Source organism: Dryobates pubescens, chromosome 13 (genome assembly GCF_014839835.1).
Source record: "Dryobates pubescens isolate bDryPub1 chromosome 13, bDryPub1.pri, whole genome shotgun sequence".
NCBI lineage: Eukaryota > Metazoa > Chordata > Aves > Piciformes > Picidae > Dryobates > Dryobates pubescens.
Window position 1 is genome coordinate 16,116,158 of NC_071624.1, and position 561,301 is coordinate 16,677,458.

Here is a 561,301-nt window from a genome sequence, read left to right on the forward strand (position 1 = left end):
CTTTCAGAGGTTGTAAACATCCATCTCACAGTGGAGTTTTCAGTTCCTATTTCTGAAACAGCAACTATTTTTCTGCAAAATACAGGTCAAGTCGTCTCGTTGAACCTACCACAGATTCACAAACAGCTGCTCTCCAGCAGCTGCAATCTCTCCACCTTTTCTCTTTGAACAAAAACCTATACAAGATTAATCACCTTAGTCCACAGATGCTTTAATGGCTTGCCCACAAATGGCTGTTTATGAATTCTAGGTATAGGTTTGTGAATGGCTGGACTGCCCAAAGCCAGGCTAAGCTACACTAGGAAGTTCATGAGATCTGGGTATCACCAAAAGGAGAGGAGTTCAGCTCCAACCCGTGACCCAAACTTCCAGCTGAGAGCTTCTTCGCTATCTCAGTGGAGATTTTCTAGTCTTCCCAAGCAACCAAGCACACTGTGGCATCCTTCTCACCTTGCCTCAGTGCAAGCTTTTGCCTATGTACTGCCTCCAAACTAGCACCCAATAGCTGTAGTGGTTCCTTAAACACTGCTTGTAGTAGAAACTTCCACACACTGTTCTGTATTTCAACTGGAAACAAAGATAGGTTGGGAACACAGTAGATAATTTAGCTCTAAATATTGAAGAGCATATGTAAACAAACTCCATAGCAGTGAACACACAACACACCTACTCAAAGGGGAAGGGAGGTTGTAGACAGGCGGAGGTTGGTCTCTTCTCCCAGGCAACCAGCAACAGAACAAGAGGACAGAGTCTCAAGCTGGACCAGGGGAGGTTCAGACTGGGTATTAGGAAGAAATTCTTGTCAGAGGGAGTGATTACCCATTGGAATGTGCTGCCTGGGGAGGTGGTGGAGTCACCATCATTGGAGGTGTTCAGGAGGAGACTTGATAGGGTGCTTGGTTGCATGGTTTAGTTGATTAAGTGGGTTGGATAATAGGTTGGACACGATCTTGAAGATCTCTTCCAACCTGCTTTATTCTATTCTAAAGGGCTCTTCTTGGAGCATCAAGATACTCACACTAACAAGAGAGGTGAGCAAACATGCTGCTAGAAAATGACAGTCTCCTGCAAGGTTTGGATCAGAACAGCAAGACAGTCCCATCTAACTCCCACTCAGCAGAAGACCATGATAGCTCTTCTTCAGTTTTAAGAGGGACCAGTTTAGGACAATGGTTAAGAGTAAGGATTCTTGTAGCAATCAGCTCATTGAACTGTTGGGTTTTGTACAGCCTCCAACAAGAGAATATTGGTTTTTAAACAGGGATCATCATTTACCTCCTCTTCAGAGAGTTCCAGTTGTGAATGAAAACAATTCTGTACACTGAATATGGGCTGGCTAACACTTCAGCACAGTGCTGAGTTAAGAGCTGGGTTAGAAAGCTTACAAAGTCCTTTTACTTCCAAAGTTTCTTTCTTACAGAGTTACAGAACAGATCCTATAGTATTACTAATATAGAAATCTCAGCATAGAGAGATCAGACTGACTTCAAGTGAATTCAACTAAACTCTGAAGTGTAAAAAAATTATTCAAGAGATCCAAATTGTATGTATCATGACTGAATCAGACAATTGTTTTGGGGTAGAAAAGACCTTTAAGAGCATCAAGTCCAACTGTTGACCTAACACTGCCATGGCCACTAAGCCATCTCCTGAAATCTCACATCTGCTTACTCTTTTGAACACCTCCAGGGACAGTGACTCCACTTCCCTGGTGACTGAAGCTCATCTGATTATTGTGCAAAACCAGATGACTACATGGTGGCTAGATGGCAAAAGTATTGTTCTTTAAAATTCTGGCTCTGAGAACCAGTCTCATCCCCCAAAACTATGTACTTGTTCTAATGCTACAATGTGTGCACGGGGAATTGGAAATAAGGCGGGGGCAAACCCCTTATTTGTAAAAACTGCTGATTTTCACTTGTTTCTGTCACTCTGGAACACCTCTCTGACTTTAAAAGCTCACTTCCTCCTCTAACCCTCTTCTCTTGCATCCACACTGGTCTGTGACAGCTGTAAAGCTAATCAAAACTCTCCCACTCCATTATCCACTCTGTCAGTAGGAACGCTGAACAGCCCCTTGGGGCCCCCACTCACCCTGAGTACAAGTGGATACTGATAAGATTTGCTGCCCAAAGGGCACAGAGCAACCACTTTTGTATTTGCTCACAAGGTTCCCCTCTACTACCAAACTTGCAATCCTGCTGTGCAAGGCAACACCTCACTAAAACTGGGTCAGAGCATTCCTACTGTTTTCTCCAATATCCAAAACACTTCTTACACTGCTCTAGGTAATTAGATTGCAAACAAGTTGTCTAATTAGCAAATCAGTGCTAATTATCACCCATCAGTTTGTGATTTTAACCCAAAATCTCACTGTTTTCACTCCTCTCTATCACACTGAAAAAAACTTCTGGTCCTCTGACAGCCAACAGCCAAAGAGCAGTTAAGGGTTCCAGTGCAACTCTGAGACACACACCAGTTTGGGACCAAGCCTGCCTTCAATTAACTGCTGCTAAAGTACATCACCTCAGAATGATGTCAGAAAACAGTAGACAGATATTGAATTTTGTCCACTTTAAGTCATCTCATTTAATTACAAAGAGACTGAGCTGCCATTTTCCTCCTACTCCTAAGATTAGATTTGCTGTTTTTAACAGTACATCTCTTTAATACACATAGGGGCAGCTCACGCTGAAACTTGACAGGTCAAGATATTAATGCACTGAGAACACAGGAGGGAGTAAAGTTACACTGGAGGCAGGCAGAGTTCTCATTCTTCCTGGAGAGCTTGCAAGACTGAGCAGAACTTGTCCCTGTATTAGAAGGCAATGAGCACCAAATGAAGAGCAGTAGGACTGAGCACTCTGAACGACCCTTTTCCATTCCTTTAGCAACAAGAGGCCATGACAAGATTAGGCAAGAGACAGCGAGCTCTGGAAGGGCCATTGTCTTTGAGCACCAGTCAACTTGAGAGAGAAGCTAAATACAAATAATTTGGAAATTAAAGGAGGCTGGAAAAATGATGATAGGCTGATAGCACCAGTTCCATGGAGTTACCAGGCTGAAGATGCCCTTCTTCCAAAAACAACAAGAAAGCAACTGGTGCTGATTATTTTTTTTAGCATAGTATTTATTTAATAGTTTTATTATGGAAATGTCAGTGCAGACTTAGCTCAGATGCTTATTTTTTCAAATGATAAGGACAAAAATGTCCCATGGACAGATACATACCAGCTGGGGAAAGAGGGAGAATGGGGAATAGACTAATGGGGGGTGGAAAGTGTGATTCTGCAGCTTCAGGCCTACCATGATGTGTATTCTACCAGGAAGAGCTGTAGAGCTAATCAGAGCACAGTTGAGACTGGAGCCCAACTCAAAACTTTGTGAAAAGACAAACCAGACTCTCAGAAAAGCCCACTTAGCAAAGCCATGAGCAATTTTAAACAGTTTATTTACACCAGATTGGCAAAGAGAGATCTAAAAAACAGTTAATGACACATTCAGAACATCACTAGTTAAATATGAACATGAGACACTGATAGTTAAAAAGAAAGCAGAAGTTGAGAACTCCTGCCGATGCAGACAGTGAAGCCATTAATGAAATGCAGAAATATACATATTTAGATAGCTCCTGAGACAGCACTGCATCATGCTAACTGTTCAGAGATGAAAGAAGTGAACAAACAGTGTTGAAGGAAGACAAACACAGGAGAAAGCCAGGTAAAAGCCTGAGGAGTCCTAGGCCTGAAACTTGACACACCAAAACTGGGCCCTCAAGTTACCTCGTCACACCAATAATGCCATACATTAAATACTTCTTTTTTAACCAAGCATGGGGCAGGTTTGGGGGAGGGGGGCTTGTTTAACAGCCCTGCTAGATGGGAGTACAATTCTTTTTCTCAAAGTTCCACTCCAAAGAAATTCAAAAGAATTCAATTGCTTGCTTTTGGTGGTCAAAGCCAGTCACAGCCTTTCAAACTTGCTGTTCAGATAAACACAGGCAACAGTCCACTGAGTTACAGCGAGGCTGCAGACTACCATAATCACAGAAGCTCAATTCTATTTTCTTTATAAACAACTACATTTATAAAATATCTGGAATAAGCAGCTGTACAACAGGTTAACTGTCATACTTGGAAGGTCAGGTACTTCATAATGCATCTCCACTTAAATCAGCAATTCAGACATGGGAGTGCTTTGCCAGCTGATGAGGTTAGGCAAGCACCGGAGTCATGCAAACTAGCGGTAAGTTATGTGCACATCATTTCAAAACTCTGACAGACTGGTTTCTTGCCTAGAGGGGACAATTCCCACAGAAGAAAATGCTTCCATTATGTTGATGAGAAAATAAGTTTGGGCAAGGCAACACTGTGTCTTAAATGGAGACCGAGTTACTTATTCCACTGATTAGCTGATCTGCGTCAATACAACTAAAACCCCTTGTGATTATCTTAGTGTTTTCTAACGTTGTGCTAATCATTGCTAAGTGCTAATGACTAAGGTACCATTAATGTCAGGAGCAGGTCACTTGAGCAGCCAGCTGCTGTCAGTCACTACAAGCACAGCACTGTATTTCAATTCTGCTTCATATCAAGTGGGTTGTTGAGCGACTTAGCGTATGACTCCTCTTTTCAAAGATGGAGGGAAGACTGACCAAGGAAGGAGAAGAAATACCCTGTTGGGGAAGAAAAGAAACCAAACAAGTCATTTGATCATTCATTAGGCAGTGTCAACAATGCAGTGTCTTTTCACCCCCTTGATAAACTGTATGAAGAATGTAATAGCACACAAGAGATTTCAGATTTGCAGCTTTTGAAATTGATTCTCCATTTCCAGATTCTGAGCAGAGAAGTTAAAACAGCACCAAAGGGGAAGAATGGCCATATTAAATAAAAGCTCTTTCTTTCTTATCAGCCTTGAGAGATTCAGAATGCAACCTGGTTTTGAAGAGCAGCTGTTAACCAAGTGTTCACCTACACCTTGCATCACTTTTTGCCCTAACCATCTCCCTCTAAACTGGAGGCCTGATACATTATAGTACTCTCAGACAGAGCTCCCTGCAGAACCTACGACTTTCTGTATTCTTATCAGCTCTGAGTCCCAAGTTAGAGGCTGAACACGTGCCTTTGGCAACAGGTATCACAAAGATTTGTCAAAGATTGCTTCATCTGTGCCTGAATGGGCATAAACTAGTCAAAAAGCTGCCTCTTCTGGTGCTGGGAGCATAAGCTGCTTCTGGGGCATAAAATTACAGTGGAAGCAGCACCAATACGCAGCACTAGAAGTTAACCTCTTTGGGTCCGCTGAAATTTTATGTTCTTTTTACACTAGACCACATGATACTTTCACAAGCAATCTTCAGTTTGAGCACAGCCAAGCTTTTCAGCATACAAACAGGTCATGGTAGTCTGACAGCTTGCTGCACCTGCATGCTTCAAGAGCCTTTTAAATAGGGCTGTTTTGAGTAGGTAAGTTTATACCACTTCACTATGAAGTCTAATGCCTGTTTATGGCACCTCTTCTCTGTGCAGTCATGGGTACTATTTGAAAACTAAATCCTAAACTCCTCTTCATGTAGCAGCTCTTATTAGACTCCAAAGCATTTTATACAGGATATTTTCTTCTATTTACAGATAGGGCAATAGAAACTGGAGATCATGGGTAAAAGGAGCTGCTCAAGACTTCCCAGCAGCCAAGTTACTCATGGCTCTGGCCAATGAGCTACACTACCACTTTGGACACACACTTGGACAACCAAACAGAGAATTCAATTGTACAGAAATGAGTTAAGGAAAAAAAAAATGCAGGAAGTTAAAAGGGTTTGTTAAAGAATTAACTTAGCACCCAGAACCAGATCACTTGTGATTGTGGACTCCAACCCCATGCGCTGGAACAAATCAAGCAAAAACCCAGCACCACTTAAAACACCTTGTGGATTCTAGTGTTATATAGGTGTAATGCTACCTTAGAGGAATCAAGATTACTTTTTTTTTTTTGCTCACTTCATGCAAGATGGGCATTAACAGCCAGGATTTGATGTACAGAACTTTTCAGCACCAGACTGGTTATCTCCAGCATCATCACAAGTAGTAATAATAACAATAGAGGTAGGACATGACCTGTCCAAGCCATGACCATTTAAGCTTTCCAAGCTGAAAGAGTTTTTTTCTTCTACAGTATTTGAAAGACAAATATTTGTAGAGGCAGGACACAGCACAGGCCGAGGCCTGGAGTTCTGGGAGTTCCAATCAACAGAGTGGGAACGATGAACATTTACAGGACACTGGACAGATCCATTTAGGCTGCAGGTAGAAGATGAACGAGCAATCTACAATTAGGAAGGGGTTCAAGAGTTAGTCCAAACAAGAGAAAAAAATCCATGCATTCAAGCCTTTTAGTATTTTTACTCTGTAGCTTTTCTACACCAAAAAAATCCCCACATAAGCACAGGCCAGGATTTTATTTTATTAAAACACGTCTGAGAAACAGCTTTGATTCTCTCAATGGACTCAAGTAGGAAGCTAAAGCTGCAGGAAACCTCTCTAAGAACTGCATTGGTATCTCAACTTGAGGGGCTGGAAGCCAAACCTCTTTTCACCTCAACTTTATGATGCAACCAAAAAGGCTTTGTACAAGTTCACTGGTGTGTGAGATTGGTAAAAAAATAGCCTACACAGCATCTCACACAACATGTGATCTGCTGCCAAGCTAGAGTTTACTATCTCAGAGGTCCGAGAACTCTGGGAAAGATTTGAAACAGGAAAGTAGTTTTTACCACTCTAAGTTCCTATCATTTTATGGAAAAAGTATTTTTCTGTGAGGTAGACACAAAAGTGCATGACTTGTGTTTTCATGATAAATGAGATACAGTGCTGTATCACAATGAAGACAGAATATTAGAATTTGAAAACAATTGTTGGAGTAATCATGTTTGAAGGAAGAAAATCTCTACAGAGAACTGGGGCATAGCCAGAATCCTAGATTTTATTTCTTCTAAAGCAAGGGAGTCCACTGCAATGCTTCATCCCTTATTAATTCATATTTTCTCCTGCCTATCTCATGTGGGACAGCAGGGCAATATCTGTATATTGTAAAATTTAATGGCCACTCAAAATACTGAATTATCTCTGTATTAAGGTACTGACATTTCAGGCAGTACTACAAAGATACACAGGAAATCCGGTTCTTGGCCTTCTGTCCTATAAACTACAGATTTTGAAGTAGATGTTTACTCAGCATACTGATTTACTCCAACACTAGAATAAAAGCAAAGATGATGAATAGAAGTCCTCCAAATCTAGTCTGCTTTACTAGGAAATTGAGTTTGACCTAACGTAGCAGAAGAAAGCTGCAACAGGCATCCAGGCACAACAGAGGAGTTGCAGTATGTAGAACAACAAATGGTTTTACTAAGTTTTCTTAAACATGTATGAGGAAACAATTCCCCTGCTTTTTACTAACCTCTCAAGCTGCAGCATCTGCATTTATCTGCCTTTCCTTTCCAGTTTCTTTCACAAGGTGTCTGTGCTCTCACTACTTTCACTGGTACTATTCAGGGTTGCACATCACATTTATATTGTCCAAAATCAAAAGCATCAACCAACATAAGACAGCATGGAAGCTTTGCACTCTCTCAGAAGAAAAAAAATATGTTGTTTTTTACCTCTCCAACTCAATTGCAGAAGGCAACTCCCAGCTTTGAGTGCACACAAGCAGATTTCTCTGCATTTCTAGCAAGGAAACCTCCTCATTAAACTCTGGCTCAGAAAATAACATGTCTATCAATGTAGTTAAAAATAACTTTTTCTACTGTGGACCTTGGAAAAGTTAAAATAATCAGCACCAGACATTACAATAACTCTGCTGTTAAGAAGTTCTCTTGCCCGGCCTGCACAGGCAAATCACTCACCGCTAATGATGACGTACTGGTCAGTCGGCTGCCTATGTAACTCTCATTAGCTGAGCTGGGACTTCTTCCTTCTGTTGCACTATGAGACATTAAAGCCCTCCGCAGAGCTCTCTTTGGTGTTTTGGAGAAAGAAAATGCTTTTGTAACCTGTGGAGTTTGACAAGCAGTTAGTCACACACTGACAGAAAAAAATCAGACCGCAATAGTTACAACGGAGGCTGCCATCCAGGCTGTGAACAGCTGTAGGACTCGTATCAAATGTTAATATGCCTTCATCAAGACTGGCCAAACACAGCCCAACATGGTGATCTGACTTTTAAGGTTCTCCATCACCCCTGCTCTTCTCACTCTGTCCAATATGAAGACAAGAGTGTAGGAGGAGGGAAGAGAGCAAAGAATCAGGGAATGGTCAAAATAAGGTCTAGTCAGCCAAGCTTCCTCACATTCCTTGGGTCTGCAAAGTCAGGACCTCGAGCTGCTCTCAACCACACCTTCAGCACCTTCTGCAGCACAGCAGCCTCTACACTTTCCTCTAAGATACATTATTACCCTGAACATGCTAAGCCTGCTGTGAGGTTACTGAAAATGGGGAACAGATTCCTCCTGGCTGCATGACTCTGTCACCCTTTCTCACACACCACACATTTTAGCAGAACCAAAGCCAGTGAGAGCCAACCTGCCAGAGCAGGCAAGCAGCCCTCCTCCTGCCTCCCTGCCAGGTCCTCTTAGCAGAACAGGGCACAGCTAAAGCACACATAAGGAAAACATCCACAGGCAGACACCAGCATTCAGCTTACAGTTCCTTGCCATTTCCAAGTCTATTTTATTACTAGGCACATGTACTGTAAATCCCTCCTACTTTTGAAGTGTTTGAATTAAATAATCACATGCAGCTTTCAAATTCCATTCAATATGCCAGCATCACTTACAGACAATGGTTGGGGGGTTTCTGTAACATTTAAAAGATTTAGAAAATTAAACAGAGTAAGTTCCATAACAGACTCCCAAGTGCCCACATAGTACTTATGACCATAGTGCATAAGACTACAGATACTCCAAAACTACCCAGTCAAAACCTCACACACTCCCTACCTTCTTTCAAGAAGCTCATACTTAAAGAGTTTTAGTTCAGATTAAGTTTTTTCCTGTCACTACTCTAAGTGCTGCAAAACACCTGAAACAGGAACATGAGCACAATTCTCTGACTAAAAGAGGTTCCAATATAAATCACTATCCCTGTAGTATCTTACCTTTTTTGAGGTTTTCTTTATTGCCCTGGATGCTCTGCTTAAAGTACTGTCCATATCTTTAGTATTTACTTCAACGGAATCAGGATCAGCAGTATAAATCAGATTTTCCTATGGACAAAAACAGTCTTAATAACAGTCAAACAAACATCATTCTGCAGTTCATTAGGTCAGATTTAGAGGTTCTAACAGTCATATTCCTCTGCATTTAACTCTTAACATACAGTTAAGGAGCTATTTCCTTTCACACCACATGATTAGATTAACTGCTGGTGCAATCAGTTTATGAAACTACTTTACCAGTGGTTTTACATTTGTTGGGTTTGAGTCAGTTTCAAGCTCAGGGCTGACCAAAGTGAGGGCAATGGTTCTGATGTGTACCTGAGGAGCTTCATAAAGACACACACCTCGATTCACTAACATCTGGAACTCTTCTGAAGTGAAATTTTCATAACTCCAGCTTTCAAGCATTATGATTATGAAAGACTTCAGTCTTTCAGCTTAAGCAGAACAAATTTAGATGTTTAGATTTAGAAATTTACATTTAGATGTTTGGGGGTCTGTTTTCATTTGTGGGTTTGTTTGGGTGTTGGTTTTGTGGGGGTATTCTGTCAGGGTGGGTTTTGTGGGCCTGGTTTTGGTGGGGTTGATTTTTGTTATTTGTTTGATTTTGTTATTGTGGAGGTTTTGCGTTGGTTGGGGGTTTTCTCTGTCGTTTTGTTTATTTGTTTTGGTTAGTTGGGGTTTTTTTGTTGTTGGTTGCTTGCTTGCTTTTTTAAACCAATGCCTCATGCAAAGTAATCTTTGGCCAGCTACTTACAAAACTTGGAGGCAAAGGGGAGCATGGATGGAAGTGGGAAGTTGCTGGGCGTTTTGGGGGGGGTTACTGTGAGGAAAAAAGAATTTAAGAAATCGAGGGGAAAAAACAAAAGGACACCAAATAAGAAGCTCTGTGGCTATTCCCCAGCCCAACAAAGAAGTTAAAGCTTTCACTGCCACCGTGTGGCAAAGCCCGTGCTATCGCAGTCTCATGACCCTACAGAGCTCTTGAAAACCAGGCAAGCATGCTTAAAATGAAGCTCAAATTAACGTTTAAATCAGCAAGAAGAAAAAGTATTATACAGTTGCTACAAAGCAGTAGCTACAGACATTATAACTAATGGGATTCAGCACAATAGGTTACAATTTTTCAGCATAATTGTGAATGTCCTGGGGCAAGAGGGAATGATAAGTGTATTACAGGAAGATTTCATTTCTATTTAAAAAACCCAACATTCCTCCTTCCTTGTGTTACATGTAATGCAAGAGACTGAATATAGGTGATGAACAGATTAAATAAATTAAAACACTTCTGAATCAGACTATTTCCTACCCAGTACCAAAAAAGGAAGGAAAAGCACAGACAAGTTTCTTCTAAGCTCCTAGATGACAAGCCAAATAAAACTAAGATGCTGTTTTGATTACTTTACCTCCCCTGAAACATGCATGTCTTTAAAAATTACAGAGCATCGAATATTGTACAGCAAGAGTACAATTCAGAAGAGAGAACACTCCTAGCTTAAACCCCACTTGTTGCACCTCTATGTACTGCACATTCTCTGCTAATTTGGAGGACCCATATGTAGACATTCCTACATAATTAACACATTAGCTGAACAGCTCTTGCCCTAATCAGAGAGGAGCTGCTCTTCAAATTGGTAGCTTTCTGGCTGTGGGAAACCCACATATTGAATTTCTAACAGTGTGAGGAAGCCATTTGCCTCCTTTATTTGATTGTTTTCCTCATTTCATTACTTTAGGGTTTCTGTCTACAGGAGGAATATGCTTCATGTCTCTCACATTATGGTGGCCATGCAGAAATGGCGTGTAACAAAATTCAACTTCACACAGAGTTAAACTGAAGTGTATAATTCATAATGCTGGGATTGTAAATTGAAGCATAGCTGTGAGAGATGCAAGATGAAGACAACTCTGGTTAGGTCTGTAATACAGAGTTTAAATTATTTATAATTAACTTGTGATGGGGGAAGAGCACAAGTCTTCATTTTAAAGTACTTACTAGTTTCTGCAAAAGCTAACTTCCAGGCTGCTTCCTTTTCTGCCTTTAACCACTCACTTGCAGATGTGCTAGCACAAACGTTTTCTGCTCTACTTCACCTCAAGCATGTCCCCTATTAGCAAGTTCTTTAGTTTCATGCACTTCAAGCCAAAAGGAGAAAAGCACTTCTAGTCAGCAGTGTGGTTCCAGAGTACTTACTGCATCTGCTTTACAAATGGTGTTAGCCACGTGCCGACACAACATCTTCAACCAGTCTTCTTTAGGAGGTTCTTCAGTTATCATCTGGAAACTCAGCAGCTTGTTGTTGAGTTCTGTAGGAGGCCGCACAACTAAGGCAAAGGCTTTATGGCAATCTACAGTTAATAAAAAGAAGAGGTGAGGACTTAAGACAAAGAATAATCATTTTGCACATAGTTCAGGGGGGAAACTTTCAGTTAACCCTATGTCTGCCAGGATTTGGTGCAAAAGTTTTGTCTTTATTTACAAGAGCATTTGAGTTCTGTCCACATCCTCCACCAAGACACTGCAATCAGCTACTCAAGCAACAGTTTATTCACCAAGTAATCTGTGTCATGTAGTTTGTAGACTAGTCAGTCTTTACTAGTAGAGCAGTAAATATCAATTTTGTTCTCTGACTCATGAAAAGTTGGACACATCATTTCTTTATCAAAGGAGGACAAGGAAAACAGTATTTACGCTCCTATGTAAAGCAGGAAAGCAAAGACATCAGTACCATGTATGACATTAATATAGTCAAGTTACAACAGTTTCACTGTTTAAACTTGACAAAAAGAGTGCTGACTTGATAGTAGAAAATTAATCCATTGCTGATACTCCTTTATAGCAGACACAGCTGAAGCATGCTAAACACAGCTGAGAGAAGGAAAAAACCCTAAACAAACAAAGCCATGAAGCGCAGAAACACCAAACACAAATAAACAAAACACCACACAACAACAAAGAACCAAAGCAACCCACTGCCAATTCTGAAAAGCAGCACTGGAAAGGCTGTGCTAGAAAAGGGTGGACACAGAGTAGCTGACCTCATCCAAGATTTGCATACTACAGTTTTAGCAAGTAATAAATGGAATGCTTACAAACGGCTCTCATCACCTAAGTTCCAAAGTAAACTTAAACACTGCACAGTAATTTAAAGAGAATTCTTAAAAGGGAAATACTGAAGTACCAGCTAAAACTGCAGGCAAGCATCACCTTTACCACCTACCCTCACTGCCATGTCCATTTTATGTAGGGTTTCTATGCTCAGGACAACACAAAGCAGAATGAGTATGACATGCATACAAACACCTACAGTGAAATATAAAAACCTGTCTTTCTAGAAACCAGTCTGACTTGACTGCTTTAGAAGTCTCCATCAAGGCTGGAACAGTATTGCAGCCTGAGTTGTGCTGCAGGAATACATAACTCCATTGAAACCCCTACATACTCAGCACAGCAAAGCAACCACAAAAATTAAGCCATTTAAATCTTGCTTTTAAGATGCTAAGCACAGCTTCTCCTGAGCATCACTAATTAAATGAAGATTTGGTTTCACAGCAACACTTGTCTCTGGTCAGTCTAATGCTCTGGACTGAAGTATGTTATTTTTGGTTTTGTTTTGCAAATCCAGAGCTGCCAGTCGTACCACTTTGTGTAACTCACACTGCCACTGGGCTGGCTTATGCTAATGCCGTCCAGCAGCTCTGCCATATTCAGCATCCTGCAGTGATTCTTGAAAAGGCAAAGGTATCAATGCAAGGAATGCTCAAGCTCATACAGAGATTTAGACAGAAACTTATACTAAAATCACACACAACAAATATACCTCAGAATTCTATCCCATAACAGCAGACCCTTAACACCATGAACCAGTTTTCATTTGCTATCACAGAACCTCAAAACACACAGACCTTCTGTTTCTCTGATGTCTAAGACTTTCTTGATCTGGGAGAGAGGCATCAGAACAACATGCTTAAGAGATGCAGGTGGCCTCGTGTGGCCATGTGGACTCTTGAAAGCACTGATAACTTTATGCCGTTTCCTTGCAATCTGCAGTTAAATAAAAGACAAAAGTTAAAGTTGTATTGCCATTGTTGTTTCTTATCTATTCTTTTACCCTCCGGTATACTGGAAGACAGAGGAAGCCTTGATATAGAAGAATACTCTTAAGGATTATTTTGATCTACTTACCACATAAAACTTTTAGCAACTCACTTATCTCACTATTCACTCTCTACAGTTCAAGTGTCCCAGCTGTTACCCATCAATACACTCACTACAAAAAAACTTATATACCAAGAAAAGTAATTTTGTATTCCAGACCTCAATTATATCCTACAGAAAAAGCAAGGTCCTTTTGAAACCTGCACAAGGGAGTCTAGATTTGAACAGAAAAGACATTGTGTAAGTTTATGAACCAGGTGCATTACATGTTTACATAAGGTGTCTTCAGTTGCTTGTATCTTATACAAGAGGTAAGCCAAGGAGATTAAAACAGTTTATTTTCTTTTCCTTCTTTTACAAGGAGAGAGGAAGCCATGTCAACTAGACCTTGAGGAAAAGTTCACTAGTCACAGCAGCCTTTTGTCTGAGTGCTGCTTAAGACAGCACTAATTTTGGATCACTTCAGAGTGAGTCTTCTATGAAGACAATGTTATTTACTGCTGAAGACATTAACAGGTACTTTCATAAAGTGTCCTTCACAACCTCAGTTTCTCCACATAAGTTCCAGTAAGATTACTTTTCTCCTTTAGCTCTTCCTAACATCCTGTCAAAGGCATTAAACCTGTATTATTTTTGTAGCCTAAGCACAGACCCTAGAGGCCCACTGTTTAGTCCCATTAAACATGGCCAAACTTTAAGACAACAAGCATCCTGCTGACCAGGGCTCCAGCACTACTTCATCCATTGGTAGTATTCAAAGTGCTATTCAACTAAGCATTTCTTAACATATTAAGCTGCTTCTAAATTTTTGATCTGTCTGCAAGACAATAAAGACTACATTAACAGCTCTCAGCCAACTAGAAGCAACTGGCTACTTGTGTCAGCTTATACAATAGCTAATGGAAAGGCAGCATCAGCATGTGTTGAGCTTTCCATGACTTAGAATCCTGCTTCCAAGTTTTCAAATTGTACTTGTTTATATTCATATGTAGTGTCAAGCCTGTTATAATTCAGTTCATGAGCTGTACTTATATGGTCATCTTACCTCTAAGCAATCATTGAACAGAAAGAGCGTGACCTGTTCTCCCCTGTCACAAAGGTCATCACTGAGTGCTACGGTTTCCAAACGCTGAACTAAGCTTCGATGAGAGGACAAGAGATTGGCCTAAGTGATAGAAACAAAAAGCCCATTAAGCATTTAACTCAAGGACTGGATTACTGCTTGCTTACAACTTAACACTGGCAATCTGTTTAAACCAGCACCACTGCAATTGAACCTCAGAGACATTTGCAAATGGAACAAAGTAGTGCAGAGATCTGCAGCTTCAGAGAAATTACTTACTGGACATCCATCGACTTCATAGACAACATCAAAGAACTGCCTTTGTGCCTCTGTTTTTCTTTTGTCTTCATTGATGTGCCTGAGGGAAGCACATTATATTTATTCTTTAATACCAAGCAACAGTAAAAGAATGTACTGCATTTAAAATGTACACAAATAATAAAGCTAACCAGAGAGATACAGTGTGCACAGCAGCACTGGAAAATAGAAAATCAAAGTATCCAAACACCACATGCTAAGAATCTTGGAAACTTCAGGCCTAGAGCCACATTCTTGTCATGTCAGCAGCTGACATAATTCAGTAAACATCTAATGCCGCTCCTCTGCCCCACAAGATCAGAACTAGGGGCCAACACAATGCAATTCTTCGCAGCCTGGATTTTATCCTTCCAAGTCAAAACTGCAGCTCACCAAGAAGCAGATGCAAGAATAAATTACAATTTAAAAGTTGCTGCTGTTAAAATCAGACAAACATTTACCCAATTAATATAGGAGGTCTCATTGCTGGAGACATAAGCTACACTTCAAAAGAGGTGAGACTCACAACCTAAACAGCTTCAGCTTTAAGCTAATTAACTTGTGGAATGGTGCCAAGAATAGCTAATGCAGGAGCAGGAGAGAAACTAATCTTCCGCCAGTAGCATGTCCTTACAGTGGCCTATCTCCTCAGAAGCAAAATTTAGAAGACAAAACAGTGTTTCATTGTGGAAGGAATAGATAGAAATAGAGTTGAAACAGAACAGAGGACTTGAAGTTCAGCTTCTTGCTGAAGCAGGGAGTAAGCAGAGGTTTAAGTAAAAATGCTGGGTAACAATGCCACACACCACTTTGAGAGCTCTGGCACAGAATGTCAAAGTGACAACGGTGACCAAACTAGGCTGAAGAACAATAATGTCTAATTACCTGGAGACTAGAGTTATGGCAACAACACAATAGGAGCAGTTTTGGAGGAACAGAGAGATCTAGAGGTGTAACAGTATGTTTCATACAACGAGCATCACTTACGTCATCACTTCCTTCAAGGATTCGATAGCTCTCTCCAGCGTTATTTTATCTGGGTTCTCTTCTGCTGTATGCTTCTTAATATCTACAATTGAAAAATAAGAAAACCCCACATATATTACAAGTGCCTAAAAACAAATAAGAAAAATTCAGCTTTAGATTTTTGAGTCAGAGGAGATGATTTTAACAACAAACAGAAAACCCAAACCAACATAAACCACAGCTATCCTGGAATCCAGATAGCCTTGATTAAGTGGGGAAGAAGGCTGAGCAGCAAGTGTCCATGCATCTCATTAAGGAAAAAAAAAAAACCACAAACACACCTACAAGACAAAACCAAGCCCTCAAACTAGTCAAAATTTGCAACAAAAGCACATGCTGGTTTTGTTGTAGCACTGAGAGAAGCTTAGAAATCTTTTCCTAAGCAAAGAATGGCAGTGTAAGGGTTTTATTATTAGAATCATTATTACAGCAAGTAGCTGATACCAGGTGGAACACCTGAAGCTGTAAGCCTTGTCAATACAAATTACTCTCTAGTTTATGCTAGCTGCATGTGAAGCTCAATTATATTTGCATTTGAAGAGATGAAACTGTTGTCAGAGCAAATTATTTCTCTACTTGAGTCCTATGTAGCAATACATGAACAAGTGAAATTTAGCCAGAAGTATGTTTCTTCTGTAACTGCCATTGAGCATGATTAACTCCCAGGATCAGGTTTGCTTTGTGTGAGAAAAATTGTTGCTAATTATGGCAAAAAGCAAGCATTATCTTGGTTTTAACCCCTTCACAGGCAAACTATTAAAAACCATCACTGGATTACCATTTAGCAGTAGAGCAACACTAGGCAGCCTTTGAACAGGACGGATAAGGAGTTCAGCTAAGCTTTGGCGACCACATTCAGGTTTAGCTTGGTTTATCTGGGGAAAAAGAGGAGAAAGGAATTTCTTTTGGGTTTGTTTTTTTTTTTAACTACACAAAATACTATCAATCACAGGAGAAAAAAAAGCCTTCCTTGAAACTAGCATTGCAGTACAAGCTTGAGAACCATTCACCATAGTCAGTCATTAACAGATCATGTTAAAAACCACATTCTGTACAGTATTTATCACATGATTTATATTGTCAGAATGTCTTGTTTTAAACTGTCCATATTATCAACTCCTCAGTCCTTGTTTCAGATGCTAATGGGGCATAGGACAGGGGATGGCCTGTTCTCTTACTCATTTCCTCATCTTTTAGATATCAATACTTGGATATAATTACTGGTACCTCAGAAAAAAAATTAGCTGAAATCTGTCAGACTGATAGCTCCACTATTTGAGAGACACTTTTTGGTTATAGAAGAGTTAGAGCTATGATCTAAAGAGCTCAAGTGTCTTAACACTCATCTTCAAATAACGCTTTCTTTGAAGATCATCCTCCTGTTAGATCTCCACTGTTATGTTGCTATTCGTTAGTCACAAGAATGTTGAGAGATTCGACCTCCCTGGGACTTCACAGCTGCTGAAAGCCAGTTAAAAGCCATTTCAGAAATACAAGTCTTTGAAACACAGGGAGAGGGACCAATAAAGAGCAGCAGCTCTAGCTATCTTTATAGAAAAAAGAAGATATGTATTTGGGAGAAAGTAATGAGAAAGCACTTTTTCCAGCAAAACCTACATGGAATCAAGCTATCTTGAAAGCTGTATAATAGAGGAGGAACTTAGACCTCTTATGAGAGAGTCTTACGAGGAGCTGGAAGGATTGAAGTTCAAATCCTTCCTATTTCTGTCTCACCATGAGATGTTCACATTCCTCCAAGCTTCCAAAATTCCACACGCTTCTGTCTACTGCATTAAGTAGTTTACTTGGTAATGGCCTCCATGTTTGATTTAGTTCTGCAGACACTTACCTTTAGGAAGGCATGAAACCTTGGCTTCTGTTTTTCACATCTAGTAATAGTCTCCTTGCTCATTTCGAAGAAATTCACAAATGGAGGGTATGTTTTCAACAAGTCCTTTGACTGAAAGAAACAACTGTTACAGCTCTGCTTTACATATTATATAGCATTGTACATATGTTCCTATGCCCTGAGCCATACAAAGCTGCTCAAAGGCACATTTCAGTGAAGAATAACAAAAAAATGTGTTGTAAAGCCAGGCGTGTTCACAGAACAAATTAAGACATTTTTGCATGCCAGATGCCCAAGATTCAGTGCTGCTGATTAAATGCAGACTGCTCTCGGAAACCTCGAGTACATGTGACAATCTTAGAAGCTGCTGAGCAGCTAGAGTACAAGGCAGATTGTCACCTAGCAGGAGGCTTTTGGTGAGAATTTTGGAAGTTTCAGGCAGGCTACTGCAACCACCTTTAAAAGACATTAAATCATAAGCAGCAACATCTTACTTCGACTGAAAACTTTTCAATGCCAAACACTATTTGCTTGGAAATGCTCACGTCAGCAAAAGATACACTGCAGATTGCTTATGTTAAAATGCATTGCAGCCCCAGACCCAGTTCTCCTGTTCTGCACATTCTGTACTTGGGAAAACAAGCAGTTCTTGTTCACTCACACTTTTCAACTCTTGCAGGGAAAACACAAGAAGTTCCCATGAATGGCTACTTTCTTAATTATTAATCAAAAGTAGCAGATAGCTAAGGTTACTGGAAGAACCCCTTTCACTGTCAGAGTAAAAGGCACCTCTGTGGTGTTGCAAATTAGTTCTCAAACTGTATCTCTTCAGATTTTTACCCCCTCACACAAGAGGACAGACACAAACTTGACACTGATTACCTACCCAAAATGCACCTAACATGTCCAAGCAGAAAGTCCAATCATACAAGTTTTCATTCTTTCTCACTCAGTAGCGCTTTGCTTGTGTTTGCTAGCTCTGACAAACTGATTGTTTATAAGGTAAGACAAGAGCTCATAATAGCTATTTTTAAATGCATTTTTAAAAAAAAGGAAACAGTAACTTACATATTTAAGAATGATATCACCAATACTTTTGCTTTCAGTCCAATTAATCATAAGATCTTCCAAGTCTTCCTAGAATACATGCAGAACAGGGAGGAAGAAAATAAGATGAATGAACTTCAAAATGCTGTAAGATGGGATCAAGAGTCTGCTGAGCAGACATAATTAGCTTTGTGCTTCCATGCTGACAAAACAGGCAATCCTAAAAGCTGTACATTTTCACATTAAACCCCTTCATCCTGCTGGGAGTTGAAAGCAAGAGACCTCCAACTTACTGAATATGTAGTTTTGAATCAATGCAAGCAGAGCTCAGCAGTGTAACAGCAATAGCACTCTGCAACAAGGTGATACTGCTGTGTCTACCACACCACAGAACACAACCCAAATGGCTATTAAAAAAAGTATACACAAAAGAGGGGTGAACCAATTCCAATTAGGAGCGTAAAACTAACACAAGACTCTAAGATCCATAAGAGAGGATTGAAATAGAACTAGCATAGCTTTTCCTCATTTGCTGCTCTAGGGCATCCAGGAAAGTGAGACCAAGCTGTTAAGCCTGTGTCAGCTTCATAAGGATCAAGCTTATTCACTGTCAGCTAGTAACAGGGACAGGAGGGCACAAGATTCACCTTAGGCAAAAAAGATTCACCGTTAATATTGGTTTGTTGCTGCCACTTGTCTTATTACACCAAAGATGAAGAAAAACACAAGCATTGCATCTAAGAAGCTTCATCTACACTGCATGCTGCAGATGAATCCTACTTGACACATGGCTGCACATACTCTACTTTCATCTCAGTGGGCACATATCAATACCTATTGTGATTAACTAGACTAGATCCCAACAGCTGGGAAAAAAAATAAAACCAACAATAAAACAAACCCACTGAATTACAGGCAGTCTGCAAATCCCTCTATTTTATAAGCCTACTGCGAAACAGATGGGAACAGACACATTATTTGAAGGAGATTTTATGACCTTCACATTTGAGGAAGACTTGCATTGCAGTCTATTGTGAGACCCAGAGGCAGCTTCAGAGAGCCCCTGCAATCCACATCAAAACAGAAAATAAGGTGAGCCTCAAGAAAACAATTTCATACAGAATTCAATCAGCTCTTCTTAGGCCTCAGTACCAGGTCAACTGCTTCAGAGGTTGAAGTGCAAGCCAGTTTTATGAGCTGGTTGTTTCTGACAATTGGTTCAAAGCCATTTGAGGAAGGATTAGTTTTTCATACTGAATGATAGAAGTCTCACCAAAAGCCCAGGAAAACAACAAATTTTTGTTTGGTTGGTGGGTGTTTGGGGGGTTCTTTGCGGGGGACGGGGGTTGTTGTTTGTTTGGTTTTGGTTTTCTAATTCCCTAAGTTTATCCTATGCTTCCAAGAGTCCTCACTTACTGCTTTAATAGAAACATGTAAGTACAAAGCACTTGTCAGAACTAGACTACATTTGATTCCCTTTTGACTAGTTTTGTAGCTCAGTTACAGAAAACCCCCTACAGTAAGAGGTATTCAAATGGGAAAGGAGAAGCCAGCTCACAAAGAGCAGTATTAGTTGTGTGCACAATGCTCACACTTCAGATATTTGTAAGCGTACTTCTGTTGCACATACCGTTCAACCTATTGGGTGATGTGCAAATCCGCACCAGAATGAACCTACACCTAGCCAGCAGATAAAACTTGAAGCATTCAGAAAGCAGTCAAAGTCTGTATCAAAGCTTCCCCTGCAAGGGAGAACTAGCATCTTACCTTGATTTTGGTATGGACATCAAGAATATCTGGAATGCTGCCAAATATGGTCTTAATCTCTTCCTGTGCAAGGATTGGTCCTCCAAGTTGTCCTTCCTTCTCCAGTGGAACTTGAAATAACTGATGAATTAAGCAAAAAAGTTAATGCTCTCCAATGCACAACAGGGTGTTAAGAAAGTTATGAAAGCAACAGTGTTTCTCTTCCAGATGAGACTTTGCTGCAGACAATCTTGAGATGCTCCCATTTCCAAAGCGTGGGTTAGGGAGGAGTGGTTTTAAAGATACAAAGACAGAGTTTGATACATCACTACAGCATTACTCCCTTTCATCTTCTTTTCTACTCACACACATCTTAGCTCATTCTTTAAGCAGATAATCAGCTGCAACGGAAAGAAACTCTTCAGAAATTAAGCCCTTCCTGTAAGCTGTTTGCTGTTCTATTCTCAGAATAACAAAGCAGCCCACATCAAACCATCTCTTCCCCTGCCATCTCTATTCACCAATATCTTACAAATCACAATCACAAAGATCCTATTTTTCCCAAAGCTTGGAATTTCTATAGAAACTACAATTCCACTGCAGATTTCAGACTATAAGTTGTATTTTCCAGCCTTTATTATTAACAGATACTAAGCATTTTTATGTCAATAAAATTACAGGAGACTGTTTACACTCTTTTTATGAGCTTTTGATGCACTCAAGCCCTCAAAAGCCTGCAGATCACAGTCTGAAAATAATCATTGATGCAAACATGAGATATTGAAGATGAGGCTCAACAGGGCTCTGGGCAACCTGATCTACTGCAGGGGAAGTCGGACTAGATGACCTTTGAAGGTCCCTTCCAATCCACACCATTCTGTGATTCTATAGCTTATTACAGCTGACCTGCACTTGCTTACCTGAATGATCGTTGTTAGAATATCAACGTAGTTACTCTCTGTCTGATACAATTCCTTTGCAACTTGCCATCTTGCAGACTGCTTTACTGGAAGAGGAGTTGAGTTTTTGGAAGGTCTTGCACAAGATTTTGGTGTTTCTGACAGAGATATTCCCAAAAGAAAACAGAGCTTTATTACAACAGAGCCCCTAATAAGCTCAGCATCAAAGACAGAAATAAACCTTCAGAATTTTCAAGAGTTTAGGGTGTTATTTTTTTCTTAAAAGGCCATTCTGCAGGTTATTGGATAGCTATCAGAGTTCTTTCTACAAAAAGGCTTTATTACACCCTAATTATAGAACAAATTAGACTGAAACCAGTAAGCCATTTAGGGGCAGGTCAATGACTCAGCCCTGTTGTGTTTACTAGGAAGTAAGGATTAGGTGCTGAGCATTATTCATACCTAATGTACCAAAATACATTCACTTTGCCACATAAACAATTATCTTTCAGCTGCTTGCCATCCTTGCAGTGGGTATGAAGCTCATTAGAAATCAGTCCTTGAACACTTAAACTCCTCTGGGCAGCAGGGGAAAGTCACAAGTCCTTTCTCTTAAAACTAAAGCCAAATTGGACCTGGAGCAGCCCATTACTTTTACATACATGCTCATGTATTAGATCTCAGAAACCTGTAGGTGCTCATTCTGATGTCAAAGCTCATTACTATCACAGTTGCTATGAAATAAGTACCTCATCTGCTGTGTTCAAAATAGCACTTGATCTGAAACTGTCTGCTGATGGTGGAAGAAAATTCTGTACCAGGGGTTGCAACAGCTCTGCCATGATCCAAGAAAGCTGATCTATTCCTCCCAAACTGTCACTTTCAGATTGTGCTTTGAGATGTTATTTGACTTCTCTAGAGGGGCCTTTTTAAAGCAGTAGTAACTCCAGATTCCTCCTCTGTGGAACAGAACTGGGGCCTTTTCCTAATTCATTTTACAAAAACCTGGATAAGCTTTTGCCTCACCCAAAATTCTGCAGTTTCCTCTTTTCCACAAGAGCCATGTACAGAGATGCTAAAAGCTCTTTGCCAATTAACTCATCAAAACCAGCTGGTGATTTATATTCTTGTGAAGTTTTAGACATGACAGTTTGCTGGCACAAATCGTGTTACCTCAACAGAGCATTTCAAAGAGCCAGGAGTGGGCTTTGCAGGAATTTTCCCTTTAATTTCCTTAGAAAAGAATCTTTGTTCTCCTTTCTCCAAGAATCCTACTGAAGAGGTTTTTAGATTATTTACTGTTAACCTCATTGCTTATTTGCTGCAGATTTTCAGCAAAGTACTTGAAGCATTTTGGAGCAACATTTTACTGTACTTCATATTAACTCTGTATCTTTTCCTTGGGATATGGTCAAGAGAGCAGAGCAGTCTTACACTCATTTGACAAAACTGTGGTGGTTTAGCCTGGGGAAACAGCAGCTGAGGGGAGATCTCACTCTCTGCAATGCCCTGAAAGGAGGCTGTAGCAAGGTGGGGTCAATCCTTTTTCCCAAGCAACAGATGTTGGGATGAGAAAGTGACCTGAAGTTGTGCCAAGGAAGGACTGAATATTAGGAAAAATTTCCTCACTGACAAGGGCTGGAAGAGGCAGCCCAGGGATGTAGTGGAGAGATTTAAAAAGATATGCAGATGGTGCTGAAGGCCAAGGTTTTAGTGGTGAACTGGCAGTGCTGGGTTAACTGCTGGCGTTCATGACCTTGAACTAAAACAATTCTGATTCTCTAATATGAATATGCTTACTGCAGTGACAGGAGGCAGCCTGGCCTCTGTCTGAACTCTTCACTCCAATTCTTTCTGCACACTTAGGAAGTCTCCAGCAAAACTTGCAAGACTTCCACACCACAACTGTTACCACTCCTATTGCAGAGAGCTCTTAAACATTGCGAGCGCGTCTGAAGGGTTTCAGCTCTACCTCCACTGGCAGTGCTCGACTCTGGAGTGTTAGAGATATCCAGCAAGGAGCCGATAGAAAGCGAATGTTCCGCTGAAGGGCGTTTGCGAGGAGGAAACGGCGACATGTCTGTTTCTCTGGTCAGCTGCGCAAGAGTCTCTTTCAAACGGCGTCTTTTGCGATTGCTGTTTGGAGTGCTCAGAGAAAGCAGTGACACAGACTTCTTGAGGCCAGGACTGTCTGACTGCAGTAAAACAAAGTTTAGTTTAGTGTTTTCACCCACTGTGTCCAGCTCAAGTGAGCGCAAAGGCAAGTTAATTGTGGAGATCAGCACACAATACAGTTCCTCTTAGGGAAGCCAAGAGGAAGTGAGCAAAGCCTCTTATTTTTTAAACTGGAAGCCCTGCTAATATTTTGTTGCACTAAAAGTAAGTACAACCTTTTGGAAGCAGAGCCTCTTATTTATTTTTTAAACTGAAAGCCACATTAGTGTTCTGTTGGACTGAAAGTAAGGAGCCAGGAGGGCCAATGGCATCCTGGCCTGCATCAGGAATAGTATGGCCAGCAGGAGCAGGGAGGTCATTCTGCCCCTGTACACTGCACTGGTTAGGCCACACCTCAAGTACTGTGTCCAGTTCTGGGGCCCCCAGTTTAGGAAGGATGTTGACGTGCTGGAGCGTGTCCAGAGAAGGGCAACAAAGTTGGTGAGGGGCTTGGAACACAAGCCCTATGAGGAGAGACTGAGGGAGCTGGGGTTGCTTAGCCTGGAGGAGACTAAGGGGTGACCTTATTGCTCTCTACAACTGCCTTCAGGGAGGTTGTAGACAGGCAGAGGTTTGATTCTTCTCCCAGGCAACCAGTACCAGAACAAGAGGACACAGTCTCAGGCTGCACCAGGGGAGGTTTAGGCTGGAGGTTAGGACGAAGTTTTACACAGAGAGAGTGATTGCCCATTGGAATGGGCTGCCCGAGGAGGTGGTGGAGTCACCACCATTGGAGGTGTTTAGGAGGAGACTTGATAGGGTGCTTGGTTGCATGGCTTAGTTGATTAGGTGGTGTTGGGTGATAGGTTGGACATGATGATCTTGAAGGTCTGTTCCAACCTGGTTTATTCTATTCTATTTTAAGTTCAACCTTTTAGAAGCAGAAATGTAGTGGTTGTCTTTTTTCCAAATCGGTATTCTATGTATAAAATTTATAATGGATGATCTGGAATTTAAGTGCTGCTTTAAAATATTTGATCTCTAGCCCCAAACACACTGCTGTGCATGCTGATTTTAACCCCCAAACATATGCTGTGTCAGGAGAGTTCAACATACCTTCTCAAATAAATACATGGACTCTCCGGCTCTGGCATCCATTTGAATGCTTCCCCAGAACCACTACAGGAAAAAAGAAAATGCACATGAAGAACATGTTGCAGAGCTTTACCCACAATTAAAATTATTCAAAGAGTACATGTAACAGTAAGGTAGTTTGCATCCTAAATGCAAACATTTGGCTTATCCCAAAATACATCTCACATACCACGTATTATATATCAAGATTATTTCAAGAATTGGTTAGCACTCACCTCTTGCTTTACAACATAGAGTTTTTTTAAAGGTTCAAATGGAAGATCTTTCACTGTATTTTCTTCAACCACTAAGTGTGTACATCTTTCATCACCAACTGGTAAATAATGTCCTCCTAGATTAAAAATAGGGCAAATTAGCAAGACTGAAGAATAACGATAGATAACAGTAGCTCATTTGACAGTTCTGCAGCATCTATCTCTAAGAGTAGAGCCAAACATGAGATTAACTCCATCTGTGAGCTGACCAGATGCTGGGCTAACAATTCCAAGTCTTTTACCTATGATGGTTTATATCAAAGTTGCAAACATTGTAAAATGTTAATTATGTAAAGATAAAACACAGAAAGCTGATTATGAAAACTGAAGGAGAACATATATACTATGGAGCAACTTTGTCAGGATGTCTTCAAGCATCTTATTTTTTTAATTGCCTGGTTTCAAACAGCCTAGGAAGTGTGAAGTCTTCAAGAGCTACCAGAAGTTGTGCTTACACTGGTATCTAAAAAATCAATTTATAGCTGTAAGTTGAAGAGTCTTCATTAATACTTCAGGATTTATGATCCAGCATTTCAACTTCATCTATAAATTTATCAGCCATAAACCCCCTTCTTTCTTTAAGTCAGGTTTCATAAACAATAACCTTGCATTTCTGTCATTTCTTCCATGTTAGCTTTCTCATCATCAGAGAATCCAAGGAAACTTAGCATGCAGTCCTGGAATGGAGGAATCTTGAACTGATTCCTGAAGTCAACATTAGCTGCACAGAAATCACTGCAAGAAAACAAAAGAAAAATTTCACAACAATGTCACTATCAGGACTATTTAAACAGCTTACCACACAAGTGAACAGGGTGCAAGGTTAAGGCTGAAAGAAAAGAAATACCTACATTTCATTCCTTTTCTCCCAAGCCTTATAAATCCATTCAGGTTTCACAATAGGCTTACCAAGACTTACAGCAACCTATGGAAAGACAAAAAGCACAAAGTTCTACCAAGAAAGTATTTCCATTTGGCTTTCCCACACCAAGAAAAATGTCTATCTTTGCTTTTACTTTTAGACACTACAAAAAGTTAACGTAGTAATTCTTCACTGACTAGTAGAACTGATCAATAGCTATTTTAACACCTACTCAAAAGTACACCATCTTCTTAGTCTCATCACTCAAAAAAAACACATAGAAGCAAAGCTCTGTTTCAGTGGAATACAGAATCCTCCTCCTGCTTTTGCAACTTACGAAGACAAACATTCCAGCCTGATTTTACCAAAGAGAAATCAACTATTCCGAAGATAACTTCTACGATAAAGTTTTCCTACTTTTTCCCCTTTGGGTAGGCAGAAAAGTGTTTGAACAGAGTTAGAAAGTAGGTCTTCTCTTCCAAATGGAAGATTAGAAAGACAGACTAGGAAAAAAGCAACAGCCTGCTAACAATTCAAACGGGGGAGTCAAGGCACATAGGCATTGCTACGTCAAGTTCCACTGTACAAAAGCCTGTAGAACTCCTACTTGTGTCAACTGGACATACATGTCCTGAAAGACTCCTTTTTGGTGTTGTCAAAAAAAATCCCACCCCTAACAAATATTTACACATAAAGGAAGATTTGAAAGTTCACACAAAACAAGTTAAAAATCATTTTTAAAAAAGAAGATGCAGGCAAATTGAGTACTAAAGCTTCTTCAAGTTACCTTGAAGTTTGTTTGGACAGACTATTCCAACCAGGTGTGTTGATACACAAACACTTGTTCATGGCTGAACAAATGTTTATCAATAGCTTAAGTACTTCCAACATTTTGGTTCTTGCTATTTACTATACTTGTCCATTTACTGTACTATTTACTACACTTGTCTCTGCATTCAGGCAATTTGTGTTATTTAGATCTTTTAACAGAGACAAAAACATGTCAAACCTCAACACCTCACCATTACGAGTCATTTTTGTTAGTGCAGGAATAAACCCCTGCAATTTACAAGCTGAAGTATAATTTACACACTTAGTCTACAAAAAACCAAATTCTGTAAGTTTCCATGAAGCACCAGCTCCAGCTTACATACTCTGAATTTGTCTCCATGTGTTGAGTTAGCCACCAGATATGTAACTTTTGAGCAAAAGTCCTTTCGAATAGTTCCACCCATATGATGAGCCAGGGTCACCAGCTTCACCTGCACAATAAAGGTGAAATCAGTTTTTAGAATCTTTTGAAGCTTACAGTGCAGAGCAAGAGCAGCACAAAAATAGTTTACAAAGCAAAGCTACAAAAGGTTACATTCAGTGCCTAGGAATAGAAATGCTCTGATTTGTTCTTAAAACAACTTGTTCACATATCTACAGGAGAAGAAATAGTTCATACAGGGGAAGAACTATGAACTTTTCTATTTTTGTTTGTTTTTAAACATTTAATACAGCCTGACTATGTAGCTTGAGGAAGACTACCCAAGCCACCAGTACTCTTGTGAACACCATACATATGCCTCCACTTTTTCCACACACCAGATTTGAAGCACATTTCTCCTCATGGATTTAGTCAATTTTATCTGAAAGGTTAATTGCCAGAATTTACCTAAGATTGTATTTGTCCAAGCCAAAACTGGCAGATCAAACTTAACTATCCCTAACACTAGGCAAAGGCTTCAGTTTTGAGATTTTTTTTTTCCCCAGATGAAGATGTGGATTGTGTCCAAGAGTGAAACTGCATGTCAGCTGCATCACTGACATGGAAAAGAGAATTGCTAGAGGATCAAACCACATCAGACCTACAGATGTGAAGACTGAAGTCCCAATAGCACAATAGCAGGATAGCATGGCAGAAAGATAATATCTGCAAATGCTCTGAAGAGGACTACAATGCTTTACATGATTTCACTACTACCTGTGCAAGAAAGACGACACTATTGGGTAAACATCATCTTATCTGAAGCCTCAATCTACAAATCTTTATGTCCTACTGAATTAAAGATGTTTAATGTCACTTAACAGAAGAAAAAGAGACCAAAAATGGCATGCACAAAATGGCTTGAACAGGGAAACAGTTTTACTCCCATCCTCAAATATTGCTGCCTCCAAACTGCAACAAAACAGAACAATACTTCATTCTCCTCACGCAAGTTCTAATCATGGTTAAACTCTATGGGTGACAGAAGAATATATTGAAATCCAAAGGGCAAAGGTCTTACCAATTCCTCTTTCTTTCTGAATCCTGTAAAGCACAGTACCAAGTTCAACATACTTGTACAGTACAGTGGACGACAAGAGAAAGGCAAAGGCTGAAAGTAAGAAGTAAGGTGATTAGTGAAAAATACTGCTTCCACTAAATTTTTAACCTTAACTTTAATGGAACTATTGTTATTAGTTTAAAAACACACCAGACACTAGTGCAAGTCTATGTACTCAGTTATACCTCAGTTCCTGACCAGCCAGTGTTCTGCTAAAGCAACTGAATCATCCCATTCACAGGTAGTATTCCGTCTTTTTTTCCCTCCCCAATCCCTCTCATCTAGACATCAACCCAGGAAATATTAAGTGTCTGTTGGGACATCATTTATATGCTGCCTTTCCTAATGGCACCATCCCAACTAGCAGGTCAACAACTGTCAACTACTGCAGTAGCTGCATCCATATTACTGTTTGCCTGTGCTTTCTTACTACATGCAATATTCTAAAATGCTATTAGAAGTTTGCTTCTCTTGAAATTCTCTTGCTGAGAGTATTTATGATTGATCAAAGAAACATGGATTCTATTTTGAATGCTTAATATTTACAACTCAATGCACCAGAGAACTACTCTGGTGATTTCAGAGGGCACATACCTCTCCTTTTTGTGCAGAGTGCAGCACTACTGGAGGTCCAATGACTCGGCAATCTGCTTTGCAGAGGTTGTTAAAGAGAGAATCTTGGAATTCTGACACAACAAAGACAGTCTCAAACTCTGGGGAATCAAAATCTCCAAGCTCTTCTACTGTGTCTGTCTTTATGTAGGGCACTTTAATTTCCTTGATGGAGATGAATGAGAAAGCATTATTCAGACAACATACTTATCCAGATTTTTATTCTGGACCTTTGATAAAAATGTATGATTCAGATTCCAGAGACAGACAGACTCTTAGGATTTGTGAAAGCTGAATGAGAGGCACTGCTCTCTAGCATAAGAATAGCTATGAACTGCACCTACCAAAAAAGTCTGTTTCTGATGAATAAGAATTCTAGAGACTTCAGCAGTTTACATATGAGTTCACAGCGATAATATAGTATTAGAAACATCTAGGTAGGAGAAAACCCCAAACTAAGCACAAAAAAAGAAATGAGATTTCAGGCTGTCAGAATGGCTTAAGGTACTTCTGGATGCTACTAGAAGGTAGTATCCGGCTTGCAGCAGTGTTGCATAAGCTGTAAAGAACAGGAGTGGCTTCTGTCCATTGCTTGATATTTGTAAGGGCTCTAAAATGTTGGTCTGTTCCAATTTCAATGATTGAGTCCAAATTTAACTTGTTATGTTCATCCCATGAAGAAACAGAAAACCACTTCTTACATTTCATTTTAAATGCAGCTTTCAATTGAAAGGGAAGTCAATTAACCAATCAGGGTCAGTTCATAGCAAAAAACGTGCGTGCTGACTGAACACAAGCATGCAGCTGAATGTCTGCATTGCTATTCCCCACCCCTCTGTTAGAAAACACCACTAATTAGGAGCTGCAGATATTACTTCCATAGAGGAGAAAGTGTTTGAAAAGAAAAAGTAAGTGCCAGTTTTCACAAGCTTTAAGTGACACCATAAGAAACATTAGCATATATTGTGACTGTTCTGCCCGATTAATATACATTAAAGCGTGTGCACATCTCAGTCCCAGTGCTGCATGCAACCACGTGTGCTTAATTGCATGACATACCATATGAATAATACTTTTAATTAGCTTTTCTTCTGATTTATCAGGACTAGTTGCCTTTATCTTTATAACTGGTACTTCCATTATCTTAATGGTCTGTGGAAAAGGAGAGCTTTAGTACAGAACCAAACTGGTTATTGGAAATTTAAAAGCACACCATCTCATTCCTTTTATCTGAGACTCACATACCTCCAAGGCTTTCAAAAGCTCCTCACGTCTCCCTGCTTCCTGAACCAAGACCACTCTGGTTTCTATTTGAGGCATTTCCTCTGTTTATAGAGAAGGAGAATATTCATATTTTAAGAGAAAAATCCATGCTGGGTCTAAATCAAGCAATAGTGCATAGAACATTACAAGCAGACTGTAGCCTTTCAAGACAACTTATTTATCAGCAGCAAACATGAAAATAAATGTTACTTCCAGAGGCCTGTCCTTTAGTTAAAACATATGCAAGTTAGTTAAGACCACAGAGCCTGAACTTTCTAGTATATGGTAAAACAAGATCCTGCAGCTCATGACCTTAGGAGTCAAAGCAAAAAAGATTCAAGAAGACCTAGAGAGGGCAAGAACAAAACAAACACCACCCTACCAACTGACAAACAGAACTGACTTAATGCTTCTAGCAGAACTAGATACTGAGATTGGCTGGAAAATAGACACCTGGTATCTTTTCTACTTTCTGTGTTCCTGGCTGACAAGGTTCATTACTCACTAGTAACTGCTCAGTTTCACCCAGGAATACCAGTAGTTAAATATCTTGTTCTTTTTCTCCATGTATTAATATGCTTTCTAAATATTAGGGAGAAGGGACAAGTGTTGCTTCCATGTCACTTGCACCAAAAGATCAACATTTATTTATCTTTTTAATGCCATGATCTATTCTTGAATTAGTTTCAGGCTCAACACTAGTCATCTCTCTAAGGTCTACCTGTACAGAACAGAGCAGCTGTGCCTTCCAAACTGGTGTCAGACTATCACCTAGGATGATTTATTGTACATCAGAAACAAATTGAGCTAACATCTTTCTATCCATCAGCTAAGAGACTAATTTAATTTCAAGGCTGTAACACCAAATTTTTATAACAAGATGAGTTAAAAATTAAGATGGTCCCTTTGCTGGTGAAAGGACACCAAACCAGCACTCTTTTGGCTACCCTACAGGCAATTCTGTAGTTCAGCACAGCACTTTTTGTTCCAAACCACCAAACACCTACAAAGCCATCAGTCATCATAAAAATACAATAGTCTTATAATGAGCTTCTCTCATTACCTTCAATGTGTGGAACAGATCCAGGAAATACATTCTCTTTAGAGGTTTCTGTAATTTTTGACTCAAGGACAGAAGAATCAGCCAAGAGGCTCCTCCCAGCTTCAGACACCAGGGTACTGTTGTCAGCCATGATTATATCTTGGTTCTGGGTTTGTTTTTTTCTTCAGTACCTAGAAGACAGATGTGCTGAATTAAACTCATTAATAAGGGTTTTATGACTAAGAAGTAACTTCAAACTTCTGAAAACAAAATATTTAGATTCTTATTAAAATCTCACACTGACTGCAGTTCTGAATAGAAGGAATCACACAACGATGGAAGGGACTGACAACCAATCTATCACAGAAATGGTTCTGAGCAGGCTGCTTACCACAGAAGTAAGAAAGCTGCAGAGTGTACTCCAACTCTGAGCATCAGGGCAGCACTAACCCTAGGATTTGTGGCTTTGTTTTCAAGAGATTCATCACAAAACACTAAAACTGAAAGCACTTGCTTACTTCAGCTATAAAGTATTACAGGCTAGATTTGAGACCAAAATTAGCATTGTCAAAACGAAACATTAGCAGAAGAATTAAGGGTACACAAAGTATCTTGCCAAAATTTGATTTTTCAGGTGAACTGGCTAGAGTTACTATGTCATATCAAAATGACCACCCAGGGAGTAGTATTTACTCAAAAAAAAAAAAAAAAAAAAAAAAAAGAGGCTTCTCAAAACCTTTTTGAGTCTCTACAAAGTTAACAAGAATATGTAGGTCCATCTGTATGATCTAGTCTGTTGTCCTACATTAATTACACACCAGAAATAAACATTTATCATGTTAATGTAGTAGGAAATTTCTAAACCACCACATAAGATAAAGAAGCCTTCTGTCTTCACAGAACCACAGAATGTTAGGGACTGGAAAGGACCTCAAAAGATCATCCAATCCAACCTCCCTGCCACAGCAGGGATATACTGGATAACCTATACTGGATAACACAGGAACACACTCAGATGGGTCTTGCGTATCTCCAGAGAGGGAAACTCCACAATCTCCCTGGGCAGCCTGTTCCAGTGTTCCAACACCCTCACAGTGGAAGATAGATTTCCTCATGTTTCCATGGAACTTCCTATGCCTCAACTTTCACCCATTGCCCCTTGTTCTGTCATTAGGCAGAATATCATTATTATAGTCTTACAGATAAGACTGTATCTGTGCTCTCCCTGCCCAAACAAACTCATCAGATACTGGAAAGGCAGAATTCTTGTTCCTCTCATATTCTGCAGAAGCAGCTACCCGAATGTTGCAGCAGGACATTAGTTCTAAGCCACCTGTGGAACAAGTAGCACATTTTCTTTAAAGCACTGACGCAAGCAGCATGCATTTCCTGTGATTCATCCTTCACACAAACTTAAATATTTGCAGAGTGGTATCAGAAGTTATCTAGAGTGACTGTATCTGAACTGCTGTAGTACAACCCTCAGTAGCACTTTATCTAAAGTCCTTCTCCCCATGACTGTAAATGCCTTTCGAACTGTAGCCATGTAAATAACACATTGAAGCATTATCTGAAAGAGGACTCATGAGGTAGTAAAATTCTTTCAGAACAGTACATAACTCTCTTTCAAGTTGTGCAATACCAGCCTGATTACATAGCAAAGGAAAAATCAGAAGACAAAACCCAACAGGTGTTTTGACATAATGGCAACATAGAAAAGAGTTTATCTTCTACAGTTTAGGAGATCATGTTTGAGGTTCCTGGACAGGATTCCTGTCTTCATAATACATCAGGTAAGCTCCTAATATAGTGATGAACAATAAATCAACACTACAAATCTACCATAATCCTAGACATATGCAGTTATGAAATCTGACATTTTAGTTGCAGTACCAGTGCCACACACAGCCATGCAGGCTCCACAGAATCAAATTTCCTAGCAGTAACTTCCAGTCACCAGTCGGTTTACCTCAGATTAGCTTGAGATCTAGGAAGATGAGAAAGTAATTTTAAACAGAAAGGGACTTTAGGGAGCACCTGTCCAGCAGGTAATAAGGATGCCACCAGGAACCATCATACAATTACCTCTTCTTTGGCAGTGAGGATGGAGTGAAGCATAATCTTGGAAGATCCAGACATTGTAAATAACAATGATTACCATACAGGGAATGATATGTAAAATTAGACCCCAAAAATCCTCTCAAGTTAAGGGCACCATTAAGGTTAAAACCTACTGCTTTTTTTCAAGAAGTCTGAGACACTGATACAATTCCTTTTCTGCTGCAGTTGTTACACCAAATAACATGTATATGAACATACATATACAGAGCACAGATTTTCTTCGAGGTTTTTCGAGTTTATGTAAGAGGTTCCATTCTGGGTGTATTTGAAAAAAACTATTCCCCATTTAAATGGTCATATAATAACTAATGACATAATACTTGTTCCCAGATTTATGCATTGAGAGTGTCAAGATACAGAAGAGAACCAACAGCACGCAGAAGCTAAGGCCATAGCAGTTTCCCGTGCATAATAAAGAACAGAACACCGTCACTCCAAGACTCAGGCGGAGCAGAATACCCTTGCAGCATTACATACCCAAATGACCTCCCAGTAATTTGTAGAAAGCCTGAAGGTCACAAAATATGTCACACGCTAAAATGTGTTTTTTAAAGCAAGGACTGGAATATTAAAAAACTTCTGCTGTTGCCCCTTTTCCTCCCGAGGAACCGCTCAGAAGCGTAGCCGAGCTGTCCTGCTAGGAGGTGGCCGGAGACGAGATTAGATCCCGCCAGCTGCTCTCACCTGAGGAGCTAGCAGTGCCCGCAGGCCTGGGCCTCTGCTCTGCCAAAACCGGACTGCTACAGGCCCAGGAAGGGCCCGGGGCAGTGCTGGGCAGCAGGGCTACCCCACGAGGGTTCCAGCTGCTTCAGGTGCGCCTCGGACACAACCCTCGGCCCACCTCAGCCGGCCCCTCCCCAGACCACCCCTAGCCGTCGCTGTGCTCCTCAGGCTCGAGCACGAGCACCCGCTCCCCCAGCCCGGGCACGCACGCCCGCTCTCGGCGCCCAGGGCCGACTCACGGCTCACCCCTCACCGCCGCTGCCACCGCCAACCGCAAAGACTGCCACCGCCATGAGCAGCCGCCGCCAATTCAAAAAGCGAGCCGCCGCCCTAAGCGCACCTCACATTGGCTGCCAACCCCACAGACTCTATGCAAGCTGCCACCTCATTCGACAGCTTTGCACGGTGTCCCGCCTGCTTCCCCTCCCTTTTTGGACTGCGCTTGCCCTCTTGCCCTGTCTGATTGAATGCTGCATCTGCCGCTCACGGCTGGGCGGTCTCCCATTGGCGGTGGGGAGTTGCCTGGGCAAACAAGCAAAACTTGTTGCGGTACCCGAGAGCAGGTTGCTGAATGGGTGAGGAGCGCTTTGCACCGATTGGTTGCTGAGGGGTTTCAAATGCTTCCAACGGCTATGGCGGAGAAACCCGGATGGAAAAGCATCCGCGGGTGAGGCGCTGTGCGGGAGCCGGCAAGTGGGAAGTCGCATACCGGGGAGCTCCGCAGCCGTTTTAACAGATGGTCCCTGACCCTGCCGACTCGTCCTTCGGAGGACACGCAGGAACACTTTCCACTAGACCTTCCCCCATCTTTGGGAACTATGCAAAAGTGACGTAAATAATTACTGTGGCTACCATAAACATATTAATACTATTAATAATTTAGTAAGCTCCACCTTGCCATCGGTGTGCATGCATTAAGCTGAGCTTCAGAATGATCGATTTAAAGGAACCAAGAGAGCTGACAGGAGGCAATGTGACTGATCAAGGTGAAAGTGAACCAGCTGACTCAATGGCACCAACCTCAAAACAAATTAATTATACCAGATGCTTTGCGGTCCTTTTTTCATTTTCTCTACTACTAAAACTTACTGATCTGGAAAGGAATTCTTTCACAGGGGATCAGCATCTCATAAAAAGCATGAGATATATTTTCTATTTTTAGAATTGTGCTAAACTCTTATATGCCAAATTGAGTTCCTCAATTTTACTCCTTTTTTTCCTTTTTGTTTTTTTTTTATCCTGCAGATTTTTACTAGTTCAGGCCTTTTCATGACTGCTGCAGCAGCTGTTGTTGCCACTAAGAGTCCACTGACTTTTCATGATTTGGAAGGAAAACAGAATAGGAAGAAGCAGAAGATCCCAGCAGGTGGTGTTTATGTGAATAAAGACGTGCTGGTGAGGTACACATAAATTAGGACTACTTTCTTGAGGAAAACATTTCAGAATAACAGTCTGGAAACCAAGGAGATCATTTCACTTTTGACACTTGAGCCAGCCAGTTACTGCATAGTCCTACAATTACTTTATCTCATAAAGAGTAATTATATCAATTACTTACCAAGTAACTTGAGGTCTTTTCGGCACCTTGAAGTACCAGTGTGATCCATCATCTTGCAGTTCCAGGCCAGGCCAACCTTCCCTGGTTTCTCCCATTCCCTCCTTCATTTGTACTCTTAGGAAGTTCTTTTCAGTCAGGTCATCAGCTTCTCTTTCATCCTGAAGCAGAGAACAAGTCCTGCAGTTTTTGAGGTAATGTTGTTTCTGCAGTAGAGCATCTGAAAAATACATCAGTGATTATACAGTAATTTCCACTTAACCTCTAGATCCTGCAAAAAGCTATATAAAATGTTGTGCCTGCAGAGACAAGAGAAGCATATTTTAACACGTGAAGCATGCATCACTTCTCAGTTAAAGATTTAACAGGAAATTAAGTGATACCTCAATTTCAGTACATAAATATAGGCTCGCTGTACTTATGGAGAGTGACTTGGGCAGTATCCATTTTTTTCATATACTGGAAAATCCAGAATTACAATCTCCTAAAGCAATTAGGACACTCTAATGACCATCTTAAGCCATCCTTCCTGGGACTGACAAAACTTGGACAAGTTTTAGGTAGTAATCACCTTTCATAAGTGGCCAACAATATTATTTTTTTCAATCAAGTGCATTTATTCTCACTAAAATTCAGACCAGAACTGATCACAAAAATAATACTCTTCATTATATATCTGACATTTTAAAGCTAAGTGCTTTTCTTAGAAAAGACTCTGAAGTAGCAACACCAATTTAACATGCAGTTGCATCTAGCTAACTGTTCCTTCCACTCTGCAGACATCAGTAGCCAGGGCGTGTAACATTTATTAAACAGTGAAATAGTTTATTCTCACAGTAACACCCACAGGGAGAAAGTTCCAGGAGATTAAATTATTAAGTGAATGCAGTCAAATAAGATTCATGGGAGGAGGGATCTCGTACCTTGTGGAAGAATAAATTGGGCCACATTAGAATCATAGAATCATAGAATCAGTCAGGGTTGGAAGCGACCACAAGGATCATCTAGCTCCAAACCCCCCTGCCATGGGCAGGGACACCCCACACTAGATCAGGCTGGCCAGAGCCTCATCCAGCCTGGTCTTAAACACCTCCAGGGATGGGGCCTCAACCACCTCCCTGGACAACCCATTCCAGGGCCTCACCGCTCTCATGGTGAAGAACTTCCTCCTCACGTCCAGCCTGAATCTCCCCACCTCCAGTTTCATTCCATTCCCCCTAGTCCTATCACTACCTGAGATCCTGAGAAGTCCCTCTCCAGCCTTCTTGTAGACCCCCTTCAGATACTGGAAGGCCACAATAAGGTCACCTCAGAGCCTTCTTTTCTCCAGACTGAACAGCCCCAACTCTTTCAGTCTGTCCTCAGAGGAGAGGTGCTCCAGCCCTCTGATCATCCTTGTGGCCCTTCTCTGGACACGCTCCAGCATAGAAGAGCTGATGGACCCCCAAAAGGCCTGAAGGAGACCTTATTGCTTTGCATTGTCTTTGGAGGCTGGCTGTCTAGCAACTCTTGGTTCAGGGTGAGAACTTCTGTAGGTAGACTGTGTCCCCCCTAGATACCTTGCAAGCATTTGGGGTTTACTTTCAGCTTTTTTTTTTTTTTTAAAGAAAAAATTGTTTTCAGACTGCAGTGTTGTTGTTTTTTTCTACCAACAGATTCCTCAAAGTGCTATTGATTCAGTTTAGCCAGAGCAGTAGCTTTCAAAATGTGAAGGAGGGGAAAAATCAAGCCCAGGATGTATGTGGGGGCATCAGGGGGAGCATGAGAAAGCTCAGGCAAATTCCATCAAGCATTTTCATCACTCTTTTGAAGAGATACCTAGATGAGAGAGGAGTGGGTCTAGACCCAGTTTTGCTGGAGGTTTGGGAACAAGGATTTTTGTTGAAGAGACAGGTACAAAATTATTGCACTCATCAAGGATGCTTGGGAAAGAAAGGGAATGGAAGTGTGCAAAGCAAAGGTAGCAGGGGAGCAGTCCACAAGGTAAAAAAAGACTATGTGAGCACAGAATAATACAGAAAGAGATGCTTGAGACCTCAGGCATATCACCTTGTGCTGCTTTCTTGACAAAGCTGGTTTTCCAACAGCATTTTCAGATTTGTAATCTGTTCAGAATGAACTGTTGAAACTCCATCTGCTGTTGTTACAAGGAAAGGTTCTTTCAGCACGAGATCCATAATGCATGTAAATCTGGCTATTGAAATACAGGTATTAATTTGCTGAAGATTGCACTATGACTAAGTATGAAGTAGTTATTTGTGTCAAGGCTGAACTAACTTTGTAATGTTTTTCTTTCCTGCACATTGGGATGAAAAAGACCATTTAGAAACTTTGTTTGAAGTACAAGAAATGCATTAAACTTAAATTTATTACTGAGCCACTGAGACCAATACACCTGTCCTGAGAGTTGCTCCTGCGCTGCTGCAGTCTAAAGTCACCTGCATTTCTCAATCCCCTCTGCCAGCCATAGCTAAACAGGGCATTGCAGAAGTGATTAATGACATGGAGAAGAGACAGATAATCTGCACCCACTCTCCTTACAATCCCCCAGTCTGACCAGTCTGTAAACCTGATAGGCAGTGGCTTTTAATGACTGTTAAAAATGGAATAGTAATGCCCAATTGCTAATGGCTGCTATCCCAAGTACAACCTCAGCAGTAGCAGCAGTACAGGCAACCACCCTCTCATGGATGACTGATTTGATGTTATGATTCCCCTAAGCAACAACAAATGCCAGTTTGCCTTCACCTTCACGTTAGACCTTTAGTCAGATTCCACAAGGGCACAAGCAGTCCCCCACTATCACCCATGAAGCCCTGATGTGCTCCTCAACACTGTGAAAGTGCCATCAGGCACTTGCATGAACCAATATGTGGATGACATTCTGGTGGTCAGGGCCAACAGGATACTGGTTGGGTGAGTAGTGGGGACTGTCTGGGATTTGCTAATGAAGAATTGGTTGCTCTGTTGTGCCAGCATATCAAACAAGACAATGTTCCTTGGAGCAGCTGGCAAATTGATTATATTAATTCTTTACTGTCATCCAGTGGAAAGAGATACATTTTGGTAGGAGCAGAGGTGGTGTCAGGACTGACTATGGCTACAGCTGCTAGCACTGCCACCAAAAAGCAGGGCTGAGAAAGCGATTTAGTATTTTACCCACTCCTGAGTACACTCAAAGTGATAGTGGGTCACATTCTACAGCCACAGTGGTAAAAGACTGGGCTTGAGAGGAAGGCATCATATGGGTATTCCATACTCCATATGATCCTCAGGCCAACAGTGTAGTTGAACAGACCAATGATCTAATTAAAAGACATGCCAATCTCTCACACCGCAGCTGGGACACAGGGTTACCACAGGCAGTCTTTATTGGTAACAACTGCTGGGGAAGCTACAGAAGCCCTCAAATTGGAGCATTTTTGTTCTGCAGGACCATTAACTGGCATTGACTCTATGCCAGACAATAGAAGGGACCAGTTCCTAGTGCAGACACATATGGACCAAACTGTAACAGTGAAACTATCTTCCACTGACCTTGTGCCCATGGCACTGGCAAAACCCAGAGGTTTACCTGCCTTGGAAACTCTGGACAGGAGGCAAAGAACCTACCATGTTAGTGGTCAGTGGATAATCCCTGACTTCTAACCCCAAAGCTCAAAGCTGAGACCAGCTCTGTGGTTTCTTACAGGACAATGGAGAAGCTGACCACCCTGGTACTCCTACTGGCAAAGGTGGAAACCAGACTTAGATGACAGTGTGGTTGCAAAACTGATGGCAGGATTCACCTGAACAATGAACTTAACATTTTTCTGTCCACTGATGACATCACAGGGGGTAAAGAGGGCAAGGGGATGGTGCTATACTGTGCTTTACATTCTATAGGGAACTTCTAAATGGGGTGCTCAGTGAAACAATAATGCTGCATCCACATCCAGAACCTATCAATGCCAATTCAGGATCAAACCAACAAAATGAAGAAAGGGGCAAAACACAATTGCTGCTGTACTTGGAACTAATTAGTTGGATAAAGTTTTGATATGTTTGGATTTTCTTTAATGGTGGTTGTGGTTATGGTGATGTAATTTGTACTGTAATAGCTGTATTAAGTTTGCAGTGGTGAAATGTGTATTAATGGTAAAGTATCTCCTTTCAGACCTGGAGGCATATTGGAATAATTAAGGGAGCATGATCCACAATGAGTACTAAAGGTCACCAAGACGCTGCTCTTTTAACTTTGGAGGCAAAAGGTGACTGTATCACCCCTCCAAGGAAAGTGGTTGAGTCATGACAGGTCATGGGGTGGATTGCAGCAGATGCCTTAACAAGAGCAGGTCGTATCAGGAGGGTGTTTCTTGGCTTCAGGGTATGATTTTACATAGGTAGACTGCCTGCCCCCTCGGTATCTTGCAAGCATTTGGGAGTTAAAAAGACTCTTTATCAGAGCAGTGCTGTATTTTTTTTCAGGCAACCGACTTCTGGAAAAAAAAACCCAAAGTCCTCAAGGCATTATTGATTCAGTTTAGCCAGAGCAGCAGCTTTCAAAATGAAAGATAAAGCCCAAGGTGTATAGGGAGGATGGGTCAGTGGCAGCATGAGAAAGCTCAGAAAAATTCCATCAAGCATTTTGATCACACTTTTGAAGAGATACATAGAGAGAGGAGTGGGTCTAGACCCAGTTTTGCTGGAGGTTTGGGAACAAGGATTTTTGTTGAAGAGACAGGTACAAAATTATTGCACTCATCAAAGATCCTGAGTGTGGACTTCAGGGGCAGAGGCTTGGGAAAGCAAGGGAATGGAAATGTGCAAAGCAAAGGTAGCAGGGAAGCAGGACACGAGGTAAAAGAGAGCATTTGAGCACAGAATAATACAGAAAGGGATGCTTGAGACCTTGGGCATCTCACCTTGTGCTGCTTTCTTGACAAATCTGATTTCCTAACAGCCCTTTCACATCTGTAATCTGCTCAAAATGAACTGTTGAAACTCCATCTGTTTCTGTTACAAGAAAAGGTTCTTTCAGCACAATACATGTGAATCTGGCTATTGAAATACAGCTATTAATGTGCTGAAGATTGGACTGTGATTGAGTATGAAGTAGTCATTTGAGTCAAGGCTGAACTCTGTAATGTTTGTATTTCCTGCATTTTGAGAGTAAAAAGATCTATTTAGAACATGTCCTTGTCTTAGGTAGAGGAAAAGTTCCTGCATTAAACCAAAAATTTATTACTGATCCAGTGTGGCAGGTGCACCTTCCCTGTCAACACCCTGAATTCCTCCTGGAAACACACTGGATCACAAACCCTCCCAGATGGACTCAAAGTAATCCACATTACAGCTCTTACCTCACCTTCACAGCCTCTGGGCTCATTGAAGAAGGATGAACCTTGCCTGGACACTGGCCTTGCTGTTCTCTGTTGGCAAAGAGTTGCCACACTATACTTCTGGTGTCCTAAAACAGGACACCCGTGGGGTCTGTGTGTCTGGGGCGTTCGTTGCTGCCAGCTCTGCCCTCACAGAACCGCAAAGGAGCTTTTGCTAGCCCAAAGTGGGCAAAGGGGTGCGGACCTGCGTGTGGGTGAGGGGTCAGAAGGAGGCACTGCAGATTTGAGCGGCCTTGGTGGCCTAGGGCGCGATGGTGGAGCTCTGTCAGGCCACCTGCCATGGGCGAGGCAGCCTCCTGTGGACTGGCAAGGAGAGGCCGGCGGGTGGAGGCCACGCACTACCCCTTCCTCTGAAGCACCCCCGCCACCGTGCCTCCCACAGGCCGCCGATCCCCGGCCGGCGCTTTCTTCAGGGGTGGTCCCCGCAGAGAGGCGCGGCGAGCTCTGCCGAGCGGCCTCCCCAGCGGGCGGGCGCCGGGCGGGGCGGCGCTTCGCGGAGCCCAGGCGCAGCTAAGGCCGCCGCCAGCCGGGACTGGGGCAGTAGCCGGAGCTGGCACACGGCCGCTGCTAGCACTCAGCCAGCGGGGCTGGGCACGGAAGCGCCGCGACTTCCTCTGAGGGAGGCCGGCCCCGGGGCGGTGCGCTCCCCCGCGGGGAGCGGCGAGGCGAGGCGGCCCCGCGCAGCGCGGGGAGCATAGCGGTGGCGATGCGGACCGCTTGCATACTGCTGACGGCGCTGGCCGCCCTGGCCGCCTACTACGTGTACCTGCCCTTGCCCAGCACCTTGTCGGACCCCTGGAAGCTGATGCTCCTGGATGCCACCTTCCGAGCAACGCAGCAGACGGTAAGCCGGCGCTCGGGCCCCGCCTGCAGCTCCGGAGAGGCGGGCAGACACCTCCCTTCACCGGGGTCGTTTCGCGCCCCACCACCGGAGCCGGCTGGAAGCAGCGGGTTGTGGTGTCCGCCCCTGAGGAACGCGCCTCGGGCACCCGTCCCCCGCAGCGTCCCCGCTGCTCGGTCCCGGGGACCCTGAGGCCCGAGGGGCACCCAGCCCATCCCGAAAGCCGAGCCGAGGGGCAGTCACCGGCATCACCGACAGTGGCCTTGCAGTGGGTTGGGGCTGCGGTCGGTCCTCACTGCATCGGGCCGGTGTCGCGTCCAGCTGGGGAGTATGGGATCAGGATCAGAGTGACCTGTCTGCTGGGGGGATGGCAGCGGGCAGGGCCGCCCTGGGCTCCTCGTGGTGTCCTCCCGAGGAGCGGCAGATCGAACGTCCGCGGTTTGGTGAGGCTGGCAGCCACTCTCCTGGTGTGGCTTTCCTGGTGCAGATCTTGCTAAATGTAGCTTGGTCTGGTTTCCAACTTAAAGGCTTTTGGTCAAAAAGAAAAAAGAAAAGAAGTGGGTGTTACTCATTCATTAAATATGCCTTAGGGAATGAAGACACAGGGAAGCTCTTTCAGATATTAAACTGCCTTGGTTTGGAATCATATTACTAAAAACTTCCTGAACTCTTGATTTTGTCACAAGAGACAACAGTTACACTACTTACTGATGTCTCCTTCTTTTTCTGCCAATGTTTTTATGCTGATAGGAAGTTGATTAGGTGTCACAAAGTGATAATGGCTTCACCTGTGAACTTTGCTTCCTTGTAGGATCGTCTAATCTTTTACAAGGACTGATCAAGTGTGGTCAGCCCCGATGTAAGGTGCTATGCATGAGAAAGTCTTTTTTTCCTAGCAGCATTTCAGTTTACAAAGTTGGTTCTGGAATTGTCAAAAAAACTTGTACTTTTGAGTGGATGAGAGCAGCAATGTATTCAAAAGGGGATTAAATGAGTTAGTGGACAGAAGATCCCTAAATTGGTACTAAAAGGACTAGATGAGAATACACCTTCTACGTGCCTACTACAATAATTGTGGTTGCTGGGATGCATGAAGAGAGTGAATGACACAGTGCCCAGACTTGTATGTTCTGCCTGAAGAGCTTCTCTGGATGGCATTCTTGGAAATAGGTGGGGAGTAGATAGACCACTCACTCACCTGAGTCACTGGGACATCTTCTCTCATGGTCCAAATGTATCACCGAATCAAAGCCTGTCTTCACTGTGAAAGGAAGGCTTGCATGCCCTCCCATAAGTCTGCTATGAAAATTATGCAGATGTAGCCTACAATACCTTCATTCTTCAGTAAAACCTAGGGTTTGATGTCCACTTGCTCCATGTTAATTCAAATAGCTGAACAGCAAGTGCTCAGCTCAACCAAATTCATTGGTAAATGTGGACAGAAGGGCCATGATATTCCCCCAGCACGCTGTCTGCAAACACACTGTGACACTTCAGCTTTGAACACCTGAATCAAGGCCATAACCTCTAGCTGAAGGAGACCTATCTTTAGAAAATCATATGACTGTACTAGATATATGTATGCTACTGCCTTATGTACACTTGCAGTTTGTTTATGTGGTAGATTGGGCATATGCTGATGAATTCTGGTGCCTCTAGCTCTTGGGATATTCTAGAGGTCCTAATCCCAAGAGGAGCTGGCAGGACAGAGCCTGCCCTGATGGTTGCTGGAGCAAACTGTGAAGCAGGTTTGAAGTACCCACATTGTCCCTGATCTCTGTCTGGGGTGGGAAAGTCTCTTTTAGGGGAAAATGAAGGGAAAAGAAAAAGTGAGTGTGCACAGAAGTATGAAAGAGGTGCTCTTAGTCACACAACAGGTAAACTTTGGGACATAAGTCCTTAGAGAGAAAGAGAAGGTGCTTTGCAAGTGTTGAGTCTTTCTAACACTAAAAAGTCAGGAATAAATGGCCACCATTAGGAAGGGACTGTGTGACCTAAGGCCAGGATTGCAAAAGTTAAGCTTGAGTATTTACTCTGTTAGACAGCCTTTGTCTGTGTATATAAAATAAAGTGTATGTCCTGTAGAGCTCAGCTTCTCCTTTCTTCCTCTACCAGCTGCTGCAAGAGCAAATGGTTTAACATTTCTCTCAATGTGACCACTGAACTTTCACCCACTTCTGCACGTACTTCCAGCTTGCTACTTACTGCTTTCCTTTGTAGGTTTGACAGAAGAACATTTGTGATTTTAAAATCAGACAGAAGTACAGTTCTAATTTTCAAATCTCGGCCATGTGCTGTAATCCCTTTTTCCCAGAGCGTGGAACAAACTTCACATGCCTCAAATGCAGCTGAGAGCCTTTTGCTTATTTTGAAATAGATTTGTGAAGGCCTGATAATGAAGCATGACAATTTCTTGTTAGGGACAATGTGTGTGTTCTCTCAGTGCCTTAGTAATCACTACCAGTACAATACAGTAAGGCCGTGACTGGCTTTCAGCATACTCAGGATAAGGTTTTGCATTTCCAAGTAGATGCTTGTCCCAGTAAGCTACAATTTTTTTTACGAGCTTGAGACTGACTCACTGTCCTGGCTTAGCAGGAGATGCTTCAACAAATGCTCAGGTATAACCACCTCATTAAAATAATGCATAATGCTTATTGGGGCAGCTTCTGTAAATAGGTTTCTACAGAAGGGGACCAATGCTGTTATCCTAATCTTGTATTTGTGGGGTACAGAGATGGGAGGAGATGGATTGCCTTAACCTGAGGTCATAAAAATTCTACTAACTAAGCTTGCCTTTTTCCTTGCACCCTCTTAATGTCCTGTGTTGCCCCAGAATGAAAACAGATAGACTTTAGCTGTTGTGAAAGTGCTTAACTGAGAATGAAAGTCATTTGCCCTCTCACCTGTCTCAGAATGGGATATGGTAACATTTTATGCAAAGCTGTAATATAAGACAATTTTAGATCAAAACTGGAAAAACTGCATGCATATGTATGCATGCATGCAGGTACATCTGAACTCAGCTCCACTGAAGTTTGGACAACCACACAAAATCAATTATGGGATTAAGCCATAGATTAAATCATAGCTATTGTTTTACTTGGTGTCTGTCAAGAGGTGTCTAAAGCCATGTTTCGTAATTCTGCTGTAACAGCAGGGTTGACACAGGCTTCTTTCACTGCTTCCCCTAACTACTGTCCTTATTGGAGTAAAGAGAGCAGCATATGTTTATTTAATAAGCCCTTTGAAATAAGTTATTTCTGAATGCTGTTGTCAAAATACATGCTGTTCTGGTGCACAACAAGGTAGGAAGGTGTCTTTGGAACCGGAACAGCTGTTAGCAGAGGTTTGGAAGGACAGATGGGTTGGCATAGAGGCTGTCAGCTGTATCCGGAGGAAGGTGGGCAGCTGGACAGGGGAGGAAATTATCCTTATATTTGTCCTCATTAGCCAAGCAATTCCTTCACATTTCTCTGCCACTCACTTGCTTTTGGAATAAAATGTAGGGCATGTGACATCAATATTCAGGGTTAGAGAAAACAGTAATTACTTCTATTTAGCATTTCTAACATATCTCTTTACGCAGCTGTTTTAGAATATGTGACTTCTGAACAGGATTAAGTCATGGTTGTAGCCAGCCCAGTAAGTTGTTAAGGTTTTTGCATGCAAGAACACAGTCTTGAAATTGTAAAACAAGTTGTTAGATGTGGTGGGTAGGTCTTGCAGCCACGGTACCTGATTCAAAACTGAACTGCCCTGGAAGTCCTATTTGCAGTGAGAGAGAACTTTTGTCTCTAGTATAAAAGCAGATCATCATGGATGGAATAGGTACATGCACAAAATCTTACTTTAAAGTGTAAGCTCATTTCTGCTTCTAGTTAATAAACTGTAGAACAGTCTTGATTTCAGTTCTAAAGGAAATCTGTAAGACTAAGAGCACCTTGAGGACTTCATTTACATAATAGCATTCAAAGTATACATTTACTGGGCAACACTGTACCTGCATTAAGAAAGGGTTCTGTCAAAGAAAGGAAAAAGAGTCACATTTAAACAGGATAAACTGCCTGAAATGCACTCAAAACAATGTGTTCTGCACATGTCTAAATGGGGAAGTGATCTTTGTTTGCTTTTCACTAATCTCTATTATTGACTACAGATACTGTAGTTGGTGTTTTGGACTCCAGTGTTACAGAAGTGTGCCAGAATTGAAGACAGTAGCTGCATCTTTTAAGGTAGAAAGCTTAGTCTTGGGCAGTTCAGTCGCTCAATTCCATCATCATTACTCATTTGAGTCATGAGTGAGATTTGGCTCAGTCCTGGGTAGTGTTCTATGAAAAAAAAGCCTTAGCTGTTTGCTTAATTCCTGATCCCACTGCGGCCTGAAAGGTCAGTGCAGGACCTTGGGTCTGCCCAGCTGCAAAGGCAGCAGAGGAAGCAGCTGATGTGTTCAGATTGGCTTCAGGGGCACGCTGCCTTTGTGTGCCATCTGAGCAAGACCTGTTGCAGTAATTCCATGGCTAAAGGTCAGGGAAGTGAAGCCAACAGTGTCAGCTATGCAAGTCACATGAGGACAAAGAATCCAAATGTGCTGAGAAGACTGTTAGAGGCTGACAGATATTAGCAACAGAAAAACTTCTTTTGTTCAGTTTTTCTTGCAGTACACAAGACATGACTAATCTGGAATACAGGTCCACGAGGGAGCCAAGCATAATAACAGTGAGCATTTGGGATTCTTTGTGAAGCCAGATAAGGAGCCAGGAGAGGAATCCTGATAGTTTAGGAACAGATAGTGGTGATTAATACATACATAGAATACATAGAATAAACCAGGTTGGAAGAGACCTTCAAGATCATCGCATCCAACCCATCAACCAATCCAACACCGCCCAAGCAACTAACCCACAGCACCAAGTACCCCGTCAAGTCTTCTCCTAAAAACCTCCAGTGATGGCGACTCCACCACCTCCCCAGGCAGCCCATTCCAATGGGCAATCACTCTTTCTGTATAGAACTTTTTTCTAACATCCAGCCTGAATCTCCCCTGGTGCAGCCTGAGACTGTGTCCTCTTGTTCTGGTACTGCTTGCCTGGGAGAAGAGACCAACATCCATCTGTCTACAACCTCCCTTCAGGTAGTTGTAGAGAGTAATAAGGTCACCCCTGAGTCTCCTCTTCTCCAGGCTAATACACCTCCCTCCAGCAGTACTTTGTTAATTTTGACTGCTTTTTATCAGAACCCTGACTCCTTTCTTCATTTATTGACATTTTCCTTCTCTGTCAATTAAATCAATATCTGGTACCCCTCACCAAAACCCAGAATTTACCAGGAGAAAGGTGGCAGTCCTAAAGAGTTTGGTCTCTAGGGGGTCCTTGTGTTGTCCCTGATATGGGAATATCCTGGTAAAAGAGAAGGAGACTGTGGCTGTAATGGTTGCTTTGCCTGACTTGTTGGAGAGCTGAGGAGCATTACATCATGAGTGTAAATCACACAGCTGTTGAGGCAGCCGTGGGTCATGGGGAGCCAACGACCCCAAAGTGAAAAGCTGCAATCAGAAATGAGCAATAGATTGTCAGCAGGGCTGTTGTAATATGTCCACAGTAGCTATTTGCTGAATTGGCTCAAATGCCAGCAAAATACTCACATTTGCCTTGCTAGGCTGTCCAGCCCCTCATCTCCTGGGGTACACCTGCTCATCCAGCTCTGCCACACTTCCCTGCAGCTGAGCTTTTGGTGTTTCTCAATGCTTTACTTGGTCCACTCCATGCTGCCATGAGGTTAACCAGTTCCCCAGATTAACCTGTTCAGAAAACAAGTGTTCATTCAGACAGATGCATAAACCCAGTCATTGCATGGAAAACCAGGGGCGTGACCAGCTACTGAGTGCTGTTGACAGATTTCCCAGAGAAACAGATTGCCTGGAGAAGTTGTGGATGCCTCCTCCCTGGAAGTGCTCAAGGCCAGGCTGGGTGGGGCTTTGAGCCACCTAATGTAGTAAAATGTGTCCCTGCCTACAGCAGGAGGGTTGAAACAAGATGATCTTTCAGGTCTCTTCCAAGCCAAACCTCCTCATGATTCTGCATGCCATGGCCATGGTTGGGATAATTGCCTATGGGGCTTTGATCTTTATACTGTCTTTTCTGTGAGTTTGTCTTTACTTTTTTCTGTAGTCCCTTAATTTTTCCATTTCTCCCCTCTGCTTTCTCTTCTTTGTCTATTTCTCCACCAGAGAATATCATTGTTTTTCCCTCTTCTTCCACATGCATACATACACAGGGAAGTGCTGTATTTGACAGCCAAGTCCTGCATGCTGTCACAAGAAGGGTGATAAAAATAACAAATTCCAGCAAAGGTCAAACCACTTAATTGCTCACATGAGATAACCAGATACAGCTTAATAATGCGGGACAGCTAGAGCCCTTGCCAGTGAACACTGAGGCAAAGTAGTCACCAAGCACCCCAGCCTTCTCCATATCTGTTGAGACCAGGTCTCCATTCTCCTTTTGGAGAGGCCCCATGTCTTCCCTAGCTGCCTTTTTGTCTCTGATGTACCTGAAGAAATTCTTCTTGTTTCCCCAGCCAAGTTTAATTCTATCTGCACTTTTCCTGTCCTAACCTGATCCCTGGCTTCTTGGACAACTTCTTTGTAGTCCTCCCCCATGGCCTATTCATATTTCCATTGCTCTGAGGCTGTGCATTCATTGGTGCCAACACACAAAATACGCCAGGGAACCACAGGTATGGCAAGTGTGCCCTTTGACTGGCAGCGTAGTCCTAGGAGAGAGTGAGCCAACTGTTAATCACAGAATCATAGAATGGTCCAGGCTGGAAAGGATCTCCAAAGGTCATTTAGTTGATTAGATAGTGTTGGGTGACAGGTTGGACTCAATGATCTCAAAGGTCTTTTCCAACCTGGTTAATTCTGTTCTAATTCTAATTCTATCTAGTCCAAACTCCCTGCAGGCAGCATCCTCAACTAGACCAGGCTGCCCAGGGCCTCATTGAGCCTTACCTTGAATATCTCTGGTGAAGGGCCTTCAACCACCTTCCTGGGCAACCTGTTGCAGTGCTCCACCGTGTCTTCTGCCAAAGGTTTCATTTTTGAGTGGGACACCACTCATTACTGGTCTCCCTCTGGACTTCAAGCCATTGACCACTACCCTCTGGACTTCAAGCCACTGACCACTACCCTCTGGATGCAGCCATCCAGCCAATTCCTTATCCACTGAACAGTCCACCCATCAAATCCATCTCTCTCCAACTCGGCAAGTAGGATGTTGGGGGGGACGATGTCAAAGGCCTTGCAGAAGTCCAGAGAGGTGACATCCATAGGTCATCACTTGTCCACAGTTGCAGTCACTCCATCATAGAAGGCCAGTAGGTTCATCAGGCAGGATTTTTGCCCTTAGTGAAACCACGCTGGCTGTCTTTTGTCACCTCCTCGATGCCTTATAAATAATAAGCAAACAGGCTGATCAGATAAGATATAAACCTGTCTGGTAAATGCTTGGCAAAAAATCTGCTTATGCCTAACAAAAAAAAAAATCAGCACTGTTGGTTTTGTGCCTTGATGTATGAAGTTCTCTCTGTGGGGTTTTTGGGTTTGGGGCTCTTGGAAAGGATGGCCTGTTAAGGCATGAAAGCATGTGATAACCTGCAGATGGCTGTGGTGCTCCGTGCTGTAAAGAACAGAGCAAAACCCTTCTTGGTAAACAACACTCTAACCAGCCTTGAAAATAAAACATTCCTGGTTCCAGGAAACATGTGGCAATCTCATCTACAAAGAATGTGAACGCAAGTAGGGGGAAACTGAAATGGGTTGTCTATTGCAGCACAGTCAGGCTAAATAAATCTATAAAAACGTTTTCCCTGGCAGTATTTCTGAAATTGCTGCCCAGTGGGTATCTTCCCCAAGACCCTCTGTGGGGGCACAGAGAGGGTCAGATCTTCAGCTGGTTGCTTCAGTGGCAGGCCAACCAATTCTGTGCCAAATTATTAATAGATGTATTGCTCTTCAGATTTCAGACTAAAACTGGATTTTCCTGTGGGAATTTTTAAGTAACAGTGGGAGAAAAGACTGCTCTGAAATTCAGAGCTAGAAACAGCCTCGTGAAATCAGCAGTTCTTCCTGCTGGGTGGATACTTTGTGTTTCTTCTCCCAGAGAAAAGCCTGGCAGAATAAAGACATGATACTCTGGCCAAAAAGCAGCAAATACTGTAAAATTTGGATTCCCACCAAACTTATTTCAGCAGGGTGGTGTTACCATGAGCTAAAGCAAGAGAAGGAAGTAGTTTTTGCACATTCTTGGTTTAGAAGTGGATTTTTCTCCCTGCTTGCATAGCAGTGCAGTATATTTGGCATATGGTTTGGGGGGGGGGGGGGGGGGGGGGGGGGGGGGGGTAAATATCAAAGTTTATCTTTCTCTTCCAGCAATCTTTGGGGCTGCCCACTGTTGTACATGGGGAGCAGGTCATGATTAGGCTGGAGGAGTGCCTTGGATCCCATTACTGTTTGCTGAAATATGTTTTTAAACCTATTTAGGGCAAGGTTTTAAAAATGAACATGACAATAAAAACCCTGGATAGCTAAAGGGTGCAAAATCTCTCCACCATAAGGGAATAATGGAAGGGTCAGATCATTCTTCATTTTTGTAAGGTTTTCCACACCTCCACCAAAAAAGTAATGCACTTTAGTGTCTGGGGTTGGGAAAAACACAAACCACTAACCTGCCATGGTTCTTTGATAGTTTTAGGTCCTTCCCAGTCCAGTAGAGGACAAACCAACAACCAACCTCTGTATTCCTTTGAGACCATTCCAGTTTTCAGATATTTTTTTTGCACTCCATGACAACTTTCTTAATTCACACGTGGGAATAGTTAGGCTTTGGAGTAGAACAAAAGAAATGCTTTGCATTTTTGATACTATTACCACCACAAAAGCTTTGCCTGTGTGGTATCGCCCTCTGCTGGCACTGGTCTGAGGAGCTTCACAAGTCCCGTAGTGGAGCATGCTGGTAAGGTTCATCCCCTTTCAGAGGTGTCTTTCAAAGGCAAAGATCTGAGTGCACATTCACAGTCGTCTTGATTCATGTAGTGCTCATGGTTTGATTTAGTCTGACAACAGAGAGTCTTTTATGGGGAGAGTTTTGTTTTAATACAGCTTTAAAAGCATTAGATGTCTTTGATAATCTTTCCTTTCCCAGTGAGTAATTCTGAGAAACCATATTCATTTTCACATAGGACCTGCCCTTTGAAGATGGCTGCATTAAATATCTGTGCAAGTATGATGATGTGCTCTGAAGTAACAGAAACCTTCTTTTTCCTCTTTCCTCCCTCCCCACCAGTGTCACCTGATTGACTACCTGAAACTCAGCCATCACTTGATAGCTCTGAATTTTCTTATTAGCACGTTTGACAAGGTGGATTTTTCCTCCCACAAAGACATCAAAATCACAGATACTGTTTTTGACGGCGTGGAAGTCAGAGTGTACCAACCCCTGGCGAAGCAAGACGGAGGGCTCAAGCGCAGCATTGTTTACATCCATGGAGGAGGCTGGGCCTTGGCACGTGCAAGTATGTGTCTGCCAGTAATGAAATAGCATTCTATTCTGGTTTTCTCCAAGCAAGAGAGCCCAAAAGCTGCCACAGGGATGGCAGTTTTGCTAAGGTGTACTTAAATTCAGTAGTAGCTGTCAGCTCTAAGGAGGGAGGGGTTAAAATACTGTGAGCACGCAGCCGAAATGCCTGTCTTATCTGCACATAAGCTGCAAAAGGACCAAAAGGTTAGTTTTGTTACATCCTGAGAGGACAAAATACTTCATTGTTTACATTCCTGGGATGCCTGGATGGACTGTTTGAGCCAGTGCTCTCCTTTCTATGGTCATGATCCTTGGGGATCAGGATCTAGTGACTACATGTAGGGGGTTTGCCCCATTTTCAGACAATCAGCAGAAGAGTGAGCTGGACAACACTGCTTGTACTTAAATAACACATACACAGAATCACATAATCAACAAGGTTGGAAAAGACCTCAGAGATCATCAAGTCCAGCTTATTACCTAACACCTGATACCTCATGACAACAAAACCATGGCTCCAAGTGCCACATCCAGTCCTTTTTTCAACACCTTTTTTGAACATACCTGGGATTACATGCTGCTGATCCCAGATAATGGGCCACTGATGAAGAGAGCAGGTAGAGGTAGCTTCTCATTCCATGGTCTGGGAGCCACTGCCACCACTAGCAGAAATAACCTTGAAAATTCATGCTGTTTACTCCAGTTAACCTGGAAGCCACAAACATGGTCAAAGAAAGTAAGGAACAATTGTAGTCAATAAGCTAACCACTGTTCCTTCCACATTGTACAGGAAGAGAAAAGCTTTGGGAGAAGAAAGGGTGTGTGGTTCTTAGGGCTACAGCAAGATTAGGTTCCAATAGGAGTCTTCCCCCTTCCCCATTGCTCCTGTGACATCATGAAGTCCATACAACCCTGATGTATTCTATGGCTTCATCTATACAAAAAGAACATTAATAGGGTTTTTCAAAATGTTTCAAAACAAGGCCTATCTTGATTGCACTTGGACTGTGCATGTATGACCATGATGTATGTGAAATTTAGGTTCCTAAGGAAGTTTAAAATCAGTCCTTTATGTGCCTTCAAAATCCTAGTCTCTTTGTCCTGCAGCCCTGTAACAGTTGAAATGTTTCCTCCTCTTTCTACAGAGGAACTGTGCTTCGAGAGGGGTTTTGTTAAGCCTGCCTGAGGGATGTTTGTAGCATCCTGCCCACTTTATTTGTTCTGTAACACTTTTCATATGAGCTGACATGTGCAAAAAGTTTCCATGAAATCATGGCTCTGTGTTTGAATGACTCTAACTCAGCTATGTCAGATGCTATCTTCAAGTCCAAGATGCAGAAGTTAATGGCACAAATGTTGCAGCAGTCAGAATAAACTGCTAGTGTCTTAGTATATTTTATAGTGCCAGGAACTAACAATTAAGTGACTGGAAAGGAATACAATTAAAGAAGATCAGTCCACTGATAAATAGGATACCTGTGATTAATCCTCCTTTAAATGAGTAGTTGAGCTGACGTTAATAGGGCAGCTCATTTGAATGAAAGCACTGCATGCTATAATAAAAACAGTGACTCATATTGTGATAACTGTCTGGATGCTAATGCCCCCAAGCCACTGGGTATCTTAAATTTTGCCCAGTTGAGAGAATTGTTGATAGGTGGATGAAATGACATGCCCCAGGTCACCATGAAACAGACGAGAACAAAAGCATTTGACTGCAGAACTTCTCAAGGTGTGAACTGTGTTCCTTCTGCTACTGCATGTATTAAGCACTTTAGCTACTGCAAGCTGATCTCATTTCCTTGATTTTATTTCATAGATTCATGGAATGGTTTAGGTTGGAAGGGACCTTGAAGATCATCTAGTTCCAACCCACCTGCTATGGGCAGGGACACCTTCCGCTAGACCAGGTTGCTCAAGGCTTCATTCAGCCTGGCCTTGAACACCTCCAAGGAGGGGGCATCCACAGCCCTGCTGGGCAACCTGTTCCAGTGTCTCACCACTCTCACTGTATAGAATTTCATCCTGATATCCAGTCTAAATCTACCTGCTTCCAGCTTAAACCCATTCCTGCTTGTCCTATCACTACAAGCCCTTGCAAAGTCCCTTCCTGGCTTTCTTGTAGGCCCCTTCAGGTACTGGAAGGCTGCTCTAAGGTCTCCTTGGAGCCACTTTCTTTCCAGGCTGAATAGCCCCAACTCTCTCAGCCTGTCCCCATAAGGGAAGTGCTCCAGCCCTCTGATCATCTTCATGGCCCTCCTCTGGACCCACTCTAGCAGTTCTATGTCCCTCTTGTGCTGGGGGCACCAGAACTGGACAGAGTACTCTAGGTGGGACCTCACAAGAGCAAAGGGGAAGAATCATCTCCCTCATCCTGCTGGTCACACATGATACATTTGTTTCATATCTTTATGTTTTCTGAGAAGGCTTATGTATGGCTTTGTGAATAGTGTCATAAATGGACTTGTGTGTCCCTAACAGCATGTCCTTTTGTTCCAGAAATGGGTGCTTACAACCATCTCTGCAGAATCATGGCTGAATCTCTCAATGCTGTTGTTGTCTCAGTTGAGTGAGTAATCTATAAAGTAATTTTAAGATAGTAGAAAGATGTAATATAGTTAATTTAGCTTTTTCTTTGTTATTGGCTGGTCTATAAGGCTTTACCTTGGACAGTCTGATGTTTTTATCCTTTTAAAACTACAACAGATTGTAATGGTAGCAAAAGCTTTTGGGGGTTTCTAATTATTTTAGAAGGCACAAATGTGGGAAAAGAAAGTAGCACTGAATTCAGTTGCTCAGATACTAAAATGCAAACATTAGTGTATCTTGAAATTGTAGCTGCATGTAAGGAGAGCAGCCAGACCCTGAGATCACTGAGGTGCCAAGTTAGGATTCTGTAGGTATTTGTGAACTTTAAAAACAATCAAACAAAAAATACTCAATCACATTTAGACATGATACATAGCTGAGGGAGGGCTGAACCACATCTCTGTGCCTCACATAGCAAGAAAGACTTGTACCATCCTCAGTGGCCACTCCTACTGCTGCAAGGTATGTGCTTGGAATAGAATAGAATAGAATTAACCAGGTTGAAGAGACCTTTGAGATCATTGAGTCCAACTTATCATCCAACACTAATCGAGTAAACCATGGCACCAAGCTCCCCATCCAGTCTCTTCCTAAATGCCTCCAGTGATAGTGACTCCACCACCTCCTTGAGCAGCCCATTCCAATGGCCAATCTCTCTTTCTATGATGAACTTCTTCCTAACATCCAGCCTAAACCTCCCCTGGTGCAGCTTGAGACTGTGTCCTCTTGTTCTGGTGCTGCTTGCCTGGGAGAAGAGACCAACCCCCACCTGGCTACAACTTCCCTTCAGGGAGTTGTAGAGAGCAAGAAGGTCTCCCCTGAGCCTCCTCTTCTCCAGGCTAAGCAACCCCAGCTCCCTCAGCCTCTCCTCACAGGGCTGTGCTCCAAACCCCTCCCCAGCTTTGTTGCCCTTCTCTGGACACATTCCAGCAAGTCAACAACTTTCCTAAACTGAGGGGCCCAGAACTGGACACAGTACTCAAAGTGTGGCCTAACCAGTGCTGAGTACAGGGCACAATGACTTCCCTGCTCCTGCTGGCCACACTATTCTTGATGGAGGCCAGGATGCCATTGGCCTTCACCTGGGCACACTGCTGGCTCATGTTCAGCCTACTATCAACCAGTACCCCCCAGGTCCCTTTCTGCTTAGCCGCTCTCCAGCCACTCTGAGCCCATCCTGTAGCACTGCATGGGGTTGCTGTGGCCAGAGCCCTATGCAGTGCTACAGTGTATATATATAGTGTATATAACTAAGACAATGCGTGTACATGCGCTAGAAAAAAAGCTATATTAAAATCCCTCTCAAGTCTTGTCTATAAACCACAGTTTCCAAGTAATCTGAAGCAGGGGTCTGCAACATAAAAATGATCAATTAACGTCACCCCCTCTCATTATCCAGAACACACAGTAGTGGCTGGTAGGTTCCTGCTGCTCTCCCAATCTCCCCCTGTTGCAGTCATCTCATTTAAGCCTTGTACTCCATTCAATAGCAGAAGATTGCCAGGGTGCCAGACAACAGAGAAACAGGGCTGCTTTTTTAACTCACTGAACAATTTCAAGGTAAACAAACCTCTCAACTAGTTAACTATGTTACCTAGATGACTCCAGCTTGACTGGTGCTTTTCCCATCCTTATTGTCAACATCAATATTCTCTTTCACTTGATAATAAATGCTCAAGTATCCCACCTGCAGTATATTACATCCCAAGCTCTGTGTCTAATTGCAAGTTAATTATATGGAGTCGATGTTACTCATTCAATACTTAGAGCTTACTTTAAAGGCTCCTTTTTTTCCCCCCACTTCTTTTTGTCATTATGAGAGACAGTGAAACAATGAAAGGTAAAAAAGCAGCTGTTGGCTTTTCCAGACAAGCAGCAATCACAGTACTAAAAAGTTCCTCGTTATTCCTTTTCTCACTTATGGTGATACAAATCTGCCTGTTTCGCTGAGTTATTGTTTACCTCTTCTCCTTAGCCATCCTATCTTTCAATCAAGGCGTTTGTACTTAACTACTGAAGACTAATTACGTTTTTCATTGATTTAATTGCCTGTCTCACTTTCATGATACACGCACAGTCTGTTACCCAGTTTTGCAAGGAGCTCCCACAGGACTCGCTCATGTTCCTTTGTACTTGATGCAGCATATAGATTGCTTTCTGAAAGCAGGTCACTTTTGGAGTTTGAAACACTTTTTTGTATAACCTAAGTTGTGAATTTCTTCTTCATATGAAACTTTCTTTAGCTTAGATTCTGAAGACAATGTCTTAAATCAGGAGACTGGGTTTTGTTTTGCTTGGCTCTGCTGGGAGTATGTAAAAGATGTTGATTGAAAAGGTGCAGACAGAAGATGTGCTTTGTACCGTAAAGCCTAGTAACAGCTCTTAGATTGCAAGTTCTTCAGTAAATATGAACAGACTTCTGCTGCACTTGTGTTTAGAAGCTGAGAAAATCTCATGAATGAGACTCAGCTGCTGCCTGTTCCTGGGCACACTGTTTGCTGTCTGTGCCTCAGTCTCTCCACCCAGACCACACCTGCTCCACTCCTCGATGAAGGAGAGGAATTACTGATTATGTTGCATTGGAACAGATTCATATTCACTTCTTGGCTATTTTTCATTTCATGTCACAGAGGTATAGCAAGGTTCATTCTCTCCTGAGCATAGGTAAAAATCTGGAAACAGAATTATTTGGGCATTTGCATATTTGATTTACTCTCCCTTGTAGTCATTAAGGTGTGGGGATTTAGGTCAAAACCAGCCTGATTGTTACGACTGCCTTACCAAGGGTGTATTAAATACTCATTAATTTTTATAACACATGATGAAGTCCTCTATTGGGAAATCCTAAGAAAGTGCTTCACTATTTTATACTATCTTGGTATTATTCATATCTAGTAGGTTTGTATTAATCATTCAGAACTAGAGCATTAATTATAAGATTAAGTCTTACATAAGTATTACACACCTCATATTTTTCCTGTAATATTTATCATAATGAAACAGTTACTTACCATAAAGGAATACCTGATATCACCTATTAATCCTGAAACAGAGCTATATTGACAGTAGTAATTGTCTCTCATCTCTTCTCCTTGTAGATACCGGCTGGTACCAGAGGTGTGCTTCCCCGAGCAGTGGTATGATGCTCTCCGTGCTACCAAGCATTTTTTGCAGCCTGATGTCTTAGCTGAGTATTCTGTTGACCCAAGTCGAATTGCAATTTCTGGGGACAGTGCAGGAGGGAATTTGGCAGCTGCTGTGTGTCAGCAGGTAACATCCAGTATCTGTTATGTGTTACAGTACGACAATCCTTAAGTCAGTGGCGCATACAGGGTGACAGATTCTTTGTGCTGCATCATCACAAGGTGATGTGCCAGACCCACAGACAAAACAGTAAAAAGCCAGCATCTAGTCACTTTAGAGAAGAAGAATGGGTCCATTGCAGTATCAGTCACACAGCTTGAAATGTCTCACTACAGTTACAAGTTGCTGTGGGCCATTTTTTTAAGAGCAAATAGCTACATGACTTTTTTTTTACCCCTTTTGCTGGCAAATACTTTATTTTTCAAAGTAGGTAGGTAGGTATCTGCATAATCTACCAGTTTAGCTTCCTACTTTTAGATACTTGTCTCTAAAAAAAACACTTTACTTCTTTCAAATACAAATGAAGGACAAAAAAAAAACCCCAGTACACAAAGCTTAATTCTGCTGTTAACAGGTGTTTTTTCTGTTCTTCTGTTAACAGGGTTTTTTTTACAGGAACAATTGTGTTCCTGTAGCATTGTGCCATTTGAAGGACATTTCTGTTGTATATCTGCAGTTTAAACATAATCTGAATTTAATCTGGTAAAGATTTTAAAGGCAGCCTGGGGCAAGTAATAATATTTCTCATGGTTGAGTGAAATATTGTGATTAGCCTTTTTTTGCGTTGCCTTAACCATTGCTGATAAGAAAGCAGATCCCATGTCCAGGCAACCAATTATAATGACAACCTTACAATATTCAATTAGGGTGAAAAAATTAATAAGAGGTAATTATGCTAAATGTTTCAATTTTGAGGGCTGATAGGCCTGGCAGTACCATGTTTTGGAAAAAGCATTCCTAATTGCTTTTCCTGATGCATAATTCTTTTTAAACAAGACGAGATATGATAGGGAACTGTGTATCTTACGTAGAAGAGGAAGCAAAACAGCTGTTTGCTGACTCTTCCAATCAAAGGATTAGTGGGCAGCAGACATATAACTGCCATACTCAAATCAAATGTGGGTGAAGGGTCAGGTAAAATATCACAGAATCACAGAATAACAGAATTAACCAGGTTGGAAAAGACCTTTGAGATCATCAAGTCCAACCTGTCACCCAACACTATCTAATTAACTAAACCACAGCACTAAGTGCTTCATCCAGTCCCTTTTTAAACACTTCCAGGGATGGTAACTCTACCACCTCCCCAGGCAGCCCATTCCAATAGCCAGTCACTCTTTTCTGTGAAGAATTTCTTCCTAACATTCAGCCTGATACTACCCTGGCACAGCTTGGGACTGTGTCCTCTTCTTGTGTCACTGGCTGCCTGGGAAAAGAGACTGACCTGCATCTGGCTACAACTTCCTTTCAGGTGGCTGTAGACAGCAATAAGGTCTACCCCAAGCTTCCTCTTCTCCAGGCTAAGCAACCCCAGCTCCCTCAGCTGCTCCTCACAGGGCTTGCACTCCAGACCCCTCCCCAGCTTTGTTGCCCTTCTTTGGACACGTTCAAGCATCTCAACATCTTTCTTAAATTGAGAAGCCCAGAACTGGACACAGTACTCAAGGTGTGGCCTAACCAGTACTGAGTACAGGGGCAGAATGACTTCCCTGGTTCTGATGGAGAGGTGCTTCTGCATATGGTGAGCCTTTGCTAGAGAAACCTTGGATGCCAACAATTTGGCTATGCTGAAAAAACAATTAGATAAGCTGATGGAAGAAAAATCCATGAAAAGCTGGTAAAAGCAAGACTAGCTCCTTTGAGTCACAAACTCCTTCAGCTGCCCGTTGTTAAAGTGGGCACTGTATTAGAGAAATGCCACTTAACACTTCTTTCTTACACCCTTCAATAAACTTCTTTCAGGGATTTCTGTTGGAGACAGAATGCTGAGCCTGCCTGAGTGACCATCCTTAAGAAGAGAAGAATAAGATCAGGCTGCTAATAGAGACAATAGAGCAACATTGCATAAGAGTAGAATTCCACCTAAAAAGTGTCAAATGGATGGTTGCTTGTATGACATTCTAGGTTGATACTGTAATGATTATTTTCTTTATAATCCCAATTCTATCCTTCCTGTATTTTTCCTGCAGCTTAGCAAAGATGAGCACTTGACCATCAGACCAAAACTGCAGGCCTTGATTTATCCAGTCCTTCAGGCATTTGACTTCAGTACTCCTTCCTATCAGCAGAACATGAACATACCTATTCTTCGTCGTACCGTCATGATTGATTATTGGACCTATTATTTAAATGCTAATTCTGACTTGGCTGCCTCCCTGCTGATTAACAACCACACTGCTCTTGACGTTGGCCAAGCTGCCTCTTTCAGAGAGCGCCTGAACTGGACAGCTCTACTGCCTTCGTCGTTCAAAAAGAGCTACAAGCCTCTGATACAGACCACAGGCAAGGCTGAAATCGTGCAGGAGGTGCCAGCGCTGCTCGACGTCCGAGCAGCCCCACTCCTGGCAGAAGATGAGGCTCTGCAGCTGCAGCCAAAGACTTACATCCTGGTCTGTGAGAACGACGTCCTGCGAGACGATGGGACGATGTACGCCAAGCGCCTGGAGAGGGCCGGTGTGGAAGTCACCCTCGATTACTTTGAAGACTGCTTTCATGGCTGTATGATATTCACCAGCTGGCCTGCGGACTTCTCCGCGGGCGTGCAGACCAGGGACAGCTACATAAAATGGCTGGATGAAAACCTCTGAGGAGAGAGTCTCTCTGGAAGACACAGGGTGGGCAGCTCTGGTGTCTGTGTTTGCTAAAGAGCCAACGATAACAAAAGTGCACTTTTCCAAATTCAGACTTCATCCCTTCAGCTGCAGCTGGAGGGAGGGGGCGGGGTGGTGGGAGTGTGGTGTAGAGCACTGAGGACAGCATTCGTGAGCTCAATTGGCCTTGTCCAGCAAAGTGGTGTTGAGAAATACTTTTTCAAACTTTGATTTTTTTTTCCTTCTTCTTTTGGATGACTATTGCCAAATAGAAACAAATGTTGAGCGGGGAGATCAGCGTTCCTGTAGCATTTGTAACCTGCTGCAACTTACAGACTTGGACTCTGGATTAGGTACAGCAGCCACAGTTTTCAAAGGATGCAGAGTGAGGCCAACAACCTACATCTACATCTGAATGCATAAAGATGAGAGCTAGGTATCAGCAGTGATGAGCACTTATGTCAAAGCAAGTGTGAGCACACTCGTCTTTGGCAGCAGAGCCATGCATTTGGAAGTCAAGCGTGGATTTAGGTGTTGGCTTTTAGGCACACAGACAAATGGCTTGTTTAAAGAAAATTTTAAAAAAGAGCTAGACAAACCTCAGCCAAATATGTAATTCAGCTTTGGAATCTGATCTTTGTTGCCTTTTAATTACTTCCATTTTGTAAAAGCACAGGACTAAATATCTTTTCAATAGAAAGTATGACACCGTACATACAACTGTAGGATTAACTATTCTGTGTGGCAGCAGAATCCTGGTTGCTTGTGTGAGTTAACTTCAAAGCTGACTACCTATTTGGCTCAAGAATGTGACTTCATCTGTGTGTAAAGCCTCAGCTGAGTGACCTCCTTACAGAAAAACCTGAGCTTACTGAAAATAATCTGCTGTATGTTTTGCACTAATGTTTGTAATTAATAGTTGTTCATTGACTTTTGTTTTATGCTTGTAGTGTTTACTGTATTTTCTGCTTCCTGGTAGGAGGAAAGCAAGCGAATAGAAGTGGGTTCTAATCTATACAGAAGATTTAAATCTGAGTTTTGCAGCTAGACTTCGTCTGTCTGGTAGGCTGGCCTAAAATGCTAGCTGAGATGATCTTACTGTTGTGCAACAAACCTCTACAGTTTGATCCAGTCTGTAAAATTCAGACAAAGCAGGACAGAGAAGTGAAATGATTTGTGACAGTGTATTTTGTCCAGGATGTTTACAGCTTGCAGAAATGAAGGTTGTGTCAAAAGCCCAATGTTTCCAGGCTGACCCATGACTAAACTAAAGGATTAAATTCATCCTCATCTTTACCACAGGCTTCCTGTGGGACCCCAGGAGAACAACTTAATCTCTTTATGCCTCACTTTCTTTTTCTGCAAGAGCGGGAGAAGTAATTTCCTACCTGACAAAGGAGCTGTGAAGCCAAATTCACAGGCATTGATGAAGCACATGGATGTGACTGGCAGGCTCCTGCAGCTTTTGACTTTCAATCCTCTAAAAGCTGGCTCCAAGGGGTGTGCCCTGTGATGGGGCAATGCTGCTAGGCTACAGGTCCTCCTCCAGTGAGCCTCATCTCTGTCTAGTCTCCTGTGAAAATACCACAAGGTGAAGCTTCTTGGCTGTTGGGAGATCATGACAAAGGCAGTTCCACTACAGCATTTCTTAAGGCAGGATTCAGAAAAGTTCTTTTTTAAAAACCACCAACAAAACCCCTCAAAGGTACTGGTACCAAACTGCCTTCTGTCATTTAAAATACATACAGACCAGTCTACTTTCACTGGTATTTGAGTAAGAGACTGGCTTTGCTGAGTCATTGCTTCCTAGAAACATCAGGCTCTTAATGTGGTTGCGTGTATTAAGAAAATCTATTAATGAGAGAAGGCCTCAGTGTAGGCTCAGCCATGCAGGATGAAATACATTTTGGGGCATAGGTTCACAGAGAGGTTACAAGTCGAAGCTTTTTCAACAGCAGCTCAGATTCCTTTCCCATTTAGGTCGTTATAAAGACTCAGTAGAACAGCCCAGTGACAATCTGAATCAGAATAAATTTTGATCAAGATGTCCAGTTCATACTACAGAAAAAAATGTAAATGTTTTCTGGATTCAAACCTCTCTCCTCCTTTCCCCCATAAACACAACATCAGTAGACACCATTTACACTTAGCAACCAAAGTTATGTCCATTCTAAAGACTAGTTACTCACTTTGAAGAAGGGTCTGCTCCAGCATCCTTTCCACTGTATGGAGGCAGCTCCATTTACTTGACTGCAGACTATGAATTACAGAGTCAAAAGACACCATTACACCAAGTTCTTAACAGCAGCCTTCTTTCCATATTTCTCATTTAAAGACTAAAGCCATGTCCAAAAAGATGTAATTTACATCCACCTGTAATCATTAAAAGATAACTGTAGTACTGGGGAAAAAAATGATTAATATTCCTATGAATAATTAAGTTTGACTGAGAGCTGTTTGCAAAGCTTCAGATGAGCATTTGTTTATAGCTAAGTCAGAGATATCTGCTGTGAAGCTGTAATTGCTGCTGGAAATGAAACGGAGAGCTGGCACATACATTCCTGGAGTCAGCTGTGAATTCCCTTCATGCACTGAAGCACATTAAAGTCTTGGCACAAGAAATGGTAGTAACCATATAACTGGATGAAATGTGTTTACTAAGGCATCACCACCTTGATGCAACATCCAGGATCGCAGCACAACTTGGATGTGACGTTACAGTATTAACAAGCTCTGTTCAAATATCTTGACTACCTTTGTCTTGCATCTGTGTGATTTAAATACATGATAGCTGCAAAGAGATGTCATGGATCCTGTAATATATAAAAAGAGGTCTGAGCTCTAGCTGTAAGAAGACCTTTTAGTATATAGCAGCACAAGACACTTGATTAAAATTCAGCGTAAAACTTGAAGCAAGTGTTGGTCCAGACTCGGCTTTCTTCTTGCTTTGTTCTCGTTTGCACTCAGTCCCCATGCCTGAAGCAGAGTGTTAGGGTTGTTTCCACCTGAGCTGCTGTGAGCTAGAAACTGAGCACTAACTCAGCCAAGAAAGACCTCAAGCAGGGCTGGCAGGCATGCTTGCAGAAAGCTGCTGCCTGCTAGCAAGAGATTAAGATTAATGCATGTTACAACATCTTGATTTGTTCATGTGTTCAGTCCTACCTCTTCTGAAGTGGTCCCTTGGGCATCCCTAACACCTTCATTCCTTGCTTATTTCACAAGGCAGTTTATGGCACTTTGCATATTGTAGGATCAGATCAGCTATTTGTGACTGTATTTCACCTGTGTGTAGTACACAGGTAATCTTCTCAAAGAAGAGAGTCAGCAAATTTGCCTACTTACCTTTTCACTAAATTAACGAGTCTGGCTAACTGCTTTTTGAAGATAGCTTGTTTCTTTTTTTGCCCCTCCTGCTCCCACAATTAGATTGCCTATTCATTGCAAGAATGTCTTGTTCCTGATGGCCATCAGAGCATTCAGGTATAAGCTTTGAAAAAGTAAAGCTCACGTAACAGAACCTATCGTCATTTGTATTCTGCTTTCAAAGATCTGGGGAACTATGCTAGCAAGTTCCCAGTATTTTGGCCAATATTTGTAGGAATAAATGGAGGGTTTGTGTCCCTAGCTTTGGACCTCTTAGATGATGGCTCTTCAGCATTCCTGAAAACCCAGACAGGTTTAAAGACGTTTCATGGAGCATAAAAATCACAAATAAGCTGAATTCCTAACCTCCATCTAATGAATTCCAAACCAGAATCCCTAATCAAAGCAGAACGGCCCCACTGGGTTTCAAGTCCTGTGAACTAAAAAGAAATGCTTTTATTTCTCAAATGTTATTTTGTAGTGTTTGGGCATCTCTATTTTTTTAATCTCTTACCAAACCTTATTAGAAACTCTTCAAATAGAAGTATTAGAAGTAAGCTAACCTGTGTTAAGCCTTTGAAGCTGCTATGATCTGTAGCAATGATGTTAAACAAACCTAGCTGATTTGGTGTTCTCTTATTCATGACGTTCAAATCCCCAGAGCACAACATACTTGATATGAATGCATTCAATATCTTAATGCATGACATGTTTTTTTGCTTCCCAGTGCTGGAAAGAAAGATCTTGTAAGACCTAATCAGTAACTGTGATTGAGCTGTGCTGTCAAAATGAAGAACAAATAAATAAAGTGAAATACATCTCTGAAATGTTATTTTCTTTTCCTTTCTGACATACAACAGCTACAGTTTGAGTTTTCACTTAGCAGAGATCAGTGAAACAGGATAGGAGACCTCAGAATTCCTGAAGAAATGCTAAAGCAAAGCTAAGGTGGTTGATTTTAAGGCAGGGAACCTTGCCTGTGTGTCCATGGGCTGCGAGGGTGACCTCCTCCTACTTAATTTCTGCCAGATGATTGATGATGACCACATCTGCTGGTGGTGAATAGTGGATGATACCTGTGCAAGTGCTGTTGTTTCAAGACAGCAGAGCCTGGATTCTCCATTCTGCTCTGTAAACACCTGTTTGTGTGTTTGAAATCTGCCTTAGCCTGTGAAAGCCCTACTTCCATTTTTATTCCTGTTTGCCTTCCTTTCACATTGTTCCTTTGAACAGTTACCCATTTTCTTCCCCTGCTCTCTCATTTATTAATGGTGATAGCAGCATTGCTTCCGAAGTACCTTAATGTGGGGGTTTGTCATTTTGTCCAGCAGGGTTCTGTGACTTTCACAGACTATAAAGCTTTCCTCCTGGTGGAGAAAAAAAAAAAAAAAAAAAAAAAGAAAGAAAAAATGCTGGGGGAAAAAAACTTCAAAGGACTTATAAGCCTATTTTTAAGCAGCAGGAGTCATATTCCTGCCTGCATTAAATTGAATGCATTAAAACCAGGCTGGGCCTCATAGAACATTCTTTTCTCCAGTCATGTTTTCTTGAATTTAGTAAAAAGCCTGACTGCAGGGCAAGGCCAGGGCAGTGCCTCCCACAGCCGGGTGCAGCCGTGCACACCATGCCATGCTGGGTGCTGCTGCAGGAGGATGCGCAGCTAGCGCCCACTGGGGGACTTGCTGCCGTTTGAGCTGTGCTGCCACAGGCACTGTGCCACAAAGCGTCTGTCACTGTACCCTCAACAGCACCTTGCAATGGTCTTAGCTGTGTGTGAGGCATCTTGAAGTGTGAAGCTGCCATAGATACTGCACACACATTTTGCAGAGCTAAGGTGCTGTTGAGTAGGAGACATCCAGGTGGGGCTGGCTGACACCTTAAACCTCATGGGAGAGCCAAGCTTGGAGGCTGAACCTGGTGCCAAGTGCATTTCTGATTGCACTGGATGCCTCCATGCTGCTAGAACTGTATTTCCCTGTTCCCATCACTGTGCCCTATTTCCCACATTGCACCCCCAAATTGCAGGAGTGCAGCAGCAGGGCTGTGATCCTGGTGCCCCTGTGCCCCTAGCCAGGCAGCCCACACAGCCTCCGGCCTCTACAGCCACAGTAATCCCACTCTTAGCCTGTGCATCTCTGCTGGCTGGCTGCTGCTCCTTGCCTCACACTTACAAAAACTGGAGCTAGGCCATGTTTTATTCTGTTCATTCTCAGTGAAGCCACACATTTTCTCCTTGCTCTTTATTCCTTTTTTCTGTGGGGGAGGCATGAATCCAGTGGCATTTCTTCTCTTATAAATGTTGTTTAAATAGTTGGCAGCACATCATTAATAGAAGACCAAGTTTTGCTCCTCACATAAATGTAATAACTTTTCACAATGGTTTTCTGCAGCATTTTAAAGTGTTTATCAGCTGTTCAGCAGGAAGACAGACAAAACAAAAGAGAAAGGCTGCAATGGCTATGTTGAGGCTGGTTTTGCAGAAACTACACTTTAAATTACTCTTTTTGTCGTTAAACACACAAGAGAACACTAAATATTTCCACCACAGCCCTTGTTCCTTTCTGCAGCAGAATCTCTATGAACCACAGCACTGCCACTGTGGAATGGAATGGAATGGAATGGAATGGAATGGAATGGAATGGAATGGAATGGAATGGAATGGAATGGAATGGAATGGAATGGAATGGAATGGAATAGACCAGGTTGGAAGACACCTTCAAGATCATTGCATCCAATCTATTATCCAACCCACCTAATCAATTAAAGGCAGCCTAGGGATATAGAAGAGTCAGAGTTTGATAAAGAAGAGTTTATCTTACACTGAGAGATTATAAAAAGAGCACAAATAATTGATGCCAGAGAAAACTACCCCTCCCACAAACACTGGGCCAATATCAGGACAGGTGCACTCAGTGCCATCAAGATGTGGGATTCAGAGTACAGTGGAGGAGTAAAGAAGGAATTTTTACTGTTAATTTAGTAATTTCATTACAGGTGAGTTTTAACCTGAGAGGTTGAATTCAAATACAACTATTCACAGTATAACCAGCAGAGGGAGCACGGAAAACAAAGACTTGTTTGAAACTAGACCGGCACTGTAAAACCAGAAGGGTTACTGCGGGAACCGCACCAAAACATTTGTGGCAGCCCAGCCCCTGACTTGTGAATTCACGCACGGACAAGGCATAAAACTCACTGATGGGAAAGTACTCAGCAAAAACAACCAAGTACCCTGGAATCATTCCTCGGCATGAATCATTCTCAGCCTTTGGCAAGCCATAAGGATCGAGGTGCTGTTGGTTCGGGTTAGGCAAACTGATTGGGGTGTGTGCAGTCACTCAGGTCTCCTGCAGGCACCGGTGCTGGTTTCTGTTCTGCAGAAGTGAAAGGGTGAGGGAGGGCACTGAGGGGAATTCTGCCTCACACTAAGGGCACAGCTATGTGGAAGGTTCTTTCCAGGACTGCCCCCATTGCCTTCATATACATCTGGGCTTGTCAGTGAGGGAAACATGAAGGTATAGCAGCAGATCTATGCAGAGCTGTGAGAGACCCTGGAGATGGAGGCATTTCAGCACCCTGATGGTAATACTTGCAGAAGTGGGGCTATTTCTGCCCTTGTGCCATGGCATTTCTTCTCCTTTAATGGTGCATACGTGTAAGATAGAGACAATTTTTACAGGCCTTGTGTACCCTGTTCCTGATGCTGGGAGGAGGAGAGGACCTTTCCAAGAGCCCCAAGGGCAAAGCAGCCCTGACACTGCTGGAGGAAGCCAGTGTTACTTTGCATGGTCAGCAGTTGAGCATTAGGTTAGATCAGATGAGTTACCTTTCATGTTTTTCTGGCCTCATGCACATACTCCATGTTGTATTAACTGCCATCACATCATCTGCTCCAATGCTTCCATCCCTGCCATGCAAACATGCTGTGGGTTATGGAAACACTGCAAAATAAGAAAGATGCAGCAAGGCAGCAGCACACATTCAGAATGACTGTATCTGCTCATGACAGGATCCCTTCTACCCACAAAATTCCATTCTGAAAAGCATGGAAGAGTCAGAAAAGCAGTCTCACCTCCTTGCTGCAGCTGGAGAGGTTGCCTGTGAGGGGTCAGCAGTGGTGCCCAGTGTTAGGGCTAAAAGAAGGTATTTGCTTCCTTTTGCATTCCTGGTTTCATCATCATTTCCCCTGCAAAAGTGGACCTGAGGCTTCCAAAATACCATTACATTTCAAATCCTGCTTTTGATCATCTGCATGAACAGCCAAGGGAGAGAAAATGCCTTTTGTTATTTTACAGTCACTGCAGGCACAGCCTAAACCTGGTTTTGAGCACAAAGAGCCAGCTGCTTAGTTCAGGTCCTGTATGACCTGCTCAGAATCCAAATGTTTGGTCAGGGAGCACCTCATGGATTTGTATTTGTTAAATCCCAGACTGGTCAGCATACAGAGAGGGTACCTTGCATATAAGGAGTCTCTTTGGACACAGACACAGACTTCACTGGGTGCTGTCCAACTCCACAGCAGAATAATGAAAATCAAAGACAGGACTATAGATGTGAAAGTGGCCTGGGATTGCAGGGCTCCTCATGAGTGATATGGTGAGGCTGGTGACACAGGAGCTTGTAGCCTGAGTCAATGTGTACTTTTAAGCACACTCTAAGGAACTACTTACTATAAATTATATTTGTATATATGTTGATATACACACACATATATATGAGGCAATAGTACAAAACTAGAACCATTAAGGGTGACCCTAGATTTATTATGTCCCTTTTAGTCTGACTAAAATGATGCTATTGGCATGAAGCTGGGCTCAGGCCTTCTATTTTGATGAGTGTCATTATCTTGATTTCTTGGGCTAGTGACAATCTCACCTGACTGAGTTTCTAAGGGAGTGCCTGAGTTTAAGCAAGCTCTGAAAGGGTTTACTGACCTGTCACTTTGAGGCAGATGCACATACTTACTTACAGCACCCACCTATCCCATCTCTTTGGGCCTTTACTTTAAAATGTAAATTCCCATTTTAGCTTAACTTTTCAGTGTCACTTTGAAATGAAACTTTCTGCTGAGTAGAGTTCTTTTTTTCACAGAAGCACCTCTCCTGTGCCTGTCCAAAACTGTATCTCCTGAGCTGTGAAAAATCGTTTAACATTTGCATATTAACCCAGCAGAGCCAAAACAGATGGGTGTTCTTCCTCCTAGAACTTCCTCCACAGACTTGTTTACTAACATGTAATCAGTTAATGGCAGCAGAGTTAAACCAGCACCTTTGGCAGCAGCAGTCACCAAACATTACTTGCAAGCGTCCAAGCAACTCACTTTGACCCAATCTCAGTTTCCAGAGCTGGAGCAAAACCAACTCTCTTTCAACTTCCAAATCAGTCAGGGCACACAAATCATTACAAGTTAGTATGTGCCAAGGTCCATAATGAAATTTCACAGTCACTTATTTTCCAGGTGAAAAACAAGTTGAAGCAGAAGGTGCTTTTCCTGTTAATACCTCATCTTTTTTTCTAAGTACCATCTCAGGAGCCAGGGGATCTTTACTGTGTGGGAAGTGGGATGTTTGAGGGGAGAGCTCAAAGAACAGCAAAGCCAGCAAGGGTTGGAGTTCCACTGGGATGCATTCATACCTCCAGCAGCCCCAGCAGCAGCAGCTCTCCCGTGGGCAGAGCCAGACCTTGGTAGTGCAGAGGTGGCGGTTGTTGAGCCACACAGGTAAAGCTGTGGGGAATTCCACTCCTTGTGTCATTTCTCTGTTGCCTCTTAATCAGCATCTGGGGGTGTGCCAGCTCTTCATAAACAGTGAGGCAAAACAATGAGGGCGTTTACTCATTTAGGCTAGCAGGAAGAGATTGTGAATTTAATCAAAACAGCTAGACTGCAGCCTTAGGAACCCTTCTTCTGCTCCCCAGTGGACCTGGAGCAGCAAACCCAGTGCTTAGCTCCATGTATTTCACCTGAACTCTATGATTTCTATAGCCTGCTCGGGCAATGTACTGCCCAATCCACCAGCTCACCACAGTGTCAGCAGTGTTCAGGTAAGGATTTTAGTGCATAAACAGCATAGGATATCACTTGCACTAACTGAGCAGGTTTGCTGTTTTCTCCGTTGACAATGTTCCTACAGCATCCAAGTTGCTGTAGGGTTGGGAGCATGGAGAGTCCTCTGAAAATTTAAACTGGTTTAGAAAGGACCTTAAAGATCATCTAGTTCCAACCCCCCTGCTATGAGCAGGGACACCTCACACTAGACCAGGCCCCACACAGCCTGGCTTTGAATACTTCCAGGGATAGAGCATCCACAGCTTCTCTGGGAACACTGTTCCATTGTTTCATCACTCTCACAGTGAAGAAATTTCTTTCTTACATCTAATCTAAATCTACCCTCTTTCTGTTTAAAAGCATTACCCCTTGTCCTATCCCTACACTCCCTGATAAAGAATCCTTTCCCATAGGTGCCTTTCATATACTGCAATAAAGTCTCTCTGGAGTTTTCTCTTTTCCAGATGAAAATTCCCAATGTTCTCAGCCCTGTCCTCCCAGGACAGGTGCTCCAGGCCCTTGATCACCTTCATGGCCCTCCACAAATTTAGTAAGCAAGTATTAGATGACTGACATACTGGCATTTTAGGACCCTAACTACAGTGTGCTGTCACCAACAGAGAGACCAATTCTGTCCTAAAGAGTTCTGGGCCTGTGACTGATGGAGAGGGAGCCCCAAGAATCCAGCAGCAGGTTACTGCTGTCCCAGCCATAAGGATCTGTAAACACCCAGTACCCCTCGAGCTCTGCCACGGTGGTTAAGAGCAAAAATTTCAAACTTGGTTTTCTACCAGATCAATAAAATGAATCAGCCGAGGAGAGAAAAACACAGGGACTGCTGGCCCTTATCTGCTCCGCCCCACACTCGGCTCGCTTCCCGTTCCCTGAAATGTTTGAAAACAAACGAGCCAGTGTGGTTTCAGTAAAGAGTGCTTCAAACATTAAACGAGTCCCATAACTAATAAGGAAGGAGATTGGCCACAACGCCCTGCCTATGTTCCCAGCTGCCCTGCCCTTCTGGAGCCGCTGTGAAGCAGCACTCTTTCAAGTCAGCAGCACTCTTACAAAGCCATCAAAAAGACATCTTGGGCAATGTTAGGAACTAGTGCAAATCGGGGCAGGTTTGCTCTTTAGCAAAACCTTGCTAGACAGATCCAGATTTCACAGCCAAAACCAAATCCCTTACAATAAAGGAAAAGATTGTTTTCTTTTATGTGCTTTGTAGGATCTTAGGTATCTGAAGTCTCCTTTGTCCTGAGCACAGGAAGATTAATTTATGTTTTCTCTCTGATACATCCTGAGCAATAATCATTAGGTAAAATGAGTCCAGCTGGGCAAAGTTGCCTGGTTTTATACCCCCTTTTACAGCCCTTATCAGGACTAACGAGAAGGAGCAAAATGTTGCAATCAAGCCACAGGTAGAGATATCACCACTCCTAACACTGCCATTCTTGTAAACACTGCTCCTCCACTTTCTGCCTGTAATTTCAGCTTTTGCTTACTGTTGGGATTGAATGTGTCAGGTATTTAACAGGTTTGCATGCAGCACAGCATGCCGGGCTGGAGATGCAGACATCTCCAGGTAGTGAAAAAAAGCACCTTTCCCCATCCTGATCTGTTTTAACTCTGCAAAGGTGCCAGCCTGTCTGTCAGCATTTAATTGGAGATGCAGCAATGTCACCACAGAGCTGCACTTCCCGGGAGCCTTCTTTCTTTCTTATCCTTTTATTTCTCCTGCATGTACCTCTTTGTGCTTTAGACATTTGTTTTCTCTGGAAATTCTTGATGGCAGCCACAGGTAAAGAGAAGGGTTGTGCTGAGGATGACAGGGATTTTTGTGAGGTCTTTGCACTAAAGAGGCAGAGAGCCTCCTTTGCAATGGTGTGTTTCTCCCAGAGGTTAAGAGATCTAATTTTGAAGTGTTTTGTGAGCAATTCACATGACTCTAATATATATTCTCACTATCAAGAAGGGATAAAGCTCAGCAGTTTTAGAGGTACTAGCATTAGGCATTCTTGGACTCTCAGGCTAACTGATAAGGCAAGTAACCTGAGTTTGAACTGCAAAAAACATTTCAGGATTAGGGGGGGGTTCTTCTTTTTCCCTCCCCAAAATATTTTCCACAAGGAAACAGCCACAGGAATTTGAGTGCTGTGTCCAACGGCGGTGCATTTCCTGGCTTTCCAACTTACTGTAACTACATTCTGTGGAAGGATTTTGCTTTTCTTTGCAGATTTATTTTAATTTGGGAATGAAGAGTGAGGGACATTTCCACTCCCCTTCCCTAAGTTTGCTTCTCAGAGGATGCCAGCAGCATGGCTCACAAGCTTGTGCTCCCTGCTGAGGCGTGTAGGTAGGAAGGATCTGCCCAAGTCACCATCACCCAAGCTTCCTCTTTGTACTTTTCATCACAATTGAAGACAACTTTGTTTATACACAGTAATTTCCATGGTGCACCAAGCTAAACACTTGTTTGTCTAAAAACATTGTCTAATGACATTGGCCAGGCATCTGCAAATATTTTGAAGCCTGAATGTTTGCCGAAGCTCAAGTTCAGAGCATGCTCCCCCAGAAAAGCCAGGTGAGGTTTTGGTGACATCTTCCTTCTCTTTCCTTATGCAATTAGGCATGCAACTTGCTCCCTCCAATTAATGTAGCCTTTTGAGAAAAATAAAATCCATATATGAAATCTAATAGCACAGGTAGATCTGCAGGGATTAACGATATGAAGGAGAACATTGTCAAGCATATAATGATATTTTGTGGTATGTTTGCTACAGCCAATGCTTTTAATTGCATTTTCCACTTTAATTCTAGTAGCCAAAGGCTCAATGCACAAGGCAAATAAAAGACAGGATAATTGGCATACCCAAGTGCCTCTCTTCAACATAAACCAGGCAGACAGCAAATATGAGTTGAGCAGGGAGGTCACTGTGTTGCAGTTTAATTCACTCAAGATTTTGCCAAAATTAATTTTACACAGCAAGATGGAAAAACAGGCCTGGGAAATGCATTGAAAATGTCAGGGGGGACTGGATTCACAGCATTCCCCTTCCACATTAACATTTCACACAACGAAATCTTGTAAGGAGGCTGATAAGAGAGGAGTAAGATCAGATAGAGTGCACTGATGGGAGCATTTCTCCATTCCCTACCTTTTTCTGAAGATGCATTACTAAAAGATTCTTTTGTGATTACAGGTGCAATTAGTAAAAGCCTTTAGCAACAGCAAGACCTTCCCACAAGCCTGACAGCAGCAACAAATTGAATTATCCACTGTTCAGGTGTCTTTTTAAGACATCAGCCCTGCAAGTCCACACAGAGGTGGACTATCGCACTATTTCAATTGGCACTACACGGCAGTTTGTGTGTACACAGGGAGCTGCCGTGTAACATTTGGACTATAAGCCCTCTAGGGTTAAGATTATCTTTAAGGGCTTACACAAATACAACAAAAACATTACAGGAGCTTTGTTTTTAACTCACTCAGAGCTGCAAGCGGGGAGAAAAAAGCTAAGTGTTGTTTTCTCCGAGTTTCAAGCCAAGATGGGTTTTCCCCTATTCAACCTTAACTTCCAGCCACAGTAAGTACATCCAACACTGCTAACATCCATTAAGCACAGTAATTTGCTTGCCCTTCTGAGGTCTATGCACTTTTTGTATGAAGATAGAATAAACAGGTATTCCCACTTGCTGATGCTGCAGCGCTCAGTTTCTTTGGAGAAAGCCTGATTCTCCAGGGCTTTGGATGGTAGCAGCTGAAACACAGCTGGGCAGTTTCTCTGCTAGCATTATCTGAAATATTTCTAACAACTCTGAGAGAGTTTCACCACTTTATGCCAGTAGACAGTTGAGTCTACTGCCATACATTACATTCTGACTTCCAAAAATCTGACAGCTCTTCATCAGGTGCTTTTAAGCACTTGTACTAAGTATAAACAGAAACATTTCTGTATTTGGCTTCTGCACAGATTGTTTGGCCGCCTAACCCAACAAAACACTGCAGTGATGCTGATGATCACTCCAGTTTTGGAAGGCCACGTTGCACTGAGTACAGTATTTCCAGGCTGTAAGCCATAAAACAAGTCTGTTCCTGCGTGGCTTTTGCTATGAACTGGAATGAGGGCAGGACCTAATCCAATGCACGGTCCCAAAGATACTCACACATATTCCGAACTCAAAAATCATCAGCTGCAAAAACAAAACATTTGGGGAAGCTCCAATCAGGGAACAAACTGCCAAAAAATTATTTTCTGTACACTTGGAGTTGCTTTTAATTCTTGTTTTGCTCTGTGAGCTGGCCCAAAGCAAGGGCAGGTGAGTGATAGTTCAAGGGAAACCGTGGGAGAAAGCAGACTAGTGACAGGGAAGGTCCCTTTCAGAATCACCAAGGAAGCAGTTTGGCTTTGCTTCAGTATAAGGCTGCGCCATAAATACTGCAGTGCTTATTCCAATAGATCCCTCATTGCATTGCTGAAGACCAGCTCCTGAAGGGTGTGACATTTCTCTCTGGCTTGAGGATAATCCCATTAGATGTGTGAGTCTGGGAGCACACAAATCGTGTCCTACCTCAGTTCTGCCATTTCTGTAGGGACTGCCTGTGTGGCTGGCTCTCAGTGCTATGAACTGCTGATGTTTCAAGTGCAAAGGGCCGTGAGCATCTTCACACACTTGTGCATTTAGTTTGTACATTCAGAGCAGTGTTACTGTGAATATTTCTTTACAGTTAAAAAGGTGGTGCTACAAGGGACGAGAGCCAGATGTTCCATGTTTATCCAATATCAGTGATTTCATAACACTTAGCTTGCAAGTCATGACTAGAGTATTTCAGCTGCCAGCAGCACAGCCAAAGCATCAAGCTGTGTTGCCTCCACTCAGTGCACTCACAACTCTGAACTGAATTGCAGGAATGTGAAATTGCCATGACTAGGAATACATATTTTGCCTTTTGAAAATCAAATTGCACAAATAGAAAGCCCATACTAAGCTTAAAAATACTCCTTGGGGCACAAAACTTTTGTCTCTGGAAACGTTCAGCTTTGTCCTGATGAATGAGTGAAGCACGATGCTGACCAGCAGCTGACCTTTGTGCTGTGTCAGGGTAAAGCATGGATCCTGCTGCAGCTATCCAGCTCTGGCAGAATGGATACTGTTAGACTAATTAATAGTGTCTTAAGATGAACACAACCTAAGGCCCTTATATCTATTTGAGTAAATGTTTCCTGCACCTGACATTTCTGCTCAGAAGATACATACCTTGTCCCTGGATCACCCAACACACCCTGCTCGCTCTGTCTTACCTTTACAAGGCTTTTGCAATCTGCTAGTGAGACTCCAGCAGAGAGCAGAAATTAAATGAGAAACTATGGAAACCATACTGGACACTATGCCTTCTACCCACATGAATCTGAGGAAAAAGAAAGAGGTGAGTACAACAGATTCTGCAAGAATTGCAACATCTACAGGTCAGTGTAAACACATGAAACATACACCAACGTCAAGACTCTGCTCCAGGTTGTCAGAAACAGCAAAGTAACCTGATGGGGATTTTGGAAAGCTGCACACATATCAAACAGTGAACTGTATATGCTTGAAAAATAAATTCTCTGTGTTAAGAAGCTATAATACCAGGTGTCCTATATGCAACACAAATCACTTGTTTAGCTACAGTAGTACTCCATCTGGGGGTGAATGTCATCCAGAGTACTTACAGCACAATAAACAAAATTCTCCTAATAAAAATTCTACCTAGCCAGGATTACTGTAGGCTGGCAGGAATTACACAGACTGTGTGTGCAGGCATTCAAATAGATGCATTTTCAGATAGCAGATTCATTCACATGCTTCTATATCTATGCAGACGTGGAGATTTTCAATCTGGAGCAGCACCACGTGCAAGGATTATCTGATTAGCAGAGTTTTTAAGTAATCTGTTTCTCATGACATTCCTTCCATGTGCAAAAAAAAAAAAGCAGAGGTTTGTCAAAGCATCAATAATCCATTTTTTAAAGTCAACTCTCACAAAGTGCTCTCCAGGCACAAATTCTTCATAGTCCGCCTGGAGAGGGAAAACAGGTGCTGAGACTTCTTCCACCTGATAGTCCCTCTGAAGACAGGGACACATTGTGGTAGAAAATCTGAATAATTTGGCTAAAGTCAGAGATGAGATCCACATAAAGAGTCCAGTGTAGCTCTCAGGAGCTCTGGGCTGGCAGGTCTACCTGGACCACATATCTCCATCAGACAGTCACACCACCTCACAGAAACAGGTGAATAATCGAGAATTGGTTAATAAATCCATGCCCATTAAAGAAAACAAAAGTTATGTTTCCAGCCCCCAAAACTGTTCACAGCTCAGAAAAACCCAAAATCAAGAGAAGGAAACACCAGATGTTTTCTCTTCAGACCTTCGGGGACCTGGCAGCCTGTCGCTCCAGGGAGGATGAAGCCATTCAGCCTTCAGCCAGATCTATCCATAAAATCAGAAGGTCACAGGGAGGTTTTTTTCCTCTCTCTGTGCACTTCATCATGAGCAGTGACAAGAGCTGTTGGACTCTGGATGATCACCTCATATAACACATTACGCCTGGCCTGGCTCTAAGGAGGGGAATGGACAGAACCTATAACTCACAGACTCCTGGCAGGATGCAGGCAAGCACTGGCAGCTGAAATGTCAGACTGAAGACAACTTCCACTCATTGTACACTTGCAAATCGTCCCTTCACGTAGAGCATCATCTCTCTGTTCTGTTCATGCACACGTGTCTGGAGCTAAAACCCTTATGTGGCTGTGAGGATCAGGCACAACCTAAGTCAGAGAGACAGCAAGCCAGGAAAATGAATGAGGGATGCAATTTTCCTTCAGGCCCTTGTTTTGATTTACAAAGTGCAAATGAGGCAGAAGTTATTGCTTTTTCCTACAAATCTTGCCTTGGGAGCATTTATAAAATTCTGGAAACTTCCTGTATTGCATTTGAAAAACCATAATCTGGATCCCCTGGCAGTCAGCTGGCTGGAAACATTACCTCTCTGAGACTCTCAAAAGAAGGAAAAGCGTTGTTAAACCTATTCTGATACGCAACAGGTTCTTCTCTGTGAACTCACTCCCTCTGAACTTCAGCAAAGATTTGCTATTGAAGAAAACTAACTCACTTGTGACACAAAGAAACTTAAAACCCTGTGGAATGGCTGCACCAGCTTTTCCCAGTTCTTTTTTGCTTGTGGCATACTCAGGGTTAAAATTCCCAAAGGCAACAGAAGCAACCTGATTCCTGAGTCTGGTGTTGTTGGAAGAACCCTTGTTCTTCTTGCAATGCTATATGTGATGATAGAATAGAATAGAATAGAATAGAATAGAATAGAATAGAATAGAATAGAATAGAATAGAATAGAATAGAATTAACCAGATTGGAAAAGACCTTTGAGATCATTGAGTCCAAACTATCACCCAACACCATCTAATCAACTAAACCATGGCACCAAGTGCCTCATTCAGTCTCCTCTTAAACACCTCCAGTGATGGTGGCTCCACCACCTCCCTGGGCAGCACATTCCACTGGCAAATCACTCTTTCTGTGAGGAACTAATGGGAACTGATGGGAATCAGACTGACATCAGGGACAAAGAATCATAGAATCAAAGAATCATAGAACCTTTTACTTGGAAGAGACCTTTAAGATCATCACATCCAACCATTAACCCAGCACTGCCAGGTCACCACTCAATCTTATTCCTCAGTAACACATCTCCATGTCCTTTAAATAACTCTGGAGATGGGGACTCCACCACTTCCCTGGGTAGCCTCTTCCAGGGCTTTACAACCATTTCAGTGAAGACATTTTTCTTAACATCCAGCCTAAATCTCCACTGGTGCAGCTTGAGACTGTGTCCTCTCATCCTATCATTTACTACCTGGGAGAAGAGACCAACCCCCACCTCGCTACAATTTTCTTTCAGGGAATTGTGGAGAGTGAGGTTTCCCCTCAGCCTCCTTTTCTCCAGGCTGAACACTCCAGGTGCCTCAGCTGGTTCTCACAAGACTTGTACTCAAGACCCCTCACCAGCTTCAGTGCTCTTTTTCGGACACACTACAGCGCTTCTATGTCTGTCTTGTAGTGAGTACCCAAAACTGAACAATGGGATTTGAATCTGGGCTTGCATCTACATTGTTTGAATAGCAGTCTGCTCCTATTTAGCACTGAGTGGAAGCAGGAAAGCAGGCAGTTGTTAGGTGAAGAGGTGGGGATTCTTCTGTGCTCTTTATCAGATGAAGCATCAAAACTCACCTCAGGAGCAGCGGCCCTGTAAATACCGGGACTTTTACTTCATTCTTTCAAAACAACAGGGTGCCTCATCTGCAGGCAGGAAACACTGCTCGACAGGGGAGATTGTACAAACAATGTGCTCACATCGCCTTCCTTCTTACCAAAACTTTCCTGCCTGCCAGCTTCCATCTCCTGCTGCTGTAGACCTCTTCCAGGATCAGACCACAGCGCTTGCTCTGCTCTCCCTGAATATTTACCTACCTCGGTTAATGCAGGGATGTTGAATTCTTTGTAGGAAACTTCAAAGGGCTTCACTGCATTGTCCTGCTAATGACTTCTAAGCACATTATCTGCAATCTCTCCTGTCTCCATCCAGCCATTGTGTTCCCTGGGGAATAAATGCCTAAGTAGCACAGGAAAACAAAACTTACTTCTAGAGCCACCATTTTTTTCTGTTTAAAACAGTCAGGCTACAAACACAAGCATTTATGCAATATACACCTGGGGCACATAATCGGCCAGGCACCTGTCTGGGCTGTCATCCATTTTCAGGAAGGTGTGTAATTCTGTCTCAAAGAATTCAGTTCACTTGGGATGTGGGCACAGGTGGTGGATCTGAGATTCCTGCAGGCACAGCAGGCTGGGGAGGGCTGCTATGCATCTTCAGCTGCATCTTCAAGTCACCTTGGAAAAAGATTCTGAGCAAAGAAAGAGGATATGATGACCACCCTGTGAATGTCTTGGAAAGAGGAGGAAATTGCTGTTTAATAATAGATTCCATAGACAGGCTGCCAAAAAAAAAAAAGGCTCTCTAAGCAAGCATCCATTGCTTGTGCACAGTTCGGTAGTTTTAACTAATATGGAACTGGAAACAGCACCACTTTCCTGTGACAGAGAGGTAATGGTGCTAAATGTGTCTTAAGTAGATACACTGAAGAAAATACAGTTATGTAGAAAGCTGAACATTCTTTGGGTGCCCACTTCCACCATCTCCAGCATACTCTACTCTTGGGCAATCCTGACAGAGGCAACCCTGATAGCCCTTCTGTTTATATTTGTGACAGCAACTCATTGTCTGCTGCCATCCTGTATATCAATCAGCAATCAGCAGAACGGTAGCACAAGAAAACATGATGAGCTCTATAGTAGCCTCACTGCGCAAATTAAGGTTGCAATTTCACGCCTCATTCTCCTCTTGCAGTCAATAACAGTGACTTCAAAGGTCTGTATTCTCAAAAGACCTCTATTTAAAATGCACTTCTACCTCACAATATTCACAACTAAGCTGCCCTGCACCACTTTGCCCCTTAAATATGTCAGCAAGACTCTGTGTGACCACACCATAAAACAGACTTGGGAACTGAAGAAGACTCCCTTCAAACCTGACTGCAAAGGAGTGGGAGCTGTAAACCCATATTGCTACTGGGATGATCAAACTACTATCTCAGAGAAGTTGTTGGTGATGTCTCTCAGGTTGTGCCTGACTGACCCCTTGCTTGGCCTTAGATGAGACCTCCCAGAAGGTTCTATGGCATGGGCACACTGTCTTAGAGCCTGGGAGTTACCTCAAAATGTAACTGGTTGCAGAAACAGAAAGTAGGTTCAATTGAGGTTTCGTTTCCTGGTTCCTTCAAGGAGAAGCAGTGCTAAACATAAACCCTGCTGGAAACAAAGAAAATGAAAGCAAAGCAACCCAAAAGCTCTGAAGGAAATAAGCATTGTGTTCCTCATAAATAGCAGTTATTTTCCAAAGCGAGTATTTCACAAGAGGTGAGCAGCAGGCAGACTTTTCTGATGGGTGAGTTCCAGCAGCCTGGAAAGACTCTAGAAAAATGTGTAACAAGCCATTCACTGACTCTTCTGTTTTTCCTCAAAAGCATCAATTTACATGAAACCAGAGCCTGGAAATGATCCAGATTCACTGACAAAAAGCCCCTGGAGTAGCTAGGGTTGGTGCTTGATGGGCAGCTGACCCTTTCTCACAGCCAGAGATACTCACCCCAGCACTGCCTCCCACGTAGAATAAACCAGGTTGGAAGAGACCTTCAAGATCATCGCGTCCAACCCATCAACCAATCCAACACCACCTAAACAACTAACCCACGGCACCAAGCACCCCATCAAGTCTTCTCCTAAACACCTCCAATGATGGCGACTCCACCACCTCCCCAGGCAGCCCATTCCAATGGGCAATCACTCTCTCTGTATAGAACTTTTTCCTAACATCCAGCCTGAACCTCCCCTGGTGCAGCCTGAGACTGTGTCCTCTTGTTCTGGTACTGGCTGCCTGGGAGAAGAGACCAACATCCGTCTGTCTACAACCTCCCTTCAGGTAGTTGTAGAGAGTAATAAGGTCACCCCTGAGTCTCCTCTTCTCCAGGCTACGCAACCCCAGCTCCCTCAGCCTCTCCTCGTAGGGCTTGTGTTCCAAACCCCTCACCAACTTTGTTGCTCTTCTCTGGACTCGTTCCAGCAAGTCAACCTCCTTCCTAAACTGAGGGGCCCAGAACTGGACACAGTACCCGAGGTGCGGCCTAACCAGTGCAGTGTACAGGGGCAGAATGACCTCCCTGCTCCTGCTGGCCACACTGTTCCTAATGCAGGCCAGGATGCCATTGGCCCTCTTGGCTGGCTGGGCACACTGCTGGCTCATGTTCAGTCTACCGTCAACCAGCACCCCCAGGTCCCTCTCTGCCTGGCTGTTCTCCAGCCACTCTGACCACCTCTCCTTGCACTGGCCCAGGCTTGCTGGGCTCATCACTGAGCTAGTCCTTGATAGCCTAGGACATAACTATCTGTCTTTTTGCTGCATTAATGAGCTGCACTGGCTCAGATGAGAACCAGAGTTAATCCAAAGTAAGCAGCAAGATCATGGATCCAGAAGCAAGAAGGTAATGATCAAGAAGCAGAGCTTTTTGAATCCAAGGAGGGGTGGACACATCTAACACCACACTGAATGTCTCATAAGCAGCATTCATCATTTGTGCTTTGTATATCTGGGTATCATATCCAATCCCATTATCACATCTTGCCCCTACCACTGACACCAGCTGCAGCTAGTTGAGAGGCAGCAGTTATTTCTGTGGTGCTACACCATCGTTTCCTGGTGGGTTTCTTCCACAAAACCTGCCTTTGCAGCATCAAAGTCCACATTTTAGAATTAAGCCCTTGAGTCACTCCCTTTTGCATGCAATTACTCCATTTCAGTGCTCCTGCCTGCCTCCAGAACACTCTCTGTGCTGGGAATGGCTCTCTGCTGAGAGGTGTGCCATTATGGAGGGATATTTCTTCTCCAGGTGATTAAAGACCTAATTGTCCCAAATACATTACTGGCCTCATAGAATCCAAGGAAATCAAGTTCAGCTGCCTCCAAAAGTCACAGAATTTTAAGCCAAGGCAAGCCCCTAGGTAGTTGTTTTAATTAAGTCAGTCATGGAGGTAGTTTTACAATCTAACTGTGCTGAAGAACTACTTTACAGGCTTACCAGCTACTTTACTTGGCTGCTCCCCATGCAGAGGCACCTTTCTTACACTAAGAGTGAGCCAGTGGCAAAAGGGAATTTAGAATAAGAGGACAAGGCTCATGAGCTCAAGGTTATCTTACAGACAAGCCTGCTTCCCTTGACTGGTAGCTCGTCTTCTCTCAGGAGTTGTCTTGCCTGGTTTTATAGTTGTTGTCAGGTACTGGGAAGTGCACACTGCCTTAAACAGGGAACCTACTATGGATCCTTCTGTATTAGAAATCTGGTGAGACCACACCTGGGCTCCACAATTCAAGGGAGACAGGGGTCCAATGGAGAGCTGCAAGGATATTTGTGGGAATTCAGCATCTCTCCTATAACGAAAGATAGATTGAGCTGGGATGGTTTAGTCTTGAGAAGAGAAGGCTGAGGGGGGATCTTACAAACTTCTATAAATATCTGAGGGGTGGGTGTCAAGATGAAGGTGCCAGGCTGACCACTGATAGGACAAGGAACCACAGGTACAAGCTGGAACACAGGAAGTTCTCAACATAAGGAGAATCCTCTTTATGGTAAGGGTGACAAAGCACTGGAACAGGCTGCCCTGAGAGGTTGTGGAGTCTCCTTCTCTGGAGACTTTCATGACCTGCCTGGATGCATTCCTGTGCAGCCTGCTCTGAGTCCTGCTTTGGCAGGATATCTGAAGGTCCCTTCCAACCCCTAACATTCTGTGATTCTGTGATCTATCTGCTACATGATGAGCTGATGTTGGGACCCAGCCCCACAACCTGAGCTCTTAATCTTCTACCAGAGATGATTTTGAAGAAGGCAACTGTGAACCTGGCTGGCATCAGTCACAAAAGCTGCTTTTGTCCCTTACTACATGTAGAACTTCCTCCATATCCCAAACATTACATGCTGAGGAAATCTAGCAGGAGGCATTGAAGGGACAATTCTATCCCAGACTAGGCACTGGTTCTGTGCCCTTGTGGGAAGGATGCATATACCTTCTGATGGGGGCGAGAGCTGTGGATTGTTTTGAGATAACTGGATGATCTGAACAAAATTGCAGATAGCACATGTATAAAGTGTGGGTTTTACAACTCTTCTGTTTTCAACCAGTGTAGCTGGGTTTCCACAGGATGGCCCCTGGGCCAGGTCTGGCAGCAGACATGGGAGGATAATCCCTTTGATATTTTCCCAAGGCATCAGCACTGCTGTTGCAACGTGATGGCTCTGTGGCTCTGTGACATCAGGGTGACCACACACCAGGGTCCCCAACCACACATTCATGTTAAGATCAGGCATTCTGTACACTGCCACACACACCAAAAAGAACTCCAGTTACAGGAGTAATTCTGGTGCAACATTTCCAATTCTTTTCTGATCCCCAACCCCACAAATCCTCAACAAGCCTAACCAGTCCAGGAGAATAAGGAAATGAAGCATTTTACCCAGTCATGTAGCACTGACATGCAACACAGACTTCAAATGCTGTGCTGCTCCCTATTTGTGTATGTCCATGTATCTTTAATAATGACACAAACATCCTCCACAGCCTTCTCCGTGGCAACTCATGCACTGATTCAGCCAAAACAAGTTTTCAACACTCATCAGGAAAAAGTTTTGAAATGGATTTACTATTGTGAAAGACTTCACAGGCAAGTCTGGAGTCTTTTAATATCTGGGTTTGTGTCTGAGCCTCCAGGACATGCCTTTGCTATAACTCCTTCACAGTAAAATCTGAAAGACTGGGGTTTTTTTCTCTTCCTTATGACATCTAAGAACCTTTATAAGGTCTAGAAGCTGGGCCTTAAAAGAAGTCAACTTTCTGAAGATGATGTCATCATATGAACATTTTCTTGGGCAGAAAAACTGTTACAAGTGTTTCTTCCCTATCGTTGCTGTCCTTAAGCAGTTTGAGGTGGTTTTCAGCTGTCTCTCTGCAATGGCTTTGTGTCCCTGCTGTGAAACAGCTCCCAGAACACCCAGAATCAGCATGAACCTTCTAAAACGCAGTTTCTACCTTCTTCTGTGATCTGTCTTTGCACGGTGGCCCCACTGACAGTCCTAGTCAGCTCCAGCCCAGCACAGGAAGGACTGGCCAGTCACTGCTGCTGCCCCGGCTACAAAGGAAACCTTGGTAAACCAAGCAAGTGTGCAGGAGTCTGGGGGGCTTACAAGGCTTGATGGCTCCTCTGCAGATGTGGGGGTAACATGCAAAGTCTCCAGGCCCTACCCACTGCAGGACCCTTGCATGCACCCTACATGTTACCTCTCATAGCCTCTCCCTCCTATTGTACAACCTAGTCACACCTCATTTCCCTGACTCACACACCATGCCTAGGTGAGGGTAGCATCTGGGGAGCTTTTGTTTCTAGCTCTAGGAAGACTCAACAACCCTAAAAATCCACTTGGAAGCACCACCTGAAATTATAGGGACTCCCAAATCCTGTACACATTGGTCTGAGGAGACAGCTAGGAATAAGAAGGATGAGACTTTGATAAGGCTCAAAGCACCTCTGTGAAAGCGTTGACATCTTCCACTTTGTTTTCAGATTGACTTTATTTGCCTGAATAAACCTTCTAGTTAATAAATGACTTAACAACTCTCTGTGACCAGAGTAGTAGTTAATCTGCTGATACTGTTGGAGCACTCAGACAAATCAGAGTAACGTCCAAGCCAAGATGAATACACAAGTTTGGAATGTTTTGCTCGCTCGGATACAAAAAAAGTCTCCAAGGGCTCGCTGAGTGGACCTCTCCTGTATTAACTCACATCTCAGTGCTAGCTAAAAAGTAATGAGAAAAAGACAAGTGCTGTGGGATGCCCAGAACCAGGTCCTGGGCTGAGTACAGCAATTACTGCCATTGCCAAGCTCTAAAGCACTGATTTTTGTTCTTTTTCAAGAATGCTGCATTATCCGCTCTAAGATTTTTTAAATCGCCTCTTTCTTGTCGGGAATCTTTTGCAGCTTCCTTCCAAAGTAAATAAGGAAATCCTGCTTTGAAGAGCCTGGCAAAGCATTTGTTACATGGGTTTTATTCCCAGACACTTCACTTCTTGTTTTGCAAACTGATGTCAGCTTGAGTTAAACTTGAAAAATCCGAGTGAGGAAAAGCGAAAAACTTAAGCCCTGAGAGTCAACAGACTGCAGCTCCATCAAGTACCCTGCAGTTTGCTCTCAGTTAAATACTGTTATGAATGTTTTTCCAGTCAAATATTACACAACTCTGGAGTAGGAATGATGAAACTAAAAGGCATATTGACTCAGGAGACAGCTTCACTTTCTATTCTTCCTCAAGCCCTTTCTGCTTATTGAGTTTCAGTCCTGTGCCAGCCTGAGAAAACACCTTGCACCTGACAAAACTGGCCATTTGTAAATACACCAGGCCAAGCCAGGCTCCATCCCTGTGGCAATCTGAGCACACAGCTGGTTTATTATTCTGTGTGACAGTAGCTACAGGGAACTTTTGCTCCCCACTAGATAATGAGCCATTTTTCAGGGCAGAAGGAAAATGGCTTTGCTGCTTGTGTTACTAAAAATACAAACTGACCACTGAAGATCCAGGTACACAACAAGGTAATTCTCCAGCTACATTATGATACTTGCAGGACATTTATGCAATACCTTCTATAACACAGAAGTGTATTTTTTAGCACCACTGTAATAACATTGGCGTAGTCACTGAGGCCAATATTTCCTTTCAGCTTCACTTCAGCTAATTGATAACACACCAATCTGCACAGGTAATTCAAGTTCTGCCAGTTTCACACTGACTTCACTGCCGTATTTCCTGCTCACCAGCATCTGAAGTTTCCCTCTTAAGGTCTGAGCAACCATGTCCACCCGTGACTAACCTGGGTAGTCCCTGAGCTCTCTCAGACCCCCTGAACTCACAGCTGTGAATCTGAAAAGAACCACACTTAAGATGGTTGCAGGTAGCATCACACTGAAGGATTTCAAAGCATTTCCCCAGTGAGAGTGACTACATCCCACTCCCAGAAAGTTCTCTATGTCCATCACTCAGGGCCATATTTGTGGCCACATTCTCCCCTTGTTATTACTTATTTTTATACCAATCACACAGCAGGAAAGACTGAGCAGGTAAGTCTTTCTAGCAAGTAGCATGAAGCCTTCCAAAAGGCAGAAAAGAAATGCAGGAACAACTTTTGTGCCTTACAATTGGTATCTAGACTAAAGTATGCAGCACTTCAGCAAGTATCCTGGAGCCAGATCCTCATGCCACAGATCAGAGCAGTCCACAATAGTTCCCAGTGCCTGTGTCCAGGCTCTGCAGTGTCCTCTTTGCCTGTACCAAAATCACTCTCCAGAGCAAAGCAGCCAGCAAGCAGTCCCCAGGCCTCCACAGCAGTAAGACACAGAGTGAACACACCCAGAAAGTGCACACACAGCAGTGGGTGTCACCTTATATGACACAGTGCTCCTGCTGTAGATGCTTAGATGAAGAGATGCAAATACAAACTTCCCACTTTCATTAGTGTATCCTCGTGATAGCTGTGCTGGTGTAAGTACAAAAACAAACCCACACATACTCAATATGGACTCAGTATGCTGTAGACCAAGCCAAGACTGCAGGAAAACAGATTCTGCTGGACAGAGCTCAGAATTTAACTTCATGTTTTTTCAATTACAGGGGAGAAAACAGTCCATCCAATTAATATCACACAATATATGGTCCAAACCATTAGCCATTGTTCACTAGTTACAGGAACAGGGATGGGGATTCATGCAAGTAAAACTCATCCCCAGCTGCTTCTTCCCATCTTCTCTGCACCCACAGCATTTTGTTGTGAGCTGGTAGAACACATCTGAGTGGGAGCCCTGGCCACAATGCCAGCAGCATGAAGGAGAGCAAGTGGCAGGTCCTCTCAGTGAGGAAGAAATCTCATTCAGCTCTCTACCTACAGCCTTGTTATTGATTTTGATCTGTCCCAGAGGGAAACCAGCCCAGCCAAAGACCTAGAGGTATGTGATTGATGCTGTACCATGAAAAACCCTCAAAAATGTCACTTCTTTGCATACACAGCTAGCACCCTAGTAAGGAAAAAATTGTCTTCCATTTTCAGTGGAGGTTAAGAGCACTCACCTATGGCAAAGATAATAAAATTTCATGCTTCAGGGCTTAAGCTGATTGCTTAGCAAGGTTTTGCTATGTGCCAGGGACAGTTCTTCCTCTTTTTGAAATGCTGCAGAGGCACCTATGTGTGTCATGGATTTCCTCCCAGCTTTCCCCCTGGAGCTTGGGCTGCAATGAACCTATTTCAACATTATCACTTTGTTGATATAACATAGGGAAAGAGTTTAAAGCAGCTGAAAACATCCCATTCTCTCTCTTAGTAAGGGAGCTTTAGCATCATCCAGTGCTTCACACAAGTCTGGTCAAGTAATAAGGTAAGAAATGCCTGGCAAGATCCAGCCCTAGGACCTGAAGCTGAGGCAAGTTGCTTCTACCTTAGTGATCTCGAGGGGCATACAATAAAGTGCAGCCATATAGCCCTCACATTGGATGTATGTCTTATTTTAATGATAAAGTAATTTCAACTATAAAAAAACCCCAAACCCAAACAAAACAAAAAAGAAGCTTTTGAAATTTTTCTCTAACCAAAATCTTTCATTCTAAGACAAACAGAAATTTTGAGGTGCAAGACTTTCCCCACCAAATTCTGAGCTGCAGCACTAGAAATAAGGATGGAAACACTGACATAGAAACTATTAACATTTTAAAACCTAACAAGGAATAGTGGACCAAGGCACTCCAGTGAAACTATTTGCACTGATTCGGTGAGTAACCTCTTCCTGCTTTGCCTGGACATGCCTGGTGACAACCCCTGGCAGTTAGCTTGGATGCTGAACATCATAAGAGCAGTAGTGCAGCTCACAGCTGGAGTTCTTCCAGACCTCACAGGCAAGTTCAGCATCAGTAAGGTGCTCTTTACTTGTTAAGCCACAGCAACCTCACCAACCAGGATGGTTGCCCAGGACAGTGTAAAGCACAAGAGTTGAGTTTCTATGGACACTGTGAGCAAACCTTAAACCCATGGCTGATGACCCTCTGCAGGGCTACAGCTCTGGAGAATACTGCTGCCACTGCTCCTGTTCCACTCCAGACCTGGCTTTCTAAGCACAAACTTTTTGTAGAAAGCTAAAGAAGTACTAATTCTCTTAAAGATGAGGAGTGCTCATGAAGGAGACTATACTGTTGGAAGCACCCCTATAGAATTGACATAATGTAGAAGCTTAAAATCTATAAGAGTACATTAACTGGCAAGAGGTTAAGTATTTCATCAGCTAAAATGGAGAGATCCAAAGTTAGATCTAGAGTGCTAGAGCATTATTGGAAATGAGTGTGGCATGCGTATGCACATCTATCCCCTGCTCTACTTATCAAATTCACTGCTTGAGGCATTGAAAGAGAGATGTCAGGTCTGAATAAACTAATTCACAGCTGAATTTTGGGCCAGCCAGACTGTTGTGGTTGTTTGTGTAACACCATAGGCAAAAAGAGCACTGCCCTGATAAACAGCTCCTCATTCTGATGCAATGACTGTATAAATCATGATTAACTCATGAATTTGCAGTGGTTTACAGCAGAACATGAGGTCTGAATCTGGCACATCATTCACAAACTGTTGCACAAAGGAACGGACAGACCTCAAGAGCCAAGATGTGATCTGTCTGGCACATGGGCAAAAAGGAGACCACTGTGCAAGGTTCACTCTGTGCTGGCTGCCACAACTCATGATTTTTGTGCCTTCTTAATTGAGAGGCTGCAGAGGAATGAGGCTGGCCATGCCCATTGCCCCTGAAGTTAAACATGGCAGTGGCCCAGAAAGTACAGGGGTAGGCATGGACTATCCCTTCCTTTTTGGGAGGAAAGCAGACACAGAATTGTGTCTTACAGCCAGATAGCCCATGGCTTCATTCTAGGAATGAATGGGTGGAATAGCAAAGTCCAAACCAACAAAAGCATTCCCTGTGGAAACTGGGTACCCAAGTGAGGCTTTAGCTTCTGAAGGAAGGCCTAAGTGGTCACAGCATCTTTGGTGACTAAAAGCTCAATATAGCCATGCTCCCAGGAGGTAGAAAGCACAGCTGTGTGGCTGCTTTCCTCTCCAGAATGGTTAAATCCTACAGCACTACAATTACATGGTTTGATACCTGTGATGAAAAACACTACCTCCTTCGCTGCTCAGCAGTGAAATCGATGTCGAGAACTGCTACATACCAGGAAGTCAACTCTGTTTTATCTGACTTGGGAAATGAGCACAGTCCTGCTGTGCTGAGGCTGGCACAGAGTGACAGGAGTGGTGATAACAACCACCTGCATGGCTGGGAGAAGTAAGTGTACATACAAACACGTGTGAAAACATCTTCATCACAAACACACACCCCAACAATCAGTGACAAATGAGAAGGAAGGACTTCTTCAAGACACTCCCCCATTCCCTCTTTTTTTTTTCCATGCATCTTCAGATCCATTACACATTCCTGCTAGTCACACTGCTGGGGGAGAAGTACAGCAGGTCCACTGCCAGGTGTTTCCTGGACATCCTAAGTAACACAGGTCCTGAGTCCACAGGACAGATTAAAGTTTATCTCCAATTAAACAGTTCACTGAGTAAGCTCTAATAGGATGAAGGAGCCAGGAAGCATCAGGTTTTGCTGGGGAGCTGCTTTGGTCTAGCACTACACAAACACACAGAACTCAGCTTTGTTTAAGTGGGTGCTAATAACATTCCCTCCCACTGGTGTCATGACCCCACAGTTTTACTGTGATAAAATTTCATCAAAACAGTAATTTTACACCCTCAGGACCTTTGAAACAGATCCTTTTCAGTATAACTTTACACTGGCTGGAGAGAGAAGTTGACTGCAGAAAAGTAGGCATTGAAAGCAGCAAAGATTTGGAGGTGTATTCAGTGGTGAAAACAGACAGTTTCACTCTAAGTATTCTGTTTTGGTATGGAAACTCATGAACATTTTATCATTGCACAATGAAATTTTAAGCTCTTAAAACCTCAGAAAGAAATGTGGTGTGATCATTTTTGGATGACATGGATTTGAATGTTGGGGGTTTTTTCTCTCCTTGTTTTCCTTGTTGCTCTTTTCAAAACGAACATCATGAATTTTGCCTTACAACACTGGCACTAACTAAACAAGTACTGAATCAGAGACTTAAGTCAGGTCCATGTAGGATTTCAAATAATGAGTTAGAGGGACATGGATCATGCCTTGTAGGCATCTACAGCCTGAGTACCCAGCTCTTGAAAAACATCTTTCATGGATTGATATGTTGGCCCACAAAAAAATATTACTTCTGTTATTAGTCACAAGTTGGGGAGAAATCTGTGAAGAGGTTGGAAAAACACAGGATAAAGATTGACTCCTACACATGAACAACAACAAGAGTGCTCTGTGGTGCCCTGGGCTTCCTTTCACTTTTGTTTCTATTCTCTTTGAAAGGAAACACTGAAAGGACCTCCCTCAACATTTGGAATGAAAATTCTCCTAAACTCTCTCCAGCAGGCCAGAATCTGCTTCCAAACCAAGTTACCACCTTTCAGTTGATTCTTCACAAAGCTCCCTTGGATGAAATTTCTGTCACAGGAATTCATGAACCATGATAAACCAAGTAAGCAGCAGATTATTTTTTGGATAAAATCCTGTTGTGCATGTGTTAAAAGTCTATAGCAAACTCCAGTTCTGAGGCCGATGCAGAGAGCTACTTTGCATTAAACGAACGAGAGTCCCACTAGCCCTGCTCAGAAAGAGGCTGGGATACTGCAAAGCAGGAGATCAAAAATGTCACATTTACTTTGCTCAGAAATCATAGGAGGAGTACAATGAGCTCACAGTCAAGGAAATATTAATCCTCCCCATCTGACATATGTGTTGGGATTACACATACCCGAGCTGTTCTGGCACTCACACCGATTGCTACAAAGAGCCAGATAAATAAACTGCCTCCTGCCACATGAAACAGGGATTTGGGGATTATTTTGTTGTATTATAATGGAAGGGAAAAAAATATTTTCCTGCAAATGGTTGAATACAATTACAGAACCACCAAAGTTGGAAGAGACCTCAAAGATCAAGTCCAACCTGTCACCACAGACCTCATGCAGTTACATCTTCAATTCTATGATTCTAAAGACATTCTCAATAGTAGGGAAAGATGAAGAGATCTTCATTTCAATTTTCCCCTGTAACTGTACTGAGAACTCCAACCTGCATCCTGGTACTCAGGTTTATGGATATTCAGCAGGAGACAAAATTTCATACTGCCCTGCAGCAAGTGTCAAAGTGAAGTAACTCAGGTCTCTACACTTGGATCTGAAATCCCAATTTTCCATGGCTACCCTGCCAGCAGACCATAGCAGTGCTACCTCTGCTGATTTTAAAGCATCTGCAAATAATGCTGAACTACTTGTAATTTACAGTCTTTCTAAAATCGAGGTGTCAAAAGCCCAATGAAAGTCAAGGGACACCTCTTAAGTCATACAGATGCCTTTGGAAGACTTCTTTCTAGGCTCAACAATTTGGAGAAGAGCTTGCAAGGTTTGAGAACCAACCAAAGAAACCTAAACAAACCCCAAAGCAATTTCAGGTGAAGAAAGTTCAACATCTACCTGGCATTCAGGCACCATGACATTAAGCCTGTTGAGCCAGAACTGTGTGCTTGCAGTCCAGAAAGCCAATTGCATCCTGGGCTGCATCAAGAGAAGTGTAGCCAGCAAGTTGAGGGAGGGGATTCTCCCCCTCTACTCCACACATGAGATTGTCATGTGTCCAGCTTTGGGGCCCGCAGCACAAGAAAGACATGGACCCGCTTGAGCAGGTCCACAGGAGGGCCATGAAGATGATGAGAAGGCTGGAGCACCAACCCTGTGAAGGGCAGATTGAGAATGCTGAGGTTGTTCAATCCAGAGAAAGCTCCCAGGAAACCTCATAGTGACCCTCCAGTTCTTACAGGGGAACTACAGGGAGTATGAGGAAGGACTCTGTCAGGATGTGTAATGATAGGATGAGGGTCAGTGGTTTTATACTGAATGAGGGTAGGTATCATTAGATGAGATATTAGGATGAAAATCTTCAGTGTGAGGGTGATGTGACAGTGAAACAGGTTGCCCAAAGAGGTTGTGGATGCTCCATTTTTGAAGTGTTCAAGGCCAGCTTGCATGGGACTTTGAGCAACTTGGTCTAGTGGAAGTTGTCCCTGCCCATGGCAGACAGGCTGGCACAAGATGATCTTTAAGGTCCTTTTTAACCCAAATCGGTCTGATTCTATGGCTAAGGGAAGAAGGAGTCCTGGCTGAGGGATTGCAGTGGCAACCTTGGGCTGCAGCTCACACCACAGGTCCATGTCATCAGCCCACAGGCACTTTTCTGTGATGAACCATCTCTCCAAGAGAAGCTGTGGAAAAGCAGAGAGCTTGGAAACAGTAAACTCTAGGTCTCTCCTTACTCTTAACCAGCACCTTACTATCTTAAAAAAAAAAACTCAAATACAACCCTATTTCCACCATTCCTCAGTGGAGATGACTCAGAAATACCATGCAATGGGACGGCTGAGACACAACCCCGCCTCGTCGGGGCAGGAGGAGCTGTATGTCGGGATAGTGGCTAGATATCCCGATAGGACTCGCAGCTCCCAGCCCGGCTCAGCGGGACTAGACGGGGCGGGCCGGGGGGGAGGCCGAGTTCCGCCCGCTCCGCTCCCTCAGTTGGCTGCGGGGCTGGAACTGCCGGGGGGCGGGCAGCCGGGGCGGGGAGTGCGCCGGACGGGGTGCCTGTGAGCGTACTAAGCAGCGGGACAGCAGCGGGTGAGACCCCATCCCGCCCCCCCCGCCGGAGGGACTAGCCTCCCGAGCGAGCAGCGCAGGCCTGCCCGGCTATGATGCTGCCCGCGGCCGGTCCCAGCCCCGGGGTGACCTGCGGGCTTGTGCTCGTCGCTGCCGTGCTCCTGCAGTCCGTCTGCGTGGCCGTCACCTTCCTCTACTTCACCAACGAACTGAGACAGGTTGGTGGGGGGCAGGCAGCTGTGGCGGGACCTCGCTCTCTCCCTTTGTTGCTTTTTACGGCCAAGAAAAGGAAGGGCGGACGGAAAGCGGAGTGCTTTGCCCCGTGCAGAAGCGGCTGCAGGTTTGCGAGGCGAGCGGAGCTGGGGGCAGCTCCTGAGGGTGTTTGGGAGGAGAGCTGCGGCTCCCGGCGCTCTGCAGACAAAGGACTTGGCGCTGTGTGCCCGCTCCTTTGTTCTGGACGGCCTTGGGCCGAGGGGGTCCACGCCGGGGACGGGGTTCAAGGCAAGAGCATTCACCAAGTTTTTGCCTTTTTTAAAATTAAGCATTTTTGCAGAGAAGTGGCAAAACGTGCTGTTCATTAGAGGGCCAAACTTGCCGCCTCAGCATATTGTAGTGCCCCAGCAGCACTGCAGAAACACCACCAGCAGCAGAGCTCTGCCAGCTCGATGGTGATGTAGACAAGGGGAAAAAAAGACCGGGAAAAGCAGAGGTGCCTTTTAAATGCCCTCTCAGGAAAATACATACTTTTAAGACAATGACTAATCCCAAAGGAGCTTCACCCAGACACAAACACTACTGGATTCCTCAGAACTACTTGTAAAATACCCATTGTATAGTCTGGATGCTTTGGTTTCCTTCAAGCCTGCTAGAAGCTGCTTAACCCTTTCCTTTTTCTGCAAAATACTATTTGCATTGCAAGAAAATGACATTTACCTGATATTTCCATGAACCTTAATGTGTGTGGTCCTGCTTTTCACTGACCCTTAGTACTCGGGGTTTGCCTGTGTGTCTTGACCAAACCTATCCCGCTGTAGTTGTTTACCAGTAATTTGCTTTCCCTGGCAGAAACGTAAAGCTAAGTGTAGGTGAGTGTGCTCCAATTACACAGCTTCAGAAATCATTGCATAAATGTGAAATGTTACTTACCTGTAAAATACTGTGTTGCCTGCGCATTTAGACCACACAAAATTTAATAGGTCGTGGCTTCTGAGCTGTCCAAGTCCTCTGTAAAGCCCAATGTTAAAGGGTATGCAGTATTCTACAGTGTGAGCCAATGCTCATACTTTGGAAATGCATAAACCAGCTTTTTCTGCAAAGTTTGTAGCTGTGGCTGCCCTATATTTGATGAAATGGAGGAGTCACAGAGGTGTGATGATTTTATGAAATCAGGTAACAATTCTGACAATGAAGAAGAAAAATAGATAAATGCATTCTGATCCCTTCATGCCTACCGTTCAGAGTCCTTGGCTAACGAGTTGCCAATCTAAGTAATTTGTAACCACACTTATCTTCCTCCTTCTTTTATTCAAATATATACACCTGGGACACAACCACATCTAATAATATTTGCCCTATTTCTGAAGAATAACCAGCCTGCATTTGGTGTGAAAAGCTAAATCTGCCCCCACTGGAGTTGTGCTGGGCTACAAAATAAGGCTGCTGGCTCTGGAGGGTGTACCTAAGGACATACACTTGCATGTGCCATCTGTTGCACAACAAACAAGGAAGAAGCTTATCTAGAAACACAGTCTCCTGCCCCGTGTGTGCATGGTGCACGTGGAATAAGTCTCAAAAGGTAAACTGCAGTTTCTTAATCTGCCCATTTTTCTTCCCTTTGTTGTTCACAGTATCAACATTTCTACAGCTTCACCTGTGGCTGCACAGACCACAGATATTTTTGTCCTTACAGAAAGAAGAATGTTCAGCTAACAGTTTCTTTCTTTCTGCATCTGACCAGCAGTATGAATATGACCATTTGTTTAATGGTTTTGCTATGGGAGGAAGTGCTGAGACACAAGCACAATAAAGTTCATTATGCTTCAGGATACAGGGCTGAAAGGAAAATATTCTCAGACTTCCTTCTGTTTTGGAAACTTAGTCCACACACCACAGGGGAGAAGCTTTACAAAATCTTTGAAGACTTGGGTCCTCAAAGATGCCAGCACTACAGATAAACCTCATTTGACTAAGGCTAACAACCCATCAGTGACCACCTTTCTATACCCCTAAAACAGAAATACCAAGCCTTCAGTACCCTCTGGTGCTGCCACAAGGTTACACTCCCTGAGGAGTTCAGAATGCATGCGAATACTGTTCCCAGGATGGTAAAATGCTTTGAGGCAAAAGTATGCAGCTGCCCAGGGAGGTTGTGGAGTCTCCTCTGGAGACTTTTAAAACTCACCTGGATACATTCCTGTGTGGTTTGCCCTAGGTGATCCTGCTTTGGCAAGGGGGTTGGACTTGATGATCTCTGGAGGTCCCTTCCAACCTCTTACATTCTGTGATTCTGTGATAAGGAAAAGCAGAAGTGCAGAACTGTTTGCTTCCAGGCTAGAGGGAGAAAGCTCAGAGGTGGGCTGTAGCAGATCTAGTAAACGAGTACATGGAGACATCTCAGCTGTTCATTTTTTTCCTCATTCTTTCTTTAGACTCATCAAACTCTTCTTTGTTACAGAAGGCAGTATAGTTAAATCTGTCAGAGCCCTTAGTTTTAAGTGTAGGTTTACCTTAATAAACTCTCAATTATTTTAAGTGAGTTCTTGAAACAAGAACTCTGATTTAAGAGGATCACTGTACTCCTCAGCAAAGCCTCAGAACGATTCACAAGCACTTGTAGTGGTGGCCCTATTTCACCAAATTAACTTCAGGTAGTAGATGAAGCTCAGTAGTCTGCTGCTAAAAGCTGAAGGTGCTGTTCAGCCTGGTAAGACTGGCAGGAGAGGGGGAAAAAATTCTATTCCTGAGTGGGAAATCTTCCTAAACACCTTTGCTTTCTAACAAGCAACTTCCATTTGTTGTTTTCAATACCCCAGTCCCAAGGAAGCTGAAATGGCACTTGAAGATAAACATATCTGTTTGGCAAACAAAACCACGCCTCTTTAACATGAGAAGAGTTAAGTTTAAATGTTAACCAGAAGTCCATCTGAGAGCTTTGCTGCTGACTGTTGTATCTTACAAGTTCTTGTAGTAATTTGTCGGCACAAGCCTTACTGATATAAAGCTGATGCAGCAGCCACTGAGTCCAGAGCAGGCAGGAGCTGATCTCTGCTGGCATTTGCTGCTGGAGGCAGCAGGTTGTGAGCTGTACGTGAAACCACAGCGCCAGCTGGAGTTGGAAGTGTCACTTGGGAAGAGCTTTCCGCTCTGATATTAGCTCTCCCAGTCAGATCCCCTTGGAATCAGTGGGAGCTTTGCCATTCATTCAAACTGATTAATCAGAAAGAAAACGTGCTTTCTCTGTGAGTAGAGAGAGGCCCATGTCACGAGCATTCAACATTAGGACCCAAAATCTGTAATTCCTGTTGTCAGGACTTTGTTGTGGACTGTTAGGTCAAACACAGTTACAGAGATGCCAAACTGGATATGGGAAGGATGTAGTAGAAATGTATACCAGCAAAAGCCTGGTTTCAGTTGAAAAGACAGAATGAAAACTACTTTTAAGGTTTGGTATTTGATTTCATCCTCAATGATTTGTGAAGAAAAATCACTTGTGCCAAAGGAATGTTTTTCATGCACAACTGGAGCCACTGAAGAATTCACAACACAAGTGATGTGGGTGTTAAATTTTAGCTTATTTAGTTGAGTGCCAGATACCAAATCTATGGCCATGGAGACAATGTAAGTATGTTTTCCTATCACAGTTAAATAATTATGTAAAATCAGGATGCATTATTTGCATTCATAGAATCATAGGATCAACCGGGTTGGAAAAGACCTCAGAGATCATCAAGTCCAACCTAATACCTAACCTCATGACTAACTAAACCATGGCTTCAAGTCCAATCCTTTTCTGAACACCTCCATTCTCTATGCAGTCATAACTTGCACCATGCTAACAAATGCTTTACAAGAGAAGAAAGCGTGCTCCTAAGTGTAGTGGATTTAGTGACATACCTACCACAGCTGAACATCTGCAAGCACATTACAGGTGAACAATCCTGGCTTTCCCTTCTGCTGCAGCTCCGGGACACGTACTCCAAGAGCGGCATTGCTTGTCTCACTGGGGAGGAAATGGGAAATTTCATCCAAAACTTGGATCTAATTGAAAGCGAAGACAGAGCGGCTGATCCCTGCTGGCAAGTGAAGTGGCACCTGGGAAAGTTAATTAAAAAGGTATTTGGGAACTGAGATGCTTGACACGGTGTGCTCGGTGATACTACAATTCAGAGAGTCCTAATAGCAAAATCAAGGGGTGGTGGGGTGGGCTGTGGTATTGGTTTATTGCAAAGCTATAGGCAAGCCCCATGTGATGGTTTAACCCACCCACATCAAACAAAAGCTTGGCTGAATGCTGTCTGGGAAGTGAAATGGAAAGCTGTATTTTACAAGCAATAATGGGATGCAAAGAATATGCACAAAACCATACAGTATTTACAATATTATACAAGGGATTTACAAGTATCTTTCTTGTTTTCCTTTTTACACCCAACTATTCAGCTAGAGAATTTGCAGCTATCTTTCTTAAAGGCACAGCCTGAAACTCACACCACAATTTCAGCTGCACAGTGCTTGCACTGAAGCAAAAAAGCCCCTAACTGGTTTCACTATGTTCAGGAAATAAAGCAAACACAACCAGTTTTTACCTAGTAAATTTCAGGGATAGATTGTCTTGTCTGAAATACCACAGGGTAGAAGTGTTTGACTTGAGTTTGTTTTCTACCTGACCATACAGACCAGCTTGAGAAAATGAGGTGAAATAGAGCATGGGGAGGGGTAGAAAGGTGCCTAAGGAATGGTTTATTCATGAGCTGTGGAGGGGAGGAAAGAGTGAGTGAGCACATCGTATTGGGCATAGCACCTTCCCACCTCAGCATTCAGAGAACATTGTCTTCTGTATGACTTACACACAATACATATAATTTTGGCTACAGAGAAGACAATAAGCCTGGCTGAAAAATCAAAAAGGCTGAAATCCTCTGGAATGGTTATCAAAATCCCATCTCCAGCATGTAAAAAAAAGCTCACCCATAAAAATTCACTTCTGGCTGAAACTTACCTGGCAAACCTTGCAGCACAAAATAGTCCCTGTGTTTATATTCATAGATCTCAACTCCTTTGGTGTAGAAGTCCCTGGATTTCTGCATAGAGAAAACACTGTTTTATTTAGTAGATATCATGACTGCATAAAACCCCCAAAAAGATAGACTGGGTGATGATTATCAGAATAATGGTGGTGATAGTAATAACAATATTAATGGTAATAATAACAATAATGATTATTATTATGGTAATAGGTAAATAGGTAGGTATATAGATTGGTAGGTGGTTAGATAGATTGATGGATGGATGGATGGATGGATGGATGGATGGAATGAAAAGTGGCAGGGCAGAATCCATCACTAAGTGGCAATACAGGGCCTGTGTTAGTCATCCAGGTAAACCATCTAGAAATGCATCATCTACGTGCTGTAGCTGTGCCTCCACCAGTAACCAAAGTGGTTCCTTTCAGCAATCAGTAAATAGTTATTAAGAAAGGGAATGCACAAAGTAAGATATGTTGGTTTAAAAGCTTAGGTTGATAGGTAGGTAGAGATATAAATGAAATTGCATTTCTCAGAGCTGAGATCCCACGGAAGTGCACCCTGCCAAGTATTCTGTGAGTGGAGGCTGATGCTTGTACAGTATGTCTCTTCTTACTTGAGAAAAGGATGAGAGTAAAATTTTAAAACCACCTTAAAGCCCAAGTGGTTGAGCTCTCAGTGTTTCCCCTTGCATTTCATTGCACTAAGGATGTATATGCAGGAATACATTATTACATCAGTTTTTGCTGACATACTAATTCATTTTCTCTGTATTTTTTTTTGTTGGCAGATGATGTCAAGAAGCTACAAGGAAAACATATCTGCAGTCAATGGTATAATAATAATTTTATTAACTGGAAAAAAAGGAGCTGCTAATGGCACCTGATGTGTAGTGACTGAAGGAATGTGTTTTAAAGTGCAGAAGTCACTGACTAAGATCTTGTACTGGCAGCAAGTCATCAAAAAATGATTGCTTATTACTGGAAGGCAAACTTTCAGCAGCGAGAAATATGATGGAGTGGTTTTAGAGCAAGGTAACCAAGGTGGATGCTGAGGATTCAGCTTCTGAACCCCAGTTCCATTTAAACAGTCTGCTCTGCTGGGAGCAAGCAGCACTGGACCGCCGTGCACATCAGTCAGTTAAAGAATAGCTCTGCTGAAGCTCATGCAGCTCTAAACACATTGAGCATTATGACCTCCAAGTGGAAACTCAGAGTAAAGATGCTGAATACTGAAAGGATGCTTACTGATCATGAATGTGAGAGTATGGTACTGTGGGTTATTTTAAGTTGTCTGGTGGCAGTTTTGGGATGGGAGAAGGAGAACAAATAGGTGTATAAAAGCATTCTAAGGAAAGCAAGATTGAAAGAGACATTTGAGCCTTATTAGCTAACATACACAGCATTCAGTCTATGATTTAGTTCAAAGTGGCATACCTGCTCCTTATAATCAGGCCAGGTAGGACAGATGTGCTTTAGTATGTCCTTGCTTCTAATGGGCGGTTCCTTTTCTGGTCTTTCCTCAGCTGAAAGAGCTCTGACTCTGTCACAGAGTGAGGGGCAGCAGCCACTTACTCCCATCAACAGGATCGCAGCGCATCTGACGGGCAACAGCAATAGGAAGAATTCCCCAGCCCCACGCAGTAAGGAAAAACCTTGAAAAACAGTTAAAGATCACAGAAATTACTCTCTTGTTGCTAGCCTCGTGCTTACATACACTCTTTAGTACTTGCATTTTCCTAAGAGTAAGAAACAAATCATAAAAAAAGCATCCCAGACATTGTTTTTTGCAGCCAGTTCTCACAGAACAGGGAGAAAGACCATTCCCTCTGGATACCTCTCTAACTTTTCTTCTGGAACCTTCATTTGGGGAAAAGAATAAATATCCTTCTTCCTAATGTTAAGTTTCCCTCTTTTCTTTCCTTTAATTTCCTTCTTTTAAGTTGTGTGAGTCCCAGCTGCTATGGTGACAGACTTATTAGAAATACGAGACAGACAGAGGAGAGAGTTGACATTCAGGCCACATTAATGAAAGCCTTGGCAGGGTTGCTCCAGCTTTGAAGGGTTATCAGACACAAAAGACCACTTAAATTTAGTTACAAAGGAAGGGTATGGTGATTTTTCTCTTCATTTGGGAGCACAAAACTTAAAAACAAAGGTAGTTCACATGAATTCCCATGTAGAGCTAAACAGCTCACTCCCAGACCTTCAGGTTGCTTTGAGAATGGACCTGAAGAGCCTCTGGGCAGAGCAGGTTTCCTCACTTTATTATTAAAACCCAGAATCCCCAGCTGCTAGAAAGGACTGTACTCAGCACTGGTTAGGCCACACCTTGAGTACTGTGTCCAGTTCTGGGCCCCTCAATTTAAGAAGGACATTGAGACTCTTGAATGTGTCCAGAGAAGGGCAACGAGGCTGGGGAGAGGCCTTGAGCCCTATGAGGAGAGGCTGAGGGAGCTGGGATTGTTTAGCCTGGAGGAGGATCAGGGGAGACCTTATTGCTGTCTACAACTGCCTGAAGGGAGGTTGTAGACAGGTGGGGTTGGTCTCTTCTCCCAGGCAACCAGCAGCAGAATAAGAGGACACAACCTCAACTGTGCCAGGGGAGGTTTAGGCTCGAGGTGAGGAGAAAGTTCTTTGCAGAGAGAGTTGTTAGCCATTGGAATGTGCTGCCCAGGGAGGTGGTGAAGTCACCATCCCTCCAGGTGTTCAAAAAGGGATTGGAGGTGGCACTTGAAGCCATGGTTTAGTAGTCATGAGGTGTTGGGTGACAGGTTGGACTTGATCATCTTTGAGGCCTTTTCCAACATTACTGATTCTATGATTCTATGACTTCTCCAACTAGCAGACTCCTGGCTTCACTACTATGTAATTTAACATATTCTCTCTCTTTTTCCCCCCAAGTAGATTCCTTGCCCAGAAGAGGCAATGGACACAAAATAAGCAACTGGGAGTCGAGGAAGGGCCACTCTTTCCTTTACAACGTGGAGCTGAGGAATGGCGAGTTGGTGATACCCCAGACAGGCTTTTATTACATCTACTCACAAACCTATTTTCGTTTCCGTGAAAACGAGGACGAGGATTCAGATTTGTTGGGACAAATCAGGAACCCCAAACAGCTTGTCCAGTACGTTTACAAACTGACTAATTACCCAGAGCCCATTTTGCTCATGAAAAGTGCAAGAACAAGCTGCTGGTCCAAAAAGGCGGAATATGGACTTTACTCCATTTACCAAGGCGGTGTCTTTCAGCTGAAAAGAGAGGACAGGGTTTTTGTCTCTGTCAGCAACAGTGACATAGTTGACATGGACAAAGAAGCAAGTTTTTTTGGAGCCTTTATGATTGGTTAAAAGATTGTAACCATAAGAAGACAGTTTTCCTAGTCAGAACCATCTTAAAACTCTTTCAAATCGGGGCTGATAAGGAGAAGCTGTAGCAATACCAGCAATAGCAGACTCCCCTTTCTCGGCTCATTCAGCACGAGGCCTGCCTCTGCAAACTGCTCTTCCACCAGCAGAAGCTGGCTGCAGCTCAGATGGTGATGCTTTATCCAGGCATGGGCACCATGGCTTGCTGCCCAGCCAGGCTGGGGATGTGTGAGGATTTGACATACCACAGATGATACTTTTGGCCAGAACTCCAGCCAAGTAACAAGAGCTCACCACCACCTCCAGAGAGATGCTCCACACCAGCTCAGTCACAGCAAGCGGGTTGGAAGATCCTCCAGGTCTGGTTACTCAAGGCTGAGACTGAACATCAGATTCCTTTCATGGTCTCTACTGGGACCCCATCTTGAATATCTTGGCTCCTGTAAGCAGCCTTTGCAAGGACTGCTTCCTGGATGCCCGTGGAATTGCTCTGGAAAATTTTTGTTTGAGTTTGTCAGAAGTTGAAAGGCTCAGCAACTCGAAGGGCACGTCTTCATCTCATCTAACAAAGCACTTAAGCACCTAATTAATTTGGAGCACCCCAACAGCCTGACTCAATCAGGCTATTTACATGCTTGAAATTAAATATGTGCTTAAGCATTTTTCAGGATGGGGGCTTGAGTAAACACATTTGTCTTAATCCGGATATCGTACAGAAAAGCAGCTGCTGAAATGGCACCAAAGAGGTTTCGAGATCAATCAGTGTTTTGATCAGCACATGATGATGGTGCCTATTTACTTAAGTGCTGTGCTGCAGAGATTTCACTGGGCTTCCCATAGGTTCAGTAATGTGCTTGCTGTTACACTTGTTGACAGCAAGTACTTGAGTCAGGAAAAAAAAAACCCAGAACAAAAGTGTTTTTCTGTAAACACTGAATTCTATTAGACATTTGCCACAAGTTAAGCCTGACATGGCTCTTCCATGTTTATTTGTACTGGCCTGCATTGGCTAGGGTGTAATGCTGAATAACACACCCCTATGACTTCATATGTTAAGGAAAATGGACACAACAATCTGTACTTAGACAGGAGCTGCACACTGAAGTAATGCTGGTTTGATTTTCAGTTTTGGGAAGGGATGGACAATTTTCATCTGTTTTTTTTTTTTAATGCCATAATTTTGTTTTTTAAACTGGCTGCTAGATTTCTTAACACTGAGTAAAACTGGTTTGTAGTTAAAAAGAAAAAAAACAACAACAAGCAGCAAAATATCCAAAGCAACACAGGAAAAAAATAGTTACAAGTGTAAGCCCTGTGGGCTAGATCCCCAGCAAAAGTCAGGCAGCATAAATCAGCACATCTCTAACACCGAGAGTGGGGTGATGCCAGTTTGCACCATGAATGGATTTTGCCCAGGTTCCGAGATAACTGGGGGAAAGAAGGTGAAAATGGAAGAAAATTGGAGGGAAAGGAAGACAGTTGTTGTGCAAATTCTACTTCATGCCAGCAGAATGATGCCAGGAGCAGGTCTAGTTGTCTGTATTTGCATACACTAAGGTTGCCGTGGGAACCCTCCCATTCACCTCCACATTTGGTGATGAAGTCACAGTCCAGCCCTTGCACAGGGGCCTCCCGAGTGCACATGCATCATCCATCCTCCTGCCTTGTCAACAAGAGGAGATGAATAGACACAGGCACCTGGCTTGGTTTTGTCATTCAGAAAAGCAGGTTCCTTTCCATACCTGTGTTAGGGCAGCAAGAGAAGAGTTTCAGGAGTGCCTTTCCCATTTGACAGTTTGGACAAAGAAGAGCAGTGCTGTTAGCTTTCTGCTTGCTGCTCTGACACAGCCTCACATGTCCTGTGTTCAGTGGTAATCAAATATGGGAACTTCTTCATCCTTACTGGGACACTGGTTTGCCTCTTTCTCAGATCATCTGTTTTCAGCAGAACAGAAAACAGTGCTACCTATTTCTTCCTGATTTCTAGATTTCATTCCAAAATTTTCTGCCTGCCAGGTAGGGCTAGGGAGAACATCCAGATGTCTGCTAGACTGGGGACATGACTTCTGTAAGTTCTCCTTGCACATAGACCTGGCTTTTTCATCCCAGCATAGGTCTGAAAGGATTTTTTTTGTTTTAACAGTTTATTATATTTAAAAGTTGTTTGTTTGTTTTTAGGAAATGTTATTTTTAGGAGGTTAAAATGTGTTTTGAACTGTGAAAAAAGATTTGGGATTTACTGGTGTCAGAAACCCTGTGGCTAAGAACCACTCTGGGTAACAGGCAGGGGTTGTGGCTGCTAGGAGGGACTGGAAGGAAACCTTAAGGATGCCACAAACATGCAGTTGATGCTGAGACAAACTACTACACACAGATTGTTCTGCTCTATGTTCTCTCCTCAACTCTCAATATATTCCATGCACACAGTCACCTAGGAAATGCTCCCTGGCATTACTTCCCTTTTTTTTGGTTAACCTAAATGTACATATTCTTGGTCTGTGGATGCAGACCATATTGCAACAGGATCACACCAAATAATCACATTGTATTTCTAAATAGTCCAGTAGCAGGCTTGCCAGATACTGTCTTGGGGGGGGGGGGGGGGGGGGAGGGGGAAATTGTCAAGCAGTATCAGAACACCTTTGAAGGCCAATGGACAGAAAGATACAGCAACTTCTATTTGTACGTTTGCACCTTGAATCCTACTTCTCATCTCACTTTATGTTGAATGACAAATGTAGCAGATTTTTATTTGTGGATGTAGGCTGTGGGGACATGTAAATATTGTGATTTTTCTACAGGCATTTTGTATAAAAACATTTCTAGTAAATAGTTACCTAGTCTGGCAGTGATTATTGGTGTCGTCTGATGGCTTCCGTAACAACAGCCCTGTTGGAAACAGTATCTCTAACATTGGTACCAGTTTAGAATAGAATAGAATAGAATAGAATAGAATAGAATAGAATAGAATAGAATAGAATAGAATAGACCAGACCAGACCAGGTTGGAAAAGACCTTCAAGATCAAGTCCAACCTATCACCCAACACGATCTAATCAACTAAACCATGGCACCAAGTGCCTCATCCAGTTTCTTTTTTAAACACTTCCAGGGATGGTGACTCCACCACCTCCGTGGGCAGCCCATTCCAATGGCCAATCTCTCTTTCCTATCATTAAATGTCACTGACAGTTGACAACAAGGGGACAAGGACCATTTACCAAGATGTAAAGCAGAAGTAAGCTGGAGATCCCCTAATGCTGTAAAATGTTTTGGTTGGAAAAAACCTTTAAGATCATCAGGCCCAACCATTAGCCCAGCACTACTAAGTCCACCACTAAACCACGTCACTAAGCACTGCATCTGGGGTCAGAGTGGCTGGAGAGCTGCCAAACAGAGAGAGACCTGGGAGTGATGATTGACACCCACCTAAACATGAGCCAGCAGTGTGCCCAGGTGGCCAAGAGGGCCAATGGCATCCTGGCCTGTATTAGGAATAGTGTGGCCAGCAGGAGCAGGGAGGTCATTGTGCCCCTGTACTCTGCATTGGTTAGGCCGCACCTTGAGTACTGTGTCCAGTTCTGGGCCCCTCAGTTTAAGAAGGACATCGAGACACTTGAACGTGTCCAGAGAAGGGCAACAAGGCTGGTGAGAGGCCTTGAGCACAAGCCCTATGAGGAGAGGCTGAAGGAGCTGGGATTGTTTAGCCTGGAGAAGAGAAGGATCAGGGGTGACCTCATTGCCCTCTACAACTACCTGAAAGGTGGTTGTAGACAGGAAGGGGTTGGTCTCTTCTCCCAGGCAACCAGCACCAGAACAAGGGGACACAGTCTCAAGCTGTGCCAGGGGAGGTTTAGACTCGAGGTGAGGAAAAAGTTCTTCACTGAGCGAATCATTCGTCATTGGAATGGGCTGCCCAGGGAGGTGGTGGAGTCACCGTCCCTGGAGGTGTTCAAGGGGAGATTGGACGTGGCACTTGGTGCCATGGTCTAGTTGTGAGGTCTGTTGGGACAGGTTGGACTTGATGATCCTTGGGGTCTCTTCCAACCTTGGTGATACTGTGATACTGTGATACATGCCATTTAAATACCTCTTGGGATGGGGACTCCACCATTTTCCTGGGTAGCCTGTTCCTGGGCCTGACAATTCTTTAAGAAATATTTCCATCCAATGTAAACCTCCTTTGGCACAACTTGAGGTTGTTTCCTCTTGTCCTACTAGTTGTGAGAAGAGGCAGACTCCCACCTTGCTACAACCTCCTTTCAGGTACTTGAGAGCGCAGTGAGGTCTCCTCTCACCCTCCTTTTTTCCAAGCTAAGCAACCCCAGTTCTCTCAGCTGCTCCTCATAAGACTTCTTCAGACCCTTCACCAGCTTTGTTGTTCTTCTCTGGACACACTCCAGCACCTCAATGTCTCTCTTTCCTGGGTCCAGAACTGAACCCAGTGTGCAAGCTGAGGGTAGAGGGGGACAATCACTTCTGTTGTTCTGCTGGACACGATTGCTGGTACAAGACAGGATGCCATTGGCCACCTGGGCACACATTCAGCTGGCTGTTGATCAACACCCCTGGGTTCTTTTCCACCTGACAGCTTTCCCGCCACTCTTCCCCATGTCTGTAGCATTGCATTGGGTTGGTGTGACCCAAGAACAGGACCCAGCACCTGGTCTTCTTGAACCTCAGCCCACTGATCCAGCAATTCAGATCCCTCTCTAGAGCCTCCCTACCCTCAAGCAGATCAATACCCCTGCCCAGCTTGGTGTAGTCTGCAGACCCTGAGGGTGCATTCAGTCCCCTTGTCCATAAAGATATTAAAGAGGACTGAGCCTCAGAGAACACTGCTACCGCCCAGCCACCGACTGGCTTTAGCTCCGTTCACCACCACTCTGTGCTTGTCTATCCAGCCATTTTTTTATCCAGCAAAGCAGGTGCCCATCAAGGGCATGAGCAGTCAGTTTTTCCAGGATAATGATGTGGGAAACCATTTCAAAGGATTTACTGAAGTCCAGGTAGATGACATCCACAGCCTTTCCCTCAACCACTAAGCAAGTCACCTTGTCATACAAAGGGATCAGGTTAGTCAAGCAGGATCTGCCTGTCATAAACCCATGCTGGGCCTAGATTACCTGGTTATCTTGGGCATGCCACATCATGCCACTCAGGATGACCTGCTTCATAACCTTCTCCCTGCCCCAAAAGCAAACACAGAATATTATTTTTGTCTAAAATTTGGCACAAACCCCAAGTGAACCCTGGCAACTCAACAAGATATGAAGGCATCATCTAACCTGAAGCCCAGCCCCGAGCTGGGAAAGGGGGCAGTTTTGTCCCATGCATGTAGAGAGAGGCTACAACTGGAGCAGCAGCAATGAGCCACAGCAGGTTAACTGGTTGCTCCTGAGGGACAAGGCCCCAGGAACATTACCCCCACCATACCCACCCCCAAAGGCTATTTCACTGCTCTCTGTGTCCTTCTGGTATTGCTGTCCCCTGCCTGTTCCCAGTATTCTTGCTGTCCTGGGCTCAGTCAGAGCCCTGCATTACTGTTTTATGCACTGCACATCTATGTGATTAACAGAAGGATGCTTGACTCCCTAATGGACTCGTAATCTGAATACATTTAGCCCAGTGTTTGTGTTCAGCTTTATTGGGAAGAGGTGGGCATGCCTCAAGCCTCAGTAATGAGATGTGTAGGTCTGTCTGTGGCTCTCCCCATCCACACTGAGCCCCACTGGATTCAGTATGGCTTCACCAGGGAGGATCAGCCTCACGACCACAGCCTCAAAGCACAAAGATGCCCACAGGTTGTAAAAAGAAATCATTCCTTTCACAGAGGCTGCTTTTATTTCATTTCAGCAGAGGGTTCTCTCTTTTCTGGTGTTTCCATGGGAAAGAGAACATGCCAGCTATCTGGCCTTTATTGTACCTTTCATTACTTCATGGAAACAGACTATTAACTTAGTAAATGTAATTATTATTGTTTGGATTGCAGCAGGACTCACTGCCCAGGCAGGAGCAGGGATGCATTTGCTGTACTCCATGCAAACAGTTAAAAAGCCTCATTCAGACACTGAGGTTTTGAGATTCATCATTTTAGTGTTCATATTACATCTAAATACTAGGATCTAATAAAAGACTGAATGTAATGATCAGCTTAATGTCAATAAGCACACTGAGGCAAGATCTCATTCATCCCTCCAAGGGACCTTGTGCCATTCAGTAGCAGAAATGGAAGATAGATTAGGATGCTGTTGGGTCTGATCTAGTTTTACAGGTTGGGGTGGGGTTTTTTTCATGTAGAGTTACATGGAAGTTTCTAGCATTGCAATTTTCATCCAAAATGTGATTCATAGAATCATCCAGGTTGGAAGAGATCTCAGAGATCATCAAGTCCAACCTATTACCTAATACCTAACACCTCATGACAACTAAATCATGGCTCCAAGTGCCACGTCCAATCCTTTTTTGAACACATCCAGGGGCAGTGATTCTACCACTTCCCTGAGCAGCACATTCCAGTGGCCAATTACTCTTTCTGTGAAGAACTTTCTCCTCACCTTGAGCCTAAACTTCCCCTGGCAGAGCTTGAGACTCTGTCCTCTCATTCTGGTGCTGGATGCCTGCCTTTTCCTGAGACGTTCATAATCTGAGCCTGCCCCCTAAGCCATCACACTGCCATCACACCAATTCCCTTTGTACATAGAATCATAGAATCAATAAGGTTGGAAAAGACCTCAAAGATCATCAAGTCCAACCTGTCACCCAACACCTCATGACTACTAAGCCATAGCACCAAGCGCCACATCCAATCCCTTTTTGAACACCTCCAGGGACGGTGACTCCACCACCTCCCCGAGCAGCACATTCCAATGGCTAACAACTCTCTCAGTGAAGAACTTTCTCCTCACCTCCAGCCTAAACTTTCCCTGGTGCAGCTTGAGACTGTGTCCTCTTACTGTGGTGCTGGTTGCCTGCCTTTTCCTGAGACATTCATAATCTGAGCCTATATGGACATTTCTGTTAATTTCTTCTGGAAATTTTTGCGGTGACATTGAGTTGGGACACTGGGCTGTGATGGAAATGCTGTCAAAAAGCTCAAGGTCGGTGAGACAGGGCTGCAGCTTATGGCAGAAGCTGTAAGTTTAAGCAGCTTCCCAGTTTCCTGTTCTACCAGAGTTAATATAAATCAGACTCCTCCTCTCTGAGGCACGTACTACGTCTGCACTGAGCACATCACATACATAACACTCACAGCATTAGCAAACATTTAGGGAGCCCAAAGTGGTTCAGGCTGCCTTTCAGAAACCAGCAATTTGAACACAATAGAATCTGAGGCACAATTTCCTCCTCCAAGATACTTTCAATTTTGTCTGATTGTGGATTCTTCAGCTGGCATTACTGTCACTTTGTATGGGGCTGGAGGTGTTTAGCCCACATAACCACTATGTGAAGACAAAGTGGATTTGCTGCAGATTTGCTGGTGAATTGAGCCAAGTTATCGCTCCCCACTTAACAGGAGACAGAAGTATCAACAAGAAAGTATGACTGGAAGTAATTAGCTGTGCAATACCATCCTGCATGCCCTGGCATTAACAGAACTTAATTCATAATGAGTATTAATAAACCTAGATTGTAGTTTTGCTTGTAAATATAGCTTCATTTGCTTCTACCTGAGCTGGTCCTGGCAACTTTATTTTGGGGGTAATTCTTCAAATTATTCAGGGGGTGATTTCAACCCACCACAGTAAGTCAGGTGAACACTTCCATCCCAAGCCAAGACAACTTTGAGGCAAAACCTGGGGATCTTCTTTAGAATGTCATAGAATTGTCAGGGTTGGAAGTGACCTCAAGGATCATCTAGTTCCAGCCCTGTGATCATCCTTGTGGCCCTTGTCTGGACACGCTCCAGCACATCCAGATCCTTCCTGCAATAGAGGCTCCGGAACTGGCCACAGTACTCCAGGTGGGGTCTCACCAGAGCAGAGCAGAGGGAAAGAATGTCCAACAATATAACCCACCCCCAAAAAAACCTAAAAGGCAAAAGCAGGATACATCTACTGCTCTCACGCTAGAAATTATTGAATAAACACTAAGTAGTTTTAACTCAGAGCAAATAGAGCTGTGACCAAGGCGCCATGTTCTCTCTCCACACAGTGAACAAGTCTAACAATGAGGGACATTAATGCCCCGGGGTGCGACCTACAGCACAATGAGCTGAAGTGTGGCAAAAAGCTAAGTCTAAAATAGATGCCTTTGAATTAGGGGTGTTAGAGCACACTTTTCCTGATTAATAAACTAGCAGAGTACTGAAGCCTGCTTGCAGATGTTTACTGCCACATAAACAACTGTAAAGTCATTTGAGCACATTCTGGGCTTTACATTATTAAGCTGGATTACTGCTATTTCATCAGCACTACTCACTGATGGTAGCTGCTAAACCACAACCTTTGAAAGCACACACCAGATGCTACCTTCTGTTCTTAAAATACATTTACAATGGAAGTCAAAACATCTTCTGCCCTTGGATCTAATTAAGAAAAGAGTGCATTTGCTTTTCTGCAAGTTGTTGAGGTGCATCATTTTTAAATGGGAGATCTCTTCCTTGAAGTCTGTTTCCCAACTTCTTCATCTCTCCACAATAAAGCCAGAATCATTCTACATGCTCCAAACCTTCAGATATTTCCATGACAACAAACAACAACATAAACAAGAATTCAAACTTTACTGGATGAGAAGAAAATGGAAAGAATGGAACACAGGAGAGAGATTTCAAAACTCCATAAATAGAAACTCTTGTAGCCTATCTCCAGTGCTTCACACAGCTTTAAAGCTCCTGCAGAAAAGCACTGACATTTTAAGAGTTCCATGAAAGGTGAATGTCCATTATCATGGGCTTTTAAAAATCTCTGGTGGCAGCACCTGTTTTGTTCATACATCCAGTTAATGGAGAAAACTGTGAATAAAAGTGCTTAAACTTTTGCCTCTTTCCCTCCACTTCTGTCATCCAAAAACCACTGGTAACTTCACTTTCTTCTGTGGTTGGTAAGGTAACACAGAAGTACTGTTCTTGCACCTCAGGGCTAGTAGATAACCTTCTGGGGCCTAAAGCCTTCCACCCTTCACAGCTCTTACATCTTCTCTCACCACTGTCTTCACCACTGCCCTTCAGCATATGCAAAGCAGGGGCAGCAATTCATTATTGTGCAAAGTTTGTGAGGTGTCAGTTTGTCATAGCCCAGCAAAATTACCAAAGAAATCACTTAAAAGACAAGAAACTGGGGATGCTTTTCTTCTCCCTCAGCTCTCTCAGCAGAGAGGAGAGGAGAGGTTCAGAGAGGAGAGGTTCAGAGAGGAGAGGAGAGGTTCGGAGAGGAGAGGTTCGGAGAGGAGAGGTTCGGAGAGGTTCGGAGAGGGGAGGTTCGGAGAGGAGAGGTTCGGTTCGGAGAGGTTCAGAGAGGAGAGGAGAGGAGAGGAGAGGAGAGGAGAGGTTCGGAGAGGAGAGGAGAGGTTCAGAGAGGAGAGGTTCGGACAGGAGAGGTGAGGTTTGGAGAGGTTCGGAGAGGAGAAGAGAGGAGAGGTTCGGAGAGGAGAGGAGAGGAGAAGAGAGGAGAGGTTCAGAGAGGTTCGGAGAGGAGAGGTTCAGAGAGGTTCGGAGAGGAGAGGTTCGGAGAGGAGAGGTTCGGAGAGGTTCGGAGAGGAGAGGTTCAGAGAGGTTCGGAGAGGAGAGGTTCAGAGAGGTTCGGAGAGGAGAGGTTCGGAGAGGAGAGGAGAGGTTCGGAGAGGTTCGGAGAGGAGAGGAGAGGTTCGGAGAGGAGAGGAGAGGTTCGGAGAGGTTCGGAGAGGTTCGGAGAGGAGAGGTTCGGAGAGGTTCGGAGAGGAGAGGTTCGGAGAGGTTCGGAGAGGAGAGGTTCGGAGAGGTTCGGAGAGGAGAGGTTCGGAGAGGAGAGGAGAGGTTCGGAGAGGAGAGGTTCGGAGAGGAGAGGTTCGGAGAGGAGAGGTTCGGAGAGGAGAGGTTCGGAGAGGAGAGGTTCGGAGAGGAGAGGAGAGGAGAGGAGAGGAGAGGAGAGGAGAGGAGAGGAGAGGAGAGGAGAGGAGAGGAAATATTTTTCTCTCTCTGGGGAAAGGGAAATCGTTGGTTTTGACAAGATACAGCTCAGCAAAAACTGGAATAATTTCCTGAGAATGAAGGATCCTGCCTACACAGAAGTCAGGTTTATAGCTTCAGGACATTTTATCTGCCAAATATCAACATCCTGCAGCTAATGCCACTGGTCTGAGAATTTATCAGGAGGAAAAAAAGTAAAAGAGTGAAATAATTCTTTGTAATAATACAAAGTATTTGGCAGCCTAAATACAGAGGCAGTTACCAGCTCCTCCATAACACACTGCAATGTCACTGAAATGAGATTGGACACAAAATTCTAAGCTGAAAATAACTGTACACTGGTGGCATATGGCCCATGACTTTTCTACAGAAACATATAAAGCAATTATATAGGCAGCTGGATAAACAAAATGAGAAGCACGTTAGGCCCTTTCTTATCTTCAGCTGTAATTAATGTGTAGCCATCCCCCCATAAAACTCAGCAATTGTTGAGTAACTTGCTACAAAACTGCCACATGGCTCAAGAGCAGGGATGATGAATGCTGATTCCAATAAAACTGGAAAAATAATTCCCCAGGATTAGGATGCAGAGAAGGCACCAAGGCTAAAGCCTGCACTATTAGAGATGGTAAATTACAGAACAGAGGCACAGCTAGAGGCACGTGCAGCGTCACACAGCCTTGACTCACATCACCTTGTGCTCCAGCCCGAAGGAAAGCTCTGCAGCTATGAAATGGCAATGTGAATAGGGTGGACACATATGTGTGTGTGTGAGGGTCCCTTGGAAAGACAGCATCAAACTGTTCCTCAGGTGACTTAAGCTAGCTGCCGAGCACTGGTTGCCACCTAAGAGATGGGGTACAAGGAAAGGGTGCAGCCCTTCTAGATGGAGAACAGGAGTGGAAAAAGATTGTGTTGTAGCACACTCTGACATGTTGTGGGAGGCAAGTTGGAAAGGTGTGCTTGGTGTCACTGTCCTGGTTTAGAGCCACAAGCTACTCTGGACCAGAGGACAGTCACTGTACTGTCCTAACCCCATCTTGTGCTGCTTCCATCTTATCTCTTCTCAGGTCCAACATTATCCTTTACTATCATAGAATGCTTCAGGCTGGAGAAAACCTTTAGAAGTCATCTAGTCCAACCTCCCTGAAATGAGCAGGGACATCTTCAGCTAGATCAGGTTGCTCAGAACCCTGTCCATCCTGAGCTGCAATATCTCCTGGGATGGGGCATCTACCAAATATCTGGGCAACCTGTGCCAGTGTTTCACCACCTTCAGTTTAAATCTCCCCTCTTTTAGTTCAAAACCATCACTCCTTGTCCTGTCACAACAGGCCTTGATAAAAATCCTGTCTCCTCCTGTGTGATGTGGTATAGGTGATCCTGCTCTGGCAGGGGGGTTGGACTGGATGATCTTTTGAAGTCCCCCACAACCCGTAACATTCTGTGATCTTTCTTATAGGCCCCTTTAAGTACTTCAGTAATAGATAGAAGTCCGCAGCTAAGGAACACGAGTTGTATCATGTAGGGCAGCAGAAACATGCTGAATCAAAATTTAATTGCAGGTAAATCACATAGAAGAGGCTGATTACTGCAGCTTCACTGAACTGGAGCCTTACTAGGTTCCTGCCAAGATCCAAGGACAGAACAAAGATATGAAACAAGGAGACAGTGGTTGCAGCTGTCCCTGAATTTCTGTGCCCATCACTCCATCCCCACGTGCCCCGCAGGACCGCGCACCCCCGAGCACCAGTGACTCGACGTGCACAGAGCAGGAGCACAGCCGTAACGGAGAGTTACTGCTGCGCACAGAGCGCTACCGCCCTTCGCGACAAGCCACAAGTGATCCCGCACCTGCCCCGCCACCGCGAAGGCAGGAGGGGAGAGGGCAGGAGCCGGGGAGGAGAGGAGGGGGCAGAAACGGTGCGGGCAGGAGACGGGCAGCAGAGTAGCAGGCAGGAGCTGGGCGGGAGCGCTGCGGGCAGGAGGGGAGCGGGCAGCAGCCGGGCAGACAGCCACAGCCGGCCCGATGACAGGCAGGGAGCTCTTGCGGCGCGCTGCCCACAGGTGAGGGACGCCGGAGCTGAGACCTTCCTGCGTCGGGGGACTCGGGAACAAACTTTAAACGACGATGCTGATACCGCTCTTGGAACCGCGCGGGGCTTGAGCTGCTGGGCTCGGCTAAGGTGTTCGCCCTGAAGCTCCGGATACGAGGCAGAGCCCCGGGGCAGCGCGGGAGGGCGCGGAGCCGCTCCGCACCCGCGGAGCCAGCGCGCCCACGTCTCCTCTGACGCGCCGGCGAGTGCCAGCCCTCCCCGGGGCCGGGGGGAGCAGCAGCGCCCGGGGAGAGGCGGAGCGGGGCCGCTCTTCCCTCCCCGCCTTCCGCACCTGGCCGAGCAGCGCGGCGGAGGGCGCGGAGGCTGCGGGGAGGGGGGGCCGCTCCGCGGGCGCGCCGGGCGGGGATGCGCAGCCCGCGGCGGCAGGATGCGGGAGGGGAGCGCGGGCGGCCGCGGCGCGGAGAACCGGACGGGTGCCGAGCCCCCGTTGCACCTTTTCCCCGTTCCCGTACTCACCGGCATCACCGTCGCCTGCGTTCTCCTCTTCGTCATCGGGATCATCGGCAACCTCATGACCATGCTGGTGGTGTCGCGGTTCCGGGACATGAGGACCACCACCAACTTCTACCTGTCCAGCATGGCCTTCTCCGACCTGCTCATCTTTCTCTGCATGCCTCTGGACCTCTTTCGCCTCTGGCAGTACCGGCCCTGGAACTTTGGGGATATCCTCTGCAAGCTCTTCCAGTTCATCAGCGAGAGCTGCACCTACTCCACCATCCTCAACATCACTGCCCTCAGCGTGGAGCGATACGTTGCCATCTGCTTCCCCCTCCGAGCTAAAGTGATCATCACTAAGGGGAAGGTCAAGCTGGTCATCCTCTTCCTCTGGGCCATCTCCTTCATTAGTGCCGGACCCATCTTTGTCTTGGTGGGAGTCGAGCACGAGAACGGCACGAACCCCCTGAGCACCAACGAGTGCCGAGCAACTGAGTATGCCATCCGCTCGGGGCTCCTCACCATCATGGTCTGGACCTCCAGCATCTTCTTTTTCCTGCCTGTGTTTTGCCTGACCGTGCTGTACAGCCTCATCGGGAGGAAGCTCTGGAGGAGAAAGAGAAAGAATATTGGTCCAAACACTGTCATCAGGGATAAGAACAACAAGCAAACTGTGAAAATGTTAGGTACGGCTCTTACTCTGTTTTTCCAAAGGATGTGTGTGCTTGTGTGTGAGAAGAGAGAGACAGAGAGCGAGCTCTGGTAGCTCACTGTTGTTGCTCCCGAAGGAAAGCATTTATTGAAAATGTTTCATACCAAGGGCTACACCTCAAGGTATTCATAGGATAGAACTCTCCTCCTTCCTTAGATTTATTTCTAACTGGTTTGAGCTGGGAGCTCTCAGTTAAACAAACCTTAATAACACTCACTGACAAATACTACAGTTACAACTAGCTGGTGCCCTGGAGAGTTTTGAACATCTTTGCTCTTTGGTTGTGGATGTTATTTACAGAAAGAGAGCTTATTTGAGTTTTAAACAATCCCAAACCCTTCTCAAACCACAAAGTTGAGCTGCAAAGTAAGCAGGATACACTGTGTAATTAGTGTCATACGGGAAGAGTATAGAGGTTATTGCAAATTAGGATTATTAACTGGCATAGCAGTGTGAGCTTAGAAATACTAATCTGCATTTTGCTATCAGCAGAACACCAGGTTGTGCTGAGCAGGGAGCACTGTGTCTCCTTTCAGCTGTATGAGCCTGTAAATTCTCCCTGACATGAAGAGCACCGGATCAAGATGACAGACACGGTCTCTCCTAACTTTGTGTATTTACACTGCTCAGTGGTTTAAACAACAGCTGTTGCCGGCACATGGAACCACAAATTTTAACGTGCTAAGTCAGTGCATGTGGTGGGCGTTCAAGGCATGAACCTCAAAAGTTGTGCTGCAGTTTAGTGCCTGTAAACTGCAGAATCCAGATGCTGCTGCATGCTATTATCCAAGGAAAAAAGTCCTCTGCAGTGCAAGTCATCCCATGGATTTGCATGGGGATGAGATGCTTTGCATGGAGGTTTCATGGCTATGGGCTCTGCTCTGCTCTGCTCATTTCAGCTCGGCTGAAGCAATGGGCTAACGAGCTAGATGAAGAGGTGGCAAGTGTGTCCTAAGTACCTTAATTATGAAATGTGAGTCTAGCTGATTTTTTGTTCATGTCCTACTTTATTACTATGCAACAGCAGGAAGGATAATAAAACCCTGGCATTCTTTGTGCCCTTTCAGCTAGATTTTATGATCAATAGAATCACTTCAGTCTGGTAAAGTGTGACCTTGGAAGTAATTAATCATTTACACTTCTAGAGTTTCAGGGTTATGAATTTCCACTTGCAATAAGTACATTGCTAGCATGTATGACTACCATGTTTATGTTTCTCTATTGCTTAACCATAAAGAATTTCGAAGTAATAACTGTTTATTTCTGCCCTGAAATACTGCTGCAAGAGTTACAGTATTTCAGACACTTGGGTTTGGGTGGGTTTTGTGTGTTTTCTTTCACAAGGTCTGACAACAACAAGGCTGGCACTCTGTCAGAGCGCCAATATGCTCTAAAGGGTATCAATCTGATGGAAAGGAAAGAAGTTAACAAGGGCTCAGTACCAGCAGATGCTCGATGCAGTCTGCTCTCCTTGGTTGCAATGATCTGCGCATCATTTAGAAGGCACTTTCTAAGACTTTAGAAAGTCATGGAACATCAAGTAAATGGGATTAGCATCAACTCTTCCTTTAAACTGCAGAGAAAGGTTATGCTTCTAGCTCAGTAATTAAACACCTAATGTATAGCCTGGATTGCAAAGGAGCTCTCATACTCTGTTCCTGCTGAAATCAATGCAATTCCGCATACATAAAGCTCACAGTCAGAAGTCTGACCAGGGCTGTGCATGCCTACATGTGGAAATACTGACTATGCTGAAAATTCTTCTTGTAATGGCCATTAGAAATATGAATTTTGTTACAAATATTAATTTGTAACATGAATGAGACCCCCCTTGCGAGCTAGGTGAAATTTTTAGGTGGCAATACTGAGGAAAACCTGGAAGTGGTTGGCTCAAGAAGGTGCAGGGCTGGAAAATATACTCTGACTCTCAGGTCTGTTGTTCAGAGTCCACCATAAATCCTGCCTAAGGACCCATTTAAAGTTGAGAATGCTTGTTTGGAAGTTGGGGTTTTTTGGGGGGAAAGAGGTCTGTAATCATCCCTTCTAGCCCTTTGAATGTTCTTCTCTGCTGTGAGTTGCCATGAGAAAGCAGGATTGCTAGCACAAGGGAACAAGCTCACTGGTAAAAATTGCTTAAGAAGGTCATATAACCTTGCTTGAGTTTTCTGGTTTTTCTCTCTCTGGTATATTAATAGATACACTCAAAGCAATATGAAGAATCATAAAGGTCAACAGCACACAGGAAATGAAGAGGAAGAAAAGTTTCCCTTTCTCTAGGATGCAAATCCAAACGGGCCGGTGTTCAAAGATAGACACAGTCCTGTTATGCTACACACATTATATATACACACAAACACCACCATAGTGGTGATGTAGTATTACAGATAATGATGCAGTTACAGAGTATATACTTGGGGTTACTTTTTGTGGAGTAACCATGTTCCCCAAAAAAATGGACAGACTAGAGGGGTGCACCACCTTCCTGTTCTTACCTTGGCACGTGTGCTCTACAAGTCCACATCCCGGTGGTTTGTTTTACTCTGGGGCTTTGCTTTAAATAAGCTCTCTTTAAATAATTTTGCTTCCCAGTGATTACATTCTCCATTATAAACCACAGTGTGGAGTCTGGCACACTGTATGTAATTTGTTTCTGTTAAACATTGCAGATGATAGATTGTTATACTTTTCTTTTTCATCATTTAAATTCTTTAATTTTCTGTTTATGAAAATGAAGGTTTTGTAGGTCAGAGGCAGGCTACCTCAGATGAGTTGTACAATATACCAGCAGCCTGTTTAGATGTGATTGATGTATACTCAGTATTGCTAACTTACACTCAGAGAGTGTTTTGAGACACACAAACCTGAACACTTACAGGGTGCATTTTCACACTTTGTGATTCATGTGTTAAAAAGTAAGACTCTTAAAACTATAATTCTAATCCCCCCATGTTCTAATACTCCTGAAGGGTAGTTGTAGCCAGGCAGGGGTTGGTCACTTCTCCCAGGCAACCAGCACCAGAACAAGAGGACACAGTCTCAAGCTGCACAGGGGGATGGTTAGGCTTGTTCTTAGAAAGAAGTTCTTCACAGAAAGAGAGTTGCCCATTGGAATGGGCTGCCCAGGGAGGTGGTGGGGTCAACATCCCTAGAGATGTTTAAGAAGAGACTGGATGAGGCATATAGTGCCATGGTCTAGTTGATTAGATAGGGTTAGGTGATTGGTTGGACTTGATGATCTTGGAGGTTTCTTCCAACCTGGTTGATTCTGTGATTCTGTGTGATTCCTACTTAACACCAACTTCTTCTCTGCTTTTGTTTTAGCTGTGGTGGTATTTGCCTTCATACTCTGCTGGTTGCCTTTTCACGTGGGACGATATTTATTTTCCAAATCCTTTGAAGCTGGATCCTTGGAGATAGCAGTGATCAGCCAGTACTGCAACTTGGTGTCCTTTGTCCTCTTCTACCTGAGTGCAGCCATCAACCCCATCCTCTACAACATCATGTCAAAGAAGTACCGGGTCGCCGCTTGCCGGCTCTTTGGACTCAAACCCCTTCCCAAGAAAAGACTCTCCAGCAGGAAGCAGGAAGGTTCTCGCATCTGGACAGAGCCAAATGTTACCACATGACACGTGGTTTCCAAGCAGCAGAGCATCACTTACCCCTTATTTCCCAGAAAGCCATAACGAAGGAGAAAGAGGGCAAGAAACACAAACCGAATCATTAAAGCTCTTCTTCTGTCATCGTCTGGATTGCCAGCAAGATGTAATGTAGGCAGTTAAAGATTTGAAACCAACCAAACAACAACAACAACAAAACCCCCAACAACTGAATTTTGAGACTATAAAAGGAGAAAGATGCTCACAGAAATTGGGCAGCACTCAAGTACTCTTTCCCTGCTGCCTTTGCCCACATGATCTTTTAGGACTGACTGTAGGAGGAGAGCTGGGCTTCAGCAGCCTTCATAGGCAAAATGGAGCCCAGGGCACTTGAGAGTTTGTGTGAATTCAGCAGCAGCTAATTCCAGCTGAATTTTTCCAGAGTTAACTTAAGTTTTCCTAAGAATTTTGCTTACGTATAACCAGACCCTAGAGAGAGAGAGAGAACACTGAATTGCCTTTTTGGAGTGGTAAGCATGGAATTTGATACACTTTTCACAATCTTGACTTTTTAAATCAAGTGTGGTGTGGGGGTTTTGGGTTTGGGGTTTTTTTTTCCTCCCCCTCTTTTGTTTTTTTTTCTTTCTCTGAATGAGGAAAATAATTTCTTGAAAAAAGAAAAGGAGAAATAAAATGGATCATTTTTAAGCATGCTTAAAGTAAATGACCTTATGTCATATCTAAGTAGAAAGGAAAGGAAACAACAAAATCCCTTCACAGAAGTGGCTTAGAACATGACTGTACTGTAATATATTTTTTTTAAAAGGTATATCAGTGGGACAAGGACAGTGCTGACTTCAGGGCTGCAGTGATGCTATAAAACCATGGAATGCAATCTCCCACCAAAGTCACAGTTTCTTTTTTTTTACTAGCTAAATCATTTGTACTTGTTCTGTTCCGCTTGACTGTGAACGGCTCAATGTGGTTGAACTTGGAAGCCTTTAGCTGTTTGATATTTGTACTGAGTCTGTGGCTACCTGTCCTTAAGCTGTGCACCACTGTACCGCCCCTGAAGTTTGCTGAGGACAGGTCTCCTGCCTGTGAACCACCTCTGGTTTCTGTTTCAAGCACATCAGCTGGTTACCAGTGCCCCTTACCCCCATGAAGCCCAGTGTGCACTTGTCCTAGTTTGCTGCAGTAGTGTTGAGAACTTTTTTTAACCAATGTGACCTGACAAAGTAATAGATGAAAAAATCTGCATTATAAATCCCAGGCAGAGACATTCTCATACTTGATCCATAAAAAATTTGAATTCAACTGATTTTTACAACTCATTGTGCCACTAAAAAGCAAACCAGAAGCCTTTGCATCCTTTGTGCTAATGACTGTGTCTTGTATTGCATCTACTGTCACACCAACACGTAGGTCTTGTGGTCCAGCTGATAGAGCTTTGGAGCATGCATGTGCAATAGCAGCTTTCTATTTATTTTGTTCTAGTATTTATTACCAGCTGGTCCACAACTGATTCTCCATAATGAATTGCCTGTTTGCAGAAGTCCTGCAGCCTTTCAAACTGCTGGTAACACTGGTGGGCCATTTTCTGCCTGTTACACCTTTAGCTGACGGTGCTGCTCAGGTATAACTCAAAAGAGAATTTGGCCTCTTCTGTACATACTGTGTTTGTTTCATCACCCACTGCTTTGCTAGGGCCAGGGGGATAGTTGCTGCTCCTTAGCATGGTCCCTGAGCCTAGCTTGGTCCCCACGCAAGCCCTTGCAGCAAGCACAGGTTTGATGTGTGCTGACCTATTAAAGGGACAAAAAAGCAGCAGCAGCAGCACTTGTTTTGCCTCTAACCACATCTTCCTTGTTCTCCATTTTGTTCTCTTGCTTGTTGTTGACTGACAAACAGATCTGATGGCAGATGTCATGCAACTCAGGGAAACAAGAAATCTGGGAATCTTTGAAAAGACTGTGTAGATGTGAGCTCATTAATAACAGGACTGTGTAAATGAACTGATCACACCCCCAGCATCACATACATGTTTCAAATCTTAGCTGTGTCTGTGGTATTAAATGTGAACAGAAAAACAAATAAAGTGATGAGTTCCTTTATAACCTTACCAGGTCAGTGGTGGTGGAGGATCTGGTGTCATCACATGCAGGCTGGAGAGCTGAACCTCCTGCAGGTTCCTTCACTGCTGCCATGCTCCTCTTCTCTGGAGCTGGGTGCTGCAGAACTGGCAGTGGGCAAGGCAGGCAACTGTGGTCTCAGAATGGGCACAAAATGGGCATCAAGGTCACCTATGGTGTGCAAGACTTCATGGAGCTTGCCTCATCCCCTGCAAACAAAACTTGTGTCAGTCAAAGGAAGCAATTCTGCCTGGCCAGAATGGTCCCACAGGCATGGGACAGGCATGATTTGCTTTAATTCCCTCCCCCCCCCTATCTGTATAACTAACTTGATGAGGCTGTGGGGTCTTTTTATCATTTGGGTGGGTCTTTTTTGTTTGGTTTGATCTTTCTTGTTTGATTAGGTCTCTTTTGTTTGTTTGGGTCTTGTTGAAATAAGTGTAACATTAAAGCCCTGTGTAGACACATTTAGTTTCCACATATAAACTACAATAGTTTCATCTAACTTAACACTTCATCCAGAGGGATGGTGAATTTTAACTATACCAACACTGAGAAATTGCCACAACTTTGTGTGTGGAATGGAATTTAGAACATCTAATCTGTGGTCAGCAAAGTCAGAAGAAGGGGACTGTCTGATGATTTGGAGTGGAGATCATCTCCCTTCCTTCTCACTTAGCAAATGGACTTGTTTCTGCAAGTCACTGAAATTTGACCAAAAATGTTTTCAGCAAAAGGCTTGTCCAGGCCTGGAACAGGCTGCCAAAGGAGGCGTTGGAGTCACCATCCCTGGAGGGATTTAAAAGCTGAGTGACATAGTGTAGTGGTGACCTGGGAGCGTTGGGGAATGGTTAGATGTGATGACCTTAAAGGGCTCTTCCAACCAAAATGCTGCTCTAATTCCATGATTCTAAATCTAGTAAAATACAAACACTTTCATTAAATAAGATTTGCCACCCTCCTATGACTCTTGCACATGCAACAAAATATTTCCTATCCCTCAGGAGACATTCAGGCTTTTAATGCACCCTGCACTTGGCACTACACCAGCCATTAGTTTTGCTCCACTCAGTACTAAAGATTTTCTGTACACAAATAATAAAGTCAGTGGAGTGACATTTAGTGGGATGTGTTGGCTCCAGAGGGAGAATCAAGTCCACTTCTTTAAACAGGTACAAGTGTGTAATGAACTGCTTTCATACGGAGAAAAGGAAAAACAAACCAATCACCTAGATAAACTTCACTTTTAAAACCAACTATGGGAGACCTTCTTGCTGTCTACAACTACCTGAAGGGAGGTTGTAGCCAGGTGGGGGTTGGTCTCTTCTCCCAGACAATCAGCACCAGAACACGAGGACACAGTCTCAAACTGTGGCAGGGGAAGTTTAGGCTTGAAGTGTGGAGAAAGTTCTTCACAGAGAGAGTTGTTAGCCATTGGAATGTGCTGCCCAGGGAGGTGGTGGAGTCACTGCCCCTGAAGGTGTTCAAAAAGGGATTGGAAGTGGCGCTTGAAGCCATGGTTCATGGTTCAGTCATGAGGTGTTGGGTGACAGGTTGGACTTGATGATCTTTGAGGTCTTTTCCAACCTTATTGTTCCTATGATTCTATGTCTCCAGAAGATACTCACCTCCCCATCAGCACTGGTGGATGAATCCATCATTGTGTGCCTCAAGGATCAGAGAATCACAGAATGTTAGGGGTTGGAAGGGACCTTGAAAGGTCATCCAGTTCAACCCCTCTGCCATGTCCAGGTGGGTTTTGAATGTCTCCAGAGAAGAAGACTTCACAACCTCTCTGGGCAGCCTGCTCTAGGGCTCTGTCACGCTCACAGTGAAAGGTGTTTTTCCTTATGTTCACATGGAACCTCCTCTGCTCCAGCTTGTACCCATTGTGCCTTGCCTTATCATTGGACATCACTGAGAAGAGCCTGGCTCCACCTTCCTGACACTCTCACTTCACATCTTTATAAACATTAGTGAGGTCACCTCTCAGTCTCCCCCTCTCCAGGCTAAAGAGACCCAGATGCCTCAACCTCTCCTCATAAGGATTATTGCCCAAGAAACAACTTCACTGGAAAAATAGGTGCAATCCAGATTTCCACAGCATTTTTTACCTAAGCTGACTGAAGCCAGTCCAAGATGGGCATCAAGAATTTATTTTAGTGAGTGACATAGAGCAAGGTTCCTCCTGCCTTGTCTCTAGTAGGTTTTACATGTGCAGAGCAGATGCTTTGGTGGCAAAGAGCCTGTGCTGGCAGCAGTGGCGCTGGCACTGGTTTAGTTATTTGTTTCACAGGTGGCAGCTGCTCAGCATCCACAGGGGATGACCATCCTGGCAAATACTTCCAAAGAGAGACAAAACCTTTCTCCCCTGCTTCCCAGGGCATTGATGCAGCACCTCATGCACCTGACATCTTCCTCCTACAGCCTTCTCTCTCTAAAAGAGCATGGGTGTCTCCCCTATCCATGTTTTGGACCTGGACATGACTTTTGAGGTCTGTTTTACATGCAGGGAAGACAAGAATCCCTTCAGCAGTGGGCTATTATGAATGGCAGACAAGATTTCTTTCAGGCTGTTTAGTACAGACTGCATTTCTGGAAACTTTCCCTTGCAGGGGAAAAAAAAACTTTGCCAGTTCTGACTGACACCACTCCCCCCCCCCAGTGAATAGGAACTTCATGAGTCAAGACTCTGCTGTGTTCTCACTGCCCTGTACGTGAGCAGCCCATGTAGGAAATAGCTGTGGGCTCATTCATTAAACAGCCCACGTCTCAAAAGCTTTTCTTCCTCTACATTTTGTACCATGGCTTCACAAACAAACAGGTACAATTTGGCTGCATTTTATGTCTTGGCAACATGTTACATTGGTGATGAAATAGGTCAAAAGCACTTTGCCAGAAAGCTTCATTCATTTGAGAAAAATACCTTTGATGCACAGGCAGAAAAATCATGTCCTATTGTATTTCTTGCCAAAAATAAAATATAGAGGAAGAATAGCACTTACCTGTCAAATTCTGAGTTGACACATATTCAGCAGTTATGCAAGCTTGTGTCAGGTGGCATTTGCATAAGCCCTATTTAAAGCATCAGACATTAGATACCTAAATATCCAGGAGAACCTCCTCTCCGTCACAGATGTGCTGTTAGCTGGGGTCCTCCCTCCTCATCTGCTGATGGGAAAGGACAAGGTGTGGGGAAGCAGAAGGAAGGGTGACTGCAGTGGCTGCTGATGCTGGTGGTCCCTTTGCTGGTTTGAAGGCAGCTGGCCCCACTCTGTGCTTGCTTGCACTGACTGGTGCTTTTCCTTAGGAAGCTGTTAAGAGCTTCTCTGAGCTCTTCAGTCAATGTTTCCTGAGGGGTTTCCATACCATTTGTGCCATATCCACCATTTCTAGAATAGAATAGAATAGAATAGAATAAACCAGGTTGGAAGAGACCTTCAAGATCATTGTGTGCAACCCATCATCCAACACCATCTAATCAACTAATCCATGGCACCAAGCACCCTATCAAGTCTCCTCCTAAACACCTCCAATGACAGTGACTCCACCACCTCCCTGGGCAGCCCATTCCAATGGCCAATCACTCACTCTGTGAAGAACTTCTTCCTAACATCCAGTCTAAACCTCCCCTGGTGCAGCTTGAGACTGTGTCCTCTTGTTCTGGGGGAGAAGAGTCCAGCCCCTGCCTGTCTACAACCTCCCTTCAGGTAGTTGTAGAGAGCAATAAGGTCTCCCCTGAGCAAAGGGGTTCTAAAACCCCTTTGGCCTTGAGGAGATAAATTCTGTCTTGAGAGGTAAATTCAAAATGTGGTAAAAACCAAACCAAAACAAACCCAACCCTCCCTCACCAACAAAACCCACAAACAAAAAATCCCAAACCAAAACAAAAACACCAAACAACCCACCTAAACTTCTTAACTCCTCCTGTGCCAGTGATGCCTGTGTTACAGAATCACAGAAACATTCAGCTTGAAAAAGACCCTCAAGACCACCAAATCCAACCAATAACCCTACTCCACAAGGTTCACCTCTAAACCATATCCCCAAGCACCACATCCAAACCAAATGACCTTTCCACACATCCAGGGTGGGTGACTCAACCACCTCCCTGGGTAGCACATTCCACTGTCTGACAACTTTCCATGTTGTTGCTGCCACACACCCTGAACCACCTTCCTCACCCCCCAGATGAAAACCTGTGAGTAGATTTTACCCCCACAACCTGAATGAACAATATTAGCCCAGCTTTACAATAAGGGAGTTAAATCACAAAGCACTAAGCTGCAGATCTGTTCTCCTCCCTCTGGGCATTACTCCTTGGGCTGACACCCAAGGAGCTGGTGCAGGCAGCTCCCAGCATCATTTCTATTCCCAAGCTTTGCCATTGGAGTGCTCAGCCCAGTAGTTTGTGATAAGTGTTATATGAGAAATAAGTCACCTCTGGCTGACACTGCAGCATCCAGAGAGCTCAGCCAACACAGAAAACACAGGCTACACTTCCAAAGCACTGCTTCTGCATCCCTACCACGTGATAGTGGTCAAGGGAACACCTGTACCCACAGTGGGATTTGTATTTGCATGTGAGCTCTTACACTCATCCCTGGGCCTGTGCAGGAGCTTCCCAGGAAATCCTCTGGATTATCCAGATGGGTGTACATCCAGCAGATGCAGTTGCAGGAGCTGGCATGTCTTGGGAACCCCTGGGGGTGACACAATTTTACACAACCTGCTGGAGTTACAGACTGCCCATCTGTAATGCAAGCAGTACCTGGAGGAGCTGGAAGCTCCTAGGGCTTTATGTGAAGTCTCTCTGCTCATTTAGCAGGGCCACCATCCACACAGGGCAGCAGTACACACACTCCAACCATCTCCTCCCACTCGTGCATCCCCACCTGATGTAGTGCAGCAGACTCCTCCCCAGCTTCACACAAAGACCAGGAGCTTCACAGGAGCAAACCAGTTTCCTCACTCAGCTGTGCTTGCCAATGGCTTTTCACTCAGAACCGTGATGTCTGGTGAGAGACAGGTAAAGCCCTAGGGATCTGGCCTCATGTCCTATATTCTTGGCCAAACTTGCTCAAAGCAGTTAGATGTTAGGGTCCAGCTTTGCCAGACCATGAAATCACAGTTTCAGCTTCCAGAAGCCCTGGCTGCTGCTGTTTAGGGAGAGGGAAAAAAACAAACATTAAAAAAGGGGAAGCCAATGTCAGATGACAAACTGCCTTTTACCTCTAAATTGTAATTATGCAAGTACAGCAAGAGGATGAAGAGAGATAAAGTGAGTCCATCTGGCTGTTGATGAATGTTCAGGGGTTCCTGCAGTTGCTTCTGCTTGCTGTTGAGCCTTAGCAGCATTGTCATTCCAGCACACAGTAAGTACATCTGCAACATCAAATGTCAGTAACACACTTGGTAGGCATTTAATAGGCTTTCTTGGCACTCTTCCCAGGAGAAAGGTCTCCATTCCCCTCCAAGCCCAGAGCCCACATACTATTGCCCTTCCTGATCTTTCCTGCATGCCATGACTTTTCAAGAGGAAAGTTCAGAGCCTCTCATTACCTCTTCTTTCATGGAGCTGTAGAGAGCAATGAGGTCTCCCCTCAGCCTCCTCTTCTTTAGACTTAACAACCACAGCTCCCTCAGCCACTCCTCATAGGAGTAGGGCTGGCTCCAAAGAGATGTCTGTGGGCAATCACCGCCTAGACCCCAGGACTGTTGCTCACTGGGAGATACCACTCCTAAATCACATCTAAAGTGAGCACTGCCTGGTTGCCAACCTGCTGCTCTCTTGGTTGTGAGCAAATACATCCACTTGAAAGCTTACAGGCTGCTCCTCTAGCTGTACTTGGAGATACAACACTGCAATGAGGGCATTTTGTTGCTCTTTCCACACTTGCTTCATTTCCCTCACTGGGAGCAAAATGAAGGTTTGGTGATGTGTGTGGGTCCATAAAATAAAGTTGCTCTCAGAAACAAAGAACCCCATCCTCAAGTCCAGGGACTGCTCTCAGGGCACAGGAGATGCTCCACCAGCATTTGCCCCCACTTTGAATGCTGCTGGATCCCTTTTTCTCATGTTCCAATTGATTTTCACATCATTGCAGTGCTGTCCACAAGAAAGAAAAGGCATGGTGATTTCCAAGCCTTTATCCACATCATTCATCCCTGCACAGCCTGCTTCCCCAGACGACGTGGTGCCACAAATCATCCTTCATTAGGGCCGGCAGGGAGGGAATCTAACACCGCAAGCCTGCTCTGCGGCAAGCCCCCAGCATGATGAACTCTGAGGTGCAGGGATTGAAATAGCTTGAACACACCAGCTTTACAGAAGACAGCAAGAACCCTTGCTCCAAATTCTCACCAGAAATTCAGCCAATATGCATGGCCACATGTGGCCCAGGCAGCCACACCTTGGTGTTCTTGTCAAGCAGGGCTGATGTGCTTGATTGTTGTAACACTCACTGCTGTGCCAGGGGCACCAGCATGGGGCTGCAAAAGGTGCCATCTTCTGAGCTCATTTGGATCAAATGTACAATTTTGAACCCATGAAGTATTGTTATTTTGTGAAGAGGGAAGCAGATGGCCAACACAAGCATTTCCTGGGGCCTTGGTTGTTGCCCTAGCTCCAGTGCAGATGTGCTGATGTCCCTTGAACATGTGGCTGCCTTGGGCACTGCCTGAGCATCTCTGAGCCGATGCCAAGAGGTAGGGGAAACAAACCCCTGCTAACTGTGCTCAGATCACACCAGTGGGTTCCTTCTCACAAAAAGATAACCTGCAAGGCTAACCAAAGTCACTCACAGAGCTGCTGCAGCTGGCTGCCCCAGCCTTGGGCAAAATCACCTCCAACCAGCTACTTCTGTGGTGGTGTCAAAAACCATTAAGAGGATTGCACTTACCTGCTTACTCCTCAGTCTTTGCTGTACTTTGTGCCTGATTTCCTACATCTCAATGATTTGGAGCCTGCTGTGTAGCTCGAGGAGTGCTGCTGCCACAGGCTGTGGTGAGACCTGTATCAACTGTCCCATCCTGCAAGATGGGCTGATGCAAGCTGGAGGAAGGGAGTTGTGCCAGGCAGGGCTTACTTAAATAATAAGAAGAGGTTTGCACAGCTGTGATGCTTTTGATTTCAAAACACTGAAGCCTATCACATGTCACTTTAAACCAGACAGGCATGAGACAGGGCTGTGACATGCAGAAGAAACACCTGACCCCCACATTGGAGAGAAGGCAAAGACAGGAGTAGTAGCAGCTTAAGCACTGTGATCAATAACAATTCCAGAGCTACACCTAACACCATGCACAGGCCATAGAGCTGCATCCCAGGGAACATTTGGCCCTGATGAGTGCAGAGATCCACTTTTTCTCAGCGTGCCAAATCTCACCACACTGCGCTGCGAGGTGGGCAGGCACTGAGCAGCATCCTGCCCAGGGAAGCTCCCTGTGCAGTGCTGCAGAGCCCTCCCAACCAAGAACACCCTGACCAGCACACAAGCATTTCATGGCAAGAGAAGGCATTTGAGCTGTAAATTAACAGAATATTTGCACTGGATTAGGCTGCATTTCTCAGCTCTATTCACATGTGAATCCTCACAAGACTTCTGCATCCCTACTGTTTGCTCCGTATTATTTGTCGAGACTACTCTCCTTCATGGGACAGAAAGTGAGAGAGAGAATAAAATCACCAAGAGATTACATCCACTGAGCACACTGACCCAAGCAGTTACTTACTAACCATGCCAGGAGACCTAAAAATAGTTTTGATTGCATGCAATACCATCTACGCCAGCAATTAACAGAGCAACTACTTAAACTAATAAGAGCATGTTCACCTAAATAACAGCAGATAGCAGGTTAACCTACTGCCTTTGAGAGCACCTTGTGAAGCCTCTTACTTCATTTCACCCAGCCAAGGGTCTGCCCATTGTGAGAGAGAGCAACTGTCAAGAGCAGAAACAGATGCAACCGTTTAGAACTTATTAAATGCACTGCTGATGAGAGAGCAGTTTCAAGGGATACCAGCTGGCTTTTCCTGCTCAGCCATAAAAACATGGAAGCAAGAGGTTCTCCTCCCCCTCTACTCTGCCCTGGTGAGGGCACACCTGGAATATTGTGTCCAGTTTTGGGCTCCCCAGTTCAAGAGGGACAGGGATCTACTCGAGAGAGTCCAACAGAGGGCTACAAGGATGATTAGCACTGCCTGGTGAGGAGAGGCTGAGAGCCCTGGGGCTGTTTAGTCTGGAGAAAAGACGACTGATAGGGGATTTAATAAATATCTATAAATACCTGAGGGCTGGATGTCAAGAGGCAGGGGGCAGGCTCTGCTCAGTTGCACCCTGGGATAGGACAAGGTGCAATGGATATAAACTACAGCACAGGAGGTACCAGCTCAGCATGAGGAGGAACTTCTTCAATGTGAGGGTCCCAGAGCACTGGAACAGGCTGCCCTGAGAGGTTGTGGGGTCTTCTTCTCTGGAGACTTTCAAGACCCAGCTGGATGTGTTCCTGTGTGACCTGTGCTAGATTCTATGGTCCTGCTCTGGCAGGGGGGTTGGACTCAATGATCTCTAGAGGTCCCTTCCAGCCCCTAACATCCTCTGATAACCTCCTTCCTGTTCACTTGTGGTTCTCATCTCTGACAAGAATAAGACATGGCTTTTATATCTTCACTCCATGGCAGGTGACCATTAAGGGCAGAGAATATAATTCTGCTGCACTTCCATAAATCACAGTGCACCAGGAATTCTGCAATGATCCTATGATTCTAGAAAAAAGATTTGCACAGGATAGATCACATTTCCACATCAGTTCCTTCATAGCTTTTCTCTGCTACATTTGAGTCTAACAAGACCATCTGGCTCATGTGGGTGTCATTATACATACATACATAGAATAAACCAGGTTGGAAGAGGCCTTCAAGATCATCGTGTCCAACTCATCAACCAATCCAACACCACCAACTAACCCATGGCACCAAGCACCCCATCAAGTCTCCTCCTGAAAACCTCCAATGATGGCAACTCCACCACCTCCCCAGGCAGCCCATTCCAATGGGCAATCACTCTCTCAATCAATCTCTCATTGATGCTGGGGGGAGCAGAAATCACCCCATCTCCCTGCTCAAACCTCAAGGAGAAATTGAAAGATCCATTTAGGCTTGGCATGAAGGAGTAAAGGTAAGGCTGCAGCTGGAGACTTCTTTAAAAACACAAATTTGGGCCTCTTGGTACAACTTGTTCAGTCCCAAACAAGCACTCAGGCAAGTGGGACAGATGGAGATTTTGGGCTGGGTCTGGCAGGAGCTGAGCAGTTCAGCTCCATCAGCTTCCTAGTGGTTGACATGGAGGTTTGGGTGGGCTGGGGCCATTGAAGAGCAGTGGTTTACATTACCTGTTAGAGACAGGCACAGGCTGCAGCCGCTTGTGTGGTACACAGGGCAGAAGCAGATCAGGCAATGGAAAAACTTCTCGAGTAAGGAAAAACTTCTTTGCTGTGAGGTTGCTGGAGCACTGGAACAGGCTACTCAGAGAGATACTCAAAACCTGGTTGGACATGATCCTGTGCAACCTGCTCTGGGTGAACCTGCCCTAACAGGAGGGTTGGAACAGATGCTCTCCAGAGGTCCTTTCCAATTCTCACCACCCTGTGTTGTTATTTCATACGGCATGCTCTGGAGCCCACTTAGCTGGAGCTCTCAAAGTATTTAATTTTCAAGGGTATTTTCAAATACCTCTGCTGTTCTTCAAGACATAAGGGACAGGCAGGAGAGACTCAGTACCCTGACACAAAGACTGGATTTGAGTACTTCTTTCAAGGAAGTATATTTATAGCAGGACTAATTTGAGCATCACCTAAAATTCAAAGACATCAGTCTGGCAGGAAAAGTTCTGCAGAAGGTGAAGGTGAATTGATGCTACCTGCAGATCCTATTTGCTTTCTTCCTTGTCCCAGGGAGCAGGTGCCTCAGACTGTGCCACATCTTGCTTTGATATTCTGGTTTCTTATAGAATCATAGAATTATTTTGGTTGGTAAAGACCTTTAAGATCATTGAGTCCAACCATTCTCTAACAAGTCTGGTACTAAAAAATGTCCCTCAGCACCACATCTCTGTGTCTTTTAAACTCCTCCAGGGATGTGGATTCAACCACCTCCCTGGGCAGCCTGGTCTAGTGTCTGAGAACCTTTTCAGTGAAGAAGTTTCTTCTAATATCCAACCTCAACTTCCTACAGAGACCCCCCCACTAAAAGGGGCTCAACCTTCGCCCACCAAACCAAACATGCTCCAGACTTGTCAGTGACTGAAATGAAAAGCAAAACAAATTCTACCTGTTCCACTTTGGAGCAGGGTCCTTAATTACAGAGGAGAGAGTGGATTGCTGCTGCTATAGAAACAGCAGCCACCAGCCTGCTGACCACACTTCGCTGCTGGCAGACCTGGAGATTGCTCAAATTGCAGGATGTGCTGCGAGCTACATCCAGCTACTGGATCAGCCTAGAGGTTCTTTGTGAGGCCACAAAAATACCTAAAAAATTGAGACCCTGCTCTTTTGCAAACTTTTTCACAGCAGATACTTTCCTCTTAGCAGGTACAAGCCAGCATGAGGAGCTGGTACAGCACTGCCCGAACTCAGGCACAACTTGCAAGGCAAAATCCAGGGGAGTTTGTGCTACTCACTCCACCTCCGCGAAGTCTGGGCGTGGGAAAGGGACCCAGCATCTCTGTGCCAAACCTGTGGGTTCTAACATTGCAAGAGAACATTCAGAGCTCCAACAGTAAATACTGAAATCCTCTTTCACTGCCCTGGGCTTCACCTGTTCTCCAGCCTCTCTGTGGGCACCCATGGCAATACTGTACCCCAGGGACTACTTACTGGAAAGAAAATATCTCTTCAGAAACCAAATAGGCATAGTTAGAATATTAAAAGTATTAATAGTATAAAATGTACTAATAAAATAGTAATAGTATTATTAAATAAAATTACTAATAATAGTAAAATATTATTAATAGTAAAATATTAATATTATTGCTATTAAAGTATTAATAATAATATAAAAAGATTATTAAGAGACTGATTTGGCAAGCTGTTGCTTAAATGAAAACAAAAATAGCTGAGTAGCCATGTGAAGAAAATGCCTCCATTTCCTTAGGTAGAACACACTCAGGTTGTACCTTGTGGTAATTAAACAAATCCAATGTTGCATTTCCTCAGCAAGTTGAAGAGGTTGTTTAAAAAGCAAACATTAATATGTTTGCCAAGAAGTGTGCACATATCAGACTAGTTCTTTATGATGAGCAATTCAACTTACTGCACACAATTAAGGAAGAAGTGGTTAAGTTCTGATCTTTCAAGGTTTAATTACTTGGTTACAGATCTAGGTGCGCTTTTACTATCCTTAGGTTTTTCATGCAAGCTATTTAAAAGAAGTGATTAAAAGATCACAGAAACTTGACTTTAAGGTTAATCCTATGAAGTTTTTCCTCAGTGTACATTAGCCCTGCTGAGGGAACCAAAATGCAGGGCAGCTGCCAGAGCTGACCACTACAAGCTGATACTGTCTGAAGCTGGGCAGCTCCAGGGGGATGACGATGATTCATAGAAAAATAGAATCAATAAGGTTGGAAAAGACCTCAAAGATCATCAAGTCCAACCTGTCACCCAACACCTCATGACTACTAAACCATGGCACCAAGTGCCACATCCAATCCCTTGCTGAACACCTGCAGGGATGGTGACTCCACCACCTCCCTGGGCAGCACATTCCAATGGCTAACAACTCTCTCTGTGAAGAACTTTCTCCTCACTTCAAGCCTAAACTTCCCCTGGCACAGCTTGAGACTGTGTCCTCTTGTTCTGGTGCTGATTGCCTGGGAGACCAACCCTCACCTGTCTACAACCTCCTTTCAGGTAGTTGTAGAGAGCAATGAGGCCTCCCCTGATCCTCCTCCAGGCTAAACAACCCCAGCTCCCTCAGCCTCGCCCTGCAGGGCCTGTGCTCGAGGCCTACTCCCCGGCCTTGTTGCCTGCTCTGGACACATTCAAGAGTCTCAATGTCCTTCTTAAATTGAGGGGCCCAGAACTGGACACAGTACTCGAGGGGTGGCCTGACCAGTGCTGAGTACAGGGCAGAATAACTTCCCTGCTCCTGTTGGCCACACCATTTCTGATACAGGCCAGGATGCCATTGGCCTTCTTGGGAGGTTGGAGTGAGGAGGAGGTGGGGGGGCTCTCCTCCTTGGTGGCAAGTGACAGGACCAGAGGAAATGGTTTCAAGCTGTACCAGGGGAGGTTCAGGCTGGATGTTAGGGAATATTTCTTCACTGAAAGGGTTCTCAAACATTGGAATGGTTTGCCCAGGGCAGTGGTGGAGTCACTGTCCCTGGAGTTCAAGCAACGTCTGGACCTGGTGCTTGGGGCCATGGTTTAGTGTTGACCTTTCAGTGCTGGGTCAAGGTTGGACTGGATGATCTTCCAGGTCTCTTCCAACCAGATGTATTCTGTGATTCTGTCTAAGAAAAGATTATTGCATAAACTGCACCAGCAAAGGCTTCATGAGTAACACAAAATCATTCCAACTACAAGTCAGAAACATCCTGAGTTAACTCAGGCCTCTCACTCCTGCTTCAGGCTGCAGCAGCAGCGACCTGCTGGACAGGGGCCACATGAAGGCTGTCTCTTCCAATGAAGAAAACTTCTGGTGATATCAGAAAGAATTAAAACATTTATTGGGCATAAATATATTACATATACACTACAGATACAGTTAAGTCTTACATACATAGTGTAGTATTTGCAAAAATCTATACATTAAAATTGATATGGCAGTTTTTAATACAATGCATATGAAATAGTCTAAAATTTACAATACAAGAAAACTTATGATTATATTTTATTTTATCTTTAAGTTGAAAAGCTTGGAATGTATGTTCCCATAGTGAGGTAAAAACATATTTATTTATTTATTTATTTATTTATTCAATTTAAAGAACTGTGCAAGGATAAGGTTCATACACATTCAGTTAGGGCACTTCTCAATGGTGACACTGAATACTGAGCTACTGTAGCCAACAAACAGGATTAGAAAACATTTCAAGTTCAGAAAGAAGAAGGCAGGACAATACAAAAACATCTCTCTCCTTCCTCAAGGGTTTTAGTGTTTCATTTTACCTTTGTGGTTGTTGATGATCTCTTGGAGAGCAGAGAGCCCTCGGGCTGGATTCAACGCCTGCTATGGCTGGGTCAACGGGCACAGGGATGTCTGGGGAGAGTCAAGGCATCAGCCAGAGGTGGGTCAGTGGCAAGGGCAACCAGGAGAGGAATGGTTTAACACCTGGGATGTTGCCTTTTGGTGCTAATAATACATGAATGACAGTCAAATCACTATGGCAGAATACACAAACTAAAAGAACACCAAATTCACTTACTGAGGGCTCCTGCAGGATGCTCTTATCACCGTGAGGTGGGACTGGGCAATTTTGTTCCTGTAATCATGGGGGACACCAAACCAAATCAGCAGTGGAAACAAATCATCAAGTGGAACCAATTGCTTTTCTCTACACTTCTCGCTGCTGCACAGCATCTTTTGTATCTCAAACATCCAAAATGGCTCAAATCACCTAAAGCAAAGTGGATTACTTTTTTTCCTTTATTTTTTGTTTACTTTTCCCCCCTTTAAATCAGTTTATTTTGGTTTTCTTAAAAAAAAAAAAGAAAAGAATTGGATTTCGTAGCAGCACTGCTGAACAATATTCCAAAAAAACCCAAACCCCAAAACAGGGAATCTATTCCAATTCCTGGGATTCCAAACTAGCAGTATCTTCTCAACTGCTTTAAAAAAAAAATACACTCTTCTCCCCTTCAGGGAAAAACAGCTGTGTATGCTCTGCTCACAAAACACAGAGGCAAGACCACAAAGTTTTTTTTGCATCACAAATAAATTTAAATAAGATGTAAATAAATTTGACAAGCCATGACTTTGGGGGCAAAAAAACCCAAAACCAAACAACCAAAACCCAACCCCCAAACCAAAAAACCACCCCAAAACCCCCAAATCCAAACAACCCCCAAAACAGATATATTTTTAGCTCCATGCCATTAGTTTGCAAGGCTAAATTAACCTAATGATAGTCAATAACAAAATACAGAACATTGTCTAATATTTGCTACATCTAGAGAGGCACACAGAATAGTTCATTGATCTTAGCACTTTCTTTCCAGAGATGATTATGGTGTGGGTTGTTTTTTTTTGGATACATGTAAACATTGGAATCACTGCTAATGTTGGGGGGGTGGGGTGGTGGGGGTGTGTTTGTTGTTGTTGTTTGTTTATTTATCTTTTTTTTTTTGGCATTCAAGATACTGGATGCTTCCATCTTCAAATAAAACACAAGAAAATGTCAGAGGATTAATACAGCTAGGAATGCTGCCTGGTAAAAAACCAAAACAAAACAAACCCAAACAAAACAATGGATCTAAAGCACAACAGTATAAAACCAGACGAAATATACCATGCTGCAGGGGGGGAAGGCAGGGAGGGGGATTAGTAGATAAGTACACTTTTTGTTTTTGTAGTTTTAGTTTTATTTTTAATTTTTTTTTTTTTTTACAATAAATAAAAGATTGCACTGTAATTGGTATTTAAAGTACTGTATGCAGTATATAGTATAAATAAAACTAAGACAAAAATAATGTGGTGGGTTGGTGGGGTGTTTTTGTTGTTGTTGTTGTTTTGTTGGTTTTTTTTCTTCCTTCCCCGTTACTTTGGTTAAGGGACTATGATGCTAGTACAGGACACTGAACCTTAAGACAAAGCACAAAACAGCTAGGACAAAAGCAAAACCGAGTAGCAAAAATATACATAAAGAAGAGGCAGGGGAGTAGGCCGTGTCTGTTGCACCCTTTTGGAATCTATTTGCACCTCCAGCTCACTTCTGTCCCTGAGGTACTTGCACAATGTTGACTGACTATAAATAACCCAATGACTCCAGAGTTAAAAAAATCTAGTATCTTGATGGATTAAAATGTGTGTCTGGGAAGGGGCAGGCAGGAGGGGGGGGAGGGGGCAGGGGGACAGTCCCATCACAGCAGAGACTATTCCTCTGCAGGACTCTCATCTGAATTTTGCCATGTACCAAGTGAGTTCAATTAGCTCTGTGGTAAGAAGAGCGTAGACGCCCAGCTAAGGTATTTGAAATAAACAGATCTAATCTCTGATACCTCCAAGAAAGCTCCATAAAATGGACACCCCTCTAAAAAAAAAAAAAGCAACAACAATAATAATAATAATCAAAAAAGATCAACTGACAGTAAAGTTTGCTTACATTGAGTGTAAATATCACCTATTTCAGTAGAGGCAGTAAGCTGTCACCAGCTCTAATCATATAAATCAGGCTGAACATAATAGAATAATATCTAGTATTAGATTAGGAATAGTTATATACAGTGACAAACAGACAAGTTAAAGCAGCTTTTAAATAGCTGAACATGGGAATAACTAACTATTGCACAATGCCCTCTTAAAAATCACCGCTAGGAATCAAAAAAAAGGTAAAAAAAACCCCCAAAAACAAATCTCCATAATGCTTCATAATTTATATGCAGTTTGGTTATTGGATACAGGCAGTTTATAGTGTTGTAACTGTAAAAAAGAACAGATAATTAAAAAGGCCTTTTTTTTTTTGGGCTGCAGGAAACTGTTCTGATTTCAATGCACTAAAGAGTTAAAAGAACAACTTAGGTTTCATCCCCCAAACCTGGGGCAAATGTAGTGAATAATTCATAGGCAACACTGCTAATACTGTTCAAGGAAAACCTGGTACTGTTGACTAACACTGTACTCTAGTCTTACCACTCTACACACTTGTGACTAATGTTTAGAAGGAAAAAGAAGAGACAAAAGAGTGACTCATGATTAAAATTTCCTACATAGTAAGGTAAAAATAAAGAGACTGGATGAACTTCAGTGAAAAAAAACAACCAAACCCAAAACACAAAAAAACCAACAAACCAACATTGAAAAGGCAAATCGGTGACGGTCCTAAAACTGTGAAGGAAAAAAACCCCAACATAATAAAAGTAATAATAATAAAAAAGAAGAGTTCTTGCTTTTGGTATCTGGTTTGCTTGTTTCTCCAGTTTGACCACTTCCTAGTTTTGAATTTCAAAAAGGTGCATCAAAACACTTGATTTCTCTTTTCTTCAAGCTAAAACTGTAAAAACAAGAGAAGTATATAAAATGCATGGTAGGACAAAAGGATTTCCAAACAAACAAAAAAACCCCCAAACAAACAAACAAAAAGAGAGGAATATCTGAATAAATGTGTGGATTATAATGCGTAGCATTAGTTAAATTTTTGTTGTCTCTCAAACTTCCACTGAATCTCTACTTCATAAAGAAGTACTGTAATATACAGGCAAATACAATTGACAGAGTTGCAAAGCCGAGAACGATGAGGGCTGCAAACTGTTCATCAGTAGCAATCATGCTCTTGATCTTCGGATCATCTATGCTGCCCACTTCTCCTGTGAGCACGATCTCGTTTCGCTGAGGCATAAAGGCAACGGAGGGGCTGAAAGGTCCACAAAGTTCCTGTGAGGTATCCAAGCACCGGCGGCAAACGCAGACGCGAAACCGATAATCTGTGTTGACTTGAAGGCCTGAGATGTGGAATGTGGTCTCTTCTCCCTTGTACACCTTCAAAACACAACAGCGAGCACAGTCACATAGAATCATAGAATCAATAAGGTTGGAAAAGACCTCAAGATCATCAAGACCAACCTGTCACCCAACACCTCATGACTACTAAACCATGGCACCAAGTGCCACATCCAATCCCTTTTTGAACACCTTCAGGGACAGTGACTCCACCGCCTCCGCACATTTCAATGGCCAGCAACTCTCTCTGTGAAGAACTTTCTCCTCACCTCCAGCCTAAACTTCCCCTGGCACATTTTGAGACTGTGTCCTCTTGTTCTGGTGCTGGTTGCCTGGGAGAAGAGACCAACCCCCACCTGGCTACAACCTCCCTTCACCTCGTTGTAGAGAGCAATAAGGTCTCCCCTGAGCCTCCTCTTCGCCAAGCTAAGCAACCCCAGCTCCCTCAGCCTCTCCTCACAGAGCTTGTGCTCAAGGCCTCTCCCCAGCCTTGCTGCCCTTCTCTGGACACAAAGAGCAAGATGATCTGATCCTCCTTCCATAGCATTAATGGTTTAAAACCAGCAGTAACAACAGATTTTTGCCAGGCTTTGAACCAGAAATTTAGGTCAGGTGTGAGTCTCTTCAGGAAAGACTTCTGCACCTCTGAAAGGAAGAACTCACCAGGTCAATACAAGTGTTGGAAAAACAGAGCCATGTAGTAGAGTTGTCCAGCTATGAGAGGTCTCAATAGTGTTCAAAGTCAATGCACACAAGGACAGACCAAACTTGAGACAATATATGAACCCTGAGACATACTCATCTTTTGTGGATAGGATAAATACTACAAACATATTTGTCTGCTCTTAAAATGTGACTATATGCCTAAAACATGAAGGCACAGGCACTCCAGAAGGAAGAAAACATGCAAACTAAGGTTGTTGGAAGACTTTTACTATATAACCATAAAACTGTTTATAACTATTATTTTAATGTACTTTCTCTCACATTTCTCTCAAGAGTCAGCAAACTTGCAAGAAATTACACTTTCAGAACTGTGGAATCAATAAAACATTATTAAGGCATAAAAAACCCAAAAGGCTCCTCTTGGTTGAATTGCATTTGGTGGTGCAGCAATCCAGACCCATCAGGCATTTCTGTTAATCAAATGTAGGTACCGCGTGACTCGGAGAGCCCGAGTCATGGCACGAGAAAGAAGAGTCATAAAACTGTTAGGGTTGGAAGGGACCTCAAGGATCATCTAGTTCCAAGCCCCCTGCCATGGGCAGACGCAGCTCACACTAGATCAGGTTGCTCAGAGCCACATCCAGCCTGGCCCTAAAAACCTCCAGGGATGAGGCTTCCACCACCTCCCTGGGCAACCTGTTCCAGTGTCTCACCACCCTCATGGGGAAAAACTTCTTCCTAACATCCAGTCTGAATCTATCCATTTCTATTTTTTTTCTATTCCCCCATGTCCTGTCCCTGCCTGACACCATAAAAAGTCTCTCCCCAGCTTTCTTGTAGGCCCCCTTCAGATACTGGAAGGCCACAATTAGGTCGCCTCAGAGCCTTCTCTTCTACAGACTGAATAGCCCCAACTCCCTCAGTCTGTCCTCACAGGAGAGATGCTCCAGCCCTCTAATCAGCCTTGTGGCCTTTCTCTGGACACGTTCCAGCACCTCCCAATCCTTCCTGTTATAGGGGCTCCAGAACTGGCCACAGTACTCCAGGTGGGGTTTCACCAGAGCAGAGTAAAGGGGAAGAATCACCTCTCTTGACCTGCTGGCTATGCTTCTCTTGATGCAGCCCAACTCACAAGACAGAGAACTGACTTGTCTGAGCCACAGCTTTGTGACCTACATGGGAAAAAAGGCCACTGGAAACATGTTAATGAGCTCTGAAAACAAAGAACCAGTCAACAACTTACATAATGAAGGGTTGCTGAAATTGGTATTTTATGAAGTGAAAAAAAAACCCACATCATGAAGCTCAGGTGCTTCTTCCCCTGCTCACTTAGCTGGTTTCCTTCTCCACACTGTGGGATGGGAAGGCTGAGAGCATCTTTGCCCTCCTGGAGGTAAGGACTCAACTGAGAAAAGGGAAACAGGAGGGGAATTAAGCCTGAGCTGATGGAGGACTTCCTGTGTGTTACTCTGGAGTAAGACATGCAGGAGGAAAAAGAAGAGACATGCTCAGCAAAACACCACTTAGAGAGTGCAGCTTTCCTGCCCAGGCTTGCCCCCGAGACTCATCCTGCAGTTAAAAAGCCAGTTGCTGATTTCTTGAGAAGGTCTGGAACAAAGAATTAAGATTTTTCTTTTGTTTGTTTTCTCCTTATAAACTTCCACAGCTCTTCCAAATACAGTTTGAATGATGGCAGCTCTTGAGTTTCCAGACTCAAGCAGAAGTCCTCTAAACCAGCTCATGTTCCTTGCTCCCAAGGCATAAATCAAGAAGCAATGTTTAAACAAAATTATGTTACCTTGCTCTTCATGCTCAGCACTCACAGGAAGTTCACTCTAGCTCAGGGGACAGGAATACAATGAATTCACATCATAAATCTCTGCCATTAACCACAGCTTTGTGCTGCTAGCATCCTTCCTAGTCCTCTTTGCTTGTCTTCCCAATGCCAATGAGAAGTGAGTCATTAAGTTACAGGAATACATTGGCTGCAAGGAAAACAAAACTGCAAGTGCTGTAGCAGTGCACAGAAACCATGTGAAGGTTGAAACCTCTGTTTGCAAAGCACACCCCATCCCAAGATCACCTCTGCCACTTTGTTTTCCAACAGCCCACCTGAGGTGGGCATCCGTCCTCCAACTACTCCATCATCACTGCTGTATCTGGTAGGTGGTTAATACTTCAGTTTACTCACACATATGCAAAGTCATGCAAAGAAAAGCTGCCTGCCTTTGGCATGTAAATGTAGGTTGGGTGAGTGCTCTTCCCCAGAAGAGACTAGACTAGAATTAACCAGGTTGGAAAAGACCTTTGAGATCATCGAGTCCAACAACATTGTCTAATCAACTAAACCATGGCACCAAGTGCCTCATCCAGTCTCTTCCTAAACACCTCCAGTGATGGTGACTCCACCACCTCCCTGGGCAGCCCATTCCAATGGGCAATCACTCTTTCTGTGAAGAATTTCTTCTTAACATCCAGCCTAAACTTCCCCTGGCACAGCTTGAGACTGTGTCCTCTTGTTCCAGTGCTGGTTACCTGGGAGAAGAGACCAATCCCCTCCTGGCTGCAACCTCCCTTCAGGTAGTTGTACACAGCAATAAGGTCTCCCCCCTGAGCCTCCTCTTCTCCAGACTAAGCAACCCCAGCTCCCTCAGCCTCTCCCCATAGGGCTTGTGCTCCAAACCCCTCACCAGCTTTGTTGCCCAGGATTCTTCTACAGGGAGAACTCACCTAAGCCTCATTTCTTTAGACTCTGAGGTGTGGCAACCCAAAGCATGTATCCCCACAAAACACCTGTAAGCAAAGTATGTTTTCTGGTGCTGTAGTAGTAATTAATTTCATTGCAAAACATGTATCAGAGGAGCTCTACAGGCATTTGCCAGAAATGAACCTTTGCAACTGCTTCTCAACCAGAACAAAAATCCAGCAAAACCTAAACAATGACATTTAATAAAACTTTAAGAATCTAAGTTCCATAAATGACATTTAACAGACACCAGAGATGGGACATGCACAGCTTGTGTTTGCATTGTAAAAACTTGCCCAGAGTTAATGGGTTTTTCATAGAATCATAAAATCAATAAGGTTGGAAAAGACCTCAAAGATCATCAAGTCCAACCTGTCACCCAACACCTCATGACTACTAAACCATGGCACCAAGTGCCACATCCAATCCCTTGCTGAACACCTGCAGGGATGGTGACTCCACCACCTCCCTGGGCAGCACATTCCAATGGCTAACAATTCTCTCTGTGAAGAACTTTCACCTCACCTCCAGCCTAAACTTCCCTTGGTGCAGCTTGAGACTGTGTCCTCTTGTTCTGGTGCTGGTTGCCTGGGAGAAGAGACCAATCCCCACCTGTCTACAACCTCCCTTCAGGTAGTTGTAGAGAGCAATAAGGTCTCCACTGAGTATCGTCTTCTTCAGGCTAAACAATCCCAGCTCCCTCAGCCTCTCCTTATAGGGCTTGTACTTGAGACCTCTTACCAGCTTCCTTGCCCTTCAGTTGCTTTGTTCTGTCAGGGTGGTGAATGCCAGTTTAACTGGAGGTGAAGTTTGGCCAAATCAAAGACCTGTATCTTCATTACAGTCTAATAAATACGGATGACCAAGTTCACTCAAGTCAGCTCCTCAGCAGCACTTCTCCAAAAAATGGTCTTTAAAGAAAGCTTGGAAAACAGCTGAATATAGAAAGACAAAACATTTTCTGCACTAGACAGGTGGAGGAAATTGCCCTGCTTTCAGTGAGTATTTAGTACCAGTGGAGTTATGGCTGTTCTCACTAACAGCTGAAATTGTGCTTAATTGTCATTCACTTCTGACAGTAGCCTCTGCAGCAAGCACCTCAGAGATGCTCCTGGCTCCAGTTCAATTTTGTCTGCAGTAGCATCTGCAGGACCAGGCTAAGCCAATGCAGGATGCCCTAAGCACAGAGATATCACAGAGCTGTTGTGGTTGGAAGAGACCTGTGAGATCGTCAAGTACAATCACTAACCTAACACCACCAAAGCCATCGCTAAACCGCATTCCTCAGCACCGTATCTACACATCTCTTAAATACCTCCACAGATGGTGACACCACCACTTCCTAGGCAGCCTGTCCCAGGGCTTAACAACCCTTTTGGTAAAGAAGGTTTCCAAATATCCAACTTAAGCCTCCCCTGGAACAACTTGAGGCAATTTCCTCTTGTCCTATCACTCGTTATGTGGGAGATCAGATCAACCCCCACCTCACTACAGCCTCCTTTCAGGGAGTTGTTGGGAGCCATGGTGGTGAACACACTTAAGACTTTGAGTGGACTTTACATACATAACAGAGAAACAAACAAACAAACAGACAATTATATAGAAGGTCTCTAAATTGTCTAAACAAACATAAACTCAAGTCTGACTGTACCAAGCAGCACACTTTTCTGTATGTACCACATGTCATGCTCTGGTGGCTGACAAGTCAAAGCAGATATCCTTTTTATCACCTTCAGTTCCTAAAACCAGTTCTTCTGTTTAGACACCTGAGAATATAATAGAAACATGATGAGCTTTTTTTGCCTGACTCCCTCAGTAAAATTATCATCACAAGCAACAAACTGCTGCTGAAGCCACTTATGCCATTGGATCCTACTGATCAAGCTAGACAGCTCAGATTAATTCCTGCAGGCAAATATTTTCTCAATTTGATGATTCCAATCTCCCTCCACCTCTTTCAAATAACAAAAATGACAGCCACAACTGTCCTGGAAGTAACACACTGGAAAGTATAAGATGACCTCAGCTGGTTGTGGCACTCCCTTGCAACCACCATTGTACTTAATCATTACTAAAAGCCTATTTTGTGTGGTGATAAGAAAATGAAGAATCAGAGGCAGGTTTCAACTTATTTAGAAAGCATGCCCCTTTGAAAAGTTTCATTTCTTCTGAGTCACCTGAAAGATTTCCTTTTCAGAAACTGCTTCATTATTTTATCCAAACTCAGCTTCACTCACTGCACTGTTCAGATGCTCAGAGAAACCTCAAGAGTTGTGTGGGCAGCCTTGCCTCCTAAACAAAGCAAACCAGAGTCCCCCCCCCAGATCAACTCCTGCAAGGTGGGCTGCACTTGAAAAACCCTAATGAAAGGTAATTATTTGCTCTGTGTTGTGACACAAAACTGGCACTGGGAGGAAGAGAAAATGCCCAGTGCAAGCAGTTCTAGTAATAAACACCAATGTGTACCATACAATTAGCTGTCTTTTGGCATGCAACCAGTACAAGTGCCTTTGACTTGCTATTAAAGAAGGAAAAGCAATTTTTTGCTCATTAGAGCTTTAAACAAATTAACAGTGCACCGAATGCCTTTCAGGAGAGACACAAACTCTGAGTCTGAAACAAAAAAAAAAGAAGAAGAAAATAAGAGCTTGGAAAGCTCAACAGAGTTCCCCTGGGCACCCACCCCTCGGTGCAGTCGTGAAGAGGCTTCCCACTGGCTTGCTGGGGGATTTTTACATGCCCAGCATATCCCACCTGTATCTTTTATCTTCTTTAGGAAAGTATCTGGGGCCTCTCCCAGTTTTCTGCCAGGAAAGAGGTGGCAGAAGTTGATGAAGCATCATTTCCTCCAAGTTCTCAGAAAATTCAAAGGCAGAACATTTTGCCTCACTGGCAAACAATTTAAAGCTAAAGCAGCTTTAAAGCTCAGCTCTCATTTCCTATGGTCAGCGATTATGAAGAGCTGGCTCCTTGTCGATTCGACCCCCAGAGCTGCTCAACTGGGAAATTAAACTCTGGCTGCCAAGTGCCACAACCTTTAGCCCAAGCTTCAGCTCAACCCAGCCCACTCCCCTAACTGCAGATTAAAACTATGCAAAGCTGGGGATGATTTTAAGACACCTTAAAGCTAAGTTCAGACTGAGTAAGCTTTGCTAGGCGAAAGTGTGAGAAACAGAAAAACCAAACTGGGCCACCAACTCCTGGAATCTGCTGTGGTTTATATCCTGATCTGTAAACAGAGGAAGACTGATTTCCTGAACTGTCATCTGCCATTGAAGTGTTCCAATGGATGAAGCACACCTAAAGGAACCCACTGGTTGTGCAACAGGAACGGGAGTCTTGCACATTTTTTAAAACACACTTTCTAGGGAGCTAAATTGTTATCTGCTTAGCTCCTGCAAATCCAGGTCTTCATACAGCTCTCAGCAGAGAATGAGTTACCATGTGTTCTCCTAGAGGAGGGCAGGGATGGCTATAGCATGGGTTTGGAGTGCTTTGATACCACCTCGGCTAGGTTAAATGGTGGAAAAGCAGTGGGCTTTGGGACATGGAGGGCTGCAGACATCAGGCTACAGAGGAGACAGCTTCAGTGTGATGACCTAGAGAGAAACTACAGGTTAAGTGTTAACTTGGCAGTTAACAGCTGAACTCAGCAGTCATAGAAACCTTTTCCAATCTCCACAATTCTGTGATTCTATAGCTTTACCCAAGAGCATGTCAGTGGCTAGTTGTGCAGCATGGGAAAGAAATGCTGAAGGGATTTAGCTTATTTTACAAGTTAATGAGGATGATTAACTTCTGTCCCTTGAAGTTGTTCCTACAACTCAAGCAAAGTGCAAGAACAGATCCAGGATGGCACTTGGCAATAGATTAAGAAGGAACTCAAACTTTGAGAGTTAACAGATGGCACTAAGACATTGTTTTCTCCTATTAATGTTTTGTTTCATAAGGAATTCTCTAGATTCATTCACTTTAGAAACAAACAACCCTAGACAGGTGTTATGATGCCCCAGTTTATACTGGTCCACAGGTAGTTCCAGAAGAAACAGTGCTGTGTACTAAAGAGCTGCACTGGGTGAGTGAGGGAAGTGAGATGTGGCCACTTACTTCAGCACACACAGAGCTCTGTGCCTGAATAAACTGAAGCAGATTACTTCATGCTCAGTCAGCACAAAGTGCCCAGGTGAGGTTTTTCTTCTGTTAATGAAATCAATATGGGAGAACATCATATTCTGCACCTTTGAAAGGGCTGCCAAGGAATGAGTTCAAGATCCTTGATCTCTGACATAACATTTTTCCCAGAAACAGAAAGCAAGCATCACATTTGTGCTGCTTGAGTCCAGGGATACTCTGTGCTTGACCTCAAACCACTCACTGTCCCAGTTTTGAACCATGAGCTGCTCAGGGCAAAAGGGCAGAAAAAATATTTCACCCCTTTTCCAAGGAGTAAAAGAGAAATGCTCCACACTGGATTGGAAGTTCAAATAGGAACTCTATTTATACATCTATACAAAAGGCATTCAGGTAAAAGCAATATATTTGGGCATACCAGGCCAAAACCCTCCAGAAGCCCCAACATAAGACCCTGAAGGTACTTTTTATTTCCCTTATTGCTGATTAGATTTTTTCATACCATGTTTTCTTGGCTACAAAGATTCCATCACCTACCTTAAAGGAAGACGAAGCCTTGTCCAGTTCTCCCCAACGTCATCTACAGCATTTTAAGCACTGAAGTTGTGCTTAAGAAAGCTGTATGTGGAGGTTATAAATGAAGGCTATTTTGTAAATCAGGTAACAGCAAAATGGGTCCACTTATCCATTCACCACTGACATTAGGAGGCCAGCACACTACACAGGGGCTTTATTGCCAGCACCACAAATATTGCCCAACAAACAGACCAGTTAGGTTTTCTGAATCTTTAGCACCCACATGAATTGTCCTGCATTTATTTATGTTACTTTTGGTAATTCATTAATTCACAGCAACACTCAAAACCAGACTGACAAGGAACAAAGACACAGCTGCAAAGCAAGGACTGTAACCTTTTCATATTTTCAGGAGTCAAATTTAGGGTTTAATATATCTAATTCCTCAGTTTTGATGTGCTTGGAAAGAAAGGAAGGACAGGGAGAAGATGGCACAGATGAAGTGTATTGTAAGTCACACAGAGTTGTAGCAGATGAAAGAAAAGATCAAGCTGTGAATGAGTTGTTCTGTTTCAAGTGCTCCAGGGAAATGCCCACTTGTGATCTCCAATCAAGACAGGCGAGGAAAGAAGGATCAGCTGCACTTCATTCACTTTGTCTGCACTTCATTCACTTTGTTTGCACAGTGTCAGAAAGGACACTGCTTCCTGCAGTTCCATATCCATGCATCAAAACCCGAGACAGGAATGGGAATGGCTGAACAAACCAATTAAAAGTTGTGTACTTGACTGAAGTCCTTGAGGGAGGGTCTTGGAATAGGCATAGTGAATGAGGAAGTTAATCTTGGTCTTCTCATCTTCAGACAACCTCTAGCACCAGTCAGTTCAGAAGCAAGCACGGGTGGGCCAAACTGTACCTTTTCAAAGGTCAGTGGAGTTAGGGACAGTGATGAACTACAGACAGAGCGCAAATCACGCCAGTAAGATTATTATGCTCTCTGTTCTCCTTTGGGGAAGAACACAGCCTATCACAGCCCTTAATTTTGACTCAGCCTTCATCAAACTTCACCTGAAATCTCATCATTGGATGTAACTCAATGCAGCTGTAAGCAGCAGCACAGCAAATGTTCGAAGCCATTTCTACTATGACACCAATTCGGCAACATTAAAACGAGGCCATTTTCCTACCTGCTTGTATTCAGATTCTCTTCCAACCAGTACCTGCAGAACATAACCAACAGGATCTCCCTTCATGGGTGGGACCATTTCCCAGGTAATTTCACAGGCGTTTCCTCTCAGCTGTGTCACTCGAGGGGCTACAATGAAATGAAATGTGTTGACATTTAACGCAAAGACAGCACTGAAATCTTACTCAGTTTCTGTGCACTGCAATAAACACGATACCATTTCAAAAGGAGGACTTTTGGACATCACAGGGGTTAGTAGCACATCATCTATACTGCATTTATGCAGCCAAAAACTCAAATTGCCATCAGCACTGGCTGAAAGAAGTAAAACTTTTAAGTCATCGCAAACTCTCCTTTATTTCAGGACAATCTCAGAATCATAGAATCAACCAGGTTGGAAAAGACCTCAGAGATCATCAAGTCCAACCTATTACCTAATACCTAACACCTCATCACAACTAAACCATGGCTTCAAGTGCCACATCCAATCCTTTTTTGAAGGCCTCCAGGGACAGTGACTCCACCACCTCCCTGGGCAGCACATTCCCATGGCAAATTACTCTTTCTGTGAAGAACTTTCTCCTTGACTCCAGCCTAAACTTCCCCTGGCACAGTTTGAGACTGTGTCCTCTTGTTCTGCTGCTGGTTGCCTGGGAGAAGAGACCAGTCCCCACCTGGCTACAACATCCTTGCAGGTAATTGTAGAGAGCAATAAGGTTTCCCCTGAGCCTCTCCTTCTCCAGGCTAAAAACCCCAGCTCCCTCAGCCTCTCCTCACAGGGCTGTGCTCCGGACCTCTCACCAGCCTTGTTGCCCTTCTCTGGACACATTCAAGTTCAATCTTGCCTGGTTAAGTGGTTCAGAATCTCTGTGGTTTTAAACGATTACAAACACTATTCACAAAACACTGGGTACCATTTAGAGCTGATGAACAAGTTTACTGTAGGACCCAGAATCACTTCTGCAGGAGGACAGAAAGCTGTTAGAGCCTCTCTCTCCTGTCACCAGTGTGAGCTGCCAGAAAGGGGGAGTGGATGTGAGAGAAAACTTTGAACTCTAAAAATTCAATTGCAATGCTGTGCACTGATCTTTTCAAAGCAGAAGCCAATGCAAAGCTACACTGGCACTAATAAAAGCAGCAATTCTGTGGAAGCTCTGAGCAGACATCCTGGTTAGCAAAGATGCCTTCATATTCCTCCCATGTTACAATGCCATTGAAAGACAGCGATAATAGCAACCGTTCCATTCAGGAAAAACAGGAGAAGGAATGTGAGAAGGGAAGGTAAATAATAATCTGTGTTAGAGATGAATACCAGCCCAGGATGCAAAGCACAAGCATCATTTTAAAGACTTGGTCTTGTACCTAATTCTGAACCTGACATTCAGATGATCAGACCTGCTACTTCTAGCCAGGCTTGCACCAGTGCTTTCACAGAACTCCAGAGAAACTCAAGTTGACAGCTGTTTCTGCTGTCCCTCTCACCAGCTGAAACTCAAAAGTTGGTGTATGATGCCCAGCAGCAAGCTGTAGGTGAGCAGAGCACCAACAGCAGCAGCATGTTTATATATACAACCAAGCACCTGTCATGGGAAGGCACTGAAATAACCAGATTCCACCAACCTCTTGGATCAGGCAGAGCAAGCAAGCACACAAGGAAAGAAATGACACTGGGAGAAGCCAAAGGAGTGGAAGTGAACACTTTAGCAAGTGGTTAACATGTGCACGTGCAAGGACATGAGCTTGTTAACAGCAATCGAGGTGCCCAGGCCTATGAAACAGACAACAGGAGAGTCTATCACAGAAACAAGTGCTGCTGCTGCATACATCACATGAATTTTAGCCTAATTTGTCACCACCCAAGAGAACACATGAATCATACGTGCAGCAAACGTAATCAATATCCATTTGCTTCTCTCTGCACATCTGCCAGTGTTGAGAGACTGATAATAGAGACTTTCATCTCAGCTGACAATAACCAGTCTCAATTATTTTCCTTCCTCCTTCCATCCCCCACCCTGATAGATGTAGGTTTTGGTCTGACACAGGGCACTGCCACCAACAATACTGCTGCTTTAGGGCTGGCATCACTAAAGGAGTGATCAGGATACTTTGTAAGAGAACAAGCATGTGCCTCTGATACATAAAAACCTGCCCTAGGTTTATCATCCATGTTCCTTAGTCTTGCTCCAAACGCAGAAGAGAATCACCACCATCATTCTGCCTCAACAGATCTTTTTTCCCCTATAACATTACATTTCTACAGCTGGTTCTGTTGTGCCCTTCTCTCTATTACAGCCAGTGTTTTGTCATGTACCTGTGGTCCCAGCCCACACACAACCTGGTATTTGCACCCTATCTGAACTGTTTGCTATTCAGATGAGGTGTGAGTCACGTTTAACAGGAACTAAATGGGCAGGCAAAGAGTTCAAAACAGAAACCCAGGTGGTATCTGAACTTACTAAAATGAATTTCCATCCAACAAAATGAACACATGACTACAATGCATTCCAGCATCCCTGTGCTGGTTTTATCCACTTAGTGCAGCTAAAGAGAGAACAGCAACACAGACTCAGCATGAGTCTGACAAACTTGTAGTTGCTGATTCTCACAGTAAATGGTACTGCTTGACAAAGGAGTTTTACACACTGTGGCCGTTTGACGCTGTGCCTTTAAGAAAGGGGCACACTGGCTAAATGTTTGTAAAATATTTTGGTATTCTAAACGAATTTCATTGGCCAAGGATTGTGGGAGGTCAGATTGGACCCGGGGGAGCTGGGAACTTTCTCTCAGTCTTCCTTCCTTCGCTGTCCCTTTCAGCTGGATCTGCTTCTGGGCTTCTTGCCAAGAGATAAGAACTAACTCCCTCCCTGTAACAGGCCTGTCCGCTTCTTCCCCTGTCCTGCTAACCATCCTCGTCTCTTCTTCTACCTCTTTGGGGGAGAAGGGAGGTAGGGGGTGAAGGGGGGCACAGGGGGAAGCCCCCTCTGTGGGGGGTCTGCTTTCTGGTTGAGTTCATTTGCTGTATATTCCTGTATATATTGTAAAATACCTGTATTTGTTGTGTTACATAGAGACTGTTTGAGTGGACGCCCAGATGAAGATATGGACTCCGCCAGACATGTCATCAGAAGTTTTCTGATCTGATGATGTGTTTGGATGCAGGGATTATGGTATGAAATAAGGGGTGGCTCCTGTCGCAGTTTGGGCTGGGTGCCCTCTGCTACAGGGGTGTTTCCTGTGTCCAGAAGTCCATCCCAGTGGGTGGACTCAGGAAATTAGGTATTTCTACCATAATGCCTTGCACCACTATAAATTTTGCGGTGGGGTCTGGCACTTCCTCTTTCCTTCCCTCTCCGAGACTTGGTAACTGGGGGAGAGATCTCCCGGCAATGGGCCTGATTGGGCCCAAGGCCTCAGGGGGATGGCCAGTCTCAGGCCTGGCCAGCTGAGACTAGCCCAGCAGAGGGAGGGGGAAGAAGGAGCCCTGGGGGTTTTGGATGCACCCTCAGGTGGGGTTTGGAGTCTTTCTGGGTTTATTTTGGTTCCTTTCTTGTCACTAGGTTTCCTTTTGTGCACACTCACTGTTCTCTATGTAAACTCTCCACTGCTTTTGCAATCCGTTTGTCTGAGTCGTTATTTCTGCACGTGGTGGGGAGGGGGTCTGCCCCAACCCATTACACACACACCTAGGGGTAAAAAAGGTGCACCTGATTTCAGCTCAGTTTATCTGAGAGCCAATACAGCAAACCCACTACCTTTGTAATAGTTCTGCTTGGATGGAAGGAACAACATTACTTCGGTCAAAATGTACACAGAGTAAGACATTTCATTCTAAAACTTCATTTAATTAGGCCTTTTGTTCTTCTGGTGGAACACTGAGTTCTAAATCTGCTGCTTTGTGTATGTGACACATCATGATTGATTTATAGACTGCAGGAAAAATAAACTGAACATCAGATTATGCTGAACATCACCTACACAACTAAAAACAACATTACTCATGCTGCAGTTGGTATGTACACATATTTACTACAGCTGTTCCATCCCTTATGGAAGTGCTGTGGTAATCCAGAGTAATCCCCTGGTAAACAGCATTGTTAGCAGCACCATCTTAACTGTTTATGTGTAACAACAATTGTTGGTATAACACTGTTATTGTTTCTATGCAGTTTTGGGTGAAAATTCAGCTTCCCACTCTAATGTAACTTCATAAGACTCATAGAATGGCTTAGGGTGGAAGGGACCTTAGAGTTCGTCTACTCCAACCATGGGCAGGGCAGAGATGCCTCTCAACTAGACTCAGCTGCTCAAGGCCTCATCCAGTCTTGCATTGAACACACCCAGGGATGAGGCATCCACAACCTCCCTGGATAGCCTGTTCCAGAGTCCCACCACCCTCATACTGAAGAACTTCTTGCTAAGATCCACTCTGGACCTTCTCTCCCTCAGCTTAAAACCATTCTTCTTGTCCTGTTGCTACACACTCTTCTGAAGAGTCCCTCTCCGGCCTTCCTGTAGGATCCCTTCAGGTATTGGAATGAAGCTCTAAGGTCCCTCTGGAGCCCTCTCTTCTCTAGGCTGAACCACCCCAGCTCCCTCAGCCTATCCTTGCAGCAGGAGTGTTCCAGCTGTAAAGGGGCAGAATCCTCTCTTTTACCTGCTGGCCACACTCCTGTTGATGAAGCCTAGGATATGATTTGCCTTCTGGGCTTCATGAGTGCACTACCAGCTCCTGTTGAGCATCTCATCAATCAGTACACTTAGGTCTCTTTCTTCAGAGCTACTCTCAACCCATTCTGCACCCAGCCTGGATTTGTGCCTGGGATTGGCCTGGCCCAGGTACAGGACCTTGCGCTTTGATTTTTTTTCAACCTCATGCAGTTGTTGTCACTGGCCCTCTTCTCAAGCCTGTCAAGATCCTCCTGGATGCCATCCTTTTCCTCAAGTGAGTCCAGGTGTCATAGTTTGGTGTCATTGGCAAACCTGTTGAGGGTGCACTCGATGCCACCGTCCACATCACTGATAAAAATATTAAACAGCACTGCACCCAGGACAGATCCCTGAGGAACTCCACTTGTCCCTGGCAGCACAAACTGATCACTCACACATGTTACCATGCACTTACATTAACCCTTACTAACACACTGCATACTTACCAGTTAATTAGCTACATGTTACTTACATATATAGAATCATAGCATCAATCAGGTTGGAAAAGACCTCATATGTACCAAAAAAAAATCCATTGCATACCTTTGATGGCAGGTGGCACTGACTTAGTTGTGCAGAAGGTACAGATTTCTGAGAAAGGTCCCTCCCCAGCATCATTGACTGCCTGTATTCTGAAGGAGTAACAAGTGGATTCTGTCAGCCTCTGTATCTTGTATGTATGACTCGGTCCCCTATAAATTGGGATAAACCTGGGAACGACACAGAGGAGAAGATGTGGTTACACTGGAGCAGCACTGCCACTGCTGGCTCTGACACACCAGCACGAGGTACCCATGTCCTGAAAACTGGCACAGTGTGCTCTGCAGAGCTGTGAAAGGGAAGGATAACAACATCACGTTAGTAACACGCCACCAATGATTAGCAGGTTAGGGGAAGCAAAGGTTCACTGCCCCTTCTGCAATTCCACTTACCTTGCAAAATGCTTATGGGAATGGTCATGAAAACAAACCCATCTGTCAGTGCACTGCCTACTCCTTAGTAATCAAAATGGATTCAGTTTGTGCTCTGCTACAATACACCATGCCTGCTACTGGCTTAATGTTTAAAACTAGATTAGAACTTTGAATCTTGCACATCAAGACCACATCTTACACTCAGCTGTGCCACCTTAAGACAGAGTAACTCTGTTCAAGCCAGAGCATATGGATTGGGCAACAGATATATAATACATTACACACTTCTCAGTTTTGAAAAGTTCACAGATTGAAGAGAGCCAAACAGCACAGGCAGAAACAGATCTGGAGGGAACACATGTTGGTCTATGGGTGGAAAGGCACATGGGAAGCATCTCAGAAACACAGAATCACAGGTTAGAAGGGACCTCTGAAGATCATGGAGTACAACCTTCCTGCTAGAGCAGGATCACCTGAAGCAGACAGGAACACATCCAGGTGGGCCTCGAAAGTCTCAAGAGATGAAGATTCCACCACCTCTCTGGGCAGCCTGTTCTAGTGCTCTGTCACCCTCAAGGTAAAAAAGGTCCTTCACAAGATTAGATGGAGCCCATTAGCCCTTGTCCTGTCACTGGGGACCACTGAGAAGAGTTCTTTCCCCATTTTCTTGACACTCACCCCTTAGATATTTTTAAGTATCAATAAGATGCCCCTCTCAGCCTCCTCTTCTCCAAGCTGAACAGACACTTGTGCTGACAGCTCTGCTTGAGAGCAGGCTGAGAAGAAAAAAGACACAACCCTAAGGAAGTGACTCCCAAAACATGTCCACTGACAAGACCAAACATCAGCATTTGCTGGACAAACTTATCCAACAATGTAATGCAGAACAAAATCAATGTCACTCATTCATTACAAAGGAAAAAAAAAAGTACAGTTGCTAGAGAGAATGTGACTTCTATTTCCACTTGCTCTGCTCAGATAAATGCCTTTCAGCAGCAGTTGTACGGTGGCCAGCAATTTCCAACTGAGATCCTGACCCCTAGGGTGCCGAGCAGAATGGGAATGAGGGTAAATAAAGAGGAAACAACCAGCATCCTGAATCAGCCTGCTGGGGAACAAGGTCTCACTTGCAATCATCCTGAACCTGGAGAACATGAAGTTCACTGTATAGGACCACAGGGTTTTTTTTGATGATTTAGCACACTCATTCAAATATCTGCACCATTTCAGTGGATTTTAAATCACCAGGGAGCCAACAAAGAAATTTGGGGTTGACCTCCCTGTCTAGGTGCAAGCTTTATCCTTTGGCTCTGCATGAGATACAAGCAGCATAAGCAATTTGAGCATTTCAAAGAAACTGGGCCTGTCATTAGCTCTCAGGGACAGAAATCAATTTATATTACATTATGATTGAAATCCATGGAAGTACAAACAGAGAGATCAAGAGTCAGCTGTAATAAAAAGAAATGTTCAGGTAATTTAAATAGCTGGAAATGTACTCTGAGGACTAATGGGACTTACTACCCACCCCCAAGTTTTAGTGAGCCCCTCACCTTGGTTGGAAATCAAAGACCTATACCCAACAAGTTTTTAAGAGGAGATTTTAGAGCCAGTTCCTAAAGAATAATTTACTTTTTAATTTTCAACCTGATGCTTACAGAATTTTAAGGGCTGCCTGCTACCCCACATTTTTGAGGCTCATGTGAGCAGCTGTGGCACATGTCAAATGCCTGCCACAGACCTGTTCTCATGCAATAATGTTTCTTGGGATTGACTGTGTGATGGACAAAGCACATTTATTTAGGGCAGCATTAAGGCTGAAGAGACAAGACTCTCTCACTCTCCACTTCTTACAGCTCAATCAGGCAGCTGGCTCAGAACCCACTGCAGTACTCACAGAAGTGCAGAGACTCTTCTCTGATCCCGATCCAAGGGCAGCAGAGAGCAGAAAAAAGAGATGCAATGCAGTGTTTTAGACCACTGCCCTCTTTGTAATCATCTGTGGAGCTAGGGAAGAAGGGAGGATAAATACACCTCAACAGCTAGCAGGAAGCACAGGCATGCCCTGTTTTGGGCTCATGGTACACTTACTAGACATGCTTGTGTGGTGAATGCCAATGACTTAGTCCTCAAATTACACTTCTAGCTTTGGAATAGGGCTAAGGTTCTATGACACTGAAAAAGTGATATGGCAAATCACTTGATCTCCTCCAGTCATTTTGGAACTGGACAAATACTGCCATTTGGTTTCCACTTCCATCCCTTTTTACTTCTCTATCTAAAAAAAAACCCCATTTGTAATGAAAACAAAAACTGTTATGGAAAAGCTTGCATCTATGTTCAACACACAAGACAAATTTAAGTGGAAGCACACTTAAACTGCTGAGATTCAACCATCTTTGAAGAAAAAGAGCTTCCAGTTTTGGAGAAGAAAGGCTGATGAAGTCAATCAAGTTCAATTGCTCTTAGGTTTTTACTATGACAATAATGCTTTGCAACTGTGTTTGAAGATGCAGATCACAATGCTGGCAGCATAATGAAGATGAAACATTTGAACTTCAAAATGGCAGTGATTTTTGGATAAGAATGTACAACTTTCCTCATGCCTAAAGCAGCTATTTGATATTCCTCCAGAATTATTTCTGCTGTTTTTCAAAAGAGTGCAGTTATTTGCTGTAGATAGCTATAGACTTGGAGTAATACAGCCTACAACCTTAGAGTAGAATAGAATTAACCAGGTTGGAAGAGACCCCCATGATCACCAAGTCCAACCTATAATCCAACACCATCTAATTAACTAAACCATGGCACCAAGCACCCCGGCCAGTCTCTTCCTAAACACCTCCAGTGATGGTGACTCCACCACCTCCCTGGGCAGCACATTCCAATGGCCAATCTCTCTTTCTATGAAGAACTTCTTCCTAACATCCAGCCTAAACCTCCCCTGGTGCAGCTTGAGACTGTCCTCTTATTCTGGTGCTGGTTGCCTGGGAGAAGAGACCAGCCCCCACCTGGCTACAACCTCCCTTCAGGTAGTTGTAGACAGTAATAAGGTCTCCCCTGAGCCTCCTCTTCTCCAGGCTAAGCAACCCCAGCTCCCTCAGCCTCTCCTCACAGGGCTTGTGCTCCAAACCCCTCAGCAGCTTTGTTGCCCTTCTCAGGGCAACCTTCTTCAGTCCTCCTGGGCTTTCTGCTAAAGGATCACAATGAACTTAAAATTGAATCAGTCAGTGGCATTGCCATACTGCTACTGTGAGGTCTGCATATGTTAAAAATACCCTAAAGTATGATAATTTGTTCATATTATTGCAAGTTCTTTTTTTAAACTTAAAGATTTAGATTTAAATCTAATTTAAAAAGCACATTAAAATGTGAGCTCTGTATACCTTTGCCTTCTTGGCAAGTGAGACATTGCTCACTGTGCTTTATCAAGACCCTGCTCTACACATTTTCTTAAGAACACGCCAGCTTTGAGCTTGTTTGTAAGGACTTCATCTCTTATCCATTTAAAAGCTGATTTAATCTGCACCTGGAAAAACTCCCACGTTCTCCTTCTCACCTTCTTCCAGCCTCTACTCTGTTCTGAACATGGACAATGAGTTTTACTTCACAGGTGCTGTGGGATGCCATAAGCACGGCCACAAACAGCACATCCAGCACATTCTAGCCTCTCAGAGTGATAGCTGAACTATATGTGGGGGATGGAGAGTATTTTTTTTTCCTACATCCTACTTCACTTATTTAGCAGAGCCTTAAATCATTCATTAATTGCATATGAGAAGACACAAGTCCCAGTTTCCACAGGGCAGCAACAACTTACACATCACTGCAGCTGGGAGCTGAGAAACTTACAGAGGCAAGTGCATGGTTCTACAGAGCCTCCCCTCCATCCCTCTCCCCTGCATAGCTAGATCGGAGGTGAGGAATGGGCACACTGTTGATTGGACATGACTGAAATACTGCATCCTGGCAAGCTGCCACTTCTTCCTTCAATCAAAACGGATATGCTTTTAGATGCAGTGCTAAAAGAGTTAGTTTAAACTTCAGTGACAATGCACACAAATGCTGAGATGCTGATGTTTACAGCAAAGATTCTTTGGAGGTGTGGCTGCTAAGGCTGCTAAGACTGCTCCACACTCCCCAGACTGGCTTCTCCCATTCCCATGATGCTCCTTCAGTACAGAAATTCACAGAACTAGAAAATGAACTGTATTTGAGAACTGATAGAGGTTAAAGATCTCACTAAGCAGGACAGACTTACACTGATTAGTTCCAATGTTACATTATACCAGTTGTATTGGTAAAACTGTGAGACAGAATGGGGACACAAGTGGTTTAGACAAATCAAAAGTGCTCCTGGTTTGTATATAGGAACACACTCACAGAGGGTGGAAGTGTTTACACTTCCATTTCATATATCCTCAACACTCTTCCCTTCCAAGACAGACAAAACCAAAACACAAGGGCTGCTCAAGTGCATCTCAACCAAGATGTCTTCATGCTCTAACCTCTACTTGCTTTCACATCAATCCCCAAAGTGTGTAAATCAGCACCAAGAATGCTCAGAGGTTTGCCCAGCTCAATTTAAAAGACAGCAGGCTACATACCTTTAAGTGGCACCCTGCCTTTGGAAAAAGACCAATCTGTAGGCTAATGGCTTTCTCAACACACCTCCATCAGGGTTGGGGTTTTTTGCAAGTTGGCACAATTAAATCTTACTCAAATTGAATGTGCTGCAGGGTTGCCTCTCCACTAAATTAACAGCAGAAACTGAAAAGAGAGCAACTTTCTCCAGGGATGGAGACATCCTCCCAGAGGCTACTTCTTCCTCATCTCACTTGAGCAATTCCAATTCCCCAGTTCCCAGACATTCTCGTGTCAGTCACGGATTGTTCATTTACCTACGCAGAGTGGAGCAGAGAGAACACAATGTCCTAGAACGATCGTTTGGGAGACACCACTGCTGTCAGGTTTTCATCAATACCTTTGTTATTCTTGGTGAAGATCTTCTTGGAAATGTTTCACATGTGGCAGCTATCTTGTTTCCTCCCATTTACTCACTTCCAGGCAAGCAGAGGAAGTCATTAGTTCTCAGCATATTTTAATAAGCAAGGTCCCTTTCAAACTCCTGGGTTCTACACTTTAGTAACTTTCAACTATTTAACTGTGTCCTTAGAACCATGTAATCGAAAGAAAATACCCCATACTGCACTGAGCCAAGGTACAAAGGACAGAAAAGCCCCTGGGATGGTTCTGTTACTGTTTGCCAGAAGACACAGTCATCTGCCACAGCTTTGGCTGGAGGGAAAGCACCGCTACAGCACTGGTCTGACCTGGCAACCTGAGGCTTCATGCACAGACAACTGCACAACTGGAAATTCCAAGTACGTGAAACTTCACTAAACAACACCTCTTCTAATATTATCATCACAATGTCCCTGTTATCTGCACAACTACTTTCTTAGCCTACTCCTCCATTTTGTTTAAAGAACATTATCAAACACTCCCTGATGTACATAACTTTCTTTCCCCACCAGCAGCTCTCTTTACTACGAGGGGGCACCAAGGAAAGCAAAGCTTCCAAACAAAAGCATTTAATTCATTTCTGCTGTACTTTAAAATGTCCAGCTCAAAGAGAAAGGCTGGACAACTGCAGCACACTCATACCCATCAGTGCTCCTAGAGCCAGTAATGGGTTGGCCCAATCCTTTCAGCTTTGGGACGCCTTTTCCAAGCCACTCTTCGGCATCTCCTTTTGCAGATGGTGCTGAGGTCCCGAGGGAAGACAAGTATCTGGGCAGGGGTCCCCAGAAGTTTTGTGCTCCTTCAACCCTGACTTGGTCCCTCTGATCTGAAAATCTGTTTTCTAGAAGATCCCTTTTGGGAAGTTTATTTTCTATGCCTGTTCATACTGCATTTAGAAACCAACTTCCACAATGCTCTGTCAATACAATTTTGGTTATAGGTGCTGCTACTACTACTAGGACCCACTGAAGGAGGCAACTTTTCCTTCCTGACACTTCAGAAAACAAAATTAAGTGGAGAGAAGGGGAAGAAAAAACAGGAAGAGAAGTGATAGCAGTCAGATGGGAAGAGCCTTGTTTTCTTTGCTTCATTACCTAGCACATCTGCAGGCTAGACAAAGACTATTTTGCAGCCAAGAATCAATTTTTAGCTTGCTTCACTACATCATCTTTCATCTGCTGCTGAATTTGAGCACATCATCTGTACTTACCACAGACAAGTCACTTGTCAGAGGTTTGAAATGATTGGAAGTGGAGGTGCCTTAACCTACAGAAGCTCTCCCACAGCAAGAAAATTTGCCTTTTTATGTTTTGTTGAAGGAGTTTCTGGGCACATTCATGAGGAATGGAAGACAGGTCAGCAAAAAAGTGCCTGAAAGAGGATTCCAGTGCACAGCCACGTCAAAGGCCAAGGAACAGTTAGAAAGGACAATACTAAGCACAATTTAATGTGAGTTAACAGTGTTTGAAAGAAAGGTCTGGGAGAAATTAGAGTATCCAATGCTCTGTTGAAAATATACAGTCAGGAAGAACTGGATTGCTAGGCAGCTCCCAACAGCATGGCTTGCAATGGCAATATGTTAATAATTAACAGTAGATGCAAAGAAGAGTGGGCTTAAAGCTAAAACCAAAGAACAAAACACAATTCAGCAGTAGCAAATTGATGCTCTCACAGCCACAAGCATTTCTACCTTCTTGTTGCAGCACTACAAACCATTTTCCTGACAATCTGTATGAACCTTAAAATGAAAGTCATTCAGCATGCTGTGTTCACAAGGACTTACTGATGTGCCAGCCTCATCAATCTCTTTTGGCAAAGACCACTAAGGAAGCCAAGTACAGCCTCTAAATTTACCAACCAAAATGAAGATGGAACCTAGAGGTGTGCTCCTGGAAAACTGGCCAACATGATCCTGTTGCTCTAAGCTGAACCCCTTTAGATATCAAAGAGTCATTACTCTAATTAAGGCATTATGTTTCTTATGAGGCTGTTACAGATGTGCACAAAATTGCTTTCATTATGGTAATCATCTTTGATCTTGGTGCTGCTCTTATTTATGATGTGCTGCATGGAATATTCAGTTACACCCATGAACACTGAAGTACCTGCAGAGGTACACAGACCACAATGCAAGAGAACAATTGTTCTGCTGGGTTTCTGTGTAGTTAACTACTAATTTTCCCAACAAACCAGGGATTCTTTGAAAACACTTCCAGAATAGCATCTAATTCTGTGTCTCACTAGATTTCCAACAGCTGAATCATCTCATCTCAAACATTTCACATAGTTTTCTCACAGCTCACTTTGTCTCAGAAGATGAGGCACACACACAGTTAACTCAGATCTCCTGTTGGTTTACTCCTGCTTTCTGGGAACAAAGCTGAAGAATTAACAAGTTAAGCTCTATACACTTGGAGCAGTTCTTCCATTTGCACAGCACTCACTGCAAAGCCCCAAGCACCTGATCAAAATGCTCCTAATATAAACATCATTACTGGTAATAGCAATATTCATCTACACAACACAACAGCATGAAGCAAGAGACTATGTGAATGATTTCTCTGAGTGTTACCTTTTCTGTTTAGCCAGGTTTGCAGAGTAAACTGGAGCATGCCATATGTCCTGGCACTGATTGTTAATTTCCTCTTCATCATTGTTTTACTCAATATGAAAATGATTTTTCCTGCAGGTTTCTGCAAGGCTATGTTAATCTATCTAATTTTACATTTAAATAGAATTTCACAAGCTGGTAAGCCTGATATATAACAGTAATTGCTGCTAAAATGGGTGTAAATTGTCCTGATCAAATCATGAGTGTAAACAATTTTTGAATTAGACTGCTTGAATCTTGCAGTAACCAGATCATTGTTAGGCTAGACAGCAGGAAAGGGCAGCACCTTTAGCATTTATCTCTCTCTGTTCCCACTCCATTTTCCTTCAAGCCAATGCAGAGCAAACACTGTAGAGGTTGAGGCTCAAACTTATGACCACTTCACCAAAAGCACTGGTTTGGAAGGCACCCTTAAGGTCATCTTGTCCAACCTCCCTACACTAGGCAGGGTCACCTCCAACTAGGTCAGGCTGCTCTGGGCCCCATCAAGTTTGACCTTGAATGTCTTCAGGGATAGAATCTCAACCACATCTCTGGGCAACCTGTTAATACACAAGGACTCTGGGCAACCTGCCTAACACACAGAAACTGTACTTGACACTAATCATTATGGTGATTAGACCAAACCATCAGAGATAATACTCCACTTATACAGCCAGGAAGCTGCCCTGGACACTGTGTCAGGCAATCTCCATTTTGTTTGTGTGCTCTCTTGCTTTTTGTTATACTTATTCAAGGAATATCTAGGTCATGGAAACTATTCTGGAAGGAAGGGAAAAGTTCCTTCTGCTGCTCACAAGTTTGCCATGCTCAAGGAGAAATGGTTTCCAGCATCATCAGGTAAAGATGATAGAAAGGTGAGAGAATCTCTGGAGAAGCTAGGAGCTTCATAAAACTGACTCTGCAGAAAAAAAATGAGTCCATCTGCATCTCCACACTGGCTTTACTGTTACTGTTCAAAGAATCTTCTAATTTTCCTTGAAAACCACTTCTGACAAGTGCCTTTTGGCTCCTCTCACCTTGGAAAGTACTGGCATAGGTTTTTATAACACATTTTTCTCTCTTTCTTCCAGACTTTCTATAAACAGTGCAAGAACTTACCACACAACTGACAGCACTACTAGGAGCAACACTGACATCTGGGTTAGCAGGCACTGAAATGGATGGGACTATACATTTTCCTTGGGTACTGGGAAAGACTTTCATGTCTCCCCTGTTCATACTCAGGCTTGAAAGGCTCTGTTCTCAATCTACCTAACAAGGACAAGGAAAGACACCCTGAGCCACTGAAAGGCAATGGAGAGTCTACGAAGCTTACAGCTCAGAGGTCCTCTGCTGCCTGGACCATGATAGCAGTCACTCCTGGTGTGGGGAATATGAGGGGTGATGCCTCCTGAAATAAATTTTCAAGTTCAGGTAAAATTCTCCAAGTAGAAGAAATCAATTCAAAGGATTATGCCATTTGCTTACAAATGTCATTCCTTCCTTGGAGTCACTAGAATTCTCCAGGGCTACATCAACATATGGTTGTGGCCCTTGAGATACCCAGGCTTGACAAGGCTCTGAGCAACCTAACCTAGTGGAGGATGTCCCTGCTCACTGCAGGGACATTGGACTAGATGACCTTTGGAGTTCCCCTCCAACCCAAACCACACTATGAGTCATACCCTAGCCAGAGTAACAGTGTGTGCACAACGACTGTGCCTAATTAATAGTTGCAGTCATTAAGCAAGTGCTATTTTGTGATTGATTTTTCATTTGTGTTGAAGAATATCATCCCCTTAAATGGCAAGCACGTCTCACTTAGGAAAGGCTTTTAAAACCAGTTTAATAACTAATCTCTTGCCTGCTATGAAAGGGAAATACTACTGCTGCTTACCCAGTGACATGTGGTCGTAATTCATTTATTCAGTAAACAACCATAACAAAAGCAATTACAGTTTAGAATGCCAGTAAACACCAGCTCTTACAATTCACTTAGGAAAGCAAGCTTGTCAAGAATTGTCAATGATCTCTCATTGAAATTTAAGAAGAGTGTGTTTAGGCTGGTTCTCAGCAAACCTTACCAATGATTTCCCCTTAAAATATAATTGTATGTATTTTTTATTTGGGTTCTGTAAACACACACACACACAAATCACAGATTTCATCTCAACTCCAACCTACATCCATCTAAAAGCAGCACAGGCAGCAGATAAATGACCCACTAATAATATACTTGCTAATTCTCTCTTTCAGACTGGGCATTGTAAGCATTTAGACACTAAGAGGTATAATTAGTTGTAAGAACAACTAAAGACTAATTACCAGTGTTGGGGGGGGAATAAATAATCAAAAGCATGACTATAATTAGGTTCATTTGTTTCACTTGGAGAGGAAAAATCCACAGTGTTCTGGAAAACAGTGCCATTTGATTGCCATGATTTTCCTGCCATTAATAGAGTTCGGAAATTAAGTAATAACTAACAGTTTATTTTATGAAAGACATTTTATAGTCCTCTTTACATTAAACTACTCTCAACTAACGTTCCCATGTTCTGTGCTTTCTAGAAACAGATTATTCTTCATTTCCACTCAATGCTACACGTAATTGAAAGGACAAGAGATGCTAATTTGATCTCCCTAAATGTCACACACTGCAAAGCAAATGAGAGACAAAGCAGGTCCATTTCTGCTGGGCACACCTTTTCAAGCCCTCACATTAATCAGTGTCAGATTTCCAAGTATTTGGTTTCAGAGGTCTTGCAATCAATGAAACATTTAGTCTCCAGCAACTGGCCTGTTATACCTCATTACAGCATGGGGATGTTAAAAACAATTCGTAATGAGCAGGACACATTCAAGAGCACTGCCTGACTCTCACTGCATAAAACTGTAGATGAATCTTTACAGGAAGGTCATCAACAGGACCAGGGCCACAATTGGACTTACTGGAGATTTTTAAAATCTCTTTTTTTTTGTATTTCTGTTGGTGAAAGCCTTTCAATGGCTTTTTAAAGCTAACTCCTGTTTTAAACCTCACTAGTAAGCAACGTTACAATAAGGCTCAGATTCATCAGAGGAGGGAAAATTGTAACACTGAGTTGAAAGATTTAAACACAAAGCTGTTAAAAGTAATTTCAGCTGTCTCAGGGAATACACCAACAAAACCTTCTGAAAGATTGAGGCTATGACAGAGGTTAATTTTGAATGATCCACGTTTCCACCACAGCCTCTTTCCCCTGAGTGTCTTCGACACCATGAAATCTTTCTACAACCCTTTCAAAACCATAAAAATAACCTCAAAACCATTTGGTGTAATTCTTTTCGCCAGAGGCAGGCTTCCCAGAGAGGTGGCTGATGTCCCAAACCTGTCAGTGTTTAAAGGGCATTTGGACAAAGCCTCTAACATGCTTTAGCTTTTGATCAGCCCTTAATTGGTCAGGCATTTGGACTCCATGATTGTCACAGGTTCCTTCCAACTAATATTCCATTGGAAGTCCACAGCTTACCTGCATTATACACACTGTGGAACTAAAGAAGCCAGAGATGCTCAAAGAACTGTATTGCACTATCTTTCACAAGCATATCTGAGTAAGCCCTCAGGCATGAGCAGGTTTGTTTTACTGGAATGATCTAAGAGAGGACTCCTACCTCTGTAACTATCTGCTGTTTGTACCCATTCATGTGTGGGCTGTCATTCTCTGCTCATTAGGAGTGACAGCTCTCCGAAATGTACAAAACTTCCCTGCTGTATCCTTTCAGGAACATCTCTGGCTGTGATCGATGTGCACAATGGGGAGCAAAAAGGGACTGTCAGGTAGGGAACAAATAAATAGATCTTATTGCCAAGCCCTGCCAGCTCCAACTGTTCTCAAACACAGCCCGGCACAGACAGCACTGTACTCATCTTGTGCTGTGCCCACGCCAGTGTGCACCTCACCAGCTGCAGGGCTCAGGGCTACAGCTCATTTCAGGTATTATCTGAATTAATTGCTGCAAACCCAATCACCAAGGAAGCCATTTCATGCAAGGACTCTCTGCAAGTAGGAGGAGACAACGCGATGTAGATGAGTAGTTTGTCTGTGTCTTTGAGAGCTCATGTGGACTATAAGCCAAATTAAATGCGAAGAAGATCTAGCAGAGTATCAAGTTCAAATTCCTCCTAATTAACAGCTCTTCAGAGACCATTTGTAGCAGGAAAAGTCTGTGCAAAAACAAAAGGATGATGCGAAAGCCTTGTGCAAAACCAAAGGATGATGCTAAAGCCTTGTGTGAAAGGAAAGGGGAGAAAGCTCTCCTCCTTTGCTGCCAGGTAACATAACCTATTTTATTCTTACAAGGAAATGTGTTATTTTCTCCAACATAAAGACAGGTTTAAAACAATTTACAGTTCTTCACCACCCTACCTGCTGAGCTACACGAAAGCAAACCAAAGAAGCCTGCTGGATGTTTCTTTAGAGCTGGCTTGATCACACGCTGCTGCAGGTGATGGGCTCCTGCCAAGCATCACTGCACTCTGAAGAAACTGTTTTTATCAGTCAGACTTTCAAATGGGCATTTATATTCATTGGACACCTCTCAGTTCTGATACAGGGGAGCATATACCCTCTCTGCATCAATACAGTTGAGATACTGGCAGGTATTTAGGCATTATTCATGGTGCTTTTATTACTCACAATTAGAGCTTCTGGGCCAGACCTTCAGCTGGCATAAACTCAGCACAGCTCTATTTAAATGGAAGGAATCATGGTAATTTACACCAAATTATGATCTGTACTGAAGGTCTCTAAGGATTATCTACTTGATTTTACCTAATTAAACTAGCTGAGCATGTTTCTCAGTAAATTATGAGCCATCTATGATATTTATTCATTGAAGAGCTCAGACTGTTAGGCAATACTCACAGAACTGCCTTTCTTTCCTTCCCTTTTTCACTGAGGATCTGATCACAACTTGGGAGTTGCATTATCAAATCTTCCCATCTGAAGCTTGCACAGGAAAATGCAGTTTGCTGAGCACTGACTGTCCAATGTTAATTTTTGTCTTTCTGGCACACTGAAAGCTCTCATGGCTCTGCAGAAAGCTTTAGGGAAGTGAAACACGGTGGGATGAGCTCTTCTGCATCCTGATCTCATCACCATTCTGCAGCTACCAAGCTGAAGCCAAGCTCATATTTTCTAATGCTTCAAAATATTACAGCTGTAAAACCCTGGCCATCATGTGGCCCCAAAGACTTCATTCTGCTCAGTTTTGTCTCTCCTAGACCTCTGATTTTGTAAACCATTTTATTAATGCACAGAGCATGTTGGCTGTAATATATTTGTTCAATGTATTCCAAAGGATAAAGCACTATAACCATAAAAATTGGTATTAACTTTTACTGGCAGAGAGGCCAGGGTTTTGCTACAATTTCAGCAATTTCACTTGTTCCACCACAATTTAAGACAGCTTTGTTACATAACTTGCTCAGACTACAGCCTTTTAAAACAGTATTTTGTGCCTGTTTGTAGGTATGAAGCAATCAGGAAAACAATATTTTTCTTACTGGGGATTCAGAGCTGCATTGTGACAAACCAGAATCCCTTTTCATTAACACAAGGAAAAAGTTTTGTTTGATTTACCTTTTGTTTCTGTCTTCTATCTGCAAGATATAGACCATGTCATCGGTAGCATGAAGCTTGGAACTGCTGTCTCCCCATTTCAGCTTCAGGCTCTGAGGACCTGCTGCAGCACACTCTAACCGAGGAGGTAATGGTGGCAGTGGCCTGGTTTTTGCTTTAATAAAGTGGCTAAATGGTCCAGCTCCAATTTCATTGACAGCCTGGATCCTGATCCTAAAAGGAACAACAAAAAGCCAGTAGATGTTAAGTGAAGTGCTTTCATGAGGTTCGTGGTACAAGAAAGTCTCAAGAAACAAAGCAGCCTTCAGGACCTGATTGCTCCATCACCACCACAGTGCCAGCTCCCAGTGCTGTGCTCTGGCAAAACGAAAGGCTCTGTAAACATACAATGTAATCAGGATGGTAATACTTGGTAAAAACTGCAGTGCAGGTATCAAGAAATGCAGTAAGGCAGAGGGGGGAAGATTTGGGTAAGCAGCCTCAGAAGCAGATGGCAGTCTCCTTAGCCAGATGAACCAAGGACAGCAGCACAGGTGCAAGTGCAACCTGGAAAACGTGTAGTGTTTAACTATGAATAAATAAAAGGCAGAAGTGTGCTGTGGTTGTCTGACAAAGGTCAGGGACTAATTTAGGTGAAATCATGAAGTGAAAGCACTGGTGTCACTGCCATGAAACCCATCTCCATGCTGGTAAATAACTCTGAAGAGTAAAGAACAGGACTGTTCCAGTGTGTGCAGCATCTCAAGAAGAACACCATTTAAGTGCTTGAAACAACTGGGAAGAGCTAAGAGGGTTAAATTAACAAACCTTCCACACCTCTCACACAGCCTGTGGAAATGTTAACCATCAGTGAACTACCTATGAGCTCAAATAAAGCTGGATTCAAGTCACTTTCACAAGATGCACAAAAGTTCATGAACGATTTAAATGGCATTAAGGACATTTAGAAGACAAAAGCAGACCACCTACCTATTCACCTAAGTTTTAACTTGGAAACATTAAGACTGAGCCAGCCTTCTCAATTCTATTTCTTTCTTAAGATAATGACTCCTGGCTTCTGCCCTGCCAGTTTCTCTTATATGCCTGTGCTTTAGTTTAATAATTTGCAGAGTGACAATCTGCTTGCAGAAAGGAGTGAAGAGTAGTAGTCTTTTACTATGGCAACATCAACAACATCATCACAACAACAAAGTGAAACACACATTCCTAAAGAGCTTTGAGGACTGAATAAGTAGGAATCTTGGTAGAGATGAGCCTGAAAGGTTTCAGAAGTTTGTTAAAGAGAAGATATGAGAAAACAGGATGGGCATGCTAAGTGGGGTTTTGGATAGTTCAGCCTACTTCAGAGAGCTGGACAGATGCCATTTACTTTGGAACTCCTGTGCACAACAGCCTAGCATTTTCTCTTCACAAGAAGTGTTGCTGCTTCTCAAAACAATGAGCCCCCATGAAGGCAGAAGTACCTGGGGGAGGTGGTAGAGGGAGAAAGGCAGACCCTGATACACCCCTATGACTGCCTGCTTCAGAGAAAGCCAAAGCCAAGTACATAAAGTGATCTAATTTAATATATACAACGCATGAAAAAATATTTTGCTTGGAACAGCAGGTTATCAGTGCTACCACTAGAAAAAGAGTAGAGTTAAAGGGATAGGGAAACCAAATATTCCCCATTAAAATAACCCAACACCCTCAAACCACATCTTCTGCTAATTTCAAGGACAAAATGATTCATAAGCACACTGCAAAAACCCAAAGCTCTATCCACTGATTAGGCAGCCAAAGTAATTGCATGCTGTAAGAATACACTGTGTTTACAAAGTCATGTGTAAGGCTAAACCTTTGCTTACTGACCTGCCTACTAACAAGAGTAAACTAAGTATTGCTTGATGTGGAGCTGCTTTTCCTTTTAGCTTTCCTTCTGGTTTCAGGATATGCACCCTAATCACTTTATAACACCACAGAAGAGTAATTTCACCCTCTCCCTCCCAAAGACTGGATGGCATGAAGCAAGATGAGGAGATGGAGGAAGCTCAGGGGAGACCTTATTGCTCTCTACAACTACCTGAAAAGAGATTGTAGACAGGTGGGGGTTGGTCTCTTTTCCCAGGTGACCAGCACCAAGAGGACACAGTCTCAAGCTGCACCAGGGGAAGTTTAGGCTCAAGATGAAGAGAAAGTTGTTCACAGAAAGAGTAATTTGCCACTGGAATGTGCTGCCCAAGGAGGTGGTGGAATCACCATCCCTGGAGGTGTTCAAAAAAGGATTGGATGTGGCATTTGAAGCCATGGTTTAATGATTGGAAAGAGCAACTTTCCTCCAGCTCTGGTGCTTTGTCAAGTTGCTGCCACAGCCTGTGACACTCTGAGCTCCTTCAGCTAAGTGCCACAGCCATAGCAAGAGAACTCACACAATTAAGTGGAAACCAATTGCTCTTTACAGAACTGATACTGGGAAAAACAAACTCTTAATTTTTGTAGTAAAGTGGTAGACATGTAGCAGTATTTGCAATAAACTCACTCCCTGAATTCCTTTCAAGTTTTTCACTAATGGATTCTAAGTTGAAATGCCCCAATCACCTAGCAAGGTGGTTTTACAGGCTGACAATCGCTATTTGAAAGCAAGCTTTTTGATAATGTGAAGATTCTATTTAGGGACAGTGCCTAATTCTGCAGATCTTACACCAGCAGTGCTTGTATTCCTTCTCACATTATCTCTCACTGCATCTTTTAAACATTTGGGGAAAAAAAACAAAAAGAGAAAATCACATCAGGCAAATTTAGAAACCATTACAAGATCTTTAACAGACCATTCTGTCTTACCACACTCTTGACCCAGGAAAAGAAAACACACTCGAAACAGGATGCTATTTTCAGATTGGTCACAAAATGCTTTGCACAGTACTCCAGCAAACTGAAAAATCACATTTGAATTAATCTTAGGAGTTCTGACATGAGAAGAGTTTGATCCACTAGTTCCCATAAGTGGAATGCCACCAGTTGCAATACAAGTGCCTGTGGAAACCTGGGGGAGTTAAAATGCCACGGACTTCAAAAGAAGAGGAGAAGCAGAATGCTCCAGCAACCATCAGCCTCAACATAATGGACAACAATCACACATAGCCCCCAGGGCAAGCCAGCCCCAGAGATCTCCACTCAGACTGCACTCCCCAAGGGCTGGAACAAGGTTTTACACTCTGAAGCATAAATTTATAAGCCACTTAAGCACTGCTAACTTGAGCATCCGTGTGCATTCTTCCCTCTCCATCTCGGAAGATCGTTTCCTTGATATAGTTTAGAAACTCAAAGTACCTGGAATTGTAATTCCTAAAGCAAATTAAAACTGTCCCTATTAAAATTTAATAAGGCTAAAATGTTTTTCTGTAAACTAACTAAGTGCAGAAGGAAATAGGCATTCTGGAAAATCAGAAGCTGTTCTGCAGTGAAGTATCTCGCCAGCACAGCACAATTAGCTACAGAAAGCACTGAGCAGAGCTCGGGAACAGAGTGTAACAGAAAATTGGTATTTCTATTACAGTTGAACCCTCACTTCTTGTGGAATATTTATTAACTCACTTCTAGTTACATCAGTTCACAGAAAAGCAGTCCAGGTATCATTACTGTATAATCAGAGCTTCCAGAGCTCCGTGGTTATGTCAATAAAGCAGAGAGACTGCAGAGCTCTCAGACATATTTCCGCAGCTGCTCACCTAACGCCGGTTACAGGGTGCCTCTGCAAGGCACCTGCTTTTTGCCACAGGAGTGCTGGTCTGTCTGACACTGGAGAAGTCCTCTTCAAATCAACCCTACACTGGCCATCAGCTGCTCAGCAGAGGCATGTCCCCATTCCTCCTGCCTTGAATGCATTTTAAGATGCAGATCCTTCTTGTGACATGCTGGCTGGATCTGCTACGGAGGCCAGAAACTACCAAACTCATCAGCTTCAAGTCCACCTCCAGATAGAGCCCAGAGCTCACTGTCTACTTGAGCTGCTCATGTGTGGCTGTTCCCAGACAGCAGAGCAGAAGCAGCAGAGCAATGCCAGACCTAAGCTAACAATCCCAACAGGGTGGACACACATAGACAAGGCTGTTAGAATCACGCTGCTATGTAAAACATTCCTTTCCAGTTTTGGACTTGGTGGATCCTCAATAACCCAGATTTGCTTTCAATTTTGGGTTCCCACAAACAAAAAACATTGACAGTGAAATTCCAGTGCAGTGAAAACATGTAAGCCCTTTTTGCTGGTTTACTTGAATATCTGCTGAAGCTTTGGCAAGAGAGTTCAGAGTCTCCAACCCAGTAGTGTTTGGCTTGTTTAGTCTAGGAAAAACAAGGCCTGGATGAAAACATATTCCCTGCTTTTAAACACAGCAGGGAATAAACACTTGAGAGAGAGAAGAGCTAGCTGAGTTAAACAAAGCTGACATGAAAAGAAAAACCACTGGTGAACAAGTTCAGAGAATGAGGTCTGTGATGTTCTGAAAGGGTCTTCTGATAGAAACAGGGAGGTCAAACATCTGCCACTTCTTAGCGTACAGCTTGATAAATGTGTTTCTTAGATACATTCATCAGGGCACAGATGTTCCCTGAAGAATGACAAGTGTCAAGAGAAGCTTGAAGAAGAAATATCAAGGAAAGGGTTAACAACAGGCAACACTTTGACATGTCTTTCTATTAGCAGAAAAATACTTTAAACTATAGATGAGGTGCTTCTGCAACTCAGCTGCAGTCACCTGTCTTCTCTGACAGGCATGAGAGGCAAGATGTGGGGGGTTCCTTCTCTTGTTTTATTAAAGAAAAGAGCTTGCATATATTATTGCATCTGATTAGTCATCCACTGGTTTGTGCTCTTCACAATACTTTTTGGGTTTTTTTGGTAGGAACTTAGTCTTGCAACAGTATCTAGAGCAGTTGCAGTCAAGGCTTGTGTTTTAGCCTTTCAATTTGGATCAGAGGCAGGCAGATTCCTTGACTAAAAATGCGATTTAGTATGGTGCTTTTTACAACATAACAAAAGAAGGATGCCAAAACCCCCTAAAAATCCAGTATGAGCTCACTCTAACTCCTTCTGCCATGAATAAAAAATTTTAAGAGCTTCATGGACAAAAATGTAGGATGATTATAATGAGGAGCCTCAGTTCAAGAAGGACAGGGAACTGCTTGAAAGATTCCAGCGCAGAGCCACAAGAATGATTAAGGGAGTGGAACATCTCCCTTACGAGGAGAGACTGAGGGAGCTGGGCCTCTTTAGTTTGGAGAGCAGGAGACTGAGGGGTGACCTCATTCATGTTTATAAATATGTAAAGGGTGAGTGCCAAGAGGATGGAGCCAGGCTCCTCTCAGTGATGCTCAATGACGGAACAAGGAGCAATGGGTGGAAGCTGAGGCATAGGAAACATGAGGAAATTTTTTTCCCCAAAGGAAGCTATAGACAATCAAGAACCAGCTTAAAAAAGAGAAGAAAAAGAAAAGAAGAAAGACTTCAGTGAAGAATTTAGATAGTCCAGGCTGGCTGTCTTAACTGTATTGCTCTCTGAAGTTCTCACTTCAGCTATTTTGTCTCTTGGCTGGACAAGAGCGGAGAAAGCAGGGAGTATGAGACTGCCTGAAGATGATGCAGTTCCACATCTGGTTATTCAGTCAACAGACAAACACTTCAACTTCTTGTTACTTTGATTAGGTTTTTGATTATACTTCAGTCAGATTGGTTCCTTGGCCTGGCTTAGAGCAAGATCACATAAGCAGCAGTGCTTGTGCAAGGCAGAAAGTGAGAAAAGTGGGAGAACATGGGGATGGAAGGAGATCATGACAACAGCAACCTGAATTGGCTCAAAGCTTTGTGCAGCTTACTCACATGCAGTATGTTCACAAATACCTTAAACTAGCTTTCTCTCTACTCAGTTACAAGGTAAAATGTACTTTTAGTTCTCAACAAGACCAACTTTCCCAGTCTGGAATGGTATGACAGCACTTTGCTGCTACAAAAGAGGGGACAATACAAGGAGGGAAGGAGAGGCTTCCTCTGACAGCAGTGCTAGCTTAAATTGACCACAAAATCAGAATCTTAAATAAACACAGCAGAACTCATTGCTGCCTTCGCCAAAAAGGATGACAGCATTACAAGCTAACTAAAGAACTGGGGACAGCAACCACACAGTCCTATTTCCTGCACTGATGTAAGTGGCATGGGACAGAAGGGTTCTGAATCACCAAATTCCTATTTCACCTTCTTTTTTTCCCCAGATTGCCAGAGGAGTATCTGTATTTAATACATCTACATCTTTATGGTTTTGAAATCAAGATATTCTAGGCAAGGATCTGGAGCCATTGTACAAAGGCACTGCAAGCAATAGATGTTCCTTGCTTTAAGTAACTTCTAGTACAGATATTTGTTCACCTGCTGCAAGTTGTTCTTCTTCTTGGGTAAATGATAAAATCTACAAAATCAGCTTTCCATTTAGACTCTACAAGACCTGTTGGATTGTGACCTTGAGCACAAAGAGAAACAGAAAAATACTAGAGAAGGTTCTGTGCCATGTCTAATTTTATGGCTGTGTGGTCAGGTTTCAGTTTTTATTAGAACAGTACTTAAAATAGAATTTCTTTTGTCACATCTTCTGCTGCACTGCTGTTCATTGCCTGCATGGAGCCTTTTTCTTTTCTAATTAGCTATTAGGGAAAAAAACAACCAACAAAACCAACATATAAGCCTGAACACTAAAATAATAACAAAATTGTGGCAATGTCACTTAGAAATGGATACTGAGGCAATATAAGGGAATTGCTTTTACATTCAGATTATCTTTTAATTCATCTCTGTAAGCTAGAAACAAAAAAACAGCTGCAGGTATACAAATAAAAGTTCATTGTGTGCAAATTGCTATCTCCTCACAGGGATCAATGCAGTTAATAGCATCAACCCCTGGAACAGCACTGCTAAGCATCTGAAAAGACATGGTGTTGCCTTCTAATTTTAGTTATTTCACATTTTTACTGTTTATTTACCTACTGTAACCTTACCTCAGCAGAGCAACTTCAAAAGGAGAAGTCAGAGATAAGGCAAGGAGAGGAGAAAGAGGAAACAAGTGGGGAGAGGAGAAAGCAATATTTGAACGTGAACTACTGTACTTCATTCCATAAAGGAATTAGTGCAGATCTGTGCACTCCCTAGGTTGGTTCCATGGGTTGGTGGTGGTTTGTTTTCACTTCCTTGACATGCCATAAACATTCCCTATGTAAAACTGAAGCTGTGTGACCTCACCCTGAGTGCTCTTTACCATATCCAAGAGCCTGTACTCACCGGTATGAGGTCTCTGGAAGCAAATCCTTGATGACGTAACTAGTAACGTTTCCTACTGGAATGCTGACGTCCCCCAGGTCGATGTTGTACGATGTGATCTCAGCACCGTTATTGCATGGCTCTTCCCAGCTCAGGACAAGGCACACAGAGGCTGAGAGCTGGCAGGCATCCACGTGCTCATCCTCCAGCACTGAGAGGGTGGAGACCGCATCAGGCACCGCGGCGGGGATCCTGCAGGTCACCAGGTCGCTGTAGGGTCCGGCTCCTGCCTGGTTAATCGCCTGTGTGTTGGGAAAAAAATGCTTTGGATGTTCTTTCCTATGCCTGTTGAGTTCACAATAATCAACTGTGCAGCCTGGGAAGAGTTGCATGAATTCTTCAGAGGATATGCACCGCTGGCTTATTCTCCAAAGCATGACTCATACACTCCACCTATACTAGAGCAATTTATATCTTCCTTTGTTACTCAGGAGCATCTTTCAGAGAAATTGTGGTATATTTCTCTTGTCCCTAATAGCTATTTAATTAAAATTAACCTTTTCAGCAGCAGCAAACTTTGTTTAGCAAAGGAAAATGTCACAGGCATGCTGTCAGTGACAGGTGAGATCATGTTGTCCAGCAAATTGGCTACCTGAAATTGCCGAACCTCCCTCTATAAAATCCTCACTATACTGCATGCAGAGTGCAACATCAGATGCTTTGTGCAAGCAGAGTATCCCAGATGTAAGGGACATTGGGCTTGCTGGGAACAACAGGCTCCTAACTCAAAGAACAGATAGATGCTGTCATGCTGAAGAGTTTCTGATATAATAATACAGGAACTCAGCATGGTGTTAAGTCTATGACTCAGATTTCCTCAGAAGTCACAAATCACCAGCAAACCACTGCACCAAAGCCCATAGCTCTGTATTTTCCACAAGAGAGGAGAGCAATCAACTATCAAGCTTCCCATCTTGACTCACAGATCCAGGATCCCTGTGGGAAACGAGTTTCAAAATCTGGCCCATGTCTACTCATCAATTGCAGAGGCTGTTGTCATTGCAAGCTCAACATGGCAGAGCTGTACAACCTGATGTTTTATCATTTGATGCTCAGCCAGTAACAACCACAGTTTATGTGGCACTGGAATGGCCCAGGAAATGACTGGCTTTACCTACTCAGGATTATTGTAAGCTCCTGTGCACAAAATCACAGATCCATGCAGGCTGGAAGGGCCCCTAGGACACATCTAGTCAAACCTGCTACTCCAAGTAGAGTCAAAGCTGAATACAGAACAGGTTGCTCAGGCTTTTGTCCAGTTAAGTCTTGAAAAATCCCAAGGATGGAGATTGCACAGCTCCTCTGGACCACTGTCACATTCCTCAATTGCCCATACAGTGGTAACTTTTCTTCTTTACATCTGGACTGAACAACTGTTTCAAACTCTGCCTGGAGCAAAACTGGACACAGTATTCCAGGTTCTCATAAATGGCATGAAATGGGCAGTACCACCTTCCCTTGATGCTTGGGACCCTCCTGATACAGCCCAGTATGCTGCTTCTGCTAGCTCACAAGGTACACAAAGAGCTTGTGATAGCATATTATGATTCAGGCTGAGCTAGAGGCTGTCCAGGAGGCACAGACCTTCAAAAGCACCTTTGATCTTGCCCAGCATCATCCACCATCCACATTTCCTTGGCATTTGGAGTCCAGAGTCTCCCACTAGATTACAACTCCTTAGAAAACCTGGGCTTACAAGCATTGCCAGCAGAACTATGATGTCAAGAAAAGGACACGTCAAACAATTGTTTGATTTCCTATCTATGCTACACTGCAGCGAATAACTTATTTCTGCTATGCATAACACAAACACAAAGCCATGTTCTGTTTTGCCAGGAGGCATTTGGTTCAATTAAAGAAAGAGATAATAAAGTTAGATTTGTCAGCCTTTAAAAAGCCTTTCCAAACAAATCCTGCTCCAGGGACCTCTTCTATTTAGTGAAGCGCTCCTAGAGCTGTTAAAAGTGAGCTTTGTTTCGTGGCCTGCCAACGACGTTATTTGTGTTGCCTCTAAACCAGTGTTTGGCAATCTGTGTCTTGCTCCAAGCAATTTATTTTCAGTGGTGCCTTTAACTGCTTTATTGGACAATCTCATCATTGTAACTGATGGGAATTTCATTCTTTGCTTCCTAGATAATTCCCCCCACAAATGACACGATATTTCCTTTTGCAGAAGCCACAATTGTTTTCAGGAATATTCATTACAAGGGGGGGAAAAAAAAAAGAAGAAACAAAGAGTTGAGCAACAGTAAAGACAAATTATCTGCCCTGCAGTTATACATGCCTGATTCCACAGTTCTCTCTTTTTATTGAGTTACTGTAGGCTGAGATAGCAATCTGTGTCTTTATTAGAAGGCAGTGTAAATGCAGTTTGGGGAATCTTTATTTTTAAGAAGTAAAGCTGCTAACAGACAAAACCCCGGAATAATAATTCTCTCCTGTTTATTGGAAGGAAAATAGGACTTAAAATTTCTGAAACTACTTAACTTGCCCTCTTTGTCTGCTATACATACATTTCCCCCCCCCCCCCCTTGGTTTTTACTTTGGTTCATTTTGGGTTGGGTTTTGTTTGCTTGGGGTTTTGGATATTTTTTTCCCCCCTGCTAATTATTTAAATGTTCCAGTGTACTTTATAAAATATTCTTCTCCATGTAAGGCACACAATAAATCTAGAGGATTAAGCCCTCCAGAAAGTAATGCATGGATCACTGGTGAACTTCAGGGCCACAATGATGATCAGAGGGATGGAGCACCTCTCCTATGAGAACAGACTGAAAGAGTTGGGGCTGTTCAGTCTGGAGAAAAGAAGGTTCTGAGGTGACCTAATTGTGGCCTTCCGGGATCTGAAGGGGGCCTACAAGAAGGCTGGGGAGGGACTTCTTAGGATATCAGGTAGTGATAGGACTAGGGGGAATGGAATGAAGCTGGAGGTGGGGAGATTCAGGCTGGATGTGAGTTCTTCACCGTGAGAGTGGTGAAGCCCTGGAATGGGTTGTCCAGGGAGGTGGTTGAGGCCCCACCCCTGGAGTTGTTTAAGACTAGGCTGGATGAGGCTCTGGCCAGCCTGATCTAGTGTGAGGTGTCCCTGCCCATGGCAGAGGGGTTGTAACTAGATGATCCTTGTGGTCCCTTCCAACCCTGACTGATTCTATGAAAACGTCTTAGTGCTGCTGTGCATTTCACTTCTGCCCATGAAGTAAATCATGTAGTCTGTGTTGAAAAGTGACTAGATTTGTGTGGCATTTTGGTGGCAGGCAATTTGAAATGAACATCCACTCCAAATCAAAGATGCTGTACAGCTGGCTGTCTCCATTTTTAACACAAGAATCTGCTGGAGCTCCCTGCTGCTCCCCGCAGGAGTGGTCTCAAGTCTCCTCCCTGCCCAGCAGACGCTGAATGCTTTCCCTCTTGCACATACAAGCAGCACTTCCTGGCTCACACTTCCAAACCACTTACACATGCTCTTTCAAATTCAGTTTCTCCAACAACACTCATGCAAGGTACATGGCCAGCTATGACCAAGTCAGAACATACAGTGGAGTGTATTTGGAGGTGGAGGGCCCTGGCTGCTGGCCAGCTGCTCCAAAGCTACTTCATATCAAAATAAAAAAATAATAAATAAAAATGTCCTGCTAAAAAAAACCCCAACAAACCCACCCCAAAACAACCTAAGAAGGGAACAGTCAACAGAAGCATCTTGCTCTTGATCAAAGAAACGACCCTGGGTGGTCCACACATTGCCAGCTGGGTGGGTATGTGAATTTCTAGTTGGATTACTGGTGGTATTCTGCCTTCACACAGAAATAAATCTTGTGGAAGGGTATCTTGGACAAAAATGTTTTTATTTCTCTCCCACTTATTTGACTTTCCCTTTCTTTTTCAGTAGACATGCAGGAGAAATAAATGCTGCAATTTTATTTTTGTATCCATGTGAAATGTATTTTAGCTGTCTCTTTTTAGTCAAAATGACATAAAAGGATAAGATCAAAGAAAAAGGATTCATACAGAGACTCTATAGGAGATCCAGTCTTAAATAACTTGGAGACAAACCAGTCAAGATGAGGACTCACTTTTGGGCAGCTACCATCTCCTGTATACCTAAGAATCCACCCAGCTGGTTTGCTTTACTTGATAAATAAAGCAGATGTTGGAGTTTGTTATTTAAGGTAGGAGAACCTTCAACATCTAGTTGGGAGGTTGATGTTATTGAAATATTTCATTAGCAAGAAAAACCCAAACCCCACAATTTTCTTTTGAAGTGGTCTGAAACACTGTTGTTTTGTTTTAAGAGCAGGGGGCAAGGTGGCTGCTAAAAGCATTATTCACTGAGAATAAACCACATGGTACAAGACAGCAGTTTTTGAGAGCTAAAAGTTATACCAACTCCTTTGTTTATCACTTTGAGCCCTGCAGAACCTAAACGGCTCAGTTATATAGCAACAGTCTGCATTATTCAAAACAAAAGTACATTCCTTCTGCCTAACAGGGCACATAACTTCACAGTGGCTAATGATAAAAATACAAACACAGTGGAAGGAAACTCTGTTTACAGCTAAAGACTGCAAAGCACACAAAACCTCCATACCTGTAGCCTACAGCAGTAATGTGCTGCTGCTGCCAGTTCACTGATTTCATAACAGGTATCTGCGCCACTATATGCAAGCTGGAGAGATTCCTCATCTTCTCCCCACTCTAATCTGTATTCGGAGATGTCAGCACCAGAACATTCAGGACTCTGCAACACAAATATTTATGTGGTTCACTTCAGAAATAAGCACTTAAGATCTCTGTGTTTTCACTGGGTAAGGAATAAAGTAGATGGGGGGAAAAAAAAACACCAAACCAAACCAAAACCAAACTCAAACCTTTATTTTTAAATTAACAGGCCATTACTGCTGCAAATGAAAATGCACTGCATTGGTGTTCCCTAATAGGTTACTGAAACAGGCCAATTCTGCACAAAAATTACCTGATAGAAATTCAGAGAAATGAGAAAGTGTACGCAGCTACTTTGCTTTTCATCAAGGCACTCAGGAATAAATCATCTCTCCGCTGGTTTGGCAGAAGCACAACCAGGGAGAACACAAAACCCATCAATCTAGTGTAGTGTAGTTCAGTGAGCAACACAGCTGTGGAAGAGCTGGCCTTCAAGCCTAAAGCAGTTACTCCTGATACTGAGAAAAGAACAACCTCAACAATCAAATTGCTAGAGCAGGTCCAGGTGAGGTCATGAAGATGAACAATCAGGGCACCTGACTTACCTCCCAGCTCACCAGTACATGTGCGTCAGACAGAAAGGAGAGGGAAGGTGCTCTGCACTGGCCAGGTGGTCCTGCTGCCGTGGTGACTTCTGTAACGTCTGAAAATGGCCCATACTAGAGGGGAACAAGTTGTCTGTGCATTAATATATAAGTACACATCCATCTCACACTGCTTAAAGCTTTCCATGAACAGCACACTGTCTTTTTCAATGCAATAGACTTTCTCAAAGATACACTGGACTTCCAACACTCAACATCAAACACCAGACATCAACATAAAGTTGAAGTGTGAGATAAGCTCAGGTAGCAGCAGACAGCACTTACATCCTTCCTGTGCAGCAGTGAGTGCCTGTGAAAGCACAACCCACCTCCAACTGACCCAAGAGTGAGAATGTGCACCCAGCAATGGAGTAACCAAGGAGCAGGTTGTGTCCTTCTACCTTACCTCAAAGCATTGTGTTCACATCCTATGCTGTAGCCTGGCATAACTGAATTCTTGTAGATACAAAGAGAACAGCAGCAGCAAAGCCCAGACTGGAGTCCAAATCCATGCCACACTTCAATTATAAAAGGACAGGAGGTGATGGAGCCCAGCCTGGGTCCAACATGCAAGGGCAGGCTACCCACACGCTGTGTACAGCTTAGCTCCGCAGGCAGCTACGCCAACTGCTCAGACAACTTCTGAGCCTTTGGGAGGACAGTAATTTAAATGCATATTAGCAAAAGAAAAGGCAATTTTCAAGAGTCTGAAAAACTGGCTTCAGCCAGCAGAGCGAGGACAGGAGGGCTAACAGTGGAAACAGCCTTTCTGAGGGCTCGGAGTGGGATAATGAAGTTCACTCAGTACATCCCCAAGCTAACTAGAAATTATTCTCCAGAACAAAGGAACTTTGCTGGAAGCAATTAGAGGAAAACCACTGATACTTACTTACTGGAATGCAATACTAGCAAGGAGGGAAAAGAAAAAAAAAAAGCCACTACAGAAGCTGAACACCACTGAAATGATGAACTCCATAGTTCCTGACACAGCCATGTGTTGTTGAGAAAGGCTAACGCTGATCACTGTGTTTGAATGACAAAGAAGGCACACTTCAAAAGACAATCAGCTTATTTATTGACTTCTGCTCTTTTCTTTAGCAAATGGGAGGAAGAAAGGTGTTTGCACCTGGTAAAGAACATCTTCCCCTTGTTTGCATCAGGTGAAAAAAACCCTAACCAAACCCAAACCAGCCCCCCTCATTTAACGAAGGCTGGGACTAGAAATGCTTTGCAGCTTTAAACACTGGTTTGGAAAAAAAAAGAAAGAACAAAAATAAAACCAGAAAAGGGCAAGGTATCATATATCCATAGCTACTAGGTTGGCAATGGCTTTCATTTCAGCAAGTAAATCCAATCTCTTGTGTATTTAATTCGTTTTTCACACAAAAAAACTCCCAAACACACACCAACAAGTGACTAATTTAAAGACAAAACAGTTTCAAGTTTTGCATGTTTTTCTAAGCTAAGTTTAAACAGAACTTCTTCCTATAAGTGAATAGCTTTAAGCCTTTGTGTTGTCATCAAGATTTCCTGGGAACTGACACACTGACATACATTTACTGCTGCTGGGAATGCCTTTAGAAAAAACCCTTGCAAAGGCTCTCTCATAAAGGCAAACAGAACCAACCCAAACCCCACTGAATCAATGAGATCTCACAACAGATCTCTGTGGACATCAGATACAATTTCTGATGTATTTGGGAAGGCAAATCTTCCAAGGAAATCATGTAACACAAAAAAAAGAAAGCATGTTCCACTTAAAGCAACAAGAACAACAAAATCAGTTCAGAATACAAGCTTTCCTCAAAATATATCAATACTTGAGGGAAATCTCAGTAATCATTTTCACCCAGTTGAGATTTAAGACATGAACAAGAAATGCAGTGGAAGGGGAATAAAGCAAATTCCACCTTCTGACTTTGAGCAGGGATTTTGCACACTTTGGTGCAGCTGACTTTGGCCAGTCAAGTCATTAGTAGCTGAAACCTCCTTTGAAAATGGTACCAGATTCAAAACTGAAGCTCTTCCTCAGAAGTTCCTCTAAGCATTTCCCACTTGATCTCTTTTTGCTCATTTCCCCTCCACCTTTCTGATCACAGCACTAACACAATCACTTCCCAAAATCGCCCATCTGAGGCACAGTGAGTAAAAGCCAAAGCCTGCTCTGGCATGCCACACGTACCCCGCCATCGTTCAGAGCTCTCACTCTGAACCGATACGTTGCTCCAGGAAGAAGGTTGCTGACAGTGCACTCCAGGTCAGGCCCATGATACACTTCAGAGACAACTTCTTCAGGTTCTGTCATTTCCACACTGTACTCTGAGACAGGACAGCCACTTTCTGATGGGGGAACATCTACAGAGGAATCACAGAATTCATTAGCAATGTAAAGATGAATGCCAGGAAGATGAATCTTTTACTTCACATACTATGAAAATACACACTTGTATACACCCCCCCCCCTCCCCCCCAACAATGGTACTTCTGACTTGCACACACTTGACTGGATCTAGAGAAGGGTAGATTTAAATCAGACAAGGCCTTTACTATGAGGGTGGTGGAACACTGCAACAGGTTGCCCAGGGAAGTGGTGGACACCCCATCCCTGAAGACATTCAAGGTCAGGCTTGATGAGGCTCTGAGCAACCTGATCTAGTTGAGAATGTCCCTGCTTACTGCAGGGTGTGGGACTAGAGGACCTCTAGAGGCCCTTTCCAAGCCAGTGCATTCTATGCTTCTATGACTGGATCTTGCTTCGTGCTTCCTAGAGAAGAGAATGCACTTTCTACAAGGTCTAGTGACAGAAAGAAAAGCTGAGGCAAGTTTGGCAACTAGTCATCAAGTCTAAAGCTATTCAGCAGTGAGATGCTCCCATGGCTTACCCCACTGTAGCTGGACTTCTTTGTGCTTTGGCTTCCCCAGAACTCGTGGTGGCCGGCAGGGCCCTGGTGCAACACTTAGCGTACGGACAGGTAAACTTTCAGAACACTGGAAGAGAACAGGAGCTGGAGTTAGCTCTCCAGTGTGATTAATGCCTGCAAAGTGAGAGTGGCACAAGAAACTGTTTTCTACAACCACCACTTAAAAGACATTTATATAAACAATAAAGGGCAGGAGATGCTCTGAAGAATGTTGTGTACAAATGCAACTAATAGAGTTCTTTCATTAGCATACTCAAAACTGTAGCACAGGAAACTTGGATGGCCAGTGTGGTGGGGTTCTTCAATTTCATTTTTCTTGTTAGTGAAATAACACCAAAGCCTAAAGTACTCAATCATAAGAAAAGCAGGAGGAATAAAAGGGTAGGTACTGCAATGAAGTCAAAGAAGAAAACGACAGGAACCAGTGGCTGAAAAATGGAAGCCAAACGTTTAAAGAATTCAGTCACCTGAAAGGCAATTAACTGTTACAACAAAATACCCCTAGTCCATCTCCAGTCTCCAGCTTTGGTCAGTACAGGCTGAGTGTCACCTCTCTCAAGGAGGTAGCTAGATCAGAGAATCACAATGGTCTTTTCCAATGCAAATATAAACACCAAAATAGAACCTCACTAAACTGCAATTTGCCTGCAAAAAACCCAAACCCATCAGGAACACTCAGGAGTCTTCCACAATTCAGCAACTTGCAACATAAGACTAAGTGCCATCAGTGTAGCTTTACTGTGCTGCAGGACAAAACACTCACCTTTGAAAAGCAGGAGTCTTTTAGCAAAACTAGCAGAGAGATTCCTGAAAAACATAAACCCGCCAATCCTTGTTGCTCAACAATACATTACCTGACTGTGTCCACCAGTGCTGATACAGCAAGCCCGGAGTTTATACAAAGTGCCTGGTTTCAAGTGAGTACAGGTATATTCTGTAGCTGATCCACTATATGCCACTTCCCACTGATTTGCTAAAAAAAATGAGAGAGATCCAGGTTTAGAGAAGTATAATGCAAGAAGTTTAACTAGTGCCTAAGGAGGAAAGAAAATCCTGAATGTGGTGTTCCACAAATCATGTCAGGGAAGTCTTTAGTGTTATTATTACTACCAATATTATTCCCACTTCAAGAAATACCTATTAAAATTATATATATATTCTTACAAATGATTCTAAAATATATTAAAGGCAGTATATTAAGCAGTAGGGTCAGCCCTAAACCCTAAAATTTCACCAGTCTCAGAGAAAAATAGCATACTTCAAAAAAACCCACAACAAACAAACCAAAAAAACCCAAGAGACAAACTCCACCAAATCCAAACCAAACTCTCCCAGGAACTCTGCAAGCAACTAATTTTCAATCATATCTGCAGCATTAGGGCCTTAATGATAGCAACAATAGCCCATGGGGTCAGTACTTTCTAGTAGCCAAAATAGACTGAAAAGGGACTTTTGAGGGTGTCAGGTAAGGATAGGACTAGGGGGAATGGAAAAAAAAAAAATAGAAGTGGGTAGATTCAGATTGGATGTTAGGAAGAAGTTCTTCCCCAGGAGGGTGGTGAGACACTGGAACAGGTTGCCCAGGGAGGTGGCAGAAGCCTCATCCCTGGAGGTTTTTAAGGCCAGGCTGGATGTGGCTCTGGGCAACCTGCTCTAGTGTGAGGGGTCCCTGCCCATAGCAGGGGGGTTGGAACGAGATGATCCTTGAGGTCCCTCCCAACCCTAACAATTCTATGATTCTATGAAAATGTGTTTCAAGTTTACCTTCTGGACTTCCTTGAGAAATCTCTAACAGATACTTCAGGATTTCTGAACCACCATTATCCTGTGGTGGTTCTGAAAAAAAAACCAAGGCAAGTTGTCAGCAAATCAAGATTAGGAGTAAAATGTAACAAACAGATTACAGAACCTCCTCTGATTGTGCTCCTCCTCCTCCACAAACTGCCCCCAAGCTCACTACACCAAGGAAATCTGTAGCAGAAGTGGGTAGCAGATGTTAGTTTTCAGCATGAGTCACAGTAAGGCTGATGGATAAGGATGCTACAAACATGTATGGGAAAAAATACTGAAAGAGATGCAGCACTGGAGGCTTGCAGCTGGACTGATGCTACCAAGGGACACAAAATGGAAGGTGAAATGCTCGAACATACACTTGAGTGCAAGTTAGTCAATAAAATAAGCAGCATTTTGGATTCAACCCCCCGAAAATCTCCACTGCAACAAACTGGACTGGCTTACCCCACTTCACACTGAAGCCATGAGATGTTATTGGCCCCTTAATAACAGGTCTGGTTGGAGGTCCTGGCCTGTCTGGGCTTGTTGTACAGACCAGCACTTCACTGGGAGAACTCTTTCCTTCCACATTAGAAGCAAACAGCTGAAACAAAACCACAACAAGTTTACCATCGTTTACTGTAACTGCTTTTCTGACAGTTCTGCATGAGACTCCTTGCAGTGATTGCACAAACATCATTAAACTGGGAAGTGTGTCAGAACCCAACAAAGTGTGTGAGTCTCTAATAACAGATACTAGATTGTCATGTTGTTTCTTTAGAAGCCACAGCGATTTCCCCCCCCCCCTTCAGCAGCAAGAGATTATGACGTGTGTTAAGATAAGAGCACTGCTGGCTTTCCCTTTATAAAAAAAAAAAGTCATGTGGCAAATTGCAGTTAGTTGCTTATAAAGGATGAAAATGATGACAGTAACTATGCTATGTTTGTCTCAGAGATATTTTATACTGCTCTTTCAAATACTAACTCGGAGTAGCAGTAATCACGCAATTAAAAGCTCGAGCGGCAACAACACACAAACAAGCAGCACATAATCTACAGCCCCCCAAAACCAGCAGGAGGCACACAAAAGGAAACTTTCTCAGCCAAAGCCTTCATCTCCACTCAAGAACCCCTTCTGCTGACTTCAGGGAGAAGTTTGCAGTGCTGAGAGAAGACATGAGGGCCTGGTCAGGGGATGAATCAGATCAGGATCATACGAGAAACCCCAAGTGGCTCTATGCTTGGTGGCTGCAGTCGCACCAGCTCATGCTAGTCTCTAGGACAGAGATCTGCTGCCAAGGAAGCGAGTAATAAAACATGTATTATAAAATGCTAATTGTAAATATAAGCTAGCAGAAACTTTTCCACTTGGGAAGCTCTGCTGTTCTCGGGAGCAGTCATTTCTATCTTCTCTCCTAACGCACACAGCCGAGGAAAACAATTTGCAGTTTTCAATGTTTAATTTGAAAGCAGGGCTGCAGAGAAGCACTAAGCAGTCTTTCCCCCCAGGCAGCCACAGCAGCTTTGACAACACTAAGCTACAAGGCACCACCTCTGAGTGACACCATTACAACTTTCCCCTTCAACCTGATCTAGAGTGAGGGGTCCCTGCCCGTGGCAGGCGGGTTGGAACTAGATGATCCTTGAGGCCCCTTCCAACCCTCACACTTCTATGATTCTCTGGGTAGCTCTTCATACAAGCTCACAAGCTCTGCTGTCCCGCAAAGGAACATCTGCCAAGTTGTTTTCTGTGAGTCTTTGAGGGAAGATTTTATCTACAGAGGCCAAACGCTTTGAATCGACGCAAACTAAGGACAACCTTCTCCCCGCTGTGCTGTTTACAAATGACACAAAAACGCTTCCCGAGGCGGTTTCTGCGTGGCAGTGTTGGCTTTGCAGACAGACAGATCTCGCCACCTCCAGAGGGACTCAGCGCTCCGGCTGGCGTGGCCCAACGCCATCTTGTGGAGCTGCGCTCGCCTCCGGCTTTGCTGAGCTGCTACAGCAGGATGGAAGGACAGATGGACAGCCAGCCTGGCCCTGGGGACAGCCAGCCGGCCACACTGCAGCTGTTTTCCACCAGATGGTAAAATCCACACCAACTTCTCCTCGATAGCAGCACCCACCACTTGTGCTGTGCTGATGGCTTCAGCAGCAGTGAGGCAGACCACTCATTTTTGTATCTGCAAAAAGACTTTAGGGTATCTTTTCTAGGGGGAGAGGGGAACTGTATTTAGGAGCAGCCACAGTGCAGGAGATACAAATACTTGCTAAAAAACCCCCACCAAAATAACAGCTCCAAACCCAGCCACATATATGTATGGTATAGAAAAGCTTCCATTTCTGTATGTCATGGGAGGACAAGCCCCTGAGCTGGGGAAGGAAGCTGTTTGCTTCTTGCAGTGTTTGCTCCATTGTGGTGCACAGTAATAGGCTGAGAAACAAGAGGTTCAAGCTTGAACACCAAAGATTTCACCTCAACATGAGATAAAACTTCTTTACAGCGAGGGTGGTGTAGCACTGGAACAGGCTGCCCAGGGAGGTTGTGGAGTCTCCTTCTCTGGAGACTTTCAAGACCCACCTGGACACATTCCTGTGTGGACTACCCTAAGTAATCCTGCTTTGGCAGGGGGGTTAGACCCAATGATCTCTTGAGGTCCCTTCCAACCTCTAATATACCGTGATACAGTAAGTACGTTTGGTTTTGTGACCATGGATTGGGTTTTCAGAATGCAATAGAATAGAATTAACCAGGTTGGAAAAGACCTTCGAGATCATCATCAAGTCTAACCTATCACCCAACACCATCTAATCAACTAAACCATGGCACTAAGTGATCCATCCAGTCTCTTCCTAAACACTTCCAGTGATGGTGACTCGACCACCTCCCTGGGGAGCAAAGCAGCTGACTACAACCTCCTCATGCCCTGAGCCACACTTTTATAACATCATACCTGACAGTTCATGCTACTGAGACCTCTGCTTGTTTCAAAAAGGCTGAGCAATGAGCATCTCCTGCAATTCAAGTGAAAATATAGCTAACAGTTCAATTTATTAGGTCACTGTATAAAGTAAATTTATGTTTGATGACTCATTTTTGGAGCTGGTACTAATGAGTCCCTACAGTGCCTGGAAAAGAAACCACACATAAAATACTGAGCAGTGACAAGGGGAAAAATATTTTACCCTGAATTTATACTGTGTGCTTCTTCTGAGATTCTTCACAGTGCAGGCTTGCTCCTCTCCAGTGTACTTTGGGTGAAACACACTATCCTAGAAAAAACAAACCCAAACAAATTCCTGTTACTGAGGAAAAGCTCTCTGCATTATAGTCTGTAGGTAGACCACATTATAGCAAAGGGCCTTTGTAGTCCTGTGCTTTGTTAAGTATTATTTATTTCAAGCTGCAAGGCCACGATAATTTTCCTTCTAGAAGGATGTTGCAACTGACCTGAATAATATAATCATGCTGCAAAAATGAGCACAAACCCAATGGTGACAGTTTAACACGTTACAGAAATAGAAGTGACAGATGACAGAACACAAGCAGACCACACAGCAGTGAAGAGGACACAGCAGACTCAACTGGTTAGGACAAGCTGCCTTATGCCTTACAGACTCCTGGAAGCTTTGTACAGTAATCATGGGTGACAGTAGAGATTTTTAGCTAAGGATTCAGAATTCTACTGTGGAGCAGAACAAATCACACAGCTCTGCCCTGCCAAGTACTTAGTACTCCTAAAAGAGCCTCCAAAGCAGCAACCCACAATCTCCTCTGAGAGCTTGAATTGATAAATAAGAACTCAGTCTAAGTCATAAGTGTACTTCATAATAACATGGTACTTACATTATCCTCTTCCTGAATTTCCAGGGTGTAGGAAATCACTTCCTCTGGAGTGCATCCTTCTACTTTATTCCACTGCAATGCAATCCACGTAACGCCAGCTCGAACAAGCCTTGGTGCAGAAGGGGTCTGAGGAATATTACCTGCAGTGTAGCATACCACCTCCTGGCTGTACCCACTGCACAGAGACAGGGAAGGAGAGAGAGAGGAATGTTAAAGAAATAAAACTGAAAGAAAACAAACCCCAGTGTATTGAGAGAAATATTGCACATCTTCAGAAAATCCAGACACTATTCAAATGGCCCAGGTGGAAAAGATGAGCACCCATAACTAAGAAGAGAAAAAAAAACAAACAGGGTTATATGTGTCCTCAAAGCCATTTCTACAGATCTCATCACCAAAATATTGGAAAAAATTGTATCTGCCTAAAAATCTTAGCTTACTGTGAAGGAGAGGAAAATCTCATTTAACAAAGGGGGAGTTAAATCACAAGAAATAAAGCCCCAGGTGTTCAACTTTCGGATGTTTAATTTGAGATGCAGTTTCCAGCTTTTATAGACTCAGAATACAATTTCTATTCAGGCTACACCTCTGAAAGCTGGGTGCTTCAGTGAAGGCAACCCCACTTTTTCAGGTATCCTCCTCCAAAGAAAGCAGGGAAAAATTTAGCCAGTCATGACCACACCCGTTCAGCATCACGCAGGAGCTGTCTGGTGCAGGCACAGGTACCTTCCAGCCCTCCAGGCTGGCTCTGCTCCTTTCCAACTCCACCCACCCAAACTTCTTTACATTTTAGTCTGAGTATAAAGTTGCTCTTTCACCCAGTTCAGATTGCAGCCAGAGAGAGATGCATGCTCTCATCTCATCTCATCTAAATCCCAGCCCGTGACGCCTCAAAGTGTATCAAGCAAGTGTAGGAAGAATTCTCTTAAGACTCCATGCAGAATATAAGAAGCACAATGGAAACTTGAGAACAAAGTTTAAAATGTACAGATTCTGGTGAATTTTCAGGAGGACAGCACCACCAGAATTTGCAGCTTAGCAATTTTCAAATCTCTGTTTATGAAGTAGAAATCCATTTTGCTCACATGAATTTAACAGACACCAAAAGCCACATCTCCTTTGCCTGAGCCTCCTTCCTCAAAAATATTGTTGAAATATTATATATTTTTAAAAAACCCCCACCTCCTAGAACTAAGATCTGAACAAGAAAAAAGGCATGTTAACTACTAAGCCCACAAGCATTACACAGAATCAAAGAATCACCAAGGTTGGAAGAGACCTCAGAGATCATCAAGTTACAACCAACCCAAACCATCTTACAGCACAAGTGTTGCATGACATTACCGTGTCATAGTTTTGAGTGCTGCCTATAAAAATAAGCCATGTGCTGTGGGTGCTTATCTCCCAGATTAACACAGAGCAGCTGACCAAGAATGTAGTTCTCAGTTCACTCACTTCTCAATAGGCTGAGGGGAAATAAAAAAAAGAAGAAAAAAAAAGAAAGAGGGAAAAGAAGAAGAAAAAAGGGAGGGAGGGTTGAAGCATCCTCTAAGATATTGCAAAAATCCAGCAAGAAAAGAGATGCCAAAACTGGGAACTTTGCACAAAACTGGCAGCTCCTTTCTGATCACACTCAAGCCTCTCTCTCTCTCCAGATCAAGTATCACTTCAACACGGAAGGAAGTAGTTGGCAAAAGGAACTCTGTGCACATGAACTGTCCCCCCTGCATCTTAAAGGGAAAACAAAGAAACCTGAAAAACACTTTATAAGGTTATACATTACTGAGAGGTTTATGTTTTGAAGAGAAGACAATACAGGAATCTCCCTCAGCACAGCACATTGTTATACACCACTAGTGCTGCCTTTTCTGTCCTTCTTGTAATAACGATTAGATCCTGTTTAGCTAAGGAGGACAATAAAGCAGTATACAAGAGCACTGGATGTTTAGCTTCTTCACAGCTCAACTTTTCCTGGCCTACTCTCCTTCCATGAGCACACAGTTCCTACAGCACAATGTCTCTTTGGGCACACTCTGTTTTGCAGCTGTGTCACATTTTAGCCCAGTAGTCCCTAGCAGTTCCTGGAGGATTTCTTATCATCTTAATCTGAGTGCATTTGCTCGTATGCAAAGAAAAGGAGAACCTGAAACCCATCTGGCAGTGCCTCTGGGTATGCCTGTCCTCTCTTGGTCCTGCTGGTGCTCTCTCACCCTTCTCTCCCACCCCACCAGCCAGCCCTGCCAGTCCTGCAGAAGAAGGAAGGGACTGTACTGCTGAAAAAGAGACAGAAGGGCTTTGCTTTAAACCAGAAAAATAAATATATCAAGGTTCCTTTCAAATTCTGTAACTCAGCTTCCTCTTGCTTGTTTTTCTTGGTTCAGGGAGGTCTCTAGTGGGATTTTTACATAACAGATGTATTCTTTTTGTATCAGGAATAGACCAGAAAACACCATTTAACACCTCAAGAGGAGCCTCTCTTCTTAGGCTAACCTCATCCCAGTGAAGCTAGGCAGTGATCCCTGGGAGGTGAATGATACCAGCAGGGAAGGTGTGACTTACTCTAAAGCATTAAGAATAGAGCAAATGTCAGGTATTTAACTTAAAACCAGCAAGTGAAAACAAATGAACAAACAAAAATCCCTCCCCCAAATTCCTCTTCAACACTGTCACTGATGGGCCAAGTCTTTTTGTGAAGAAGTCATGTCCCTTGGGTAACTTACCTAGTACCAATGTCATTCTGAGCCGCTAACCGGAAGGTGTAGCCCAAAGCTGGACAAAGCTTAGTCAGCTTGCAATGCTTCTGGCTTCCAAAGTAACATTCTCTGAAACCACTGTTCCTCTTTCCCTGGAAAGAGAGCAATCTGTAATCAGACAGTTATGAAATGAAAAGCACGTGGTTCTTATTTTGGAAAGAGCTGTTAAAAGATATTAGAACTTGAGACTTCCATACAGGCACTGTGCAAAGAAAGCTGTGTAAGGCACTGCCAGCCCTGCCACACCACCTCAAATAGCACAGATCAGCAGGCAGTCTGCTGTCAGATGCCTCCTCTTTTCAGGTTCTTATCTTCACAAGATGCATCTACAGCTTCTCTCATCCTACTTGAAGTGCAATTTATCCTACTTGTTAACCACAAAACACACAAGTGAAGGGTGAAGTTAATCTCTTAACTGACCTGGCCACAGGGGCACAGGAAAGCGGCAATCAACATCTCTTCTAAGTGTTACCCCTTCACACCTCCAATCTCACATAAGCCATCCCTGGTCCTTCACAAACACTCTATCCCACAAGAGGGCTCTCGCTCCCCACCGTCCAGGCCCTTGCCAACCTGCAGGCAGAGACACAAGACTGGGAGCAATCCTCTGCTCAGCTCCCTGCCCTCCAGGGTAGCACAGATTCACTCATCACCGAGTAGTAACGTGCCAGGTTCTGTACCAGTCCCACTGTACAGAGCACATAGCATGTAATGAGCAAAGAGGATTTGCTGAAAAGGATGGAACTTTGTTAAGAACTTGCATGCCAGAGGTGTGTTTCATGGGAGCTTCACATCAACATGACTGGAGCAATGATGAGCTCTGAAAAAGCCAATATGGGACGGCGGTGAGAGAGGGTCTGGAGATACCTCTCTAGCTCCCAAGTCCATTCTCAAGCACACTGGGTACAAACCAGCAGAGCTGAGGACAAGGACATTCAGAAGTTCTCTCCCACCCTGCCACACTTAAAATAAAATTCTTTTCATTCCAACCCAGCTTTGTGTGCTGTGGGGTGAAAACAAAGCTGAGCTTTTGCAGGTCAGAGACCCCAAGACAACAAAGAATATCTGGCCTCATCCTGTGACACATGTGGAAATGGTCAGTTTGAAATCTTTCAGGAAACAGGGCATGGATTGCTCAGCTCTACTTAAATAATATCTACCTGAGCTAAAGCAGTCTAAAGGAATTTTAATTTCAATACCTGGATACAGAATTAATGGACAATCCCATTAAAAAATACCAGAGCAGAAAATTAGCAGAGCACACCCACGGCTCAAACTGGTGCAGGAGATACAGTTATGTCCATCACTGCAACTTCTGACTTAAGAGCTCTGCTTTGCCTTTACTATTTTTGGCACCTGTCTCCACAGTATTTAAGTCTTATCTCAGTAAAATTACCATCTGCCCACAGACAAGGCTATTTACTTCTCCAGATACATGAGCCTGACAGAAGACTCAACGTTTCTATGCCTAAGCAGAGTAACAGGAAAATTATTTATACAGGTGACCTTCACTGTGGTCCAACAGCCTCACCTACTGCTGCTCTGCCTGTCCTCCCAGACACTGCTCTTCCTCTGTATATCACTTCATCATTAATCATCTCAGAAATGCTTGAGTGGGACATTTACTTTTCACTGGTCCATTCTCCATCCCCTATCAATTCCTACTTCTTCTCGCTTGAATCGGAAGACACAGGAAAAAGTCCATAAAATGTTTGCAGTAAATCTCCAAAATGTGGTTATTAAGCTGCAAAGGATCATGCAGACCTCCAGCATGGCACACCAATTTGGAGGCACTGAAGAGACCTTTAGCATGCTGGCAAACTGCCATAACTTACTTTTATTTATATAATGTGATCCTACAATCGTTCTACAACTTGCTTTCACACAGAATCTTCTTCAGCTTCACACAGGTTGCCCGGGGAGGTGGTGGAAACCTCATCCCTGGAGGTTCTGAAGGCCAGGCTGGATGTGGCTGTGAGCAACCTGATCTAGTGTGAGGTGTCCCTGCCCACAGCAGGGAGTTTGGAACTAGATGACCCTTGAGGTCCCTTCCAACCCTAACAATTCTATGATTCTACGATTCACCCACCTGCTCCAGCTGTGGCATTGCTGTATGGCTCAAGTAAATGAAGGGGGAAACTGGAAGAGAATCATGACCCCTAAAGTAAAAGTCTTCTGTAAATGAGAAAACTTTCTCAAATCTAAAATCCCTTAGTACAAAGTTCTAGGATAAAACTCCTTTTGGACAAAAAGTAATAGGTCACCACACTGCCTAGCTCAGCAAGAATGGATTTAAAATCCACCCTATACAAAACCTAATCAGCAATCCTGTGTTTTAGTCAAATAGCCACTCATCAGTGCAGATGAAGGGATTTTCATCTTTTTCTCCTACACAAGCTCTCTTTTATAGGTACAGATGCATTAAATAATTTGTCACTAACTCATTAAAGAGTTCACTGTTTGTGAAGCACCTGAAGACTTTCAGTCCCTTTTTGATTTCTGCTTAGGAATGTAGGTTTTTTTCCCCCTTGTTTTCTTCTGCTTTTTCTGCAAGAGAACAGAGTGACCAAATGCTAAGCGTGGGGTTGATAAACAGTGATGGCTGGGTAAAAACATGGAAAATCTCACCTGCAGCACAAGGCCTGAGCTGAGAGCAATGGGCCAAAGAAACTCCTATTTGTCAAGCTGATTGGTTAAAACTTGCCCAAGTTTGCCAAAGACTTAGGTTATCTTTGACTTTAACAGTACAGATTCTGATACTGTATGTATTTTCTTTTCAGAACTGGCATTGTACATTCCCCAGGCTCACTCAGAGACTGACTGGTATTCAAATTACTCAGACTGGCTGGTATTTTGGATTCTGTTGGCACTAATTGGAGAGGCTGGCCGATATTTCTAATTATCCTGGCATTAATAGCCTGGAAATAGCCTCTCCGCTCCTTCTCTCCCAAGATTTATGAAAGCACTAATGCTGGCATAATTATAGACAGGAACAACTGGCAGGCTGGTACTGGCTGCCACCCAAGACTCTTAAAACTTTCCCAGAATCCTTCTCCTATTCTTTGCACACTCGGCATCCAAGTTTTAATCCTCTAAATAATGTTTTGTAAGTTGCTTAAAATACACTGTATCATTTCCTCAAATATTTCTAATCCACAAGTTTCAGAGAGAGAGCAGACACTGTCTGACTTCTTCACCAGCCTAGACAACCTAGACTGTGATGGCCATCAAGGCCTGCCCGAGGAAATGAGAACAATTCATCTCCACAAATCCATCAAGGTTTGCACAATAGCGTAACACAGCATTTTAACACAGCCTTGAAGAGCTCTGCTGCTATCTCAGCTGTATTTCAAGCTACACACTCAAAAGAGGAATACTTCAATTTTTCTTGGAGAGAAGAAACTCCAGCTCCAAACTCAAAGCTTCCCTTGAAGATAGCTTTTACTGAAACAAGGGTCTTCAGACATTAAATGGGTTTTGTTGTGTCCAGTTCTGGGCCCCTCAGTTTAGGAAAGATGTTGACTTGCTGGAACGTTTCCAGAGAAGGGCAACAAAGCTGGGGAGGGGTTTGGAGCACAAGCCCTATGAGGAGAGCCTGAGCAAGCTGGGGTTGCTTAGCCTGGAGGAGAGGAGGCTCAGGGGAGACCTTCTTGCTCTCTACAACTACCTAAAGGGAGGTTGCAGACAGGTGGAGGTTGGTCTCTTCTCCCAGGAAACCAGCACCAGAACAAGAGGACACAGTCTCAAGCTGCACCAGGGGAGCTTTAGGCTGGATGTTAGGAAGAAGTTCTTCATAGAAAGAGAGATTTGCCATTGGAATGTGCTGCCCAGGGAGGTGGTGGAGTCACCATCACTGGAGGTGTTTAGGAAGAGACTGGATGGGGTACTTGGTGCCATGGTTTAGTTGATTAGATGGTGTTGGGTGATAGGTTGGACTCAATGATCTCAACCTGGTTAATTCTAGTATATTCTATTCATTCCCTGCAGCACACGTAGTAAATAAGCAGGAGGGGAGGAATGGGCAGGTCCAGTGGACAGAGAAATAAAGCACAGTCCTTCACAAGATTTCACTGTAAAAAACCTGAGTAAAAGGTGCCAGCATCAGATTTGCAATCAGGAGGCAAGCTGGCAGCCTGCTGCTGGCCATGCCAGCAGTAACTTCTGTCTTTGGTTCATACTGGCAATGAAATGCAACAGACTGATATTCAATCTGACACAAAGCTGTGGAGCAAACTGTCAACAATTACTAAAACACACCCTAATGTCTCTGTAAATCATTTATTGTGCAAGCTCTTATACAAGGGACTGCATTTTCTGTATCTACAAACATTTAGAAGACCGAACAAGACCTATGAAATATCACAAAATACACACAAACCTCAACTTCACCCAAGACTTTCCCCACTCCCTGGGCAGCACATTCCAATGGCCAATTACTCTTTCTGGGAAGAACTTTCTCCTCACCTCAAGCCTAAACTCCCCCTGGTGCAGCTTGAGACTGTGTCCTCTGGTGCTGGTTGCCTGGGAGAAGAGACCAACCCCCACCTGTCTACAACCTCCATTCAGGTAGTTGTAGAGAGCAGTAAGGTATCCCCTGAGCCTCCTCTTCTCCAGGCTAAACCACCTATCACCAAATCATTGTTTAGCCTGCAGAAGAGAAGGATCAGGGGTGACCTCATTGCCCTCTACAACTACCTGAAAGGTAGTAGACAGGAGGGGGTTGGTCTCTTCTCCCATGCAATCAGCACCAGAACAAGGGGACACAGTCTCAAGCTGCACCAGGGGAGGTTTAGACTCGAGGTGCAGTGAAAGTTCTTCACTGAGCGAGTCATTCATCATTGGAATGTGCTGCCCAGGGAGGTGGTGGAGTCGCCGTCCCTGGAGGTGTTCAAGGGGAGATTGGACGTGGCACTTGGTGCCATGGTCTAGTCGTGAGGTCTGTCGAGACAGGTTGGACTTGATGATCCTTGGGGTCTCTTCCAACCTTAGTTATACTGTGATACTGTGATTAACTAGTCTGGTATTTTATCTGTCTCTCTCTTCAGCACATTCAAATGAGACACTGGATGAGAATTAAAGCTGCTTTTGAGTTACAAAATACCAACACACTCTGAGTGAGAGGCATGTCCTTGTCTCTGGCTCAGGAACAGTCCTCCACTTTCCCACAAAGAATAAATAGGACACTCTTGCTATCCATATGTACAAGAGAAACATTTATTTACTACCATTTAAAACACAGAACGATCATTTTACATCTAATTAGTAACAAAGGCCTGATTCTTCCAGCAGGGCCAGCAGCACTGTTCAATGCAGTTGCAGTTTACTGATTTTGAGGAACGCTGGGCACCAGGAGAAAGCATCACATCCTTTACAGTGATGGTTTGTGTTTGGTGGATTTTTAATGCTGGGTTGTTTTTTTTTCTGATTAGCCTTTTGCTTACCCTGAATAATCAATCCTGGCATAAACTGATCAACTAACTGGTTCAGGTTTGTAAAGTTCACGGAGAAAGAGCCTGAAGGTGGAGTTTGCTTTAAACACTAAAGGATTTTTATTGCTAGACTGCTATCGCCAATCCCAGCACTTAGAGGTGGAGGTATGCTCAGATGCTACTGAATTTCAACACACTTGAGAAGAGGGGCTGAACTGATCTTTCACCCTGCTGTTAAATAATAAAGACTGTCCTCCACAGTGCTTCAGGCACTTAAAGCTGAACCAGTTTATTAGCAAGGCATTACAACTGGAATGCAAAGACCTACATCAGTACTGAGAAAGAATTTGCATTGTCAAACTAACATGTACCAGCAGTCACATTACAAACTACTTTATCCCATTTGGCGGGAAAAGGGTGGAACAGCAGGCATGGCTTTACCTATCAACTGCTCTGTCTTCCAGAGTCTGCAGATCAGGAAAAAACCCAAAACTAAACCGAGGAAGATGGGTCTTGAGCAGTACAATCACAGAATCACAGAATGTTAATGAGAGGGACCTCGAAAGATCATTCAGTCCAACCCCCTGCCTGAGCCAGATCAGCTCACACAGGATCACACAGGAACACATCCAGGTGGGTTTTGAGTATCTCCAGAGAAGGACACTCCACAACCCCCCTGGGCAGCCTCACAGTGAAAAATTTTTTCCTCATGTTTCCATGGAACAACCTTCCCTTCGTCAAATTAAGTCAGAACACAACACACCTAACTCCAGTGAGGTAACAAAAGCCACTCATTTGTGCTTCATCTAAATCTCATCTGATGAGACAAGAGAAGGTTTCTGATGTATGTAAGAGAACAGAGAATGGGAACAGCTCTGTGCCTATTCTCAGCTAGATGCAGTCAAAGAAAAAAACCCTGAAGCACTTCTCGCCAGGCCCTTGAAAGAACATCCAGAGAAGCAGGGATCCCGTGGTAGGTATGTGGGGTGACATGAGGCTTGCTTAGGAGTGCTGTATCCAGAGTCACTGTCAGACCACCTCAGCCCTTGGGACTTCCCTACTGCAGCCATGAAGACATGAGAATCTGTCCTCTCTCCACAATTTACAACCTCACCTGGCCCGGGTTTGTCAAACGTGCTGCTTCTGCTCTTATCTTACAGCAGCTGTTCACTTTTTGCATATACCAGTGACACCACCTATGCTCCTGCCTGCATTTAAAGATGCTATAAACTATGCCTCTACCCTGTAAAAATGACAGGAGGAGCTAGTTGAGATGCTATTGAGCATCTGACATACTCCACAATCCGAACTGCCTCAGAAAGAGACAACCTGTTACTCATCATGCTGGAGCCTTTCTGTTGGCAGCAGTGGTTAGCACAGCTCCAGCTGTCCCTGGGATACAGCTGGGCAGCCTCTACAGCCTGAGGCTGCAGCCCTTAAAGGACGGTTTTCTGGGACGTGCACGTTGCTTCTGTGTTGCAAGGGCTTTCCATAGCTCACCCACAGGCTATCCTTCCTAGTAAGGGACTTGACTTCTCAAGGCAGATTGCCATTTTAGCTTTACCATGGGGTAGATTTCTCATTCCCCACTCAGGCAAAGTCCCGTCTGCTTTGCAGCCACAGCTTAATTTCCTTCTGATTGCCGATTTTCCCGTGTTTATGTTTTATTCTGTGCCCTGTAGCTAATGAATGTTGCTCTAGCTGAGATCTGGCAGAGCACTTGCTGTTGCCTGGCAAGAGTTCTCCTCTTCCCTGTTGCATTTATTTCTTGATTTCACCAGGACACAGTGTGGCATTGTAAGCAACTCAGTGCTTTTGCTTACGTGGAGTTCACACAACCAAGTGAATGGGTACAGGGCACTACAGTATAATTCTCTTTTGTACTCAGGTGCATAACTCCAGTAGCTAACTGCACCCTACACTGGAGACACAACTTGCAGTGGTGTGTGAAAAAGCCAGTGGAACACCTTGCTGAGCTCACTGTGGCAGGCAGATGAGGCTCCTGCAGATGCAGGAGCACCCAGCCAGTATCTTCAGACTTTCTTCAGTAAGCCTTAATAGGAAGTTTTAATTCAGCAACTCAAAATTGCATTTCTGTCTCATATCATAGGGAAAATAAATTCAGAGATGCTACACCTGTGACATTAACTATCTCAGAACCAGACAACTGCGTTTCAGTCAGGAGTCATATTAAACTCTTGGACTTGTATCAAGTTAATTTGTGCAAGGCCACTTCCTTCCATCTTTGCTGGCTACCTATCCACTGAGGTCTCACATTTCAGGATTGTTACTGAGAAAACAAGGAAATGAAAATAGATAGCCTAAGGGAAATCAGGATGCTTTCGTTTTCCCCCGTTGGTACATGAGCTAGCCAAAACCAAATTACTTTTGCCCTGTCAAAAGCAGACATCATAACAATTCCTTTAGGAGACAAAACTCTAGGCACACACTCTGGCTTAAAGGGTTTACAGGACAAGAGCATTTCATAATTGCCTTATATGCATCAAAAATTGTGACTTGGCTCCATGTGGACAAAATGAATGTCAAAAATATTTGCACTGTAGTGACAGTCTGTTGGTGTTCTTTCTTCTGACATGTCCTCCTGTGGCTTCCCTTCCTTTTGCAGGTTGGGAATCATTCACATTCCCACTGCTGGTTGCTGTTACCTTCCCATGGCTCCAAGTTACTGGAAGCCTTGCAAAAGATCACAACCGGACAGTCAAGGTGTCACAGGAGATGTAATTGGATCACCTTGGTCGATACTTTTGGAGAAAAATCTTTTCAATCTCCTTTTCACTGACCTCACACTCTAGTTTTTTTTGTTTTCTCTTCACTGACAACCTTTCCTCTTCTGAGAGGCAGCAAGCCATTCTGAAAGGGTTTCATTTTAATCCAGTTCAGTGGGTTTCTCATCAGGCAGGCCCCGCTTGCTGTGACACTGCACACAATAAATGTTTGCACAGCGAGCAGCTCCAAACAGCCAACACATAGCAAAACGATCTGGGAACATGTTAGCAGTGAAATGAAGGTAAAAATTCACAGCAGAACATTCCCTTTGCCATTTTAGATTACTAAAACCTTCCAGAGATGCTTTTCAGGCTACAACTAACCACCCCTTCACAATCTTCATTTCCCAACTAATCATGGGTTTTTTCTTTACACGTTGCTCCAGCCTCTTCTGTCATCAGATATATATTTTTTCCCCTTCAAAAATGGTATTCACTGACTCATGCTTTCTGCAGAAACACAGCTTGCACAATGGAGAGGTGGCAGAAAGGGATGGAGGGAAGACTCACAGCCAGGACCCACCACCCAGAAAACGTAGCTTCTGGCACTCTCCCCAAGAGCACGCTGCTCCCTAGCAATGGAAGATCTCTGGGACAGGGAAACTTATTCCCTTTTGTGTCTAATTGCCACAGGGGACTAATTGCCACTGTGTGTGTAAAGGACACCCTGAATACATCCTCTGTAGGAAGGGCTGCAAAGTGATGCCCGAGGCAGGAGCAATGTTTTATTCTGCAGGCAGCATCCGGAAGGAAAAGATCTTTAACATACATTGCAAGTAATTAAATAATAAGTAATGCTAATTAACAAGGAAAGGACACCAAACGAGCAATAAAAAGTTACATTTCAAGAGTACAGAAACAGAACACTGTGTCTGCTTGAAATACGTTGACTGAAAAGTTTGTCCTTCCCTGCCCTTTTCACCTTCCCACCTCTTTACCTAATGCCATGAGGATTTAATTTGCTTACTCCTACTTTTTTCCTGTATTTAATTATTTTTCTTTACTCAGCAAATCCTTGTAAAGTCTGAGTGCCATTTATTTGTGTATTTATTTCAACTCCTTACTACTTACCTCATCCCACTCCAGAAGGTAGCTGGTGATTTTTGAACCATTATCAATGGGTGCCTACGACAAAAATAAGCAAAAGGTGATTTGGGGAACAAGAGGGAAAAAAAACTACTTCCCCTCCAGGCAAATGACTCCAGTTTAGAGTGAAATCAAAGCTTGGGGTTTGCACACAGCTTGGCAACCTCCTAAGGAATACTGAGAAGAAGCTGGACGTAATGAAACACATACATTGTAAAAGTCGAGGCAGCGCACAGGGAGGGATTTGTCAGAGTACAGCAAGTTCAAGTCCCTTACTGAAAATGACTGTCTCAGCTTTCAATTATTTTCAACAGCTATGTACACCGCCAGTAAACTCTATTTTTCACTGTCTACTTGCCCAGCCCAAGCATTACCTACCTTCCATTGTAAAGTTAAGGAGCTTTTGGTCCTGTGCGAGGGTTTGGGTGGGAAGGGACACTCTGGTGCTGAGCTGTGAGTGGTGAAGCTGACTGGCTCTGAGCAGGATCCCTTTACTGAGTTGTACATTGCATATACCCTGGAAACAATATTGAAATGGGTTATGAATCTGCTGACAGTTACAAGATGAGACAGCACTGCCTTGGCCATGATGTCTGCCTGCAAAAGCAGCCACACCACCACCCATAGTAGATTGATCACGGACCTGTGGCTATCAACATTCTACTTCACTTGGTACATGTATCCAAAAATTTCATAGCAGAAGAGAACACTACAATATATTGTGCAAGTATTTCACAGACCAGTAAGTTACCATCATTATCTTTTCTCCCCACCACTACTTTCTGTCCTATTGCCAGACCTTCACACACTGAGCTAAAATGCCCTTTTCAATACAAGAGAAAGCATGATCTCATGAGACAAAAGTATAAGATTTAATGTCTGGTTTACACTTGAGTCACATGTGCCATGTTCAGTGGTGGTCTCCTTCAGTGGGTACAATTTTCTCCTACCTAGCTCAGGTGTCAACACTGAGTTGAACAACTCCATGAATTAGAGCTAACACAGCTCAGAAAAATTACTCCAACGAACTAAAACTCTTCAAAGCAAACCCTCTATCCATCAGCACACAGGGGGGATATACAATACCAAATAATGTGGGAAAGTGAATACAATCTAGTTGAGCACTTCCCCACGAGGTCCTTTGCTCTGAAAAATTAATGATGTTATTTTTTCCCTTCACATTTTCCACACAGCAAAAGGAAAGCACAAATTGGAAGTCCTCTACTCAAAAAAATAAAAATAAGTTCAAACCATGACCAGACGATGACCCTGAAGCTGGCTGCAGCTATTGTGTACTTGAATGCAGAGTTAGAGTTAAGAAAGGGCAACTTCTAAATTTGTTCTCAGTAGATAAGAGTAACTTATGTACTGTGGCCACCTACATAGAATCAAACCTTCTGGGAACAGTTTGCCAGAACGCTGTTGGAGTGCTGCTTTACCCATCACCTGTTGGCAGTCAGGAGTGAAAAATGCTCCTTCCCTGCCCACCCAGGCCCCCCTGGCCAAAGAAGGGAGAGGAGAGAGAGCAGAGAAAGCTGCTGTTAGACCTAACCAAAAGAACGCAGCCAAGGTCAAGCAGAAGCAAGTTAGTATCTCTCCAGAGCCACGAAGCAAGAAGAGAATAGACCCTAAGCCCCAGAATTGTTTTGGCACAACCAGTCTCATGGTAGATTTCTCTCCATCTTTATTTTCCTTTTCACACCCAACAGTGTGCAACTTTTCTGCTCAAGATCTGTGAAAGATTTTGAAGGTATAACCTAAGACTACCACATCAACCATGGAACACATACCATGGGCCAATGCAACCATGTCAAATGGAGCATAAGGAGCATCTTCTGCAAATCACTGAAAGACTGAGCATAGCCATCTCTGAAGGTACCCAAACAATATTACTTGAAGAAATGCAGGTGGTAGGTTCAGACAGAACCAGGTTGCCCTGGGTGCCCAGGTGCAGCAGGGCAGAAGCAAGGACAACAGCTTCTGTGTGTGGACACGAAACCCTGAGAGATTCTGCCAAGGTTAAGGAGACCCAAGGCGACCTGCTGAGTAATTGTTGACCCTATAAGTTTCTTTACTTAAGAGATTTATTTCTCCATAGTCATTAGTGTATAAAGTGGTTGCAGTGAATACAAAAAACCTGCTGTGGAGAGCAAGCAGCCAGCCTTATCTGTGGCAGTTCCCTCCGCTCCTCACACTGCCGCTTTCTAAGACTGACTTCTATATTTAGCAGTTCCTTCCTTTTAAACAAAAGTCATTGCTAACTGCTCACAAATGATTTATAACTTGATAAACTGCAGGAAGGTGGAGAGAGCTGTAGTTAGGGAGAAGTCAGCCAAGACATGGGGCAAATACCCATGACGCTCCTAAACATCACAGCAGACCTCAGCACCACACTGCGCACAAGGACCACACTGCTGTTTGAAGCTGGCTTTAAAAGTGATGCTTGGGTGCTTACAGCAGGAAGCTCAGCAGTGTTTTACAACCTTCTCCTCCTTGCTACCATCCATTTGCTGCTAGGACTGGGATTCCTGCCCAGCCCCGAGCCTGCTTCTTTTACTTATTTACAAGAAGTTACTCCTTGTCTGGTGCTCCTACTTGAAAAGCCCATTTTTAGGGCTCCACTAGAAAGTATTCTGAAAAAAAAAAATAGAAGCCATAGTATCAGATCATGAGAGACACATTTTAGGGTTGAGTTTTTTTTAGATCTCAGAAGCAAAGCATTTGCTCTTTGAATTTTTACATACAGGAGCAGCCTTGATGTGAAAAAGCAAAGCAAACCTAGCCCCTGTCTGGGAAAACAGAAGGAAACAATAGACAGGAGTGAAAGGATTATTATTTTCTTAAAGGATATAGAGCATAAGCGAGCAGGATGTGAATTTGAAGCCTCAGTTCATAAGCAAAGTCTTAAAAAAAAAAAGCAAAATGAATAGGTAACAACACAGATGGTGTTAAAAACATCAAGGAAGGAAACCGAGAATGTGTTAACTGTTAATAATGTGTAAACCACAGTTTTAGAATCAAAGAGAAGCAGGCTCTGAAAATATCAAGGTGAGCCAGCGTGAATCCCTTTTAAATAAATGCTGAATGACTATGTTCAGATGGATCTGCAGTCAGCAGACTTACTTCACAAAGCAAGGAGCATTTATGAAGAAACTGCCCTGGTGTACCTTCGGTGCTAGCACGTCTATGTTACAGTAACTGAGGAAACAAACACCTGCTGCTTGAGAGAAATATCTAAGAAGCTTGAGGTATCCCACTTCCATAAACAAGCACTTCCAGGCCTGTTATAGATACAGACAGAAATATAAACACATGGATGTGTTTCTTTCTCTTACTGTAGAAAATAAACCCAACATGACAGAAAATGTATTGTTCAAAAAGCTTTCAACTTATCGTCCACACTCTCCTAAACTAAAGTCTGAGATAAATGGAGAAGGGAAGGCTCTGAGGTAACCTAATTGTGGCCTTCCAGTATGCGAAGGGAGCCTACAAGAAGGCTGGGGAGGGACTTCTCAGGATATCAGGTAGTGATAGGACTAGGGGGAATGGAATGAAGCTGGAGGTGGGGAGATTCAGGCTGGACTTGAGGGGGAAGTTCTTCACCATGAGAGTGGTGAGGCCCTGGAATGGGTTGTCCAGGGAGGTGGTTGAGGCCCTTAAACACTGGAGGTGCTTAAGACCAGGCTGGATGAGGCTCTGGCCAGCCTGATCTAGCGTGAGGTGTCCCTGCCCATGGCAGGAGGGCTGGAACTAGATGATCCTTGCGGTCCCTTCCAACCCTGACTGATACTATGACACTACTATGATAAATCCATCAGAAAATATTTAGAAGCCACTGAAGCAAAGCCATCTACAGAGGTGACCATGAAATTCTTGACTTACTCTGGACAGTTAGATAAAAAACTTTCACATTCATTCACATATGATTCAAGAGTGTGTATTTAAGTGACATCCAGAGTCACACTAACTCACCTGACGTGATAATCTGTTGCTGGCCTAAGGTCTTTCAGGCTGTATTCTAATTCTTCTCCACTGCAGGAAAAAAGCCCAAACCCAACAAATCAATTCATTATGAAAAGCAGTATCACACACAGCACAGCTAGTGATTTTCCAGTGACTAGTCAACTCCCTCATACTATGATATGAAAGAAGACAAACAAATCCCACCACAGAAACCCAGTAGTAAGCAACAGACCAACAATGTGTCAACAACATTTCATGTTTCTTGAAAACTTTATATGGCTGTATGTACACAGAAGAAAAGTTATTATCACCCCAGTTTACAGAGTGAACTATCCTCTGTGGGTTTATTTCAGTGCAATCCTTACATTTTTGTTGATATTTGCATAAAGCTCGTGGTGCTTTTCAACCCTCCTGGCGCTGAGAAGAGCAGAATTTCAAAATACCATATACAAAAGTGAGTCATTGAGCTTCAGAGGAAAAAAGAACAGTTTGTTGCACAACCATTTCACTGATTCGCTTTTTCTTCCAGAACCATATTCTCTGTGAGGACCAGGGCAAGGAGATGTTTTATTAATGACCTAACAGCTGGACCCAGATCTCTTTCAATAGCAAGAAAAGTACAGTTTCAGACATATTAGGGAAAAAACCCCAGCATATAATTTATTCATTTCAAATGCAGCCAACACAGGCAGGGCTTTTCTTTTTACTCGTGCCTTGTTTGCTGGTAAATGAACCCTACGCTCAGTCATGTGTCGCCAGTTCTGTAAAGACTGAGGTATGGGTCAGTGCTTCATAAGTAACAGCCATCTCATGGAAGTCCTTGGCTGATTCAGGATTTTATTAAAATATGGCAAACAACACAAATCTAAATTTAGCATATAGAAGTATTTCATAGCTCACTGGAAAAATACAAGGAGATGTCTCAAAATCAAGAGAACAAAAATCAACCAGAAAGCAGACGCCTGCTGCGTTGCCAGAAACCCACCAAAAAAAACCAATCCCAACTTCATTTTGTTCATATAACCCAGTGCTCTGCAATACCATTTTTTTTTCCTTCTGAAAGAAGTGCATCTTCTTGCACAGACAATGTATTCAGCATATTGCAGACTTTCTTCTGCCCACGGTAATAATGACAACTGCTGCTCGTGATGGAACGCACCACCTTAAGCTAATGGCTGTCCTCTGGCCAGCAGCAGGAGACAGATTACTATGAGCAGCTTTAAAACAGATGCACAGCATTTCATAACCAGGAGAAAATGTGCAGTCATCACAACAGCAAGCACAAGAAGTACTAGACAGTGTCCTTCCCATTTTGAGAGCTCAGCAGTACACATTAACCTATAGAGATGGTTCACACTGGCTCACAAACAGCTAGTGTAAATACCAGAAAAATATCAGGCAGCCTTCCCCAGTTAATATGCTCTTTTTATATTACCCAAGGCAGCTGATGCAGATCCACCTTTAGCACGCCCAGAGGAATACTCTATAATTCACAGGATGTCTTAAGAAAGGAGATGGTTTGGCCCCACGAGGTAATTCCATAAATGCTGTATCACCTGGACTTTATTTAATGAGATTTGGGAAGGATTAGCTATTTCACAATAGCCAAGGTCACATCTCAAAATTTTCTTTCCTAGACGTCATTGGTGGGGGGAAAGAAAAGCATAAAACCATATGTACTTGATCACAGAGTGAGCTCAGAGGATCACTGGATGGAGAGACAGTGAAATCCCCCAGAACTTCTACTGAAGGCTGGTGAGAGCCAAGTATTTGGGTTTTCCTGGGGAGCCTACTCAGCCTGCTTGGCTGCCTCCTCCACTCATCTAAGGCACTACAAAGCAGTAAAGCCCCCAACCTTTTGCTCAACCTAGCTCAAAAAGCAAGCTTTACTGCTCTTAATTCTGCAAGGCCACACAAATGTAGTCCATTAGGAGGGCAGATGTCCTGCCTGCACGGTGTACACAAAAGGTTTTGACATTTAGCATGAAAGGCAGCACTGCATGCAGGATCTGCCATGTCCCAGGGAGGTGGGATGGGAAGGCAATTAGGGACCCTGTGACATGCACTCAACCAGCTCCCTGCAAGCTCCTTCAGCAAGTGGGGCTGGTGGGACAGCGAGCAAGCAATTACTGGATGTTCACACGTACCCTTTTTTCTGCCACTGATGGGCTTGCAGGAATACAGCCTGGAAAGCTCAGAGAATTTATTCCCACTGAAAACACAAGTGTAAAAATGATGCTGTTACCTGTAAATTATCTTGTATTTTCCATCCCTCCCTTTATCTGATAAGGCAACCTCATAGGTACAGGTGTAAGGCAAACCGTTGTTGTGTCTATCTGCGTTTAGAAGGCCAGTGGGAGGTGACCAGGAAAGTAAAACTGTTCTTGCTTGAATATTTGTAACCTATAAAAGAAACACCAGTTACTCTGAATTCCATGAAAAAACACTATCCTCTAAGTAGTTCCTTTTTGCTTGCATCTTCAGAATCAATTTGTTGAAGGAAATGGCAGAGTTAGAGATGAAAAGTAAAGGGTTATCAGTGGTCATCATCATCAAAAATACAGATTCATGGCATAAACTAATCTCCAACAGATGAAGACTACAGAGAGATGTCCCCCTGCAGGGAACTGCCTCATCATTGTTTGAGCATCCAGCAAAGGATGCTGTGCATTGTTCTGCAGCTACCTGCTGCTGTGGCCGTGACCAGAAGGGTAGTGGAACTAAGCGGAACAAAGACTTCATCCTGCCGTGTTCTGTCTGCAATTATTTTTATAAAGCTTTTGTTAGAGTGATTCTCTTATAAAACTCTGATGGCTTTCTCAGTCCTCCTGTTCCTTCTCGTTAGCTGAAACTGTGATCACTCAACTACAAAGAAGTAAAAAACCCCGTCCCAACCGACCAATTCAACCTGCAAGGTTACACTGACTCAAAAGCACAAGGGAAAAATCCATACAAGTCCAACCAGTCAATTAAAAATTAGAGTACAAATTAATCACTTTGTGCCCTAAGAGAAAGGTTGCCTTGTACGATCTGTAGCTGTCCTTTGGTGCAACACCTCGGTGGCAGAGGGATGAGGATCCTCTTTTATTAGAAAACTGTAAAAATCCCTCCAACACCTGCATCAAAACAACTTCATCATTCCACCAGTGCAGCTGTATTCTTCTGGAAACACAGGCCCCAGGTAACTCTAGACTCAGCTCACAGAGCTAGCACTGCCTTTCTCACCAGGAGAGCCTGTGGGCACCGTGCCAGAGGCATCGCTCATCAGCTGCACATACCAAACAGCAGCTTCCCAGAGAAGAGCCTTCTGTTATCAAGCCAAGAAAGAGAGAGGAAAAAAAAAAATCCCCTTCACCACTGTCTCCAAAGAAAAAGAAATAAATAACAATAGTTGTGCTGGCTATCTTGGAAAGACAGCACAACATTTTTATGCATGCCTTTAGAAAAAAGCCCAGGGAAGCTCAAAGGCTCCACAGCCTTAAGCTCTCTGCCACAAACTCTCCTTTCCTAATGAAAACAACCAAGCTTTTCTTTCTTAATTGTAGTGAAAATGTATCACAGTACATTAGAGGTTGGAAGGGACCTCCAGAGATCATCAAGTCTAACCCCCCCTGCCAAACCAAGATCACTTAGGGAAGTCTGCACAGGAATGCATTCAGGTGGGTAGAGAACATTTTATTTAATCCAGCCTCCAGGAGGAAGAATCAAAGCATGAGGTTTTATATTTTCTTTATCCTGTGTCTCGTATGCATCAAATTCCACTGGCTCTACCATTTTAACAGATTTTTTTCCAACACACAGAGTAAAATGTTGTTACTTCAGAGGGTGCAAGATGAATGCTGCAGGTGCTTGGCTACGCATTTCCTACACTTTTTCTTGAGACAACTGAAACACCTTAACACATAAATCATTTGGTAACAAAATAGTAGCAATCAGAATTCAGGGACTGCTTGCTTACAAATCCAGCTTCTGGATCTTTTGCTATAATGGAGAATATTTAACTTCTCAGATGGAAACACATTGCTTCCAGCTGAAGAGCTCTGCAACTCTCATGTGCAATACCCATATATCAAGCAGATTCTTTCTGAGCAAATCATAAGCCTGTTTCTTACAGGCTGACAAGTAGGTGACACCACAAGATGTCTCATCTTAACTTAAAACACCATGCTCTCAAAAGCTGAAGATTTTAATTTATAGCAGCACACTGAAGTCTTGCCAAGAAGAAAACCTCTGTTCAACCTAATGTGAAAAACAAGTTGTAAGGCGAGATGTTTTCGGTAGCACCAAGCTTTTTCTTGGTAAAAAATATGAACGTGCAAATTGTTGTAGGAATTTTCAGGGGGTTTCTTGCTCTAGTCCCGTTTTTCTGATGCTATGAAATAAATTTCTGCTTCAAAAACTTGGACCAGAGAACGCTCATACTGATCAGAGGGCTAGAGCACCTCTCCTGTGAGGACAGACTGAAAGAGTTGGCACTGTTCAGTCTGGAGAAAAGAAGGCTCCAAGGTGACCTAATTGTGGCCTTCCAGTATCTGAAGGGGGCCTACAAGAAGGCTGGGGAGGGACTTCTCAGGATATCAGGTAGTGATAGGACTAGGGGGAATGGAATGAAGCTGGAGGTGAGGAGATTCAGACTGGACGCGAGGAAGAAGTTGTTCACCATGAGAGTGGTAAAGCCCTGGAATGGGTTGTCCAGGGAGGTGGTTGAGGCCCTTAAACACTGGAGGTGCTTAAGACCAGGCTGGACGAGGCTCTGGCCAGCCTGATCTAGCGTGAGGTGTCCCTGCCCATGGCAGGGGGGTTGGAACTAGCTGATCCTTGTAGTCCCTTCCAACCCTGACTGATACTATGATACTGGCTGAGGTAGCTTAAAAGAATCTCGAGTGATTGAAGTATGACAGATGAGTTAACTTTTTGAGTTTAACTTTGACTCACACACATCTGTGAATGGAATTGTGGCACAGGTAATTAGAGCTAAAAGTCTGTATTTTAAATAATATTTTGATCAGAAAAGTGGATAGTAAGATCCAAACAGATATTTTATTATTTTTTTTTAACATATATTACTACTATGCCAGCTCACCCCATCAACACAGAGTTTCTTTTATTATGGAAATATGCTTGCATAATTGTTTTTCATAAATTCAGACGGACTTGGAGCTGGAGGCACGATATCCTGCCAATGTTCTAGTGAAATGTTTTCCTCTCTGACTACTCCCAAGGACACACGTATATATCCTGCGTATGGCAGAACCTCTGGCCCTTCCCAAGCTTCAGCAATCTGCAAAAAGTTAGGGCTCTGGTAGTTTCTTGAAATAAGAGAAAGTATCTGATGGACTAACAGCTAGAAACTGTCAAATTGTTATTCTGAAGTCAGACGTTTCCGTGCAGGGGATAAAAGTCCAAAGCCGGTTGCTCCAGCTACACCATTAACTTCCCACTGACCCAGCATCCAGAGGGGCTGCTGGCCTGCTTTGGTGCTGTTATGTAAACAGTAACTGCTGGTGGAGGTTTAAAAATAAACACCAGGAATCATTAAATACAGTTCTTAGCTGTGCTGAGTACACAGGGCAAGTGTAGTAAAGCAAGTGAGGGGTCACTGTCTGCATGGTAAAGTCAGAGAAGGCAAATCTATGCCTTCCCTGGGCACAGAAAGCGGCACAGAGCTATGCACGTCAGCACGAGCGCTGGGAATGGGTTTATTTGTGTGGCTTGAGATAAAACTATCTGCTGCTCCTAGGCTAACAGGCTTGGTATTGTATCATGTTTACCAGCGCAAGGCATATCTCCTCAATATCTGATTTAATGTCCAAAGCCACTACTTAACTTTAGCAATGAACTCCTATCCGAAGCAGGAAGCATCAGCTCTGCTGTGAAAGGGCAAGTTAAATAAATGGGGTTATCATATGCTGAGAATAACAAGCATGCACTCACTAACCAGCTCAGAAGCTTTAACTCCAACTTCTCTTACTTCTCACTCACTTACAAAAGGGAAACAAGCACCTTTCAAAAGATACTGAGCAGATGAACAGATCTAGACCAGCCCGTGCCATACTGTAAGCAACAGCAGATCTAGCATCCCAATGGTGGATTCAACGTCACTTACTCAATGCGCAGACAAAAATGCTTTGCTGGAAGTTTATAGTTCAGTAATGGTGCCCTAATTCCAACCAACTAAAACACAAGCAGCCCAGAGCACCTCTTCTTAGGATGGGCAGGTAAACCTTTGTGCTGCTTTCTTGTTACCCCATCCTGTCTCATCTATCCCCAAAACTGCTGTGCTCACTTTGAACAGGACTGGCTCGGCCTTTTAGCTGAGACCTAACAAAAGATTCTCCCACAAGGAGTTTTGTGTGTCTGGTGAAAAGCGCAGTTAATTAGTTTCTGAAAACTTCTCAGTTTACACAGTAAATGCCTGCCTTCTACTCTATCAAAACTTGGTGGTGTAAATAATTATTTTATAAAAGCCCCTGGGAAAGAATCCCAACTCCTGCACTCCTTTAATAAGGTTACAAGGCTGATGAATATCGGCCCCTTCCCGTCTTTCAGGTAACGAACAATGTTTCTGTACAACTTTCATTATCTTCCAAAGTCCGGGTTAGCATTCACAGGCATCGTGTGGTTTGGGGGTTTTATTGTATGTGTGAGAACTACACTGCAAGCAACATTCATTTACTCCCCTGAGGGCAATGTTTGAAAGACATGAGGGTCAAATGAATTCACGGTTATTACCAAGTCGAGGTTCTGCTTTTAAACTATGGCTCCAATCCTGCGATTTTAGGCAAAAATCCTGATGATTACATATGAGTTTTTGCTGCAGAGCGAGTCAGCGGGAGCAGGCTGCCTTTGGGGAAGTCAGACCAATGTTTGAGCTCTGACTCTGTGGACCTGTGGCATTACCCTGCAGGAGGTGATGTCCCCTGAGCTGTGCGGTGGCTATGTCGCCCCCCACCACTAAGGAAACCCAGAATCAAGTTTCCCTTCCCTCACTGAGGCGTTTCTTTTAGAGAATGCTTGCTTTGTCTGTGATAATGTGAATTAAAGATGTATTTCATTTTCACTAAAAACACGTGGGGGGAAGAAAAGCAAAAGGCTTTAAAATTATTGCCACTGATGGGATAAAGCTACAACAAGACTTACAGTTTGGCTACTGGACTCACAAACAGGCAAGAGGATTTATGAAAAGCCTGGGTTTGGTAGTAACTCAGTAACTTTTCAAGTGTGCAAAAGTCTGTGTATTCTGTACTTGGAAAGATGAAAGAGACTTGCCACACAAAGTACCGGGACAAGGTAGATTAAAGACGGCTCCAAGCAACACCACAGCTGAAAAGCCTCCTGCAGGATTTGCTCAGAGGGCTGAGTCCTTCAGATGACTTCAGATGGTGGAGAGCTGCTTGCTTGGACCAACCAAAGCTATGCGCTACAGACACAGCATCACTCCACTTGCCACTGACTTACTGCTCTGTGCCCTTTCATTTTGACAGTATAATTTCTTTCTATACAATTGCTTTTCTAGAGATGGTTCTGTTGTTTACTCATATATGCATAAGGCTCACCAAGGAAGAAAGTCCACTTGACTGTTTCTGCACAGTATGATACTGTGTCCAGTTCTGGGCCCCTCAGTTTAGGAAAGATGTTGAGTTGTTGGAACATGTCCAGAGAAGGGCAACAAAGCTGGGGAGGGGTTTGGAGCACAGCCCTGTGAGGAGAGGCTGAGGGAGCTGGGGTGGCTTAGCCTGGAGAAGCGGAGGCTCAGGGGAGACCTTATTGCTCTCTACAACTACCTGAAGAGAGGTTGTAGCCAGGTGAGGGTTGGTCTTTTTTCCCAGGCAACCAGCACCAGAACAAGAGGACACAGTCTCAAGCTGTGCCAGAGGAGGTTTAGGCTAGATGTTAGGAAGAAGTTCTTCGCAGAAAGAGAGTTGTTAGTCCTTGAAATGTGCTGCCCAGGGAGGTGGTGGAGTCACCATCCCTGAAGGTGTTTAGGAAGAGACTGGATGGGGTGCTTGGTGCCACGGTTTAGTTGATTAGATGGTGTTGGATGATAAGTTGGACTCAATGATCTCAAAGGTCTCTTCCAACCTGGTTAAGTCTATTCTATTTCTATCAAATACTGACTATGCACACACTTAATCAATCAGAGCAATTAATGGTTTGTGCCTCTCTTATGAGTTTAATTACTCACAAATGTCACAGCTACAGAGAAAAATAACTGATAATCCCCAGCATCTTCTCACTAAATGTCATTTTATTGAACAAGCATTTGTCATGTTTGAAATTTCATTTTTGTCCAAAAAAAAGATTAATATTATTTTGGTCTATTTTTAGTTATTTATTGTTTAGTTATTCCCCTCTGCTTTTGATATTCTGGTTACCATAAATCTAATTGTACAGAGCTCAGAATCCTGTGAACTGCTCAGAGTTTCTCTCCTTACCTCTGTAGATAATAAGTATAACATAACGCTTTTCATGACAGGTTTCCTGGTGTTTGTAGGAGGCATGTAGCCAGGGCGTTTTACCAGAAGAGCAACACTCAGGTAAGTCATCAGTACAAAAATACTGCCTCACTCTCTACAACAGAGTATTTTTGAGTCAAGTGTACTTTCTTCCCTTCTTATCTCCCAGAAACTCATCTTCAGCTTAATATTGTCACTTGTTTCTACACAAAATAAAGCGACTTTTCCTCTTGCAAACAGAAGCCCAGGCTGTAGCCCCCCTGGTATTTACCATCTCTGCAGGTCTGGTTTAGATTGTGGCTGCTTTGAACCTGCTTTTGACACAAGGATCCAACACCTACTGACTGAGCAATTTATGATCGAACAGCTTTTGTATCTATTCAGAACAAAAGCATCCAAGAGAACAGACTAAAAATAAAACACAGCCTGTGCTCATGCTTGCCTCTCCCTGAGATCTGCCACTTCTGCATCCAAGGAATAGCCCCCCCCGCCTTCATGCTCCTGCTGGAGATTTTTCTTTGTATCAACCTTTACCAGCTCCTGTTGAATCCAGTCTTTAGATGAGGTTTCCAACAGCTATCTTTTTATTTGCATATTTGTTCTCTAGTTTTTTCAGCTGGACAGAGAAAGGCCTGGGCCCTGACAGAGCAAAACTCCCAAAGCAAGGCCATCTCCCTCTGCCTCATGAATGCTCCTTCCAGTGCTTGTTTGGACTGCTCATTTAGATCTACAACACCTTTCTGGTTTTCACTTGACACACCAAACTAGGAAGCCATCACATTCAAAGGGCTTACAACCAGATGTATTAATAGCCTTACCTGGCTGTGGGCACACCCAGCATTAATAGGCTCAATTAAGGTGGTGATTCAATTCCATTACAGGTCACATGCTTTTATGGCTCAGACAAACATAGAATATAGTAATTGCTATTGAATAACAGAATTAGCTTAATTTAATCATGATTACAGACATCAATTTATTATGACAAATAAAATTAAGCCCAGGGGAGATGGGGTAGGAGCTATGTAAATCACCCTGGTGCACCGGGCTCCCCATCACAGTATGAATACTGGGAGGTGTCCTGTGGAAACAGGCAGCTGACAGGATTCCTGCAGCCCACAAATATCCACAAGCACAAAAAAGGCTTCAAACTTATATCCCACCAAAATAAGTCAGATATATACAGCATCAGCAGCAACCTACTAAGGGCAAAGTTCAGAGGTGCTCCCCCATGAAATCAGCAGCATGCTGTGACAGAATCTGCTTCGCATATTTGCTATCCTTCATTGTGTGTGGTAATTTGGGATCACATACCTGTGGTTTCTCCATTCCAGAAAGAATGTCTTGAACTCTTTTTGTTTCTGAATCAAATTCTGTAAAATAGAGAATGTGGAAAGAGGAAGAAAAATCAGTGACCAGAATGAAACAAGAAATGTCAGCTGTGTCAGTAATTCTTCTTCAGGAATTTGTAAATGGGAGAGTGAGACATCACCTGCACATGAGCACCACCTCTCTTGCTCTTGTGAATTTAAGGTATGCAGTTGTATGGGTTAATATTTTTAGAAGTATAAGAGAGGAAAAGAAGGCAATGAGACTTCCAGTAATTGCAGCTATTCAGCAAGGTGGGATTATTCAGAGAGGTGTTCACCACAAACAGCGTCGTTAAGGAGGATCTGCTTTTGCAGAGCAAACCCCTCCTGTTTTCAAAGATCAGCTGTGGAAGAAGCCAGGGGTTTCTACAGCCCAGTTACTGCTGAACCTAATCCTGGTTTGTTAACCAAGCACATCCTTAGTCCATGGGCTGTAGAGCTGCACTAATTCCCTGCTCACCAGAGCACCAGGCTACCAGAGAGGATGAGCATCCTTGCCCTGTGAGCCAAGCTGTGCAGGGCGCCTGCCCTGAGCTCCAACACCCACCCCACACCTACCTGTCCTGCACTGCTGTTTGCACCTAAAGCTCAAGGCTCTTAACAGCCACTGTTCAAGCCTGGGGGTAATAAGTCACGATAGGCTAATTCAGATGTCTGGCTAGCAGTAGTCTTTCTTCCTGCCTCGTGCCTGGTACAGCCTCCCGCAGGGGCTACACAGTGTTATCATTGGGCAGGGTGTGAAATACTTCCCCTAAATTAGATGGATTAATTGAGCACAGAAGTGCTGCAGAGGTGATCTGAGCAGTGAAATTAGCCTTTTCCTCATCCTAGCCCCCCCTCATAAGAAAAAAAAAAAGAGGTCTTGAGGTAAAACATCAGCTTAGAGTAATGAGGTGACACAAAGCAGCTTTATTCCTTTTGGACTGCAGCACAGAGAGGCTTCACTTTCCACTACAATATTCTCTAATGGAAAATGAGGAACAGACTTTTTTGGCTTTCATTTCCCCCCCCCCCCTCTTATTTTTTAAAATGTCAGTGTACAAAGTTTGCTCACCAAAGCACAAGGAGAGATCACACCTAAAGCAAAACGAGCAGGACCTCATTATGAAGAGCACACAGATTTGGCAGAGGAAGCACAAAATGTTAACATAGAAAAACTACTAAGATCAGGATCAACAGCTTGCATAAATGATTCTCCCAAAGCCTGACCTACTTCTTGTAGCCCAAGAATGTGTCTTTATTTTTGTCTGTGACCTGCTGTAAAAAAAGTACATCTTCTTTTTAAAAATTCCATGTGCTTGGCTGCCAGAAAATAGAGCTGGCTGAATGCTGGTGGCAGAACTCCAGTGTAAATGCCCATCTCTCCCTGCAAGAATGCATCTCGGTGTGGAGTGGGAATGACAGATCTGCTCCATGCATTCCTGGATTCCTTTTGGTCTCAGCCACTTGGAAAAGAAAGGAGCAGTAATAACTCAGGAGAAGGATAGCATGATTGTTTTTTTTCCACAGCAGATAACCCTTAGAGTATAAGGTGCATAAAGTAGCAGGATTTAGCTAGAGTAAAATCTTGAGAACTACACAGACGGACTAAAATGGCTAAGGAAAAGGTTGAGATACTGACCCAGTGAAAACACCACAGTTTGGGGTGTTTCAGAATTCAGGGTTCCCTTTAGCATCAGTACTGAAGCAGGACTGCACCACAACAGCCTGGATCTGGATCTGGAAACTGTGGAGCTCCTGCAGGCTTATCTCAAAGGGATGCTAATACGAAGCAGCTTCTGCAGCTTCAGAGTGTAACACAAATGCTGCTACCATTTTATTGAAAGTTTATGGTTATTATGTCACCCTTAATTACAAACCCCAGAAGCTAAGCGTGAATCATTCTCAATCTCAAATCCCAAACATGTGGACTGAATTTTCTTTCCTCTCTCTGCTTTCTAGCAAGGATGCTATCTGTGTCACACTAAGCAGGAGAGGAAAATAAGCCCTGAAACCCAACGAAATCTCACTTCCCTCTCCTGTGAAAAATGATCACTTCGTACAGTAACTAAGTCCTCTGACCTTTGCAGCTCAGGGCTGAAGGTTCAAACTGCTCCAAATACAGGAACTTTAAGACCTAAGGCAGTTGGGTATACCCAGCAGACAAAAAAACAGGAAAAGTAAGTACATCTGACTTCTCAGTGAAGAGTCCTACTCTTCCCAAATATACATTCAGAACAGAAAAGGCTCTGTGGCTCAGACACACTGTAGCTCTGTGTTATGAAGCACAGGATGTGGATTTTTATGTGGGTAACGTGGACACAACTGTCACCAAGAGTTTGTACACTGATAAGCTGGAGGTGGACTAAGAGAACTCTTCAGAGATTTTGGAGTAAGGGAACATGACACACCCGGACCTGAGGTGACAATGTGACTGCAAAGAGAATTGGATTGAAAGCTGATGAATACTAGAGACATGGTTGAGAGCTGAATCACATTTTTCTAAAGAACATGATGCCTCAGATGATGCACATGTGCTGACCAACCATACCTGACATCTCCCACGCTCAACCTCCCAAGTGTGGGTGCAAGTGATCACTTGGACACATCACACACACACACCCCAAGCACTTCACGTGTAAAGTCCTGCTGTACCCCACAGCCCTGACTTGTTGACACCATAAATCATTTTACAAGCACAACAGCAAAGAAAAGTCTACAGTAAGAAGTGCCCTTTCATCACAAGCTTTGAAATCACTGTACCGTATGCAAAGGACAGTGTGTGCCTTAGAGCCCTGCACTGAATTCAAACCAAAACCCACCATAAACAATAGGTAATGACCTGTGAAAATCAAGCAAATGTAAAAGCAAAGACAGAAAACAATAAATATGCATGAGTGATGTCTATGAGAACATCAGAGAACAGCTCAGGTTGGAAGGGAACCTCAGCAGAGGTCAGCAAGCCCAACCTTTGTCTGAAAGCTAGGGAAAAAAACCCACAAAAATCCCAGCACACAACTGCTCCATGGAAAAAGCTGCTAATAAAACCAAAGCCACCTTTCTTGGGAGAGGAAAAAAAAAGTAGCTCACAGAATTGTCACCCTCTCACAGTATTCCAAATACTTTGCTTCCCGTTTCAAGAGCCATCGAAAACTCTCAAGTTTCCATGGATGGCTGATCTCCTTTCAGTAACAAACTTTATTATTCACAGTCTCCTGAGCTAGACTAAGCTAAGAAGAACAAGAGCTGTCCTGAATCCCTCCCTCAGTAGGAAGTTGGCCTTACCTGCCAAACTCTATCATAACACATTAAGTATCAAGCTCAACATCTTTCTCCCAAGCCAATAAAGAGCAGAAATCTTTCTGAAACAGAAAACGATGAGAAGAAAATATCTTACATGCTCTATGCTGATAACAGAGAATTGGTGAAAAGCCTTTTTTTCCCTAGCTCACTATTACTGTTACTCATCAGAGGGTAGGAAAGCTCTGCAGAGGGACCTTGACAGGCTGGACAGATGGGCAAAGTCCAATGGCATGAGATTTTACACATCTAAGTGATGGGTTCTATGCATTGGCCACAACAACCCCATGCAGTGCTACAGGCTGAGGTCAGAGTGGCTGGAGAGTGGCCAGGCAGGCAGGGACCTGGGGGTACTGGTCTATAGTAGGCTGAACATGAGCCTGCAGTGTGCCCAGGCGACCAACAGGGCCAATGGCATCCTGGCCTGTATCAGGAATGGTGTGGCCAGCAGGAGCAGGGAAGTCATTCTGCCCCTGTACTCAGCACTGGTTAGGCCACACCTTGAGTCCTGTGTCCAGTTCTGGGCCACTCAGTTTAGGAAAGATGTTGACTTGCTGGAACGAGTCCAGAGAAGGGCAACAAAGCTGGGGAGGGGTTTGGAGCACAGCCCTGTGAGGAGAGGCTGAGGGAGCTGGGGTTGCTTAGCCTGGAGAAGAGGAGGCTCAGGGGAGTCCATGCTGTTGTCTACAACTACCTGAAGGGAGGTTGTAGACAGGTGGGGGGTGGTCTCTTCTCCCAGGCAACCAGAGGACACAGAACAAGAGGACACAGTCTCAAGCTGCACCAGAGGAGGTTTAGGCTGGATGTTAGGAAGAAGTTCTTCACAGAAAGAGTGATTTGCCATTGGAATGTGCTGCGCAGAGAGGTGGTGGAGTCACCGTCACTGGAAGTGTTTAAGAGGAGACTGGATGAGGCACTTAGTGCCATAGTTTAGTTGATTAGATGGTGTTGGATGATAGGTTGGATTTGATGATCTCAAAGGTCTTTTCCAACCTGGTTAATTCTATTCTATTCTGTTCCTCAGCACATAAAAGCTCTGTATGCCAACTTGCTGACACTGAGGCTTGCAGAGACAGGCAGCAGACACGTGCAGCTTCCCTCCTTTGCCACTGAGAACAGAAGTTCGGTCACGTCAAAGAAGAGCCCAACTAAAACTTCAGGTCATTGTCCCGCTATAACTTTTCCTCTCAACATCTGTTCCCCACATCTGCCGTAGCGAAACTCTTCTTCCTAGGAGGAAGCTGGGGGTGGGGATGAACTCCTTGTGAATGCTCAATGAGGTCCTCTGAGGGACAGTACAAAAATCTGAGTTATCCTGTAGATCTCAGCGTCTAAGAGCTATTACAGATATCCCCAAGCTACAGCATTAGGTTCTCATTCCCAGGCTGTGGGCTATTTGGCTCCCCTGTTTCAGATTAACCTTTCAGAGCAGAGAAGTCAGCTGTTAAGATCTGGGCCACATCTAAGTTTGTATTTTGGTCATCCTCCTTCTTGTCACAGTTTTTCTTTGGTCATAACCAAAACTCCACAGATATAGCCAAGAGTAAATGTGCCTAAAAAATTAACTACTTTCCCAGCAGCTGCTTGGTGCTAACAGGGTTTCAGTGTCAAGTCTTGCTGAACTAAAGCCTTTCATTATATGCTTCTGTTAGCCTGTGCCTATGTTCCTTTCTGCACGTACAGTACAAATGCAATTTTCAGAACTTTCCAACCATACTTTTGAACACCAAGCACAGCCTTTAAAAACAGGAGAATAAAAACCCCCAAACTTGTCATTTCAAGGTAAGGTTGAAGTTTCCATGCATAGTTTTCATGTTTGCATGAACAGCAGCTGTGTATGTAAATGGTTTGAACTAGCTAAAAAGCTCTAAACTAATTAAGATTTTCCCATTGCAAATACACATTTTAGGTTTGTTCTGCATTCTTTCCTGCTCAGAGAGGGAAAGATCCAGCTCAAGACCTAGCTTCTGACCACAGAAAGTATTTACTGTTTCAACAGCCCTTCCATTCCAAGGGAATGACATCAGCACTAGCACTTTGCAAACTTTTGAGTCTCACTCTGAAGCAGAGCTTCATGCTCACAGATATGCCAGCCATAACATGGCATGCTTTCTCAGAATTCATTCCAGATTTACTGGGGCTGTGACCAGGTTTAGTGCGAGGAGAGAGCTTTTATCAGTCACGTACCTCACAGCCTACAACCTGCGAGAGAACGAACTCTTCAAAAGGCAGCCCGGCTCCTTTGTGATCTGCCTGATGGTGTCAAGGCTGAAGACACAAAGAACACTGCAATACAGACCTGCTTATTCCAAAGAACTGTAGAAATGCACATTAAATAACTCCCTCCACAAGAACAAGCCTGAAACTGCAGATGCCACACTGCAGCTGAGTAAAAGAAAGCAGCACTGGAGGGGATGTGACACGGTCATCGAGTCCATCCTCCTACACTGAAACATGATCATCTATGCTCAAACCACTCCTCAGAGGTGTCTGCCTAGCCCACTTTAAAAAGAAATATTATGAATGATCTCCCATCCCATGATCAAGGCAATTTAGCACAGTATTTAGTGATCCTTCTTGTTGGGAAGATTATCTCCTCAACTTTCCCTGTTACATCTTTCCTGCACACCCACCACAGATGATTTCATCATCACTTTCACATACTTGAAGGCATTTTTCCTCTTTAAGACAAGCAAGCTCATTTTTTCCACATCTATATTTACCAGAGTACAGCTTCCACTTACTGCTGTCCTCTGCAGTGTTTTTTAAATTGGTCTCCATCCTTCTGAAGATGACAGTAGAAGCTCTGGCCACTCCAGTTGGAACCCTAGCAGCACTCAACTAAGGAGTGACAGAGACATTTTACCTCACTTTGAGGTTTCTTCTTCTGTCTGTAGACTAACTTGACCCTTGGGTTTTGTAGTCATAGAACCACTTTGGTTGGAAAGAAACTTTTAATTAGGAGCATCAAGTCCAACTGTTAACTCAGTACTGCCATTTCACCACTAAACCATGTCCCTCAGCACCACATCTGCATGTCTTTAAAATACCTCCAGGGATGGTGATTCCACCACTTCCCTGAGCAGCCTGTCCCAGGACCTGACAACCCTTTCAGTGAATAAATTTTCCCTAATATCCAATCAAAGTCTCCCCTGGTGCAAGTTCGGGCCATTTTCTCTTGTCCTATTGCTTGTTGCTTGTGACAACAGACCAACCTTCACCTCCCCACCTTGCCACAGCCTCCTTTAAAGTAGTCGAAGAGAGTGAGAAGGGTTCCCCTCAAATAGTCTACTATACCTCCCAGAACTACTATGCAGAACTACCACACAGTGTTAAAATAAAAAAGAGCCAGTTTGGGAAGGACTGGCTGACATAGTACTTTGCTCTTGCATGATCAAACTTTTTCTTTCAAGGCCATTTGAGCTCTCCTCCTGTCTTGTCCTCCTTCCCTCCTCCTTAACTCACCAAGCACTCTCAACCGTATCAGAGCCTGATATGGACTGTAACTCAATAAGCATCAATCCTTATTCCATCCTTCAAGTCCTTAATGAAAATATTGAATAAAATCAGACCCAGGACAGATTCCTGCCTAATCCAATGTGATGCATCTTTCTAGTCCATCAGGGAGACAGTCCAGTGCAGGGCAGGGCCACAGCTAAACTGCAGGGGTATGTGCTGGCACACAGATGTAACACTGAGAAGAGCAAACCCGTTGTCACCCTGAGCACATGGCACTTTGTGCAACAATCCTCCCCAACACCACTTCCATCATGGGCAAAACGGGGAGTACCTTAGAATCAAAAAATTGTGAAAGGACTATTTATATTCTAAGTAGTCAGTCACAAGACATGCAGGTCCTGGGCTGTAGCGAAAGAAGTGTGGCCAGCAGGATATGGGAGCTGACTCTCCCTCTCTGCTCTGCTCTTGTGAGACCCTGCCTGGAGTACTGCGTCCAGTTCTTGTGCCCCCAGCACCAGAGGAACATGGAGCTGCCAGAGGGAGTCCAGAGGAGGGCTAGGAAGATGATCAGAGGGCTGCAGAACCTCCCCTATGGGGACAGGCTAAGAGAGCTGGGGCTGTTCAGCCTGGAGAAAATAAGGCTCCAGGGAGACCTTAGAGCAGCCTTCCAGTACCTGAAGGAGCCTAGAAAAAAGCTGGCAAAGGACTTTTTACAAGGGCTTGTAGTGATAGGACAAGAGGAAACGGAGTGAAGCTTGATGACAGTAGATTTAGACTGAAGAAATTCTTTACAGTGAAGGTGGTGGACACTGAAGAAGGTTGCCCAGGGAGGTCAAGGATGCCCCCTCCCTCAAGGTGTTCAAGGCCAGGTTGAATGAGGCTTTGAGCAACACGGTCTAGTGGAAAGTGTCCCTGCCCACAGCAGGGAGGTTGGGACTAGGTGATTCCTTTCAAACTAAACCATTCTAAGAATCTATGAATATGCTACAATACAATACACCAAGGAAGGTCACTAATTGCACCTCTGAATACCTAGAGGAAATTTCTAAGTATTAACTATTTCAGACTTCTGCAAAGGACATGAAAGCCAATAAAAGCACTAGCGATAAAACACATCTGCAGCTCTCCAGTCAAAGCAGAGAGAGTGATGTGTTATGCAACTTGAAACAAAGATCCAATCACTGAAGTGTTCTAGTTCTTTAAAACAACATGAAAAAAAGCATAATAAAATCACTGTGTGTGGGCATTTCACATAAGTTTCCCATTTCTAAAAGCCTTCCCACTGCTGCTATCTTAATTCTCCTGCTACAACGCCTTACTTGATGCCTGAGAGCTTATCTTTCAGTATTTGACCTTAAAGACCAAATCCGATGTAGGCAGCAAAAATTCAAGCCACTCCTTAAATAACTGAAGGCAAACACCACAAAACCCTGCACAAACCCCAGAAATATTTTCAGATCTCCAATAATAAAGAAAATGAATCTCTAGTTATCCTGACTCACTGGCACTTGAAGCAAAGGATAACTGATGTGTTGTCCTTAACATCATTTTATTTTAGGCAGGAACTTGATCATGTTTCCAAGGTGTCCAGGTGGCCATATGTCCATATCTATTAACCTGCTTGTTCTACCTTGACTGCTCCCAGCAGGAGCAGGGAGGACATTCTCCCCCTGTACTCAGCACTGGTTAGGCCACACATTGGGTACTGTGTCCAGTTCTGGGTCCCTCAGTTTAGGAAAGATGTTGACTTGCTGGAACCTGTCCAGAGAAGGGCAACAAAGCTGGGGAGGGGTTTGGAACACAGGCCCTATGAGGAGAGGCTGAGGGAGCTGGGGTTGCTTAGCCTGCAGAAGAGGCGGCTCAGGGGAGATCATATTGCTCTCTACAACTACCTGAAGGGAGGTTGTAGACAGGCAGGGGCTGGTCTCTTCTCCCAGGCACCCAGCACCAGAACAAGAGGACACAGTCTCAAGCTGTGCCAGGGGAGGTTTAGGCTGGATGTTAGGAAGAAATTCTTCATAGAGAGTGATTTGCCATTGGAATGTGCTGCCCAGGGAGGTGGTGGAGTCGCCATCACTGGAGGTGTTTAAGAAGAGACTGGATGGGTTTCTTGGTGCCATGGTTTAGTTGATTAGATGGTGTTGGATGATAGGTTGGACATGATGATCTCAAAGTTCTCTTTCAGCCTGGTCTGGTCTGGTCTGGTCTATTCTATTCTATTCTCCTGCTGTACCTGGTGTGCAAATTCCTATCATATGGTTTGTCTCTGCTTCATGCCATCCTTCAACAAAAGCCATTTGCTATAGCATGGGTAAGCATCAGGCCTTTTCACATCAACCAGATGTGGAAGCTCTCAAATGTACACAATGAAGTCACTTCTGCTACAAAGGGTTTAAAAAAAATAAAGGTAAGTGCAACCAGTCTTCCCTGTCCCCCAATACTGATTTGATGTGTACTCTTCATTGGGAAATAAGGAAAGTAAGATCATTAGCAACCTATGACTTGAAATGAGATGCTGGATGCAAGGGACAAATGGAGTCTAAGTGACATGTCGGGTTTGTTTTTTCTCTGCTGCTTTGCTGCTACTGCTGGAAGACAGCAATAACAACTCCTACTTTATTGGCTAAAGATCTGAGTGGATTCCTACTGTGCACACGCAGTTGGTCCATTAGAAGGCAGAAAAGGGCTTTCTTAGTAAAATAGAGCAACCCTCCATCTCTGCCACATACATTTCACATCCTAAGAAAGTGCTTTGTACAATTCTCAAAGAAGATAACAGGGGCCACGGGCTGCACACGGCTGCAGCTGGTTGGTTTTGAAGGAACACCAAATTAAACAATGACATAACCCACAGAAAGCCCAAGCTGAATCTGCTGGAACAACAAACCACTTACACACGAGGCCTCCTCTTGGAGAGCTCTCCTTTGGACTTTTGACGTGCTTTAGCTTCTTTGCTGTGTCAAAACAATATTTTTTCATTTTCTGCAGCTTCCCTTTTTGCTGTTATGTAACAGGAGCCAGCACACTGCTCGGCTTTGAGCAGCCAGCCAAAGCTCTGCAGATAAACAGGGGCTGACTAGCAGGCTGCCACAGGCAGTGGCCATCCTTCCATCTTCCTGTCAAGCACACTTTTAGGAACAGCACAGCTGATTCACACAAAAGCAGCTAACCAAGAATGACTATTTCAAACTCTGTTGATTTTGTGTTAGCATTTTTCCCCCCCAGTTTCAAAGAACTCATCTTGGCACAAGCAAAACTCCTGTTAGAGAAGGCAGGCAAGCATCCATGTGTGAGAGACAGGTGGAGATAAGCTCCATGGTAATGTCTTCTCATTCTGGCAACCCCCCCCCCAAAACATGTGACAGCTATTCATATAGTTGAATCTTTGTGGCTATAAACCTTGAGCCTCTCCAGCTTGATCTAAAGCATTACTCTTCTTATCCCAGAGGTACCACACATTTGGGTTCAAGAAGGACATACTGCACTGCTCCATGGGTTGCATGTTGAATTTGCATCAGCTCCATGGCACTACTCAGATCATACAGACAGACTTTGAAAACAGGATTTTTATCCCCTAGTCTTGCCCCTCTGAGCAGTAGCTCATACCCTCTCCTTGTCCCTCTGGAGCAGTAGCTGTTCCTACCCTGTAGCCCACTACCAAGTACAATACTGTGAGACTGAAACAGCTAAAAAGAAAAAAGATAAACCATCAATCCTTTCCAGTTAAAGGAATTATTTCAAACAATCATTGTCTTTTTCTGCACTGCGCTTAAGGTATCTGAGGACTGCTTGGAGAACTGGAAGAACCATAAAATGGTTTGGGTTGGAAGGCACCTCAAGGACCAGCTAGTTCCAAGCCCCCTGCCATAGGCAGGGACGCCTTGTGCTAGACCAGGTTGCTGAAAGCCCCTTCCAGCTTGGCCTTGAACCCTTCTAGGGATGGGGCATCCACAGCCTCTCAACCACCTGTTCCAGTGTCTCACTTTCCAGGTAAAAACTGGCTGTTCCATCCCCACTACAAACTTTGCCAACAAACACTAATCTTTTCCTAGATACGACAAGAGTTCATCAAACCTCCCACAATAGTTGGAACTGCTCTTAAATACTTTCATTTATTTGTGTCTTGTTCCACACTCTCCCCCTCTCAGTTTTCCTCATTTCCTCTCACTTCAGCCCTTGCCTGCCTGTCTGCCCAGCCTTTGTCAGTATTCCACAGCCAGGGTAGAACCTGGAAGGCAGCCCCTGGCAGCCCTCCAAGTCTGACAAATGGAGTGGCCATTCAAAAAGCAGTAACTTCTGCAAAGAACACCACCATACTGTAACTGTGACCCTGGGCTGCCACAAGTTACACAGCCAGGAAAGCCCTGCAGGATTCTCTAGCTCAGGGCAGGAGAAGGAGGAGGAGAGATGGCCATCAACACAGCCTAGATACCCACGTTTCTTAACATGTGAAAGACCTCAATAGAGCCTCAAAAGGATGCCTGATGCCAGCTGTGCAATGATGTCATTTGGCATTTACGGAGGCAAGACTTCCTCTCAGAAAGAAAAGGCTCCCTTCACTCACAGCAACTGACTCTCAGCTGCTGAGCAAAGAGAGAGCCTGAGCACCACCAAGTCAAAGGAGTCTCACAACTACTTCTCCTTACATTGATGAAAAGCACAAGCGTTGACAGCACCAAAAATTGCTATCTCTATTCTCAGCCACGTGACTGATTGTCTGTGGCATTCCACCACCAGCTTGAGAAGCAGCAGACAGCATGAGCTTGTCTCTGTCACCCTCTGGCCTCCCTGATGAGACAGCTAGCCAGCAGGTCCACCCAAGGGAGAGGTGATCCCTGCACGCTCTAAGAAGTGAGATGGAAAGAGCAAACTACCAAACGCAGACTTTGTCAAGTCTCCAGTGTCACCCATCCAGGGTTTTAAATCTTATGACTGCTGCCCCATGCCAGTCAGGAAATATTTGTCTCTGAACTACAACCCCCAACGCAGGGAGACAATGGCATTACTATTTGAACCCAAAATATAACTCTTTTTTTTTTTGACCCTCAAAAACACGACCATACCAAAAAAAAAGTCCACTAAAAGCCTTTGATAATCTGCCCATTGCACACAATAATAGCATTTTCCTGATCAAACACAACACGAGCAAAATACCCTGCAAAAACTGCATATTTGCACAGGAAAACAATCAGACAGCTCAGCCAAAACAGACTCCATAGGAGCTCCAAACTTGGTTGGGATTAAACGGAGCACCTCGGCCAAAATTAACAACGTCCTTGGCAATGAACCTTGTAAAGCCACTGGGTTTGCTACAACAATATGAAGGCAGCTGAGCACCTCCTCAATGCAAAGTCATAATGCTGCCTCTTGTGGTCTAAGACACTTTTAAGACAAGGACCACAAGGTAAATTTCACCCTCAGTCCCCTCCTCAGCCACAACTTCCTATAAGGCCTTGTTTGAATCAGGGCCTGGAGAACAAGTCATACAAAGAGCAGGTGAGGGAACTGGGGTTGCTTAGTCTGGAGAAAAGAAGGCTCAGGGGGGACACCTCATTGCTCTCTACAACTACCTAAAAGGAGTTTGGGAGTGAGTTTGGGGTTGGTCTCTTCTCCCTAGCATCAGGTGACAGAATGAGAGGAAATGGCCTCACGTTGTGCCAGCGGAGGTTTAGGTTGAGTATTAGGAGAAACTTCTTTACTGCAAGAGTGGTCAGGCATTGGAACAGGCTGCCCAGGGAGGTGGTGGAGTCTGAACCCTATGGTCTTAGAAGCCTTTTCCAACACGAGCAGTTCCATGATTCTATGAATCAAACTACAAATGAATGGAGAAATGTCACCTTTAGGTTTCACAGGGGGCAAGAAGAACTGCTCTGGGATGGTTAGCTTTAGCAATAAGCTCTATGCCCCTCTCAAGAACAGAATGTAAGCAGGATAAACTTTCTCTACAACAGGGTAAGAGTAGAAAATGTGTTGTCTCTTCACTGTTCTTGATTTTGTCTTCACATTTACATTTAAACAGGAATCTTATGTCTGTGCACTACTTACACTATAGGCATGCTTTTCAAGGAGGTGAGATTCCACAGGAAAAGTGTGTAAGAAACCAAACAAATAATTCCAAATTATAATGCTTGAAATGCAAAAAGGTGTTGTTTTTTTTCATGGAGGCTGCACTGGGGTCTTTTACTGTCAACGTAGTGAATGGCTGCAGAGACACCATGTTTATTGGATGAAGCCCAGCCTACCTTTTCTCCTTTTCTGACCTCTTTTTCCAGGGGAAAACTGGGGGGTAATCAGAGTGCAATGAGTGGGGGAGGACACTGCCATAAGCCAGGAAATCAAAGAACACTTTTTTCTGCCCACTACAGCTCAAAGACATGGAAACTAAAAGCTCCCCTCTCTAAATCAACCCAAACATCTACAGATTGACAGCAGAACAGGAATTAGTTTATCTTCCTCGTGACAGATGACAATCAACATACTTGACTAATTCCAGCCTAAACTCTGTCTGAATGATAAACTATGATTACATGAGCTAAGAAGAAAGAATATTTCATAAAGATCAGGTGCTACAGGCACAGAATCATACAACATTTTGGGTTGGGAGGGACCTTTAAAGGTCATCTAGTCTAACCCCCCTGTAGCAAACAAGGACATCTTTAAGTCCTACAGTGCAAAAGTGAAAAAGGCTGACATGATGTTATGAGTGCCTTCCCCTGCCTGTGATGTGATGAGTGCACCCAAGAAGATTTAAAAAGCCTAATCTGTAATGTTTCTGTCCCCCTGTCAACTACTACTACTGAGCTGGAAGAACTGCCTGTGCAATTAGCAGTCCTGTATGGGATGAGGGCAATACGCAACCATAGAACTGTCAGGGTTGGAAGGGAGCTCAAGGATCATTCAGCTCCAATCCCCCTGCCATGAGCAGGACACCTCACACTGCATCAAGTTGCTCCCAGCCACATCCAGCCTGGCCTTAAAAACCTCCAGGGATAAGGCTTCTCCCACCTCCCTGGGCAACCTCTGCCAGTGCCTCACCAGCCTCGTGGTGAAAAACTTCTTATCATCCAATCTGAATCTATCCACAACCTGTGTACCACAGAGAATCTTTCCTAATATTTGAAGTGTTTCACAGAAATATCCACCTGATTACAGCTCACTAGGAAGGCCTCAAAGCAGCTGCAGGAATTTCAACTTGATCTGCATTTCATTGCCAAGATGAAATTCAGGCAAAAGTCAGATGAATCATGGTAAATCAAAGCAGCTGCTTCTAAAGCACAGCTCCTCACAGAACATAAAAATAAACAAAAGGACCCCAAACTCAAGCTTCAGGACAAAAATCTTTTTAAACAAACCTTGTAGAATATTAAAATGGCTGCTTCATTTCAGAAGAGTGTCTGTCTGCTCTGTGAACTGCAATGCTCAAAGCATCACCCTGCATTTCTAAAAAGAGAGTTTCTCCCTCCAGTGAAAGAAAATATACCAAAGGTCACAAAAGCTTGTGAAATCCAACTGTACCTTTCTTCAGACAAGGAAGACTAGCGGAGGGGTTTTGAAGCACAGCTTAAGAGAGGTAGGTAAACAAAGCCCAGTAGAACAGAACAGAATAAACCAGGTTGGAAGAGACCTTCAACATCATCACATCCAACCCATCATCCAACACCACCTAATCAACTAAACCATGCAACCAAGCACCCTAGCAAGTCCCCTCCTGAACACCTCCAATGATGGTGACTCCACCACCTCCCCAGGCAGCACATTCCAATGGGTAATCACTCTCTCTGTGAAGAATTTCTTCCTAACCTCCAAACTAAACCTTCCCTGGCACAGCTTGAGACTGTGTCCTCTTGTTCTGGTGCTGGGTGCCTGGGAGAAAAGACCAGCCCCCACCTGTCTACAGCCTCCCTTCAGGTAGTGGTAGAGAGCAATAAGGTCTCCCCTGAGCCTCCTCAATAGCACCATGACATTCCATGTCACAGCCTTTGCAAATCCAGAATATCCCGATGGACACTGCTCACACCATCTGGGTATACAAATAAGGGTTGTTTGTTAAATGATTAGCCTTAAAAGTATTTTATGTTTTAAACTCTGGAGAGAGGAAGTGTTTTACCTCTTCCCTAGAAATACTCTCCCCCTTCTGGCTGAATGTCCCTCATATTGCCAAATAAGGGAAACACGGTTCCCCTCCTTTGTCGGTGGTCCATGATATCTCCTCCTAACTGGTGGGAATCCACTGTTTATCTTGCTCTGAAGCTCTGAGACCTTTGTGTAACTCTTCTCCCCAACTCGGGGATTTAACCACTGAGCATTTAAGCAGGATGAAAATGTACTGGGTGAGCTTTTTTCTGTTGGTTGGCTATCTATAAATTACATAAATTCCTAGGAAGAAGACTCAGATTTCAGCCTTCTGGATTTGACTGTCAGTCACAGAAGAAACTGCAAATTCTTGAGATAATATGGAGATCCTCTGGGGGAAGAGGCTGTGCCTTACGTCATTCAGCACTGACTTCCTGATAAATCATGGAGTAGATAGCTTATCCAGCTCCTCCTGCCAAGGAGATCCTGCTGGCACAATGAGACAAGGGAGGGATGAAAGCTGATGAGAAGAATATGAGAGTCTAGAGGGGTTGATCAGGATTGGGAAAACAGCCTTTAGCAAAAACTCCAGCCCCTGTCAAAAAGGGGTTTTAAGTCAGCAGGAAAGACAAATGAGAGCCCTGGACCCAGATTTCCCCACTCCTCACCAGTCATGCTTTACTCTTTCCTAAGTGGACTTGGAACCGTGTTTCTAGCAGGCTAGCACACTTACTAAGATTAGGGAGCTTCAATCAAGGTTTATTTTGTTTGAGCTTCACTAATGAGACTAAAAAATGTAACCAGAATCAAGGTCACTCACTCTGTCCCATTTGTGCCTCAGAGCCATGGATGCCCCCAAAAGATCAGCTCTCAGAGCAGCCTATAACCACGCTGGATCACAGGTATCCACAGCTATCCTGATGCTTTGTTTGCATTTCCAGTTACAAAAAAATCTGGATGAAACCAAGTTTGTCACATTTCCCTTCATCTTTAAAAAACCAGCTAACACTGCACGTGGGAGATGGTTGTGCAATTAAATTAAGAGGCAATGCTAGCATTTAGTTAATGAAGAGAATCTCTTATCAACAACTTCTGGTGCCAAAGTTATGAAGCTGGTTCCTCAGTCTTTCAAGATAAGTGCATAAAAATAGAGAGGGAGTATCTCCTCCCTCCCTGCCCCAGCCCTCCCAGCTTGCAGGACTCTGCTCACACAGCACAAACCAGCCTTCTGCCAGAGTGGAGCACTGGGATGGGAAAGATGTAAGTCTGCCATGGCATTCAGGCTTCCCATAAACTTGGGGTTTGTTCCAGCAATATGGATAGAGCAGGAAAATATCTCCACCCTCCCAACATTTCACATGCAGACAAACTTTCATAGGCTTGCAAACTCCTGGAAATTATTTTGCACACAGACTTCTGGGAAAGTTGGTCAAGATGACCTAGAAGGAGCTACCCGCAGGCAGCTCCAAGCCAAACACTGCTGGGTTTGGGGCTGGGCAAAGCAATGGCTGAAGGAGGGTGCACACTCCTCCTGGGTGTGCACATTTCAGTACCACTGGTCTCCTTGTGGTATTTGGCTTTTACCTTTCTCCATCAAAGCCCAGTGATGCAGGCCAAGTTTCAAGACAGCAGAGGAAACAGGTCTCTCTCTCTCACACACAGCCTTTGTCTCAGTGATGCTGGAGAAACATTTTAGCAATTCTTTTTGCTGAAGAAAAGTTATAAATCAAGTCTGATGTGGATACATTCTTGCATGCATGAAGGTTGACCTGAAGGTGGGAATGTACTTTGCCTGACCCCTGCATCATGTCAATGTGTTTCTAATATATTCACCAGCCCATACAGTGCTCACTTAAGTGGTTACTTTATGTGACTATGAAGTGAGATACTCTGATAAATAATCAGTTTGACCTCGCTAATGGAGTTGACTCTGGTACACAAAGGTCTACTCCCAGCATGTCAACATCAGAAGCAGCTGAAACTCCTTAACCATTTTGTTTTCTGCCTGGACAAATTATTTCACAGCCTTTTATTTTAGAGAAAATACAGGAGATAAGGAAGTAGGCCTGTTTCCAAACAGCAACAAAACCACAAGCTTGGTCATGATGTGAGAGATAAGGTCAAGGCACGAGAATATCACACTGGAAATTCCCTGGTGTCACAAGTTAACTGCTTTCTCAAGCTCAGACTAGTGCCCTAATTAATGCATCCTATTTCCTCTCACTTATTAAAACTTACAGCAAAGAAGCATGCACACACCACACTGTGTATTTCTCCTTAGACAGGAGTCTAGACAATCCAGCCAAGTGGTATTATTTGGTGAAACTATTTTAAACATGCAGCAGGAACAGTAATACCACTTAGATTTCAGCTGTGATGTGGATCTATACTCACAAGATTTAACACGTCTGTGTTTCCACTAATACTCTCTTTCACATTTCATTACTTGGTATAATACTAAAATTCACATAGGCTGACAGATGTATTTTAGGCTTCAGAGTGGGTTTTTTTTTCCCCTCCTGCTGCTAATAAAATCACGGTGTCAGTTTTGACAGGTTGTCTCCAGCAGACTATCTTGTTAAATCAACTTATGTTACAGAACCAAATACATTTAGGGAAGGCAGGGAAGCTGCACTTAACACAAGGGGATTTTGTTTGTCAGCAGAAACACCCCCCCCCACCCCCCCCCATTTATGACAAATTTTGGATGCAGAATGTTTCTACCTTGGTATAACAGAAGTCTTTATCGGTACATACAAAATCATCAGTTCCTGGCTAAAAAATAAAGTTACATATATTGCCATAGTGTTTCTCAGCCTCTCTGGTTACAGAATATGGAATTAACCAGGTTGGAAAAGACCTTCGAGATCATAGAGTCCAACCCATCACCCAACACCATCTAATCAACTACACTATGGCACCAAGTGCCTCATCCAGGCTCTTTTTAAACACTTCCAGGGACGGTGACACCACCACCTCACTGGGCAGCACATTCCAATAGGCAATCACTCTTTCAGTGAAAAACTTCTTCCTCACCTCCAGCCTAAACCTCCCCTGGCACAGCTTGAGACTGTGTCCTCTTGTTCTGGTGCTGGTTGCCTAGGAGAAGAGACCAATCCCCACCTGTCTACAACCTTCCTTCAGGTAGTTGTAGAGAGCAATAAGGTCTCCAGGCTAAGCAACCTCAGCTCCCTCAGCCTCTCCTTATAGGGCTGTGCTCCAAACTCCTCCCCAGCTTTGTTGCCCTTCTCTGGACAGGTTCCAGCAAGTCAACATCTTTCCTAAACTGAGGGGCCCAGATCTGGACACAGGACTCAAGGTGTGGCCTAACCAGTGCTGAGTACAGGGACAGAATAACTTTCCTGCTTCTGCGGGCCACACCATTCCCAATACAGGCATTCTTGGCCATCTGGGCACACTGCTGGCTCATGTTCAGAGCTTACAGGGGCTGAAAGTGGTAGCACTACTCTTCTAAGCTTTTAAATCTCTAGGATATAGACTACAGATACATACATGGCCCAACAAGCTTGCAAAACAGGTTCAGGACCAAAATAGAACAGAATTGACAGGATCAAGAATGAGTAAGTAGACGAACTTTGCCTGGTTCCTGTCTGCATTGAATCACAGCTCCCTTGATTTCCTTATAATTCACAGGCAAATTCACATCCAAAACCAAACAGCAAAACCCCAACAAACCCAACCCCACAAAAAAAAAACAAAACCCAAACCCACCACACCACCCAAAAAAAAAAATCCAAACCACCAAAAAAATTGATACCATTGAAAAATACCACCACCAAAACCCCAAATCACCAAAAACAGAGGAAACCCTCCAACCTTTAAAAAACTGTATGTAAATGTTCTAAAGAAGAGAGGGAGAACAAGCTAGGGTTGTACGAAGAAAGCATCAGCTGTGCTTTTGTCTGTCATCATCCACTCCACTTCATGCACTAACAACTAGCAGTGCGTGTCCCACACAGCTGAAGGATACTTGCTGGCACAAGTTCTTGCTAGCATCAGCCCAGGCTAGCCATACCAGGCAACTTTACCTCTTCAGCTCAGGATTTCTGGTTTGCTGAGTTCAGTGCTTTTAAACTGTCTTCAAATTAAAACCACTAACAGAAAGTTCTCGTGCTAAGCTCATTTTCCCTGTGTTCCTGACACACTCACCTCAAAGAAGCAAGCGTGCAGAACCAGCAATATCTCCTGAGAAACGTCCTTCAGCAAGGCAAGCAGGGATATGAAGCAATGTTTTTCACATCTGGGAGAACCTCAAGGCTGGTTGAGTCCCCAAAACCAGACCTACTAAACCTCAACAGCAGGAAAGCAGTATCTTTGAGGCTCTAAACTGGCTGTACAAATGAGGCACTGGAACTACAAATGTTTGCCAGCTATGTACAGTCTGCAACAACTCTTTGAACAATTGAACAATTCCAATCTTCTTTCCTCGCTTCTCCATACATGAAGAATGCCAACTCCATGTGCAGCAAACCACCCGCTCAGAGAAGTGGACACCAAGTCAGCTGAAAAGCAATCTACTTTCCTGAATCTCAGGAAGAATCATAGAACTGTTAGGGTTGGAAGGGACCTCAAGGATCATTCAGTTCCAATCCCCTTGCTGTGGGCAGGGACACCTCACACTAGAGCAGGTTGCTCACAGCCACATCCAGCCTGGCCTTAAAAACCTCCAGGGATGGGGCTTCTACCACCTCCCTGTTCCAGTCTCTCACCACCCTCGTGGGAAAGAATTTCTTCCTAACAGGTTGGATGGAGCTTTGAGGCAAATGGTATCAGCCAGTTCCAAAAAGAGTGACAAGTGACCAGACAACAGGTCAATAACTGAGTAGGTACTGAAGGGACTAAACCCTTTACCATGCCCAGAAGGTCTGGATGCAGGGGCTGGTACACAGTATGACACTGGGCTCACAGGTTCTCCTCTGAGCATCTTCACCACAACTATTGAAGATGGACTACCAGGCTAGGTGGGCCTCTGCTCTAACCCAGTAGGCCTGAATCTACTCAAACCCCCACACAAAGTATTCTTCACAAAAGGCTTACACAAAGGTGCCTGTGACTCCCCCCCGCCAGAGCTGCCTCCCTGGTCAGACTAAGCTCTGTTTATTCTGGCACCCAGTTCCCAGCACCCACCCAGCTCCCAGACAGGATGCACTTAACAATCCATCCCCTGCTTTCCACTTTTTACTCATTTAAAGTGCTTTCATTTTGGCTCTCTTAGGTTCTTCAAATTTCAACGATGATTGGAAAAAATAAATAAGTAAGATTTCATCTGATATGAAGTGGAGGGGGGAAGCTGGTTTATTAGCATTGTAAGAATGCTCAAAACTGCTTATGTTCCCACAGGACTTGCAGTCACACACACAACTTCATAAACTACCAGATCACTACATGCCCAAGAAGCAAACCACTGAGTACATGTGAAGGAAGTGACTCAGACTGAAATTCATAAAGGACAGCATGAATGGGACAGGATTTCCGCTTACAGCTCTTTTTACATGGCAAGGCTCCTTAAGAGAAAGAAAAAAACCCCAGCAACAAAAAAAACCCCACAGCCTTGCTCCCTCCTCTCCCCATTCAGGGTTTAAAGCAGCTTTGCAGCAAAGCTACAGCATGGATTTTAGATCTGAATCCTTACGTCATACCTCCAAACCTGCACAAGGCATCATCCATCCTGTCACAGCAAACACTCAGAAGAGTTGCTGACTTTTCAATTATAAGCTAATAGTTTCCCCTTTTGCCTTAAGTTGTTATATTCCCAGCATCCAGCACCACTAGAAATCTTTGCTTACAGGCACATCTCCTAACCTGAAGACACCAAGTTTTGAAAAAGCCAGAGGAATGGCTGAGGGAGCTGGGATTGTTTAGCCTGGAGAAGAGGAGGCTCAGGGGAGACCTCATTGCTCTCTACAACTACCTGAAGGGTGGTTGTAGCCAGAAGGGAGTTGGTCTCTTCTCTCTAGCAACCAGCACCAGAACAAGAGGACACAGTCTCAAGCTGTGCCAGGAGAAGTTTAGGCTCGAGGTGAGGAGAAAGTTCTTCACTGAGAGAGTTGTTCACCATTGGAATGGGCTCCCCAGGGAGGTGGTGGAGTCACTGTCCTGGAGGTGTTCAGGAGGGGATTGGACATGGCACTTGGTGCCATGGTCTAGTCATGAGGTCTGTGGTGACAGGTTGGACTCTATGATCTTTGAGGTCTCTTCCAACCTTGGTGGTACTGTGATACTGTAATGGCACACTTCTATCACCAATCTGAAGCTGTTATTTCCCTACTAAAAAGAGGTCCTGATGCTATGTTATAGAGCCAGTCTGGGGCAAGGGGGTGAGAGAGGAACCAACATATGGTTAATTGACCATCACACCACAGAGAGTAGCACAGGGAAGCACACACTGGATGCACAATTGAAAAGCTGACTGAACCAGAAGTACTCCAGGGTCATCTACTCACTTTATTTCAGTACTATTGATGATGCTATCATCCCAATTTCTTCGACCAGTGCTCAATCACTTTTCTGGAAACCCCCTGGCTCTTTTGATATTGGAAAGCAGCAGCAAGTTATTGACACACGGCAGAGTTTTCCTTGACTTTCCTTACTCAAGTGTACAGTCAAAATAAATGCAAAGAGTGTGGACTGATGGAAAAGTACATTCTTAGCTTAAATATTTCACATCTTCTGATTTCTGTTTTGTCTTTTCAAGGAAAAAGAGTCTTCCTTGTGTTCTACACTGAACCTCTTCTCCAATATTACTCTTGCAGTCCTCTAACAACTTCAGTGCAGTCATAGCTCAAAGGTGCAACACAGCTCTCAAAGAAATTACTATCAAAACCCATGGAGCAGGACAAGCCTTGACTTCAGCACAGGGGTATTAGATCTGTGAACAGAACTGCCTGTTATCCACTTCCCCATCACCACAGTGCAGATCATATTCCTGCACCAATTAAACCGGGCACTGAAACTGCCTTTCAAAGCATCAGCTTCAGAGTGGCTGGGACCAGCACTGGTGAGATGCCAGCTCCTGCCCATGCTCCCAGCATTGAGGCAGCATCCAGTGCTCTGCTTCTGACAAGCCCAGTCCTCCAGGAAGCAATGGCTCTGTCCTGCTCTAGCACAGTGTGCTCAGTTATAGTGCTTTCTGCAGCAGTGAGGACAGAGGCTGGGTGAGTGTCTGCTCCAGCTGTGTACAGGGCTCCCACAGCCCCGCTCCCAGGGGCAGGCAGCACGGCTGTGTCAGTGACAGCAGCTTGCCAGGAGCTGGCTCACTGGATCATTCCAACATCCAGACACCAAAAATAAATGTGCCAGCTACCACTGCACAAACACACAACATGCTTCAACCAGATATGAAACACTAGGCTACAAAACACATCACACTCTCTGTTAAGAAATTCAAGCAAACAAAACCATCAACTTCAGTTTTCCTTCACCTTACTCTAAGTTTTACTCTGAACTCATACATTCCTACTTGCCTTTTAAGAGGTTTTTGGCTAAATTGTGTTCTAAATAAAGACTCTTATTCTCTATTTTATATATCTATATATAGATATATAAAAATATCTCATAGGTTTTCCAGGCTATTCTGCAGTTTTGGAAGCAGCCACATCACATTTTGAACTATTAACAGGCTTGAACTGATGCACAGCCACAGAAAGTGATGTTTAAATGGCTTTGGTGAGTGTTGCTTCTTACATAGTTTGTGTTCCTGGCTATTCTGTCATCTTAGCAGCCTGAATCAAAATTATCAGCTGTTCCCAGGTTGCTTCTAACTCTCATTCCAATGGCCATGTTAGTCACTCCCAAATAATTCAAGAAGAAACTGAGAAGGTGAAAATAAGGCTGTGAGTATGGTTAGAAGCTTCTAAATATCAAGAAATAATTTATTTTAGGGCATGGAAGCCATTCTGGAACTCTGTGACAACCTCTCTGCAGAAATTTGGATGCAGGTATACATGCAGCATTATAGCAATAGACTTTGATGTGAAAAAGCTCACATTTGAGTCCACACTATTTAGTTTTTCCCTTTTAATATGATATTTGTTTTCTCCTAGTCCTGCTTTGGCCATGGGCTTTCCTGTAGAGCAGTCCGACACTGAATCCTGGGCTGCCATCTCCAGGTGCAGATGCAGAAAGTAATTTTAAAACACCAGTGAACTGAATTTATGAGGAGGGTGGGACAACTGATGCTTATCTGCAAGGTCTCCTGTTATGGACCTTTTCACAGTTTTAGGTAGAACTCCATCCTTTGCTGTCCTCAGATTTAAGGCACTCTCTGGCTGACACAGTGGATGTGTCACAGCCCTGACTTCACTGCTTTTCCTGATATTTCAAGGGTGATGATGCTCTTCAGCTGGAGCACAGCAGGTTATTCCAAGAGACAAAATTAGATGAACACAAAGACTGCAGGAAACCCTTAAACTAGGTATTTTTAAATTAAACCAAGATTATTTCACAAGTGATCCTCCAGGCTGATTTAGTACCCAACTAAAGCTATATTGTGCAGTTCAGCTGTTAAGACTATACATTATTCCAGGTCTTTCACATGGGTGCTTCCAAACACCTCATGTATCCCAACATAGACTAGCTTAACATAAACAAGAATATTACAGGTCATATAAGCTGAGTGGCAAGAAATAACTAGGAAGTCTAGTACAGCAATTCATTTTCTTGGATTAAAGCATTCCCAAATACAGCTCCTTGCTAATGCTATAGATCTCAAAGTGTGGCTGCAAATCCTCAATCCTTACCATGCCAGCAGTACTTTCCTCCCCACTTCAGCTATTGATTAAGTTACTTTCAATGAGTATTTATTCCACTTACATCTCCCAAGTAAAAATACATGGCTAAATAAACATACACAATACATAAAGGAAAACCTATGCTGAATGCATAAATTCACACAGAGATTTCAAGGTGTGCTGCATTATAAATATCCTAAAGGTGCCAGGTATAAACCTGCTTAATAAACAAAAGTTTCTTCAGCCAGCTGGAGCTGTAGAATCAGCAAGGAGACAGACAGAGAAGAGAAAGGCTGAAAGATATAATGGATTACAAAAAGTTACTGAGCTAAATTTAGCTAGAAGTGGCTATGTGGAGAATGGCTCATGATAAATGAGGTTTGATTAGCTGAATCACCTCATGATTTATCATAAAGCCTCTGAAAATGTTGATTATTTCAAAACTAGTCAGATCTATTTGACCACCAATTCCAATAGCCAAGCTTAAGTAATTTCTTCTGTTTCAACTAACCATACCAGCATTGAAATTTCATATAAACAAACCTGCTTTTTTTTCCAGCAATCACCTCTAAACTTTCTAAGCTGACTACATTTACCTAGGAGATGTAAAGTAGTGGTACCCTAAAAATCAGGGTTTGAAAATGTTGATTATTTCAAAGCTAGTCAGATCTATTTGACCACCAATTCCAACAGCCAAGCTTAAGTAATTTCTTCTGTTTCAACTAATCATACCTGCATTGAAATGTCATGTAAACAAACCTCCCTTTTTTTTTTTTCAGCAATCACCTCTAAACCTTCTAAGCTGACTGCATTTACCTAGGAGATGTAAAACAGTGGTACCTGATACTCAGGTTTTGGTTATAGGTCAATATCCCATAAGGATTTTTGTGAATTGCCAAGATGCTTGTGTGAAAAGCAAAATAAAACCAAGAACTTGCCCATAAAATGCATTTCTACTTCCAACAGCTAAGGAGAGGCTGATGCTGCATCTACCAGGGAGCAGTCATGAAAGATGGGGAGGCAACTGATTCATCTTACAAAACAAATACGCAGCGTAGCGAGCTCAAGGTTTCTGTTTAAGTTCACACTGTATTAACACTGCCTTTTATGTGTGGGTGGTAGTGGTTTTTTGGCACAGTGGCTAGATCCATATGCAGCCAGAAAGGTGCAATAAAAAGGAATTAAAAATAAATAAAACTGTCTTTACCATGTGGGTCTTGTTCACTTGACTTTGGGCTGCTTCTTGCTCTGCGCTCCGGTTTCTTCACCGCTGGAGCCCCCCCGCCGCCGCCTCCGCTGCTTGCTCCATTGTGGCTCTTTGCATAACCATTATATACAGTTGTGCAGCTGCCTATATGGCTTTTGTAGATGGATGAAGGAGGACTATTCAGGCGGTTTTGGCGATCAATCTGCCTGTCTTTGAGTTTTTTGTGCTGTGGTTTGCTGTACTGATCTTCCCTGGTAATATAGCTGGACATCCCATATAGTGGTATGATTTCTGCAACGAAAGAATTCACCCCTGTTAACTCAGAACACCAAAATCACTACATTTCCTCTCATGGAGCCAAATTCTTGACCATCTCCAAATGAAATGATTCTAGGTTCTCCTGGAGATAGCTTTTACAACCATTTTTTTTACTTAAGAAAGCTCTTCTGCAGGACTGCTTGTTTATTTTTTCTGGTTGGTAAACATGCTCCTTGGCTGACAGGATTTCCTTACTTTTTGTGTGTGAAATCCAGCAATTAGGGTGGCAGCTTGCCTCCCCACCCCCCCTTTTCAGTCTGTGTGTTTCAGGGACACAGATTTCAAGGAAAAACCCAGGGAGACTGATATTTAGGAAAGTGTCTTCATAAACTCCCAGCAAGTCAGCTGTTTCTTCCCCAGGGCCTGACCGGCCAGAACATGGTGAGATGCCCTGGTTTCAGGCTGCCAACATTGATTACATGCAATTTAATTTCCCAGTATAAATAGACTTTACAATTGTGTCAACTGTGCCTGCCTAAGGAGAGAAGTGCTTCATGAAGTGGAAGCTTTGGTAAGTCAAATTGGCTAAAAAACCCCTTGAGAAATACCATCATTATCATATGTACACTGCAGATACACTTCATAGAATCATTTTGGCTGGAGCAGACCTTTAAGATCATCAGGTCCAATTGTTAACCCAGGTCACCACTGAACCATGTCCCTCAGTACCACTGCTACCTGGTTTTTTTAATCCCTTCAGGGATGGTGACTTCCCTGGGCAGCCTGTTCCATGGCTTGACAAGCCCTTCAGTGAAGAAATAGTTTACACTATCCAACCTAAGCCTCCTAAACCTCCCCTGGCACAACTACATATAATCCCCCTTCTCCCCTCCAAGAATGACTCTCTCTAACCTAAGGCAGGTCTAGCTTGCCGGAATCAGAATATTTCCTGCTTTTCTCTATACTTCAGTCCTCCTTTTTTGTGCTCCACTTTGAGTTGGAAGCTTGAACAAATTCCTGCCCCAAACAAGTTTTGCCTTTGTTAGCACAGCAACAATTGACTCCCAATACGTTCTGTGTATTCTTTTCTACTTCCACTCAGAGGTTACTGTACAAACTTCTCAAGGAAGCAAACATCCTAGCCGGCTGCTGGAAGCCCCATTTGCAAATTGATATTGCCATATATGCTGCAGCATAACTTTCCAAGCTGTGTCAACCAGCCAGATTTTCTTTCTTTGCTATTTTGGTGTGGCTTGGCCTTCAGCTACACAACTCTGCTTGTTTTCTCACGGCAACTAGCTGCCTAAAGCCAGCATGCTACAAATAAATGCAATTTTTGTTTAAAGTAGAAACCATCGCACAGCAAACAGGAAGCTGTGGGTTAATACTCATCAGGACAACATTCACCCATTATTTCAATGTGTCACAGGTCATTTCAGTAATGCAAAGAAGGATTTTAAAAATTTAAGTTGAATCAGCTTTTTGGTATCTCCAGGCTACAGAGATGTTCAATGTCTCCTTAACTAGAGGCTCTATGCTCACTTTGCACACCAGACTTTGTTAAGCAATCGGACAAACTGTCCTGTTCCCTTTTTTCAAGGGAATCTCTCTCCTACATATCTGTCTGGTGACACCATCCTACTGGTTTACTGAGCTTCCTCCTTCCTCCCCACCAGTATAACAGGCCAATCAGGGAGGTGGTGGGGTTACCATCATTGGAGGTGTTTAGGAAGAGACAGGATGGGGCACTTGGTGCCATGGTTTAGTTGATTAGATAGTGTTGGATGATAGGTTGGAGGCAATGATTTCAAAGGTCTCTTCCAACCTGGTTAATTCTATTCTATTGCATTCTATTCTATAATGAAGTGTTTGTTGCAAGTGTCTGTTCCTTACTAGAGAATGAGACCTTTTGGTTAACAAAAGCTTCAAGAGCTAGGATCAGGAGGTATCCTCTTCTCTCTTTCCCTGACTCTTCTGTCCCACTTCAGCAGAACCCCACTTCTGGTGATAAGGCTTAAACACACTCTTCAGAAAGGGTCTTAAGTCCAGGTAGCAATAATGTAAACCCATGATTTCTGAATGGATTTCCATGTTAAACATCTCAAGTAGCTTTGCTTTTCTGGTTAACACCCTCTTTCAGACTACACAAAGACTTATCTCCAGGGTGGCAAAGACACAACAGCACAGAGTTCAGCCAGAAATATGCCCCTTTCACTCCATTCTTGCAGTTATTTACCCATGGCCTGATTAGGGTTGCCATGCTACCCTTTGGTATCAGACAATGCTTTCCAGTGACTTACTGCACAGTCCCAAGTACAATAACAAACAGAACACGCTGCTACTTCTTGGAAACCCAGGGCTGGGAGCAGAAAGCACACTGTGGCCAACAGGAAGCGGCATCCGGCTTTTCCCACTGGAAATGACTGCGGCAAACCGTGATCAGATCCTGCCCTCGTGTCTACCCTCATTCCCAAGCAAGGGCTGAAACATTTTGTCTCTTGGTTTTCTGAACAATGCTGCATCATGACACAGCAAGAGCAACCAGCATGACTAACGTCCCTAGCTCAGAGCAGGAGATGAGACATTTTTTCCCCACTGTATTTACCAATCAAGCTAAAACTGGCTTTGTTTCTGCAAGCTAGTGCTGTAATGTAGCACTGCCCTGTGCTCCTGCACTCTGGATGTCTACACACCCTGCTCTGCAGGTTAGAGAAAGCCATTCCATCTGTGTAGACAAAGCCACTCCACAAGTTCTCCATTTTGACTCTTGGTAGAAACTTGCTGAACACAGGTGTGAAATACCTTCCTTCCAGCTCACCTTGTTCTCCATATATTGTTGGGGGAAGATGATGCTGTGGGAAAAACTGTGGTGGTATGTCCCCAGGTCCAGTGACAGGAGGATAAAAAGCTGTATGAGAGTTGTGGATGAAATGGGGATGGTGTGTCAGGTATGGAGGTAAGTGATGGGTTGGAGAGATGGCCGAAGGATAGCTAGGAGGGTAACACTCTGGAGACTGGGGGGTAACCACCACCCTCCGTACGCCGGTATTGTCTTCTATCACCTGAAAGGGAAAGCAGGGAAATGAGCACATTAGGCAGCATCTGAACCAAACCTTTTAAAACCAGCACTGTTTACAGCTTGTTCTGCCATCCCAAAAAGGCTGGCCCTGAGGTTGATTCACAAACACACTTCTAAAATTAATATCAGCAGAAATAATCATAGTGGTGACATGGCTTCTCTTGGAGACTCATATAGATAACTATGTGGCTAAGACACAACATAAACAACCTGTGATTAGGGAGTAAAACAATGGAAAAAGGAACAACAAAGCACTAAAATAAGAGCAGTCATTGGGACCAACCTTAGATTCTGCCCATAAAATTTCTAGCACTAATTCTGACAGCACTCTGAGTACAGAATGAGTAACTCTTGGAAAGTAGCTGGCACGGCCACGGTGGAGAAGCTGCGTATGTGCACAGAGACATGTACACGGCAGGAACCTGTTGTGTTGACACATGTTTTCCAAATAATTGCTCTGTTCACAATAGGTAACTGTTCAAGACAAATTATAGGGCAGGAGGGTGTTGTTTTTTGACTTCTGCAGAGCTGCTCTATACGTCCCTGCAAAGCGGCTCTGCAATACGCATAACTTGGCCCCCGATGCCACAGCCAAAGGATGTAAAAACAGATGTAGGAAGGTGGAAATGTGCTTAGGCTGAAAAAAAAAATAATGTTCAGCTCAGAATTTTTCCAGAGGTGTATTTCTGGAGAGCAGTCAACCAGCCAAATTTCAGCCCAGACTTAAGAGTCAAGCTTTTCTTGCAGCTTATGCAAAAAACTTCGCCCATTTCTGTAACTGAAAAACACAACCACTTCACCACATCCCTTCAACTCTGTATGGTGATGTGTATAAGGCAGGAAAGCCTAAAGGAGGCAAGGAAGTTTTAGTTTCATACAACCACTAAGCTGCTAAAATCTATTTTTTATTAAACAGACTGATGACACTGATGGAATAATACAAGTGATGTGCTGTATGAGATAAGCAAATATGCATCAAGGCCACCTGCCATAAGATGCTGCCACTCTCTGCTGGTTATCACCAATGTTAACTGGAGTTACCTACCCCCACCCCCCCATAGCAACATCAGCAGAAGAGACCCTCCTGTGGATCCCCACGCTCCAACGACCCAACACATCAGTGTCATGGTCTAAACCTCTAGGAAAAATTTGTTTATGCTGATAAACCCTGAAGCGAAGCCATGGCATGGGCACACACTTGTTTCTGCTGACCCTGCTGCAAAGGGAGTAGCCCTATGAGATGATGTCCACAGCCATGAGCAGCACTGCTCCAGCAAACATGAGTCTGTGCTTCAGGCATCAGCTGAGCAAGTTATGAGAGGGCAAAATGTAACTAGAATTAGCTGACCCAGTTCCTTCCTTAGGCCATGTGTGTCTCAAGGTTATACGAATTTGTGCCTGCTAGCCACGGGCTGCGAGCAGAGACACAGACAAGTTCTGTGGATTGACTGGCCTCCTACAGAAAGAAAAAGCTTCCATAGAAGGTGAATTCATTCACTTGTAATTGATATTTTACATCATGCATTGCTTGCTATGCTGAGTAACCACAACAGGAATTGTTTACCATAACATACTTGATCCTAACCTCTAAATTTACACCTTCGGCTAGCAACTTGTCATCTGCTAGCTATAAATTTTGAAGACTTTGGAGAGTCCTCAAAAGATAACTGGGCCTCAGAGATTTAAACTAGCACTACACTGTAACTGCTGCATTTTTAGGTCTCCCATCTCTGCTACTGGTTCTATTCAACCTCCTTGCCACCTCGTATCCTGGTTCCAGGTCTCAAATCTGCACTCCGAAACCTAGAGGAAAACCCTTTTCTATTTAGCACATTAGAAAAACAGAACTACATATTTAGGACTGGGTACAGAAACGCTGCACTGAACTCTCTTAGACTTGACTCATGCTCTAATTTAACTGAGATAGCAAGTTCCTGGATCCTGATGTGAAAAGTTTTCATCATGGCTTTAATGAGTCCAAGCCTCAAAGGCAACTTCATCTTCCAGGTGGGTACAAGCTCTTCTGGGTGCATCTGGACCAGACTGCCTGTGTACTCTGTGCTCCAGTGAAAGATGACAGATAGTTTGTATCCTGCAGCAGGACATAATGTAAGCCATATTTCAAATTACTAGGGTTCCTCTTCCTGAGCTAGAGAGCAGGCAGGAATGCTCAGAGTCCTATCAAAGGCCTTGCTGATGAAATTATCCTGATAAATGAAACTAGAAGATTTCAGGAGTAATAAAAGCCACAGATGAAAAGATGGAATGGAATAGAATTATTTGAGTTGGTAGAAACCTACAATGATCATCTGTCCAACTCAAGGATGAGCCAGCCTCACAAATGTTTTTCATCATAAAGCTAAGAGACATAACAACTTACACTTAATTTTTGTCCCAGGCCTCAAATGCCAACAGCAATCTGGGTACCTGATGTGCCCATGTTCCAAATAAAAGCAGACACACAGGGGGACTTATAAAAAAACCCAAACAACTTTTTTCCCCCTACACTACAGGGGTGTGTTCTCCCTAAACTGGGACTTGAAGGTATATAAATTTCTGATGTTGCACATACAAACTTCAACTATGCTATTCTGTCCTTAACAGGTCATGAAGCTGGTAATCCAATGTTTTATATACAGCAGACAGCAATAAAACCAGCATGGGCTAAGGCTGCCATTTTGGGAGATTAGCATAGAATAGAATAGAATAGAATAGAATAGAATAGAATAGAATAGAATAGAATAGAATAGAATAGAATAGACCAAGTTGGAAGAGACCTTTGAGATCATCACGTCCAACCTATCATCCAACACCATCTAATCAACTAAACCAGGCAACCCAACACCCCATCAAGTCTCTTCCTAAACACCTCCAATGATGGTGACTCCACCACCTCCCTGGGCAGCACATTTCAATGGCCAATCACTCTTTCTGTGAAGAATTTCTTCCTAACATCCAGCCTAAACCTCCCCTGGTGCAGCTTGAGACTGTGTCCTCTTGTTCTGGTGCTGGTTGCCTGGGAGAAGAGACCAACCCCCACCTGTCTGCAACCTCTCTTCAGGTTGTTGTAGAGAGCACTAAGGTCTCCTCTGAGTCTCCTCTTCTCCAGGCTAAACAACCCCAGCTCCCTCAGCCTCTCCTCACAGGGCTGTGCTCCAAACCCCTCACCAACTTTGTTGCCCTTCTTTGGACATGTTCCAGCAAGCCAACATCTTTCCTAAACTGAGGGGCCCAGAACTGGGCACAGTACTCAAGGTGCAGCCTAACCAGTGCAGTGTACAGGGGCAGAATGACCTCCTTGCTCCTGCTGGCCACACTGTTCCTGAAACAGGCCAGATGATGCTCTAAGACAGAATAAATTCATGTAGTACTGTAAATAACGTAACTCAGCAGGGAGGTTAAACTTTGCTATTTAAAGAAGAAATCTGCAACTCCTTGTATCTGCTAAAAAAAAAATAAATTAAAAAAATCCAACCTGTCATAAAGATCATAAATCCATCAGGAAACACACAGTTTGCTACACTGTCTCCAGTGCCAAGAAGCAATGAAACCCTAATCCCTGTTGAGGTCTCCAGATGCAACTGGAATATTGGAAGTAATCATTATTACTAATTTTAGCTGTTTAAAGCAAACAAATAGCTTTGGTCATTCAGCACCCAGAGCTAAACTTCCATTATTTTGTCTTGTGCAAGCAGTTCCTAGGTGGATTGTCTTTTGGTGGTGGTTTTTTGGTTTTGAGCTTGCTGGTGTAATGGGCACACTGCCTCGACGACAGTATTACGACAGCACAATTCTATGTGGGCTTCCCCCCCCATATTATAGGGAGCTTAATTGCTGAGTGAGGTAGACAGCTTTCAGGAGAATCTGGATGAACATTACTCATACCAAATAAAACAGGCTCAGTTGTCAGGTTTTGAGAATACCATTTTCAATGTTATTTGCTTTACATTAAAGGCATGAGTGTAGCAATGAAAACTCAGTCTAACTAGAGGTAGAATAGAATAGAACAGAATAGAATAGAATTAACCAGGTTGGAAAAGACCTTCGAGATCATCAAGTCCAACCTATCACCTAACACCATCTAATCAACTACACCATGGCACCAAGTGCCTCATCCAGTGTCCTCTTAAACACCTCCAGTGATGGTGACTCCACCACCTCCCTCAGCAGCACATTCCAATGTCCAATCACTCTTTCTGTGAAGAATTTCTTCCTAACATCCAGCTTAAACCTCCCCTGGTGCAGCTTGAGACTGTGTCCTCTTGTTCTGGTGCTGCTTGCCTGGGAGAAGAGACCAACCCCCAGCTGGCTACAACCTCCCTTCAGGTAGTGGTAGAGAGCAATAAGGTTTTTCCCTTAGCCTCCTCTTCTCCAGGCTAAGCAACCCCAGCTCCCTCAGCCTCTCCTCCCAGGGCTGTGCTCCAAACCCCTATCCAGGTTTCCCAAACTGAGGGGCCCAGAACTGGACACAGTACTCAAGGGGTGACCAGGTAATTCACATATTCAATCTACATCACTCACTGTTCACTCTTTGGTTTGTTTTTTTTTTTTTGCCCCTGACATTTAATACTACACTTCCAGGAACAAACAGGCTTGTTAATTTTGCATAGGTAAACTGTCCCTGTATTTTATGAGTCCCAGTTAAAGGAACATGATCCCTCTCATCCTGCAGCACACACACTGAGTGAATGGGTATCGTATGGAAATACACAATCGATTTCCACTTGCTTTCCAAAATAAAAGCAAGCATCCCAGAATGTTAGAGGTTGGAAGGCACCTTCAAAGATCATCCAGTCCAACCCTCCTGCCAGAGCAGAATCACCCAGAGTAGGTCACACAGGACTGCACCCAGGCAGGTTTTTAAAGTCTCCAGAGAAGGAGATGCCACAACCTCTCTCTGGGCAGCCTGCTCCAGTGCTCTGTCACCCTCACCATAAAATGAAGTTATTTTGTTTAAGTCTAGCACTTAGTGTGCAAGCACATCTGGAGCATGGCCCCTGGGTGGAACACAACCAATACTTTGGGAATTTCATAAACTAATTCAAAACTTTATTCATAAATCAATCTGTACCACAAAAAAAAAAAAAAAAAGGACAGAATGAGCTCATCCAGGAGGAACTTGGATGTCAACATCTTATTTATTCATAATTCCTGCCAGCCCTGACACGTTTGCATCACTGCTTTGCCATCCAGCTTTAAAATTGCACCTTGAACCTGGTACATGGGATCCTTCCTCTACACATTTTGATGATCTTGAAATTAACCATTTATAATGGTGGCAAAGGATGCTGGAATCTCTTGAATCTACAGCAGTACAGATCTTCCAAGCACTGGCTCATGAACTTAAAAGGATCATCACTTTATGGCTTGTTCCATTTGAGTTTGAGATCATCATGACCTTCCCTGTGTTCAGAGCATTAGGGAGGATCATCCTGTTAAAGGACAACTTGATCAGCTGCAGTCTACAAAACACACAGAGAAGCATGTATAAGCCACACAAAAACAAAGAGCTTGTGGCTAAAACTTATGCAAGCCAAAGACAGTCGGAGAAAATATCTCTCTTTTAGGGTAGAGAATGTACCCAAGAGCAAAATCCTGATTCCCCAGGACATGATGGATTTTCTACCCCTTTAAATGTCCTTTAAAGACTTTCCTCTGTCTAGAGGTTATGCTTTAGTTCTGTTAAACACTATGTGCTTCATGCAGGAATATTGAGCTGCAGGACCATGGCTTGAATTGCATAGTTCAGACTCTCTGACCCCAACATCATCTCCTGACAAAAGCAGCCTTTACCAGCACCATGCATATTTCATCCCCCAACCAGTAAACCAGTCTTCTACTCTTAAAATACCTGTGGCAGAGACCACATATTAACAAAAAGCCACATTTCGTGCCAAATTTTCATGTCCAACTATACATGAGTAATTCCTGAAACTCCAGTGGAATTGCTCCAGATTCACTTCAGAGAGACCAATCCTCAGCCAGTAGCCCTAGGCAAACAAGTTCGTGATCATGGGGTTTGATATTTCCATTTTTGTAATTCTCCTCAATAGAACACTCCAAATCCTCCTTCATTCCTCTGTCAAAAGTAGAAATAACCACCCACAAGGGTGTCCCCAAATTTAGTATCTTAGCATCCAAATAATCATCTTTGTCTTCAGATGGTGCTAACACCAAGGAGCCAGACTGCTCTGGAGCCAGAAGAAACCATCAGGCCACAGACCCTGGTGGCAAGCATAGAAATAGAATAGAATAGGAATAGCATAGAATAGATCAGACCAGGTTGGAAAAGACCTTTGAGATCATCGAGTCAAAGCTATCCTCTTACACCATCTAATCAAGTAAACCATGGCACCAAGACCCCATCAAGTCTCATCCTAAACACCTCCGGTGATGGTGACTCCACCACCACCTTGGGCAGCATATTCCCATGGCCAATCTCTCCTTCTGTGAAGTTCTTCCTAACATCCAGCCTAAAGCTCCCCTAGCACAGCTTGAGACTGTGTCCTCTTGTTCTGGTGCTGGTTGCCTGGGAGAAGAGACCAACCCCAACGTGGCTACAAGCTCCCTTCCGGTAGTTGTAGAGAGCAAAAAGGTCTCCGCTGAGCCTCCTCCTCTCCAGGCTAAGCTAAAAAGTCTCCAGTGGACACCCTTGGAGCGGATGCTGTCTCCCAGCCTGTGTCTCAGAATTCATGCAGCAAGGAAGCAGCTCTGTCTGCAGCTGGGAACTGGAACAGACATTAACAGTTTGTGCCCAGCTCCTGAGAAGGGATAGGAGCTGCTCCTTCAACATTCAACAGCTGAAGCCAAAAGGGCTGACGTGGCACACATTTAACTGAGACTTGACTACCATGCCACCTTCCACAACTAACTTTTACAGCAGCAATACTGTCCACCAAGAGTGCACCAAGGGACTTTTTCTGTCTTGTTTCTATAACTAACCCTTAGCCAATAAAGAATTGCAGGGACATGAACTCTGATCTGATAGTTCCTATCTGCCAGAGGTGCACAGAGGTTTGTCTGCTGAACAGGAAATGCAAAATAACTGGCTGTATTGACTTGGTCTTTAAAAGCAAAACCATAGCATGAAAGATCTGTACTGGGGTTGTGTATTTGTCTCTTATAATCTTCCTGGATTTTTTCCCACCCTGGCTAAGACTCATCATTGGGAACATCTCTTCAACATCAACAAACCTGGCTTCTACTCCCAACTACTAATATGGCTCTTGAAGCCTAGAAATAGAGTCTAATTATTTTTCTGCTGCTTGCAGTGGGCTGACCTTGCAGGGCACACGACCTCCTGCCAAATTTTTGCTGATCATTTCAGAAGAGGTAATGAAGCATCATTTTAATCCAGAGTTGCAATCACTAGATAACTAATGCAGTATTTAATAATGCTCACAGCTTCAGCAGGCTTGGCACAACAAAATGGGGGGGGAAAAAAATGTTTCCTGCCCTTTTTTTTTAATACTTCTCTGCAGGGGTATCAGCTTTCTGCCTGTCTCTTAGATGTACACTTTGGGGACAAATCAAACCAAAACTCAAATATAATTGGATTCGCCTCTCAAAGTGCATTCATTTGCTTCACCATCTTTCCCTGACCATTCTAAATTTAAGTTGCTTATCACAAAATAGAGATTTTAAACTATCAGGCAGTGGACAAAAAGCAAATAAGGCAGAGATGTATACTGCAGTAAGAACTGATTTGATTACTACACATTTTCAACTAGTGCTTAACATGAAGTCATCTGAAAGGCAAGAGTCTCACTCACCACACCGCAGAAGACACATTCTGTTGCCTAAAACTTTACAACATATTTCCAGCTCCTTGGAAAAATTTCTTCAGAAGAGGTGTTTTGGTTTGTTGGGGTTTTGTTGGTTTGGGTTTGGTTTTTTTTTGGTTAAGAAACTACTTTAAGGCTTCTTTAGTGAATTATTCTGCTGCTCCACAACAAGCATTGAAGAGGAACAGACAGCTACAGCTGGAGAATTTTCATCATTCAGGTTTGGAAAACATTTCAATTATACCCAGCTATCTCAGTGTAGGGGTTGAGAGGTATAAATGTTTTAAACAATGAAAAGGTTTTATTTCAAAAGGAAGAGTGCAACTCCTCTGCAAGGGTCAGTTCATTAAATTATTGAGGGCATGAGGAGTATTAAACAGCACTGCAAAGGGTGCCTCAAAGCGTACCCCTACCACCCACCCTGGGATGCTTGAGAAGCAGGAGGAAGTTGGACCACCCTGCTGGCATGTGTGCCCTCTCCCCAGGGCTGCCTGACAACGCTCCCTGTGCTTGAAGCATGTTCTCACCCTGCTCAGAAGTTACAATACCACAGAGTGATTGCAGTGTTTTGTGGGATTTAAGTATGACGCCATCCGCAATTTTTCAGCCTTACACAAGCTCACATGTTTCCTGGGGAGGGGAAGAGATTCCAGGACATCATCTATTTTCTGCTTAGCAAGAAGCCAAAATATATGGTATCAAAAGTTCTTATGCTGTTCATCAAGGATAGCTGAAATACCTTGTATGCATTTAACAAAGCTTTCAGTCCAGTCCAAGTCTCAATGGAAGTAGTGAAATTAGAGGAGTGATTGTATTGCTCACAGCTACTCTGCCTTACATCAACCTTTCTTCTTTATTTTCACTTCCCCCCCTCCCCCCTTCCTTACTTCAGAAAGAGTCCAAAAGCTTTGCAGAAGATGGAAGGAACACAATCTGGTAATCTGAAGTGGTTATTTATCCAGAAGAGCAGTAGTAGAGTTCCAAAACCTAACAGATTTGTGGAAAAGCTTCTTCCATTTTTTTCCCCTCCATAAATAGACAATTAAATCACATCTCTTCTTGAAAACAACCCAAACCCTCCATTTCTTGATACACCACAGAATTTCTGCTGGGAAGATCCTGAGGATCAACAGCAGATTTTATAGCTGTGGTGGCTCCTCCTCTCACTTCCACTGGTCTCTTATCCTTTCTGACTGTCACTGTAGAACTTAAGGCATCACCCAACAGCAGAGACCTTTCCCTCTCTGGGGGAGAGGACTGGCACACATAAACTCAGTCTGTATGTGTAACTTTGCTAGTGTTAAACCCCCAGCTGGTAAACATACCAGTGTGTGAAGGTGCACGTGCCTGCTCACCTGTGCAAATGTGTGTGTACTCTCAGGACATAGGAGCAGTATGAAAACATTAATGAACATGGTAATACACACTAGTAAATAAATCTTCAAACAAACAAACTTCCTCTACATGGCTCAAGGCTATTGCTTTTCTACACATTTGAATTCTTCAAGAAGCATACCTGTGAGATATAACCAGGAGGCACATGAATAGGGGGAATGGATCCATTGGGTGACATCATGGGAACCTCTGCTGGTCCTACGAGAAAGCCAGCAATAAGATGTTAGGTTTTTATCAGTGAAACATTAAAAAAAAAAAAGAGAAAGAAAAGAAACCAATCACACAGTTGCTTAGAAAAGGCTAAATATAGCTTTCCTTTTGAAGCCTGCAATAACAAAAAGAGCAGCTCTACTAATTTTTGGTCTATGGAAAATGCTTTGTGCCATCATTCTGAGAATAAGATCATTGTCCAATGACTTTACCATATACTCTACTGAAATAATATTTTCATCATAAACCAGCTCAAACATAGACTTTATATTACCCCCTGATCAACTTCTACAACATTAAGCAGTAACACAATATGTCCTTTAGCAGCCCACAATTCCTATATTGAAATCTGCTGAAGTTATTCTTGTCGAAGGCATGGGAGCACGGAACAAAGCAGAAACTGTGCAGCCTGGAACTAGGCAGCTCCCAAGGAAAGCATCCAATTGTAGCACAAAATAATAAAATATCACATATGTGAAAAACTATCTATTTAAGAATGCACAAAGACCAAATTCATTATCTCAGCTATTCAGACTAACCTTGGAATGTGGTTATACAAGCAAGAAGCTTATGGTTTCCACTGCGAAATCCAGCCCTGAACATGCAAGTTCCATTTTCAGGCCCCGAGTACAAGTACAACAAAGCAAGTGCCATAACCATTCCACTTTGGCAAACAGAACCTCACAGCTAAAGGAACGTGTCTAGATCAAATGGAAATGGTTTGCTCAATTGCTTGTTGACTCAGCCACTGAAATCAGAAATGCCACACAGAGCAGTCAATAAATGAGCCCCTCAAACATCAGACAGACATTTGCAACGAGAGCTTACTACTTTGAAAAGTAAAATTAAATTCATGACTACCTTTTAACATACTAGAATGTTTACACTAAGCTGTTAGCCCGTCTGCCACGGGCCTAAGAACGAGGGGAAACCCTCAATATCAATACAGGCTGGAGGATGATGAAACTGAGAGCAGCCCTGCGGAAAAGGACTTGGGGGTAGCGGTGGGTGAGAAGCTGGACAAGAGCAAACAATGCTTGCTTGCAGATCAGAAGACCAATGGCATCCTGGGATGCATCAAAAGAATTGTGGTCAGAGGTCAAGAGAGGCAATTCTGCCTCTCTGCTCTGGTCAGACCTCACCCAGAGCAATGTGTCTAGCCATGGGGTGGACACAGTATGGAGCAGGTCCAGAGCAGAGCCACCAAGATGATCACAGGACTGGAGCACCTCTCCTATGAAGACAGGCTGAAAGAAGTGGGGCTGTTCGGCCTAGAGAGAAGACTCTCAGGAGACCTTAGAGCTACATTTCAATATCTGAAGGGGACCTACAGGAAGGCTGGGGAAGGACTGTTTAGAAGGGTTTGGAGTGACAGGATGAGGGGCAATGGTTTGAAGCTGGAGCAGGGGAGAATTAGGTTGGACACAAGGAAGAAATTCTTTACCATGAAAATGGTAAAATACTGAAACAGGTTGCTTAGGGATGTGGTTGAGGCTCTGTCCCTGGAGACGTTCAAGACATGGGCAGGGGCACCTCTCAACTAGACTTTGATGCTCAAGGTCTCATCCAACCTGGCCTTGAACATCCCCTGGGAGAAGGCATCCACAACCTCCCTGGGCAACCTATTGCAGAGTCTTACCACCCTTCTACTGAAGAGCTTCTTCCTTAGATCCAGTCTAACCCTACTCTCCCTCAGCTTCAAACCATTTCTTCTTGCCCTACCACTACATACCCTCACAAAAGGTCCCTCTTCAGCTTTCCTGTAGGATCCCTTCAGGTACTGCAAGGACAGCTGGTTCAGAAGGAGCTTTACAGCAAGGCAAAAATGCTGTTATAAAATTTTAAATCCTGACTTCACCATTTAAGTAGAGAAGAAGTTAAATATTAAGACTGCTTAATAGAACAAAGCTTCCACATTCAGTCTGTTTCAGTCTCTCACTGAAATGCTGCCTTGGCCCCAGCCAGTCTCTCTCAAAAACAGGTACTCTGACTTGGAAATAAATGTTAAAATGGGACAGTTTGGGAGTTTCTCCACCCAGACCAGACAGTCCCTATACAACAAATGAGAAGCACTTTGCTCAGCATGCCTCATATCTGTCCTTCTAAGCCTTGTGCCAACTGCTCATATGGAGTAGCAATCTACTTGCAGGAAGAAGTCAAACTCCCACACCGATGCTGTTGACTGTAACACTTCCCTTCCAATAAACCCCCCTAGACCCTGGGTTTTATCATCAAAAGGTGCACCATGCAAGCTGATTCTTCACCTTGAGCATGGCCCACAAACTGTTAAAGTAATTTGGATAACAAGTTTCAAAAGAATGACAGCCTAGTGATTTGCAGGTAGATTTTGTTTCCAGCACGTTGATTTCAAGGCTAGCCAAATGACTTTAGCATACATTATTTCATCTCTCTCTCATCAGTGCTACCAAAATAATTTCAAGTGGTAGTGAGTAAAATACAGACCCCCATCTCCACAGCACAACAATCCCCATTTTAAAACATTATTGTCCCCATTATTAAAGACCATTTCTGCAGTGAAATCATTCTTCAATTAACACTAAACCCAAACCTATACCTTCTGAATTTGTTTTTTGTGGTTTTGTTTGGGTTGTTTTGGCATTATTTTAATTGGGTAAAATATTTTTCAGCTGTGAAAACGTGAAGGATGCTCCTCAGATGTTTGTATCCACAGGACGTATGCAAGTAAGGGGTTCTCTAGGAAATTAGAACTTGTAAAGTTTTAATTGAAGCTCCTGGTTCTATAGAAGACTTAATTTAAAGGAGAAAAAGTCAGTCCCTTCTAACACAGATGCTATACACTGAAATCAGCTCACTTTAACACTTTAAACCTGTTAACAAACAGAGTCTGTTTCCTGAGCTCAGAACGAAAAGGAGCCAGAAAACCTCTGGCCACCTCTGCTGACAAAACAAGAGGCCAAATTCCACCCAAAGCTCCAACACCATAAATGCAAACCACCTCCATCAGCTTCTGGAGGGCTGCCTCAAAACACTGGGGCTGGCTCCATCCAAAATGCAGGTGCAAGGAAACTATTCCCCCTTCTCTGAACTGAGAAAGGAGGGTGGAGGAGCCATGGGGCTGAAGGCACAGAAATCCATCAGCCAGGCAGGTGTCAGATCATACTTGTCCATAGCTTCAAGAGCACAAAGTTGTCATATTTCTAGCACATGCTAATAATTAAGGGACAGCAAAAGAAACAACTCAGTCTTATATTGTGGCAGAGTTAATTAACAGCTTGACACCCGAGTCAGAGTCTGTCCTCTTCTTCAAAGCTACATGCTCCCCTCTTTTGTGCTGTCCTGTCACTCCCCTGACAGAAGGAAGTTAATTACTGTAACCATTCTGGATGACCAAAAAAGGTTTACAAATCTGCTGCCTTTTCAAAAACACCCATGCCCCTAGTCTAACAAAAATGACAACAATTACTCCAGCCCTCTGTGTGTCATGGTTTATATTGTGTGACGCTGCAGATCAAAGCGAGTCTACCTCCCATCTCTGTGTCCCTCTTCCCCTGCCAAGAGGATGCTTCTGTCACGAAGGGACTGTCAGTTCTTCTGGCTGCTTTCATTCCCTCAGGAATCATGTCACAATGTACTTGAGAAACTTTGGTCCCAAGGTTTTCAAAGCTAATTACAGCCTTGGTTGCAATCCCTGACACTTTCAAAGTTCTTGTATAAAACCAGTTTTGGAATAAGTATGCTTTTTTCCTTGGTCTCTAGTGACCTTTTTATACATCCATTAAAGACCACTTTAGTTTAATTAGGATTTTTTTTCCTTAAATTATAGAAGCCACAATCTGACATTTCATTTCTTCCAGCTATAGCAATGCATCTTTCCCATTTCTTTCTTTCCACACAGCATTATATGGCAAAGAAGTAATTTTGCTACGCTATTTTTCCTTTCTTCAGTGCTTACAGAGCACTGCTTTTCTCTCTCTATTACTAAATTATGTCCACTGTAGAATATTTTTCACATCCAGCTCCAGCACACAGGCATATGTTTTATTCAGTGTTTCTACTGACCATTTTGCAGAGTTTATTACCAAGAGCAAATCCTACCAGGCTTCATTATAAAGTTCTCATTCAGAGAGCAGTTATTCAAAACTCTTCTGAAGTTCAGGAATTTCTCAGCCTTGTTTCTAGCAAATGTCCTAACTTACCATTTTCATGCTGCAATACCTGTCCTAGCAGAGAAACTACCTGAAATTCAATGATCTGACACTTTTACTTTGAAATTTAAGAACCCTGCACATTTTAATAATAAGAACCCACTGCACTGGCTAAATAGAAAATGAAATCCAGCCAGGTAAATGCATTTTATTTTACAAGGCTTAACACTTGTAAGTAATTAATGAAAAAGATGTCTCCCTTTGATACAAAACTGGCATCAAATCTTCCCCTATGAAGGGCTCTTCTCAGCAAGTAGATCTATGGAGCAAGAGGTGTGACCAAATGAAAAGGAAAGATAATTAAAGGGCAAATTGACCTGCTTTGCTAAAACAAATGACCCAGGGCTTGCTGACCTTGGCTGGGACCCAAGGGTTTGCATTTTCACATGGATGAGCAGCTGTTCCGGAACAATTTCCTCAATGAAATAAGCATAAACAGGCTCCCTGTTGCTGTTAAGCACACGTGTCTTCTCCTTCCCCTTGGTTATTCTCAAAGCAGCTTACAAACCAAACAAGGTGATGACAAGGAAAACAAAACAAAGAAAATCCTGGATCCTCTTCCATTCATCATCATCTTGCTTCTGCAGCAGAGGTGTGGGGAGCGTTCTCCCCAGCTTTTTGGCCGCAGCCTAAAGCTGCTCGTTAGCACCAGCCAACCCAAGTGTGTCAGACCACTTCACAAACACCTTGAAAGTAGGATGCAAAGAGCTGGCACATAGAAACATCATCACAATTCTGAGTTGCACCCTCTCTTGGATGAGAGCTGATTCAGATGCTACCTGAACTCTGCTCACATATGGTAAAAAGCAGAAGTGTCAACACTCAGGTGTCTACTGAGGTTACTAGGACACAGGGTCTTAAATTTGATGCTGATCAAGATCTAAATACTTTGTCCTTAGACGAGTATAAATATGTAGATTAGAGAAACTCCACACTGGGGAGAAAATGAGCAGGTTTCCCAATATCAAGTGCTTGAGGGAGTAAAAGGACTGCTTTTTGGAGAGGTCTCAAATGCTAGAAAAAAATCCCACCTATGCTGCATTCAACCTGCCATAGGTGAGGTCATGCACGGTGCAGAAATAAAGTTCTCAACAGAGCTTATCAAGGCATAGGGGCCACAAAGCATTCAGCACTTGGCCATCTCCATGGCACCGGCTCATGCCTGAAGACGACAGCATGGAGAGCTTATCCATATCTGTTTGTCATCTCATCTACACATGAATAAAATAATCATGTGAATAAAGATGCCTACCACACGTCCATTCATGTTGTCTGGCACTCAACTGTTTATTTTCTATTCAGATCACAGTTCACTAGCATGAAGTAATTCCTTCATCTCCTAAGAGTAGCACAAAAACATTACTAAACCCTTCAAGTTTAATAGACATGGCTCCATGGATTTCCAATGATGTTGGATCCTGCATCAAATGGCTATTTAAATGCAAATGAAACATCCAAAAAAACCCTATCAGCCTGGAGCCTCCTACATCTGCATAGCTTAACCACCAAACACAGTTACCTCAATCTGTACAAGCTAAGAGTGGAGACTGAAGCACATTTGATGTAGGTAAAATGTGCTTCTCAAAGGCCTTTGTAGCTTTGGTCACACCTCTTCTCCATGGATTTAGTCCCTGAGGTGGTGGGGGATGTGATGACTGCTGTCTGTTTTCTCAATCCTTTGACTACGTTAGGAGAGGTTGCAAACTCTAACACCTCTCTACCCACTCCCCCTGATCACCAAGTTAACTTGCTGTAAATAAAATATAAAGCAAAATGTGAAAAGAATTGGAAGTTGTAAAGCATAATACAGGTCTTTTGGAGCTTCAGTGCATCATCACTATCAATCTTAAACTGCAGGTCAGGTACACTCGATGCACATGTTCAGTCCTTGGACCTTACAGCCACAGGCCCTACAATAACATCCAGCCTGGAGTCTGGGTTTGACTGATGTTTTCAACATGCGCAGACAAACTCAGGCAAACAAGCATCTAATCAAAATACTCAGAAACCTGTGCCAAATGCATCAAGCAGACAGCTCCTGGAGCGTTTTCTGGCTTATTTACACCACAGCACCTTTGCTGATTACACTGAAGACTCTTGCAAACAGTTTATTTTACCTGTGCTTGCTACTTGACCTGCTACACGCAGCAGGAGGCTCGAGTGCATTTGGTTTGCAGTTAAACAGCACGCCGCGATTTAATGGAAGAACCAAGAGATTCCTACTCAGCAGCATGCTACTCTGAAATGTGTCTCCCAGATGTTTTACTCTGGTTTGGGGCATATTCTAGAAATACAGTAACCCATAAAAACAGGAAATTAATTAAAATAGATCCGCTGCACCAAACATGCCCTGTCCAAAGCTATCACAGTACTACAAGCTGTTACACAGCAGCTCAACCTGCAGAGGAAGCAAGCCAGGCTAAATGCTCCTTTTTAACATACACACCACCACCACCCTAGAATTATGAATTAATACATTTGCAAACATCAAATGTTCAACATTTCAAACATTAAGTGTGTTGCATTCTAAGATATTTACCCTGAGACCATAAAGAATTGTCCCACTTGTCAACTGCAAGACCTCCCATGCCATTCTGCACCTTGATGTTGGGGTTCATCACTTGTCAACTGCAAGACCTCCCATGCCATTCTGCACCTTGATTTTGGGGTTCATCACTTGTCAACTGCAAGACCTCCCATGCCATTCTGCACCTTGATGTTGGGGTTCATCACTCGTCACCTGCAAGACCTCCCATGCCAGTCTGTACCTCGGTTTTGGGGTACATCACACTTCACTAATTTATTAAGTGTAGAAACGTCCAGATGAGATCAATAGGCTACTTGAACAGCCTGGTAAATCATTCACTTGTGTATAAACAGCTGCTTCTCCTGCCCAAGATGACATCCTGACATCTGAAGCAGAAGCATAAAAAACATTTCTATGACTCAGCACCATGCTGTGGGGATGGAAGAGCAGCAGGATGTGCCTGGGAACAAGGACAAGCGCAGGGTCATCCTGCACCAGAGACAGAGCACCAGTAACTGCCATGTGTAGCACCAATGGTGGAGCTGACACATTTATGAGACACTTGGACAACATAAAACTCACTGCAGTCTTTAGAAAAGGTTAGACAAGTCTACTTGTTCAGCCACAGAGGACAGAGATGGATGAGTTGGATTCTTCAGGTCTCTTGCTGTTCCTCTACACACCCAGGTGGGTTTTGTTTCTTTTTTTAAAGCAGCCCCATAGATTATTCCAGAGTTTCAATTTCCAGGCAACATTTTAGAGTGGAACATTCCTTTTGTTGTTATTTTGAATAGAAAAGGAGTATTTTCCTCCCCTAATCTGAACAAACAAGAGAGATTCCTTTGCTAAAATAAACCTTTTCTGATGGTTGGCTAGTCAGCCACTACTGCAAAAACACTTGCAAAGAGTATGTTGCAATACTTCAAGCATTGAAAATAAGCCTATTCCCATGGCAATTCACCAGATGGGCTACAGATTGTAAATCAGAGATGTCTAGACTAAAACACAAGAGACAAACATCTGTCTAAAATCAGTTGACTTGAATGGCAAATACTGTTAAATAAATTAGGACTACTTTGGAAACAAAGAGAACAACCAACTACGTTGAAAACATCTGAAATGAATCAATTAGCACACAAGCCACAGCACAATAACCTGAAACTGGACAGACATTCATTTCGTGATGGCGATTAGCCCAAGATGACATTCTGACATCTGAAGCAGGAGCTTAAAAGCATTTCTATGACCCAGCACCACGTTACCCTACAAGGACTCATGACTCCATCCCCAGCACATCTGGCTGGAGTGAGGTTGTTGTTCTCCTCACTTCATGAGTGAAACTGCGAGACAAAGAAATGAAATGCCTGATGCAGGGTCACACAGGAAGCTTGTGGGAACGTAACTGGACACGAAACCAGAATAGAGTTTAGGTCATAAGACAATATTTAAGCCTGAATAACTCTTTGAGCTGCTGCAGAACAGTAGGGTATTGCATAGAAAAGTACTCTGCTTTGAAAATAGAGGTATTGCTGTCATTTATTACCTGTTTTTTCCTTTGCACAACCCTTTGATTTATGATACAAAATACACCAGAAACTCTGTGGATGAACAGAGAAGAGCACAGCCAAGAAAGGTGAGACAGAAGAGACATTGAACAGAAAACTGCAGGCTGACCTTTGCAGGAGGCTCCACAAGAGAAAAGGAGACCACAAAGCTAAATTCAGAAATGGGAGAAACTCATCAAAACACTGCTGCTGGCCCATGCAAACTATGGGAGGGCTCTGGCAGCATCAGGCTTCATTTTAGAATCAAAACATTTAACATATGAACTTTTTACACTGCTAAAGCTTTGTACAGCACCAGAAGGATTAGCATCCTCCAGCTGAGCTTCTCACCAGGCCTATATAATCATTGCAGTGACTTTTAACCAGAACTCAGTTTTAGGGGAAACAGATGTCATGAAAAGAGGACTAGTTTATTTTTGCACCAGTTAACAGCATTACCATTTACATACAACACAACACAGTTGCCTGATATCAGCAGAGGTTATTTACTTTGTAGAAAGACAAACAACAAGCCACGAGAACATCATGAGCATGGAAGTTCAGCTCTGGACATGATTTTGCCTTTGTAATTTTGAGATAGCTCTTGGACACATTCTAGTGATGTAACTGCTCTTTGGGGAGTGTGTGTACATGCCTTAGCTTTCTGGCACCTTCATCAAATGGCACTTGCTTGTAAAAAGGTTTTGTTCTCTGCAACAGGTTTGTACAAATGCTAAACAATCAGCTTTGAGCACAACTTCCCTCAAAGGCAGCGATAATTATACAACACCACAGTAAAAGAAAATGCTTCAGCTATTCATAATGGAATTATTGCATTCCCATGGTAACACCAAAAGGACTGTGCAATCAGCAACAGACCCAAAACCCAGCCAACAAGGCAGCTACACAGCATAGTCTCTTCTGCCTGCCCCAAATGAGGCAGCCACTAGGTGATGGTTCACAGTATCACCAAGGTTGGAAGAGACCTCAAAGATCATCGAGTCCAACCTGTCACCACAGACCTTATGACTAGACCATGGCACCAAGTGCCACATCCAATCCCCTCTTGAACACCTCCAGGGATGGTGACTCCACCACCTCCCTGGGCAGCCCATTCCAATGGTGAACAACTCTCTCAGTGAAGAGCTTTCTCCTCACCTCGAGCCTAAACTTCCCCTGGTGCAGCTTGAGACTGTGTCCCCTTGTTCTGGAGCTGAATGCTAGAGAGAAGAGACCAACCCCTTCCTGGCTACAACCTCCCTTCAGGTAGTTGTAGACAGCTATAAGGTCTCCCCTGAGCCTCCTCTTCTCCAGGCTAAACAATCCCAGCTCCCTCAGCCTCTCCTCATAGGGCTTGTGCTCAAGGCCTCTCCCCAGCCTTGTTGCCCTTCTCTGGACACGTTCAAGTGTCTCGATGTCCTTCTTAAACTGAAGGGCCCAGAACTGGACACAGGACTCAAGGTGTGGCCTAACCAATGCTGAGTACAGGGCAGAATTACTTCCCTGCTCCTGCTGGCCACACTATTCCTAATGCAGGCCAGGATGCCATTGGCCTTCTTGGCCACCTGGGCACACTGCTGGCCCATGTTCAGGCAGCTGTCAATCAGCACCCCCAGGTTATTCTTTACCTGTCCACCCACAGTGAGAAGCAGCACCCAGCCACTGAAATCCAAGCAAACCTTCACTCCTACCACCCGCCTGGCACTGACACAGTGCCACCAACCATCAGCACAGGGGCTGATGAGTTCTGTTCATAACATGTTTGGATCCTGGACTTCAGTGAATCATCTAAAATTCTCCATGTGCTCATCAAAACCACAGCAGTTAATATCTAAATGACACCAGAAAGCATTTCATCATGTGGAGGTGGGGAGGGAAGGAGGATCATCAACACGGCTGGTACTCAGGCATGTGCTGGGGTATTTTGTGATACCACCTTCCTGGTGTAGAAGCAATTGTAAAAACACAGATATAAAACAAATATATTGTAAAAAAAAAATATATATAAATGAATTATATATTTATATTATACATATTCAAAACAAATCTCAAGATATTTAATATCTTCTGCCCCTCTTAAGAGTTTCATTATGGTACTGCACTTACACCACAACACCAGGGGGAAAGTGCAAGCTAAAATTTTATGTGTGACAATCCATGCTCAAAGATGCCCTCAGCGAGCCCAGGGGTTTCCCAGCTGAGCTCTGCTCACCCCACAGGGACAGCTACCTCCTCCTTCCTTCACAGTGGCTCTATAATCCTGAAGCAACTGGTTAAGCATTAAAAAAATACCAAGCTGTATTTTAAGAGACGCCTCAACCAGAATACTATACTTCTGGTCACTGAGTGCACAGATAGATAACAGATTTCCCTGAAACAGGGAGCTGCAGGAGCACAGCTCTCCCCACCCCACAGAAAGCCAGCTCTGCGTGAGCTTCTACTGCCTGATGTTGCTTCTTCAGCATCTCCAGTGACCAAAGGTCCACAATGTCCCCAGCCAGTGTCTCCCATCACCTACCTTTGCACTGGAAATGTGCCCAACTAGAATCTCTTTCCTTTAGAAATTTTATTTGTTGTTTCTCCACTCATGACAATGGACAGAGGAACCTTCTATTTTCTTTCCACCAATCTGCCTCCCTTCTTTTCACCCTACCTCCCTTGAACCCCCACTTTCATAGACCAAACAAACCCCATGTCCCCAGCTTTTCTCATAACTCACGTTTCCAGCCCCCTGATTCTCTTTGCTGCTCCTCTCTGAGCCTCTTGTTGTTATGCCAAACCAAAAGTAAGATACTCAAAACCCACCACAAAGCCCAGCAGAGTCACCTGAATCAAAATGAGGAACAAAAGGCTGGTTTAATTAACTTTGGTTCTTCCTCACCTTTTCTACTCCAGCAGATTCTTTCTGTAGCTCCCAAGTACATGGTGGCTGTCCTGGAGAAAGCACTACCTTACTTTTTCACAGCCTGATTTCATTTACAAACACTGACAGTGAGGTGGAAGGCTGTGACTCACCAGGTTATGTTTAAAGAGCCCCATCATCTTCACTTCATTTCTCATACACCTAAGCTAAGCCACAGCAAGGAGCACTATAGCTTGAGTTGTGTTCTACAATATACCTCTCAGCTAATGACAGCACTACATCCTTCAAAAAATAAGCCATAAATTATGATTTTCCTGAGTCCCCAGATAATGTCCCTACCCAGGCTAGAGGGATTGGACTAGATGACCTTTAAAGGTCCCTTTCAACCCAAAGCATTCTATGATAAATTATCCTAGAAGAGGATTGAGGAGAACAAGGCCTTCTCTTTCTATGTAAGTTAACTGCTGCAGAGAAATAAATACTGCCTAATTAACTGAATCCTTCTAATTATTAAAACAACACTCCATTTAAAAACAGCCTATCTAGGACAGCTTCCCCATAGCACATTTGAAATATTCTGACTTTTCAAATGCAATAAAGGGAGTTTCTTGGTGGCTATAGCAGCTATGAAATTAACTTACTACCCAAAACTCTTATTGTGCAATGAGATCGAGAATTAAAACCTCCTTTTCCTCCAGGGAGTAAGCACTTCAGATGGCCACTGCTCTTCAGGAATTTATCAGTGAGGAGTTTAAAGGGGAACAACATACAGCTTGGCACAGCACAGTGATTATTAATCAGTTTTCAAATATAAGAGCAAAAAAAATTATCTTTCCACTGGTTCCCAGGCCTTCAGTCTGTCCATCCCAGCAAAGAAAAGCTTTGCCTCGCAGGAGAGCAGGCTGGCACGGCTGCCTCCACTCAGGAGGCTTCAGGGGTGCAGTTGCATTGCAATAATCCCATTGCTGAGGCCCTTCCCAGGCTAACGAGGTTCCCAGAGGGATTACCCAGGCACAACAGAGCCCACCATGACAACTCCACCCGCGGGGTCTGGAATTTGCAGAAAGCAAGTGGGGTGCGGGGAGGAGGGATTTAGCTACTTTGCAACTATTCAAGGAATGCTCTTGATTTCCTCTTAACAACCTTAGGTTGCAAAACTATCTTCTGAATTATTTGAGTGTCTTGGTACTTCAACTCTATTGTTGAGATCTAACATCTCAGTTAATAAAGTACATGAAGAGTCCCAGTTCAGGATTACAGCATTTCTCCTTACAAAGCAGAGGAAGGGAGGGGATGTAGCAGATATATAGTGTATTATTTAAAAAATATTAAAGCATTTCCAAAAGGTAAAATTCTGAGTCATAACTTTGGTCCCTGTGGCTGGGGGAATGTATGTGCTAACAGGAGGGAGGACTGGGTGCGTCCAGGGAGCAGAGAAGCCTTGACTAAATCTGACCAATTAAAACACAAATCTCACCCACCTTAAAATCATACAATGGTTTGGGCAAGGAGGAGACATTTCAAGGCCATGAACGTGTCCAGAGAAGGGCAGCAAGGCTGGGGAGAGGCCTCAAGTACAAGCCCTCTGAGGAGAGGCTGAGGGAGCTGGGGTTGTTTAGCCTGGAGAAGAGGAGGCTCAGGGGAGACCTTGTTGCTCTCTACAGCTACCTGAAGGGAGGTTGTAGCCACGTGGGGGTTGGTTTCTTCTCCCAGGCAAGCAGCACCAGAACAAGAGGACACAGTCTCAAACTGCACCAGGGAAAGTTTAGGCTGGATGTTAGGAGAAAGTTCTTCACAGAAAGAGTTGTTGGCCTTTGGAATGTGCTGCCCAGGGAGGTGGTGGAGTCCCCGTCCCTGGAGGTGTTCAAGAGGGGATTGGATGTGGCACTTGATGCCACGGTTTAGTAGTCATGAGGTGTGGGGTGACAGGTTGGACTTGATGATCTCTGAGGTCTTTTCCAACCTTATTGATTCTATGATTCTATTCTATGACTCTATCTAGTCCAAAACCCCTGCAGTGAGCAGGGACATTTCTAACCAGATCAGGTTGCTCATAGCCCCATCCAAGATGGCCTTGAATGTTTCCAGGGATAGGGCTTCCCTTCACCTTGGTTCATTTATTCTGGATCCTTAAGAAAAAACACATAAAACCACTCTTCCTAGTATTTCTGTACCTAAACAACTACCAAGCATTTGTGTTCTAAGGTAGAAACCATCACTTGAGTTCAAAACCTCTCTTAAGTTTGAAAGTCATTTCTATGCCAAAAGCTGCCTGCAGACAAAACTCTGAAACTTGCATGTAGCACCCACAACCAAAGTGCTTCTCTGTCAAAAGAAGGAAGAAGTCCACAGGCATATTCTTCCTTCTCTTTCCCCTCACTTCCACTCAAGCCATCACTGGAAAGCTCCTCCAGTGTAGTAAAAGGGTAAAAGGATGAAAAGCTCAAACAAAGTGCATCTGACTGCCAGGTCTATACAATCCATACTGTCCTAAACACCCTGCTTTGGGGAGGCTGCAATGATCCAGCCTCCAGGACAGCCCCTGGGACACTCACACCACGGTGAAGCTAATGGCACCTTTGGCAGAGCCTGCAGCACGAGGTGGTCCTCCACCCTAACTCCCTCCCTATCCCTTCAGATGCTCCAAATCAAACTGCTTATGAGGTAAAGCAGTGAACAGCAACTTTTGTATTTCTAAACCATTTCAGTGGTCCCAGCAATCAGGCAGAGCTGCAGACAATGATGAAGGGCCAGGAACATCTGGAGTCAGGATTGCTGCAGATCCAGCAGTATTTGTCTAACAGTGAGCAAAACAACTCACTGGGTCACAAGAGTTTCTGCATTAGCCCTCCCAGCACACAATTAAAGAAAAAAAAAAATAATAATGAAAACAATTTGTCCTGGTGACTCAGAATCTCCACTGCTTGATGAAAGCCCTGCTTCTGTAACACTGCATCACTCTGGCTTCAGATCTGTTCTCATGGGTCTCAGGCTCGTGACTCAACCATTTTCCCCTGTATTTGCTCCTGCAGTTATCCATCAAGACACTGAAATCTGCATGCATCACAGGGCTCAAAAGCAAATAATCCAGAGAGATGGGTATCACTGGAGAACAGAAAAAAAATACTAACATTGGCATTTTCCTTGGAAGTCATCAGAAATTACAACTCATCAACCTCTCTGATTAAAGGCTGTACTGCTTACAGCAAGCCCTTCTGATGTCAAGTCTGCAGCAATGCTCAGCAACTGGTTTGGGATTATCAGAAAAAAACATCATCCTGAAGAAACACACCTCATGCCCTGACTACTTTATTTAACAAATTAACTTTGCTCGCTTAAATTCGGGGCAATTCAACATCTCTCTCACCTCTGAGACTGCTGCTTTTCTTTCAGACCTAGAAATGGGGCCTTTTAGTCCCAGAAACATGATGCATTCAGAAAAACAAAACCAAACAAAAAAAAACCACAGTGCATGTCACAAATGTGTCTGTCTTGGATAAACTTCTTGTCTTCGTTTGCAGCATCCCCCAAAGTGATTCTTTCAAAAGCAGAGAATTCAAGTGTTGCCCAGAAGCTCTTCACTTCTTTTCTGCTGAAAAGTGAAGTCTCTATATCATACTCCTGGACTCCAAATGTTATGACCAGGTTACCTCAGCCTTGGAAGGCAAGTTAGCCTTTGATTTGTAGGCAACACCACAGTCTACCTTTGTTACTAGCCAGAGAAGCTGAACATGAGACATCAGTATTTTATGCTGGACCCCAGGCATGAGTTAGCAGAACAGCCTGGAACACCAGAAACACACTCACCTCATTTATTTGCCAGCAGAAAGCTTAGCATCAAAAATTACATCTTGCACATAACAGCATTAAAGAAACTCTAAACCCTGTTGTACATTATCCTGTAAGCTATAATACCTCCTTTCATAAGAGAGCACAACAAAGAAGAGGAACTATCAGATACTGCCACATCACCAGCAAGAGATCAGGGAAAGAAATAAATCATAGTGATGCTCAGCTCTCCAACCACTAAATCACTCTCCTTCAATACCAGGAATTCAATAAGCCACAGAACAATCCAGAGCCACAGTGAAAGAAAACAACACAAAGAATTCTCTGAGAAATGTGGTTTGTCACTCCACATTTTGCCCTGCATCTGAGTTACATTAAAACAATACAGTTTTCATTAGGGAAATTACCTTTCCTAAATACCTTTTGCTGTGTCAGCATAATAGAGGTATTTTCCCAGACCATGTGTTACAGGTTTGCCTCCTTTCTCTCATTTCTCTGTGTGCACAGATATATGTGTACTTGTGTACAGATAGGTTAGCATACATGAAAAACGAAGATCAGTGGCATTTTAACCCATACTTTTGTGATGATAGACTAGAATAGAATTAACCAGGTTGGAAAAGTCCTTTGAGATCATCCAGTCCAATCTATCACCCAACACCATCTAGTTAACTAAACCATGGCAACAAGAGCGTCATCCAGTCTCCTCTTAAGATTTTGGTGTGTTCCATGTCATAGCACACCAGCCACACCCAAGTGAAGTTCTGAGGGATGCCCTACAGTGACAGATACAGGAAAGCAATGCTTCCAGTGACTGGAGGCACAGTGAAATGTTCACATTTCCACAACTCATCCAAAACAAAGGACATCACCGTGCCAAATCAGCAAGCAGAGACTTTAAAGTGAGCTGAAAGCTTTCCAGCAAGGACTTTCCTATAGAACACACACAAGTTTGCCAGAATCAAAATATTTCACTGTCTGATGACATTGGTGAGAACTAGGCCGGTGTTCAAGTGACACTCGCTGCCCACCATGCCAGATGTCCCCTCTGGCTACCAGGGATTTAAAAGACCTGCCCAAGCTAAAGCCACTTTCCAGGATACTCTCGCACCTACCACAGCAAATGCATGGCCGGCTGACAGGAACCAGTTGCCATCTGGAGGTTACTCTGGGCTGTACTGCCCCTGGCTACCAGTCCTCTGAAATATCTTTTGAAAGCCAGAGAAACCCACAACTTTGCACAATGTGGCATTACTGCCTTTACAGCTGGCACTGCTGCCGGGCAAGGCAGAAGCCACAGCTGGAGTCTGCAGGCCCGAGTCTGTATGTGCCAGTGGCACAAGACACATGGGGAGAATTCCCAAACTTGCACACACTCAGGTTTCAAGCTGAACCCATTTGTCCTACAAAAAGCCAGGTCCAGAACTAAATGCTTCCTCATGGGTTACTCTGCTTTAAAACTGGGATTCTGATGATCAGGGCATGTATGGTAAAAGATAATGGACCATCTAGTAAAAACTGCTTGGGGGATTTCATTTTTCCTGCTTTAAGATAAATAGAAGTTTCTTAGCATCATGCATTTATGGGTGGTTTTTAGAATAGAATAGAATAGAATTAACCAGGTTGGAAGAGACCTTCGAGATCATCGTGTCCAACCTATCATCCGACACCACCTAATCAACTAAATCATACAACCAAGCATCCTGTCAAGCCTCGCCCTGAACACCCCCAGCGTCGGCGACCCCACCACCTCCTCAGGCAGCCCATTCCAATGGGCAATCACTCTTTCTGTGTAAAACTTCCTCCTAACCTCCAGCCTAAACCTCCCCTGACGCAGCCTGAGACTGTGTCCTCTTGTTCTGGTACTGGTTGCCTGGGAGAAGAGACCAACCTCTGCCTGTCTACAACCCCCCCTCAGGTAGTTGTAGAGAGCAATAAGGTCACCCCTGAGTCTCCTCTTCTCCAGACTAAGCAACCCCAGCTCCCTCAATCTCTCCTCATAGGGCTTATGTTCCAAGCCCCTCACCAACCTTGTTGCCCTTTTCTGGACACGCTCCAGCAAGTCAACATCCTTCCTAAACTGAGGGGCCCAGAACTGGACACAGTACTCGAGGTGCGGCCTAACCAGTGCAGTGTACAGGGGCAGAATGACCTCCCTGCTCCTGCTGGCCACACTGTTCCTGATGCAGGCCAGGATGCCACTGGCTCTCCTGGCTGCCTGGGCGCACTGCAGGCTCATGTTCAGTCTACCATCAACCAGCACCCCCAGGTCTCTCTCAGCCTGACTGCTCTCCAGCCACTCTGACCCCAGCTTGTAACTCTGCATGGGGTTGTTGTGGCCAATGTGCAGAACCCGGCACTTGGATGTGTTCAATCTCATGCCGTTGGACTCTGCCCATCTGTCCAGCCTGTCCAGGTCCCTCTGCAGAGCCTCTCAACCCTCCAGCAGATCAACTCCTGCCCCCAGCTTGGTGTCATCAGCAAATTTACTGATGATGGACTCGATGCCCTCATCCAGATCATCAATAAAGATGTTAAAGAGCATGGGGCCCAGCACTGATCCTTGAGGCACACCACTGGTGACTGGCTGCCAGCTGGATGTGGCACCATTCACCACCACTCTCTGGGCTCAGCCCTCCAGCCAGTTCCTAACCCATCGCAGTGTGCTCCCATCCAAGCCATGGGCTGACAGCTTAGCCACAATATATATATATATATATATAATATATATATATATATATATAATATAATATAATATATATATAATCACAATATACTGTACTGAGTCCATTGACAGGTATTTTATAGAACTGGGCACCACATGAGGGAATTTTATCAGCATCTTACAGTACAGTAAGCTATGCAAACATCAGAGAATGAATTAACTTCCACATACAATTTATAATACACTGTGAAAAGCTTATAAACACTCAGACATGGTTAATTTTTCCTTTTAAGTTTTCTGGCTATAAATGATTGACTATAATTTATGTCAATACTGTCTCAAGAATGAGCTGTCACCATAGAAACAGTGACAGCAGTGAAGTCCTTCCTCCCTCTCCTGCACACAAAAGTCCAGGAACAAACATGTTCTTGTTATTTCTTCTTAGATAGTGTATGCACACTGCAAAGTCCTGAGCAGCAGAATTCAACAAGTTCAAGATTTTTCACTTAGTTTTAAAATGTTTGGGGTTTTTTTTAACCCCCTCCCCCAGCAACTCATGCTCTTCACACCATCTTTTCCTTCCATGCAAAAAGCTCTCTAACTTTGGAAGCACAAAATCGCTTGTGAAGCATTCTGAAAACAAAAATAGATGAGCAGTGCACTTCAAGGAATTATAATCCATGTTTATTTAAGTTAGATATAAATACAGCTAGGGAATGGGAGAATGTTTCTTGGGGGAGGGAAAGGAACAAGGCTGAAATTTTACTTGTGCTGCAGAGAGTCTCATGTCACTGTAATGTGCATTACAGTCCTCAGACTGATTCACCACAATCACATCAAGCTATCTACACTCTGTAAATGAGTATCAGATGCATAGAGTTAAGCTTGTATTAAACCCTCCAACATCAGACAAGGCTGCCCAGGTAAGGCTGCAGCCAGTCAAAAGCTGCTGCACAATCAGGCATTACTGTGGTCATTTGCCAATACAAAAGTATGTTTACAAACTACAACAGAAGGCTTAGAAAATGAAAACAACTATTTTATAAGCACTAATTTAGTCTCTTAGAAAGAGTCACAAAAAAACCTGCCAGTGACTTGTTTTTTTCCAAACAAACTGCAGAGTGTGTTAAAAATGTACTTTTAGGAGGGTTTGCTTTAGGGCATTTTTCAAGAAGGAGAAGATGAAGCAACATTTTGTTGTGGGGAAAAAAAAAGTTAAGCCCTAAAAACCAAGGTGAAACCCTAAAAAACCAACAAGGTGAAACCCTAAAACCCAAAGTTTAACCCTACCAAAAAAACCCCACAACAGTTTAACCCCAAAAATATAGCAACAAATGGTAACAATCTCATCCCTTCTTTTTAACTTCCTTCCCTTTCTGAACCCCTGCATTAAGGCAAGGCTCTCATACAGTCACTAAAGGTTTTTTGACATTGCAGAAGGCTGAAAGGAATATTTCTCTCTCTCTCTCTCTCGCATTCAGAAAGCCTGAGCACAAGAGGAGCTATTCAAGCCGTGATGGAGTGCCTCACAGAGACTGCAATATGTTCCCAGTTGGCAAGCAGAGATCTGTTTGGACAGTGAGCCCAGCCATCCCCTCCGCAAACAGCAGCATTCCTGCGACTCCGCGGCAAGGAGCACTGCGGGCCCTTGTCGAGGGCTCCCGCAGCCCATCAGGTTGGGCTCCAGAACAAACACTGCTTTGTGCCCTGCTTACAATTCAATAGGCTTTATGAAAAGGAAAGGGGAGGGGGGAAAAAAAAAAAAAAGTAAAAAAGCTGTCTCCCTCCACTCAGCATTAGGTTTGGATCCAAAAAAATATTCAAGAGCTGAAAAACAGGGAGGAAATACCATGGAATTATATTTAAGTGTATCTTTAGTAGCTTAAACTTTTGGACAGTATTACAAATCTGTCTTTGGATACTTATCTGGTTCCTAAAGCTGTGGCTTTTTGAGTGTTTCTACAGCAACAAATGAAAATCCACCAAGTGACAAAGAGACTGGAAAGTCCTAGTGGTGCTGCAAGTTAGCAGCAGATATTAATAGCTAAAATATCACCCTTGGCCAAAGTAACAGCAAGCTGCAAAGTCTATACAGCAGCATCAGCCTGTGGTGGACCTAGACCTGCAGATGTACAAAAAGCTTCTGCCTCTCCTCATCCCATCTGCTCTGCAATCACAGTATCACTAAGGTTGGAAGAGACCTCAAAGATCGAGTCCAGCCAGTCACCACAGACCTCATGACTAGACCATGGCACCAAGTGCCACATCCAATCCCCTCTTGAACACCTCCAGGGATGGTGACTCCACCACCTCCCTGGGCAGCCCATTCCAATGATGAATGACTCAGTGAAGAACTTTCTCCTCACCTCGAGCCTAAACTTCCCCTGGTGCAGCTTGAGACTGTGTTCCCTTGTTCTGGTGCTGGCTGCTAGAGAGAAGAGACCAACCCCTTCCTGGCTACAACCACCCTTCATGTAGTTGTAGAGAGCAAATCCAGCATGAAGGTTATTTACACACACTGGCCAGCCTCTTGTTCTGGCAGGAGCCAAGAGCAGCCATTCTGGTAGGGGTGAAGGCCCCAAGACCAAATCTGCATGCCTGGACTCCCTTCCCTTCGCCTCACCTCGCTGCATCCCTGCAGGAACGGACCTGGGCTTCACCCTGATCTGTGGTGATAACCTCAGCTCCTGCCGCAGGGAGCTGCAAAGTCTCTCCAATACAAAGAGACTGACACACAGCTCCAGGCCTCCAAGCAATCAATGGAAGTAATTAGCTTTCTCTGCCTGACGTGCTCCATCTTAACTATTGCTGGTTTGCACTTGTGGAATTCATTATCACAGCCCTAAGAGAGAAACCTGCAACTTCTACATACTGAATCCAACCCCCAGCTTCAAACAGGCACATATAGTGGCAGATACTGTAAAAGAAAGAAAACCCAAACTATACATTCCAACAAGAAAGGCACTATTTGAACACACTACAAAGAATATCCCACCAGGCTTGACACAACTGTGTTTGGTCCCATGGCCAACACCATGTGGTATTAGATCAATCAATAACAATCACCTATCAAAATCTCTGAGTTTATCATGCTCTAGGTTTCCTCCATTCTAGCTGGGGAGCATTAAATCAGGCCTCTACTTCTGCTTTCAGGTCACAGTCCACTGCTGGCTGCTATGAACAGCAAACTCCACTTGCTCTTGCAGTCTTCAGCTGGAGAGCATTCTGTACAGGCAGCCTTTGGAGAATTGAGCTGTCAGAAGTACAAATCTCTTGAAATCAGAAATAGGCAATGTTTCCCCCACTATCACCTTCCCTGGTGGAGTGTGGAGTGGGATACAGTGGGAGATGGGATTGAGAGGACCTGTGGAAGGGACAGAGGCAGCCCTGCACAAGGAAAGAGGAGAAGAGGTTGGGGAAGAGAAACAAAGACCCAGCCAAAGCAGAAGAGACTTGAAGGTGCATACACATACATCTTGAAGCATCTTCTAACAAAATCCCTGACACAGTCATTCAGTGAAAAAAGGTGAATTCTTTCTCTGAAGCTTCAAAAAGCATCATGTGGAGTAAGGAAGAACAGGAGGAAAAGGTTAAGTAGAAACCCTGAAACTTGCAGGATTTTTTCATTTGCCTCCCAATATCCAAGGTTGCTCACTGGCAGCACCGAGACTCTCAGGTAGAGCCCTCCACCCCTCAGCAGAGCTTCACACATGTTTAGGAGAGCTTGTATGTATGGAAAAGGTCTGTATTTACACTGCAGTCATACACCACTCGCCCTAAGCCTGAAAATGAAGCCCAACCAAAAGGCTTTCTCTAAATGAAGGGGGACAGGGTCTCTTTAAACATAAAATGCAACAAAATTATACCACAGAAACTCTGGGACATTATTCAAACCATCCACATGAATAAAACATCCCACTTTTGCCAAGTTTTGTTCAAGCTGACTTCAGCTTTCTGCTTAAACAAACCTCAGGCAATACTGACATCATTTGTAGCAGAGGCAGTATTTTATTTAAGCTTGAAATCTGAGGGTGTTGGGTAGATTACCAAATAAAGAGTTGATTTTTCATCTAAAGAATCTCAAATGACCTGACTTCAAAGGCTGGCTTTAAACTTATTAAGCCAACGGAAAACAAACATCTTTAATCTCCATACTGACATTAAACTCAAACAGAAAATAACTCAGGGAAAAGCCCTTTATCATCAGACTATTACACAGAAATAGGGGAAAGGTGTGTGGGGGGGAATATTCAAATTATTCTGCATGAATAGCCTGCCTCCCAGGCAAGGTTGCCTAGTTCCTCTTTTCCTGCTATCTTTTTTCCATGCCATTTTACTCACCTCTTCTTCAAATGCTAAGTTATGCTAGGCATTGAGCCTAGATTAACACACCTGAACACTAAGAATTTACTCTAGGGCAAATGCAGACACTTAGATACCTATGCAAACACCTCCATGATGTGTCTTCTGCACCTAGGTGCTACTGCACTTTATAACTCAGAAAGAAGCTTTGTACATGAAAGAAGAGAAGTCTGGCAACACCAGATCATTTTTTTTGGCCCAGGCGATGGCAAGTTAGTAGACTTGAAGCCTTATTTCTAGTACAGGATTCAACACTGCTTGTTCCTCATCTCTGAAAATACACCATGAGACTACAAACCACGTGCCTGGCTAAAAAGGACAGGCTGAGATCAATTAGCCTCTTCCCCAGCTCCAAAACAACAGCTTTCAACAATTACCCAGAAACTCAAAACACAGAATACTCCCCCAAAAGAGGCAGAGAGTAGAGGAGGAAACCATGACCTTTACCACAGGAATACTGCCACCAAATGATGTGATGTCCAGGCACATATAGGTGACCAACTGCCACTGAGATGAAATAGGCTCTGGGTTTAAAGGCAGGAACAGTTTAACAATGAACAACAGGAAAACAACATTCAAAGCAGGGGGGGTGGGAAAACACCATAAATTGTTTGAAATTACAGGATGAAATTATTTGGGGGAATTCCAACAGAGAACCTGAGACAGTGTAGGCATCCTTTATGCAGGCACTAGAAGGTATAAGTGATCTGAAGAGAGCAGTTGCAAGCTCCCCAACTCAAGACTTCCAAACCCATACCCACAAGTAATAACACGCCAGCGCATTTCTTTTTTAAACAAAATCACTGCCCTCCTTTTGAAAAAGGAGTATCAGGTTTCCTGCTGCATAAATGGAGGCAGCCTCATTATTTTTAGCATGCTAAGTGAACCTGTCAGTCTGCCTCCATAAATACATACAATTAGTCTGATCCAGCAAGATGCCTAACACATGTAATTCCGGGAGTTTAGAAACCCGAGCGACTCATGAGAGTGGCACAGAGTGTGTCCCAAGTATGGAGCTGCACACTGTGTGTGTAAGCTTAAGAACATAAAGGGACAGAAATAGAGCATTACATGGGGAAGTCCAAGCGCTGCCTTCATGCACGGGCACTGAAGCACTCATCCCACTCTGGTTCTACCACTGCAGTGCTGTCAAGCTGCATACATGAATAGAATAAACCAGGTTGGAAATGACCTTCAAGATCATCGTGTCCAACCTATCATCCAACACCACCTAATCAACTAAATCATGGCACCAAGTACCCTATCAAGTCTCCTCTTGAATACCTCCAATGATGCTGACTCTACCACCTCCCTGGGCAGCACATTCCAATGGCCAATCACTCTCTCTTTGTAGAACTTCTAACATTCAGCCTAAACCTCCCCTGGTACAGCCTGAAACTGTGTCCTCTTGTTCTGGTGCTGGTTGCCTGGGAGAAGACACCAACCTCCACATGCCTACAACCTCCCTTAAGGTAGTTGTAGAGAGCAATAAGGTCACTCCTGAGTCTCTTCTTCTCCAGGCTAAGCAACCCCAGCTCCCTCAGCCTCTCCTCACAGGGCTTGCGTTCCAAACCCCTCACCAACTTTGTTGCCCTTCTCTGGACACGTTCCAGCAAGTCAACATCCTTCCTAAACTGAGGGGCCCAGAACTGGACACAGTACTCAAGGTGTGGCCTAACCAGTGCAGTGTACAGTGGGAGAATGACCTCCCTGCTCCTGCCGGCCACACCATTCCTGATACAGGCCAGGATGCCATTGGCCCTCTTGGCTGCCTGGGCACACTGCAGGCTCATGTTCAGCCTACCATCGACCAGTACCCCCAGGTCTCTCTCTGCCTGGCCACTCTCCAGCCACTCAGACCCCAGCCTGTAGCACTGCATGGGGTTGCTGGGTTGCTGTGGCCAATGTGCAGAACCTGGCACTTGGATGTGTTAAATCTCAGAGAAGTCATACACTCTTTACAAAGGTTGATGTGCAAAACTACATCACCTCTAAAGAGGTGGCCATGCTCTTTACATGCAGTTTTGTACCATTAACCTAGACCTCAAAGCAAAGCTATGTCCACAAGGCAGGTTTTAGACACATTTGTTCCTCTGCAGAAGGCATGAACAAGCCCTGGACAGCCAAGTGGCACACAGGGCTGAACTCCACCCATAGGTCTACATCTTTGAGATGCAAACCATAAATCATCTCAGTCTGATATTCTCTTGAAAAGCAGGTGATGTTTGGGGAAGCTTTGGAAACATTCAACTCACCTTTCAATTGCAATTGCAAAAAGTGCCTGTCTCTGCAGGGCAAGAGAACACAGGGAAACCATTACTTAACAAACACAACTTGCTTGTCAAAGGGACTGCAGTGAGCTGGGAAGATGCCCCAGCATCACCCAGCAAGAGTTTCTGCCAGAACATCACACCTTGATTCAACATCACCCAGCAAGAGTTTCTGCTAGAACATCACACCTTGATTCAGCATCACCCAGCAAGAGTTTCTGCTAGAGCATCACACCTTGATTTAAGGTGCAGGCCTGAGGATGAGCCTGAACAGGTATCTGAATCTGTTAAGTGGATAATCAATACTCTCAAGTGGAAATTACTTTTAAAAAGCGCTATTGAATGGATTTTTTGGATATCTATGGACAGAAGTAGATCAGCTGTAACCAGAAAGGAAAACCACCCACACTCCAATCCCTTCCTCCTAAAGATCGAGCTGGGGATCTGTGATGTAGATATTCAGAAAGGTCTTTAAAAACAACAAAAAACCCAAAACCCCCACAACAACAAAAAACCCCAACACAACACCACCACAGCCCAGGGTTTAATTACAAACTGTGCTTTTATCCAGATGTATAAAATAGCTTTTGTAACCGCAAGAAAATCCATTAGCACAGAGAATACTGAGGGTATGGAGCGGGTGGAGCCAGACTCTTTTCAGAAGTGCACAAATAGGATGTGAGGCAAGCAACTGGAGACAAGATACCGACTGAAACATGAGAAATGACAACCAGATACAAGGATATATCCTCCCCATCATCCCCCCCTCCCCCCCTTTTTTTTTTTCTTTTCTGTTTCATTAAAATACACCACGAGGGTGATCAAATGTTAGAACAAGCTGCCCAAAGCCCTTGTGGCATTTCCATCCTTGGAGATGCTTATGACTCAGCTTGAGAAGGCCCTGAGCAACCTGCTCTACTTGAGTGGCTTTATTCAGCTGATTGGACTCGATCCATCTAACCTAAACTACTAAGTTTGAGGGGGAAAAGAGTTTTGTTTTAATGCTGGACATAATAAGCCTTGTAAAATGCTGTCTATAAAGACTTCTCAACCATCCAAAAATTAAAAGCAAAGACATCCAAACAGGGTGAAATGTATCATAATAACCACGGAAGTTTACATAATACAAGGTTTCTCCTCATGTCTGTTAAGTGAGTTATGGTCTGTTAATTACTCCACTTCACAGCAGCCTGCTTCTCATGAATCCACCAAGCATGAAAAGAATGCAAGGAATATCGGGTAGAAAACACCTGGAAATTTCTTCTGCCACTTTTTGTTTCAACACTTACCAATATTGTGTGAAGTTATTTACAAAATAAAATGATAATTTAAAAGTATATAGAGAGAAATGCCTGAAACTACCAAGCAAAGTCTTGCGAGACTTTATGGGCCAGCAGGAGCAGGGAGGTCATTCTGCCCCTGTACTCTGCTGCACCTTGAGTCCTGTGTCCAGTTCTGGGCCCCTCAGTTTAGGAAGGACATCGAGACACTTGAACATGTCCAGAGAAGGGCAACAAGGCTGGTGAGAGGCCTTGAGCACAGCCCTGTGAGGAGAGGCTGAGGGAGCTGGGGTTGTTTAGCCTGGAGAAGAGGAAGCTCAGGGGTGACCTTATTGCTCTCTACAACTACCTGAAAGGTGGTTGTAGCCAGGAAGGGGTTGGTCTCTTCTCCCAGGCAACCAGCACCGTAACAAGAGGACACAGTCTCAAGCTGTGCCAGGGGAAGTTTAGGCTCGAGGCGAGGAGAAAGTTCTTCACCAAGAGAGTGATTCGTTATTGGAATGTGCTGCCCAGGGAGGTGGTGGAGTCACCATCCCTGGAGGTGTTCAAGAGAGGATTGGACGTGGCACTTGGTGCCATGGTTTAGTCATGAGGTCTGTGGTGACAGGTTGGACTCGATGATCTTTGAGGTCTCTTTCAACCTTGGTGATACTGTGATTTAATTTTTGGAACCTTAATCCTGCTGCCTCTTAGTTTTCCTCCAATGTAGGCAACACTGAGGGTAAAGCAGCTTTTCTCTTCAAAGTGTTGCTTTTAAATACTCCATGTCATTAACAAGAGCTCCTAAACTTGTTGATATGATCAAACAGCACACAATTATTTAATGGAGTCCATTGGATAAAAGGTACCCAGCCTGCATGCAGCTTTGAACAGTGAAATTGTTTTTGCTTTATTACATTTTAAGACTGCTGTCAAGAAAGCTTATTAAGAAAGATCTTTTTAAGCTCTCAACAGTATAGCTGGATACTTTGTACCACTGCTACTCATGATCAGCATTAAAATCCTGATAATCAGATCATTTCAGGGCTTTAGGGAACCATGCTCTACCATCTGGGGACTGACCATGCTAGAGTAAATCAGGCACAACTGTATTGATGTTGAAGGAATTAGCATTATAAAATTAGCAAAACTAATCTTCCTGGCCATATTTTGCTGTGTACTGATTGGAAAGTAAACCTGATGTCTTTATTTTCAACAACAAATAGGGGCCAAAATGTGGAAAAGCTCTTAAACAATAGCTGATAGTCAGAAAGTCTGCAGGCAGCCGTAGCACCACAGATGTGGGATATGCTGCCAGTAAAGACTGAGGAGCCCTGCCCCTGGTTTGGGCAGGTATTTTGGCTGTGTCCATCCTTTTCTGACAGAGCAACACTAGGAGCACTCACAATCCAGGCAGCTGGTAGAGAAACTGGGGAGAAGTGGGTCTTTGCCAAAATTTCCTACTGACCCTTTGTTTAAGGGGTTTATCAACTGATTTCTGCAACCCTTAAAGGAAGGGGATTTTCTCTGTCAGCTTCATGCAAGCACTTCTTGTTCCTCAGAAACACTTTGCTGGTTTTGGAGGCCCACAACAACTGAATCAACAACAAATAAACCACCTAACAATCTGTACCACAAGACAGTTTCATGTGATGGAGTATAGATCATACTAAAAATAGGATAGGATAGGATAGGGAAGGATAGGATAGACCAGATTGGAAAAGACCTTCCAGATCATCGAGTCCAACCTATCACCCAACACTGTCTAATCAACTAAACCATGGCACCAAGTGCCTCATCCAGTCTCTTCTTGAACACCTCCAGTGATGCTGACTCCACCACATCCCTGGGCAGCACATTCCAATGGCCACTCACTCTTTCTGTGAAGAGCTTCTTCCTAACATCCAGCCTAAACCTCCCCCGGCACAAAGATGCTGAAGGTTTAAGAGTTCGGTGTTACCAAGTGTCTGTGAAAACAGCCACCCTGAGATGGGTCCAAGTGAACATTTGTTCAATTACTCCTGTATGTAAAGCTGTAATTTTCTATCCCCATGTTTTCCAACGCTTGGGACTCTTTCCAACACAAGCAATGCCAAGTTCAACCCAGTGGAATAATGCATTAATTACCCTCAACTGTATTTTCTCAACATTTACTTCAATGATAACACTTTGAGGACTAAAACTCTAGAAGAAGAGGTTCTCTAGGTGAGTCCAAGCTTAAAAGGAAAAAAAACCATAAAAGTCAAATTCCAAACATTGTGCTGACTGGATTGAGGTATGTTCTACTCCAAAGAAAATGTTCCAGTCCCAGCAGTGTGAAGTCCTGCATGCACACACAGGTTAAGCCAGAAGAAGAGGCATGCATATGCTTCATTGGAGCATTCTGCATGTTAAATAGGTCAGTGGTTACTAAATAAACGAGGCATTCAGACTTCCAGCCACACCGACAAACCAGCCCCATTCTCGAGTGTCAGGATACAAGTACAGCTCAGAAACAAATTTGGAAATTGGTCTTGGATCAGCAGCTTCCCTCCCAGCTGAAGATTTGCCTGTTTTGTGGCTGGGGCTAGCTCTAAATGATTAAATTTTTTGGTGTTTATACAGAACAGAATACAAAATAAACCAGGTTGGAAAAGACCTTCAAGATCATAGAGTCCAACCCATCACCCAACACCATCTAATCAACTAAAGCATGGCACCAAGTGCCTCATCCAGTCTCCTCTTAAATACTTCCAGTGATGGTGACTCCACCACCTCCCTGGGCAGCACATTCCAATGACCAATCACTCTTCCCATGATGAACTTCTTCCTAATATCCAGCTTAAACCTGGCCTGGTGTAGGTTGAGACTCTGTCCTCTTGTTCCGTCACAGGTTGCCTGAGAGAAGAGACCAACCCCCACCTGGCTACAACCCCCCTTCAGGTAGTTGTAGAGAGCAAGAAGGTCTCCCCTGAGCCTCCTCTTCTGCAGGCTAAGCAACCCCAGCTCCCTCAGCCTCTCCTCACAGGGCTGTGCTCCAAACCCCTCACCAGCTTTGCTGCCCTTCTCTGTACACATTCCAGCAACTCAACATCTTTCCTAAACTGAGGGGCCCAGAACTGGACACAGTACTCAAGGTGGCCACACTGCTGGCCACACTATTCCTAATACAGGCCAGGATGCCATTGGCCTTCTTGGGCACCTGGGCACATGTTCATCTGTCAGTCTTGTTTGAAAAGGCAGCAATATTTCTTTGAGTGATGCACCATAAAAATGAAGCTACCAGCAACTGTCCACACTGGGTTAGCACTATTCAATATATTTGGGACAGCAACATGCCCTTGTGGCCAAGAAGGCCGATGGTATCCTGGGATGTGTTAGGAAAAGTGTGTCCAGCAGGTCTAGGGAGGTTCTCTTCTCCCTCTACTCTGCCCTGGTGAGACCACACCTGGAATATTGCATTCAGTTTTGGGCTCCCCAGTTCAAGAAAGACACAGATCTACTGGAGAGGGTCCAACAAAGAGCTATAAGGATGTTTAGGGGACTTGAGCATTGCTCCTATGAAAAAAGACTGAGATAACTGAGACTGTTTAGAGTGGGGATCTTATTAACATCTATAAATATCTGAGGGGTGGGTGGCAAGAGGAAGGGAACAGGCTTCTTTTCAGTGGTACACAGTAATAGGGCAAGGAACAACAGGTACAAGCTGGGAGACCGGAGGTTCCACCTCAACAAGAGGAGAAACTTATTTTCTGTGAGGTGACAAAGCACTGGAACAGGCTGCCCAGAGAGATTGTGGAGTCTCCTTCTCTGGACACCTTAAACCTACCTGGACATGTTCCTGTGTGACCTGCCCTAGATGGTCCTGCTTTGGCAGGGGGGTCAGACCAAATGATCCCTGGAGGTCCTTTTCCAACATTGTATGATTTTGTGATCCTATCTACCTGCATCCCTCTTCTAGCCAGGAGAGCCACATTACCAGTTAATTCCCAGCTAGAGAGCCAGTTGAATCAGCTTCTTTGCTCGGCAGTAATGTTTAATGCAAGTGAAAAACTTCTTGTTCATATGAAACACTTCCGTTAGTTTCCTGGTTTTCCCTAAGACATGGGAGAGGATGATTTGCAATCATCTTGCAGATGCAGCAGCAGGCACGTTTCCAAAGCAAACTGGCAAAGCATGAGACAAGACAACAGGCAAATCAGAGGAGCTGTGGAAGCTGTCAGACATCAGAGCCATCTCTGTGATGGAGCTGCCTGCAACGGGCAAAACAGAAGGGCTGAAAATCCAGCAGGTGCAGTTTTACAGTGGGGTTTGTAGGTTGCCTTCATACTGCCACCAGCCCCTGGGCAGAGCTTTTTGAGCAGGAAATAAACAATTAAGAAAAATCACTCAGGGAGCACCCCACAGAAATTAGTGAGCACTGATTATGCTTGAATCAGGCATAAAAACCCACCCAAACAACAAAACCAGCTGAATGTTCAGTCCTCTCCTCCTAAGCAGTACTCCTCCTACAAGGGATATCAAAGAACATATAAGCTGTATTTTCATATAGGAAAATCATTTAATGCTAAATTATTTCCCCTAAATTCTGTTTAAAACAAACCAATGGTACTTTGTAAGAATGGGAATAAGCATGTAATCACCTCTGCACAGCACAACCGCTTTTGCTTGCAAAAACCCTGGAAAGAAAATTATCTACCCCATTCTATAAACAACTGAAGGCTTCTTCTCTGGTATTTAAAAATTAATCTTGTTTATTAATTGTTGCCTTTTGAAGGAGCAAAGCTTTTAGTTGTGTCAAAGCTATTAGCAGTGACAGGCATTAAACAAATTAAATATGCAGCAGTCTCATTCCAGTGCCCTCCTGTAACTCTGCAGCAGCTTTACTAACCACCTTGTCTCTTTTGCAAATAAAACAGTGTTTCTGCATTCATTTTAAATCTATCTGATTTCAGATTTCAGTAGAGGTCTTATGAAAATGCTTCAGACAGTTACATAAATACCCAGGGAATTCTTAGCTGTTACAGAAAATCACGGCGAGAGTACACAGTTCCTAGGAACCATCCCCGCTCCGTGTTTAGAATTCCTCAGATGCTTGAACACCATCATTTCAGCATCAAGGCAACAGCAACTGAAGTCCCAATTAGGGCTGTCCCACAAGAATAATGGTATGTGGCTTTTTTCGCAGATAAAAAGTGGTGAAAGAAGGATGGTCTGAAAGGTTTTGAACCCAACAGATTCCATTTCACAGCAAAACAATGGAGAGCACTGTGCACCTCTATTAATAAAAGCTTGAATGTGCATTAATTCTCACACTTGCTAGTAACTGTGGGGAAAGACTGCATGTATCTTGGTTTACACTACAACCAGTAGCCCTTCTGGAAACAGAAACAGGCAGCAGTTTCTTTGCCACTCACTTTTGTGCAACAGCAGAGTATTATCTCTGACCATCCAGAGACCATCTGACCAGCTGGACATATTTCACCTTTTTTTCTTGAATCAAGGTGGCTCAGCAACTACAGAACTTCCTCCCAAGCAGGAGGAAGATGCTATCTCCACCTTTTTCTACAAGTTACTCAATTGTTCCCTTGAGAAGTGAAACAATTGAGGGCAGCTCCATGTCAGGAAGGACAAGGGGCACCCAACAGCTCAGAGCCACATTACATCAAGCTCTCTCCAGTTAAGTGCCCAAATATCACACTCCAGCGTGATGTGTGAAACACATCCACTCTCTAAATTGCATTTAGAAGGCCTGTAAGAGACAGAAAAAAAATGAATAGAGATATCAAGGGAGGGAGGCTGCTCTGGGCAAAAGTGAAGCTCTTATACAGCTACACTTTCAATAGCTTCGTGTAGAAGCAGAAACTGCTGATATTTATCCATTCTCTCTCTTCAGTTCAGGGTGGAGAGTTTGATTCTGTCTTTTTCCACCATGGTTCAGCCCCCCTCCAAGATGGCTTCATATAGATGGAAATGACCAGCACAGTCTACTATGCAGTGCATCCCCAGCTGAAGCAGTCAGTTGGTTGTGATATCAAACTGGAGAGCAATGGGAACAGCCAAGCTGGTGCCAGTTTGCATTTGGTATGCAAAGTGAGATTTACCCATCTGCTAAGGGGGAAAAAATATGTAATCCATAAACACACAAGAGTTGTTCTAAGGCATAATGCATCATATTTTACAAATTACTACTTCCAGGCAGTGGTGTTTAATGAAAGAGAAAAAGATCTAAAGCCTTAGAGTAGGTGTCCAAGCCCCCTTTTGAATCCATTAGCATTTTCACGGTGTTCTAATTACATGGTGTGCATATATACGTCCCCAATATGTATCTCAACTGCATACATACTTCAGATTATGTGCAGAGTGAGAAAACTGCAAGCACTGTCCCAAAAATCAAACCCACAATGTGATGAAGAAAAGCTACAGAAGTGATGCTACATGCAGAATTAGAGAGACACCACGGGAAAGCATCAGGAGCTTGTGCTTGCAGATAGAGTTTCTGGGTTGCATGCAGCAGCTGAAATTATACTTTAACCTGACCTGTCCTGCAGTATCTAATAATCAGCTTGAATTTCAGGTAATGTGAACCAGCCTGCTGAGATACCTTCACAACATGTCATTTGAGATAACACACCCAGTGAAACAGGTGCAGTTAAGACATCTTTTTGTTTGACATCACAGGCTCACCCAAAGGTGAGCTGCAAGACCAATTTCAAGCATTCCACAACATGTCCTACACCAGCATTGCAGAGACATGCAGATCAGGATGTTAGCGTGCACATGGGATGTGCACACTTTTTTGGAGTCATCCTAAGCAGACATAAATAAGTTTCTAAGATTTTAATAAGCGACATCCCCAGAGATGACACAGATGAGGATCAGATATTCTTAACTCTCCCTAGTCACCCAAAGAGACTGGAGAGCCAGAACCCAACTCTATACAGAGTTGTCACAAAACCCAAAGAACAGCCTGAGGTTGACATCACAATTGAAGATTAAAAATTAACAGGATTAATACAGAAAGGAAGTGGAGAGGACTTCATTAAACCTTTCAGTACTATTTCTAATTTTTCTTTTAATTATAGAAGCCTGAATATCACTACTGATTACTCCTCGGAGAGCTTGCACATGAGGCTAGCAACTTCTATTCAATAAAATCAAGGAGGACATCTTACTGCTGGAGTGGGTCCTGAGGAGGGTCATGAACATGATCAGAGGGCTGGAGCACCTCCCTTATGGGTGCAGGCTGAGAGAGTTGGGGCTGTTTAGCCTGAAGAAGAGAAGGATCCACGGAGACCTTAGAGTGGCCTGAAGGGGGCCTGCAAGAAAGCTGAGGGGGAACTTGTTTCACAGGGGTTTGTAGTGATAGGATGAGAGTGAATGGACTGAAACTTAAGGAGGGTAAATTTAGACTGGAGATTAAGAAGAAATTCTTTGCAATGAGGGTGGTGAAACACTGGAACAGGTTGCCTGGGGAGGTCATGGATGCTCCCTCCCCGGAGGTATTCAAGGCCAGGTTGGATGAGGCCTTGAGCAATCCGGTCTAGTGGAAGGTATCCCTGCCCATGGCAGAGGGGTTGGAATTGGATGATCTTTGAGGTCCCTTCTAGCCTAAACCACTCTATGAATCTAAGAAATGCATTACTGAGGAAGACAGAAGAGTTTGATACACAAACAATGTTTGTAAGTCATCAAAACCACTTGGCACAGGTCTGAGCATGGTTTTTAGATACAGTGACTAGGGTCTATGAGATTTACATCTTCATTAGCATGACATATGAGGCACTAATATACGCACAGCTATGCATACTGTATACAGGAATGGTGTATAATAGATACCTTTCTCTTGCCTAAGATACCACAAAGCACCTTAACACAGCCACTGATTTCCTGCTATCAACTCTTACAGGTAAAACACACCTCTCCCCTCCAGCTCTCCTGCAAGTGTTAAACTGACTGGTTTAGTACAGTAAAGAGGGATTTTATGCTCTCTCTTGAGCATATGTAACTGTCCTTGTGGCGCGCTCAGCCACCCCCACAGCCTGCACACAAAACATCACAAACATTGCAATGTTTTCTTCTCAGCTTTCCATCACAAAAGGCAAGAAATCTTGAAACAAGAAGAGGATAAGCTGAGGAGCTCTGCCAACAAGTTCATCTTCTGCTCTATTGGTCTAACGGTTTAGGTTAGTCTCTCTCAAAGTATCTATTGCCAGAGAGGTATGAAATCTTTCTCCTTTTTAAGGTTATAATGAGCTGCTGAAGGAAAAGGCAAAGGTGTAAATAAATCCACAAATAAGTGAATGTGTGGCATTCTGAAGCTGGATTTAGCAAAATGCATTTTGCCTTCAATGCAAATCATGATCTTCGCTTTTAATATTGGTGTGAATCCATCAGCACACATTTGAAGGTCCCACTTTGCACTCTGAACTGATTGCACATCAGATACAGGTCAGAATCCACTCTTGGGTTAACATGAAGGAGTTGTAAAAACCAACCTGACTGAACTTTCTGAAAGAAGAAAGTAGTTTCAGGAGTGTACTTCAGGAATCCCACATAAGGATTCCTTAACATGAGGAAACACCAGATGAGTAGTACAAGGAGTTCAATGCTGAGTCTAACTTCTTTATTTTTTAATATTATTGTCATTAAGCAACCTCATTACCAGCTTATGCTCCAAGTCAGGCAACTGTTATTGTTTACATTCTTATATTATACTTTAAAAAGAAATTCACATAAGATTTGGCAGAATAGTTAAGTAAAATCCATTTTTTTTCCTGGTTCCCACCAGTATGTAGTTAAACCAACTCTATTTTTATTTAAAAACATTATTCTAGAAGTTAAAAGATCAAAGCTAAGTAATCTTATTAGTAAAGATGAAACAAAACCATGCACAGCACACAAAAGCTTCATACATTTTGAAAAGGCATGTGCAAGAACTTGGGAGTCTTCAAGATCCTGAGGACTCCCATGGATAGTAAGTTAACAACAAGACAACCATAGCTACTTGTTCATTAGAATCAGCTAGATGTCACAATCACAGAATGTTAGTGGTTGGAAGGGACCTTGAACAATCATCCAGTCTAACTCCCCTGCCACAGCAAGATCACCTAGAGTAGGTCCCACCTAGAGTAGGTCCCACAGGAACACATCCAGGTGGTTTTTTAATGTCTCCACAGAAGGAGACTCCACAACCTCTCTGGGCAACCTGTACCAGTGCTCTGTCACCCTCTCTGGGGACTTGAAAAACTACCACACCCTCACAATGAAAAAGTTTCTCCTTATGTTCACATGGAACCTCCTAAGCTCTAGCTTGCACCCACTGCCATGATTGGACATCACTGAGAAGATCCTGGCTCTATCCTCCTCATATCTTTATAAACATGAATGAGGTCACTCCTCAGTCTCCTCTTCTCCAAGCTAAAGCTACCCAGCTCCCTCAGCCCATCCTCATAAGGGAGACGTTCCACTCCCTTCAACATCTTTGTGGCTCTGCACTGGACTCTTACAAGTAGTTCCTTGAGGTCCTTCTTGAACGGAGTTGCCCAGAACTGGACACAATATTCCAGATGCAGCCTTATCAGGGCAGAATAGAATGGAAGGAGAGAACTTCTCTTGACCTAGAGCACGAGAACATCACACGCATGCTGCTCTCCAGTTGCTTCCCATCCCATTGCAACTTTCTATGCTTTCAAGATGCTTACAACACCGCCAAGTTAATCTGAGCACCTCAGCGGCTGCAGGATGTCTCCTGCAGTATGTGTTTACCAGGACAGCTGCTCCAGCTTCCTCATATTCCATTTGGAAAGTACAGGTCTCTAAGCCACAATCTAAAAGACCACTTGCAGACATTCCCCATTTTCTTCTGCTAACTTTAAACCGAATGGCTTGTTTGATACCTTCCCGCTCTGAAACAACAAACTTTTGTCTCCCCACTTGTGTTTGTGAAGCCTAGGTTCAGTGAGCAGGGCTGAAAGACACATTTTTACTTAATTACTGAAGGAATGCAGCAAGTGATCCTGACAATCTGAACAGCAGAAAAATAATGTAAATTGTCAGACCTGCCTGAGGGAGCAACCCGAAAAATATGTTCATATAATTTTGCTACCAAGTATCAAATCAGGGTTTGGATTGGTTTGCTGGTGGTTTTGTTTGGGTTTTTTTTGGGGGGGGTGTGTTGTTTTGTTAACAAATATTTGTGTTATTGAAACTTTATTAACATTTGCTGAAAAAGTTGAAGGGGAGGGAAAAATGACCCCACTGACAGACAGTTTCTTTCACCCTCCCCTCCTGACAAGGCGCTCAGCATTCCTGTGCCAACTGCATGTCTGGCTAACGATAGCTATCTTGGCTGATGTGCTGAAAGCAGCATCACATTTGATCTGCTGAGAGCTTTGCCTGAGTATTGTCCTGCTGATCCCATCAGAGTCAGGGAGGCAGGTACCCGTGGCCTTGTCCAGCATTCCCCCAGCACTTTCCCATGCATCGTTTGTAGGTTGCAACATGACTCCAACAGTGTTCACCTGAAACTTGTCACCTTTGTAACCAGAATATTTGTGTTTCAGCAAGAGCTGGGCTACCAAACAGTCCATGTTAGACAGCTCTTTGGTTTTCCTGGTTTGCATTCTGAGTATTCTATAAGCTAGTAAGAGGAGATTTGATTTTAGATCGTGTCACTGAAGACCCCAAAAATTATCAGGCTGTGAAACAAGACATTTTTTACATCTTAACTGAATTTCATTTAATTCATGGAGTATCATGGCTATACCGTTATTACTACTATACCCTTGCTTACTACTAAACAAAAGTGCCTAATTCCAAATCACTTCATCAGAAAGCAGCAGCAGCACCTCCTTCCTGAATTGTTCACTGAGGCAGTGTTGCCCAGCTCTCCAGAGATGGCCATGGAGAAAGCATCTCAACCAGCTTTACACAAAGCTGGTCTATTATTAAGGCCTCAATGAAGATTCATCCCATCACATTCTGGTTGCTGAAGTGCCCACAAACACTCTCATCCATACCTCCAGTTGTCTCACACACCTTTTGGGATGCCCTGATCATTATGGCGGGAACCAAGGTGGCTGGATGTCCACCTGGGCCACCTTCAGTAATTGCCTCCAGTTACACTCAATACTGGGAAGCCTTTGGACACTCAGCAGGCTAACAAGTGAACCAGAAGTAAAACTGTCTCACATTTTTTTCCCTGGTGCCCACAGGATTTTTCAGATTCCTTACCTCCTATACTTCTCATTTTCCCACAAGCACACCTCCAGTGACAACAACTGGGAGCCTGATACAAAACCAGGGTTTTCAAGTTCCCTGCCTCTATGCCATGGAGATGAAATACCTAAGAAGTCTCTCCAAAACCCAAAAATCTGAGAAACTGAGCAAGTCTCAGCGCATCAGCTGCGAGAAATGTTACTGCAGGGACCTTGGCCATGAAATTGTCTCTGTGCTTTGATGTGCTGAAGAAAGTATCTGCCTTCTAAAAAAGTAGCTATGACCACATTCTGCTCTTCAATACCTTCCATTTCAGCAAGGAGGACTGTTTGTTATTTTTAACAAATAACAGAAATAAATCACAGCTCTATTTCTGAAGTGTCTGAAGACATGTGCCTCCCCCACCTCCCCACACAGCCCCTGCTGCTCTCCCTCCTCCTCTCCTCTTACTTCAAAGGCCAGTGACCTCCCCAAAGAGATATTCTGTCTGGTTCTGTTTAATATATTTAGGTGGCCTCTGTTACACACTAGTTTAATTGTAAACAAGTTACTGTAATCACAGGTGCTTCTACTGAGAACTGAAACATGGAATAACAAATGGACTTATGCAGGTGATGAAAGAAGGGAAACGGATTCTCACTGCCCAGAATCTCACACTCCTCTGCTGTAATGTATATATTTTCCCATATGGAAGTTACACTGCTCTCAGACAGAGCCTGGGAGGGATATAGTGAACTATGAATCCTTTAAAGCCTGTTTCCCAGCTGACAGTAAGGGGTGGGGGGAAGAGAAGTGCTTGGCATGTGTTGGGAAGCTAAGATACATTTGCATCCACAAAACCTTATTATTAAGTAATAAGAAATAACAAGGCAGAAACATTTTCTTCCCAATTGTTAAATTTTTCCAGCCAAAGGACCCCAGTTAGTCACAACATAACTATTTCATCATCCAGTTAAAATAAATGCATCCCTTCTGGCAGGCTGTATGGCAACGCCGCACCTTGGAGCATGACGTGACGCACAGATGCTGGCAATCTGGGGGGGGGAGGGGGGAGAAGAATGGCAGCATGCTGCACACATCTGGTATGGTGGGAAAAATCCATGTTGGTGTCTTGACAAATTGCTCTATTAGTAAGGAATACAGCTGTTTCACGTCGGATAATCTGTGTTGCAACACTTGGCTAAGTGACTCCTCACAGAACTCTGCCCTGCTGGTCATGCTCAGCTGTAGTTCTGATTATCAGGGGAGATGCCACTGCACTTTTTTTTTGTACTAAACACACACACACAAAAGTGTTAAAACGCAGCTGCTTCTGCTTCAAGGCATGTCAAAAGAACTCATTTTGCCCTGCCATGTATGTATTTTCCACTGTAAATCAAAATGTGTCCTGGCATCAAGGCAACTGCCCACTGGCAAAACACAAAGATGAGCCAAGCATTTATTCAGCCTAAGCTGAGAGCAAGGTTAATGCTGAGCGAGGTTTTAGCACAGAGATGCGTGAGGCTAAAAACTTATCACCACTGCAGGCTTCAACTTAAGCCCTAGGTACAAGAAAATATGATCATCCTCCTCCTCCCTCCCCTTGATAAATCACTGCAAGGAAATAAATGACTATCAGTGCTCACAGACTAACTGAAAGTCAGCAGAACATCTCAGAGCTTGAGGTTACAGTTTTTGCTCGCTGTCCCCTTGTCACATCTGAAATTGATGTTACACCAAATACACTCCCTCTGAGGAAGTCATTTCAAACACAAAATTCTAAGCCCTTTTCCAAGATGGTAACTACATGATAAGGCTTTAAAGCAGGCTGCAGGTGCACCACTGCTCTCCTTTGAAACACCTGACTCACAATCTGAACGTGGAATTTGTGTCTGTTTTCCCCACAGAGCTCAGCTTTCAGACTTTGTAAAGCTACAGAAAAAGCTGAGGACAGAGACCCTTTGTATGCAAGCCCAGGTGGAGAGCTGGGTCCTGCTGCTGGCAGACACCTTGAAGGAGCCTCTCTTTGTCTACAGGTAACAAAACCCCAGCTTCCAGCAGATTCAGTACAACAGTTACCATCACAGGAAAGCATGTGCACCAGTGAAATGGAGCTGATGGTGATATTTTATACTGAAAAAACCCCATCAGTTTCAAGAAGACACTTGTAGGCCAAGAAGAAGTTTCAAGCTGAAGCAGAAACATTAAAAAGGGAAAGGGAAAACAGCCAACTGGAAAGGAAAACTAGTTGACAGATATGCAAAACTTATTTGGAGCTGCAGTTTTGAGGCTCACTCAAAGGAAAACTGAAACATATGATGGAGAAATTGTCACCTTTACAAATGCAAATGAATCTCTTCATACCTGCACAGATTGTGTGTGTTGTTTATCCTTAACCACCAGAAGTTCTTCACAGAAAGAGTGATTGGCCATTGGAAAGTGCTGCTCAGGGAGGTGGTGGAGTCACCGTCACTGGAGGTGTTTAAGAGGAGACTAGATGAGGCACTTGGTGCCATGGTTTAGTTGATAAGATGGTGTTGGGTGATAGGTGGGACTTGATGATCTTGAAGGTCTTTTCCAACCTGGTTTATTCTATTCAGTTGTTTCTCTGCCTCACAGACAGAGGAAGAAAACAGCAGATTTACAACATCAGTTCCATATAGCAGCCTCAGTCTGTGAAGCTGGGCATCACCCAGCACAAGCATGAGGGCAGTGGAGGTATGGATGCAGGATGTCCATCAAAGCTTCCACCATAAGCCTTTGCCAAGAGGTGTAGCTGCAAGCACCATGTCAGCACAGAACCCCAGTGCCACAAACAAGCTGCCATGTCTGCTGCTCCTCAGGAAGCAACCGGCACCTCCAGCCAGGAGAACTTGCCCACAACAGCCAGGAGAATGTGCTCAACACACACTGGTAGGTGAATAAATAAGGAGATCATCACAGATTATCCTGATAGAAGACAGAGCAAGAATATATCTGCAAACCTCGGTGTTCTTTTAATATAAATGCCAGACAGGGTGCTTCAAGGTAAGAAAGGTTATATGAACAGGCTGGCAGAGCTAACACTAGCATCAGTCTGAGCCATTAGCAATCTAATAGACTAATGAGTACCAATTAGAGATAATTCAAGTCAGCCTGCATACAATAAGTAAATGTCTGTCCTAAGACAAAACCAGGAGCAGAGTCTTACACAGCTTTTAAATCCATGGCAACACAGATAGTACTTGGTAAAGTGCACTGAAAAGTACATGCAAGAAGAACTCTTATTTTAGCAGTCTAAATAAGGTCAGGCTGGACAGGGCTTCCATCAACTTGATCTAGTTGTAGATGTTCCTGCTCATTGCAGGAGGGTTGGACTAGATGACCTTTAAAGGTCCTTCCCAACCCAACCCATTCTATGATCCTATAAGCATATTATGCCCGAATGTACAGTGACTTATGACATATTTATTTCCTAGTGATTTTATACAGATTATTTATTTCCACTCCAGAAAGAAAAGTGAAGTTAAAAGCACACACACCCCCCACTTCAGATTCTTCACCCATTTAAGACACTGGGCTTTATCAAGCTCCTTCCCTGTAGCAGCAAAGACCACAGCCTGTATACTCACTGATGCTATACCGTACACAACAGTTCACGTTCTGCAAATGGTTTGGTTACAGACATTTTCCTTCTGAAACAGGGTCACAGCTTTTTGGATGCTTACAGGTTATTTGAACAAGAGCTAAAAGACAACTCAGCCAAGTCAAACACCATAGAGAATCACAGATTGTTAGGGTTGGAAGGGACCTCAAGGATTATCCAGTTCCAACCCCCATGCCACGGGCAGGGACACCTCACACTACATCAGGTTGTCCAGTGCCACATCCAGCCTGGCCTTAAAAACCTCCAGGGATGAGGCTTCCACCACCTCCCTGGGTAACCTGTGCCAGTGTCTCACCACCCTCATGGGGAAAAACTTCCTAATGTCCAATCTGAATCTACCCATTTCTATTTTTTTTTTCCATTCCCCTTAGTCCTATCATTACCTGACACCCTAAAATGTCCCTCAACAGCTATCTTATAGATTCCCTTAAGATACTGGAAGGCCACAATAAGGTATCCTCAGATCCTTCTCTTCTCCAGAGTGAGCAGCCCCAACTCCCTCAGTCTGTCCTCATAGGAGAGGTGCTCCAGCCCTCTGATCAGCCTTGTGGCCCTTCTCTGGACATGTTCCAACACCTCAGGGGCTCCAGAACTACTTCTCTAAAGGAGAGGTTCTCAAGATTAAATTACGGTCGTTAAAGCGGCATGCTGATAACCAAGAAGCAGATTTCAATTATCTCCATTCTTAAACTTTAGAGAATCCAAAATGTCAAAAGCATTTGGCAGAATGAGATCAAATTTGTTCAAAACTCAAGCAGACTAACTAGCAATGCAACTTGACATGAAAGCTCTCTAAATGATCTGTTGTCATCCCATTCTTCCGCAGCAATTGGTAGGTAACCTTGTGTCTCAATAATGCATCAGTTCAGGAAGATGACACCAAGCATCCTTTCACTTGGGTGAAAATTGGCTATTTCAACCAGCTCAGGAGGCTGTCCGGAAACAACCAAGTCTCTAAGAACAGCAGTAGGTGGTCAGTTGTTTGTCTGCAACTCCACATATCACACGGGGGTAGATGACCACATTAGGAAAAACAGAACCAAGGAAATCTCAAAACAACAACAAAAACAACCAACACCACATCACTCAGCATGATAGCATCTCAGGAATCCTAAAAATTCTAATTATTTGAGTTGATCAGAAGGATTTCTGCACATTGAACTTCAGCCACAGCAGGCTGAAGAGCTCAGAAATTAAAAGCACGCCATCCAAAATGTTGAGGTTCTCCTAAACTGATCACTTACTGCTGCCAAAGCAGCAAAGATGATTTTTAAGGATGAAAAAATGCTGCAGGTAGTAAAGTCACAAGTATTTCCCATGGAGTGGGTGCACCGAAGCAACAAAAACACGAAACATGCGGATCAAGTTGCAAGCAAGTCAGGAAGACCTAGAGCAGGGCAAACTGCTGTTCCACTTCTAAACATGAAATAGGATGTGCCAAACTTTCCTAAGTCCACAAGGAACTGTTATTCTCTGGGCATTTGGGCAGAAGAATGAGACTAACAATAGACAGACCACTGCTTGCGAACTGAAGAATATGTCTCAGAAATCAGGGAGGAATTTTCTCTTGATGCAGCACCCTTTAGTGAAAAAGCTCCTGAGCTGGGGCTGCAGAAGAACAAGGACTCCATGAACACCCTCTTCATGTGTTCCTTACAATTTGCTGGTCCATGACAAGTTTGTTCCATCTTCCTTGAAAACAAATGAAATGGTTCCCAGATAAAAGAAAAGGCCCAGTCCTGCCAGTAGTTCTCCACAGGACTGACACAACGGCTGACTGCCTGGTACCTCTTTTGCTCGAGTGCCCCTTGGGCATCTGAAGTTTCTGCTTCCTTCTGGGCAGTTCAGCAGACAGTCAGTGTGGTTTACAGAAGAAAAAAGCCTGAGGTGACCTCAAGGAGAATGGATGGTTTCTTTATGGGCAGGGTTTCAAAGGCCGCACAGTAAGAATGTATGCAAAAGAAACAATAAAAAGAATCTGAAAGACAGGAGGGTCCTAGACTCAGGATGCTCACATGCTGTTCTCCTATTGCTGGCCAAAGCCTGCAGCACACCCTCCCCACCCCCAACAAGCAGTGCAAGCTGGTGCTTAAAAGCACACACAAACTGAGCAAAATAATTCAACAAGTGGCTGTCTTGAATCCAAACCTTGTAACATGCAGCTCATACTCCTAACTCACATTATTTACCTACCAGGGTGCATAATTAGTGACTGGGTAAATAGGTCTGTAAGCTAGTGCCACCAAAGTGCCAATCTCCCTCTCCATTCTCCCCCACCCTACCTCCTCCTCTTCTTTTCTATTCCTGAACTGTGGGAGCTGAGACTAAATGGCAGAAATGCTATTTAATTTTTTTCTAAATAGGATCAGTTTTCCCTTCCTGGCGAGGCTAATAGGTCAGGCAAATGGCACCAGGCAAAGGAAACAGTGGGATATTACGTGAGAGGGTGGAGAGAACACCATAAGGTCATGTCTTTCAGCAGCAGCTATCCATCAGGTCAGGTCAGGTCGTTTGTGTCAAACCACAACTTTTCCAAAGTCCCAAACAACTGCAATTATTATCAGTAAAGCTCTCTTCCACTTGTACAGAAAGGACGAGGAAAAGAACTGCTTTGGAGTAGCAGAAAACAGCGACTATTTAAACTGGGCTGAAAGCTGTGTGAGTAGTACCACATCCACATCACAGCAAGACACAAGAATCACCATTCAGGTTTCGAGAGACAATTAAGAGGAAATGTTTGAATGTAGGTTAAAGATCCTGGAAGACCAAAGATTCGAAAGAGAAAGAATCAGGGGGCAAAATATCTCAGAGCTTCTTTGTACAATGAAATAACATAGGTGGATGCCAGCAGATGAGATAAAATGAACATAGGAAAGAAAATATTCTCACTCTTATCTCTCTCTAGAAATGTAACACAGGAAAACACAATTGAAATTTTCAAGCATGATCCTCTACAGCCTCTTATCTATGGAGCAAGTTACTTCAGCCAGGAAACAGCTGAGGCTCTGCAAGATTTGTGGCACCTAGTTTCTCCCATTTACCCAAAACATCCAAGTAGTTCCAAAATGCTCTTTTTTTAACAATAAAAAATAATCAATGATTCAGAGCAAAAACTTCACTTAAATGCTCTGAAACCCCTTCTGAAGAGGGCCAGTTTGTACCACCAGCAGTTCAGAGATTTGAGGGACCTCTGGCCTCTCTGAAAGTGGGCAAAGGCTCTCACTCTGCCGAGCCTACAACCCTTCTTACCACGTTTCACAGACCCCTCTCACGAGGGAGAGACTTTAGCCGTCTCCAGAGGGAGTCCAAAATGTCAGCTCCAGACACAGCAACAACCACCATGTGCAAAGAAGTTGGTTTTTACTTGAAAGGTGGAAAACATGTGGAGAGAGCAACCTCTGCTACAATCTGCTGAAAACACCAACAGCTCTGATGACAGCACTGTGGAAGTGTGCATGGCTTAAAGAGAGACCCGTGCTCCTTATCAGCAACGTTCCATGCTGTCAGCTTTTAAAGGCTATCTGGTCTGAAAGGCATTTTTTCCGGTCTCTAGAGGCATTTGTACCTAGAACAGAATTTCTGCTGCTTTAAGGACACTCATTGCACTTCTTCAGTTATAAAAATTCCATTTCAACTTGCCCAGACATTTGCACAAACTGCATTTAGCGACTCGCTAAACCCCGGCAGAGAAGACTAACCGCTGCATCTGGCCGGCACATCCATCTTAGAGTAAAAATTGAGCAAGGGAAAGAATGCTCTGAACTGGATAATCAAAAGGGTCCCTGCGGTACACCTCCTAAAATGATGAAACAAGGCTTAGAAAAAGCTGCAAGCTGAGGAGAGACAGTAGTATTGATGGAATATTGCAACTCCACAGCTTGGGGTTATAAAATAGCTATAATTCTATTTCTAGCAGAGCAGCTGGCTCAAATAACTGCCTAATTCACTTAACCCATTTTCTGCATATGCTTTTTTGGCTATATATAGAATGGAAATAACTGTGCAAATGAGCAGCAGTTGGTAAATGCCAGACATCAGCTTGGAAACCTCTATTTCTCTCCTTTTGTGTATGTGATGTAACGCAAAACAGAGCACCCAAATTTGATGCTCAGGTAGCTGGGATGGCCTTGAAACTGAAACTCAGCCTAGTGCATTTAATTTGCTGTGCTTGTTAACAAAGCAGCCTCACCCTCAGGAAAATGTAAGCTTTGTGCTACTTGAACTTATAGAAGGCCACAGTTCAAATAAAGACAAGGCATCAATAAATAAACTGCAAAGGCTTTGAACACACCCTGCCTTTCTGAAGAGTTAAGCTTCATTTGCAGAGGCCCTGTTGAAGTGGAGGGAAGAGAAAACTTCAGCTTCTGACAGCAGGACCAAGACTTGAGGGTTGTTTTGTTGGGTTTTTGGGTGGGTTTTGCCTTTCTTCTTTTTTTTTTTGCCTTTTCTTGTTTTAAACACATGGCTTGCACTGAAACAGTCAGGACACTTCCACATGTTCTGCAGGCTAAATATTTGATTGGAACTACTGCAACACTGTTAGCATTTACAGCCATAATTATGTCTACTGCTTCCACCCACCCCGCCACAAGTTCTTTCAATTTAATCTCACCATGTTCTGAGACATAACTAAGTTTCCAAAGATCATTTCAAACTTAACGAGTCTGAAAGTTCTGCCATTGCTCATATGCTCATCAAAAGCAGCCCACTGCAGTTTAGAGTGTGAAGTTTCTCAGTGTACCCTTCCAAGACATAAACAAAAGAACCCCTCATTTGCACCACAGCACCACCCCCACACAAACATTCATAGCACTCACTTAGATGAGTCTCCCAAGTGTTTATCATCACAACTGGCTTCAAAATAGCATCAGGTTAGGTGTTTAGCCTGGTGTTTACAGGCAGTATCACGAACTGGGGGCTACATTTGGAAGGCACATTGAGCACTGCCCCAGCACTTAAGTAACAAGATAGTCGTGACAGTCAAGATGTTTAAATGAGATCTTAATTAGCATACTGACGAAATCATCAGTTAAAGCCGTTTGAAGGAAATGTGTCACATACCCTATATGCAGGAAGAGGAAAATCCCTTTCTGTAGTAACTGCACCCTCCCTAGAAACATTTGGCAAGCCAAGGCTGCTTGGCTGGGAAACTATCAGGAAAACATTCAATTCCTGTGCTCAGTAATGTCAGTGCTAAACAAGGGGCAGGGGCTGGCTGAGGAGCCGGCCAGCCAGGCCGCACGCTGCGCAGACCTTTTGTCAGCAGCAAACTCCAACAAACCTCCAAAGTGAACTCTCACACCCTGGCAGAGCAGACAGGTTCTAGAAATACAAGCAATGGGGAAAAAAAAAAATAAAAAAAGAAGGCCCTGAATATCCCTTACAAGTATTCTAGGATGGGTGAGCTTGTACAAAGACATGAAGGCTTTTAAACAGTAGAAGTAATAGCCATATAATATTGTCTGCAGGCTCCAGGCAAAACCAAAGGGCATGTTGGTATATGTGATTTACACAGAAATAAAGAAGTATCTTTTTAAAAAAGCAATGTACAGAATGAAAATTAACAGGAAAAGAGAGATCAAAAGAATCAACAGTACAGTTTCCTACTGCCTTCCAAGTACACTGAGATGTAAACCACAAATCATAGAATTATCAGGGTTGGAAGGGACCCCAAGGATCATCTAGTTCAACACCCCTGCCACGGGCAGGGGCACCCCCTCCACTACATCAAGTTGCTCAGAGCCCCATCCAGCCTGGCCTTAAAAACCTCCAGGGATGGAGGCTTCTACCATCTCCCTGGGCAACCTGTGTCAGTGCCTCACCACCCTTACAGTGAAGAACTTCTTCCTGCCATCTAATCTATAGAAGCTGTGGATGTGCTCCAAGACAGCCTCCTAGCACATATGGGGCACAGAAGGATCTCTGCAGACTCCCAGATGGACAAAGTCCACTGGTGCTGCCCTGCAGTCCTTTGGCCCTGGCACATGGGGCTTGCCAGCCTAGCCAGGCAGCAGTCTGCAGGAAGAGGATGCCCTGGGTGCGGTGTTATCAAGGAGCAGTCCTTAGCCATCTCTCTGGAGAGAGGTCAAACCTCTCAGCTGGAGCTACTGCAGAAACATGAAGCTGTTAAAGCACTTCACACTGTACAGAAAGATGTTTACCAGCACTTCTGCTCACCAAGGACAGACACCTGGATGACCCTGGAACAATAACCTGGAACATCAACGTGCACATTCATTTTCCAGAGGACAGATTTGTTCTCTCTCTTACCTAGGCTCTTCTGACAGAGGTAGTTATTCATGCATCTCAGAAGAACACAGAATATCCCAAAAGAGAACTTCAGGAGAAGCTTAATTAAATAACTGATTATCCTTCACGTTTAAAAAATAAATACATGCACATACACTTCCATGGGATGAGCTCCCAAGGGAAGACTTTGTAAAATAAGCATAAAGTGTTTATTTAACTCACAGAAGCAATTAAATCATTAGGAAGAGCTCAAAGTAGGCATTATGCTGATTATCCCTTAATTGAATGCATTCACAGCAGTGACGTGCAAGCTGCAACAGCTATGTTACACATCAGTATTTTGGTTGTGAGCTGGGCACACTGCACAAGTCTCCCACAGTCTCTCCTGCACTGCCCTCTCCTACACTGGGGTGTTTCACAGAATCACAGAATTTCAGGGGCTGGAAGGGACCTTGAAAGATCATCTAGTCCAACCCCCTGCCAGAGCAGGATCACTTGCACCAGATAACACAGGAACACATCCAGGTGAGTTCTGAGTATCTCCAGAGAGGGAGACTCCACAACCTCCCTGGGCAGCCTCTTCCAGTGCTCTGTCACCCTCACAGTGAAAAATTTTCCCCTCATATTTACGTGAAACTTCCTGTGCCTCAACTTCCACCCACTGCCCCTTGTGCTGTCATTGGGCACCACAGAGCAGAGCCTGGCTCCATCCTCTCGGCGCTCACCCTTTACATCTTTATAAACATTGGTGAGGTCACCTCTCAGTCCAGTCTCCTCTTCTCCCTCAGTCTCAACCTCTGAGGCAGGATGGATTGTGGAGTTTAGGTGTGCTGCTGAGGCAGGACCAGAAGCCATCAGCAGGCAAACTGCAAACTGAGGAGCAACTCCAGTGGAAATCCAGTTAGCAATTCGAACCTTCAAGAAACACTCCTGAGGAGCCCCAAACCTTGGGATTTCCTCAGCTTGCAGACAGGGCTCCCAGCTGCACCATACCACATACAAACACAGCCTGCAAAATTACCCTGTGTCCTCAACCAAGGAGCTGAAATGCAAGAGCTAGAACACTGTTTGCACTCAACAGCAGTTGCATCTCCCGTGTCCCATAGCAGGGGTAAACAAAGCAATTTGACAGCTCCCTTGGCATGGGCGGCAGAAGGCACTGCCGACAGGAACGTGCTCCGCTCCAACCGTGCTGGAGGAGGAAAGCAGCTGCCAAAGCTTCCAGTCGCCAAGAAAATTACAGTATGATAGTCTTAATTATACTAATTGCGTTTCCTGGTATTGAGGCAGGATTAATATAGTATTTCTTATGCTAGATTTCATAAACACAATCGGTTTCAGCTTAACTCTTCCTAATTATATTTCACAGGTCTTGCAAACAATTAGCCACCAATTACGTTCATTCCGTGCTGCAGATGACTGATAAACACTCCAAATATCAGAATTCTCCCTCAAGGGAGGCAAATTACTTCTAACCTGTTAAGTAATCTTAATGAACCCTCAATGAAAATCCTACAGGCAAAGCACCCAAGGGCACCTATTTGCCATTTCCATGCTGTTACAGACTAGGAAAATTTTCCACCAAGAGAAGAGCCACGCTTAGACCAGCTTGGGGGAGCCGAGTAACAGTCTTAAACTGATGAAATGACCATTTGTAAATACAGTGGGGCCAGCAGGAGCAGGGAAGTCACTCTGTATTCAGCAATGGTTAAGCCACACCTTGAGTACTGTGTCCAGGTCTGGGTCCCTCGGTTTAAGAAGGACATTGAGACACCTGAACGTGTCCAGAGAAGGCAATGAGGCTGGTGAGAGGTCTCAAGCACAAGCCTTATGAGGAGAGGCTGAGTGAGCTGGGCTTGCTTAGCCTGGAGAAGAGGAGGCTCAGGGGAGACCTTGTTGCTCGCTACAGCTTCCTGAAGGGAGGCTGTAGACAGGTGGGGGTTGGTTTCTTCTCCCAGGCAATCAGCACCAAAACAAGAGGACACAGTCTCAAGCTGTGATAGGGGAGGTTTAGGCTCAAGGTGAGGAGAAAGTTCTTCCCAGAGAGAGTAATTGGCCTCTGGAATGTGCTGCCCAGCGAAGTGGTGGAGTCCCTGTCCCTGGACGTGATCAAAAAAGGATTGGATGTGGCACTTGGAGCCATGGTTTAGTTGTCAAGAGGTGTTAGGTAATAGGTTGGACTTGATGATCTCTGAGGTCTCTTCCAAGTTGATTCTATGATAAACACAAATATATGTGTTTATATTTGCATGTATTTTATATATTTGAATATATGCACCTATGTAAGGTGTGTGTGTGTATATATATGTGTGTGTGTAGGTTTTTCTCTGTGTGTGTAGACCTATTTCCACAATATCTGCAAAGGCTATAGCAACATTTCTCTGCAAAATATTCCCCTGCCATTTCCAGGACACACAGGAGGACTTTGGAAGCCAAGGTTTTGCTACTGAAGTAGTGATCATAGCATCACAGAATAGTAAGGGTTGGAAGGGACCTTTGAAGATGGATCCCCTCTGCTGGAGCAGGATCACCTAGAGTAAATCACACAGAAACACACATACATACACACACTCCTGCACAATTACTTGGTTTAGAAATTAAACATGTTTGAGTTAATTGAAGTCTCAAGGCAACAGGTGCTGGGGACTGGACTGAGGGGGACCTTGCCCTCTTCTCACTCCCACCCTGCTCGACATAGCCTCATCAAAGGCTCTGGCTCACACAATTGAGAATGATGGCTATTGTGTTTTGGTCCCCTCTCCAGGCACAGTTCCAACATTCAAAACAATTCAGCTTGAAATATCCAAAAATGTTATGATGAGATAACATCGTCTGCTGTGATATAAATAGCATTTCATAGCTATGCCGAGGTCAGCTGCAGCAAGGCAGCCAAGATGGTATTGGAAGAGACTGACCCTCAGCAGCAGCAGGCTCAGTAATCAAAACCATCCATGTTTCTAGGAATCCTAGGACAGATTTTTATAGATACCACAGTATACACTTGCTTAACATGAACACCACTTAAAAAGTGAAGTGTGGATAAAGAGGACATGAGCAGTTGTAGGCCACATGGTTCATTATGCAACTTTGCTTGAAAACAAAATCAGAAGCGTTTTGAGTTAAATTAAAAGGAAGACTCCAGCTTGGCCTGTAGTGCCAATAGTGGAGCCTTCCCAAAATATAACAATACAGTTTGCTGACAAAGCCCTGTGCCAAGATTTCTGCACAGATTATCCTGCTTCCTTCACAGAATCAAAGAATGGTTGGGGTTGGAAGGGACCTTGAAGACCATTTCATTCCAGCTTTCCTGCCATGAGCAGGGAATGTTTTCTGCTAGACCAGGTTGCTCAAAGCCCCATCCAGACTGACCTTCCAACTTCTTCCAGACCTGCAGGACACAAGTCCCCCACTTGACAGAAGACAAAATAAACCTTGCTGATGAATAACGTGCAGTTCCTCACACACAGAGTTAGCTGTGGAGGTTCCAGCCCTGGAAGTATGTAAGACCAGGCTGGATGAGGCTTTGAGCAACTTGGTCTGGTAGGAGACGTCCCTGCCCACGGCAGGGGGGCTGGAACTAAATGATCATTAAGGTGCCTTCCAACCCAAACAGTTCTGTGATTCTATGAACATGTTTCTGTGCTACTAAATGATTTTTCAAACCCCCTTATAGAGGATACTGTCAGAGAAACAACAGCAATCCAGAGAAGGTGGCACTGCTTTTGAAGGCTCAGCTGTTCCCTCATTCCACCTTCAACAAATGAGAGGGGTAAGCTTCCAAAACAAGGCAGCAAGAAAGAACAACCACCACCACACCACCAAAACTATTTAATAATATAATCAAGAGGCTGCAAGCAGTAATCAAACAGAGCTTATAGAAAAAGCACTGGCAGACCCCTGCAGCTTTGTGTTACAGCACACAGGAGGTATATTAAGTTAAAAACAAAAAATTAATTGCACAAATTACAACAAATAATTTGGGTTTGTGCTGAACACTTGGGGGGGGAGAAATATCAACACCCCCCCCAGCAGTGTCTGGATTTTTAAGTGGTATTTGATGCTTTCTAACTCCTAAAGAAAGAAACAAAATAAAGTGGTGTGGTGCAGGTTCCCTTATTTTGATTACATTTGCCTTAACTATTGTAGAATACAAATTCAGATTCTAGATTTGCATTTTTAGATAGCTGTTACTGACATTCCTGGTTAGCAGTCTGCAGTTTGTGGGGCTGCCCAGAGTTATGCAATTTCAAACCAGATGTGGTTGAGTGGGCTTCTCCCTTTCCTTTGTTTTGAAGCCAGCGATGTTTCCATTACAAAGCTGACTCAGCAATTTGCTTCTGTTAATAATGTGTGCTCTTCAGACCTGTGCTCATGAAAATAATCATGATAAATACAGTGATTGTTGATGTCACAGAGACAGAACCCACCATACTGCAGTGACTACAAGGCCACACTGGTGCAGAAGGAACAAACCAGACTCATAAGGATATGATCACACGTACCATATCTAAATATAGAAGGGGTTAGACTTCCAGAGAGTGAAAGTTGCCCAGCCCAAGTAATCTGACAAGAGCAAAATCAGCAGCTGATGCACACACAGCTAGCATCAGCCACTGAAGATTTTTTTTCTTTTTATTAATGGTGGAAATGAATACAATTTAGCCAGCAAAACCAACAATCCATAGAACCATAGAATGGTAGGAGCTGGAAGGAACCTCCAGAGATCAAGTCCAACCACCCTCCATAGCAGAATCACCTCGAATGTCCAGACAGGTCTTGAAAGTCCCCAGAGAAAGAGGCTCCACAGCCTCTCTGGGCAGCCTCTTTCAGTGTTTAGCACCCTTACAGTGCTAAATTCCACATTGAGGTGGAATTTCCTGTGCTCCAGTTTGTATCTATTGCCTCTCATCCTATCACAGGACACCACTGAAAAGAGGCTGGTCCTTTATTCTTGCCATTCTCCCTTCAGGTATTTGTCCTCTCAGTCTTCTCGTCTCCAGACTAAAAGATCATCAAGACCAAGTCTGGGGATAAACCATGTCCCTCAGCACCACATCTCTGTGTCACCACTCACCTACAGTCCAAGACAAGCAGAAAGAAATACTCAGCATAGCTGATTTCTGCATATCCATCTTCCCACTCCAGAAACCAGTTTCACCTCACCAGTAAGGCTGCCTGTCCTCAGTGGGTGTTCTTTACCATCAAGACATTTCAAGTGAATTCATTATTACCTATCCAAGCCCATCTTTGCTGTAAAATTAGAAACAAGAAACATAACAATGATAAATGCCTTGTAATGATAAGTGACAACGTGCTTCACCCATATCCTGAAGCCACATCTCCTACCTTAGTTTCACAATTAATTGACTGGCAATCTGCCTTGCTGTCACAGATGTGAACAGATCCTCAGCCACCCTCAGGGAGGGAATTTCATCTGCAGTTCCCTAAGTAAAGTTCCAGGTACAGGTATTTGGAAATTGCTCCCAAGCTTCTTTCCATCTACCCCTTCACCCCTCAAAGGGGCAATTCAACTTTAGAGTCTGCTGCTTCATGTCTGTTTTCCTGGCTTAACAGCCTGGCTACATAGAAGGAAATGCATGCCTTTGCCTTTTTATAAATATCATCAAAATATTCACCATGCCAATTTCAGTCAGTCCCAGTGGAGCATACAAAATTAAGAGGAGTTATTAAAATAGTCGAACTGGTTTGGTGGAGAATATTTCTTTCCTGCAAGGAAATCGTTCTTGATATGCTAATATACGGCAGGAGCACAGCAGTTTAGTGCAGCATGATGGCTTCCCGGACTCAGACATTTGTGTTTGAGGAATTTATCTGTGAAATACTCACCTTCAGTTCTTACAAGGCAGGAAGAGTATGAAAAAAAACCACAAAACCATGAGAAAAACCACAACTGAACAGAGATAACGTTTGGGTTGGTTTTTTTCCCCCGCTGGAAAACAGAGAGAGATAATGTCTCCTTTCTGCTGGAAACTGAAGAAGAGGTTAAACCAACAAATTTATACTGCTCCAGCTTGAGTTCCTTCCTCCAAGTGATCTGAAGGTATTAAGTCTGCCCATGTGGACTGCCAGCAACACCATGCACAAGCTTTGCAGAAGGAGCCTGTGGCAGAACTGACAGGGAGGGGATAATTGCTCCTTGTTTGGGTAATAAATCACTTTAAATCACTGCTAATACCAATTGCCATGCCAGATACTTCTGGTTTTAGAGAGAGAAACAAGCAGGAGTTCAATTACCAGAATTCACTTTGCATCCTCTTAAGAGGAATGTCCCACTGCATGTCACAGCAAATGCAAAGACTTGTCAGAGCTGGTATCAGAGATAAATCCTGCATGATAATAAAGCCAGGACACCTGTATATTTGTCATCCTTCCTGGTGTCCTACTCCCTACTTCCTTGTACTTTTTTTCCTCTCCAGGAGACTCAGAAACTGGATAAGACATTCCCAATGAAATCAAACAAAGCTATTTCTGTTTGTAAAGCTCATGGTAGCTTTATTTTGTAAATGCTGACCTTTCTTTAACACTGCAAATCACATTGCACCATGGAGAGTTTTACTGCATGGACAAAAAGGACATGAAGGAACAAAACCAAAAACAATTAAAAGAAACAAACACACACCCCAAAAAAAAGAGTAATAAAAAGTATAGGAAACCAAACACTGAATTGTGAAGAAGAGAAGTGGATTTTAGTCAGGCTGATTTCTTGACTCTTCTGGCCAACAAATAAAGTGCTTCAGCTAAAGAAAGCTGACTAACTTCAATAACTTGGAACTATAGCTGCACTAACACACTTTAGAAAGACTAAAAACACTGAATAACGTGTTTGCAATGTCTGTCATTGACACCTGGATAAAGGATGTGGGTCCTGGATTTGGAATGTACTGGGTCCCCACTTGGAGGGTTATTTGCACTTGTGCAGGACCCACACTGACAGCCCAAGTGCTCCGGCAGACACTGCTACACTCACATTGGTCCTCTGGGGTTTGAGGAGAAATCCATAGATAGTGGGAGCATGCTGGTATGAGACACTGCCTTTCCAAGTAAGAGCCCTTCACACTAGTTTGAATGTGCCACACTTACGGATCCATTCAGATATAGATATATATACACACACATATACATACACAGACAAGTAAAATAAGGACAGACATAAACCCCAAACACATCCTGTCTGTTTACAAAACCAAAAAGAGTTTGAAATTATAGCCCAGACCATATGTTCCCACATTTGTCTTTAAAGTCTGCTGTCCTAATTCTAGAGATAAATGCACTTCCCAGCGGCAGATTCTTAGGTATTCAGAAAAAAACAGCCCCCAAAAATCGATGTTTTAACAGAAGACAAACTACATGAACTGCTGCCTCCCTGCACATTTAGGTGTTATTCTTCTGTGAAGCAGGACACTTTTTATATACTTGCAAACTGGAATAGCTGAAGTCTCAATTTATTTTTCCTCCTGCTGATGATTCAGCCCCTGCCCCTTGCTTCTCTGCCGGGAGGCCACGTCAGCAGGACACGGCGCTGGCTGCCAGGTCACATCCAAGGCTGCCTGGAGCAGAAGCGTGCTGCAGTGCTGGCAACACAGCCCTGCTATCCCTGAGAAGGGGCTACAGGGGTGGGAAAGATTGCAGCCAGCCCTCTGAGCCTATGTGCATGAAGATTCTTAGCAAGGCTTTGATGGAATTCTTAGTGTCCACATTTCACAGAAGAACAAAATGTTAGGGGTTGGAAGGAACCTCAAAAAATCATCTAAGCCCAACCCCCCTGCCAGAGAAGGATCACCTAGAGTAGATCACACAGGAACACATCCAGGCAGGTTTTTTAATAGCTCTAGAGAAGGAGAATCCACACACCCCCCGGGCAGCCTGTTCCAGTGTTTCAGAAGTATTTCCAGTTTCAGAAGTCTTTCACTCCCCACAGTGTGCTCTGTAAAACTTTCAATGTTTAGGATTTGAAACAACTTGGAACAGGCTGCCCAGGGAGGTGGTGGAGTCACCATCCCTGGAGGTGCTCAATAAGGGAACGGATGTGGCACTTGAAGACATGGTTTAGTTAGTCATGAGGTGTTAGATGACTGGTTGGACTCGATCTCTGAGGTCTTTTCCAACCTTATTGATTCTATAATCTTTTGAGGTCACTTCCAGTGTGTGACCTTGAGGTCACATTCTGTGATTAACCCAAATTACAACTCGGTGGTGCGTCAAGTCTCTTCTTTTGCCTTATATCAGGGAAGTTACATTAAATGATAGCTACCAATTCCCTGCATTTTAATCAAAATGGTCTGAAAGGACTGGATATTCTACACAGCCAATCTACTAGGGCAGGTGCATCTTATTCAAGATTTAATCTCCACACATGCCAGAGGGAAAAAACCAAGTGTCCATGACTATTCTTAGCGTTATCGGATGCCAAACGGAGACACTCCGATTATTCACACAGTAAACAAAGCACCCTCGTGTTTACTTTTGGCTTCTTACATGGCTTCCTATACTTCATTGTAGCGTGCTAAAAACAAAACCTATGAGATGAAAGACAATGGTGCCATGACCTGTCTCACAACAACAAGGGGAAAATCTACTCAGAGCCAGAATACCTTTTTCTCCCTCTTCTGGAAGATTGCAAAACAAGTTTCCCAAAGGTATGGAAACATTCATTTCTTTCACATGCATGGAATGACATGATGAACAACCAGAACTTTAGTTTTCTAAGACTACCCTTCTACTTTTCTTAGAATCATAAAAATCAGGAAGGTTGGAAAAGACCTCAGAGATCATCAACTCCAACCTATCACCCAGCACCTCATGACTACTAAACCATGGCTTCAAGTGCCACCTCCAACCCCCTCTTGAACACCTCCAGGGGCAGTGACTCCACCACCTCCCTGGGTAGCCCATTCCAATGGCCAACAACTCTTTCTGTGAAGAACTTTCTACTCTCCTCAAGCCTAATCGTCCGCTGGTGCAGCTTGAGACTGTGTCCTCTTGTTCTGGTGGTGATTGCCTGGGAGAAGAGACCAACCCCCTGCTGGCTACAACCTCCCTTTCTAACTACTTTGCTAACTTTTCTACTACTTTTCTAACAGAAAAGACCAAAGGCCTGCTACACAGGTAGCCACTAAAAATAACACAGAGGATGAAGGGCTCTACTGAAAATGCTGGTATTTTCTGATTAATAATGGGGCAGCAATGAGAAAATGAGCAGAAAGTGTAGGTATTGAGAATGGGTGGTTTGTAACAATACCTCTGAAAAACCATAGAGTCCACCATGGATAATACCCCACAGGGAGGGACATAGGTGAACCCAGGTCTGGGGACATGCCAGTGCTACTGAGCAGAGTTTGCCTAGATGATGACAATATCTCCAGAGGATGACAGTGACTCTGCTGATGGCAGAAAGAAGCATTCTGGCCAATAAAGCAAAGGCTGATCAGGTCAATTAAAAACAAGTCTGTGATTCTTCCAGATTATAGCCCTGCGCAGAAGTTTCGTTCTGGGGGATGCCAGTGCAGCTGCTCCCTCGTTTGTCCATTAGCAGAATGGAACTTCAATAGATCAAAAGGTCACAGAGATGTGTTGCTATACAAAGGGGGTCAATGGATATTGAAAGCCTGGCTGTTCCATCAAATATTAAATCTAAACACCCAAGCTGAAATGGAGTCAAGTATGACAATGTAAACAAGCAGTAAGCATTTTGCTTGGAAACATACCAGGGTGCCAAGGGCCCTTCCTGTAAAAGAGAAAAATTGAGCCAAAATTTAATGAAAAAAGGTAAACAAAAGCTATTTAATACCAAAAGAGATGTATTTCAAAGCACCACCACACACAGACTGTTTTGCTCCAAACCCTGATGACCAAAACAATCTGAACTGAAAATATATTTCCTACAAAGCTTTCCATACTTCACATTTTCATACTGTGTGACCAGGCTGCACACCAGCACTTAGGTGCATAGAGCTGGAACACGTTGAAGAAACAAGCAGTAACAAGCTCAAAGCTCATTCTGCATTTCACCTCTCCCTTCCCTGACATAGCCAAGGCATGTCCACCCCAACCCACTCCCAGGCATCCTGACAGATGTGCCCTCAGGAGCCCTTTTGTGTCCCAGGAGAGTGTTTGACCTCACGCAGATACCCAGTGAGCACCAGACAAAAGGAGGACTTGCCAAAGTGAGCATTGGTTCTTCCCACTTTGCAGACTTGCTGCTCTGATCAATGCACTGCTTTGCAGCATATTTAGAAAACAGTCCTAAAGTAATTTCTTCAAACTTAACTGAAGGCCTTATTCTGAGAATTCAGCAGCTAATTACAGAAAGAAAAGCAGATGCCAGGCCTTTCTGTGTGCTGCTGCACCAGCCTGGTCCCCCAGCCACCCCTGGCTCTCATTGGTGCCCTGAAGTGCCCAAGGCACCTCTCAGGGTAGACCCTGAGATTTCTTAGAAACACTGAATGCTTTGGGTTGGAAAAGACCTGTAAAGGTTATCTACCCCAACTTTCCTGCAGTGAGCAAGGACAACTTTCACTACATCAGGTTGCTCAGAGCCCCAAACAACAAGACCTGAAACGTTTTCAGGGATAGGACTTCTACCACACCTCTCTGGGCAAGGTGTTCCGCAAGTTGCCTTTGATTAAAGAGTATTTCTTCTGGAAACCTCCCCAAAATAACACGATTTTGGGTGCTGCCACTATTTCATCTCAGGCTGAAAACAACCCAGGTGCATGGATGAGAAATGTCTCATCTACCTCTGCACCTACAGAAGGAAGGACAGAGATGCTTCTCAGCAGCTGATGCAACAGGTACACCTGCAGCATTACCACAACAGCCAGCTACCAGAACCTGCATTCTTTTGTTCTATTTCCTTAGGCTCCTTTCATCCCCAGTCTTTGATCCTGCACTCACCACCCCGTTCCCTCAGGTGTGCCCTTCCTTGCTCCACTCTCAGCACCTCCATCCCCACCCAGCCACACGTGACAGTTATCACTTCTTTGCTTACACCAAATCCTATCTATTTTAAAACTCATTCCTTCCCTAGAAGAAATTGACTCACTTCCTCATTTCCAACCTTGTACTAAGGGAGAATAAAGACTTTTTTTGCTTTGCTGAGACCAGACTGAACAGCCTTATTTCATTAGCTCTTCCTACATAAACCTACAGCTATTCAGCCTTTAATATTATCCATTCCTTTGCATTACCACACCAAACCACACCCACCCACCAAATTAATGGAATAATAATTCCAGGAAATCTTTCATTTCATAAACCACTGCTAGATTTTTAGCATACTTCTGGCCTTTCTCTTGAGTTACTCGCTTTTAGAGCCACAGAAAAAGCAGCACTGAAATTTAGTTCTCACATTCTTTGTTTTACAAGATAAGCACAAGCAAAGGCCCTGCAGTGCTTTGAGCTCAGAATCAACCACAAAACACTTCAAAATATCCCTTGAAACAAACAGCACTATTAGTAAATCCTGTATGTTTATTACCCTGTTTTCATCTCAAAATTCAACCACCCAAAGGAAATTTAGCTCTTTTTCTACTAAACACATGGTCACACCCCACACCTCCCATGCAATTGCAAATCTGTATTTTAGACTCACAGAATGCTAGGGGTTTGAAGGGACCTCTGGAGATCACATCCAGCCCCGCTGCCAAAGCAGGATCACCTAGGGCAGGGCACACAGGAACACATCCAGACGGGTCTTGAAAGTCTATAGAGAAGGAGACTCCACAGCCTCTCTGGGCATTATAAACACTAATAAGATCTCCTCTCAGTCTTCTCTTTTCCAGACTAAACAGCCCCAGGTCTTTCAGCCTTTCCTCATAAGACAGATGTTCTAGTCCCTCATTCATCCTCACAGCCCTCCATTGGAGTCTGTTTAACTCTGTCCCTCCTGAACTGGGAAGCCCAGAACTGGACACAATACTCCAGACGTGATCTCACCAAGGCCGAGTATATAGGCAGGAGAACCTGCTTAACCTGCTGGCCACACTCTTCTTAACACATCCCAGGATATCACTGGCCTCCTTGTCCTTGCAAACAACACAACACAGAAGACCATCTAATGCAGAGCTTTGCTCACTGATGCAGTGCTAGAATTCAAGCTTTGGGGTGTTTTTTGCTAGCGTATTGGTTTTCATTGCACATAAACTTTATGCTTCACTCCTGCAAACTTAGTGCTGTGTTACTGAACAAAGACAAGAGAGGAGTTTCAAGAGGGTATTTTCAGAGACAAGAGATAGACAGAATACACCAGGAATTTCCATTTTTATCACACCAGGTGCTCTCCTGCTACCTGCTCTTTCTTCCGTCTTTGAGCAGGCTTTTCACATGCTACACATAATGTACAGAAAATTACAGAACAGAAAACTCAGCCTGGCTTGCTTGTGGCAGCTTGAGCTGCCATTTAGATGGATGGCAACAAAAAGTACATTTAGCAGTAATTGAGCAATTCTCTGTGATCAATGCATAGAAGGGTTACACAGCCTGCATCAAGGTCTTGTGCATATCTATTTTCAACGTGTGGGTGACAAGTGAGTTCAAATGGCACCAGAATAATCATTTTGTCCATATTGTTCATAACACAGCATGCATGGCAGCTTGGCATTATTGCCTCCCGGGATGGAAGAGCACTGATTGCATTCTTAGGTACAGCTTCACTGCCCCAAACGATACACAAACTGCTGTACTTTGAAGTAATTCAATATATGACATGATTCATGTGCAGCAATAGAATTTCCTACCAAAGCCTGTAAGATATTGACTCTAAACAACAGCCTTCAGTCAGTCACTCGGGAAAGGGGAATTTCCTAAACACATCAAATACATACAGAATCTCTTTATGGTGAAATTCAGAAAGCAAGGTAATTTTCTTTTCAAATATAGGAGGCTGTTCTGATTCCATCTTGCAGATGATCAGATCCACATTCTCCCTCTCTTCTGTCTTTCATTTCGTGTGGTTACCCTAAAGCACTAGCTAGAAGTAATCTTTCCTGTAAAGGGAACACAAGGTCTACAGTTACAGCTGAGCAAAGAAATGGGTGAGGATACGCCTTGCCCTTGTCCTTTCCTTGCAGAGCCAGCAACAGTCTAGTCCTGCATTTGTGAAAAATTAAGTGGAAAAATGCAAAAAGGAAATGAAGTATTTCAAGTATTGACATATTTATGAAGTATTTATTATCTGCCAAAACTACATAAAAAGAGCAGCTTTTAAAATAATGATGATACAGCACATACAGCCATTTCATCTCTCCAAAACACTGAATTAAGACTCTAAATCAGTCTCTCTTTAACCACCCACAGAGGTACAGTTTTGCAGTTAAGAGCCCAAAACCCAGCCCTGGTGATTGGCTACACAGCACAAGCAGGGTTTTCCTCCCCTGCTCCCCAGGGATGCCCTGATTTCAGAGGAAGTGTATGAACACTTTGTCATTAATACATACATGGCTTCAAGGAACAAAGATTGGTCATGCAGCGGCACACAAATAAGGGATGTGCTTTATGCTTCCACTTCATAATGCAGACCAGGTGGCCAGCCTCAAAGTTCAGCAAGCACTCTCTGAACTCAGGAGAATCACACAATTTATAATCAAGTTGTCCTTTGTATTGTGAGCAGGAAAGGATCCTATTAACAAGCACATCTGATGTTGTAACACTGAATGTGTGGCAGTAAGGGAAATGTGAGCATCCTCCGTTCCACAGGGAGCTACGAGCTCGCAGGCACTGCCCAAAAGAAGATGCTGCCTTAGCACAGCGCTAAAATTATACCATGTCCTGCTAATCATAGTGCAGATGTGGGAGCAAAGGAAAATGCATCATTATTGTCCAAGTGCTGTCCCACATATAGGGAATACATTAACCTTTAAACATACAAAATACTCTATCATAGCAATGGGGGGGGAGACATCAGAGGTTTTGTGGAGCAAGAGGGTGTATAATTCCCCAAACCACTGCACACAAAATGAGCCTGTTTTTAACAATAACCTCAGAGTACAGGACAAACAGAACTGTCAGGAATCCTAATCTTAGTATGTTTGCTGGCTGATTACAGTTTCTTCCACAATAGCTCGCTATTAACATTATTTCAGTTCCACAGTTGCACTGTGAATTCAGCTGTAGCAAAAGAACAAGAAGAAAAAACAAACACCCAAAAAAACCCCAAGGAACAACAATAGGGTCAGGTGCTCCTTAGTCTTTCAAGCATGTCCTTATTTCAGCTATATAAATATCCACAATAAAGTAGGAGTTGAGCCTTTAGCATGAGAAGAGTATCAGATTTTTCAGACTAAACCTGAAGAGCGTATACAAATAAACGTGTGAGCTGTGGCGGTCAACACCGCAGCTCTCCCAAAAGAAAGGAAACATTCTCATGCTACCAATACTAAAACAACTTTATGAAAGATTGCTGAGGAGTATCAAACAAACCCCACTGGTATAAACACATTAAATTTCTGGGGATACAGAACCCAGAAGCTTCAAGTTGCGCTCATTTAAACCCGCTGTCCGAACAACGCTTTGAGCGTGGGGAAAAATAACCATACAAAAAGAAATGGTGTCATAATTATATTTGCATGGAAAGTTTTTTTGGTGTATTAACCAATACAAAGCACTCATTTCAAACAAAAGGAGAAGCCAGCTTTAGCCCTCTGTTAACTGCCATGCAGACCAATTTCCTATCACGAAGCATGCTGGCTATAAATCTTATCAAGCAGTTTGAAATTGCTGCTATTACTGCTCATCAAGAGCGACTAATCCTGGATGGTGTTCAGGGAAGCTTCTGTAATGTCTGTCTCAAACAACTATTAATTCCTCATTTCCATGGGGATGAAATTTCAAGCACCAACCACCACCAACTCCTCCAGAGTTTAGATGGCAGCCCACAGAAAAGAAGCAGAGACTGCAAAATAGGAAGTTGCAAATATTTCAAAGGACAGACTCTTCCCTCTGGGAGTGATGCAGAACCAGAGCAGGCTGTCCAGACAGCACTCTCCATTCTCACAGTGCTTCACAGCTCTAGAGGTGGTAGACAACCTGATTCACTTCTGACACTTAACCCTGCTGTCAGCAGCAGGTTGGATGAGGTGACCTGCAGGGGTCCTTTCTAAACCCAAATTTTAACCAGAAGCATAGCTCCCCTCAAGCAGTATCATTTGAGTATTTGATGCAGGTTAAGAAACAGTCTTTCCTGAATAGAGTTGAAACCTAGTCAAAATCCAGTGGCAGTTCACTAGTTATACCATTATCAAACTGAGCTCCCCAACCCCCCACCCCTTCCTCCCCATTACTATTACTTCTTTAGGAAAGGCTTTTAAATAGCCCACTGAGATTGCTGCTTAGGGGTATAAGACAGGGAAAGGATGAGGGAGGCAACACCACCTACACCACCCCCCCCCTCAGAAAGATAAGGTAATAGCATGAACTCAAATAATGCCACTGAGAAGAGCATTGGCAGTACAGCTATGCAAAGTCACTTCCCCTTAAATTTGGATTTAACCTGCCTTGTATTGACTGTAGACAGCCTTCTACCTAGGGAATATCTGCTTCACTTCAAAGCTGTATTTGCCACTAGCGAGAAACCCTCATCTCAGTATTTAATACACAATTTGAAAGGTCTTTTGTTGCTTCTCCCTTCAGACCTGTTAAAAGATTTCTGTGTGGGCTCTCTCTCATAAAAAACACCAGCACTGTTTATCGTATTTGCACAGTTTTATCAAGAGGTAAAGCAGCAATCAAAAGCCTTCTTGCATGCTTTTATTCAATACTACATAATTAACTAGCTCTGCTTCTAAAGAACCAATTTAAAATGCTCCTCAAACCCAATCTGACTTCTCCAAGCACTCTGCAGTGTCTAATTCTCTATTCATTTTCCAGCCCTCATGATGCCCAAGAAAAAAAAAAAATTGGTTTTCCATAGATATCCACTTAATTTGTTACTGGTTTTCCATCTAGCTTAGGATCTCTCATTTACTTTTACTATTTGGTTATAAGAAAGTATGCATATACATAAAATTAAAAATCCAGATAAATGACTGAACAGAGAGAGAAATCTCCTGGGCTTGCAAGAAATTCATGACTTATTCTAAGATATTAAAATTATATAACACAGAAAGCAGCCACATCTGCAGCTTCTCATTCTTAAGTGCCTCACTATTTCCAGAACTAGAGATGAGAGAACAAGTTTTCCATCATGCAAGCAACACTCCCCCACAGGTTAGTGAATCCTCTTACCTTGGATGCACTGCAGGGTTCCATCCTCAGCCCTTATTGTGAAGGTTTCACCTGGATTAACTTGAACCAAAAAGACCTGCCAAAAGAAAACCACATTTGTCTCACTGTAAACTTACAAAAATTGAATTTCCCCAACCAATCTACTCTGTTACTGTATTCCTCAAGCTAACAAAGGAATGTGAGGCAGGGAGGGAACAGACTGGTGTCCTATATCTTTGAGTACCAGCAGGGTTCACAAAGCAGTAGAGATTTAAAGCCTACCTGGTCATCCAAACTTTAAGAGCTGAAATAAAGATGTAACTCAGTTGTGTGCAGGTAAAAATTATAGCTTTGGGTTCCACCACCAAACTCTTTACAGTGTGTTTAACTTGGCTAGATGCTGATAGCAAAGGACATAAATCTTTAGACCACTAGCACACGAGAACAGAGAGCAGATAAATTCCAGACTCCAGCACCAAGCCATACCAGATTTCAGCTTGAGGTGTAAAGGGACTTGAACCATCTTAGTAACAAATCATTTACCCACATGTAACAGCTCTCAGTAAACAAAATCCACAGGCACACACAGTAGCTGCACACACAGAACCAGTAATAAACTACTGATTTAGTAACAAATTGAATTAATCTTTTTCTTAATAATCAAAGCATCACCTCCATCTCCCCCACGGTGGGAATGCCACAAAGGCCAGGAAGCACCAAAACACCTCCCAGTTCAGTGTGCATCGTGCTCCTCTTCATTAATTTCACATGTGTAAAAGGATACTTTTAAAACTTCTGATTGAGATTTCTTTCTTTAATGGAGTCTCCCTGGGAACTAGAGATCACCTGTCCCATGCTCTCACTGCTTGGGAAACTTCTACTTGCACACTTCAAGCACACTCTGTTAACTTGGCTTTGTCATAAATTCAATCAAGATCTAGATTAATCTTGGTATAAAACTGAAAAAGGGACCTGAGCCATCTTAAAAATAAATAATTTCATAGAATCATAGAATCAATAAGGTTGGAAAAGGCCTCAGAGATCATCAAGCCCAACCTATCACCCAACACCTCATGACTAACTAAACCATGGCTTCCAGTGCCACATCCAGTCCAGTCTTGAACACCTCCAGGGATAGTGACTCCACCACCTCCCTGGGCAGCACATTCCAATGGCCAAATAACTCTTTCTGTGATGAACTTTCTCCTCACCTCGAGCCTAAACCTCCCTGGCTGCAGCTTGAGACTGTGTCCTCTTGTTCTGGTGCTGCTTGCCTGGGAGAAGAGACCAATCCCCACCTGTCTACAACCTCCTCTCAGGTAGTTACCCACATGTAACAGATCTCAGTAAACAAAATCCACAGGCACACACAATTCAGTAGCTGCACACACAGAAATTAGGGTTTTTTTAGATCTTCTTGTGAAAAACCTCTCTCCAAACTTAGCTCTGGCTCTTTGTATTCTGGGGCACATGCATGCAGAATTTAATGATTCACTCTGGAAAGACAGAATCTGAATTAATGTTCTGTTTCTGAACTCCTTAAGCTAAATGCATACGATAATTATTACCTAGATGACCTTTTGAATTACAGTAATCCTAGAGAAACGTTTTTAAGGCACAAGCTGGAGATGGGGGGGGGAGGACATATGAAAGCCATTATTTTGTCTATAACAATAATTTCTCAGGGAACACAAATCAGGGTGGATCTGATCCAGCATATAGAGCACAATAAATGGTTCAGAAAAGATAGGAGGCACAAAGCCATTCCATCCCTAATCTCAGAACAATCAACATTTAAGTGACAGTATTTAAGTGCTCTCTTGCTGTGAATAGGCATGGATTATCCACAATGGGATAGAAGCATCAGCTCAAAAGAAGCACAGAGCAAAGAGCAGTGCTGTTCAGATTAAAAACAACCAGAAACACCAAGAGGCAAAAGAATGACAAAAATATTTCACTCACTCATTTGCATAATACATCTACACCAACACTGCTAAAGTTGGTTAGTTATTAACATGTCTGATTAACACAAAGCAGATGCCCTAACACATCACACTTCTGGGAGAACTTGGTCCAGTTCCTCAAAATGGGCTTGGAAATCAAGTGGAAAATTAGACTGGGGGCTTTTGGAAGATGTAATCTCAAATATATTTTTTTTCCTCTATTAAATGTACCAAACTAGAAACCAATCAGATTCTTTTTAGTGGCTCTAAAACACTGGTGAATGTTTAATGTGGGACAGAGAGATGGCAAGTTAAACTCTTCTCTAAGCAAGTTTAACTCTTGCCTAAGCAGGAAGTCAATGCTGGAACAGGTTGCCCAGGGAGATCATGGATGTCTCTTCCCTGGAGATGTTCACAACCAGGTTTGATGAGGCCTTGAGCAAGCTGGCCTAGTGGAAGGTGTCCCTGCCCATGGTGGGAGAGTTGAAACTAGGTGACCTTTAAGGTCCTTTTCAAACCAATCTACGAATCTATGAATGAAATGCATCCCCCGGACTGATGTCTCCTGTTTGGAAAGGTTGATATTCTGCCTAAAGCAGGGAGTTGAGTTTAATGGCAGGCGTATGACTGACCTTGAGAGAGGGATTCCTCTTCCTACACAAGGCACGTGTCTACTCCAGTTATCAGAAGGGGATGATTTACAAATTCCTTTGCAAAGAGTCACAGCTAAAGGTCCATCAGCAGCCCAAGTGTCTGCATTAGCATGCCCGCAGCTGTGCTTTGAAAATAGCTCCTTGGGTTTCCACATTAAAAACAGATTATATCCCCAATAACAGCTGCTGCTTACCATGGTCAAAACGAAGCAGCATTATCCTTACCTAATTATGCAGGTTGTTAACACAAACAAATTGTTCCATCAAATTTGTTTCCTGAAGGGCAGCAGCCATTACAGCTTCGTCCCCTCATCATGAGCCCATGGGGAGAGGCTGGGACTTACACAGAGCAGCTTCAATTAAAGTGTTACATATATGACAATATTTCTTTATTGGCAGTCCCCAGAGCAAAGATCTCATGCTTATTAAAACAAAAACCAAATTCTCAGCACTAGTTACTGTCAGAAAACATGGGACTAGATTGGTTAGAAAGCCAAGTTCTCCATTGTGTGAGACACCACCTGGAATACCGCATTGAGTTTTGGGCTTCCCAGTTCAAGAGAGACAGGGATCTGATGGACAGAGTCCAACAGAGAGCCGCAAGGATGACTGGGAGACTTGAACATCTCTCCTGAGAAGAAAGCCTGAGAGACTTAGGGCTGTGTAGTCCTGAGAAGAGAATCAAGTACTGTAGCTGTCACTTCTTAGAATGTAAGGGGGAAAAAATAAAGTTCTGAAGATATTAAAAGACTTTTTTTTCCCCACTGATGCTCCAATTAATCAACTTTGGAGCAGAAGGAAAGACTTATGGCTGTTGCTAGAGAAAAGCAGCTATATCAAGAGCTGAGGTGTGACTGATGTGGGTCAACAGAGGAGCAAAGGCATCCACAGGGAGGATGGTGGGCACATGAGCACTTGTACCTCAAGTGGCCTCAGAAGCAGCAATCAGGATGCTCCTCAAGCACAGACCTTCGCTTGCCTACCACTGCAGGCTGATCCCTACCAGCAGTGCAGCCCCAGCCTCTCCCCTTTGGCCCAAGCTGGGGTGCTGGGGTTTGCTCCTATAACACACCCCACTACCCAAACCCCTCTGCATTCACTCCATACACCATGTAGCCCCCAAGAGCTTGCAGCTGCAAAGCTCTAACAAACCACAGAGTCAAGGGCAAACCATTAAACGCAGAGCACAATGACTGTTAGATACTGAGCATCTTCCAGCCAATGCCCCCCCCCCTCTGCCCCAGTTGCCTGGGACATATAATAATGAGGCACACTGTGACTTCTTTTGTTTATACACACTAAGTATGTCAAACTACTTCAAAGATTTGGTTTTCTCCACATCTGACAAAACAACACAGCCATACTCTACAGTCTGGAACTGCAGCTTTGCTGTTTCCTTGCCACACAATGGATGCTCATCAGAATGCCTTGTTGCTGGAGCTTTTAATTAAAAATCTGAGGAAAGCAATAAAAACCCTCTAAAGATAACGTCTTTGTTTTCATGAAAACAAACAGAGACAATCTGTAATTGCCCTGTGTCTCTCTCAATATTCATCATCCCAAGCACACACACACGAGAGATAGCAACAACAACAGGCACGGAAAGCCACTGTGAGCCCACACTGCTGCGCAGCAGCAGCACCAGGGTGTGGTCCAATGTCCAAGGACACTTCAGCCCAGCTTCAGTTCCTTGGCCTCCTCACATTCAAGTGTCACAAGCTCCGGCTTTTTGGGAGTAGGGTGTCAGCAGCACAATTCCAAAGGCTTTTTCTTTTCCCTCTAAAGCACTCAGATGTTTCCTTTAGCAATTTACTCCACTCAGTGTTAAAGGCCAGCCGTACCTGCTGCATCCACAGAGAAAGCTTTTGCTTTTTGTATTTAACAATGTTGTTATGTTTTAAAGTCGTGTTTGCTAAGACTGATTAATGTTACTGTTGCATAGTTACTATAAATATTTATAATCACACACACACCCAATTTGGCAGTAATTGCTCTCAAGTTTTCATGATGAGCCAAACACGTGTCACTCGTGTCCCCTTCATTCCTACCATCACGACTACTGGGAGTAGGGAAAGAGTCTAACAGACCTGACAGCAAAGGTTAGCACAGGCTTAAAGCTTGCTTCAGGAATATAAAATATATATGTTGGGAGCTAACAGTCTCATACAAAGACAGAAAACGTGCCTTGATAAGGACCAAGGCCACGTGCTATTATCTGGTTTGGACAGTATCCATTTACTTATGAAAGTGTTTAAACACAAGAAGAAAATCCACATCCAAAATCGGTCATTGTCTTCTAACTGCTTTGCTGCAGATCCCCTGGGAGCACAGGAGCAGCAGCAAGTAGGAAGATACTCACCTGCATCCTGGGACAAGGCTGCCCAGGAGGGTTGTGGAGTCTCCCTCTCCGGAGATATTCAAAACTCACCCAGATGTGTTCCTGTGTGATCTGCTCTAGGTGCTCCTGCTCTGGCAGGGGGGTTGGATTGGATGATCTTTTGAGGTCCCTTCCAGCCCCTAACATTCTGTGATGCAATACAACCCAATCCTTGCTTCAAAGTATCTCCACTTTATGAGGACCTTTTCCTTCCTAAAGTCAAATAGCCTCTTGCACTGCTTTGGCTTATTAAAATCCTGCCTTGAGTGTTTTCCAGCGTGGCAAATTTTGTCTTCCCTGTTTATACATGCTTCACCCAGTCACAGGTTTCTCACAAATGCTTTACATTATTGAAATCTGCTGTATTTATAACCTCTACAGTGAACAACTTTTGCAATATATTGCACCTGTTGAAAAAAGATACCTACAAACCAAACCAAAAATATCAACAAAATCCCAAAGCACAGAATAATCATTTGAGTTCAGCCTCTATTCTATTTTAAAGGACTCTGCCCCAGAGCCTGATGAATTTCCAGCCTCTACTCAATTTCCAGCTCTCTCCTGCATAAAGGGCCAAAGAGTTCACACCATTCTTTGGGCAATATTCCTTCCAGAAATGCATCCCTCATCAGCCACACAGAAGCAGCAAGTGTTTATCTACCATCAGCCTCTCTTCAGTAAGAGAAATCAAGGAACATGCTACACAATTCACAAACAGTGAATTTTAACAATTAATACTTTGATAATAGCATTCTGGGTTTAAATAACCTCTTTTCATAGGACAGAAAAATAAAGGCACGAAGCAATTCTGTCAGTTTACGATGAGCACTATGGCTAGCGAAGCCCACAAGTGAGAGATCCTGAACCCCCTCATTCATCACACAAACTCCAGACAAGCAGTTAAAAAAGAAGTCACTATAGCTCTGTAACAAATTGCTCTGACAAGCAAGAGATTTCATGATTCATGAAGTTTTGGCAGATTCTGTGTTTCACTGGATTCACAAAGAAACATCTTTGAGAGAACAGCCTCAGGAGTTTGGCCACCAACATCCTTTGCCTAAAATGCCTTCAGAGAAGTTCATTCCAGAGACTTCCTAGAGAGCAAACACCACCCATGGGTGAACTTTGCTCATGCTACTCATCTGCCATCTGTTCTAGTCTAAATGTCTAAGAGTACTGCATCTGCCTTAAAATTGAATAATAGAATTGTTAGGGTTGGAAAGGACCTCAAGGATCATCTAGTTCCAACTCCTCTGCCATTGCCAGGGACACCTCACACTACAGCAGGTTGCCCAGAGCCACATCCAGCCTGGCCTTAAACACCTCCAGGGATGAGTCTTCTACCACCTCCCTGGGCAACCTGTTCCAGTGTCTCACCACCCTCATGGTGCAAAACTTCTTCTTAACATCCAGTCTGAATCTACCCATTCCTAGTTTTTTTTCTATTCCCCCTAGTCCTATTCCTACCTGACACCCTAAAAAGTCCCTCCCCAGCTTTCTTGTAGGCCCCCTTCAGATACCGGAAGGTCACAATTAGGTCTCCTCAGAGCCTTCTCTTCTCCAAACTGAATACATTTAAAAAGAGAGAAACTTCATCATCCTTTATCCAGTAGTCATTATCATGGACTGATGCTTCTTCAGGTAGCTTTGATATGTACCAGCTGTAAATCTTGTTCTACTAGAAATAAGCCTCCCATGTCCATTTCTGGAAGTATATACCAGAAACACCAAAACCAAACAGCAAACCTCAAGGAAATATGAAGAACTAACTCTACATTTTGGCACAAAGTTTATTCCCTCAGCTCAGCTGCTCAGGTACAGCACAAAACTCAGCTAAATGCTTCCAAGCTCTTCCAAGGTATACAGACTTCTTGTGCTACAGGAAAGTAACAAAAGCTTGCTCCTCATTCAGATGTACTCTTCTCTCCCCTATTCAAAGTGTGTGACCTGAAAAGACAAAAAAAGCCACACACAGCACTACCTGCAGTGCCTGGGCTCAAGCCAAATAGAGGAAAAACCCACCAGGGTTCAGTAAACACACCTTTTCAAAGAGCAGGCAAGCAGAAAACTTGCTACATCACTGCAGGTGCAGAGACTGAACCAAGCCAAAATAAAACCCTCCCAAACTAAAATCACTTAGCATTCTAAACAGCCATGCTGTGGCACAGCTGGCTGCCCCTCCACTTTCTACTGCAAGCTTTTGAGAGCTTGCAGTGGAGTACCTACAGGAAACCATTGAAATTCTTGGACCAAAAGGTTAATTATTGCTCCTTGAATCCCCACAGGAGTTACAAGTGGATTAGAAGCAGAAACAGGGTAAGCAGCAGCTCTGGAAAGGGCACCAAAGCATTAAATACAGTCAGCAGTAGTGGAAATTAAGTGTGGGAAACTTTAAAGAAAAAAACACAACCCAAAAGCCAGCGCTAGAAATGTCATTTGGGGTAGTCTAGAGAAGAGATTATCATCAAGCAGGCAGAGACATTCCTAGCTCTGCCCTGTACAGCTCTACAGCGCTTATCCCCAGGAAGATGAAACAACTGAATGTTCCTCTGCAATTGCCTTACAGTACAATTGCCTGTTTGCAATTTTCTGTCTGTTTGCTGGCAGAATTGCCTTTTGCATGGCTCTCCATCTGGCTGCTGGTAAAGCTAAGGTTTTTTACTGCTCTCTCCTACGCAGATAAGAAGGGGTCTCTTGAGAAAAGCCTCTTCTCTGAAGCTCAGCCTTTCCAAGTACAGGTTATGGCACAGCTCTACCATGCTGGCATGGATGAGGTGTCACACATGAGGGTGAGCAACAGCAAGTGTACCCAGAGCATCTCATCAGGAAAGCACTGATCAGTGTGCTGGCCTTGCTGCAGTCTAGAAAATTCCATGCAACCTGTGTCCCACCAGCTCAGCTGCGATGCTTTCCTCCTTCCAGCTTCCCACCAAGGCTGGAATTACACCCTGGAAAAGCACATGTCCTTATAAAACTAGCACCTATTTATGGACTGATATAAACCATCTTTCTTAAGGCAGTCATTCTTACCTGAGTGGAATCTGAAAGCTGTTCCTGCCTTACAAGTAACTAAGATCAATCTCTTTCAACAACACATAATATTTGTTCCTACATTAGATAACAAATCACATTAAGAACAATTTGTGTGGTCCATTTGCTGCTTCTGTATGCAGAGATCAAATAAAGCATCTATTCCAATGTCATTCCATTTTAGAATTGTACTTTTAAAAAGCAAAGGCATCAACTAAAGCTTCAGGAATAGGATGAAAATGATCAATCATAGAATGGTATAGGTTGGAAGGGACCTTAGAGATCATCTACTCCAACCTTCCCACCATGGGCAGGGATGCCTCTCAACTAGACTCAGCTGCTCAAGGCCTCATCCAACCTGGCATCCACAACCTCCCTGGGCAGCCTATTCCAGAGTCTCACCACCCTCACACTGAAGAACTTCTTCCTAAGATTCAGTCTAAACCTACTCTCCCTCAGCTTGAAACCATTCTCCCTTGTCCTGTTGCTAGACATCCTTATGATAAGTCCCTCTGCAGCCTTCCTGTAGGACCCCTTCAGATACTGGAAGGTAGACATAAGATTCCCCAGAGTCTTGTCTTCTCTAGGCTGAACAACCCCAGCTCCCTCAGTCTACCCAGCAGAAGTTTTCCAACCCTTGGATCATCTTTGTGGCCCTCCTCTGGACTCGCTCTAGCAGCTCTACATCCCTCCTATGGATGCCAGAACTGGGTGCAGATACAAAGCATAAAGGCAGCTAACCTTTGCAACATGTAAGGGCACATCCAGACCAGAGGTCAAAAACAAGTACTTCAAGAGATAAGGTGGTGAGGTCCACAAGCATCACCTAACAAAGGAACCTGGCCCAGAACTGTTCAGCTAAGTCATATTTGCATAGCAGAGTGCAAGCAAGAAGTAACGCACTTCCAGTACATCAGGCATCCTTTCTACTCCAGAACATCAGATGAGGAAGAAGCTCATTTAAAGGCAGTGGAAGCATGAATCATCACTGATGGGGAAATTCAAAAACTGACTTAAAACCTCATCTCAAAGGAAGGCTCAGAATACTTCATCTATTCTTTCTGTAACACTGAAGGGCCCGTTGGGCAGTCTAACCTGAGAAATGGTTTCCAGCAAAGGGGAAACCATGCTTCAGGAACAATTACCCTATCCAGTATCAATAAGACTGTGCCTTCACTTAAGCATATGAATATTGGATTTGGTAAATAGGGCCATTAAAAGCTTTCTTGTCTTTTCTATTATTTTTTTTTCCAAGCTGAAGTACACTGTGCAGAAATTACTTTGAAACACATATGACCACAGTAATGAAAATCTGTATTGTATTAAGAACCCAGGTAAGCACAAAGACTTAGAAACTATTCGTCCTCTCAAGGTTGGTGTAACTCAAAACACAGCTTGGAGGGAGGAACATATGATCAAGAGATCAAGAACTAACAGAATGGCATTTTGTATTGATTCATGAAGCTTATTTCTTCTACCTTGGTTAAAATACTTTGCTGAAACGGCTCAAATTAGGAGAGAATCAAACTGAGTAGCACAGAACAATTTCTATGACAGATGTCCTACAAAGACAAACATAAATCTAAGATGACAGGTTTGGGAACCTACCCACCATCAGCTTGACCCTCCAGGCTGTATCCTGACACGAAGGCATCACTAGAATCTCATCATTCCCCCTATTCTATTAGGAAATATGTCCTAGAAAAATATGAAGGCAACTGTAAATTTGGCCCACACAAAAGTCACTTCTGCTTCTTAGAATGTAGGACAGGGTAACACATAGGGAGCAGTGCACTCAGGTAAGCAAAGGGTATCAGACAGGGCTCTTCAAAACTCTCCATTCCTTTACAGCCTCAGCTTTGTTTTTAAGCTCTTAAAAATCTCATCACAAATACTAGCAAGATGTCTGGGTAACAGGTAGCACAGGTAAATCATGACACCACCCTTCTGCAAAGCCCTCACACATGCAGCATTTACAGCTGTCAGCTCAATCCCACTGCTTTAACTTCAACAACCACACATGTAAATCGCCACAATAAATTTAACAGTACCCTTAAAGCATTGCTTTTAACATCCTTCCAATGCAAGGGAAGATTTCTGCCTTCCAGGAAATACTCTCTCCTCCCTAACACTAGGGAAAGCCTGCTTCAAAATCCCTTGGTGGCCCTGAAACATTTTGATTCAAAGCAGCCACCCAGGGCAAAGCTGACTGACCTGCTGCGATCCATCGCCATTGACGATGTGCGGCATCATGGCTACCTCCCCGTTCAGCAACGGCGGCAGCTCCAGCGGGATTTGGTCGGTCATCATCATTGTGACGTACATTCATGGAGAATTTTCCTCAACGGGCTTCCTGCAAAAGAAGCATCAGTTAAAGACCCTGGAAAACACAGCTGTGCCTTCGAAGGTCACTACCGTCCACGGGGATTTTGCCATTAAGGTAGCAACCTAAGCAGGAGACCCGTTTCTGTAATGTAAAGCATAGCGGAGCTTGAGGCACCCAGCCGAGGTTTTAACTGTTAGATCAAGAGATGAGATCCCTCTTCAGTGGTGCCCAGTGACAGGACATGGAACAACAAGTATGAGTCAGAACACAAGAGGTTCCACCTCAACACGAGAAGATGCATCTTTATGTTGAGGGTGACAGAGCACTCACACAGGCTGCCCAGAGAAGTCACGGAATCTCCTTCTTTGGAGACATCCAAAACCCACCTGGATGCATTCTTGTGTCACCTACTCTAGGTGATCCTGTTTGGGCATGGGGGTTGGACTCTACGATCTCGAGAGGCTCCTTCCAACCCCTAACATTCTGTGATTCTATGTAGCACGAGGAAAATCAAGTTTCCATACAAAATCAGCAAGTCAGATTCCCACTCTTTCCCAGGATTACAATCCCCCAGCGCTCATCACACCATTGCAACAGGCAAGCTCCAAGATACTCAGAAGGAGATTTGCTCTGTTCCTAAAAATCAGCATCCTGTTTGCTGCCACAGGGAACTGTTGGAACCACATCATTTGTGTTATCAAGAGGATATCTCAGTTTCACTCAATAGCCACAGTTCAAAGCCAAACACCTTTCTTTACTTTCTAGGACCCTGTAAACTGTGTGAACTGCCACCTAGAACACTAAGAGCAGGCACCTGACTTCCACTTAATCATGATCCAAACAATCACACTTTCGGCTGGAGCAGGAGGAACAACACCTCCCCATGCTCTGAACATCTGCTGTACTGAGGACAATAGAAGATGACCCGACTTAAGGATTTGTAAAGAATCACATAGCACTTTAGCACACACCCTCCTTTTGAGGAGCTAATTGGTGTGATATGTAAGCATCACTAAAACAAAGCAGGAGACTGCTTTGTAAAAACAGGCCTTAATTCAACATTAAAGGTTCCATCATACTGTTTTATTGGGGAATAAATAATCCAGTCCTTTGGTGAATAAGATGGAAGACCTTATCACACAGCTTGTCTAGACTTCTACAAAAGAAGCAAAGCAACCTTACAGGTCTGGTGCTGATCAGGTAACTTCCTTAGCATCTCTCATGTCACAGAAACCCAAAGTCCTCCTGAATAATTTCATATACATCACAAACTCAAGTCAGGAAAAAAAACTGTGCTGCAGCACAGGTGGCTGGTAATGGCCAGGCAATCAGCTGGCAAAAGACCAGAGCACAGAGAGGATTTTTCAGCAAAGAGCAACAAGAACTCACAAAGAAAGTGGTGGAGAACCTGGTATTGGCATGGAGCACTTGACTACAGAGCTATAAACTGGGAGTAGAATTCATCTACCTCAGAGGACACAAAGGGCTGAGCCAACCTCACCAGGACTGGAGCACGCAGTTCCACAAATGCTGCACGCTGCAAACCCACCACCCTCGTATGTCGTACCTGCTCTGCCCCCAGGTTCTGCTAGGCTTCACAATTACAATTGTTTTTATCAGTTAAATAACTAAAGCAATAGTTTAGTTGAAATGCACTCTCTTCACTTTCAAGAACTTCTTACAGAGCCTGCTGCAATGCCATCCCCTGCAGAGCAACCCAGTAATCAGAAACATCAGTGTGAGCAGGAGGTGGTACTCCAGCTCCTGAAGAGGACCACTTGTGTGATTTAAGAGTGATGGCAGTGCCCACACAGACTCAATCAGATCAATCCTCTCATTCCTAGCACACAGGCCCCCTTCACATCTAAGCAGCACCGGTAGACTAAAAGTGCATTTGTTTTTCAGATGATGTGCAAACTGAGCCTTGTCACCTCCAGCCATACACCTCAAGACCAGCATTTTAATTAAACTCGATACCAAATTTAGCACAACTCTCACAGCTCTTTCCAATCATCTTACCCGTGTGAAAACACCACTTTTCTAATCATCACTTCACTCAGACATAAACAGAGGCAATCTATTTTCATCCACCTTTAAATGAAATCCTTCCTTGTATTTGCAACTCAGTTATGGGACTGAAGGCGTCAAAAGCTTGAGACAGTTGTCAAGGGGACGGTATGACCACAGCCAGGTTTCAAGTCCATCTCTGGCCTGCATCAACCGATTTGTCCCAGAGTCTGGCAGTGTTTTAGTCCTGCTGTCACCACTACTCTGAATAATCTGTCTTGCAGTGCAAAGGAGTAAAGACACTGCCAAACACTTCTGCAGCCCATAGGATCAAGCTCTCTGATCTGGCACGGGTCTATCAGTGACCAAAGCCTCCCCAGCTCAGGCACTCAAACCTCTGACCCAGCCGTTACACAGGCTACACAAATCTATCCGACAGCCCGGAAGCTTTGCTCAACACATTTCCCCCCTGAAGTTTTGCAATAGTTGGAATTTCTTCCAAAACCTTTTGCTTCTCATTGCTTCAGAGTCTCAGGCTTTAATTCTGAGAAAGATCTACGACCACTGCCAATACTCACAGGTGCTGGATATTGGGGATGGAGAGGAAGGAAGGGGGCAATGAGATTAGAGGGTTTGTTTTAAATTATGAGGAAGAGGAGAACGTGTGAGGTTTTAAACCATTCCTCAAATACTTGGGATTAAGAAAAGGACTTAAAAAGCCTAATACTGAACACCAGTGAGAACACTGGGGTCAGCAGCTGTCAATGGAAACAGGCTGACTTAGCCAACGGTCAGTTTTATCCCAAACTACAGTGGTTATACATGTAGTTATGTATCTATAGTTTGTGTGTGTGCAGTTTTATATAGATACATAAAGACTAGAGACAAAGTTCATAGGAACTATTTAACCCCCATGTAAAACAGCATCCCTCCTCCTCCAAACAAATGACACATTCAACTACTCCAGAAGTCATCAAAGAGTTGTGGTCAATGGGACAGAGTCTAATTGGAGACCTGTATCTAGTGGAGTCCCTCGGGGGTTGGTACTGGAACCAGCACTATTCAATATATTCATCAACAACCTGGATGAGGGCACAAAGGGCACTGTCAGAAAGTTTGCTGATGATAAAACTGAGACAAGTGGCTGACACACCTAAAGGCTGAGCTGCCATTCAGCCAGACCTGGACAGGCTGGAGAGCTGGGTAGGGAGAAATTGAATGAAATACATGTGTAGAGTCTTGCCTCTGGGAATGAACAGCCCCACAGACCAGTACAGGTTGGAGAGCAGCTCTAGGGAAAAGGATCTGCTGGTCCCGTTGGACAGAAGGATGACCATGAGCCAGTATGTGCCCTTGTAGCCAAGGCGGCCAGTGGTATCCTGGGGTGTATTAGAAGGGTTGTGGTCAAAGGAGGTTCTCCTCCCCCTCTGCTCTGCCCTGGTGAGGCTGCATCTGAAATATTGTGTGCAGTTCTGGGCCCCTCAGTTCAAAAAGGACCTCTGGGAATTGCTTGAATGACTCCAGCATAGAGACACGAAGATGATGAAAGAAGTGGAACATCTCCCTTATGAGGAAAGGCTGAGGGAGCTGGGTCTCTTCAGCCCGGAGGAGAGGAGACTGAGGAGTGACCTCACTCATGTTTAGAAATATGCAAAGGGCAAGTGTGAGGAGGACAGAGCCAGTCTCTGCTCAGTGATGTCCAATGACAGAGCAAGAAGCAACGAGTGCAAGCTGGAGCACAGAAGGTTCCATGTGAACATAAGGGAAAAACTTTTTCACTGTGAGAGTGACAGAACACTGGAACAGGCTGCCCTGAGAGGTTGTGGAGCCTCCTTCTCAGGAAAAAATCAAAACTCACCTGGATTCGTTCCAGTGTGACCTACTTCAGGTGACCCTGCTCTGACAGGGGGGTTAGACTGGATGATCTTTTGAGGTCCCTTGCAACCTCTAACATTCTGAGATTCTGTGAATCTGAAAGGCCCAGCTTTAATGGAGCTTGAGCATCACACTATTTTCTTAAGGAAAAAGAAATGCCAGACTGTAGCTTGAAGCTACATATTTTCCTAGTAATACTTCCATTCCAGGCACAACCACCAATGTGTCAACATTTATTTGCTACATGTCATTATTTAAAGCTTTACAGCTGCATTCCTTTTGCTTTATTAATGGTTTGTCACTACAGCCATGTCTACACTTGCCTCACTTTAAAAGAAGGAAAAAAAAAAAGAAAATAAGAGGAAAAAGTGAAATGGGTTTCCCTCATTTGTCAGGTCTGGTACAACCCTCCAGAGGTAACATCAGCAACAATCCTGGCTGCACAATGCTGCCAGCCACAGGTAGTACTTCACATAGATGTACACATAGTACTTAACATAGATGGTGAGGGGTTTGGAGCACAAGCCCTATGAGGAGAGCCTGAGCAAGCTGGGGTTGCTTAGCCTGGAGAAGAGGAGGCTCAGGGGAGACCTTCTTGCTCTCTACAACTCCCTGAAGGGAGGTTGTAGCCAGGTGAGGGTTGGTCTCTTCTCCCAGGCAACCAGCACCAGAACAAGAGGACACAGTCTCAAGCTGTGCCAGGGGAGGTTTAGGCTGGATGTTAGGAAGAAATTCTTCAAAGAGAGAGTGATTGCCCATTGGAATGTGCTGCCCAGGGAGGTGGTGGAGTCGCCATCACTGGAGGTGTTTAGGAGGAGACTTGATGGGGTGCTTGGTGCCATGGTTTAATTGATTAGATGGTGTTGGGTGATAGGTTGGACACAATGATCTCAAAGGTCTTTTCCAGCCTGGTTTATTCTATTCTATTCTACTTCATGCAGAATTAGACAAGATGGGGTTAAAACATCTACATGACACTGGCAGACCACACCAAAGGCAAAACCTTAAGAAAAGGCTTCATGCACTCTTTTAGCTTATTTGCTCATCCATCCTACATAAAACAGATTCATTCACCATGCACTCACACCCTTCCTAAAACCTGGCTCTCCCCCTACCTCCCTTGATTAATACAAAAAAGGTGAGGTCTGCACACAACCCTCTTTTTCTTTCTGTGAATTCAGGAGTATCCCTGGAAGAAAGTACCAGACAAGGATGCAAAAGAGGCACATTTCAGGATATGAGAACTCTTCCTTAGCTAAAATGTGAGCTGCCAAATACTAACCCACAGCTTTTTCTTTTTTTTTTTTTTTTTTGTTTTTCAGGTACTAACTCAAATTTGGGGTTTTGTCTAGAAAGCTGACTATACCTAAATTTAAAAAAGCTATTTCCTGTGTGTCTGCATTCCCTAGCTTTGGCTGGGATGAGCCACAGCAACGCCAACACGGAGCAAGAGGCTGCATCTCCCTGCCTAACTCCAGGCAAATATGGGAAATTACAGCTTCCCAACCTGCTGTAGAGCGAACAAGAACAACCAACCATCCAAGCTTAACATTTCTCTCCCCAAACCAATCTGTTGATGTTGTTAAGTTACTATTACAAATCTGATGTTCAGTTTGGTACTGTAGACTTCTACTGATCACCGAGATGATTCTCTTTCCTTAAATGAATTCAGCATGTGAATTAGTAATATATGACTTAGTAATATATAAATTAGTTGCACATGGCCCTAGAGGGAAAATTAAAAGACACAGAAGAACAAACTGTAACTATCTAGAAAACAATGGCCATGTATGGTCAACTAACATGACCCAACAGGTTACATCAGACTTCTCCTGAAATTCCAAAAGCAGTGTGAGCCACACCAAGATACCCAAGTCCTACTTTTCCTAGAAGGTTTTATCCATGTTATTGATGGAGCTGTAAGCCAAGAACATTTTCTTGTTGTGTTCTTTTCCACCTTCAGCAATTTACAAAGCTGAAAAATCTCTTCCAGCTATGGCAGACAAATTCAAGGAACCTGGCAGAAGCAAGAAGAGTTCTGCATATTCAGTCCTGTGACCACTCTCTGCAAAGGCTTAATTTTTATTTCCCTTCAGCAGACCATTAAAAGCTACGGAACAAAGTGTTCTGCTTTTTTATCAGGATCATCTGGAATTACAAAATTTGTACTCCACAGATGACAGACAGCTTTCTGATAGAGCCACGTATCCTGCTTTATTTAACACACCACAAAACTCCACATTTGCACTCCTGCAGTGCTCACTCGGGGTTATTCCGTCTGATTAGAAAGGAACACACTGCAGAAAGAGTCAGAAGCTCCACCACCTTCAGTCCTATTGTTACCACAGATTAGAAACAGACACACAGTATAAAACTTTAGAAGGAAGAATTATCTATATCCAGCCCAAAAATGCTCCTTACATTTTCAAGATGATGAAGTTCACACAGAGGTGGTGCATGCACACACACATATTAATAAACAAGATTAATAAATTCATTAACAATTAATTAAGAAACAAGAAAACAAAGACTCCTTAGATTTTCCACAAGATTTCTCCTCAAGCTTGAAGGGCAGTTTGTCCATGGCTCAGTCATTACCTGAACCAGCTGTGACAACAGCCCCATCATTGAGGAATAGATTGTCTCATTCAAATGGCATTCTGAGAGCTCTAATGCTCCTCAGCAATGGCAGCCCCCAGAAAGCCAGAACTGCACTGGTGCTCAAGGTTCCCATCCTAAATGTCAGATAAATATCTGATTGTCATGATCAGTAACCATAAGCTAGCCTGCCTTTATAACAACCCCCTGAAATTACATTATGTTGGCATGTATGCCAATAAAGCACTCCTTGTGAAGACAACTCAGGGGCTGAGTGTGGCCTCAAAGATGGCAGGATCCATTATCCAACATACTCTTGAATTTTTCAATGATTTAGGGTTTTTTCCTTCACTAATTCTTCAAAATCATAAAACACATCCCCAATGAGATTGGAAAAAAAAAAAAGAGAGACTTGTGGCAGAAGAATATATTATACTTTCTTCTAACAAAGGTTATATAGTCTCATGGGAGCTCCTTTCTACCATTATGTTTATACATCTATTTGTGTATTATATGAGCTCCTCTCATACCATTCTGCATGTAATAGCTGATCTCCTCTTGCACATCAGTTCACAGAGTCACAGACTGCACTGGGTTGGAAGGGACCCTCACAGATCATCTTGTCCAGCTCCTGTGCAGCCAGCAGGGATACTTCCAACTAGATCTGACCACCCAGGCCCATATCGAGTCTGATCTTGAATGTCCAACCACAATCTCCCCTGCTCCAGTTTCTAACCATTACCCCTCATCCTATCACTACAAGCCCTTCTAAACACTCCTTCCCCAGCCTTCCTGCAGGTCCCCTTCAGACAGATGCACTAGCCAGAGAAATCCAACCCATCAGAATCTTCCTTATTTTACAAGGATAGGAAAAGCCAGTTTAGGTGTGACATCAAAAGTCAAAGCCTTTGGATGATGTAACTGATCTAATGACCAGAATTCACTTCAAAGGTGACTGTTTCTTCCCCCTCCACCAGCCATTTTCACTGGCTTGTCCTGACATTCAGAAACTGGTAGGTCTCTCACCACAGAAGGAAAGCATTTGTGATATCTGATCTGCAGTCTCCAAACCACATCCTAAGAACACAACCTGTCCAAGCCCTCCACCATCACCGTCACTGTTAGTCTGAACACAGACAGGCTCCCCCATCCACTGCGATATACTGACCCTCAAATGCTTGTGTTGTTGTAACTGGGTCAAGAGGAACTAGGAGTTGCTTTAAATGGTTTTGTCATGGTTAAAAAAAAAATAAATACATGGAATCACAGGCTCATGTCAGGAGTCCCATTTCATACCACTGAGAAGTCAAACCTGGCTTTAGAAACACAGGCCCCCAAACCAGGGAAGACTCAAATGTTTCCAGAAGAAATCTCACTTTGGAAAGAAAAACAGTGAAATGCAATTGCAGCAGCCATTACCTGCAGCACATGTTATCCTCTTCCCATAAAAAAAAAAAAAAAAAAGAAAGAAATATTCTTGGGACCATTTCCTATTTTCCAAGAATTTGTATGTGAAATTAAAGAACAATATTAAAAAGTCTGGCACGGCAAATTATCACAGTATCACTAAGGTTGGAAGAGACCTCGAGGATCATCGAGTCCAACCTGCCGCCACAGACCTCATGACTAGACTATGGCACCAAGTGCCACGTCCAATCTCCTCTTGAACACCTCCAGGGATGGTGACTCCACCACCTCCCTGGGCAGCACATTCCAATGACGAACAACTCGCTCAGTGAAGAACTTTCTCCTCACCTCAAGTCTAAACCTCCCTAGGCGCAGCTTGAGACTGTGTTCCCTTGTTCTGGTGCTGAAAGCCTGGGGAGAAGAGACCAACCCCTTCCTGGCTACAACCACCTTTCAGGTAGTTGTAGAGGGCAATGACGTCACCCCTGAGCCTCCTCTTCTCCAGGCTAAACAATCCCAGCTCCCTCAGCCTCTCCTCATAGGGCTTGTGCTCAAGGCCTCTCCCCAGCCTTGTTGCCCTTCTCTGGACACGTTCAAGTGTCTCAATGTCCTTCTTAAACTGCTGCTCATTACACAGCTGAAGAAATGGGTGCTCTCTCAAGAAGCATTTTGAACAAACTCAAAAATAATTAGAAATAAAAATAACTAGGAAAAAATGTGGTCATATATACAAAGAGAATATGTACACACTACCTCCCACCCCCCACCCCAGACCTCTTTCTACACACACACGGACACAAAGAATTTCGAACAAGTATATGACCACTAGGAAGGCTCCAAACAAGAAGTGCTTCTTCTGCAAGCTACTTTTGATGCTGGTGTTTGCATGCAAGAGATGAAAGAGCTCAGACACAGCCCTGTTTTCCTGGTGCATTTTATACAGCACACGTTGAAATTTAAGATTAATTAAAACATATACAGCCCAATTATATTTTCACTGTAAAGCTGAGCAGTAAATATAGCTGCTTTCAAGAGACTCTTGCCATGGCTTGCCACTTGAATTCAAAAAGGAGTGGTAATAATTGTTCATGGAGAAAAGCCTCTTGAGACATGAGCAGTACCTGGAGGTATGCACACAGATGGTTGGTCAAGGCACAAACAGTCTGGAATTTGTCTTGTCTGATGTGTGTTCATTAGTTTAGTTAAATCACATCCGTCTGAAGAGCGACTGAAACCTGAAAGCATTCCTCCCCTGCTTAATTGCAAACACAGCAGATTAATCGGAAAGCATCCACACAGACAGGCTTCTCCCCAACACTTTTGCAGGAATACAGACAATTTCAATAACCCATTAGGAAAAAAAGAGAACAGATTAGAGGGAATGCATGCACACCTACAAAGCTCACCGGCGTTTTATGAAGAGGTAGCAAAATGCCTGCTGCTTGCTCTCTGTGCCATTTCACAGGCAACAAGGCCACCAGTAGCTGGATCCTATCTCCAGCAAGCTGAAAAGCATATACATCCTCTCCAAACTCAATCACTGGAATTAATCAGGGGGTTTATTCCCCTCCAAGTTGATTTTTATTCTAAATAACACATTTCAATGTTCATATTACATTAGTATGTCCGTTCTATAGGGGATCAGAAAAGTTAATGGTGTTTTTCCCCCCTCAACTGGTGTGAGATTATTAAGGCAGCTTTTCCAATGGGTAACAATATGATGATTTGCAGCAGCTTTTATTTATCTATACCTATAAATTTGACCTCAAGTTTTCAAGGCTGGAAGCTCTATTATTTTAAGGAGCAATTCTGCACTACAACCATCTGCATACCTCTCATAGGAAATGTTTGTAATTTAGGAACAGACCAATTATGGAAAAGGGGAAAAAAAAAAATAATCCCTAGCTCAGCCTTGGGATAAAATGGAATAGCTGGATAACTAAATAACTTCAAACACGTACCAGATCCAAGCATCAGGAACAGGGAGATCGGGTCAAATGGCATCACGCAGGAGTGTCTTATTTCACAAGGCAAGTACAACTAATCAGCATATAATAGCTCTGATGAAACACCAGAAGACAGCAAGCTGGTGCACAAAGGAGTCTTTTACCAAAGAAAATGCCACTAAGTTGTTTGGGGTTTCCCCCTCCCCCCCTGATTTTCCAGAGCGGAATCTTGTGAAAACTTGCCCAGGAGAAGCCAGACCGCCCTCCTCCCACCACCGCACGCGCGCCCCGAAGGCAGTCGTGTTCGGGTGAAAACGTAATGGCACAAGATTTAAGGGAATAAAATACACCAGAAGTGAAACTGATCTCCAAAAATTTTTATTAGGCTCCTATTAGCTATGGCTGAGCAGAAAGCCACAGGCAGACGAGCTAATCCAAGGACTCCACAGAGTTCTCACTTTTGCAAACAGCATTACAGCAGCAAACTCCTCTGCGGCTCGCGATCAATTCTAAACCAGGCAAACAGTGCAGTTACAGCCTTGATGCTGAGTAAGAGCAAGCTGCACAGAGAAAACTTGCATACAACTCACCCTCAACAATTGGGCTTTTCTGTGCCTGATCTTCACACGTGTAGATGAAGTTAGTTGGTTTTGCTATTTATATTCCTTCCCTTCTTCCACATCTTCACACCTTCCCTTCCCCACCTCCCTCCATATCACTCACCTCAGATAAAGGGGACTCACAAAGGATACAATTGCAAAAGTAGAGGAGTTTTTCAGGCACCTAATTCCCACATTATTTCACAGCACTTCTTCCAAGCAGCAATAGGCTGAGGTTAACTCTTGCCACACAACAGTGCCCAATATTTTACCCCCCCATTATTTTTTGTATTGTTGCTTCCTTACGTTTTAAATTTGGTTCTCTCTTTTTTTTTTGCATTTAAGAAGTCGTCTGACTATAATATTTTTCTTTGGCACAACTTGTTTTAAATAGCAACTACTTTAAAAATTAAGGGGGTTTAAGGGAAATTAACTTCTGCAATTCCAAAAACACAAGCAGTAATCAACATTTGGAACTAATTTGCTCCTGCTTGTCCACCCTACAAGAAACAGTTGAGAAGGAGAGTTCTGGGTGCTAATCAATCAGCAGCTGTACAGTACACTCTAGACTGCACTCAGCATCACTGCGCTTACCTAGGAGACCACAAGCCACTCCAAACAGGACAAGACTCTGCTTTCCTGGACATCCTCCTTTTCACTGGTCAGCAGAAGACAGAGCTCTTCCAGCTGCATTCCCCCATGTGTCAAGGTGAAGAGCGTAGGATGACAGTGCCCCAGCAGCTCTCCATTCCCCCAGCACAAACTGGCCCCTAACAGCAGAGACATTTTGTACAACAGAGACAACATTGCATGTTTCCTAATTAAATGATAATCCTTTTCAGCTTATCTACACTCTATTTTGCTTCTGACAACAGCAAATTGTAAATGAAATTAATATCACAAAAAGACCTTCAGTAAACTTAAACAGTGTTTCAAGGAAACATTGTTATTCCAACTATCTTCTTGAGGAGGCACAAATTCCTCCAATCCATACCTACACCTGTCTACAAGTTGGGCCTAAATCCTGCAGATATTTAAAGGAACAGATTCTTTTTTGTTTTCACACTGGGGTTAGTCAAACTCTAGCATAGGTTACCCAGAAAGGTGGTAGATGCCCCATTCCTGGAAACACTCCAGGGCAGGTTGGACATGGCTCTGAGCAACCTGATCCAGACGAAGATGTTCCTGCTTACTGCAGGGGGGTTGGATTAGATGGCCTTTAAAGTCCTTTCCAACCCAAATCATTCCATGATTCTATGATTTATGCACTCTTAATAGTTTTATTAGCAGTCTGTTTAAGTACTGGACTCCTCCAGCTCACAGCTGTGACCCCGTACACATGCTCTGGGACACAAGCAAAACCTCTATGAGAAGAGAAGTTCTTGCATAAAGGTGCAAGTGAGATAAGATGTATGCTTCATCTGTTTGCTTTCTTCCTCCACTTAGTAGCCAAAGTATTAATCACAGTTGGAGGCTGATAAGCTTAGCATGTGGCGATAAATCCCCTCCCCTTCAGCTCTGCTCTCTCAAATAACCATCTCCCTGCAATAATATCACAAAGACCTTGGTTATCTCCTCCAGAGTTCCTGTGCCGTGGAGAATCTACTGAAATCAACGGGGTGGGGTTTTTTAACCACTAAATAAACTATAGACAGGAAAGAAAAGGGGGGGGGGAAGAAGAAAAAAACCAAAAAGGTATCTATCATATCAATCTGCAGCAGCTGAAAAGCACGCATACTAAATTCCATTTACGAGGAGGTTTCAGCACACCTTTGTGCAAGGCAAACTTTTCTGTTGTCGCCATTCATCGCTAACCTGACTCCGGGCTGCCGCTGCGCTGACAAAGCGGCTCATTGTGTTATTGTGGGAAACCGCTTCAGAGCGATCTCCCATTCAGCCCCGGGATGCAGCAACAGGCATTCACACGCAGCGCCCACTGCAAGCAAGCACCTCTGCCTCTGCATGGCTGCTGGAGACGTTTCTCATGGAGAAGGAAAGCTGAACTTAGAGGGCTGGAGCACCTCTCCTATGAGGACAGACTGAGGGAGTTGGGGCTGTTCAGTCTGGAGAAGAGGAGGCTCCGAAAAGACCTAATTGTGGCCTTCCAGTATCTGAAGGAGGCTACAAGAAAGCTGGGGAAGGATTTTTTAGGATGTCAGGTAATGATAAGACTAGGGGAATGGAAAAAAAAAAACAACCAAACTTAGAAATGGGTAGATTCAGATTGGATGTTAGGAAGAAGTTCTTCCCCAGGAGGGTGGTGAGACACTGGAACAGGCTGCCCAAGGAGGTGGTAGAAGCTCTGTCCCTGGAGATTTTTAAGGCCAGGCTGGATGTGTCTCTGAGCAACCTGCTCTAGTGTGAGGTGTCCCTGCCCATGGCAGAGGGGTTGGAACTAGATGACCCTTGAGGTCCCTTCCAACCCTAACAATTCTATGATTCTATGAATCCATTATCATCATCATGGTTACAGGAGCTACGTGCTAAACTGCACAATTAACAGAAACCAACCCAAAAGGCACCACCCAAACCTCATTCCTCTAGCAACTTCAGTATCAGGAGAAAAAGTTATTTGTTTCACCATCCCTCACTTTCATAGAGGATAGAGTAACACTTGCAATTTTTTTGTCTTACTTCTCTAAATTGCTTCATGTAAATGAAGATACTATGCTACCCAAGATGTTTTCTCTTGAAGTAGACAAGACTTGGTATTAGAAGAGCCCCAAACCCAGCAACAAAAAAGAAACCACACATAAAATGATCAAATCATTATTCCCATTTTCAGGTGAATAATTTTGGAATCCAGCACCTTACAAGAAAGGAACCTTTCCCACCCCAGGTTTTTATCTCCAACGGTAATGAAGCATCAAGGAATCAAAACCATCGAATGTTTAAATGCAGAGAACTAGAAGGGTTCACTTTCTTTAAGGTGACAAGACACAGGATCTCCAGTTAGCCATGCAGAAAATGCACAATCTTTCTCTTGCTGAATATGCCAACTGATGCAGCTATAAAGATCAAGTTATCTATTAAACTCCTTAAAAAAGAAAACCTTTGGGGGTTGTCATCTGTCTGAAATGAGGCACAGTTTGCAACACAGACTAGAGGAGTAATGAACTTCTGTTGATACAGCACTCAGGTTGTCTGTATCAAATTGAATTCGGAATCCTCACCTTTCTGAGTTAATTCCCACTCTGTCAGTTCATGCAGTCAGCAGAAGGCTGAAAGACATTCTTAAGTTCATATTGTTCTTTGATAATGAGAAATATAATGAAGTACTGGACAACTTGCATTATGAATTGGGAAAAAGCAACATCACTAAAATCCCCAAAATTACACCAAACTCAGCAGTGCTGGTGGAAAGAGCTATAGAGCTGGGGTGACAGATGCCCTCTACCTGCCCTGGTGATCTGCAGTCAAAAGGCAACAGCCCAAATCTTCCAACTCCTAGTTATGGAGTTACTCATTACTGAATTATAAGCCTTTGTTAATTAAAGTTTCCTAATATTTCACCTATTGACTATGATGCTACAGCCTTCAGTGTTAGCAGAATATGAAGAGCTAATAGCTATACCAAAAGGTTATTAACACATCTTACACTAGTTACTTTTCACCTCATGAAAAACTTCTTAAGATTAATAAGAATTCTCTCAAGTCCTAGAACAAGGAGCACACATCTTCCAATTGACAGCATATTGATAGCCAGGTTATTCCTTCAGGAATAAGCCCCAAAAAGGTGAATCTAAAGGTGACCTCTTGTTTCTGGTTCTTTGGGCCTTTTTAATTTCAAAATACCAGCCAAGATACCTTACCCTACTGCTTTGAGGTCCAAAACATTACAGCAGTTTGCCATTACTTGGAGCTTAGGCTAAAAGGTAGGAAAATAAGACAGAAAATGAAGGAAAAGAGAGAAGAAAACAAAAAGGGGGAAAAAACCACCACACAAAACCCCAAACCCAACCCTGTTTTAAATTAAAGAAGAGTAGATTTAGGTTGGATGTTAAGAAGAAACCCTTTACCATGAGGGTGGTGGAACACTGAAACGGGTTGCCCAGGGAGGTGGTTGAGGTCCCATCCTTGGAGATATTCAAGGTCAGGCTCAAAAGGGCTCTGGGCAACCTGATCTAGTACATGAAGGATGATGTCCCTGCTCATTGCAGAGGAGCTGGACTAGATGACTTCTGGAGGTCACTTCCAACCCAAAGCATTCTGTGTTTCTGCAAGTGTTCTTACAGTAGGTCTGCAGATGGATATCCAGAGTTTCCTGTTTCCTAAAAACTTGGAAGATTTAGGTACACCCAGGCCTACACAGACTACATTCATGCTAAACCAGTAAGCATTGATCTGCAGGCTCCCGTTACAAATGAACCTTGACAAGAAGTCAGCTCAGGTGTTTTGAGACTGAGCTGAGGTCTGCAGAGCAACGGGGCAGCACTGCTGCAGGTTGGAGACAAGCCTTCAGGCACCAAGAAGCTCACACAACTCTGGAGAAGATAAATTTTAAAGACAAAAATAATGAAGGGGCCTCAAAGAAAGCACAGACAGTTCTTTTGGGAGTGCCAAGAGGTAAATATAAGACAATAAGTAAGAACCAGAAGTTGGGCTAGGTAAAGGAGGGCAAATTTTCCTTCCTAACTGCAATAACCTTTTAATGCAAACCTATTATTCAATGAAAAAAGGGGACGGTCACCTTTGTGTCTCCCTGTTTATACAACCACACACAGCTCCAATGAAGTCAATTAAAGCCTTGAAGCTCGAGTTAGCTTTCCACATCCTTTAAATGACACACTTGTAGTCATGCAAAAAACTGAAATGGACAAGAAGCAGGACACAAACCAACTTCCAAGCTCACACAGCACACAACTCCAATTTCATATTCCCTCACTACACTTGAGGAAGTCCATCTCCATAGCCACATACTAAGCTTCAGAGGTGCAAGATTCTAGAGTCAATATTCAAATACATTTAAGAAGTACACAGCAAGAAGTTGTACTCCATAGAGGGGAACCACGAGAAGGTTGGTCTTACTGAACATTAGTGGGGGTTTGATCAAGAGAACAAAAGCTCCCAATGTAAGGAGATAAACGCATTTTTCTCTCTGCTCGGTAAGCGAAACACCTAAGTACATCCTTTCCTCTCCCTGACTCTGTAGCAGCATCCCCAGCTCCATGGATGCAACACACTATTCCAGCAAAAACAGCAGGGAACCAAAAACTTCCTGGCCCAGCTGTTGCTCAAAGCATGCTGCTGTCAAACCCCACACTGGGAGCCCTTCCAGCCCCAAACACTACCAAAAGTTATTCACTGTTTGTTCCGGGAGTGTTTCACACCTCTACCAACTCAGTGCCATGACAAATAGGGACAGAACTTGTGAGGGCTGAGCAAAGGCGGGTGGAAGCCACTGGAGCCACGCAGTGGGATGATCTCTCTTCCCCATCCAGCCCCAGAGCTGTGCCACGAGAAGGCTGTACAAAGATCCTATCCAAACCACCTCTTTTCTTTCTCTGCTCCACTGCCAGAAGGTGAACAACTTCTGTTTCTCAGGTTGGGATATACAATGAGTTTGCCACTTAGGAACATGAGTTAGATCCACTGCACAAGCCTAGGTGTAGTCTACCAACAAGAGTGTAAGAGTAATGAAGCAGAGTTTATCTTTGGGTCCTTTTAAACAAGATCATTTTGACAGTGATAAATCTCCAAGCAACAACCATTCACAGGATTTCAGCTGGAAGAAAAGTATTAAGAAAAACCCCACCATATTCTCCCCAAAATGTTTCATTTATAATTTAAAAAACTAAAGCATTTTGGAAAGACAGAGGGGAAACAAAAAAAAAAACCAACCCACAACATAAAACTTGACTTTGCCTCCTGAAATATGCAATCCTGAGTTTCAAGACATGAACTTTGACTTGGTTAGCATCTGGGGGCTGAGGAAAATGGCCTTGTAAAAACAGGTTTGGAGGACTGGGGAGAAAGTACAAATAATAAACAGTTCATTAACAAAAAAAAAACCAATTCAAATAAACAGATGAGAACAAGTCCCTCAAATGTAAGTTGAAGGAATTCAAGCAAGAAAAATGAACCTACAAGGAATCCTCATTCTTCCTGAATGTTTTCTACAGTCTTGCATAAATCCTGCGCAACCTGCTCTAGGTGAACCTGCTCTGACAGGGGGTTTAGACCAAATGATTTCCAAAGGTCCCTTCCCAGTCCTATCAATTCTGTGATTGTGTAAATATAAAGCACTTCTTCACCACCGTGTGTCCTGACAGCCTTCAGCTTTTCCTGGACATTCACCTCATTTGCTTATCACAAGAGAAATTCACAGAAATCCTGATGGAGCAAAGAATGTTATACTAAATTTATGTCCTTTTAGGGAGCTGGGGTTGCTTAGCCTGGAGAAGAGGAGGCTTAGATGAGACCTTATTGCTCTCTACAACTACCTGAAGGGAAGTTATAGCCAGGTGGGGGCTGGTCTCTTCTCCCAGGCAACCAGCACCAGAACAAGAGGACACAGTCTCAAGCTGTGCCAGGGGAGGTTTAGGCTGGATGTTAGGAAGAAATTCTTCACAGAAACAGAGATTGGCCATGGGGATGTGCTGCCCAGTGAAGTGGTGGAGTCACCATCACTGGAGATGTTTAAGAAGAGACTGGATGAGGCACTTGGTGCCATGGTTTAGTTGATGAGATGGTGTTGGGTGATAGGTTGGACTCGATGATCTCGAAGGTCATTTCCAACCTGGTTAATTCTATTCTACTAAGTTCTACATCAAATACAGAAATATAGTATGTAGGATATACAAATAGATTTTTACAATTAAAATGGGGGCTGACAGCAGCTTATCTTTGGCAGTGGAGGCAGAAACTTCAGGGCATCAGCACAACCAGGAGTTGGCTTGCAGGGTTCTACAGACAGCAGTAGCAAGGAACCAGCCTTCCCAGTGAAAGGTAGCTGCACTCAATTTTACCTGAATGATATAACTGACACATGACCCAACAACATTCTATTTATTTGACTGCTTTAACAGCCATGGGAGCCCTATCAGGGCACACTTAGTTTGTGTGAATAAGCTGGAACGCCCAGGTGCTATCACCGAAAGTACAGCACAATCTCAATTCTTTAATATTTACATTCTGACCCAGTTCAGTCACATTTTGGCAGAGCCAAGCCCATACAGATACCCATCTTAACAATACCTACACAGTTAATCAGTGACAAAAACCCTACCCATTAACCCCAGTTGTTCTTCCAGCAAAAAGCTTCACAGGGCTATGAGATTCAAGCGACTTGGATTTGCCCCCTAATTTCTAAGAGGAGGGTACATATTTTCCCATTATTTCACATGCTAACGCCTGGTTTTAAAAGGTAAAACTAACTGATACTATTCTCTACCTACACCACAGAATGTTCCTCTTGGAGTAGGGGAGGAAAAATGACACATCCATGCAAAAATTTTAATAAAGGCTCCCAATAGTAATGGACCCAAGTAGACCAAAAGCACTCCTGTGCACTCTTGTGAACATAGTCCTCCTCCCACTTCTCTCTCCACTCCCTAATCATAACTCCAGCATGGTACAGAAAGACAGTCTGGGTGTTCAGAGCTGTTTTAACCTGCTGATAAAGCATGCTGCAGGGAACCACCCCAGTACCAAACAGCAGGTCAGCATCAATCTTCCTCCCAATGCTCACTAAGGAAATTCTTTCATCCTTGATGAATTCAGATTAGTTTTTTCCATGGCCCCAAATGAAACCTCAAACACAAGCTGCTTCTCCTCCAATCTTGTTCTGTGTTCTTAGGCATTGCTGCTTCAAGCCCTGCTATGAATAATCTGAATCACAGATTCCTAAGCATACCTCCTCTCCCTCTCCTGGGTACCAGAGATAGCTTGCGCTTCATAAAGTGACTGCAAGTGCCACAGCTCTGCACCAAGGAGGAAACACTGCCCACTTAAATACTAAGAAATTAGTACTGTGAAACTCAGCACCATTACAACTCACTGCCTTCCCTCTTCAAGGAAGAGCAGAGCAAGATTTATGATAATTTCCATCAGAAGCTTAAACTGCCACAGTTTTTGTCTTTCCATTTGTAGCTGGCAGGATGGCGGATGCTCTGACTTTCCTCCTTCTCAGCCTTACACATTAGCGCTGCAGCAAGCTCAGACGAACACTTGGTCAGAAGCAATGAATGAAATATTCATTGTCACCTAAACTAAGCAGAACACCATATGTTCATTATTAAGACTGCACTGAGACACCTTAGTCTTGGAGGCTTTTTTTGAACAATTCTTGACTCGATTAAATGAAGGCAAGCCACTTTGTTAGTAGCAATTTCATTCTCGTGGCAAATGTAAGTGGGTTGAATCTTAGAATCTTGTAGAATCAACCAGGTTGGAAGAGACCTCAGAGATCATCAAGCCAACCTATTACCTAATACCTAACACCTCATGACAACTAACCATGGCTCCAAGTGCCACCTCCAATCCCCTCTTGAACACCTCAAGGGACAGGGACTCCACCACCTCCCTGGGCAGCACATTCCAGTGGCCAACAACTCTTCCTGTGAAGAGCTTTCTCCTCACCTCCAGTCTCAACTTCCCCTGGCACAGCTTGAGACTGTGTCCTCCTGTTCTGGAGCTGGTTGCCTGGGAGAAAAGACAAACCTCCACATGGCTATAACCTCCGTTCAGGTAGTTGTAGAGAGCAATAAGGTCTCCCCTGAGCCTCCTCTTCTCCAGGCTAAACAACCCCAGCTCCCTCAGCCTCTCCTCATAGGGCTTGTGCTCAAGACTTCATTTATCTTAAGATCCCTAGACTGCTTAAACCATTCAGAAGCGAGTTCAAATAATTACTAAAGACTATAAAGCAAAGTGAAGAAGAGAAGTATTTTGATTTCTCCTTCTCATTCTCCTGGATCTACCTTGCCTCAGAAGCCTGCAGGCCGACAGTGTCCCCTTCAGCACTGCAGCTCAGTGTGGCTGTATCCCAAAGCCTTACACACACTGGCTTCGAGAGCGCGGCGTACCGGGGAGCACAGCTCCTGCCACTGCCACATACCAAAGATTCCAGATCATTTTTGCACCACGACTAAAATGTTCTCATCCACTTGGATTTCTGTTAGAACATGTTGCTCCAGCCTCACAAAGCGCAGTCTCAGCATGGTAAGTTCAGTGTTGTTTTAAGGAAGCCTCTTCTTGGGTGCTGGGGATGCAGAGAAAATGAGCTAAGAAAAGGTCTGGTACATGACTGTAACCTTTGTGTGTCCAAAAACCAAGTCCAGCTACAAACCCTAAGAACACCACATACCTATCAAATTTTTTCCTCTTTCTATTAGCACAGGGAAGATAGGAACAGGGGTACTTGAGTAATGCCTCACCTCCTCATTACACCGTCTTCTTTCTGTAAATTGGACTAAATTACTGAGTATGTCATGATGAAGACAATCTTTTTAGCAGTAGCACAAGGGGTGACACTTTTTAACCTGAAAAGTAATTTTAGACAGGACATAAGGAAGACATTTTTTTACACTGAGGGTGGTGAAACACTGGCACAGGTTGCCCAGAGAGGTGGTAGATGCCTCATCCCTGCAAACACTCAAGGTCAGGTTGGATGGGGCTCTGAGCAACATCAAGTTGATGATCACAGAATCACCAAGGTTGGAAGAGACCTCAAAGATCACCAAGTCCAACCCGTCACCACAGACCTCATGACTAAACCTTGGCACCAAGTGCCACGTCCAATCCCCTCTTGAACACCTCCAGGGATGGTGACTCCACCACCTCCCTGGGCAGCCCATTCCAGTGCCTAACAACTCTCTCAGTGAAGAACTTCCTCCTCACCTCGAGCCTAAACTTCCCCTGGCACAGCTTGAGACTGTCCTTGCAGCTTGAGATGACATTGCTCGCTGCAGAAGGGTTGGACTAGATGACCTTGCAAAGCTCCTTCCAACCCAAACCATTCTATCGTTCCATGTTGCTATCTTCGAGATACATCTGCAGGCAAAAGAGTCCTTCATGAAAACACTTGTTGCCAGAGAAACACACAAAGAAAATAAAACACAAAAGGAAAAATTACACTGAACAATAAATTCTCCTTGTATTTAATAACTGTAGGTCTTTGTTAGCAGCGGCTATCCCAGAACACGCAGCCACATTCATGAGACTGAGTGAATTCTATCTGAAGTTTACAGAAGGAAGCATATACAAACAGTCTTACAAAGATATTTTCATAGCAGGAAGCTACAAGCACTCCTCTGCTGCTCGAGTGGCTGCTGACCCAACTGCAGCGCAGGAGAACCAGACGGCAGTGGGGAGCAGGCAGCAGCAGCGCTCAGCACACTCCGCATTCGCTGCAGGATTAACCAGATCACAAATCACTAATTAAATCCTGCTTTATGATTTAGGCTTTAATTCATTATGAATGCAAAGGCAAAACATGCAGCAGAGCCTGGTGAAAGTCACTCCGGAGTGCTTTGCTCTGGCTATCCCTGTCCCGCGGCTCAGCCCTTCCTGCCACTAAATGTCTTTTTAATCCCGATGTTCAAAAGTCTCTATTTAAAAGAATCTAATGGATAATTGCTGGGCATTGTTGATAGTGATACACACAAATCACTGAACAGTCAGAGTGCAACTAGTGCTCGTGGTTCACCACTATGCAAGAAGGGAAGGGGCATGTATTTTTCTCTTCTCCAAATCCTTCCTACTTCTTCACTTAAGATGAGAAAACTAGAAACTTCTCTTCTGCAATGCTCAAGTTTCCCTCCCCCTTCCATTTTGTGCATCTTCTGCCAATAATATTGTTGAAAAATAAATTCTTGTGGACAGGAAATACCCTGCACAAAGGATATCCAGCTTTATGATACTTAAATTATTGTGCATTCCTCCTTACCCTTCCCTGTGCAGGGCAGTTGCCAGCATGTGGGCGGGTGTGTGACGCTTTGGGGCGGCCAGGAAGGGCCCTGCACACACACACACACACACCCCCCAACACTGTGGTGACTGCAGCTCACACCTTCAGATAACCCAGCTCCTTCAGATTTCATTATGATTTCCCCTTCCTCCATACCCCAAGCCCAGCTGTTGAATTGTAGTCAAAAGAGACGAGACGCCATGCAGCTTTCCAAGCAATGCTGGCTATCAACAGCACGTCCTCCCCAGCCTCTCCTGATAAGGTGCTTTAAATTGCACCCACAACCCTCATCTTAATGGCCTAATCTGATGTAGGTGGCTTGGCCTTTCAAGCGATCCCTTCGTTTAATTTCCTCAACAACTGCACTCCACAAAAGCAAACATCCTGTCCCATTTCCACAGCCAGATCCCGGTTGCAGCAGGCAGCTGCCAGCAGTATGGGCAGGAGGGGAGCGGGGACAAGGAGCACAGCTCCCAGCCCACGCACCAGGGATCTCCACCACCCAGCCTTGTTATGGATCCAGTTCCTTCAACTGGAACGGACCAAAAGTTATGGTAACAGACATGTAGTTGTAAAGAAAAGGCTGACAGTTCTTCAAGCAGCTGGCAGAGTGGCAGTGCTGCAGCCTCTAGTGCCCATCCCATCCCTACACTGGGTTCCCTATGCAACCAACCAGGAGCCAGACAAACACGCTTAATGTGGCTTTTGAGGGCAACAGTGACTGTACAGAAACTGTAATCGTGGAATGGTTCGGGTTGGAAGTGACCTTAAAGATCAGTTCAGTCCATTTCTTCTGCCATAGCAGGGACACTTTGCAGTCGACAAGGTTGCTCAAAGTCCCAGCCAGTCTGGCCTTGAACACTTCCAGGGCCAGGCCATCCACAATCTCTCCAGGCAAACTGTTCCAGTGCTTCACCACCCTCTCATTGAAGAGCTTCTTCCTTCTATCTAATCTAAACTTACCCATTCAGTTTCAGAAATCTTAAGATTTTGATGAACTCACCTAATTTACCCCATACAGATACTGGAAGATAGTCACATCACGACCTACTACACAACTCTTCCTTGCCTGACCATCTTCAAGCTTCAAACAACATTTGAGTTGACAATTCATATCCAACATTTTCTCAGCAGCCAGTAGATTACATTTCTTAACCAAAAGCAGAGAAATCCTGGGGGAAAAAACATAAATAAAAATCACTCCTATCAAAATTAGGATTCCATCCCTTTAAGGCATTGTGACACTTCAGGAGCTTGCTGTCTCTTCCTATGGGAAGGACAGTCAAGACCCAAAGCTAAATGGAGAGAATCAACCGAGGTAAAAGCAAGGCTGCCATCTCTGGAATGAGGGCAGCTGTTCAATGAAAGGAAGAAAGCTTTTCAAGAAAGAAAAATAGAAATTCTGACAGCACAAAACTGCTGCCATGAAGCTTGGACCTTTTTAAAAGGCACTTCTCTAAAGGTTTTTAAGTGTCATTAACTATTCTTCTGATAAACAGACATCTAAATCTAGCCTCAGTAATAAACAGTACTTCACATCCTTGCTAGTCTCCATTTAAATACGTCTTTTCTTTATGAGAACACCAAGTCACTGTGGTTTTACTGGAGACAACAGAGAGCTAGCATTTCACGTGTTGAATAGAAAATTACACCAGGCACCATTTTTAGTATCCCATACATGATCATGCTTTTCAGAGTGTTTTAATACAGCCCTAACCAAAGGATATCCACATTCCAATCAATTTTATTTACAAAAATCTGACAAGCTTATGGCTACAAAACAATCACAAGGTAAGGTCCCCATGCACTGAGCCTTGTGTCTCAACAGCACAGGTGTATTAATGCACCCTTCCAGCTGATTCAATGCAATGAACCACTGCGACCCCCAGGCCTGTTGCCTGCTAGGTATCACACCACCACCCTTAACACAGACTCACAGGTAAGTATATTAAGGGGGGGTTTATTACTACAGCTCAAATACAAGCAGCTACATAGGATCAAAGAGAGAAATCAGCACTTTCACAAGAGAAATCTCCTGCATCTCCTCTTGTGGTACAGCATCCCTGAAGGTATTTACTTGACTATGGCCACAGACCCAGTGTTTGTAAGTATGCCCTTTGAGAAACAGCTCTACAGAAACATGCATCCTGTCCAAACACCAGATGCTTGGACATGCTGAGGCTTCAGCCAGCACTGCAAAAGTAAAATTGTAGTGCTTTTTCCTCATTTCTGTTGGCTTCACCTTGTTAGCTGGCACAGGTTAGACCCTACTTGGTGCCTCACATCAGAAACTGATGTTCAAATCAAAATCCAAACAATGCTCACAAATCACAGCAGGCACTCAATGCCTGAGGGAAACTTGCTTTTTGAAATACTACACTCCAATATTTTATAGCCACAGCAATATTTCTCTGATGTTCAAAGTACTCCAAATCAAAATTGACTTAAATCAGCAAGAGAGAGCACCACAACTCCTACACACCTCATGACAGCTCCCAGATGAAGCCTACTGGTTTCCAGGTGTCACACCACTGGATCCATGATACCTTTGGGTCTCCACTCCTTCGAGATCACCCTGCTGTCCCTCCACCAATCCTCCAAACTCACTGAAGCGGTGGGTCTGAACATTTCAAATCAGAGGTCAAGTTATTTGTGAGGGTGAGTACCTACATTAGACACTGCCAACAAGCTTTGACTAGACTGCAGGAGCGAGGAAGAGAATTTGGAGAGCACAGAGTCTGTTCTGACACATCTGCCCAGGAGGCACGGAGGGAAGAGAGCCAGCAATGTAAGCAGAGAAGTCTTTGTCCTTAGGTGACACCAAGGCAATCTACATGTGCCAAAAGTGTTGTGCAATTAGTATGTTCTTAATTTTGTACCCTTAGAGAAGTCTAATCAACCAAAAAAAAAAAATACAAGTAGTGCAAAATCAAGCAACCCAAGTAGCTAATTAGTTAAAAGAGCTCAAATAGAAGTAAAATGAAGTGTCTAATTATATACCATCAGTTCAAGCATGCAACACAATGCAGTCCTATAAAAAAAATTGTGCCACTTCCTAATTTAATCTAAATAATCCAACTAAATACCACTGTTGGGTAATACTGAAGAGAAAAAAAAAACCTACAAGCAAAGAAACTAACACAATGGTTAAAATCATTCTGGCGAGGTTCAGGGAGATCTTTTCAATCCACTGAAGTTAACTGTCAAACTTCCACATGATTCAAGGCTTCCTCCAAGGCACTTTTTTTTGCAATAAAATTAAAGACAGGGCATAAAATAAATTAATGAATGAGGGGTTTGAGCATTCCTGCAATATTCAGATATAAATTGTATCCTTTCCTGCATCCTCAGCTTGAGAAGCATCTCAGTCTCCAAAATCGTTATGCCAACAGGGAACCTGCTGTAGCCAGGTATTCACTCACCAGGGGAAAACCTCTTCACAAGCCCAGGACTGCATTTCATTGCCCTCAGAAGATTCTCCAATGCTATCAACTGACATTAGCAATCATGAATCTGAACGTGAGCCACTGAAGCTTGTCAGATTCCTGACTGGTATTTTAACAGCTTAAAAACAGTTTTAGGGACAAAGATCTTGAAAACAATGAAGCTATGCTGATGTGCATCAAAGAAAAGGCTACCTATGTGCTTGTCAAATCATAGAATCACAGATCATTAGAGGTTGGAAGGGACCTCCAAGATCATCAAGTCTAACTCCTCCTGCCAAAGCAGGATCACTAAGAGTAGCCCACACAGGAAAGCATCCAGGCAGGTTTTGAAAAGCAATAGAGAAGTAGACTCCACAACCTCCCTGTTGTGAGCCAGTTCCAGTGCTCCATCACCGTCACTGTGAAGTTTCTCCTCATGTGGAGGTGAAATCTTCTGTGTTCAAGTTTGTACCTGTTGTTCCTGGTCTTACTACTGCACACCACTGAAAAGAGATTGGCCCCCCTCCACCTGACACCCACCCCTCAGATATTTATAGACATGGATCAGATCCCCTCTCAGTCTTCTCAAGACTAAACAGCCCCAGGTCTCTCAGTCCCTCTACAAAGGGAAGATACTCAAGTCCCCTAATCATCCTTGTGGCTCTCCCACTTTCACCCTCACCTGATTAATCCACCACAGAAAATGAGCATCTGTAGGAAGATGAAGGAAAGGGAAAAGGTAATAGAGCAGTTCAGAGGATACAAAGCCCTTTCATTTATCCAAATTCAGTTTCATAGAACCTAAGTGCCAAACATAATGGACGCTGCCCATGTCCATTTCTGACAAGCTGGGTTTCTTTGCTTCCTAATTATAAGCTACCATGCATGTGCTTTAGGAGGTGGGTTGGACTAGATCTCCAGAGGTCTCTTCCAACCCCTACCATTCTACGATCAGTACTTCAGTAACAAAACCCTGGCATCCAAAGTCCTTCTGTGTGTCCTGGAAATAGCAGAGGAACATTTTGCAGAGAAATGTTGTTACAGCCTTTGCAAATATTGTGGAAATAGGTTTTTCCTTGTAAAATCAAACATTGGTCAAGAAAAACAAGGTATTTTCAGTACAAGAGACCAAACATACTGAAGTGTGAGTAAAGTCCTTGAGTAGGAAAGCATACATTTAACTGAATCAGATGGGATCATGGCTCTTTTTCACTGGGAGCAAAACAGATTCAACACTGCAGTATTTGCCAAGATATTATCCACAGTAAAGGAGGGGAGGGGAAGAAAAGGGGAAAAAAAGGACTTTTTTGAAGTGCTTTGACTTAAGCACAGTTATCAACAATTCAGCAAGCTTTTTCTGGGAGACTTCAAATAAACCATTTTTAAAACTAATCAAGGAACTTTATGCTGCACTTAACATGCAAGCTCCCAGCAAGCCACATTAGCAGTCCTCTAAAAAGCAGAATTAACCAAAAAGATGCTTGGAATTCTTTCTGCATTACACAGACCTTCCCGTGCCACGTCCGGCATCCCAGCTCTCTCTCATGCCTACATTAATATCATTCACCCACTCTTCAGCAAGACAAAGCCTACTGCTGAAACTGAGTCTCTGATGATGCAAGTGAGGAACAGCAGTGAGTGTAAATTTAGCCATAGTGTAGATGAATCCATATAAACTCAGCCAAAGTCAATCAAATTAAGCCTATTGCTTTAAGGGCAGCTTCTCCCCATGTGTATACATATACATACAGACACATGCGTAGTGAAACATGACCCAACAGCTACATTCTTGAGTGCAAAAACCAAACAGACTTCATTAAGCATTGCTCCATATCTCAGCATGCTTCTTTCTGGAGGCATCCTCCCAGCTGAGATTTCAAACCAGGACACGACTAAAAGGAGATGTTGGTGATCTAATAGCTCTTTACACTGCCTGGAATCCAACACACAGAGCTACCTCTGATAGAGATACTTCACCTCTCTGCTATTTGTTCACACTTTGGTATTTTAGCATTAGAGTGGTGCTGGTGCTTCAAAGCTCGCTATCCCTTCCCCCATAAGGGCAGAAGTCAAAGACCCGTGGACAAGCACTTCAAGTCAAACACACCCTAGGCTATTTCAGGCTTTAACATAAGCAGATTACAACTCAGCTGCATTCTGTCTCAACTTTGTTTATCTCTTAGCAATGCTGCCCTAATTATCCCTGACAAAAGACAGACTTTAATTAACAAGCAAATGACCAACCTTTATCTATAAACTCTTTCTTCCCATACCAGTTCTGCCTTTAAGTAGCTATTAAATACCAAATTTTAGCAGGGAGTAATTAGGGGATGTTCTTACCAGGCAGAGTTAATGTGGGATTCAAACAACACAGGAGAGATGCAGGTCGGGGGTGCTGCCAGGGACGCCCTGCCCAAGGGAGAAGCCGCGATGCACCTCTGCTTGTGGGAAAGCCTTTCTGCAGATCCGGGCTATTTGTGCTCTTGCAGCACACACTGTTCCAGGCAGGCTGGGTGGCTGCTATTCAGTGCAACACGCTTTGCAATGAGTAAATATAAAGACAGACACAATCTCCGCCTCGAGCCGTTCAGAAGGAAAAAGGAAGATCCTTCCTGACACCCCTTCCTACAGAGCACGTGAAAGCTCATCTCCTCGAGTAGGAGGAATGAAGAGCAGAGACAGGTTTCAAAGAGGGAGGAAACTAAGGTGTTGGGACAGGTAGTCAAAATGAACACTGAAGGAAAACAAGTAATTCAAATCAAAAGCAGGCAGTTGAGCGGTTCTATTAACTGACACATCACTTGCTAAGGTGTTCTGCAGGAACTCTGAAAGGGCTGCCCCACCTGTGCACAGCAGTGTTGAGGAGACCAGGAGAACACTTTTGCACTTACCTTCACTAAACCCTTCAAGTGGGGAGGTGGTGTTTAAGGAATGAGACTGATGGGCATGGAGAATGCTCACCAATGCTCCAATTTCAAACAGCATGAGAAAGGAAAGACTAAAGTCAAATAAAACACACCACTTGTCCATTTAGCCATGTACCTCACCAGAAAGGTCCTCATCCACTGGGGGAAGGTGTTGCCATGGCTGGGGAGGTGGCATGGGACCAGGAAGCCACTGGGCAAACGAGCTGCCCCACAGCACACCATGCCCTGCTCAGATACACAGCCAGCAGGGAAGGAGGGAATCACACCCCATCATCAGCTCAGCCTGAAAGCCACAGCTTGGTTGTTTGAGAACAGATTCAGGAAAGGCTGAAGAAAGCACTACACCAGGCCAGCACCCATAGAACCACACTGGACCTCCTACCACTGCCTCTCTGCCTCTGCCAGGATAGCATTTGCCCAGCAGCACAGCAAGTCAGATCTAAGGCTGCCTTCCAGATCAACCCAAGGTCTAACTCACCAAGCCAAAACAAGAGAAGCAATAGCAATAAAGGGAGCTGGAGGCAGGACTGACCTTTCAGTAGCAGCACTCACTTAGAGCTGTGTAATCAGGGCACGAACTTGCCGTTTGATGTACATCTGTAGTATTTTATTGATCAATACACACACGGAGCTGGGTTGCAGCACCTCCTTTTTTAATATCGTGATGTTTAACTACTTGACCGAGGTGATCCGCCAAGTTCTGTAGGACAAACACTTGTGAAACCATTTCCTTCCCCCTCTGCCTACAACGTATTTAGAGAATTATTTGATTTATACCACAAAGGGAATTCAAACACATCTCAAGAGCAAACAAAACTTCCCTACACCACATACACACAACCTATATAAGATATGTGGGAAAAAAAAAACCCTCAGTGTTTTCCTATCCTCTTGGCTCCTGCAGGCTCAACAGCCAACAGCTGGAAGTTTCATCTTCTCAGAACCAGTCAGGATCATCCCATGAGAGCTTTTGAATCACCACAACAATCAAAGATCATTAGAGGGAGCTTAATTTGAGTTAGTACATGTAGTTTAAGTTTCAAACAATGAATGGTAAGTTCCCAAAACTGATGAGAATTGAGAAGAAAAACCAACTTGAAAGAAAGTTAACGTGTACTACAAAGGCAAGCTCATTCGAGTTTTTGATTGTTTTGTTGGGGTCTTCTGTTGGTTGTTTTGGGGTGTTTTTTTTCAAGTCAGACAACTATGGAAGAGAAATTATGATTCCCTCATTTGAAAGAGGGGAAACTTTGGCTAAAAACCTATCCTGATTTCATGGTAAAATGGAAACACTCTAAAGATAACACCATATAAAAAGGGGTAAAGGAGAGAAAGAAGAACTGAGAGTGATGAAAGTGAACTAGAACCACAGAAAACTGGTAAGTGAAACCAAGACTTAAGTTAAAATAAGTTGAGTAAAATAATCATGACTTGCAGGAAAGCAGAAAACGAGATGCTTTTGAAAGTAAATTTGGAAGGACTGAAATCTAACCGTGGTGTGACCCCACTGCAAACCAGAAGTGAAAATAAGGCAAGAAAAAAAAGCATCTAGTAAATTCTCACACTCTATTTGCAGAGGCAAAACATGCATCATACAGACTGATGAATTACCCCCATGGCAAATTCAGCCCCAAAATCTTGTAGTTAAGTTTTGAATCAAGCCTTTAAGGAAACACCTGACCTACTGCCAGAAACGGGAGTCACCGGCATGGAAGGATGGAGGGGAGACCACGCTGATTCAGCACCAGTAGCTGAGAGGGAAGCAAGATGACCTGTGCAACTAGATCCCATTAGTAAGGCACAGCTCATAGATAAAACAAAAGTCAATGTAGGATTCCAGTGATAAGGAATTAAAAGATATGGAGGGACTGAAAAAAACGCAGCATTTTTGTTTTATATGAAACAGGTTCTGTCAAACAAATCCAAGTGCACTCTCCGACGAGTTTACACCTTTGGTTGGAGAGATAGCTGTGTTAGCATGTGTATATTCTTTAGCCAGTGTTTGACTTAGTACCATGCAACACTGATAAAAAGAGTTAGCACTGCACAATCAGAATGAAATCTCTTGAACCTATTAAGAGCTGGCCAGCTAACTGACCGCAGTTTAATCTGGGAGCTGATAACGCTGTTTGTGAACCAGCCCTGTTAAGGCTGCAGACGTACCCAACTGCTTGATGCATGGCACACCAGCAGGACTTACCAGCATTCTGCAAGATTTATTTCTATGGTCCCAGGGCCAACAAGGATCAGACATGGAAGAACAATAAGAAGCAGTGAGCAGAAGCAGGAGCCAGGCAAAGTAGAGTTGGGCACAACATTAAAAAGCAAAAATCCAAAGATTAGCTACTGGAGTAGACGGGATCAGCCAGAGAAAGTGAACAGTATTTCCTCCTCTTATGGAAATATGACTTTCTGTGCTCACCAGAAATCAAAGTTAGAAGCAGGCCAGGATAACTTCATCTATTCTAAAAAGGAACTCTAACCCTACTAAGTTAAGTGAATGCTGTACTGCTTACCGACAATTTTATTAGCTTGCAGAACCGAGCTGGCATCTGTAAGAAAACCAATTTTGTTCCCCTCTCCCACAACAAGTCAGCTTTTTGCAAGCATTTCCTACAGATACAATATAATATACTAAAGAGAAGGCAAACAGTTATTGCCCTCTTGCCACATTAAGCTGCCAGCATTCCTCCTCTGGGAGAGACTTTCAGAGGTACTCAAACCACACACAGGCACTGCCAGGAGGCTTGTCAAGTCTCACACTGTGGGGGGGAAACCCCCAGACACACACAGACCACTAGCAGGATTTCTGGTCCAGCCTGAACTGGAGCAAGCCCCAACAAACAAGTATCTCCAGTTATTTCACCTCTGTGTCTTGTTTTCTCAGCTGTAAAATGGGGATAATGAAATGCCTCACCTCTGTCAGGTGCTCTGGTATCTCTAAGAGCAAAGAATCATCACATTGGTTATTCACCAACGATTATTTAATTATTTCCTACTAAAACTGAGAGCCTCTAATGGTAATGAAAATTATCAGTTCACAGGATCTGTCCACATTAACAACTACTACTCCACACTGCACATTTTTTCATATGGACCTCCCTAAATTAGGAAATGCTTAACAGTTTGTGGGGCTGAAGCTGAACCACACTACCCAGCTACTCACATACAGTCTCCGTTCAATAAAACACCACAGCTCACTGCTGCTGCCTGCACTCCTGGCCCTGCCAACCTGCCCACAGGTTCCCTGCCCAGCCCAGGGATAGTCCTTCTGCACCACCTTCCCCAGTCCCAGCCAGGTCCTGCTCTCCTACCAGCACTTTCACCCCTTGAAGTGGAGTTACTTCCTATTGCCCACATTAACTCTTCCCTTGCCATGCTGGGCTGAAATCCCATCAGAACAATAAAATCAGCTCTGAGGTAGTTTGCACCAACTCGACCACAACTGAGCAAGTGACCACAATGCTGGATGTCATTCCCAGGCATTTCATTAACTCCTCAGCCAGAGACTTTTTTAAATTAAAATCCCCCAACTTCTAACTGCACTGGTTTATTGTGAGTTTTAATTAGTGACAGGACTTCAGATAGTGCACACCCACTGCCCTGAAAGGGGGGTGAGGGGAATACGTGTGTGTGCTTGTGAAGCCATTGTTCCTCCCTGTCAATACAGCCCAGCCTCCCACCCATCCCAGCTCTCAGCTGCCCAGTCACATAACTTTAAAAGTCAACAGCTGCGTGTTTTATAACCCTGGAGAACTCACAAGGCAGTCTTTACGTTGCTGGCAAGGAGCCTTGGCCAAAGCCTGAGGACACCCCTGGGACCATTTCTGTCCCACCACTCTGCTTCACCTTTCTCCTTCAACCAGCTGCTAAAGGAAGGCAAAGTCCATGCCTCCAAGGCGGGCAGACAGCTGTTTTGTAAGCTGTTAAATGGCAGAGGCAGGCATACTGAATTGGGCAGTGGCTGGGATCCAGGATCTGCAACCATCTGGGAGTTTGCTTGGCTTTTGTTTCAGGTCTCCAGCACTGATGGATGGAAACAAGCTCCCACTTCTTCTGCATTAACATAAAAGACAATTAAAACATGTTTTTCCCCCTCTAGTAACTCAGAAATGAAAGGACATCACACAAGCTTAAATATATTATCAACAGTGTCTCAGTTAAGTAAAACCTGACTCTGGAACAAAACAAAACCTCAATCACAGAAAACAGCTTTGTCAACAAGTTACTGTGACTCCTTGTAAGAAGAAAACACTCAGATGAAAGACTCTAGAAGGACTCACTGCATCCTCCTCTCTCCAAGAAACATTAACTACTGCCTGACAAAACCCTCTCTGCTGAGAAAAAGAACACCAGAGGCCACTATTAAAGCAACTTCAGTGTAGCTATCAAGCAATTAGCTAGATAATACCTTCCATACATGCTGATTTTTCCTTTTCCAGAGCACTGGTGCAAGCACAGCTAGCAATTTGCTGTTTGTACAGCCACTTCTCAAGTTGCAGGTGACCCAGTTTAGATCTTCCTTTCCATATCACTGAAAATACTTCCACTTGGACATTGCACATCTGTTCACTAATTTATTCCACTTTTTTTTTTTTTTGGTAAGCTTTTGCATTGCATTTCAGGAACAACTTCCATCTTGCATCAGCATGTATAAATTCAGACATTTTGAATTCAAATATTTAAACTCCCATTTCTGAAACCAGGATCTTGTTACTTTTTTTCCCTCCCCTGCCTCCTAAGCCAAAGCATAAACAAAGTTTATCTTGTATCCTGACTTTGCTTTGAAGCTTGTGATTATCCTGAAGTTCACACACTCCTTCCTAGAGATCATCATTAGCAAATTTTGGATACAAACCTCTGGGCTTCACTCTGATAAGTGCTCCATCGCTTTCATAAAGTGGTTTTGGAAAGCACCTTTACTGTTCGACCTGATGTTCAAAGCTCTCTGAAAGCTGCCTATCTCCTTTCCTGAAGCTATGCCATATTTTATTCTGCAAATAAAAGTAAGCATCATTACCAGGAAACAGGAGTGAAATTCCACTGTGATCGCAGCCTTATCAGGTTCAGCACCATACAGCTCTGCACAAACAGAGCTTTAAGTGCAAGCAGAATTGAAAGGAAAAAAAGGAGGAGGCAGGGGGGGAAAGAAGTATTTTCACAAAGGATCAGGTTTGTAAATTTTGCTGTTGCAACAAATACCTCAGGTATTTTCATCACACAACATTCCAAGGCAGAAGGTGCTTTTCTGTTCTGCCACTTCCTTGTGCTCAGTATGCCACTGGAATACATGAAATCACTACAGCCACATATTCTTTCACAGGCTTGCATAACACTCTGTATGTTAAAATTACTTAGTTCTTTCTGCTTGCCATAAGATGTCTCCTGTTTGGATAGCTGGACTGGTTTGGGACTAAGCTGTTTGATCACATTCTGACCAAGTTCTTATTTATTGACAGCTCGCATCCATGCGTTCATCTGCTGGCGCTGCCTTTTGGCTTCACCAGTCCTGAACGCTTCCACAGTGTTTACATCTCTGATGGATTTAGAGATAGTAAAGTTCATTGCAGCTTTTTCTTTTTCCTGTTAAAATATTTCTCTGTCTCATCTGACAAGAAAGGCTTTCTACACTCCCAGTCCTGCTTGTAACCTTCTCCCACAACCCTACCACTTCACATTTAGCCGTCTTCCAGTAACGCCGGTGATCAGAATGCATACATTTCCCAGAAGTCCTGGAAGGGTGTCTCAGGTGTTCTAGAGAGTCAGAACACTGATACCTCATTAAGCTACTTTTTGTATCATTCATTCATTAATTGAAAATAACTACCCTGAGGAGGAAAGTTGACAGATCCCATTGGCCATCTCCACGTACTTTCTAATGTGACTACAACCTCTCCTCTCACCATTTGAGCCTGGGCCAGGCACTGGGCCAAAGCTTTGCATTTCCTCCCCCGAAGTGAAAGGACAGATCTCCTACTGCCACGTCGCCAGTTCACAGCCATAAAGGAACACCTCAGCCCTACCCAGCCCACAGCTTTGCAGCTGCAGTAAACCCACGTCACTGCTTCTAACAAGGATGTATCAAATTTGCCCCTAGGTGGGATTATCACTGTTCAAGCAAACTCAATCACGTAAAACAGCATATTATTGTATTTGCTTATATTTCACTTGGAGAACAGTGCAGAACATGAAGAGATGGTAGGGTCACAAATCACATGCTTGTTCTACTTGCAAACTATTCCCTTCATTATTTTCTTCATTGTCCTCACATTATCTAGATTTTCTGCCTCCCAATTCTCCCATTTCAGAAGATACTACAACCATTTATCCACTCACCTTTGCCCCTTCACACTAACTCAACAATGGAGGATGCATTGAAATTAATTGGACTCAATGATCTCAAAGGACTTTCCCAAACTAAACATTTCTGATTCCATAAAAGTCTAGAAAAATCTAAAAACAGAACAAAAAGGAGCAGATAAATAAAGTTTTATTATGACAGACAAGGAAGGACCACAGAGACAATACTGCAATAGCCTGGAAGGTGTGAGAAACTGAAAAACTTTTCACAGCAGCTTTTCAGAGCATAATATCATCCTGTTTAACTGCAAGATCAAGAAATGCCAAAAGGAAGGGAAAGCATTTTATATCCACAAATATTGCCTTTACAGTAACATAGCAGCTCTCACACAGCCACTGAAGCGACCTATTCAGATGCATAAAAATCCAAGTGTAGCCATCTCCTACGTTAAACAGATTGTGGTTACACAAGTATCTGAATGACTTGACTCTTATGTTTCATCCAGAAGCCAGAAGTGGCTGCTGTGGAAGAGATCAGAGACCCTTTTCGTTGCACTCAGTAGGATTGCCTAATTTCCACCCCATCACCATTTCCTGCCCACTGAATGAGGCAGCTGGAACATCTGGACAAGCACGTCCAGCCCTGTTAACCATCAGGGGAAAGGGTAACAGATAAAACACCACACACATGACAGTTTGTGGGGAGAAGACATTTAAATTAGGTAACAAGACTATTCCCCTCCGTTTCAGATATCCTAGCAGTTGTGGGTGTACAGCAGTGCGTGCTGTCCTGAAAAAGGGGCTTCAAATGAGCTACAAGAAGTTTGCCCTGTGTCCCTAATCGCAACCACAGAGGATGTTTATCTTTTGTGCAGTCACTAAAAGCACCAGTGAACTTAATAAGCAATAATAAAGGTCTGTTAGAGCAGCATATGGAGTTGCAAAAATAAATATGTGCAGAGCAGAAGCAAACAAGCAAATTTTTGCCACCAGCTGACACACAAGACAAAGATGAAGGCTGACTGTACTGGACGTAAGTGTGAGCAATATTAACAACTCAGATCTCTTGGTCCAACTTTGCCCCAAGATCTGTGGAACTTTCACTTGGTTGAAAACCTCAGAATGTGACTTCTTTTCCTCTTTAGCCACAAGATTTCTTGCATATCAGTTAGCTATCAATAATGTAGCCCACGTGTTCCAAACCCAGCCCTGTAAGTGTGTGGTTCTAGACCTTCTTGAAGCAAAGCTGGATAACAGAATAGCAAAAACCTCAATGAGCCCTAAGCTGCTAACTTGTAATGGCACTTCACCTTTCCAGCATGGCAGGAACAGCTGACTGCTGCACAGTACTCTGCCAAAGTCATGCAACGAGACATTGCCTATGTCTCTTGTGAAATCCACAGAGTATTATTGCTGAGTTCTGAACATAAGGCACTATTACCTCAACAACATGTGAAGTTAACCAGGATGTGTACTATAAAGTCACTTTGGTTTGGTCCCTTAAGCTTTCTGATTGTTTGTTGGGTTTCTGTTGTTTTGAGGTTCTGCTGAATTATAATGCAGTTTAGTTTTACAACAAATCAACCCAGAGGACAACATACAAATAGAAAGTTATGGAATGAGGAGCTACAAGTGTGAGCTGTACACCTGCTTGAGTGCAAGTGAAACACAGAAGCAGCAGAAAATTACACTTCACTTTTGCTTATCCTGAAAGTTTGCCTGAGAACAGGAGAGGATCTACAACAACCTTAATCACCAACTTCTGATTAGTGAGAAATGGTTGTGTCAAACAAGCTAGACTTATGAAAGTATCACCATATTCATTGAATTGCTATGAAATTAATCCTTTATCCTCAAACATCTGGTACAAAATAGGCTTGAACTTTTCAGAGCAGAGGTGAACACCTGCAGGGTCATGGTGCACAGAGCAAGCAGCAGATCACACTTTCAGCTATCAAGTAATTTTGCACTGATCCAGAGTCCTTCAATGTTGTCAGACTCCAGTTTATACAGGGGATTACTTGTGACATTAATGCCATTTGCTCTCCTCCTCCAAACCACATTTAAGAGGAGACAATGTACATGCATGCTCAGATAGCAACACAAACATAATGAAAGCACCATCCTCTAACAGACTGACAGCTTTGTCTGAAAGCTTTGATTCATTTGGAATTTAAAGATTTTTTCCTTTTTTGCTAACCCTTTCTCTTGCCCATAAACACTACCAATATTCCTGCAGCTCAGCCTGTTTCAGGGCTAGTCTCCAAGCCTAAGCTCTCCATAGATCATTCCCAGGGCTGCAAGCCCCTTGCAGCCTAACTCCTTCCAACATTGCCATCTCTGTCCTTCTTATACATGATGGCCAAACATGAGGGCACCTCACTACATTTCTGATTTCTCATTCCTTCCCCATCTCTCTTCATCCATGAACACCCTTACCAAACAAGTTAGAAAACTTTTGAACTATTCCTCAAAACCAGCTTTTGAAGATACCCATGGATTTTTAATCCATGAAAGGCTGAGAGGTACCATCAACAATGACTCAACCAGTGCCCTGTGGTCCTACCAGATCAGACCACTTGGATTCTTCTTAAGTATTCAGGGACTATGTACCACAGCCTTCCTGTGTCATTTGTACCCACGTTAGAGGAAGGACAATCACTTTGGCTGAAATGCTGGGCACACCCCCACTACACATGTGGATAGACACGTTCCTCCCATATACCAGCCTGATGTCCACATGCCTGCATTTTTAGTCATGCAAAGGCCACACAGCACACCCATTGCATGAACAAGAAGCAAAAGGAAAGAGGAGAGAAGGGAATGCAGTGCGCCACAAACACAGATTTGCAGCCCCTCCCTTGTCCACATCTGAAGCATTCAAGAAAAGCCAGCAGAGCAAACGTTGTGCCAAATAAAGTACTGTGTATCTAGTTGCTCAGCTCCCCAGACACACAGATTGTCAGATGGTGTTGGCTCCTCAGTAGGGATACTCCTTCTTCAACACCAAATGCTGCATCCCCAGGCTCCGGTCTGGGATGCAGAGAGTAGAAGTTACCTTGCTGCACGGCTGAGGATGGCCTTCAACAACCACACAACCAACAGAAGAACATAAATCATACAGAGATTTTAAAATAGAGAAAATCCTTAGTATCAGAAACAATGGGCAGCTAATGAATAAGCATGCTAGAGAAAGGATGGGCAAGTGGGACACTGAGGAAAGCATAAGTCATAGGAATAGGAAAACTCCTAAAAGCAGAAGCCAATTCTGCAGGAATCCAGCACAAGACACAGTTGTTTTCTATCGCTTGCTTTCCTTTGAGATGCCACATCTTCTCATGCTTTCCAGCACTATAAAATAAAGGCTTGTAGCTCTTGCCTCCCCCCAAGGCAGGATTTGAAAACAAATTTCCTAGTCAACCTGCCAAAGCAGAAGATTTGACAGCAGCTGAGCATCCCTCCACCCTGCTCAGATGATAGAGTGGAAAATAGCCCTCAAAAAAAGTGCCGTCATCCTTCAGTCAGGGCGACTAAATAGGAACAAACTTCTCACCCTAAAAGATACACCTTCCAAGGTAGCCACAGTTAAAGGCAGCATTGTATACTAGAAGAACAGCACCAACACATTTGAGCTAAAAACAGTTTATTGTCTACCTCTTTTTTATTATTAAGTGCATTTAAAATGAAAAATATTTAGTGGAATTAGACTATAAAATCATTTCCTCGGAGCTATAGAGTATCTCACAGAAGAGCAAGGTATCAATGCCTGTTAAGTATAGTGAGTTTAGAACTGGAATAAACAAGGTCAACATTTTAACTGTTCAAACCAACCAAACACATAACTGAAAGCGAAACACCAACCATGTAACCACCCTTCTGCTACAAGAACAGAAGACCACACACGAAGGCATTCCAGCTAGGTCTCAAACTTGCATCCAGTCGAAACCAAACTAGAAGAATCAGGTACATGTTATACTCCAAGCTGCCTTATCTTGTCACAAAAGCAGGAATTTTCCCTACTTTCCACTGCAATCTAAGCCATTATTCCTGGTACTAAAACATCAAATGAAAGGCAAAATACTAAGTCACACTGCACAGCAACACACTTCATGAAGTCAAGCCCAAGCTGTGTTTTTGCTTCTCAGCCTCACCATCTCTATCAGTACCTACAGGCAAAAGCCACTATTCAGGCACTACACACCCCTAATAATCCCCAACCTCTGCAATTCCAACTGTGTCACATGTGCTCTGTTAATTTATTGTAGTAAAGTGATGCTGCTGTTTGCCACACGTTTGCCAGCACCAAGACACCAAAAGCAATTCCTTCTCTTCTGTGAGCTGACATTCCGTGAGTCGGCAAGAAATACAGGCTGGCCAGAAGGAAACCTACTCAATGCTCTCATTATCCACAAATGCCATCATCCTGCTTTTCTCCTGCTGCATTATTCCACATCAATAAATAAACAGCGAGCCAAGAGCACTGCATAACACTTAACAACGCACCTACATCAGCTCACGTGTCAGCAAGCATAGGGTCACTTATGTTATATGAATTGCCACTAAACAGGCATACACTGACACAATAAAGATGACTTATACAGTGGAATAAATTCCAGCAGCAAACTGATATTACCCTGAAGAAAAACACTGAGGTGATCCTGAAACAGTATCAGGACAACTCTCTGCACCCATGCTGTATCTATCTGCTACTGAGGTCCAAAATAATCACACCATCTTACTGCACCACAGCGTTAGGCTTGACTAAAAGATCCTGCAGAAACACTTGGGGCAAAAGATAACTTGGGGATTTAGACTGTAAATGTTAGCATTTTATTAGTGGGTGGGTGAGGAACGGGGAGCAACCATGTAAAATTGACACAGCTGTGTAGAGGGCCAGAGAACCAACTACAAACTAAGCAGAACACATTCGATATTTTGCCAGTTTACATTTCAAGCACTGGGAAATCTGTCCACAGCATCCCAGGGATCTGCGAGGGTGACAAGGGTCATCTGAAATTGTTGCTTATTGAAGTTTTTATTAACAGCCTCTTGAGAGTTGTTCCTTTTTTCTCTTTCCAAACCATTCCATATGAAACATTCCTGAAAGCATGAAGTGTATATTTCAATCCATACGCACAGACACACACACAATCTATTATTAGAGCCCTCTGTAAGGATCTAATAATAGAAATGACCATAATTATGTATGAAGCAATAAGAGACTTGCATATAAAGCATGCTTTAAAGTATGTGCATTGCTGCCACAGAATAGCTATACACTAACTCAGAAAGAAATCAGACAAGCCCATCACTCTCATCTCCAGAGATTCAAGTGTTTGACTTCAGTTACCCTAAATCTAACCCAAAAAACCCCAACCCAAAACACAACAGCAGAAACTCTACTCCTCAATCCATCTTGCTGCTTCACTGAGGAGCTTCTAGAAGATCTAGAAGCTAGTGCCAGAAGATGCAAATGCCACAAACATTAGCTGCAATCTTTGTCCTCTTCAAAGAACAATACAAAATACATGCTTGATTAATTAGGAATTGCTTGTAGCTTCTTATTACAGAAATAAACATTACATACAGCCACAGAGTATCAAAATGGTAGCTTTCAGTATATACAACCATTATAAGCTGTCACCACTAGAAATACAAATAAACAATGTTTCTTATACAGTTGGTGCTGCAGTTGGCTTTTTGTCTGCTATCTGTTAACAAACAACACAATTTACTCGTAAACAAAGAATTCCTTAGATCAAACACTGACAGCGTGTCACTGGAGAAGCTGTATGCTTTAACCTCCAAGCTGCAGGCAACCCAACTAAAAGCACTGTGGAGATCTGCTCCAAGCCACACTACCTGGGACCTCCAGGGAACACTCCCGCTCAGGAACAGCCTTTAATACAGACTTAGCTTTTCTTGTGTACTTGCTTAACAGCACTGTCATCTCTCATCCAGAGCAGAGAACAGATTTAACATCCACCGCAGCATTTCTGAAAGGCAACTAATCTCTCTGATGCTGTTATGAATTCCACAATAAATCACATTTAATGAGTTTGTGCCTTTTGATTTCTTTTCCTTCTCCTGGTTGTCTGTAATCCAACAGAGAGAAGGGGCTTCCCACTTTAATCTTGCACAGAGGTGCTCAGAATAAATTGGTAAAAATACAACCAATCACATTCCAACTGGAAACTCTTTGCAGCTATCTGCTTGCTGACACACCGACATTCCTGCCTGTAGATGGCCTGTTACCGTTGTGTATCCAGCGGCTCCTATTTCCACTGCCTTGTTTGAAGAACTTCCCTCTTCCCACATACCTTCCATCTCCAGGGACAGATCACACAGGGACACTAAACCTTCGCCGTAAACAACATGACTTTTGATATGCCTGTTTCCAAAGGATCCTCCACCACTCAATTCCTATAATTCAGCAGAGCAGAGAGGATCACCTTGGCAAAAGTCCTCTGTGCAACATGTTCGAGAAAAGCTTTGCCTGGCTGGTGTCTTGCACAGCGGAGATTTAGACAGAGGTCTGCTGCCTTCCTTTGCTATTTAATTTGCTGTGCACTAAAGGCTACTGCAAACAAATCGGGACACCCCATTTCCAGGCTTAACACCAACTGCAGAGACATGCTCGGTGGAGAGAGAGGGATCTCCTTCCCACGGCATCCCAAACTGCCAGTCACTCCACCTTCCCTCAGATCTCTCCCTTTGAGAGGAGTGGCAAACTGCACTGAGAAGAAAAGCACTGTGGAGAGTAATTTGTTTTATTCAGCTGTACACAGGCTCTGGGACTTTTATGTAATTAAAGGTATTTTGTAGGAATTAAGATCCTCACACTACAAACATTTATTCATGCTGTCAACTCTGCTTCTGCACTGGCGCTCACCAGACTGACAACCTGTGTTTTTGAGGAAAAAGCCAATTACACTAATTAGAAAGTTCATGAATACAACCACACACACGCAGAAGGTTGCTGCATGACCTGTATAGATTGTTTTGCACAGATTTATGAATTGCAGAAGTTTAACTGCCCTTAACTGCTCCTCTCATCAGAAGACTTAAAGGGATCTATAAAGTGAAAAGAAAAAAACAGATATTCTCTAAGAAAGAGGTCTGAGGCAGAAATCTTTCAGTTCACAAAATATGTTGGGGGGTGGCAGGGGGAAGTTCCAGAATCAACATATTTCAGATGGGAAGTGGCAAGCTTTTCTGAGAGTAAAGATTAAATGGTTGTAGTATGGAGTTACAGCTCCAATCTTCCTGGCTGTAGTAGAGTATCAGCTTATTTTGGATGCTGATTTTCCTCATTTCTTACCTTTGGGCCAACTATAGGCTACCAGTATGAAAAACCCCTCCCACAGCTATCCCAGCAGCAACCTCAAACCCAAACCAGATGAGTCCCAAAGGTTCAAAAATACATATTAGAAAATAAATAAAATAGTAAAACATATCAACTTCCACACATACTCATCTCAGGGCTACCCTAGGAGTATAAACTGGCTACAAGATACTGAACTGGGAAGAACAACACACAATACTCGTGGGGCAGCAGACGTGTCTGTCACAGCAGGGTCTCGACACAACCACAAAGCACAACTGCTTTAAAACTAACGAGAGAGAACCACAAAGTGCTGAAGATTAGGAGAAAGGCATTAACAGACTGCTTCTGTAGGAGACCCGGGATGACCCCGGGAACGCTGCCAATAATTATTTTCTTACTGGTAGCACCGGCAGCATGTTCTCTTACTGCTGAGAAAGATACATGTGTGGAAGGTAGGTGAGACTACTGGTGGACTGGGTGAGAGAAGCAAGATGCCTCTATTCAGGAGGCAGTCCATCACCAGCTCCTGAGGCTTATAGCATCAATGCCTTTATCTGGATTTCCAGCAAGCACACATTGTGTCATCCACGCACAGACCAGCAGCTCCCCATCAGAGCAGAGCGGAGCCCCAGACCAGTAAGGGCACAGAGGCACTGCCAGGTCTGGCAGGCTCCTCTTTTATAACCAAGTTCAGCTGCAAAAAAGGTTGAGAAATAGCATTCTAGACTTCAAAAAATGCATGCAAGTTTGAAATCCCATTGCCTAGCACATTGCTAAGCTCGAGTTAGACTGGTTTGGCACCTTTCAGGAACGCACTAGCTGAGCACTGGGTTCTGCAGGGTAAGCGGTTAGGGGATACAGCAAATGTGGTCAGGGCAGAGGGAACTGGGATACACGGGTTCTGTTCTCACAAATCTAGCACTGAGTTCCCATAAAATAAAGTATAACGAATAATAACAATTAAAGAAAAAAAATCTAAAAACAGCAAACAAGAGCCTTCTGGGGTTTTCCTATGTCAGTTTCCCCCTTTTGTGATGGGGTCACTACCACTTTAAGAAGCCAGGCTAGGACTTTCAGGTACTCACATAAAGAAATGCAAATGAAACACAAAAATCACTAATATGGAGAGAGGCGGGCTTGCTGCCTGCCTTTTATCCTACAAATATAGATGGGATAAATGGTTCATTACATTTAACTCCAAGCCGCACTACCTTAGCCAAAACGTTATTTAAATAGAGCATTTCTAAGAAGCGGGCAAGGGGGAAAGCAGAGGGGAGGGATGCAGATGTGGTCGTAACCTAAGAGAGGTTCAGCTTTTAAAAGACTTTTTCTTTTTTTCAGTCCGTCTCCTGGTAGCATGCCATTTAAAAAAAGGTGTCTGGCAAGCACAATCAAAAGTTTCCAGGGTTTTCCTTCCCAAAGCCGCCTCAGCCAAGAGCCGGGCGGGGAGCACGGAGCCAGGAGAAGTCGCTCGCGCTTTTCTCCAGCTTTTTCTCCAACATGCCCCCTGGATCCAGACATTTTGGGCGGGAGCTGCGGACGAGGAGGAGCCCCAGGTTTTTCACCTGCCTGGCAGCCCCCGGCCAGGCAGTGGAGCCGCTCTCCCCGCCGGGTCCTGGGCACAGCCGAAGGGCGCGGACCTGCCGCCTCCTCCTGCCCCACGGGCACGGCTCCTCTCGGGGTAGGGGGGGGGAGCCAAGGGCAGGGCGGGGGCAGCAGCCGGCCCCTCACACGGACACGGGCGCAGATTTTTTTCCCCCTAGAGCGACACCGGCCGTACCCGCGGCGCGACGCGGGGCAGGGCGGAGGCGATGACAGCAGCCGGGGCGGCAGCCCCTGGGGATTGCCGGGCGGTGCTGGAGGGCCCGTCCCGCCGCCAGCCCCTCGCAGGGCCGCTCTCGCCTGCCTGCACGGCGCCTCCCGCCGCGGAGCTCCCCGCCGAAGGGGTAGAGCTGGTGGGGCCCCGGGGCGCCGCGACAAGGACCAGGCGGGGAGCGGCTGCAGAGGAGGGGCAGCAAGAGAAACTTTCCACCAAGTGCGGCGGCGTCCCGCCGCAGCCCCGTCCCGCCGCCGAACAAAAGAGCCGGGACCGGGAGCGTCGCCTCGGGGCGGCGGACGCGGCTTCCCGGGGTTGCCCGCTGAGCCGAGCTGCGAGGCGAGCCGCCCAGAACCCCCTTCCCCCGCCCCGCCCTTACCTGGCGGAGAGCTGGTGCGGAGCGGCGGGCCGGGCCGGGCCAGGCGCGGCGGTGAGTCCCGGCTAGCTGGAGCGACTGCCAGGAGGGCTCGGCGGGGATTCCGCCATGTCAGTGATGTCGGCACCACATGGGGCCCGCGGACGGCCCACGCTACCGCGCACTCTGGAGTAGAGGCTCCCGCCGAAAACCCGGCTGAAGCGGGCGGTGGCGGCGGCGGGACGCGCCGGTCCTCCTGCCCCCGCCCCGTCGAGCACCAGCTCGCTTCGCTCCGCCCCGGCCCGGCCCCGCTCCGCCGCCTCCGCCCCGTCCCCGGGCGCCGGGCGGGGGGAACCAGGAGGGGCGGGCACGGGGAGCGGAGGAGACTGAGGCGGTGCCCGCTGGTGGCACAGGCAGGGTCCCCCGGTTGGCAGGGGCCCGGCCCGGCCGGCCTTCCCCTCTCCGACCTCCCGTTTATCGTCCTCCCCCAGTTCTTTCCAATTCCTTCATCGTTATTTATTCCCTGAAATCACCCTGGAACGTAAATCGTTCCGAGTTCTGCTGCCCAGTTAGCGGCCCCCTACATCGTGACAGAGGTCGGTGCCAGGTGTCCCCCAAAAGTGCCATTTCTGACTCGGGAAGTCCCTCGCCCACACAGTTTAAGGCCGGAATCTCCGTACGTCTCCATATGGCTCCTAAGCTTTCCTGCGTCTCCTTAAGTATGCACTGCAGATTCCTGCAAAGACGAGACACCAACTTAAAAGAACCCTTGGTCCCATCAGTGTGGTCATTCCTATGTCTTCATCGGCTAGGAGCAAGGAGTTTTAGGTAAGCGTGGCAGAGATTAAGACATGCTCGGACTTAGTTAAATTTCTGCAGCCCAGATGTATCCGTGGCTCTGGAAGAGAGCCCTGAGCTGCCCTGAGAGCCCTGAGGAGCCATGGTGATCATTCACCTCTCAGCACTGCATCCAAGCAATGTGGGAATCATGACTAGAACTTTAATCTGGTTACAGGAAAAGCTTAAAATAGGACTCAGCCTCACCCACACCACAGATCACAGCCACACTATGAAGAGTCTTTTGATTTGGCCTTAGTCCTTTGGGTAGCTAACCTTCCTCTGCAAAAGCTCATCGCCCACAGCCCTTGCGCTCTGCCTTTCCTCTGCCACTATATTCTTGAATGTTATATTTCCTTACAGCTTTCCTCAGCAGTTGATATATTTTATCTACCAGGGCAAGGTCTCCTTTCAAAAACCAGAACACCCTGTGGAGTCTTAGGCAGCCCAGGTGTATTCTCATCAGCTTCCATTAAGATCTCAGCAGAAACATTTTTTTCCCACAGGACTCCCTGATGTTCCACTTCTTGTTAAACATCACAGTGCAGGGAAAAAAAAAAAAAAAAGGTTTGGCATGCAACTTTGGTAAACCAAAAACATCGTGTCCAAGTAGGCTGAGGTTTATTTATGACCAAAACAAAGAAAAAATGACAATAAAGCTATCTGAAATAGATAATTCCTACCAAAATAACAAATCAGCATTTTCCCATGGGAAGTCTTTTTCAATGTAAGATGGTCGGCCAGCACTAAGTATTGTTCATCATTAATTGCAAGAACTTTTGTAATGAGTAAAATCTGAAAGTGGGAAAATGTTTTATTAGTGACCCAAAACACTTTGATGATCCTGGGTTGAGTAGCAGAGTCAGATGAGATTAATTATTCACTAGGGTGGTAATGCCTTTACTTGGTCTCATAGACTGTTTTGTGAAAGAAAAGATAGAGAAGAGGGACAGAGGGAGAGACTGAAGGCTTTGTTTTTAAAACAAGAGGAGAAAAAAAAATAAATCCCTGACCTGAGTTGGAAAATGACCAAAACTATAAAATTTAAACTAAAATTGAAATTTAAATTTAAAGAGTGAATAAAATCAAAGTTGAAGAGAGAACAATAAAGAAGAGGAAGGAAGTTAAACCACAGGAGTGTTTGTAGCTTTTCTGTCTGCTGGACTAGAGGAAGGCTAAATCCTCATTTTGAGAGTCAAAGAAGAAACCTTGGGCATGGAGGCATTTCCATTCTCACCTGGAACCACAGACATGGCCAGACTCACAAAAAATAGAGCCTGGGCCTAGAGCAAATACAGATCTTCTCCTTGGAGCACCTTCTATTCAGCCACACTGCCCTTATCAACTGGAGGAGCAGATAATGGTTAACAGCCACTGCAAATTGGTTCTGTTGCATTGGGCATGGTTTGTAAACTGAGGAAGATAGCAGAAGAGAGGGAAGCGAGGACTGCTTTTCCTCAGAAAGTTCCTACATAAATAACAGATAAAGTGATTTCTTTAATGGTTTACTCCTCAAGCCAGGTCATCTAAGAAGAGCATTAATCAGACCAGGAGGAAACATCTTTTGCCCCTGAAAAAGGAAAAGGATTAGGCTAAGTGGTGACACAGTGGGGACAGACAAATTATGCTGAAGAAAATTACTGACCTAAACTGTCATCCAAATAAATACAGACCAAAGCCATGAACTTAACTTTTCTGTTTTGATGAGTCTGGGGTTTTATTCAACAACATGCATATTTTTCTTTTATCACAGTGAGATCTTTCTGTTTACTCAGGAAGCAAGTGGCGTCAGAAACGCAATAGTGTGTCTTCCATCTCCCTTCCCACGTGTGCCTGTTGCAGGGGACTGGGATAAAGGGATGATGCTGTGTCCCTTGGACTTTCTCTTGGATCTATGTCCCCAGGACAGCCATTCCTAAGATGCAAATGCACTGGGACTAGACAGAAGCCCCTAACTCTTTTCAAGCAGGAATTGTTTAGCCATCAGACGGCAACAATTTGAGCACTGTTAACTGGGGCTGGATCCAAAACAAATCAAAATCCTGCATTCTGCCATCATCCCCATCAACCATCCCCTCCTATTTGTTGACAAATCCCAGAGAAGTGCCTTGTGGAAACTCTCTCTCTGTACAATTGGGACGTGGCCTCAGAGATCAGACAGTGTTGTGAAGGCTGTGGGGATGGTCTTTATTTTCATGGGATGTTTTCCCTCATATTTCTTATGGGAGTTGAGTTAAACTTCAACAGTTCTCACAAGCTGCATGTTCTGTATTCTGGAGAGCAGGGAGGCTGAGATCTTGGCATCAGTGCTGTTTGACACTATATGGAGAATGCTTTGATTGATTTGCTGAATATTGTGGGTTTTTTACCTGGGGCGTACTGCTCTGTCATTTTTAATACCACATAGCACCAACTATATAAGATGGTTCAAACACTGGACTGTAGCCACAGGAATTTTCTTCCCATTATCACATCTCTGAGCAGCTGTAAGGTGTGCTGGCTCCGTGTTCAGTGTCTAATGGGTTACATTTACCCTTAGCAAGAGTCCAGGTTCAGACTCCTACTCTCAGTGCCAGCAGCAACTTGGATGGAGAAAGAGATAAGTACTCAGCCAGAAACACCTTAGGTGACCCCTCAGCAGGCTGAAAGCAGGTGCTGCAGCATCCCTCAGTTGGACCTCGCTCTGCCAGGGAAAGGGCTCTGCAAGGGCAGAAGGGCAGGATGCTCAAAGCAAACAACTGGATGATGTCCTTACCAAAACCATCCAGAGCAAAATACTGCAGCACCTCTCCTCCTTCCTCCCTCACATAGCTTACTCCTTCCACAGATTAAAGATGGGACCATATAATCTTGTAATTTTTGGTTAATAAACCCTTTTGGGGGCTCTTGTCTTAACGTATCACAAACCATTAAAGTTCATGCAATTTAAACAATTGGGTACTCATACTGTATTATCTGGTCACAGTAGTCTTCTCTCTTGTCTGAAAACATGAAAGCTAAAGGCAAATTAGATAGTGCAGATTAAAGCATGTTGAATTCCTTCAGTCTTTACAATGTTTCAAGTGAGTACCCATGGAGAGTGGCACAAGCCAGAAGATCTGGGTAAGTGTATGCGGTACGTAGTTCATAATAGTCACTTTTACTGCAGGGAATCCAAAACTCTGCAGGACACTCTTTTTAAATAAGTAGGGCATGTAAACATTAGCATGAACCAGGATTTCTATCTGTACCTCTCTATTTAGAGGAAATGAATGCCAGTTATTCACTGAGTGTATATTCAGGGGGTTGCATTCATGAGCTGACCGAGTTTGGTGGGGAGCTCATATTCCTGGGATTAATTAGCAGATTTTTTTCCCTTTTTAGGACACTGGTCAGTATTCCTCATGCTCAACAGCACATGCAGAAATTAAACTCCTAAACCCTTATTCCTGTTATAAGATCAAAGGACTAATCAGTCTAAGATTATGAAAGAAAAGTTATCTGCCTCTCTTATTAGTGGGGTTCACGGTAACTCGGTGTTACACATCAATCTGTGATAAACCCCATTACCTACTGGACATCCTTTTATAACATTTAATGAGTCACTCCTTAATTTGGTCTTTGAATCCCTTAGACTACTATTAAGCAATAAATATGCCCAGTTAGAATGTATTAGAAGTCTTGAAAGACTCAGGGACTTCACCAGCAGCTAGGAGAGGCCTCTAAACACCAGTGCCATTATTCTAAAGATGTGATTTCTGGCACACCAGGAGTTGTTGTTTGTCAAGGATATTATTCTTTTATTTATTTCTTAAGCTTTGCAAAGGCATCACGAGAAGAAAATGTTCCTGTTGCACTCTTTTCCATGAGAAGCACCATTGTCTTCATAAGTGATTTGCTTGCAAGCCGAGGACTTACACAGGACATTTTTGACATTTTTTCATCTATGCTGGTTTTAGAAGTTTAAATAAGTTCCTGTCTGCCAAGAGCTTCCAAAGAGCCTTGGCACTTAACCAATTCAAGAAGCTTGCCACGAAGATTACACACCAGTTGTGCTTATTCAAAACAATAACTTCTGACTGCTGCACCCGAAGAAAACACTCTCATTTATCGTCTCATAATCTCTGCAGCGTTAGCTCCACTTTTGCCAGCGAGAAGGATCTTCCTTTTGATATTTTATCACAATTTCACTTCAGTCTCCTTAACACTGTGCAATTGGTTGCCTTGTTTGGTTTGCTTAGGTTTTGTTCTGTTGAAAGCTCTTGTTTCAGTGCAGGCTCTGCAAGAAAACAAAGCAGTATTGCTTGCATTGTTAAAGCCAAAAGGAAGGCCATGGAGGAAAAAAGTTCTTCTTGGAAGATGTTGTAGATTGGTATTCATGAAACAGCTGGAGATGAAAGGTACAGCACTAATCCTGTCCAGTTGCTCCTGGTCATGTTGCACATTCAGGAAATTCATAATTAGGTGGTTATATCCCCAGTGTTTCCCCTGCAGCACTCTTTACAACCAGCAATTTATCTTCTTTCTTGTTGTAAAAAAAACCAACCAACCAACCAACAAAAACCCAACAACAACCAACTACAAAGGAAGGGAGAACATACAAGCAGGAATGACTTAAAATATGCTTAATAGTTTCTTCTTACTGTGGAAAAAAAAATAAGTAAATCAGATGTTGGCATTTTTGCACATGCCAGCAAACTTCTGCTGATCCGCTGCCCTTTTCTATCGCAGTACTTTTCCTCTGTGCTGTATCTCCTTCCTCTTCGCAGTATTTATTTTGCTGGTTAATTTTTTCTCTTTCCTTGCCAGCCATGCACCCGCTTTCCTGTAAAGGGCAGCCACACCTGACCATTTAGAAAGAAATGCTTTAGTAAGTAAACATTTCTTTTTCTTGCCAAATGGAAGCACTGTATATGGCTGAGGGGGTGTGGGGGGGGGTGGGTGGAGGGGTATTCCTCGCTCCCTCCAAGGTTTCTAGTGGATTCCTAAGTACTTTCTGCTCTTTATTTCGACTTCTCCTAGTGGTATCATGAAAGCCTTTCCCTGCATACTGGGAATCTTCATCCTACACACTACAAATGGTGTTTTGTCAAAAAAATCCTCATTCATTTTAAATCAGTCAGGTTACAACTTGAAAGGCTGTTTCTTTTTTCACCCTCCTTCTTTTCATAGCCTTTAAATAGAACAGCCTTATCCACTGTTAATTACACACACATGCAATGTGGAGATTTTTGTATACAGGGCAAGCAATAGGAAATGTTGCCAGCTTTGGAATTAAACTGTTACCAGTGACTCAGCAGGTTTGCTCTGTGATAGCAAAGCATTAAATAGAAGCTTTGCTATATTTATGTATCATAAGCATATGCTTTTAAAATTAAGAATCATTATTACTGTTTCCCCCCCCTCCCCCAAAGTAACTTAAAACAAGCAAAGCACCAAACAAAAACACCTGGGCAAACCAAGAAGAAGACTATGCAGATAACACTGCTAGTTAAAGTTCAGGAGTTTCCATGCTTGTGATCAGGAAGCCACACCAGTGGCTCAGAAATCTGGCTTTTCAGAGATAAAAACAACCCCACAGCCATTCCATAATGCATACAGCGAATGCACAAATAACTTTGAAACAACAACAAAGTCATAAATGCCTCTGGTGCTGGAATGGTAGTTCCAGCCCCTAGATCACAAGATCACCATAAATCCCAGTGAAAGGTTAGGGAAGAGTCAGCCCTCATCCCAGCTTTCCTTCCAGTGCCTCTCATCCAGGGGAGCCTCAGCTTCATTGATGTGCGCTTGTGGTTTCCTTCTTCATTCAGAATTTTGCCAAGGGTATTTTTAGCTACAAATTCAGCAGAAACACATCTAGACTATGTCTTTTGGGTTTTTAATAGCCATCAGTGAACACCTCTGATTCCCTGGCTGACAGCATGGAAGCAGAAGGCTCACTGCTTTTGAATGGAGATGCCCAGTTGTGCCTATGTACAAGTCCTCTTTGAAAGCATCATGGAAAAATACAATGATTTTCAAAGAAATGTCACAGATCTCCTCAAAATCTCTATATATCTGCAGTAAAACAAGATCCTTTGTGCCAGGTGGGAGGTGATTTTTTAATTTTTTTTTCATACAAGCCAAGTTTCCATATCACAGAATCACAGAATTTCAGGGGCTGGAAGGGACCTCGAGAGATCATCTAGTCCAACCCCCTGCCAGAGCGGGATCAACTACACCAGGTTACACAGGAACACATCCATGTGAGTTTTGAATATCTCCAGAGAGGGAGACTCCACAAACCCCCTGGGCAGCCTGGTCCAGTGCTCTGTCACCCTCACAATGAAAAAATTTTCTCTCATATTTACGTGAAACTTCCTATGCCTCAACTTCCACCCACTGCCCCTTGTGCTGTCATTGGGCACCACGGAGCAGAGCCTGGCTCCATCTGCTCAGGACTCACCCTTTACATGTTTATAAACATTGATGAGGGCACCTCTCAGTCTCCTCTTTTCTAAGCTAAAGAGCCCCAGCTCCCTCAGTCTCTCCTCATATGGAAGATGTTCCGTTCCCTTAATCATCCTGGTGGCTCTATGCTGGACTCCCTCAAGCAGCTCACTGTCTTTCTTGAACTGAGGGGCCCAGAACTGGACACAATATTCCACATGCGGCCTCACCAGTACAGAGTAGAAGGGGAGGAGAACCTCTCTCAACCTACTGGTCACACTCCTTCTAATCCACCCCAGAATGGCATTGGCCTTCCTGGCCACAAGAGCACATTGCTGGTTCATGGTCATCCTTCCATCCACCAGGACCCCCGGGGTCCCTTTCACCTCCACTGTTCTCCAGCAGGTCAGTGCCCAACCTATACAGATGCATGGAGTTGTTCCTTCCCAGATGCAAGACTCTACACTTGCCCTTGCTGAACTTCGTCACAGTATCACAGTATCACCAAGGTTGGAAGAGACCTCAAAGATCATCAAGTCCAACCTGTCACCACAGACTTCATGACTAGACCATGGCACCGAGTGCCACGTCCAATCCCCTCTTGAACACCTCCAGGAACGGTGACTCCCCCACTTCCCTGGGCCCTGCCCCGCTCTCCAGCTCTCAAAACCAAGCACTGAACAATTTAAGAAAATTTCACATCAGGTTTTTCTCCATCAGTGACTTTGAGCTTCCCCCACACTGCAGGGAAATGCACAAAGCATTACTTTGAAAAGCAGACACGTTTCAAAATTGCTTACCAAGTTGCTAACTTCTCCAGACTTTAAAGGTGATGCCTGAGATAAGGTACCTATTTCATGTTGATAAATAATTGAGTCTGGAATATAAATGTTTCGGTATGGCCTTGGAAAAAAATGTCTCCAGCTAACTGTGCCTCAGGCTGGAGCGACTGGAAAAATAATGCTTACTTTACAATTCTATTGCTGCTTTTATCTAGAATAAATAGGCTTAACCTCTCTGTCATGCTCCATCACATACACCATCATGCCCTAATTCTACCCACCTTTAACATTTTTATAGGAAAGATCTAGCAGCCTGCCCTAAAGATCAACAAAGCCTGGAATTATTTGTGACTCGGGGAGGAGCACCTGCTGCAAGCAAAGCAACGCAGGCACCGGGTGGTGGTGGGCAGCGGGTGGTGGTGTGCACCCTGGCAGACCACAGCTGTGATATGCAGTGGTGTGAAACGGTGTCTGCGTAGGTCTCAAGTCCTTCAGTGGCTGATAGGTCAAAGATGAACTTGTATCTCACTTGAAGGCTGACCACAGAGCTGATAAGGAGCTGGAGGAACAACTGTAGCATGTGAAAATAAGAAGGCAGATGGACTCTTCACAGGTTTCTGCTGTTTTTCTTTGAAGCCTTGAAGATTCATGTGATTTAAACAAATCTTGATGGGACAAGAGAACAAACAGAATAGCTTTGGTTACCCACACAGTGATTATGTGAGGCTTAATTGATGGATATTTATAAACATGCTTTTTGAGCTCCAAAAGTTGTAACAGAAGAAAGGTGCCATTAAAAAAAATGCCAGTTATCCCCATTATAATATAAATCTTATGGCATATAAAGTAAAGATTAAATAAACATGATGGACATTTTTAGATGGTTTGACAAAGCTCCCATCTATGTATTTCAGATGTTTTCTATTCCCCTCTGCCCACATTACTTCAGCTCTAGAAATGGAGTTGTGAAATAAATCTACTTGGGGTTGCACTCTTCACCGATTCCTTACCACAGAGAGTTTGTTTCTGTTTCCCCGAATTAAGTTATCTGCCAGATCTGCAGAGCTGATTCCCAGTGCCCACTACATTTGAAGCAGTCCCCCTTCCCATCCCTCAGCCGAGGTACAGCTCCAAGCTGGAGGCAGGACAGTGTTGGAAGCTCAGCAGAGCAGGAGGCTCAACCCCAGCTCCCTTAGCCACTCCTCTTATTCCATGCCCTCCAAACCCCTCACCAGCCTCCTTGCTCTTCTCTCCATGCTCCAGGACCTCAATATCTTTCCTACGCTGTGGTGTCCAGAACGGAACACAGTACTCGAGCTGTGGCTTCACCAGGGCCAAGTAGGGAGGCACAGAGGGATTCATATAAACCCTCATGAAAGCATGAACCTCTTTGGGAAGCAACACTGAACTGGTATTGATCATTTCTTCTGACTCGCACTCAGATCCTCAGAGATTAACCTGAAAATGCATCAATCCTTCAGAGTGCTGACAGCATGGATTTATATCTAATTTTACCCTGAGATTAACATATTCAAAATAGACTTGGCAGTTCATTGCAGGAGAGAGTTATAAGAGTAGTCTGAAGCATTCAGAATAATCAAGTAAGCACATGCAGGATCAGGGTCCAAGATGGAGTTAGGTGGAAAAAGCATAGCTCTGTCTGGCACAGAGAAAATCCAGGGATGAGCAGAATGCTAATTCCAACAACTACTCAAGATAGGACTGCATCTTAATTTGCATTTCTTGTGTAATGGTACACATGGAAAGAAGGCAAAAGAGCTACAGTCATTCTTGTTGGGGAAAGATCTGAGCCTCAGAGAATTTATTTAATGTATTTTTTTCAGGTTTTACTACCTCAGGTCTTTTTATAAGCTTGAGCTTGATCCTGAAAACTGCTCAGTTTCATTCATCAATTGACTCTCTGACTCCATTTCAATAATAAAGGTACCCAAGTCTATTAAACATAATTCACTGCATTTAGAAAACTCTTGCAATCTAGGTTATGCACCCAAAATTTACAAACACTTAGGTGTGTTAATCAGAGGATGGAGGAAATACATTTCATTGAGAAGAGGAGGCTCAGGGGAGACCTTATTGCTGTCTACAACTACCTGAAGGGTGGTTGTAGCCAGGTGGGGGTTGGTCTCTTCTCCCAGGCACCCAGCACCAGAACAAGAGGACACAGTCTCAAGCTGTGCCAGGGGAAGTTTAGGCTTGAGGTGAGGAGAAAGCTCTTCACAGAGAGAGTTGTTAGCCCTTGGAATGTGCTGCCCAGGGAGGTGGTGGAGTCACCATCCCTGGACGTGTTCAAGAGGGGATTGGACATGGCACTTGGTGCCATGGTTTAGTAGTCATGAGGTGTTGGGTGACAGGCTGGATTTCATGGTCTTTGAGGTCTCTTCCAACCTTATTGATTCTATGATTCTATGATTCTAATGTAAATGTTACATTTTAAAGAGCCAAAAGATATTGCTGGAGAAGGGAACAACAATTACATTTTTATTTCTAGGTGATAAATCAATTAAATGATCATCTGTTTGTTTTTCACTTAGGGCACAGGTTCAAAGAAGAAAAGCTAAGAAAGTGAGAGCAGAAGAAATTTTAGGCAGGTAAACTTTAAGATAAGCTTGTTAACACCTGATTGCTTTCAAAGACTAACAGACATTATGAGGTTTTCCTCCCTCTCTGCTCTGCCCTGGTGAGGCTGCGTCTGGACTATCGTATCCAGTTCTGGGCCTCTCGGCTCAAGCAGAGCCTCAGGGAACTGCTTGAAAGAGTCCAGCACAGAGCCACAGATGATGAAGGGAGTAGAACATCTCCGTTATAAGGAAAGGCTGAGGGAGCTGGGGCTCTTCAGCCTGGAGGAGACTGTGGAGTGAGCTCATTTGTGTTTATAAATATGTGAAAAGTAAGTGTTGGGAGGACAGAGCCAGGATCTGCTCGGTGATGTCCAGGAATAGGACAAGGGGCAAGGAGTGCAAGCTGGAGCAGAGGTGATCCCATGTGAACATAATGAAAACCTTTTCCACTGTGAGATTGACAGAGCACTGGAACAGGCTGCCCAGAGAGGTTGTGGAGTCTACTTCTCTGGAGACTTTCAAAATGCCCTGGGATGTGCTCCTGTAGGACCTACTCTAGCTGATCCTGCTCTGGCAGGGGGGTTGGACTTGATGATCTTTCAAGGCCCCTTCCAATCCCTAACATTCTCTAAGATTCTGTGATGAGTGATATTTCTTTAAAGCAGCTGTGCTGCTATCACCTATAGCTAAAAATAAGAGACTGTTGCACTGCCCAGAGCACACAGCATGTGGGACAGCCTCAACAGGTCAGGGAAGATAAATGAGGTTTGAAATCTGGGATGAAATAGTGATCATTTGCCTGATTAATTATTCTTGCCTTGTTAAAGTCTCCTGATTAATTACATTATCAGAAACAAGCTGCTTAATAAGGTTTCTTGGGGTGAAAAATGCAAACCTAGATCCATGCCCCTTAATTCAGAGAGGTAAAAGCCAGCTAAACCTATGGTATTCCTGCATTGCTCAGAATACACATTGTGTTAGGCTGAGCTTTGTTCCCCAAGCTGCAGCTTCAGCTGTAGGTTCACCATATAAAGCCTTTGGCAGCAATTCAGACTCCAGCTATTGCAGTCCCTCACTGCTAATTGGTACCTCTGAGCTCAGCCCTCTTGGTTGGACTGGTCCTTCTGGGTTTTGCATTGATGCTATGAACCAGGTCAGGAAATTGATCTGGCTTCCAACCAGGTATCTCCATAATGTGGTTTCAGATGGGACCAGCGGTGGCCCAAAGGCAGGGGCGGTGAGCTGCAGTACTCAGGCAGGTATGGAAGGAAGGGGAGGACATCTAGACATTCAGACAGTGCTGCTGCCAAGTGCAAACAGCAACATGACTTTAAACCACATCTTGTCCAGGCATATGTCACATGCTGAATTCCATAGAGAGACAATTCTCCTGCAGTTCAAATGCAAAGGAAGACAATTGTCCTTCTATTCCAGACTTGTGGTTTAGAACAGGAAAAAACCTGTCTTATTTCCTCTCTCTTGCTAAATGTTTCCAAGCTGCCACAGTGTTCACCCTGTTGACAGGTGTGAAACTCTACCTGGTCACTAATCTCTTATCTAGTCCCATGGATAACTGACTACTAAGCATAAATGTTGCCTGCAGCATTCTCTCTTGGGAGGTAGCCCAGCTGCTGCAGAATGAAGATCCAAACTTGCTGATAATCCAGCAATACTGGGGTTATATTACCAATCTCACACACACCCTGAGTCATGTGTCTGCTGCCTCAGTTCCTTCTTTTTGCTTCCCTGATGAGCATGTGCATGCACTCACATGCATATTTGCACAAACCACATGCTGTGGGGTTCAGGAAGGCTTCCTGCATCAGGATTTAAGCAGCCCGAATTCCACCTAAAGGAGTTTGGAAGCTGTATGAGGCTTTGAGCAACCTGGTCTAGGGGAAGGTGTCCCTGCCCAATGGCAGGGGAGTTGGAACTAGATGATCTTTAAGGTCCCTTCCAATTCAAGCCATTCTATGGATCTCTGATTTTTCTAAGGCTTGAATGCTTCTGGAGGCTGAGATGCAGCTAAAATAAAACACTGAGCTAGGGATCTCAGTGGAAGCCAGTTAAGAAGAACCTGGTGGTCTAGTTTGCTATGTGTAGGAGAAAGTATAACTAGTTGCTCTCTTTAGACAACAAAAGCTGCATATTTGTGTACTTCCCAAAATCACAGAATGGTTTGGGTTGGCAGAGATCTTTAAAGGTCATCTAGTCCAGCCCCACCCCCAGAGTAAGCAGGGATATCTTAGACTCAATGATCTTGAAGGTCTTTTCCAACCTAAATGATTCTACAGTTCTGTCTTCAGCTATGCCAGGTTTTTACGAGCTCCGTCCAACCTGACCTCAAATGTGTCCAGGGATGGAGCTTCTACCACCTCTCTGGGCAACCTGTGTCAATGTTTCACTACCTGCATCATCTTTGCTGCCACTTTCCATTATTTGTCACTTATTGAGGAGAACACTGCTAGTTCCTCTGCTGCCTGTTAGCCCTCTGCTCAACTTTTTTATCCCAATAGATATCAAATCCTCTATTTGTCCATCACCTTGCCTTCAAACTCTTCCCCATAGATGAATAGAGTAGAATAGAATAGAATAGAATAGAATAGAATAGAATAGAATAGAATAGAATAGAATAGAATAGAATAGAATAGAATAGAATAGAATAGACCAGGTTGGAAGAGACCTTCAAGATCATCGAGTCCAACTCATCATCCAACACCATCTAATCAACTAAACCATGGCACCAAGCACCCCATCAAGTCTGCTCCTAAACAGCTCCAATGATGGTGACTCCACCACCTCCCTGGGCAGCACATTCCAGTGGGCAATCACTCTCTCTATGAAGAATTTCTTCCTAACATCCAGTCTAAACCTCCCCTGGTGCAGCTTGAGACTGTGTCCTCTTGTTCTGGTGCTGGTTGCCTGGGAGAAGAGACCAGCCCCTGCCTGTCTACAGCCTCCCTTCAGGTAGTTGTGGAGAGCAAGAAGGTCTCCCCTGAGCCTCCTCTTCTCCAGGCTAAGCAACCCCAGCTCCCTCAGCCTCTCCTCATAGGGCTTGTGCTAAAAACCCCTCAACAACTATCTGCCAACTAATGAAGGGTCAAGTCTAATGATAAAGGTCTCTTCTGATAGTGTATGTGGTGCAGCCAGTTCATGATAACTGTCTTATATATTTACTGCACCTGGTACACCAATGGTATCACCAGCTGGTGACAGACTGGTGCCACACACCAGCTGCCCTGGGGTACAGCAGTGACCTAGGAGGAAAAGGGTCCTGATTCACAGCTGTGAGCCAGCCAGTTCTCACTGTGTCCTGAAGTACTGAAGTTTAGTACTTCTGTTTCTTGGTCTGGGGCTGTTGCTACCATAATCCTTATAATAAGGTCTTTTTAGGGTATGTTTAAAAAAACTTTAAAATTGCTTTCCACTGCTTTTTTTCAAGAACATTCATTTGCATTTAGTTGCCTTTTCTGCATGCTGACATGCAAAAATCCAGAACACCCTAACACATCTCCATTCAGAACTGCTCATGTTAATGTCTGAGCATCCTTCACTTCTTATTCAGTTCTTTCTTCTGCAAATAAAGCTGGAATTCCTCATCATGATAAATCCTTTGCAGGTGAAACCTTTTCAAAACAAGACAGCTGAGAAAAAATTACTACAGCAGCTTCCCTAAACATTTCAAATTCTTTAAAAAGATGAAGAAAGAAGAAAACCTTCATAGAACAGCCAGCAACTTTGCAAGAAAGTTCCATGTGGAATGATGGAAGTGTTGGAAGGGAGGCTTCCCTGGGGTAATGAGTGTTGCTTAACTGCAGGACTGTTTGAAATGGCCTGCCTGTGCTTAAGCTCCAGATTCAGCTCAGTGCTGTTCACTCAGGCATGTTTGTAGCCAATGTCAATCAGAGCCAGCACACTGACTTCTCAAGATCTATTATTTTTCTCTTTCCTTTTTATTTTTGGAACTCCTTCAGAATTGGTTGTGTACTTAGACCATAAATTATAAACGACCAAGAGTGATAAGGGACATGACTTACTGCTCCAGGACACTTGCCTGTGCAAGCTATTTCCCTCTGGGTACTGCCCTGATGTAAGTTCTCCCTAATGTCCAGCACCAAGATTCTTGTTTATATACCTCAGAGTAGCTTCAGAGAGGGTAGAATATGGCTATGTTATTTTTCTGTGCTTTGGAAGAAAGCACAGAAAGAGAAAAATTTTTACTTTCCTCAGGTAGTGCCAGAGCTTATTTCAGACTAGGTCATAGTTTATTTCTTCTTTGGGACTTCTGGTGTGTCTTTGACTTCCTCATTGAATACCTACACTCCTTTCTGGTGCACATGGGTTTGAGTCATCCCACTTGGAGGATGAAGTATGACAGGTCAGGATTTTGGACCGACCCTTCAGGGTATCCCTTGGGGTCTGGTGGCATGTCAGAACAAACCATGCAAGTTCAGCTCACTATCTCTGTTAGGATTTGTAGGAGACAAAGCACTTCTGTGAAGCCAGGACATTGGAAAAGCGAAGAGAATATGTTCACTTTGTAGAGATATCAAAGGATGGAGATGTTTTCAAGAGGACAAGGAACTGCTTTGATGGGCAAGAGTCAGTTACCTTAGTTTTGAAGGTAAAAGAGATGGGACAAAATTGAGTCTCTCCTTTGTTCTTATATTGTGGAACCAGAGGCAGAAACTGCTGGAAGCAACAGTTTCTTCTGTCTGCTCTGAAGGGTGCTTTGACAGAGGAGCTTTCCTACAGAGCAGAGATATCCTCCTAGGCCTCCTTCCTCCTTTCATTTTCTGACCCTTGAGGGTTTTTGTGTGATTCAAGAACCAAGAAGGGAAAAAAAAGACACACACAATAACTACCTTCTTCCCCTCTTCCTTCCAAATTCTGCTAGCTAGGTTAATTTTGCTGTTCTTGTTTTTGCTGTGGTATTGTCTTTCAAGTTCTGTGGATGCTAGAGGCACCTTTACCCATGATGTTATTGAGGCTCTTTGCTACCAGGATTGTGTACATCCAGAGCAGACACCTTTGATCACATTCTACCTACTACAAGGACCAATTCAGGCAAATCACTGCTGATGTTTAGACTCCCACTGACTTGTTTGGGTGTCCCAATTCAAGGAAAATCTGCAAGAGCAAAGACAATGTTAGCTTAGTTCCTCTTGACCTTCCCTTATCTGTAGACAGAGACATGGGTCCATAAACTCAGTGTTTAGTTAAAACATAACTGCTGGTACTGTTAAGTTCCTAATGAGGAAAATGAGGCAGAGATCAAAAGATTCTCCTTTTTTGTGGGTTTAATTTTCTTCCTCATCTTTGCACTTTGGCCGTAAACACTGCTGTTCCCCCTCTGCCCTCCTGTTCCATATACTGCAGATTAAGTTGGGAAATATTTTTAGAGAAGACATGAGTATACAGAAGGGAGTATTAGACTGTGACCTTATAGCTGCTTTTGAAGTTTTTGAAGGCTGCATGGCAAAGGTTCTCAGTATTTCCAAATTCTCAGAAAGAGGAGCTTCATGGATTGCTCTTCATCAATTTTAAGTGTGCTAACTAATTGGCCACATGTATGTTTATTCCCCCTCTCTCGTGCATGCATGCACAGAGCAAGGCCAGCACACATATTCCAAGATGCCTGAAACAAAGAATGGACCCACAGCGTTGCCTCAAGAGCTACTGGCACGGAATTGAAAGTAAACAGCAAAACAGGAAAAGGAAGGCTAAAAACTAGATTAAACAGATTGCTGCGTTCAAGAGTGTGCACTCATCTGGGAGCTTAATGAAAAAAAAAAAAATAATTAAAAAGAAAGAAAAAAACAACACCAAAAGAGTTGAAAGGAAAAGTTAAAACAAATAACATACAGGCCTCTCTTGTATTTGTGAAAATCCCTTCACCAGCTGTGTGGTAAAATGCCTTCAACAAACTAGCACGCAGTGTGAAATGTAGGGGTACAGAATTAGCCTTTCATCCACTAAGGTCAGCAAAATATCAGGTTTTTTCCTCATCACTGGGATTCAAATTAGGCCTGGACTGTTTGACAGGAGCTGGAAGGAAGATGTCAGGGATCAAAAATAAAGGAGCTTCTTTGTCTCAGTTGTAAGGGGTGGGGGTGGGGGAGTGATTTCTCAGGATAAAGACATTACCAAGAGAAATTTATGCTACATATATGTAACACAATATGGTTTCAATTATCTGTAAGAGGAGATGTACAAAAATAAAGGTGATTTAAAAACCTGACCTATCTCCAAAGCCAGCTAGATCTCTCACTGTTTCAATCATTTGAAGCCAAAATCTCCTGCTGAATACTCTAGTCCTTTTTAATCCTGGTTTGTATTTGAATTTGAACCCTAGGTCCTAGAGTAAATCAAACCCAGATCTTAATGTGTTCTTTCCAGACTATTTCTGATAACACCACAACCACTATCAAAATAACCTGGCTTTGCTTCTGCAATGATTTCCAAGAGCTACAACCAGGAATTTTGCTACTTTCCTGACTGACTTCACAGACATATCATTTCAGGTTAGCTGATTGAGCCAAAAAAGAAAACCTAGGTTACTTCACTGCTCTTTTATGTTTTTACACTTGGAAATATGAAAACCATCTCAGAATAAAGACTCTGTTGGGATAACCCATCATGGCAGGCAGTTCTCTTCCCTCTTATCTGATATTCAAGAGAGGGTAATCAAGTTGTCTGCAGTATTTCTGAGGAAATTTTTGGACTGAAATGTATTGCTGCCTACTGGACACGAGGCACAGAAAGGGACTTTTGAACTAAGTTAAGCAAAACTCCTATGTTGATGAATCATAGAATCCATAAGGTTGAAAGAGACCTCAAAGATCATCAAGTCCCCTGTACTCAGCACTAGTTAGGCCACATCTTGAGTACTGTGTCCAGTTCTGGGCCCCTCCGTTTAAGTAGGACATTGAGACACTTGAACATGTCCAGAGAAGGGCAATGAGGCTGGGGAGAGGCCTCAAGCACAAGCCCTATGAGGAGAGGCTGAGGGAGCTGGGGTTGCTTAGCCTGGAGAAGAGGAGGCTCAGGGGAGACCTTATTGCTGTCTATAACTACATGAAAGGAGGTTGCAACCAGGTGGGGTTGGACTCTTCTCCCAGGCAACCAGCACCAGAACAAGAGGACACAGTCTCAAGCTGCACCAGGGGAGCTTTAGGCTTGAGGTGAGGAGAAAGTTCTTCACTGAGAGAGTTGTTGGCCATTGGAATGTGCTGCCCAGGGAGGTGGTGGAGTCACCGTCCCTGGAGGTGTTCAAGAGGGGTTTGGACGTGTACTTGGTGCCATGGTTTAGTAGTCATGAGGTGTTGGGTGACAGGTTGGACTTGATGATCTTTGAGGTCTTTTCCAACCTTATTGATTCTATGATTCTATTCTAGGATTCTAATGCATCCTACAGGCTCACCTGCAAGTAGTTATGACTGAACTTATTCGAGAGCCACATGCCTCTCACGAATTCAAACTCAGGTAGCTAAGCCTATATTTCCAATGATATTTTACATAGGGCATTACTTTGTTTATCCTTAACCAATGTCCTGCAGCAAGCACTTGGCTTCCTTGTTTCAAAAATCAGCTGTATTTCAATTTGCATGCGATGGAGATAGATAAAAACTACGTGGTCACAGGATGTCAGGGGTTGGAAGGGACCTCCAAAGATCATCAAGTCCAACCCCATGGCCTCCAATTCTTCTAAATTAAACACAAACAGAATGTGAAAGGCATTGGCAATCATTATGTGTACTGCTAGCATCCTCAAGGTACTTGTAAAAGTCACTCCTACTACCAAGCTAGTCTTACTGCTCTTATGTAGTAAAACGTTACTTCTACACAGGGATATCTTGATCTATCTGAGTGGTTTTGCTGCTGAAAGCCACTTACAGCATAAGTTTGAGTAGAAGATGCTAGTGAAGCAGGAAATGGAATTTAAAACTTCCGTGGAGCTCTGGGTTGAGCAGAATCTCCTGCTAAACCAAGAGAGCCCACACCATTATGGACAAGTTATGCAGACTGGCCCGGACAGCACTGAATTGGGTCATGGCTGGGAGCATTGGCAAGCTAAGGTCAATGCTAGGGTGGTTTGTGCAGCAGACGTCTGAACTATACCTGGCTTGTAAGTAACAGATCAAAACCCCTAGGACAGCCAGTATCTTAACCTTCACCTGTACAAATGTTTGTCCTGAAAATAGGTATGCAGAAAAATATTTGAATAGGTGTTTTGAAAAAAACACAAACTCCAAAACATTACAAATGTACACATTGCATTTCCAGCTGAGCCACAGGCAGAGATCAGCTCACAGAACTGGAAACAGCCTTACTTGATATGAAGCCATGACAACAGAGGGCTTTTATTTATTTAAGCAGAGCAATGGCTCCCTGGCTATCATTCTATTTTCTTTTTCTGAAGAATCCAGGTACTGGTACCATAGGAATGGCATTAAAATACTTGAACTCCAAGATGTAATGCTCATCACTGTCTCTAACATTAAACACAAGAAGGATACAAGAAGGATGCAGAGAGGGTCTTTACTAAAGCCTGCAGTGACAGGGTGAGGGGCAATGGCTTCAAACCAGAAAAGAGCAGATTTTGATTGGATATTAGGGACAGGTTCTTTACTATGAGGATGGTGTAATACTGGAACAGGTTCCCCAGGGAGGTAGCTGGGGCCCTATCCCTGGAGATATTCAAGGTGAGGCTCAGTAAAGCTCTGGGCAACCTGATCTAGTTGAGGATGCCCCTGCTTACAGCAGAAGGGGTTGGACTAGATGACCTTTGGAGGTCCTTTCCAACCCAGACCATTCTATGATTCTATGATATTAGTTTTCATGCAGGGAACTGAGCCTGTTTTAGCAGCCCCATCAAAGGACAAGTTTGCAGCCACACTTACCCCTTTCCCCAGCTCCTCCATTCGATACTTGATGGCTCTTCAGCCCCTGGTTCATAGATCCCCCCCACATTCTCTGCTGCAGAAATGCTTAAAGATCTGAATGTTTAGAACGAGGATATTTCTCCTTGTGCTTGCTGCTGAGCCTTCAGCTGCAATCTTTGTGCCTGGTGGAATGCAGGTGGTAGACAGCAGTCTGTCATTACTTCAAGGACTGCAAATAGAAGGGAAAAAAAAGTACTCAAAGAGATGAAACCCTGGTCCAAAAGGAATCAGGAGGAATTTAGCTGTTTACATGAACGAGCCAGGATTACCCCTCTAGCCAAGATGATAAGACCCTGGAGTTTATCTTTACATTTACTCTTGTTTTCTGCCAGCCATAAACACAGTAAAAAAAAATAAGATAAAGATGTATCAAGGAAGCTGAATGTGCTACAAGGGAGGTTTCTCTTAGCTTCAGGCCACAGGAACGAAAGCCATTGTGCAAGCACTACACACCATTGTTTATTTTGTCATATCACAACTAATCATAACCCTTTCAAAATGCTGAGCATATGTTATGGAACACACTTCAGTGTCATTACTGTAGAAGGTAGTCACTGTGAGATTGGAGAGCTCACTCAAACCACTTCAGCATTGTGGTACAGCTCTCTGCAACTCATCTGCTCTTCAGAATGAAAAATGATTATGGGCAAGAACTGTTCTGAGTCTGAACTTTGACATACTCCAAAGATTTGACTTACTGCTATGCCATGTGTGGCACTATGATAGCTTTGGTATAGTGGCTCCATACTTGGACAAGGGTAAAGGGCTGCATGACACAGCTTTTCCCCAGTGCTGGTGTAAGCTTCACTAACACTGTGCTGTCCTGCTGAGTGGCTCTGTCAGAAAAGCAGGTGCTTTTCAGACAACACTGCTCAGAGATGTTTGTCTTGCTTAGGACAAATGCTGTCACTTACCAGATGTCCCAGAGAAACACAGCTCACAGCTGATGAGATAATTGTAGAATGTTTTGTGTTGAAATGGACCTTTAAAGGTCATCTAGTCCAACCCTCTTGCAGTGAGCAGGGACATCTTCAACTAGATCAGGCTGCTCAGAACACCGTCCAATCTGATCTTGAATGTTTCTCAGGATGGGGAAAGGTGAGGTGTCCATTTGTTTGAGACTTCTTTCACCTCTGATTGTCTGCCACCTATGAAATCCTCAAGAAACGACTGTTTGACCTCAAGTAACTGTTGGTGATACAGTGATCCAAGAGAATCACCACAAGAAGAAAGATGACAGAGCTGAGGACACCACAAGGACTTGTGCTACCTTGCAGCTGAAGGCTCCTACCTTTCCTGCGGAGCTGGCAGCTCACCCATCTGCACTGCGCAGCCGAAGCTCTGGAATCTGCACCGAGACATTACACCAAACTGCACAGCAGGATTCTGGCAAGGGGCAGCTGGCAACAGCAGGGCCAGGGAGGACAGAAGAGCAGATAGAGATTTCAGCTCCTTTTCCTTCACAAGTATGATGTAGGGGCCATTGATGGGGTTTGTGCTCCTTCTCTAGAAAGATGCCAACACAAGAGTTCCCCCCCCCCCCCCTTTTTATCCCCACAAGCCCCACGTTGACTGGTAAGACTTTTTTAGAACTTCCCCCACAACAAGGTTTTTAAACCATTCTTGATTTGTGTCCACAGTTTCAAAGGTACCAAGAATAATCATAGAATCATTTTGGTTGGAAAAGACTTTTAAGAGCATCGAGCCCAACAATCCAAGTCCTTAAAATTGAGTCCTCACACTTCCAAGTCCAAAGGCTAAAAGGGCATCAGCTTTCCTGGTCCTGATGGGCTTGACATGTTGCAGGGTTATTCCTTCCTAACATGTGGCCTAACACGAGGGAAAGAGACAATTACACAGCTCTCCTCCTCCTCCCCCCGCATCCTCCTGGAGACCTCTCCCATAGACAGAGTGCACCGGACACAGCCTATGTGTCAGCAGGAGCCCAGCCCCGTTTCCCTTCTCCTCCTTGCAGTGAATAATCTCCAGCTCACACCAGGCAGCGGTAGCCAAATGGAAAAATTTACCTCTTTGTTTATCCACCACTGCTAACATAAGGTTTAATCATATATCCCCAGCCATTTATGCCCTGAGACTGGCACCTGAAATTGTAGTGCAAGTTCAAGACAGTTGCCATCAGCATCCATTCACTTTATTAAGTTCAGGAGCAGAAGAAGCCGGGCCTGTGGAGCAGGGTCATTTTTCAGCTCTCCAACTGTTCTTTGAGTCAGTCCCTGCCCTTGCTTTTACAGCTACAAAGCCAGGCACCAGTGTGTAAATCAGCCCACTTCTGTCTCCCAGTCTGCTAGACTAACTCCCAGCAGAGGTGTGAACTTCCCCAATTAATCTTAATTAAGTGTTAACTTCAAAGCTGAGCTGCAGCCATTTATAGGTTAACAGAACCTTACAGAAAAAACCTCCCAGCTTGAGTCGTTAAAAAAACGGCTCCAAGGGGACAGGAATTGGTCAAATTTGGGGGTTATTCTGGGATCTGGAAAAAATCCCACTTCACTGGCAGCCTTTGCTGGTGCACCACTTCCATTGCAGCTGCATTGTTAAGAGACCAAAGGGTCAGGCAGCCAGACTGGAAAAACTGTACAGTGAATGCATGCTAAAAATATCACTGGAATGGAGCAGATGGAGCAAGATAAGGAGGCCTGAATGATAAAGGCTGTTAGGAGCTGTGTAAGCTTATTGAGCCAAATGATGACCTTGCTCATGCTGTCTTTTACCTTATTCAGGTCAGTGTAGTGCAGAGCCAGATTCAAGTCCTGAGCCCAGATTTCATCTGTGTCTTTTCAGACTCCTCAGTTGCCCAGGGATAGAAATCTGTTACCCTGAAAACAAGAAAGTGTGTGCTTCAAATTGGTCTGCAGAGGCCTGCAGTGTTACTGTTAGTTTTGCTAGCACTTTCAGACATTGTCATATTAGTCCATTTGGAACTGTGAATCATGGACCCTAAATATAGGTCTCCTGGAACAAGCCCTTTATTTGGAAGGATCATTAACCTGATTTTCCTGATACAATACCCCAGAAGAGGAACCTTTGCAATGAAATCTCCCCTGCCATGTCTCTGCCTGGTTTGCAGCCAAGGGGCACACCTACGAACTGAGGAGGAGGATGCAGTTTGGGGAACCAGACTGTGACCCATCAGTATGTATTCACTTCCTACTCCCAGCATGAACTGGCTGATCTTTGTGGTCATTTGTTACTCTGAAACAGGGCAAATCTATTGAGCTGGTGTGGTTGCAGGAACCATATAAGCAGACTGGTAGCACCCTCCTTGGAGGAAAACGTCACCAGATCAGGCTTGCACGAGTTACATTCAGGTGCTCAAGCAAGGGAAAATTTGGGTATCTCATTTTTAACAGCCAAAGACAATAAGAAAAGCATCTCCTTTGAAGCAACTGCATGCATCTGCTTGGTATAGTCCAAAAAGGCAATGCCAAAGTGCTGAGCAATGGAGATTGCATTCCGGATACAAGAACTTCAATGTAAAAGAGGAAGATCCTTCCTGGCACTTCATTACAAGCTCCCTTGAAGATCTCTGACTCAGCTGATTATTAATTGCCAGAACATGCCCACATTTGCCTGTGTAAGCTTTTAAAATATAAAAACTGAAGAAAAAGGTTAAATTAATTATTCCTGTGTTGAAGAGTTCAAGAGTAGAGAGGCTATGTCTCCATGGATGCAGTTTTGTTTACAGCATTGTTTGTCCTTCACTATTATTTGCTATTAACTAACAGGAAGCAGGAGCTCACTTTGAGCACCATAACAGGGCTCTGACCTCCAGTGTACTACCAGGATAGTAGTGGAGCACAATGCTAACAAAGGTCTAGTTTGGCTGGCAGATGGATGTGGGTCAGATGATGCAGAAACAAACAATAGCTCTTCCAAATCATCAAGATTTTCTGCAGAATGTCTCAAACCCAGACAGTATGATTCCAAGCTCACCAGGGCTAGGAAGCAGTTCTTTTCACACTGCGAAGTTATTTTGTGCTAGCAGTTACTGCCTATTCTCCTCTCTCTGAAGTGCCTCATTAGAGAAGGTGAACTAGTCTGAGCTTGGCAACAGCAGACACAGTCAATAGTGGAGCAGGGTGAGAGGTTCCACTCTCTACTCCTTTTAGGAGCCATAGGTCATGATTGACAGGGAAAGGAAGCAGTTATTTTAACTCACACAGTTAAGGTAACTGGGGAGAAAAAAAGGTCTTTTAGCAGCCTCAGGGTGTGAGATCTGTTGAGCTGCTGTGACAGTGCTCAGTCCTGAAACCACATCTACAACTGTCAATAAGTGCTTTCCTCTATTTTTTTTTCCATTGGAATTGGAATGTTAGTGGATATTTAGTATGACACCCAGGCTGACAGAGCTCTGCACTGCCTCTCATTGTTCCATGCCAGCGGGAAAAGTTATTGTTTGTCCCCACCAGGAGCACCCTGATGATCAGCAGCCCTTTCTCAGCCCCTCTTTGCCAATGTGTGCATTCAGGTGAAACAGTTTGGGCTGCACAGATTACACTGCCATTCTTAAGGATGAACTCCAAAAGAGCTAAACATGTAGCATCTCCAAATACAAGACCTTTTCCAAGCAATTCTTGTATTCAACTTGAAAGTCTGGGCTGGGCTGTGTTGTCTAAAACCTGACCTTGAGATGCATATGAGAATACAATGTGGCTGGGCTTGAGCCTGATTTGTCAGATACAGTCTACACCCTTATTAGTTTTAATTGTATACCAGTATGTTCTTCACTTAAAAGACTTTATTGAGAGCAGAAATCATTTACTAGCAAAACCAATGATTCTACATTTAATAGATCAATTATTCATGTTTAAAAACTTCGTGCTGTTTCATCTCTAAATTATTTTCAGTAACACAGTACCAGTAAAAAGGGACAATGCATCTCATAACAGAGCAGCCCTACTGACTAGGGAGAAGCAACTCTTTCAGCTGGAGAAACAGTAATATGATGAGTCCATTAACATTTAAGTAGATGAGGACCAAGCCCTGAAGAATACTTAGATCAGCAGGTAAACAGACTGTAGCACCCATAGACAGGCATAGCCACTGATTAGCACTTTGTACAGGTCCTCATGCTCATGCTTTGGGGCTTCAGCTGTGGTAAACCTCTTCCTGAATAGAAAATTTCCAAGAGACTCAACGTCTTTTACTTTTTCTCCCGCTGATATCATAGATTTGTCAGGATTGGAAGGGACCCCAAAGATCATCTAGTTCCAACCCCCATGCCATGGGCAGAGACACCCTCCACTAGACCAGGTTGCCCAGAGCCACATCCAGCCTGGCCTCAAAAACATCCAGGGATGGGGCTTCCATCACCTCCCTTGAAAAGGCATTAAAATATGACATGATTTTAACATAGATTCATCGGAAGGAGTCAGTTAGAGAATCATAGAATTGATAGGGTTGGAAGGGACCTCCAGGATCATCTAGTTCCAGTTTCAGAATGTGTTATATTAATGGTTTTCTGCCTTCTATGATGATCTAGTTCCAGTTTCAGAATGTGTTATATTAATGGTTTTCTGCCTTCTATGATGTGTCCTAGATTTTAAGAGACTATGGAAAGCCAGTCTTAATGTGAATCATGGACAGTCATGTGAATCCCTTCCCCTTGCATCTCTGACCACGCAACAAACATATCCTGGCAGGGACAACAGCAACATTTATGGAAAAATAATGGCAGTTGTATCATTCCTGTGTTAAGCTGTGGAAAACAAGACCAACCCCAAACTATCCATGCTCTCTGTGTCCCACTAATGCTGTCTTTACTAAGGTTGCTGAGCCATGGGAACATGCAGCCCTGCGCTTAATAACATCATTCTAATGGAAGTTTTCTCCTCTGAAATTTTATTACTCTAATTAAAAATGTTTGGTTTTGGTTTTTTTTTAATAAGAAATAAAAATCTCTATTTGCTTCTTGCTTTATTTGTTTGGAGTCTTACCTTCCTGGTATTTCCATTTCTAGAACCATAAAGGGTAAGTGAAGTAATAAGAGCTCAACTTGCAAATACAAACAAACAAAACAATGTTTATTGGCCTAAATTAGAATCACTAAGGTTGGGAGAGACCTCAAAGATCATCAGGTCCAACCTGTCACCCAACACCTCATGACTACTAAACCATGGCACCAAGTGTCACATCCAATCCCCTCTTGAACACCTCCAGGGACGGTGACTCCACCACCTCCCTGGGCAGCATATCCCAGTGGCTAACAACTCTCTCAGTGAAGAACTTTCTCTTCACCTCGAACCTAAACCTCCCCTGGCTCAGTTTGAGACTGTGTCCTCTTGTTCTGGTGCTGGTTGGCTGGGAGAAGAGACCAACCCCCTCCTGGCTATAACTTCCTTTCAGGTAGTTGTAGAGAGCAAGAAGGTCTCCCCTGAGCCTCCTCTTCTCCAAGCTAAACAACCCCAGCTCCCTCAGCCTCTCCTCATAGGGCTTGTACTCAAGGCCTCTCCCCAGCCTCATTGCCCTTCTCTGGACACGTTCAAGAGTCACAATGTCCTTCTTAAATGGAGGGGCCCAGAACTGGACACAGGACTCGAAGTGCTGAGTACAGGGCAGAATGACTTCCCTGCTCCTGCTGGCCACACTATTCTTGATGCAGGCCAGGATGCCACTGGCCTTCTTGGCCACCTGGGCACACTGCTGGCTCATGTTCAGCTGGCTGTCAATCAGTACCCCCAGGTCCCTTTCTGTTTGGCTGCTCTTCATGGGTCAATATCCCACATCACATATCAAATTAAGAAAACAAGTCTTCTTTTTTCCTACTGATGTGGTAGTGAACTCTGGTTTTAATTAGAAGTGCTGCTGCCATAATGGCAATCCAGGGTGTCAAGACTTCTGTTGTGTTATTAAGTTGGGTAAACAAAGTGCACAGAAGGTCTGAGGACAGAGCATTCCAAGAAATGCCCAGGGTTTCTGTAACACTCAGCAGAAATGGATGACAATCATGACACTGGGAATCCTACCATGACAAACTGGTCTGTAGGAAAATGGATTTGGCCCATCAAATCCAGCACTTCATCTCTGTTCTGAAAAGTCTCTCAGAATGGGAAAGGGAAAAAAAAAATGGGAGCAATGGACTGTAAGTGACAAACTGCAGAAGCAGTAATGACAGGGAGTCTAAAATACATTACAGAAGACATTGCTGTACTAGCAGCTCACAGATGGAAACAGCAAGGCCAACAGCAAGCTAGAAATGGAAGACTCGTCTGGACAGAAAGAGAAATGACCTGAACTTCTACCCACAATTTGATCTGTAGCCAAAGCAAAAACATAGTTTGTATTCTGAACAGTCAGTGCTCTTACTGCAGTGTGTTTGCTGTTCTCTGGGCTTTTGGTTCCAGGCCGGTGTTCAATTTCTACAGAAAAATCATTGTACCTCTACAGACAACAAACCCCATGAAACTATAGTTAAAACCGAGCATGGCCATGGAACAGCTCTTGTTCAACAGCTTCTTGTCAGCTTGTGTACTGCCTTTCTTGACTATTGCAGCTTCCTCCCCAGCCTGCCTTGGCTCCTGGAAGAACGCAGTGAAATTCAGTCAAGATTTATGTCCCTGGCAGTTTTTTATTCCTCAGCTTGTTACCACCAGCTCTCTTTGGCAAGCTTGAACATCTCATCTTACCTTCCTAATTCTGTATTAAACTGGATACACATGAAAAAAAAAAAAAGATAATAATATTTTAATCTATTTTATATTAAATTTTTTTATTCTAGCAATTTTTCTTAATGAAACACACTACATCCAGACAGCTTGGCATGAGCCAACATAACTGAAGATGTGGTGGGTTGGTGGATCTTGATGCTGTAGTGTGTTGCTTGTGATGTTAGTGATGGTCAAACTATGAAGATAACTCCCTACACACATCAGATTGTACCTTACATTGTATCCAAGCTTACTCTTCTTGTCAATCAATAGTTCAATACTCTTTAGTACTATTCCAGTCAATACTTCTCCTTGCAGTAGTTTCAAACACCATGGTAGTGTACCATTCCTACCTTTCCATTTTTATCTCCACCACTTCCAACCACCAGCTCAGTGTGTTTTTTAAGACAACGGTTTGGTAGACCTTGAAAATACAACTGCCATGCGATGCTCAAGCAACATATACCTGCAGTGACTGTGGTCTGGCTTTCCCAGACTGACCCTTTTCTGGTTTTCCTAATACAGAATCAGAATCACAAAGACATTCAGGTTGGAAAAGACCCTCAGGATCACCAAGTACAACCAACAACCCTACTCCACAAGGTTCACAAGGTACACCCCTAAACCGTATCCCCCAAGCACCACACCTAAACGACCTTTAGACACACCCAGGGCTGCTGACTCAACCACCTCCCTGGGCAGCACATTCCAATGTCTGACCACTCTTGCTGGGTCCAGTCTAAACCTACCCAGTCGTAGCTTGTGGCCATTCCCTCTTCTATCACTAATTACCTGTGATAGAACAAGAGGGAATGGCAGTCTAAACTGCATGACTCTTTCAGCTAGAGAGTTCATCAGAGAAGTGACTTCTGATTTCTGTGTGATTTCATCTGTGTCTTAGGTTGTCTCAGGACCTCCTCATGTTTGTGGCTGAGATGAGGAGTTTGGTGAGCATCGATGGGGAGAGATTTGAGGCAAAGGGGCAGACACTTGCAGAAGATTGGGGGTTTATTGTGTTAAATTGTGTTGCAAATGTTTCAAAACCAAATCATTATTTTTACTTTTTATGTTTGACATGCATTCTATTTAGCATAAACTAAAAGCACATACTATAAGGTATATTTAAATAAAAAATACTGTCATCTTGATATAATGTTTAAATCCAGGGAGCCAGGTTCTGAAAGCGACATCATTTCTTCCTGCTGAGAATTGAGTCCTTCATACAATTTAAAGTCCTTTTATAGGTTAGCTGGCATGGAAGCTGGTCTCCAGGAGAGCTCCTTGGCTCAGCAGCGCTGCTCACACAGACCATCCCACATTCATACTCTTTTTTTAAACTAGCATCAGGGAAAGCCTCAGGAGAGAGAATAGGATAGGATAGGATAGGATAGGATAGGATAGGATAGGATAGGATAGGATAGGATAGAATAGAATAGAATAGAATAGAATTAACCAGGTTGGAAAAGACCTCTGAGATCACTGAGTCCAACCTATCATCCATCACTATCTAATCAACTAAACCATGGCACCAAGAAACCCATCAAGTCTCTTCCTAAACACCTCCAGTGATGGTGACTCCAGCACCGCCCTGGGCAGCCCATTCCAATGGCAAATCACTCTTCCCATGAAGAACTTCTTCCTATCACCCAGCCTAAACCTCCCCTGGTGCAGCTTGAGACTGTGTCCTCTTGTTCTGGTGCTGGTTGCCTGGGAGAAGAGACCAAGCCCCACCTGGCTACAATCTCCCTTCAGGTAGTTGTAGGCAGCAATAAGGTCTGCCCTGAGCCTCCTCTTCTCCAGGCTAAGCAACTCCAGCTCCCTCAGCCTCTCCTCATAGGACTTGTGCTCCAAACCCCTCCCCAGCTTTGTTGCCCTTTTTGTTCACTGCCTTCCGTTGAACACCAGACAGCATAAAATGTCTTTGTTTTCACCCTTCCTTATGTGACCTCAGCCTCCCATAACACCACCCCTGTTTCACCAGGCCTCAGGTCAAGGTGAGAATAAAACATATGCTTCACAGGAAGATTTTGCAAGGAAAAGTGAAAATTGTATCTAGTGGGCTCACTGAAAGAGATTAAATTAACTCTGAAAATTGTCACCTGCAAGTACAGCTCAGCTGCTTCTGCTTGGTGTGTTCTTACTGTTTTACAAGATTATCTACAGAGAAAACTCGTGACTTCAAGAGATCATGGACCAACATCAAGTACCTGAATTTGGGGTGAGACCATCAGAAGCTCCTCAGCCCTGGCTCTGAGACAGGAGCAGCAGGGCTGTCCAGAGTGTGAATAAGTGGAATTTGTATCAGGGTGATGGTGATGTAATTTCTACAGCTGGGACATCACATGGAAGCCAAAGAAAAATAAGAAACAACACAGCTACAAACAGAGACACACACAGATTAGCGGGAAGTCTCACCTCAGGAAGTTATTGTGGCTCTCTGTTCCTGTCAGTAATGTGTCTGCAAATGTCACCCAGCAGCAATGCATCACCCCACGAGCAGCCCTAGAACACAGAGGCAACCAAAAGGGTGATGAGAAAGAGACTGCCAAATACTTTTGAAACTAGTCAGGGGTTGGACCCGTTGGGAGAAGAAAAATTACGCAATAAAATAAACAGCTTTTGCCAACAAACCCAGGACTCGGAGAGGAAATTGCCTGTGCCAGTCCTGGCCACAGAGGAGAAAGCTGTTTCTCTGGGAAAGACAGGGAAGTTGGACTCAATATTTGCTTCTCCCCCTTGTTGACTTCCTTCTCCAGTGAACATCTCAGACAGGGAGTTGGGGCAGTCTGGAGAAGAGAAGGCTCTGAGGACACCTTATTGTGGCCTTCCAGCATCTGAAGAAAAGCTGGGAAGGGACTTTTGAGGGCATCAAGGAGTGATAGGACTGGGGGGGGATGGAGCAAAACTAGAAGTGGGGAAATTCAGATTGGATGTTAGGAAAAAATTCTTCCCTATGAGGGTGGTGAGACACTGGAACAGGCTGCCCAGGGAGGTGGAGGTTAAGACCAGGCTGGATGTGACTGTGAGCAACCTGCTCTAGTGAGAGGTGTCCCTGCCCATGGCAGGGGGTTTGGAACTAGATGATCCTTGAGGTCCCTTCCAACCCTGACAATCCCATGATACTATGATTCTATAGCTAAGAGTGTCCAGGCTGGTGCTTAGACCAAGGATTTCCCCATGAAGGGTATCTGGCTGCACGCAGGCTGCACCTCTGTGTGAAACAATAGAACTACATTTTAACAGGAATATGAGGCATGGGAGAATAATTTCTCTAGCCCAGAGTAGCCTCATTTCCTTCTTACACCGTACAGCAGAGCCTTGTGGTCTGCCATTAGAAGATTTCTCTTATCTTTATTATGGAGCAACAATTAGAGAAGGAAAATTCACAGGTCCAGGATGACACAATTCCATTCTCTGCTCCCTGTGAGCACACCTTCACTGTTCACCAAAATGAGAAGGGGAGGCCTGCTAGACCAAACCAGAGTACACTTTGAAGTACACATAACAAAAGACATGGAGATGTGAGGGTCTTTTATGAGAAATGGGAGCCTCCATGGTTTAATCTGCTGGTGTTCTGACCTGGAGCCTTTGTGCTTCACTTCTGGGACCCACTCAGCCTCAGACACACTCTGCTGACACTCGTGGCCCATGTGCCAATCACAATGGTAGTCACAAGCCCATGAGGAAATGAAGTCACAACAGTAACTGGAATAACCTCAGAAAAGCCTTCCATGAGGCAGCAGACACTGAAACCCATTTCTGGTGAGGGTTGAATTAGAAACAGCGGAAAGCTCTGCATCTCATTACAAGTTGCCGCAATATATGGATTAAAAGGATTAATCTGGTTGGTTGCTGCTCCAGGTGGGCTCAAGAAGGACTTGGCTCAGCCAAGTACTCAGAGAGTTTTAACAGGTTAATACTGGCAAGTTTATTTAATGCACTGAGCTCAGTTCCTGTTGGCTAATGTTAATGTTGGCACAATTAGGCTGATACAAACACTGTGCAGATGTCCTCTGGTGATGCTGTCCCTCCCCAACTCTTGTAACTATCAGATAATAAACTCTTTTTCCATGGTTGCTCTGGCTGGTGATTCACTGACAATTACACCAGCACTCAGCTTCCTTTTGTAACGTGTCTGGGCTGCTTACCTAACCCAGTCCTGTCTTCACAGCCACTCTCTTTACTGGCCACTCACCATTTCTCCAGGATTTCTTGCTGCTTGCAGAAAGCTGGGCTGAATTCAGAGTGCAATATTCAGAGCAAGTAAGAGTTTTCTTATTGGGGTTTATTTCTTCTCCATCATTGTTTTTTCTAACAAGTAAACGGTGTCATTTTTACTCCTGCTTTTAATGATCTTCACCTTTCCTGGAATCATTGCCAAAGAAAAATGGAGAAACGAGAGGCAGATGCTGAAAAAACCAGTGGGGCCTTACAGATGCCTGTGGGTCAGTATTCAAATGGAGGTATCAAAAAAGCAATCTGTAGAAGAATTGCTGACTGTAAGAGACTGAAAGCATGAAGAAGGCAAGCAAAGCTTTGTTCCCTGAAGAGCGGTGTGACCACACTTCTAGTTCTCTTGAATGGAAGCAACATGAAGTTTAGAACAGATTTTGGTTTTCTGCTTGTCCCCATATCTGTGGGTTTATGTCCAGAAGTTCTGAGATTCTAGAGCATTCTAGCATTTTATGTATCTATGGTGTGGAAAGTGGACTGCAAAATGATGTGTTGGAAGCAGTTTTAGACCCCTGGCTACTGAAAGGGGGAACTTGAGTTTCATAGCATTCAGACAGCTCCTCAGCCTGGGTGTGTTGTCTGCTCAGTGCCCACGTTCCAGGCTTTTCTCTCTATTTTCTTTTATAGGAAGGAAATTTGTATGTGTGGGCCAGATTAAGGTCACTGTGTGGTATAATCACATTCTGAAACAGGATAATCAAAGACCAAGACCCAGGATGTCCAGTGGTATGTCCCCACAGCACAGCTGAATTGTCACCTGGTAGCAGTCCTTATTGCCTGCAGGGGACAAAGCCCTTGATGTGATCTGCAGAAACCAGGCTGCTCCCGTGGAGCTGACTTTTGTCTTATTTTCAGCTGCTAGAGCATATTAAATAAGCCTTTCCCCAGTATTACTCTTCCATGCAAGCTCCTGCTTTAGTTGCCATAGGGATGGCTTGTGACTGCGACTGGCAGGGATCTCAAGGCCATCTCTCTGGTGATGTGATGTCTGCTGTCAGTGAGTGAAAGCCCTGACTCATTTGCATTTCACAGCTACAGTGATGTTCATTGCCAGCATCAGAGCAGAAGAAAAGAATGATTTGTTTGACTTAATTTTTTTTTCCCCTTGCAAGCCTGTTACAATCCCATTTTATATTCACTTCTGAGAGAAGTCAAGATGAATCAAGCCTGGAAACTCATCATCTGAGGCAAGTAATGCGGTGTTGACCTTATCTCCAGCCTAAAGATGTCATACACACTCTCAAGAAACATAAAGCTGAGGGAATTGATCTGTGCATGGAGGGAATCGGAGCTGATCTGTGCGCGGTGGGTGGCAGCGGTCAACAGTGCACACCAAGAGGCGTTCTCACAGAATGGTGGCAGCAGTCATTTATATGCAACAGAAAATGAGGACAGCAGCCTTTCTTCCACTGCTTTGTTTCACTTTGTGAAAGAGCAGGTTGACAGCAATGTTTCTTAATTAGAAAGAGATCCTGAGCACGAGGTGTGATCAGTATGAACTACTAAGAAGGGAAATAAAGCGAATCTCCTACGAATAATCCAAACTGGGTGTGATTTGTGTTGCAGCAGGCAGTCTGGGGGAATTTGCCCTTATTTGCTAAGCAATGCTGTGTAGATAGAAATGAAATATCCCACTTCTCTGTAACACTTTTCACTATAACAACTCCCTGGTGCTGCACCTGACACTACAAGCCCCATGTGCCTTCCCGAGAAATTTTCTTGCAGTGGGGTGGGAAACAGAAGGTTTTGTTTCAGCAGTCTTAAGGAAGGGAATTAATTTCCCTTGATGCCTACTCCCTAACAGTTAGCAGTTAAATGGAACTTCTTTCTGCAGAGCCACTGCACACAGGAGACGCAGGGACCAGACTGGCCACTGAAGAAAACCAAGGATCAGCTGTTTCAGTATGCACTGACCCTTCTTCACAGGACAAGGGAAAGGACAGTGATCACATGATTATATGCCCCGTGGCATCCCTCCAACCCTGACTTTGTAGGCATTGTGAATGTGAATGTGAGAGAAAGTAATGGGTCCTAATAATGCCTAGTCCAGGGAAGGCTGAATGAGTTTTGTAGTGGAGTGGTTTTAGCTGAGCCCTTCCTGAAGGAAGAGGAGAGCAAATTCACCTATGTCTTTGGTTAGAAGTTTGTCTTCCACGTGAGCCTGTGAGAAGGTGGACAGGACATAGTGTGGCCATAAGAATGGATATCTTCAGTGACCTCTGGAACTCTCTTTGAAACTCCTTTTGGCTGAATTCTCCAAATCAGCTCTGCAGAGAGTAGGGCTGCCTTCTATTTCTTGTCCATCTGAGTGGAGTTAAGATGGGCCATGTCTAAACTACAGGACCAGCAGTGCTTTCTAATAGTGTATGACATGCAGGCAGGCAACTTTCTACTCTCTTCCTGTATGTTCTGGCCTCTGTGGGAAGGAAATGCAGGCAATTGCTCTCCATACACATTTCCAGTTGAGCAAGACCACATGAAAAACCCATAAAGAATGTTTCACATACAGTTTACATGTTACAGAATCAGCACTGCCTCTCCCTCTTGTGCAAACAGTTGTCATCACCTCTCTGCCATTCCCCACTGGTCTTAATCATTGCATTCCCCTTGTATCTTTTCACTGCTTTCCTATTCCATTACTATCTTTGCTTTTTCCTCTCCCCCATCTCATTTCACCTCCTGCTCCACCCTCCTTCTTCCTTTGCTCTCCTCAGCCTTTACCATGATACTCCTCATGTGGGTGAAAAATCCTTACTGAATAGGCAGGGTCATGCCAAATAGGAGAGAAGGACTGACAGAGGCTACCTGGATGGTGTCAGGTAATGATAGGACCAGGGGGAATGGAACAAAACTAGAAATGGTTAGATTCAGACTGGATGTTAGGAAGAAGTTCTTCCCCATGAGGGTGGTGAGATGCTGGAACAGGTTGCCCAGGGAGGTGGTAGAAGCCTCATCCCTGGAGGTTTTGAAGGCCAGGCTGGATGTGGCTCTGAGCAACCTGCTCTAGTGTGAGGCGTCCCTGCCCATGGCAGGGGGGTTGGAACTGGATGATCCTCAGGGGTCCCTTCCAACCCTAACAATTCTATGATTCTATGCAGACTCTTCAGTGATGCCTGTCAGCAAACAGTAGAGAAGCAGCTGCTGCATCGCATGGCAGAGGAGAAAAATGATGCTGTTCTGAAGAACCCAACCCCAAGCCTGCTAAAGCTGAACCAAAGAGCTGTGAACTGCCCACGCTATCAGAAGTGGGAGACATTGATCAATTTAGGAAGGCAAAAAGTTTTAATGCTTCACAAATCAAAATGTAACAGCTACATTTGTGAGAAATGACATGGCTGAGTGCAGTGTTTGAAACCTCACGAGATGTGCTTGTCCTGCTCCTGGTAGGTCTGTGTGTGCTACGTCCCTGAAAATTGTGAGGCCCTTGTGAGGCAGGAGACATACAGTAGAATAAACATTTCACAGTGAAACAAAAATGGCCTTACAATTCAACTCCAGGAAAGCATCCTAAAACCCCTTTGACTTAAGTATCTTAGGATACCCCATGTATGCTCAGTAAGTGATACAGGGCTGCTAACGGCAGGCTTTGGGCTGTTTTCTGAATCCAGCTTGCTCAGTGCATGAATAGAAGACTCAGTAAAGGCATCAGAGCTTTCCATTGAGAGACTTCACATCTCGATGAGAGCTTGATTTACATTTGCAGCCCTACTGCCTGTTGACGTATTTGCTCTGACAGTGTTCACAGACAAACCTGGGCAGCTCTGTGGCTGGGAGTGCCTCCTGGTTTCATGTGGATTGCTGGCTCTCTCTCAGCAGACATTCACCAGCAGCTGGGAGCTTGGAGATACAGCAGCCTATTCTTTCCCTTTCACATTTGCCTACAGAGCTGTAAATGTCAGAGCCTTTCAAGTGCCCCTCACACAAAACGAGTTAGTAAATCAGCAAATGTGGCGCTGCACACCCTCATGCAGTGCATGTTAAGCTACTGTACTTCATTCATTTCTTTACCCAATGGCTCCGTGAGAAAAGGGAGCTGGCTGAGGCGCCGAGATGCCCTACTCATTTTGTTTGTTTTGTGTTGTGGGTTTGTTTTTTTTTCCACATGGCTACTGTTCTTGTTTTGTTTTGTTTTGTTGGTTGTTTTGTTGTGTTCTTCCCCCTCCTGTCCCCATCCCCCCTCCAAAATCTGCATCAGATGTGCTTAGCATTCAACTCAACGAGATACATTGGATGAAAAGGCTATTTTCTCCTCACTGATGAAATATAATTGAAGGCACTCATAATGAACTCACATAGCAAATAATGAAACTCCATTTGTGTGACTGACTGGGGGCTCCTCTCCGAACCCCCCAATTCCCCTTCCCCTAAGGGAATGTTTTATGTGTGTTGCCACCGCTTTCACTGAGCTCACAGTTTGGCACATCAGATTTGCTTGGAAATGCAAGTTCTTCATTGTCTCTAGACCAGGGAGAAGCAAGTTTGTGAAAGGAAAATATAAAGAGTGGGAGCAGTTTAATTAGCAATCAGCAGTATTTGCAAAAAGCCCCAGCCTGGTTTCACCCAAAGCCCCCCTTTCTTTAGCACAGTTTTCCCCAGTCTCCTGCTTTATTATTCCACTTCACTGCCACTTGTGGTTTAGTGGGTGTCTTCTTTACCTTCAACCTTTTTAAAGCTCTCTACAGCAAATTCTCCAGGAAGCTGCCAGTTTTGGCACAGCCTTGCAACCTCTTCCCTTGAAAGCCATGAGAGCCTTGGTAAGGAGTGAAACAGCGTGAGGCAAATATTGGTATTGTGTCTCTGGGGCTCCTGAGGAGACAAAACTCCCCCTTTGGCTCAAATACGGGAAGATGTCCTCAACCTCCTCTATGTGCAAGTGTCGTGGATAAACAGGGGACTTAGCCAAAAAGTCTCTAGATGACCTCATGTGCATATCTGGAGAATGTCAGAACCGCTCGCTGAAGATAAGGAAGAAGACTCAGCCCCAGAGAGGGAAGATGTGGAAGGAAGGGTGGGCTACACTGTCTGTACATGCTGGGCTTTAGGAAGAATAAACCTACCAAGCACTTACTCAAATCTGACTGCCTAAAGCCAGGCATTTCTGTTCCTCTGAGCTATGCCCCAGGGGAGCTGGGGTGTGAGAAAGTCTACCCAGCTGAAATAGGCTGAGGCTTTAAACTATGGGATGGCTTTTTTTCCCCTGAGGTGGCATGAACCTGGGAAATTTGGGTACTCAGGAAAAAGAAAAATGTTTTAATTTGACCTCAGTGCCATTGCCTGTTACTAACTCAGTTACCAGCTCATTTTCATCAGCCAGGGTGAGGTCTAATCTGCTGGCTCTGGGGCTATTGGTGGCTCTGGTTGCTGTGCTCAGGCTCTGTGGGAGTAAGGCAGTGTCCTCACTAGGATTGCCCTTGGTTCTTTTCCATCAGGGAGCAGCTAGAGCCCTTGCTGCAACAAAACTAAACCACTATATGTGGTGTTAGTGTGCATTGTCTTTTCAGGGAACAAAGGGGGGGGGGGAACCCCAACATTTTCTTCATGAACTGGGACATGAACTGCTTAAACCAATGAGGAGTTCCTCCAGAGCGTGTCATGATGGTGGTATCTCTATTACTCCTGCAGGAACATCTCTTCTCCCAAGTGAGTAAGAGCACACGAGCTGACACTGCCTCAAACCCAAGCTCTGAGAAAGGACATCAACTAAGATTAATAGATACTGAGTTCTGACTTATATGGCAGCTCTTTTCTGCTTTGCTATGGTCCTTTTGATGAAGGCACAAGCTCTGAACTCCTATGTCTGTAACTGTTACCCTGCTTTCACTAAAAAGCAATGGTTCTCACTATTTAACTGCCTAAAAATTACTGTTAGCAAGTACCTCTCCTGTAGGTATGCACTTTAACTTGTGGAGCAAACTAGTAATTCTAGTTCACAAGAAGTTAGCAACGAAAGCAGACACCTATGACTAAATCCCAGTCACTTCTTAAAGCTGCACTCTGGGTCTAGCTGGTAACAAACTACATCTGCCAGCCTGAAAAAAAAAAAACACAAGGTAAAAGTGGCTGTACCTTTGTCAAAGCACAGTGTAGGCTGAGAAGTGCTATTGTTAGTACATCTATGCTAATCTGAGAATGAAACTGAGATGGAGACAAAGAAAGGCTGGGAAGGTGTCTGGGAACTCCCCACCCTTTCTGGCTGTAGACAGGGAAAGTGGATGGGTTGCTGGATGCTGCTTCCCCAACACCAGTGGACCACAGGGGTGGCAGCACTAGGGGAACCTGCAAAACACACCCTCACACATCCCCCAACGCCTTTTTCTTAGGCTCCTTGGGTTTTCTGAAGTACCAGTTTATTGGTGCTGGTCTCTAATTGAGCCCTAATCACATTGGGCTTCAGATCATGTTCAGGCAGGTCAAGTCCCTTATTGCTGGATGAGCTAAAATATCCTGGTTGACTTTGGTCTGCTAGCTAGGTGATTTATTACTAATATCCAGGGAAGGAGCACTGTGGAGGTCCTGCTGAGATGGTACAAATGTAAATGGCACACAAAATAAAGATGGAAGACAGTAGCAATGCTGAGCAGTAAGCTGTTACCTTATCTACACCCAGGAGTTTCCTGACTTTAGTCTTTCACTGCAGTTAAATAGAGCTTTAATAGATATCCTGACAGTTGCTAATTTAGCTTTGGCCAAGAGCAAGACAGAACTTCACACACACATACAGAATGTCAGGGGCTGGAAAAGAGATCATTCCATCCAACTCCCCTGCCACAGCAGGATCAGCTATACCAGATCACAGAGAAACTCATCCAGGTGGGTCTTCAATATCTCCAGAGAGGGAGACTCCACAACCTCCCTGGGCAGCCTGGTCCAGTGTTCTGTCACCCTCACAGAGAAATAATTCTTCCTCCTGTTTCCATGGAACTTCCTACGCCTCAGCTTCCACCCATCGCCCCTTGTGCAGCCATTGGGCATCGCCGAGCAGAGCCTGGCTCCATTCTCTTGGCACTCACCCTTTACATCTTCATAAACATTAATGAGGTCACCCCTCAGTCTCTTCTCCAAGCTGAAGAGCCCCAACTCCCTACTTCTTCTTCCTAACTTCTTCAAATCAGTACTAAAAGGGACTATCAGCTGCTGATTACAATCAGCAAAGAGTAAAAGTGTGAGGGTGAATAAATACCACTTGTCTTTTAAGATGAATTAGTTGCCATGTCCTGCAACCCAGAGCACTGGTTCCCAGCAGGCATGCCCCACGCCTCGGCAGGGACTGGGACCATGAGTGGCAGCTCTCACTTGAGTTTCAAAGAAAATGACACAACACTTCAAGCTGAGTGTTGGGAGCAGGGAGGAAGGGCTGGTAGTTATTGCCATGATGAAGCTAATCCAGTCCTAAGGAGGATAAAGGGTTGCTTAGCAATACTTTAGCGGTGACTAACAATGCTTTACCAGGCTTTGACTGTTTACTAAGACTTTAATGGTGGCTCAGTGGGTTTTTTTTAGTGGAATGTTTTTACTAGTTTTGTAATGGTCTCTCCTCTTGAGAAACTGTCAAGCTCATCACATATAATGAACAGGCAGCAGTCAGCAAGCATTTGATTGCTGATCATGTGTTGATTTTTGGCCTGACCTCATTAAGATTCCTTATCTCTACCTTCTCCTTCCCTAGGAGTTCTTAATTTAGCTACACAGATTAGATTATTTAAGTGCTTTTCATATAAAGGCCTCCTAGCCTATTTATTTTTTCTACACCATGTGGAAGCTCATTTGTGGTACTTAAAGAAGAGATGTAGAGGGGAAGAGATTGTCTGGAGCAGTCTGTAGTTGTGTCTCACAGAAAACTTTGCTCTAGCCTTTAGTAATAAACCAAGATGTGTTTAAGGGGTTAAATATTTAATATTCTTTAGTAGCATAACTATTAAGAGAAATCTTAATGGTTAGAATCAAGAGAAGCCTCTGATGGCAAGAGGCTCCTTGGTACTGTGCAGTATTTTAATACAACCTTCATAAAACTACATATTAGAGGCCAAGTGCTCTACACATGGTTTTGGGGTATTTAGCTGAAAAAATACGGGCACACACCAAATAAACTGGTCTCCTTCTCTGTTGAGGTATCTGAGTCATGGCTGTCACTGCAGAAAATGTATAGTACTATTTTAGGGAAAGGAAAACACATTAAAGCTGAGGAGTGCATCTGGATTCTTTAAGCATTCCCCTTGGCCATATCTACACTTTGGAGCTGATGCTATCAAGGGAACCAGTAACAACATGATAATCCCCAGCAAAACATAGCTCACATTTTAACTGTGCCCAGAGACTACCGTACAAGCAAGTGCCTCTGTGGGTCTTCATTACAGTGCAGATGAGCCCAGTGTGCCTCACCATCCAGGCAGCCAGATCCTGTTTGCTCCATGGCATGAGAGCCAGAGTCTTTCTACACTACCCAGGAACAGGGTTCCCATTGAATTAGAGGTGTGTGTAGTGAAGGGCTTGTGGCGGTGTGGTGGGTTTCCATGTGCTTGCAGCTGGTGTTCATGTAACAGCCGAATATGAGTTTTCACCTGAGGAGCTCCAGAGAGAGCAGAACCATGGCAGAGCTGTAACAAACACACTTAGGTGGGATACAGCCCTACAGAGGATGTGAGACTGAATAACTGTGGTTCTCTGCAGCTTTGCATAGATTCCACAGTTATAGTATTGATTGCTATGAGATGGGATGTCGTAGAATCATAGAATCAACCAGGTTGGAAAATACCTCAGAGATCATCAAGTCCAACCTATTACCTAATACCTAACACCTCCTGACAACTAAACCATGGCTTCAAGTGCCACCTCCAACCCTTTTTGGAACACCTTCAGGGAAGGTGACTCCACCACCTCTCTGGGCAGCACATTCCAACGGCCAATTACTCTTTCTGGGAAGAACTTTCTCCTTACCTTACCACCTAAATTTCCCCTGGTGTAGCTTGAGTCTGTGTCCTCTTGTTCCATCTCTGGTCTTGTGAACATCAATACAATTTCCAAGGCTCTGCCCCTCATTCATCTGCCTTGCCTGTGCAAATTGAGTGTGAAGAAGAGAGAGAAACTAAACACATCACTAAAAGCTCCCAATGCTTGCTCTGGATTCTGAGGTTCTGTTTTTAATTGCCCCAGGAATTCATGTATTTCAGATTGCTCAGCCATATTCCTCATGCTTTTCAGCACTGTTAATTCCACTAATTTCTTAAATTTCAGCATACTTGGACAAAGTGCCAGATTGAATGTCTAGGAACTGAACTGGGAGAAGGCAGTGCAAAGTAATCACCTTGGCTTGAGATGTGGGGCATGGCCTGGTGTGAGTTTGTAGAGCTGTGAGGAGGGCACAGGGGGCAGGAGCTCCCCCTCTGGTTCAGTGAGCTGTGCTGTTGGCTCAACTGCTGAAGTGATGCTCTTGGTGTGCCCAGTGCCATGCCAGCTGCCCTGTCACCTGGTTGTCATCGTGCTGCATTGCCCAGGGAAGGCTTGATGGCTGGACACCGGGGAGCACGAAGTCACCTTTGGTGCTCCTGGAGGGGCAAGAAAGAAAGCACTTTCTTTTTGGAGTTTTGTATGAATGTATAGCCAAGCTGTAATCTCAACAGTGCTGACATGGAGAGGAAAAATGGAAGTGGACTCTGAAGTGAAAATTCAGGCTTTAGTTGGTCCCAGCTGTATTATAAATATTACCCCCAAATCCAGTTGCCAAAACCTCTGGACTTAGCAGACATCACTTGAAATCTGAATGCTGTCCTCTAAACCCACGACTGGACAGCAAAAGTGACTTAGATAAATGTCATCTTTGATCTTTTATCAGTGCTGTCACTTAGAGCCTGGAGCAGAGCAAAGAATTAGTGATGACATTTCTACTGAGCTGTTAGTGACAGGGTCTCCCTAAGAGTCCTCCAGGCTTCTCCTGTTGGAAAGACCTCTTCCAGTTTGGATTTAAACAGGAGAATTGCTTTACCACAAACCTCGCAGCACTGTTACTTAATGATGTGAGCTCAGCGTATCAACACAGCCATTTCACTTGTATTTTATTGCTGCTATTTCTGCAAGGTATTTAACTGTCTGTGGGAGCCCTTCAACCCAGAGGTATTTCTGCATGTCTGCTTTTAGATAGCCTCACAAAATAGGTATGGTGGTGTCTTCCTGGTATGTGTAGGCTAATAAAATCCAATATACTAATCTCTTCTACTTGCATTTTCCAAGCCTGTCTTTCTCAATGACCCTCAATGGGTCCAGATGTCTGAGAGAAGGTTTATTTGAGGCTTTTCTAATACTCTTTGCTATATCTGACTGTGATCAGTCCACAACATTTATTACCTGAACATAAGGCTACCTAAGCTTAGTGGCTGTGAGAGGGAGGGAAAGCTACAGGACATGTGAGACTTAGCACACTCCCAGCAAAACCAAACTCCACTTGGGGAAAACGATGGCAATGGCACACTCCATAAAACAGCCCCAAATCTGGAGTAGGCTTTCTGGTACAAGCCTCCTGTGTTAGTTTGGGAAGTCTCACTTGGCAGAGCTCAGTAATAGGTGTCGGCAGACATGTCAAACTCAAACTCCATTTGGGATCTGGGGCTTATTTTTTAACTCTGCTGTTTTCACCCTCCCTAGGAATGCAAAGTGAACAGAAACATCTGCACCTAGCACAGAGATAACAAAACCCATCACTAAATGTTGGTGATTTGCCTGGATGGGGCACCCAGGGACCAAGTGTTTGAGGCTGCCTGAGGTTTATATAAGGGTGATAGTCATCACCTGCTGCTCCTTGTTGAACCTTACTGGGAAAAGGGTTGGCAAGGTAGGTGAAACTCCCTTTTCAGAAAACAGGGAGGAAAATGTAGAGAATGTGATCTTTTCCAAAGAAGCAGGTAAGTGAGGGGGGAAGAGATGGGAATGCTCTCATCATAAACTCTTCCCTTCTCATAGGGATTTCCCGCCTACACAGAGAGGAACACGCTTCAGAGCAGAGAGCTAGACATGCAGGGAGGGATTTCAATCCCACAAAGGTAGGAAAATGTGCTTGGGGTATGTATTATTTGTCTGCCTTTTTCTATTTGTGGTGCTAGCCAAGCTGCGTTTGTTTTGGAGCCGCTCCACGGGCTGTACGCGTGTCGCATACCTTTGCCCTGCAGCTCGGAGCGTGGGCAGGGTCTGAGTCCTCCAAAAGCACAGGGCTGAATAGTTTGGATGGTTTAGTGAGCTGAATCATCTCACCAAGGGGTTAGACAGGCAAGGTGTAAGGAAATTCGTAGGAATATTTGGCTGGGACCATTACTACCTCTTTTGGTGGCACTGAGCTGTTAATGTGACTCAGGTACCTCATGACACATCACCCTCAGACGCCAGTGCTGGGGTGAGAGCAGAGAGAAAAGGTTAAGGCACTAGAGGTGCATTTTTTGATTCAGATCAAGAGACAGTATTTACTCTCAAAACCAGCAGACCCGTTGGGAAGTTACTGCATGGCACCTGTTTATCCAGTCCCTGAAGACCTGCTCATCCCTACACAAGCTTCAGCTGTGTTTGATATTTTCCCATTCCATCATAAAACTGTTTTGGGAAGCTCACCAGGCGGTGAGGAAATCCAAGTTAAACTGTGCTACCTTCCACCCTTGTTTTGAAGCCTTTTCCTTAGGATTTTCTCTGTATCAGCAGCCCAGATGGCTGTGGACTGTGGCAGGAATCATTAAGCTGGCTTTGCATGGAGGAAACCAGCCTGTGTAATTATATTCTGGTTATAAAACGTAGCTAGGACACATCTGCTGACGTTAACTGTAAGTTCAACCAAGGCAGACATTCCAGCCTGAGGAATTTTCCTAAACCTTCATGATCTCAGTTCTCCTGTGCCCCAGTCAGCTAGGAGGTGCATCCCTTCAGGGGTCAGCCCATCCAAATTGTGGGCAGAAGTGGGATTACTGAGAGTTTATTCATCTTAGCTAGTCACTGTGCCACATGTAGGAAAATGGATATGCCGGGTTAGTTCCACCAGGCAAAACCCCAGCCCAGACAGAGGAGACCGACAAAAAGGCAATAGCTGATGGTTAGTGTGTGGAAAACCCTCTGTGTGTCTCTTTCCCTTTTGAAGCAATCCTGTAAGGTTCTATTTAAGCCCTCTGGGATGGGCCTTGCGGTAGTCCACCCATGAAAGAGCTAAGCTAACTTACAGTTCTTTTCCCATCTTGTGATAAGAGCAATGCCACAGTTCAAGGTGGAAACTTCTCACCTTGCTTCATTCTTGTGCTGAGATAGTCATTACTGAGGCTCAGGGGAGGTTTCCAAAATGGGCAGCAAGTACCAGTGTCCCAGAACAGCCTTTCCTCCCTACTCTTTAAACAGAACCCCCAAGAAACTGGAAGTACAGTACTCATATTTCTCAGTTTCTTGGCTTTAGCCTCCAGTGTGTAGCAAATCTTAGCATCATCAGTCCCTCACCTGGCAATTAGGAGTTAAAAGAGGAGCAAGATCTCTTTAGTCCTCCCCAAGGGCAGCTGCAAGCACTCGCCTAGGGTGGGTGCTGGGCTCTGTTCTTAGCTTGTGCCACCTTAAAGCCCTGGAAAGAGCCAGGATTTCAAGCTTTTTATCTTCTTTGTTCTTCTGCCTGTTGCCTAGCTTAGCATCTGGGGCTTTGGGTCTCCTGTCAAGTACATGTCTTCTGCCATATGTAGAGAATTCAGTGACTTAGTGTACTGGACTGCTTGGGAATTCACCCTGGGAGGTAGACACATAACAGCCAGGTAATGTAGTATCAGCTATTTACTGTGGCTGGTCAGCCTGCAGAAACAGAGGCTGAGGGGAGACTTTACTGCTTTCCACAGCTACCTGAAAGGAGGTTGTAGCAAGGTGGGGGATTGGTTTCTTCTCCCAAATAACAAGTGACAGGACAAGAGTCCCAAGTTGCACCAGGGTACATTAGGAAAATTTCTTCCCCTAAAAGGATTGTCAAGCCCTGAAACAGGCTGCCCGGGGACATAGTAGAATCACCATCCCTGGAGGGATTTAAAACCTAAGTAGAGGGACCTGGTTTAGTGGTGACCTGGCAGCGCTGGGTTAATGGTTGGCCTTAATGATCTTAAAGTTCTTTTCCAACCTAAGTGATTCCATAATTTTAATTGGGTATCTTAGTGTTCTGCTGGGTCTGAGCTTCCATCAGTGGTCTGATCACTAGCTCCAATGAAGTGAAAGAAGATTTCAGTAGGACTGAAATAAATTTTAGAGCTGGTAACTAACAAGGGGGGAGAGGGGGGAGGAAAGGGGAAAAAACCAAAAAGTCATACCAGCTTTGCAATCAATTTGTTTATTTAATCCGTGGAGTAAGTGCATCTTTGTCTCCTTGAAGATTATTCACACAGCAGAGGAGTTACTGTAATTAAGAGAGCTTGCAGAATTGTGCCTAATTATGCCAGTGTTTTGGAGCTGTTTACTTTCTGAGGGTGTAGGTACGTGTGTGTTGTTTCAAAGGAACTTTACAAGCATCAGCTTCATCAGATTCTTATTCATCAGCTGTTGTCTTCAAAGCAAAGGCTTCTTGGTTTAAGAAAATGTGGCTATTAACTAATGCCATTCCTGTTCTTTCATCTGTGCCAGAAAAGTTCCTTCCTTGGATTTCCTCTGCATACTTTCTTCCGTGTGCGTTTTGTGGCATGCTCCCTTGTTTGCTCTTGGATTAGTTTCCAATTAATTATTGGAGCCAGTTTCAGAGATTTCCATCCAATATGATAAAAAGGCAACTTTCCTAAAGCTGTAAAACCAGGCAACCAGTCTCCTTTCATGTGGTTCGACTTTAACCTAAATTGCCCTGAAGGTAAAAGATGAGATGAACTGCTCCTTACTCCTGATGGGCATTTGCAGTCGGATGTTAACACAAAGCAGGAAGCACTTTGTCAATCATAAATCAGGTGTCCTGAGGAGGAAAAGCTTGACAAGGGGCTTCAATGGTGTTTTCTCCTCTGTTATTAGTACCTGCACAGTAGGATTAGTGTCTGATGTTTTCTGAGGTGAGCCAAACATAAAAGCTTGAACCTGGATGGAGATGTTGGGGTTTGCTCAGAAAGCAGCTCTGCAAGCACCGTGGAGCAGTGATGAACCACCTGCACACCCCTCCAGCAGCACCAGACTCTGTTCTCAGCTCAGGTTGGGGAATGTGAACTCATGTAACCTCCCCTATGCACAAAGCAACACGATTGTACTTCACATGCTTGAAAATGTCCCTTAACTGTGGTTTGTTGAGCCTGTGTTTCCAGGCCTTCAGTAAAAAATCTGTAAGCACTGCAGATTTGGTAACCACAGCTTCCTTAGTGTTTTTCCTGTACAAGGATTATTTGGCTTTGTTTATTTATGTGATGCATTATCAGAATTAAACCCCTTCATCTGCATGAGGAGAAAGTGGTCTCTGGACAGCCTTCTGCACTGACCATGTGTCACGGTAGTTGGATTCATTCCTTCCCTTCACAAACCATCATAGTGTTATCACCCTTCCTGCTCTACTCTTCACAGCCATACTGTACACCAAATATTTTAGCAGCCTGCTCCATTTCCTTTCTTCTGGTCAGGCCCTGACTTGGCAGTATTTCATTTTTTGCTTTCTTGGCTGCTACCAGCAGTGAAGATGCACAGGTGACAGGGGTAGCAATGTGTCCACAAAAAAAACCCCAGCAGCTAAAGTGAGCACCACCCATGCACATTAGGGTGGCCTATGGAAAGATGGAGAGCTGCTGGCAATGATTTCCTCCTGAACTGACAAATGGAGGATTTTATTGTCTAGAATGATACAGCTAGTGCTAAATTAATTTTTCTAAGCAAGCAAAATAACCTGTGTCTCAGTGCTGTTTAGATCCTGGGTTGTCTTGGTAAGGAGGCTTCACGTTTTTGAAGAGCAGAGTGTGGCAAACTGGTCATGTCACCTTGAGCTGCTGTAGCAGAATCTTACGTGGCATCTTCATTAGAGTCCCTGAGGCATTAATTACTCAGGAGACTTGTTTGTGGGCAATGACAGGTCAGTAAGGAAACATGATGAAATTAAATGGAAATTATAACACTTGCAGAGAAAATAGCTTTTGTGTGCCTGCTGTCCACATGGGCAGAACTGCTGACTAGAAACCCGAGAGATTAAAAAAGGTTATCAGGCAGGAGTGTGCTGATTACCTGCCATAAAGCACTCTGCTCAGCTGAGCAGACCATCGCCCACTGCAGTTTTGCCTGACTAATGATTATAGGTTTAGGCTGTAAATCTGCTGCCTGCTCTGTGTGCAGATGGACACCTGCACCAAGTGCAGCCAGGAGGGATTTTCTTTTCTGAAATACCTCATAGATTCTTCCCTTCTGTTTCAGTAGAAATGTTTCCAAGCACCTCAAAGCTTTGTCAAGTGAATATGGTAGCTCAGAACTGTGGTTAACCAAGGCCACTGAAAACAGCATTAGTGTTTCCAAACTCTAAGTAATGTTAATGTTCTCATAAATACCATATAGCATTTCCACACAGTCCAGAAACTGCAGCTGAGTTATGGAAAGTGAAATTGTAACACAGGCTTACGTAGCTCATTAGCTATCAGGACTGCCAGACTTCCCTCGTCTGGAGGAGATAGTATCTTGGCTTGAACCATAGTTATTGTCTCTCTGGGCAAAAAGACCTTAGGAGGTAAGGTTGGATGAAGCTGCAAGGAACTTTCCTTCCATTTCTCATTAGGAGCTAGTGGATGAAAGATGCAAGCAGCAGGATAAAGGGTTGAAGGATGATGCTGACCCTGAGCCACAGGTTGAAGAGTGGGGAGCAGAGTTGAGGAAAGGGCAGCGATGGTTGTGAAGGAGACAGATGGGGAGATTGGATGAAGAGAGGTGATGGGCTGTGTAACAGAAAATGAGTCAAACTCAAGAGTGACCCACAGTCAGTAATGACATTTAGAGCAATGCTGTGAGTTGTAGGAGTCAAGGATACAAGTGCATGATCTTACACCTGGAAGGTCAGGACTCAAATCTGTAGAAGCATCAAATGTGGGCCAGTGAGCTGAGACTCAGCATGAGCGCCAGGCAGAGACACAAAAATAAAGATAAAAGTAATGCAACAACCCAAACAATCTTTCTACTGTGCTTTTGTAAATTATGATGTTTTCTGGAGTATAAATATGAGCCAGCCCTTGAGCAGGCAATGGAAAGACTCCAGCTTCAACGCTTCAAGTGAGCTACTGGCATTCGTGGGTTAAAACCGTGGGTTTACGTCACAGCTGTGTTTCAGATCCCGTCCAGCCTGCAATGAATCCTGATTATGGTGCTGCTCCTTAGGGCACCTGTCAGACTGAATTCAGCAGCAGCAGCAGCTGTGTGTCTGCTGCTAGGGATGTGCTGAACAAAGTAGCTTGCTGAGTTGGGGCCTGTGTATCTTTTTATATATTTCAGTCAAGCATCTCATTTTAGTTAAGTGTCTTAGTTTACCTTCCACTTTTACCTTTGCATATATGCATGGTGTAAGTTTGATACTCAGCAAAGTGGATACCATCTATAGTCAAATCTAACTGGGGTGAAATCAAGGCATTGCTCAGGCTTAATAGCAAAACATTTTTTCTGGCTCTTGAGGGCTGCTGAAAACCCTTTAGAAAAGGGTGAGATAAGACCCTGTGTGCAGCCTCCTACCCGCAAGGTGGGAGAGGGTTAATCCATCCCTTAGGGCATCATATTCAACTGGAAGCACACGTAGAGAGGATTTGGTGGAGGAGGAGACTAAAGCCTGTATCAGAGTCTGTATCAGCTACTACCACACTGACTTCCCATGAGGACAGGCTGAGGGAGTTGAGTGTTCAGCCTGGAGAAAAGAATGCTCTAGGGAGACTTACAGTGGCCTTTCAGTACCTGAAGTGGGGGCCCACAGAAAATCTGTTGAGGGACTTTTTATAAGGGTGTGCAGTGACAGGACAAAGGGCAATGGTAGGGCAGGGTAGATTTGGATCAGACACAAAGAAGAAGTCCTTTACTATGAGCATGGTGAGACACAGAGCAGGCTGCCCAGAGAAGTTGTGGACAATTCATCCCTAGAAGTGTTTAAGACCAGGCTGGATGAGGCTTTGAGCAACCTGGTCTGGTGGAAGGAGTCCCTTCATGTGGCAGGGGAGTTGGAATTAGATAATCTTTAAGGTCCTTCCAACTCAAACCATTCTATGAGTCTACAATTTAGAAACTGTCATGTTGTCAGGGGCAGGTTCTTTAAATTGATGCTCTGTGCAGAGGTCCCTGCAGTCACTGCTGTCCTGTGCAGGTGTGAATGCTTGGAGATTTCCTTCACGGCTCAGCCATACACAGAACCACAGAATCGTAGAATTGTTAGGGTTGGAAAAGACCTCAAGGATCTTCCAGTTCCACCCCCCCCTGCCATGGGCAGGGACACCTCACACTAGATCAGGTTGCCGAAAGCCCCGTCCGGCTTGGCCTTAAAAACTTCCGGGGACAGAGATTCCACCACCTCCCTGGGCAACCTGTGCCAGTGTCTCAGCACCCTCATGGGGAACAACTTCTTCCTGACAACCAATCTGAATCTACCCACTTACAGTTTTGCTCCATTCCCCTGAGTCCTATCACCGCCTGACACCCTAAAAACTCCCTCCACAGCTTTCTTGTAGGTCCCTTTAAGATACTGAAAGGCCACAAGGTCTCCTCGGAGCCTTCTCTTCTCCAGACTGAACAGCCCCAACTCAGTCTGTCTCCATAGGAGAGGTGCTCCAGCCCTCTGATCATTGCCATGGCCCTTCTCTGGACAGGCTCCAGCACGGCTCCAGCCCTATCTTTGTGATGCAACTATTAAATTAACAGCTTCCTTCAAGTGTGCTGGAGGTTAACAGGATGTCAATTCCTAAACCAAATTATCTGAATGTCAGCACAGAGCATTTGTTTTCCCTATTAGTCACAGTGCCAAAACCAGCAAGGTGTTTCTGCTCAGAGGGGATCCCAGCCCCATGTTGGTCAACACCCATCCACTGATTCATGGCTTTGGGCTCAGCTCTTGAGGCTGGAATAGTTTGACCCTCCTCAGTGACGTGGTAATCATATTTGGAGAAGCTCTGTGTAGAGCTAATTCAGTGTGTTTTGTGTTTGGTTTTTTCTCTGGTGTTTATAGTTATTGAGCAGATTAATACTGGTAAATATTAAGTGGGGTCATCTGGAAAGGGATAAGCACTCTGCCTTTTGCCAACAAAGCACTTAAGCACATGCTTAGAGATAAGCATACATACTGAGGTAAATGGAGCTGCTCATAGGCTTGGTGTTGAGCATATGTTTAGGATTTCTGGATGTGGAGAAACTCATTACTTGAAATGAGGACATCTTTTGCCCTCAGTGAACAGAAATTAGATTCTAGTAGGAGAATTAATTGTCATTAAAACAAACAAACAAAACAAAACCAGAAAAGGCAACACAAAAAAACCCCACCCCTCAACCCAACCCACCCACCCACCCAACCAAGAGAAAATAATCCCACAAAAACCCTATAAAAGACTAATATAAAGCAAAAAAAGTCAGGACAAAAAGAAAAGGAAATTGTCTAATTTTAATGTCATAAAATGGAAAGAGCATAATTTTAAGTAACAGTCCAAAATTGCTTTTCTCATCTTCCATTCTGCTTTAAAACTTGCTCAGATTTCCCAGATTGCTTGGCAGGGTTGGCTTGGTGCCTTGGGAAACGGACTGTCAGGTTTGATGTCTCCAGTACGGCTGGTGAGTGCCATGCTCAGGTCTGGTCAGCCAGGCCCATGCTGGAGTTAGAGGTAAGAAGGGTTCTTTCCTTGCTGAGCTGACCAAAAAAAAAAGGTAAAACTGAGATGAAAACTTCTCCTCACAAAACCTTAGAGCAATGCCATTTGCTAGGAAGCAACAATCTGCACCAAGGGAGCAGCTGTTGCATGTGCACTTCAAAACTCTTAGTTGGAACTTAAAATAGCCAAATTTAGAATTACAGACCTGCTTTGGATGTTACAAAACAATGTTTGGAGAGACAACAACTGAGATCAAAGCATATCTGACCTTCTCCTGCCAGGAATACTGCAGGAGTGTGCAATAGCTGATATGAAGAGAGCTGCTGGGTTTAGTTTAGCCTTTGTCCCAAAGAGGAAGATAAAATGGTAACAAACACTCTGAATCCTGCTTTTCCCTTGAAGCACCATTGAAAACTTGGTGCTGTGCTGAAGGGTACCAGCACCAAACCAGAGGGAAGACTGCTTTTCCAGAGAAGTCCAGCACAAATGGAGAATTCCCACTGCCTTCAGTGGGAAACTAAATAATCCTGGCCCTTCATTTGGCAAGTGGTTGACTTTCCCAGGGTGGAGTGTCCACAGCTCAGGGGAGTGGGTGGTGCATGCTGGCATTTCCCTGTCAAGCAAAACTGGTATAAGGAGAAGGACAGTAAATTACTATCAGACTTTGGATATGAATTCATTTTACCACTAAAAATGGATAAGCTGTGTTACTGCAAGAAAGGCAGAGGATGGAAGGGAAGGTGGGGAAGGGCTGACCCTGCAGTAGCTCCAGAAGCCATCTGCAGCATCAGGCTTTTAACCAACTCCTTAAAAGCTGGATTTTGCTGTGCCTGGTGAAGGAATGCCTCCTGCCTATCTGTGGAGATGGAGGAAAGGACCTGCCCTGCTCCCACGTGCAGATGAGGATTTGTACAGCTGGAGCTGGAAGGCTTGGCAAGTGAGCGCATGAAATTTAAGGTTACCTGTAGGCAGCTGCTGCGCACCCCAAGGGTCTGTTGTACAGACATTTAATTGCACATTGCTCAGTGCTCAATGAGCACAACTTCCACAGCAACACAAATGCTGCTGCCTCTGAGATAAAAGACCTTACCTGAGAAACAAATGCTTAACTATTAATACCATAGACCTCGTGCACGTGGTAAAGTCTGCACAATATCACTGATAGAAAGGAAATAAGTGGTCTCCTTCTTAAAAACAAACCCAAAAGCAGTCGAAGGACCTTTCCCCCCCTTCCTTTTCTATTCTTTTCCCAGGTTGCAAAAATAACATCCAATAATGAAATGAAAACAAGCTGAATGGTTACACGCAGTGGAGGAGGGAAGAGGTAGTCGCAGACAGCTGGAGCATGTCTGGGCCAGTGTCTCGGTTCTTTTCTTTCTGCTAGTTTAGTGCCACTCCAAGAATGCAGACAATGCTGGCTATGACTGCTTTAGATTTGATTTCCACACTTAAATCTGTGCTTGTTAAATGAAGCCCCATTGTCAGGTTGGCACTCACCCATGCTGCCTCTTTGGGTCCCGCTCCGGAGCTTGCAGGCTGTGCTTGGATGTCCTGGTCCTAACCCTTTGGTGAGGTTCAGGTATGCAAAGAACATTTGCCTGGTTTTGTGCTGCTTCTGGAATTGCAGTAAAAGCTTTTTTGGACTTGTCTTGCAACTGCACCCATGGATAACCCTTGAGATAACCTTGAGTGCTGTGTCCAGTTCTGGGCCCCTCAATTTAAGAAGGATATTGAGACACTTGAATGTGTCCAGAGAAGGGTGATGAGGCTGGGAAGAAGTCTTGAGCACAAGCCCTATGAGGAGAGGCTGAGGGAGCTGGGGTTGTTTAGCCTGGAGAAGAGGAGGCTCAGGGGAGACCTTATTGCTCTCTACAACTACCTGAAGGGAGGTTGTAGCCAGGTGGGGGTTGGTCTTTTCTCCCAGGCAGCCAGTACCAGAACAAGAGGACACAGTCTTAAGCTGTGCCAGGGGAAGTTTAGGTTTGAGGTGAGGAGAAAGTTCTTCACAGAAAGAGTTGTTGGCCAGTGGAATGTGCTGCCCAGGGAGGTGGTGGAATTACCGTCCCTGGAGGCGTCCAAAAAGGGATTGGATGTGGCACTTGAAGCTATGGTTTAGTTAGTCATGAGGTGTTGGGTGATAGGTTGCACTTGATGATCTCTGAGGTCTTTTCCAACCTTGTTGATTCTATGATTCTATGAAATCTTGGTTCTGAGGGCAGACACCAGAGCTGCAGGGAAGGGATGGGGTTTTGGAAGAGCCTCAAGAGTGGTGAATGAGTTGGGCACTTGGCTGGAGATGGTTTCTGGGCAGGGTAGAAACTGTGTCACCTACTGGAGAAAATGCTTGGGCAAGCAAAGCCTGGTTCTGCAAAGGGCTGATGTCCTGCCCTGCTCAAGGAGAGGATGCATGTGGGGATGCACTTTACTTTGCTGGGCTTTGCTGAAAGGGGCAAGGAGAATTGCTGAGTATTGGAAGCAAAGTAGTGATTGTGAATAGCAAAGGATCATGTCATATCCTCTGTAATGTACCAAGGACGACATGAAAATCATATGTTTTAGTAATGAAACCTAGGGGACTGCAAAATCCAACAGCTGTCCAGTTCTTTTGTCTACTGACCCTCTTGGCCTTTCTCCATCTTCAGAAGTACTATGGTCTGATAGGTGCTCATACATCACTTGTGCACCCTGACTTATCCATCAGTAAATGCCAGTAATGCCAAGGTAGACAGAGCTCTGCCCAAAGTAGTTTGCAGTTTGCTTCAGCACTTGTGGAGGGAGAAGGGATAGGATGGGGCTGTGGTGTCGTGGGATGTGGTGCAGGAGCAGGAGGAAGGACTGGCCATGTTTTGAATCTTCAGATGCCCTGGAGGAGTCCACCTCAGGGTGGTTGTCATGGAAACGCCCTTATTTTGGGGAATTCAAGACTGGCTCCAAACAAATGTTAAAGGGAAGAAAAATCCTCAAAGGGATTAGATGCACAGAAGGTGAGATTTTCCTCAGCACAGAAAAGTTTGCAAATGTCTGAACTTTGTCTTCCAAGCCATGCAGGCTGGAGATAAGTTAGGGCTGGAAATCGATGTTGTACATCGTGCAGGAGATGATCAAGGGCACAGGGCTTGGTGCCTGGGCTCTGGCTCTGTTTCAGGCCACCCAAAGGCTGTTCCTCCTTCTGCCCTCACCCCTCACCTGCCCATACTGTTGAGGTGCTGCTGTCTAGGGCTGGAGCAGATATGACAAGTGCTGGATGGTGGTTATTTTTCACACTTCTTTTGCAGTTCAAGTACCAGGTCTGTGTCTGCAGGTTTTAAGAGCTCCATACATTAATGGCAGTGCAGTGTTCACAATCATAAGGAAGAATAGAGAGGCAAATCTTTAAGATCTGCCTTTTGTAATGATAAAAGCAAGTTTCCTTAAAATTTTGGCTAACTTTTACATTCAGAGGCCCAGGCTGTGTATGCTAAATGTGTGTCTCTTCAGTTGACATGGCACCAGGATGTAAAGGGTATCACAGAATCATAGAATGTTAGGGGCTGGAAGAGACCTCAAGAGATCATCCAGTCCAACCCCCCTGCTAGAGCAGGATCACCTATACCAGGTCACCCAGGAACACATCCATGTGGGTTTTGAATATCTCAAGAGAGGAAGACTCTACAAACCCCCTGGGCAGCCTGGTCCAGTGCTCTGTCACCCTCACAGTGAAAAAAAAGTTTCCTCCCATTTCCATGGAACTTCCTATGCTTCATCTTCCACCCATTGCCCCTTGTCCTGTCATTGGGCATCACCGAGCAGAGCCTGGCTCCATCCTCTCAGCACTCATCCTTTATGTATTTATAACCACAAACAAGGTAGCAAGGTGGGGGTCAGTCTGTTCTTAAGGATGGACACTAGGAAAAACTTCTTCCCTGCAACGGTTGTCAAGCTCTGGAACAGACTGCCCAGGGAAGTGGTTTGAAGATGGTGATCACCATCCCTGGAGGGATGTAAAAGATGTGTAGATGTGTGGTGTGGTGGACTTGGCAATTGCGGATTAATGGTTGGACTTGATTATCTTCAAGGTCTTTTCCAACCAAAAGAGTTCTGTGAAGGGTCAGATCACTGGTTCATGAAGTGATTTATGGAATGATGCATTCAGAATCTGCCTATCCTTGCACAGCCATGCTGCCACCCTGGCCGCTGCTAATGGCATCACAGGTGACAGTCCACCTTCCCTGCCATGCTGTCACGCTTAAATGTCCAAACTGGAGCAGTCTCTCAAATGTCATCACACCAATCAGAGATGCACAGAATATAGCCTAATTGAGCACAGGTCCAGCATTTGCAGGGTGAGGTGGTACCACTCATAACATTTGCAGAAGTTTGGGAAGTCAGTGTAGGAAAATCCAGGCAGCTGCTCCCAGTGATCCCAGTAAGTGAAGAGCATCAGTGAGGGCCAAGGAGAAGAGATGCAATGGCAGCAGCAAATTGCACTGAGGTGCCTGTGATGCTCAGCATGCCCAAGGCACAGCTAACCTCCCACTGAAGTGGAGACAAAAGCATTTTATCACTTTTCTGACCTGCTGAGAGAATTTTTAAAAAAATATATATTAAAAAATACAAAATCAAACCAAACCAACACAACAACTTCAAAACAGGAGAGCTCAGTGCTTTTGTATTTCTTCATCTCCAACTTGGAGGGGAAAAAACAACCAACAAACCTCCTTGTTGCTTTTATATTCAGTCTCCTTTATTCTGTGTCCAAGAAGGGGATGTGATGGTAAGGAAAATGAGTAGCTTGAATGTCATGAAACTTATTAAAGCAAAATGTGGAAGTTTTTTGGTTTGTTACAGGGAAGGCAAACTCATATTTTGAAACCATCTATGGACCCACACTTTACTGAATAGAATAGAATAGAATAGAATAGAATAGAATAGAATAGACCAGGTTGGAAAAGACCTTTGAGATCACCGAGTCCAACCTATCACCCAACACCATCTAATCAACTAAACCATTGGCACCAAGCACCCCATCCAATCTCTTTTTAAACACCTCCAGTGATGGTGACCCTACCACCTCCCTGAGCAGCACATTCCAATGGCCAATTACTCTTTCTGGGAAGATTTTCTTCCTAGCATCCAGCCTAAACCTCCCCTGGTGCAGCTTGAGACTGTGTCCTCTTGTTCTGGTGCTGATTGCCTGGGAGAAGAGACCAACCCTCACCTGGCTACAACCTCCCTTCAGGTAGTTGTAGACAGCAATAAGGTCTCTCCTAAGCCAATAAATGGGAACAGGTATACCTACACAGTTTGTCATATAGCATGTAGGGTTGAATAGTTGAATAGCAACAAAGTTCTTCATAAATCAGAAAATGTGATAGAAACTGGCAGAAGTACTCTGCTGGTGGGACATTAAATGTGCCTCCTCTCCAAGCCTGGCATAGCACATCTGATCCATGATAGTGGCAAGAAAAGTGCTTTTCCCTGAGAATGCATCATCCAGGTTAACTCTGCTGCTCCCCTGCTGCCTCCTGTGTGTGACACCATATAAACTCCTTGTCACCCTGACTGAATCACACAGAATTACAGAATTGTCAGGGTTGGAAGGGAACTCAAGGATCATCTAGTTCCAACCCCCCTGCCATGTGCAGGGACCCCTCACACTACATCAGGTTGCCCAGAGCCACACCAGCCTGGCCTTAAAAACCTCCAGGATGAGGCTTCTACCACTTCCCTGGGCACCCTGTGCCAGTGTCTTACCACCCTCATGGGGAAGAACTTCTTCCTAATGTCTAATCTAAATCCCCTCTTCTCTAGTTTGGATCAATTCCCCCTAGTCTTATCAGTATCCAACACCCTAAAAAGTCCCTCACCAGCTTTCTTGTAGGCTCCACGCTGCACTGAGTTTCGACCTACCCCTGCACTCAGAGCTCCACACAGCAGGATTGGTGTGGTTGAACTCAGCTCTGCGCTAGGTGGGTCAAAAGTTTTGCTCGAGCTGGTGCAGGCTTTATGGGTGCTGGGTGCTCAACCTTCTCAGCTCTTGCACCTCCTTCTTGTCCCAGCACATCCTTGCCCCAGAGGGGTTTGCTATGGTGCCAGCTCCATCCTTTGTGCCAGCTGAGAGGCGCTTCCATGCTGGGGGAAGCCTTAGATGAGCTTTTAGGAATGATTTACATTTCCTTTGATCCAAGAACTCTGCAGGTAAAGAACTAATGCTGTTGGAGCAAGCAATAACTAGCTGCTGTGCTTGAGCCTCCTGGGGAGCAGAATAGGCTCTTCTCCTCTACCAGGCAGGACTAGGTGTTTCTCCTTGGTCCAGAGCACAGAGAATGGATTTAAAAGGGATTGGATTGTGCACATCAGAAGCAGGACCAGAGCCTGGCTGGTAGGCACTCAAGGCCAACTAGAAAGGTCTTGGAGGAAACAATAAATTTACCTTTCATAGATGCAGGCAGAACATTGCATCCTTTTTGTGCACAGCATGGCCACAGATGTTGACTGTTTTCCTTGGCCTTTTGGCCACAAACAGTTCTGTGCCTCTTCTGTGTTTGCTGTTCTCATGCTCTAGAGCTACCTTAGGGCACTTGGAAGGCCAGGTCTGTCCTGAACTGGGGACCTCATCCAAGCCACCACACTGGCAGTGACCACCACTGCACAGCAGCCAGGATTCTCAGGCTGACAAAGGAGAAGCAGGGAAGAAATGCAAGATGCCACAAAGAGGAGTGCCCAGAAGAAACCCCAGGCAGGAAAGGAAGGTTATTAAGGTTATTTTAATGTCTGCTTCATGCTGCTTTTGTCATTCTGGACAAGGAATGAGTTTGGGTTTGCTTATTATTCCAAAGTGCTGTCAAAAGCACAGCAGACACTTGTGTTATTCACCAGGTCCCCATCAGGGCAGGGTACATTTCACCACTGCCCTTAATTCAGAACCAGTTTCCACAGGGGAGAGTGTCTGTGTTGATGCTGGGAAGCTGACACACAGAGAAGCATTTTCATTCCTCTAAATGCACCAGCAGTGACTCCTGCATACAGTGAGAAATCGTTTTTCCAGTGGCAGCATCTTGGATCCACAGGTATCTGTGCTCCTAATTTCAGGCTGGTGACTGGAAAGAAGAGCTGAAGATGTGCCAAAGACAAGAGTGTGTACAAGAACAGAGAATAGCACAACCTGGGCTGTGATTTCTGGTGTGACATGGGTTGTTCAGCCTGGAGAAAGAGAAGGCTCTGGTGAGACCTTATTGAGGTCTTTCAGGTCCTGTAGGAAAGATGGGGACAATCTTTTCAGCAGGGCCTGTTGTGACAGGATAAGGACTGATGGCTTTGAACTAGAAGAGCAAGATTTAGACTAGATATAAGGAAGACATTTTTTATGCTGATGGTAGTGAAATACTGGCACAGTTTGCCCAGAGATGTAGCAGAGGCCCCAGCCCTGGAACCATTCCAGATTAGGTTGTTTGGGGCTCTGAGCAACCTGATCTAGTTGAAGATGTCCCTGCTCACTGCAGTGGGATTGGATTAGATGACCTTTAAAAGTTCCTTCCAACCCAAACCATACTCTGATAGGGGACTTCCTCAACACATATCCAGAACTTTGAGCAGTATCGTCCTATGGTTTGTTTTCCCTTCTGGCATGCTAAATGCAATAAGGCCCAGGTTTTTCATGGCAAATTCCAATTATTTTTTTTTTTTAGGGAATTTGAAAAATAGTTGTCTTGAGGCTGAGCCTGAAGTTAGAATCTTGGCACAGCCATACCACAAAATTCCCGTGGATAAAAGCAGAAACATCTGGATTCATGAGTGGATGTTGGCTGAATCCACCGGGGGGAAAGGGAAGGGAAAAAAAAAGCCTTCAAGGGATCCTAGAGGGTTCTAGCCAGAATAAATAATGCAACAAAATAAGAGTGCTATTAAGAGTAATTGTAATACTGAAGCTGAATTATAAGATGAGGGCCAAGCCCTTTTCACAATCTGCTTTGCAGCTAAGAGCCCTTCAATTTACACTTAACGCACATGTGGCTGATGGAACAAAGCAGAAAAAAGGATGAAAGCGGCGCAGAGATTATTCAGCCTTGCTGGTTTAGCTCCAGGCACATCGTTTAAATGAGTAGATGATCAGTTTCCAGTTTGTTTTAAATTCTCTGGCAAGAGATTTTACTCTCTATCCCAAAGTTGAATGTGCTTTAAAACTTTTTTTTTTCTTTTCTTTTTTTTTTTTTATGGCTCTGCCATTTTGTTTTATTTCTTAAGGCAAGACTCTGCAAGTGCTCGGCAGGAGTCTCACCTGAGTTCTGGGAGTGGAAGGCACACAATACAGAATTAACTAGGTTGGAAAAGACCTTTGAGATCATTGAGTCCAACCTGTCACCCAACACTATCTAATCAACTAAACCATGGCACCAAGTGCCTCATCCAGGCTCTTCCTAAACACCTCCAGTGATGGTGACTCCACCACCTCCCTGGGCAGAACATTCCAATGGCCAATTACTCTTTCTGGGAAGATTTTCTTCCTAGCATCCAGCCTAAACCTCCCCTGGTGCAGCTTGAGACTGTGTCCTCTTGTTCTGGTGCTGGTTGCCTGGGAGAAGAGACCAACCCCCACCTGGCTACAACCTCCCTTCAGGTAGTTGTAGAGAGCAATGAGGTCTCCCCTGAGCCTCGTCTTCTCCAGGCTAAGCAACCCCAGCTCCCTCAGCCTCTCCTCCCAGGGCTGTGCTCCAAACCCCTCCCCAGCTTTGTTGCCCTTCTCTGGACACATTCCAGCAACTCAACATCTTTCCTAAACTGAGGGGCCCAGAACCGGACATGTTTCTTTTGCCAACCTTTGGGGACCTTCAGAATGGGGAACAGTTGCTCCTTTTCTCCCTCACCTCTGAGAGGCTGAGCCCTGCTGTGCTGAGCCAGATACCACACTCAAGCTCAGCAGCACCCAAAATTAAGGGAAATGGCCAAAGCTGCTGTGCCCCACACACATTTGCAGCCTTTTGGGCTACCAGCACTACTCGCTTGGCTTAAAGCTGGTGAAAGAGGAAAGGTTTGTGTTGTTTGCCCCTTGCATCTCCTCTCAGTGTTTCCAGGGTTAAGAGATGCCAAACACCACATCCTCTCCACAGCCAGCCCCTCCTGTGTGGGTCTCCTCCATGAGCTGTGGCAGGTCTCGAAAGCTGCCACAGATAACACATCATGCAGCATATCTCCTCCTGACGTGACATCCAAGGGCCAGGTGATTCAAAAGTAAGTTGTATGCTGCTGAAAATGCCCTTAGCACACCATCTCTTCCCAAACAATGTAGTCAGCATTTCTCATGAGCTGTACTTTGTCCATGCAGACCTTACTGACCCTCACTGACCTTGCACGTCGCCCTCCCGATGCCCGGAAAGCCTGGGACGTTTGCCTGCTCTGTGACCTTCAGCCAGCCCAGCCTGGGGTGAGTTCTTCCTTGTGGAATAAAACCCCTATCAGTTAGTCCTTGTCCTATCCTCCTGCTTTGTTGTCCTCTTCCTCGTCGTCTGTATTGCAGACTGGTTGAATAGCTCCTGAGGGAGCTGATCTGCTGATACCGCCCTGGTAGGTCCTCCTCCATGGAGAGGCTTTAGGTTGTCCTCCATGCAGACACTTCCTCTGCTGTACTGTCAATGTTTAATGCTCTCTGGAGGCTGCCACTAGAATCTGACTGTGGGATCCACGCTTAGGCCAAGGCAATACATGGAGTATCACTGGAAACACCAGTGATCTGCAGTGACATTTCTGCTGCCTTGTGTTTCATACAAGGAAGAATCCTGTCTACACTGTAAGGAGTGGGAGCTCAACACATCTATGAAATCCATAAAAAGGATACCCTAGTATTTCTCAGGACATTATTTTCAGCAGATCTTGGGGTTTGGTTTTTTAATTTCACTTCCTGCCAGCAGCTGTCATTCCCTCTGCTGTGCAGTGCCCAGCACCCACAGCCCGAACCGAAAACTGACAGGACCTCATGTTAAATATTCACAGCGCTGCTTTCCATTAGCATAGCATCTTGGCTACCAAAGTGAGACGAGGAAATGCATCTGCTCAGAGATGTTACAAAAGATTTGGTTTAGATTAGCTGCTGTCACTGCCCCTCTCCGCGTTTGCAGCTGTATTCCTCCACCCAACTTCAAGGCAACAGGAAGGTCTGCTACGGGCAGAAACTGCAGGGCTCTCGGTTAGGAGCAAATAGTTTGAGAAGCTGAGGAATGAGAGATGAAGCAGAGCTAAATTTAGGCTCTGAGATAAGCAAATAGCTGTATCTTCAGTGCTCTGTGGTTTCATTTCGCTCTACACAAAGCACACCTTGGTTTTGCATGGCTGTTTGCAGACTGTACCCGCTCAAAGAAGGTTTGTGGGGAAAAAAGAAGACTTTGATGTCTTCAGTAAACAAACAGCAGTGTTAAAAGATCTTCAGTTCTTGTTAGCTTTCTGCAAACAGCTATGTTTGAAGAAAAATAAACATCCCAAGGTTGATGGAAGGGTAGGAAGGCCATAAAGTGCTGTAGTCGAATCCTTGCTATGAGGACATCAGAAATGACAGTGCCGTGGCTAAACTTTCCTCTCTCTCTCTTTGGATGAAAAAGAAAACAGCAACCTGGTTCATGGTTTACCAACCATGGGGTGGGTAAAAACCCCCACTGCTAAGTCATTAGCATCCAGACTGCAAGAATACCACCAAGTCCACTGTAAAGCTGAGGGTAGGAGTCCCTTGGAGTTCTTCCCCTCCAGCCATTCAGGTGAGGGGGAGAAGACTCACCCTTTCCTCAGCACCCATCTCAACTCTACTTTCTCACTGCTTCACCCACTGCTGTAGGGGCCCCAGCACCTCAGCCCTCACAGATAGAGGACCTTGTTTGTTGCAGCCACTGTTGTGCAAACAAGAGCCGGGACTCATGGGATTGCAAAATACTTTCTAGCTAAACAATTGCACGCTGCAAAGAGCAAAACAATAACATTCCGTGTGTGCCAAGAACAACATCCTCACATGCTGGCACCCTGAGATTGGAACATGCTGCACAAGCTACCTCCTTGACACACTGGCACCTCTTATTGGGAGAAGATTTTAGTTTATATATGTGGTTGGGTTTTATTGGTGAAATGATTGATAACAAAGAGTGTATATGGAGCAAAACTAGAAGGGGGTAGATTCAGATTGGATTTGAGGAAGAAGTTCTTCCCCATGAGGGTGGTGAGACACTGGAACAGGTTGCCCAGGGAGGTGGTAGAGGTCCCATCCCTGGAAGTTTTTTAAGGCCAGGCTGGATGTGGCTCTGAGCAACCTGCTGTAGTGTGAGGTGTCCCTGCCCATGGCAGGGGGGTTGGAATTGGATGATCCTTGAGGTCCTTTCCAACCCTGACAATTCTATGATTCTAAACAGCCACTCTGAGCAACAGAGCAGACTGGGGGGGTGAGGGGGGGTTAGGGCTGCTAGGATCTTCTGCTTCTGTTAGTTAGCTACTTTGCATGTTAAGGGCTGCCAGGACTACTATTAAGGACACTCAAAGGCTCTGTAATGCTAGGGATTCTACACCGCTGTAACAAAAGGCTTCTGAGAGGACTTCTGAGCTTCTCTGCTCTCTGCATTTGTGGAATTCCATTGCTAGAGCAGTAATGGGGTTTGTACATTCATCACCCAATGGTCCCTGAATCAGAGGGATTGCAACACTCCTTAGCTTTTACACTGCACAACCAGCTGGTTTCCATGAGGAGGCACCATGCTCCCAGTGAGGATGAGGGTTTCACAGCCACGTGCCTACCTGAGCTTTTCCTCTGTCAAGCTTGTTGTACTTGTCTCATTGCATCACTTACAACATCCCTCTGGAAATGCAAAAGCTTGGGAAATTAACAAAAAACAATTGCTAAACAATTATCTCAATTACACCAGCATAACCCTGGGGATGTTCATTTACATTTGTAGCCTTTGAACAAGCCAAATTAGGCTCAGAAAGAGAAAGTTTGGGTTTTCTCTGTAAAAGGAAATGAAAAATCAGCAGGTCATGGGCATAATCAATACACCTATATTTACTGCCAATTTAAGTCTTATCAAGAACCTCCAGGGAGCCTCTTGCTTTGGTTTCATGTAATTCCAAGCATTTCTCTGTGTAAAGATCGTTCACAGGAGCTTGGAAATAAATAATTCAGATATAGTTGACTTTTTAAAGTCTCTGTAGCATCACTAACATCTTTCCTTTGATAACACTTTTGTTCTGCCTGCCAAGGCTCCATTCCAAATGGAACTGGTGAGGCAAACACTCCATCTGAAGAAACAGGGCTTGTAAGAAAAAACAGGGGGGGGGAAGCAAAAATTCCAGTGGGGGGGAAATTTCCAGGGAAAAGAAAATAATCTTTGAGTCCCAAAGGCAATAAGGATCCCTCTGGCAACTTCGTACAAGCTCTTCAGTTTCATTGTGAGCCTCTCCTTGCTGGATTCACGGTGAGGGTTTGTAGCTAAAGCCGAGGCAGAGACGGTTCCTAATAAACAGAAGCTCCTTAGAGACCGTAGCCATGGCATGTGAGAGCTGTTTACCTGGCACCATCAAGCACTATTCTGTTTATCTTCAGATGTTCCTACAGAAACAGAAGCTATCCCAGTGTGGTAAATAAGGCCCCTTCACCCCTAGGAATACTGTTGTGGGTTTTTTTTTTTCCAGACTTGTTGCCCTTCACTTTTAGCTGCAGAAAGCCCATCCTGTGATTTCTGAATTGCTCCTTCATCCACCTTCCCAGGAGGACAGACCACTTCCCACTGCAGAGAGAGCCAGAAACTTACTGACAGCAACTGGGGTGGTTGTTTCCAGTGTTGAGCTGCCCATCACAACCAGCATGAATCCAGCCTCCTTGGTGCCAGCAGCCTCAGCAGGGCATGGATGGATCCTCCAGAGCAGGACTCCTCCTCTCCAGGGAGAGTTTCTATTGATGTAAGATGCTTGCAACAAGGAGGTTTAGAGGGACTAGGCTCTTGCCTGTAAATTGAAATCCAATGAATCACATAGCTAATGCTGTGCCAAATATCTTTGCCCAAAGTGTGACAGACAAGGGCACTGAGAGATTTGGGAGGAGCTTTGGAGGATGGAGGTCACTCCTAGGATCTGTTCCTGGACACAGTGGTGGAAAAGTCTTTGATTCCAAAGGGATTAGGGCTGGGTGCCTGCCACTGCTCATCAGACTGGATCCCCATTTCTCCCTACCTGCCACAGAAAATATTTTGATTACAGGATCCATAGCAATTGTGTTGTGTACTTTATTGCTGCTGATAACTATCAAACTCTTTTGAGACCTGCAGCCTCCACACTGGAATGCTGCCACCAGCCAGGGTGGCACTGGGTGCTAATGTGTGTGCCCCAGAGAACATCCTGATCCTCCTACAGGAGAATCAAATGGGACAGGCATGCATTGGGGAAAACCAGCTTGCACAGTGGTGGCTCCTCAGGGTGCTATAATTCAGAATATAGAATTAACCAGGTTGGAAAAGACCTTTGAGATCATCACGTCCAACCCATCATCCAACACCATCTAATCAACTAAACCATGGCACTAAGTGCCTCATCCAATCTCTTTTTAAACACTTCCAGTGATGGTGACTCCACCACCTCCCTGGGCAGCCCATTCCAATGGCCACTCTCTCTTTCTGTGAAGAATTTCTTCCTAACATCCAACCTAAACCTCTCCTGGTGCAGCTTGAGACTGTGTCTTCTTGTTCTGTTACCTGCGAGAAGAGACCAACTCCCCCCAGGCTACCACCACCCTTCAGGTAGTTGTAAACAGCAGTAAGGTCTCCCCTGAGCATCCTCTTCTCCAGGCTGTGTCTGCTCTGCACAGAGGAGGAAAGCAGAGTGCCAGATTTAACAAGTGGTGATTTTAATGCTACGCCCTCCTCCTCTGAAGATCCTCTAGCACCCAGTTCCCCCTGTCGGGTGGGATTCGGTGCCGAACTGCTTGACGGCAGGGCGCAGCAGGCTGCATGGAGCACGTTTATTCGGACACCACCGGCCCTCTCCTCCAAAAAACACCTCCAGTTCTCTTCCAACGCATTTAGTAGGTCCTTGCAATTTTCTGAAACATGCCAGATTTCCAGGGCAATTAATACTAATCTCTGTGCAGTGTGCAAGTCAGCGAAGTGCCATGTGGAAAATTACACGTTCTTGACTCAGGAATGCGACTCGGAGGATGACTTCATGTTCCTGAATGGGGAGAGCAGCACGCCAGATGTGCCTCCCGCCTGACCCCTCCAAAGGCTCTGAAAGATCACACGGAACTCTCAAATGTCATTTCGTGCATGCAGAAGGAAGAAGGAGAGCCCTGATAGCTTTATGGTACTTAGCTCCCCATTTAATTTGGTTAGGGCGGTGTGAATGTCTTCATAACATGAAGCAGAGCTCTGATCTCTGCTCTGGCTGCATGTTTCCAATAGACACTCCTAATGCCTTTCTCATGGCTGGAGTGGTTAACAATCTGTATTTCCTTGCTATTAATTAGGGGCTGTATTTCATTTTCTAATGAAGAGTGAGCCCTTGTAGTGTAGCTGACAAGTTTGCAGCCCTCACTTTCTTGTCAGGCGTTGAATTTCACTGCATTGTTTTGGCTGGAGACAAAAGCAACAAGTGTGAGCACAGAATTGCTACCCTTTTGAAAACTGAAAATGGTTTTCTAGGTCACACAAATCAGGTGGCACTTTCCCTGCTCTTGATCCTTTCCACTGCTACAGACTTAAATGTCCTTGCCCAACTCTTCTCTTGGTCTCTTCTCCCAGGCAACCAGCACCAGAACAAGAGGACACAGTCTCAAGCTGCACCAGGGAAGGTTTAGGTTGGATGTTAGGAAGAAATTCTTCACAGAAAGAGAGAGTGGCCTTTGGAATGGGCTGCCCAGGGAGGTGATGGAGTCATCATCACTGGGAGTGTTTAGGAAGAGACTGGATAGGGTGCTTGGTGCCATGGTTTAGTTGATTAGATGGTGTTGGATGATAGGTTGGACTCTATGATCTCAAAGGTCTTTTCCAACCTGGTCTATTCTATTCTATTCTATTCTATTCTATTCTATTTGATTCTATTCTGCTCTATTCTACTCTACTCTAACTGCTCATTCTTCCCTCCCCCCCCCCCCCAAAATCCCAAACCAACCAACCAACCCCAACCCCAATCAACCCCCAACCAACCCCAAACCAACCAACCAAAAACCCCCCCAAGCAAACAAAAACCCCCAAATCTGCTGAAAACTATCCAGAGAAGGATCCAGGCCTCTGCCTTTAGTAAGTGTGGCCCCATAGCAAATTATATAACAGCGCTGGGTACACTTGTATTTTTCCTCTCCCCCAGTGCATTCCATGCACCTACACAGTCATGCTAATTGGATCATGTAATAACCTTAAACGTGGCAAAAAAAATCTGTTCAGAGGGTGTTGCAAGACAGAGCTGGATTTGGAAGGCAGCCACTCATGAATTCTGTTTTGTTTGAGAAAGCCCAAAGGATGTTATTTTACTGAAGATGAAGCAAACTCCATGTAATAGGAGCTGTAGTCTAAGGAGATGAACTCTTCTGTTTAAGTAGCTCTCAGTGAGCTCTGCTAGCAGGGCTGGTTTGTAGGAGAAAGCCCATGAGAGCATCACAAAGCCATTAAAAATAATTAAATCTAAACCCAAAACCTAAACTAATGTTTATTTAAACTTGATTAGTTTAGTTATACTTAACTAATGATAATCCACAATGTATACCTACAAGGGATGTAAGTAGGAGATAAGTTGGGTCTGGATAAGAAGCCTTATGAGGAGCAGCAGAGGGAACTGGGGTTGATTGGTCTGAAGGAGGCTGAGGGGAGACCTTATTGCTCTCTACAACTACCTGGAAGAAGGTTGTGATGAGGTGGGTGTTGGTCTCTTCTCCCACATAACAGGCTATAGGATGGGAAGAAATAGCCTGAAGTTGTGCAAGGGGAGGTTTAGATTGAACATTAGGAAACATTTCTTTACAGAAAGAGTGGTCAGGCATTGGAAAAGGCTGGCCAGGGAAGTGGTGCAGTCACTGTCCCGGGAGGTGATCGAAAAAAGTGTAGACATGGCACTTGAGGATGTGTTTTAGTGCGCATGGTGGTGTTGGGTTGACAGTTGGACTTGACAACCTTAGAGGTCTTTTCCAACCAAAATGAATTTGTGACTAATCCACAATCCATATCTACAAAGGAGATAAGTTGCAAAGAACTTACCTGAGAGCTTAGAGGCATCTTCTGAGTGACAAGAAAAGTCTGCATGGGACCCAAATCAATTAGTTTTATAGAGGATGTTAAACCATGCACAAGTCAGCAATCCCTGCATTTGTGGGATAATAAAGAGGGAAAATAGCCCCTTCCCTGCCACACTCCTTAGCATTGCAACCTTACACTCACATGCTCATTTTTAGGGAAAGGAGTCATTGAGGTCTGTGGTGACAGGTTGGACTCAGTGATCCTCCAGGTCTCTTCCAACCTTAGCGATACTGTGATTTTGAGAGGTCTACCAACATGACAGCAACATTTAATTGGCCCTGGGTTTTAGAATCCAACTGGTAACATGGTCAGCTCTCAGGTAGGAATTGATTTTCTAATCCCAGTTCAAATGCTAACAGTTTTGACCAGTGTTGCACTGAACCACTTGTATACCTGTGGCTCTCTTCAGTCAGCTCTTAAATGTAACCATGACCATTTTCATCACCACCTGGGCAGACCGAGAGCATTAGCAGCTGGCCACACTTCTGCAAAGCTAGCAAAGGATGGAGTGTGGGAGGATGACATGTTATAAAACATGGGAGAAGGAGCTGAGCTGGACCTCTCCTATGGAGACAGACTGAGAGAGTTGGGGTTATTCAGTCTGGAGAAGAGAAGGCTCCTTGGAGACCTAATTGTGGCCTTCCAGTAACTTAAGGGGACCTACAAGAAAGCTGGGGAGGGACTTTTTAGGGTGTCAGGGAGTGATAGGACTGGGGGGAATGGAGCAAAACCAGAAGTGAGTAGATTAGATGTTAGGAGGAAGTTGTTCACCATGAGGGTGGTGAGACACTGGAACAGGTTGCCCAGGGAAGTGGTAGAAGCTTCATCCCTGGAAGATTTTAAGGCCAGGCTGGATGTGGCTGTGAGCAACCTGCTGTAGTGTGAGGTGTCCCTGCCCACGGCAGGGGGCTTGGAACTGGATGGTCTTTGAGGTCCCTTCCAACTTTGACAATTAGGTGGGGAGTGCCATGGTGGTCTGGGGAAAGCCAGGCTGCAGATTCCACCTAAGTGGGTCAATGAGGTCTGACGGTAGCTTTCAGCTATATCCCTGATCAACACTAGATGTTGCTGTGCTGCTGCTCATATGAGCTATACATTAGCCAGGCTTTCCAACGCTCTTGAAGTGCGGTTTCCTCTTTCCTGTTTCTGTTGCACACTTTCTGATGCTGTGCAAGCTGCCATTCGTTTACTTTGGGGGGGGGAAGTGTCAGTTTTGTTTGTGCAATGTCGAGTTTGTAACCCACCCCCCCCGAATGCACACATAAAACTTCACCAGCAAGAGAGGCTCTTATAAGTGATAAGGTGAAGCAACCTCCTATATGAATGTCAAATATTTACTTAAACTCTGCTTCTGGATTTTTTTGCAATCCAAGGGGAATGACATTGTTAACTGGACGATTCCAGGAACAGACCAACAGCTGCAAGGCCAGGGAGGGAAGTTTGTTTATAAGGGGGAGAAAAAATAAAACACAAAATATATTAAAAGAGAAAAAAAGAAAAGAAAGGGGAAAAAAACCCACCAAAAAACAACCAACCAACCCACCCCTGTTTAGCCCTGCTGGGTTTCAGGCTTTCTACTCCCACATGTTTGAGTGGGAGCAAGGACAAATCTTGGGACGTTGATTTCCCCATGGCAACAGAAAACGGAAATTACTTTAACCCCATCTAGTGACAGATGACTCATTGCTCAGCCTGCTGCTATTTTCCAAGCACTAAAACAATACAGCTGCAAAGACAAGGCCAGCCTCCATTAGCTCACAGGCTGGGTGCTGGGGCTCGTGGGAGAGGGCAGTTCTCTCGGAGACAGGCAGAGCTGGAGCCTTTGGGCCACTCTTTTATTGCATAAATCAAATGTGCCCACGTGCTCTCCATCCCCATGCCACTGCACAGCAAACCCAGGGTGTCGGTGGGATGACTGGGGGAGTTGGGGCTATTCAGCCTGGAGAAGAGGAGGATCCGAGGAGACCTTATTGTGGCCTTCCAGTATCCAAAGGGGGCTACAAGTAAGCTGGGGAAGGACTTTTTAGGATGTCAGGGAGTGATGGAACTGGGAGGAATGGAAAAAAACCTAGAAATTGGTAGATTCAGATTGGATGTGAGGAAGAAGTTCTTCCCCATGAGGGTGGTGAGACACTGGCACAGGTTGCCCAGGGAGGTGGTAGAAGCCTCATCCCTGGAGGTTTTGAAGGCCAGGCTGGATGTGGCTCTGAGCAACCTGCTCTAGTGTGAGGTGTCCTTGCCCATGGCAGGGGGGTTGGAACTGGATGATCCTTGAGTTCCCTTCCAACCCTGACAATTCTATGATTCTATGGAGATGGTGCTGCACCCCTGGGGTTTGCTGCTGGTGAGTGTCCTACTGCTTGGTCCTTCTTGTTCTGCATCTAATGGTCCAACAGAGCACTTCAATGTTTTCAGTTTAAACAACACCCCTCCTTGAATTACATGCAATCAACTGTGCATGTGATAGAATCATAGAGTCATTTAGATTGAAAAAGAGCTTTAAAATCATTAAGTCCAACTGTTAACCCAGAACTGCCAGGTCACCACTAAACCACGTCCCTCAGCACCACGTTTGCATGTCTTTTAGATTCCACCAGGGATGGGAGCTCCACCACTTTACTGGGCAGCCTGTTCCAGGGTTTGACAAACTTTTTGGTGAAGTTTTTTCTGATACCCAACTTAAGCCTCCCCTGGTGCAGCCTGAGGCCATTTCTTTTTGTCCTGTCACTTGTTACTAGGGAGAAGAGATTAAACTTCACCTCACAACCACCTTTCAGATAGTTGTAGAGAGCAAGAAGGTCTCCCCTCAGCATCCTCTTCCTCAGGCTAAACAACTGCAGTTCCCTCAGCCACTCCTCATAAGACTTCAGGCCCTTCACCAGCTTCATTGCCCCTGTCTGGACATGCTCCAGCAACTCAGTGTCCTTCTTGTAGTGAGAGGCCCCACACTGAGCACAAAGCTAACACAAAAGAGGAATGATTCATTCACAAATGCAGCCCAGTGAGGGGACAGCAGTTTTGAGCAAGGTTTTCCAGCCCCTACACATGAACAAGGTATCTGATAGCAGAATTGCATTGCTGTATTGCTGGGGGAGTTGTAACAAGATCCTAGAGGAAAGGCTGAAATAGAAATATGTAGCTTTGGAAGCTTAATTAACCTAGGTGAAAGGGTAATTAGGGAGAGCAGTTTCTGATCAAGGACCATGGAACCATAATCACTTGCAGTCATTAAACCCAGACAGGGTGTTGCTGTGAAACACAAGCTCCAGACTAACTTGTGGATAGAAGAGGTAAGCTGTGTGCGCAGGAGGTCAGCCTTAACAGCCATCTCTGTATTCTTGCACCTCAGACCTCTTGCAGCAGAGCTGGACACAGCTACCAGCTCACTTGAAGAGCATCTCCGTTGAACATCTCCAGTATGTGGTTGACTGTTCTTGCTCAACATCTTTAGGACATGGCAGAGGAGGGCTGGTTAGGAGAGGGGCTGGTTCAAGCTCAGGGATTCAAGGATTCTTCACCTGCCTCTTTCCACCAGCAGCTCAGTGCAGGAGGTGCCATGTCTACCAAGGCTGGTTTTTCCCCAATCCTGGTAAAGATTTTGGAACGCTCAGAGGTAAGGCTCCTAAGTCTTATTGAGCCTCAGATGCACTTTGCACATAAAGTACTACACCACTGAACAGGGAAGGTATTATGCTACCACTGAGATGATATACTGAGTAAATAGCCAGTCAGCATCACTTTATTCACCAGAGATGGGGGTGCAGACATCACAGTGCTGGGAAATTCAGGCCCCCAGGAAAACTGTGTGGTGGGATGGTGTCATGGGCTATGTGAAACATTTGCTGTCTGGGAAAGACAGGCTGAGCTGCTGGGCTTTACTCAATCTCATCATTTGTATGCTGCTATGATCAATTTTCTGCGTCTTAACAGCAGAAAACCAAACCCATGTGTTTCTGTTTGGATAGACAAAAAGGATAACTCCATTACCAGGTCATTCTGGCTGGGCTGCACTGACGGCACAAAGATTGCCTTCACGCACAAATCACTGCATGCCAACACCAGCAGACGTCTTTTGGGCTCAAACAAAGGCCTTGAACAAGCTGCTCTGGGCTGCTATCTGTGCCCCAGCATATGTTGGTTATTTGGGAACACCCTGGGCTCAGCCACAGCTGTCCCAAAGCTGTGATTTCAACAGCAGCTTGACCAGGGGCCCAGAGCTGCTGCCTCTGCCTTGCCTTGCCCCTCTCAGCTGCTGCTTCAGCCCAAAACCTTCATGGCCAGCTCTGTTTCTAAAGGGATGGTTGGACCAGGAGGCAGGGGGGTTGGAACTAGATGAAACTTGAGGTCCCTTCCAACCCTAACAATTCTATGATTGATCCTATCTCCAAACTAGTGTGGAAAATCCCCATTTGAACAAAAGGGGAAGGAGGTAGGAATTTGACATGGATTTGTGATTATTACAGCATGAGGAGGAACTTCTTCACTGTGAGGGTCACAGAACACTGGAACAGGCTCCCCAGAGAGGTTGTAGTCTCCTTTTCTGGAGACTTTCAAGACCCATCTGGAGGCATTCCTGTGCAACATGCACTAGATTCTATGGTCCCGCTCTGGCAGGTGGATTGGACTCGATGATCTCAGGAGGTTCCTTCCAACCCCTAACATCCTGTGATCCTGTGATCATATTGTTCTTCCTTCTTCTCATCCTTTCCTTACAGTTTTGTTCAGCATTCTCCTAGAAAGCAAAATGTCCCCTCCCCCAAAAAAATGCAAGAGCCCTGCAAACCTCCTAGCTCTGGGGAAGGAAAACAAGAGATCACAACTGCTTCTTCTTGACACCAAAACCAGGACTGTTATGGTTTAAACTTATGCCAACCTGGTAGATCCAGAGAAAGATGTGGAGATTCAGATGAAACTCCATCTTTTGAGAATCCAGCCATCAGTGTTCTGGTTTAGAACCCCATGAATCACAGCACTAAACAGGAAGATTGTCCCTTTCAGCAAAGGAGCAATTGCCAAAATGTCCCTGCAGAAACCCCCAGCTTTCATTTAAGCATGGGTTTTTTTTGCTTGGATGTTCTCTCCCAGGCAGCCACCAACAGAACAAGAGGACACAGCCTCAAGGTTTAGGCTGGATGTAGGGAAGAAAGTCTTCACAGAAAGAGAGATTGGCCATTGGAATGTGCTGCCCAGGGAGGTGGTGGAGTCACCATCACTGGAGGTGTTTAAGAGGAGACTGGATGAGGCACTTAGTGCCATGGTTTAGTTGATTAGATGGTGATGGGTTGGACTTGATGATCTCAAAGGTCTTTTCCAACCTTGTTAATTCTATTCTTCTACTCCACTCCACTCCACTCCACTCCACTCCACTCCACTCCACTCCACTCCATTCCCTTCCCTTCCCTTCCCTTCCCTTCCCTTCCATTCTCTTCCCCACTTCTTTAACTAGCAAACGGCTATGTTACCTGGAAAAATATTTTTGTGTTGCACTGCCTGAGGGGAAAAAGAGCTAATTAAATTTGTAAAAAGGGAAAATAATATCCAAGGGGTCTTTGTAAGGCTGTGATTCTAACTGCTGGTGTCAGCTTTACTGCCAATATGTGCAGATGGTAATGAGTGAGCTACCATCAACCATCCTTTATTGTTCTACAGCCCCTCTCAGCTCGTAAATGTCTCTGTCAGTGATTATTTCCAGTTATTTAATGTTCAGCTGTAAGTGCAATACTCCCATTGATGCTGCAGCCCAAACCAAGAGAGCAGGGGAAGAAATGGCAGTTCATCAAACAGCCCTGTGTGTACAGAGCCCTCCAATCTAGCCCCAGGATGCAGAGGCTGGACTGCAGCAGCCACGTGCGAACTGGTGTCGGCAATGAAACCAAGACCTCCGTACAGCTGAGCTGCTTGCATGTAAGTGTGCCTTTGCAGTAAGATGCTGGTCTGCTGAGACCTGTATAACACAAGGCTAAGACCATAGATGGACCAAATGGGTCTGGGTTTGAAGAGCTGGTGGCTGTGAAGTGAGTTTGAGCAGGGTAATGAAAGGTGGTTATCCTCCCTGTGGACTCTGAAACTTTTCGATAACTCACTCAAACTTTCCACAGAGCAGGGTGCACTGAAGTTCTGCATTGCCAGAGGACAGCATTTCTTCTTCACATCCTGGGCTGCATCAGGAGAAGCATAACCAGCAGGTCAAGGGAGGTAATTCTCCCCCTCTATTCCACTCTGGTGAGATCCCACCTGGAGTACTGTGTCCAGTTCTGGAGCCCCTGTTACAGGAAGGATCTGGAGGTGCCAGAGCATGTCCAGAGAAGGGCCAGGAGGATGAGCAGAGGGCTGGAGCTCCTCTCCTATGAGGACAGACTGAGGGAGTTGGGGCTGTTCAGTCTGAAGAAGAGAAGGCTCTGAGGAGACCTTATTGTGGCCTTCCAATATCTGAAGGAAAGCTGGGGAAGGACTTTTTAGGTTGTCAGGTAATGATAGGTCTAGGGGGAATGGAAAAAAACTAGAAATGGGTAGATTCAGATTGGATATGAAGAAGAAGTTCTTCCCCATGAGGGTGGTGAGACACTGGTACAGGTTGCCCGGGGAGATCATAGAAGCCTCATCCCTAGAGGTTTTGAAGGCCAGGCTGGATGTGGCTCTGGGCAACCTGCTCTAGTATGAGGCGTCCCTGCCCATGGCAGGGGGGTTGGAACTGGATGATCCTTGAGGTCCCTTCCAACCCCAACAATTCTTTGATTCTTGCAGACAAAGACATGATAGCCTTTTCCAGAGGAAGACTATAAACCTCTTTCCCCAAAACAGTATTTGAAGCTTTGGTCAAAAGGTAGTGTCCACTCTTTGATTGAGCAGCCTTCCTGCTATGCTGTGCTCAGCTCTTCTCAGCTGTCCTTAGAAACACTTCCCCTGCCTCCCTCTGCACACAAGCACTGCGGTACCTTACATAAACCACAAACAACTGCTGAAGGCTTTTTGTCAGTCATTCTAAGTTTGTACCAACAAGTTCTTCTTTTAGCAGCATTTGCAGTTTCAGTTCTACAGCTCCACAGCACATGTGGCCCCGAAGCCTCATCCCCCAGGCAAAAGCAGCAGGCAGAGGAGCTCGTCACCACTACCAGACAGGTGGCCATTGGGGTACAAATTCTCCATCTGCTTTTTTTGCAAAGCTGCTTTCTTCTTCTCTGGCAGAATATTTTCATCTGCTTTCAGCCATGAGGCTTTAGCTCTGCCTGGGTCTCTGGACAGCCAACACTCTCCCATCAAAGCAGCTGTTAGGCCTCCTAGGGAACCTCAGGCTAGTTTCCCTGTGACTGCCAAGTCCAAGAAATATCAGCCCTTTCCAATTCTCATCAAGGCACAAAGAGTTTCTTCCTTGGTGTCTAATTCCCCTCAGCCTGTTCAAGTTTTCCTACTGCAGTCTGCTGATTTCCAGGCAGAGCTGCCCATAAAAATTTCCCTCTCCTAATTTCAACACATTTTCCCTTGCACCAGAGCGATGGAAATGGTTGCAGGCTGCTGGCTTTCCTGGCTTGCCTGTTGAGGAAGGCTACAAATTCCTGGTTGCTGGGAACTACAATTCCCAGAAGACATCTTATCTTCCCCCAAACCAAGAACCCAACCTCATGGGCTCTGTCACATCTTTTGGAAGGCTTCCTCCTCCCTTAGAAGGGATGACCAAGGAACAGAACAGGCCTCCTGGAGCAAGGGCAGGTTGGGCACGAGGGGAGAGTGCACAGAACATGGCAAATCCTGCCACTGCCATTCCACATCCTTGTCAGCACAGCCTCTGCTTGTTTAGAGCTCCATGCAGTGTCGCAGGTAGAGCATCATCAGATCACTGCTGCCACTTCCACAGAACCACAAAACCCAAGCAAAGGCACAGTGTTTAAAGGGCTGGTTGGTGTTAAGTGTTTTAAGGACTCTCTGAGAATGGAAGAAAGGCTCTCTCCAGCCATGTGCCTCCACTGAATAATGTTTCAGCATGTCTGCTCTTAGGAGTTTACAAAACAGGATCAGACATGTTTGTGGTACCCACTTGTACAGCATGCAGGGAAACCAAATGCCTTACTGGTTTCCTCCACCATTGGAAATGTCTTAGGAAAGATTTTAAAGAGAAGGACTTAACTCCATGGCCCTAGGCACTCTCCCCACTGTTTCATGTGATGTGACTTGGTGCCATACTTGGCCACTTAGTAAGCCTTATTGCTCCTAATTAAACCCAGTTCTTGCTCAAGCTGTCTTAGTTGGTGAAGTCATTCATAGTGGTACCACCCTAAAAAGCCTGTTTGTGCAGGGCTGTAATTTCCTGAAGTGATTTCTGTTTTCTGAAACCACAAGTCATAGAACCATAGAATTGTTGGGGTTGGAAGGGTCCTCAAGGATCATGTAGTTCCAAGCCCCCTGCCATGGGCAGGGACACCTCACACTAGAGCAGGTTGCTCACAGCCACATCCAGCCTGGCCTTAAAAACCTCTAGGGATGAGGCTTCTACCACCTCCCTGAGCAACCTGTTCCAGTGTCTCACCTCCCTCATGGGGAAGAACTTCTTCCTCACATCCATTCTGAATCTACCCGTTTCTATTTTTTCCTCATCCCCCCAGTCCTATCATTACTTGACACCTTAAAATGTCCCTCCCCAGCTTTCTTGTAGCCCCCTTCAGATACTGGAAAGCTACAATTAGGTCTCTTTGGAGCCTTCTCTTCTCCAGACTGAACAGCCCCAACTCCCCCAGTCTGTCCTCATAGGAGAGGTGCTCCAGCCCTCTAATCATCCTCATGGCTCTTCTCTGGACTTGTTCCAGCATGGTGGAATGTGTCAAAGGTGTTTCTTTTATGACATCCTTCTACAGTCTGCTTTTAAAAATGCTGAATGCTCACAACTTCATCTGGAGTCATGAGGAGCCTCCTGAAAATCAGATAGCAGAGTAATTGTCGGCAGCTTGAAAGGTGAGGGGCTGGCAGTTACGGAAAAGGTTAGGCTCAGTTTCCAGCAAGCCAAAGGAGCTGGGTCATGAGCAGCATTGTGTCTTCAGTGCTTTAAAAATGCAGTTGGGGTGCAAATGTGATAAGTCAGGCCGGTGTTTAAAGGATCACATGCTTTTCCCCACCTAAGAAGGGCAGGAGGATTTAGCTGCTCACTGCTCCAAACAGTTTTCTGAGATAAACACTGACTTGTAAAACACAGCAGAAATACAGCAGACTTAGCCCTTGCCTCTTTGGGTTGGTTTGGCTTGGGATGGGTTTTTTTCCCCACTGAAATGCACGCTCTTTCCAGAGCATTTTCACTTAGATCTCTCTTGGGGAATCTCAGCATCCCTTTTCATCTCTAAATGAAGCTTCAGGAGAGCTCCACTCCTCAGGTTCAGCCTGACCCACCAGCCTGACATAAGCTGATGTGTCAGGAACCAGCAGATAGAAAAGTGCTTCAGAGTAAAGATGAGAGAGCCTTTCAAACACCTTGAATCAAGCACTTCTGAAGAATTTACAAGAAATATCCCCAGTTGCCAAGAGTCAACCTGTGAGAGGTATTGCACCCCCACCATGTATGACACTTCCCTGTCCCTCACAGGAGAAAACCAGCAAAGTGCTATTGCTGCAGAAAGCAACCTAATAATGCTTGTTTCTAATTGCTGCTGGGAGGGAAGCCTCGTGGTGCTCCAATTTCAGTGCAGCAAGTTTGAGTGGTAGAAGTTCAGCCACCAGCACTGCACAAGCTTTTGCTCCCTCTTCCCTGACAGGCTGCAGTTTCAGGGAATGCTGCACACGATGCTGTCGATGGGAAGCAATTTGCCAGCTGGTTCTAAGGCACTGTGCATGTGGCATGTGAGGGCTGGGGGAGATGAACCCAAGGAAATGGAGGTGAGCAGTGGGACCCCCACCCAGCGGGGCCATGCAATTGCCAGCTGGTGAGCAGTGAAGGGGAAAAGGCCCTGGGGGTCGTAGTGGATGGGAGGTTGACCATGAGCCAGCAATGTGTTCTTGTGGGCAGGAAGGCCAAGGGCATCCTGGGTTGTATTAGAAGGGCTGTGGTCAGTAGGTTGAGAGAGGTTCTCCTCCCTCGCTACTCTGCCCTGGGGAGGCCACATCTGGAATGTGTCCAGTTCTGGGTCCCTCAGTTCAGGGAGGACCTCAGGGAGCTGCTTGAAAGAGTCTGGCACAGAGCCACAAAAATTATTAAGGGAGTGAAACATCTTCCTTATGAGGAGAGACTGAGGGAGCTGAGGGCTCTTTAGCTTGGAGAAGAGGAGACTGCGGAATGACCTTGTTCATGTTTATGAAGTTGCAAAGGGTGAGTGCCAAGAGGATGGAGCCAGGCTCTGCTGGGTGATGCCCAGTGACAGCACAAGGGGCAATGGGTGGAAGCTGAGGCACAGGAAGTTCCATGGAAACAGGAGGAATTTTTTTTTTCCACTGTGAGGGTGACAGAACACTAAACCAAGTTGCCCAGGGGGGCTGTGAAGTCTCCTCTGGAGATATTCCAGACCTGCCTGGATGAGTTCCTGTGTGATCTGGTGTAGGTGATCCTGCTCTGGCAGGGGGGTTGGACTGAATGATCTCTGGAGGTCCCTTTGAGCCCCTAACATTTTGTGATTCTGTTTGCAAGAAAAATCACTATGTGGGCATCCTGCTGGGCAGTCATGGGGAAGAGGTGCACTCTCTTCCCAGGCTGCTGTTAGAAAGTCTCCTGGGGCTGGCTGTGTCCCTGTGGAACCAGGATGCTGCAGGCACATCGCTCCTTGGGGACACCAGAAGCAGACAAAGCCCCCAAAAGCAGAGCTACCCTGTCAAGATATTTTAGCACATTTGAAATAAGCAAGTGGTTCCATACTGGTTGAGCATGCTACATTGGGCACTGAGTGTTTGGAACCAAACCTGAACCATCTTTTCCTCCACCATCACCATGCATCGCCTTACCTCCTGACCTCTGCTCACCCGTTCTTAAAGAGGTGTGGATACCCTCACAGCACAGAGCTGCTAAAAATGACAAACAGGTGGCTAGCCAGAGTCCTGGGGTTGCCTGATTTTCTGGAAACTGCACAGCAGTTTCCCTTTCCATTTAATATGGTTAGATGCAGGAATGTTATACAATTTTTTTTCCTCCCACTGCTCTGAGATAAAAAGTCACTTCTTCCAAACTTTAAACCAATAACATCTGAACTAATTATTAAATGATAGATAGATAGATAGACAGATAGATAGACAGATAGATAGATAAAAACCATGAGCTGCTTGCTTTCTGGTCCTTCAGTGCAACAGCAAAGTAATGTTTGGAAAGAGGAAGCACCTCAGAGCTGGAGCAGTGACAGGAGATCCTCTGCTGCTGCTGGCTTATCTTCACCCATTTCACCCATCTTGTGGGTCAGCTGCCTCTCTGCAGGCTCCAGAAGGGCTCCACAAATAGCTGTGCCCATGGTGCAGTACTGGGTTTTCACACCACTGTCTGTCCCCCACAGGTTCATGCCCAAGCACAGCAAGTCAGATCATTTCTGGGGACTTTGCAGTAAGTTTAGTTCAGAGCCAGGTAAGTTAATTCAGTGTGCAGTGAATTTAGTTCAGATCCTGGCTGGAGCAGGATTTTGCTGGAGCTGGCTCAGTAGAGGACATTGGCACAAGGTTTCATTTTGAGAATTCCACCCTCAGCAGGAGAAATTGGTGTGAAATTGTCCTCTCCCTCATCAGCTTAGTTCCATTCGTGGCTCCAAAGCGTGGGTTCGCTTTAAACACAGAAGGCGTGGCGCTGCCAGAAGATAAGGGTGTTTGGATCAGGGATGGGCAGTTTGCTCATGGCAGCCCTCAAGTTACTTAAGTCAATAGTGAACACAGACAGGCAGCTCTGAATCACACCCAGCTGCAGCTTTCACTGGTGTAAACCAGCCTGGAGATGTCTGGTGTTGGGGAGGACCTAAAGTTTTGGAAGCGACTGTCTTCTCAAGCAGCTTTTCATCTCCACAATAATGCAAGTTCCAAGTAAATTCTGGTCATCTACATAAGGACCTACCTGGAGAGATGCCAGAAATGATGCCATGACCCCAAATAAATGCCAGCTCCTCTTGTATGAGCACAGAAACCTTCACTGTTCTCAGCTGGAAACTGTGGAGCAGATGCTAACCAAACACCTTGCATCCATGTTATTCATCTACGTGCAGAAGAGACAGAAAACTCCCAGCAATGACCTTCCTCTGGCTTGTCTGAGCTAAGTGGGGCTCCAGGTATCCATTAGGAACTGGAAAAGAATGAAGTAAAGTTAAAACCCAAGAGACCAGTCCCTGTGTGTGTGTTACAGTGTGTGTTACTCATAACTGAATTGCTGAAGAACCAGTTCTGGTTTAGGTTTACATTCCCTCAGTAAGTGTGACAGAGGGTAAAATGGGGCAGTTTGGCACTTCATGCTCACTTTCATTTGAAGGTTTAATAATGACTGACACCTCCAAGGCTGCATGCCCCTGGCTGCCCTCTTTGTGAGTCTTCTTTATGCATTTGCTAATAATTTTCAGAGATCTGTAACGGGACACTGATTGCCAGCTGAGAAAGTGCACAAAGCTAGGTGAAAGGCAGAACTTCTCAGTGCTTTTCCTTCAACACTTTCCCCTGCTGAAAGAGGACCTGATGGGTTAGCCAGGCAGCTGGGCGTTGCAGGACACGTAGGTAAATACCAGACTGCTAAGCACACTGATCCTGAACCTCAGATAAGCCCTCATGTCCACAAAGACTGCCATGTGAGGCTCATCCCGTGTTGTGCACTTGGGTATCTTTGCCTGCTGTGCTTTGGAACACTCTGGTCTCCCCAGATTTAAGGGTGGAATCAAAGGAAGGTGAGAACATAGCCCCAGCCCTGCTCTTCTGAGGTCTGTGCAGCTCATGCTGTGGTGAGTACAAACAGAAGCCATCACATGGGCTCTGCTGGGCTTTGGTGCGTGAGGTTTTGTAGTTCTTTAATTGGATATCTAGATTTCTTTATTTCACTTCTTCTTCTTCTGCCTAGATAATACTCGGGGAGGGGCCTTAGAGCTGCCTTCCAATACCTGAAGGGATCCTCCAGGAAGGCTGCAGGGGGACTTTTCACAAGGGTGTCCAGCAACAGGAAAAGGGGGGATGGTTTTAAGCTGAGGGAGAGTAGGTTTAGACTGGATCTTAGGAAGAAGTTCTTCAGTGTGAGAGTGGTGAGACTCTGAAATGAGTTGCTCAGGGAGGTTTTGGATGCATTCTCCCTGGGGGTGCTCAGGGCCAGGCTGGCTGAGGCTGAGTCCAGTTGAGAGGCATCTTTGTTCATGGTGGGGAGGTTGGAGGAGATGATCTCTAAGGTCCCTTCCAACCTAAGCCATTCTATGATTCCTTTTTCAGTTTTCATCCTATGTTTTACTTAGGCTGTGCAAAGTGACTGGCAGTCTGGGGGGGAAAAATAAATACATTAAAATAAAGAGGAATAGAGAATTATGCTAATGGTTTTAGTGGAGGGCTTGAGCAAACTGGGAGCAGAGTGTTGGGGAACTGGGACTGATGACAGCTTTTAGTTCAGTCTAAACCCTGGAAAGACAGCTCACAGCATGTCTTACTGGCTTCTTGCATGTGTGCTTGTCAAAGAGTTCAGACTAGCTCTATGCTTCCTGATGGATTTTCTGAAGGAAAAAGAAACCCTTTTTTTGGTGTACCTTCTGTTGAGGGATGCCATCTGCTCCAGCCTGCTTTTGCCTTGTGCATGTCTGAACACCTTTGCTGTCTGCTGCCAGGGTGGGGGTGGGGTGTGGGGGTGGGGTGTCTGGTTCTTCTCAGGGGACCTTGCAGGTCATCTCAGACCACTGCATTTGGATGTGTTAGCTGCTGCTCCTTCAGCCTCCCCTGCACAGCCTGGGGGGGTTCCAGCCCACAGTGTCTTGAAACTGTCATGATTCATTCAACCCCATTTTGTTCCCATTTTGATCCACCAATGGACTATGGCATAAAAATCTCCTTTCCTCTGGCCACCCTGTGTGCGGGCTGCCAGTGAGATGGTGTGTGCAGCATCACAGGAGCTGGAGTGGTGGTAGGAGGGGACAGAGCCAGCGTGGCTGTCAAGCTGCACTGGGGTCATGGGGGCTCGAGAGGAAGCAGCCGCTAGGGGCACGGGAAGGAGCAAAGTCTGCAAGCTGCCTCCGGCTTGGCACTGTGTCCTCTGCTCCAGAGCACTGAAGGAACTCCTCTGAGTGAGTCATCCTCTGATTTACATGAGTCTGAAACTGGGGAGACACTAATGCAACAATAACCACAGAATCATTTTGGCTGGAAAAGCCCTTTAAGATCATAGGAAAGCACAGGCTCACCACTGCTGGGAAGGTGGAGGTGAAGTGGTGGACGATGTGCTAGGCCACTTCTCTAGCGGTCTACTGAGCAGGAAATTTCTTTTTAAGTGAAAACAGACCTCATGTAAAAGGGAAACCAAGTAAAAGCAGCTGCATTACTTGTTGCTGTGGGAGAAGTGGGTGTCTCAGCAGGTTAGGGCACAAATCCAGAGCACTTAAGCTCAGAAGCAGCAATTCCCTTATCTTGCCTGACCATCTCTCTACCAGTTTGCCCAGATATGTGTAAGTTTTTTAAGCATGAGTGCCAGAATAAACCATTCTGCTCATCTGGTCTGACCTGCAGTGGCAGGGGAGCCACAGGATTTATGGTTTCCTTGAACAAGTGTAGGGTTTGGAAGGAAAAAAAAAAACCTCCAGTCTTTAAAGTTATTGATAACAATGATGTTTCTATTTCACCTGATGATGGGCTGCTTCACTGGCTGGATCTCTGTCAAATCCAGCTTTGCCTGGTTCTGATTCTGACGCTCAGGTGACACCCAAGAAAGCATTTTTCCCTTCACCAGAGTAACTTTCCAATAGTATAAACAAGGATCTGAGGAACCAGAAAAGAACAGAGTAGAGCAGAGTAGAGTAGAGTAGAGTAGAGTAGAGTAGAGTAGAATAGAATAGAATAGCATAGGGATGGAAGAGAAGAGAAGAGAAGAGAAGAGAAGAGAAGAGAAGAGAAGAGAAGAGAAGAGAAGAGAAGAGAAGAGAAGAGAAGAGAAGAGAAGAGAAGAGAAGAGAAGAGAAGAGAAGAGAAGAGAAGAGAAGAGAAGAGAAGAGAAGAGAAGAGAAGAGAAGAGAAGAAGGAGAGAATTAACCAGGTTGGAAAAGACCTTTGAGATCATCGAGTCCAACCTATCACCCAACACGATCTAATCAACTAAACCATGGCACCAAGCACACCATCCAGTCTCTTCTTAAACAGTTCCAGTGATGGTGACTCCACCACCTCCCTGGGCAGCACATTCCAATGGCCAGTCTCTCTTTATGTGAAGAACTTCCTCCTAACATCCTGCCTAAACCTCCCCTGGCACAGCTTGAGACTGTGTCCTTGTGTTCTGTTAGTGGTTGCCTGGGAGAAGAGACCAACCCCCACCTGGCTGCAACCTCCCTTCAGGTAGTTGTAGAGTGCAATTATGTCTCCTCTGAGCCTCCTCTTCTCCAGGCTAAAATGAGTGAATGAAGCCAGAGTTTCAATGAAAATATTCAGAGCTAATAGGCACATGAAAGCCTGGGAAAGCTGCTTTAGATGCAGAGGATAACTGGGACACACAGAGATAGCACCAAGAAAAAAAATGACAAAATAGAGAAAAATACACTCCTTTAAAACATGCACTGAAAGATAGGAGTGCTGTAGAGAGGTTTTGTTGAGCCCTCTGCATGTGGGATCATATGCAGTCAGAACAGCAATAAAGAGGAAACAGCATACAGCTAGCAAGGAGAAGGAAGATAAATTCATGAGAAACAGCATAGAATGCTGTGGAAGAAGCCAACAGCGGCTCAGAGGATGAGATTTGGACATGGCACTTGGAGCCACGGTTTAGTTGTCAGGAGGTGTTGGGTGACAGGTTGGACTTGATGATCTCTGAGGTCTTTTCCAGCCTGGTTGGTTCTATGATTGTATGATTTTTGCACGTACTTAATTAAAACAGAGGGGGAAGGGCAAATGAAGTGGGGAGGTTGGAGCAGTGCTGGATCCAGAGACACAACAGGGAGGCAGAGCTGGTGGTCTGCTGGGTAACACGCAATACCTCAGCACTAAACAAGAAAAGAAAGTGAGATTTACACCAGATAAAACCAGCTTAAAATCATGCAATGACTGTGGCTTCCTATTGCCCCTGCCCCTTGCCACCTGCTTTAAAAATAAAGCATTAGGAGGAACTTCAACTCAGAAAGGGCTGATTTCATTAAACAAGTGATAGTGTGCACCTAGAGCTAGAAAACCAGGGGGAATGATTCAGAGAACAGAACATTATTATGTCCAGAACAGATAAAGAGCTTGGACTAAACCTGGGGGAAACGATGTTGCCTCAGTTCCAGAAGGTCCCCCTAGCTTTGCAGGGAGTAAAACACTTGTTGCAGAGCTGCAAACCATCCTCACCCTGGCTGATCCATCCTCAGGAGTGTATGCCAGCAAAGGGCTTATTAGGGGAGGAGAGTGGTGGTGCCTTCCTGGTTGAGGGGGTGGAGAGAGTTACAGGAAGGCCATAGGCTTTAGGGGGAAGGAAGTCTGGCGACAAGTGACCGGGGGCTCAGTGCGAAAGTGAGATGTTGAGGAGGAAGAGCTGGCTGAGACCTGGAAGTTGTTTCTGGTGAAGAAAGAGGCTGGTGGCAAAAGGGGAAGGAGGTGCTGGCTGTGTGGTGGTGGTGGCAGCGCCATGAGCTGGGGTGGCATCGTGAGTATCTGCCGGGGGAGCGAGGCCGATGGAGCAAGCTTGGGCTGTGTGGGGTGGGACGACCATGCTGTGCTCCGTGCAGAGCCTGGGGCTTTCAGTGACGCCCCAGGAAGAGTACCCCCATGCTCAGCTGGGGGGTGGCTGGTTTTGATTCGGGGAGTGCTAAACCAGGCTGGAATGGTGAGGTGCAAATTGGTGGCAGCTCTGGGGACCTGGGCTCTTGAAGGAGCCTGGGTGCAGCCAGTGTGAGAGGTGTACTGGGGTGGTGGCTGCTGGTGCTGACGCCTGCCTGCAAGGGCAGGGCAGAAACACAGAGCAGCAGAAGTGGCAGACAAAGCTGTGGCAGGCCATAAGGCTGCCCAGGGATGTTTGCTGCTCTCTGGAGGATAGAGGCATCGCTGTGGGGGTTGTCAGCAGGTGGTTTCTTTGGCTGAGGATATGGGACATTCTGAGATAAAAAGCACAGACCGGTTCCCCAGAGCTGTGCATCAGGGTGGTACCTTGCATCTGGGAGGGTAGTGGGGCACAGAGCCCCACCCCAGCTGGGCAGGAGGCCAGTGCAAGACAGAAGGTGCCCAAAGCCCTCCATTATCAGCAAACTAAAGATCTTTCAGGCTTATGCTAAGATCATTTATTTCCTCGAGGAAAATCCTGCATCCCAAAGTAATCTGCAAGGAGGCATCATAAGATTTTTCTGAAAGAGGTGTTGTTCCTCCATGGTAACACCAGGAAAGGCCCCCAGTGAGCAAGCTCAGCAAGCAGGGTAGGTCTGATGGGGGTTGAGTGACAGGAACAGGGAGGTTTGACATTGCTAGGGGGGAAAAAACCCAAACAACCATAACGGTGCATACTAAGGGCTGTCACAGGAAAGACTTGCTCCTTCCAGCAGCTTGGTGCTGCTGAAGCTGCCTGGTGCAAAATACACTTTGTCCAAGACAAAGGGTCTCCTCTCAGGAGTTTGAATGGCTGTCTTTAGCTACTGACAAGCGTGGAGTTAGCAAAAAAGGCTCTTCTTTCTTGTCTCTAAGCATAACAAACATAAATGCACTGTGAGAAAGAGTCAACAGAGTATAATGAGTTCTTACACAAGTCAATTTGTTTAATTTTGTTCCCAGACAACTGCAGCCAATGCCTTGCAGAGAGACAGTTTGAGCAGGGAGAGGAAATTAGATCCTGGTTTTGAAAGGGAAGAGAGAGCGAGCCGTGGAACGGAGAACAAACCTGAAGAGTGCTGCTGCTTCCCTCTGCGCCCAAGTATCAATACAGAGAATGACGGTGGAAGCTGCAGCTGGAGAGGGCACTAGGGGTCACCACTGTCTTATCTATGTCATCTGGATTTAATTCTGAAGATAAATGCCATGGTAGAAACCAAAGCCAGGCTATCCTGATTTCTTTTTCTTATCTTTTCCGGTTTTGTGGGGTTTGGGGGGGCTTTCTTTGTTTGTTTGGTGTGCTTGTCTCTCCTTTAAAACAAACCCCAGGGAAGCCTGTGGGCTGCAGCCAAGGAGGATGCTCTAGCGGCAGAGGAGGTTGCATCAAAATTCCCCCGGTGCAGCTCCCCTTTATGTAGAGCAAAGGTTAGGCAAATCTCGAACGCCCAGTCAGGCAGCATCACATAGCAGCCTTGGCATGTTCCTGCAAGTACCACAGAACAGACTGATTCTGGTAGTGAATAGCACCCTTGTATTTCAGAGTCACTCCTGATACGGTTTGCTCTGCCTGGCTAACAATCACGTGCTTGAGGACCTCTCTCCCTACTTCTCCCCCAGCCAGATAAGTATCCCTGACTTCTCCTGGAAGTGCATCTGATGTCTGCATTAGAAGGAGGATCAGGTGTCTGGGTTGTGAAGAAAATTACAGATTCTCTTCTCTGAGCCTGGTTTTTTTTGGACCTCATGTCTAGGGTGTAACCACTGGTGTGGGCTGATTCTATTGTGTGAGTGTTGGAGCAGTGCATTTTAAGGTGGGATGTAAGGTGTCTAGGGACAGAAAGTATTTCTTTACTGAGGCAGACGATTTGTCTGGAGACAGAGAAGCTTTCAGGCATACAAGACCTGATGAAGAGATTTCAGCCCCTGCCAGCCTGCCCATCCTGGCTACAGCAGTTGATCTTGAGTGACACTGATACCCTTTTCTCTGCAGATAATCTGTGGCAAATTATGGTGGTTTTGTTGTGCAGTGTCACAGAAGTTGAAAGTTCATGTGAGATCAAAAGCCAAGCAGACAATTTATTGAAACAAATAGCTGCTAGGCACTGCAAAAGTGCAAAGAGAGCACTTCTGCCTTGGAAAGTCCCTTGTTTGCAAATCCCTGGAGAGAGGGAGAGTCCCAGAGAAGTTTCCCCATAGCCATGTCCCATTTGTGTCCTCCCTTCTAAGGATGCATTATAATTCCCTTTGGATGGTGTCCTGGGATCAGAGGGTGTTTAGCCTGCCCTGGCACACTAGAGAAGACAGGAACAGATCACAGAATCACAGAAACATTCAGGTTGGAAAAGACCCTCCAGATCACCAAGTCCAACCATTAACCTTACTCTGCAAGGTTCACTGCTAAACCATATCCCCAGGCACCACATCCAAACCACCTTTAAACACATCCAGGGTTGCTGACTCAACCACCTCCCTGGGCAGCACATTCCAATGCCTGACCACTCTTGCTGTGACCAATTTAATGTCCAGTCTAAACCTACCCAGTCATAGCTTGAGGCCATTCCCTCTTGTTCTATCACTAATTACCAGGGAGAAGAGGCCAGCACCAGCCTCTCCACAGCGTCCTTTCAGGGAGTTGTAGAGAGCTGTGGTAGTTTCAGGCTGTGCCTACAAAGTTTGCCACAGATCTTGAACAGAAAGCAGTAGAAAGTAAATAAATTACTACTGGGTGTGAAAAAAAGGAAAAATAATGATAAGCTGTAAACAATCCCATTGGATACATATCATCCATAAAACTTAGATAGGTAAAATAGCTTTCTCTCTGTTCGGCTTCCTTGCTCTGGGAGACACTAACCTGTGCTTCTGCTTGGCTTTGCTGACCCTGGCTGCATTCTTTGTTGTGGCTGAGGATCTTAACAAACAACTCCCTGCTCTTTCTCTCCTCTATCTTGTGTGAGTGTCCAGTTCTGGGCTCCTCAATTTAAGAAGGACATTGATACTCTTGAATGTGTCCAGAGAAGGGCAATGAGGCTGGGGAAAGGCCTTGAGCACAAGCCCTATGAGGAGAGGCTGAAGGAGCTGGCGTTGTTTAGCCTGGAGAAGAGGAGGCTCAAGGGAGACCTTATTGCTGTCTACAACTACCTGAAGGGAGGTTGTAGCCGGGAAGGGGTTGGTCTCTTCTCCCAGACAACCTGTGACAGAACAAGAGGACACAGTCTCAAGCTGCACCAGGGGAGGTTTAGGCTGGATGTTAGGAGGGAGTTCTTCACAGAAGGAGAGATTGGCCATTGGAATGGGCTGCCCAGGGGTATAGTGGAGTCACCATCATTGGAAGTGTTTAAGAAGAGACTGGATGAGGCACTTGGTGCCACGGTTTAGTTGATTAGATGGTGTTGGATGATCTCGAAGGTCTTTTCCAACCTGGTTAATTCTGTATTCTGTATTACAAAGCTGCTTGGAGCATCTTAAGAGTACAGGTTGCTTCCAGAGGAGTGTGAAGGCACATCCAGACTCAGCCATGCTCAGGGCTGGTGTGAGAACACAGGACTTTGCCGACGCTGCTTGCTCCTGCCAGCTCCGGGCTGGGCCATCAGCTGCGTGTCAGCTGGGAGCGAGTTCAGTGTCAGCTCAGGTACAGGTGGGCTGCAGTCACGCTATCATCCACAGGTAGGGGAGTTCTCCAGCTCCCTATTTTAGGATTTTATGTAACATCCATCTTATATAAGCCTTTGTCTGATAAGTAAATGGGTGGAGCATGTCTTGCTGGATTCCTGGCTGAGGACCCGCTCGTTACTTAACTCTTACTCAAGTGCTCATTACAGACTTTTAAGAATATTTTAGTTAGTTCCTTTTCTGTTGCTAATAATAACGTGCCAGCTTGACAACCTGTTATGGACAAGTGATAAAACGTGCAATTCAACACTTAATGAGCTGCATCTTAGGATACAGTAGATACAGAGCTGTTGAGGTAGATGAAGGAAAACTGAGACATGCCCCAAATCCCAGCCCTGGGTTGCATCTTGCTTTCTCCTTGCTCCCTGCTGGCAGGAGACAGTTTGTGGGCGCTGGTAGGGGAGGAAGCATAGAATGGATTTAGTTGGGAAGGGCCTTTAAGACCATTTAATTCCAATCCCCATTGCCATGGGCAGGGACACCTGTGGCAGTTCAGGCTGGGTGCCTCCTGTTACTGCCACATAAGTCACACCTCTGGTGTCCCAAGTATCCAACCCAGTAGGTGCACACAGGACCAGCATATTTCATACCCATACATCCTGCACATCTGCAAAGTCATTCTCTTGCTCTTTCTTCCCTCTCTGCTCCCATGGGAGATGCTCTGTCTAGCCCTAATGCCAGGAGGAGAAGTGGGGGGAGGGGGGGGGGGGGGGGGCAGCAGTCTCAGACCTGGCCAGCCTGAGACTAGCCTGGCACTGGGGAGGCAGGGGGAAGAAAGAGCCCTGGGGCTTTGGGGTATACCCTCAGTTGGGTAGAAGGGAATTGTTGGGGGGGCCTTTGGGTGTGCTGTAAGGGACTCTGTACACTTTGGGATACCTTTGCCACTATGCTTTGTAGGTTCTGTAAACCACTAATTGTTTTTTTTCCCATTTCAACTTTCCATCACTTTGCAATCCATCTGTGTGAGTGTCATTCTTTTGCCCCTTTCTCAGGGCAATAGAGGATCTGTCCAGCCTCAAACCAGGACAACACCTTTCACTGGATCAGGTTTCTCAAAGCCCCATCTGACCTTGAACAGCCTTGAAAGTTTCCAGGGATGGGGCAACCACAATCCCTCTGGGAAATGTGTTCCAGTGCCTCACTATCCTCAGTGAAGAATTTCTTCCTTATATCTAATCTTTGTCCAGCCTCTTTCAGTTTAAAACTATAACCTGTTGTCCTGTCACTACACAACCTTGCAGAACATCTGTCCCCAGCTTTCCTGTAGGCCCCATTTAAGTACCAAAAGGCCACAAAAAGGTCTGCTCTGAGCCTACTCTTCTCCAGGCATGAACAAACACAACTTGTCCTCGCAGCAGGGAGGTTCCATCACTCTGATCATCTTCAATGGCCTTCTCTGGACTTGTTCAAACAGATCCATTTCCTTCTTATGCCATGAGCCCTAGAGCTGGACACACTAGTGCAGGTGAGGTTTCAAGACTGCAGATGAGAGGGGCAGAATCCCCTCCCCCTGGTCATGCGGTTTTTGATGCAGCCCAGGATCCAGTTGGCTTTCTGGGCTATGAGCACACATTTATGGGTCCTATGGAACTTCTCATCCAGCATCACCTCCAAGTCCTTTTCTGCAGGGCTGCTCTTGGTCTATCAGAAGGAAGGATGCCTTGGCCTTGACAGGATGGCCTGGCCAACAGGACATGCCCAGGGACCCAGTGTTGGTAGCAAAACTCTCTTCTTCAGCACAGCCAAGGTTGCACCCATCATTGGTTGCCATGTGGATGGAAAGGGGAGGAGGGCAGCAACACTGCACACACTGCAGGCCATTGTCCCCATCCCATAGCTGCTTTGGACCCCAGGGAAGTCACTCTGGCCTCTGGGTTACTAAATGCCTTTCCAGACCTGGATTGCAGTTCTCCAGCAGGTGAAGGTGGGGTGGTGTCCTGCTGTGTGGGAATGGTAAGGCATTAAAAGCTGCCAGGTGAGCAGATCCTTTGGTAGAGGGGACCATGTAAATTGTTTTCAGATGGACTTGTTGAGCTCACTCAAACCTGGCATTCATCTAGGGCTTTAAATAGAAAGACAAGTGTGTGTCTAAGCTTAACACCATAAGGAGATGATTTGCACTCTCTCCTTCCTGCAGATACTGACGTGCTTGGCATTCCTTTAACTTTTGTGAATTGCTGCAAAAACCACTCCTTTTTTTTTTCTTTTTTTCCTCCTTTTTTTTTTTTTAAATTATTTTTTTTTCCCCTTAAAGCTGTGCCTTGCCCTGAAGCCCTGCCCCTGCCCCTTCCCTGCCACCGCTGCATGGGGTGACAGCATGGAGCAGCTGCCACACGGTGGCATCCAGGTTATCTGCAGAACGATGTGGCAGGGAGGAAATGGGTGGGAGGGGTTGGGCCTTGGGTTTTTTCCTGCCCAAAAGTAAGTTGGCAGATGGAGAAATAATCTAATCTTTCAATGATGAGGCCCATTTCTGCCCCCCAAGGTTCTTAATGGGTGACATCAGAGATGAACCACTGCAGGGAAGAGATCAAGCTAGAAGTGGTATCTCTTTTTTTTTCCCCCATGCATACATTATATTCATTTTTTCTTGGCTTTTCATTTACCAATTTCATTCACTCCCTCCTCAAGAAGAGGAATAAAAACCCAACCAAACCCAAACAGCAAAAGCTTTGTTTTTGTTTCCATGGGAATTCTACAAGAGGGGGAAAGTGTGAAAGAGAACTGAAATATCCTGGCCAAACTTTGTAAGATTTGGATCCTGAGCAGCCTCAGGATTGTCTTGTAGCATCCAATGGCCAGGGGTCCTGCCGTCCACTGGCTGTGCAGATGGGGAAGTCTGGGACAGGGCTACAGATGTGTCATGGGGAATATTACTGAGTTGTCCCAAGAAAAGCAGTCTGGGTGGGAGAAGATATGACTACAACTCCCAGGAGGCACCATGGCCAAGTTAGGCAGTCATGTTTAAGTGTCTTTCATCAGAACTTCCTTCTCTGCCTCTTCCTCCAAAGTCAGGAGGACAAGTGCAGTCCTAGAAGGGGGAAGGAAAACTGAACCATAGCTTGACAATGTGATTTACAAGCACACCATTTCCTTTTGGGTGTACTGATCTCATGGGGCACAACAGTAAGGATTGCTCTTTCTGTGTATGCATGTGGCTTAGTGCCAGCTGGTAGGTGGTGCCTGGGCTGCTCCTTCCTTGGCAGCATCATCAGTGGCTGCCCCAGCATGGACCCTGTGGGGTTTTGCTGGGATGCCTGCTGCACCCATCCATGGGGCTTCATTCACCTGTGGGGAATGTTGTGGTCTTGGCAGTAGGAGCTGGGAACTGTTCTGCCCTGTGGCTTAGTGCACCACAGGAGAGAGGCTCTTTCTTGTGCTGCTGTGAAATGGCTACAGCAAAACATTCTAGTCCCAAATGACACTCAGGTATAGAGCCCTGTTGACCAAAAGAGCTGTGGTCACTGTGTTATGGGGCAAGGTAATGATCACTTGAAAATCTGGCAGAGGAGTGGTAGATCCACCACTGCTCAGAGCCCCACAGACAGTATGGCTTCAGCAGAGGTTGGGGACAGGAGCAAGAGGCATGGTGATGTCCCATGCTAGAGCTTGCAAGCCTTGTGTGATGCCAGAGCTAGCCCTTGCCTCACTGCCAGGTGGTTCAGCTGCTTCTTCCCTCCCCTGGGGCTCTGCAGGCTCCTTCCCAGACGGGACCCAATTCAGGGAAAACTTTCCCCTATGACCCTTCTTGTCCCCATGGCTTTGCAGAGGCATCAGCATCACCCATGCTGGGGCCAGGAAGCCTCTTTGGTTGACTAAAGAGGAGGTACAAGGAGGGAAAAGGTCCTGCAGGCATAAAGGACAGGCAGAAGGATGCTCAAATCAAGCAACTGATGGTTTGCTGGTTTTGCCCTCTCTGGTACTTCACCAGGAATGTGTCAGTTGCTCTGAATGGTGTGAGCTGAAGCACAGCAGTTTAGCAGCACCGGGCTGGGGAACAGTCTGTGATTTGTAACACCGTGAACAGCATGGCACCAGCGTTTGTACCAGCTGTGCTCATTTAACAAGGGAGAAGTAACCTGGTGAGAAAACCTCTTTAGGTAAACCCTTGTGTTTAGATCACTTCTGTGCTCAGTAACTACAGAGGGATTCCTGCCATGGCTCCATTGAAACCTGGGTGCCCTCCTGGGCAAGATTGCTTTTTGCCACAGAGCAAATGGGGAGAGTGTTCTTCTGGGTGCAAGAAAACAGTTTGAGAGGTTTAGAGAAGTTGATGGCTTCTTTGTGCTGTCACCTGATCCTGTCTGCTCTGAGGCCATAATTTGGCATTTTAATAGTTTCTAGCAGCTGCTGCTCCTCTGCTCCCCTCTCTGTGTGTTTGTGATGCCAGCTGGTGACCAAGATTTGAGCTGAGGTCCATATTTAAACAAAACAAAACAACAACAAAACCAAACCAACCAAATAAAACAACAACAACACAAACCCCACAGCCTTTTTCTTTTCCTGTGTTAAGTTTGAGCTGGAGGATTTGGTTTGGTGTGCAGCAGCATAGGCTCATGGTTCTCAGAAAGCCCTTCTGCAGCTGTCTCTGTATGCCTCATGTATTGTACTTTCAGCCAGCTCATTAGGCATGGCAACAACAATTTTTAGAAGAGAAGGGAAAAAAGCAAAGAGGTGTTCACTTGCAGACCAGAAGGATGTGCACTTGCAGACCAGAAGGCAAACCACATCCTGGGCTGCATCAAAAGAAGTGTGGCCAGCAGGTCTACTCTGCTCTGGTGAGACTTCACCTGGAATACTGTGCCAGCTCTCGAGTCCTCAACATAGGAAGGAGATGGACCTGATGGAGCAGGTCCAGAGGAGGGCCACAAAGATGATCACAGGGCTGGAGCATCTCTCCTATGAAGACAAACTGGGAGAGTTTGGGTTGTTCAGCCTGGAGAAGAGAAGGCTCTGGGGAGACCTTATAGTGGCATTTCAAAATCTGAAGGGGCCCTACAGGAATGATGGAGAGGGACTGCTTACAAGAACAGTCATATGATGAGGGACAGTGGTTTAAAACTGGAGCAGGGTAGATTTAGATAGGATATTGGGAGGAAGTTCTTCATGGTGAGGGGCACGAAATGCTAGAACAGGTTGCCCAGAGGTGTAGTAGTGGAGGCCCCATCCCTGCAGACATTCAAGGTCAAACTTGATGAGGCCCTGAGCAACCTGATCTAGTTAAACATGCTCCCTGCTCGCTGCAGGGATGTTGGACAAGATGACCTTCAATGGTCCCTTGCAACCCAATACATTCTATGATTCCATTCTATTCTAAAAATCATGAAGGAAATGCAACTACACAACAGTGATAAAAAGGATTCCTAATATTAGCACCTTGGTGTTACAGACTGCATCAATCCCTGTGTGACCACCACACAACGTGCTCTTTGCACCAGCACCTCCCATTAAAGACAGAGCCTCTGAGGGATGCAAGGAAGTTCCTGAAGATTGAAAAGCAAGAGGGAGCAGAATCAAAGAGAACCCCAGCAGACAATATTGTGTTTCTTCAGAGCTCAAGATATTTCTGAAGGTACGTGCCAAGTATCTACTTTATGAATTGGCTCTGGGACAGGGAAGCTTATGGGAAGTGTAGCAAATCACTAATGGACATGACCACAACAGCATTTCTCTGGGGAGAGCTGATAACTGTGAGTGGAGAATCTGCTGCCTTGTGGTGCTTGGGAGGGGGGAGTTGTTCTACACGGAGGACAAAATGCTTAAGCTCTGGTCTAGCCCTGTGCACAGTGGCTGCCACAATGAACCCTAGCAGCAGAGAAATGAAATCTGCATTAACTGAGCTCAGGGTTATGGATTTGTAAAGAGCTGTCAGAATTCAGCCAGCTGGTTGCAGAGGTGATGAGTGCTGGGTGGGTGGGCAGGAGTTTGTCTATGTAGAGTCATTCTTCTTGTGTCTGAGATGTCCTCTCTCTGCACCAACACATGGGGAGAGGTGTGCAGAGATAGGGGATGGCAGAGGTCCCCTGCTGCCCACTGTCTCCTGCTTGAGGAAGCTGTGTAGTTGGCAGAGCTGTGGTTGGAGAGGATGGCAGAAATGGGGCAACCTGGGGAGGTGAGAGCCCTGAAAGATGCTTCACATGTCATCTGTTCACCTCTTCCTATCCCATAGAGTCACTGAAGTTGGAAAAGATCCTTAAGATTATCGAGTCCAACTATTAACCCAGAACTGCCAAGTCCAGCACTAAGCCATGTCCCCCAGCACAACAGCTACATTTCTTTTAAATACTCTGAGGCTGGTGACTCCACACTTCCCTGAGCAGTCTGTTTCAATGCTTAACAACACTTTCAGTGAAGTTTTTCCTAATATCCAATCTGAACTTCCCCTGGCACAACTTCAGCCTGTTTGCTCTTGTCCTATTGCTTGTTAGCTGGGAGAAGAGATTGACCCTCACTTTGCTCCAGCCTCCTTACAGGTAGTTGTAGAGAGTGAGAAGGTCTCCTCTGAGCCTCCTTTTCTCCAGGCTACACAACCCCAGTTCCCTCAGCTGCACTTCACAACACTTGTGCTCTAGACCCTTTCCCAGCTTTGTTGTGCTTCTTTGGACATGCTCCAGCACCTCAATGTCCTTGTAGTAGTTAGGGGCCCAAAACAGAATCCAGTATTCATGGTGAACACAGTATTTGTGGTGAATGCTATGCCACATGCTGGTGTTCACATGAAACCTCTCTGGGGCATGGGGTAATGTGGTCCCCTCCAGCATGGCTTTGCCCTCTCTTTGGGAGGGAAAGGTAATGCCAGTATTACAGGGTGACTTTCTGTATTTCCCACCACCCCTGGTTTGTTTTTTTGCTGCAGAGCTGCACCCTGCTTTTCGGCCTTGCTTTGTTCTCTCTTGACACCAAGTGTTACAAACATCCGTGCTGTCTTTTTCCTTGCTCAATACAGACGGCACTGGTGAGCCACCCTGACTCACAGCTCACAGTAGATGCTGAGTGCAGCAGTGTTTGAGCTCAACACTGAGTTGAAGGAAGCTGTGGTGCAATGCTCCTGGGAACGCACCTCAGATATCTCAGTCTGATTTTCAACGTGAGGCACATCACTCACGCTGTCTTTAGTAAGCTGTTGGTAAGCCAAGTCATAGTAAACCCAGTGTAAATGAACTGGGGTGATGTGCTGCAGGTGAACTCACAACCAAAGCAGGTTCTGTTCTGGTGGAGGAGCGTGTGGAGATGGGGCCATGAGGATGATCAGAGGGCTGGAGCACCTCTCCTATGAGGACACATTGAAAGAGTTGGGGCTGTTCAGTCTGGAGAAAAGAAGGCTCCAAGGTGACCTTATTGTGGCCTTCCAGTACCTGAAGGGGGCCTACAAGAAGGCTGGGGAGGGACTTCTCAGGATCTCAGGTAGTGATAGGACTAAGGGGAATGGAATGAAGCTGGAGGTAGGGAGATTCAGGCTGGATGTGAGGAAGAAGTTCTTTACTGTGAGAGTGGTGAAGCCCTGGAATGGGTTGTCCAGGGAGGTGGTTGAGGCCCCATGATGGGGGTGTTTAAGACCAGGCTGGATGAGGCTCTGGCCAGCCTGATCTAGTATGGGGTGTCCCTGCCCATGGCAGGGGGGTTAGAGCTAGATGATCCTTGTGGTCCCTTCCAACCCTGACTGATTCTGTGATTCTGTGAGATGCTTCAACATTAGAATAGAATAGAATTAACCAGGTTGGAAAAGACATTTGAGATCATCAAGTCCAACCTATCACCCCACACCATCTAATCAACTAAACCATGGCACCAAGTGCTTCATCCAGTCATTGAACTGCCAGAATAGGGTACAGTACAGTCTGTCTCTCTGTTAGCACTGCCCAAAGTTGGGTGATTTAATCTCATGTAGATTTGAGGACCACAGTTCAGTTGCTCACTCTTAAAAGAAAGAAATAAAAACTCTTTTAAGGAAGAAAAATATCCTCACACCCATATTGAAATCCTGCTGAAGAGACAGAAGCAGGGACACTGAATACCCTGGGAAAGTCACCAAGATGTCCCCTGGGTAACTGATAGCTGTGGGCATGGGAACTGTAGCTCTGCAGACAGGTTCCAGGCATTTTACCAGCATACGAGGAAGCAAGGCTGTGCTGGAGCTGCTCAATGTATGGAGGATTCCTGCTTCTCTGCTTGCCAGTTCAGTGCTTCTATAAGCACAAAAATGTTCTCTCCCTCTTGCTAAAAAATCTCCTTCTTTGCATATTAAAAAGGGCATACGGGAAGTAACGTGGAAAAGGCAGCCAAGTCCTGCTCAGATACAAACAATACGTGGCCATAACTATTAGCTCGTCTGGCGCTAAAAATACCATCGCGTGTGCACTTCATTCTTCGCTAATTTGCACGGACCTTTGGGGTTTTTTTTCATCTGGTTCCCTTTGCCAAGTGCAGTTCCTCGTCGGTCGTGGTGGCCAGCTCACTGCTCTTTGGTGAAAGGATTGGGCTTCTAGATGAGGAGTGGAGAAGAGGACGGGGGAGGGGGCAAGCTGCGCTCCCGAGTGCGGAGCAAATCACTCGGGTGCCTGCACTTGCCGGGCTTCTAAGTTGAAATAGCTACAAAAGCAGATTTTTGTCCTCACCGCTAACAGATCGTCTCTTGATGATGACTTTAAAGGTCTTTGCCGACAGAAACAATTGCGTGGTCGTTTGGTTTGTTGTGTGGGTTTTTTTCCCTCTTCTAACCAGAAGTGCCCACCATAGACGAGAAGCAGAACCCATTAAACCACCCTGCCCTTTCCCTCCACCCTTCCTGCCAGTCTCCCAGTCTTCTCCTTAACTGGTGGGGAGTGGTTTCCCCTTAATTAGCAAGTGCTCATAGGCTGGGGAAGCGGGTGGGCTGGCTTGTGGCTTGCTTTGCTCGTGGGGAGGGAACTGCGCTGGATGCTGGAGCAGAGGGGCCGTGGTCGGGCGGGGCCGGGCTGCGGGGCGGCTCCTGCCTGTGGCTGCTCCGGTTGCGGGGCCAGCGTTTCCTTGGGGCAAAACACGCCTGGTTTGTGTCGGCTAATGCCATGGGACGCCTTCTGCCATGGGGGCTGCAGGTTGGTGGGGAAAGAGTCGGAGTTTGCGGGGTGTTTATTTGCGGAGGGTCTGCTCCCGGCTGCAGGCGGAGGGGGGCTGTGGGATGAGCTTCCCACTCTGTCTCAGTCAGTTGTGGGGTTGGGAGCCTGGTTCCGGGGGGGTGGGGGGGTTAGGGTTAGGGGAGGGCGGTTTGGGGAGGGAAAAAAAGCAATTATTTAAGCACAGGACGCTTATTTTGAAGTTAATCCCCCGCTCTGGCTCTTTGCTGAGACTGGGCAGCGAACTTTGGCAGCGGGAGGGGTTTGTCAGTCCTCAAGGACGTACTTGGGATGATTTACTGATTTTTTCCGGCTTTGAACGGGGGAGGCTGGGATCCAGCGAGCCCTGCACTGGGCAGGGTCAGCCATGAGAACTATGTAAAAGGGAGTTCGGAGTTCGTAGTGTTGTGTTTGTGGGATGTCTTGGGCTGGTGTGTGTTCCGAGCTGGTGAAACTGTATCTCTGTCCTGTCCCTTTTAGCAGCTGCTCTTTAGGGACATGGGAAAAACCTGAGAGTTTCCTAACACGCTGGCAGCTGGCTGACACAACACACAACCGAACTGCCGGCTCGACTTGTTGCGATTAAAGCCTTTTCTGCCTGGTGCAGTTTCCCTTGATTTAGTATGATGACCTTTCTTGGCATTGAAGGCTGCTCTCCGGAAATCTTCAGCCCTCAAATGCCCCTGGTTGGGCCTGGGCAAGCTGGTTCAAGCTGGTGCAGCTACGTTGACTTGGGGAGAGTTTCACCCTCCCGGGCAGGGCTCTGCACACAGCAGGACAATGCCTATTATGTGTCAAGCCCTATGTGATCTCCAGTTCCCTCCTTTAAGTAAATCTTTATAGTGCCTCTGAAGTCAGTAGAGTTATGTGGCTGTTTTGGGATACAAACCTGGTTAAACTGGCTGGATGAAGCTCTGGTAGGTTGACGTTCAGCTGAAGATTGTAAGCAATGGGAGGTCACGGTGAGGCTGGTGTGTCCGTGGCTTCTGGGACAAATGGCCTCTGTTTGCGAAGAGCTTTGTGTTTTGTGGCTGCCTGTGTTTGCAGCTCGGGGTGTGGGAACTCTGTTTCAAGTGTCTTTAATGGCTGAAGAATTTGTATTTTCCTTCCCGTGCTGTTTCTGGCATTCAGTTGCAGTGTGAGCTCATACCGTAGGCTTGCAGGTAACTGGGGAACTTAAGTTTCTGACCACCTTTTCTAGTGGTGCTTGTAAGAGTGTTGGCTCTGGGGCTTGAGTCTCGTGGCCAAATCCTGCCCAGCTTTGCCAGAAGTTGGGAAGCTCTGAATGTAAGCCCTTGGACCCTGGAATACCTTTCCTTCTGCTTGTATTTGCTGTGAATATGCAGAAAGCTTCTTTCCTCAGGGTGAGCGTTAGCATGTGATGCTGAGTGCTGCCCAAGGATGGTGGGATCCCTGACCCCTGATCAGGGGATGGGTGCTGAGCAGTGGGGTGGGGTGGCAGCCATCAGCCCCCTTTGTACAACTGCCCTGCACTGAGCTCGCCTGTGGATGAAAGGTGCCATTTCTCCTGTCCTTTTGCTGTGAGATGTTACCAAACCTGTAAAATCAGGGCTTTTACATTTCTTTTTTTGGCAGTGGGAAAGTGTTTGGCCTTCCCCAGAGCTGTGGGTTCAGCATGTGGGTGATTTGTGGTGCCAGCATTGTCACAACACCCCCATCACACATCTTTGTGCGGGGTATAGCTGGCTGGTGGTGCTGAGCCACAGTTTGGTCAGAGCGTCTTTGGCATGAGATTTGAGGTTTATCAAATCAGGCTGAGGAAAAGCCCAGATCCATCTGAAAAGAACTGTTAAAATTTACAGGCATCCTGCAGGCTGTGGTTCAGGCAATTGGAGGAAAGTTGATGGAGAGGTATATCTGTTTAATTTGGAGGGGTGGGAGGGGGGGTGTCAAGATTTAACTTTCCTACTTGGAGATGATCGAAGGGTCCAACTTAGATACCAATATGAACATCTAATTTTGTCCAGAGACATAAAATCCTAATTTTGGGGAGGGGGCTAGAGTGATTGAAATTTCGTGTTGAGGATCTGGACTTACTGAGGAAAGACTAATAAAGGGACTGTGCTGGGGGTTGCGATGCTCTTTTTGTTTTGAAAGGCTTGAACTCCTACCAGAAATAATCCTGGTGCTGGCAGGTGTCTCCTGAGCTCTTGCAGCTGGGGAAGGAATCACTGGGATCAGAACTGCAGCTCCTTTAAACTGCTGAAGATAGTGTTTTACATATATATACACACATATAAAATTCTAAGTGCTAGGTAGGTAATCTTTTCTGGTGAAATAATTCCATCGTGAAGCAGGCTGAAATGCCATGCCTCATCTAGAAGTTTTTACTGCTCTGCTTAATGGCAGCAAAGTGTAAAGGCTGGTGTCAGCTTGGCATTGTTATCCCCTGTAATTTACCAAGTGCTCTTTAGACTGCAGGTGTGTCTGCAGCAAAGATCCCACGTTTTACAGTGGGTCAGCACTCCAGCAGTGACTTGAGAAATCTCTTCCTTGATGAACCACTCAGAGAAGTGCAGTTGCCTCCTCTGTCTCTTAGTTGTGAACCGAACTTGGGTTGGTACAGTTATTCCTTCTCTGGTAATTGATTTAAGGTGAATTAGCAAATCTTCAGGGAGAGAAGCTTTGGGGGAATGCAGTTAACTGCAGGTGTTGCCACAGATTTTATTCCCTTGAAATCATAAAGAAGATATCATTTATTGATGTTTATACAGGCTCCTGGATTTATCTTCTCTGTCTTTACCTAACAAACACACCAAAGGGCAAACTTGGCCTCTGCAATAACCGAAGCTCCTCAGTACTGCAGCAAGCCTTCCTGCTCTGTTAGAAGCGCCCCTTCTGTTGTTGGTGTTGCAAACAGGTGGTTCCTTAATTTAACATTAGTAGGTTATTTAAGACAATAATAATTTAAACCATTTGAATGGAAATGAGCATTGTAGAGCAGCCCTGAGTCTCTGTGTAACAGAGCAGAGGAAGCGCATTGATTTTTCTTCTGGGTGTTAAAGTGCTGGAGTGCCTAATGTCAGTAAGCACCTGGCCTTAGCTGAGGCTGAGGAGGGTGAGAGCCAACACTTCATGCCTTTTCCTCCTATTGTCTGGCTCACAATTGATGAGGTGTTTTTAACTTGTTTTCACATGCCCCATATCCTGAAACCACTCCTGCAGGGACCGGGAGAGATTCAGTCATGACTGTGTGTCTGATGGAAGTTGAGGTTGGATTAGTATCTTTCCCCTCACAAAACCTTTGACCAGCTTGTTTAGTTTTTTTTCCAAACCCCAAGGTTTTTTGGTCCTTCTTCAGGTGATGCTTCCCATACTTTTTCCACACTCAGATGTGGGATGTGCAAGTAGCTGGCACACAGCCTGAGCTTCTTTGTACCTGGCTGTTGCAGCCAGACCTTGGGCCTGCTGAGCTGCAGGATGCAGATATGCATTATATTACATTAGCAATTTAAATTTGTTATCTGGTTTTTAAAATACAAATATATACATGTTTAGCCAGGTTCCCCCAGCCCTGTCACTTATTTTCATGGACCCCTGAGCATCTGCCACATAGTGGCTCTGCATTTGCAGATGTCGTGGAAAGCAGAGGGTGGGAGAGGGAGGGAGAGAGAAGGAAAGCTCTACTTACCAGCTTTTCCTTACCCAATTTGCCAGGCTTCTCCCCAGCCTGCTTGGCAGAGAATGTCCAGGGTGACAGGACGCAGCCACAGCTTTTGGGACAGGGAACATACACCTTCACCCTGGGTCCTGTGCCTGGGGGGAGCCAACAGGAGGGCAATGTGGATTTTCAGATCTTGAATTTATATGCATACATAAATGTGTGTATATATTTGTCTTCCAGCTTTTTCCTCCCATGCAATAAGTGGGAGGTATCTAGTCCCTGGGGTCAGCGCCGTGTGCTGTTACCGCTGCCCTGTGTGCTTTGTGCATCCCTCACCCTTCGTGCCCACGTGCTGTGGTGGCATTTGGTGCTTTTAGTCCTTTCTAGAGCCTTAAAGCAGAAACCCACCCAAACCTGGGGGGTTATGTAAGGAAGTGGGAGCGAGGATGGTGTCTGTCAGACAGCTCGCCTGCGCTGGGGTGCCACGTTCCCCAGGCACCCATCTGCTGGCATGGGGAGTGGGGGAAATGCTGTCTGGAGGCTGCTGCTTCAGCAATGAAGAGCTGGGACCCCAAAAAGGAGCTGGGGCTCTGCCAGGCATACATACATAATAGCACATACAGAATTAACCAGGTTGGAAAAGACCTTTGAGTTCAAGTCCAACTTCTCACCCAACACTATCTAATTAACTAAACCATGGCACCGAGTGCCTCATCCAGTCTCTTCCTAAACACCTCCAGGGATGGTGACTCCACCACCTCCCTGGGCATCCCCCCCTGCCCAGCATGTGCTGCCTCCTTGCCAAGGGAGGAAGCCATGCACCCTGGCAGAGAGGGGAGTTTTGCCTCTGAGCATAACAATTTGCAATTTAAAAAAACCCAGCTCCAGCTTGCACAAGTCTAAATAGATAGCAGTGAGGGAAAACTTGTTAAAAAGGGGTCAGAGAAAGGAAGGGAACAGCTACCAGGAGGATTTGATTCGGTGCCTCTCCGGCAAGGCGCGTGGTGTGCTGGGTGACAGCGCAGCATGTGGTCAGGGTTTACTGCCAGAAAGGGATGCAGGATTTTAATATTGAGATAAGCTTGCTATCTTGAGTTGATTATCAGAGTGTGCTTGCTTTGTTGCCGAGAAAACGTGTCCAGGAGCGGAGCTGGGTGGGAACGAAGCCGGCAGTGTCTCTTTGGCACATGCCGGTTTGTCTGCGCCCAGTCGGCACCGAAGCTGCACGCAGCGTTCGCACCTCTGTGCTCTTCAGTTGGTCAGGTTTCTGCAACCTTTTCCCTTTAACAGCCCAACTTTGCACTCTGGGGATGTGGTGCTGACCATCCTGAGCTCCAGCACACAGTGCTTCACCTCTGTCAGGATTTGACAGCAGAGTAGCCAGTTTTTGTTTGTGATCTTAGTGCATTAATACTGCGTCTTCATGAATCCCTGTGGGTTGCTTTTTTTCTGGCAGAGAGGACATGGATAAAATAAGAAATGGTCCTCTTCCCAAACTGATGAACTGGGGAGAAAGGTTGTAATAAGTCAATATAGATAGTGATGGGATGGATGTTTTGCAGAAGAGAAGGAACATCCCTCCATTGGATGGAGCATTGGAATAAGCTGCCCAGGGGAGGGAATTGAGTTGCCATCCCTGGAGGTGTTCAATAGTGTGCAGACATGGCACTACAGGATATGGATTAATGGCAATGGGGTTGTTAGGCTGATGGCTGGACTTGATGATCTTGGATATCTTTGATTCTATGATTGCCCACCCTGGGCAAGATGGGGTGTTGGGTAGATGAAGCCTCAGGGAGGAGGTGCAGAGCTGAGAGCTGGAGAAGATGAAAAACCTCATTGCCACTTGCAGAGTTACTCAAAGGCAAGTGTCTTTTTTCCCTGGTTGTGGAGTCCTGTGTAGGCTATGCTGACAGCAGCTAATACTCAGAATAGTCATGGTATTGGGAGCTAATTTTCTGCTTTCCACCTCTGTTGGTGGAAGAATTAATTAGTAATTGCTTTGATTGCATTTTTCAGGTCAAACTGTGAAAGAAGCCTGATTCCTGTCTTAGATTTTAATTTCTTCCAGGGCAATGAGCCCTTGTGTGTGCATCCTTCACATGAGGGCTTTATTTATTTATTATTATTAAATAAGATAAACCACCTGATAATACCAGGTGCTTTGCTGGGCTCCCCCAGGGCTGGTGGGAGGATCCCAGTGCTTCTCCCCAGCGCTGGGGCTGTTTACAGCTCGCTGCTCATGGTCAGGGAAGGGGGTCCAGGCACAGAGGGACTGCTCTTCTCCGGGCTGAGTGTTCCAGCATGCAGAGACAAAAGCCAGTATCAGGCAGACAATGTCCCACAGAGCAGAGCTCTGACAGCCTCTGTGCAAGTGAGTGATTCACAGCCAGTTGGTGTTTCTAGTTGTCTTGCCATGCGGGAACTTGCTTCTTGGCTCTTCTCCCAGCAGAGTCCTGCCAGTGGTAAGTCCTGGGGCTCCTCTGTGCCACCAGCACTGACACATCACTGAATTGCTTCCCAGAAGCTTCACCTATTCCACCAGCTGGGCTTTTGTGGAGATTTTTTTTAAACTCAGAAATCCTCATTTCTTGTTCTTCCCCTCGGTCTCTGTTCCCACCCTGCCCCAGAACACAGCCCTCATGACCCCATGCTGCCAGCTGCAATGCTCTCAGGTCAGATGCATCTCACAGCATGAGCTTCTCTCAGCATCAGCTGGGCTGACTCCTGCTTCCAGCTTCCACAGATCCCTGGGGTAAAAGTAAGCCATCAGGAGTCATTAATTGCACATTTCCAACACTTTCAGTAACCTGAGGTGTTGTGGCTATGCCTAGTACCTTATAGCTGCACTCCACTTGTGGCTAAAGGGCAGCCTCACTTTTTATTTAGAAGAAAATAAAATTTCTGTCTCTCTCAACTTTGAATGTGACACACAAGAGGTAAACCAAATGGATGTTTCATTTTCTCTTTTTCACCAAAATGCAGTTACATGATAGAGGTGACTGTTATGCTGCATGTAGAACACCAATCTGCCTTTCTTGGTGTTCTCTTGGATGTGGTGAGAAGCACTGGTGAGCATTGGGGTCTCCCAGGAAGCTGAGCTGTCCTCTCCCTGTCACAGCTAAAGGGCTGCTGAAACCATTTGGAGAGCAGGCAGAGCATCATAGAATCATAGACTTGTCAGGGTTGGAAGGGACCTCAAGGATCATCTAGTGCCAACACTCCTGCCATGGGCAGGGACACCTCGCACTAGATCAGGTTGCTCACAGCCACATCCAGCCTAGCCTTAAAAACCTCCAGGGATGAGGCTTCTAAGACTTCCCTGGGCAACCTGTGCCAGTGTCTCACCACCCTCATGGGGAAGAGCTTCTTCCTCACATCGAATCTGAATCTACTAATTTCTAGTTTTGTTCCATTCCCCCTAGTCCTATCACTCCCTGACACCCTAAAAAGTTCCTCTCCAGCTTTCTCGTAACCATCTTCAGATACTGGAAGGCCATAATAAGGTCTCCTTGGAGCCTTCTCTTCTCCAGACTGAACAGCCCAAACTCCCTCAGTCTGTCCTCATAGGAGAGGAGCTCCAGCCCTCTAATCATCCTTGTGGCCCTTCTCTGGACACATTCCAGCACTTCCAGATCCTTCCTGTAAGAGGGCCTCCAGAAGTAGATGCAGTGCTCCCGGTGGGGTCTCAGCAGAGCAGAGGGGGAGCATCACCTCCTTCAACCTGCTGGATGTTATAGTCTTTACAGAAATAAATGCATTGGTCTTTAATTCCTTTCCCTCCCCCCCCACTAAATGTCTAAGTAGCTCCCATGAGATGTTCTGAACTCTGTTTTTCCTGACAGGTTTCCTGCAAATCAAATGTATTGTTTTTAATTTTTTTTTTTTTAATTAAAGAAAAAACAAAACTCTCTTTTATTTTTCTTTCTAAGTGTCCCACCCAGCACTAAGTCTTACCAAGAAAGAATAGTAGATGACTCAGGGTGAAATGCCTGTGGTTTAGACCTGATCCTGCTGAGTTTTGGCAGTAGTTTTGGCAAATGAGCCATTTTGTTCACTGAGAGAAAGAAGCAGCAAGATGGGAACTGCTGTCTGAGCCCATTCAGGGTTGGGTTGTTATTTCTTTTTCCCCTTTCCTTTTCTTTCCCAAAGCTATTGCTTTTCTTTCTGCCAAACTAATCTTTTTGTAGATGTAGGAAACCGTCTGCAGACACCTTTCCAAGCAGGAGAAGGTCGTGGTGCTGGAGGGGAAAAACAATATGTGGGTTGTTTAGCTTGTAGCTGCCAGCTGAGGTCTGGAGGGGTTAAGTTTGCAAGTGGCAACCTTAATGCTTTGATTTCCTCTAGAAATGTCTGGAGAAATACTGTGCAGGAGCTGCAGGATGTCCCTGGCTTTGTCATACCCACATTGCTTCTCATGGGCTGGAGGTCTGGGTGCATGGGCAAGGGAAAGGAGCAAGGAGGCAGCTGAGGCTTGATTTAAGTTCAGATGTGAGCATCATCTTTCACTGCCTGCCATCAGGGTACTTCTGTGCCAGCTTGATGGAGGCTTTTTTTTTTCCCCTTCACCCTGTGGGAATGAAGTGGGGGGGAAATGCATCTGAGGTGTCTGTTTTGTTCTAAGGAAGCTGTCAGTGTTGTCAGTGTGTGTAAATGAGCTTCTTTGCACAGATGTCCTGGTGTTCAGTTGTATTTAAGCAAGAAACTTAGGGGAGCTGTTCTGTTTCTCCAAGTTGCAGTTTTCCCTTGAACTTGCCGGGGTTTGAGCCGAGTTCAGCAAGTAATGATCTGAAACCTCTGCTGGCATTTCTGAGTCATTTGTGAAGGCGCATCCAAACTTCTGTAGTTATTTCCTTATCCTTCATTTTGATAATCATAGAATCAATAAGGTTGGAAGAGACCTCAGAGATCACCAAGTCCAACCTGTCACCCAAGACCTCATGAATCAAACACTTCAAAATACAGCAAAATTACCTTGTCAGTAGCTCAAGCACCCTGTGTCCTGAATACTGTTATGATCCTATGGAGGGTCATGTGGAGATCTCATGGGGGTCTCCTCAGGAGGGGCTGATTTACAAAGCCACCTGAAGCCCTGTGTGAAGTCTTGGGGACAATGTTGCCTTTGCCCTCTTGGCTTGGCTCACAGTTTCTCTTAAAATTACCTCTGGGACTTCCCCAAGCTAACTGTTTTCTTCTGGTAAACTAGGAGTTCCCAAATATTTGTTTTAGCTGGCCAGGGAGTAGGAAAATACAGGTTTGGGGAAGCCTTCATGTTCTCCTAGGTCCACAGATGAAGCTATTTGGGAACTGGTGGTAGATTTCTGGGTGTGAAAGGGAGGTTGAGGGCTGGTGTCTGCCCGTGTCAGTGCTTGCTGCTGGCTGTGGCTGAGGATAAGCAGCTGCTTTTGGAAACGCAGTATAGGACCAGGCATGCACCTGCCTGTTGTCTCCTCTGGCACATGCTGGCTTCTGGGGCACGATGCTTCATTGTGTGATGGGGGTGTGGTGTTGGGTGTCCTGGCTCAGTGGTGAGAGCTGAGGTCATGGAGCACTGTAACTTTATGGGTAAGCTAAAGAGCAGAAGTTGGCCAAGGATGGAGGCATCAAATTCTTGTGGAGTTTATTAGCCAGAAAGCGTAAAACCATTGCTAAAAAACCCAGCCAACAATAATTAGGGAGCTTCAGTTTGGAAAGGTGCTAAATCCAGGTTTGCAGGCAAGGGTGCTGAAGCAGTTGGGACAGTGCAAGTGGCTGCACCATGTCATAGGACAGTAGGTGATAGTGCTCCTGGGGTCATGCAGGATCTCACTGGGACAGGGAAGCAGCAGGGTGGTGGCTGAGGAGCAGAGAGAGGAGCTGTGATGTAACCTTGCTGGAGGTGCACAGTGTGCCACAGCTGCTGCCTTTCCCATGAACCTGAGGTTCATACCATGCTTTGGGTTTACTAAAGTGCATCCCTGCTGTGTTACAGCTTGGCAGAGGTTAATGTTCAGTGTGCACAGTGCCAGGGTTGGTTCAGGCCACCTTCCTGGTGGATCAGTATGGAGCAACATTGGGACCTTGGTACTGCATGTGGGTCCCAGCTGTGTGTTGCACTTGGGGCTTTTGATAAGAGCAATAAAAGCAGCAGCAAAACCTTGGTGGTCACTGCAGTAATTGTTCTTGAAGCTGGTGGTACCCTGGGGAAGCCCCTCTGGGAGATGAGCCTGTGCCTTGGCTCCTGCTGGCACAGGAGCATTCAGAGTCATTCACTGTGGTGCTCCATTGTAGCCTTCAGCTCATGCTGAGTTTTCCTCCCAGTGCCAATCTTTTGAGGAGTTCCACTAAAACAACAGCAAAACAAAAAAGGCAAGACAATAGAAATGGCATTTTATTCAAGCAGTAAACTGTTAGTAAAAATATATGGCCTCAATCCTTGTTGCTGTGATACCCACAGGAATGTCTCCTGTCTTTGAGAAGGGTCAAGAAAAAGTTAGCACTTTTATGTGCTTTTGCAAGTAATTTTTATCAGCAGGAGGAGAAAGAAAATCATATTCCCACTTAACAGAAACTGGGCAGTAAGCAGCAAGGTTGCAGCTGTAGCAGGGACAGTGACCTCCTGAGGTGTACCTGCCCAGAAGTTGTGGAGATTCCTTCTCTGTGCACTTCTGAAACACAGCTGGACATATTCCTGTACAGCCTGATCTAGGTATAGCTGCATTAGTACTAGATCTCCGGGGTCCCTTCCAAGCCTTTTTGTGGTAGGTTGAAATTATTCCCCCCCAGACTAAAATTGCTAGACCAGCTCAGTTGAAAGCAAGTGAAGCTGTATCTTGGAATCAATAAGGCTGGAATCGACCTCAAAGATCATCAAGTGCAACCTATCACCCAACACCTCATGACTATTAAACCATGGCACCAAGTGCCACGTCCAATCCCCTCTTGAACACCTCCAGGGATGGTGACTCCACCACCTCCCTGGGCAGCACATTCCAATGGCTAACAGCTCTCTCTGTGAAGAACTTCCTCCTCACCTCCAGCCTAAACCTCCCCTGGTGCAGCCTGAGACTCTGTTCTCTTGTTCTGGTGCTGGTTCCTGGAAGAAGAGACCAACCGCTACCTGTCTACAATCTCCCTTCTTGGTGCCATGGTCTAGTCATGAGGTCTGTGGAGACAGGTTGGACTCAATGATCCTCAAGGTCTCTTCCAACCTTAGTGATACTGTGTGATACTGTTGTAGACAGCAATAAGGTCTCCCCTGATTCTCCTCCTCTCCAGGCTAAGCAACCCCAGCTCCCTCAGCCTCTCCTCACAGGGCTTGTGCTTGAGACCTCATTGCCCTTCTCTGGACACATTCAAGAGTCTCAATGTCCTTCTTAAATCGAGGGGCCCAGAACTGGACGCAGGACTCAAGGTGTAGCCTAACCAGTGCTGAGTACAGGGGCAGAATGACTTCCCTGCTCCTGCTGGCCACACTATTTCTGATGCAGGCCAGGATGCCATTAGCCTTCTTGGCCACCTGGGCACACTGCTAGAAATGGACTAAAATCTAGAAACATGAAGTGCAATGAATATGTACGAAATATGCAATATTTCCACATGCATACATGTACATATTTACAGTTCCTAAACAGCACAAGAGCCCCCCTGGGCAAAACGGGGGAGTTACCTGTAGCTTGCCACCTTGAGTCTCTTCCCCAGCCCTTGTGCAAGGGAAAAGAGAGCAAGAGCAGAGAGTAGCTTGTTAGTCCTTAGCCACAACAAGAATGCAGCCAAGGTCAGCAGCAGCCAAGCACAAAAGCTTGTATCTGCTAGAGTGAAGAAACCAAAAAGGGAACTAGTTTATATACCTAACTTCATGGTAGTTATCAGCCCAAGGGGATTATTCAGACCTTATCATTGTTTATCTTTTTCTTCCCATGGTAATTTATATGCTTTCTACCATGTTCTACTCAGTCTGTGGAAAATTTTCCCAGGCATCAGCCTAAAACTGCCACCCCTACTGTTCTGTTAGTCTGTCTCTGCTCTCTGCCTCGCTACAGAGCGGCCACCACCGCTCCCCTGCAGGGAGCAGGGCTGGGTAGCCCTGGCTGAGAGATCCCGAATCCCTCCTCGAGTGTGGGCTGCAGAGCTTCCCCCCAGTTCAGTTTGGCTGGTGGGAGTTATGTGAAGATCTGTTTGCATTTGTCAGCTGCCACCTTAGCCTGCTGTGGGACAAAGGTGCCGGCTTGCCTTCCGGCATGCCCACTCTGACCAGCCAGAATTCCCTGTGGAAGTGCAGCTTGGCAGGTGGTGGTCACTGGAGCAGACATGCTTGGGGGGTGGATGCCAGCATAACAGTGATGTGCAGGGTATCAGGCTGTAGGCATCTATGTTTAGAGCATGAAAATATGTCCTGTATTTGTGTGACTTGTTCACCTAGGCATGAGCAGCAGTGATGCTTTCTGTCCCACCAGCGCTGCGGTGGCCACCTCTGATGATTGTGGAGATGGTTGCTGCAAGAGTCCTCTGTGTCATGCTATGCCCTGGCAAGCTCCTTGCTTACAGCATTTCATCTAAATCTTTCATAGTCTCTGCCTTGTGCCAAGCTCTGTGTGTCAGTGCTCTGAAGTGCTGTGTCCTTTCACCTTCCTGCCACTTGTGCTTTTTGAAACAAACTTTTCCCAGTCCCTCTTTTCTCTCATCTCAGGATTCCTTTGGCCACTCCCTGCTGTGAGATTTTGGGATGCTGAGAGGGTTCTGATATTCAAGGTGTTGTCACCTGGTTCCTTTTGTCTGAAGCTGCAGGGTGGTAGTGAGCCTCTGGGGGTGGATTACCAAGTGCTGGAGGCTCTGGACATCTCCTCTTCTGGCTTTCAAGGCTCTTATGTGCAGTGCTGCTGGGTTTAGGGGTACAGAATGCGTGCCATGATGACATCAGAGAGTCATAGAATGGTTTGGGTTGGAATGAACTTCTAATTTTATCTGGAACAACTCCCCTCTGGTCAGCAGGGACATCTTCAACTAGGTCAGGTTGCTCAGACCCTCAACCAACCTCACCTGGAATGTTTTCAGGGATGGAGCTTCTACCACCTCTCTGGGCAACCTGGACCACTGTTTCATCACTCTCCAAATTAAAAATGCCTTCATTCTGTCTAGTCTACATCTCCTCCTTTTAGTTTAAAACCATCACCACTTTTCCTGTCACAACAGTCCCTCCTAAAATGAGTGGAAGGTTCATGGTGATCCAGGGATTGGGCACAGCTCCCTGGAAGATGCCCAGCACGAGGGGTGGGTGCTGGACTTAAACACTGTCATCCATGCCTGAGGAATGCAAAGCACGGATGAGTATGAGAAGGGCTGGTATTCATGACTGATAAATATCTAACAATCAGCTTCCTGCGGTAGCCTGGGGAGCAGGACTGTGCTCTGGGGTTGCTGCTGGGCAAAGGGGAGCAGGGCTGTGCTCTGGGGGTGCTGCTGGGCACGGGGGAGCAGGAGCCAGGGCAACCAACCCATCAGTGTGAGGTCAGCAGCCACTGCTGAGCTCTGGATGCTAATGTTTTCCTTACCCTCTTCTGTAAAGCAAACTAAACGAGTCCTTGGGAAGCTCCTGACGCTTAGGCTGGTCCTGGGTGTGGGGAAAAATGCAGCTCAGAGGGGTTTCCTGACTGCAGCAGTGGCTTAGTCACCGCCTTATGAGGGTGCTGCCTGCCATGCCCAGTGCCTTACCTCATCCTTTCCCCTGACCTGCCTTTCTGTTGCCTTTTCTCCAGCATGAACGCTGTGGGATAGACACTGCAGAAACCAGTGTGGGGGCAGAAGGGGCTCTGCCCTAGTGCAGCAAGGACTTCCATAGATTTCCCTGGTGTTTCCAGGCAATCCCAGTTTGCCTGCTTGCTGTAAACAGGGCATGTGGATTCCTATGACTTAGCTTTTCCTCCAAGCAGGCTCGTGGTGTGGCAGTAAGCCTCACGTGGAAAGGACCATGGATATCAATAAAGGAGCCTTGTGCTGCAGTCATTCATGTGGGAAGCACAAATTGGTTCCTGCTTTCAGAAGTATTGCCATTAAATGTAGGAACTTGGTAAGAACAACTTTATAAGAACAACTGGTTGGGGAACTGTTAAAATTATTTGGGTGTTATCAGGATTGGGCCAGAGATAACATTTAGGTCAGGATGATGGCTGAATCTGATGTTTCTTTGGATTCATATATCAGGTGTCTTCAAGCTCAGATCTTTCCAGGGTGAGAGCAATGCTTTGCTTCTTACTCAAGGCTTGTTTTGTGTGTTTTAAAATACAAGCCCTAAGAAGGGCAAATTTTCAGGAGGTGTCTCCCATGTGCTGTGCTGCACTGCTTACTTGTTCATGGGGCCAAATGGCTTCCATGACTTGAGCTTAAGAACAGGATTAAGTCATTGCTGAGCATTTTTGGCCCCCACGTGTCTTTTAATTTCACACTTGGGAAATGTAATATGCTACCTCCAAGAGCCCTTGGATTTTGAGTCAGAAGTGGAGGAGAGAATGGTGAAAAGTAAAAATGGTGTGTGTTTTGCTCTTTAGGAGTATGTGGTTTTCCTGGGCTGGAAAAGCAGGACCCTCTTTGCTGGTGCTGGCAGGGACCTCAGGCCTGGGAGACATTTCTCTGCTGCTTGGTGGAGGTCTGACACCTGTCAAGGCCTGTGGAAGGAAGGTGTGACAGGGTGTAAATCTGGGGCTGGTGACAAGCCTGGCTTCTCCTGGGGCATGCAAGTAACTCCTCAGAAAGGGTTCTTGTCAGCTGAGGGTATTTCTTCATGAGAGAACTATCCAAAACTAATTTTAGGTTTCAAATATGATGAAATAGGAAATATTTATGTGGAAAAGATTGATCACCACCAGGCAGGGCAAATAGGTGTTGAGGGCATCATGCGTGGGACTTCCTTGGCATCTTATCTGGGCTCTTGGTGTCTCTATGGTTCCCAGGCTCCTGGCAGCAGCAGGAGGAGAGAGAAAATTCATGGCTCAAGTCTTTTGGCTTTTGTTTGGCTTGGGGTTTTTTTGCTTTAATGCCAGCTCACTGCCCTGTTTTAGCTCAGGCCTGTTGGTTTTGCTTCATGCAAGCACGAAGGCTGATGTGGGTCCCACCACAGGGTCTGCCTGCAGGACAAAACTAAGTATGGGAACAGAGGTTGCTTGTCACAGCCCTTGTCAAAAGGTCACTGTACTAGGAGAGATGTCATGAGAACAGGAATGAGGGCAATTTTCAGTGATTATGGTGTTTCTAGCTGTGGGGGTGAGAGTTCATGCAGAGATTCAAACCCTGGGAGGCATCAGCAGGAAATGCACATTTTCCTTGGGTCTATTTTCTCTTCCCCCCCTCCCTTCTTTCCCGAATGAAGGCTTTCTTGGTTTCCCAGCTCGGTGTGGTGCTCACCAGCATCATAACCTCATTTAAGGAGTAGTGATTATCTGAGCTTCTCAATGCATACAAGAGAATAAACTTGGTCTGGCCAAACTTTAGGTAGTCTGTGCTATTACCAGCTGCATATGTTTTCAGATGGGAGCAGCACATCTTCAACACAGAACTGTTCATGAATATTTACTGAAATAGGCATTTTTCTGCCTTCCAGTTTCAGACTAGAATACAGAATGCAGGTTGGAAAAGACCTTTGAGATCATCAAGTCCGACCTATCACCCAACACCATCTAATCAACTAAACCATGGCACTAAGTGCCCCATCCAGTCTCTTCTTAAACACTTGCAGTGATGGTGACTCCACCACCTCCCTGGGCAGCCCATTCCAACGGCCAATCTCTCTTTCTGGGAAGAGTTTCCTCCTAACATCCAGCCTAAACCTCCCTTGGTGCAGCTTGATACTCTGTCCTCTCCTTCTGTCACAGGTTGCCTGGGAGAAGAGACCAACCCCCACCTGGCTGCAGCCTCCTTTCAGGTAGTTGTAAAGAGCAATAAGGTCTCCCCTGAGCCTCCTCTTCTCCAGGCTAAGCAACCCCAGCTCCCTCAGCCTCTCCTCACAGGGCTGTGCTCCAAACCCCTCCCCAGCTTTGTTGCCCTTCTCTGGACACGTTCCAGCAACTCAACATCTTTCCTAAACTGAGTGGCCCAGAACTGGACACAGGACTCAAGGTGTGGCCTAAGCAGTGCCGAGTACAGGGGCAGAACGAAATACCATGCCTTGAAAGCTCTCCTTTTATTGTCCTATGCAACAAGCAGAAAATCAGAGTTTTCTTTAGCAAAGGCTGAGGTTGTCATATGAATCCCTAAGTCATAACTTAGGGTTAAAGCTTAACCAAAATGGCAAATTACAGAACGTGATGGCGGGCTTGCAGAGTCACAGGATTGAGCTAGGGGTTTTTGCAATACATTCAATAGGGTTCAGGAATTTAATCTGTTTATTTTTTTTCAATAGTTATTTTTCCTGTAGTCAGAACTTTAATTTTTGGTGCAGTCCCTGTTTCCAGCAGGATGAGGGAGGTGATTCTCCTCCTCTGCTCTGCTCTTGTGAGACACTGCCTGCAGCACTGCATATACTTCTGGTCCTCACAGTGTAAGAGGGACATGAAACTGTTGGAGCAGGTCCAGAGGAGGGCCATGAAGATGATCAGAGGTCTGGAGCACCTCCTCTATGGGGACAGGCTGAGAGAATTGGGATGTTTCAGCCTGGAGAAGAGAAGGCTGCAGGGAGACCTTAGAGCAGCTTTCTAATGCCTGAAGGGAGTCTACAAGAAAGCTGGGAAGGAACTTTTTACAAGGGCTTGTAGTGATAGGACAAGAGGGAATGGATTGAAGCTTGAGAAGGTTCAGACTGGATAGGAGGAAGAAACTCTTTACAGTGAGGGTGGTCAAACACTGGAATAGGTTGCCCAAAGAGGTCATGGCTGCTGTCTCCCTGGAGGTGTTCAAGGCCAGGCTGGATGAGGCCTTGAGCAACCTGCTCTAGTGGAAGGTGTCCATGCCCAAGGCAGGGGTTGCAATTAGATGATCTTCAAGGTCCTTTCCAACCCAAACCATTCTATGAATCTGTGAGTCTATGAATGCATTTTCCCAGTTCAAGAGTCCTGGTGCCTGTGTGCTGTGGGCTCAGTCTGGCAAAGGGAGACAGAGAGCTTGAGTTGAGAGGAAATAATCTGAAAGCTGGGCTGGATGTAGGTGGTGTCAGCAGTGTTTGTGAGGGAGTTGAGTATTGTGGGTGAGTTTTTATTTCTTCTGTCAATTCTTTACTATCTCCTTTTTCCTTTGTTCATTCTTTCCAAAGTTTGCCACTGACTTTTATTTTTTCCATTGGATTTTCTTCCTTGCTGCTCTTCCTACGCAGATTTTGAGCTAGATACATCCAGAGCAGCACCTTCTCTCTGTTAATACACAGGTCACTGCCAGCCATTGTTGCAGGCTTGGGTACATGGGTGCTGGAGGTCTCTGGAGGAATCTGTGGGCAGCTGTTCCTCCTCCCATGCCTCTGGAAGGTCAATATAGGTAGTTTGACATTACAGACCTCCAACCCTGGGGACTGCAAACCCCTCCTCAGGCAGTCCTTGGTCATCAGATGGAGCTTCTCTCCCTAGCCTTTGCTTTTAACCTGCAGGTCAGAACAATTATTTCATCAGTTCTTCTCACAGCAGCCTTCTACAGGCTTGCAGGCTGCTCTCATATTGCCTTCACATTTATTCCTCCTCTCAGTCCTGGCACTATGCTCTCATGGCTTTAGTGCTTTAGATGTGGCTCTTCCTATCTGCCTTTTTGGCTTGCAGACTGTAGCCCTGTTTGTGCATTTTAGCACGACTTTTGCCTTTGGGTTGCTTGTTCTTAACCCACTGAAGCTCCAGTCTGCCTGTGTTTTATGGGTTTGCTTTGGCTGGTTGGGGGTTTCATTTTGGTTGGTTGGTTTTTCATTTGTTTGAGTGGGGTTTTGTTTGTTTGGGGTTTCTTTTTCATTTGCTTGTATGTTTTTGTTTTGGTTGGATTTTTGTTGTTGTTTGGGTTGGTTGTTTGGTTTTTTTGTAACAAACTGCTGTTTATTTTCTGTCCTGGGTGGCAACAGCTGCAAACCAAAGTGCAGTGTTTGTTGCTAATAGATGTCAGCCTCTTTCCACCCTCTTGCAATTTACCCGTATCGTTTGAGGTCTTTCTTTCACATAATTGCAGCCTCCAAAGCTGACAATATCAGCAAGTTCTAAAAGCCTGTTCTCTAGTCCATCATTAGTGCAAGCAGCAAGTGGCACTGGATAGACAGGGCCTTCTTGATTCACCCCTTTTTTTGCTGCTGAATCACAGGTAACTCTGCTTGGCCCACGCTTGCACCCAGCCTGTTGCAGATTAACCTGGGTGCATTCCTCAGCCTGCCTGTGGGAATGTAGAGTGTCTGCATGGAAACTCTGGCCAAGAGGTTAAGTAGCTCTTAGGAGGCAGAGCTTGATAATGCAATCTGCAGAAGCTTTCAGAGGGATATGAGAAGTGTTTCCACCTGACCCTGGTGCTGCCCTCCCTGCCTGAACTGTTTTTGCCCTGTGCTCTTTGGCTGTGTTCTGATGGGATGGTCAGATGTTGCCTGGGTTCATAGGGCTTCGGGTAGGGCCAAGGGCAAGTCACATTTTCCCTCTCAAGCCTCTTACTCTAATTTTGACATGGAGGAATCTTGCTGCTGAGGCTGACTTGGGTCCAGCTGAGGACTTTTCCGTGCCAGCTGTGTGAAAATAGCTTGAGTTTTAAAAAGAAATAGAAGAATAAAAACAAGTCCTGAGTTCTGCAGCCCTGCTGTGCTCCTCAGCAAGTCTTTGCATACACTGGTTAATTGTTCAGCCATTAACTGCCTACATTGATTAATGTGATGAGAGGAGCCTGGCTGTACCTGGCACTGCGTGGAGGGGAGGAGGAGGATGCACATCCTTTCCATCTTGGTTCCTGTCCGTGGGCTCTTCCTCCAGCCCGTGGGGATGTGGTGTTCGTCTGCTGGTTTGCTTCAAGTGTGAGTGTTGGCACAGCATGTACAAAGTGCTTTTGGGTTTGTGTTCTCTGACCATGCAAACCTCCTCTTTTGGAAAGTGCATTAAGTTTCCATGGAGCAGGAGCATCTCTTCAGCCTGAAAAAAAAAAAAAACAAGACCCCCCAAACCTACAAACAACCCCCCCCATCCCAAACTGTGTTTTCTTTCTCAATGTGAATACAGACAGAAGAATTACAAAGCAAGATGCTGCCTTATTTCCAGCTTGAGGTGGCCAAAAAAATACTTTACTTGGAGTGCTGACTGGGAAAGAAAATAGGATTTTGTGTGTGTCTTGAGCAGAGTGGAGCAGCTCTGAACTGCCCCCTGCCACCCCTCAGGGCTACTGGGGAAAGCCTGATAGCGTGGCCTCCCTCCAGGGAATGCTGTCTCTGGCTGCCTGCTTTCTAGGGAGAAAATCAGACATCTGAAGGCAGGCTATATGTGGTGGAGTGACTTCATTGCTGGAGGGAAACAAAACCCTATGGTATGCTCAGAATGAAGTTTCCTGTGGTGTGTTGCTAGCAGTAGGTAAATGTAAAGCTTCTGTCAGCAAGGTCTGGTTTTCCACTGAGCCCCAGTCAGGGTGGTGTGGGGCAGTGATGGTGCTGAATTCTGGTTGCAGAGAGGCTGTGCAAACTGGTTAGAGCTGTAAGAGACATCAGTGACCCCATTGTCCCATGGTTCAGTGTGTCTCCATCTGCAAGGAGGAATGCCAGCTGCTCTTCCCAGACAAGGGGAATGAGGTACCCAGGAGTAGATGAGTGTGGGTTTGTGTTGGAGTCATTCAGATCTCATGCCAGCTTAGAAAACCCCAGTCTGGTCCTAACATCATCTGTGCTGTGGTGGCCTTCCCAGCCACTGGTGAAAGATGGCAGAGCCATCATCAAGACCCTTGGAGCCCTCACACTCCAGCTGAAGCTGTTGATTCTGCATTTACTTTGGTGTAAGGGAAGAGATCTAGCCAGTTCTTCTTGATTCACGTCTGTGTGCAAATAGATTTCTTCCTTTCTCTGAAGGCAGCTGATGTTGACAATGTTTTGGGGCTTTCATGATACCAGCCTTATGTAGTAATAAAATTATGTGCTTGCTGCAAGAGGAAACAATAATAAAGAATGTTCTTTCAGAAGTAGCCAAACAGATGAATTATTAAAACGGTAGATTAGTTCCAAATCTTGACAGAGCCAGCTTTCTTGAGTGAGAATAATTGCAGTGTTCTTTGCAGGATTGAACATCAGAAATGTCACAGTTTTTTTCTTTAAAATCTCACACACACACACACCAAAAAAAAAAAAATGAAAAAAAATAAAAAGGAAAAAACCCAACCAAGCAAAAAAACCCCAACACACCCCAAAAAAAACCAAAACACCACCACACAAGGCTGGGGAGAGGCCTCAAGCACAAGCCCTATGAGGAGAGGCTGAGGGAGCTGGGGTTGTTTTAGCCTGGAGAAGAGGAGGCTCAGGGGAGACCTTATTGCTCTTTACAACTACCTGAAGGGAGGTTGTAGCCAGCTGGGGGTTGGTCTCTTCTCTCAGGCAACCAGCACCAGAACAAGAGGACACAGTCTCAAAGAGCACCAGGGGAAGTTTAGACTCGAAGTGAGGAGAAAGTTCTTCACAGAGAGAGTTGTTAGCCATTGGAATGTGCTGCCCAGGGAGGTGGTGGAGTCACCATCCCTGGAGGTGTTCAAGAGGGGATTGAACATGGCACTTGGTGCCATGGTTTAGTTAATCATGAGGTCTTGGGTGACAGGTTGGACCTGATGATCTTTGAGGTCTCTTCCAACCTTATTGATTCTATGATAAGAAAAACCCCAAACAATCAATCTCTCATGTAATGTAAAAGCTTTCATGCCTATAAATGGGGCATCTTTCCATTGGTTTCTGTAAAATGTGGCCTGTTTGTCCCATCCATATTTGTTTTCAAGTGTAGCTGTCAAGCCATGAGATTTATTGCAGAGCAGAACAAAGATTGAAGAGTCATTTTTATCCTGGAGATGCCCAGGAGTTGCACTTTGACTCTGTGTAGGGCCCAGCAGCTGGGTCGGTGGCCCTAGGGTGAGTTGCGGAGCCTGGAGAAGGAGGAGGAAGCAGCCTTGAAGTATTCATGAGTACTGAAAGCTTGTGCTCAGGTCTTGACTTCTTTATTTTCTGCCTTGTTGTTGTTGATTTGGTTTGGTTTATTGGCTGTTTGTTTTCCTTATTTTTTTTGTGCTGCTTCCTTCCCCATTTTTGTCTGACTCAGGCTTCGAGCATGGGTGGAGATAAAGGTGGGAAGTCTTGTAGTCATCGGTGCCCGAACATCTCCAAGTGCTGCTGGCTCACTGCCCAGAGTAGGCAACAGCCTTCCCACCAGCACTGCACCCATCCTGAAGGCATCCTGAGCTGGTCCCCTGCAGCCATGTGGGCTGTAGAAGGGGTGTGAGCTGCCTGGGGGGTTGTTGGAGGGGGATGAGCTCAAGGATGAGCTGTAGCACCCACCCATGTTGCTCCCAGGCTTTCCATGGGCTTTGGGGAGCCCCCAGCCCTGCTTTGCTCCCTGGATAGGAGCCTTTGTGGCTGTAACTTTTTCAGCCTGCTGAGATGATGGAGCTGAGAGAGAGCACGAGGGACGTGGCACTTGGTGCCATGGTTCAGTAGTCATGAGGTCTTGGGTGACAGGTTGTACTTGATGATCCTTGAGGTCTTTTCCAACCTTACTGATTCTATATGCAGATGCTATAGGTAGTTGTGTGAGAAATAGAGGATGTTAGCAATGCCAGGATTTTATAATCACTGGCTCAGAGAGTAACACTTGAACACCTGCTGATCTTCTGAGTGAGCTTTTCCTTGAGGCAGCCCAACCTGGGAAGTGGGAAGCATCCTGTGAATTAAGTCCAGGATTTGGTCAGGCATTAATACAGTTTGTGCTTCTGGTGCATGATCCTCATTACAGAGCTAGCTGAGATGATCAGGCAGGTTGCTGCAGAAGCTTCCTTGCTCTTTGAAATCATTATGTGAAGGGACTCTTAAGCCACAGCCAGACCCCTGCTGGGTTTTTTTAGCTGGCAAGGGAAACCTTAGGTATTTCCAATTTTAAGGTACAAGCAGAGTATAAGTCCTGTGGTCACCAGCATCAGGAGACATTTCTTCTTGTAGCCTAAAGCTGCCTGTGCTGTTCCACTGCTCTGGGCAGTGGTTTTCTGGAGCTGCAGTGCTGGGTGATTTGTGTATCATGAGAGTTGAAAATGAATATGGATAAGGGGCTGGAGGGAAGTTTGTCCTACACACTGCCAGGGGGTTCTTTCAACTCTGCTGTGCTAAGGTGTTGTGGAAGAGGTGATGACAGCCTTGCTCCTTCCTCTTCCCCAGTGCCCTGTGGCTTCAGAGAGTAGGTCCCTGAGATGTCACTGAGAGCTGAGAGCCATGCAGCTACATCGACGCTGAAGAAGATTGCTGCAGACATGAGCAACATCATCGAGAGCCTGGACACCAGGGAGCTCCACTTTGAGGGGGAGGAGGTTGACTCAGAGGTGCTAAATGACCCCAAAGGCACAGGTACGTTGATGTTCTCACCGCATGCCCTTCCTAGATTGAATAACTGATAATCTGTTGACAGCTAAAGTACAACCTCAGTGGTTTTATCAAGCCTAGCCTAGCCCTGTTCTAGGACCAGGAGGCATGACTCCTAGCACTTGAGCTCTCAGTCACATCTCCTCTGGGAAAGCTTGTCTTCACACTCTTGCACAAAGGCTGATCTCTTTTAGTGGCATTAGTGCTGCTGTGTAAATGCTCTGTGGGGGGTTGAAATTCCCCCCAACATAAAATTGCCAGACGAGCTCAGCTGAAAGCAAATGCAGCTGCTTTTACAGGCAAAACTACAATCTAGAAATGTGAATTGCAATGAATCTGTACAAAATGTACAATATTTACATATATCTACAATTTATAAACAGCACAAGAACCCCCCTAGACAAAACCAGGGGATTACCAACAGCTTCCCTCTCCCTGCTCCCTTCCCTCTACCCTGTACAAGGTGAAAGAGAGAAGAGCAGAGAGTAGGCTGTTAATACTTCTTCAGCCTGGAGAAGAGGAGGCTCAGAGGAGACCTTATTGCTGTCTACAACTACTTGAAGAGAGATTGTAGCCAGGAAGGGGTTGGTCTCTTCTCCCAGGCAATCAGCAACAGAACAAGAGGACAGTGTCTCAAACAGCACCAGGGGAGGTTTAGGCTTGAGGTGAGGAGAAAGTTCTGCACAGAGAGACTTGTTAGCTGTTGGAATGTGCTGCCCAGGGAGGTGGTTGAGTCCTTGTCCCTGGAGGTGTTCAAGAGGGGATTGGACGTGGCACTTGGTGCCATAGTTTAGTAGTTATGAGGGCTTGGGTGACAGGTTGGACTTGATGATCCTTGAGGTCTTTTCCAACCTTATTGATTCTATGATTCTACTTAGCCACAACAAAGCAAAGCCAGCAGAAGCCAGAAGCTACCATCTGCTAGAGCAAAGGACTCAAAAAGAGAGAAAGTTACTGTACACAACTAGTTTTGTGTTGGCAGTCAGGCCAATGGGATTATTTAGACCTTGTCATTCTTTTCCTTTTTACACCCAAGGGTAATTTTGTTTAGGTTCTACTGCTTTCTGTTCAAGATCTGTGGGAAACTTTCTAGGCACAGCCTTAAAACTACCACATGCTCCCACACTGCAGTCTTGCAGCTATCTCCTGGCTTTCATGCCATAATGACCTCTGTTTGTGGTCCTTCCAGGGTGCATTCCATTCTCTGCCATCTATCACACCCATGGGTTCAAGGAGCCAGGGGCGCAGACGTACCTCGCGGGATGTCCTGTCCGAGTGCGCGTGCTGGAAGTCGAACGCTTTACTTCCACGAAGAAGGTTAGAACTTCCCCAGAGCTCTTGCTTCATTTCCATAGAAACTCTGTGCACCAGGGCTGGTTTAGGCTGGAGGTGAGGAGAAAGTTCTTCACAGAAAGAGTTATTGGCCACTGCAATGTGCTGCCCTGGGGAGGTGGTGGAGCCACGGTCCAGGGAGGTATTCAAAAAAGGATTGGATGTGGCACTTGAAGCCATGGTTTAGTTGTCAGGAGGTGTTAGGTATTAGATAAGTGGTTGGACTTGATGATCTCTGAGGTCTTTTCCAACCTGGTTGATTCATAATTCTGTGAAAATGCTGTTTGGGGGTCAAATTTTGCTCTCTACAACCACCTGAAGGGAGATTGTAGCCAGGTGGGGGTTGGTCTCTTCTCCCAGGCAACCAGCACCAGAACAAGAGGACACAGTCTCAAGCTGTGCCAGGGGAGGTTCAGACTGGATGTGAGGAGAAAGTTCTTCCCAGAAGGAGTTATTGGCCACTGGAATGTGCTGCCCAGGGAGGTGGTGGAGTCCCTATCCCTGAAGGGGTTCAAGCGGGGACTGGACGTGGCACTTGAAGCCATGGTTTAGTTAATCATGAGGTGTTGGGTGATAGGTTGCACTTGGTGGTCTCTGAGGTCTTTTCCAACTTGGTTGATTCTATGATTATTTTCCCTTTTTACATCCAGTGGTTATTTATTTACATTCTACTACTTTTCTGCTCAGTCTGTGGAAGATTTTTCCTCGTCACAGCCTTAAACTACCTACAGGGTCTTTTCCAACCTGAATGTTTCTGTGTGTCTTGTCTCAGAAAAAGCTTCAGGGAAGATGATGTGTCTGCTTATAAAACCTCCTAAAGCAGAACAAGCAGTTGTGAGGCAGAATGATCCTAAAGTCAAGTCAAATGAAGGCTCTTCCATGAGCAAGTGCAGAAGAATGGCTTGTTTCACAGTTTCACCCCTTGTGGTGGTGTTCTCTCCGCAGGTACCAAGCCCCAATGTTTACACCATCGAGCTGACTCATGGAGAGTTCACCTGGCAGGTGAAAAGGAAGTTCAAGCACTTCCAGGAATTTCACAGGGAGCTGCTGAGGTACAAAGCCTTCGTGCGCATCCCTATCCCTACCAGGAGGTGAGTGTGGAGCCCTGTGGACGTGGTGGGCTTTGGGGAAGATGTGATCTCCTAGTCTCTTATAATAACATACTGGTTTGGCATCGCCCATCTCATTTACTTTGCTGGAAGTAGGAGAGGCGGAAGAGTTTAATTTCTGCTAATACTCAGCAGCTGTAGTAAAACTGTTTAATCTCTGTGTGTTTTAGCAGCTATGATCCAAGTGATGGAAGCATTACTCTGCTGATGCAGAAAGCATGTTGGGCCCTAGGTTGTCAGCTTTTGAACTGAGTTTGCCTTAAACATGGGGAAGGTTTAGATTAATGAAAAGTGTTGCTGGGCTGTGGCTTTCTGGCAGTGTGGACTGGATGTGGGAGGTATGGGGGCTTCTGGTATGGGTGGTCAGCACTGCCCAGGCTGGCCTTGTTGCTGAGGGTGACTTGAAGGACAAGTGGGGAGAGAAGTGGTGAAGGTCAGCAAAAGCCTCCTAATGTGGAGAAATTATGGGGAAAGATGAAATGGGTCCCTGCCCAAGATGGGGGGGCGGTTTGGAACTAGATGACCCCTGAGGTCCCTTCCAACCCTAACAATTCTGATTCTGTGAAATTATAAGGGCTAGGGTACATAATGCACTAAAACCAGGGTTTAGGTGTAATAAGGAGTTTACTGGGGTGGTTCAGCTGGGAGAAGACTCTGAGTAGACTTTATCAAAGCTTTCCAGTACTTAAAGGGGCCTGTAAGAAAGATGGAGATTTTTTACCAGGGACTGCTGCAACAGGACGAGGGGTGATGGTTTTAAATTAAGAGGGGACATTTAGGCTAGACAGAGGGAAGAAATTTTGTGCACTGAGGGTGGTGAAGCACTGGCCCAGAAAGGTGGAAACATTCCAGGTGAGGTTCTATGGTGTTCTGAGCAGCCTGCTCTACGTGACAATGTCCTTGCTCACTGCCACTGAAGGCTTGGATTAGATAATGTGTAAAGATCCCTTCCAAACCATTCTGTGATTCTAAGGGCAAAAGGGGATACTCAAAACTCAAGCTCCAATACTTGTGCTGTATTGTTGTTTGTAAGCCAGTTGGAGCACGCTGGTTTCTCTCACGAATCCGTGCTTGGGGGGTTTTGTGCTTTCCTGCCCACCCGTCTCAGTTTATAAGAGCTTGGATAGGAAAAATGAAGACACTGCAGAAGAAGGGTTGTGTATCAAGCCATGTGTGTATGCCTGCAGCACTTTGACTTGACATTAGGGTTTGGTTTTCCTTCCAGTCACACTGTGAGAAGACAATCCATCAAAAGGGGAGAACCCAGGCAGATGCCGAGCCTGCCGCACACTGCGGAGAGCACGGTGCGAGAGGAGCACTTCTCCAGCAGGAGGGTAAGTGCCCAGCTTGCTGTGTGGGGCCAGAGGGATGCTTGGAAGGGGCCAGACAAGTTGCTTGAAAAGCATGCTGTTGAAGCCCATGTTGCAAAGCCCTTCAAGCTGGTCTACTGGAAGTTGTCCCTGTCCATGGCAGGGGAGTTTGAACCAGATGATCTTTAAGGTCCCTTCCACCTCAAACCATTCTATGATTTTATTACCATTAAAGTCATTTTCTTGACAAACTTGGGCATTGACAAGTCCAGCTTTAACACCAAATTCTCCTCTGTGCAGAGGAGGATGCTGCATCTGGGGTTTGTATGGGCAAAGTCTTCCTCTGCAGCTGAGAAAAACCATGATGCCAAGAGCAGGGGTTCCCCTCCTCCCACCTCCTCTGGTTTAAAGATAGAAGCAGCAGTTCACTGAGTAAAGTTGTGTGATGGAGGCAGCCCTGTGGCCATCAAAATGTGAGAGATTTCAGTCCTGTCCCCCTCTGAAAGAGAGATGACAGTCAGGCTCTTGATGCTGAAGTGGGTAATTTTAGCTGAGCCACACGTGTTCTGTGTAACTTCATCAGATGTTAACAGATGGGCCCTCCTGTGAAGAGGGTGGATGGATGTCTTCCTACCTCTTCATTGCAGCTTTGCTTGCAAAATAATATAAAAAGAAGGCTGTAAAACCTCATGTTTATCCATGTGCTTATCATTCTCTTTCTGCTGTTCACTCCCTCCCTGGGCTTTCTGCCACTGAAGCCTTGACTTCCATAATGTTGTGCCTTAAGGCTGTGCAGTGCAGATAACCCTGCCTGCTGTGCTTGGCTTCACTGCTGTGCAGGAAGGTCCAGGAGAGAGGTGTTGGTTTAAAAGGGGGGGAGGGGGGGAAGGGAAAGGCTCTCCAGCAGGCAATGGCCTGGCCCCTGCCCTCTCCATGGTTTTCCAAGTGGGGTATCATGGCTACTGTGCTCCTTGCCCCATGAACCTGGTGTTTTGCTTAAATAGGCTTTCTCAGGTGCACCTGAGGCTGTGATTTTCCACGAAGCAAATTTTGTGGGGGTCAGAAATGGCAGAGATTGGGGGTTTATATTTAAAACAGGTCTGAAACTTGGGCTCAGACAAAGTCGACCTCTAAAGCAACTGTGCCAAAGAACAGGTCTGCTGGTGGAAGGTACAAAGATGGACCTGTGAACAGTAAACAACCTGTGACTAAACTGTTTGTGCTGCTGAGCTGCCATCTTCCATGGGCACATAATAATGTGTTTATTCACCCTTTCAAACTGAAAAGGGTCTGATCCCTTGTCTCCTAATGTCAGACAGTTGGATTGTGTGGGTTTTTCTATCCCTTAAATTTCTCCATCTTACCTAAAGTTTTAATGTTTTAATCATAGAAACAGCTGGAAGACTACTTAACAAAGATCCTAAAGATGCCAATGTACAGGAACTACCATGGAACAGTAAGTAGAAATTGGTTTGCTTAAAAACCTCAAGAGTATCAGCTTTACATGTGTTGAATTGATCAGAGGAGGACATGCAGCTGATATGAGAAACATCTTCCAACCATTTGGCAAACATTTTGGCCTAGCCAAGGTCTCCAACATGGCTATAATATGATGGAAACCTAAGGAAGTTTGGGTCAGTCTTGGATGTCACTGTTACAGCACAGTCACGTCCTCAAGGTGGGGTGGTCCAGACAGCTCATTGTGTGGTGTATGATGTAGTTGGGTCTCTGTTTCATTCTGGAAAGTCTTAATGATGATAAGTTGAAGTCTTACATGTTCAAACAACTGGAGTCCAAAGCATGTTTGTAATCACCCCTTCGGTTTGGGCTTTGTGTGTGGTCCTGGGTGCAGAATTATCTGTTCCCCATGCAGTGTGGTTTCACTAGACATCAGTGATGCTGAGTTTGAGTGATACCTGTTCATCTCTGGCTATTTTAGCCCTTCCAAAGGGAGATGGTATTGCCTTTTTTTCCCCCAAGTCAGTAGTCTCTTTGATGTGAGAAGAGATGTCAAATTCAAATTCAGACCTACTAAAGCAAAAACACTTCCTTTGAAAGCCATCTTCATATGTTTCTTCAGTAGTCCTCACCTGTCAGCTGCAGCTGTAATGTCTCCCTGGGACGGTAACTTATTTCCTTCTTAATTGATTGCATAATGGCTGTGTTCCTCTGTCTTTTGTATTCTCATGCATGTGTTGAGTAGCTGCAGAGCTCAGTGACATTTCTGAGCAAGGGGGGATAACTAGGAATGCTGAGTTTTCAAACAAGCAGAAAATGTAGACTGAGCTTAGGGTATTTGTAGCACCCAGATCAGCTGTTGTTGGTATGCAGGTTATTCTGCTCTTTGCCTTTGGGAAAGTGTGGCTGGAAAGCTGCCCAACAGAAGAAGAGCTGGGGGTGTTGGTTGATAGCTGGAGGAATATGAACCAGTCTGTGCCCAGGTGGCCAAGGCCACCAGTATCCTGGCTTGTGTCAGCAATAGTGTGGTCAGCAGGACTAAGGAAGTGATTCCCCTGCTATGGGGGGAGTTGCTGGTGGGGCTGTGCCCCAAATACTGGGTTCAGTTTTGGGCCCTCCAAGATGGATGTTGAGGTGCTGAAGCATGTCCAAAGAAGGGCAGGAAAGCTGGTGAAGGTTCTGGAGAACGAGTTTTGTGAGGAGTGGCTGAGGAATATGGCTTTGTTTAGCCTGGAGAAAAGGAGGCTAAGGAATGAACTTCTTGCTCTCTACCTCTTGTAGAGGTTGGAGCCAGTTGGAGATTGGTCTCTTCTCCCAGGTAACAAGTGACAGGACAAGATTTCACTTGTGTAGGTATGTTGGGCAGCTTATAGCTGACGTCAGGTGGATGTTGTACCTTGCAAGCTGTGTGTGCTCTTGTTGCAGACCTCAGTGTGTTGAGCGCTGATGTTATGTGGGGCAAAGCACCCACCCAGGCTGGGCCACGATGCTTTGGGTTGCAAGAAATCTTCAGACTCGGGCTGAGAGAACTGTGTCCCTTACAGGGTGCTGCTTTGGGGACAGGCTGTGGGGCTGAAGTCCCCTGCAGCCAAGGTCTGTGTTAATCTGCGTGTGGCAAATAGTCATCTTTTGTCCTAAAGGCAACGCTGGGATAACTTGGCAATTTTGATCAGTAGCATATGCACAGCGGGGGAGAGCTATTTTACACTGCAGATCCAACTTGTCACTCTTAGGCAGGCACTGCTTTTTCTTTCCAATGTTTTGGAGGCTTTCTGCTCGTGTAGGAACGTGGGTGATCCTTTGACCAGGCTGTGGTTTGAGGCTGGCTGCCACGGTGGGGGCCGGGCGAGGAGACGAGCAATCCTGCCTTGCCCAGGCAGCTGTGGGGTGCTCCCCTCCTCCTGCACTGAATTGCCTTTCTGTCCCCAGCCCCCAGAGCCAGATGTCACTTTGCACATAAATTCTCAGTGTATTGTTGGCTTTTGCTGGATTTGGCTGCAGCAAAGCCTTCAGTGAGGACTTTGCTGCTAGTGGTGGTGGCAGCGCCAAGTGCAGTGGGTCCTGCAGGCAGAAAACACAGGGACAAAAATGCTTTCTTTAACTAACAAACAAACAAAAACCCCACACCAAACACCAGAACAAGCCCCATAGCCACTCTCAGACTAGAGACTAAAGTGGAAATTGATGGCATTTTTCTTGGAACTGCATTTGTCCTCCTTTAGAACAAAATGAGGGCTTTGCTCTTCCTGCGGTTGAGAAGGCTTTTTGCCTGGATGCTGACAAACGCTGTAACTGTCGTGATCCTGGAGCACATTTTGACTCCTGGGTGTTCCTCTGTGCACCAAGGTGTATTTTTAAAATCCAAAATTCTTTTTAAGGCAGACATGGAGTTACAGTGACCAGCTGTGACCTGCCTGAGCTGTGACCCCTGGTCCTTGTGAAGAACCTGTTTGGGTCAATCACATCTCCTCAGAGATGGTTTTCCATCTGACCTGCACAATGTAATTAATTTGCTTTTTTTCCCTCACTTCCTTTATTTTGTGTTTGTGATTATTTCCTCCTTTGTCAGCAAGAAGCTCATCACTTGATACACTATCCTGGGGGAGATGCCGTGCACTGGGAGAGCTGAGCCTGCAAGTTGAGCTTGCAGCAGTTTTGCAGTCCTGAACTCCCTGGTGGGTTGAGAATCAGCTTCACCACATGACATGATAGAGGTCATACTTCCTCTAGCCTTTCCAGGTGACACTCTTGCAGGCTGTGGAAATAAAACTTCCTGAAGCATTAGGGGTTTGGAACACAAGCCCTATGAGGAGAGGCTGAGGGAGCTGGGGTTGCTTAGCCTGGAGAAGAGGAGGCTCAGGGCAGACCTTATTGCTCTCTACAACTACCTGAAGGGAGGTTGTAGCCAGTTGGGGGTTGGTCTCTTCTCCCAGGCACTCTGCACCAGAACAAGAGGACACAGTCTCAAGCTGCACCAGGGGAGGTTTAGACTGGATGTTAGGAAGAAATTCTACACAGAGAGAGAAATTGCCCATTGGAATGGGCTGCCCGGGGAGGTGGTGGAGTCACCATCCTTGGAGGTGTTTAGGAGGAGACTTGATAGGGTGCTTGGTTGCATGGTTTAGTTGATTAAGTGGTGTTGGGTGATAGGTTGGACGTGGTGATCTCGAAGGTCTCTTCCAACCTGGTTTATTCTATTTTATTACCATTTAGAGATCTGCTCTGGGTCCCTCGCTGTGGCTGGGAAGCTCTGATAACATTTACAGCCTTCTCACATCTCCCTTTTTCTCAGCACTCACTGCAATGGGGTGTTTTGTATGGAGTTCACAAATAGGTTGGCAGATGTTTGTGTTCTGTGATCAGACCCCCTGGCTTCACAGCCTTTCATTAGGTTGTTTTTGTTTCCTTTTGGCTGTGTGACTTCAGGATTAAATCTCATGTCTTCTAGTCCTTCCCAAAACCTTCTTATAGCACATCTGGGCTGAAGTGTTTCAAGGCAATTACTGTTAAAATGAATGTTGTGGGAATCTCAAAGTGTTAATTGCCTGTGCTGTGTTCTGAGAAATGGAAATTGGAGGAAGATAGTCCCAAAACGTTAGGAAATGGAGCCCCATGGACCTGATTGTATTCCATAGAAAAATGTCATTAATTGGGCTGCTGTTGTTGTATGAGCTGCAGTAGTTGCAAGATGCCTAAGCAAAACAAAAAATAAGGTTTGGTTGAACCAATGTGTCTGTGTTTAACATTCTGTGTGAGTTTCAGAGTGCAAAAACCTCATCTGCAGTGAAAACAACACAGCACAAGAACAGCTCAGACACACAAGGGTGGCTGCTGTTCTGCCTCTGATATGGCACTTGGATCTGCAGACCCTGGCAGAGGTCTCCACCCAACCCTTCAGTATTTTTAATTCTTTAGCCTGTTCAGTATTTCTCTAGATTTGGGGTTGGTCCAAGCCAGGCTGGGTTGTGGGGTTTTTTGTGTAAGGTACAGCAATCATCTTTTGCTGAACACTATTATTCTGCGGAGCGATAGCATTTCTTTTTACTGCTAGCCACAGCTGCTCATCAACCCTTTGTGGGGGTTTTAACCAACTAAGTTAAACAACACTCAAAATGGAAACACAGTGTGGAGCTGCTGAAATCTCTGAAATGCAGATGCCCTGTGGAATGTGGGCTTCCATAAATCACACGTGCTTGGCGCTGCTGGCTTCTCCAGCTGTGGCTTGTGCACCTTGCAGCTGGTTCTCCACCTTTTGTAGCCTGTCTCTCTGCAGCTACTTGCTCCCATCTGGTGTGGGTTTTCTCTTTTTATTGCCACCACAATGTCATTGAAACTGCATTCCCTAAGCCTGGATCTCATCCTGAAAATATTCTGCTGCAGAAGGCTCTGAAACCAGAGCGGGATGGTGGCTCCCCTGGGAGGCAGCTGGGCAGGGCAGGAATCCCAACCTGAAGGAGACAAAAGGGCCTGGCTGCTGTGCCTCCCCTCTCGGCTTTGCCGTGAGTGCCACATGCTGGAAGGCACTGCAACAGTCAAAATAGCAATAATGATAATAAATCATGCCCTCAGATATTTTTCCACTATGCTGAGGAATTGTCCTTCTGACTGGTGGAATTTATTGATGGCTTTTTGCAAACCAGCGCTCCGAGCTGCGGTGCCGAGGGATGTGGCTTCCGTGGTGACCTGGCAGTGCCGTGTAAGCTGTTGGACTTGGGGATCTTGGAGGTCTCCAGCTGAAGTCATTCTCTGGCTTCTAATTGGCACAGCTTGATCGACACGTTGGATGGGCTTCTGTCACCGTCGTTGCCATTTCAAAGACTTCTTGGCTGAAGAGCAGGTTGCTGTGCTTGCCAGACAACCTTTCTTTCGCTTCCATGGAGTAATAGTTCTGTTTCTGCAAGTGATTTTGATTTTTTTAACGATTCCCCCTCTCCCCCTTTGTTTCTTCCTTTTGCTTCTTTGAGGACAATTCTTTCTCTGCATGCAGTGCTCCTCAGATTGCTGCCAGCTCCCTGGATGCAGCCAACATTTTCAAAGGCTTCTGACGGTTTTTCTGGGGTTGGGCTTTTTTGTGTGCCTGCTGTAAGAGAGGTGTCTTGAGTTTCTGGTTTGTCTGATGGGGAGTGCCAGGCATTCTCTGAAGAAATTAAAATGAGATCCAGGGCAAAAAACTGGCCTAAGACTTCAGCTGGGACCTCTGATAAGAGTCTGTAGGATATGCTGAGTTTTTGAGTGTCGCTGTAGAAACAGCTCAGATGTTGGTAGGGCAGTCCTGGTGGCTTTCCAGAGAGTGTAATCATAGAATCAATCAGGTTGGAAAAGATCTCGGAGATCATCACGTCCAACCTCTTATCTAATACCTAACACTTCATGACAACTAAACCATGGCTGCAAGTGCCACATGCAATCCCTTTTTGAACACCTCAAGGGATGGTGACTCCACCACCTCCCTGAGCAGCACATTCCAATGGCCAATTACTCTTTCTTATAAGAAAATGAGAGTACAGATAGCAAGACTGTTAGTAAAATCACGGTATAGCTTCTTCTAGCCACTTTCTGAAAACAGCTGAAACCGCCCAAAACCAAGGGCATTACATTGCCCTTTACTCAATAGAGGTCACTTTATGTCCTTGAGCTACTCAGAGGAGAACAAGAGATCCTTTGTTTTTCCTCATGGCCTTATTGACATGAGAAGTTTGGGAGTGTCCTAGGAAAAGCAGAGCATGAGGAGAGCATCTTCTGTCCTACTGCCACATCTTGGCAGTGGGGCCAGAAATTATATTGGAAAGGGAGTCTGAGCTGGCCTCACCATAAGGCAGACTCAGCTTTAAGTTAGACTTTTGCCCCGAGTTTCCTGATGCTCTTTGTTACACTTGGTGTTTGGAAATACCTCCTGAGATTTATGGGTCCACCCTTGTAATTCCTGTGCAAAATGCCATTTTGCTAATGAGGCCCATGAAGTTGGTTTTCCAAAGAGCAGCTGACAATGGACAACTTCCTTGGGTGCTGGCACCTAGGTTGCTGTGGGGCTTGGATGGGCATGGCCTGAAACTGGCCTCAAGGCTGTCTCATGTCTCGACTGTGGTCAGGAGTGTGGGTCGAGTCCTGGGCTTCTGTCCCAGCAGGCTTGGTTGGCAAAACATGTGGTCAGAGGGTTCCCTCCAGCTTACTGCCTGCCCAAAAGGGAGGGGCAGCTCCTGCCCTCACCCTGCCCTGAGCACCTTTCTGCACTGGGACAGTTCTGTGTGATAATAAATGAAAAGTGCCTTGCTGCAGCAAGCCTCTGCCACACAAGGCAGCTCCTTCACAGGGCTGCTCCTGCCTGAGCCCTGTCCTGCCTGGGATGCCTGGGGCAGGTGTTTCTCCCTGCTCACAGAGCCCAGGGCTAATAAGCAGCAGACTGTCAGGAATGTCCTGCTGTGCCAAGAAAAGAATGCTGGCCAAAATTGCCTGATGTCCTATTTTTAGAGGTGGATGTACTTGTATTGAGCTTTCTCACCGGCTTTGTCATTAATGTTCCTCTGCAGCCTCTGCTGAAGCAGAGCAGCTGTGAGGTGACAGACCACTTGAATTTGAGACTTGCTGCCAAACCCAACAGCGTGGCACATGGAATCTCTAGGCTGTGCCTGCCGTGGAGGTGTGTGCAGTCCAGCAGAAGTCATGGAAACTGTGCTGGAACTTTCCCTGCTGTGGGTTTTTTGCCCCCTGTGAACAGACAAATCAGTGGTGTGTGCATGGCCTGCTGCCGTAGTCTTGGAGGATGCTCCTGGGCTGAGGTGTTGAACCCCCAAGTGGTTTGTGTCCATGTGATGGGGGATACAGAGTAAGGTGCTCTCAGCCCTGAGAGCCTTTCCAGCCCTTCTGTGCGAGTCAGTGGGAGGAGGAAAGGATTCAGGCAGCCAGACAAGTTCGCATAGACCCCCAAACAGTGTGAAACTGGCGTGATCCAGGAGGGGAGGTTACAGGTGGGGCTGGCCCTGTGATCTTGATTATCCTGGTTGCCTGCAATGTGTTTTCCAAAGCACATTTAAAATAATCAAACAAAAACCCGAACTGAAATACTGTTCTTGGTCTTCTTGAAGATGTTTAAGTGATGGTGGGTGACTGCTCAGGAGCTTCTGCAGGCTCTGTCTCTGACAAATCATTTCAATAAAGCAAGTTTTGTGGATTTCAGAGTATGAAAGATGGGGGAATCTTTTTCTCTTTCTCCAGATGGAGTTCATTGGGGTAAACCAGCTGTCATTCATCCACGACCTGGGACCAAAGGGCATGTGAGTTGTGAGCTGTGTCTTTGAGCTGTGATTCCATCCCTGAAAACTTTACAGGCCAGGTTGGAGGAGGGGCTCTGAGCAACCTGATCTAGTTGAAGGTGTCCCTCCTGACTGCGTGGGTGTTGGACTAGGTGACCTTTAAAGGTCCCTTCCAACCTAAGCCATTCTATAATTCCCCAAGAGCGTGGCTTTATAAATTAATACTGTTCTAACTGATAACTTTCCTTTCTTGCCAGTAACTGACTGGGAAATACTTTGCCATCCAGAATGGAAAAATTACTGATGCTCAGCGAGACTTGCCCCAGCTTTGGGAAATAGTTTTGGGAGTGGGTTGCTTTGTGAGACGTGGTTTGGCTTGCGGGTTTTCTCCTCCTCCCTTCCAGCAACCTGTAGACCCACTTGTTCTTCTCTTAGTGCTATGGGACAGGGCCCTGCATCTCTGTTGTGATTTCCCTCTGGGGAAGTGGTTGTACCTTTCTTCCAGCTTGCAGAGCATGGTGCAGAGCCTGCTTGAGCATGGCTAGAAGTGGTGGGAGCCATCCCTAGGCACAGGGGCTGGGACATTCATCAAGTATCCTCTACTGAAGACCCCCCCCTGCACCTCTAGCCAAGCCATGACACCTGTCTTGCACATGTTTCTGTCCTTGCAGAGAAGGATTCATCATGAAGCGCTCCGGGGGCCACCGCATACCTGGCCTGAACTGCTGTGGCCAAGGAAGGATGTGCTACAGATGGTCCAAAAGGTACTGCTGGGCCAGGAGAAGGTGGCAAGGCTCTGTACTCCTCAGGCACACACACACAGATCCTCTTGTGTCTTATTCTCCCAAAAGGTCTGAGGGAGGTTCTTGGGTTTTTACCAAAAGGCATGTTTTGTCAGGCCACAGGGTCCGGAGGCTATTCTCCCACTCATCTTCTGATGTGCTTTTTCCTTCTGCTTTGGAGTTCATAGAAGGGACATGTTGCTCCAGAGGAAAACTGGGATTTCCTACAGCCCTGAGCTGGCAGAAAGGGCAATAATCCCTTGGTCTGTGCCCAGTTTTCCCTGCTGTGGGAGCAGTGTGGGGGCTCTGTGCCATCAGGAGGGGATGTGGCTGGTGACACTGTCCTGACCAAATTTCAGCCTGGCTTTCTGAGCTTCCCTTCCTCAATTTACATAAAGAAAACAAATTAATTGAAATGCTCTCTGGACTGCTTTGGAGCTGGATTAAACAAGGTATTTGGTGCAATAAAGCTTGGGATTAAGTATATTGCCTCTTCCTTATTACTGCAGGTGCTTAAATGCCAGTGTTCTCAGAGGAGTTTTCACAAGCCATCCTGTCCCCACGTGCTGTGGACAGATGTAATGCATTGGCCTCATCCCTTTACCTTGTGTGTTAGATCTCAGTGTGTCCTGGGGCTGCAGCACAGGGAGGTGTGTGCTGTGGAGGAAGATGTGTGTACAAAAAAAGAGCAGGGGGTATTTCCTGGAGTTTTCTTTTTCCAGGCAAATAATTCCTTGTGAAAAATCCCAAGAGCACATCTCTGCCTCAGAGCAGCAGTTTCTTGGTCTGTAAGAGCTTCCCCAGGCATTATCCACCTTTGGGGTTTAGTTTTGCCAATGGGCTGTTGTTAAAATCTTTCTACACTCTCCTGAAGGTCCTATTCCTTTATAGTCCTTTCAGCATTTCTTAAGATGATCTTACAGAAGATCTCTCTGAGTGCACGAGGAGATGAAGGGATGACCTTCCTTCAGATGGAATCATGACATTGTCTGCAGTTCTTTCTCTCTTATGTGGGGGTGAGGGGAAAGCCTTTTCCTCTTGTTAGCACTCGGTTAACTCTACCTTCAGGGCTTAAGCTTTGGTGGGGACAGCAGCACGTTCAGCTCTGTGGGTCTTTGTTTTCCTCTAGAGCCTGAAGAAGGATGGGGGAATTGCTTGAGTGGGATTGTGTGCAGAGTAGCATAAGAGGGGCACCAGTTGCCCATCACAACATGCTGGGGCTGACAGTATCAATCAATAATCAACTAACAAGAGTATTTCCCAGAGGGAGTCACTTGAGTGAAGGGTTTGAGGACACGTCAAGCTGGGGGCAGAACTCACCTCCAGTGTAGGGCAGACTGTGGCCAGCATTTTCCCACAACAGCTTTGCTGCAGGTTGTTGGGGTTTCTGCACCCCAAATTCATTGTACTTCTTAGAGCAGGGTGGTTGTGTTGTGGCCACAGGAGCTGTGGAAAGGCATGTGAAGGAGGAGAGTGGGGATAATGGTGGGAATGGGAATGGGCAGGACTCCATGGACATGCATAACTGCCTTGGAACAGTTTTGCCTTGGAAAGGCAAACTCTTGGGAAGGTATCCCGTGGGATTCATGGGAGTGAAATGATGAGCCAGCTAGAGACAGCAGGTATTTTGGCACCAAATAAGAGGTGATGGTGAGAACTCTTTCAGGGCTCTGAAAGAAAAGAAAAAAAGAATGGGATCTGGAAGTAGGTGAGAAGCAGAGGCTGTTACTAAAGATAGGAGAATGAACAGATTTTTGCAATGCTTTCTGTTGCTTTGTGTGTTTCTGGGTGTGCAGAAGAATGAAGCAGAGGTCTGGTGGTGGAGACCTGTGTGGGACAGAGGGGGCTGGTTACCCCAGATACGCTGCAGGGGGAGGAGGAAAAATTAGAAATGCCATTCACAGCAAAAAAATGTGGTGGGTTTTTTTTCCTCCCTGAGTTGCCTTCAGGCTACATATTTCTGTACAACCTGCTGGTCATCTCCCATCACGTGTTTCTAACAGGGTCCCTGTTGCTTGGCAATAAAAGCTTTCCAAAATGCCTTGTGTGTTTTATGTTGATGGGAGTGAAAGTGATTCTAGCATCATAATTAATGTTAGAAATGTCAAGTCACTCCCATGTAGCATGCAAGCTGAATTAAAAATCTGGGGTGGAGGAATCCCTGTTGCATCTTGCCCAGTGCTGGGACACCTGGCTGGGAGATTTATGGGCAGAGAGGCTCTCGTTGATTTTGTTAGAGAAGGAGATCTATGCTTTTAAAGACTTGTGTGAAAAGGACTCACACAAATAGCTCTGAAAGTCTTGTATTGAATTCCAACTCATTGCCCAAGTTCATAAAACAAGCACTTTTCTGCCTATGAAAACCATAGCCTGGACTAGCCCCTGAAAAAAAACTCTTGCTGTGTAGTTGAAAGCTTTCCTGGCCCTGCTGAATGATTTGCACTTGTTTGGAGGGAAACACTTTCCTATTTTCTTGCCCTTTTCTTTTTTTTTCATACCTCCTGATTCTGCCCCTGTAGTCAGCACTGCTTAGGCCACACCTTGAGTCCTGTGTCCAGTTCTGGGCCACTCAGTTTAGGAAAGATGTTGACTTGCTGGAACGTGTCCAGAGAAGGGCAACAAAGCTGGGGAGGGGTTTGGAGCACAGCCCTGTGAGGAGAGGCTGAGGGAGCTGGGGTTGCTTAGCCTGGAGAAGAGCAGGTTCAGGGGAGATCTTACTGCTCTCTACAACTCCCTGAAGGGTGGTTGTAGTCAGGTGGGTGTTGGTCTCTTCTCCCAGGCAACCAGCACCAGAACAAGAGGACACAGTCTTAAGCGGCACCGGGGGAGGTTTAGGCTGGATGTTAGGGAGAAGTTCTTCACAGAAAGAGTTATTGGCCATTGGAATGTTCTGCCCGGGGAGGTGGTGGAGTCACCATCACTGGAGGTGTTTAGGAAGAGACTGGCTGGGGTGCTTGGTGCCATGGTTTAGTTGATTAGATGGTGTTGGGTGATAGGTTAGATTTGATGATTTCAAAGGTCTCTTCCAACCTGTTCTATTCATAGAGCAATGTGAGATGCAAGTTATCTGTTTGTTGTGCCCATACAGGTGGCTGGTGGTGAAGGACTCTTTCCTGCTGTACATGAAGCCAGACTCAGGGGCCATTAGTTTTGTCCTGCTGGTGGATAAGGAATTCAACATTAAGATAGGCCAGAAGGAAACAGAAACAAAATACGGGTTGCAGATCGACAATCTCTGTAGGTAAGAACCCTAAGCTTCGTTCAGGAGGAAGAATCAGGGCCGCTCTCTGGGAGAGGTTAACAAGGTGTGCTGGGCTAACTAGTGCAGCTCAGCTTCCCGCAGGGCTCAGCTGCTGCTGCCTTTGTCCCTGCTGGGGTTTTGGTCCATTATGCTGATGGTTTCCGATGTCTTAATTAGGCCTCTGTAGTCTCAGCTGCTGTTTGGCCGTCCCTGTGGTTATTGCTCAGGCCTGGGGGTGTGGGAGCACGTTGTGTTGCAGACTCTGGTCTTGCAGCAGTTCCTTATGGTAATTTTCTAGGCACTTTGTTCCTCCATGCTGCAAGCAGGGACGTGTTCTTCATCCCAACCAGAGCACTACCCAAAAGACGTGCTGGTTGGGATAAAGTGGTACTTAATATTTCTGCAGTAGCATATGGTATAAGTGAATCTTTTTTGAAAGACAGCCTTAGCCAGGTCCAACTCTTCCTCCAAGTTTAGCTCCTGCCATTGATTTCAGTCTGGGTTGTTTTGTTTTAACACTGTAGCAGTCACTTCCAGCAGCTTCGTGCTGGTAGGACACACAAACCAGCAAAGCAACTCCCTTACTTTTCACTTAAGTAAAACAAGAGTGATAGGGCTAGGACACCTCTCCTATGAGGACAGACTGAGAGAGTTGGGGTTGTTCAGTTTGGAGAAGAGCAGGCTCTGAGGAGACCTTGTTGTGCCCTTCCAGCATCTTAAGGGGGCCTACAAGAAAGCTGGGGAGAGACTTATTAGGGTGTCAAGTAGTGGGCTGGGGAGAATGGGTAGATTCAGACTGGATGTGAGGAAGAAGTTCTTCCGCATGAGGGTGGTGAGACACTGGAACAGGTTGCCCAGGGAGGTGGTAGAAGCCCCATCCCTGGAGGTTTTTAAGGCCAGGCTGGATGTGGCTCTGAGCAACCTGCTCTAGTGTGAGGGGTCCCTGCCCGTGGCAGAGGGGTTGGAATTGGATGATCCCTGAGGTTCCTTCCAACCCTGACGATTCTGTGACACTAAGAGTGACAGAGGTGCATTTGTCATTGGCCCAGCTGCCAACGGAGCAGCCCAACTCGAACGTCCATGGCTGCAGCATCCTGCCTCACATGTGGTCTGTTTTGCAGGTCGCTGATTTTGAAGTGTAACAGCTACAGACATGCCCAGTGGTGGAGGCAGGGCATAGATGAGTTCATTCGGAAACACGGCAAGGACTTCCTCACCGAGCACCGCTTCGGCTCCTACGCCGCCGTGCGGGAGAACACGCTGGCCAAGTGGTGAGGACCGCGCTGCCTGGGGTGCTGTGTGCCTGCAGCAGCCTCAGCTCACGCCTGCCTGCTTTACTGTGGCCCTGACTGAGAGAGCTGGCAGCATTCGGTATCTGTAGGGACTGATGATAATTAGAGGGAGCTGAGGCTCTTCCACATCTGGAGTATTGTGTCCAGTTCGGGGTCCCTCAGTTCAATAAGGACCTCAGGGAGCTGCTTGGAAGAGTCCAGTGCAGAGCCATGAAAATTATAAAGGGAGTGGAACATCATTTTTATGAGGACAGACTGAGGGAGCTGAGGCTCTTTAGCTTGGAGAAGAGGAGACTAAGGGGTGACCTCATTCATGTTTATGAGGATGTAAAGGGTGAGTGCCAAGGGGATGGAGTCAGGCTCTGCTCAGCAATGCCCAATGACAGCACAAGGGGCAACGGGGGAAGTTGAGGCACAGGAAGTTCCCTGGAAACAGGAGGAGGAATTATTTCACTGTGAGGGTGACAGAACACTGGACTAGGCTGCCCAGGGGGGTTGTGGAGTCTCCCTCTCTGGAGATATGCAAGACCCACCTGGATGTGTTCCTGTGTAGTCTGGAATAGGTGATCCTGCCGTGGTACGGGTTGCACTGGATTATGTCTCGAGGTGCCTTCCAGCTCCTAATATTCTGTGATTCTCTGTGTGGGGAAAAAAGGAGGCTTATTTCACCAGGAGCAGAACAGCAGTGCTGGTGATGGGACTGCTGTGGTCCTGCTACAGTTTTGTGACACAGCTAATAACGTTGGAAATGCATGGATTTGTCTGAGTATGAGCACACATCATAATAAATACTCAAAGGATTAAAATAGAGTTGTTTACCTTGGAGTAAAGGAGGCTGAGGGGAGACCACCTCCCTTTCTCCAGCTACCAGAAAGCAGAAGTACCTCAAGTATCTCCTTTCAGGTAGTTGGAGTGAGGTGGGGGTCAGTCTCTTCTCCCTAGCGACAAGTGATAGGACAAGAGGAAATGATCTCAGGTTGCACCAGGGGAGGTTTAGATTGGATGTTGTAAGAAACTTCTTCACTGTGAAGATTCTCAAACACTGGAACAGGCTCCCCAGGCCAGTGATTGAATCCCCATCCTTGGAGATGTTTAAAGTATTTAAAAGCTGCAGAGATGTGATGCTGAGGGGCATGGTTTAGTGCCAGACTTGGTGGAGTTAGGTAATGGTTGGACTTGATCTTGAAGGTCTTTTTCCAACCAAAATGGTTCTATGGTTGTATGCACATATAATAGGCAGGATGCTTATGAGTTAAAATCAGAACTGCTTTTTCATTAAGATGTTCCTGGCTTCAATTTTATCCCAGTTTCTGATTCTGGAAGAGCTGTTTCCCAGGGGTTTAGGTCTTTGGTCTCTGGGTTATAAACTTACAGTAACACAGATGGTATTGAAACTGTCTGCTGCTTTGGCTACTCCCTTCTCCATAGTTCCCTCCCGAAGCAGCTGTGCTGCAGCCTGTCTTGTCTTGGTTGTTTTTTTGCCTCTAATAGTTTGGTCACATCATTCATGCTCTGAAATGCAAGATGTGTTCTCACTGTATTTGCAAGGCCAATTCTCATTCTGTCAGGCAGCACTGCTCTTTCAGGCACCACGGGTGTGTTCAGGTGCAAATGTCACTCACTGGGTTGAAGAGCAGCATCAGACTGAGATTGGCTTTGCAATGAAAGAGAATCAGCAAATGCCTGTTTATGTGGCTGGGCTTTGTGCACACAGCAGTCCCAGGAGAAATCCTCTGTCCAGAATGTAACCTGATTGCACTAAGCCATTCCCAGAACCACTCAAAAAAAAAAAGTAGAAAAATTATTCTAGCTGGAGGCAAACCCTTCTGGTGCTTTCACTGCAGCTCCTGCTGCCAAACAATTCCTGGAAATCAAAGCAAAGCACCTCTCTGCAGCCATAGCATCATTAAGGTTGCAGGAGACCTCTGAGGTTATGAAGTCCAACCATCAGCCCTGCAGCACCATGCCCACTGAACCATATCCCAAAGTGCCATGTTTACACACCTCTTGAACACCTCTAGGGAATGGTGACATCACCATCTCCATGGACAGCCTGGTCCAATGCTTAACCACTTTTTCAGTAAAGAAAAATATCCTAATATTTAATCTAAGCCTCCCCTGGCACAACTTGATGCCATTTCCTCTTGTCCTGTGGCTTGTTTGGAGAAGAGGAGGCTCAGGGGAGACCTTATTGGCTGGGTGTCAGGAGGAAATTCTTCACAGAAAGAGTGATTGGCCATTGGAATGGGCTGCCCAGGGAGGTGGTGGAGTCACCATCACTGGAGGTGTTTAGGAAGAGACTGAATGGGACTCTTGGTGCCATGGTTTGGTTGATTAGATGGTGTTGGGTGATAGGTTGGACTTGATGGTCTCAAAGGTCTTTTCCAACCTGATTAATTCTGTATTATTGCTACTACCTGAAGGGAAGTTGTAGCCAGGTGGGGGTTGGTCACTTCTCCCAGGTAACCAGCACCAGAACAAGAGGACACAGTCTCAAGCTGTGCCAGGGGAAGTTTAGGCTTGATCTTAGAAGGAAGTTTTTCACAGAAAGAGAGACTGGCCCTTGGACTGGGCTGCCCAGGGAGGTGGTGAGGGTCGATGTCCCTGAAGGTGTTTAAGGAAAGACTGGATGAGGCGCTTGGTGCCATGGTCTAGTTGGGGTTGGGTGATTGGTTGGACTTGATGATCTTGGAGATCTCTTCCAACCTGGTTGATTCTGTGATTCTATTGCTTTCCTGAGAGCCAAACCTAGATCTCATGTCAAGCAGAACCCAAGAACGTTGTATGTAGTTGGCAAAAGTACCAAGTGGAACTTAATAATCTCTTACTGTGCTGTTTCATTAAGCTACTAGCAGCATTAAACTCTCTCCCTCTCTGTTGTTTTACTTCTTGAAGTCAGGTTTGTGTTTGCTTTTGCAAAGAGAATATAAATGTTGTTAACACAGGACCCCATCAGGCTTCAGCTGTGGACTTTGTTTAACAGAGGGGATGGAAAGCTGAACCTGTGCTCTGTTTGCTTTCACAGGTATGTAAACGCCAAGTGGTACTTCGAAGATGTTGCAAATGCCATGGAAGCAGCTAAGGAAGAAATCTTCATCACAGATTGGTGGTTTGTACTTACATATTTGGATGTTGACCAACTGTCTCCCTTGGGACGTGCCTGACAATGTGGCACTGTTCAGAGGCCCTACAGTATGGCAGCTAGCCGTGCAGCCAGATGGTTTGGCAGCACACCCAAACATCTCCTTGTGTCGCATTCAAAGGCCTTTTCAGGAGGGTTGGCAGCAAAAGTGCCTGCTTGAAATAAACAGCTTGGCTGTCTCCTTCCAAGGAAAGGCCTGAAATTGCATGAGGGCACCACCTGCTTTGCAAAGGTGGTAGCTGGAGGTGCTCATCAGGAGAGGAACTCACTGCAAACCCAAGGGGCAGGGATGCCTTTCAGTGCATAAGGGAACGTGGATGCTCAAACACCTCCAACAGTGCTCTTCCCACATGATCCTGCTTCAGATTCTCCTTTCAGATCCTCCTCACTGTCTTGGGAAGCCTCATGCCAGTGATGAGAGCACCTTGGAATGAGTGTAACTTTGCTCTGCTCTTAAATGGGCCAAGCAGTGGAGAGGGAGTCTTGTCCCTTCTGAGCTGTGTACCTGCTGGAGAACCTGTCTCTGCCACCTTCTTAACTTGTAATTCAGTATGTTTATGCAGTGCTCTGGTTACTGCTTGAGGCACAAGAGTGCTCTCTCAGGCTGAGGGCAGAGGGTTTTGGCTGGGTGCCAGTTGCAGCTGTCTGTGTCTTGCCTTCATGGGAGTTAATTTGACTGAGCCAGCCTGGACCATAGGGTTGGGATGGTAGGGCAGGCTCCCAAGCCACAGCTCAGACATCCTCTTTAACCTTGGGCAATGTCTCTCTGCTCCTCTTTCTCCATATATGTAAAATGAACCTCTTACTACTGATCCCCTGCCTGTAGGAACTGGGAGGATTAGCTCTTAGGAGAGCACTAAATATGATGTTAGTATTTGCTGGGATAAACTTGATTCCTAACATGACCACAGATAAACCCAGTGCTCCTGGGTCCCCACATGCAACACCAAGCAGCAATGCAAAAACATCACATTTCAAACCTGTTATCTGTTAATGGTTTATTCAGACAGCTGGTGATGTATCTCAGCACTCCAACTTGGCTCAAACATGGAGATTCAGATAAACAGGTTGTTATCAGAAGCAGGATTTTTGGGATGTAGCAATGTGCTTTATCCAAGCACAAGTTCTGATGCTTGGTACAAGTAAAGGAGTTTAATGAGTGTGGTTAATTATTCCTGCTAATCCTTAAAGCTATGAATCAATAAAATGTCCTGTGGAGAAATCACCTTGTTTTGTCTTTAGGCAGCAAGGACAATTCAGCACAAGTCTCTGCTGCTCAGATAGCTTAAGGACCCAGGAGAGCTGAAATCCCACTCTGATGTTCGGTGGTTTTTTTTTCTATACCCACATATTTCTTTCAAATCTGCCTTGGGGTTTTCTTCTGTTGTATCTTTTCTTCCACAGATGGAGTCCAAGTTTCCCTGTTCATACATCACTGTTAAACTTGGTCTTATGGGTTGCTGAACTCTAAGATGGATGTGCTGGACACCTCCCTTGCCCCCTGTAATGCTCTGTTATTAAAAACACAAAGAGCATGACATGGTTCTTGGAGAGTATTCTGCACCGGAGAGTGCATCGTTCTAGAATATGAGCCTTCACATCCAGTCTCTGTAAACTCTGATGTTTTTCCTTCCCAGGATGATTATGGAGGCCAGTGCTTTGTTTGCAGACTACAAATGCTGTGTTTTTTCCACCCTTTTGTTTTCTTAGGCTGAGCCCAGAAATCTTCATGAAACGACCTGTTGTGGAAGGCAATCGCTGGCGGCTGGACTGCATCCTCAAGCGGAAAGCAGTAAGTGAGCTCCAGCTGCAACCTTCACCCTGCAGAAAACCCTCTGTCACACACCCTAGTACAGGGTCAGACTGGGACTGGAGTGTTTGCACCATTTATTTTGGTAGGGGTGAGAAGCAAAGCTGGCCAAGCCTCATTTCAGATGGCCTTGGAAAACTGTCTCTTGATTTATTCCCCCGCTGTTTGGTTTGGAAGAGATCAAAGGCAGAAGGGTAGATCGCTTAGGAACAAGTTCTTTACTATGGGGGGGGTAGAACACTGGAACAGGTTGCCCAGGGAGGTGGTTGAAACCCCTTCCCTGGAGATATTCAAGGTGAGGCTCAATGAGGCCCTGGGCAGCCTGGTCTACTTGGGGGTGTCTCTGCTGACTGTGGGGAGGTCAGACTGGATGACCTCTGGAGGTCCCTTCCAGCCTGGACCATTCTATGGTCCTCTGATTGCCCTATCCAATCCTCAGATTTGGGTCACTTCAGCTTTGCATTGTGAGTACTGCATCTCCTGGTGGGGTCAAAGAATTGCTGCTGTCTGGTGCTTTTCTTCTGTAATTGGCATGTGTAATTTGGAGGTACAGGAAAGACCAAGCACTTGGTGGTAGTTCTCAGTAGATGGTTTGTATGTTACTGTGCTCTGCAGGTCCTGTCATTACCTTGTGTTGTGTCTCTGTACTGCAGCTGAGCTGAAGCTGTGAAAGGTACCATCAGTCTGCCAGGAAAATCAGGATGTCATGAGCAAAAAGCCACTTGGTGTCATCCAGAGGTTCATGCTCTCCCACCATTGCCCAGTTGTGGGGCTTTCCAGACTTGAGATCTTGCAAAGCTCCTTGCTACAACTGAACATCAAAGAGCTGTTGTTCTTGCTGTTCACACATCATTCCCTGCTGTAGAAAAAGAGTGCCTGTTGACACTGAACATCATGTTAGGAAGAAGTTCTTCCCCATGAGGGTGATGGGACACTGGAACAGGTTGCCCAAGGAGGTGGTAGAAGCCTCATCTCTGGAGGTTTTAAAGCCAGGCTGGATTGGCTGTGAGCAACCTGACCTAGTGTGAGGTGTCCCTGCTCATGGCAGTGGGGTTGGAACTAGATGATCTTTGAGGTCCCTTCCAACCCTAACAATTCTGTGATTCTATACCAGTGTCTCCCAGCTTTGTTACCCTGGTGAAGCCCATCTTGCTTTCGTCCTGCTCAGCCATGCCCAAATCTCTTCATGCCGTAGCTCTTCCACAGCTGCTGCCATCAGTAACGACAAATCCTAGTGGAACATCTAAGAAAGATGCTTGTGTTCCTTTTATTATTATTTTTCTTTCCAAGGACAACTTACATGATCAGAAAAGGCTTTATTTTTTTGTTTTGGTGGTTGGCTTTTATTACCTGTTTGCCTCTTTGTATTCTTATGGCTTTTGTGGCCACTAAAATAAGGCATAGCAGCTGTGCCTTCCCTGCCTGTCACTTCTCAGTGGAGTTTCTGATCATGATGGTCATTGCTGTGGAGGAGGGATGTGAGGAAAGGGCTTCAGCAAAGTATGGGGAAAAAAAACCCAAGGATACAGGCAGCATCATATTCCCCTTAGCTGGTCTGTGGTGTTCAACTTGTTTACAAGGAGGTGATAACATGGCTCAGACACTTGGCCTCCTGTTTGCATTGCCTTGTTATCTGAGTTAATGAATGCCCATGTTCAGCAAGCAACTGTGTGTATAAGCTTGATAAGGGGTTTTTTCCTTCTGTTTCAGTATCTCCTTCTGCAGTTTCCTCCAAACAGACAAGCTCAGAGCTGATGTTGACCTGGTGCCTTTCCTGGCATTCACCTGGCCACCACTGCCATGCAGAGCTCTGTTCTCTCCTTGCTCATCTCAAAACGCTGCAGGAGAAATCAGCCATAACTGCCATCTCAATTTGACTTTTCTTTAAGCATTTGCATCTCACAAAACAGATTATTTTGCTGCTGGATCTACTTTGCTTTGCAATAACACATCCAGATCCAGATAATAGAGAACGTGTTCTTGTGGAGCCACGTGAGGCAGACCAAGAAGCTGGGTGTGAGGTGTTTCTGCGTGTGGGCTGTGCTTCAGTTGTTTGTGCAACCCATGATAACTCTGCTAGAAATGCTAAGTTTGCCCCATGTAAGTGATGAGTCAGGAAGGGAAGCACAACTGGGGAAGTCTTTTGAGCTCTTGCTATGGCAGAAGGGCAGGAGTCCAGGTGAACATGCTGAAACAGTCTTTGACTCCCTCTCCTTCCAAACCAGTTGTTGTCTCAGTCCTCACCCCAGTGTATGCCCAGGATAAAAGAGGTGGATTTGTGTCTGGGTATTGTTGATTTGGAAATAGCCTTACTTTCTGGCAAGTGAAACCTGGCCAATGGGTGTGCTCAGTGGATGGAGGAATTAGGCTTTGTCATGTTCACATGGATTTTCCTAAGGCTATAAATACCTTGTAAGAGTGAGGAGTGTGTTAAGGTTAGTTCCTGGAAATATTTGCCTGCTCTTTCATTTGCTGCATTCCTTTGACTCCACAGGACAGTGAGCAAGCTGGTGTCTAGGTACGGGGGTAAGGCTGTCCTTTATGTGTGACAGTGCTGCCTTGGACTTCTCTGGGTACAGTGGGGAGCAAAAGATCATCTACAGTTTGGAGAATGCCTGAGCTCTCAGTAGCAGCTTTATGGGAATAGGAGCTTAAAAGGTTGTGGCAAGTTTGGGTCTCAAGTTTAAGCTGCCAAACTCCACAGCAAGATTTTAAAGCATTCTGATTTATGGCAACTGAAGGTGTCCCAGTGTGTGACTAGCATCTGCCAAGGTTTTGGAATTATTTGGCAGTTTTGAAAGTGCTTTCTGCAAGTGTTCTTGGAAACTCCTGTGGATACCATTCTAGTCACAGAAAGCACCATGCTTTGAGCGCTGCTGCTTGTATTCCAGGAACTCGTTTAGTTTTACCATGAGAAAAAAAACTTACTTGCTGGTGTGGAGTTGGTTGTATCCCCTTTAGGAGAGGGACATCCATATCACCACACTGGTATCATTGTCCTGCAGAGGCTTTTAATTCTAGGCAAACCTCAGGGCAACATGAAGCAGGAGAACTTCAGTGGATTCCACACAATTACATGTGGACTGAATCGTGTTTGCAAAGCAATCTTGCCTCAAAGGGTGCTTAAGAGGCTACTCTAAGAATGATCTGGTGATGGTCTTTGGCTGGCTCAGCTTTTCACATGCAAATCCACATACTGAGCCCTTCTCTGGAAGCTGAAGAGCTTTCCTGAGTAGTGCAGGTCTTTCCATGCTGTGGGGTCACCATTGTGGATCTGGAAGAGCATAGTCAAGAAGCAGTAACCTCAGCCTGCATTTGTCTGCAAGCACAACATGCTTACTGCCTCTTAGCTTCTCCTTGCTTTGGAAATGGCCACCTGAATCCCACGTGTTTGGTTTTGTTCCTGACAGCAACAAGGAGTGAGAATTTTTGTTATGCTGTACAAAGAGGTGGAGCTTGCCCTAGGGATCAACAGTGAATATAGCAAGAGGACACTCATGCGTCTCCATCCAAACATCAAGGTAAGTGTGCGTCAGGCAGCAGGATAGGATAGGACAGGATGAAGGATATGGAACATTTTTGTTCTTCATAGCTTGTGCTGACCCTCAGTGTATTCAGGTGTGAACTGCAAGAGCAGCAGTTCCCAGCCACTGCAGCAGGAATAGTCTGAGAATGTGTGAATCACTCATGCAGTGGTTGCCACATCTGGCAACATCATTTCTTTAGGTTGTGATCGAACACAAAGATGCCTGGTTTAGCCTTGCCAAAGCAACTGTTCATCTAATTCACAAGAAACATGTTTCCTATGACAAGTGGAAGATTACAATTTGAGAACATTGTCTCCTTTCAGCATTTCTGTTGGTATGCAGAGGACAGGAGTCAAGATGGGGGTGGGGGAGAGGGTAGGTAGAATGTTCCCATCATAAATTAACAGCATTCTGCTGCCCTGTGCTAATATGCCACTGCTCTGCCACTGAGCAGAACATGGGCTGTGGCACAGGAACCAATATATAAAGCTCAATCAGGCTTCTGAAATTGGAGGCATATATATTTTAACAAGGAGTAAGATGTATGTTATGTAGGGGGATTGGAGGCATATATATTTTAACAAGGAGTAAGATGTATGTTATGTAGGGGGATGACTGACAGACTGTTAGAATAATAGATTTATTGTCACTCAGTCAACTGTGATGGTGAAGGGAAGCATTCATTCACCATCATCTTTCCCAGCAAGACTGGGAAGTGTAACTGGAGAAGATAACTGTAGAATGCACTGAGTTGGAGGGGACCTTTAACGGTCATCTAGTCCAACTTCCTTGCAGCAAGAAGGCTCCAGGCTTTCAATATCTGAAGGGGACCTACAGGGAGGCTGGGGAAGGACTGCTTAGTAGGGCTTGTTGCGATAGGATGAGGGGCAACGGTTTGAAAGTGGAGCAGGGGAGATTTAGGTTAGACAAAAGGAGGAAGTTCTTTACAATGGGAGTGGTGAAATACTGGAACAGGTTGCCCAGGATGAGGTTCAGGCCCTGCCCAGAAACATTCAAGATCAGACTTGATGTGGCCCTGGGTAGCCTAATCCAGTTGGAGATGTCCCTGCTCACTGCAAGGGGGAGGGTGGAAAAAGGTGACCTTTGAGCGTCCCTTCCAACCCAGTGCAATCTGTGAATCCCAAAGGAGATCAGATTGCTCAGAGCCCCAGATACATGCTGGCCCTGTAACAGGTTTGGGAGCAGCCAGGTGAAACTCTCATTTTTTTCCCCAGGAAGCTGACTGACTTTCCTCTGAAACTGGAAAAAAAATAGAACTGTGTACTGTGTGCTTAGATATTGAAATGACTTTGCCATAAACACATGTCAGAAAGACTCTCATAAACAAACGTCAAACTACTTGCTGGTTTTAAATGGGGAGAAAAATTCCTCGTTTCACTTCTGTAGCAGCAACAACTGAAGAAGTGAGTCAGACCACCAATATGTTGTTTTCTTTCCAAGCTGGCTCTGTTTGAAAGCTCAGCTATTGTAGCTCTTCTTGAAAGCATCGATGTATTTGTTGGCACAGTTGCTTTGACTGTGGTCCTCTTACAAAGGCTGTTGTTGCAAGTGTGACCTATCCCAACGTCAGTAACTGTTGCTGTTTGGGAATACCTGCATCATGGTTAGGAAAGATGTTGAGGTGCTGGAAGGTGTACAGAGAAGGGCAACAAAGCTGGGGAGGGGTTTGGAGCACAGTCCTGTGGGGAGAGGCTGAGGGAGCTGGGGTTGCTTAGCCTGGAGAAGAGGAGGCTCAGGAGAGACCTTATTGCTCTCTACAACTACCTGAAGGGAGGCTGTATCCAGGCAGAAGTTGGTCTCTTCTCCCAGGCAGCCAACCACAGAACAAGAGGACACAGTCTTAAGCTGTGCCAGAGGAGGTTTAGGCTGGATGTTAGGAAGAAGTTCTTCACAGAAAGAGAGATTGGCCATTGGAATGGGCTGCCCAGGGAGATGGTGGAGTCACCATCACTGGAGGTGTTTAAGAAGAGACTGGATGGTGTGCTTGGTGCCATGGTTTAGTTGATTAGATGGTGTTGGGTTGGACTCGGTGATCTCAAAGGTCTTTTCCAACCTGGTTAATTGTGTATTCATGGGGAAGCACCTGCCTGCCTGTAGGGCTGAGCCCAGCTGAGGAGGAATTGTGTATCTTCAGTAATTACAGGTGTCTGTGTGAAGGCATCTTCTAGCAGCTCCAGTGTTTCCCCATCATCCTGAGCAGCCAAGAGGAGGCTGGGAAGCTCTCTAGCAGGAGATGTGTAAACTGGGCAGCGGTGCTAAGCTTGAGTGCTGGTTTTCTCCACCAGGTGATGAGACACCCAGACCATGTGTCCTCCTCTGTGTACCTCTGGGCCCACCATGAGAAGCTTGTCATCATTGACCAGTCTGTGGCATTTGTGGGTGGCATTGACTTGGCGTACGGCCGGTGGGATGACGATGAGCACCGCCTGACCGACGTGGGCAGTGTGAAGCGGATGACAGCGGTGAAGTCAGTGTCCACAAGCAACCTGGCAGTAAGTGAGCTTGCTCCAGCTGGTGACCACATCCCAGCATCTGTGTGTCACATCTGTGCTGGGCTTGAACAAGCTGTGGCAAGTTCTAAGCACAGGGCTGGGTTTAGGAAGAATGATGATGGGAAGGAACTAATATCTAAACATCAAATAACTCTTTAGGGCTAGGTCATGGCCAACCCTTACTAAGGGGTAGAGAGCTGGGTTTCTCCAGCAGCCACGATTTGGAGGCTCCATTCTTAATAAAACTTTGTTAGGTGTGCACAGCAAGAATTTGTAGTGCCCTGAAATTCTGGATACTTGAGCCCTCAGCTCAAGCTCTGCTGGCTGAGCTTTCTGCCAACCTGGATCTGTATGCATCCAGGGATATCTAAACCATCTAGAGAGGTCTGAATTTAGCCAAATTTCAAGGGGAGGGATAATCCAGAGTAAATTCATGGGACTGAAGGCTGCATTGTTAGTATTAATGTGGGGTGTTTTTTTTCTGAGTACCTCTTCAGTACAGACACTCTCCCTCAAAACCATTCCTCGTTGCCACTGAAATGCGTTTGCCATTGAGCAAAGTTTGGCTTGTGGCTGTTTCTGAGCACTGAAATATCTTTGCCATGGAGCAAAGTATGGCTCCTGGCTGTTTCTGAGCACTGATATGCATGATAATCTGTCATTAAAGGGGAACCTGTTTGTACATCACCTCCAGCAGCATCCTTTGTCTTTTAAGTCAGCAGCAGAATCGTCTGAACGTGTCCCACTGCAGCCACCAGCCCTGTCCCCGGAAAGCCACTTGCTCCCAAGAAATGCTGATGATGCCCCAGACAGCTCCAAAATGAAAGGAGTAGGAAAACCCAAGAAGTTTTCAAGGTTCAGTATTTACAAGCATCTCCACAGGCATGGCATGCACCACGCTGACAGTGTCAGCAGCATAGACAGTGACTCAAGTAAGTAACGTTTTTTTCAGCCACACCACATGCATCAAGTGTGTCTGGGGGTGGGGGGGTGGGTGTGCAGATTCACATGATTTCTAGGGTAATGTGTTCCTTGTAAGGAAGGAAAAGTTGATGTATTTCTCAACTACCAGAATAATAAACTGTGCAGTCAATATGTAAATTGGCAGAACGTACACAGGAAGCTTTAAGTGGATTTGCATGTAGTTCAGCAGCAATTGTCATGAGCCATCAGATGATGGAATGTGGTGTGTGGGCTACCTGATGCTTATATTGGTGGGGAAAATTGTGTCCCTGCAAGGGAGAATTGAATCTTTCATTATTTTTTTTTTCAACTTGTATTTATTATACCAAGCAGAAAGAGTTTCTGGATGTGAGAATTCCCTCTCACAGGCTTGTGTTACCTTGGTTTAAATTGGTTCACTTCAATGGAAATATTCCCAGTTTTCCCACTCATTGGAGAGGAGAGACTCTTCAACAGATGAATATTCAAATGCAGCTTTTAATTCCCCACATTAAAAACAGCTTCAAAGCTAAAATTGCAATGAAGGGCTTGAGATTTGTTCTAGCATGGAGTCCTTCCTGAAGTCCTCGCCTCCTGAAGCTGTACATTGCTCACCATGGGGACTTAGGTGTGTTTCAGTCTCTGCAGGTCATAGACCTGCCTCTGGCTGGAGGAAGCCTCACTGGAGTCTTTGCCCTGGTTGTAACCAGCTCTGGGCATAGCCATGGCTTTGCTGCATCAATACATCTGTTTGGTTTAAAATCCATCGGGTCTTGAATTTGATCCTTTGCCTGTTGATCACTTGTAGTTTCAGCAAATGGGTGTCTCTCTTGAGCTCCTGTCATGCAAGGTGTCTCCAGACAGGATCAGGCACCAGTGTGGCAGACCTGGGAGTGTGTTTTTTGGCATGAATAGAGCATCTTGACTTTCTGCAGGTTACTGTAACCCCACTAGAAGTCAACCGAATATAATCCAGAGTTTAAAGCCCCACCTGAAAATGTTCCATCACCACACTGAATCCAAACAGGGGCTTGCTGAGCCTCGGGAGGGTAAGTGGAGGAGGAAGGCAGAGGTACAGATCCCTTCAGGCTTTAGCTTTGTTTTTGCATAGTAACAATGGTGAGAGCTAGGTTGGGTGCCAGAATCAGCCTTTGCTGCTCGTTGTTCTTCCAGCATCCTTGGTAGCCTTCTGAGGACACCCAGGCAGAAGAGCCTTTTCCAGAAGCTTCAAGAACTGCAGCATAAATAAACAAAATAAGTAAAACCCTAACCAAATGGGGGAAAACACAACACCCCAAAAAAAAAATCACAGCCACCCCCAAGAACAACAAATAGTTGCAAAAACAACAGCAGGGAACAGTTGAGGAAACATCTCCGGTTCTGCTGTTCAGTTATTTCATCAGTGCCTTTCCTGTCAAGGCTTCCTACAGGGATTAGGTACTGGAATATCTGCACTGGGTATTTAAAAATGAACTTGATGCAGAAAGAGAAATGCAGTCAGAGAGAGGAAACAGCATAGTGGCTGATGTGTTTGGATTAAGACTTGGGGGGGTGGGGTGGGGGGGGTCCCTCCCCTCCCTCTTGCCCCCTATGAATGTTAGTGAAAGCATACTCAGCTGAAAGGGGTTGGGTGGTGATGAGCACTGAGCTTATCCCTGGACTGATGTTGAAAGGGACTCTTTAAGTATGGTAGCTCATCAAGGTGTCTTTGGGTTCTGGTACTGAGTGAGGAGCAGTTATTCAGCACCTTCCTCTAGAGCATTAATTGCCAGCTATAAAATGCTGTTTACAAAGCAGTGGTGGGTGACGAGGAAGAGGTGCATTTGTTTCATGGACACACTGTGATAGGACAAGGAGCAATGGATGTAATCTGCAGCACAGGACGTTCCACCTCAACCTCTTTACAAAGCACTGGAACAAGCTCCCCAGAGAGGTGGAGTCTCCTTCTGTGGAGACTTTCAAGGCCCATCTGGATGCATTCCTCTGTGACCTGACCTAGATTGTATGGTCTTGCTCTGGCAGGGGGGATGGACTTGATGATCTCTTTGGGTCCCTTCCAACCCCTGACATCTTGTGGGGGTTGTGCTCACCTCATGATCATCCATGAGTTCGTGTGCAGTCATTGAAGCTCAGTGTGTGACACATCTTTTGGCTGAAGATCATGGCCCACCCATTCCCATTCAATCATGCTGAGTTGATGATTCCCCAGCTCCACCTGGACTCTCACTAGGAACTCAAGCTTCCCAAGGCAGCTGTGGTGCATATCTGCTGCATGGTGTTCTTAGCACGGCATGGCTTGGCTTGGCTCGACTCGGCTCGGCTCAGCAGGGTTATAGCAGGCTGGCAGCTCTTGCTTCCTGTGAACTTGTTGCACTGCTGTCAATGTGTGTTTTGTTGACTGCTGGAAGAGGTCTTTTTGTGCATGTCACCTGATGATGTGGTTGAGTTAGGAGAAGGGTTGGTGATGTGGTTGGGCTAGGAGAAGGCTTCTGCTGTTGGAATGTTACTGTGTTCTTATTGCACTGGTACTTGGTACAGCAGCTGAAGGCTGCTCTTAGGGTCAGGAATTAATGCAAATTAGATGTCTGTGGTCCAGGCAAACACTTTTGGTTTCCTTAGGAGAGAGGGAAGAGACTTCACCTTACACTCAAAAATGTGTGCTCTAGAGAGGGATCCTGTTAGGAAGGAATATCCCTGTCCACAATATTTTAGTCATTTTAAATCACCATCAGCTTGGAATTGGGAATATATTTGGTCAGGATGTAAAATTGCCTCCAAAGGTGCCCTGACATGATGATTATTTGGGGGGGAAAAAAACCAACATCAAACAAAGCAAACCCTCAACAACCCTTAAAGAGGGAGTTAGAGCTTTTCTATTATCTCATTGTACCTAAATAAAGACTGGCTTTTGTTAGAGGAGATAAACCCTGCTGTAGAGGCAAAATAATAAATCCCCTGGTGGAGAGCTTGGAATTAGCTCATTGGTGTTGTAAAATTTATGAAGGCAATGTTGCTGTGCATCCATTAGTGTGCACCCTTTAAATGTGATTTCCTGTGCAGACATCCACTGTGCTCAGCTGCAGTGGGGAGTGGACTGCCACATGGTAACACTCAGATGTCGCAGGACTGTGGAAAGACAAAATGATCTTGGGGTGTTGGGGGTTCTTTAATGAGTGTTTTGGTTTAGTTTGATGTAGGGAGATTTCAGCATCTGCTTTTTGTTCCCAGAGCACTGAGTATATTAAAAAAAAATACTAAAATAGGGAATGAAAAAATATTAGTTTGCATTCTGTGAAAGCAATAGGAAGAAAACCTGGGCCAGGTAGAATGGCCTGGAGGAAGGTGTCTCTGCCCATGGCAGGGGGGTTGGAACTGGATCATCTCTAAGGGCCCTTCCAGCTCACACCGTTCTATGATTCTGTGAAACCAGCTTCAACCAACCAGGATGGGCAAGTCCCAGCAGGGCTTTCCTGTGGTGGTGAGTCTCTGACCAGTGGTGTGTGATGGACCCCTGTGACTTTGGGATGTGTTTTCTGTTGCCTTGTTTGCCTGTGACAGATAAGGGATCCATCCGCAGCTTGAAGACAGGCGTTGGCGAGCTGTATGGGGAAACCAGGTTCTGGCATGGCAAAGACTATTGCAACTTTGTCTTCAAAGACTGGGTTCAGCTTGACAAACCTTTTGCTGGTAAGTGCTTTCATGCCCTGGAAGCCATGACATTGTCCCAAGCCCACTTCCACAGCTATTCAGTCTCAAAGCACATTACTGCTGTTTCTGAGCCAGGGGTAATGAGGTGGTTTTGGTTTGGCTGCTAGGAAGAAGCAGCAAAACTCCCTTTGAGAGGTTCCAGGGCCAGTTATGCTCTTATAGTCCATGGACTACAGCACTACAGGAGAAATCAGGATGTCTGGAGTAAACACCACACAATAGCAGTGCAGATTTCATATAAATGATGAGTTGAAAGGACAAAAGTGAGCTTGCACTGTTATGAGCCTGATGTGCTTTAATTATAATAGTGCTATTGCATTCATTTTAACATGACCTGCACTAGAGTCTATGGTGATAGAATTGTTAGGGTTGGAAGGGACCTCAAGGATCGTCTAGTTCCAACCCCCCTGCCATGGGCAGGGACACCTCACACTACAGCAGGTTGCTCAGAGCTACATCCAGCCTGGCCTTAAAACCCTCCAGGGATGAGGCTTCCACCACCTCCCTGGACAACCTGTTCCAGTGTCTCACCACCCTCATGGAGAAGAGCTTCTTCCTAACATCCAAGCTGAATCTACCCATTTCTAGTTTTTTTTCTATTCCCCCCTGGTTCTATCATTACCTGACACCGTAAGGAGTCCCTCCCCAGCTTTCTTCTAGGCCCCTTTCAGATGCTGGTCCTGCTCTGGCAGGCGGGGTTGGAGTCGATGGTCTCCAGAGGTCCCTTCCAACCCTAACGTCCTGAGATCCTGTGCCTCGGACTGTGGGCAGTTGTAAACCTAAATTCATCTGCCATGATGTGACTTCAGTTTGAGGAGGGGGATGCTGTGCCTCTCCACAGTTTGTGTCCTCTGCCTGAGGAGATCTGAACATGCTTTCCTGTCTCATAGACTTCATTGACAGATACACCATGCCAAGGATGCCCTGGCACGACATCTCCTCCGTGGTGCACGGCAGAGCGGCACGCGACGTCGCCCGGCACTTCATCCAGCGCTGGAACTTCACCAAGGTGAGGGCTGCTGCGGCAGTTTTAGGCTATGCCTTTGGAAGTTAGCTGCATTGCTGCTGGGGAATGGAAATCTGTCCTGGTTTAGGACAGGACAGATGCTCCATTGCCCTGAGAGGGGCAAAAGAATGATGCTCACACATGTGGATTGGATAGTGATGGAAAGTTTAAATAGCAAAGCAATTAATGCTCTACAAAACCCCCAAGGCATAGTGGTGAGCCTATCCCAAAGCATACAAAGTTCCCTTACACCACACCCTAAAGCCCAGTGCTTCCCTTCTCCCCACCTGGGGTACACCCAAAACTCCCAGGGCTCTTTCTTCCCTCACCCCACTGCTAGGCTGGTCTCAGGCTGGCCAGGTCTGAGACTCCCACTCCCCCACCCCCCCTTTTCCTATCCTGGCATTAGGCTTAGACAGGCCAGAGAGGCCTGAGATACTCCCTCACCATTTACCTGATAGGGAAGCATCTCCCATGGGAGCATAGAGGGGAGAAAGAGGAAGACAGGCACCCAGCCTAAACTGCCACAGAAATGAATGCAGCTCCTTGCCTTGCCCACGTGCCCTCCTGGGGCACATGGTTAATTTTATGTTTTTCTGCTGTGTTGCAATCTCTTCAAGGATTGTCTTGTTCTGTTTTGGTTTGTTTCTTCCCTGGGCAGATAATGAAGCCCAAATACCGATCCCTGTCCTACCCATTCCTCTTGCCAAAATCTCAACAGACTGCCAACGAGTTGAAGTATCAGGTGCCTGAGGCTGTCCATGCCACTGTCCAGGTGGGTGTTGATGTCTCCTGATCATCTCTCAAGAGAGCTTGGTTTGGATCTTTTCAGTAGGAAGTGTTGATGCCTGGCAGCACTCAAGACTGTAAAATGAAAAACTCTTAATTTAGCTCTCGGCACCAGTGGTCAGATCCTCAGTTCCCATAAAATCATGCATCTCTGCTGAGTGGCACTAGTTTAGACTTCCATCTTTGAGGTAAGAGGACCAAGCTGTACCCCAGGTTGTAGGAACACCACAACTTTGTGTAACTGCATAATTTTCTGGTTTGGTTTTTGCTGCTCTTTGTCTAATCAGAAATAGTGTGGCCAGCAGGAGCAGGGAAGTCATTCTGCCCCTGTGCTCAGCACTGGTTAGGCCACACCTTGAGTCCTGTGTCCAGTTCTGAGCCCCTCAATTTAAGAAGGACATTGAGACACTTGAACGTGTCCAGAGAAGGACAACGAGGCTGGGGAGAGGTCTTGAGCACAGCCCTGTGAGGAGAGGCTGAGGGAGCTGGGCTTGCTTAGCCTGGAGAAGAGGAGGCTCAGGGGAGACCTTCTTGCTCTCTCCAGCTCCCTGACAGGAGGTTGTAGCCAGGAGGGGGTTGGTCTCTTCTCCCAGGCAGCCAGCACAAGAGGACACAGTCTTAAGCTGTGCCAGGGGAAGTTTAGGCTGGAGGTGAGGAGAAAGTTCTTCACAGAAAGAGTTGTTGGCTACTGGAATGTGCTGCCCAGGGAGGTGGTGGAGTCCCTGTCCCTGGAGGTGTTGAAAAAAGGATTGGAGGTGGCACTTTAAGCCGTGGTTTAGTTAGTCATGAGGTCTTGGTTGATCGGTTTGACTTGATGATGTGTGAGGTCTTTTCCAGCCTTATTGATTCTAATGCCTAACACTTGGGGTTTGTGTTTGGGAAGGCTTGATGGTTCGAGCTTGCCCACTGAATATTTATCTCATTACCTTAGAGCAGCCTACCAGTCCTTTGATGCCTTGCTCAGATGTGTAATGGTCAGCTAGAGCCCAGCATTAAGTGGAGTTTCAGGACTGTCATTTTCTGCACTAAAAGCTTCATCTGCATTTTATTATGCAGCCACTCAGCCCTGTGGGTCCTCTGCAGTTCTGCACAGTCAGCCCACAGTCTCGCTTGTGACAATCATCCTCACAGTCAGAATTGCCAAGATACCTATATTTAAAACCCAGTTAGCTGTCTTGAGTGCTTATATTGAGTACTACTGTTAGCCAGCAGGAACGTGGACTTGTTGCAGAACCAAGTCAAAACAGTTCTGCTGAAGCAGCAAAACCATTGTGTGTGTGTCTGGGTGAAAGATGATTGAAATAAGGGCAATTAAACTGAAATCAGGAAAACTGCATGCCTTTGCTCTTTGTAAGGAGTGGTCCACCCAGATGACAGCAACGCTGGGGGAAGCTTAGTGTTGCATTTCCCTGGGTTTGTGGTTTGTCAAGGCACTGTCTGCTCCTCCTCGTGCAGTGTGAGGGATGGTGAGGATGGGGACCTTGTGTCATGGGTGTCAGGCGGTTTACATCAGCCTCCAAACAATGCTTGCAGCTTGTTGAGAAACAGTCTCACTTCAGGCACCATCATGCTTCCCTGGGGCTGTAGATGCCTCCCCAGCTTTGTCCCTGACACCAGCTTTTTTGGGGGAAGCTTTACTGTCATGGAAGCAAGAGGGCTTGTGTCCCCAGAGCATGCTCTAACTGCAGGATGAGCCTCAACTCCATAGACTTTGCAGTAGCAAAAAGTTAAGCTCTGGCAGTTGCAGAGCTGGGAGCAGTTCTCAAAGCAGAAACAGAGTTGAGCACAGTCCAGGTCTGACTTTCCTTCAGTCTGTGCTGTGGTGCTGCTGACTCAGCCCATGGGAGAGGAGGATGAAGCTGAACTACAGCAGTGCTGAGTGATGGGTGAGCTGTTTGCAAACAGCCTCAGCACGACGTTGTTGGAGCATTGCAAACAACTGTTGCAGGAAACAAGGCACTGCTCTCAGCAATGCCACAAGCAGCACAAAGAGCAGGTTTGGCTTGTGAATTATTCATATGAAGCTACCTTGCTCATTTCTAATTAATGTCAGATTGCAGCTGTTAGAGACCTGTCAGGGTAACCCAGCCCTGCAGATGGCCAGATAAATAAAGTGACATGGTGTTAGGCTGACAACTTGTTGCCCTGAGCTGGACCAGCCTTCCCAGTGTGAGGGGGTTTGCAGCACCAAGCACAGTGGAAGCAGTAAGGGTGGCTTCTCTACCCAGGCTGGTGGACTGTTAACGGGCCCCAGGCTGCCTGGAGCTGGATTATGTTCTCTGGATGATCTGCTCAAGCTCCAGGGTGTGGTTTTGCATGCACATAATGTAATGTTGGCTCTCTCCTCCATCATGCTCACACTGGCCTGGTTTCCATTGATCCCTGCATGACACAAGTGCCCTGGGCATCCCTTAAGTTTCTGTGGCAGGTCAGGTTTCACATTTGGCTGCTGCAGGAGGTGGGGAGAGGGTAGGATATGCAGCTTGGGTCTCACACCCGTTTTCCTCCTTGTGGCCTTGTCCTGGAGCTCCCACAGTGTGCATCAGTCACTGCATGGCTTCTTTTCTGCAGTCGCATGAACCCCTTGCCTGTCATATATATTGGTTTGGGACCAGAGGATTGCAGGGGCTCCTGCCTCCTTTTACTGGTACAGTCCAGCACAGTAATAAGCAGATACCCTAAAGTCTTTCACCAGCTATTTTTGTTCAGAACAACCAGAGTGGCATTGTTCTTCACATTGAGTCCTTTGGCTGACCAACAGCCAAACCCATGGTATCCACGTTTTGGTGCTGTGCAGGAACTTCACAGGCAGAAGTTACTGCCCTGAGGTAAAATCCAGCATCTAGTGGCTGTCCTTGGCTGTGGGGTTACTGAAGAAAGTCTGGCTGCTGCTTTTCTTGTTTCTGAGTTTGTTTGCAAGTCTGTCTTCAATTGTGGGCAGATCAGAGGAAGGGAGAGCACAAGGGATCTATGGGGATTGCAGCGCTGCTGCGAGCCCGAGCCACTGACCTGTCAGCAACACGTTTTGACCTCCTTGTACCATCTGGTTTTGCTCGCCTTTGTGAGAGGAAAAGAGCAGCAAAGCGTTTTCAGGGGGATGGACACAGCAGGAGAAGCACTGACAGGGCTTTCCCCCAGGGAAGGGAGGGAGAAAACAGCATGCATGGGAAATGATGTGGCAGTACAGGCTGGGATGGGGGAAAGGAGCCTGTCAGCTTCATGGGGTAGGGGAAAGGAGCCCATTAGCTCCAAGGGGTTAGTTAGACATGGTTTCTCAGCCTCTTTAATTTTGAACTTCTGGGCCCTGCTTGCAGTGGCAGTGTGATTGCACATTGATTTTTGCAAGAGTCAAGTAGCCATCTGCCAAAGACGTTGCCAGGTTTTTTCCAACTCTCTGTTTCCATTCTGGAGTCCAGTTATCAGCCGAAGCCAATGCAGCAAACAATGTGATGTGGTGAAGCAATATCCAGCTCTGGCAGTGGCTAATGCCCTTACCTCTTTGAAGTCTCCATGAGGGCTTGCATTGTGCAGGATTTGTGCACCAGCCCACAGCAAACATTGCATTTATTACTGTTGTATGGGTTAAAGAACATAAAGGGATAATGAGCCTGGTCCAGCACTCAGTGCTGCTGTTGAGGGGCTTGAGGAGGAGAGGAAGGAGCTTAGAGAAGCTCTGGTTGGTAGGGGCTGTGCTGGGCAGTGTGTGGACTTTCCTCCCTGGGAAAATATGTTTGGGTTGAACCATCTCTCTTTAATACCTTGATGGAAAAGGCGAGATGTCCACAAGTGAGGTGAAACATCAGTGAGAAGGGAAGGCCTGTGCAGAAAACTTCATGGTGTGTCTCTGTCTTTGCATGCCTCAGCCACAGCTTCATTTCACAGAACTGCAGAATGGTGGGGATTGGAAGGGACTTCTGGAGATGATCTAGTCCAGCTCCTCAGCTAAAGCAGGGTCACCCAGAGCAGGCTGCACAGCATCAAGTCCAGGTGGGTTCTGAGTATCTTCAGAGAAGGAGACTTGGCAACCTCTCTGAGCAGTCTGGTCCAGAGCTCCATCACCTTCACAGGAAAGTTTTTCCTCATGTTTAGGTGGAACTTCCTGGGTTCTTTTTTGTGCCTTTTGCCCATTCTTCTGTTGCTGGGTACCACTGAGAAGCATCTGCCCCACTCCCTTCAGATTAAGTCCCCTTGCAGTCTGTTCTTCTCTAGGCTAAACAGCCCCAGGTCTCTCAGCTTTTCCTCATCAGAGAGATTCCCCAGTGCCCTCATCCTCTGCATAGCCTCTGCTGGACATGAAAGGATTGGTTTGGTCAGGGTTTTGAGTAACATGGTCTAGTGGAAGCTGGCCCTGCCCATTAGGGGAGTTGAAACTAGGTGATCTTTAAGGTCCCTTTCAACCATTCCATGATTTTGTGATGATTCTGTGATTTAGACATGCAGCACCTGCACTGAAGGGCCAAATCCCAATCTATTGGTATGCTACTGGTAATGAATTAGCCCTCTTAAGTCCTTAGCCATGCCCCAGCTGGCAGCCTACTTTGGTGGTGAATGTTGATAATGTGATAGCAGAGCTCAGGGTCAGAGTGTTGGGGATGTCAGGGAGCAGGGAGTGCAACATGGAGCAAAGCAGAAGCTGGACACAGAGAATTAGAAGAAATCCATGTGAGGAATTTCCAAGGAAAAATGTTTTTGAGCCTGAAAATAGATCAGGATTTTTCATGTACTGGCAAACATGTTCCACAGATCCTACACCTGGAGGGGACCAGCACCATGCACTAGTGCAGATTAGGAACTGACCTGGAAAACAGCTCCATGGAGAAGGACCTTGGAGTCCTAGTGGATAAGTTATCAATAGGACAGCAATGTGCCCTTGTGACCGGGATGGCTGATGGTATCTTGGGGTGCATTACGAAGAGTGTGGCCAGCAGGTCAAGGGAGGTTATCCTTCCCCTGTATTCTGCCTTTCTGAGGCCACATCTGGAGTGTTGTGTCCAATTCTGGGCTCCCCAGGTCAACAAGGACAGGGATAAACTAGAGAGAGTCCAGGGGAAGGATGATTAAGGGACTGGAACATCTGTCTTGTGAGAAAAGGCTGAGAGACCTGGGGCTGTTTAGTCTGGAGGAGAGCAAACTGAGAGGAGATCTTATTAATGTTTGCAAGTATCTGAAGGGTGGATGTCAAGAAGGAGGGGACAGTTTGCTTTCAGTGGTGCCCTGTGACAGGATGAGGGTCAGCAGACACAAGCTGGAACACAAGAAGTTCCACTTCAAGATGAGGAAAAACTTCTTTACTGTGAGGGTGGCAGAGCCCTGGAGCAGGCTGCTGAGCGAGGTGGTGGAGTCTCCTCCCCTGGAAACTTTCAAGACCCATCTGGACGTGTTCCTGTGTGAGCTGCTCTAGGTGATCCTGCTTTGGCAGGGGATGGGACTCAGTGAGCTCTGGCAGTCCCTTCCAGCCCTTCCATTCTCTGATTCAGTATTTGGATCTTGTCCTGTGTGTGAGTGACCCCAAGTGCAGTACTGGGATATTTTAAGGCTATTTTCTCCACGGTTTTGCCTTGACAATGTTTTAAGGCAGAGGCTGATCATGAGTAATTATTTCCCCTAAGCACATGCCCTACCAACTCATGATTGAAAACTGCATTTCCATCTGTGACAGCGTCACTTGGGGCCTGGCATGGTTGCTTCTTGACTTAGAGCACAGGAGTGGTGAGATGCTGCAGCAGCTCTGGCTGTCCTGGATGGGAAGCTGTCTGCTGTGGGTCTTGCTCAGCCTGGCTGAGAGCATGAGCCAAGGTTGTTTCTCATGTTGGTTTGGCTCTCTTGAACAAGAACTGCAGGAGGCAGGCAGAGAATGTGCTCCAGGGATCTCACAGTGTCTACTCTAAATGTGAATTTCCAGTAAAGATTAATAAGTAAGTGTGGGCAGCTGAACCTCAATGAATTTTAAATGTTGTATCATCACAAGTTGGTCAGCTTGTGCAAGGATCTGGCACAAGACAGACCTCCAGTGCTCAGGGCAAAGACCTGGCCTACATTATCAGACTGACTGTAATTATCTACTGCCTCTTTGCGGGGAAAAAGCCATGGCCCCAGCTGGAGACTGGCTGTAGATATTGCTGGAGAGGAGAACGCCCACTGGATGTGCACACTGAAAGCTTTGGAGGCTAAGGTTATTCTCAAAGCATAGGACCTGAAGCAAGAGCTGAACATGAGCCAGCAGTGTGCCCTGGTGGCCAAGAAGGCCAATGGCATCCTGGTCTGCATCAGAAATACTGTGGCCAGCAGGAGCAGGGAAGTCATTGTGCCATGTATGCAGCACTGGTTAGACCACACCTTGAGTCCTGTGTCTGGTTCTGGGCCCCTCAGTTTAAGAAGGACATTGAGACACTTGAATGTGTCCAGAGAAGGGCAACGAGGCTGGGGAGAGGTCTCGAGCACAAGCCCTATGAGGAGAGGCTGTGGGAGCTGGGCTTGCTTAGCCTGGAGAAGAGGAGGCTCAGGGGAGACCTTATTGCCATCTACAACTACCTGAAGGGAGGTTGTAGCCAGGTGGGGATTGGTCTTTTCTCCCAGGCAACCAGCCCCAGAACAAGAGGACACAGTCTTAAGCTGTGCCAGGGGAAGTTTAGGCTGGAGGTGAGGAGAAAGTTCTTCACAGAGAGAGTTGTTGGCCATTGGAATGTGCTGCCCAGGGAGGTGGTGGAGTCACTGTCCCTGGAGGTGTTGAAAAAAGGATTGGAGGCGGCACTTGAAGCCGTGGTTTAGTTAGTCATGAGGTGTTGGGTGACAGGTTGGACTTGATGATGTGTGAGGTCTTTTCCAACCTTCATGATTCTAAGACTACAGCTTCTGTGCTGCTTCCATCTAGAGCTGCTCAGGTGGGAGAGGGCAGTAACACAGCAAGGAGACAGGGCACTTCTGGTTTTAACCAAAACCTCTGCTGAGGATCAGCACTATTTTTGAGCATCCTTTCTCCTTATTGCCAATGCAGAGTGACTGCTCAGTGTTGCATGTGGCACCATCTTTGGTGAAATCCTGACAGGCAAGCAGTGCTGAGGAGGGGCATTGCCTTTCAATTTCAGTGCTGTCATCCTGCACGGGAGAGTGCTGAAGGTGTTCAGAAATGGGTAGATTCAGATTAGATATTAGGAGGAAGTTCTTCCCCATGAGGGTGGTGAGACACTGGCACAGGTTGCCCAGGGAAGTGGTGGAAGCCTCATCCCTGGAGGTTTTGAAGGCCAGGCTGGATGTGGCTCTGAGCAACCTGCTGTAGTGTGAGGTGTCCCTGCCCATGGCAGGGGGGTTGGAACTGGATGATCCTTGAGGTCCTTTCCAACCCTAACAATTCATCTCTGGCTTTCCAGGTGATCCGTTCTGCTGCTGACTGGTCGGCTGGCATTAAGCACCACGAGGAGTCCATCCACAACGCCTACGTCAGTGTGATAGAGAACAGCAAGCACTACATCTACATAGAAGTGAGTGGCCATGGGGGAAAGCAGGAGGGTCCTGATGCTCTGGGTATGTGTGATGGTGGGTTGAAAATTCCCCCCAACATGTAATTGCCAGTTAGAAAGCAAATGGAGCTGTATTTACAAGCAAAACTATAATCTGAAATGAGATGCCATGAATGTGTACAAAATATACTATCTTTACATATGTGTAACAGTTTATAAACAGCAGAACAAATCCCCTGGACAGACCAGGGGGCTACTAATAGCTTCCCCTTCCCTGCTCTCTTCCCTAACCCCCTGTCCACATGGGACAAGAGAAAGAGCAGAGAGTTGCTGTTAGTTGCTTAACCACAACAAGAGCGCATTCAAGGTGAGCAAAGCCAGCTGAAGCCACAAGGTAGTATCTGCCAGAGCAAGGAAACAAAAAGAGATATGGTAGATATCTGCCCAATGGGATCATTTAGAGCTTATCATGATTTTCCTTTTTACATCCAATGGTCATTTATTTACCTTCTACCACTTTCTGTTCAGGATCTGTGGAAAATTTTCTAGGCACAGCCTGAAACTACCACAGCATGGCTTGCAGCCTTCAAGAGGGTAGCTCCCCTTCTTGTGGTTTGCTCTGATTGGTTTTTGTAATGCATTTAGATATGGGTTGGAAGGGACTCAAAAGGATCCTCATATGGATATGATGTCCAGAGGGCTGGAATACCTTGCCTGTGAAGAAAGGCTGAGAGAGTTGGGGTTGTTCAGGGAAAGGAGACCCTATAGCTGCCTTTCAGTACTGAAAAGGACCTGTAAGAGAGATGGGGACAGACTTTTTAGCAGGGCCTGTTGCAACAGAGCAGGGCATGATGTTTTTAAACTAAAAGAGGGAGATTTAGACTAGCTAGAAGACATTTTTTTTATGCTGAGGATGTTGAAACAGTGGCCCAGGTTGCCTAGAGAGGTGGTAGATGCCTCCTCCCTGGAACCCGACCCCAGTCAGGTTGTCTGGGGTTCTGAACAACCTGACCTGGTTGAACCTGACCTGTCCCTGCTCACTGCAGGGAGGTTGGACTGGATGACCTTTAACGGTCATGATAAATACGAAATCTGCCCTGGATTCCTGGGGCTGTTTTCACTGACTCCAGGCTGACAGCCTTCTGACCACAGAAGCAGACCCCTCCTTCATGAGCCTTGTTGCAAAATTGTTAGCAACTTTTGTGGCCTGTGCAATAATTTTCCTGTCCCTTCCATGGCTTTGCAGTGTCCCCTGTGCATACTTCAACCTCCCACTTGGAAGGTTGGTCTCGCATCCATACAGCCTGGAGCTACAGGAATGTCCTGTGCTATGGCTCTCAGTGCTGGCTCAGTTGAGACTCTTACTCTTCTCTTTTCTTTGTGTTTTTGTTTGTTTGTTTGGGGGGGGGGTGGGTTTGTGTGTGGTTGTTTGGGGTTTTTTAGCCTCTTGATAGGATGTTCTTTATGTGACCTTCCTAAGGAGTGTGTAATCAAGAATGACTTTTGTCCCCTAAGCGAGCACAGGCACACATCATTCAATAATAAAACACCCAAAGTATCAACTCAAAGCAGGACACAAATCCAGCTATCTTTAGTTGCTCTTGGTCTGAAATAAACCCTGCAAATGTTTTCTGGTTGGCCTGGCAGTGGCTGACAGCAGCTTTGCTTTTCCTGCAGAACCAGTTTTTTATTAGCTGCGCTGATGACAAAGTCGTCTGGAACAAGATCGGCGATGCAATTGCTCAGAGGATTCTTAAAGCTCACAGGTAACCTGTTCTTAAAAAGGCAATGAAAGTCTTCCAGGTGCATCTGTGTGCTGTGGTGTAAGATAATATCTTAATGGCCACAGCTGTGCAATAGCTTTTTCCAGTGCACAGCCAGGCGGTCAGACGTCTGCAGCAGTGAGACTCTTTAGTGGTTTCTTAGCAGCCAGAAAGTGATTTTTTCTGGACTTAACCCTGATGCAAATGTATTTTTAACTATGGAACTTGCTTAAAAGCAAGTCCTTGATGTTCTAGCTCAGGGGCACCTCTGCTCCATAGCCAGGCAGCCTTGAACTGTGTGGTCAGGCAAGTTAATGGGCGAGGAGGTTGAACCAGGATCTGTGGTTTAAATTATCTATAGAGAGGATTGGCTTCAAGTAGGGGAAGCAAACAGATATTGAGGATTGACTGCAGGGTTCAGCTACTGTTTGAACTTCTTCTGTTGAGTGCTGGAGGGTATTTACAGCCTACAGCCATTGCAAGGAGACCATTGTTGGTTTCTTGATGGATCTAATCCAGTCATGGTTTAGACACTCCTTTTACTTCAGCATGCCTTAACCCCACTTTAAGGTTAGTACTACAGGTACTGGCTTGCCTTTACTTTGATCCTAAACAGCCTTGCTTAAGGTTGCTCCCCTGGAGTCTCTCTTTCTATAACACATGTGTATGGCATAGACTCAAATTGTATTCCTGATCTTGCTGGACTGATGTATAGCAAACTTTCTAAACTTTGTCCTTTCATCTCTTGTGAGCTTTTTCCACCACACATGGAGAAGCTTCTTGCCATGACCTATCTTTTCCACACAGTAGCTGTCCAGAGCTATTCAGGGGCTGCTTTCCCAGAGGTCATAGGAATTTCTCTCCCCTTAGCCCCTGAGCTTAGAAATTCCCATCTGGGTAAAGGCAATGAACTCAAGACAGACAGACACTGGGGCACAGGCAGTACCCGCCAGGCTACACAAGATTCCATGAGAAAGGCTTTGTTCTGAAGCACTGTGGAAGGAGAAGCACTATTCAGACTGGGAGGACATGGGTGCTATCTGCTGTGCAGATGTCCACAAGCCTGTGACACATAGCCTAAATAATTGAAATTAGCTAAGGATAAAAGAGATGGTGTGGATTTTCTCACCTGGGGTAAATGAGGACTAGTTCCAGTGCTGCTGGAAATGGTGTTGCTGCTGTTTGTAAAGCAACTTTGAGGCTCACAGGCAGCCAGACGTGGCATCTCTGTGCTGGAAAGCCACTCTGTATTGTCTTTCCTGCTTTTGGGAGCTGAGTGCCATAGTCCTTTTGCATTGCTTCTGTGCTCTTAGCAGATGACCTGGAGAATTTGCTAAGATTTTCCTGTTATATAAAGTTTATGTAACTGTTTCTGCCCAGACACCAAGAAGTCTAGCCTGGCAGGGAGTTGACATAAATTCTTCAGTGACCCATATTCAGATGTGATGCTCACTTCTGTATTACTCCAATTTTATGCTAGTCTTGTGCCAGCTTATTGTGGCTGATTCCTCACTGAATAGAAGATTCAAATTCTCCATGCTCCAGAGTGTTTGGCATTGCCTAAGATTAAAAGAAAGGTCAGGCCAAAATGGTTTGTATCAAAGGCTTGTGTTCCAAACTGCCCTGGGAATACAGCCTAGGTGACAGGCAGATGTTTAACTGTAAATAAAGGTCTTTAGTTAAGTTTGTACACTTCTCACTCTTCTAGACTAAATATTTTCTACTGATGTCACTAACAATGTTCTTTTCATGGTTTCCTCTCTTTTTTTTCCATGGGTGGCTCTCTAACTTAGTTGAATAAACACTGGGCTTAGACAAACAAGCTGCTTTTGTTGGTAGATCTGTTTTGTGATAGAAAGGCTCTTGGCATATATGGGTAAGACCTCATTAACTGTTTCTAAGGCCTGCTGACAAACTAAAGCTAGTTTACAGTGCATAGCAACAGCTACAAGGAAGCACTGGTTGAAACTAAAGCACGGACTGCAGTTTTTATTCAAGCTGTTCCTGTGCCTGTGAATTTAGGACCCAGGAATTGTGCAGCACTGGGGTCTCCTCTGTGATGGGAAGAAGACAGTGAGGAGCTGTGCTTTAGTTTAGCTCATCTTCAGCTCCTGAAATGGTTTTGTTCTGATTAAACTGCGTTTGCCATCTAGTGGCAGCAGCCTTCAACGGAGCATCTTCCTCCTCCTGCTGGCCACAGGGCAAGGGATTGCCCATGTCCAGGGGAGCCTGGAAAGCGCTGGCAGAAGAGATGCACCTGGCTTTTCTCAGCAAAGAAAAACCAAAAGTGGGCTTTAAGAAAACCCTCGAGTGGTGCCACACTTGTAGCTTTTGTTCTGAGTGTGATCAGGGTTCAGGGCAGAGTTTATTTAGGGCAACAATGGAACTGAGTTTTGGTGGGTTGTGATGTGTCGGTGAAATACTTGCCTTCCCTGCACAAGCAATGTTTTGCTTGTGCCCTGAGCTTTTCCCACCTTTTGTGATATTTCTGACTTCTGAAAGCCAGGATGTAGTGGGAACATCAGGTTAGGTTTTGGGCTTGTGGGCTGTGATAGCTCTGTAACCTTTGCTGTGCTCTGCCAGGCAGGCATGCTCACCCGTCTGCACCAGTATCAGTGTGACTAGGTTGGGCTGGTGCTCCAACCAACTTTCACAGTGGCAGACACAACCTGCAAAATAGTTACCTTCCCCTTGAACATCAGCCAAAAGGTGTTCCTTTAGCTTCTTTTATTGTCTGCTGAGACTACATTATTCCTTCTCCTGAAGGCCTGAGCACTCACTGCAGAACTGTGCTGCATGGAGCAGCGCTGGAGGTAGCTTTAGTCATGCAGGACTTTTCTTAAAGTCCATTGGCAGGTCTCTGGGGTGGTCCTGTTCTCCCTGGTAGGGGTTAATTAAGCTCTCCCTCCACTTTGCTAGACACCAAGAGAACTTCAGTGTTGTCCTGTCCATCAGATCCTTTGCAGGGCTGTCTGTTGTGCAGTTGGTGTAGCCTTGTAGCAGCATGTGTCTTCAAACTAAGTCCAGCAACATCCCTTTTGCAGCAGCACTTGGCAGTGCTGGGTTAATGCTTGGACTCAATGATCTCCTTTCTTAGGAAGAAATTCTTCACAGAAAGAGTGATTGGCCATTGGAATGGGCTGCCCAGGGAGGTGGTGGTGGTCATCATCCCTGGAAGTGTTTAAAAAAGAGACTGGATGAGGCACTCTGTGCCATGGTTTTGTTATTAGATGGTGTTGGGTGATAGGTTGCACTCGATGACCTCAAAGGTCTTTTCCACCCTGCTTCATTCTGTGCTTCCCATTCTGTGACACGAAACTGGAAATACACTTCCCTAAAAACTTATGTAGCAATCTTGGATGGGAAGCAGGTTGATCAGCAAAGGAAAGTGAACTCCAGGGGGCTCACCTTGTAGGAGGCTGTACCGTTTGCAGGCCAACATTGCCCTGCCCTGTGTGGTTGCAGGGAGAACAAGCGGTTCCGAGTGTACGTGGTGATCCCGCTGCTGCCTGGCTTCGAAGGAGACATTTCGACGGGCGGTGGGAACGCACTGCAGGCCATCATGCACTTCAACTACAGGTACTGTGGGCAGCCCTACCTGCAGCAGAAGGCCTCCCTGGCCTCCTCCAGCTGCTGTGGGTGGTGCCCAAGGCTCCAGCTGCCGTTGGCATGGTCTCTCTCTAGGCTGTCCACGCGAGGACACAGGGTTTGGAAAAGGGGAGGAAAGCTGTGGCTGTAGCTGTCACTTGGCGCTTCAGCTCAGTTCTTGGCTAGCCTTAGGAGGGGAGGTGATGCTGGTGAAGTGGGGAAGTATGATGGGATAAACCTGCTGTTCTCTGGTGGAATCCCTGCCTCTGCTCTGGCACAGTGCATCCCCCAATCTCTTATACAAGCCCCCTAGTTCCTCAGCTGCTCCCTGCATGCTGTGTAATGCTGCCAAGTGCATTCACTTTCCTCTTAGCTCATCCCATCAGGAGTTACCCTGAAGGTCTGTACCCTCCCACTTCATGGTTGTGCTCTCCTTTAGGCACTTACTGTGACATTCACTGTAGTTCCTCCCAGCAGCATTGTTGTCGCTGCTCAGCTCCTGGACTTTGTCTCCAGATCTGCCTTTTGGCCAATACTTTACCTGACTCTACCCGCTGGCCCCCTGAAAGCAACACTGCCTTCCACAATGTGGTTCCCCTGTTCCAGGATGTTTCTGAAGGCCTTTGCAAGCCATCAGTTGTCACAGGAAGAACAGAAATGTGGTGATGGCAGGTAGCCCTATGCTGGGAACAGGCTGCAGAGGAAGCCAAATGGCCCAAGACAAAGTGATTTGACTGGAAAGCTGCTATTTTATAGGGCTAAGGCACAGTCTGTCTTGGGAGTGAGAGTGTCTCTTGTCTGCTGGTCTGCAGGCATCCCACTCCACTTCCAGAAGGATGAGTGGGGCAGAAGACAGAAGCGTATCTCCCTAACCAGGCCCTTCTGCCTGAGCTTTCTTCTGCAAGGGCAACCATATAGCTCTTGAGAGATTGCCTGTGGGTTGGGGCCTCTGGAATGAGATACCAACTGTGGCTCTTCCAGCCCAGCCACAATCACACAAACTCCCTGAGCTGGTGTTTTGCACATGTTGACATACTTTTTTTTTCCCCTTGATGTGATTTCATGTCCAGAGCTGTGGAACAGACGGTAGCAGTCCTGTTTGTAACATCTTTATCATCATTGCTGTGTACTCTAGGAGGCAAAAAGGCTCCCCAGCTCCTGCGCTGCTTGGTTGGAGCTCCTCTAGGAAATGAGCAGTCCTTTGTGTACCATCAGTGGTTTGGGAAGAATGTGTGCTCTGGGAGCTTCTCTTGCTTGCTTGGGGGGGGGTTAAAGGCATCTGTGTTTGCAATGTACCCCACCTGCTCCTGCTTCAGCATATGCCACTGCTTTGAGTTGTGCTGGTGCTGATGGCTGCCTACCTTCTTTCCAGGACCATGTGCCGAGGAGAAAACTCAATCTTGGGCCAGCTAAAGAATGAGGGTAAGAGCTTTGTTCCTGTCCTCTGTTGCACAGTGTGGGGATGCTGCAGTTTGATGGGCTCATGTCTAACATGAATTGGGTGGCAGAGCACTGGAGCAGGCTGCCCAGTGAGGTTGTAGGGTCTCCTTCTCTGGAGACTTTCCAAACCCACCTGGATGCTTCCTGTGCAGACTACCCTAAGTGATCCTGCAGGAGGGTTGGACACAATGATTTCTTGAGGTCCCTTCCAACTTCTAATACACTGTGATACTGTGAATCAGATTATTCCAGATTCTTATTGGAGTTCAGGTGTGGACTGGGGCATCTCACAACAATGTGTGCTACAGATTTATGAGGCCTCCTGCTCCTCCTGCCATTATCCTGTGGCAAGGTTTGTCAGGTCACACAAGCTGCGGCCGGGTGTTGGACTTTGCACTTGGATGCAACCCAAATCTGGAGGAGGGGAGGACCCCAGGGAGGAGCACAGCATGGTTGCAGCTGCTCAGGATTGTGTTATTTGGAAACTGGCCTGACCAGGGTCACACTGCTGGGAGCAGCAAGCCCTCAGCCTCCCCCATGAATCCCACCCTGGATTTGTTTCTGGCCGTTGTTGAGCATGGAGAGGAAAAACCTGCCGAAGCAGAACACTGTTTCTGAGCTGCTTCCTCAGCATGAAGGTGCCTGCTTGAATTTGTTCCGCTGGCAGCGGGAGCACCATCAAGACCCACGTATCACAGCTACTAGGGGGATGCATAATGACTCATTCATTCTAGGTCTCTGTGTAAATCTGAACTGCAGACAAGTACATGAGGACGTGTTTTCTGTGCTGTGCATGGACAGAACACCTGCTTCCAGCCCTCTTTCTGCAGCATCTGCAGAAGAACAGTCCCTCAGTCCAGTTGCTTTCTAAGATGTTTGGATGCATTATGAGCACTCTTACGCTGTGCAAGGAGAGATTGGGGTCATTTCCCACCAGAGTGGGAGTATCTGAGCAGGCAACAGATCACAGCAGCACAGAAAGCACCCAGGCAGCTTTTAAAGTCTATTTTTGAAGAAGATCATTCCATTATCTGTCTATTTAAGCAAAAAAACACATCAAAAGTGAACTGTTCCTCACAGGGGGGCTTACACAAAGAGGCTCTTCTCTCTCTCTTCTCTCTCCCATCTCCCTCACGCCATCGGTTTTGTTCTCTGTTAATTTTCAGTTGGAGATAAGTGGATAAACTACATCTCATTCTGTGGACTTCGAACATATGCAGAGTTGGAAGGAAAACTAGTCACAGAGCTCATCTATGTGCACAGCAAACTGCTTATTGCTGATGACAACACAGTTATCATCGGTGAGCAGGGGGCTTGCGGGAGGGGTTTGGACCGCTCAGCTCTGCGCTCGCCCCTTTGCTTCCCTGCCCTGTACTTGGTGCATGGTTGTTGGTGCCAGGTGCCTTTTTACTCTGTGATTTTCTTTCTTGTGAAATATTTTTCACCATGAGGGTGGTGAGACACAAGTTGCCCAGGGAGGTGGTAGAAGCCTCATTCCTGGAGGGTTTTTAAGGCCAGGCTGGCTGTGGCTCTGAGCAACCTGACGTAGTATGAGGTGTCCCTGCTCATGGCAGGGGAGTTGGAACTGGATGATCCTTGGTGTCCCTTCCAACCCTAACTGTTCTATGATTTAACTGTTTCAAGAAAGGAAAAAAATCAAACAAAAATCCTCCAAACCCCTAAACTCCAGTTCCCCAGGAGTGTAGGTAGGAGGGGGTTTGAAGGGCTGTCATTCAATTTGTTTTCCTAAAATGGTTGCAAATCTTCTGGGTAACAGTGAAGAGAATCCCAGTGCAGGGAGTAGTGTCCATCTGTCTTGTATCAAACTCTGCTCTAGCAGGAAGACTTGTGAGACTTGTCATCTGTTCCTTAAAGAACAGAATGTGCTGTAAAATTTGGAAGGCTTGGACAACATGTGTCATTTATCAGCTCTGTTTCCTTAGAATGGGGAAATATGTTAAAAGGAGTAATAGGCAGCATTTCACCCATTTCTTCTGCAGTGTTTGTCATGAGATGGCAAAGCAAAGAGGAGTCACTTCAGGCTCAGAGCTCTGCAGCACAGCTGAAAAGCAGAGCTTTAGCCTCTTTCTTTAAAGAAGCCCTTTCTGATGTGTTATATCAGCAGCAGAAACTCTGCCAAAGAATAACTTCATGCCAGATTTTGCAAGCCTCAGAACACTCCCTTCCTTCGAAGCAGCAGTTCTGCCTGGATCCTGGGATGACCTGTGGCTAGGTTTGATCCTCTGTCACCCTCTCAGGGGTCAGATCCTGTCTCCAGTATGCAGAACAGCCCACAGGTGGCTTTTACCATTACAGTAGGAGCAGTGCTGTTGCAGGTGTGATGGTCCTAGGGGCCTAAGACCACTCCCTTTGTTTTCTGTATCTGTTAACCTGAGGATGGGATTTTATGCAGCCTGATGAGGTGGTGGGGAGACAGCATCATTACTTTTCCTCCCAACAGAGAGACAGTGCATGAACTAAAATATTACTGGGATCATCATGCGTGAGAGGAAGGTGGAAGAACGGAGAAGCTTGTTTTTTCTCTGGAGGTGTTAGTTAATTCAGTCACTGGATAGGCTAAATGGGTAGCTAGTGCCTGGGGATCTCTTACAGAGCTGAGAGCTGGCTCTGGAGATATTCATTCAGGAACAAAAAAGGGGTTGGATTGAAAGTGACCTTCAAGTCCATCTAGTTTCAACCTGTCTGCCATGGGCAAGGACACCTTTCACTTGACTGGATTACTCAAAGCCCCATCCAACCTGGCCTTGTTGCTTGGTCATTTCTGTGGGCTCGTGACCTAATGACTCCTACTGCTGGCTGCATCTTGCCATTCTCTTAGAGCCAGCAAGAGATGTGGTGTCCCTATCCCTTGCCTTCTGACAGCTGTGTGGGACAGAGAAACCTGCCTGAGGGACAAAGCTTCAGCTGGGCTTGAGCAGCACTGCAGGTGTTAGACCCTGTGTGGCACATGTGGGCTGGGGAGCTCCCACCGTGATGCAAAGTCAGGGCTGGAGCTGCTGCATGAGCCCAGCACCCAGACCCTTAAGTGTGAAGGGCAGTGCATTTTGGAGAGGATCATGCACACATCCCCCTCACCAAAGCCATGCAGTAGAAAAGCCAAAAAGAACCTTCTCCTGTTGGGGTCTGAAGTGGTTATTTCCCAGGCACCCCTTCTGCACCCCTCCAGGAAGTACCCCTCTCCTTTCTGGGGTTTGGGTTTTTACACACCATGTGGTAGTGCTGCAGCAAGTGCAGGTCAAGGAGCAGAGAAGGAACATCTCCTGTGGCTGGAATGTCCCTCAGAGCCCTGGGGTCACGTGCTGCTTTGCTGTGTTAGCAGGGATGGTGCCTGAGCTCCTGTGTCTGAGGACAAAAGTGTGGTCCTAGCAGGACCAGAGGTTCAGCGTGTTGGTTACTACATCAAGGAGGTGGCGTTCTTCCTAGATCTCCCTCCTGAAGAAACTCCCAAATGCAAATGAAAAGCTGCCCCTCTTTACTAAGGATAAGAGCAGATTTGCCCATGAATCCCAACCTGCATCCATCACTCGGTACCCCAACCAAACACAGTTGGGACCTTGGAAAGCTCTGGCATCCTTCAGCAAAAGCATCTGGGAAGTTACAGAGAGAGTGAAGTTCTGAAAGTGCTGCCCTGGGTTTGGCTATGATTTGAACCTTCTTTCAAGCCTGGAGCTTTTGAAGCCTGCAAAAATCAGGGTGGGATTTTGGTTCTTTTTCTCATCCCCTGGCTCTGGGCTCTGTGTTTCCATCTCTTGTTGAGGTTTTACCTAGTGAAGCCGTAGATGGTCCCCCGTTGAGCTACAGAACGTGGAGAGCCCCAGGGAGGGGCTGGTGGGTGGTGATGGAGGGCATGCAGGAGCCTCTCTCACAGCGGCGGTGCATTGCTGGTGCTTTTCGCCCCTGGGCAGGCTCTGCCAACATCAACGACCGCAGCATGCTGGGGAAGAGGGACAGCGAGATCGCCGTCATTGTGCAGGACACCGAGACCGTGCGCTCCCTGATGGACGGCGAGGAGTACAGCGCCGGGAAGTTTGCCCTGTCCCTCCGGCTGCGCTGCTTCAGGTGGGCTGTGCGGGGCTGCGCGGGGCTGCCTCAGCCTGGGCGGCCACGGGGCAGGGCTTGGTGAGGTCTGCCTGCCCACAGCCTTTCAGACCCACGGTGCTGCTCCTGCTGCTGCCTGCTCAGGTTTCACATCGCCCTGGCCTGGATTTAGCCCAGAGCTGCGCTGCCGTGCTGCCGGTGTTGGCCTTTCTCACACCACTCCTGTCCTCAGCCTAGCAGTTTTGCTTACAAATCATCTCACCCCAGAATTTCTCTGGAAGAGCTCATAAACAAGACAAGGATGTTTGGCCTCCAGAGCCTGTTTTCACACTTCTCTCAATTTTGGGTGGTGATGTCCCTTTCTAATGGGAATTTCTTTGCTCAGAGCAGCCTTCTGGCCCACAACATGGCCTTTGTTTTCATTGTGACCGCTTTATTTTCTTGGCCTTTTCCCCCTCCCACCATCTGGACATTTACTGCACAGAATAAAAGGAGAAAATCCAGCAGCATTAAGGATGCTGACAAACTACTGCAGGGGATGGGAGCGGGAGGGCATGGGGTGCACACAGGATTTTGCAAGTCCCAAGGAAACTTTCCTCCTTCTGGTATTTCTCAAGAGAGGGAGCATCTCGTGCTTCAGTCTCCATGACTATTAATCCCATTGTCTTCTCAGGGTTGTCCTTGGTGGGCCTGATCTCAATCCAGAACACCAGGACCCTGTCTGTGACAAATTCTTCAAGGAGGTGTGGATTTCCACAGCAGCTCGCAATGCCACCATCTTTGACAAGGTGAGAAATGTGCTGCCCTTCCCCTTCCTCCTTCCTGTGTGGTGCTGGCAGGTGCCAACAAGAGAGGCAGCACAAGGCAGGTGAGAGCACCAGATACAGCCACTAGGGTTGGACCTTCAGAGATGCTTTGATGGCACAAGTAGAGTTGGATGCAAGAGCTGTGAAAAAATCCTCTGAGTCTGTGCCTCCTCAAGGTGTGACAGGTGTTCTGATTTTTCCTTCTATTTGTGTCAGCTGGAGCTCCAGTGGATGGCTGTGGTGTGTTGACTACTTCTAGTTGACCACAGTGTAACTGGAGTAGAAGCCAATTTCACTTCTGATTTTTTTTAAATGAGCTTTTACAGTGATCAGAAAAGGCCCTGGGGCTTCCCCTCTGCCCACTCCAGCTGTATCACGGATACACAGGCTCACAGGGTGCTAGGGGTTGGATGGGACATCAGGAGATCATCAAGTCTAACCCCTCTGCCAGAGCAGGACCATAGAATCCAGCACAGGTCACACAGGAACACATCCAGCTGGGTCTTGAAAGTCTCCAGAGAAGAAGACCCCACAACCTCTCAGGGCAGCCTGTTCTAGTACTCTGTGACCCTCACAGTGAAGAAGTTCCTCCTCACATTGAGGTGGAACCTCCTGTGCTGTAGTTTATATCCATTGCTCCTTGTCCTATCACAGGGTGCAAATGAGCAGAGCCTGCCCCCTGCCTCTTGACACTCAGCCCTCAGATATTTATAAACATTGATTAAATCCCCTCTCAGTCTTCTCCAGGCTAAACAGCCCCAGGGTACTCAGCCTCTCCTCATCAGGCAGTGCTCCAGTCCCTTCATCATGCCCATAGCCCTCTACTGGACTGTCTCCAGTAGATCCCTGTCACTCTTGAACTGGGGAGCCCAAAACTGGCCACAGCTCAGTTCAAGAGGGACAGGGAGCTACTTGAGATCTACACACATACCTCTCCCCTCCCCATTCTCCAGGATGCTAGTTAAGTCACTCCCACCCTAGGGAGTTTTGGTCTTTCTCTGGAAGTCCCTGCTGCGGTCCCTGCCCCAGGCTGACCTGTCACTTCTTTCTGTTTTGATCAGGTGTTTCGCTGCCTTCCCAGTGACCAGGTGAATAACTTAACCCAGCTGAGAGATTTCATCAACAAGCCCAAGCTCGCAAACGATGATCCTGCGAAAGCAGCAGAGGAACTGAAAAAGATTCGTGGCTTTTTAGTACAATTCCCCTTTCGTTTCCTGGAGGAGGAGTACTTGCTTCCCTCCGTTGGAACAAAGGAGTCCATGGTACCCATGGAGGTTTGGACTTAAGAAGGTGCAAACTGCTATATGTTTTAAAGTCTACTTCCCCAGAGACAAGCTGACGAACCATATGGGATTGCAGGACGTTTCTTATTGCTGAGGGAGGTGAAGGAGGTCTCCACCAAGCTACTGTGCCTTTCCCAGGGGTCTTGGTGAAGGACCTTGAAGCAAAACAACACTGGCAAAGGAAAGGAGCAGAAAGACTTGGAAATTTTGGCAAATGGGAAGTTTAATCTCTCGGGGAGTTACTTCTTGAGACACGTTCTGAGCACCTAAAGGATGCAGACCACTTTCCAGGACAGGAACAAACACCAGTTGATGTTGTTACTACTGCCAGCTGTACGTTGTGGCTGCATACGTACTGTGACCCTGCTGTGGCTGCTCAGGAGTCGTGGGCTGCATGTGCTTCTAAGGCTTTCAGGTATCCATGTCTTGGTTTGCCCAAGTCCTCCCATCTCAGCTCATTGTACACCATTAGAGCTCTGGCGCTGCCAGGAAGTGCTGCTTGGTGCTGCCTTGAGTAGTCCTACAGCTTGCCAAGTGCAGGTGTTTCACTTCTTGAAGGGAAGATGACTAACAATCTTGTATCAGAATCAACATTTCAGTTGCTTCTGCCCTCTGGGGAGGGGGAAACCCCTGTTTCTACCCCAGCTAGAGCAATCAGCAGTCCTCATGCAGCATGGTGATGCCAAAGTCTTGGCAAAGGGCAACCTCAATGGAGCTGGAGGTGCTGGAAATCACAAGAGTTTGTTGGCCTTTGGAGACACACAAGGACAAACCTGAAATGCAGCATAGGCCAAACCAAGCTCTGTCTTCTAGGTCCTCTGTTCATGCATTTCCACTGCAGTTACTAGGCACTTTGCTTTCCATCTCTTTCCTCCCTATTTAAAAGGGAGCTGATGCCATTCTCAAACTGAGCTGATGTATTGCTTTGTAGGTGGGGTGAATGCAAGATGGGGGGGTGGGGGAGGGGGGAGGGGGGAGCAGCTCTCAAAGCCTTCTCTTTGGGGTGCTTTGGTATTAGACCAGCCACAGTCTTGAGCTGAGTCATGCAGGACATGTCTTCCCAAGCACAGGTGAGACTCTGAATGCTCGGTTCTGTTTTCCTTTTCTGCAAGTCACTTTCCAAAGGTATTTGGTGTCTGGCTGTGCAGCCAAGCAGCAGTTCTTTTCAGCATCCCTGGGCAGAACGCTGCCACTCCTGGGTCAGGACCTCACATGATAGGTGCCGTCCTGAGTCTTCACTCCATCCTCCATACTGCTGTGAGCCATGTCTTCTGCTTTCATGTCTAGCTCCAACTGAAGTCCCAGGAGACAGGCTCACCAGCAGTCTGCAGTGTTGTGTTGAACACTAAGAGACCTGACCATTAGAAATGCAGAACTAGAGCTGGACCTGGAGGCTGAGCTCCTCTGATGCCGCTTGCCTCCAGGGGCATCCCTTCCTTAGTTGGGTTTAACCCTGTACCCAGCTCTCCCTACTCGAAGGACCACATGAACTGATACTGACTTCAGTTCATGAGCAACATTTTTCCCTTTCCCGGCTCTTCCAACAGTCTTACTTGTTTTTAACTGTAAAAGAATTACACTGGTTCCTTAGCTCCCCCCAGAACATAGCTGGCACCACATTTCCTTCTGCATCTTCAGACCATGGGCACCAGCTATACCTGCTGCATCACCTGAGTGAGTTACAAGCCCAGGCATTCTTCCAGGGCAGGCTGAGTCTCAGCTCCTTCCTTCAGGTTCCTCTTTTGGGTGCAGATCCAGTTATCTATTACACTCCTCTCTGGTTGGTGGCTCTGCGCTCTGGTTGGCCTGTTGGAAGTGCACCTGCAGCATTTTATACAATGACCTTTGGTGCAGAGGGTTGATGCTTTTAGCTGGCATGCTGTAAGCAGATAAATTTGTTCCCTTGATTATTTTTTCCCTATTTTTTTTTCTCTTCTCCTTCCTTTAAAAAAGGGGACCTGGGGTCACCCCTTGCAGAGCCAGAGCAATGTGTGCCCCTGACAGTTTGCAATCAAGAAGGATCAGAGGTGTCTTGTTATTTCATGTCAGTGGTAGTTGAGAGCTTTTTCTCTCCTGGTATGTTTTTAGCTGTTTTAGTTTGAACAAAGCTGCTAACTTTGAACAATTACAGCCTGTCAGAGAATCATTGCAAGTCACACAGCTAGTTGAAAAGGAAGCATTCAACCCTGCCACCCATACACATGAACCTTGAAGTTCTCCAGAAGACTGTCATCTTCTAAGTGCTCTTATTGTCCCTGTCCTCGTATTAGCAAAGAGTCTTTTAACTGTTAAATGATATTGTCTTTTAAGGTGGTAGGAAGCTAATTGTTGAAGCTTTATAACTGCAGTGATGTTAAGTCCCCCTCTGCCAGGCTGCTTGGGGAAGAAAACCACCCAGGTTCTGCACCACTCAATCCACCTTGTGATGGCTCCTGGTGCCACGTGACACAGCAGAGCCATGGAGAAGAAATGTAATTGATTGTGTGTGAAAAGGTGCTAATTAAAAAGGTCTATCGTTACTAGTGGAGTAGATGGGCTTCATTTTGGCTGTCTGTTGAGGGAGAGGGGGTTCTTGGCGGGAACGGAGGAGCTGCACTGACCTTCCCTTCCCTGTGTTGGGGCTAAATTCCTCATAGCAGGAATTTAGTAATCTTCAAATGGGCAAGGCAGCTTTGGCATAGTACAGAGAGTCCCAAGAGGGTCGTGGGCTCACCCAATACCCCCATGAATGCAGCACTGCTCACCTCAAACAGATGATGGGGCTGGAGCCGTGGCCAGTGGAGGCACAACTCGCTTGCAGCACGGGCAGTGCTGTTCAGAGCTGGCTCCTGGGGTCGTGCCAGTGAGAGGTTTATTTCTTATATTAAGAAGCCTGTGAGGTTGAACACCTTGAGAGAGTTAATTTCTGCACCTAAACAATCACCACTACTTAGTTTGTAACACCAGCCTGGGTTTACTTTTGATCCCTTTGAACTGGAGAGAATCACTCTCAGATGTACAGAACAAGCAGCGTGGATTCAGCACTGGCAAGCCCAGAAACATCAGCTGTTTCTTGTGGCATTTATTTATTAGAACTACTTCCAGCCTCAGACTTTATTTGGTAGTTCAGGCTCAGCAGAACACTTTAATTTTATATTTTTTTTTTCCCCTTTAATTTGTTCCTTACCACGTTCCACTTGGGGAGCTCTCACTCCTTGCTGTATCTTTTTAGTAGCCTGGTACTTTAAAATGTAAGTTTTGTTGTGTAGATGTTGGGCTGGACAAAGGTTTCACTGTCAAGTGAATGCGTAGGTTAAAAAATGAGGGATAAAAATGTCATCATGTGGAAGCACCTTACTGAAAAATAATTTGTAGGAGAGCTACTGTAGTGCTCCATGGCAGATGCAAAGTGCTTGGCTCAGTTTCTGGTCCCTCAGTCTCTGTCACCTAACTCGATGTGACCTTTTGCTGGATGAAACCCCAAACACGCTCTCTTCCTTTGTTCTGATCAGGTTTCACAACGTGGTTTTGCAATCCTGGTGCTGTCCCTGTGGGAGACCTCAGTGCAGGCTTTGCCTAGCTGGGACCCTGACATGAATAATTTACCATATCTTTATTCCTTCCAGGGAAGCATCCATGTACAATCAAGCTCAGATGCGGTTTGGTGGTGTTATTTCAGTGTGACAAATTGCCTGTGTGCTTTGTAGTCAGGCTGGTCAGAGGTTTGCAATCTGTACACAGGGGCTGCATTTGTGGGAACATTTAAAGGAATGGTCCTTCAGGTTCATTTCCTTCTCCTCCTGCCAAGTGTAAAGACCCAAATCCACACTGGTCTAAACCAACAGCATCGCCCTGGTTTACCTGGCAGACAGGACTTGGTCTGTAAGATGCAGTGATGACCAAGGTGAAGAAAGCCTGAGGACCAGGTGTATAGGTAGAGGCTGGCACCTCTCGGGTGGCCCACAAGATGTGAAGACATTCTCACATTGTGTGACTCTGGTTCTGCACATTGTTTCAAACAAGCAATCCCTTCTGCACAGCTGAGCTCCTGCTGGAGCTGGGAGCTCTGCAGAACTGAGGTGTAAACCAGGAGCAGAACTCCATGGCCGTGAATCAAAGTGGAGCAGCCCCACAAACTACATTGACCACTGAATCCCCTCAAGGTCTCTCGTTTTTTTCCATTTCCCTGCCTGCTTTCTTGTTGTATATTCCAATCTTTGTGCTTATTCTATTTTTAATCTCCTGGTGCTCTCAAGAAATCTCCTCTGTGTAAGTAATTCCAGCTCACCTCTTTCCTGCCTCTCGGGAAACAAGGGAAAGTGTTGGAAGTCACACTTCTGGGAGTTCTTTCCTTTTTTCTGTATCATGTCTCTAGCCAAACTAATCAACAAAAGGAGAGCTTCCACTTGGGATGTGAGTGCCAGTCTCTGTGTCTCTACCTTCTGACGGTGCAGCTGTGAACGCTGAATATCCCTTCTGTGAAGGCTGCTGGAACTGAGTTTTGTATCCTTGTTTCTGCTAACGACTGCTTTCCTTTGCACTCCATTTGTACCTGGTAAATGAATGTGTATTAATGGACTGAAAAATACAACTGATCATCATGTCAAAACCTTTGGCTTTGGTCTTCTTTCTGTTTGGTTTGGGGGCCTGTGGCTGCATTCCACTGGTGGGCTGAGTTCTGCCCTCCCCACCAGCCAGCAGCTGAGGCATGATGGAGCTACCTGAAAGGAGGTTGTAGACGGGTGAGAGTTGGTCTCTTCTCCCAGGCAACCAGCACCATAACAAGAGGACACAGTATCAAGCTGCAGCAGGGAAAGTTTAGGCTCAAGGTAAGGAGAAAGTTCTTCACAGAAAGAGTGATTGACCATTGGAATGGGCTGCCCAGGGTGGTGGTGGAGTCACCGTCTCTGGAGGTGTTCAAAAAAGGATTGGAGGTGGCACTTGAAGCCATGGTCATGAGGTGTTGGGTGATAGGTTGGACTTGATGATGTGTGAGGTCTTTTCCAACCTTATTGATTCTATGATTCTTTGAAAAGGCCCCGAATCACAACAAAAAAGGCTAGACTTGAATCATTTAGTCTTTCCTGGGAGAGAGAAATTGAGGTGAAACAGCACAGAAAGAAAGTTTGACTTCTGAAATTTAAAAATGAGGAGTTTTTAATAATCCAAAGGCATTATGAAAGGCACAGGAAAAAAAACCCACCTCTGTCTCTGAAACAGAATTTACTTGCCACTGTCTCTTTTAACTTTCAATAAAGGAAATTCAGCACAGAGAGAGGAGTAAGCAGATGACTGCTGTCCTCCGGGGGAGAGGAGATGAATAAAGTGTAAGTGGCATTTCCAAGCACTCTTGCAAACTGAAAACATATTAACTTCTCTCTTTCTTAGGTTTCATCTCCTTCCTCAAATGCCTAAGGGCTTCCCACATCTTCAAAACTCCCAGATCCAATCTGTGCCCTTCATAAACACAATAAGCCAAGAGCTTTGGGGTGTGGGTGTGTGTGTTGGTAAAAGGTAGACAGGTGCTGATTGACACCATCAGCTTCTGCTGCCACTCCAACATCTTGCAGCTAATTACATGCTTGCTGCATCCCACTTTCCAGGGTCTTGCAAGCAGAGATAACGACAAGCAGGAGCGAGGCAGAGAGCTGCCAGTCACTGCTATGCATGGAGGTGCTGGCTGGGAGGTGTGGGGGTCATGGAGGGTGGCTACAGCCCAGGTTGGCAGCTGCTGCTGACTTCTCACTGGTGTCTGCTTGTTTCTGTGCTAGTAGCACAGCCACAGGATCTCAGTGCAAGCTCATGTTAATGTGAAATTCATCTGAAGCTAGAAGTGGTCCAAACCCTAGAGAATTTAGGTTTCAATTTGTGGGAAGGATCCTCTTCCTCTCCTACATAATGTAGGACCCCAACTCGAGGGCACTGCTGCTTTTGCTGTTTTCCCTCTCTTCTATGCAGATACACAGTGCTTTTGCTGGGCATGCCTTGACCCACAACCATCAGCCCATTAATGCCCCAAGTGAACACCAGCTTACTGGCTGTAGCTGGCACCAGCTGTGCAGGGGAGGCAGGAACGTGCTGCCAAAACCCCCTGTGACTTTCCTGCAGCCAGAGTGTTCGCTTGATCAACTATTTGCAAAGCCTCTAATTTGATGGCTCCTCGCTGAGCAGAAGCACAGCTCATGCCTGCCCTGAATGCAGAGTGCAATCAGCAGCGTATTTAACAGACCTCTTCCCACTGTGGAGTCCCCTGGCCACTTTGGTACCACAGAATCAACCAGGTTGGAAGAGACTTCCAAGATCAAGTCCACCCAATCACCTAACCCTAACTAATCAACTAGATCATGAAACTAAGTGCCTCATCCAGTCTTTATTAAACACCTCCAGCAACATCGACTCTACCAGCTCCCTGGGCAGCCCATTCTGATGGGCAATCTCACTTTCTGTGAAGAACTTCTTTCTAAGATCAAGCCTAAACTTCCCCCTACACAGCTTGAGACTGTGTCCCCTTGTTCTGGTGCTGGCTGCCTGGGAGAAGAGACCAACTCCCACCTGGCTACAACCACCCTTCAGGTCATTCCTGCCTTTTCTCATGGGTCTCTTCTCCCAGGCAACCAGCACCATAACAAGAGACACAGTCTCAAGCTGCGCCAGGGGAGTTTTAGGCCGGATGTCAGGAAGAAGTTCTTCACAGAAAGAGTGATTGGCCATTGGAATGGGCTGCCCAGGGAGCTGGTGGAGTCACCGTCTGTGGAGGTGTTTAAGAAGAGACTGGATGAGGTGCTTGGTGCCATGGTTTAGTTGATTAGGTGGTGTTGGATGATAGGTTGGACTTGATGACCTCGAAGGTCTTTTCCAACCTGGTCTATTCTATTCCTATTCTTATTCATCTTCATCGCTGCTTCATCCACGGGCATCTCTCTCTGGAGGCTGGAGAAATCCTGCCCTCTACTTCAGCACCAAGCAGACCTGCTCTTAGGGCCTTCTTTAGCCATGCATTTATACACTGAGCTCCCAATAACACCTCAGCTCTTTCACTGGCACTGGCCTTTTCCATGTGCGCCATTACCAACCCTCCATCATTATTTTTGTGGAGAAGGAAATCAGGGAAGAAAGAAACAAAAGGTTTTGTGAGATAGGTCTAAAAGCACAAGAAAAAGAAAAGAGAACCCCCCAGGTTTCTTCTCACTGCTTAAAATCAACCTTGTTTTAGCTACTCTTCAATCCTGCCAGCTCTTCAGATTTTTCAAGCACATCTCCAAAGCGCCGACGCGGTGGAGCGAAGGTTTTAAAGAGCTTGAATCACAGCAGCACTGTGAGTGAAATGCTCCATCCTTTTTCTATTCTTTTTTCCCCTCCTTTCTTTTATATTGGAAAAATTAAAAGTGACAGTTTCAAAATTGGTTTCCACTCCTTTGATTGATTGCTCAGAATATTTAGCTCCAAATTATTACGGCAAGATTTGCTCCCGAGGCTCGTGGCTGGGATGGAAATGAGTTTGGAGGAAGGGGATGGGGGAGTTCATAAAAAGAGATTGTTCTGCAAAGGAAACTCTTTATACCCAGAATCAGCAATGAGTAATCTCCATATTCAGCCTGATCTTGATAATTAAACACCCTGTGAGTTCCCACTTGAGGATGGAGAGGTGGCCAGGGAGATGGTGGTGTCACAGCTTCACAGGTTTCCATCATCTGGAGATTACTGGTGCCCAGCAGAAGGGGGGGAGCTGTCTGCATGCTGCTTTAGAGTGCTCTGCTGGTGGCCTGTCCACATGGTACATCCCTAGTAGGAAACCTGCCCTGGGCCCAGGGTTGGTGTTTAATGAGGCAAAGGAGTGCTGGAGTCCTGTTGGAGCAGATGTGCTGGAAGTCACCCATCAGCAGGGATGCCAAAGTTGGTGTGGGTGCAAGGAGAAGTTCAGGTAAGAGCTCGTTCCATCTTTTCAGCTGGACAATCCACCAGGGCCAAGCTGTGTGGTGGCTGTAGTGGGACTTTGGCACCCCTGGGTGCACCGTGCTGGACAAGCGGAGGCTGTTCCACCACCTTGGTCTTCAGCTCCTCCTGTCCTTGCCAGGTCCCTGTACACTCCTTTACATTCCTGCAAAAGGCACAGCTTACTGCAGGCATGTCACATGGATACTCTGGTGCTTCCAGACAGAGGACTGCCCCAGGTCATTCCTAGGACAGGAGAGCTGGTACCAGCTGGTAGAGAGAGGACAGGCAGGCTGGGCTGTCACCCAGAGACACCAACCATCCTTGCTCTCTCCTGACTACAGCTTTGGAGCTCTGGGCTGCTCCCTGGCGGTGTTTAAGGAAAGATTGGATGTGGCACTTAGTGACATGGTCTGCACCTGCCAGGACTCAACTCCCAGTTCGGCTTAAACCTGCCGTCAAGATGATGTTGGCTGCAGGTGAGGACACGCTGAGGACCTGGAGCCTTGCAGGGCAGGAGCTCAGAGGTCTTTTCCCTGGGTGCTGCTCCCCGGCTTGGTGGTGATGCTCTGCTTCCCCTCACCCACTCCATCCCAGCCCTTTCCTGCAGCACTGCCCATCTCCATCCCCTCGGCACCAGGAGGGACAAGCTGTGAAGGCCTGCTGCCGCCTGGCAGAGATGTGTCCCCAAGACGAGCTGGCGCACAGCAACGGATTAAAGCTGCCTGAGAAATCGCTGCTGGAGAGATGCTTTTCAGCACATCCAAGCCCTCCCAGACAGGAGGACTGGGTGGCTGCGGGCCTCTAGAGGGTGCTGCGTGCTCAGCCAGCTCAGCCAGCGGGAACGGGGTGCTCGCTGTGCCGGGTCCTGCCAGCCCCCACTCGTGGTGCTGGATCCTGCCCTAGCCACAGGGCCACAGCTGTGGTGAGGAGGGGGATGCGGAAGCGGCACGTAACCCTATCACCCCTTCCTTCACAGTGCCTTGAATCCGCAGGGGAGCCTCTCTCACAGGGGTGCAAATCCCTCGGGTGCACCCCCGAATTCAGCTTTGCTGGCTGCACCAAAGCCAGGATGCTCCGGGGGCTCGCAGGTTTCCTATTTCCTCCCCGTTCCTCTGAAGATGGTCATGCCGAGCTATTTTCAGATTAAATACTCTGTGTACCTCGCTTGTTTGGCCTTAAATACCTCTCCTGCCTCAAACCTTCCTCCCAGGAGGCTGCATTTGCTCTCAGATGACTGGTTGCAAGATGTACCTCCACTTTGTTTCCTTGCAGACCATATCTGTACGACATCAATTGTGCTCTGTAAGAATGCTCACAAGCCTACTTCCTGCTGCAGGATGATCACATTATACACAATTACACACTCTAGGAATTTCTCCTGAGATCCAGCTGGGTACAGCCAGGAGTGGCAGAGGAGCTGAGGCGTGCGTGGAATAATGAATCATTCATTCAGACCTCCTTGCCGACTTCAGGCGCTCAGGTTGTGCAAGCGTATGGTGAGCTGCACTAGCTGCTTGTTGCCCTAAAAGAAAACAAAGCCTGAATCATTTACATTATTCCAAATTAGGTTTCCACTCTGTTACTTTTTCCTTGTCCTGCTTTTTACCATATCAGAAAGGTTGATGTGGAAGTCATTCAAAATGTCTCAGCAGGAGAAGCCTCCCTGAGCCGAGCTGTGCTGCTTCAAACAGAGACTTCTTCAGCAGGAACGAAGTCCAGTTGTCCATGTCTGTGAGGTTCCTGGCCTCAGAACAAACTCAGGTCAGTGTCACTTGTCTTGTGTTACTGGTAGCAGCAGCAGCACTATTATGCATGTGCGTTGCAGCACCATGGTGCACCTTTCCAGGATCCTGTGCTGCTGAGAGACCTAAAGCCACAGCATTTCCTTACCCTGGCAATCTGACAGCCTTAGATAGGACAAAGGGTTTAGGAAACATGGAGAGGCTGCTTGTCTTCATGATGGGTGGAGATGATCACATGCAGGGGGTTTTCTGTAAACAATAAGCAGGCAATTCTTTTTTACCCACTGCTGAGTCCCTCTAGCAAAAGCGTGAGTCGTAGTGTCACGGGAAAGAGGTGGAGATGATGCATGGATATGATGAACCTGCCCTGGTGAGGAGCACAAAGTCTATCAGACTGTCCCCAAGAGCAGGGTGATGGCAGGGCGATGGCGTGGCTGCGGCACTGGGGCTGCAGTGTGGAGTGTTGCAACACCTCACAAAATGAAACCAAACCTTCCTCTTCCTCTTCTTGGTTGAGTCACACCAGCAGCAGCTCTCCTGTGCTGCACCGATAGCTCTGGCCTGATGAAGCACTGCCCTGCATGGCACCACCTTAAACTGCTTCCCAGTTGTGCTTGAGTCACCGTTCCATCATTATGTGGCAGCTCAAAGAGCTGGAGCACAGCTGTTAGCTAAAGATCTCCTTTTAAGGAGCTGGTGGCATGTTATCCTGGCTGTTTCTAATGCTGTGTAATCTAAGCTGTCACCCACATTTTCAATATTTAACTTCTGGTAAGGCTACAGCAAGGCTGGAACAGAGGTAAGGTGGTGGGAAGCCCTCCTCACACAAGATGGAAAGGTTGCTGCAACCTGGGACCTCACAGATCACACCACTTCCACTCTCAGGCCATGTGAACTTCCCTTTAGCTTCCTCAGTCCCCCAAAGGATCATAATCTGTAGCTTTCTCGTGACTTTCAGTTGTTTATTTCTTTTTCAAGTCTAGATGTCTGGTTCTATGATCAACAAAAGTCCTGAGCATAGTGAGAGCTGAGACAAAAACCAGTTCGGCTGTCCCCGTCTCACAGAGTCACAGATTGCACTGGGTTGGAAGGGACCCTCAAAGGTCACCTTGTCCAAGCCCCCTGCAGTGAGCAGGGACACATCCAACTAGATCAGGCTGCCCAGGGCCATATCAAGTCTGATCTTGAATGTCTCCAGGGATGAGCCCTCAATCACATCCCTGGGCAAACTGTTGCAGTATTTTACCACTCCTATTGTGAAGAACTTTCTCCTTCGGACTAATCTAAATCCACCCTACTTCAGTTTCAAACCGTTTCCCCCTCATCCTAGCACTCCAAGCCCTTCTAAGCAGTCTCTCCCCAGCCTTCCTCTAGGTCCCCTTCAGATAATGAAATGTAGCTATGAGGTCTCCCCAGAGCCTTCTCTTCTCCAGGCTAAACATCCTCACTTGTTCTTTTAGCCTGTCTTCACAGAAGAGGTGCTCCAGCTCTCTGATCGTCTTAGTGGACCTTCACTGGACCCACTCCAGCAAGTGCATGTCTGTCTTCTGTTGGTGGTCCCATAGCTGGACACAGGTGAGGTCTCACCAGAGCAGAGTGGCAGAATTACCTCTCTTGACCTGCTGGCCACACTTCCTTTGCTGCAGCCCAAGATGGAACTGGCCTTTTGGGCTGCAAGTGCACATTGCTGCTCATGTCCAACTTCTCATCCACCAGCACCCCCAAGTCATTTTCTGAAGGGCTGCTCTCAGTTTCATTATCTCCCAGCCTGTATTGATATCTAGGGTTGCCCAGACCTAAGTGCAGGACCTTGCACTTTGCCTTATTGAACCTCATCTCCTTCCCATGGTAACAATCAGATATGAAATGGGTAGATTCAGATTAGATGTTAGGAAGAAGTTCTTCACCATGAAGGTGGTGAGACACTGGCACAGGTTGCCTAGGAAGGTGGTAGAAGCCTCATCCTGGAGGTTTTTAAGGCCAGGCTGGATGTGGCTCTGATCAGCCTGATGTAGCGTGAGGTGTCCCTGCCCATGGCAAGAGGGGTTGGAGCTAGATGATCCCTGAGGTCCCTTCCAACCCTAACAATTCTATGATTCTATGCTGCCTGGAAGAACTGTCCTTTCTGAAGAGGGTTGTGCATTCTCCTTCTCCTCATCATAGCTTCTGTTACCTTGTGTTCGTATCAACCTCCTCACGAAGTTAGTATGGGATTTGCTGGTGCCCAGGCTTTTGTGGGCTTTTTTTGCTGGCTTTCTGGTTTCACTATCTGGGTGTGTTTTTAGCAGGTGCTTGTGGATGAAATGGAAGTGGGCATTTTCCAATGCTCCCCCAGATAATGCCATTTTGACCCCACATGCTTCTTCCTCTCTGATTAAACAGCTTCTGCTGGTGGTGGGTTTACTGGCTTTTAATCCGAACTCAGCATTAGGCTGACACTCTCGTGCTCCCAAATTGCTTCATCTGCAATGTCAGAACCTGAAACAAAACACAGGCAATGCTGGGAAGGGCAAACACAGCTGTTTTGCATGCCTGGGAGAAACTGTTGTTGTGCAGTTTTCTTCCAGGTTTTTTTAATTCTTTTGAATGGGTAATTTCAGGTCCTGCACTTCCCAGCTCTTAGCCCAGCTTATTGTAGAGAGACAAAAGAATGAGGAAACAAGGCTGACAGAGGGCCTGCGTGTTTTAGGAGCTGCAGTTCTATTTTCCAACAGCAACCTGGGCTTTTAGCAGCCTAATTGCCATTGACTAGCAGTCAGACTAGCTCTTAATGCTCAGTTTTGCAGAGGAAAAGGCTAATTCCCTTTCAGCAAACAGCCTGTGTCAGCTACCCCACTTGCAAAACTCCACTTTGCTGTGCGTGTCATTTTGTGCTTCTGATTGCTCATGAAGTGCTAAATCCACCACCTGCCTGCACAGAGAACAGTGGATTTTCTGTTAAGATCTGTCTCACTTGCTTCTTAGGATATTGTGGAAGGCATCAAATCTTCTTTAACGACTAAATAATCCAGAGAATTTTTGCAGACGCCTCTTGTGGGGCTGTCAGCACCTCCTCTCCGTGCATTTTGGTGACATGCTGCAGTGTGGAGGGGATTTTATCCTGCTGGAGGTGTCTGCAGCTTGCCTTTCTTTTAAGGCCTGAGGATTTCACGAAGGAGCTTTAGCTGTGAGTGTCTTTGGTTGGGTCCTGCCACAGATGACCGCTTGGCGATGAGCTTTGGTATTTAATCCTGAGTATTTCTTTCTGATGGACAATCAGTTCCTACCAACACCTCTCTAGGTGGAAAGCTCCAGATGAGTATCTGTTTATGCTCTCCCATTTGGGATCTGGAAGCACTGGAGGGGGGGGAGCAGGGCTTGTAGGATGGAGGATTGAGGTGAGGGGCAGGGGATGGATGTGCCGGAGCAGGAGGGGCTGCAGTGGGACCAGGGTGGGCAGCACTGGTGGGGTCACTGATTCTACTCAATGTGTCAAGTGACCTTCAGATGATGCTGCTCACCAGACAATCCATTTCAATATCTTCTGCATACCTCCCCTGCACATCACTCTGGTGTACCATCCCCATCCAGCTTCTCTGAGTGCTTCAGCCATGTCTTTGTCTCCTGTTTCCCTCCCATTGCTGTGATAGCCTGAGTCTGTGCCCTTGACAGTCACCCTGCACTTGTTCAGAGCAGACTCGGTCCATTCTCTCCTCCATCAGTCAGGGCACAAGTGCAGATTGGTCCCTCTTTGTTTTACTGATGGATTGGCTAGTCTACAGAAACCTCTTCTGGCTTTGCTTCATGCCATTACTGGGCTGTCAGTTGCCCCTGGTAAGGGAAATTGCACATTCTCAGCACTCAAGACTCTTTTCTCACCCAGGTGCTCTTTCCCCATTCTCAGTGTGTGGCATCTGTGCTATTAAAAGTAAAGTGGCCTAGAATGGATAGCAAAAATTTAATCAGTTTGGGCAGTATCCTCAGTTTCCCTGCAGCCTTCTCACCATCCTTTCTTTCATGCCACATAACCATGGCTCTCTCTCACTGAGATGTGCAGAAGACAGCCAGAGTGGGAAGCCATGGGACCATGCCAGCAGGTGAAGTGTCCAGTGCAGGTCCCAGCTCACCCCACACAGCAGCAGAACAGGCTTCCCACTCTGGTGGCACTATAGAGCCCATCTCACAGCCTAGCTGAACTTCCCTCCTGTCCATGAACATGCCCACAGTGGAAGGGGACAACAGGACACAGGATCACAGGATGTCAGGGGTTGGAAGGGACCCCCCTGCCAGAGCAGGACCATACAATCTAGCTCAGGTCACAGAGGAATGCATCCAGACAGCCCTTGAAAGTCTCCAGAGAAGGAGACTCCACAACCTCTCTGGGGAGCCTGTTCCAGTGCTCACAGTAAAGAAGTTCCCCTTTTTGTTAAGGTGGAACCTCCTATGCTGGAGCTCACATCTGTTGCTCCTTGTCCTATCACAGGGAGCAAGTGAGCAGAGCCTGTCCCCTCCCTCCTGACCCCCAGCCCTCAGATATTTATAAACATTTATTAAATCCCCTCTAAGTCTTCTCTTCTCCAGACTAAAAAGCCCCAGGTCCCTCAGCTTCACTTCATAAGGCAGTGCTCCAGACCCTCTCCAGCAGATCCCTGTCCCTCTCGAACTGGGGAGCCCAGAATTGAATGAAATACTCAAGATGAGACACAGCTCAGTGCAATTCACTTCAGACAAACAGGACTTGGAAGCAGACTGAGCCACCAGCTCATCTTCACACCTCCCTGTGATGGACACCAGGGAGGGGGACAGTTGCTGTCAGAACAGGTTTGAGCTTCTTCCAGTAGATGAGGGCACAAAAAGATCTCCTGCCTTTGCCACTGACCCAAGTCTTTCAGCTGGCTCCTCAGCAGAGACTGCTTTAGAAAAGCACCAGAAACAATGCAGGGTATGGACAAATGTAAGGTCACTACAGCAGTGTCAAAGGAGTGGTCCTGCCCCCACACTAAGCTCTAAACCAGACTTCTCACTGATGCATATCAAAGTTGAGGTGATGGTTTGAAATGTTCTCTGTGACCAGAGCAATGAGAATAACCCCCAAGGAGCTGGTGTCTCAGCTCCCCAGAGCCATGCACTGGCCATGGCTGCAGCACTGCTTTGACAGTGGCGATGGACCAAAGAAGTGTCTCTCCAGTGACCATCATCTGTGGTGGTGTCTCTTCCCACCCATCACCACAAGCTTTCAAGGGCTTGACCTTGAGACTTTTCAGGGGGTTAAAAGCCCTTGGTAACCTCAGTGCTGGTGCCCGGAGCCACGCGCTGAGAATCACAAACTCTGAAAGCTAGAGATTGGTGAAACACAAAGCCCCTTTCACCAGTCTCTGCTCTAACACTGGCTGCTTTGAGCCTGTAGGGGCCACAATTTCAAAGGAAATTTTCCACTTCATCCTTCCCACTCTGCACTGGTGCATGGGGGAAATGGGGTTTGGTCGTGCCTTTGTCATTTGGGGTGGATCTACCTTTCTTGGTGAGGTTTTTTCTCACTGTTCTGTGTAGTTCTCATCTGATGTCTTCCTTCAAACCCACTGGTGAGAGCCCAGACTGTGGGCTCAGATGGGGGCAGGGTTTCTGCCTGCTCTGAGGAGCTCTTTTCTGCTTTCTTAACTGAAGATGGAGGTATTCCACTGAACATGCAACACACCCTTCAGAGAGATTTTCAAAGCCACCTGATTTCCTGCCTGCTTGCTGTGGCAGTTTCTCAGAAATCATGTGTTGACACCCAAAGTATCAACTTCTTTAGACATATTCATGTTCTGTTGTTCTATATAAGCCAGAGCTGAACCAAGTGTTAACTGTCCTTTTCCTTTCCTGGATGCCATTTGATTTCCAGGTCTTTACTGAGTAGCAGGTTGCTGTGCAGCTAGGTGAAACCAAAGAAGGACCACGAGGATGAGCAGAGGGCTGGAGCACCTCTCCTATGGAGACTGACTGAGAGAGTTGGGATTGTTCAGTCTGGAGAAGAGAAGGCTCTGAGGAAACCTTATTGTGGCCTTCCAGTATCTGAAGGGGGCTACAGAAAAGCTGGGGAAGGACTTTTTAGGATGTCAGGGAATGATAGGACTAGGGGGGAAATGGAGCAAAACTAGAAGTGGGTAGATTCAGATTGGATGTTAGGGAGAAATTCTTCACCATGAGGGTGGTGAGACACTGAAAGAGGTTGCCCAGGGAGGTGGTAGAAGCCCCATCCCTGGAAGTTTCTAAGGCCAGGCTGGATGTGGCTCTGATCAACCTGATGTGGTATGAGGTATCCCTGCCCATAGCAGGGGGTTGGAACTGGCTGATCCTTGAGGTCCCTTCCAGCCCTGACAATTCTATGATTCTCCCTTCTTCATGGGTTTGCCTTCCAGCACCACCTGACACTCAGTTACAAGGACTTTCTCCCTACTATAATTATTCAGAGTCCTGCTTGCCTGTCTTTGTGGATTTATGGAGGTGTTTCTTGGTGGTGTGGAGTAATCTTCATGGCCCTTGAGGGGTTAGCCATCCTTTGGTGCTACATACATTTGTGGTTGCATTAAGAGCATTAGCCCTTAGGCCAAATGGCAGTGGCCAGGACATGGCTATTCTGTCTCACTCTTCATTCTCCTGGAGACTTTTCCATCTGGAGGTGACATTAATGACTTCAGCTGGGGTTTGTAGGAGTGAAGGCTGTTCCATACTGCAGGCTGAAAAATGCCTTTTGAGTGTCAGACACACGATGTTGACAGAAGTCCGCTGTTTTTGCAGAGTTTTCTGATATAATCTGTAAATCAAAGTATCTAAACTCCACAGGAACTCCTGGGCCTGGAGCCAGCCTGGATCCACATCCCTGCCATGCAGCAGCATGCTGCAGAAGACCTTCCATACATAAAATCCAGACCCAAGCAGCTCCTTTCTGAGAAGGTGAAGTGATATTTTTGGGTGCTTTGATGATGGTTTTGTCTTTCAGCAAGTCAGAAAGTCCCATGCCTTTGAAATCTTCCCACCACACACAAGAGCACAGCAGGTCTTGCTTTTGGGGAACATTTGGGTTAGCTTTTGAAAGATTTCCCCCCCCCCCCCTGTTTTGACAGGACCTAGAAACCCTTTTTTCTTTTTTTCATTTTTTTTAAACTTTCCTTTTTTTTCTTTTCCTTTTTTTTCTTTTAGACCATTTTTATCTAATTCCAGGAGGAGTGCTTTCATAGACTGCCACATCTCCATGAAGGCATGAGGAAGTAAACACCTCTGAGAGAAGCCTCCACAGAAAGGCAACAGTAGTTGGCTCAAACTCTATCTTCCCACTCAGACACCAACACTTCAAGCACCACTCAGATGATTACTTTAAGTTGCTTTAAGTACCTCCAGTTGTTTTCTGACTTGGTTCTGCTTTGGACATTGACTGTGAGTGGAAAGCCTGAAATATCAGACTTGGAAAGTCTGCTATCTGGTTTAACCTTTCTTGTTTTGTTTTGTTTCCAAATAAAAGATTTTTGCCTTTTCCAGGGTGAAATGATGAGCAACCAACGTGCTTTCAAGAAGGCAGAAGGGTAGTGCCTTTGTGGCTCTACCTTCTGTGCAGAGCAACACCTCTCACCAGCTGTGGTGACAATGCTGATAGAATCATACAATCAATAAGGTTGGAAAATACCTCAGAGATTATCAAGTCCAACCTGTCACCCAAGACCTCAGGACTTCTAAACCATGGCACCAAATGCTATGTCCAGTCCCCTCTTGAACACCTCCAGGGACAGTGACTCCACCACCTCCCTGGGCAGCACATTCCAATGGCTAACAACTCTCTATGAAGAACTTTCTCCTCATCTCGAGCCTAAACTTCCCCTGGTGCAGCTTGAGACTGTGTCCTCTTGTTCTGTTACAGGTTACCTGCAAGAGGAGACTAACCCCGACCTGGCTGCAACCTCCCTTCAGGTAGTTGTAGAAAGCAAGAAGGTCTCCCCTGAGCCTCCTCTTCTCCAGGCTAAGCAACCCCAGCTCCCTCAGCCTCTCCTCCTAGGGCTTGTGCTCAAGGCCTCTCCCCAGCCTCCTTGCCCTTCTCTGGACACGTTCAAGATGTTCATGATGAAATGAATTAAAGTCAGGGAAGATATCTATATGCCAAGGGGGTTTTGGACCTGGATTGCCTCCCATCTCATGGGTTGCTGAACACTTTGTATATCAGCCAGCACCAAACCCCGCAGGACCTTTGTTGTCAGCACCTTTGCTAACTGCAATGCACAGTTCCAGTTCTGTAACCCTTTGCTGAGGAGAGAACCCTACCCACACCTCAGGACAGATTATCATTGAAAAAAGCCAAAACAAACCAAGCCAACCTCACTGTTCCTGAAATGTGTCTTAATTAACTCCCAGCAATTTGCATTTGACAAAAGATAGAGCCAGTTTCTCTTGTTCTACTGATCTGTGCTTAATGCCAGGTGGGGGTGGCTTCAGGTCAGGTGTTTCTCAGGCCTGGGGCTGCTTTTGGTCTGCAAGGCAAACCAAGAAATAAGAGGGGAAAGAAAGAATATAAACACTGCTTGTCTTAGGGTAGTTCATCTCCAGACTGATCAGCATAAAAACACATAAATAATTTTGATAAAAGACGCCTGAAAAATGGAGCAGCTGTTCCACTCCATGGACAGGGCTTTAAAGCAGATATTTATGGGGAGAGTTCCCTGCTGTGGCAGGTGGGTTCTGGAGAATATCCCTGACCCAGCAGCTCCCACGTTCTGGACCTTCTGCATACTGATGTTATCCTTGAGATATCTCAGCAAAGAAAGGAGAAATTAGTATTCCTCTGTGGGCCTGTGGGAAGATGGTTTGCTGGGGGCAAGGCTGCCTCAGGTTTTCTGCAAGCAGTGCAAAAATGGGATTTGGATTGGTTTCTAATCTGTCACCATTGGCACATTTTAAATGACTATAAAAGACCTGACACCCTCATGAAGAGGAGGATTGCCCTATGATGGATTTTTGTTCTTCTTCTTCTCTGCAGAAAAGGCACAAAGGAAAGAGGTTAATTGACAAAACAATGCTAGTGTGGCACGTTCCCAAATAGTGACATGGAAATGTATTGGCCAAATCAACGATGTGTTAGGTCTCTGATGCTACAGCCAGCCTGATGGGTGACCAACAAAAGGCATCAGTACCTGCTTGCATCTGCTAGGAAGGCCCACACCTTATCATGCACAGTTCTGTTGTACCTAAAAATTGCAACTTTACATTTAAATTTTAGTGTTCTGGTAAATAATACAGCGGCACTTCAAAGGGTGGAAGTGCTTGCTACCCTGGGAAAAATCTCCTTGAAGTCATGCAAGGCAGATAGCAAGTCTGATCTACATAAACCAGGGGAAGGGCACGGCAAGCACTCCTGCTTCTTCCAGCACCTTGCTGGCCTTGCTGTGGAAAGGCTCCTGGGCTGTTGTCTCCTTTATGGCTTCGGCCCATGGTGACAGCCCTTCAGAAAAGGGAAACGCAGCTTCAGTGGAAGAGGCACAAAAGAAACTCTATGACAAATATTTTGGAGAAGAACAGCAGCTTGGAGGGGTGCTGTGGGCGAGTTAAGCTCCTGGAAGTATACCATCTACCCTCTCTTTCCCTGCAGTGCGCCAGGACTTTGCTATTTACAGGCACCGTGCTGTTCCTTGGGTATGGAGCTGTGGAGGTAGGGTTTTTTCCGAGAACCCTTGCTGATTTTCCATTTACTCCCCCATTGCAGTGATCACAGGGGGTTTGTAGTTGAACAATGCTTAAATGAGGGAGCGATTGACTATTTACAGGGGCATTTTTGAGTGTGTGTGTGTGTGTGTGTGTGTGTATAGCTCCAGGAGAAATCTTGGCAGCAGGGTTCACACATGAAGTCCTGCTCAGCTCCTAGGATGCAATGGAAAAACACTTCTCTCCCTGGAGAGGAGCCCATAGCAGCAGAAGGACGAGCAATCAGTAAGTGATAATGAATCAGTTAAAGTGCATTCGTGGAGATCAATAGATGCAGGTTAGGACACGTGTACCCGTTCCTTCCTGAGTGTCTTTTAACACAGCGGCAGGTTATCACGTTAGCCTAAAACCCTATCGTTATGCATTTAACAGCGTATTAATTGCTCAGCATCCTCCATTCAGTTTGGGCAGAGCCCTTTAACTACTACTTTACTTGGACAAACTCTGGGGTAGACCAGCTTGGACTTGAGGAACCCTAAAAATCATGCTGACACCAGCTATGGGGCTGGTGGCCACAGAACTGTCAGAAACAGGTGACTCAGGTGTGCTGGTGGAATAAATGATGTGTCAAGGCCCACACCTCCTTTCTTGTGTGCTTCATTCCTTTTATTGCTAGTCTTTTGGATAGTGATCCAAAGTCCAAGGTACCTGAAGCTCTTGCTAATCAGACAAGGCCTTACATGTCATTTAGATTTACTCATTCTACATAGACCTCTCATGAGATAATTAGTGGTGGTGGCACTGTTAGATAATAAAATTCAGTTTTATGCAGAGGTCAAATGACCTGGCTAGTTCATATGTGAGCTGATGCTCTTTAATTAGTAAATCAAAAATACTGACCCTGGCATTAGCCCCTGACATCTGCCAACAGCAGAGCTTTGGTTCATTAAGGTTCTCATTGCTCACCGGGGCTGACCAAGGTGGGGGACTGCCACTCTGCAGGAAAAACTGACATTTTCACACCTCTGCACTTTCTAAACCTCTCCAGCTTTCTTCTAGGCCCTCTTAAGATATTGGAGGGCTACAGGAGACCTTATTGCGGCCTTCCAGTATCTTAAGGGAGTATACAAGAAAGCTGGGGAGGGGCTTTTTAAGGTGTCAGGTAATGCTAGGACTAGGGGGAATGGAACAAAACTAGAAGTGGGTAGATTCAGAATGGATGTTAGGGAGAAATTCTTCACCATGAGGGTGGTGAGACACTGGAACAGATTGCCCAGGGAGGTGGTAGAAGCCCCATCCCTGGAGATATTGAAGGCCAGGCTGGATGTGGCTCTGAGCAACGTGCTCTAGTGTGAGGGGTCCCTGCCCATGGCAGGGGGGTTGGAACTAGTTGATCCTTGAGGTCCCTTCCAGCCCTGACAATTCTGTGATTCTATGAATGGGGATGAAATGGCAAAAGCAGCACCACAAAACAGCCCCAGCTTCTGTGGAAGTAGAAATGTTAGACATGGAGCTGATGAGAGACACAGGGAGCTAAGCTAGGAGGGGCTGTACTCTTCTTCCATGGCTCTTGGCTCATGAAGGATGGGATGCGGCAACTGAATGCCATCATTTGGCTCGGCAGCTGCCTTGCCCATGCTGCAGCTCATGTATAGCCATGTCAGCCCTGTGACACAGCCAGGCTGGCTGGAGCACAGGGCACCACATGTTGAGAGGGACTGTGGTGAGACACAATGGGGTCCAGCTGCATTCCCAGGGGACACCCACCAGGTGGAAACACAATTTCATGCTGAACTGACTCACAGCAAAATATTTTGGGCCAGTTCGACTGAGTACTCTGTTTTGAGTCACAATGACTGCAACTGCAAGACTTTGTTTAGATACTTCTGGCAGACAAACAGTACACAGAGAGACACAGATACACACCTCCTTGGAAAACAAAAATAAAACCAAACAGCAAACCAAACAAATGACCCAAAAGAAACAGCTTGGAAACTTCACTTTCTATAGCTAAAGTTTCCTGCAGAAATCGACTAGCCAGCTCCAGCTCTTCCTGCAGCCTAGCTGGGTATCAATACAGCCCATGCAGCAGTCCTGGCATTTCAGGAGAGGAGATGACTGGGCACACACTTCCCTGCTGAGGCTGATCCTGTCCCCTAAGCAGCATGGAAACAGCAGCCTTTGCTGGGATTTTCCTTTCACCTCCCACCAGCACTTTGTGGGCTCTTTATGTCAGTGGTAACAGAAGGGTCCTCTTCATTTTTACCATCTCGACAGACAATAGATAGATTATAATTAAATCACAGTTTAGCCTGGGACTGGGCATTCATGTTGAGGATCAAGGCAATCTGTCTATTTTCTGGGCTGGGCATATATATACACTTCTTCCTTTTTTTCTTCCCCTAATCCTTAAGTATTTCACAAATAATTCAGTCTATTCTTATATGGAAAACACATCAGAGCAAGCCAGCATCCTCTCTCATCCTGTTTGTTCTTCCCTTCTCTCCCGGAGAACAATGAACGCAGGAGGAAGTCTCGCATTGGTTTGTTACCAGTTTCCAGGCAGTTTTGCTTCCAGCCTCACAACTGCCAGCAAAACATTGCAATACCCAGGTTTGAACAGACACGGGTGACTTCTTTGCTTAAAAGAGAAAACAGCATTGCAATACCCAGGTTTGAACAGACACGGGTGACTTCTGGTTTAAAAAGAAACAGCCCAGCACCACGAAAGATACAGGAGGGGGCTCAGACAGTCCCTGGTGTTTATTTTATCGAGTTTAGCATTTTGATCAAATTTGCCTCTTTAAATGCGAGTGAGGACAAATGACCGTGCAAGAAGACATCGAGGAGTGATGGTTTGTGGCTTGGGAAAAGGGGGATCAATCCAGGCAGGCTGCTGTCGCTGTGGGCTCAGCGCAGCCCTCCACGCCTCACCCACGGCAGGCGACTTCCGCTACCTGCCACTTCAGCAGTTCATTACCAGGAAAAAAATCACATT

General features: G+C 44.9%; 6 protein-coding genes across 8 annotated transcripts; 4 read left to right on the forward strand and 2 right to left on the reverse strand.

The window, feature by feature from the left end:
- Positions 1-5,134: 5,134 nt before the first annotated feature.
- ECT2 (epithelial cell transforming 2) lies at positions 5,135-35,602 on the reverse strand. The gene is made up of 25 exons (XM_054166165.1): positions 35,362-35,602; positions 30,981-31,150; positions 29,900-29,979; positions 29,714-29,806; positions 28,637-28,819; positions 28,004-28,093; positions 26,885-26,992; positions 25,720-25,793; positions 25,473-25,603; positions 24,830-24,945; positions 24,576-24,638; positions 23,278-23,500; positions 21,327-21,463; positions 20,428-20,547; positions 18,682-18,750; positions 17,614-17,724; positions 16,543-16,639; positions 15,726-15,807; positions 14,721-14,799; positions 14,424-14,543; positions 13,126-13,264; positions 11,414-11,568; positions 9,160-9,267; positions 7,910-8,056; positions 5,135-6,328 (listed from the first exon to the last, which is right to left on the reverse strand). Exons 2-25 carry the CDS (start codon positions 31,108-31,110, stop codon positions 6,020-6,022), a joined length of 2,964 nt encoding a protein of 987 aa, XP_054022140.1. The 5' UTR covers positions 31,111-31,150; positions 35,362-35,602; the 3' UTR covers positions 5,135-6,019.
- Positions 35,603-41,248: 5,646 nt separating this feature from the next.
- On the forward strand, positions 41,249-60,947 carry NCEH1 (neutral cholesterol ester hydrolase 1). Its single transcript, XM_054166574.1, has 5 exons — positions 41,249-41,583; positions 50,925-51,153; positions 53,658-53,727; positions 56,846-57,017; positions 59,081-60,947. The coding sequence occupies exons 1-5, from the start codon at positions 41,446-41,448 to the stop codon at positions 59,696-59,698; spliced, it is 1,227 nt and encodes a 408-aa protein (XP_054022549.1). The 5' UTR covers positions 41,249-41,445; the 3' UTR covers positions 59,699-60,947.
- A 30,730-nt stretch (positions 60,948-91,677) lies between these two features.
- Positions 91,678-101,189, forward strand: TNFSF10 (TNF superfamily member 10). 2 transcript variants are annotated; one of them, XM_054166496.1, is made up of 5 exons: positions 91,678-91,880; positions 95,842-95,994; positions 97,693-97,735; positions 98,428-98,544; positions 99,806-101,189. In XM_054166496.1, exons 1-5 carry the CDS (start codon positions 91,755-91,757, stop codon positions 100,249-100,251), a joined length of 885 nt encoding a protein of 294 aa, XP_054022471.1. In that variant the 5' UTR covers positions 91,678-91,754; the 3' UTR covers positions 100,252-101,189. The 2 variants fall into 2 exon arrangements, with proteins under 2 accessions (XP_054022471.1, XP_054022472.1); XM_054166497.1 differs by having other exon boundaries at positions 99,809-101,189.
- Positions 101,190-112,857: 11,668 nt separating this feature from the next.
- GHSR (growth hormone secretagogue receptor) lies at positions 112,858-117,295 on the forward strand. Its single transcript, XM_009902352.2, has 2 exons — positions 112,858-113,611; positions 116,959-117,295. The coding sequence occupies exons 1-2, from the start codon at positions 112,858-112,860 to the stop codon at positions 117,261-117,263; spliced, it is 1,059 nt and encodes a 352-aa protein (XP_009900654.1). The 3' UTR covers positions 117,264-117,295.
- Positions 117,296-135,674: 18,379 nt separating this feature from the next.
- Positions 135,675-365,449, reverse strand: FNDC3B (fibronectin type III domain containing 3B). The gene is made up of 26 exons (XM_054166761.1): positions 365,246-365,449; positions 321,622-321,760; positions 311,426-311,501; positions 248,559-248,635; positions 238,998-239,241; positions 235,922-236,212; positions 211,098-211,156; positions 203,573-203,730; positions 201,337-201,396; positions 197,743-197,881; positions 197,350-197,403; positions 188,031-188,155; positions 185,311-185,485; positions 184,650-184,736; positions 181,929-182,067; positions 181,455-181,526; positions 180,545-180,663; positions 179,652-179,757; positions 178,952-179,124; positions 176,731-176,844; positions 176,055-176,204; positions 171,431-171,711; positions 164,131-164,343; positions 150,521-150,687; positions 145,269-145,396; positions 135,675-136,061 (listed from the first exon to the last, which is right to left on the reverse strand). The coding sequence occupies exons 2-26, from the start codon at positions 321,730-321,732 to the stop codon at positions 135,750-135,752; spliced, it is 3,630 nt and encodes a 1,209-aa protein (XP_054022736.1). The 5' UTR covers positions 321,733-321,760; positions 365,246-365,449; the 3' UTR covers positions 135,675-135,749.
- Positions 365,450-461,093: 95,644 nt separating this feature from the next.
- On the forward strand, positions 461,094-539,943 carry PLD1 (phospholipase D1). Of its 2 annotated transcripts, XM_054166400.1 has the most exons (27): positions 461,094-461,259; positions 483,195-483,380; positions 484,585-484,712; positions 485,673-485,818; positions 487,062-487,170; positions 488,537-488,602; positions 495,817-495,875; positions 496,526-496,618; positions 499,725-499,877; positions 500,999-501,148; positions 504,195-504,278; positions 506,022-506,103; positions 509,532-509,642; positions 511,955-512,161; positions 512,877-513,093; positions 514,039-514,152; positions 516,662-516,790; positions 517,702-517,820; positions 518,479-518,592; positions 525,974-526,084; positions 527,741-527,829; positions 531,292-531,405; positions 532,787-532,836; positions 534,021-534,155; positions 536,781-536,934; positions 537,587-537,701; positions 538,781-539,943. In XM_054166400.1, exons 2-27 carry the CDS (start codon positions 483,227-483,229, stop codon positions 539,003-539,005), a joined length of 3,228 nt encoding a protein of 1,075 aa, XP_054022375.1. In that variant the 5' UTR covers positions 461,094-461,259; positions 483,195-483,226; the 3' UTR covers positions 539,006-539,943. The 2 variants fall into 2 exon arrangements, with proteins under 2 accessions (XP_054022375.1, XP_054022376.1); XM_054166401.1 differs by lacking the exon at positions 514,039-514,152.
- Positions 539,944-561,301: the final 21,358 nt, after the last annotated feature.

What these genes read in the sequence shown, in the direction of transcription:
- ECT2 (XM_054166165.1), bottom strand. Translation starts at nt 31,110, where the DNA reads ATGGCTGACAACAGTACCCTGGTGTCTGAAGCTGGGAGGAGCCTCTTG. An exon ending in AGCTTTTGAAAGCCTTGGAG is followed by an intron (nt 29,807 to 29,899) that starts GTATGTGAGTCT and finishes CCTTTTCCACAG; the next exon opens with ACCATTAAGATAATGGAAGT. An exon ending in TGTTGCTCTACTGCTAAATG is followed by an intron (nt 15,808 to 16,542) that starts GTAATCCAGTGA and finishes TTTCAATTGTAG; the next exon opens with ATATTAAGAAGCATACAGCA.
- NCEH1 (XM_054166574.1), top strand. Translation starts at nt 41,446, where the DNA reads ATGCGGACCGCTTGCATACTGCTGACGGCGCTGGCCGCCCTGGCCGCC. An exon ending in TCCGAGCAACGCAGCAGACG is followed by an intron (nt 41,584 to 50,924) that starts GTAAGCCGGCGC and finishes CCTCCCCACCAG; the next exon opens with TGTCACCTGATTGACTACCT. An exon ending in CTGGGCCTTGGCACGTGCAA is followed by an intron (nt 51,154 to 53,657) that starts GTATGTGTCTGC and finishes CTTTTGTTCCAG; the next exon opens with AAATGGGTGCTTACAACCAT.
- TNFSF10 (XM_054166496.1), top strand. Translation starts at nt 91,755, where the DNA reads ATGATGCTGCCCGCGGCCGGTCCCAGCCCCGGGGTGACCTGCGGGCTT. An exon ending in TCACCAACGAACTGAGACAG is followed by an intron (nt 91,881 to 95,841) that starts GTTGGTGGGGGG and finishes CTTCTGCTGCAG; the next exon opens with CTCCGGGACACGTACTCCAA. An exon ending in TGGGAAAGTTAATTAAAAAG is followed by an intron (nt 95,995 to 97,692) that starts GTATTTGGGAAC and finishes TTTTGTTGGCAG; the next exon opens with ATGATGTCAAGAAGCTACAA.
- GHSR (XM_009902352.2), top strand. Translation starts at nt 112,858, where the DNA reads ATGCGGGAGGGGAGCGCGGGCGGCCGCGGCGCGGAGAACCGGACGGGT. An exon ending in GCAAACTGTGAAAATGTTAG is followed by an intron (nt 113,612 to 116,958) that starts GTACGGCTCTTA and finishes CTTTTGTTTTAG; the next exon opens with CTGTGGTGGTATTTGCCTTC.
- FNDC3B (XM_054166761.1), bottom strand. Translation starts at nt 321,732, where the DNA reads ATGTACGTCACAATGATGATGACCGACCAAATCCCGCTGGAGCTGCCG. An exon ending in TGGCTTCAGTGTGAAGTGGG is followed by an intron (nt 181,527 to 181,928) that starts GTAAGCCAGTCC and finishes TTTTTTTTTCAG; the next exon opens with AACCACCACAGGATAATGGT. An exon ending in GCACTGGTGGACACAGTCAG is followed by an intron (nt 179,758 to 180,544) that starts GTAATGTATTGT and finishes GTTCTCTTCCAG; the next exon opens with TGTTCTGAAAGTTTACCTGT.
- PLD1 (XM_054166400.1), top strand. Translation starts at nt 483,227, where the DNA reads ATGTCACTGAGAGCTGAGAGCCATGCAGCTACATCGACGCTGAAGAAG. An exon ending in GACCTGGGACCAAAGGGCAT is followed by an intron (nt 495,876 to 496,525) that starts GTGAGTTGTGAG and finishes CTGTCCTTGCAG; the next exon opens with AGAAGGATTCATCATGAAGC. An exon ending in CTGTCCATGCCACTGTCCAG is followed by an intron (nt 518,593 to 525,973) that starts GTGGGTGTTGAT and finishes CTGGCTTTCCAG; the next exon opens with GTGATCCGTTCTGCTGCTGA.